The 462,452-nt window shown below is 41.8% G+C and overlaps 37 protein-coding genes and 6 long non-coding RNA genes across 66 annotated transcripts; 24 read left to right on the top strand and 19 right to left on the bottom strand.

The window, feature by feature from the left end:
- The first annotated feature begins 7,606 nt into the window (after nt 1–7,606).
- On the top strand, nt 7,607–8,222 carry LOC26515301. Its single transcript, XM_014910231.3, has 2 exons — nt 7,607–7,918; nt 7,979–8,222. Exons 1-2 carry the CDS (start codon nt 7,734–7,736, stop codon nt 8,157–8,159), a joined length of 366 nt encoding a protein of 121 aa, XP_014765717.1. The 5' UTR covers nt 7,607–7,733; the 3' UTR covers nt 8,160–8,222.
- A 10,684-nt stretch (nt 8,223–18,906) lies between these two features.
- LOC6507251 (Ig-like and fibronectin type-III domain-containing protein 2) lies at nt 18,907–83,710 on the bottom strand. Its single transcript, XM_001956345.4, has 18 exons — nt 83,223–83,710; nt 58,473–58,562; nt 35,001–35,094; nt 34,776–34,946; nt 34,579–34,716; nt 33,356–34,478; nt 32,644–32,857; nt 32,049–32,322; nt 30,569–30,877; nt 29,697–30,043; nt 23,471–23,618; nt 23,244–23,379; nt 22,878–23,070; nt 22,539–22,785; nt 21,797–22,475; nt 20,806–21,113; nt 20,485–20,729; nt 18,907–19,868 (listed from the first exon to the last, which is right to left on the bottom strand). Exons 3-18 carry the CDS (start codon nt 35,074–35,076, stop codon nt 19,461–19,463), a joined length of 5,016 nt encoding a protein of 1,671 aa, XP_001956381.1. The 5' UTR covers nt 35,077–35,094; nt 58,473–58,562; nt 83,223–83,710; the 3' UTR covers nt 18,907–19,460.
- LOC123257098 lies at nt 67,849–77,245 on the top strand. 4 transcript variants are annotated; one of them, XR_006507035.1, is made up of 4 exons: nt 67,849–68,261; nt 68,442–68,575; nt 68,857–69,109; nt 75,897–77,245. It is a non-coding gene; the product is annotated as an uncharacterized LOC123257098 (long non-coding RNA). The 4 variants fall into 4 exon arrangements; XR_006507036.1 differs by having other exon boundaries at nt 68,452–69,109; XR_006507037.1 differs by lacking the exon at nt 68,857–69,109.
- Nucleotides 83,711–85,940: 2,230 nt separating the features above from the next.
- Nucleotides 85,941–87,012, top strand: LOC6507804. Its single transcript, XM_001956346.4, has 2 exons — nt 85,941–86,118; nt 86,179–87,012. Exons 1-2 carry the CDS (start codon nt 86,091–86,093, stop codon nt 86,907–86,909), a joined length of 759 nt encoding a protein of 252 aa, XP_001956382.1. The 5' UTR covers nt 85,941–86,090; the 3' UTR covers nt 86,910–87,012.
- A 177-nt stretch (nt 87,013–87,189) lies between these two features.
- Nucleotides 87,190–87,933, top strand: LOC6507805 (H/ACA ribonucleoprotein complex subunit 2-like protein). Its single transcript, XM_001956347.4, has 2 exons — nt 87,190–87,543; nt 87,605–87,933. The coding sequence occupies exons 1-2, from the start codon at nt 87,293–87,295 to the stop codon at nt 87,834–87,836; spliced, it is 483 nt and encodes a 160-aa protein (XP_001956383.1). The 5' UTR covers nt 87,190–87,292; the 3' UTR covers nt 87,837–87,933.
- A 418-nt stretch (nt 87,934–88,351) lies between these two features.
- Nucleotides 88,352–97,105, bottom strand: LOC6507250 (probable helicase with zinc finger domain). Its single transcript, XM_032454089.2, has 4 exons — nt 96,667–97,105; nt 95,968–96,610; nt 90,983–95,686; nt 88,352–90,705 (listed from the first exon to the last, which is right to left on the bottom strand). Exons 1-4 carry the CDS (start codon nt 97,027–97,029, stop codon nt 90,023–90,025), a joined length of 6,393 nt encoding a protein of 2,130 aa, XP_032309980.1. The 5' UTR covers nt 97,030–97,105; the 3' UTR covers nt 88,352–90,022.
- An 18-nt stretch (nt 97,106–97,123) lies between these two features.
- Nucleotides 97,124–102,317, bottom strand: LOC6507249 (tudor domain-containing protein 3). The gene is made up of 6 exons (XM_001956349.4): nt 102,200–102,317; nt 102,063–102,147; nt 99,828–102,002; nt 99,053–99,772; nt 97,215–97,310; nt 97,124–97,151 (listed from the first exon to the last, which is right to left on the bottom strand). The coding sequence occupies exons 1-4, from the start codon at nt 102,232–102,234 to the stop codon at nt 99,515–99,517; spliced, it is 2,553 nt and encodes an 850-aa protein (XP_001956385.1). The 5' UTR covers nt 102,235–102,317; the 3' UTR covers nt 97,124–97,151; nt 97,215–97,310; nt 99,053–99,514.
- Nucleotides 102,318–102,547: 230 nt separating this feature from the next.
- On the top strand, nt 102,548–111,406 carry LOC6507806 (1-acylglycerol-3-phosphate O-acyltransferase Pnpla3). Of its 2 annotated transcripts, XR_006507033.1 has the most exons (8): nt 102,548–102,971; nt 108,905–109,587; nt 109,653–109,819; nt 109,885–109,993; nt 110,062–110,150; nt 110,214–110,482; nt 110,590–110,740; nt 110,880–111,056. XR_006507033.1 is itself a non-coding variant. In XM_001956350.4 (7 exons), exons 1-7 carry the CDS (start codon nt 102,812–102,814, stop codon nt 111,056–111,058), a joined length of 1,656 nt encoding a protein of 551 aa, XP_001956386.2. In that variant the 5' UTR covers nt 102,550–102,811; the 3' UTR covers nt 111,059–111,406. The 2 variants fall into 2 exon arrangements, 1 of the variants encoding a protein (XP_001956386.2); XM_001956350.4 differs by lacking the exon at nt 110,590–110,740 and having other exon boundaries at nt 102,550–102,971; nt 110,880–111,406.
- LOC116655784 lies at nt 103,502–106,125 on the bottom strand. Its single transcript, XR_004310844.2, has 3 exons — nt 106,066–106,125; nt 105,302–105,389; nt 103,502–103,872 (listed from the first exon to the last, which is right to left on the bottom strand). It is a non-coding gene; the product is annotated as an uncharacterized LOC116655784 (long non-coding RNA).
- Nucleotides 111,407–114,303: 2,897 nt separating the features above from the next.
- LOC6507807 (tyrosine-protein phosphatase non-receptor type 23) lies at nt 114,304–121,524 on the top strand. The gene is made up of 9 exons (XM_001956351.4): nt 114,304–114,696; nt 115,362–116,111; nt 116,179–119,046; nt 119,105–119,593; nt 119,656–120,327; nt 120,398–120,579; nt 120,638–120,825; nt 120,890–121,009; nt 121,069–121,524. The coding sequence occupies exons 1-9, from the start codon at nt 114,613–114,615 to the stop codon at nt 121,179–121,181; spliced, it is 5,466 nt and encodes a 1,821-aa protein (XP_001956387.1). The 5' UTR covers nt 114,304–114,612; the 3' UTR covers nt 121,182–121,524.
- An 887-nt stretch (nt 121,525–122,411) lies between these two features.
- LOC26514008 (alpha-1,3-mannosyl-glycoprotein 4-beta-N-acetylglucosaminyltransferase B) lies at nt 122,412–127,507 on the bottom strand. The gene is made up of 4 exons (XM_001956353.4): nt 127,131–127,507; nt 126,526–126,599; nt 126,360–126,445; nt 122,412–126,086 (listed from the first exon to the last, which is right to left on the bottom strand). The coding sequence occupies exon 4, from the start codon at nt 125,906–125,908 to the stop codon at nt 124,145–124,147; it is 1,764 nt and encodes a 587-aa protein (XP_001956389.1). The 5' UTR covers nt 125,909–126,086; nt 126,360–126,445; nt 126,526–126,599; nt 127,131–127,507; the 3' UTR covers nt 122,412–124,144.
- A 227-nt stretch (nt 127,508–127,734) lies between these two features.
- Nucleotides 127,735–131,586, top strand: LOC6507809 (tRNA-splicing endonuclease subunit Sen34). Its single transcript, XM_001956354.4, has 6 exons — nt 127,735–127,888; nt 127,946–128,032; nt 128,096–128,356; nt 128,413–128,520; nt 128,586–128,919; nt 131,515–131,586. The coding sequence occupies exons 1-5, from the start codon at nt 127,840–127,842 to the stop codon at nt 128,906–128,908; spliced, it is 828 nt and encodes a 275-aa protein (XP_001956390.1). The 5' UTR covers nt 127,735–127,839; the 3' UTR covers nt 128,909–128,919; nt 131,515–131,586.
- Nucleotides 131,587–131,733: 147 nt separating this feature from the next.
- On the top strand, nt 131,734–140,434 carry LOC6507810 (transcription factor GAGA). Of its 6 annotated transcripts, none has more exons than XM_014909994.3 (6): nt 131,734–131,958; nt 134,130–134,595; nt 134,657–134,980; nt 135,067–135,204; nt 136,730–137,214; nt 138,688–140,434. In XM_014909994.3, exons 1-6 carry the CDS (start codon nt 131,767–131,769, stop codon nt 138,748–138,750), a joined length of 1,668 nt encoding a protein of 555 aa, XP_014765480.1. In that variant the 5' UTR covers nt 131,734–131,766; the 3' UTR covers nt 138,751–140,434. The 6 variants fall into 6 exon arrangements, with proteins under 6 accessions (XP_014765480.1, XP_014765479.1, XP_014765478.1 ...); XM_014909993.3 differs by having other exon boundaries at nt 135,067–135,333; nt 136,733–137,214; XM_014909992.3 differs by lacking the exon at nt 138,688–140,434 and having other exon boundaries at nt 136,730–138,222.
- On the top strand, nt 138,766–140,434 carry LOC6507812 (sericin-2). The gene has a single exon (XM_001956357.4). The coding sequence runs from the start codon at nt 138,766–138,768 to the stop codon at nt 139,708–139,710; it is 945 nt and encodes a 314-aa protein (XP_001956393.1). The 3' UTR covers nt 139,711–140,434.
- Nucleotides 140,435–141,255: 821 nt separating this feature from the next.
- LOC6507247 (venom dipeptidyl peptidase 4) lies at nt 141,256–212,493 on the bottom strand. 3 transcript variants are annotated; one of them, XM_014909631.3, is made up of 11 exons: nt 176,007–176,140; nt 151,664–151,773; nt 147,937–148,716; nt 143,819–144,076; nt 142,968–143,753; nt 142,453–142,906; nt 142,168–142,388; nt 141,938–142,107; nt 141,715–141,875; nt 141,452–141,657; nt 141,256–141,398 (listed from the first exon to the last, which is right to left on the bottom strand). In XM_014909631.3, the coding sequence occupies exons 2-11, from the start codon at nt 151,709–151,711 to the stop codon at nt 141,282–141,284; spliced, it is 3,201 nt and encodes a 1,066-aa protein (XP_014765117.1). In that variant the 5' UTR covers nt 151,712–151,773; nt 176,007–176,140; the 3' UTR covers nt 141,256–141,281. The 3 variants fall into 3 exon arrangements, with proteins under 3 accessions (XP_014765117.1, XP_014765116.1, XP_001956394.1); XM_014909630.3 differs by lacking the exons at nt 147,937–148,716; nt 151,664–151,773; nt 176,007–176,140 and adding exons at nt 204,789–205,421; nt 212,092–212,493; XM_001956358.4 differs by lacking the exon at nt 147,937–148,716 and having other exon boundaries at nt 176,007–176,136.
- Nucleotides 159,177–159,829, bottom strand: LOC6507246 (thioredoxin-2). Its single transcript, XM_001956361.4, has one exon. The coding sequence runs from the start codon at nt 159,681–159,683 to the stop codon at nt 159,270–159,272; it is 414 nt and encodes a 137-aa protein (XP_001956397.2). The 5' UTR covers nt 159,684–159,829; the 3' UTR covers nt 159,177–159,269.
- Nucleotides 176,872–177,431, bottom strand: LOC6502805. The gene has a single exon (XM_001956362.4). It carries the CDS (start codon nt 177,326–177,328, stop codon nt 176,891–176,893), a length of 438 nt encoding a protein of 145 aa, XP_001956398.1. The 5' UTR covers nt 177,329–177,431; the 3' UTR covers nt 176,872–176,890.
- LOC26515527 (probable DNA double-strand break repair Rad50 ATPase) lies at nt 180,586–184,179 on the top strand. The gene is made up of 2 exons (XM_032454015.2): nt 180,586–183,245; nt 183,313–184,179. The coding sequence occupies exons 1-2, from the start codon at nt 181,194–181,196 to the stop codon at nt 183,319–183,321; spliced, it is 2,061 nt and encodes a 686-aa protein (XP_032309906.1). The 5' UTR covers nt 180,586–181,193; the 3' UTR covers nt 183,322–184,179.
- Nucleotides 183,478–184,179, top strand: LOC6502825. Its single transcript, XM_001956363.4, has one exon. It carries the CDS (start codon nt 183,590–183,592, stop codon nt 184,061–184,063), a length of 474 nt encoding a protein of 157 aa, XP_001956399.1. The 5' UTR covers nt 183,478–183,589; the 3' UTR covers nt 184,064–184,179.
- Nucleotides 188,837–189,358, bottom strand: LOC6507245. The gene has a single exon (XM_001956364.4). It carries the CDS (start codon nt 189,268–189,270, stop codon nt 188,935–188,937), a length of 336 nt encoding a protein of 111 aa, XP_001956400.1. The 5' UTR covers nt 189,271–189,358; the 3' UTR covers nt 188,837–188,934.
- Nucleotides 194,523–196,130, bottom strand: LOC6507244 (dynein axonemal assembly factor 6). Its single transcript, XM_001956365.4, has 3 exons — nt 195,395–196,130; nt 195,094–195,332; nt 194,523–195,036 (listed from the first exon to the last, which is right to left on the bottom strand). The coding sequence occupies exons 1-3, from the start codon at nt 195,525–195,527 to the stop codon at nt 194,773–194,775; spliced, it is 636 nt and encodes a 211-aa protein (XP_001956401.1). The 5' UTR covers nt 195,528–196,130; the 3' UTR covers nt 194,523–194,772.
- On the top strand, nt 207,261–211,048 carry LOC6507814 (trypsin-7). Its single transcript, XM_001956367.4, has 2 exons — nt 207,261–208,106; nt 210,149–211,048. Exons 1-2 carry the CDS (start codon nt 207,751–207,753, stop codon nt 210,918–210,920), a joined length of 1,128 nt encoding a protein of 375 aa, XP_001956403.1. The 5' UTR covers nt 207,261–207,750; the 3' UTR covers nt 210,921–211,048.
- Nucleotides 212,494–213,797: 1,304 nt separating the features above from the next.
- On the top strand, nt 213,798–214,366 carry LOC123257097. The gene is made up of 2 exons (XR_006507032.1): nt 213,798–213,961; nt 214,045–214,366. It is a non-coding gene; the product is annotated as an uncharacterized LOC123257097 (long non-coding RNA).
- Nucleotides 214,367–215,829: 1,463 nt separating this feature from the next.
- Nucleotides 215,830–250,142, bottom strand: LOC6507241 (glypican-4). The gene is made up of 8 exons (XM_001956370.4): nt 249,400–250,142; nt 222,495–222,659; nt 221,896–222,130; nt 219,771–219,927; nt 219,439–219,705; nt 217,467–218,029; nt 217,232–217,401; nt 215,830–217,163 (listed from the first exon to the last, which is right to left on the bottom strand). Exons 1-8 carry the CDS (start codon nt 249,680–249,682, stop codon nt 216,673–216,675), a joined length of 2,331 nt encoding a protein of 776 aa, XP_001956406.1. The 5' UTR covers nt 249,683–250,142; the 3' UTR covers nt 215,830–216,672.
- Nucleotides 250,143–250,392: 250 nt separating this feature from the next.
- On the top strand, nt 250,393–254,170 carry LOC6507817 (ATP-dependent DNA helicase Q5). The gene is made up of 5 exons (XM_001956371.4): nt 250,393–250,625; nt 250,684–251,982; nt 252,035–252,486; nt 252,539–253,856; nt 253,911–254,170. The coding sequence occupies exons 1-5, from the start codon at nt 250,523–250,525 to the stop codon at nt 254,012–254,014; spliced, it is 3,276 nt and encodes a 1,091-aa protein (XP_001956407.1). The 5' UTR covers nt 250,393–250,522; the 3' UTR covers nt 254,015–254,170.
- Nucleotides 254,171–254,209: 39 nt separating this feature from the next.
- On the bottom strand, nt 254,210–258,841 carry LOC6507240. Of its 2 annotated transcripts, none has more exons than XM_014909629.3 (4): nt 258,585–258,841; nt 255,084–255,190; nt 254,858–255,018; nt 254,210–254,785 (listed from the first exon to the last, which is right to left on the bottom strand). In XM_014909629.3, the coding sequence occupies exons 2-4, from the start codon at nt 255,171–255,173 to the stop codon at nt 254,548–254,550; spliced, it is 489 nt and encodes a 162-aa protein (XP_014765115.1). In that variant the 5' UTR covers nt 255,174–255,190; nt 258,585–258,841; the 3' UTR covers nt 254,210–254,547. The 2 variants fall into 2 exon arrangements, with proteins under 2 accessions (XP_014765115.1, XP_001956408.1); XM_001956372.4 differs by lacking the exon at nt 258,585–258,841 and adding an exon at nt 255,314–255,371.
- An 803-nt stretch (nt 258,842–259,644) lies between these two features.
- LOC6507239 (ecdysone 20-monooxygenase) lies at nt 259,645–266,893 on the bottom strand. Of its 3 annotated transcripts, none has more exons than XM_014909628.3 (7): nt 266,328–266,888; nt 261,580–261,872; nt 260,931–261,525; nt 260,687–260,864; nt 260,387–260,626; nt 260,106–260,321; nt 259,645–260,047 (listed from the first exon to the last, which is right to left on the bottom strand). In XM_014909628.3, exons 2-7 carry the CDS (start codon nt 261,863–261,865, stop codon nt 259,937–259,939), a joined length of 1,626 nt encoding a protein of 541 aa, XP_014765114.1. In that variant the 5' UTR covers nt 261,866–261,872; nt 266,328–266,888; the 3' UTR covers nt 259,645–259,936. The 3 variants fall into 3 exon arrangements, with proteins under 3 accessions (XP_014765114.1, XP_044570565.1, XP_014765113.1); XM_044714630.1 differs by lacking the exon at nt 266,328–266,888 and adding an exon at nt 261,979–262,155; XM_014909627.3 differs by lacking the exons at nt 259,645–260,047; nt 260,106–260,321; nt 260,387–260,626 and having other exon boundaries at nt 260,722–260,864; nt 260,927–261,525; nt 266,328–266,893.
- Nucleotides 266,894–274,083: 7,190 nt separating this feature from the next.
- LOC26513662 lies at nt 274,084–275,138 on the top strand. Its single transcript, XR_004310851.2, has 3 exons — nt 274,084–274,195; nt 274,251–274,458; nt 274,525–275,138. It is a non-coding gene; the product is annotated as an uncharacterized LOC26513662 (long non-coding RNA).
- A 5,908-nt stretch (nt 275,139–281,046) lies between these two features.
- Nucleotides 281,047–295,458, top strand: LOC6507818 (homeobox protein Nkx-6.1). Its single transcript, XM_001956374.3, has 4 exons — nt 281,047–282,313; nt 283,736–283,921; nt 288,959–289,155; nt 294,502–295,458. The coding sequence occupies exons 1-4, from the start codon at nt 281,356–281,358 to the stop codon at nt 294,727–294,729; spliced, it is 1,569 nt and encodes a 522-aa protein (XP_001956410.1). The 5' UTR covers nt 281,047–281,355; the 3' UTR covers nt 294,730–295,458.
- Nucleotides 295,459–315,505: 20,047 nt separating this feature from the next.
- On the bottom strand, nt 315,506–318,023 carry LOC6507238 (COMM domain-containing protein 4). Its single transcript, XM_001956376.4, has 4 exons — nt 317,907–318,023; nt 316,123–316,263; nt 315,832–316,063; nt 315,506–315,770 (listed from the first exon to the last, which is right to left on the bottom strand). The coding sequence occupies exons 1-4, from the start codon at nt 317,907–317,909 to the stop codon at nt 315,553–315,555; spliced, it is 594 nt and encodes a 197-aa protein (XP_001956412.2). The 5' UTR covers nt 317,910–318,023; the 3' UTR covers nt 315,506–315,552.
- On the top strand, nt 316,910–317,860 carry LOC6507820 (leucokinin). The gene has a single exon (XM_001956377.4). The coding sequence runs from the start codon at nt 317,288–317,290 to the stop codon at nt 317,759–317,761; it is 474 nt and encodes a 157-aa protein (XP_001956413.1). The 5' UTR covers nt 316,910–317,287; the 3' UTR covers nt 317,762–317,860.
- Nucleotides 318,024–328,334: 10,311 nt separating the features above from the next.
- LOC6507821 (protein phosphatase 1 regulatory subunit 3B) lies at nt 328,335–338,231 on the top strand. 2 transcript variants are annotated; one of them, XM_001956378.4, is made up of 6 exons: nt 328,336–328,781; nt 329,113–329,279; nt 331,594–331,986; nt 336,163–336,369; nt 336,431–336,743; nt 336,806–338,231. In XM_001956378.4, exons 2-6 carry the CDS (start codon nt 329,188–329,190, stop codon nt 336,980–336,982), a joined length of 1,182 nt encoding a protein of 393 aa, XP_001956414.1. In that variant the 5' UTR covers nt 328,336–328,781; nt 329,113–329,187; the 3' UTR covers nt 336,983–338,231. The 2 variants fall into 2 exon arrangements, with proteins under 2 accessions (XP_014765481.1, XP_001956414.1); XM_014909995.3 differs by lacking the exon at nt 329,113–329,279 and having other exon boundaries at nt 328,335–328,781.
- A 391-nt stretch (nt 338,232–338,622) lies between these two features.
- On the bottom strand, nt 338,623–341,362 carry LOC6507237 (phosphate carrier protein, mitochondrial). 2 transcript variants are annotated; one of them, XM_014909625.3, is made up of 4 exons: nt 341,204–341,362; nt 340,410–340,853; nt 339,599–339,939; nt 338,623–339,539 (listed from the first exon to the last, which is right to left on the bottom strand). In XM_014909625.3, exons 2-4 carry the CDS (start codon nt 340,809–340,811, stop codon nt 339,194–339,196), a joined length of 1,089 nt encoding a protein of 362 aa, XP_014765111.1. In that variant the 5' UTR covers nt 340,812–340,853; nt 341,204–341,362; the 3' UTR covers nt 338,623–339,193. The 2 variants fall into 2 exon arrangements, with proteins under 2 accessions (XP_014765111.1, XP_001956415.1); XM_001956379.4 differs by lacking the exon at nt 341,204–341,362 and adding an exon at nt 341,047–341,189.
- A 549-nt stretch (nt 341,363–341,911) lies between these two features.
- On the top strand, nt 341,912–447,157 carry LOC6507824 (serine-rich adhesin for platelets). Of its 6 annotated transcripts, XM_014909997.3 has the most exons (9): nt 341,915–342,127; nt 344,304–344,500; nt 359,642–362,035; nt 362,664–365,002; nt 443,009–445,491; nt 445,558–445,686; nt 445,748–446,162; nt 446,222–446,362; nt 446,433–447,157. In XM_014909997.3, the coding sequence occupies exons 3-9, from the start codon at nt 359,652–359,654 to the stop codon at nt 446,579–446,581; spliced, it is 8,040 nt and encodes a 2,679-aa protein (XP_014765483.1). In that variant the 5' UTR covers nt 341,915–342,127; nt 344,304–344,500; nt 359,642–359,651; the 3' UTR covers nt 446,582–447,157. The 6 variants fall into 6 exon arrangements, with proteins under 6 accessions (XP_032309989.1, XP_032309988.1, XP_014765483.1 ...); XM_014909998.3 differs by lacking the exons at nt 341,915–342,127; nt 344,304–344,500; nt 359,642–362,035 and adding an exon at nt 362,474–362,559; XM_014909999.3 differs by lacking the exons at nt 341,915–342,127; nt 344,304–344,500; nt 359,642–362,035; nt 362,664–365,002 and adding an exon at nt 392,989–393,491.
- LOC6507822 (trypsin-1) lies at nt 351,681–354,407 on the top strand. Its single transcript, XM_001956380.3, has 3 exons — nt 351,681–352,189; nt 352,572–353,140; nt 353,213–354,407. The coding sequence occupies exons 1-3, from the start codon at nt 351,793–351,795 to the stop codon at nt 353,384–353,386; spliced, it is 1,140 nt and encodes a 379-aa protein (XP_001956416.1). The 5' UTR covers nt 351,681–351,792; the 3' UTR covers nt 353,387–354,407.
- On the bottom strand, nt 354,534–355,325 carry LOC6507236. Its single transcript, XM_001956381.4, has one exon. It carries the CDS (start codon nt 355,214–355,216, stop codon nt 354,692–354,694), a length of 525 nt encoding a protein of 174 aa, XP_001956417.1. The 5' UTR covers nt 355,217–355,325; the 3' UTR covers nt 354,534–354,691.
- LOC6507235 lies at nt 370,372–371,143 on the bottom strand. Its single transcript, XM_014909624.3, has 2 exons — nt 370,842–371,143; nt 370,372–370,787 (listed from the first exon to the last, which is right to left on the bottom strand). Exons 1-2 carry the CDS (start codon nt 371,092–371,094, stop codon nt 370,513–370,515), a joined length of 528 nt encoding a protein of 175 aa, XP_014765110.1. The 5' UTR covers nt 371,095–371,143; the 3' UTR covers nt 370,372–370,512.
- LOC116655785 lies at nt 393,499–396,022 on the top strand. Its single transcript, XR_004310846.2, has 2 exons — nt 393,499–395,795; nt 395,859–396,022. It is a non-coding gene; the product is annotated as an uncharacterized LOC116655785 (long non-coding RNA).
- On the top strand, nt 431,418–434,452 carry LOC123257096. The gene is made up of 2 exons (XR_006507030.1): nt 431,418–433,909; nt 434,319–434,452. It is a non-coding gene; the product is annotated as an uncharacterized LOC123257096 (long non-coding RNA).
- Nucleotides 447,158–447,228: 71 nt separating the features above from the next.
- On the bottom strand, nt 447,229–449,140 carry LOC6507234. 2 transcript variants are annotated; one of them, XM_001956385.4, is made up of 4 exons: nt 448,603–449,140; nt 448,263–448,445; nt 447,793–448,187; nt 447,229–447,718 (listed from the first exon to the last, which is right to left on the bottom strand). In XM_001956385.4, exons 2-4 carry the CDS (start codon nt 448,438–448,440, stop codon nt 447,383–447,385), a joined length of 909 nt encoding a protein of 302 aa, XP_001956421.1. In that variant the 5' UTR covers nt 448,441–448,445; nt 448,603–449,140; the 3' UTR covers nt 447,229–447,382. The 2 variants fall into 2 exon arrangements, with proteins under 2 accessions (XP_001956421.1, XP_032309990.1); XM_032454099.1 differs by lacking the exon at nt 448,603–449,140 and having other exon boundaries at nt 448,263–448,465.
- An 80-nt stretch (nt 449,141–449,220) lies between these two features.
- On the top strand, nt 449,221–455,287 carry LOC6507825. 2 transcript variants are annotated; one of them, XM_001956386.4, is made up of 2 exons: nt 449,221–449,820; nt 452,173–455,287. In XM_001956386.4, the coding sequence occupies exons 1-2, from the start codon at nt 449,676–449,678 to the stop codon at nt 454,908–454,910; spliced, it is 2,883 nt and encodes a 960-aa protein (XP_001956422.1). In that variant the 5' UTR covers nt 449,221–449,675; the 3' UTR covers nt 454,911–455,287. The 2 variants fall into 2 exon arrangements, with proteins under 2 accessions (XP_001956422.1, XP_014765486.1); XM_014910000.3 differs by lacking the exon at nt 449,221–449,820 and adding an exon at nt 450,693–450,868.
- Nucleotides 455,245–456,619, bottom strand: LOC6507233. The gene is made up of 2 exons (XM_001956387.4): nt 455,430–456,619; nt 455,245–455,366 (listed from the first exon to the last, which is right to left on the bottom strand). Exon 1 carries the CDS (start codon nt 456,477–456,479, stop codon nt 455,490–455,492), a length of 990 nt encoding a protein of 329 aa, XP_001956423.1. The 5' UTR covers nt 456,480–456,619; the 3' UTR covers nt 455,245–455,366; nt 455,430–455,489.
- A 345-nt stretch (nt 456,620–456,964) lies between these two features.
- On the top strand, nt 456,965–458,292 carry LOC6507826. The gene is made up of 2 exons (XM_001956388.4): nt 456,965–457,277; nt 457,334–458,292. The coding sequence occupies exons 1-2, from the start codon at nt 457,148–457,150 to the stop codon at nt 458,155–458,157; spliced, it is 954 nt and encodes a 317-aa protein (XP_001956424.1). The 5' UTR covers nt 456,965–457,147; the 3' UTR covers nt 458,158–458,292.
- Nucleotides 458,293–462,452: the final 4,160 nt, after the last annotated feature.

The raw sequence follows: 462,452 nt of genomic DNA, 5'->3' as shown, positions 1-462,452 counted from the left end.
GGAAAAACCAAGCAGGATCCGGGGCCCTAGAGGGGCCATTTGTTAGGTACTCTTAACCATTTGGCTTTTTCACCTACCTCATTGCACCAGGGGGGCTGGTTCCTTACCAGCCAGGACTATAATTATTATGTGCCGACGGTAGCCGAGAGATTCCTGTCTTTGACCGATTGATTGTAGGATTTTGTCTTAAACCCTGTCGGATCTGCAGCCTTTAAACTGATTTTTTCACTTGGCCAGGTTAGCTGCTGGAGGCTAGGGAAATATTTACTACGTTATCAGAGTCTGAGTTAAGACCAGCAGCGGTTTAGCCCCCTGCTGCCAAAGTGGCAGCCGTCTAGTGGCACTGTGGTCATACGTTGATGGGTTTAATAGTTCAGTGCGTTGCCTGCGGCTTTATGATATTTTATAAATTAGGAGAAAGGGAAAACCAAGGTGGAGAAGTAAGGTAAGAGGTATTCAATAAAGAAACTTTAAGTATAAGATTTTTTAATGGGGACTTTAATCTACTTCCTTTTACAGTAAGGCCTATTTTCATAAATTAATTAGATCAGATAACCTTTACTTATAATTAATTCATAAGCTTTAATATTTTTGCATTTTTTTCTTTAAAAAATGTACTTTATTATAAACAATACTTTTTTAGAAATATGTGACTGCCGCCCACATTTGTCAAATGAATTTCCTTTTTAAATACCTGTGTTGCAAACTAAAAACCCACGACTGCACCACAGTAACTGATTTTACTAACGTGCCTCCCCCTCGGAACCCCATCCCCTCCTCCTTTTTGGTCCTCTGTTAAAGGGGGAGTCTCCTCGAGGGGAAATCGCAGTTTTTTGCTTATCGTGTTTATATTGTCGTCGTAGTGCTTGTGTGGCTGTTGGCCTTATGTTCGTGTGTTTTGTCCTCGCCTTAGTCAGCAGCAACGTCAAAGTCAACTTCAACCATTCCAGTGGGTGGAGGGAAGCGGATGGGGGCTGAGGTGGGGAGCAGAGGGCGGGACTGCTTATGCGCCACTCACATGCAACTCCTTGGCCGAAACAATTTGTGGGGGGATTTTTCGCTGCTTTTGGCAGTGCTGTGAAATTTTCTGTGTCACGCTGGTCACACGAGCAACAGTCCCCGCAAAAAGTCCGCACCCATAGCACCGCTGGAAAATTCTTTCGGCCAGGCAGATGCTGGTAGATGGTAGAGGGGGTAGGGTAGCGCGGGTGGCAATTCAACCATTTTTTCCATCGTACAATTAGGCCAAACGTTTGTGGAAATTTGTTTTTATTACAATGCTATTACTCGTGATTTGTATTAGACGGCGACGGTCTGTTAATAACTTTCTGAGCTCCTTTTTCCTTTACCGTTTTCTTCTTTTTTTTTTTTTTGCCTAGCCCCACCCATTTTCTAACCGCCCTCGCATTTCTTTTAAATTAATCACATTTTTGTGTGGGCGACGCAACGTTTGGTGAAGTTAATGTATTATTTTAATGCCATTTCCGGCTGGCTGCGTGATTTGTGGATTTCCATCCATATTTCGGTTTAATTATTTCGGCAACTTTAGCAATGCCCTCGAAATTGAATCATCAGCTTTTAGTGATTATAGTGGGTAGGGGGTGTGGGTCTGTGGGTGAGCTGAGGAGCTTATCTCCGTTTGATAAGATTGGAATTTTTCTTTATTGGCAATTTCATCCTAATTTTCGTCTTGCCCTGCAGAGGTAAACTTTCAAGCTTACTTAGCTTCGATCAGCAGCATCATTATTTCTCGTTTCATTTTCAATTATCTAATTTATCCCAAAGGACTCTAAAACCCACACAGACATACAGAGCAAGGCAAACAACAAACTATTAGAGGAGCCAAGAGAGAAGCCACGCCCACATCAGTTAAGAACTCAAATAAGCTCCTTTTTATACCCTTGCAGAGGGTATTATAATTTTGGTCAAAAGTGTGCAACGCAGTGAAGGAGACATCTCCGACCCTATAAAGTATATATATTCTTGATCAGGATCACCTCCTGAGTCGATATGAGCATGTCCGTCTGTCCGTCTGTCTGTCTGTCGGTTTCTACGCAAACTAGTCTCTCAGTTTTGGAGCTATGGAGTTGAAACTTTGCACACATCCTTCTTTTCTTTGCAGGTAGTATATAAGTCGGAACGGCCGGGATCGGTCGACTATATCCTATAGCTGCCATATAACTGATTGATCGAAAATGCCATAACTTTGGTGTTTTTTAAGTTAGAGGGTTGGGACTTTCCACACATGTTATATTTGGCCAAAATATCTTGTCTACGAAATTTCATAAGGATCGGCTTACTATATCCTATAGCTGTCATACAACGATCGGAATTGGCATAACTTTGGTGTTTTTTCAGTTAGAAAGCTGGGACTTGGTACAGATTACTGTTTGGGCAACATAATTCAATATGCCAAATTTCATAAGGATCGGCCGACTATATACGATCCCCTATATATCTAATAATTTAAAATGCGTGGCGCCACCTAGCGGACTGCGACTGAACTGCAAGGGTATATCAACTTCGGCTCCGCCCGAAGTTAGCTTTCCTTTCTTGTTTTGTTGCCAATTCTACCTCCTATTAACTCCCACTTGCAGACCCACTTGCTCTGATCAAAGTACATATACTACGGAATGGGGTGTGCTTAGGAGATGGCATGTTTTTAAAGGAGTTTAATATTTAAAATATAATATTATTTATAGATGATTTAATAAATTTAAAATAATATGAGATAAACATATTTATTTCTTTAATACTTATTTTTAAATCAGACCTTTGCCATCACTGTCCAGTTCGAAAATAGAGAAAGGCATCTGCTCTAATAAGGTCTTTCAATACACCTGGGAAGGCGCCACAAAAAGGGGCGGCTGCTGGGCGGTTTAAAGTGCAGGCCGCAGCACCTTGTTGCCATTCGGAATTGTGCTCACATGAAGGACTCTGATGCTGCGGCAGCTGCGGCAGAATCAACGAAAAGTCGATGGCCACAAAGGATGTTTTGTTTGCTGTAAATGCCCACTGTGCGGCAGCGGCAGCAGGCACCAGCAATGGTAGCCGTAGAGTGCACACACTGGTGCTTACCTTAAAATTTCAGCTAATGTACTCACGTGCACACTCGCACTCACACACACACATGCACCCATAGAAGTATTCACTCGAAGAGGCGAGTAAACAGAAAGTGCAATTCAAGCCACTAAAAAGTCCAATGCCGCTGGCATGCATTTTGTATTGCATACTTTTCTGCGCCGTGGCCGAAGACGACGAAAACTGCAGGAAAATGGAAAAGTAAAGAGTGCGGTAAGGGAGAGGGGGAAAGAAAGCAAAAAGGCGGTGGGCTCGAGGGAAAATGCAGTGGAAAATATTGTGCAAAGGGCGCGGTCAGAAGTTGACAACGGCTACAGAGCCAACAATGAGGCATTTTTAATGTGACCATTAAACAATGGCAACGAGGACAATGTACACACACACTCGCACACACACACACATGAGCAGGCCCGAAGAGCGGGAAAGAAACACACGGACTGCAGTGGACGTTGGCAACAAAAAGTTAACCCAGGAAACAATATTCTTTTAAATAAGGAATAAGAAAATACTTTTTTTATTCGTTTCTTTGGCTATAAATCTGAATAAGCCACATAAAATCAATAAATGTAATAATGAATTAACAACATTACTTAGAAATCAAATAAAAAAATAAATAAATTCTATTAAATCTATCTTTTTTAAAAGTATCTTGCTTATTGGGATACCTACCAACGTTTCCCCCCAAGTCGAAAACTATATATGTATTGTACGGGAGGAAAGAAAGGACCGCCTTTTCCTTTTCCTTTGCCATTGCCTGTCCTTTGCCTGCATTCAGCTGGCCGTCAGTCGCGCGCGAAAACTTTTCAATACAAAGTATGAAGCCCATGACGCTACTAAAAGGCGACATTGAAGAATGCGACAGTCCCGATGAGGCGACAGAACAGCAGAAAAGCAGCAAAAGAAGCCACGATAACGACATTTGGCCGGTCCGGACTGTGAGCCGATCCGGGCCAAGTATATACAACTGAATGAACCGCAACAAAGGCACTCAACTGACTCCGATTGCTGCAACGACTACGGCAACGGCTCCGTCTCCGTCTCCGTCTACGACTCTGACTCTGACTCCGGGAAGGACTTCAGCTGCGACTCCGGTTGTAGCCGGAGCTTTGTCTTGCCACTCAGCTGCACTTATGTGAACTCCCACCGCCGTGTCGAATCTGTTAGCTGTTGCATTTTGGCCGGGCCTGTTAATCATGCTACCATGTACAAAACCGCAAGCAGGGCGAACACAACAAGGGTTCCTTGAATGCAACAGCATTGAAGGCAAGGGAGTGGGCGGGATGGGGGTGCTGACCAGGCAGCTGCCATGTCAAAATGAATGAATGGATGGGTATATGGCTGGAAGGCTACCCGACCACAAGCAGGCCAACAGCTTGGCCAAAGCACTTAGACTACAATTTATAAAAAATGACTAATTCAAATGGTTTTTTTATTGTAGGTTTAGTAAGTGATGCTTAAATACTTAGTTTAAAATTAATCATTTTTATAAATTATAAGAGAGTACAGTTAATTTTTCTTCAGTGTACTAAAACACATGCTTTGGCACATAAGAATGGGCCAAAAGAAACTGGGCATGGGACCTGCCAACGCATGTCAAGCTGGCTGGCCAAGAAGAAAAGCTCATGTCCTCAAATGTGAATGAGACCAGAATTGTCCTCCGTCGACATCGTTCCCATTCTCATCCTCGAACAAAAAGTTTCAATTGTCTCTGGCCGAGAATGTGAGAATGCGATTGTCCGAGTTTCTCATTTGCGGCAAGGATTTGGATCCGTTACGGGCTAGCTTCCTGTTGCACATGGGGGCACAATTAATTTTTGTTGCGTACATGCAGCCCATGATCGTAACGATAATAATGATGACGATGGTGCTGATGGTGATGGTGATGGCAACGGCGATGATGGGGGATTGCCTTATGGGAGCATATTGTGCAATCCTGGACTGATAAATGCTTCACTTGACCCTTCTGGCGTAAGTCGAGATGTCTCGCCATCTTTTCGTTTTTGGTTTTGGAATTCGGTACGGGTCCTTTTGTGGCCAGACGGGTGGGTCTTTATCTTCATCTCCATCTCTATCTGAGATAGTGTCAGCACCAGAAACTTTGGCCATTAATGAGTTATGCAAAGCTCCAGATGCTCAAGGGGAGTGCACTTAGTGCCACATCCTGCATCTTGGATATTAAATTCAAACTTGGGGAATTCAGGTTAACCCTTTGGGAGAATTTAAGAAATAATTAATTCGTTGTTTATAAAAAATTCAAACCTTTCGGATTGCAAGTTCGTTTTGCTTTCATACTAAACATGATTCCCAAAAAAGTCTTCGATAAATCTTTAACTTTTCTTAACATTTTATTTAATATATTGACTCCTTAAATAATAAATTAACTTTAAAATATTATTTTATTTAAATCAATATCTAAAAAATGGGTTAAAGCTCATTGCTCCTTTTCCTGCATCTTTTGTCGTTAATAAAGCAAATGACCAAAAAAGTTTTTCAGCCAGGAAATTAGCCTTTTGGCAGAATTCACTTTGAGCCAGGCTCCCCTTCCTTCTTTTTATCCTGCCGTTCTTGTCCCGGCCCATCCTGCTGCCGGAATCCTGGGGAAATGCAAATGCCTGGCAAAGTGTTACGGTTTTCGTTGGTTTCTACATTTTTTTTCCAAGCTCGTTGTGGCCACCGCGCACTTGATGGGTAGCCATGATTAGTTTAGGTCGAGGGGATCGCAGATATTTCGCCTGTTCGCGCCACATGCCACATGTTCCACTCTGTGCCCCGTGTCCCTGGCAGCGTGTTCGCGCTGTTTTGGCATCAAATGTTTTGGGCCAGGCTCTGCTTTTAATATGATTGCAATTCGCGCCGCGGGGCATTGGCGAAGGCATTCATGTGGCCGGGCAGTCAACTTTTGCGGACTATGCAGCAATGCACCACCAACAGACTTCATTCTGCAGAATTTTTGTCTTTTATTTCAAGGGGAAAGAATAATACTCAACATAATTGTTTACATAAAAAAGATGAGGGCCTTTAGTGTTTGTTTTAAAATTAATAAAGGCTAAAGGGACCTGTAGAAATTATTTGCGGCATCTGTGATAGAACTAATACTTGGTGTTTGTATATTGAACTTACCTATTGGTCTAAGCTCTAGACCCTAAAAGCTTACCAATGCGGTGTCTCTAATCGAGTAAAAACTACCAAAGCTATAGTACTTTATATGTGTGGTGCAATAATTTCACACGAATGACATTTCCACTGGAGGTTGCACATTAGTTTCGCTTCGTTTGAGGCAAATAGTTTTTGGCTCGTCGTCAGTGTCGTCATCCCGTTTTCTGGCTGCTACCAGAGACCCATTTCCTGCTCCACCTTTTAGACGGTTTTGGTTCCTTTACTTTCTGGTAATTAATGTACATATGTATGGGTTCGAAATACACTCCCATATGGATGTAGATGTCTGTATGGGTGTGTGGCGTCAATTACTTTGGCTCGTGCAGTTGGCCGGTTACAAATTACAGGCTATGAGTTGCCTTTCATGTGGAGAGTCCTTTTCTGCGGTCGCTGCTTTCTGCTTTTTTTGAATTTTATTGGCAAATCAATTAGGTTGGTTTCAAATTGCGTTTGGCTGCTGGTCGGCCAGGGGCTTAATTTATTTGATTTCATTGAGTTCGCTTCTGGTAAATGAATGCCAAAACTTTTGATCATTTTTATTATTTAATGCGTTTATTATTATTTTTTTGTGACATTAGGAGCGAGTGGAGACAACCGACTCCTCCGCATCTCGGCCAGATGTTGTGGCTCTCGGCTCTCTGTGGTTGTCGTTATTGCCAACAATCAGTTATGGGTTTGTTGGGACTCGGCGTAAAATTTAATTAGCTCTAAGTGTGTTGGTTGCGGCCATGGCCATGGCTGATGCCGATACCGCTTCCTCTACCATTGCTGTTGTTTGCTACGGTTTCGTAATTTGTTGTTAATTACTTTTTGCCGAGCGGCTTTTTATTGGAAATTAACGCCAGCAGGTTTTTGGTATTTTTGTGCGTATTCTCTCTATTTGTTTTCCCATTTGACAGCCTGCCGATCGGAGTCCTGGAGGGATGGCTGGGATGACTGGGAGCTGAGGGGGTTGCTACTTAAATTGAAATCAGCCATAAATAGGCATTAAACTTGGTACATAATGATTTTAATGGCGGTTTTCTATATTATGCTGATTACTGTAAATTTTCCGTTTCAATTTGCCGCTTTTATTGATTTTTCTCTTATCTCCTTTGTGGTTGTTGTTATCATTGTTGTTGCCATTTGGCTGTCTGTCCTTTTTTTCAATTTGATTCCATTTGTTTGGCATTCGATATAAATTTATCTAATGACTCTGCCATTATTTGCCTTTTGGGCACACATTTATTTCATGCCGCATTCCGTGCACTGATTTATGGCCAGTTTTAAAATTTGCATAATGTTATTAATTTGGCTCAGACATTGAATGGCTTAAGATGTTATGGTCTCAGAATGAATCCATAATCGTAATTCACTTACCATCAGACTGTGTTTGCTTCTAGATACATTTTAAGCAATACCCTTTACTTTAATTTCAAATTTGAAAAGAGAAACTAACTCAAAAATATTTGTTACAATTAAGCTTATATTTTCCTATAAAAAGTATCACTTCCAATATGAGCTGTCGTTCCAATAACTCTGTAATGGCCATTGTGGAAAGGACACAGAAGTGTTTGTCAGAAACCTTTGCAAAATATCAGCAAAAAGTAAGCCATGAAGCCTGTGAAGCCGTTCGTCGGGTGATGAGCAAAGATCCTCCGAATATTATGGAGGCCTCGAATACCTGTAGGCTATTATGTCGGTGAGTTACTAACTACTGACTCTATAATAAATAATAATATATGTATTTAATTAAATTCAGAAACCGTAAAAAACTAAGAAAAGAAGGGTTTCTCTCCGTAGCTTTGTTCCTTACAATACTTTTATTTTTCTTGCTGGGATTGCACCTGGTTCGTGTCTATCATCGCACCTGTGCCTATGGAGAGGGAGGATGTTTGTCAACGGGCTTCTGGTTCTACGAAGAGTGTCAGATAGTCACATGAAAAAAAAACTTTCTTAGTTTGTTTAATTTATTATTGACAATGAAGAGTAAGCTAATCAGAGCATCCTTTTAGCATTTTAACACAATTTACACTTTGTCAAAGGACACACCGCAGACACAAAAAGGCAGCCTTACACCTTTTGCTAATTAGGCCGCTGGCAGATTGGCTAAACTCTGGTCTATTTTTTTGGTAAGAGGGGCGAGGGTCGGTGCTGCCAATCATCAAGCTGTTTAAATAATAAATCACTTTAAAATTAGTTTGCCAAGTTGGGCAAGTTGAGCGACAGCAAATTAGTGAAAGTTAATTAAAACTATTTAAATTGCAAATTATTTTAACGTTTCCCAGCCACACACACAGAAGTCGTGTAAAAAGTTGAAAACGTAATTCACGCATACCGCCTAACCAAAGGAAGAACTCACCAACACACGTGTGACTGACTACATACATATATATATATATGACTTTTTCACAAAATGTTTAAATGAGGGAAATTAAAAAGAGGATAGAGAGACGACCAAACTCACCGGGTCTGTGTGGAATATCTAAAAAAATGTCAAGTTAACCGGGGATGGATGGGTAAGTAAAGGCACAAAAAAAAGGGGGGCTGGGAGCGACGGTAGGCGTTGGGGCGTGTACGTGTGGCGCAACAATTTGCATATAAAAAGGGTTGTTAGACTTTAAATAGCGGGTCTGGCCTATTATATGCATTAGGCCCCAGATATGGCGGAGCATTAAGATAAGGCACTTACGCCCAGCTTACCACGCTCCGTATTCCCATACAGAGTCACCTACGCAAAAGTTAATTTATGCGGGCATGTCTGCGAGCTCCCCCTCCAATCCGTTTCTACCCATTCTCTATCAGAGTCTCCGTTCCGGGGAGTCTGGCTTGTTGAAATTTTAATTAAAGGGAAAATATTTAAGGATGCAGCAGTAGCTACAGCAGCTACAGCAACGCCGACAGTAAGAATGAATAAAAAAACGAAGTGTACCAAAGTTGAATCGTGTTACAGGGTCTGGGGAGTTGGGAGTTGGCAAGTAACCCGCATTCTCTAAAAAACTTTTGGCCTTGCAAAGAACTCCGGCATCATCATCACTTGACAAGTACTTAACTTCCGCCACTGACTTTTGCTTAATTCCTAATGATGGAATCCCGACTGCATTGCACGTAAACAGGAGCTGGGAAAAATAAAATAGAATAACATGGGCCATGCCAAAGGTTTTGCGTGATGAACGTGAGATAATTATCCTGATGGAGGAGATGTGTTGAAAAAATTATTATGTGTGCGGTTATGCCAAAGGCGAGTGTAGCTTCTCTAGCCGGTAAATAAATAAGTTAATTAGAATTTTTGAACTTTACTCTTTCGCTTTCAAAAAACAGACTCTATAGAGGGACAATCCCCCTTTTAACTTGCGGAAAGTAAAGTATTCAGATAATTGCAAAGGGGATTCAGGTTTGAATTAAAGATCCTCAAAGCTTAATCGCCAATCAGTGCACAATTTAATTAACATTTAATTGCCTTTGCTTGGATCTCTTAGTTAATTTATACTTTTGGCATCTTTCGTATTGGCCTTTCAGACCAAAATTCAAGCTGACCAGCAACAGTTCACAATAAAAGTGGAAGTTTTCGACATTCGGTGCTGGTATTTCAATTAGCAGGCTAATAGAGGCAGAATGACTCCAGACCCTGCAACATGCAACAACTGACCGCATGGAAGGCACGTCGACAGCCTCCAGTTGCACTCTACCAGACAGTCCATACAGCCCTTTCAGGTTTCCTGGATTTTTTCCTGACTTCAGATCCAGAGCCAACAATGCCTGGAGTCTATAGATACAGAGAGAGAAATATTACAACCATTATACCTTTGATATGATTTTTATTTTTAAATGAAAGGACGAATGAAAGGACTCATAGCTTGATAGTTTAAATATTTAAATATTATTTTCCATAAATTGTTAGTATTTTTTATTGTGTTCTAAGCATCAGCATTTCGCAAATATCTCAATTGGAAATACCTGGCTACGTGCATACCTCCACCTGATGTCGGCCTCTATTTTCGGTCCTAAACATAGTATGCCAGGTTGGAGTGGGAGTTAGAGTGGTTGACTTGACTCTGGACTCCGGACTCTGCTTTTATGAGGCTCTTCTAAATCAATTTGACAGGGATGCGGCCTAGAGAGTGGCAGGAACTCATCAGGCCCACAACGAGGTCGACTCTTCAAAGCGATTAAACGTGGAACATTTGCGTTAGTCAACATAGTTTGACATTCCAAATTAATGAGCACTTAAGCGCACGCATAACGCATTTATTTTGGCCAAGAGCGGGTGTACGCGTTCTATGCCTGAGTATGCCTGTGTATCCTTGTATCCTGCGTATCTCAATATCTGTGTGTGTGCTGGTGAGGGTGTGCTGACACTTGGCAAAACGTTTGGCGATGAACCTGCCAACACAAAAGTTAAGTGTCTCTGACAGACAGCAGCGAATTTGGTTTTGGTGGCTAGATTACGACACACACACTCACTGCCGAGTGATTTATAGGGTTGCCACGTGGAATTATGCATGTACCCGGTCCGCAATTCTAATTATGACGCATTAATCACCCCGAAACAAGTTTATGTATCTGCTTTTTATGGCTTTTCAGAGAGGTGGCCCTATAATATATATATAAGATATACATTTCATGAAAATGTTATAAATTAGCAAAGATTTGTGGGCCTCGTCCTGGAATGTTAATTTTAAACTTAAGCAGCTACCATTTCACGAAAAAAGAACGTTAATAAAATCTACCGCACTTTAATGCGTTCGAAGAATCGCAAAACCCAAGTACGTGAATAAGTGAAAAATAAATTAAAATAATCCGTTTCACGTACGGCGAGCAAATTAAAACAAATGACATTTCACACAGGCACTCTCACACGCACTCGCTCATAAAAAGTGAAACAGAAATAATAAAAAAAATACTTATATATATATAGATATAAAAACGTGAACTTAACGCGCGCGTCCCGTGATGAAAATAAAAATGAAAATAAAAATTACCTGAGCAGTAAAAATAACAAGGAAAACTAAATTTTTCATAAATCCCCAAAGCACCAACAGCGCAAAAACCTCATGACCACATATAGCGCATAAAGTTGGTAAAAAGAGAAAAAATTAAATAAAAAAACATAAAAATATATATTAAATTTTACCAGCTTGCTTATGTTGAAGCGCATCAGACAAAAATATAAAATGAAAAAATCGAAAAAAAAAAAACCAAAATATGAAGCAAAACAATTCACGTTGCGTATCCGCCACGTTGCGGTCGGGTTCAGTTCAGATGTTTTTGCCGGCGCTTGTTAAAGCTCACGTGGCTGTCAAATGATGTCAGTGACTTTGCCGACATTCCCCATCCGAAAAACGAAACAGGAAATTAGAGCGAACGCCAGCACAAGTCGCACAAAACAAACAGACAAAAAGTTAATTGTATGAAATCAACACACTTAAAGTCAACAGCAATGGGAAGGCAGAAGCCTGCAGGAGGAGCTCGTACAACAAATACGCTGAGCATGTTGACAACAGTCAAGGGCAATATTAGGGGCAGTCCCCAGAACCCCAAAACCTGACTCCAAAAAAAAAGATAGAAAAACGCTCCGGTAAACCCCTAGCAAAATGCTGGCAATGATAGCAGGCCCGGAATGGGGCGTGGCAGGCGAAGTAGCTGGGTCGAGGCAGCAGCTTGTGGCTGAGGATGAGGCAGTCAAGTCGATCTACAGCCAACAGTCAGGCGTTGAAGAGCAAGCAAGGACCAAGCTCACACACACACACATACACACAACCCCACCGCAATCCAAGGACAAGTGTGAGTGCACATTAAAAAATAAATTATGGTATGAGATAATATAAAGAATTATTCAAAGCGCTTTTATTTAAATTATTTATTTTAAATTTTGCTATTATCTAAGCCACCTAAATATTTATTCATTTAATTATTGTAATAATTTCTTTGAGTGCATGCGAGTTGGCAAAAGAGTAAAAATGATGAAGCAGCTTTCTTGGCAGAGCTGCTTACTGCTGCACATGAAAAAGATGAAACTGCTTTCGGTGTTTGGTAGGTAAGCTAAATACTGAAGGATCCTGGGGAGGAAAGGACACTCGAGCAGCAGCAGCAGCGGCAGCAGGACAGGGAGGATGGACAGACAGAAAGACAGTCAGTTGGCCCCAGACAGAAGGAGACATACCTTGACACTCGCTTGCTCTTTGGGAAACGAGAACGCCGGAATGTGTCCTCGTTGTCGTACGAAAATACTTGAGCAAATCGTGTTAAATCGCGCTCAAGTGTTAAAGTAATAAGCACTTTTAATAAATAAAGTTGAAAGGTTGCCTGGCTGTGTGCGAGGTTGAGGGTGAGGATGAAGGGCCAGAAGTCAACACAAACAGAGACAGAAATTGCGGTGCTTCGAAACTTGTTTGTCTTCTAATGGTTGGGGTTATTATATTTCTTCGGCAGGTAACATCGAAATAAATAGAATTCAATTGGATTTTGTGGCTGGTAAATAGAAATTATTTTAAACCACAATCAAGGCATGGAATTTTATAAAGGCTTACATTTATTAAAGGTGTTTTAAACAGTTTTAAATAGAACTATAAGTATGGCATTAAAACAGATTACAAGTTTGAAGGAGTTTGTAGGTTTTAAACCAAAAAAAAAACACTGTTTATTAAACGTATGTATGTATTGACCTGTTTCAATAATAATGAAAGCACAATGAGATACTTAAGTGTATAATCAATTCATTTAGCACATTGCAATTCAATCTGAAGAGCAGCTCATTAGTCTTTATCATTTTTTATGGGCACTTGCGTATACATGTACTTATATAAAGCTACTTGCGTACGAAAATATCAATGTAAATCACTTAAAGGCATAATTAAAACATATTCGCATGTAAAATGTGTTATATATTCAATAATGATGGTCATTTAAAAAAAAAATATACTGAAAATATGCCTGAAAAAAAATAAAAATGGAAAAAGGAGATAGTTGAGTGACTCTCGTGGATATGAAATTACAATGGCGAGTGCATTAATTCAATAATTAACACTAATTATGTGCGCCATGCATTTATTATGCAGTTGGATCTCCGATCTGGCGCTTTTCGCCGCAAGCGAGAGCCCCGAGTAGTTAATTATAATTTATGCATAATTAAAAAGATATTTATTAAAAAAGGGAAGGCAATAATGCAATGCATATTGATTTGGCCAAACCATCTCTCTCTTCCTATCTCCCTCACAGAGACACACACACTCACACAAAAGCATAGCGACATCCTGTCTAATACCGTTAAATGCACCATCATTGTCAACAGCCGTGGACGGCTTTTAGGACCCCCATCCTAGGCCCTTCGCCCGTCTTTCCGCCCCATTTGGAGCTCCTCTATTAGGAGCATAATTTTCCACGGCCATAATCACTTTAAAACAATTTCGTGTGCGCCACATTTAATGAAAATTAATTTAAAACTTGCACAGGGTTAGCCTCTGCCATTACATATACATACATAATTTTTTTCCGGATTTTCTTTTTGGTTCCTGGCAAAAAGCCGCTTAAATTACCCCAAAAATCCCCAGACATATAATCTTTTGCCAGCTTTTCTCCCTCTCGCTGTGTGAGTGTATATGTATATGCCTATCTTTATGCCAGTGTGTGTGTGTATGGGTGTCTGTGAGGAAGAGCGGCTTTTTTGTTTTTGCATTCAACGAAACTTTGGTTAGCTGCCGTCGGTTGTGGCAATCACTTTTGAGCGTAAGCTGCGCCATATTGTCTGCCATTATTGTCAGCGTACGGGAAACGGAAATAGGGTGTCATATTTTTCACTGTCTGCCTGAATGTCCTGGCCTTCGTACTCTGCATGTGTATATGTCCTTGACTGTATGTGCGGCCGATGTAAAAATGCGTAAAGCTCCACTCATACTTAAGCATTTCAACCCTGTCCTTTTTGTATGGCGGCTTATATCCGGCCAGAAAGAGTCCTGCTCATGACATCGGAATGATATCTCATTACCCGGCTTAAGAAAGTTTAACATTTCTCCGTAATTTCACAGAGCATTCACACATGTGCAATTAATTTTGATCACCATTGTGCCGGCATACTTACTCTAGAGATGGGCTCAGGTATTCATGGCTTTTAGACATTTTTTTTAATAAAAAGCAATCATGAAGAATAAATGTTGAGATTGAACACAATTTAATCAATTTATTCGCTCTTTTTTTCGCTCGCACATCGATTATCATCAATCATATGAAGGCCATTTTGAAATATGTGCTTCAAAATGGTTTTCTAAATTCCTACCTTAAACATTCTATGGTTTTCTCTTTTATATGGATACTAAAAATGCAGAAAAACTGTTTTATTAAAAATTGTATTTATTCTTTTGTTTGAAAATTGACAAGAAATCCTTGCCAATGGACAAAGGATATAAGCCAGTGGCGATAAAAGGGAAATTAAAAAGTATAATGAAGTGTTTTAGACGTGCCTTTATGTTACGTTTGTCTCATCAACCTCTACACGGCCCCTTCCATTTGGCAACACATGCGTGGCAAGTCTCTGTTGGCTTTTTGCCGTTTTCGCCATGCCCCATATCCCCGTGGACCGACGCGTTCGCATTTTATCAAGTGGCACGGCGAGGGCAACACTCATACGCCGTGTGCGCCATGAATATTTGTTAACCGCACTGTAAACTGTGTTTACAAAAATGTTTTGCCCCGTATGCATGTTGTTACTCGCACTGCTACAGTATGCAAAAGTGCTTGACTCCTCCAACCCTTCTATAGTCTTCTCCAGACACCGACCCACCCACCTACACAGCCTCCCACCACCTCCGAAAAAAACATACAGAAAGAACAGCTTCCACCGCACCTGCGGTTCGTGTTTTCTGTCTTTTGACACATCGCACTGCCAAAAGGGTGAAAAGGCAGATGTTCTCACTGGCTGTTGAATATAACATTACGCATACGCCGTGTTGCTCGGCTTAGTAGTCTGGGGGCCATATTTGCTTTGCACGGAGCCGGGGAACATCTTTTGTTAATGCATCTTGGGCCTTGGTCATTTGCGGTTACCGGCCAGATGTCTTTCATTAGGTGGTTAGACCTAAGTGCGTTGGCCCGGCCATCTGTTTCTCCCATCCAGGACCCAGGATGATGTGCCAGAATGTCTTCATTAAGTTTTGGAATTTCTTCGGCAGCTGTAAAGTGTTTGCGGCATTATCTGTCTTTATTATAAAGTGGTTAGATAATATTATAGAAATGAAACGAAGATGTGCTGAAATATGGTAGGTGTCGTGCTTTCCCTGAAAACCCTTTTTATCCGAAAGCTCTGTAGTTTCTGTCTTCATCTGATGTTTTTCTGGGTCAATCAGGCTCAATTAACATCAGGCCACAATTGAGGCATCCTCTATAAATATATATACGGTGTACACTCTTATACATGAGCGAGGAATTACTGAAGCGCAGGCAATAAAATCAACAAGAATGTATTGTATATTGAAGCATGCTTACCGCACATCGATTCATGCATAAATGCGAATATCTGTGCTGATGCCTTACGACTGATTTGAGTCAGCGGTGGCAGCCACCCACCAATTGGGCGCATTTATTTACATTTAATGCCCCATTCCTACAATATCGACGGTGGCCATATGCAAGTGTCTGTAAATTATATAATTAGTAAGCAAAAAAAAACAATATCGATAGGTGGCATTAACAAACATTTATTATATGTCCAACAACATGCATGACCCCATAAAAAGTTAATTGTTAATTGTTATTACAAGTACAATGGTGTGTGTCTAGTAAAAAAAAAAGGCAAAAACAGTGCCGAACAAACGGGCAGACATAAATGAATAATTATTATATTATTTTAGAGCAGTACTTACGTGTGCGATCTGCTCTGGTTTGTTTTTTTTTCTGTTAAATTCAGTGTTCAGCACTAATGCGAAAAACTCACGCAATGCCATTAAACCCAAATTTTGTGCTGCTCCTGTCGCCTTACAAAGGCGACAACTTGCCTGTTCACGCTCTGGCAATTAAAACTCGAAGGCCTTTGCGCCGAACCACCGACCCCAATAAGTAGGCAGCATAAAAAAACGACAAGCAAAGAAAAAAGAACAGGAAAATGTATAAGTGCAAGAAAAGTGATTTGTGATTGGCTCGGGAAGCTGTAAAATTTAACAAAAAAAAACAAAATATATAATTCAAGCCATGCAAACATCAAGTAATAATCATAAACGAAACGAGGGGAGAATAATGGCCGAAAAGGAAACAATACCTAATAAAATTTTGTAGGACAAGGACATTAAAAAATTAATAACAGCACATACAAACACTCACACCCAGCCACTTACCCATTGTACTTTGACACGCAGCGTGTCTGCACATTTTTTATGATTATTATTGTTTTCGTACATATTTGATAGGTTTATATTTGGAGTAGTTTTCAGTTCGTTAGAGTTAATTGTTTGGAAGCCGGAAACAAATAAACAAATAAAAATCGTTAAACTATTATTTAATTTGAGATTTATATGTGCATAAGTTTTTTGTGGCTGCTGCTTAAACCGCTGCCACTTATGAGTTTTTGCTACGACTATGGCCTCTATTTTTTTTTTTGTCTAGCCAGGGCAGGAAGGTTCAGGACTCAGCACAACATGGCGTATACAATATTTTCCATTTTTATGCCAAGATTTATTAGTTTAGCGATAAATAAAAGCTGCCGCTCTACATAGCACAGAGCGGCAGGGATGTGGTGGTGGGTATTGGGAGATTGGAGTCGGGAGTCGGGAGGTCTATAGGACGTATAGGAGCTATTGGAGGCATAGGAGGTAAACTCTCTGTCTCAATAAATCACTTGGCATACTGTGAAATTGGCTTTTATGTCCCCATCCATTGGCATTGCTTTCATTTCATTTGTGATTCTCGAATGGATCTAAATTTTAAAATAGCCCCTCTATCTAAATCTATTATGTCATATCTGTTTGAAGTTATTGCCTGACAACCAATATTGGTAGCATATGAGAGTCTGGGACTAAACTATTGATCTGATATTCGGTATTAAAATAGTAGGACTTTGTGCTACGAAAATGCAAACTTTGATTAGAGATTTCTGAACATAATTTATGAGTGAAAGTCCCCTTGGTATATTTTATCCTTCCCTCTTTGTATAATAATTTAGTTTTTCCAAAATTAAACCCCCCCTTCGATTAAGCTACTCTTCAATATATTTCTATATTTTATGTGAAATACAAAAGTATCAAAACCAGCGCCAAACTCATTACCAGAGGGCTAGAAGGAGGCGCCCAGGTGGTCCTTTTTTGGCCAAGGACCCACCTCGGCTAAAGCAAAGTGCAATCAGCCACAAAGTGGGCAGCTGGCCCGCCTGCCTGCCACCAGACAATATCATTTACTTGTAAATTTTCGGTTTTATCTGGCAACTGTCAACATTTTTATCTGCATCTGCAGCAGGCAAGCGACCCGACCAAGCTGCGGTAGAGTAAACAAAAATGCACAAAAGACGGAAGAGTGTGTGCTGGGGTGAGTGTGTGTGTTTGGGTGTGTATATTTTTGGGGTGGGTGTGTTTCAGGCACTTAAACGTGTTGCATAATTCAAGCGCCGTTTATTCAGAGCCATTGCACTCTGCCATCAGCAGATCAAAAAACGGAAGTTGCTCAAAAGCTGCTACACAGTCGGGGAAACATTTTGATGAGCTCTTGGCTCCTGCTTACTTATTAAAGGAGAATTTAAAAGGCGAAAGGAAGGAGCTAGGAGTCAGGAGTCAGGAGCAAAGGCAAGGAGCCAGGTTGTTTAACCCTACAAGGATCAAGTGTCTAAAGTTTCTATAAAATTGTCTTCAATTTTAGAAGATCTGATACACCGAATTTCAATTTCAGGATTCTACTGATCTGAGGACATCCCAATGGCGGGCTAAAAAGGGTTAAGTCCTTCCGCTGTTTGACATTTATGAAGCTTACTCTATCACTGTTTACACGCCTTATGCTTCAATCATACAAGAAATCTACCAGATTTCACTTTCCCCTTTTTATTTTTTGCTTATTTTGCATAAAGTATGACACACAAGTGCCATGGCTGGCTGCTGGCTGGCTCTCCCCGCGCTGGTAACTAAATTATAATAATCTCTGGTGGCACAGCCTGTCACTACGATGGCATCATCCGTATCAGTATCAGATCATAACGGATTATGAGTGTATCATGTCGAGCGGCGGCAAAACTCCTCGCTCTATCTCTTTCGGATATTGTAGTCGTAATAAAAAGAAATTTACATATGAAAGTTAAACTTTGAGCGCATATCGCATGATGTTTTCTCCTTCATCGGATGCGTCCTTTTGCTAATAATGCCAACGTGTCTGTGTGTTTGTGTTTGAAGAGGTACAACGTGTGTGTGTATGGGTTGGGTGGGTGGAACATGGAGTGTACTAGTCCCCATAACGTATGCAACATTACACGAACAAACACTCCGCCACAGAGACCGGCATAGCTTCCATCTTCGTCCTCATCAAAATGAGAAGCGTCGAGGATGGCGCATACAGGATGGCTGGTTGTAATGGCAGCGAGGGGAATGGAGACAGGATCAAGGCAGCGGCGTGAGACAGGCATCTTTTAATATTGTACTCTACCGTTGCTTACATACACTCAGGAAAGCTAAGGTGCAAGTTACTACCATAGTTACTAGCCCAAAATGAAAACACAATTAGCATATCTAGATTTTTACTAATCATTGGTATTTTTTTCTCAATCAGTTTTTCAGTTTTTGCTTACGTTCATTACCAATTAGTTAATTATTTTACATGGTTTCGTATTGTTATGATTTTGTTTTTATGTTTTTTTCTGGTTGAATCACAGTTACATACTAAAAATTTATTACTTATTACATGCTACCCAAAAGATTTTTGCAAGCAAAAATTGTTTTACCCAAAGTTTTTCTCGCAATGCATTCTGTAAAGATGTCACAGTACACACTGTCTACGTGTGCGTGAGTGTGTGCTTGTATTTGTAAGTTTGTATATGTGTGTGTGTGTATGTGTCTGTGTGTCTTCTTGTGTCTTGTTGTATGTGTAGTTGTTTGAGGTTGCGCTTCGCGCTGTTTACACGGCCTATGTCTACATTTAGCGTATATATTTCTATATATATAGTATATATATATAAGTTCGCTAGCTATACTTGTTTTTGTTTCTTGTTTTTGTTGTCATGTGTACTGTCTGTTTTTGTTGTGTTAGTTAGTGTTTTTGTTGTTATTATTATTATTGTGCTTCGTTTATGGCACAAGTTTCTTAAATCCAGCACCTTCTTGGCCAAGTTTGAGCTCTTCATAAATTGTGGGATTTACTTCATTGCACTGCGTATTGCTGAGCGGGTTATGGAAATGATGCGCCGCATCTGCCGCACTCTTGTGATGTTGCTGGTGGTTCTGAAGTGGATGTTGCTGCTGCTGTTTCTGTTGCTGGTAATGTTGCTGCTGCTGATGTTGCCTGTTCCCCGTCAGAGCGGCGGCACCTGCAGAGGCTGTCGGCGCTGTTGTCGTTGTGGATGTCGTCATTGTGGCGGCAATGCCATTACGGCCATGGCCGTGACTGTTCCCATTGTTGTTGTTGCTATTGCCGCTGCTGCTCATCCCATGTTGGTTGCCATTTTGCGTCGTGATGGCCGATGTGACAGTGGGTAGCTACGGCCGTGTATTTTTGTGGGTGTGGATACATTTTTGGGGGAGGCGTCGATGTGTGCCGGGTGGAGGAGGATGGTAAAGAAGACATTGACAGTTATAACATAAAAAATAAGTAAATACACGCCTACGAAAAATACACAAAAACATCGAGTTACCATGCCACTATACTAACATTGGCCAAAATGACGCTAGCAATACAAACAAAGCAGGTAAAATGGCATAAATCGAATAGGCCGACTATCCAAGGCTCTATAGGATTTTTTGGTAATATTTCCTTCACAAAATAATTAAATATTTTTGAAGCAAGGACTATAGAGTTATTTCCATTTAATTACCTTGCACAGAGTTTACTTTAAACTTTTTTTCTAAAGCTTTACAGAATAAATCTTTAAATATCATCTATATAGATTATCTATCGCTGGACCTATTCAATTTTATTTAATCCTATATCCTAGAGACTCTTATTTAAAAGTTCCTTAATCTATTAAAACCTACTCCTATAAAAAGATATAGATACTAGAAAATTCGCACAACCTAATAAGCCCTCACAACCTTTTAGAAAACAAAAATTGTCTAAAAAAAGCATAAGCACCACCCACTCGATCACTATACACACCTGCACCTGCTCCAGGCCCCTGGTGTAGGTGGGATTCTCAAAGGCCACATTGCCGTTGACCGATTTGCCGTGGCTGGAGCGCTGCCGGCGATAGAACACAATGGCCGCTGCCGCCAGCAGAATGGCCAAAATGCTGGCCACAATGCCGCTGATGGTGCCAACGGCACTCGAATAACTGCTGGTCGCCGAGGTCACATGATGCTCGCCGAGCGTGAACCTAATCGGATCTGTGAGCACGCTGGCACCTGGAAGACAAGCCGGCAAATTAAAACCCAGCCCGGGGACATTTTTACTTCCTTCCCATATCGGGAGCACACTCACCGTAGCTATTGCCAGCCTTCACCACCAGCTCGTAGAGCACATCCTTCTTGAGGCCATTAATGCTTATTGTTGTGTCCTTTACGTCGATGCGTCGTATCTCGAGAGCAGCCATTGCGTTGTTGCTGTTGCCGTTGCCCATACTTGTTGCATTATTCATGGCTGCCAGGGTATCCATGCCAGCCTGATCCACAGAGGAAGTCGCATCCTGGCTGGAACTCGAACCAGAAGTTGGCGGCAGAACGGCGGCCTCGTGGTAAAATATTCTATAGCCGTCAACGGCATTTGGATTCTTTGTCGGCGCATCCCATCTGTAATGAAATAGTTTTCGTAGAGCGGCGATGGCGCCGTATTATGAGTGCTCCGGTAATAATGTTGCAGGCTTAGAACTTGTCTGGAATTTTAATAAATTTAATGCGACTCCAGGTTCACAGTTTTGCCCTCATCAACCTCGTCAGCCTCATCTTGAACAGCCTTCCCCCCTTCCTGGAAGTCTACTCTCAAAACCTTTGACGTTGACCGAGTGTATTAAAGTGAGATAAAAAATCTCGGCTTTAATGGATTTGCGGTCTATTAGTGACCCAACATCCCCAAAACCCACACACACATAGCCACATATACACGAGGGTTGAGAGTGTGGATAATGAATGTATTGGGCTTTGGTGGCCAAATGGATGAGTCTACTTCCGCTTCGGACAAAAGTGTTTAAGAGCTTAAGCGGGGGTGGGGGTGGTTGGAACGTGGCCCACATAGTTTGGGGCGCTTAAAGCCAAATGGCTTATGCTCGGTTAAACTTTGTTTAGGTAGGACACTCGCCACGAGATACCAAATTGAAAAAAGTTAACTAAATTGGCCCAAAAAAGCAGCAAACTAATAAACTACAGGAATTGTTTAATATCCCTCAGGATATTTATGTTTCCAGGAACTGATATAAGGAAGTTTTAGGTGACTATGAAGCCGCCCAATAATATATTTCAAAAATCAAAAACCTCACCTTATTTTCACTTCGCTGTCGGACAACACAGAGACTACAATATTCTCGGGTGGGCCGGGCAGTCGATCCCTGTTCTTCTCGAAGCATCCGACAATGGTCCTGGCATATTGCAGACTGCAGATTTCCTTGGACCTCACGGACTCTCCTCGGCACCAGTTGAGGCACTTCCGCGGTACATGTTCATCAGCACAGCAGGATCGATGATCAGATCCGTCGGCAGCACATCGCATTAGTTTGTCAAAGTCTACGATGCACTCCGGGCGATCGGCAATGGCATCAAAGTCCACATAATAGCTGCAGGCACTGCGGCAGCCCATGGTCACGTTTTGTTCCGCACAGCAAACGGATACATTGTGATTCAGGGCCGGCGTATTACGTATTCGCACCGATACCGGTGTTGTAGTGGCGCCAAAAGGATTCTCCGCATGGCAGAAGTAATCTCCCACATCATTGGCCTGCAGCTTACTGATCTTCAGGGACATGGTATAGATCGAGGGTCGGGATTCGTTGGTTTTTACTGAAATAAAGTTATTTCCGCCGTTGATCACCGGCACTCGGCCATCCTTTTCCCTCCAGAAGAAGGTTTTTGGCGCCGGTTTTGAGTCCACGGTGCATCGAAGCTCGATCTCGTCTCCAATAGAGGCCACAGTGATGCCAGCTGCCTGGATCTTAGGTGGATCTTTAGGGGGGAAAATAGTCTTTTAATTGTGGACATGCTATCATCTCATAATGGACTACTCACAGCAAATGTTAACTCTTCTTGTGGCCTGCATGGGCACTCCGTAGCCGTTGTCCGCATAACACGAAACATGCTCCATGTCGGCCGACACGTTGTGGATGACCGTCACCATGTGCCGCGAGGTGTCCTGACGCACCAGGTGTCCGCCCACGTAGAGCGAAATGGTCGGAGCGGGGTTGCCCAGGGCCAGACACAGAATGGTCATGGAACCGCCCTCCGGAACGTTGTCCGCCGGATGCACAGTGGGGGGCTGCAAGTAGTAGAGTGTGGAGTACATCACAATTACCCACCGAAATCCAACTCTCATAACAGTTTTTTTTCTTTCTATTTTTGAACACTCACATCCACAAAGGCTGGCAGGGCGGGATCCGTCCAGGCCACCAGCGTCTCCGAGGGCAACGAGTTGCCCCGCTCACCCACAGCCTCCACGTAGAGCACATGCTGGGAGCTCGGCTTCAGGTTGTTCATCCTCAGCCAGGCCAGCTTCGTTTCAATCTTAATGAATTGGTCGGCCCTCATGGCCTTGTGATAGACTCTGCAGGGATTCGAACAAAAAACACAGGGCGTTGTTATATGTTTTAAATTATAAAAATTATGACGTTTTTTTTAAGAATGAGAGCTAAGTGATGTATTTTAAATTTAATTTCCAAGTAACAAGTCCTACCGGTCCTACAAAAAACCTCAAATGCCCAATAGCACTGTACTCACCTGTAGGTAATCCTCTCGTGCGGATGGGCGTACTCTGGTGGCTGCCACGTTAACTGCATCCAGGTGGCACTGTGCGCCACCACCGTCAGCGAGTGTGGTGGCGAGGGGGCGCCCCAGGCGACGCCTTCACTCCGGGCTGGAAGCAAATGCACACATGCAGCATAACAATTAAATCAACTGGATTTTTTTTTTTTGTGTTTTTTGGCCATCGCTGTTGGCCAACTCACCTTCGCTGGCACGGTTGGTGGTATTCAGCAACAGCATCGATGCCGGCAGCGATGTGCCAAATTTCCCGCGCGTCACAACCGTAATTCGGTACAAGGCATTCTCATCCAAATTTGTCAAATCGATACTCGTCTCATTGGTGGTCAATTCCTAAGTGTATAATTGCACACGAATGGCCAGCGAAACGTTAACGAGAACGAGAGAAAAATGTGCAAAAAATTGTCAATGAATAGAAGTCAGAATCAGCAGAATATTACGACTCTAGGAATACTCTTTTATCTATAATTTCCTAAGCTTTACATTATATTATTCCTTTTATATTTCACTTTATACTGTGTATTATTTGGCTTAATGGTTTTTTTGTCGCAGAGATTCCCTTTTAAACGATTACAATAAAATTTGACAACATTCTCTGGTCCAGTTTTTGGTTCTGCTGAAGTCTGCTCGTGGTTGTGGTTTGGCTTGATTTCGCTGAAAGACATGTCGCCATGATTAGTACTCCTTGTAATTGCTGCCACGCAGCGCAATTTGCGGTATTTAGTCCGCCAAATGACACCGCACCCGGGTTTTCTACGTCAGCCAGCCAGCCACGCAGCCAGTTGCACCCACATCCATCCCGACGTCATCCCGAGTCATTCGGACTATGTCATTGCGGCAGTCATTCAACTCATTGGGGCTTTCACCCAATCCATACCAGTACGAGTGTGCTGGTCTGTCCTGTACTGTCCTGTCCTTATCCTTGATTGCTGTCCCTCTGCCCTGTCCACACTGGCGTTATTTTGTTTCAAAAGCCATCCTCGAAATTGACAGCTATATCTCTGGCCCCTAGTCTATGCATAGAGTTGGAATGGACACACCACACCGCCAGTGCTCACCCACCCAGCCCACATTTGTTAACAGCCACACCCACTCGAAATTCGCAATAAAAATCGTTAGGGTAATCTTTTGGTGTTTCAGCTTTTGGGAAAGTTCAATACGCTACTGAGTGGTGGGTGTTGATTTATTTGATAATCAAATTATTAAAGAGAAGACTTTAAGAATGTCTTTCTAAAATAAATTTATAGCTTAAACTAGAATAGTTAAGCGTAGAAGTACTACTAGTTTGGCTGATTAAATATTTATTATAAGACTACCAAGTCTTTAAGAAATTATTACTAAAATGTATATTTTTGGAAAACCTTTAATCCCTGAATCCCTGACTTAGCTCACCCAACAATCACAAAACCCAACTCAATCATTTACACACTGAATTGCCGGCTGTTGGCCGCCGTTGCTGTTGGGTCACTGTCTCGTTTTTTAATCTCTTGCAGATGTCGCAGTCGCGGTGCGGTTTTTGGCCTTTAATTGCATTTTTGGCTGCGTGGCCAGTGCGAAAAAATGCGACGCGTTAAGTAATTTATTTCGTTTTATGGCCAAGCGCTGTTTGTTTTATAAAGCAAAGTCAGTTCTCGAGGGGGAGGCGGCATACATTAACTTGTTTTTTTTTATCAACAGCATGGCAGCAGCATCATCAGCAGCAGCGTGCTTCGGCCAGGGAGGGGGCATTTGTTATTTCAGCTACTTAGTGCTGGCAATGCGCTAAAATTATTTGATTTGAGTAGAGACTCCCGCCCCGTCTGTCATGCCATTCCCCCACGAGCTGGCTTATCCGGCGTAACGAGTCATTTTGAGTATGTAAGTCAATGTCAGAGCGATGTTGGACATCTGTTCGTGGAGCCAGTTGTTTGGCCAACATCTCTAAATATGTATGGCGTTTTCATCTCGCTTATGGCTAGAGGTATCTATTTTTTTTTTTGTTTGGAAGGCTGCTTTTCATTTTGGCCATGCCTGGGTCAAGTCGTAAATCTCAATTTTCGGTGGGGGGGAATGACTCTGCCCTGCTTGTGACAACTTGTGTCAAATATGATGCCGAGATTCAGACCCATTTTAGCCTCGAAACCCGTCCGAAATCAGGGCCGAGATAGAGACTTTTATTTGACACAGGTACTCTGTGATATCCATTTCAGATAAACTAACTATAATTTAGTGGGCATTGCCCGCCCAAGAGAATAAATTGCCCAGCTCAATACTAATTTCCTTCCATTAGAAACTTATCTAAAACGCATTAAATTCGAAACCCTAAAATAGAAAGAAAAAAGCCAAAAGATTGTCAAGGCAAAGAGGGAAAAACGATTTATTATGCTCTCGACAGCCCGAGACAAAAAAAGGCAACACTAATAGCAGCCAAAGGACTTTTAGTTGGGCGTTTTGTGTGTCACTTAAGGCTTCGTTTTTTCAGTCCCTTTACGTAATTACATTAACCGCAACTTAAATGTGCCACAATTGGCATGACGAGCTGGTCCTAACTGAATAATTAATGGGGTTACCTCCCAGAAATCGAGGTGAGTCCCTTGGAACTACTTGAGCGGATAGCTGCTCAAAATGCATAGCGCGAAGTCCTTGGCTACTTAGCTAGTTCACTTAGAAAAATAAGTATACATTTGAGGCTTAAATATAATACAATAATAGTATTAGATATAAGATATCTAGCTTAATATAATTAAAGAATAATATCTTTCAAAATAAACTCATCTTGGAATTAACTTGACTTCTTAAATAATAAAGTTAGTAATATTTAACTAAACATGTGTCTTGTTTTTATAAAAAATTTATATTGTTCTAATATAGCTCACAGATCCTCAAAATATAATTCCAAGTGTCTATCTCCGGTATCCTGAAGCAACTCCCCTTTAACGGGAGACACACTTCGGCCATAAAACTAGGTCCCTGGTTGCTCATTTGCCAGTTGTCTTGGTCCTTGGACTCCGGACTACCGACTCCGGAGTCGACTGCAGTGACAAAGCACATAATCGCCATAACCCAACCCCTTTCGGCTCCTTTGCAGCTGTATCAGAATATTTAATGTGTCTAATTTCTGGCATCGTGGTCAGCCTTTCCGGGTCTCGGGTCTGGGAATTCCCCATACCCATATCTGATATAATTCCTTGTTTTTTTTTTTGTTATTTTTCAGTGTCGCTGGCTATATTAAAAAGTTTTTTATGGTCTTGTGTTTGCCAAACACAAACACAAATAAGTATAAAAGTCGACTCGAACTAACGCAGAACGGCGGCACTAAAAATCATCACAAAAGTTACGTTCGTTTTCGGGCAAGGGAGTCAACAGAGAATCATTTGAAAACTGCGACTGTAGGAAAACCTTTTATTTCCGTTCAGGATCCCATCCCCACATTCGTCCTCTCCACGTCGCGCCCGGGCTTGATGGTATGTAATATCCTGTAGAGTCCTGTAGAGAATAATGTTTTTGTGTGGGGATGTTGCTGTTGCCGATTCTGGTGACACAATGCCGGCCGTGCATTGGCGACGAATAGAAATTGCCAAATTATTGGCACTGATTCAATCAGGAAGGGTTGGTGGGAGACCAACCGAAGCCTGACGGCAAAATTACCTTTAATATGAACCGATTTTGGTTTTGTGACTTCAAGGCTTTAGTGGCTATGGGTTGGTAGGTGCTTGCTCCTCCTTCCCAGTCCCCTGGCCGCAATCGTTGCCAATTGCCAACGATATTTCTGACACGTCCAAAAGCAATTAAGTTTGTCCATAAAAGTGTCACACTGAGTCAACGCATTGCTGGCTGTGCAGGACTCTGGCGATAGCCACGAACTTATAGATATATGCGATACAATAACCCATTCAAAAAGGGGGCGAGACTCCGATGTTTTAAACCATTTGACACCAGTGGGTGCTAGGCGATGGGGAGGGGCAGCATGAAAAAAAAGGCAGAAACTGCAAACTGAAAAGCATTTAAGCCAAGCCGAAGCCAGCCCCAAGTTAAGCCAATAGCAACAGCAACATCAGCAACATCAGCAACATCGGCAACATCATGGCAGCAACAACAAGAACCGCAACAGCTGCGTGAGCTGCTGACCAAACCAAACAAAACCAAAACCAAAAAAACAAAAACACTTCCAAGAGGGCGAATGAATTTTCCCCAATAAAATCAACAAAAAACAGCTCAGAATATAAGAAACAGAAAAAAATGGAAAAACGAACTAAAGCTGATACCATATAGTATCTTCCATATCGATTGGTTTTCGAGATGAACTAGAGGTGTTCACGTGATGGATTCTATCACGATTGGTAAGATATTTCGACGGTGATTCCCCCGGTCCATGATCCATCACATTTGATTAATCAATTAATTGGCAATGAATCGACAAAAGAAAACAAGTTATCGTAAGGCTTTCCTAGAAATGCCAACAAAACAAAACATCACCTTAGGTTAAAAAGATTTCAAATGGTGGGAATTGATTTTTTGAGATTTTATATCTCAGGGCTAAGATAATTTTAATTCAAATTAAAACTGAATATTTATTTTCTCAGATGAAAATGATTTTACTTGATATTCTTCTACATTAAAAGGTTTCTCAATTATTTAATAAGGCCTGAAAACATCTAAAATTCGTCTCACGCGACCAGCACCCATTGATTCTCTGTTGGGTACTGCATCATTGCCAGGTCGTCGACGACAGGTTGCTGCAACAACAGCAACAGTAAGGTGCAACAACAGCAGCAGCAGCAGCAGCATCAGCTTCGCCAGCAACACCAACCAGCCACTTTAAATACATTTCTGTGCGCATCAACACGCGACAAACTCTTGCCAGGCTATAGTTGTTGCTGTTGCTGGCTCTGTTGCTTTTGTATTTTTTAGCATTTGCAAGTTTTTCGAGGCCAATAACTCTGTTGATGGCCATGGCTGATGCTGCAACACCAGCAATTGCAACAACAACTGTAACAACGGCGGCCAACCCAGGCCCAGCTGCCAGCAAAGCGCGTTGATGTGTGACAACAACAGCCAATAACTACAACAACAACAACATTTGTTGCAACAACAACAACAAAGCCCAATGGCAAAGCCAGAGCCAACTTTGGTCCGTTGTTTGGTTTGGTTACAATTTTTTTTTTCTTTTCATTTTTTTGGCTTTTTTTTTGTTTGGATCGGCTGCAATTTTTACCAGTTTATAGTCACGTTTTCCACGTTGCCAATGCATATGGCGGCCATAAGTCCCTACGCCCCACCTTCACCTTTCGGCCCTGGCCCCGGGACCCTCATCCCCCCCTTTAGTTACACAGCAGGCGTCAAAAACTTTACCCATCGATACCCGGTATCTAAGCCCTTTGCCCACTCTCTGTATTTTTTTTTTTATTTGGACCGAGTTCAAAGATTATTACACTGTATTGGATTAGCGATTGGCCAACCAGAAATATATGTCTGTGTCTGTGTCTGTCTATATTTATATATTTTAAAATTCTATTTAAGCTGAATATGTATATTGTATCGACGGTATTGCACTTGAAATTGGAGAATCGATGGCCAATGGTGGAATTTCAATTGATTTCATTCGGTGTATAAACAATGACCATCGATATATGCATTTAGTGAGATTTAGCCGATGGCAGGGGATTTAAATAAATAATTGATTAATTGGCTTAAAAGTAAACATTACTCATACGCCGTGTATTTCAGCAGTTTTGGTGGACTGTTGGGGGAATGGAAGATAGTATTAAATGGGGATTTAATGGGTTTAATTTTAAAGCTCTTTGTGGTGGAAATAATAGGGAAATATTTATAAAAGTTTATTCTTAAATAGAGCTATAACATATAACATATAATTGACTGCTTCTTGCTTCAAAGATTACGTATACGCCATGTGTGCAGGACTCTCTTGTATTATGACTGCTTGTTATGAAAGCAATTTCCTGTTTGAGAACTTCTTCATTAACTCCAAGCTACCAATTTAAGTTCTTCCCCCAATTGGAAAGTTGTTGAAACGGTTATTGTCCTGGCCCCGGTCTGGCACTCAGACAAGGCAATTTGTAAGCTCTTTTCAATTCCATTGGCACTCGAATATATATAATGTCAGCATTTTGGCCCAAAAGGCAAATCGTAATAAGGCCGCCCACCCGCAGGCCCCATGCAAATGAAGTGCCCCATTGTGTGTTTTTGTGTGTGTGTTTGATTCCGGCCAGAAAAAAAAAATCAAAGCGAAGTATAACTTTTTTTTCCCAAGAAGTCACAGGTACTGCAAGGATCCGGACTCCGGAGATAGTTCTGCCATCGAAAAGTTTTCTCACAGCCTCTCTCTTTCATTTTCTCTATCTATCTGGGGATTTTTTTTTCTTTTTTGTCCGGCCCTCCCAATCTCTATTGTCCATCCCAATATATACTCACATTTTCCAATTTGGCAACTGTCTCGTACATGGTCATGTTATTGACTTTGCCATATTGTACGATGAATTCAATATCCTCCATTCCAGTTGTTCCACTTGTGGCATCGCTGACGGACGACTGCTGCTGCTGGGTATCTGGCGCCACATCCTTTCCAGGATCCGTAGCACCACCGGCTGCCAGTTCATCGCCGGTTATCATGTCACCAGGTGACACGTTGCTGTTACCCATTCCGTTGCTACTATTGCTACTGTTCTCAACATCGGGCTGGGTCCACATCAAACTAATGCTGCTTTGGTTCACGAATGTCGCATGCACGTCTTCGGGCGGACCAGGGATATTCTGGGTGCCTATAGTGTATAGAGAGTAGAACGACAGTGGGATTATTTTGTTTTATAATGCAACTTTAATTGGCCAATATTGGTTTTGTCTGCCGGGCTGTGGTTGGTTGCCCCAAAGCTTTGACCAAATAATTTAGCGCACAATGGCGTGCACCAGTGCGTATAGACACGCCGTGCACAGACACGCAATTAAACAAACAGAATTAGCTGCAAACACAAGTCCTTGCTGGGCAGCTGCCGCACAGGATGTGTCCTGACGGCAAATGCAGTGACTGACAGTGACTCTAACTCGCAGAGATGAGAGTCTATAACTGAATCTGTGATTTTGAAAACCTAATATTTCTTTTTAAAAATATTCAAAATGGATATTCAACTCTGGTTAGTCTGTAAAAAATATAGATTACATCCAACCAAGTAAGAAAATCACTGTCAGTCACTACTTGGAGTGAACCTGCCAAACTAGCCACTCGGATTGCAGGATTCGAAACGACAGAATGTGGACGAAAACCACTGGCAGCCATGGCAACTACTTACCTTCCTCGAAACACTGCAAAATGTTGCCGGCATATGATAAACAATCGGGCACATTGCTCGTCGATGACGACGACGATGATGATGATGATGTTGCAGTTGCCGCATTGCTGCTGCCTGATGTTGCTGCTGTTCCAGTGGATGATGATGTCGTTGCTGATGCTGACGTCGCTGCTGTTGATGTTGCCGCTTTGGTAGTCAGGGCAAGGGGCATGACGCCGCGGCAGAGTGGCATGCAGGCGTTAATGACGCCGCGGCGACTGCAGCACGGGCTGTGATCACGTCCGCCGGCTGCACATCTCGCCAGGATGGCTAAGGATTAGAGAACAAACGGGTTGAGAGGGGGAGAGAGGAAGAATGGTTAATATTGTGGGAAAATTTGCATAAACTGCCCGCCAGATACGGCTCATTGTGCTCTGTTATGGCCCAATTTGTGACATGAACTCATCAATTCTGCTAGGATTCCAGGATCCTACTCCTGCCTCTGCCACTCCGAGTGGAAACGATAATTTAAAGGATTTGCCGTGAGTCGACAACTTGAGGCCAATTTACAGGAAATTAACCGAAAGATTTCCTATCATCGACTAGGTGACGAGTAAATTGGGCCAACATTCTACAAAGTCATTCCAGGCCTTGAAGAGATTCTATTTTTTGAAACAGTATGACTTGTGCTTTTTCGTTTCTGAATAAAAGACGATAATAATGTTGTTAAAAATTCTCCGAAATCACTTATTCAGTCTGCTCCTTGATTTCCTCAACCTCTGGCCTATTTAAAGAGACCTTTGTGTCTAGAACGTATAGACTGAAATATAAGTTCTGAGACTTTATTCTGAGAACATAATTGAACTGTGCCTAATACCTAATGTTACCTAATATTTAGTTCAATTTTCCATTATTTGAAAACTTAAACCAGCTTCAGAGCTCATTTATGGGTCCTAAGCTTGAAATACTACATTTCCAGGCATAATTAACGAGAAATTAATCAATATTCAGTGTCAGGTCAGGAATATACTGTTTACTTCAACTAGATCCATGTCCAAACATAATTTTCAGCAACTCCTATTAGGCACCACCAGCCCAACAGCCTCTGACAACAATATTCTTGATTATTTAGCTGCAAAATACACTCTATTCGGTGTCTAGCGTTTTCGGAGGAGATTGTGCGAGACTAATTAACTAAAAATTGATTTGCATAAGTACAAAAATTCATTACGCCCAAATGGGCAGATGGCAGACGGCAGTGAGGGAGCCGGCCAGCAGGCCTCACTTAATATTCGAAATTGCATCAGAGGACGAAACGAAAAATGCAAAACGAGCTCATTAAATTAACAAAAGTCCACAGGACAATGGCAGTCTGGCTGGCCAGGGGACTACCAGGCTCTATCCTGTCGCTAATTAGTGTTGTCTGGGTGTATGTGTGTATTTTGGGGCTAGGGGATGGGGATGTTGAAGAAAAAACCCTCGAAATCCAGATGTTACTTACGCATTTGAGCTCGGCACGCCGGCCCCAACCGCTCGATGTCCGAGAGGCGGATGTTGTAGGAGCAGAGGGGTGCGCACTGTGGTAGCAGCCCGGAGGCGTGGCAGCAGCTCGTCATGTTGTATCTGGAGGCCGTCACTTGGACAGGCTCAGCGGCCAGTGTGCGGGTGATCAGGCGGGGGGAGGGCTCACTCTTTCCATAGGCATTCACCGATACCACGTAGAACTCGTAGTAGATGTCCGATTCGAGGCCCTCGAGTATAAGCGGCGGTTGGCGCTGCAATGCTTAATGAATTAGCCAAACGGTTTGTGGGCAGGGTCTAAAAGCACTGGCGGGAATTTATGTTCTTTCAGGGACTTCTATGGTTGTCTTTAACATGGCAGCAAAGAATTCATTTCTAAGAATCTTTTCAAAAAGGTATCAATATTTTTAGACAACCCAAAACTATTAAAACAAAAGACATTTCTTGGTAAACTTATTCCAACACTTACAAAAAAAAGGACCCCTTTTAAGTTACTTTATAGACCTTAGATCAATTGGTATAAGCAATTCCTAGTATTTTATACTATTTTATTCCTATTTCTCTCAGTGTTTTACCTTCTCTACGGTCAAATAGTCATCGCCAACGCCCAGACGTCGGAATTTGACGTGATATGTGCTGACAGTGTCGGCCAGGCGCTTCGGCTTGTTCCAGTCCAGAATCACGAAGTTGTCCGTCTTGGCCACCGTCCGGAGCTTCGACGGCGGATCGGCCAGGACACCGTAACCCTGGAACAGACAGCTGCTGTACTCGGACATGAAGCGCAGGCATCTGTAAACATCCGGAGTTGGGGTTTTCAGAGGAAATGAAGAGAGAAATAGAGGAAAAGCGTTGTAATTGGCATTTGGCATAAAAACTCATCCTGTGGAGTCATTAGCAAGTAGCAGAAACGAGAGAGCTCCCATTGTGTTTGGGTGTTTGGGAGCGTTGAATGTGGGGGATGTGGAATGATTGGGCATGGAATTGATATTGCGGCTTAAGGGCCTATGGGGATGGCTGGCAGGACGTAAGACGAAGGACGATGAGCGAAGGACGATGGAAAGTAGGCAAGGATGACGATAAGTATGGGCCTAGAAAAGTGATTAACAAAGGCAAAGTGGTGCTCGTTGATGATTATTGATTCATATTTATGAGTGCTTATGGAAAGTATCAATGCCAAAACGCTAATGATGAGGACATAAGAACTTTACTAAGAATATTATAGAATTTTTCTCCCCACGGAGATTTCATAATTAATTTCAAATATAAGCGCCTTTAAGGCCGACTCACTTGAACAGACTAAAGTCCAGAGACATCAGCTTGCCAGAGCAGAGGGGGAAGCAAGCCGCAGGAATACCTCTCGCCCGACAACAGGGCGTATGATCGATATTGTTGGCCAGGCAGGTGAACGTTATATTCGACCAGGGGGCGCACACCATAAAGTCGGGCAGCGTGGCCAGATCCGTTTTCTGGGGATCGCACATCTTGTCCAGACACATGCGATGCGTCATCCCATTGTCCTCGCAACACTGTCGCACATCCGGCAGCTGGGGCATCAGCCCCTTGTCGGTGGCTCCCGCTTGAGACTCGGCCGCCGAGGCGCTGGTGTGGGTGAAGAACCTCAGGCGTTCGCTGGGCAAGCTCGCACCAAACTCATTCGTGGCCGTAATGATTACGGCGTACATCGTCAGGGGCTTCAAGTCGTTCAGTTTCAGTTGCGTTTGATTCGCCGGCACGTTGTGGAGGCTCACTGACTCCGCCGAATCTGCTGCCGTTCGATGGACAATCTCGCCACTCAACTCGTCCTCGTCGAAGCTGTGGAGCGTGGTTACGTTCACGACGTACCCAGATACCCGATCCGCCAGCTTTTCCGGCGCTGTCCACCCCACGCTCACACTGGTTTCGCTTACATTCTCGATGGTCACCTGGGTGGGGGTGCTGGGAATCAACTGCACTCCCTTCAAGATGCACTGCAGGCCGCTGAGGGTGTGCTGGACGCAGGAGACTCGCGTCTTCAGCTTGTCAGTGAAGGGGGTGTACTCCCCGCGACACATGTCCTGGCACAAGTCCGGAATCTGCTTCTCCACGCAGCAGGGCACATGATTCCGTCCGTCAGCCATGCAACGGACGATGCTGGGAAAGTCCCGTTCACAGGCCTCCGGATCGATGCCGGTGGTGCCATCCAGAATGTTATGGACATTGCAGAAGCCCATGCACTGGGCGGAGACATTGGCCCGTTCGCAGCATTCCGTAAAGTCGTGTGTCACCAGTGGCGGCACTTGGCTGGGACGCCAGAAGCTGCGATTATCCTGGGCGTCCAGGGGCGGGGGCAGCAGGAACACGTCACTCGACTCGGCGGCAGCCGGATCCGTGGAATTTCCCGGGCTACCGGTCGATGAGTGCAGTTCCTTGACTGAAATGGTTTCAGGAAATGAAAATGGTGAAAGTTTTGAATTAAATTTAAGATCGATTTTAATCTAAAGGATATTAGTCCTTCCTAGTCACCCACTCACCTGTCAGTATATGAATACTCCGAAGCACTGGATCCGAATTAAGTTCACAAATATATGCACCCGAATCGCTGGGCTTTAGATTTTTAATCAAAAGAACCCATACTTCGCCACCCGTCTCCAGATTTTTACCCTTAGGATCTAAATATAAAAAAAAACATTGGCTTCTTGTTTCTGGAAGGACCTTAAGGAGTACATACTTTCATCGTGGAGGATTCGCACACGATGATCCTTGGTTACCCGCACTGTTCCAGCGGTCAGGATCTCGTCACCCTTCTTCCATATTACTGTGTTGTTCGAGGAGTTCTCCGACACCACACAGGTTAGCAGAGCATCCTTGCTTTCAAGGATAATAGATGGTCCGCCGGTTCCTTTAAGAGGGCATAGTGAATTAATTACATACTGATAAAGACCAAATATCTTACCAATTGGCACACCAGATTTAACATTCGTTAATAGCACACATATCGTTATCACAAGGAGCAGCAAAAGCCTGAGCATTATTCCTTGTAGGATAACCTGCAATGGACAAATCAAACAAGCGTCCTATTAGTATTTCTCACGTCTAACTCCTGTAATGCTGAAATCAAACAAAATTGTTTACCAAAAAAATTGTTTAAAGAGCTGAGACCAACTGGGGGGAGCAACCGAACAACGAATACTTTTCAATCATTTTCCACAGCGGAAAGAAAACATTTTGATATTGCAATAAATGGCCGGGTCAGGTGAAAACGCCAGTGGCAACTGTGTGTGGTGGAGGAGGGGAGGGGAAAATTGGTGGGGGAGGGTTCAGGCCATCAGATGGCTGACCTGGGAAATGCAGCCAATTGGGATTCACTGGACGGGACGGGATGGGACGGGGAGAGGAAGGAAGAAGGAAGGAAACGCAAACAGCTGAAAGTAGCGTCACTTTTACCTTGGACCCCGTGTTGACGTCAACGTTGCCAGAACATTTGATGTTTGAAAAATAACATTCACAGCTTCCCACCTCCCTATAACCACCCCCAAAGCCCCCACCCACTTTTCACTTACCTAGCCACCCCTCTCCCGCCCGCGTTCCATGCGTTTTTCTGCAGGCCACTCGCCTGGTTTGGTTACCTGTTCGTTTATGGCCAACGTTTTTGGATTTTTGTTTAAAAATTCGAACGAGTTTTTTGCTTTTTCCCTTCTTTTTTGTGCCTTGATAAAATGTTTAACATTGCAGTGACAGGATGCACGGAAAACAAAAAGTGCTCTTCCGGACAGGAAGTCTCTCCCTCAAGAATACTTATTCCTTAAAAGCGGGCATTTATCCCTTAACATATCAAGGGAAAGGGATTTAACTTTCCAGTTTCCTATTTAATATTTCTTATCTCTCCATGATGAATAAACCAATCAAATATATATATTTTTTGGATCAGTGCAGAGGGGGTCGAGATTTGTTGAAATTGGTTCGTGCATTTTGTGAAAGGTGCTCGAGCTGATTGTATCTGTGTGAGAGCGAGTGCTTGTGAGTGTTCCTGTGCATTCGTATCTGTGTTTGCTTTAGTGTTTGTTTTGGTATGAAACGCCCTGAACGTGAGCGCGTAACTGAGAATTTGTTGGCAGTTTTAGCGACCATTCCACGGGTAATGGCACCAACAAATTGCGTACACTATGCTGCAAAAAGTGCGTGTGCGGCTGTTGAGCTTGTATTCAATTACGAGAACGGTTAATCGATTCACCTAATCGCCGAGTGCAGAACAGGTTACGGATCGGGATTCAATAGAAGGCTGAAGGGGTGGGAGAGTGATGGTGGGGGGTCCCCCCTGCCGGGTCACGTCATCAATGACGTTTATCGACGTCAACATTGACCGGCCGCCCTCTATTTTTGTGACCCCCATTCGTAGCGCTGACAAACCGCTTAGCTGGCTGCCAGCAATGGCATTTGTTTAGCCATCAGCCACCCCACCCCGTTGCACCATCTACCTCAGGCACTTGTAGGGTATCGCAGAGGTCTAGCTGTGCAACAATAGCCCCAAGGGGGGGCGCCAGGTTCTCGGGTTGTGCGAGCATAAGGTGGGCTTGTACATGCCTTTGTGCGCATCAAGCGCATTTCAAATTGAATTTACAAAGTGCGAACGCGATGCCCGAGCACGCACTTGCCACCCATGATGCGAAGATTGAGTTACCTGGCTATGGCGATGATGGTGAGGGTTGGGGGTGGAGGTGTGCACACCTTTTGTCTGGCTCTGCCATCAAATTCCATTCATAAATTCCAACGTAGCCACCAGACATGGAGCAACTTCAGACTCCAGGCCCGGCTACGGTCTGTTCCTCGCGAGTTGCTCAATTGCAAAAGTGACAAATTTGATTAAATTATAGCGCTATTGCAAAGCGATTTATCTTTCGCTGCACTCTGCCCTGCCACGCTCTGGTGTCGCATGCCACCCACTCAATTAATTGTTTTTGCCCTTGCCACTTGCCTCTTGGCTTTTGCTGTTTCTGTTGCCTCTTTGGTGCTTGCCGCTTGCCATTTGCCGCTTGACGTTGCCATTTTTGCGCACTCATCCAGGCACGCACATCCTGAACACACACCACCACGAACCCATATGTCAGGATGCACTGGGGAAAATTTTTGGAGTTTCATATTAAGCGGGGCTATCACCTGTGGCACACGATTGGGAAATCTATATTGTAATTTTTGAAGTGCCTTCATTTGTTTATGTGTACGAGCCACGTTGTTGCCATCTATTTGTCTTCATCTGGGCCACAACTACCATATTCCATCTCATCTCGTCCTCGTCCTTTTCTTTTCTTGTCTCGAATCCTGGTGCGCTGTCAACGTTCTGCTCGTTGACGTTGTAAGTAAATTGTATAACGTGGCGTATGAGTAATATGATATGCATGCTTCGATTCCGTTCCGCTCTGTCTTGGGATGCTCGGTTCTGCTTCTGCTTCTACGTCTGCTTCTTCTGCCTCTGCTCAGCTCGTTGAAGATGATGTGGTAATCAGTTTTGATTTTATTAGCACAACAGCAACGGAGCTGCCACAGACAGTTAACTTCTCCATGCAGTGGCATGCCACCCCAAAAATGAGCGGTAAGCGCGCGTTGAATCTTTTTTTTATGATGACTTCCCGCCCTCCAACTCGTACATCTCCTTCAACTTCGTGGCATGTCAAGTGTTCCGCACACACATCAATCCAATCTTATGATATATGTACGCCATACCATATAGGATTCGCGTGGCATGCAGAATGCGTGGCAACCCTAACGCCTGGGTCATAATTGTTAATGAAATTACGTATACGTTTTTGAGTCGAGCGGTAAATGGTGCGCTTAGTTGCTTCAGCCTTAATTAAATTTCCTTGGGAGACAGCTGCGGAGTGGGGGGTGGCAGCGAAAATAAGATTCAAATTGGAGTCAAAAATGTAGCAGCTCTCAAGTGGAATGTGTAAAATCCTAATTAATTCAATTTGCAAAACCATTTAAGGTAATTGTGACTTAGTGGTAAGAAAACGAAGAAGATCTTGAAATGTTTTCCGGGTGGCGAATTATATCCTTTGACTGTTTCGGAAATTAAATTCATTCTCAATTATTAGCTGTCTGCATAAAGTTCCACAACAATCAAATCATCTCTAAATAAAAGTTTTGGTCAAAAGTTTGTATTAATTGGCCAGCCCTCGAACGTTTAGTAGGCCATAAAAACTTTCTAATTCTGATATTTTCCCAAGAGACGATTCACTCGAAATTTCATAAAATATTTATCAAGTGAACAAATTAGCATATCTCCCACCTTTTTTGTTTTTTTCGTCAAACTTTCCTGTTTTATTACCCGATTTATGTATTTTTTGGCCAGTCCCCGTCACTAATTAAGGAACTGAGCACACACATTAATGATAAAGCGAAGAGACTCACTCTCAAGGTAAATGGTTCCCGCCAAAAAAAAACAACCAAACAAAAAATACGATGAACAACAAAAGACAAGAAAAAATAGTCCCCAAGAAGGCATCATAAAAGGGCCCCGGAAGGACATTAAGTAAATTAAACAAAAAAGAAAAAAAAACCAAGAAGCGAGAAAACAAAAAGTATAAGTGTAGGAGCGTTGGAATAAATGAAAAAAGGCAAGAGACATTTGCACATTATTTTATAACATGGCCAAGACAGACAAATGACAGCCGAGACAAGGTGGCTCGGACCCCCGAAGGTTTGAGGCTGGCAATTGCCAGGCAAGATCTACTTCATGATAAATAAAATACACCGCAGAACATTTTAAAAGCCAACCGACAACACTTTCCACTTTGCTGCTAATTTAAAGTTAACACCAAAAAGTCGCAGCCACTAGAAAATGGTGAAAGGGACACACTCACACACACACACACAGAAGGTGGAAGGATGCTGGAAAGGGGCGGGAAAACTGAACGAGGGTTACCACAGCTGACGCTCCAACTGTCTTGGCCGTCTGGCTGTCCGTTCTGGCCAACTTTGGCCCGTGTCTGTACGGCTTTGGCTGGGACTACTTTATGGGCCTTGTTGTTGTGCTTTTCCTGTTTTTCTTTTTTGGTTTTCCGATTTTTCTGTTTTTTTCTCTTTTCTGTTTTTGTTTTTTTCTGTTTTGTTCCGACCAAGGTAATTTTTCTTAATTACCGCAAAATGTTTACCTTGTTGCTTGTGCTTTCCCTGGGTATGAGTTTATATATATATATATATTTTTTTGGGGAGCCCCAGATAAGGTCCGCATCCCTCAAAACAACCCATAGATTGTGCCCTAGCTGCTCCAAAAAGGTGTAAAATATTTTCGACAGTACACAACACTTTACATTGTTATGGTTTGGTGTTTTTAAGCAGCTTTGGACCGGCTCAGACCCAGTTCGTTTCATGTTTTCACACTCCCCGCACAAAGGAGGCAGCAGCAGGAGAGCCCGGCAGCAAAAAGTAAAAGTGTTGCATACTTACCAGAGGCGACAAGCTCTTACACACCAAACACACACACACACACACACTCAGAGTCAGGGTGGTGGGAGGGTGAACAAGGTGAGTGTTGTTCGAGCAAGGTAAGCCAGAGAGACCTACAAAGCACACTTTTTCTAATGGCCACACACAAATTGAAACTAATGTTCATAGCTATGCATATTTTGTGTTCTTGCTCTTGCCCAGAAAACTTGAACTTGGCTATAAAAAAAAATCAGAGAAAAAAAACAAACAAAGAAAAATACAAAATAGCATCAGAATTGTCAACCTTTTTCCATTCATTGCTTCCGAAGGGAAGGTAAAAGTATGTTTAGGCCTTTTGTTGGCTTTTCCGGTTCTTCTTTCGCCAACAAGTATGTATCGTACGGATGTGTTCTATGAGAAATATGATAATCAAACAAAAAATTACTCATACGCCGTGTTGTGTGTAAAGTTGTTTACAACTTTTTTGGGGCCAGGACGACGATAAGGCGACAAAAGCCCAACTAAAAACAACAAGCTACAAAACTTTTGTTTGTTTTTTCGAGGTAAAGAGGTCCAGGTACAGAAAGTCAAGCGGAAATGGAAATGTTAGTTTATAAGGACAACACACCTTGATTAAAGAGTTAATTCCCATTTTGTGGTTCAAGTCGGGTGCGTTCCATTAAGACTAAGCAACGAAACTCAACAAAAAATTGTTAAATTATTCAAAAACCCTACCGTCAAAGTTTGTAATTAAAATTAATACACAGAGCCGAGAAACAAGAAAAACCCCAACAAATACGGAAAGCAACCACGGAAATCGGCTTGTGGCATTAAGCCGGGAAAAAATAAAAGGCAGCCGAAAAGAGAGAGAGAGAGTTGGTGGCAGAAAAAAGAAATTTGTTTTAGCATTAAAACAAAATCAACACACCTCAATGTAAAAACCTCCCAAAAGAGGCATAAAAAAGATGGGGAATCAGCCCGCAAATGCACAGATGCTGGAAATACCCGAGTTTTTCGAGCGGCGAATAAGCAAAACATGTTACAACAAAGGACCGAAACATAATGAACAATAACAATGAGATCCGAAAAATGCCAAAGAGTGTACATTATTATATGATGGACTGGGTATTACTTATTATAATATATAAAAAAATATGATGAATCAATACTACTCTCTTATTACATCCATTGCACAAAAACATGTTTTTTTTCAACCTTAACCAAGTACTTTTTCTATATACCTATAATCCTTTTCAGATTACGTAAGCTGCGTTTTACCCAAATCCTGTACAAATACCCAGCAATGGTATTACTACAAAAAGAACAAAAATAAATGCTCAAGCATAACAATAACAGAGGCGGCACATTAAACAAATATTCCACAACAAAAAAATGGCAAGAGAAGATAAAAAATAATTCATCTGAAAAATGGAGAAGGAGTAAGAGAAAGATTTACTTTAAAATATATATTTACATATGCAAGGATGTTCAAGGATGGGGAAGGATGTGCAAGGAGCAGGGCTGTGTCTAAGCAAGCGTGTGAGTATTTGTAAATCTGACATAATTGCATGCACAAGTGTGTGCGTATTTGCTTTTTGGATTGTTTATTTTATTTGCACATTTCGCTGGGCAAAGAAGCAACAACTTTTTATGCATTTTTCATACAAATAATTCGCTTCAAGCGCAAATGCACAGTAAAAATAAAAATAATAACAATAATACCGGCAACAACAAACAATACACAACCATAACAATTGCAACAAAATGCACAGCACAGACGGAGGAACAGAATCAGAATGAGAACCAGAATCAGGATCTGGAAGGATGTGAATAGTGACAACAATGCCTCAACAACTCGCAATGTTGCCGAACAACAATACCCAAGAAGAACAGTAGCAGGCACCCTTGCATCCTTGCGCCCTCCCTCCTCGTGCGGAATACCAACTATATAGCCATCCTCGATTCAACCGAAAACCAACCAAAGAACTGCCAGCTCCAGTTCTACGGCGACAGCAACAACATTGATTTTACATTTCCGCCGCTTTGCTTGCTAGCTTCCGCTTCTGCCACTGCTGCATGCCACTGCCAGTAACTGCATTGCACTTGGCATGACAGCATTTGTGTTTCTCGAATCCCACATATTCACACAACAATTCCACCCACTGACTGATTGCACCCACACAACAAATGTGCGACAGATGCCGTCTCCTCAAAGCCTTGCTCGTACGCCAGGCAGGCTCAAAAATATAGATCTGCATAAAATAAAGTTTATAAATTCTACTAAACAAGCTATAATACAATAAACACACATTTAGATATTTTTGTCCAATAAGTTGTCCAATAAACCCATTTCTTTGCTTTCATAAATATTAGCATCCCTGCATGATTGAATCCTTTTGCATGTCCTGAATAAAAGCAACTCCATTAAAGCGATTGCCAAAAAAGAATTTCTCACTCAACTGACGACGATAGGAATCACACCATTAATGCCAAAAAGGTGATTGCACCTCTTCAGAGATATGTATTCAAATCATTTCCAGCATTTCCTGACTGCATGTCCTGCCAGGTCAAAGTGTCTATCACAAAGTTTCGTTCTTTTTTTTTACATTCATGATGGCATAGATGCAGCCACTTCAGACTTCCAACATGTTGCTGCCACATTTGAAAAGCAGAGACTCAAAACTCGAAACAAGTTCTAAAGAGCATGGCATAGCAACCTGGTTTTGAATTGCGTTTACGTTTGCCTTTGCCTTTTGGCTTTAGCTTTAGCTTTGGGTTTGGCTATGGCAGTTGTTTCCAGTAGTTGGCAACAAATAAAATATAAAACACTCCAAAAAACAAGCCACAAACGCATATGTGGGCGAGTGTTTGGGATAACTAAAGTGCTTACCAGGCCAACAGCTACAAGTTGGCTAAGACGGTAAGCTACCTGCTGCAGTTGACGAAAGGCTGACGAACTTGCTCCAGACTCTCTCTCGCAGGTCCTTCGGATGCAGTTACATGGATGCCTGCCATGTGTATGTGGTTAGAAATTAGATTTACTAGTTTACCTACAAACCCCCAAAGCCTGAACCCCATCGGCCCCGACTGCATCCGTCTGAAAAGTACCTAAAACTTCATCTAAGCCCAGGCTAGCTAACTTTTTTTGAGAAAAAAAAGGATGAAAAAAACATAAAAAGATACGAAGTAAAACAAATGCTTGGGGCACTTTAGAGCTCGTATACCCCGTTGTACTATTAAATTTACCCATGGGACTGTTGACTTTTTGGCTTTTTGCAGGGCACTTTCAACACTTTTGTTGTTTTTCGGACCAAATTGGTTGCACAAACACAGCCACAGAGTACCAGTACCAGTGGCACTACCATGAAACTGTGGATATCAATAAAAATATTCTTCCTTTTTCCCATCATATCTCCTCTGTTTGTGAACGACTTAATCACTTGGAAATATCAGAAGCCAGAACTGACTGAAGACTGTGGGCTGAGTGCTGAGGGTGTGTGTGTGGGCGATTGTTGGTAAAGTGTTACAAGTTTATGGTCATCAGCAGTCGACGAAGAAGAAAATGCTGAGGAAAAAAGTTCAAAGTAACGAAAACTTTTATTACGGACATTTGTGACAGAACAGCAACTTCTAAGTGGTCCAATTGGAGGGGTCAGGTCCATTTCGGGTCTGGTCCTCAGCTCGTAATGCGGTGTTAGTTTTCACAAAAATAAAAAACTAAAAAAAAACTTTTATGGCCTAATTTTGCCATTGAAAATCAAGTGAAATATTAAGAGTTTATACACGAAAACAAATCTAGTTTTGGCTGGAATATGTGTGGGAAGTTTATGGCCCCTGAGGCTTGATATTTTCTTTGAATTTAAATTTCGTTTTAAAAGAAGAAACTGAAATTACTAATAGCCCGAACAAGCAGGTGGAAAATCTAATTATAAGCCATAATTTCAAGCACACAGAACGTGCCTGAGGATGAGAAAAGTGGGCGAAAAAAAGGTGAACCTGATTTCAAAGAGCAATTACATTAATTTTACTCAAGTGCAACATGCACTCGGCGCTAAACTTCATTGCAACAAAATTTCCGCACCAATGTGCAAAGAGTTTTGCGGCAGTAACGCCGCGCTACCGCTTGCTGCCACCAGAGTGGAGGCCGAGGACGAGGCTGAGGCTGAAAGTGAAGCCCGAAGGCAGTCATTGAGGAAAGTCAACCGCGACCGAAAGTGCCAGGTTCTCGTGTCTCACTGCTAGTGAGTATCTATGTGTGTTCCTCAGTACGTGTGTGTATCTGTGTGTGTGCACCACGAGGTGCTAATGAGCTGCAGTTTGCAGTCACTGAAGATGTTAGCAGGCAGCCATTTTGCTGTTACCAACTTTGGCTCTGCCCCATGTTGTTGCCGTTCGTGCTGACAGCACTTAAAAGCTTTGTACCACACACACACACGTACACACACTCTATCCCCGCCCCCTTTTTTTCTACGCCCAGTATCCTCTTCCCCCCGGGTTGCCCTTGCTTGGTGACGTGTGTTTATGCTGTTGATATTTTTGACATTTTCGTTTGGCATTCTCGTTATTGTTACTGCACTTTATACAAGAGTTGCTACTGCTGCTGCTGCTGCTACTTTTTTGTTGCTTTTTCTTGCATTATTTTTTGTTTTAATTAAAATTTCACATGTCAACGATTTTCCGAAGGTGACTGCAGCGTAGGTGGTGGCTTTCCGCCCCCACCCCAAGTCTCACACCAAATGAATGACTTTTTCATTTCCTCAGCCAGTTCGCATCCGCCCATCGGTTTGGCTCCTTATTTCGACCCACATTTGTGGCTTCTATAGGGTACATCGCATTCGTATTTAATACTAATTAGGTTGGTTACCATATTTTGGTTAAAAATATTATTAATTTAATTTTTTTCCCAAGGATCCTTGATGAAGAAAATAATTTTAAGTCTTTTTTTCTTTCTCTTAGAACTAAAATAATGTTCTGATCTTGTTTGTATATTGCTCCTTAAAATTTATAGAACTTGTAAATTTTGTTTTAAGACCTTACCTAATTTTTTATAACAAAATTTATTTAATAAACTAAGATACGAAAAACCTTCTAGTGAGTGTTTAAAAGTCGAATCTTTAGGGAAAACTATATTTTTTTCTTGGTGTTTTTGTCGTTTTTATGTCGGCGGGATGCTGTCAGCTGCATTTTGCGATGGCAACTGTGAAATAACGGGTTTCGCTTCATCCAGTTACCCGCATCCCGCCCCAGCCCGCCTCTTGCCCCTTTGTCTGGGATCTTTTCCCATTTTTTTGTAGCGTTCTCCCTGTTGCCAATCTATCAAATCCAAGCATCCGCCAACGCTTCATCTATCGATGATTCCGCTAACTGCGAAACTATGGAACGGCACCCTGTCAGCGAATCGTCACCTCCCACCCACCAGAATGCCAACAACTGGCAACCCATTGGCCACCAACCCACCCACCACTGTTAACCACCCACTTGCAACAGCAGCAACCCACCCACCGACCCACTCGTTTCCGTGTTGCTGTGTTCTCAGGTTTTTGTTCAGCCGACATGATGCGCGTCAATTAAAATACAGAAAATGGAAAATGGAAAAGTTTTGCTCGTTTTGGCCCTGATTTCCAATATCAGCGGGAAAATTCGTTGATCGACTTTTATGTTTTGTGCTTTGACGCCGATGATGTCGGGAACAGTTGGGATTATTATCCATCCATCCAGACCCACTCCGCCCCTAAGGGGGAACTCGTCATGGCAAATCACAGGAAGACTCCAAGTTGACACCACTTTGGGTTTAAGCCATTTGGATTCCATTAGAGAGGCTACTATCACTGTCGCATTAATGAATATTTTATGATTGAGCAAATCTCATTTATATTTGATGGGGTCCGTTTGCCCAGACAATTAAAAGTGGCCCAGAAATCATTTAATTTATTGGGAATACCATTGTTCACTTTTCCAGGGCCAAGGGTTTTTGTTTTCATAATTATATATATGTATGCGTTTTAATAATGTAATCCCTGCAGCTGTTTGTATTGTCCCCGCTGCTGACACAAAATAAACAAATAGCAGGGTTCTGAAAAAATTATATTAAATTTTTTTACAACCACAAATGGGGTAAACAGCTCACAGAAACACACGAAAAAACGCACAGCAATCCTTAATCAAATTAATTAAAATCATTTTTATAGCTTATGGTTAAATCACATGCCGTAAAAAATATACCAATTTGAGTCGACTACGAAATGCTCTAAGTGATGTATGGGATATGCAAATAAATGGAATATCACGTTGATGATATCACATGTGAATGCGATTTATAATTTTCAATTATGTTTTTTGCGACACGAGAGCATAAATATATTTGTTACACACGTCCCTGACCCCATAGGCAGTTTCTTGTTTAATTAATTAATTTTAAAAAATGCAAATCAAAGTGTTGCCGGGCTGGGCCGGGGCGGCCAGCAAGTCCATCTATTGTCCAACCGTTTGCACAATTAATCAAAAACCCATTAACGATTTTCGAGCAGCCTCCGGTGCGCCCTGAACTTGGCTCCGCGTACTGATTAAATGCAATTAATTTTCTGTCAGCAACAATTGTGCCTACAATTTAACGGAGAGCAAGAACAAAATACCGAAACCGAATTAAAAAATAAAATCGCGGACATAAAACAAAATGAGGCATCTTGCCTGAAATCAGTTGCAAAAAGCCATTTCAGAAAATTAACAAATAAATACATGAGTGAGCGGGGCAGCCGACACAAAAAAGCCAACACTGACGGTGGACAACAGAATGAAAAATGTAAATACAAGTTGTTGAACATTAAGTTTGTTTGGGCCATAAAAAAACTATGTTTTTAATTAAAATGAAAGGGAGAAGATGGCTGGGAAACTCTTAATGAAGTTTATGATCTTCATGCAGTCTGAAAGAAAACTTAATTAAAGCAATAACAAGAAAGAACTTTTTGCTAAAACTACTTCCTCAGAAACTGTCAAGACTTCTATGAAATGGAAGAAAAAAATATAAAATTAAAGATTAATAATATTCCCTTTATCGATTACCTTTCGGGTGAGAATACTCAGATGTCAGCCTATCTAAATTCTTGATTCAGAAACGCTTCAAGTCTGCAAATAATTAATCATGATACGTCAGTTGGCCGTTTCGAAATGTAGGAAGTGTAGGTATTCATTTTGAACCCAAACCAACTTTTAACTGAACTGTATTGAAACCGAAAATGTAAACGTAAACGAAACCGAAGCCCGAACCCGAACCCTGCTCCGCTCCGGGCCATCTTCAGTCAGTTGTCAGCGTTGTCAGACTCGTTGGACGGGCAAAGCCATTGGCATTTGGTTTTAACACGTTTTACTGTTTCTGTTTGCCAAAACATTTCGTTGCTCGTCGATTTTTAATGAGAAAAGGGTTTATTTTTGCTATTTTTTTTTATTTCTCCTTTTCATTTTATGGTGGATGGAGGATGGGGGAGAGAAGGTGGCTTAATCACGAAAAACCAGAGGGACAGACCATCAGTCAAAGTGGCAAACTAATGGTTTATTTATACAGACAGGATTGAGGGATTAAATTAGATTTTAATTCCAAAAGAAAATGTTGCGCAATCCTGAATGCGGTCGTCCTTCCATTCATTCCACACCATGGACACTCTATAGCTGTAACTCTAAGAGGATAAACCTCTTTTGCAGACTACAGAACATTAAGCAAAGATCATAATCTCCTTGAAAAAGACAAGAACTTTTTGGGGGAAAACGGCGAAACAATGCAGTTCGGACCATAGAAAATTGTTGAATACCCCCAGACTCCTCCGATGCTCCCACAGTCGCTGTAAATGCGTGAAAATTTACAAACGAGATCTCTCACCCAGTCGCTGAGGTGCAATCTGTTTACTCAATAATTTGAACCGAAATGAATGTAAATTTTGCACAGCAATTCCCTTAAGCAAACGGCGAGTGCATTTTCTTCTTCGACTCGCTGACGTTGCGCATACGCAGCGTTGTATGCAAACCATCCCACCAGGGAGAGATGGATGTGGCAAGGTCCGTGGCAAGGATCCCAAACCAGACTCAAAGAAAAGTTACTCAGCAACAACAAGGAGCCGAAGGAGGAGGAGTAGAGGGAGAAAAAAAAGTTGATTTATAAACAAACTTTTGCGGCACAAAGTTGTGTTCGTTCGGACCGTCAACAAATGAAAAAGAAAAACATGCTCGCCAAATGGCCAACAAAAGTTAAAAGTACGCCAGCCATTCGACCAGATGCCGTCGTCTCTGGCGCGTGTTAGTCTCCGACACTTGGCCAAGTCTGTTTATGTATGTTTGCCAGTTAGTTGGTGGCGAAAATTTGAAAATCCAAACACAATAGATGGCACCACGAGTTGAAGCAAAATCGGCATAAAATGTGCAAAGGATAAGGAAGAGGAAAACACATCATTGAGAGCATTCACAACTTAAATAATAACGCGACCAGATACAAACGCACAAAATAAAGTAGTTGAGTTGAGTGCCAAGTACTTCCCCCTTTTCGCAATTGCCCATCCATTCTCCCCGGAAGACCTCATGCCCGCAATTGGTGTCTGGATAGATGGCTTCCAAATTCCCCGAGAATGGACCAGAGACCAGACAACACTGTTCGAAAGTAAATCGAAAATTAAATGAGAGAAATGGGAGAAAAAATATTTAAAAATTTATTTATCCTTCATAGCATCTACTCTTTCCCATTCTTTTCCAAACATTTGACATTTTTAGACATGCCAGTGCCTACATATACTGAGATATTTGAGCCACTTCACTTTACACCTCAATGAATAAAAAAGTGCAACTACATCGAAAATTGTATTTGTGTCAGAACTTGACATCCAACACTTCTGAACTGCCACGCTGACCCATCACACCTCTGCCAGTCGACTTCCGACACAATTCTTTTCCTCAGTGCCAAAGTAGCTGCAAAGAACTAAATAAGAGCCAGCTCTCCATCCAGCCCCCACCCCCTAGATGGCCAAAAAAATCAGAAAAAAATCAAATCAGACACAAAACCCATACCCCCTGACCCGTTTGCCAATCTCCAGTCACCGTCTGGGCGGTATAGTGCGGTAAAGTCCTCAGTCAAATCAGTTGTTGGCACGATTTTTGCAAGCGAAAATAAATCGGAAAAAAGTCAAGAAAACTGTATAAAAAGCCAAAAACAAAGTTCGATGCTGCTGCCACTAAGAAAGCCAAGTGGCAAGACAAAAAAACTGTTTAAAAATATGTATATAGTAGGGCCATTAAAACATTATAGTATGGCTTAAAGAAATTAAACCAGAAATAGTTTAAAGAGTATAACTTTAATAAAATATCTACCAAATAATAACTAATCTAATCCCAATAGATCCTCATTTTTCTCAGTGTAATAAAGCATAATGGCAAGCCAGCCAAGGCAACGCACAATCGACAAGTTGTGCCGCGTTGCCTTAACTTCTGCCACAAAATTTTAGTTTCCGGCTTTTGATGGCTGGGTTGCATGCTTCTTTGGCCTTCCACTGCCACTGCCGGCACTGCCACGGCTCCGAGTTGAATTCTTTCGGTTGGAGAGATGGCTGAAAAGATGTTTTGGCTGTTGCTTATTTGATTTTGCTCTTCGCTGGCTTTGTTGCACCGACTGAGGGCCAAAACGAGAGTCAACCAGAGGGGGACATGTGTACCGCAGACACCCGAAAACCGAGTCAAAGAAGCCAACAAGCAAATACGCAAAAATTTTTGTAATTTTCCAAACTTATAAGCGAATATCTTCAAAACGGCCAGCAAAACCAAAGAACAGAAGAAAATCTAAGGACAGTGTGAGGAAGAAAACTTATATACCCGCTACCCTGGCCGCTACCCAGAAAGCCACTTGAAAAGCAGCTTTAAGCCAACAAAACCAACACAAAACTAAAAAAAAATTTGGCAAGCGAGCGATGAGGCTGAAGCCCAGAAGGAAAAGTTGGGAAGGAAAAAGGACCAGCAGCTGATGTCTGGCGTCTTAAAATGAAAATGAATGAGAAACCTTTTTGGCCCCGCTTGATTGAAAGTGTTGAAATAGTCTTTCGGGTCAGCTGTCATGGCATTAACATGCCCCACAACATGCCAGACAACAACAGCAGCAGCTAAGACTATGATTTCTATCGGGGATTAGTGCTAAATGATATTGCCATATTGATAGTTTCGAACATGGACCGAAACTTATCAATGGAATAAGTACTTATGGCAAATGAACGTTGACGAAACGGCACTCCATTGAATGTCCGACTTGTGTGGAATATTTACAGATAAACCATTTGGACATTTCGGGGCTTAGGCATAATCGATGGAGAATCATTCATGAGCCGATAGACAGTAGATACTTGGAACGAATTAAGCTTTCGTCCAAGGATTACTGATTCAATAGCAGACGAGATAATGTCCTTTTCGAGCAAACCATAAATTAGAGCAGTGTGAGTGGCTTAATTTAAGCAAAACTTGCCACATTCCCAGTTAGCTCTTCCCCATCCCGGTGTAAAAAATCATCATAAAATAAACCAGCAGAACCCACAGACAAAGAACTAAACTTTTGGCCAAATGAAAAGATGGTGATTTAGCCATAGCACCTGCCACAATCAACTAACCGCGGATCCAATCTGGATCAACTCCTGTCCACCGGCCCTCCACCTCTGCAGAGCCTCAATAAATCTGGAGGGTCGGTGGTCTGCTGCTTTATAATCATCATCGAGCCATAAAGTATTGTCTGCTCCAACAGGTAAATAAGAAAACTTTTGCCTCACTCAACCAGCGCCATAAACAACTTTGGCTTGTCTTAAATAAGCAGCCAAGCCATGCCATCCTGGCCAGGCCAAGCAGATGACGTTGGTCACTCCTGGGCCCGGGCCCAGTTAAAGTTCGTCCATGGCATCCTGGTATTTTGCAATTAAACAAAAACCAAAGAGAAGCCAATAAAACTTTGACCACTTCAGCAGACCGGAGCAAAGGACACACAGGGAATCCTATCCAGACACCCACACACACAGTGTCATAAAAGTGCGAATAATAATTAATAGAAAATTAAATTTTGTACTCTATGTGGGGAAATATGCTGAAGCATGTTTTTTGCAGTTGAATCAACAAAAACTTTAGCCCAGACTACTACCCAGGCTACTGCAACGCACAAAATGCAAATAATATTTTAGAGCACAGACAGAAGCAAAGGTTTTTGTTTATAAATGGAAATGGTAAATCGGTTTACCAAAAAGTTTCAGCATTATGCCAGTTGGAATGAAATACAAATGAAAATATACTTATTTTTCTTTCTCGGTTTAGAATATTTTATATGCAGGTTGATAAAATACAAATTCCAAATTATGAAGTTTTTTTTTGTGGCTTCATTAAATTTTTGGCATTATTACCCCATTCCTTGCCAGAATCCAGCATCCTGCCGCCAAAGAACAGTGCCAGAGAAAAAATATGAGACCAAAAATCAAGAATTTCCCACATTTACTCCTGATTATAATTGAAAATTTAATTATTTTCAATGGGAAGGAAAGCCCAGCAGGGCTTATTTGTTCTCTGTTTGTATTTTGGGCGAAAGTACACACATGCAATATATATTTATATCTGTAAGCTGGGTGTATACTGGGTGTATGCTTGGTGTGTGCTTGACTGTGTGTTGCTGTTTGTGTTGCTGTTTGCTGCCTATTAATGTCAAGTTGCCGTAATGAGCACACAAAAAGCAGCTGATGATGCTTGGAACAACGAACCCAAGGACATGTGGAAGGGGATTGGATCCCTGGGATCCGGCGAGGTGGGTCGGATGGGTGGAGAAGGGATTTTGGATGAGATTTGGGAGAACGAATCCGGAATAGGGGCAGGATTGTGCTGGCTGTGTCAAGGCGTAAGAGCGTGCAAAGGCATTACGGTTAGCTGCCAGGGGTTTTTTTTGTGTGCACTTTGAGAAAATATTAGATAAATATTAAATATACAAAAAGGATTAGAATAGAAAATATATTTTCCCAATTATATTCTACCATTAATACTTATTTAGAAATATTTATATATCCTTTTCAATTAAAATATTACTACCCATTTAATTCTTCCAGTGCACCTACATATATGCCGCATCGTCTGCTGTTGCCGCTTTTTCACTTATTTATGAAAATGAACCAAAAATCAAGAAGTTAAATTGGTTTTGTGTTTTGTTAACTTTTGTCTGCCATTCTGTCCTTCTGTCGGCTGCCTTCCGATTTGGCTTTTTGCGCTCTGTTTCAACCTGTCGACTTTGTTGTTACTTTGTTTATGCACCCGTGGATGTGTGTGTGGATGTTTGTGTGTGGGTGTATAATTGAAAATACTCACACACACACACAACAAATCCATAAGAGTAGGAGGGGTGGTGGTGGTGAAATAAATATGGCTCGAACCAAATACAAAGTGAAATTTATACCCGTCCGCCAGAAACCTAAATACGTATTATGCAGACGCCACACTTCACTAACCCGACGACGAAAAGCCCAAGAAAATCGCCCAATCCCAATCCCACTCCTCCCCTGGTCGGCCAACCCAGCTACTATCCTAAACACTGCCACCACCACCCCCCACCGACATGTGGCTAAAACTTTGCCGTTGACAAGGCAACTTGACATCGAACCGAATGTTTTGGGGAAAAGATACTACTACTAGACTGGCATAGTTCTGTGGGCGTCTCTTGTATTCTCATCTATACGATGCTTTTTTTTGCCACTGTGGCCTAAAGTATGAGAATGGCTGTAAGTAGTTTCGGTAACTGTTTTTGATAATCAAATGTAATTTATGAGTCTTGAACTTGCCCCTCGCGCCACTATCTTATTCCGACGGTTCAACGTACTCAATATTAGCAGCCATAAATGTTTATTATAGACAGACATTTTGTTAACCCCTTTAAGCCCGAGACATGGTTACTGCAGATAGCTACACGAATTTATGTTATGGCCCGAAAGGGTTGTGGCAATTGTATTATTTTTTTACAAATAAGACATTAGATTCAATAACAAAGAATCAATGCAAATGGCTTATAGCCATCATAATTGATGGGTAATAAAAATAAGCTTTTAGCAAATACGAGACTAATTTTCTGCCTTTTTTCGATGCTGAGACAGAATTTAATCGACAAATGAGTAAGTTGAGATAAAACAGAGATCGAAAACGTATTTAAAACCGGTTTGGTTTATCTTACTCCGAGTGTCAGGCCAATAGCTCTAGACTATTGCCTGAAAACAAAGGAAGCAAATTACATATCAGAAGTAACGATAAAGTAATTAAATGTGTTTAAAAATGTTTAAGAAATAGGTTTGCACAGAATAACTAAACACTCTACAGGGAATATATTATCACCTACAATAAAGAACCGTTTGCAGTACGACCAAGATTAAAACCCACAAATCTAACAAATTCCAGCAGCTAGCCAGCCGCCTTAAAGTCACAAATCTTGTCACTTATCTTTGGTTCACCTGACCGCTTTCACGTCTTCTTCCAACTGAATTATGTTAACGCCAAAGACAACACTGAATGCATTTGACAGCATTATAAATGCAGAATTATCCAGGTACAACCCGGACGAAACCAAAGAACATCAGTTCCCAGGACAACCAAGACGTCCTATCCTGAGCTTAGGGAAATGAGGTGACATTTTGTATAGTTGTGTGTTCTGTGTGTGAGTGTGTCCTTCTCATAAATTGCATTAACATGCAAGAGGACATCGTTTCAGGACATCAACAAGAAGAAGAACAACAAATAACCGCTTGATTGCAGACTATTAACAACATTAAAGATGAACAATTTAAATGATTCCCGCTTGAATTGAAATATTTCAGCTCAGATCCCCTCGGCATGAAAATGTTCCCTTCGGTAAAGATAATTCGACTCCTTTCCACAGACACAGAGACACACACTCACTTGCTTTTGGATAGACATGTAAACAAACCGAAGACACTGGGTGAAGTAAAGCATATAAATTACTAATACGCACTGTTGTCTCAGCCAGCATTCGGACAGATACACATGTATATAGTTACAAGCACACGTAATTCAAGTGTAAAATAACGTTTTCACCTTGCCCACAATGTTGCCAAAATGTTTCACTTTGTCTGGGACACAAAGATTCAATTAGTTTGTCATTGAATTGAATACATTTTGATATGTCAGTCAGTCAGTGTTTGATTTAGCACAGATTGTGGACATTTGCTAATTGAATTATAGTTATCGAGTATTCCCATCGAATTCTTGAGAAATTTTATAATTAGTTTAGAACAGACTTTCAAATTTGCTAAAATTACATTTTCCCTTCGTAGTCACATGAGTATCCGTGTTTTCCTACAAATTACATTTATTATTTAATAAAATTCAATATATTACTTATTTAATACCTGTTAGAAACTTTTATATGAGTCAGCTCTAATAGATTGCGTTTTATTCTTGTTTTTTTTCCCACTTATTTGCATCTCCAGTGCGCAGGCGTCCCGCGTCAATGTTATGGAACAGCTGTTTTAGCCATTTGTTTGAATTATTTTTGAATTTGCCAAGTGGTTTGGTTTTGGTTTTGGAACGGAGGGGCAACCACTGCTGGTGGGTGACTGGCTCTGTGGCTGCCTTGACCTTGTAACTGTTTTCAAAGTACTTTGTCTCGGTTAATTGTTTCGCGGTATTTACCAAGCATTTTTCTAAGCACTTAGCCACTTGAATAACTTAGGGCTTTATTCTCTATTTTTTCTGTATTTTTTGTTTAAAGGTGTGAATGAAGAACAGCAACAGCAAACAAATGTCGGAAAAAGATGTACACGACTTACAACTGTCGGGTTTGAACTGACTTCAATATAAATAAGTATTTTTTGTGATTTTTTTCTTCATTTTTTGCACTAGAATTCATAAATATTCAAATGGCCGGCCGAGCCAGTTTGTTTGAAAACTTGTTTCAATACGAGTATGGATCTGATTTGGTTTCGCGCAGTAAAGGGTGAGAGAACCTACAGTATGTGCACTTGAAAGAAATGACTTACTTGAACCGGTTTCACAAAAAATCTATATATTAGCCGACTTGCTAGCCGACTTGGCCAGCTGACTGGGCTGCCGTGTTGGCGTTACAAGTGGCCTCTCTCATAAGAAAAAAAAAATAGTATTTTCTGTCAATTATAAATCATTAAAGTCGTCTAGTTATACGGCAGATCGTCTCACGAAGTGGAACCTCTGAGATCGATCACAGGCCAGCAAACATCTGTAGGAAATACAAAAAAAATCAAACACTTTTCACCTCACTCCGACTGATAGCCATCATTAAAGTCCCATAATTACTTCAAAACAACAGACAGGTACGATTTAACCCTAGAAGGTCGTCATTAGTCTTGTACTGAAGGCACAAATTAGATGCCCATCGAAAATTGCCGGCTATTCGAGTTAATCTCGTTCTATGGAATCACAGCCATGGACTAATGATTTCCACAGAGAAAACAACAAGGTTGGACTGTGGTTAGAAAATCCGCTTAATAAAATACTATATTTTTTGCTATTAGTCCACCACAAAAATCGAGCCAACAATGAAAATAATTAACAATTTAAAGCTTCAAACCATATCAGTATCAGTACAACTTATCCGATAAAAACCCTCCATCAATGATGGAAAAATAAACTGAACTCTATCTAAATACGAGTGGAATCATTCAAACAAAAAGTTTCCCATAGTTCACTTAAAATCCCTAAATTGCAAAAGGGGATATATCAGTCAGGAATAAACCCACTATCCACCCCCCATCCATACCATAGCCACAAGAAACTTTCAATTGCCAACTCTCTGGAAAAAGTTAAAAAGCGGCACGCGGAAATTTTCTATTTTCTTTTTGTTTTGCAATTTTTTTTTTATTTATTTTCTTTTTTTGTTTTTTAATGCAAGCCATCAACAACAAGAACAACTAACTGCTAAACTGTAAAGTACCACCCAATGACCTCAGCACCCAGTACTACGGGCTTGAACTTAGCTGTGAGACTCCCAATGGCAGCCATTAAATGAAACTTAATTAGCCCTAAATAAGCAACAGAGCCAGCCAATGAGTAAAATGTGGCTGAAATGGGCGGAATACGGGCTAAAAAGGGACTAGGTTCGGGGATACCGGATACCGGATTCCGGGTTCTGAGTTCCGGGTTCCCCGTTCGAGGGCTTTGCATTTTAATGCACAAACTGAAAAATCATTGATTACTTTGGTGGGGCGTGGATGTTTGGTTGGTTGGGTGTCTGGGTGGTGGGGTACTTGGGTGGTGCACTTGGCGAACTAAAAGAAAAACGTTTGGTGCATTTTACGCGATAAGTTGATTAAATTGCATCAAAGTGGGCCGTAACGATTGAAGCAGGGGTGTGGGTCTTCCAAAAGGGGGTCTATACACTTCAAAGTTAATGAAAAATCAAAAGGGTCTTCATAAAAAATAAAAGCTATGATGCCTTGGAAAAAAAAAACTTTTAAATTGCAAATAATTTTTGTAAAATCCCACACTAAATATTTTCAAGTTTTTTGTTTTTAAACCATTATCCTTTTAAGTATCCTTTGGATAGACTATTTTTTTGTATTTCATGTGACCGCATTCGGTGAGTGGTCGCTATAAAGTGGGCATCATAAAACGCATTAGCCAGCGGTTGAGAGGGCGGCCCGTACTCTCTCCAGATTGAGATGGAGTGCCGCTAATTTGAATCCGTAATTTCCTTGGAGGCATGAACCACACCCCGTTGCCACCCACACCCTGGCCGTGGTAATATTTAATATTAGCGGGTGAGACCGTAAACCGGCTTAGAACATGACTGCAATTTTGTTGCAACTTGCAACGGACGCAGTAGCATTTCAGTTTACGGCCGTATTATGTGCTCCTTACTGGGTTCAGCCTGGCCTCCTCAGCCTTTTTGCATCTACTTGTAGTTCATCGAGTATTTGATGGGGGGGTGGGGGTGGTGAAGGAAGTGGGTGGTGGGTTGTTTGTGAGAAAAAGTTGCAACTTTTACGAGCCGTAACGGTCGAATGGGCAGGCAAGTACAGTTACACCCGGCGGAACAACACACCCGACTGGTTAGCTGTTAACAAACTAGCTAGATTGGGGTTTGGGGGGGGCCAGAGCGAGTGCCAGTGGATGATAGTTTTATTCAGCACCCGTAGTGGATGCACCACCACCACCAGCACCACCACTAGTGACTTAAGCAGTCCGCGGGGATTTTCAGGGTAAGAGGGTGCAGGGAACCTCGACAAATGTAGTTCAAAGTCGTGCAACATCGTAAATCCATCGTTGAACTATAAAAAACCGTCTTACTGCAATTTGTATCTCTTTTGCTGAGTGGGTGGTGGGTAGTAGTAGTAGTAGTAGGTTCTAGCAGCTATTTTTTTTTTTTGTTTTTACTTCTGGCAGCCGCTTTTGGCTTTGGCGTTGGCTTTGGTCTTTTGCTCGGTTGCTCAACCCCTGAGCACTTTTTAATCCGATTTTGTTGCATTTTTTACCATGATGTGTATGTGTGTTGCTTGGCGATTACGCTTGCCTTTGCCGCTTCTTTTTGGTACTACTGTTGCTTCTTCTTTCCACCTACATACTTTCTACCTACTTTCCCCTTTCTCTTAGTTTTTTTTTTTTTGATTATTTTAGTTGCAAACGCCCTGACCAAGTCACCCTCGTCACCCTTAGCCGGCCCTAACGATTTTGCATTTTTTATTTAATATATGCGGTGTTGCCCTTTCCCCCCAGTAAGCCCTCCAACCCAACCTCTCCGATTTTGATGTTGTGGCCCAGCTTAGCCTTGGTTGACTATTTAAAGCCGTATAACCCTTAACCGTGGCTTAGCTACACGGGCCATAAGTTCAACCGGAATGAGAGTGCACAGAGAAAAAACGCTATATCAAACTTGACATTGTTTCAGGGCATTGGAAAAGGGGTTAAAGGCCTATAACGAAACAATATCCTACCTTTTAAACAAGGCAAGATTTAAGCCAAGTGTATGCCCGGCTTTAAACTCATTAAACTCTGGCATAAAAAAGATTATTTTTTTAAAAGTACCTACACACTTGACATTCTTTTTTTTGTTGGTTGTTTGCTGATTGTTTCCCTGTTTTATGTTCCCAGGCGATCCCTCATTTGGGCAATGCCAACAATGGACGGAATACCTGATTCGTTTTGATAATCCTTTCGCCTGAAAAATGCTTATGTACACAGGCCAGATTGCCTTCAAAGTTGGCCCAAAAAAAACGGGGATGGGGCAAAATAGAGTTAAGGACTCTAAGTCCGAGCCAGGATTCGGAGTCCGAGCCGGGTTGCAATCATGCCTCGAGCTCCTATTTTTCCGTTGCCTTGGCATTCGGTTTGTCTCTGTGTGTTTTGGCCTATTTGCATTATGAATTATTTATTTTGTTTATACCGTCTTTGCCACCAAAAACACAAATACAGATACGGAGACGGCGAGGGCGAGGGCAGAAAGCAAACCGAACCCGGAAAATGTTGCAAAAGTGGAATACTTGACGTCGTCTCAGTGATAAACGTGGGCAGCAGGCGGCAGGCGGCAAGAAAATAAAAAAATATATATATGTATATATAGAAAATAAAAACAAAAACCCAGGACTAGAGGCGAAGAAGCAAAAATAAAGCGCACGAAATACGCGAAAAGTGTTTGCTCGGATTAAATTTATGAATATTATATTCAAGCAAAAGTTCTGCCATCCAAAAAACCCGTCCGACCGACCGACCGACCGACCGACCCACTGCAATAGCACAAGTTTGTCTATAAATTTTTTTCGCTTCCTCCCCAGTCGGTCTGGAATTTACGGCCCGGTCCTCTCTGTCTCATCCAAAAACCAGGACCAAACCAAATCGAGAAAAAAAGGAGGTAAATTGCCAGCTATTGCAGCTCGCTTAAGGGTATAATTTTGGTCAAGTTGTTTATTTTGATGGCGGGGCCAGTAAAATGATATATCGCCAGCTCTATATCTCGATGGGGATTCGATGTTAATGAGTTTGAGGCACTTACTGGGCTCGTAAAGTATGCGACGGCTTAATCCTTTCAGCTCCAAAGTGGCCTTCCAAATCATACAAATCATTCGTTACAATTGTTGGAAATCTGCAACAAAGAAAGGGTTTATTAAATTTCAAGTTCAATAGAAATCCATTTAATTAGAAGAGTCTAAGGTAAAAGTTTGCTTTTATTAACCAATTATCAAATCCAGCCAAAGAAAGCCAAGGATCCATTCATTTAACTTGGCTCGAAGACAGAAGACAAGGACTCCTGCAACTGCCTTTGTTCATAAAGGAAATTAACTCTTTTCATGTCCCAATTTGCATTAAAAATGATATAAATTCGCTGGTAAACGTTCCAAAGGCAACTAAGCACATATAAATCTGCCCTTAGATCCTTCGAAAACGTCTGCCGCTACTTCCTGGCTCCTCGTCCTTTCTGGCCAGGTAAAGTAGTAAGTGATTGTAGCTCCTTTTTCCGAAATGGAGGCGTTCGAGCGAAAGGTGTGTCTGGGGGACGGTGGGTGTGGATGGATGGGTATAAGAGCGATGAATTTGGAATGAATGCAATCTTGCTAAAATATGCAAGGAACGCTCACGCACAGTCACAAACACATACACTGACAGACACACCTCCTTCCACACACACACTTCCACTCACATAGACATTAAACATTGAAGCGACAAACGAAATGAAAAACGGCTGTGCAAATTAATTTTACGTTGTACGAACAACAACAACTATGGCAACTGTAACAAGAACAACGAAAGTAACTGCCACCGTGACTGCACTGAGAGAAACCTTTATAAAAAATACAGTATTTTTAATTAAAAAAGTGGAACATAACCTGAAAAGTATGCTATTAGAAAGCTTAGTATATCCAAAATAAACCCATTAATATCCTCCTTCTGTTAGCCTATTTGTACACTTATTACGCTAATTTATTTATAAATTCTTAAACAATAATTAATAAAATTAACAGTGTACAGTGAAACCATCCCACCAACGACGATGAATAGCAAACAACAACAAGAACTATGCAGGGCACGCCCATAACTCCGACATCTACATGAGAATGGGCCTCGGCAGTTGCGCCAAGGGATTCTCCGAAATGGTGGGGTGGTGTGGGGTGTTTAAGGACTAAAAGAGAGAGTACCAAGGATGAGGATGACTCCCAAACAGCTAGACAAACATTTAAAGGATTGCCGGCAGGATGCCGCCACCCATCCACACTTTATTTCGCTTTAATTACCAAGCTCTTAGTCTGTTGTTAAGGTGGGCCAGAAAAAGAGTCCCAGCCAAAAAGGGAAAAGGACGAAAAAGGACCAAGAGCTTACTTCCTTTGCGGTGCCAGAAATTCTTGGAAATCGTCTGAGCTTCGGCTTAAATAATGAAATATAAGGTGTTTTATTAATTACTATTGCGGTTCAATAATAATTATACTAATGAAATAATGTGTGTAAGAAGATTTTCTTCGAATTGTTCAAGGTATGTGAATGTCATTTATGGAGGTAATAATAAAATTCCTATACTACTCCTTGGAGGATTCTTAAGGAAATTATGGGATAATAAGGAAGGAAGTAATATTTCTTCTTTACTCAGAATCCCCAAGATATTTTGACCAAAAATCTAAAAAATATTTTGTTTTTAGATTTTGATGCAGAATGATGCAAAATTTAAGTACAAATTGAATAAGGTATTCCGCTCAAGAATGGAAAGTGGCCAAGATATAGCAATCGCAGGGGCCATATAGTGGCTCCACGCATCGCTCATGATTTTTGAAGGGGATCCCCCAGGAAATTTGACAAAGAATCTAAAAAATATTTTGTTCTTAGATTTTGATGCAGATTGATGGGAAATCGCTCAAGAATCGGATGAGAATTGACAAAGATATAGCCTTCGCTGGGGGCCATATAGTGGCGCCATGCACTTTTCTTGATTTTCGAAGCGGACCCTTCAGAAAATTTGATGAAAAGTGTAAAAAATTTTTTGTTTCCAGATTTTGATGCAGATTGATGGGAAATCGATCTACAAATCGATTAAGGTATTCCGCTCAAGAATCGGCCAAGATATGGAAAGTGGCCAAGATATAGCAATCGCCGGGGCCATATAAAGGCTCCATGCATCGCTCATGATTTTTCAATGGGATCCCCCAGAGAATTTGAAAAAAATTCTAAACAATTTTTTGTTCTCATATTTTTATGTAGAATGGTGGAGAATCGACACACAAATCGATTAAGGTATTCCGCTCAAGAATCTGATGGTATGGGATGTCTCAAGTGGCCAAGATATAGCCATCGCAGGGCAGGAAGCAGGAGGTGAATGTGGAGTATATGTTCTTCTGTATTCTTAGTTTATAGGGTCGAAGACGTCTACGAGATGTTTGCGCTTATTAGACCAAAATTATAATATCCTCAGAGAGCGTGTAATAATAAAAAAAACCCTGATTTAAAAACAGGGCCGAAGGGCCTAAAAAGTTAATTTCTGTAAACAAAGAAATCGGCTAGCCATCGAAAATTCTATCGATACACAAAAAAATATCTCCCTATTCAGGAAGGAACACAAATTACATTAAAACCCTATTAGCCTGAGTATACAAAAGCGACCCTGGGGCAGGAATAAACAGCAGGAGGCATGTGGATCCTAGCGAAGATGGCACGGTTACCGGCAAAACTATTTTACAATTAAGCATTTAAAGCCATGGTTAAAACATTGTCTCGGTGAGTGTCTTGTGCCACCTGGCCAGCAGTTAGCAGGTAGCAGTTAGCTTTTTATTTAACCCATTACTCTGGCAGTCGGTACGGAAGCGCTGCAGGTAAATAAAGCCGGCACTAAAATGTTGCCCAACGGCAGCACTGGATGCTGGGATACTGTGTACTGGATTCAGGATTCTGGGCAAAAACGACGCCAGTCTGCGCCAATAAATAAATTCCCAAACACCCCAAAAAACAAACAGCATCCGTAGCAGCAGCAGGAGCAGCTCCACCGGCTACAGTGGAAACTGGAGACCAACTTTGACTTTAACCACACTGCACCACCAAGTTATCCCATCTATTTTTTTCGGGCTCCTTTGGGTTGACAATATTTTTTTTTCTTTCTGTACTATTTTGCTATTTTGGGGCGCCCTTCGCCCGATTCCCCGATGTGGCGTGTTGGCAATATGCATATGGTAAGTCCTTAAGTCGAAGTTTCGTGGGCGGTCGGAGGGAGAGACGGGAAGCTTTTATTTGATTAAATGTTCTTTGGCTTAAAAGCGGGCGAAAAAATAGTTTCCGGTGTTGTTTATCTTGGTAAGATGGAGATACAACAATTCAATTACATGGACCGGGTAATGGAATTGAACAGGTGATGAAATGATGACCATAAACATTGTATATTTATTACACGAGTTGGGTTAAAACTTAAAAGGGTCCATAGCTAAAGAATTTAACTTCCAATAACCCTAAAATTCGATTCGGAAACTCCCTAAATAGTCCAAATTTCAATTAAAGTTGCTTAAGTACTCGCAAAACACCCAACTTTCAATTAACCCTTCGAACTCTTGGCTGATTGAATTCCAACCTCTAGTTTTTTGGGGGTTAGCTGTGCAAAGTTGAACTTGGCAGAAAATAGAAAATCGTCTTTCGCCTTCCATCCACATTTCTTATCCCTAAACTTCACTTTTATGCAGACATACGGGTAGTTAAGTCGCACACAGACACTACTGCCACCGAAGCCCCTTGCTGCTGAACCCTGTTTGAACTTGAAGGCGGGAGATTATTTTCGTACTTTTTATCTTGGTGCGTTCAGGGTGCGCACTTGGCGCTTAAAAAGTCAACGGAGCAAACTGGGAAGGCAGCCTGCCAATTTGTGACTGTCTTTTCCTAACCCCATGCCACATGCCCTCTGCCACATACTTATATATACATATATGTATATGCTACATGGGGATATCCTCCGATTCCTCATTTTGGTCCTGGCAAAGCGCGACGGTGCAAAGCTGACAGCTGCTTAAATAATTTCCAGTCATGTGCGCCGCCCACAAAACACAACTAAACCGAACGTACGGCGGCAGTAAAATAAAAAAAAAAATCAAATCCAGCAGGAAAATCCAACAACTATAAGAACTGGAAAAAGTTGCCTTCTTAGGCGATTTTTTTGTTGCTCTGCTCTGGTCCTCCCTTGGCTTCCTTCAACATCCGGTCGGGGTGGGGATTTCTTGTCCTTAAAGTCGACTTTACGTCGTCGTCTGTGTATCAATATGCGGGGTCAGTATTTAGATACCCTTCTTGAGGGTAAAGTCCATTAGTAAAGAACTCTACTTCCATCTAATCTCATTAGTCACTTCATATTTACAAAACTTTCACTTAAAAAAAAACCATTTTAAAACTGAAAAATTTTATTATTATTCTAAATAAATTACCCTTAAAGTGTATTTAATTTCCGGTTTATCCTGAACATTTTTCGAAAGTATTTTTTACTTGAATGGAGCTGAGCAGTGCTGAGGAAAATCTATGTGTCTGCTACATGTTTAATTGCCGCTGCGTGAAGATGTTAATCTATTTTGAGCGGTGGCTAGCAAAAACTGCTGCCTGCCATTGGAGGGAGTGCAAGAACAACTACTAGAACGAGTAGTCCTGCTGACAAGGAACATTGTTTAGCTGGCTCAAAGGCACCAAATGACAGGGATAGATGAAGACGACGTGGCCGGGTATGAGAGCAGGGTGGGAGTAAAAGCTGAAAGCAATCAGTAGAGACTAATTCAAGTTACTTCTCTAAAAGCTTGCTTTGGTCCAGACCCTGAACCGGCATCGCGGAAATGACGAGGAAATTGTGTAAATTGATTATAGATAGCCCGGTTTCAGCCCGGTTTTCACTACCACAGCCGACCGACCATCCACCAGCCTACCTCCTGCCACCTCAAGGATCTCCCGCCCGCCCTCTAAGTGGAAAAGTCAATCATAGCAGTCATACCGAAGTGTTCGATAAAGCTTTATATAAGTAAGAGTATATATATTTAAATTTAACAGTTTTCTTCATTTTTTTTTTCGTTCCATCGTCCTGCTTCTGTCATCGTCTTTTCTGCTTTTCTGAAAGAATGCCCGCCACAGCAGAAAAACAAAATTTATTACGAATGAAAATTAATTAAATTAAATGGACTGTGAAAAATTTTTGCTCAATATTTTCAGCTTATACTCCCCTATTTTTTTTTTATATTTTGTTCCTCCCCTCTCCAGATTCTTTTCAACAAAGTATTAATATTAAAGTTTCCCGATGAGCGCTGGCAGTTAAGGAAGGAAAAAGGGCGATTGTGCGAGGAAAGTCGATTAGGGATGTAATTAAAAATGTTTTTTATGATGTGGTCCGCTATAATGCGCATCAAAATCTTCTTTAAGGATTACATTGTAAAAACCTATAAGCCAATGTTCCGGTTAAAGCTGCCAGTTTATATGCTGACTGATGGACATATGATTTAATCGAGCGTTTTACCGAGTCAGGTGATAAGAGGGATTACGTATGTATTTTTATTTTGTCTTATTAAATATTATTCCAGCATTATGCAAAATATCAGTTAATTAAAAATTCACAGAACGCCTTATTAAATAAAATTAATTATCCATCAAATATAATTAAAAGGGAATTTCATGAATTTCTGGAATGAAAGCCAAAAAACAAAACAAATTAATGTGCTACATTTTGTGTTTCCATTTAAAAATTCTGCAATCCATTTTAAGCCACTTACGGCTAAGCCACCAAACATTTGCCACCACACGGCTATTTAAGGGGAAAATTGAAATGTACCCCTAGGATTGAAATTTCAAAAGAATTCCAGCACACGTATTTAAAAACATTCCTTAATTAACCGCCCACTTAGCTCATATGTCGTATTATATATTATTCATTCAGGCCCCTTCGAGCGAAGCTCTATAATCTTTTATCTGCTCAGTACACACGCTGTGACAGAGACGACACTCGAGGTGGAGGTACTCAGGAACACATACGTATATAAATGCGCCATAAATATAGATCTTATTAACCTGTTGACATCAATTTCCACACACATTGCGATTACCGCACAAGTGTCTGTGAGTATGCAGCTCCTCCCAAAATACAAAAAAAAAAAGGAGGAAAAAAAACAGAAAACCAAATGCTTGAAATGCCATCGTCATGTAATTTAATGGGAGGGAATCCACCAATTCGGGGTGGCAGTTCGAGTAGCATTGAAATAGCTCTACGAGGCCTAAAGACCCCTGGCTGGAGTTTGGGTGTTTGAGTTTAGTGAGGGGTGGGGATGGGAGATGGAGGACGAGGAGGATTCCTGGCTAAGGACGTAGAGCAAACGAAATCAGCGCAACGACAGTCGTCCTTGTAGTCGCTGATAAGCTTTGATTTCCTGTTACAGGCAGCAATGGCGTCGACAAAGTCGTCGCCTCTCTAACACGCACACACACACATCCTATCACTTACACAGACGCACATACGCATTCAGGACATCCACTTTGAGGCACATGCAATACCAATAGCATTGAGCTGGCGTGGGCGCTTGAAGTATGTTGAAATCCGCTTACAGAGTCTACAATTTTAATACCCAATAACCGAGAGTTTATCCGCAAGGGTATGCCCAGACTTATGAGGGAAAAATGTTACAATTACAAGAATAATACAAAGAAAATTATAAACTCTGAACGTGTTTGGTTATTTAAAAATATATAGTTATTTAACCCAAAAGGATATTATTTATTCGATTAACTTATCCTTCAAAAGACAGCGATTAGTTTTTAATTAAAATAGTTAATTAAAATCCTTTAAATAAAATTGTACTGTTCCCTGTATCCCTACTAAGTACTTACACGTCCCGACTATCTCCAAGGACTAATTTCACCAATTCTTGCTTTCTCCCCCAAAATTATTCCACTGACGAATTTATTAGCGAGACGATGTCTCAAGTTTTATTTTATTTTCGGTTTCTGCTCCGCTGTCTTACTATATTTTCAATTTGATTTCTTTTATTTTTTGCTAACGACATTATTGACTTTTATAGCCTGGCTGGCGATGCGTGCGAATACAAGAGTGTCTGAGTTTGTGTGTGGGTGGGTGGGGTGGATAACTTGTAATTCCGTTTACAATTTTTTTTATATATATTTATTTTTCGTGTCGTGTCTGTTTTTTGTTTGTACTTTTTATTGGCGGCGACACGTAGCGTGCGGTGCGTAAAAAGCGTGAAAGAGACAACCGCATGCATTTGCCGGATTGCCAGTGAGCGGAAACGGAAATCACAACACAACGCGCGGACTAAACATGACAGCCGAAAGCTGTCATGTCCCACAGTCACCCGTATGTGTATGAGTGTCGGTGTGTGCGTGGGGATATTGTAAGCGATGCCATGGGAAAAAAAGTGTCATGAACGGAGAGAAAGGAGGGGAAAAAAACCTGTACCGAACTGAACTGAAATGAAATGAAATTGCAGGCCCAGAATCCCCCAACTACAGACTTAATACGATTGTGGTCTAATGAATTAAAGGCTGAACCAACACATACGAGCACAGAGAAATCCAAGACAAATCAACGCAGAAAAATCTGCCAGGCTAAGTGCACTGAGAGAAATTCTAGTAACTACAATAAATCTTTATCCTTCACTAACCGAGCTATTATTCATAGCATATATTGAGATATACTGAAATTATAATTTTAAATATTTTTAGGCTTAAGGTTAGATTTTTTATAGATGTAGAGACTAAACTGAAACTGAAGAGCCAGAAGATTGTAGCTAAACGTGTGTCACACCAAAAACAAAAACCCAGAGCAAAACTAAGCTGAGGAAAACAAAACAAAACGACAACAACATCAGCAGCAGCCACTGAGAAACTGAAGCAAAAGGACACCGTGGTCCTGGCAAAGCAAGTGCAAAATTGTAGGAACAAAAGTGAAACGATGCCATTGAAAAAGCAGAGGCAGTAAAAGATTGAATTTGTATCTATGTCCATGTATCTGCTCCCCCATCCCCATCCCAGTCCAAGGGAGCGGGTCGACTGATTGTGTGTGCCTGAGCGAATAACTGGCCGAGCAGGATCTGCCATCTGAGACCTATGTGGACATGGTGCGTTTAACCACGTAATAGCCTCGGCGGCTCTGCGGATTTACGGCAGCAGTCAGAGGGCTTAGCACAGTGGGCCAGGACCAGAGCTAAGGGCCTTGGGTGTCCATATAATTAAACCGATTTCAACTCGATTGGGAAATAAAGGTACGTCAAAAATGTCCGTCCTAACGAGTGTTTTATGATTCCTTTTTCGTCCTGATTGTAAGCCTCTTAGAGCCCACTTCTTATGTTACAAGAGCTCTTGGAAAATTTCCTCAATTGAAAATCAATAATTATAAATAGGGAATGGGGGATAAGTACTTATTGGGGATAGAAGGTTGTAATTAAATCACGTACTTGTATAGAGGTCTTTATTGAAATCTGATTCTCAGGAATTTCCAGGAATTCTGGAAGATTTTTTACATTCCACACTTGCCCTACGATCTATTTGTTATCCTTGTATTCTGACCATATTAGGCTATTAATTCATCTAACACACATTCGTAGCTTTTCAGGTCCTTTCTCTCCTTTCACATTTTTCTTTTTAATAGGAAAAACACGTCTTCGAGCCCCACAGGCCCCGGAGTGTGCGTGTTTGGCCAGCTTTGTTTTCGCATGTGAAAGTATTTAATTCAATTTGCGCTTAATTGAGACAGGCTGACTGTACTGCCGGCCCGCCCATCGGAACCCCAGTCCCAGCCCCAGTTGCCAGTATCCCATGCCAGTAGGCAGCTGTCAAGGCGAGCCAAACGAAGCGTTACTTTAGCTGTCAGGCTGCCACCCAACCCAACCCACTACCACCACCCATTTCCCCCATGACCCGTCATCCACAAACTCGCAATCATTCAGTTTTGCAGAGAAAAAAAATCAGTAGACTATTATAACTAAGAAAAGGAAGGTCTAGCTATCCATTACACATATTTGTTTGAGCATCTTTAAGATCCTAAAATGATATATTTTATAATGATCTTCCCTCTGACACTCAACACTTTTTGCAGTGCATGCCCGCACCCCGCCGTCAGTTGATAAAGCTTCAAAAGAAATGTACGGCCAAGTGTTGTATCGTTCGTTGTCTTAACAATTTATAAATTAATTATGTATGCACTGTGTGTGTGCGTTTTCTGTAAGCCAAAAGCAGAAGCAGCAGCAGCAGAACCAACAAAAAAATATACATTCAAGACCATCATATGCATATATACATTTCGAGTACGAGTTGCAAACTCTGGGACCGAACATACCGACCGAGCGATGCTTATACATTTATGTACTTAGCCAGACACCATATGCGTAGTCATACATTTTAAATATAAACGCGTTAAATGTTTCAATGTCACTCGTTTAGACTACCCAGTACGGGGTTGTCGGCTGTCGGTTGTCATTAGAGATGGACGTGGTACAGATTTTTTCTGGTTTGTGGCCCTGCCAACACCAGAATACTAAGTGTTTTGCCTAATAAATCATTAAGCCGGCTTTTGGCTTGGCCTCTCTAGTTTTACTGCCAAAGTAACAGTTACAGTTTATAATATGTATTTTGATAGCCGAGGATTAGAGTTGGACATCTAGGATCCTTTAAAGAAAATCCCTATCATCACTTTAAAACTTTCCCCCACATGTTTGCGTTTAATTGGCCTGAATAGTCGACTTTAGTTTGACATTTTAACCCATCCATTCATGGGAATCCGCATTAAAATTTTCAATTCTGACTGCCACGTGTCGTGGCACCTTTTCCACCCAAAGTTGTCAGCCAGGTGAGTGGATCAACTTTTCGCCGAGTTTCGCATTTCACAGATCCGCAAACTGTGTCGCATTACAGCACATTTTCGGAACATTCTAACTTATTCAAAATTGTTTAGCCTTGTTGGAGCTGCTGGCTCGGTCTCTGTTTCTGTTTCTGTTTTTTCGCTAATTGTCACTAAATATGGCATCAGTTAATTCCAGTTCCAGTACTTAGCGGCTTAGACACATAGCTCGGAGAACAAACAAGGTGATGGAGGGTATCCGGGGAGACAGGGCAACTCAAGCGTCCATCATTTGATAAACTGTCTGTCAGTCACTCAGTCAGGTGAGTCAGTGAAGCGTTCAATCTTCTCACATTTTTTAGCACCTTTGTCAGCTTATCCAGCTTGTGTCGATAGCGTTTGTGCGAAAAATTTTGCAATAGTATCTTCGCTCTGGCTCTCTGACAGAGATTCGAGATTCGACAGTCGGGAGAATGCCTCTGGGGCTTGTCCAAACAAAATATACAATAGTTTTCAGCTCTGTCTCCGTCGGATGTTGTCACACTTTTTGTCACCCTTCGGTTTGGCTTCCATCGTTCTGTCGCTCTGTTTTTTTGCTTTTTAGCCAACTTGCCAGATAAACAACCGACCGACACACCAAACAACCAACCAGCCGGCAAACCGACCGCTTCGGAGCAAAACAACAACGGATTAAGGAGTTATAACTTCTAGTACAAGATGTGGGACCATAAACCTCGAAAATACCCAACAACTTTGTAAGCCCTTTGGCTTACACATGTCGGAGCCATAAACCGCAGCAATTATCCATCCCTTTCCGGAGGAATTCGATTTGAAAGCCCCATTTGTAGAGCCCAAAGGTATACTTAGGAATGTGTTTTTCATGAATCGGAACAATACAAAATTAAATGCATTTAAGATACAGATGCAGAAGTGTAAAAAACGGAAAACTACTAATTTTCTAATTTAAGCAATTAATTCAAATTAAAGCAATTATTCTATTTGCAAGGGAACTTGTTAAAAGTTTAATAGTTTCTAGTGTGTTTTAAGAAATGAGTCAATTTTATCTATAAATTAAATGAATTTATTAATAAGGGTTTTTAAAAGTCAAGTCTACTCAAGTAATCTGAGTTTAAATTTTAAAACATTATTATAGTTTTCTGTAGGGTATCCAAAGTTCAAAATGCTTAGCTTATCTTTATCTTTTTTTGACATTAATTGCTTGGAGTTATTATTTTAATATCCGTTTATATAATTATTATTTTCTTTATCTTATTTGCAACGCCGTGAATTCAATACATTAAAAAGGTTTGCCTGACCTTGAGGCGCAACCAACGATGTCATTTTTTTTTATTATTTTGATTGCGGTTTTAGCTTTTTGTTTTGTTGTTGTTATAACTATAGTGCCATATCGTTATTCTCGGATTTTTTATCGTTCTCTGCTCATCAGAGTTCTGCTTTTGTCTATAAGTATTCTATTTTTTGTTGTCTGCGACTACGACTCATCTCTGTTAAATTGCTGATATTTGCTGCTGGCTGCTGGCTTTTGGTTCTACATTTACTTTTTCTCAATTCAAGCCAAAGCCAAAACCATAACCAAAGCCAAAAATGATTTTTGTATCTTTTTGTGTAATCAAGAGAAGCACCTTGCAGCGATATTAATTATTGATCTTGTGGCGCAGTCGGTTTTTGTGGTTCGTTCCAATCATTATTATTTGACTTTCATAGTAGAGCTCATGCATAGTTATTGTGAATTCTGCCTTGAGGGTTCTATAGCTGTAGGGGGAGGGAATTGAGGGCCCTACCCACATGGGTTGGAAAATCTTAAACTAGCTGAGAGTCACCTGATTGTTTGCAATTATAAGGGGGGTCTCTACTACAGAATGTTCTCATTGTTGGCGCAACTTTTGAACTCTGAAGTTGGCTAATTAATATAAATTGTTGGAAAATATTTGCATGTTAAGTTGAAAAGTAAGTAATAAAAAACAGGAATTTCAGATATTCATATGTGGTATGGCCATAAGTTTAAATTAAATTGGGTTTTTGAATAAAACTTACTTTTAATCAGAAAACTCATTTTATTATCATGATTTCCTGAGTTAAATCTACATTTAATTATTCCCTTTAGCCATGATCCACTGTGGTTGCATGTGCCTGCCACAACTGACCCACTCAGCTGGCTTCAGCTTCATAAGCATCATTCAAACCGTTTCTGCTGCCGCTGCCTTGCTTATTTGCATCAAGCCGAGTGGGTTTCGCTTCTTTATTATTACGTTTTATTTTTTTTCTTCTTATTTTAATGATTTCTGTTCTATGACTGCTAGATGCAATTATAAGCAGTGGCGAGAAAAAATGCAAAAATAATTGTTATAAAAGTGTTTATAAGTCAAGGTCAGACAAAGCTCTTTATTTCTTTTTTTCTGATGTAACATTCTGCCCCCGACCTTCCAGCACTTTCTCCTCTCACTAAGCCGCGGGCAACCTAGTTCCGTTTTTATTTATTTTTATATTAAGTACTGGCTGTGGTCTTTCATATAAATGTAATATATGCACATATATACTTTTGTTTGCTGATGCAAACATACATATATGGGCTGGCTAAGCCATCTCCGACCGAGAATCCATTAAATGCAGCCTTGAACTATGATTTACTTGCCTCACATTCAAGGGAGAATGCATTGTACATATTTGGTTTCTTTCTGTTGTTTGCCATTTCCTTGGCACAATTATAATTTGGCAAAATTTCTGTTTTGGTTGACACTTTTTACTGATTGAAATCTAGTATTTGATTTAGGGTTTGGTAAAGTGGCTTCTAGATTGCTTCCCAAGCTTATCCATAAATTATTTAGACTATCTTTTAAAGTAGCAATGTAAAAACTTCAATCTTTTAAAAGAATCTATTTAAAACCCCAAATGGCCATCTAGGGAGCCACAACCATTTTATGCTATTAAATACATATACAATTTAATAGATTAATTGATTCTAAAATAACCCCAAAAATATTCTCCTGAAAGCCTTTTTAATAACATTAGAGACACAAAAAAGGGCGCCCAAACAATCGACCCTCCACCCAGCCATCCATCCACTCGAACCTAGCTCCTCTACAGCACACACAAAAATATCTTGATGAAGATGAAAATATTTTCCACTTGCGTGAGCTAAAGCTGAAAGCCAATTTAAGTATAATTTCCTTTAAGTAATTAAATTTGAATCAAAAATCTATGAGCAGACAAAATGCTGTTGCTGTTGTAGTTCTTCTCGTTGTTGTTTAGACAACACTCCAAGCTCATTAATATTTCTTTGCTTGGGAGACGCTTTGCTTGGTGGCGTCTCGCCTTGAAATGGGTCGACTGGGCTTTCGTACCCAAAAGTGTACAAATGTGTGTGTAATTAAGACAAAAGGTCATTGTGGGCCCAACACTTTTCTGGAGGGAGGGAGGAGGTGGAAGCAGCAGGGATCTACCACCTGATGCCCATTCATAGGCCTATGTCTAAACAATACCCATTAAGCATATTAATCATCTTCAACACAGCCCAAACATGAATATTTACTAATTTGAATAAACGAAATGAGGTAAACCACCATGTCGTATACGTGATGTTCATCGTAGTTTCTGTTTACCTTAAACTTTCGGGCTACGAAGTGCAGAGTCAATAAAATTTTGACTTTTTAGGAGGAAATTAACCTTTTAATAAGCAGAGCCATGGACTTTCATGATTAGACAATCAGTAAATAGCTTCCTATTACAGGTTATAGCTAATGCCATTTCGGATCATAGTTTATAAGAATAGAATCCTTTTAAATCCATTTCCACCCCATCAAATCCCCACCAACTGCACTGAATAATTTCCATGAATTCACATAAATTTTCAAACATATTCAAACAAAAAAAATTGTGAAAAAAATAAAGATAAATGTATATTATAGCGATACAGGGGAATATAAGCACTGAAAGTAGGGAATGTATAGCATAGCCAAACATTTCGATCACGTACGCAAATTTTAAGAACAAAAGTGCGCCAGGCAGGAGGCAGGAGGCAAGAGGGAAAAAAGTACTAAGATGCTGCGACACGAAAAGAAAGGTTCCGAATGCTCACACACCATTTAAATACAGCTCGAGTGCATAAAGTTTTGCAATGTTTGCAATGTGCACAGTGGTGTGAGAGCTATTTATTATGGAGTATAAAATTTAAGAAATAATATCAAGGAAACCGGAGTAACAAATACATGAAAGAATAACTTTAGATCTTGACTTAGAACAACCTTCATAAATGTTCAAAAAATAGCTATCGTACCACTGTGCCACACAACGTGCAACCAATCCAAGCTGAAGATGCTGGTGGCAGCACAAGGCTGCATTATGGAAATGGTCGCGTCTTACGCGTGTATTCGCTGCCATTAAAAATGCTGGATGGGTGAGTCGGATACTGGTGGAAAAGAAAAGTGGGTTCGGAAAAAATGGTGGAAAAGTGGGCTAACAGACCAAGGGGATGGGGATGCAGTACAACTGCAGACTGCAGTGGTTCTTCCTGCCGCTGCTCTTAGCCAAGCACGTGGTGTGAATGACAAATTACACACGGCATCCAGAACAAGAACAAGAACAAGAACAAGCTGAAGCCGAAGCCGATGCCGAAAGAGTGGCGATAGCGGTAGTAACTTTTTTCCCCATTTTTATTTTCATTTTTTTCTGCTGCTGTATTGTTGTAAACGATTTATGCAACAAAAGGCTATAAAGGCAAACAATGGCCACAAGTGTAATGGCTGCTCGGGCCTCACACATTCCGCCTGCACAAAAGACCGAAATTGCAGCATTTAAATAGTTGACAATAAGCTTGCCAACGAGTTTTGGCCAGCTGCTGCGGGGGTGGTGATTCATTTTCGGTTTCCTAGCCTTTTTTTTTCCATCCACTTCGCTCAAGTTGCCGTTTTTTTTTTTGTAGCAAAGTGGCTTACAAAGTGGTGGCCAAGAAGTAAACACATGGCTGCAACGCAAAAAGGTGAAGGCAGCTCAGCCGAGGCAGCAAATTGACGTCTAAGAGGGCCCCAAATCAAGGCTGCCTCATGTGGCAGGTGGAATGGCTGCAAACAATGTTTGATGATAAGTTATTAACTGTCGCATTAAATATAAGAAATGTGGGAAAATGCAGTTAGTTCAAAGGGTAATGCTACCAGTAGAGTCCACATAACTTTCTTTATGACAAATCCCATAATCCACAAATGTTATAAAATATTTTTTAATTAAAAACTATATCCAACTTAAAATCCTTAAATCTCGCTTTTAGATAAAACAATGAAAATGGAGTGTTAAGTATAACATCATCACAATACAAAAGCCATGAAAACTTCTCCAGCGCCCCAGCCCTTCAACGCCCTCCGGCCATGTCCAACATGCATATTAAAATTAAAAATATTCCCCGCCGACAAAAAACAAACCTTCATAAAGGAAAAACTTGACTGCACTTTTCCATGGGTGTCATACAGAAACCAGAAAACTTCCACCAACCAAGCCCCCTCGACAACCATTTTTTGGGGACTCTAAAATATGAAATGCATAAAGAGAGGGTAGGGACTTAAAGTTGCAATAAATATATTGAATTAATTTTAAAGAGATCCTAATCCTTTTTTTTTTAATATCCTCCCTTTTTGTCACAAAAAAATCCTTGCACGCCACTGTTAAGGAACTGCGAGAATTGTGAGCTCTTTCCATGCATACTACATGCTGTTTACTTTGGCTACTTTTCTTTTGTGTTTTTGTTTATTAAGTACATTCGGATATTCATATTTTAGCCCAGTACCCAGTCCGTCCTTATTGCCCGTCCGTCCAATCCCAAGCCCAACTCTCTTCTCAGTTACTCCGGGCACGACTCGTTGCCGCTCATTTCTCATTCAGCTTTAGGGGCAAAATTACGCAAATTGCAATTATGTTGTATTCCTCGGTTTTCCCCAAAGTTTTTCCCAGTTTTTCATCCCCCTACTTCTCACCATGCCCCAAAATCCCCGAAGCTCCTTCAACTCGCTCTCCGTTTTTAGTGTTGGCCTGATGAGGGGAGGAATGGTAGGAATTCCAGACAAAGGGGGGAACAGCTGCCTTGATGACAGCGGCGTGACCACCGTCGCCAAAACGACATAAAAAAGGACAGTCACACTGGGGTCCTTGGGGATTATTAAAGTATTTTAAAAAAAATATATATTCCAATAAAAGATTAAACTTCTTTTTTCAAAAAAAAATAATTATAAAATAAACTGTAGCTTGTATTGTAAATTAAAGCTTAATTTAAGTTAAAACTTTAATAATTATTAATAATTGTTGTGTTCCTTAAATGAAATCCCAACCACTGTGTCAAATACAGGCATTCGGAGGTCCTCTTCGGGTTCACAGGCTCCTCCTAACAAGAAAGGGCTAAAATATATTCATATATAGAGGTTGACAGTGTAAAAAGCTAAAGGGTTTTGGCAAAAAGGGGGGAACCACACGATCAGGGCCGCAGAATAATTTCATTTTTTTTTTACGTTTCGTCGAGCACATTTTTCAAGTGCTAAGCAAATGTTTTCCTTTTGTTTTCCTTCAGTTGCTACTTTACCCCATTTCTACCCATTGCTACAAGGGATTTGGCTTTTTGTTTATTTGCAACTTGTTTCCATTTTTACGATTCCATTTCGTTTGTGTTTGGCGACGACCACTGTGCGAGTGTCGCGTTTATTGTTTAGGCTAGCTGACGAATTGCAATCTTCGCATTTCGATGCGGTGGCTGGCACCAAACGCTTCAAGCCCTAACAATAACAATAATTATTTATTTACTTACTAGTTTTTACTTTTGTAGCTTCGGGTATTGTTTAATCGGCAATTGGAGCCTGCATCTGGGGAGAACCCGAAAGTCTTAGACATGACAAATTCATTTCCCTTATCTATGGCACCTATAAATTATATATTTCACCCTCCTACGAGAAGGCAGGTCCCGCAATTCATCAGACATAACTACAGCGGCAAACCCATGCGTCCCATTCAATTACCATCAAAAATGTTCATTAACTTACACACCCACACACCCACATACGTACATGCACTTATGCAAACACACACACACATCCATCTGAGAACCATAAATTTCACTCGACTGCAGCCATTAGTCAATAATATCCTTCCCCCATTTTGGTTTCGAGACAATGAAGTGGGGCGAACAAAACATAAAAAAAAAGACAACTTTATCAATTTTTTGTGTATTTTTTTTCGGCTCTATATGAGCCGAGATAATGGAGGTTGGTTTGCTGACGGAACATGGCTGACGGGATATTTCCTTTAAATAAACGAAACCCATTTTTGACCGGGGTTTTCGACCGCGGGATTTACAATTCGCTTTGAAGTCTAATAATGAGGTTTTGGGCCGAACCGAGCCGAGCCGGCAGCCAAATCCCTTTTTGAGAATTCCATTTCGGAAATCAACTTATGGCCATAAACAAGTCAAAAAATCCCACAGAAGCTGACACACCAAAAGGCACTGAGAAATAGTCTGTGAGTTAAAATATAAAATATAAAAAAAAGGACTTTTTAAGAAAAAAAAAGTACAATAAATCAAAAAGAAAATTATAATTCATATAAGTAATAATTTGTTTAACTTAAAATAAATTTAGAATCTATTTTTTCCAGTGCAACACACACTCATAGCGGACAAAATAGAGACCCTTTGAGATGAAGCCGTTGGCTGCAACTCGCGGCCGTTGCGCCTAAGCGCAAGATAAACTTTGCGTCTTGAAGCGAAACGAAACGAACAGCGGCGGCCCAGATGCCGGCGACCACCGCAAAAACTTCAAAATCTTCAACCCGTAACCGCACCACCCACACCCCCACCCGTTCACCACCCCCATTGGAGTCCTTTGCTCCCGCCATTTTGCACTTCAACTTGCTGGGGAATTGTTCTCCCTTTCCGAATCGCGTCTGTATGAGTGCATGCATGTATATGCATGGATCTGTATGTAGGTTGGGATATTTTTTTCACTTCTGGGGCATTTTTGCATGTTTGTCTCGCAAATTATGCGCTGCACACAAACAAAAGAGGAAACAGCGACGTTGCAGCCGCTGCTGCCACTGCCGCTGTTGCTGCTGCACTGTACGGTTATTTTTTAGCTGCCGCTGATGATGGGCTGAAAATTCAAGGGACTGCGAATAAAGGACAGTGAAGGCTCGCGATAAAGGTATATCTCTATCATCAGACGGTCGAGACTCATAAATAAGTCAACATCTAGGTTATCGAAAATGAAAATAAATATACGCAATGCGTTCTTTTCTTTTAAAAACGCAAAGACAACATGCTTTATATAAATATTAATCATACGCCATGTTGTTTGAAAAATTTTAGTGCTGTTTACATCAATATATATATTTTTCAATATAATCTTACTTATAAAAAACATAATTTTTAATTTTTTCAATAATTTCTTAATCTTGAAAAAAAAATTAATCATACGCCATGTGGTCAGTCTCCAAATATTTATTAAATAGATCCTTAAAGTCTTCTTATTTCAATATAATATTCTCAATTCAATATTATTTGATGAATTTTAGCAATATAAATTACAATAATCAGAGTTCTATGTTTTTTTCTAAAATAAAAATTTATCATACGCCACGTGGGCCCATACGCCAAACAAGAGAAACTGTAAAGAAAATAATTTCTAATGAGCTAAAAATAGTACAATTACAATAAATACATTGAAATAATTTATACATTTGCTTACAATAGAGATTTTTTATTAAAATAGATTTTCTAATAAAACATGCATTGAAAAATATTACTCATACGCCACGGAGACCGAATGAATAAAAGAAATCGGTTTCCAAAAAACATTCAATAAAATACATTTTTAAATAAATAATTAAAAATTAAAAACATCAACCACAATTTGTAAATTATTAATTTTAAGTAATAGAACTGGGATTACTTTTATGACTAATTCTAAGTACACCCTCATCAAACTGCACTTCATCATCTTTCAGCCCCTAAATATCCTTTTTGCCAGCTCTCATCTCCGACAGGATTTGAGGTTGGGCAACGCTGCGGCTGAGGGTTCCTGTGCACTTGTTACTGTGTGTGTCAGTTGGTGTAAGTGTATGTGGTGTCCTGTAAGCAGGCCTTATTTTTTCACACGCCACGCCTGTGCTTTGGCGTGTGCTGCTTCCTGCTCATTGCATATCCAACTTTATTTTTCGCTTCCAGCCGGAAATAATAATTGCAACATGGCGCGGCATCCCCAGTGTGCTAGCGCTTTCGTTGCTGTTGATGTTGTTGTTGTTGCAACTGCCGCCTGCAACGGCGAGCATTAGCGAATTTCTACTTGTGGCACTGGCAGCACCAGAAAATAGTGTCACTTGTGTCACACAAGGCAGTCATTCCCCCCCCCCAAAACTCTTTCCGCCACGCCGCCCGTTATCCCTTTTCCTGGCCCTCTTCTGGTCCTTTTGCCATTTTGGTGAAATTTTTGCTCATTTCTTTAGCAGCGAACACGGACAAAGCCTTCATGGAATTTTATTTTTTTTTGAGAGATTCGCTCATTCCGTTTTTTTTTAAATTTAAGTTTTTTTGGTTAGTTTTTTTGAAGATTTAAATGGGCCCATATGAATTTAATTTTTTCTATCAAAAATAGGATTCTTTTTGACAAGCCATTTTATAAAATCAATTCAATGTTATAACCCTTTCAAAAATAGGTGTTATGTAAACGGAACATTTCAGTAAGCCTGTATTCATAAGGCATTAAAATAGTTCGATGCGTAGTTTTCACCCCCCAAACTAAAAATCTGGGCTATTCCTACCCCAAAATTGCGAAAATTCTCGGCAATTTCCCTCTCACATGCAGCGTGAAAACATTACAAGCCGGGCCCGTGAAAGTAAAGATTGACAGGGTAATACGAGCAAACTCCGTCGACAGGCAGTCGTCTGGACACACAAACACTATAGTATATATATATTTATATACATATATAGCTTTATGGATGTGGGTAGGTATATGTCTGGCATATAAACAGTGCTCAGCTGTCAGACAAACAGACGTAACGTGCAAAAAGATACGAAATACAGTAGGACGGGCGGAAAAAAACTGCGCAAACAATAGAAAAATTGCGAATGACGCGACGCGTTCTGAGTTCATAGAATAAAACAGCGACAATAACAGCAACAACAACAACAACAACAACAATAAGAAAAGCATCACATCTGACAGTTCTGGCAACTCTGGCCCCTGTCAGAGCCCATCTTTTAGCCAACCAGCCAGCCATACATCCATCCATTAGTTCTTCCGTTTCGGGCATGTTTTTCCTACACTTAAACTATATCCATTCATTTTGATGCGACGACTTCCACGACTGCTTCCATCACAGCCAGAAGACTGTGGAGCATTCGTCACAATCTTTATCTCTGGCTGGTAATACAGTCGCAAAAAAATCAAGGAAAGGGGTCCTTTTACTAAATACTTCTATGATTAACTTTTAAAAGACATAAAACAACGAAAAGCGTACAAAAATAGATTTTTTTTTTGTTTATTTAATAGTTTATTATAATTTTATATAAGAATATCCTTTAAGTGTACTTTTCGCGGAGTAAATCCTGTTATAGTCATAGTCTGAGTCCCAGTCCTAGAATTAATTTTTTCTCCATGTCCTGGCTCTTTTTGTGTTTATATCTCTTTGTCCTTGTTTATCAACTTGAGAACAGATTTGAGAACTAAAGCCCAAACTTTTCAACACTTTCGGAAAGTAAATTACAAAATAAGCAAATATAATTATGGGGAAATCATATAAATTAATATTTTTTACAATAAATAATAAATCCTTTCCTAAACCGCTTGAGCTATAAAATATATTGTAATTAAAAAAGACATAAAAAATAAATCAAAATGGAAAAAGTAAATGTTTAATTAAGTAATAATAAACTTGAAAGTGATGTGCTAATTATAAAAATCACTCTATAACTGAGGCATTTTTTCCCCGATAATTTTGTTTCAAATGCTCAAAGAGGCATGCCAACAATTTCCAAAGTTCAGGTCTTAGCTGGAATTCCAAGCCCTATTCCAAGTCCAAAGGCACACAGGAAACCTGCAAACGAGCCAAGCATTTGACCAGGCCCGGCCTCTTGCATGTTCAAAGCTCAAAGGCGGCCAAGTGCCCAAACTCTGGCTCTCAAAAAAGGAACTCAAAACTCGAAGCTCACTCCTAGGATGAAATCCAATTGACAGACAAACATGCAAGCAAGCCATCGATAAATGGAAAGACCGACAGAAAAACGTTTGGACCTGGACCAAGGCCCAGATGTGAACTTCTGTTCACTTTTGGATAGTGCACTAAGAAAAAATATACCCTTTCAAATAATTATAATCTCAAAAATAACAATCCACTAATACGAAAATGTTTTACTAAATGAATATAAGAAATAGGTATCCACATTTTTATTAAACAATTTCTTTAGCAAATAAAATTTAGCAAATGACTTAAAATAGTATGTCATTTTTTCAAGTCTTCTACACAAGTGCGGAGGATACAGAGAGGTAAGAAATGCAGCTTGAATATGAAAAATCAAACCTCAAATCAGGGATAAATTTCTCACATCCCCCTAATCCATTAAATTTCCTGCAGAAAAATTTATTGCTTTCCGCAAGACGATTTGCTCGAATGCAACAAACCCAAAAATTAGTCAAAGTAACCGAGAGGCAATCAGGGCTCCCAATAGTTTTTCCCATTGCCGGGTAGGGAATTTTCAAATGAAAATCAAGCACTTCTATATAGCTTTTGACCCAACCTCACATTCAAGTAATTGACATTCTGTTGCGCTATTCGACCCGAGCACCCCATCACCAAAGGACCAAATGACGGACTTAGACCGACCGGTCGAGAACGAAGGACTTGGGATGCAGGACCCAAGGAGCAGGCGGTTCAATTGCAGCTCCTTTTCCTTGTCTTGCCAGGGATTTATTGCAACCTCAGTTGTTTGCCATCTTCGTTCGTTTCTTGCTCGCCGCTCGCCGTTCGCAGCTCTCAGCTTGAGGTCTCCAGGTTCTCATCTTCCTTGGTGGTGTACAAGCTTTTTTTTATGCGAGTACATCTAAGCCGTCATTTCGGAAAACGACGCCCATTGCAATAGCGCCGAGATTTGATCAGTTGTTTGCTTTTGCTTTATATATCTTTCACTGTTTTAAAATTGCACTCATGTGACTTTGGCTCTCGTCTCCACTGGCCCATACAATGGGCACACAATGAGCTGGAAACTGTCAAAAGGAAGGTCTTCCATTCATCACATTTTCATGGTTCGATTGCAGGTTTATTTACGTACATTTTTTATCTTTGAGGACAGGAAGAATAGAGTGACTATTTACAAAATAAAGCTAGTTTCTTAATATTAAAAAAAAACTTTTATATATACACGATATAGAAATATAATCTTAGGACAGTATACAATCTACAGTCTAAAAAAATCAAATTCAAACGTTTATCCCACAGTGACTGCAGTTCTTTACCAAAAAAATCTTTTTTTCAAACCAACATCTGCTTGCTTCTGGTAAATTGTATCTGTATTTTTATGTATTTTATCTTCACTTTTTTTTTAGTTGGTCCTTGGAGGCTGCTCTATTCTAAAGCGACAACAGAATAAATTTTGGTTGGACAATTTTGTTTCATTTTTTTGCAGTAGGTCTGGTAAATCCCCAATGCAGGCGACTCAAGCTACCAAAACATACGATGCACATTCATATTCATTCTAGTATTCTGGGTGGAAGGAAGCATATCCTTGGGGAATTAGACGAGTACACACTCTCTAGCACAGACAGGCAGAGAAAGAGTTTATCCTTTAATTTAACATTTCACACATTTTCTGCAACTTTTCTTTCGATTCAGATACTCTTGGCCTGACCATTAATTATGGAATTTAGTATTCGGGGCCAAAAAGTTTGTGAAATGCCTAGTCGTGCTGTTATTTAATGGGAAAGTGTGGCAGAAATTCTACTTTTTAATTTACTTAAAATATTTTCATTTCTGTGAATTTGTGACTTAATCCTAGTATGGAAATCCGGCTCTAATTGGCAGCTTTTCCTGATGTCTGTCACACATCCTTGCAAATGGAATCAGCCAAAGGCCAACAAAAAAACTTCAGTACTAGACATAGTTGAGTTTTCGGTTTCAAGAGTTTTTCCTTGTTTATGTAAATGCGGTTGGATAACTCAAATATTTACATTATTATTCCCATTTAAGATTAGGTTTGCTCCGCTCTCATATTTATTTATTCAATGTGCTTGTTGACTTTCGATTGGATTGAATTGAAAGGTTCTCATTTGATTTAAGCATAATTCAATTATTTCCGTTTAATTCTCAACAAATACTTGAACGCACTCCATTTGCATACTGCCTCAAGTAGAATAGAAGGCGGGGACATTAAAAGAAAACTTGAAAATCAGCCAAATCAAAATCCAAAAAGTTGTTTGGCGTTTATTTTAATCTTGCCGAGTCCGTAAACTTTTTCAACTGACGTTGGAGTGAGATTCTGGCTGTACTATATGTTATATCGCTTCCAAAAAGTTGTTCCAAATAAATTTAATTTATAGAATGAAAGGCTTCCATAACCTCTTTAAAAATTTCCTATCCCATTCTTTACATATTTTCAAAAATTCTATTAAAATCAAACAACGCTCATACATCTTTTTTTATCAAACAGCAACCGAACTATTTTTCTCGAACATTCAAGTTCCATTCACGGTTTTCGTCGAGGAAAACCTAACATTTTAATCTATACATTTTTTTTAACATTTCTATCTAAATTATCACAAAAATGCGGGAAAGTCAGTGAGAAGGAATGGGGGAAACGGACGAATTGGATGAAGAAAAAAATTCCTTTGACTTGTTACATTTTCCAACAATTTTCCCCTTATTTTTTGAGGGCTTTTATTGCTTTGGGTTTGTTTTGGTTTATTTTGAAATCTGTTTGCCAAAGCAAATTTCTGTTTGCACATTTTCAAATTTGCCTTTACGCTTTTGTCTGGTTGGTTTTTTTTGTTTTACAAAACCTATATATATAATTCAAATAGGCTTCGTAGACTCAGACATGTTTGCTTATTTATTTACGACTGAGGATTTTTTAGAGCAAAGTTCAAAGACTTTTTGAAACATATAATATTTATTATCACTTTTTTCTATAACTTTTTTTATAGTTGCAGGTTTCTGATGAAATTTAGTGATTTTCTCATTAACTTTTTGAAGTATTTATAGTCTTTATTTTATTTGTGAAATATTTATTTTGCCACTTGTTCTAGGTGGCAGCTGTACTTTTGATCCATTGTGTATCGTTTGAGCACCAGAAAGAGCAACAACACCACAGCAATCCACTTTTCTGTGCTGCCTATGATTGTTTGGCTTTCTTTTTGTTGTTCAATTAAATATATTTCCAGTGCAGTGTTCGCCCCCGTTGCTTGTTGATATTAAAAAAGTTTTTGAGTTTTTATTTGATTTTTCACAAGCAACACACAAAGTAAGAGTAAGAGTAAAAAATAAAATGAAAACAGTAGAGAATTTTATTCATACTTTCGTCGATGGGGAGCAAAGCTGGAACAAAACTAGTCCAACAAAAATAAAGGGGAACAACCCGTCAGAGCAATAACTGACCGATTGGGTAAATTTTGTTAAAATTACCAATAATCGGAAAGACGATAGCACAAAAAACGGCAGGCGAACAAAAAAATTAATAAAGAAACTTTTGCAATCACTTGGAGAGGTCTAAGCCATACACATGAGGTAATCCAATCGCCAAACAAAAAAAAACCGAAAATATCTCAAGAATCGAGCTTGGGTAAATATAATTTTTTTGTGTTTTTCGTTTCGTTTAATTGCTTAATTTAATTTGCATGAAATACGGCAAAGGCAAACAAAGCTAAGCAAAGCAAAGACTGCGGAGTCCGGTGGAAAACCGAAACCAAAAACCCAAACCCAAAAGCCAAAACCTACCAAAGTTCTTTTGTTGAGGCAGCCCGATGTCTAAGCACTCGAAAAAATTCGTTTCGCAAGTTGTCGTAGTTGGTATGGTAGTTTTGGTAGTTGCTGTGATTTTTGTTAACACTTCACTGGCTACTTTGGCATGTCTCAAGAGCACTGCGATCGAAATGCTTAAACAATTGATGTAGCTTTTTGATTTCAATATTTTTTTTCCTTTTTTTATATATATATTAAATATAATTTTTATTGGGGGGAAAATTTTATTTGCCACTTTTAAGGGCACACCGCAAAAGCACCACACGCACCCGTATATTATTTTTTGAAAAAACGCACTTGTTTATGACTTTTGACGCAGCGTGTGAATATTTCTTGATTTTACGACTGGGGTTTCGTTGGATTCTCAACGGGGGCACAATCTGGCACTAGAATTCTGTTCCAGCTCAGCATTCAGGTTTCAACTCCGTTAGACGACTGAGTCGCCCATCGGGGAATCGTCGCAATTTTATACGTCCGAAAGCTCGGCTTTGGTCTTCGGTTCTTCGTCAATTTGTTGAATCGAGGGGAGTCTTGTGGGGCAAGTTGCTTCTGCGCAGGTGCTGCGTTGCTCGTGAAAAAAATATAAACACAAAGCAGCTGGTTGGGGCCTGTTGTTGTTGTGGGGAGCTCAGCTGTTTTTGGTCAAAAGCCGGCAACAACAAGCCTCCCAGCAGGTGAGGTAGTGGGGGCTGTGGGTGGTACGACTGTGGAGACCAAAGCTTCGGCATTGCCGAATGCGCAAAGACAACAAAAGTTTGTTGTTCTTGGCCAACAAATACAAAATAAAGCGAACAAAATCCCAACAACAACATGTATACTATTATCCAGCTTTAACAGGTGGCATTGTCATGATTTTCGATCTTATGAATATTTTTTTTATTATTTTCATACGCAAAAATTGTGCATTTTCATTTGGAATTTAATTAATGAAATTGATTATTTCTCTGGGCACTTTATGGCGAGGTTTTTGCAATTGTTTACCTTTTATCGGTTCATCTTTTGATTGCTAATTCCAAAAAAGTCTGCGTCGCAAAATCAAAAATCGCATCAACAGAAACTGGCCAAACTCGCTTTAATTAGAGGCTAAATAATACTATGTGGAAAGTATAAAAACAACACAGCCAAGGTACTTAGACATGTCAAATGCTAAATATTAATGCGTAGTGGGTTTCTTGAACTTTCATTTTTATTTATTGATTTCAATAAAAGTCTCGTGGATAACATCAGAGATTTTGTTATAGATTAGATGTTGGATGGGGGAACATTCCATTAATGGAATATTTATGAATATTCTTAATTATTATAATTAAAGTTTTCTAGTTTCTATTATGACAACTCATAGGGGAATTCTGACGACTAGTCTGGAACCTAAAGAATCCCCATCGTAATTTTTTAAAAATTGTAGAAGGGCAGTATGATTAAAAGGCTGTACCTATGGCAATATTCATCCGATTTTTAAGTGAAATGCCTTAAACGATTTTTTGATCTATTCCCCATCAATCTGCATTAAAATCTAGAAACAAAATATTTTTTAGATTTTTTGTTAAATTTTCTGGAGGGTCCCCTTCGAAAATCCACAAAAGAGCATGGAGCCACTATATGGCCCCCAGCGAAGGCTATAGCTTGGCCATTTTAGATCCGATTCTTGAGAGGAATGCCTTAATCGATTTGTAGATCGATTCTCCACCAATCTGAATTAAAATCTAGAAACAAAATATTTTCTAGATTTTTTCTTAAATTTTGTGGAGGGTCCCCTCGAAAATCCGCAAAAGTGCTTGGAGCCACTATATGGCCCCCAGTGAAGGCTATATCTTGGCCATTTTAGATCCGATTCTTGAGAGGAATGCCTTAATCGATTTGTAATCGATTTGTAGATCAATCTGCATTAAAATCTAAAAACAAAATATTTTTTAGATTTTTTCTTGAATTTTGTGGATGGTCCCCTCGAAAATCCACAAAAGTGCATGGAGCCAATATATGGCCCCTAGCGAAGGCTATATCTTGGCCATTTTATATCCGATTCTTGAGCGGAATACATTAATCGATTTGTAGATCGATTCCCCATCAATTTGTATTATAATATAGAAGCAAAATATTTATTAGATTTTTTGTAAAATTTTCTGGAGGGTCCCCTCAAAAATACGCAAAAGTGCATGGAGTCACTATATGGCCCCCAGCGAAGGCTATATCTTGGCCATTTTAGATCCGATTCTTGAGAGGATTACCTTAATCGATTTCCTGATCGATTCCCCATCAATCTGCATTAAAACCTCGAAACAAAATATTTTTTAGATTTTTTGTTGAATTTTCTGGAGGGTCCCCTTCGAAAATCCACAAAAGAGCATGGGGCCACTATATGGCCCCCAGCGAAGGCTATATCTTGGCCATTTTCGATCTGATTCTTAAGCGAAATACCTTAATCGATTTGTAGACCGATTCTCCATCTAAATGTTTTAATATCTAGAAACGAAATATTTTTTAGATTTTTTGTTAAATTTTTCCCTTCGAAAGTCAACAAAAGTGCATGGAGCCATAAAAATGCCTGGAGCCACTATATGGCCCCCAGCAAAGGCTATAGTTTTGGCTATATTCATCCAATTTTTGAGCGGAATATTTTAGTTTAAAAATGTGCCATATCTATTATTGATTCCACCTATTGCCAGATCAAACTTCTTTTACGATTTTAGAAAATTCTATAGCTTTTGGGGCGGTCACACTTTCGAAACTGTATCTTACAGTTATTGGATTTTCGCTCTTTTTTGGCAAAATATAAGTTTTGTAACCGTTCCGTCTTACGTTTTTTGTCGTTTTTGTGTCCGTCCAATTATTTCAGTCCCCTAAAAAATGGAACGTTACAATCGCGTCTGGAGGGGTAATTTTGGGAATTTTAATAAAAAATGTTGCAAAATATTGATTATAGTAATTTTTGCAGATCCCGGATCTCCGTTGGCGCCATTAACTCCACTTACCTCCCAGGCGTTCTCATTCGACAGTGTGGACGATGATGTAACGCCAACTGGGGTCGGAAGGAGCAACACCGCATCACGGACTGCCCTGTTCCGTGGCCTAAAGTCAAGCCATTTGCAAGTGCCAGACCGCCGGCACCCAGGACAGGGTACCACTAACCGGAGCCTACCAGGAAGTACCGAACCGACGCGTTATTCGCAAGCATTTATGCGCACGCGATCCGTGTTTTCGCCATCAGGTCAGAATACCCACAATAGAACCAGTGGCAGCACCTCCTCGACCTCCATTTCGCTTGACCCACAATCGCGGGAGGTGCGAGCCGCGAAAATTAAGCAGGAAATACTGCAAGGGTCGCGGCAAACAGTAACGGTGAAAAATGATTTGTCCTGGTTGAAAAAGGGGTCCAGTTCCAGAAAAAAGGAGTCCACTATGAGCCCTAATCCCAGTTCCACTTATAGACGCTTTAAGCACTCCTCCCCGGTGGAGCATCCCACCTTGAGTCCGCGGGTCAGATCCCTGCTGGACCGCACGGGAAATGAGCACCTCACTGAGCTGTTCACCCGCCAGGAGATCGACCTCGAGGTCCTCATCCAACTGACCCTTGAGGACCTAGAAGCTTTGGGAGTTCGCGGTGCGCGGGAGGTTAAAATTGCCATGCAAATTATTCAGCTGGCCAAGCAATTTTTTAAAGCTTAAATTATTTATTTTATGTGTGCGAAATTCAAGTTAATCTTAATGTTTTATGTGAAGTACCTTTTTTTTAATGGTTAGATTTAAATAAATGTTTATTTTTAAGCTATAAAAGGCTACATTTTTTTTTAAAGAAAATGCTGAAAAGTAATCTTAAACCTTTAGAAACTAATTAGTCTTTTCAGTTTCTAAACATAACCTATTTTAAAAAAACGGATGCATCCCTGGATTGACCGCGCAAACGTTATCCATATCGATTGCTCATTCGTAAAAGACTAATCGATAGCATTAAATACTGCTTTTCCCATCACTAAAAACAACCAACACGTGTTTTGGAGTGAAACTACCTCAGTTTTGGACGAATATTCAATTAATTTAACTTAAAAATCATGGTTAAGGTTAAAGTAGAGCGATCTGAAGATGCCGACACCTCTGTCCAGGTTAGCGGAGACGTTTCGATCAAGGAGGAGGAGACCTACGACGACAAATTGCTGTTCGTGAACTCCATCGCCAAACCCATGGCAGGCAAAAAACTGGCCAAGAAGTGCTACAAACTGGTCAAAAAGGCGATGAAGCACAAGACCTTTTTGAGAAATGGCCTCAAGGATGTGCAGACTCGCATTCGCAAAGGCGAAACTGGGTTAGTATCTTATAATCCCTTTAAAAGTACAGAAATGAATGAGTTCTCTTTTCTGGAATAGAATTTGCATCTTTGCTGGCGATGTGACTCCCGTGGAGATTATGTGCCACTTGCCGGCTGTTTGTGAAGAGAAGGGAATTCCCTATGCCTACACGCCGAGCAGGTCGGACCTGGGAGCTGCCATGGGCGTGAAAAGGGGTACAGTTGCCCTGCTGATCCGCCAGAACGATGACTACAAGGACCTGTACGATGAGGTCAAGGAGGAGCTCTCCGGATTGAATATTCCTGTCTAAAGCAAATAGAATTAGTTTCGTCTGCTAATTAAGAACCTAGTTAAGTTTAAAAAAAAATCACAATAAATGACAGGAAATTACTTTTCTGTCGAAAGAATATTGTATTGTATTTTTAAATCCTAGAACCAAATCTTAAATCCCAAACCAAAATTCCAAGATGTTCTTTTTTTTTTTTTTTGCTGTCCCTTGGGGATCTTTTTTGTTTTCTCTTTTTTTTTTGTGATTTTTTATAAGTATTTTCAGCGTAGCTGGTTTTCATATAAATTGTTTACATATACAATACAATTGAAATGGGGAAATTTCGTTAGATTTGTTGTTATCCTTCTTGTTTTTGTGCTCAATGAGTGTGTCCTGTTATGGAGATTTAGTACGATGGTGTTCATGTGTGAGTGTGGCGTCTAAATTTACATATAATTAACACTAAATGTGTTCAGTGTAGTTATGCAATGTATATATCCTATATTTTTAAAGATCTTGTTTTTTTTTTAACAAATGACATGAGTGAAGGGGGGTTATTAAAAGTACAATTTTGTTTGTTTATTAAATTTAAATTTCGTTCTTGTTTTTCCTTATTTTTGTTGTTGTTTAGTTATGCGTTACAATTGGTTAAATAATTACAGGTATATATAGTTAATATGTATATGCTATCCAAGTCGCTAGCCAAAATACTACGATAAAACTCAAAGATCGGTTAAATACTCTTATCGAAAATTTCGTATATTTTTTTTTGTTTGTTTTGCATTTCTTTCGATTCGTTTACAGTTTAAACCAGTCATCAGAAAGTGGGGGCCAAACAATGGGTGTGTGGGTGGGAGAAAGTGGAGATCTCGAGGAGATGGGGGTGGCTGGGTGGCTGATCGTGCGGGATGATGGCTGCAAAAATGGGGGGAGGCTAGGGCTTAGGGATCAACAATCGTAATATAATTTACACACACATCGACAATTTCGAATGGGCAAAGGAACAAATAACTCGTGCACAATTTAAATATATATCAGCATATTATATATATCGTATTTAGGTATTTTTTAATTCGTACACAATATCCCTTATAGCCATTAAATATATATAATCAAATATATATATTAGGTATATAATCAGAAGTTACAATTAATAAGGATAATAATTTATATATTTGAGTGCATGACAAATTTTTTCACTTTTTAATGATTTTTGTTAATAGTTTTTTTTCATGTTTTTTTTTTTTTGTTATTTTTTGTATTTTTTGAATAGTCAACTGCTGTACAAATTGAAAGTGTTACAATAGATAACTGAAAAGGCAGAAAGAACTGAAGGTTCACGTAGCTCCCACGAGCTACGGCACTAAAAATAGAAAAAATTTACAATACAAATGTTCTTGAATTATCTTACAATCTAAAGCTAACTATGCATTCTGCAGTTTATAGTTATTACATATTTATCTCTTTATTTTTTTTTTTATTTTTTATTTTTTATGTTGACTTTTATTTTTTTTTGTTCTTTTTTTTGTAATTTTTTTTTGCTCATTTTATCCTTTTTTTCGTTTCAAGAGTCTAATGAATAAGGTTGTTTCTTGTATAGGCATAATATTTTATTTTTTAATTTTATTTTCTTTTTTTTTTTTAACTGGGCTGCTCAGAGCAACCCGTTGGATGCAGGGAGAACTGGGGGGAGGGGGGCATGGGTGGCGGGAAAAGGATATAGGGACAAACAGGATATGGGTCGGCGAAAAAGAAATTCCTGCTGCGGCATTTGGGCAAAACTTTTAGTAAACACTAAAAATTACCTAAATAGGTATGTATATATTATTAATTAATTATAATAATTCACACGTTAAACTTAAGGCTACCGTAACTAAATAATTTGCAATTAAAATGAAAGCAAAAATAAGGATAGGGGGAGGGTTGGGGGTTGTGTGGGGGGGAGGCAACTATAATTAACAAGCAGTTCTTTTTTCGTTTTTGTTTTCTTTTCTCTTTTCCGTTTTTCGTTTTTTTCGCTTCCGCTTCCGTTTCCGTTTTCTTCCCATTATCTGGGATATTTTTTACGTTTTTTTGTTTCTCTATGAATTTTTCAATTTTTTTTTGTATTAAATTTTCTGTTTTTTTTTTCGTTTTCGTTTTTTGTTTTTGTTTTTTTTTTTTTTGTTGCTTTTTTTTCCTTTAGATTAAAGCCCTTTGATGCCACAGCAGGAGCAGAGTGCCGACTCTCACTGAAAATAGTTGTAGAATCCCGTCGTGGCCTGGCCCAGTTCCCTGATGGCGGCGAAGGGATCCTTCTCGAGGAGATCACCACCGCCGCCGCCACCACCCACCGACTGGCCGGACTTGCCAACCGCCCCTCCTGCCCCACCGATTACTCCGCCGGCCTGCTGCGATTGCCCCGGCGAGGGTCCTGCCGGTCCACCACCGCCACTCAATACCGCCGCATATGTGGTCGCCGAGGAAGAGCCCGACTGCTGATGGTGATTGCTGGCACCGTCTGCGTGGGGGTTATTGGCCTGGAACAGATCCACGTCGTGGCCGCCCTTCAGGGCATTGAAGTTGTTGAAGAGCACGCCGTGCATGTGATCCGACGACTTGATCCCATGGTCCACCAGCGAGTTGTTGGCCTGGAAGAGGGCTTCGATCAGGTTGGTGCCCGAGTTCAGGCCCGGCATGTTGTTGTAGCTGTTCCCGCCACCGATTCCGTTCCCGGCCAGTGCCTGCCGGCGATACAGCGGCACCGAGCTGTTGCCATTGCTCAGCAGTCCGTTGTTGTTGTTGTTGTGTCCTCCGTTGTGACCACCGACTCCTCCGCCACCGATTCCCAGTCCTCCAACTCCGCTGGCAGCCAAGTTGTTATGCATGTTCAGGTTGTTGAACGGTTTGTCGTTGAGAAGAGCACTTCCAGCTAAGAAAAGGAAACAAATTATTAGATTAGGATTTGGAGTCAATAGGTGGATCCATCAGGCAATTGGCCAAGTTGTAAGACACTCCTCACAATCCCTACAATTCGCATACTACTTATCCTTGAAAAAATATCGAATATATCACACTTTAATCTAAAACTATCTTAAAACAATATTTACAGAACACAGAATAAGTCTCCCTCTGTCTTGACTTGCCAATGATCCAAATAATTCGAGCCAGATCCGTTTCGTATCCGGTTCAAATCCGATTTCGCTTACCATTGCCCATGAAGTTGGAGTTCCCGACGCCGCCCAGACTATTGCCACTGCCGTTGGGCGGTGGCGGCTGGTGGAGGCCCGGCCCGCCCATATGATTGGGATACAATGGTCCGGGTGGTGCTGGACCACCTGGACCCTGTGGTGGCTTCCCTTGTTGCTGCTGCTGCTGCTGTTGTTGCTGCTGCTGCTGTTGTTGCTGTTGCTGCTGCTGCATCATGGCGAACAGGCGGCTTTGCTGCTGCTGCTGTTGGAGATCGGCGCCATTGAGGCCATTGCTCATCGGAGGACCGTTGGGATTGCCGGTGCTGCCCGCCACCATGCCCAAGACATCCCTTAGAATCGGCTGTGCTATGTCGTTGCCACCATTCATGATGGAGTTGAAGACCAAATCGATCTGCTGATTGAAGTTCTCCAGCGGCGGAGAAGCATCCACGGACTGCTGCGGCTGCTGTTGCTGCTGCTGCTGGGGATACATCATCGGGTACTGCGGCCGCTGGACATGCGGATTGTTCAGCATGGGATTGTTCACCATCGGCTGCTGCGGCGGCTTGTGCTGTTGTTGTTGCTGCTGCTGCTGCTGTTGCAGAGTGGCCATCACCTGGCGAAGCATGTCCGCAAACTTGTTGGCTCCGTCCTGACCCACTGTCTCCAGGAGTTTTAGGTACCACTTGTATTGCTCCTCCTTCGGATTGAACGCCATCTCGTAGATGCTCACGTTCGGCGGCAAAAGTTCCTGGAATCTCATGGAGCTCGGTGACGGCTGCTTGCCGGCGTACATGAAGTGATTTGGCCCGGGCGGCTGTTGCTGCTGCGACGGTGGCGGCGGAGGTCCACCCGGATTGTAGCCACTGCCGTTGTGCCGCAAATAGGGCGGAGGACCGTTCTCCATCGGCGACATCGGTCCATTGGGCACACTGCTCCCCCGCTGCATTCCACCGCCCATCGGCTGCGCCTGTTGCTGCTGCTGCGATGGGTTGGGTGGCGGCCCTAGGCCATAGAGTCCGTGATGGGGCGGCGCCTGACCATGGTTGTAGAGGGTCTTCTTGGCCAGGTAGCCCAGCTCACTGGGATTCCTCAGCAGCTGGGCGGCAGCCGAGGCGTTCGGCGGCGGAGGCGGAACACTGCCGCCTCGGAGTGGCAGCGATGGATTCGCGTTGAGCGGTGGTCCTCGTCCAGCGTTGCTGACTGGCGGTGGTGGCGGTTGCTGTGGCTGCTTGTTGGGCGGCAGGGCGCTCCAGGGATTGGTTTGCGGCGGCGGTCCCCACAGGCTGGCGTTCGGGTTCTGGGGCTGTTGCCCCGGCCCGGGACCTTGGTTTTGTCCCTGCTGCGGTGGCCGCCAGTGCTGCATAGCCGGGTACTGTCCATATGGCGGTGGTGGTGGTCCTCCTCCGCCTGCTCCTCCTCCGGGCGGCTGACTGGGCGGTGGTCCTCCAGCCGGCATACCCCGCAAATGGGGCGCCTGAGGCGGTGGTCCTCGCATGCCCATATGCCCGCCGCCGCCGCCTCCTCCTCCCCCTCCACTACCAAAGTGCGGGGGCGGTCCTGAGCCGGGTCCTCCCGGTCCTGCTCCTGGTCCCGGGCCGTTGCCGATCTTTCCGCCCACTGCGGCGGCCGCCATCATGGAGTACATGTGATTGGCGGCCATGGCGGCTGCCATTTGGTTCATCTGGTGGGCAGCCGCCGCCGGGCCAGGTCCTAGCATTCCAGCGGCAGTGGCAAAGTGGGCCGGCGGCCCTGGTGGACCGTGGCCGCCATGACCATGCTGGGGCCCGTTCAGGTAGAGAGCCGCCTGCTCCCTAAGGTAGGCCTCCGGCTGAAGGGATCGCGGCACAAACTCGGGCGCCAGCGGATTCAGGACATAGCCTCTCTTCAGCTCCACGCCGTCCAACTGGGATCGGAGGTTCGACCAGGTGAGACCGAACAGCGACTTGTGCTCGTCACAGATCTCGATGAAGCGCTCCCAAACCTTCCGGCAGCGTCCGATCGAGCAGAGAGCCACCGGGTCACCCACCACCGCCACCAGCGACTGGGCACGAGTGATGGCCGTGTTGAGGAGCTTCGAGTTGCTCAGGAAACCGTAGTCCGTGTCCGCATCGCCAATGCTGGCCGAGGAGGCGGCGCCCGGTCCACTGCCCTGGGGCATGCAGGTCCTGCGGGTGCGCACCGTGGACAGGAAGACCGCTCGGAATTGCTTGCCCTGGACATTGAGAACTCGCTCCACGGATATGCCGCCCATGCGCCGTTTCCGCAGCTCGGATCGGATGCGGAACACCTGATCCGCGTAGGGCGTCATGATGCCGATGCTCGTGTCATTCAGCTTTCCCCAGGCACTGGGCCATCTCTTCCGCAGCTCCGACACCCGCTCCACCACCTCGTACACCTCGGCGTTGTTGTAGAAGGCCGTCGAGTTCTTGTCCTGGACATCCTCGCCCCGGGTGGTGAAGAACGTCAGGGGATAGAAGCGCTCGTGCTTCGGCTGCTTGCCGGAGGCCACCAGCTTCTGTTCGTAGAACAGCTCCGAGGTGAAGCGGATGATGGCCTCGTGGGCGCGATAGTTCTCGCAGAGCAGGATCTTGCAGGGGAAGTTCGATGGATAGTGGTCGTAGAGTCGCTCCAGCAGGGATATGTGGAGCTTGCGCTCCTTGGCGAAGGCCGAGAACAGCTCCGGACTCATCTGCATGTGATCTCCCGCCAGCACGATCCGCGTGGAATCGTTCGCCAGCGCCAGCGGCATAATGGCCTCGCACTCCATCGCCTGGGCCGCTTCGTCGAGGAAGATGTGGGTGAAGAGTCCCTTCGGCAGGCCCAGGGTGGCCAGCTCCATGCTGATGCTCAGTGTCACCACCACGATCCTGTGCCGCATGATATCCTCAACGCTCGGCCGCTTGAAGTTACCGACGCCGTCGGTGATGCAGTACTTCTGGACCACACTGTTCACGGTGGCCGACCACCTCTTGTGGTAGTAGACTCGCAGCGGTGTGGCCTCCTCGAGGCCCTCTTCGATCCACGGATGCAGGTACTCCTTGATGTACAAATCGGCAGCCGAGTTGGAGTGCGTGCAGATCAGGATCTTGGCCTCTGGCTGGGCCAGCAGTTGCTTAATTGCCTGCGCCAGGGTGTACGTCTTCCCAGTTCCAAAGGGACCAATCAGCAGAATCGGCGGCAGCTTGATGCTCAGTGCCGTGGTGATGGCGTTCACCGCCTCCCTCTGCTTGGCATTCAGCTTCGGCTCACAGGCATCCGCCCACTGCTTCTTGGGCGTCCACGGAATACTCGGCTCCAGCTCCGTGGCGGGGAATATGAGCCGGAAGTCGGTGATCTTGTCCACCGCGTTGTGCCACTCGCAGTAGGGCATCCGATTTAGCTGGAACTGTATGTCCACGTCCAGCTCCGTGTCCGCCTGCAGAGCCATCGCCTCCACGCACTTGGCCGAGAGCTTCAGGTAGATGACATTCTTTCCCTTGTCCTCGATGAGCGCCTCGTAGACGGGACGCAGCTGATCCGCCTTGGACTCTGTGCCCTCGGGCTTGGAGATGTACACGCTGCTGCAGTTCGACAGAATGAGACGGCCGGGGGACGTGTCCTCGGAGATGTCCTTGCCCAGACGCATCAGAGCGAACAGCTCGCCGGCCAGAGAGTACTTGGCCGTGCTGGTGGCCATCCCGGCCGGCGTCAGGATGTAGTTGGAAGCCACCGTCAGCCTGGTTCTCACATTGTACCTGGCTATCTGTTCGTAGCGGGCGATCTCCTCCACGTTGAGCAGCTCGTGGGTGCGGGAGCGGTAGTTGTTCTGTGTCAACCGCTTCTCCAGGATGGTGGACTGCGTCAGGGTGAAGGTGGCTGCCCGGGGGCATGGATACCGCTCCAACAGCTCCCGTTCGTGCTCGAGATCGCTCAGATACGCTTCGGTTTTCAGGTGCGTGCCGATGGTGGTCTCGAAGCGCGTCAACTGCGTGTTGGCGACATCCCAGCGCGTGGCCGAGCTGTTGATGATGTCCCGCTTGATCTCCTCGATCTTCTCGGCATCGTTCACGGGCAACACATCCACGCAGAGATGGCGGACCAGCAGGGGCTCCTGACCCACGTCGAAGCAGATGGCCTGCCGAAATGTGCCGTAGATCTCCGTGTGGAACTCCACCGTAATCTCGTGGGTTAGCGTGGCAGCCTCCTCGCCAGCGGCTTCTGCCGGAGCGGAAGAACCTCCTGACACCCATTCCTGGTCAGACTTCAGCTCCATGGCAGACTCCGTGGGCTTGCTCTGTTTGATGCTCTTCAGGGCGAAGTGGTTGCGATGGGCATCCTGCAGAAGGGCCACAGCCTTCAGCGGCTTCTTGGTCTCCAGCTGGAAGAGCCACTCCCGCTTTGAGGTTTTCGAACTGATGCTGGTCACCAGCTGCTGCTCGCAGTGCGCCTCCATGTCCGGCACTCGTTCGCACATCACCCGTTCCGGCGCCGTCGCCTGTATCCATCGCTCCAGCACCTGCTCCGTGTACGACTTGCCGTACAGCTCCTTTTCGCAGGCCTTCTGAACGCGCATCCGCCGGTATTCGAAGCGCTCCTTCCACTCGTTCAGCTCGTCCTGGCCGTGGGCCTCCACGCACTGCGCCCCATAGTGGCAGGTGTGCGCCTCGCTAAACGTCTCGCACAGGGAGTAGGTGTCCAGGGTGTAGCCTCGGGGCGGGGGTCGCCACTTCCAGTCGCGGCCTAAACGGTGGGGCAAAGCATTGTTCATTTTTAGTGATTGGATATTCATATTTGGCAGTGTTTTTCAAAAATATATAGAAAAGTATGTCTAGGGTGTAGAATCATATCATTGAAGTGATTTCGAATTAATTTTTTATTTTTTAAGTTAATTATTAAAAGGTTTTTAAGAAAATAAGATTTAAGATAGATCTTAAATTATAAATATTTTATAAAAAATATAAAATTATTAGCAGAACATGTTTTTTTTTAAGTTTAAAACTAAACAGGCACTTTGGACTCACCCTCATCGCTCATTATAACCTTCTGGTGGGCCTCCGTCTGGCAGTGCTGGCGCAGCTCGTTTCTCGTCTGGAAAGTAATGGCGCAGTAGCTACAGGTGGTCGAGGGCGTCGTCTGATCGCCTTGATCCGAGCCAGATCCCGTGACAGATCCCTCGCCAGGCGGGTGCTTGCCGGCGGTTAGCTTCATGGCAGCCAGCAGATCGTTTGTCTTGTAGAGACTCGTGCTGGAGCTGGACATGGTGCTGCTGCTGCCGGTGCTGGAGCTGCTGCTGCTACTTGGATAGTTGCCACCGATGCCGTTGCCATTCTGCTGCTGCTGCTGCTGTTGTTGTTGCTGCTGTTGGTGTTGCTGCTGCTGCTGTTGTTGCTGCTGCTCCCGCTTCTTGAGACCCTTGTTGCTGAGCAACTTGCTGTACTTGTCCAGTGGCAGATTGTTGGTGGCCCAGTGATCCAGCTTCGTGTCCAGTATGGCCATTTCGTCTTCGAGACGTGCGTGCGGGATCTTCTGGGCCTGCGACTTGTGCTGGCCGTTCATGATCATCTGTATGATGGACTTGTACCGCTCCAGGGTCTTCGATATGTCCGAGTATATCTGTTGGCCGCTTAGCTCGTTGATCCACTTGCTAAGGAAGATCTCAGCATCCTGGAAAGAACTCCAATTGGTACATCCCAGCCAATAATTTTGAGATAATTACTCACCCCGTATTTGTGCATCTTGAAGAGGGCGTGGACGAGCCAGCGGCGTGCTCGGGAGACACTGGCCAGGCACTCAGTCTGCTCGGAGAGAAGGGTCAGCACCTTGTAGGCGTCAGCCAAGCAGCCCTCGAACTTCCCCATCTCCAGGAGGCATTCACAGCGTCCCAGTAGGCAGGCGATCTGTTGGTCTTTTTGCGCCCGCGTCCCCGTTCCCAGGCCGCCGGCACTGGACCCAGTTGCCGATCCTCCTTGGGCACTCGATCCTCCCGGTGTGGGGGTGATGAGCTGGTCGTAGAGAGCGACGGCCCGGGCCCAGCTCCGTCGGCGGACCATGTCGTGGGCCTGCATCTCCTTTTCGGCGGCCATCGTTCACTGACGCGGATGATGATGGCTGAGTTGGGAAGGCTTCTCCGGATGGTCACTCATGCATGTGTCGCTCTCCGGGCTAGCTTGTCTTGATTGCTCGTCTAAGTTCTAGAGTAATTCTACTGCAAAGGGGTGTAATAGTTAACTATGGTGATATATGTAATTAAGGAAACTAAAATACTTACATAAGTTAACAACTGTGGGTGGTTAATATTTATAGATCGTTTCTCGTTTTTGTTTTTTACATTAAAGGTTCAGATACTTTGCGGGCATTATGTTTACTGAAAAAGAGATAGATTTTGTTAGAAAATTGAAGAGATTTCTGTTTCTTAACTAACTAATAAGAATTTAATCTCCATTTCCTACAAAACAACAACCAACAGCACTTATTAGTATACGAATTTCAAGGAAAAATGTGTTCTTTTGAACCCCATTGTATAATTCATGAGGTTAAAAGCCTTTTCTTTTATTTATTTACTTTCTTTTGATGTGTTTTTGATAAACAGATTTTCCATCTTACAAATTAAAATTTAGTTTGGTTTTAAAAACAAAATTTAATCAACTGGCAGGTTGTCGAGTGCCGGCAACAGTTGACTTAAAATCGACTTTCTGCACTCCAAGTTTGGGCCAAAACAGAGTTTTTGTTTATATCTGGCACCGCAGAAGCCCGGGGCTTATCGGTCCACAAACAATTGTGTCTGCGGGGTAGAGAGAGCTCTCTCCGCCACCCAGGTACATAAAATATATATACAAAATACATATATATATATAGAGTGGACGGCGTAAACAAACCAAAGTGTTATCCACCAATATTCATTTTCCGTTTTACACAATTTTCATTCTAATTCGGTTACGCAAAATTTCATAAGAGCAATTTTCAGTCGCACCGGCTGGCGCACCCTCGGAGGGGATGGGTGGCCATTGGCCAAAAAATGAAGGCAGAGGGGGGAAGAAACAACAACACGCACTCGGTGGAAATTTGCAAGCATAATTAAAAGTAATTTCAATTTGCTTCTTTTGCTTTTTTGGAGGTGCTGCTGCTGGCTCTGCGCTTTTTTTTTTTCCTGCCAGCCTGCCAGCCAGCCTTCCTGCCCGTGTGTTGTTGTGCGTGTGTGTTGTTGCTTTGTGTGTGTGCTTCGTTTTTATTTATATGCGGCCTGGCATCGGGTGTTATTTACATTAAATGGCGAAAACGTCAGCGGCAAGCAATTGCAAGCACTTTATCAAGAAAGTATACGCCGTACTACTATTATTTAATGTTATTTTTTTTGCCCTTTTTCTTTTTATATACATATGCAGATTTTTTTCTCGACCAGGCCATTTCGTATTCGGGCTACAAGCAGCCTTACTGCAGCACTCGGCCTGCTAAATTCGAGTTACTAGCATTGTTTAGGTTCCGGGGCAGCGGTAAACAGTCATTGATTGTTATTTTTCACAATACACGCGAATTTACGGGCTTTTATTTTACCATTTCTTTTTTTTGCTTTTACGTGCTAGGCACAGCAGACAGTCGACAGTGTTGGAAAGCACTGGAAACGAAAAACAATCGCAGTCGAGTATCGCATGTGGCAATTGGAAAATATAATAACCTCATTTTACCAATAGGGAAAGTAAAATACGAGTCAAACACAATAAATTTTATTCAATTTATTATTTATAATTTAATTTTGTTAAAATACATTGATACAGGGCCGAGTATCAATCCAAACAAAATGCGATTATCGGCTGATCACGCTTCACAACACCAACGCCTGTTTGACAAAACAACACTGTCCCAAACACGATGATTTTGCCATATAAAAACGGCAACTTATATGTGCACAATACATGCAAGTGCAGGCAATGCACTTTTATCTGATTAGTCAGTTATTTATGTATAGGGCTCGTTAATCATTCCGCATGGCCACCAAGCGACAGCTCCGAACAGATTATAGCAAGTCAGCCAAGCCAGCCAGCTGGCGAATCTGGTTAGCGTTTTGCGTTTCTTTCAGTTATTTAGCTTGCTTCAATTAGCTATCGTTACCTTTGAACTAATTCTTATTGTTTATACACTATTTTCTAATTATATTTTACATGGTTAAGCACAAACTATGAGAGAAAATGCACATCACAATCACGTCGAAAAATGTTAAAAATAAGTTATGTATGTATGTGAGGAAAAATTCGCAAAATGTTGCGCCAGTGTTGGTCAACACCGCCGCAAAGTGCTGCCAATTTCCGAAAATCCTTAACCCTTAAGTGGACCTGCATACATTTTTTAAATATTCATTTTTTAAAAAAGCTCTAGATGTTTATTAGCTTTACTTGGAATTACACACTTTTTAAATGAAAAAAAAGTTAAAAGAACTTATAACTTTTCTAGATATTTTTTAAAATGATTTGGAAAGTTTTTTGGTGGTTAACTTTTTCTTTGTTTTCAAATTTACTTTAAAGTTTTTTATTCGAAACATTTTAATTGATTTAAATACGTTGTAAACAGACCGCCTCAATGCTCCCGCTTGTGGGGCGGCACATAGACCTGCTGTTGCTGGGCCTGGCGATCGCCGCGAAAGCGCGAATGAGGATGCGCCGGCGGCGCCTGCTGGTTCTGCATGGGATACTGTGGAGCGTTGCTGAGCGGCCTGTTCTGGGCGTCCGTGATGGGAAGAATGTCCAGCTTCAGGACCTCCTCGTGGTTGCCATATCCCAAAAAGAAGACCACGCAAGTTTTCTCCGAAACTCCCGTGATCTCAGCCTCATAATACTGGAATTTAAGAGAAATAAGACTCCCTCGGTCATCACTATTGGGTCTAACTCACCCTGCCATCGTCCCAGTACTTGGCCATGCACAAGTCCCCCTTCTTCCACATCCAGGCATCGCCGGGCGACATACCAAAGTGATCCCGGGGAGCGGCCTGCGGCCCAGATATAGCCGGAGCATGATGAGGATGAGGATGGGCGTTAGTGGGAGCTGGAGCTGGACCTGGAGCCGAAACAAATGTCGCCGCTTGAAGTTTTTGCAGCTGCTCCTGCTGCTGTTGTTGTTGTTGTTGTTGCTGAGCGGCCACTCCCACGCCCTGACTCTTGAGCAGGCTCATGGCGAACTCGTTAGCCTCCTTGCTTTGGAAACCCATGATCTTGCTGGGATCGTAGGTATATCCGTTTGGCAACTGACTGTAATTGCTCTGAGAATTATGACGGTGATTGTGATGTTGATGGTTCTGCTGCTGCGTCTGCTGGTTCTTCTGATTAGACTTTTGCGCTGGCACCTGAGCTGCCGGCTGCTGCTGTTGCTGAGGGTCTGATCCTGTGGCCGCTCCTCCCTGGCGATTGCCCTGACCCTGCCGGCGGCGATTCTCGCGCTTGGGAGCACTGCTCACCTTGAGATTGGCCGTCTCCTCGGTGACTTTGGTGAGGCGAGCACTGAAATCCTCTCCTGACTTGGCGGCGCCTGGTACGGATCCGGAGCTGCCTCCCTGCTGCTTACGCCGGTTTCCGTTGGCATTGCCATTCTCGCCTCGACTGGACCCACTACGGTTGCTGCCCCGATCGCTGCCTCGCCTATTCCCGGCCTGATCCTTTCCATTGGTTGCTTCCGGCTCTGTTTTTACCTCGGTGGCACTCTTGCCGGGAGGATTATCGACGCCATTGCGATTCGTGGCCTTCCCGGTCGACTGTTCCGCCTTGTGACGTCCAGACACACGTTCGTTAAAGGCACCACCACGATCCCTTGGCGGGCGCTCCTCCCTGGGAGGCCTCTCTTCCCTTGGCGGTCGCTCCTCCCTCGGTTGCCTCTCTTCCCTGTGCGGTTTTTCGTCCCTCGGTGGCCGTTCATCCTTGCCGCCACCTCGATTGCGTCCTCCGCCCCTCGACGATCCACCATGGCCACCACGGTGGGCTGCAAAACTGCTCGATACGTTGTTCTCGAACCTCGAACGATCGCCAAACTTTCCACCTCCTCCGCCAAGAGATGGCTTACTGTCTGGTTCGCCGAACCTGGAGCTGCCGTATTGCTTGAAGGGATTATAATGACTGGCAGTGTTTGGCGCCGCTGGAGTCGAGGCGAAGGTCTCGGGAACACTTGGGGCTGGTGCCTCGGAGGCTGGTAGCTTGGTGGTAAGGAAATCAAAAAGCGTGGCGTTCGCTGCAGGCTTTGGCGCTTCTGCCTCGTCCTTGCTGCTGGCTCCTCGCTTCCCCTCCCTACCAGCACGCTCTCCACGCCCAGGACGTCCCATGGCCTCTATGGGTCCTACGCCGCCAGCCTCCTTGCGCCTCTTCAGGTTGAAAAGGGCACGCTCCAGGTTATTTCTTGTTGCGTGCAAGGCACTGCGGGCCTCATCCTCCGTGAAGCCCTTATCAAGAATCTTCTTGATGTTGTGATCCACAATGTTCTGTCCACCGCCGCCGAATACCTTCTTGCCACCCGCCTTGGTGGCCTCGGCGATGGCTTCGTTCCGCATGGCATTGAACTCGTCGTTCTCCTTAACGGGCTTCTCCTTGTCGCCGGAGGAGCCCAGACTCTTGAAGTTCCTGTCCGCTGTGGAGTCGATTTTTTTTCCAAAAGCCACCCACGGCGGAGGAGCTGAAGTGCCACTCAATGGGCGGCCGCTGCGGGCGTACCTAAGCATGGTCCTGGCCAGATCCCACTTCTCGTAAAGCGCATCAACGCGGCCTCCCAGAATCTGGACTTCCGCGGAGCGCAGCACCACGAATCCCTGGATCAACTGAAGCTTCTCAGCCTTGAAATAGATCTTGGTGCCGGGCGCGACATTCAGACTCAGCTGTGGCACCGGCTCTAACTCCAGGCCTTGTATAGATGTCTGGCCATCGCTCAGATCAAGCTGCAGAAGGCGGGGCGCCGCCTTCGACTCCTCATTCGCCTTGGGGGCAGATATGTTTCGGATTCTCTGGACCTGCAGGACAATCCGACCCGGCACTGAGGCATCCTCTCGTTTTGTAGGCAGTGCTCCGCCGCCTATGTCGCGTATATCTCGCTAAAATCAAGGGTAAAAACAAATAAATAGTTGCCTCAGCCGGTTCGCCTACTCTCTTACGTTCAGCGCCTCATCAATAATTTTGCGGGGCTCCTCACATCCCACTGCCGTTGACAGCACTTTAAGGCCCTCATCCGTAAAGTACCTGCAGTAAACGCTGGTTATCCATGTTCCTTGTGGAGTTGGAAATCACTTACCAGCCACTTTCTCGTAGTTTCTTGCCTAATTCCATTTTTTCATGAAAACCTATTTTTTTGCAAACCGAATACTGCTAGCGATGGGAAATGTTTCAAAGTGTTATCCCTGGGGATTTCCAACACTGTTTTTTAAAAGCCAATAGTCGTGACTAAATTCAGCGATAGTTTTCAAAATAGACTCTACTGAGTCTAAAAATGAAAACTAACGAAGTTTAATTATAAAATCATAATATAAATGAGAAAATCTTAATATTTAAAGTTTCCCCTGTTTACTCAATATATTTATCGATATATTTGCAATTGCCGGCTATTTCAAAAGAGCGGGAAACGGTCACTCTGTACACTATATAAGCGACCGACAACGTTCAGTTGAGAGAATAACGGTTCGCGCGCAAGAAAAACTAAAAACTAGCTAAAAAAGCATCGAAAAAAGTGCATTAAAACGATCTATTCGTCATTCCCAAACTAAATTTGTTTATCGACCGATCTGTCATAAGCTGGGTGAATTAAGTCTTTGAAAAGTGCTAGACGCAGCAAGAAACAAAAACAAAACAGTGACGCAAACGCCAAAAACACACATCAGCCGATAGAACTCTAAACAGAATACAAAGCATGAATCTATCATTCGCTGGCTGCGGATTCCTTGGCATCTACCACGTCGGAGTCGCAGTCTGTTTCAAAAAGTATGCGCCTCATCTGCTGTTGGAGAAAATTGGAGGCGCCTCGGCCGGTTCGCTGGCCGCCTGCTGCCTCCTTTGCGATTTGCCATTGGGTAAGTTTACCTGCCTACTTCTCCCCCTTTCTCGAATAAGCAGTGGCGTGGGGTGGGATTTCCAAAAAGGGGATTATAGTTCCAGCTGTTCTAAATAGTTTCTAGTAGTTTCTTCACATCATATTTTATTTGACCTACTTTTAAGGTTAGTCTATTGTTAGTTTTGTTTTGCACTTGTGACCCCCCTTTGAGGCCACTGTGCCTGGGTTTTGCGAAACAGCTGATTGCAAAAACAACCACTGTCCAGTTCAGTGACTCTGTTAGTGGGCGAGCGAAAGAGACAGCGAGAGCTGGATGCTGGATGCTGCGAGAGGCTCAATATTAAACGCATTCTTTAATTGATAAGCTTGTTTAGCGTTTGTAGGTCGCAAGGAAGTCAATGGGGGTCTTTCATAATTTGATAGTGCCTCTATGCATATGTGTGAGTTTGCCCGAAATTCAAAGGGGGGCTCGTCTCTGCGAAGAAAACTACGCAGCAGTTGAAAAGCCCAGCCCCAGCCCCGCTGAAGAAAAACAAGTCCCATAGCCCGGGACAACGCACTTTTGTAAACCGGCAGACCCAAAATAAATGGGCGGGCTAGGCAAACACGCTTAGGCAGTGACACCAGGGGTGCTACCAATAGCTCTTCATAAAAATAATTACAAAATATATATTTTTAAATTATAAAAATGTTACTTTATTCATAAAATCCACTTTAAAATCGAATTATAATTTATTTAAAATTGTAATAACTATTTGATTGAACTGGAGTGTTTCTACATATTTCGATCAAGATGCTGAAGGTCGAATTATTTATTTGTTTTTGTCGCTGGGTCGCTGGTGTGTGTTGTTTAGGAGGCCCGTTCGTCGAAAGTCGACGTGGAATTCGACGCCAAAAGTTGTGCCATTGTGGAATCAGGTCTATATATAACCGGGAAACAGAAAAATAATATATATATGAGTTCTTGTAACGCTTCGTTTGTATCGTGGGTATAAACATGTCAATCAAAGGGGCCACAAAACTAGCATCGGATGGCGAGGGTTTTAAAAAACAAAAGTCAGCTCTCTTGGGGATTACTCACACGGGCCGGGCTACTGTATACTGGGATCGGATCGGGTCTCTTATCGTTCTGACCAGGGCGATTGGCAGCCATAATCGGGAGTAACGTGTATAACGTCAGCAGGAGCCACAGAACTCGATCGTAAAAATATAATCAATCGATTTGTTGTTTTATTTTCCCAGTGGGATGATCATTGATCATCACCCCCGGGGACTGGCAGGCTCACTTTTCATTGAAGTTCATGCACAGAAAGAAATAGCCACCGTTTTTGGTCTAAATGGTATTAGTTCTTCTTAAATTTCTCATTTTTCTTCTCTGTGTATTCTGATCATTTATCATTCTGGCTTACACCTTTTTGCATCTTCTTTGCCCTCCACCTGGTGCCTACCTGTTATTTACTTCCAGACACTTGCTAGAAAGTTCGTTAGCCCGATGTGGCAGGTATCTGGAATTATAGTTTCTCCTGCCAGCCAGTAGTTTCAGTTACAACTTTAATTGCGGCACTTATTTTAGGTCTATTTGATTAGTCAGCCCCGGAGCGTGTCTAATGTGGACTTTAATAGTCGTAGGCCCATAAAACCTAGGTCTAGGAATGGGGTTTCAGGTCCCAAGTACAAGTAAAGTACAGTACAGTACAGTTTTGTGAAAGTTTTCACTCGATTTCATGACATTTGAAAGGGAAGTACTATAGACCATATCTATAAGGAATAAATTTTAGGACAAGTCGTCTATTTCTATTTATAACATCCTGCTATTCCTGCTATAAATTTCAATTATACCCGAAAACCCGCATGTATCGGTCTAATAGAGCTATTTAGATAGGCTCTTGGGGAAAAAAACACCTCATCCGGCACTACCATACTTCGACCATTCATTCACCGCCTTTTGAAGACCGACCCGACCGCCTTTATCAGCTCTTTTGTGCACTTCCTCTATGGGGACGGACACTCCAACCACTTGAACACGAGCAGAAATCGGACTTTATTGTCGCGTGGCAAAATCCCTGGTACTGACTCCTTAGCTACAGGCCATGTTATCACCTTGTGGAAACTGGTGATCCTCTAATATACGCTAAAATCTAATAAAATCTATTATATAGAGATGGAAATGTGTAAAAACAAAACACCCACATGTAGTATAGATTTATTTTTAGTGAGAATGCCAATGTCCGACCTTCAAATGAGTTCCCTCCACTGCCCTGCCTATCTGGAAATTTTTAGAAATCTCAACTGCAATTCATTGTTCGATCTATATACATTATATTTTCATTGCTTATCGGTTTGATTTACCTTTATGATGGTTCTGTTATCATGTGGGAGTCATGCTTCCGACGCTTAAAGTCCATTTGGGAGAACGCATCACCAAATTTCATGCCAGCTGGAAATATTATAAATGGGAATAAAATATGAGTCAAGTGCAGTTGGTAACTTAAGTCGCAGATCGAGCTCTTTGTTCGATTACAATTCTGATTCCGATTCCGATTCAGTTTCAGATTGTTATCTATATAGACGTTCTGCAGGGAATTATTGTAAACCGATTGACGTATGTATTTCGCATTGGGCTTAGTTTCCTACTTCAAGACGATTAGAGCACAAAGCAAATACTATCTTGAATGAGAATCACTAGGCCTGCAGCTGGGCCTGGGCTTTCCACCTCACTATCAGCTCTGCGGGGTCCTCTATAATGTGTATTTGAGTCGTATCTTTCAATGATCGCTCTCCTCCGCACAATCAATAATCGGCAATGCAAATGGAGGCATCATCATTGTTGACTGACACACTTTCTGCGGCACACAAAACTAATCATAGATAGCACTTGGTCACATGGGGGGATGTGGTGGAGCATAACCTTCGCCACTCATGGCACACAATATTGTTATTATTATAGGAGTGATATTGTCCAGAGCGTAGCAGCTGAGGGACAGCTGCATCGGGTTCCGCCCAGGGCCAAAGTTCCAGCCGCCTTTCTCCATTTCGCTGGCTAGTCCTCCCGAAAACCCACCCTGAGAGACGGCAAAAAAAAAAAACGAAAACTGAACCGAAATGAAAGCAACCTTTCCCGAAAATCCGTTGCCAAGTGCACACAACTCATGGATGGCATTGCAATGTGACCTAAATAGTATGAATTTTTACGGGTGACGGCTGCATAAGGCCTATACAGTCTTTAGGAAAAGTTTTGTGATCTAATAAAAATTATTTTATTATATTATATCATGGGTATTGTAACATATAACTCTCAACAAAGGTTTCCTTGGAGATATATTAGCATACAGGCTTTACAGTTTATAGGAAAAGTCTAGAGATCAAATTAAAATTATATTAAAACATTATATCATGGGTCTTGTGAGATATAATATTTCTATCTATTAAATTATTGATTAAAGTTATCAGAAAACACTTTTAATGAAGTTTTTCTTAGAATATATCTATAAGAAAAGTCTAGGGTTCTAATAAAGATTTAAAAAACAAATAATACCAAGGAATTTAGGATGTATTAGAGTTTTATTTATTGATTTATTAATAAATGTTATCAGAAAACTATTATAACAAAGGGTTTCTCGGAGATATATTAGCATAAAGCCTCTATAGTCTAAAATAAAAGTGTTCTAATCTAATAAAAATTATAATAAAATATTATATCATGAAGTTTATGATTTATTCAGGATGTAGGACGTATTAGGATGGTTCATCTATTGATTAATTAATCAAATTTATAAGAAAACAAAGGGTTTCTTGGAAACTATATTAGGAAAATGGAAAACCAATTAGAATCCCTAAGAAAATCCGAAACAAAGAACTCTTACAAGTCACTAAGCAAACAAACTGAAAAGTAAACATAATTTCCGGGCCCACTGTAAACATATGAGGAGAAAGAACATTACAAGCGAACTATGCGCCAGCGGAAGAGGCATATTCAGATACTTTTTTCGTTCGGTAGGCCTATGTGGGGAAGAGAGACCTCTATGAGGAATACAACCACAATATCACGTGATGTGGCCTTTGGCGGGTGCCAGGCCAGTAAGTGCGAGTGGGACACAGTAAAAAAGGGCTGGGGCCTGATAAGAGCGAGAGAGTACCAGATTACAAGAGAGCGTACCAAATTTTTGGGGGTCAGGCCACGGAAATGGGGGGTGTGTGCCTCTCCCTCTCTCTTTCTGGCTCTTTGGGCCTCTTTATGTTGAAAGTTTTTTTTGCCTTGAGATGCCGTTACTTTCCCGATGAAAGCAACAACTGCAGGCCTGCTCTCCTTGTCCCCCACTGCTCGCTCTCCCTCCCAACCCCCCTCGGAACTTGTTTCTTAATCCACTCAAGTCGAGCCCCCAAGATGTTGTATTTTTGGTGTTGCTCTCATTGTTGTTTTTCCTCTTTTTTGTTATTGTTGTTTACTTTGGTTTCGTTTCGATTTTCCGTTATGCTGCCGTCCTCCCATAGAGGGCGTTAGTTGCACTTGACTTGTAACCGCAAGATACATAGATATAAATGTATCTAATAGATTTTAATTATTATTACTTAAATATTATTTCACTTTGTTTAAGATTCTGTAGAAGCCACTCCCCAGTTCTGTAATAAAATCTCTTTTCTTCACACGCAGCTGTTATTTGCTTAGAATTGAAAAACAATAACAAAAGTTAAGAATCCATCACGTAACCTGATAGCGTTGTTTATTTGCATTTTCCCCTCAAGTTTATTATTGCTGTTGACACACGAAAGCGGAATAGCGAAAACAAAACTTGATAGGAAATCGGGGGGAGCCGGGAACTGGGACCAGAGACCGGGACCAGAGGGCCCCCCCATGAACAGTTCTGACCATAAAAGTTCTTCGCCAAGGTTCCAAACTCCAACTACGATAGTGTTTCAATGTCATACCAGCTTTAAATAGTTTTAAGCGATAAGTGAGTGTTATGTCACTTGTTTTCTAACCAATGTTATTCCCGATTTTTCACATAATTCTGAGAGGGAAGAGGGACGTGTCATGACCTTAGCTTTCTCGCTATTCCGCGTTCTGTCTTGTCAGATGGCCTGATTTCGTTTTACGTCAATTTCGGAAATTAGAAACTTTTCTACTATATGTATTATATTTATGTACTCTTCCGGCCTTATCAATGAGCTGGATTAGGCCTCACTGTTTCCATTTAATCAAAATATTTGGAAAGTACTAGCGTGTGGCAGCAGGTTGCCTTTCTTATCAACGCGGCACATGGCACATGCTAAGTTTTATGGCCACCATAGAGGAGCATAGGTTCCCACACACTTGGCGATTGAGTTCCTGCGAAAGGTGCGATAAAATATCTAGAATATAGAAATTTGTCAGCATCATTAATGAAAATATTTTACAAGGGGATATTCCCGCATAATCTTAACTTTACTGATATCATTAAATAATTAAACATAATTATTCATTGATAAGCCAATGATTATCAATTACAATCGGTTCTTGGCATCGTACGACTTACAAAACTACACCATACACCATATACTATATATTTTTTATATAAACACTATTCATTGTGGAATACGATCATATGGTGGGGAACCAGACCAGACCCATAGTTGCTTATCAGCACAATTAACTGTGTTGGGGGTCGCGTAAAAAACTGAAACAAAACGAAACAAACAGCTCCAAACCACTCAAGGTTTGCACGTCACTTCCCCTCCGAGAGCTCCAAGCTCCAAGAGCAGCACTTGACCCTTTGGATTCGGATGACACAGTGACGCACAAGCCCGGGGGCATCATCAGACGCAGATCGCTAATCAGAAATCGGGGGAAAAGCTAGGAGAGATAGCCCCACTGAACCCACAAATATCAGCCCGATTAGCAAAGGAATCTTCTCGATTTTAGAACTAATATTTTCTAAAAATAACTAATAATTTATCGTGTGTTGTGTATTTCAGGCAGCATGACATCTGACTTCTTCCGCGTGGTGAATGAGGCGCGTCGCTACTCCCTGGGCCCCTTCAGTCCCTCCTTCAACATCCAGACCTGCCTGCTCGAGGGTCTGCAGAAGCACCTCCCAGAGGATGCCCACAAGAGGGTCAACGGCAGACTGCACATCTCCCTCACCCGAGTCTACGACGGCAAGAATGTGATAATTTCGGAGTTCGAGTCCCGGGAAGAGGTGCTCCAGGCCCTGCTCTGTGCCTGCTTTATTCCCGGATTTTCGGGCATACTGCCGCCCAAGTTCCGCGGTGTCCGCTACATGGACGGCGCCTTCTCCGATAACCTGCCCATCTTGGACGAGAACACCATCACAGTCAGCCCGTTCTGCGGAGAAAGTGATATCTGTCCGCGCGATCAGAGCTCACAACTGTTTCACCTGAACTGGGCCAATACCAGCATCGAGATCTCCAGACAGAACGTCAACCGGTTCGTGAGGATCCTGTTCCCGCCGCGTCCCGAGTTCCTGTCCAAGTTCTGCCAGCAGGGATTCGACGATGCCCTCCAGTTCCTGCACCGCAACAATCTCATCAATTGTCGGCGTTGTGTGGCGGTCCAATCCACGTTTGTGGTCTCCGAAACGGTGGCCCAGCCGGAGGAGTTCGATCCAGAGTGCAGGGAGTGCAAAAAGCATAGAAAGGTAAGAGAACTGATCTTATTTTTGGTTAAATATTATTTATTAATTTATTGTTTTATTGTTTGCAGGACGCTTTAAGCTCAAACATGCCACAAACAGTGCTGGATGTGATCCAGGACTACATAGAGCAAGCCAACAAGGGACTAGCCAACTGGATCTTCAAGCATCGCGGCATCAAGCTGCTCTCTCTGCCCGCCACAGTGCCCATGGACTTCCTACTGGCCACCATATCCAAGTAGGTTTTGCTCAATAAATTAGTGATTTTTTATGATATAAATATATATTTTATTTATTTTTTAGAATCACCACTCTGACGCCCAAACTCACAAAACAGGCCAGGGTTATGGTGGAGGATTTTATTGTTCAATTGAACAATGCCATGCAAATACGCCTGCTGAACAAATTTACGGTGAGTCTGTTAGCTATTTATTAGTTAATTAATTAAATAAAAATACTAATTAAATATAATTCTTACAGCTCTATGATCAGCCGCACTTTGATGCCACAGGACTTTTGCATTCCAGTCGCCTCTATGGACCTCGAGTATCCATTCTTGTAGATGAATGGTAGGCTTATAGAATGATACCTATTTTAAACTCTTAACTAACTTAATATTAATTATATTGTAGTGGCGCCACTCCCCTGGAGGATGATGTCGATAACTTTGAGCATGTCCTCAAAATGACCACGCACAACGACGCTCTCTACGCCTACTATTACACCGACAATCATACGAACAAGGTCAAGGTTACCGAGATCTTTGACTTTGACGATATGACGGAGCACGATGAACTGGCGACCGACCTGCAAATATACGAGGGATCCGTCGAGGATCATCCCAATCCCCACCAGCACAGCCACAACACCGTGGTCAGCGAATGGAATGGCGTCGAATCAGGTTGGTATCTCACATAGTTTTTAAGATCTAAGCATTCATTTGCAGAATCATATCATTTCTGTAGCGTATCGTTTGAAAATTCAACCACAACATAAACTCTCTTACAGTACAAATAATGCCCACGACACCTGAACTGCACGACGTAGCATTTTAAAGCACAATCACACAGTTATCAGAAAATATTAATCGACAATCAATGCACCTCCATTATAAGAACCTACACAAGCACAAAGTCAAAATTTTAAATCATTTTATCAGGTAAATGATCCAAATTTTCATTAAATACTTGTGTAGCGTCCAAACAGAGTCCTTATTCCACCAAATACATTCATCATGAGATATTAAAATTATTATAAACCATATAACTAATACCATTTTGTTTGTTAATCCTCTTCAGACTTTTTCATCGATGCCCAGACACCTAGCACGGAGGTATGCAAATCATCGACGCCCCAGTTCGCCATGGACTTGGCGGCCGAGTCAGATGCTAGTGTCCACAGCGATCCAGAAGCTGATCAGAGCTATAGCAGCACACCCACAGCGCACAACAGCGACATGTACATAGTCATCGAATGAGCCGCTCCGAGGAGAAGATTTTGATTGGGAGGCGGTCTCAGCTTAGTTATTGTAACGAAACATCTCCAAAGCGGCTCGTAGCAAAGCGAAAAGCCTAGTAGCGTTTCCATTAGACAGTACCTTTAGTTTTAATACGACCAACGTATGTACCTAACTTAACTTAGCCTCAGCCGTATGCTGCCATTGTATCATCGTCAGTTCGTACTTCGTACTCGGCAATTAGCGATTAATTGCAATCTGTTGTTACTCACCCCACACGACTGTGTACGTCATCTAAATCCCATCTGTGTTTAAGTTAAATCTAAAATGTATAAACGATAAATAATAAAACGATACATATTTTTTAAATGCTGACTTTGTTGAAGAGAAAAAGGGAGTCGGGAATTGTAGGACATTAAAATCTAGGAACAAAATATTTTTTAAATTTTTTGTCAAATTTTCTGGAGGGTCCCCTTCGAAAACCCACAAAAGTGCATGGAGCCACTATATGGCCCCCATCGATGGTCATATCTTTGGCAATATTCATCCGATTCTTAAACGGAATACCTTAAAGGATTCGTGGATGGATTCTCCATCAATCTGCATCAAAACCTAAAAACGAAATATTTTTTAGATTTTTTGTCAAATTTTCTGAAGGGTCCCCTTCGAAAATGAAGAAAAGTTCATGGAGCCACATTATGGCCCCCAGCGATGGCTATATCTTCGGCAATATTCATCCGATTCTTAAACGGAATACCTTAAACGATTCGTGGATGGATTCTCCATCAATCTGCATCAAACCCTAAAAACAAAATATTTTTTTTATATTTTTTGTCAAATTTTCTGGAGGGTCCCCTTTGAAAATCAACAAAAGTGCATGGAGCCACTGTATGGCCCCCATCGATGGTCATATCTTAGGCAATATTCATCCGATTCTTAAACGGAATACCTTAATCGATTCGCGGATAGATTCTCCATCAATCTGCATCAAAACATAGAAACAAAATATTTTTTAGATTTTTTGTCAAATTTTCTGGAGGGTCCCCTTCGAAAATCAACAAAAGTGCATGGAGCCACTATATGGCCCCCAGCGATGGTCATATCTTTGGCAATATTGATCCGATTCTTGAGAGGAATACCTTAAACGATTCGTGGATGGATTCTCCATCAATCTGCATCAAAACCTAGGAACAAAATATTTTTTAGATTTTTTGTCAACATTTCTGGAGGGTCCCCTTCGAAAATGAAGAAAAGTTCATGGAGCCACATTATGGCCCCCAGCGATGGCTATATCTTTGGCAATATTCATCCGATTCTTAAACGGAATACCTTAAACCAGGGGTGCCCAAGCACTGCTTATGACAGAGCAAATTCCAATACCTATGCACAAAAGCACAAATACATATGAGCGATAGTTTTTTTTTTTTTTTCTATCGTATCACTGAAAAAAATTTTTGTAACATTTTCAACAGAAAAAAAAAAAAAAATTTTTTTCGGATAATTGAGAATTAATTTTAGGATTATAATTATTTTCAATATGCTCAATTATTTTTCGAATTTTTTTTACTGCGCTTCCATATCGGCTTGTGACGCAGATACTTTAGCATAGCATTTAATAAAATGCCTTTCCAAATTAATTTTTTTGTTTCCGCTTATTATTATATTACATATAATACATTGCTGCTCGCAAAGAAAATTTTCGACAAAGAAAAAATGCATCGTTCCACAGTCAACCATTCTGTCCAAAACCTCAACAAGAAGTGATTTCTTGCAGTGAAAAGTTTTCGGCAATCCAACAACAAAATGCCAGAAAAGTGTTGAAACTGTTTAAGTGTTATTAAACTACGAAAAATTGTTATTGTAATTTGCCTTGCCTATACTGGGAGCAGCACACGTATATGATTTTGCTCTACCCATATGACAGAGCAATCCAACAACAAAGGAGGAACGAGAGCAATGGGACTGGGCATCCCTGCCTTAAACGATTCGTGGATGGATTCTCCACCAATCTGTATCAAAACCTAGAAACAAAATATTTTTTAGATTTTTTGTCAAATTTTCTGGAGAGTCCCCTCGATAATGAAGAAAAGTTCATGGAGCCACATTATGGCCCCCAGCGATGGCTATATCTTTGGAAATATTCATCCGATTCTTGAACGGAATACCTTAAACGATTCGTGGATGGATTTTCCATCAATCTGCATCAAAACCAAAGAACAAAATATTTTTTAGATTTTTTGTCAACATTTCTGGAGGGTCCCCTTCGAAAACCCACAAAAGTGCATGGAGCCACTATATGACCCCCAGCGATGGCTATATCTTTGGCAATATTCACCCGATTCTTGAGCGCAATACCTTAATCGATTCGCGGATAGATTCTCTATCAATCTGCATCAAAACCTAGGAACAAAATATTTTTTAGATTTTTTGTCAAATTTTCTGGAGAGTCCCCTCGATAATGAAGAAAAGTTCATGGAGCCACATTATGGCCCCCAGCGATGGCTATATCTTTGGCAATATTCATCCGATCCTCAAGCGGAATACCTTAAACGATTTGTGGATGGATTCTCCATCAATCTGCATCAAAACATAGAAACAAAATATTTTTTAGATTTTTTGTCAAATTTTCTGGAGGGTCCCCTTCGAAAATCAACAAAAGTGCATGGAGCCACTATATGACCCCCAGCGATGGCTATATCTTTGGAAATATTCATCCGATCCTTAAGCGGAATACCTTAATCGATTCGTGGATGGATTCTCCATCAATCTGCTTCAAAACCTAGGAACAAAATATTTTTTAGATTTTTTGTCAAATTTTCTGGAGGGTCCCCTTCGAAAATGAAGAAAAGTGCATGGAGCCACTGTATGGCCCCCATCGATGGTCATATCTTTGGCAATAATCATCCGATTCTTGAGAGGAATACCTTAATCGATTCGCGGATAGATTCTTCATCAATCTGCATCAAAACATAGAAACAAAATATTTTTTAGATTTTTTGTCAAATTTTCTGAAGGGTCCCCTTCGAAAATGAAGAAAAGTTCATGGAGCCACATTATGGCCCCATGCCAAGGCCATATCTTGGACAATATTGATCAGATTCTGGTGCGGAATACCTTAAATGATTCGTGGATCGATTCTCTGTCAATCTGCGTTAAAATCTGAATTCGGATTTATATATCGAATGTGTATGCAATGTTTTCTTATGTGTCCCTTAAAAAATATGCGTATTTTTCTTTTTTTTTTGTTAGTTTAATTAAAGCTGTATCAAAGCTTAAAAGATCAATATTTTAGCAGAATTAGATTCAATTAAACTGCAATATTTCATTAAGAAGTAAGCAACTAAATATTTTTAAAATTTTTAAAATTCCGTTACTTTTCACCATCCAAAGTTTCAAGCCAACGAGTACTTTCCAGAAACTGCAGTGAGGCATTTTCAGTGCAGTCAGAAACGGTCACACTGGGATCAATTATTTTTACTTGTAGCCGACTTTTGTTTTGTTTTAATTAAATTGATTGCCAGCCAATTGCTAAAATTCACTAAAGTTGACTAAAGCAGAAGGAGGGCAGACACACGATGGAGGCGGTGCCGCGCTTGCATATGCTTTGGTTCGCCCTAAAATCGAGTCCTGAAGGCACCTCGTTTGCGGCTTTGAAAAAGGTAATAAGAGCGGTGGGGCGATCGGAAAAAAGTTAAGAGAGCTCTGAGGGAAATAAAAACAAAACAATATGAGGGGCAATTAGTTAACCCAATTTATCGGACAACTAAGAATATGCGTCGCTACTTGGCGTCACATGCAGAGTTCCTTGTGCTGCAGTGGCTCCGACTTTCTGTCGTGGGAGGAGGCACCGTTCCTTCACTTTTTAAGCTCTCTTTGTCTGGCGCTGAGTCATCGTCATCTGATTAGCAGGCCAGAATACCAGGCCATTTAACAAATAAAAAGCAATAAACCTACGTTTATTGTAAGAGGTGGGATTTAAGTCAATGGGATGTTGAAATAAAGCTAAAACTCCTGGAGAGAAAAAGAATCTGAAGACTACATCCTAAGGATAAGGTTCTAGCAGCTTTAGAAACCTAACTTCTGTATATTTTTTATGTTTTTATAATAAATTGTATAGAATATAGATATTATACCTAGTTCGTAGTACAAACTTTGCACCATTATCTCCCAATCTTCCAAACAATAGCGTGATTCGCTCATTATTCCCATGATGGGCTATGCAACTTAGTCATGGCAGCTTTCCGATTCTGTTTATTCCCTTTTTCTAATTAATCTCCTTTTTGGCAAGATCTTGTAAACCTTTCTAATTATCCCATACTTTCAGTACATTGCTGAATTCTACCATGAGGACCCGGAGACCTACTCCAAGGAAGTCCATGCCCTGGAGACGCTACGCAACCAGGCCATGCGTACGACCAAGGACGGAGCACCGGTGATGAAGCGCTATTACTGCCAGCTCCACGCCCTCCAAAACCGGTTTCCCCAGCTGGCGGACCGGGCCATATTCACTTTCACCTGGAAGGATCTCTACCACAGTGCCGTGCACGAGGTGACCGACCTTCGGTTCGAGAGGGCGGCTGTGCTCTTCAACATCGCCGCCTCACACACCCAATCCGGAGCCTCGGTGACTCGCGGGGATGTCGATGGCATGAAGATGGCCTGCACCCACTTCCAGGCCGCCGCCTGGGCTTATGGAGAGCTGCGAGAGCGCTACGCGAATGTCAACAGTGGTGGGGACTTCATGACCCAGGAGCTGCTGGTCTTTCAGCAACAGGTGTGCTTCGCCCAGGCTCAGGAGTGCATCCTGGAGAAGTCCCTGATTGACAACAGAAAGCCCCACGTTGTGGCCAAAGTGACAGCCCAGATTGTAGTCTATTACGGAGCTGCCCTGGCTGCCCTGCTCACCGGCGGTGATGACGGGCCCGTAGCCCAGGTCATCGACAGTTCCGTCTATAAGCTGTGGAAGAAGTACGTCCGTTTCAAAATCAACTACTTGAACTGCATCCTCTACCTGTACCAGGGACAGCATGCGGAGGAGAAGCGTCAGATGGGCGAAAGGGTGACCCTCTACCAGGTTAGTGACTGATACTTTACTTACTAAGTCCTTATTTTTCTAATATCTATGATTATCTGACTGACAGGCCTCTTGGGATAAGCTGGAGGAGGCCCGGAAGGAGTCCAAGGGCCTGCCCGACCAGCGGGAGATCAACGAATCCCTAAGCTTCACCGCCGATGTCGTGGAGGCCAAACGGAAAAATGCCAAAAACGAAAACGAGTTCATCTACCACGAGGCGGTGCCAGAACTGTCCACGATTGCGGCCGTTCAGGGCGCCAACTTGGTGAATGGAATCGGGTTTCAGGTGACAGATGAGGAGCATGCCGGACCGGATATCTTTGCCAGACTGGTGCCGATGAAAGCGCACGAGGCCAGCTCCCTGTACAGCGAAGAGAAGGCCAAGGTTCTGCGGAAGTATGGAGGATTGCTGGAGGAGAAGGACACCCAGCTGGAGGCCTACATGAGCTCCCTTACCCTAGACAATCTAAATATCAACGAGGAGCAGGCCAACAAGCTGCCCCAGGGCATCGTGGATCGATGTGCCGCCTTGAATGCCAACAAAACGGCGATAAGCGATCTGGTGGAGGCCATGTCCCAGCTGGCCGAGATAACCGCCGATGTGGAGACCAATCTCAGCGAGCTATCGCACATGCTGGAGGCCGAAACCCAAGCAGAGAGGGAGTTCCAGGCAGCCAGTGGTGTTCAACGAACTCCAAACGCCCACATAACCGAGTTGTCGCGAGAGTTCCAGAAGTACAGTGAAGCCCACGCTCGAGCGGGAGAGTCCAACAACACGCTGAGAAAGGCAATGAGCCTGCACGTGAATAACCTGAAGATCCTGGCCAGACCGCTGCCCGAAATCCAGCAGCTAATGCCCAAGCTAAGCTCGGAGCTGAACACCACCGAGATCTTCAGGGACGTGAAGCTCATCCTGAACAAAGTCAACGAGATGAAGGCCCAACGCGCCCAGTTCCATGCGGACCTGAGAATCGCCATCAACGAGGACGACATCACGGGAAAGGTGATAGCCCATGGGGGTCAGGAGGGGCTGCAGGCGCTCTTTGCCACCGAGCTGGCCAAGCACGACAAGATCACCCAGTTGCTGGACCAAAACATGCTCGCCCAGGCGAACATCCTGCAAGCCCTCACCGAAAACTACGCCAAGGCGGCACCGGTGCTGAAGACACTCCAGGACGTGAAGCAGAAGCGGGAGCACTTCTACAGTTCCCTGGCTGCCTCTTATGATGTTTATGAGGATCTCCTGGCCAAGTCCGCCAAAGGCTTGGAGTTCTACAAAAAGCTGGCCGGCAACGTCCAGAAACTATTGACCCGTTTCCGTTCGGCCAGAGATGTCCAATCCGAGGAGCGGCAGCAAAGGATGCAGAGCGTCAAGGCGGCCACTCCGCCGGTGGTCAGTAGACCGGCCCAGGAGGCAGCTCCGCCCACGACAACTGTTAGCAGCACGCCCAAGCTAAGGGATTACCTGAAAGCCAAGGCGGCCATGGCAGATATCGCCAATCCAACCGCACCAGGGTTCGTGCCTACTGTTCGTCCTGTTCCCGTCGGCTCGGAAAACCCCACCCAGGCCGCCTGTTCCACCTACGCCACTGCTCCGCCCAACGAGCCCCCGCCACCCTACAGCCTCCAGCAGCAGCAGTATTTCGATCCCAGTGCCGCCGGCTATACGAATCCCATGTACCAGCAGCAGCAGCAGAACATTGCTCCGCCGGCCTACAAGGCCCAGGCATCGCCCAACTCCCAGACCCTCCACGGAGCCATGGGCCAGCTCAGCTTGCAGCCGGATGCCAATACGGGAGCTTATAGCTATGGCTACCCGAGTGGAGCCGTTCCACCACTGGCCTACGCTGCGCCTGGAACGGCACCTGGAGCAGTGGCTTCTTCCTCGGCGGCGCAGGGTTTCAACTACCAGCAGCCCCTGTATGTGGCCACTTCAGTGAACCCCAACCCAAGTCCCAGCCACGGAGAGGTGTCCCTGCAGGCTCCCTATGTGGTCAACCAGGCATCGAATCCTTATCCGGGGACTGGCGGATATCCTGGGCAGAACTATCAACAACCAGGAGCGTATAACCAAACCTCTTCTGGCTATGGAGCAGGACAGCAAGCCCAGCAACCTCTGAGCTATGCTCCGAATCAGACTCAGGCTTCGGGATATCCTCAAGTACCAACCTCCCAGCAGCAGCCTGCTGGGTATCCGCAGACGCAACAACCAAGTGGATATCCGCAGTCTCAGACTCCACAGCAGGTGTCCACTGGATACCCACAATCGCAGACTCCTCAGCAGCAATCTGCCGGCTATCCCCAATCCCAGACTCCACAGCAGCTGCCTACTGGTTATCCCCAATCTCAGCCCAACTCTGCATATGCCCAGGCCGCAGGTTACACCCAATCTCCGGCATCACAACAGCAGGCCACCGGATACCCCCAATCCGCCACGCCTCAGCTACAGCCCACTGGATACCCCCAGGCACAAACTCCACAGCAGCCACTGGCTTATGCCCAACAAGGAGCTGGTTACGTTCCCCAACAGCCCACGCTATATCCATCTCAGGCAGTACAGTCATCGCCTCAGCCCACGGCAGGGCTTCCATCCTCGCCAGCTACTGCTGCTGCCGCTCCTGTTGTGCCAGCTCCTGGAGGGTCTCCTGCTCTGCCCCCTGTTGCTCCAAGCCAAGCCTCCATCCCCCCTCAAGTTCCTGCATCTTCACAAGCTTCTTCGGCCACCTACATCAGCTACTCCAACCATCCGGGGTACAGCTTCAATCCCCAGACCGGAAACTACGAGTACAGCAGTGGATATCAGCAGGACAATAGTGCTCTGAAGGGAGCCCAGGCATCCCAGGGCTACCAGTTCAGCCAGAGTGGCAAGCAGCAGGCAGTGGGTACCACGGACTCGGAGAACGCCAACCGCAGTAATCCTGCCACAGGTTTCGATGTAAGAATAATTCCAACATAATTGGAGACAAGATTAGCAAGATTTCTCTCCCATTTAGTCACCCATCATCTCCCACACCAAGGCAAGTCAATCAGCCAAAGACGCCACTTCCACCGGCGGGAATCCGGAGTCATCCAACTACTTTACAACCCAATACGGCTACCAAGGCAACGGTCAGCAACAACAGCCGGAACATCAGCAGCAGCAGGCTACTCCCACGCATCAGGCCAATCCCACAGGATCCATTTACATCCAAAGTGGTGCCAGCAGCGTTGCCAATACCCAGACGACTACAAGTGGGCCTCCCTACGCATCCTCCACCAGCTCGGCTGCTCCACAAGTGCCGGAGGTGAAGGCTCAGCCGGTGGCCCACAAGACCAAGAGCAATGTGGATTTGCTGAGCGACCTGGACATCGATTGTTCCGCCTCTGTGCCGCCGCCAATGCTGCCGCAGCCCGTGCTCCAGCCGCAGGTGGTGCCGGCAGCCACTCCCACTCCCCCAGCGAGTCAGGTGTCCGCGCCAGTGAAATCTGAACCTGTTGTGGAGGTGAGATCATAAAATTCTATGAACTACTTTGTCATTACAACTATATTTTTTTGATATTTCAGCCGCCATCAGAGTCCACCTCCCCACAGATCCCTCCAGCAGTAGCAGAAGAGACCACATTGGCATCAGTACCTGCTCCTGCTTCTGCCCGGCGATCTAGCTTGGGCAACCTTTCCAACTGCTCGGATCTGAGCTCGCTGGAGAACTTCGACTGGGACTCAGTCTCCCTGACGCATTCCGCTACCGAGAAGCCGACCAAACCAGCAACATCTGCCAGCAATGGCACTTCCAGCAATTTCGCATTCCAAACCGAGACATTCACGGACGAGAAGACGACCAAGTATTTCCAAAAGGAGGTGGAGAGCTACGAGAAGCTTTTGGAGAATCTGCACGTCAAGATGCTGAATGGGACGACCCAACTGGGCGCCAAGTGGCAGGAGCTGCAGAAGATACTGGATAAGGAATCAGCCACCAATAAGCGATCCACCACCATTGCGAAGCTGTTTCCGGAGAAGAATCGCTCCCTCGACTGTCTGCCCTACGATCATGCCAGGGTCAAGCTGGACAAGCAGACCGACGACTACATCAACGCCGCCTACATGAAGAACCTGAGTGTCGGGTGTCCCAACTTCATTGTGGCCCAGACGCCGCAGGCCAACACCATCAATGACTTCTGGTCGATGATCTGGTCGGAGAAGTCGCGTTCCGTGGTCTGTTTGCACACCACCAATGAGGTAGATTGGAATATGGACTTAATTTCTTAATTATCACTAAAATTGTCCTCTAATCACTATTTCCTTTCAGTTATTTGATCCCTACTGGCCTCAAGCCCTGGACCAACCCACACACTATGATGACTTCACGGTGACCTGCGTGAAAATCCAGCAACTGAGCCATTCCACAGAGTACCAACTCAAATTGTCCATGCATGGAGCAGATGCTGTGCTGGATTTGTCTCTCCTACAGCTTAAAAAGTGGACCAAGGGGTAGCCCAATCTCTTAATCCAAAATATATATAACTAAAGTATGATTTCTTATTCTCAGATCCCCCGCTCAACTGCTGGGTGTGGCTGAAAATGCCTTGGATACCCATCGGGAGCGTTGTCGGGCAGCTAACACACCTAATTCTCCGCTCATCCTTAACTGTCTGACGGGTTCTGAGCGCTCCGAACTGGTGGTCATTGGTGTATGCGCTCTCATAGCCACACAGAGCAAGCAACCAATTTTGATAAGTACGTACTATTATAATCTTTAGCTACAAGTTTTAAACAAAAAATATTTCTTCTATTTCCTTAGATGTGGTGGACGTTTGGTCTCGCATTTCCTCACAGCGCCAGAACTCCCTTCGAGATGCCGGCATCCTGGAACAGTCCATGCAGATAGTGCTCTGCAATGCCCACAACGTGCTAAACAAACGTAACAAAATACAAACCAATAAAGAAACAAAGTATATTATAACTTTGTCTTCCAACTAGGTGGTATAATGACCTCATATCAGATGAAGATGGCCCCGCAGGTGACCGCCAAGGAGCAGCAGGAGACCAAGGATCCGCTCAACGAATTGGATGCACTTTGGAAGCTTAAATAAACGACTGACAAAGCTACACACATTTAATAATCAAATGAAAGTATTTATACAAATAATCTACTGTGCAAGACATATTTATAAACAAAGGACATTGTTGCAAACAATTTATAAACGGAAGAGAAGGATAAGAGTATTGGAAGGAATGTCGAAATCATTTTGTAATCTATATTGTATTGTAATCGTCTCTATCAACTGTTATATGGAATGTATTTCGAACGAATCGTGATGTTAATGGGATATTTTCAGAGTTTCAAAACTATACTAAAAATATTATATAGAAATTTAGATCCGGAAGAGGATACTGTCAAACATTTATAAAACAATAAAGTGCGTTAAAAATCAAGATCTCTGAAGTGTTATTTGTCAAAATCTATATATTGAATCTTATTTGTGAGAACCATCATGAAGGTGATCAAGATTCGTTGGAGAGCCTGCTGCGCCTGGGCCGTTGTTTTAATCTACTTGGGAGTGGTCCTGGTGTTTTTTGGTTTGAATTACACGGAGATCCAACCCATAGAGCCACTTTCCATTGAAAATGCCACCAAATCAGGCTACAAGTTGGCTGAAGGAAGTCCAAGGAAGGATTTCAGAGCTGATCCGGCAATGAGACCTCTTATTAATTATGGCCAGGGTAGGATGGGTGTTAAGGACGTCATTGGAATCCCATCTAGGCCCAGGATTGCTAGAGATGGTGCTCAAGACTATGTCCTCAAGATGGTGCAAGGTCTGATCCAAAACATGACTCCCAAGCAGCAGAGTACATCCCGATTGTGATTTTTGTGGGTGAGAGTGATAATCTAGCCTTTGGCAAGGACTTGGTCGGTCCTTATATATGTGACTGCCTCTTCCTATTATCTGGATAATCCTCTTAGATGTGATGCACTATTATCCCGACATCTGGAGCCTCAATGTCACGTAGCAGGATGACCGGAAAAAGATGACACTGGAGGGGATTTCTGGACTTCAACCTTAACTTTGCCGTCCTGCACAGCCTCTTCCAGTTAGGCAATCAGTGCAGTTTCATCCTTAGTCCCTATTCCTATAAATCCTAACTATATTTAGGAATGCCTTGACAGGACTCTGGTCTGTAAATAGGTTTCTGTTTCTAAAAAAGTTGTTATATCTTCAGGGATCTCTCTGAAATATCTTTTATAATTTGTATCTTTTTTGAATTCTTTGTAGAATCTTTTACCAAGACCCTAAGCTTTATTTAATTTTAAAAAATACACATTTTTCTTTTTCAAATATTTGAATTATTTATTAAACTTATACACACAATACACGCAATACTTGTTCAAGTTTGATTTCGATTAAGCTTTAAGTTGTCCCAACGCCTTAAGAATAATTGTAAAAATAATTCGTATCCTTGTGTCGAGGCTGGGAGGCAGGGATCAGATGGATAGGATGGGATAATAAGCTATAATTATGTAAAATTCAAGTCAGTTTCTTCAACATTCGATTGCACTTTTTATGAACTATTATTGTTGCTTGCTAATATTTCTATTTCTATTAATTTCTTTTGGCAAAAACGAGTGTCTGTGGCGAGAGAGCGTGTGCTGTAAATTATTGTTTCGCGAACATGACACTGGGGTTATATAAAAAAATATATATATATTTATTATATATTGTATATACTATATATATGCAGTAGTAAGTATATGCAAAACACTTTTTAATTTGTTCATTTTCTCGAAAGCAGTCTACAATTTTGTTAAATATTCATTATACAGAGGCATATATCGAAAAATAAAATAAGAAAAGGAACCAAAGCTAAAAATATTTATATGCCACTATATATTACAATTCTCGTTACTCAACAGGAACCAAGTTTTTAAGGTCTTTTATATTTATTTATTTATTTTATTTAATTTTAAGTTAGAGTCTATCAAAAAATTTGGCGTTTCCAATTAGTTAAACCAATTATTTTTAATTTTTAATATTTTAGTTCGTATATAAAAACCGATATACTAAGACTTTTGTTTTTGGAATTTTGCTCTTTTCTCCGATAATGTATATATATTTTTGTAATTCGTTTCTTTTTTAATATTTTGTTATGCAAAAATTATTAACAAATCACAGTAAATAAGCAACAATGCTAAAAAATCGTGTCATTATATTATGCTTCAGGGATATATATTCGTATAGTTATGGCTTTGTTTTCGAGTTGGCTTTATATAACTGATACAGAGATTAACTGAATAATTGTAGTATAATTAACATAAATATTAAACCATAATTACAAAGATTAAACTAAAATTCTTGAGAACTGTGAGATTATTCAGCAAGTTTGGATGATAACCGAGTTGGAATGTTTTTTGTTCGGCTGTCAATAAAAAAAGGATAACACTTAGAACTAAACAAAAGATTCAATATTCGAGTACATAAGGGGGGAGGGGGAGTACATAAAAGCCACTTCAGTTACATAACACACAACTTGACCTACTTGGAAGGGGGCACTTGCAGTTTTTAAAATCCCAAAGGACATTCGCAGGAGAGAGCATCGGGTTTCAATAAGTCTAGTAGCGATCTGCAAGCCAACCATATCGTCCAGGAGATGATTAACGCTTAAGTTAAAGAAACCCTAACAAATTGGTTCTGGGGGACATGAAAGTCAAGGACTTTCTTCAAGGACTCTTTACTTACAGCTAGGAGAGTGAGGAGAGTTACATTTCGGGAGATTATATACACATTGAGATAATAAAGGGCAAAAGCATCGTTCAAAAAATATACACACAGATTTACAGACACCAGGATGGATCGATTCATCAACTTTGAGAGCAGTTTTTAGAAAAATATTAGAAGTTCTTGGAAAAATACAGAAAAGGGAGATTCGAATTGGGGATCTCCCTTCGAAAGGGGGATTAGAAAGATCCATTGACCCTAAGAGATATAGACGAATTGGATTAGTGGATAGGCGCTTCCTAGTCCTCCAGATCTTGACGCTCCCGGTGGCGATGCAATAATCAGCTGCCCGCCACGAACTTCGGCTTGGCCGCATTCACCTCCGACTTGGGATCACTGCCCCACTCCTGCAGCTCGATCTCGCTGAGCAGGGCCCAGTTCTCGCTGTCGCTGTGGACGTGCAGGCGCAGCTCCTTGATGGCACCGATCTTAGCATCCAGCTGGCCCTCGGCCACGCCCATGCTGTCGAACGCGCCCACCACCAGATAGCCATCCGTGGTGGTGTTGTAGTTACTCCAGACGGAAGAGTTCTCGCTCAGCGTGTCCGCCGGCAGCAGTTCCACCGTCGTATTGTAGAACCTGTCCGACGGATGCTCCGAGTTCCCGCTCCGGAACAGATAGCGCCGCAGTTGCGTCGGTCTTTCGAATATGATCTGCACCAGATCTCCGGGCTGGGGCAGCAGGCCCCAGAAGTAGGACTCGCCGCGGTAGGCTCGTTTCAGGACGTAGTTCTTATACGGAGCTATGTTGGACTTGACCAGAGCCGGGGGATTGTGGGTGTGGGCGTAGTACTGGGGCACCTTGCTGCCGAACTGCTTGTCCTTGAGCTTTTGGACCTTTCCCTTCAGGGAGGAGCTAGTGCCAATGTGCTGGAATAGAGACTTCCGGAAGTGCTGCCAGTACTTGGCCTTCTCCTGGTTGCAGTGCTTCTGGTCCTTGTCCGTCCGACAGACCTTCGACTCTATGAAGTAGGTGAGCAGCCAGTCCACCGGCTTGTCGTTGTAGAACATCTGAAAGTAGGTGATCAAGTAGGGCAGCTCCGCGCTCTTAAACATCTTCCCGATGAAGCCGAGCTGGCAGAAGTCCAACACGAACCAGGCGGGCTGATCGGGCTTCGTCAAGGCGCTCTTGATCAGGGCGAATTTCTTCATGGTTGTAATGAACTGCCTCTTGGTGAGTATATCATCCTCCAGCTGGACGTAGAAGGTGCCCTTGGAGTGGGCATAGGCCATAAGGTAGGCAAAGTCGAGATTCTGTTTGCTGCGCCACTTCACCCGCTCGAGAGGATCGTTCAGGGTGATGCGGAGCCGTTCAAAGTTGGGATAGTAACTGGGTGCTGGCGCTATAATATCAATCAGTCCATTCTCCACCTGCTGCTCGAAACTAGTCTCGATTTTCCGGGCTATCAGCTGGACAGCTTCCGGATCCGTCTCGCCAATGTAGACTATGATGAGGGTTTCGTTCTGCTCCTCGTCGTTCATGTTTTCGATTAGATTGTGCAGCGTGCCAAGGAGATACGATTGCTTCTCCCTCCGCACCGTGGGCACTCCCAGGACAATGCTGACATCCGTTCGCCCCTTGCTCTGCAAGTAGGCGGGGCGCAAGGATCCCGCATCGTCGAGGAGATGAGGCAGGAAATGATAAGCGTTCGGCAGACGAATGTTCTGGTTCCTGGTCAGGGATCCATTCGCTCCTCCACCTCTGTTTATATGAGAGGCGTTCCTCAGAAGCTGTCTGGCCTCGGGACTCAGGCCATCCAGGACGTTCACCACCTGCAGTGGAGGAGGTGGCGGAGCACTGGCCGTTATCGTTGTGTTTGCGGTTTGCAGCTGGCCGAGATACTGCGAGAGCAGAGCCACGTCCTCCTGCCGGGCACGGTACATGGACTCCAGGTACTGCAGCCGCATATGACACTCGGCCAGGCGTTGTGTCAGCGACTGTTCGGTGGATAACTCGGGTGCCATCACCATTAGGATCACAATGCAGGGTGCCAGCACCAGGGCCGTCACAATCAGCATACAGTTCCGCTGCCTTATCTTGAACATATTGTCCCCAGCTCCGTTTACGGATTATTAAATTAATTAAATAACTATATGCCGAGGGGCTGGGCTGCTTCCGCTTCTAGTTTGCCTTTTGGCTTTGGTTCTTCTTGCTTGTTGTTGTGCTGGCGCCGTTCCCTTGGGTCGGCTGTCATCCTCATTCCTCCTATGACTAATGCAGGCGCTGCAATAGAAAGAAAGCACTTAGTAGATGCACTCGAAAAAATATAACTATAGTTTGAACAAGAAATGAAGGAGTATACTATTCTCCTAAATATGATTCCATAAATCAGTAGCCTTGGATGGAATGGAAATCTATCATTCACACTCGAGTTATGGCTATGGTTTCTTTTAATGGTCGATTATTGTTTCGTGTGTGGTGGGCGCTCTTCTGAAGGTCGCAACGTTTAACGTTTCTTTGTAGCTGGCTGCCTTGCCTCGCCTCGCATTTCCTTACCCGAGTTGCTGGATTAACGACGTCGGTGGAGGTGGTGGTTGCAGTGATGACGATGCCGGCAGCTGTCGCAATTCTCGCCACATGACCTGGCCATGGGTATGGAATAATAATAATGGTTATATACTGCGCACTCGAGACGCTGTCAAGCTAGCTGACTTGAACTTACATGGCCAAGAGCCCAGGAACCTTTGTTCTGCTCCTCCTCCTCGCCGCCGCCTGCGTTCGATTCGATCGGTGGGTCTGAAAAGAGGAGGGAAGCAGTTTTTTTTTTACTAAAAATGGCCCACAAGGCATGAGGTTTTTGGGATAGGAGCCATTGTGGGGGATTATTAATTCCCAGTGCAGAGGGGATTCGTCTAGAAAGACCACTCCCTGGGACTTCGTCCTAGTCCTAGTCCCTTATCGTGACAAGTTACAAGCTCATTAAATAAACATCCCTTGAGGCATAATTAGACTTTAATTTGCTAATTATTTTAATTAATTTTTAAGCTTGGAATTCACGTTTTCCTCTCAGAAAGGGTATCAAAAATTCGTAATAATTCAAGACCACTGGTATAGACCAATGTGCGAACAATAACAATAGGCGTATTCCCATCTTCGCATTACGTTTAGCATACGCTGGGCAAAAGTAAACAATAAACCGAAAGATAAATAGAAAAATAAACAACAGAACCAAAAATTCGCACCCACCCACCCATGTCCACACCCACCCCCCACAATCGCCCGCCCGCTGCCCCCAAGCGGGCGGAAGGGCAAATTAATACTACTCACAATTAATTAATACTCAAATAGATGTATTAACAAGCACTAAATAGGAACAGATTAATTTTAGCTATTTATTTTATCCATTTATGTATATTTTGTACACTGGGTGTTGTCGTTGTCTTCTTCTTGCCAGTGCCCTTTTTCGCCGTTGCCCGATTTTTTAGCCATACGGGCTATTCGAACGCACTTTTCGTTGCCTGCCCACTTTCTTTCACATTGTTGCGTGCCGTTGCCGTGGTGTTATGTAAATTATGTGTAATTTGTTGCAGCACCGCGATTGTTTAATGTTATATACAGCTGGGAATTGGCGAGCAAAAACAACAGGCAGCAACAACAAACGGTCAGCAGTGTGACCAGTGCTGGTAAGGCAACAATACTTTTCTAGAGATGGGACTTTGTAAGAAATTACATTGACTTAACAGAGAGGCAAATGTTATTTTAACATTCTGTTAACAAAACCACAAGAATCCAGTTTCAAACACAATGTTTTACATTGTAACTTTCTGATTCTTTGTAATAATTAAGATATATCAGAAAATAAAGTAGCTTAGAAATGAAATTCTGAATTTCTATACTATTAAGCTTCGAGTTCTTTAAGTTTATCGAAAAGGCTAGATTTTTAGGTTTACATTTTTCTTACAGCTAGAAACGGCAACACTGAAAACAACAGGTCTCTCTCGGGCAACAATAAGAGGAATTTTCTTTCTTTTGAAAAATGTATTTAACTCTTCTAAATGGCACCGGTTATGTATTCAACGTGGATGGTATACAAATAACTATTAAATAAGGTAGTAATAAACTTAAACCCACTCTTTCTTAAGATTACATGGAGCTGCGAACAAAACATCGGATAATGGGTGCTCCTGTGGGCACAGCGAACACCAAGGGCTGGAGTCCCAATCAGTCCAGTGGGTTACTTTTTTTATAAATTAAATCCTAATAGGCATACAAGAAGGACTTCTCTACTTCAGATTTACCTGTAGAGCTGACGAAATTCGAAACCCAGTTGGTGTTGGAGGAGCACATAGCCAAACTGGTGGATAAGTCAGAGGCGTTAAAGTCTGTCCCCTCAGCAGATGAACTACTGGAGTGGAAGGCGCAGTTTGAATCCCGTATTTCAGGGCAGTCGGAAACTCTAAAGGCGGAAAAACTACGGGAAACAGAACGGTATATGGATAAAATCCTGGCGGGGAAGCGCAAGAAGTTGGTCAAGCAGGGGCAACTGGATAAAGGTTGGTTAGATGTAATGGTAATTGACCATGACTCTCTTATTGAATCTTTTTTTCAGCTGCTGCCCTAAGAGGTGAAGACATCCTTGAGGAAATCTCCCAAAACTTCAAGTTTGATCCTCAAAACGCTCTGGTGGAAGTGCCGTGTGAACATCTCGGCAAGCATTGTAGGTTCCAGAGAACTCCAGAGAAACCTATCACAAAAAATGATTCCTCTTTTAATGTTTCCCAGTTGCCAAAATTGTTAGCCATCCCCTCCTGGACACAAGCTCTTTGAAATATCGCATTTTTAAGGATCTGTGGAAGCGAGGAAAGTTCGTGACTTCCGGGGATGCCTTTGGAGCAGATTTTCTCGTCTACCCCGGGGATCCTCTCATCTATCACGCCTCGCACATTGTCATTGTCCAGGAGACACCGCTAATCAAGCCACTAGACCTGGTGGCCAAGGTCCGTCTGTCAGTGATTGTGAACAAGAGCTGTGTCTTTGCCTTTGGCGCCGAGGATGGCGAGGAAATCTATTACCAGTCTGTGACTTGGTGCAATCCCAGCAAGTGAGATGGTACTAGGCAAGTATTGTTTAATTTTTAATTCATGTATTATTTATTAAATAATTCATTTTTATTTTTTTATTTAAAACTCTGACTTGTCAGAGATGTCTCTGATTTCTGAGACAACCCAAGAGTATTATTTTAAGAGGGAAATTGGATACAATAACAGAGACCTCAGCGCCATCGCTGCTTCCGCTCCCGCTCCCGCTCCCTCTCCCGCTCTGCTCTGTGGCCTCTCCGTGGGAGCAGGAGGAGCAGCAGCAGCTGATTTGTGTCTCCCACTTGCGGTCGGAATCGAACCCAGTACACTTGCTACATTTCGGTTTATTTTATATCCACGGCATCCACCATGAGGTGATAGTTCCAGTTTTAGTGCAGGGACAAAATAACAAGTTTTGTTTAATTAATTAGTGACACTAAATGGTGTTATATGTATTCCGAAGGCCCCACTGTCTCACACTCGACATCATTTGCGTATTTTTTTTAACAAATTTGTGCTGAATTCTTTATTTTATTATAGAAATAACAGTGATAATATACTATAATAGATTAAATATAATTAGATTAAAATAATTAGATTAAATTGAACCTTTTTAATAGTCTCGAATAGGGAAGGTTCTACAATATGAGTCATTTAATTATCAAATTCAGTACAATTTTAATTCACTGTACTTTGCTGGCTCCAATTCAGAACATGGGAGGCAGGCAGTGGGATCTATATTCCCCCTTTTTTTTCTAAAAATAGATTTATTATACTAGAAAAATTTCAATTTCTTAATTTTGATATATTTAAAATATATTTATAATTCACTCCCCCTGTAAATAATTTAAACGGCGCTCATGAAACCCCACACCCAGGCCCCCACCCAACCATGTGTGCCGCTGGCGACGTTGCCAGCTGTGATATACTGATTGGAACTATACAGAGGGGGGTCTTTCAAATTGAAATTTCTCGTGGTCCAGTATCAAAACAGAGAAAATTGTAATCTTTAATTCGCATTGTTGCTCACTTTTACCGCTTTTCTCAGAGCGTTGCGTATAACTCTCCCCATGACTCTGTCTCATGGACTCGACTCACGAGCGGCTTTCGCTCACGAGCGGGATTTGATCTGCATAGGACAGATGAGAATAGGGTCAGGTGTGTCAAAAGTAACAGGTGATTGGCATGAAAGAGGAGCGGAAAGGGAGAGAAAAGAGAATGTAGACTGGGAGTAGGGGGCGTAAGAGCGAGCCAGACCCGGAGACGGAGACGGAGCCGGCTTTTCTCCCAAGCTTGTTGTTATTGTTTACAGGATCTCTTGATATTTTGATCTGATTTGTTTTTGAGTCAAATTATAATTCTTATTTGGAATAGGAATACATTTTTGTACGACAGTTGGAAATATTTTTGAATTTCAATCCCCTTTAACCACTCCATTCTTATCATTTAATTTAATCCAAGCACACTATTTTTTAGTGTTGGCGTGACCCGAAACTTTCTTATCACTAATTCTAACTAACGACTCTCGGTCGCCAGGGGCGAACTCGCTCGGCACTCGACACTCGGCACATGTGTTTTAAATCGATGTCGGAGCAGAATATTTTTACTATTTAATATTTACCACCTTTTATAGTTTTGTTTACCATCTTCCGCATTTCAGACATTTGTCTGTCTCTCCTCTCCGGCCAGAAAACACTCTTTCCCCCTTTCAATAAAAGATATCTCGCATCTGGCAATGCCGTTTAACAACTGTACTTTCGAGAGTCAGCTCACGACACACAAACCACCACCACCACCACCACTACCACCATACATACAACACAACACACCACCACCGTTGCGGACGTGAGCGCATGACCAGAAAACATTTCTCCCGTATAGAGACTGAAAAATTGGTGCGCTGGCAGCGGAGCGGCAGCGTAATTCGATCGAAGCGATTTGCTCAGCAGAGCTAAAACCCAGGCCTGTGTCTCATTTCGAGTTTTTCAACGTTAGCGAGCGGACTGCAGGAGAAAAATCAACAATCCAAGAGACGGAACAGTGAGGGAAAGCACCCACGGCACTGAATTTTCTTTGGCGCTCCGGTGAGAAGATAATTTCACACGAAAAAGTGCGCTCCGGAGCGGGAAAAACAATAACAAATATAAAAACCAACAAGAGACCACGTTAATAAAACGCACAAAAACGTTTCGAAAAAAAATTGAAGCAAAAAGGAATACTGTTCGACGACGACACTGTACAATTTATAATTTTCAATATTGTGCGTTCAACGACGAGTCCGATTACGGCTGTATGTGTGTATGGTGTATGGTGTGTTGTGTGTGTGCGGTTTTGTGCTTGAATTATCGGCCAGAGTGTTCATGTTCGTGATCAGTAGGTTGGCGTTCTGAAAAAAAAATGTGTATTTTTGTGGTTTGCGCGCTATTTTTGTGGGGATATAAGGCCCAGCAACAAATTATTTGAAACAGAAATTTTTCGTCTGAAAAGTCTCGGGGCCAACAACAAAATTCCTGCGAGCGCACACATGCGTTGTCTCGTTCTCGCGAGAGCAACCGAATATGGGAGAATAAGAGTGAGAGGGAGAGCACAATACTAACATGTACTCTTTTTCTTTTTTTTGTTCTCTGTTTCAGTTTCGTGGGAAGCGGCGAGGAGCAAGAAGCAGCATTAGCAGAGCAAGAGAAGGAGGAGGACCAGGAGAGGAGGAAGGAGGAGAGGAGCAGGAGGGGATTTTGGAAAAAAATCCCAGATTTAAAGAGTTTATCCTTTCTGGAACCAGGTGAAAAACAGCCGTCGTCGTGTTGGAGACAAACAGCAGCGAATTTAACACAGCTAGCAACGCTGGAGAGGAACAACAACTGCTGGACTTGGACGCGACTGCCCTAATGTCGCTGCCCATGAACTCGCTGTATTCCCTCACCTGGGGTGATTACGGCACCAGTCTCGTGTCGGCGATCCAGTTGTTGCGCTGCCATGGCGACCTCGTCGATTGCACGCTGGCCGCCGGCGGGCGTAGTTTTCCCGCCCACAAGATAGTCCTCTGTGCCGCCTCGCCATTCCTACTGGACTTGCTGAAGGTGAGTAAGAATGGTGCACTGAGAAAAACTAAAAATATATTTCTGGGATAAGTAAAATAAGTTTCTGAATACATCACAGAGGAGAAACTGCATAGTCGTGCTTGCATTGTGGCAGAAATATCATTAATTTTCTCTCAGTGTTTAGTGACGTTTTGGAGCTCTTGTCCGTACCTAACCTCAAACGTGGCGTACAGTTTGTAAACAGAGAAATCCAATCGCAGAAATAGGTTAATGTGGAGCGCAGAGAAACTTGCATACACATGTCCAACATCTCGGAGATTGGCGCTCCGCTCCAAAAGTTGCCTAGAGATTTCTGTACAAGTTTTCCACTGTCAATTGAGTTGAATGAGTTGCGCTTTCAACGTCAGACCCCCCTTTCTCCCATGCTGGGTTGCCCTCCCCCAGATGGCCAACCCCCAACCCCCCCCTTTCTTATCAACTATTGGTTTTTTTCTCGACCGAAGAGTGATGAGGGAGCAAGACAGAGAGATTGGGGGTAGAGAGAGAGACTGAGCGCAGAGAGTGATGGAGCGAGAGAACCAGTTCGTCCCCCCCATGGGCCATGGCTGGTGGGAGGGCCAGAAAGCTGCTGCTGCGCCAACTTTCAGCGCCGCATGTGTGTTAGAGCGAGCGCAAACGAGAGCGCCAAATAAGACTGTTGGACTGTTGGAGCTTTTTTTGGCCTGTGCTTGTGTTGGTATTGGTATTAGTTGGGTGCACACGAGCGCGACCTCTTTTTTGCTGGCAGAACTGTACAGATGAAACTGGCTAAGGGGAGCCACTTGGTTTTGGAGGCATTTCTTTGGAATATGCCTCAAGTTGAACGTCTTGACTTTGTCCTCCCTTACCCCAAGGTAGTTCTAATCACATTCTTTGCTTAAAATACAAACTTAATTAATTCCGCACTAGATTTATCAAAGTTTAGTCCAAGCTCACAGCTAATTAACACTTTTCACAACGTGTTTACCATAAAATATTCCTCGTACAGACTTTGCCCTGTCTTTGAATTCGTTTCGAAAAAAAAGAAGGCAACTTTTTGACCTTTAGGCCTGCCCGGTTGTAAGTTATTTTCGCGATACTGTACTTCACAAGTTTGCCTTTCTATTTGGACTTTACTTTTGGTTTTTGAAAGGTATTTTGCATTAAATTTGGATTTGACTCCTGACCGCTGGGATGACCAAAACAGAGCGGCCAGAATGGCCAGCGAAATAAAAACACCTGATGGGACGCCGGCTGTAGGCCTCTCCTCTCCCTCTCCTCTCCTTTCCGCTCCTCTCCTCTCCTCTCTGGCACTGAAAAAAGTAAACAGAGCGTAATTTTTAAAAACGCCGCTCAGAGTGGGGAAATGTGGGCGAAAAAAAAAAATAAATGTTGAACTCTGCAAGAAGAGTCCAAAATGTACAAGATGTACTGATCTCGTTACACTCACACACGCACGCAGAACACATGGCGGCCGCTCTTAGTTGCTCCCGCTCCTGCTCCCGGTCCGTCTACCTCACTATCTCCCAAAACCTCTTTACCCCCCTTAGCGGTACGGAATGCAACTTGAACACAACAACAACAAAAATCGATGAGCGCGAGTTCAAAGAGCGCTCTGTGGGGTGGTTGGGTGAATGAGGGAGGAGGGTCGGACGATGACATTGTAGCAGAGGCAGCAGGGGTAGCAGATGAGCGGGGTGGTTTTTGTTTTCCAGTTCAGTTTCGGCTCTGAGCAGCACCGTTGGCTAATTAAATATATCCAGAGAGGGTGAGAGGAAAGGAGAGGAGAGCCGGGATGGATGTGTGCTCTTTCTTGAGCTAGGTATGCTCTGTTTTCTTTTTTAGCATCTCCTCGGAATCTCCTCCAATCCTGCTGAAGAATGTGCAGAGCGCGAAAAGTAAAAGCCGGTTTACAGTTGTTTGAGTGAGCGTAGCGTAGAGAGTGTGTGGTGCGAGTGTGCGAGAGGTTTCCATCTCCATCTCCGGCGCGCCGCCTTCTGTTTTTGTTTTGTTTGGCCTTTATTTGTTGTCTCACGGCCTCCGGACGGACGGACGGACCATTGGCGCGCTTTGTCAAGAATGAGAAATCCCAATAGCCGCCGCTCTCTATAGAGCCTTTTATCAGATGACAATAATTAGTTAAGTTATAAAGACAATTATATTTAATTTTATGGCATTTCTTGTATTTGTAGAACACCCCATGCAAGCACCCAGTAGTGATGTTGGCCGGAGTGAATGCCAACGATCTGGAGGCGCTGCTGGAGTTCGTCTACCGCGGTGAGGTGAGCGTTGACCACGCTCAGTTGCCCTCGCTGCTGCAGGCCGCCCAGTGTCTGAACATCCAGGGACTGGCGCCGCAGACGGTGACGAAGGACGACTACACCACGCACTCGATACAACTACAGCACATGATACCGCAACACCATGACCAGGACCAACTAATTGCCACAATTGCCACGGCCCCACAGCAGACGGTGCACGCTCAGGTGGTGGAGGACATCCATCATCAGGGCCAGATCCTTCAGGCCACGACCCAGACCAATGCAGCCGGACAACAGCAAACGATTGTGACCACGGACGCGGCGAAACATGACCAGGCAGTGATTCAGGCTTTCCTACCGGCACGCAAGCGCAAGCCACGTGTTAACAAGAAATCACGTAAGTTGGACGGGAGAGTTATCCTAATTTTTAATAAATAATAATTATATCCTCTCCACAGCTACGGCTTCGAAAATCAGCAAAGTTGACGGAATGGATACGATTATGGGCACACCGACATCTTCACACGGATCGGGACAGGTTCTGGGCGAGAACGGGGCCGAGGGACAACTACTGACCTCCACACCGATCATCAAGAGCGAAGGACAGAAAGTGGAGACGATTGTGACCATGGACCCCAACAATATGATACCGGTAACGTCGGCCAATGCGGCAACTGGCGAGATAACAACGGCGCAAGGAAGCACAAGCTCTGGCGGCAATACGAGCGGCGTTTCATCCACTCCGAAGGCCAAACGAACCAAACATCCGCCCGGAACAGACAGTGAGTAGTACTCACAAATAACATAATTTTTTTATATAGTTTGTAGATCATATTTGTGGGAACTAATTCATAAACTCCCCTTTTAGAGCCACGATCGCGATCACAATCGGAACAACCTGCTACTTGCCCCATATGCTATGCTGTCATCCGTCAATCGAGGAATCTGCGGCGCCATCTCGAGCTGCGGCACTTTGCCAAACCAGGCGTTAAAAAGGAGAAGAAAAGTAAGTCCGGTAACGATACTACACTAGACACCAGCGCGGAGATGAATACCACGGCTGAGGGCGACACTACAGTGAGCGAAACGGGAACTGGATCGCAAGCGGGCACAACGCCAACGAGAGTAATATCCAATACACCGCAGGCGACTGGCGCCACTATTCTGACCCAAAACGTCCTCCCCCAGCAGCAACAGCAACTGCAGCAGCAACAGCAGCAGCAGCAACAGCAACAACAGCAACAACACATGACACAAACAACATTAGCGGGTGGCGGCCAGCAGACAACATACATCAAACACGAGGGAGGCAGCGGGGGCGGTACTGGGCAACAGCAGCAACAGCAACAGCAGGGCATGCAGAATGTCATACATATTGTGGGCGATCAGGTCTTTATGCCGCAGCAGCAACAGCCGCAATCACAGTAGCTGCCTCCTGCTGAGCCCGATGCCTTCAATCATTCCAACGCACCACCACCAATCATCCACACACATTTCCAAAACACATACACACACATATACACGTTACACTAAAAAAAAAAAAAACAACATAAATATTTGTAAATAACAAGCAAGCAAGCAAACAAACAAATTCCCCGTGATCTGATCGAATGATTCGTGTTCATTTCCTGTATCATTTTTATATTTTTTTCCATAATTAATTGCTGCGTAAGTTTTCATTTGCATTTGCAAGAATATATTTGAATCGAAATTGCGCTTTTTTTAACACAAACACTTTATTTATGCAGTATTTTCTTGCATATTGTACTACAACAGAGACAAAAAAAAAAAAAAACAATAGAGATCATGAATAATAATCGCCCCTAATCTCGACGTTAATTAATACTCGACTAATTTACTTAAATAATCTAATTAGTGTCGCAAATAATTTTTGTAAAAATTAAATGTACAATTACTTCAATCGAGGATCGTAAATCGGTTTAAGTTTCTCTATTTAAACATTATATTACAAATTGTTTAATAAAATATTATATATTTTTTTATATAACAAAAAACAAAAAAAAAAAAAAAACAAAATTAATCCCTGAAGATGTTTAATTTATTGCAATTGGCTGTTTGTTAATTTCGTTTCGTCTAAGTTGCAAGAAAATACTGTTCTGGTCGATCTCCTAATCCTAATCCGTCTACTAACGGCTACTACTCATCTTTGTTCCTCAAAGTTGATACTTTTTTTCTAAAATCATTTTCCCTCAAAAGTATTTGCTCGAAATTGGCATCCTAACACGTAGATATCTTTTTAAATAATTTATTAACAACCTAACAACCATTTAAAATTGTTTTGTCTTTTAATGTTTCTGCTAACACTTCCATTTCAACAACAAACATACTCCCTCATACTTCCCCCACTTTCAGTAGCCTGTTGAAGGACGCGATTCTTCTCTGTTTTTGGACAAAACGATGTTGCTGTAGTGTCGTCCTCTTGCTCTATACTTTTTCTATATTCCGATTTATTATAATTCTGCTCCTGAAAGTAGGCAATCTTCTTATTGGAAATCCTTGCTTCCTTGCAGCACCCAGTGGTAAGAAAACTGGCAGCAGCACCAGCGGCTCTGGATCAGGTGGCAGCGGACTAAGCTCCAGCGGCGGTGTGCCCCAGGTGCAGGCCGTGCAATCGCTGCACACGTTGCAAGGTGTCCAGGTGAAGAAGGATCCCGACGGGCAGCAACAAGCCCAGCAACAGCAGCAGCAACAGCAGCAGCAGGCAATGGCAACAGCAACATCTGGACAGGTTCAGCAGCAACAGGTGCAGCAGGTGCAACAAGTGCAACAACAGCAGCAGCAGCAGTTGCAACATCACCAAATCATAGACTCCTCTGGCAACATAACAACGGCAACGACGAGCGCCCAGGCGGCGGCTGCCGCTCAGCAACAGGCCGGCGGACAGCAGCAACAGCTGGTGGCACAGGCCGGTGATGGGAGCGAGAGTGGAGGACCGCTGTCCATTGCCCAGGTTCAGACCCTGCAGGGCCATCAGATCATAAGCAATTTGAATCAGGTGAATATGACTGATTTCCAGCAACAACAGCAACAGCAACAACAGCAGCAACAGCAACAACAGCAACAACAACAGCAGCAACAGCAACAACAGCAACAGCAAACACAACAACCACAACAGACGCTCTGATCAGACGGACAAACGTAGCTCCATTTTGTACTATTCTATTTAATTTTTAATTTTTGCTTCTGCTAAAAACGGATTGCGTAGAAAAATTCTAAATTAATGATACAAGTCAATTGCAGACTATTTTTAGTTGTTTACGATTTTGTTGTAAAATTTTAAAATGTTGATTTCTTTCCAAGAAACATATTATTTGTAGTTGGCTCTGTTGCTAGACTTACGTTTAAGTGCGCTATGGTTACTGGATTTCACAAGCATATATCTTATTAATGTGTAGGTTGACCCAATCCCTTAAGTGCTAGAGGACTTCTAGTCAGACTCCAGCCCAGGATCAGTGAACATTTTTTAATTCTTAAAGGTTTTCTTACTCAGGGCCTAAGTAGTGGCCACGAGCGATGAAACCTTGCTTTCAAAAACTAATTAGTTTTAAAAGAAAACTATCTTAGCTATGTAAAATAGAAACCCTGATCTATATGGAGTTACTTAAGCTCACGAACAGATTATCTGATCGCTCAAAAGGGTTTCCAATCCAAATCTATATCTTTGCCCACCAACATGCCCCTCAAGAACCAATCCCGGCTTTTGCTTTCATTTTGTTTGATTTAAGAACTATGCGCTCTAATTTTATTTTTAATTCAAACCAATTATATATACATGTATATTTGTTAATTTTAATAGTTGGAAATTTTTTCTAAAAGCTTAAGACCCTGCAGTGCTTCTTCAGTTCTATGGAATATATCCTTGAATATCCTTTATGATGATATATTCCACCTATCTGAAGTGCCAATTTATTGTTAGTCTTTTTAAATACTTAAATAAAATTTAATTTTATTTAAAACAACACAAAAAAAAAACAAAAATAAACCAAAAAATGTTTATACAAAATTTTGTTATGTATTTTATTTTATTTTAAATATTTTATTTTGGTGATGGATTATTTTTTATTTTATCTTTTTAGCCATTTTATTTAATATTTGTTGTAATATATAATATTATTCCCTATGGTTATGGTTTCTATAGCATGCTTTTCCTGATTAGAATGACATCCTGAACGAAAGACGAGTACCAACTTGGACAGGATCATGATGTGACTAACTGCACCCGAGATGGCACCATCCAACCATCATACACCCATTGCAGCACTGCATATTTTAGACACTTTTTAAAAAACACTTTTGTTCGGCACATTACCAGATCATTAACGAATCGTTTTTTATCTTGTCTTCTCTCTTTCTCGCTGCCACGTTTAAAAAACTACAATCCTCCATTTAAAAAAAAAAAATATCAAAACTAAATGTGTAAAAAAAACATTCATTCCATTTCCCCACATCATCACTTTCAACCGATCAGGGCAACAATAAGAACATTTTGGTAAAGAAGGTTTTCATTTTGAAAGGCGGTAATAATACGTAATGATGAGCCAACGATATGACCAGCGGCCCTGGAGGAGGAGGAGGAGGAGGGAGCGGGCAGCCGGCGCACCAACAGCAGCAGCAACATAGCAACACCAGCAACAACAACAACAACAGCAGCAGCAGCAACATCAACAGCAACAACGGTGCAACAGCAACAGCAACAGTGAGCAGCAGCAGCAACAACAGTAGGAGCAACACACCGTCATCCGTTGGAACGGGAGCCACATCCACGCTCCAGCGTCGCATCCTGCGAGGCCACGCCGCCCAAACAACCAGCGGCGAGCGTGTCCTGCTCATCAACTACGTGCCACAGACGGGAACTGGATCTGGATCGGGAGCAACTACCGCCACCACATCCACATCCACCCAGAGCGGCACGTCCCAAATGCCCACCCGTAAGATACTCCAGGCCAGAGCCTCGGCAGCAGCAGCAGCAGCCGCAGCGGCAGCTGGGGGTGACACCTCGCCACCACCGGCCACACCGCCGGCCGTCTCATTTGCTGGCCTCGGCTCCGAGGTGACCGTCACCCTGACACGCACCAATCAGCGTGCCAGCGTGACGAGTGTCACAGCCGCCGGTCATATTGTAAGGAATCAGCAAGCCACATATTCAGCCAACACAGCATCGTCGTCGACCAGCTCGACAGCGATCCATGAGCATATAGCCACGCCAACAACGCCACCGCCTCTGGTGTTCACCCATCATCCGCACCACCATCAGCAGCAGCAATCCCAGCAACACCAGCAGCATCATGACTACCATCAGGATCACCAGCTGCTGGGTCAGGAGCACATTATCATCGATCACCATCAGCAGTCGGAGGATGATCAGTTGATTGAGTACGATGATAGCGGGGGAATGGAGGAGCAGCATCATCAATTGCAACTGCAGGAGGAACTGCACGATTCCCAGCAGCAGGATCATCATGACGTTGTCCAGGAGGTGTATCTCCAGTAAGAGAGATCTAGGATAGGCTTTTAGTGAAATAAGTTTTTAGCCATTTTATAAATAACTGAAGGGGGGTTACCAATAGATGTGTTTTTAAAGCTTTAAATTGGCTTTTAAAATTTTTAACGAATTTTATTCAAAACCACTTAGTTATGTATTTCAATTCCACATTTTTGAAACCCATCGCTTCAGATCATGTAGATAAAAATACGCATATTTAATCCAAAAAAGTAACACTAAAATAGGTCTCTAAGGATGATATTGTATATAAATTTTGGGACAAGTGAGGAGGAATATCGGTCTAAAAATACATACACATTGAAGATAAAATTCAATTACCTAGTTAATAACGTATACAGATTATTTTTGTACTATACAAGATATCCTTGAAATGTGAATTTTGGTTCGGAACTTACACTTACACTGCACTCTAATAGCTAACCATTGAAGATCCAAAAGTTATGGCCAGTTGCAGATCGAGTGGGATATCATCCAAAAGCGTAATCAAATGTAAAGTATATCGACTTCAATTTAGAAAGAAACAAATTTCGCACATAATGCATACATATTTAAGAATTACATTCTGATTGTTTGATTGAGAGAACTGTTGATGCGAAAAGGCCCCAGGAATTCATTGACCCATTTGGGTCAAGTCTATAGGAAGAACGTAGTTATGTAACCCAGGGTTTGGGGCCAAGGCAATAAAGCAAGCCGGTTTGTGTACTGAAATTAAGTGTCAGATGTCTTTGATATTTTTGGGATTCCATGGAAATATTCCAATTAAAAAATAAAGAGAGGTTTTCCATTAATTTAATTGTTTATTGTTTGCCTTTTTAACGGTTGCCTATACACAATGTTGTCTTCTAATTTACAAAAAGCGATTTAACAACTATTTATTAATTATTTACAGTTCCATTCTCGTTTTTTATACATGTAGCAAACTAAAAAGCTACAAAACATTATTAACTACCTTGGGTTTGATTTTGTATATTTAATTTACAGGAAGTTTTTTGTTACCAATTTAAAAAATTGTCAACCTACAGCTGGTAAGCTTTAATTGAAGAGCGCTTGCAAAAGTTTTCGAATATATATATATCGTTTTAAATTTGAATTGCGACGATATCTACAGTAATTGTTTCTGTTTAGCAATTTAATCAGGCACTAGCTAGACAATACTTTAGACTCACTTTAATAAATTGCAGCTATATGGGATGAAATAAGTGTCATCCGCATTAAAATGTCTTAAAATGCCATTTGAAAAGATTATTGTTCCAAGTTATCTTATAACACTGTTGGACCTGCATTATGTTGATTTTTAATTTTAATTTTTAACGTTTCTTTCTTTAAGCATTTTGAACTTTTATTAAATTTGACTTTTCTGATTACTTGTTTACTTGCTTTATAGTTTTTTTTTGTTTAAATTGAAATATATTAACTTTTTAAGTACCAATTTTAGTTTTCCTCATTCTAGTAGCAGCTGAAAATGTTTTTATTTTTTGGTAGCAGGTTTAGAACACAGCTAATCATTATGTGATATTATGTTGCACTATCGACTATATTGTTTGCTATTATTGCCCTGTTTATTTGGCACTTTTCATGAGACGACTGCTGGCAAAGCACTCGCCAAAGAATCGATCCAAGGAGTGGTACAAGTGCGGACGCACATTGGACAGGCCATGATCCTCATCGGCATAGCTCTGCAAAAATTGGGTTTAATAAGAAAAAATTATATTGGACTTGTAGCACTTACAATCTGCTTGAAGAGGATGTCGTATCGCTCTAGGTTTTTGGCCAAGATCATGGCCTGCTGGTAGTGGACATTGTCGTCGAGGGTGCCATGGACCAGCAGGTACTTCTTGCCCCGCAGCTTCTGGGCCCTCGTGCTCAGTCTGGAGTTGGCATAGCCCCCCTCATTTGTGGTGGGCAGACCCATGTAACGCTCTGTGTAAATGGAATCTGCAAGGAGTACTTTTTCAGACTAGAATTCTAGTTAAGGAGTTGTGTAAGACTTGCCATAATAAGCCCAGTCTGTTACAGGTGCTATGGAAGCGGCGCACTTGAACACCTGGTTGTCATCATTGGCCAGAGCCATGGCAGCGGCGTAGCCTCCATAAGACCATCCCCAGATGCCCACGTGATCGGGATCAATGTAGTTGTATAGTTGAGTGAGGTTTCTAAAAAGGAGTATTTACAAAATTAGATCGGGATAAGCATAAAGGATATATGTATATCCTACCTCGTAACACTGATCTGATCACTGATTTCCACGGTGCCCAACTGGAGGTATATGGCATGGAGAAGACTCTCCCCCCGAAGTCCCGAACCACGACCATCGATCTTGGCGTAGATCACAGACTGATTTGAGGACAAGTAAGTACCCCAGTCCAGCATCCACTTGGTAGTGACCTAATAATAATCCAAAAATAATAAACACAACTAACTTTTTTATCAGAGATCTCTCCTTACCGAATAGGAATCGGGTCCACCGTAGACATCCACCAACATGGGGTACTTGGTCTTGCCGCTGGTGTCCAAATTAGGAGGCAGTTGGAGCAGCACCTTGGCCTGGAAGCCACCATCGATGTTGAAGGTCAGGATTTTGTGGGAAGGCAGGGCCACGCCCTTCAGTTTGGCTCTAAGGGCTTCATTGGTTTCCCAGTCGATCACATGGGAGAGCTGAACTTGAGCTGCAATTGAATATTTGAGATCAGATTTTTATAAATCACAGATCTCTTAGAGGATTAAACCTACAGTTTTCGTATTTCCACTCATAGATGTGGGTGGTGGGAATGCCGGGACCCTGCGAGGTAATCACTATGTGGTTATTGTCATTGAAGATGGCCGAGAAGTAGGTCTGTTGCACGTCCCCGGACTTGATCAGGTTGCACGTGAGGCACTTGGCGCTTTGCTTGGATTGTGCCCGAATCGCATACAGATGCAGGTGCTCTGGATGCTCCTCCGTATTGGCCGTGTAGAAGATGACATCGGTGTCGCCATCCCAGTGCAGGATGCTGTCCACCACATACTTTCCCTCGGTCAATGGCTCCAGCTGTTGGGGTTCCGAGCTGACCACACTGGAGCTGAGGAGCTGTAGGTGTTTGTAGTTGTTGTGGGGCAGGACGACGGCGAGACGGGAACCATTGCGATTTCTAAAGGGGGCGGTGTAAAGATCCACCCATCCTGTTTCTGATACCGTTCTGTAGATCTACGTAGGGAAGGATATTTCTAGAGGATGTCTGAGAGGTTTCTTTGGTTTATTTACTTACAGTCTTGCGGGTGAGTCCGTTGAAGGTCTCCACATAGGCGGCATTCTGAATACGGTTCATCCAGATGGACAGGACATTGTCGTTGTCCACCCAACTGACCACTGTCACAATGTAGTCCGTTTCCGTATTGAGAGCAGAAGGCACCGGCATCTTGGTAACGAAGCCTTCCCTCTGTCCTCCCGCCACCGCCTTCTCCAGATCCACCATTATGAGTTGGACGCTGGGATTCGAGGATCCAGCCTTAGGATAGGCAATCACCTGGTGCAGTGGATACTGGTACCGCAGGTCACCGGCATCTCCGTAGTAGGGGAAGTTGATGAGGTGCGTGGACGAGTCGTCGAACCGGATGAAAGCCAGCTGGGAGCCCGAGGGATTGAACCAAGTGGCCACGTTTGAACTGAACACCTCCTCCTCGTAGACCCAGTCTGGAATGCCGTTGAGAATGCCAGCCTGTTCGTCGTTGGTCAGCACGATCTCCTCGTCCAGGGCGTTCTGCTTGTAGTACAAGTTCCGGTCGTAGTTGATCACCAAGGCATTCCCCTTGGGCGCCCACTGGACCATGCTCAGATACAACTGCTGGCCCTGGATGGTCAGTGCTGTGGTCTGGCTCGTATTAAAGTTATAGAGATCGTACTCGGCCAGGAAGCTGTACCGGAAGTTCTTCTTGTAGTTCTTGGCCAGGAGCAGGAACTGCCCATCGGCGGACTTCTCGTAGAGGACATACTGGCCGGCATTGTGCAGGAGAGTGGTTCGAACTCCAGTCTTGGCATCATACTCGATAATGGACTAGATGTTTTCGTTTGAAATGGAATATTATTTATGTTCTATAGCCTATTTAGTTCTGAACTCACCGCACTCTCCTTGTATATCAGACTGTTGCCATTGCTCCAGCTGCCATTAAATCTCTTTGCGTACAATTGGCCGCTGAGAACATCCTCCAGATCGATGGCATTATCCGAGGAACCGTCATTGTTATCTGAACCATCCTTCTCGTCGGTTCGGATGATGAAGTACAGGGCAGTGGCCAGGAGAGCCAAGCCAACGATCGCTGTTATGGTGGTGAGGATGATCCGCAGTCGACGCTTCTTCTCCTTGGAACTCATCAGGTTCTGTTTGAAAAGATAAAGAATGAGGATGTTATTACAATTTATTTAAAATATTTAAAATAAAAGCTTTCTAAAGATACTTTTTCAAATGCAATTACAGTTCAGTAACCCCTCATTTCCATGCTGGGAAAATGGCTTTCATTTCCATTCACATTTCTGTAATCGGGCGCCTTCTGGGCTGACCAAGTTGGCCAGGCCAAATTATACGGCCCAAACCCAGTGCGCACTTCGCTAATTTGGATACTATCTTACTGGCTAATCAGTAACTCCAGACACGTCTATATATAAAGGTATATATGGAAAGTAACGTTGCGCATGCGCAATGACTTTTTCTTTCGCATCTCCATTCACTCAACGTGATCCACTCAAAAAGCCACGAAACCAAAGTGCATGGCATACACTCAAAAAAAAAATAGTGTCATCATAAAATATATTTTAAAGGAGTAGTCATAAAAGCCCTATTATTTTTATCAGTGCCTTAAAGCCAGGTAGAGAGGGTTAACCAAAAAGAAATGAGTCCAAAAAGCCATATCGCACAGCGAAGAGCGAAAATGAAAGTAGTTTTTTGTTAACCAGCTCCAGACTGGGTCGCCCATAACTGGTTTATGCTCTGGTCAGTACTATAGTATGCAAGCCGTCCACAGACACAGGTAAGCCGGGAGAAAGGGGCCTAAAGGGGGTCCCCGGCATAGCAATTGCCGCATGACGTAAGCAAACAAAATCAGAAATTACTTTTTACGTATCGAGTACACATATTTTCGGACCTGTCTGGGGCTTTTGCCAAGTTTGTTGTTTCGTTTACATAATTTTACATTGCGCGATTAAATAATTGAAGTTGTCCACGCCTCTTGGAGACACAAAAATAGTAGTATTTTCTGTCAGCTTTTTATTTAGCTCATGTTCGATGTGTTAATTGAGCTGCTGAAATCTATCATTAAACGAAATGCTTTTCCATTGTATTCATTTCTGTTTTCAACTGTTTTTTGTCGAATCATGTCAGTGGATTTTTGGCAGAGCGTGACACTTTTGTCTGATTTTTAAATGGGATTATATTATTTTTCAGCTCAAGGTTATGGGCTGCGATACATTTTTGGTTGTGTCTCCTGTCAGTTATTTGAAATCCCGCACAAATGTATTGTGAACTTTTCGATAAACCCATACGAGGGTGTGATGTGTTTTACCCTCAGATAAGGCCATATTTTGGCCAATATTCATCTGATTCTTCAGCAAATGAATCTTAGATCGATTCCTCTTCAATCTGCATCAAAATCGAGAAACAAAATATTTTTTAGATTTTTTGTTAAATTTTCTGATGGGTCCCCTTCAAAATCCTGAAAATGGCTGGTGGGGACAATATGACTCCCCGCGAAGGCATATCTTTGCCAATACCTATCCGATTGTCAAGCGGGATACCTTAATCGATTTGTAGATCGATTCTCCACCGATATGCATCAAAATCCAGATACAAAATATTTTTGAGATTTTTTGTTAAATTTTCTGATGACAAATTTTTTTCAAAATCTTGAAAATGGCTGTGAGATTTGTATATCGATGCTCCACCTAATTTTCATTTTTGCGAAATATACTGATTAATATGAAGCTTGGATTTATTTTAATTATTCCCAAACTTTCTCAGAAATATCCAACTACTTTCTTTGCCTAAATATCAGGTTTCCCAGAGCAAACAAGATAAAACGACTTGTTTACCTTTTCAATATTAAAGTCATTTTATTAGCTACCGTTTAAGAATTCTTGAAAAACCAGTTTCCGCTGCACCTTTTCACATTCTCGCATTTGCGAAGGTAATGCGAAAACCATTTAATATTCAAGTTTTGTAGAAACTTTACGCTAATCCCAAACAAAATCAAAGTGTCGGAGGATAGAGAACTGCTCCTTTTTTTCTCCAAGCCACATGACACGTGTAAGGGACTCCCCATTGACCACGTACGTAGTCCCTGGTTGTCCCCATCCAAAAAAAAAAATTCTTGGCAACCAGTCCATAATATATAGTCCCATGGAGGCGAAACTGGCAACGTCGAAGACATGTTAGTTACTACTTTGCAGCGTTTTATATGTTTTGGCTTGGCATGAGTATAGAGAATTTATGGTTCCACTTGGATATCGTTGGCCATTGGGACTTTAGTTTGCATTTCAATGAAAATAAAAATCTTCGAGATGCATTTAAATTCCTAGTGGACGTTCTGTTATTTATAATTTTCTTAATTACCCCTAAGACACTAAATACATTCCATTTTGTTTATGAATGCACCTAATGTTCGCACCTTAACTCTTTCCAAAGAATTTTAATATATACATTAGTACGATTTCGATGGTATATTGTTTGCTGATTTTAGACAAGTAATCCTATAAGAGCATTTTGTATTTTCATAGTTGTTTTCGCCCCCCACTTCAATTTGATCCATGGAAACAACGCTTGACCAACTTCAATCATATCAATGTCCATTCGGACCAACACTTTTTGTGCCTTGATTGTTTTGGGATTTTCCATTCAATTCGATGCACAATATGGCGCAATTAGGCAGCTCACCTCACAAACTGTATGCCACATGTTTCAATCCCACTCGCCAATCTTCAATCTATTTAATAAATATGAAATTGAATGGTTTTTGAGTAGAGTTGTATTTTAATTGGATCCCACAACAGGAAACAGGAACGGATGACTGGACATCCGGCAATTAGTTGAAGTTTTCATCATTGAAACTGTTTGGGAATTTCCACTCGAACTGTACCACATGTCGTATACTTGTTCAGCTTTTTGTTTCTATCCGGATTCCGGACATAATCGCTGCGACGTGAGGGGCTTGACGACAACTATTCGAGGTTCATCCCCAGGACCTCACAGGACAAACCAACAACAACAACAGAAATAATATATGACTTTTTTGTGTCTGGCCTTTGCTTGTTTGCTTGGGGCCGGTTTTTTCTGGCTTGGCCATTTGTCGTTTGGTTTTTCATTAAACTGTCCTGGAATTAATTAATTTGCCTTTTTCAGGGAGTGTTTCCTCCTGAGGGGCTTGCCTTTTTTTATCATTATTTTTTTCCTGCTAATTGTGTGTACATTTTAACGTGTTGAACTAATGAGCTGAAAGTATAAGTTGGGCTTTGGGGTTTTTGCATAATTATCAAGGGTTTGGGGGGGATATTTTGATTAGGAGGTGTTTATAATAATTAATTCCCCCTTGTATCCAATGAGTAGGATAGAATGAAGGAATACCTTGTATTGTAATTTATTATTTTATCAAAATGACAGTATAGAAATGTAAATGAAACAATAAACATGTAATGGACTTTTATCCCATGCACATTGCGGTAATGATTCCAATCAAGTCCAGAGTTTTATGTGCCACCTGTTGCCGGCAAGCCACAAAATGACAATGAGACAGACATGATGGGGAGTGAAAAGAAACCACCCAATCACAGCCACATACCGCCCACAATTTCGATTGATATATTAGCTACTCAGCTCCCCGTTCATCTTGTGTTTATCAGCACGGACATTGTGGTCAATCAGCGGCCCATTTTCGCACTCATGGGCAAATCAATTTAATTACAGACCCAAGCAGCCGAGGATGCCGCCAACAGCGGATGGCGGTCTGGGAGAGAGGCTATTTATCTGAATCCTTGGAATCCTTGTGGCTGCACACATTAGCTGTTTATCAGTTAAATTTTTTTTTCAGGATAGTTCTAAAACTTATGTATTATAAAACTATAGTTTTAAAAATATTCATATAATAATAGTACTATTTTTAAGTAAAAATAATATTATAAGATAGTTTTTATATCCTTAAACAGGAATTCATCATTCCATTGGCCTGTCACATCTGGTCCGTTTGGTGGCTTACCTTGAACCGCGACATCCCCTCCCCGAAGCTACCGGCACTGACCACATCGTCCTCCTCCAGGCTACTGCCCCCGCCCAGCATGGACTCGTGGAGCTTGGCGCTCGGTCGCCGACCCACCATCGCCTTGTAGTAGTAGGGCGGATGCTGGTGGCGCTGATGGTGGTGCATGCCACCACCTCCGCCCACATTGGCGGCAGTGTTGCTGGCGGTGGCGGTGGCAATGGCGGCATCCTCGTATCCCATCAGCTCGATGCTTGGATGCTCGCATTTGCAGCGGTGCGGTGGCGTCCGGTGTCCATGTTGGTGGTGCGGCAGTGGATGCGGATGTGGGTGGATGTGTGGATGAAGGTGAGGATGTTGCTGTTGCTGCTGCTGGTGTTGATGCTGCTGCTGACGGGCCTTGTTGCCATTGTGGTGGCTGTGACTGTTGCTGGAGTTGTTGAGAAGGGGCGGTTGGGGCGGCGGCGGTATGTCGGCGGGGGTTATATAGATCTTTCCGCCCAGGGTTTCGCCGCCAGTCTGCTTGCTGGGCCAGTGGAACTCATCAAACTCGCTGGAGCTGTTGGTTAGTTGATGTTGAAGCTGTTGCTGTTGGTGTTGCTGTTGCTGCTGCTGCTGCTCCCACTGCAATTGCCGTTGTTGCTGTCGCAGGTAGCTCTGTTGTTGCAATTGTTGCTGATGCTGCTGTTGCTGTTGCTGCTGTTGCTGTTGCTGCTGCTGCTGGTGTTGCTTGTGGTAGCGATAATATTGATGATGTGCAGCTGCATTGGCAGGTTGATACTTGTTGTTTTTTTTATTATTGTTTCGGGGGACAAGAGAGAGAGAGGAACACACATAAAATTGATTTGTGGACAGCACTGCCGGTTAAATCACCTCCCACACACTCTTCTCAGTGTGTGTGTGATTGTGTAATGGGGGTACGTGCGAGTCCTTTGAGGGTGTACTGCGTGTGTGTGTGTGTTTGTTTCTTGGGGTCTCAAAGCAAAAGGAAATCCAACGGCAAACACAAATTGAAGCAGCAACAAAGGGACAAGCATTAACTACAAGATGTTACACAACACAAAGGATACAAAACAACGTGGGGGTAACAGGATTTTTTGGGGATCCTTTTCAGGTCCTTTGAACTGGTGAAAAAAAGTGAAAAAAAAAACCAAAATAAAAACGAATTTTGCTGAGATTGCAGCAACGATTTAACTTTATTATTGAATAATAAATGGCAATTAAATTATACTAAATATATAAGGAACTTAAATAATGTATATATTTTATAACAATTATTGAAAACGTGCTTCTAACTTATGTTTAAAATAGTATAATCTATTAATAAATGGTATTTATGGATAGGCTTGTTTAACAAAACATTACAAAGCAACTTGTAAAGAATTTTAATTTCCTGTCTTTTAAATAAAATTAAAATGAGTGCTTTTCGATAACAATATTTAACTAGTGCTCCCAAAGTTTCGGCAACTACTTAGTTCAACTCAATTTCCACGTAAGTAAATTACACCCAAGGTCTAGCTTAAAACCTCCCCAACAACAATTCCCAAATCCCGCAATGGGAAAACCGCGAAAACTAAGTTATGAAATGAAATTTGCGCCAAAGTTGGGTAAAAGTAAATAACGAAATCAAACTTGAAACGAGCCAAAAACGATGGGTACTGTGCCAGGCTGGCAGCCAAAAAAAAAGAAAAATATATATAGTATAAAGAGAAAACCCCAAAAAAAGCCAAATAAAATGAAATAAAAGGAAGGTGGAGTGCGATTTTGCGCCAAATACATTAGCTCGATTTGGTTTGGCGAGTGCACTGCTCACCGCAATTATTTAATTACACTCTGCTACACCATCGCACACCCTCCTCTAAAGCCACTACGGCATCCTGGGACCAACACCCGCCGGATTTCGGGTTTAATCAAAAGAGCCACTGAGCCAGCGAGCCAAGTCAAGCACAACACAAAGACCGGACCAGCGAGTGAACGGAACTTTTGTTGCAACTTTCGGTGCAGCCAAGCAAATCGAGGCGCGACCCCCTGAACTCTCAAATGGGGAGGGGGGTGGCAGGCCCATAGGGCGGTGGGGCGCTAAGGGTAAAGGGGACAATGAAGAGGCGCCCACATGCAGGCGACCTTACGATACGTAAGTACGTAAGTTTCGTACGGACCCTACCCGATTCGTATCGCTAATGATGATCAAATAACGACCAAATGTCGACCAACTCGCTCTCAAACATATATACACTGAGATAAAAGTCTAGAAGGGATAAAGAAATATTTAATTAACATTTTTTACTTTATTTTAAAGGCTTTTTTTTAGATTCTCCAGGACTTACTTTACAAAAGTTCTAGATATATTTTGAATTAATCCGCTTCAGAGCCTGCTTTAGTTATGAACTTTTGTTCAGTAAACTCTAAGACAAAGTCCTTATATTTCTTCTCAGTGTAGTCTCTCATAGTCACAGACAAAGCGGACATAAAATCGTTAGCCCACTTGGCAGGGCACCAGCAAAATTTTTGCACTCTCGCCCTTTAACTGTGTCACGGCTTCAGTCTCCATCTCCTCCAGGCTCCACCCGGCTTTCCATATATCCTTGCCCCTTTCAGCCCTCCTCCCCTCTTTCCCCAGCCTCTTCGGCGTGCCCCAATCTTCCGGCCCCAATCATCCGCCACCCAATGTCGTCTGGCGTAATGAGCAGTCATTCGGTTATTTTCAAGTGGGCCTACGGGGTGGGCATGGGTGTGAGTACAAATGATATGTAAATACCAAACAATTCGCCATGAGCTGGCTTTGAGGTCCTATTTGATTAGTGCTTGATCAGTGCGCCAAAAAGCAGGCAACGTTTGCTTGATTTTTGGCATGGCCGCCAAAGGACTACTCTAAGGATACTGTAACGAATCATGTTAATTGAGGCAGGGGCATTGCCAAAAAGTAGCATCTTATGAAACAAATATAAGTCATAAAGGACTCTTTAAGCCCAAAGGATAACCACTTAATGGTGACTTAATAATTGTTCTATAAACCTTGTTTATTTTTGTCCCACAGGGAATGTTTTACATTTTGGTTAGATGGCCCAGAAAAACGTTTTCATTTCAACAAGAACACCAAAAATTCAAATGCACAGCCCTAATAAATTATATTTTTTGACACACAAGCCGACAGACCAACACGTACATACATATGTGTGTGAATGGGAGCGCGTACGTGTGGCAAACACCTAAAATGTAGGCAATAAAATTTCAACAAAATAACCAAATGCATAAATATGTTTTAAGTGCTACGTGAATACCGTCCAGAATTGCCTTAAACATGCCCATAATTTATACAAAAAACACACACATAGAAAAAATCTGTGGCCAAAAATGAATATTCAAAGGAATCTAGGATAAAGGGGAGCTATTTGGGAAGGTAGTTTCACATCCTTCTTTATACGTATATATGTTTGGGGCGACCATAAAATATGCAGAACAAACACAATTCTGTTTTCGGTAAATAGCCGGATCAAAATGCAACCAAAAATCGGTCGGCAAAAATCATAGCAAATATATATCATGCCGGCAATCAAATATTGAATATGCAAATAATCGTTGATACTTAAATTGCTTGGGATCAAAGGGTGTCAGGACTATAATGTATTCATAGTTGTACTATGCGATTTAACTTCATGCAGTGTTTGTGTTCATTTTTTAAGCTTCACTGGATATACTCTCTTGATAGTAATACTTGATAACATACCTGATCGCTTTGGGCTGTCTCAGTCACCGAAACATCATTACCGGACATCGTATCTGATTATAGTAACTCCTTTTTCAACGTCTATCTTTACATTAAGTTAAACTTTATAGCTGCATTTTGGGGGAAAAAAGAGAAACAAATTCTGTTTTTGATAACACATCACATAAAGTAAATATTTTGGATTTCCAGTTCGGCAATTCTATTCTTTTTACATTCCTCGTTCATGTATTTCTTCGACATTTTTTCACCGGATTTATTCTGACATTTTAGCAATGATTTATTGCACACATTTTATTTGCAATTCACACACTCTTCAAAAATGTTCGCATCTGTTTCAAAGCGTTTTTATACCCTCGCTGATTTGTTTGGCATTCTAATTGATGCCTGGATTTATTTCCGCTGAGTTCTTATTTTTTGGACTTTGTTTAGGTAGATTGAAATTTTTGGCTGGGGACTAGAGAGTTTTTTAAAAGTTTTTAAACGACTATACAGTGTATAGCTCCTTTCAAGCATCAAAGCTCTGGGGTACTGGAGTAATTTCGCACAAGAAAATAACTGCTGCCTGTCACTTAATGCAAATTAAACAATTTAAATGAGCAAACAAACAAACCAAGAAAATTCAAAACGAGGGCAAGCGAAGACAAACCAAGAAAGTTTTTGTGGCTGTCACAAAAACCAAAAAAAAAAACACAAAAATACAGACACGAGCCTCGGCGTCGCAATGCACATAACTCGTAACTCATACGCCCCGTTGTACGAGTGGGGCCGCGCTTATAACGTTTGTTTGTTTGTTTGCCTGTTGGCTGGTTGGATCTGGATCTGGATTGTTTGCCAGCCAGGCTGCGGTTTTCAATTGTCAGTGCCAAGCACCGAAAAAGTAGGGATGCAAGAGAAAAGGGCAAAATAAATAAGAAATACCAAATAAATTGAATTGCGTAGCCGACTATAAAGAGACAGGCAGCGTAGGTGAGTGGAGCAAAGCCAACTGGAACAGGAGATAAAAGCACATCGTCCCCTCAAGGGACGTCCCTAAAGAAAGAAAACAAAACATTGCAAGAAACACAGCACACGGGACACAGGACTCCGAGTCACAAACAAATGTGATAAATGCGCTGTGACCTCTTGTGGTAATGTGCATAAAATATATATTTCTAAATTGTCAACCGAGGGAAGCTGGCGAAAGAGGTCAGATTGTATTTCGATTATCGGGATTCGATTCCAAACAGATGCTGAAAGCTTGTCTATGAAACAGGATTACTCTAATGTCGATTGCTTTAAAAGCTTTCGGCTGACAAATCTCCTTCCGTTGGAGTTTCATTTTCTGACTTGACACAAAAGTTGGGAGTGTGGATGTCTAAGATTTAAGTCAAAGAAATAAATTCCCTAGTTTAAGCCCTAATGATGCACCATCCATTAAGTAACTTTTCAACTGACCAAGTCACATAAATATTTGCACAAAAACGGCCCATTTGGGTTGCCTAACTTGTGGTTCGAATGGAATTTGATGGCTTTTGGAGGGTCACATCTGTGGCGGTGCCTAAATGCATTAAATATTAATGAGTTTAAAAGCGGCAAGTAATTTGTTGTCCCTGGATGAGGGATTGGAGTGGCTCAGCTGACAAATCGCCCGCTTATTGATATAGGAGTAGGGATATAGGAGCATATATACCCTGTCTTAGCTCCCAGATGCCACTCCAGACTCCAGCCTCCTTGGCTGCCGAGCTGCTAATCCGACAGATGCAGTCTGCTCGCCGGACTATTTGATTTTTCATTTGTGCATTTGTCAAGTGCGACAACAAGAAATGGCGAGTGGCATCCGACATCCAGCTGAAGGGGAAACAAAGTCTGGGCTGGAGGATGCTGGAGGAGAAGGACCAACGGAAGTTTCATCAATTTTACACAATCCACTTAACTTGAAAAGTTCGAGGGCAGTCGCTCACAGTCGGGCTGTCGGTGGAGTCTATATGCAAAGGGTCTGTCTGACTATTCCCTTTTTTTCCCGCTTTCCAATTCATTTGAATTTTTGTGGTGGCCAGCAGATGAATAGCACTCCCAGCTAATTACTGGCCAATGGATATCAAGTGGGATAAGCGAGTTTTTAAAGAGTCAAGTTGAATAAACTATTTAACTTTTTACTATATTTTTAATTTAAAAGGTTAAGCCAATCGAATATTTTTCTTGAGTAGAATAAACACAGTTCCAGAGCCGATGAACATATAAACGATCAACATCAGGATACAGGAAGTATTACTTTGCCTTGAAGTTGCCACAGTTTCTTTCACAATCAACGTGAGGAGGTTGGAAACCAGAAAGTGGACCAAACCATTCATATTGATGCTCTCCACATAGGTTGGCAACAAAACGCTCTTTTTCTGAGGCAAACCGCATAGCTCAAGGCTTTTAGCTTCTGGTCTGTAGTCTAATTGAACGAGAGCCAGCTCAAAGATATAGGAATATATAAAGACGAGCGTCATGCAGACTGCGGAAATCCAAATTATATATCCCAAGTTGAAGGTACCTCTATGAATATCCGTGCCGGGAATGAAAAGGGATGTGAGAAACCAGCAGATCAAGGAGATTGCTAGGATCTGCTTCAACTTGCGGCGCAACAGTTGGTAACTGAGGCTTTCCTTCGAGGTGTACCATTGAGCAAAGTACATACTGAGGAGATACAGAGCCACACAGCCTGTAAGGGAACAGAGTCCTTCTCTATTAGCAGCGATGAAATCTTGATCGGATTCCGATTTTGAAATCACAAAGTCCAGGAGTCCCGATTGGAGCGTCATTTCGTGTAGAAAGAGCAGTCCCAAGGACAGTCCCAGAAGCTGGCCATTGCTCCTGGTCAGAAGACTATATAAAGTTCCCATTAACTTGGTGAGTCCCAGGATGAAGTAGGCATTTAAATGCTGGCCATACTCTGGATACTCCTCCTGGTATCCCGTGTTGACAAAGAGGAAATAACGAGCCAGGCCCAGTAGCATCAAAACAGTCACCGACTTGGTTACTTTTCTCAGGTCCGAGAAGGTCCTGGCCCGCTTCGACACCAATCCCATGGTCACTACGAAGAGTCCTATGCCCATGTCCATGGCTGAGGAGCCAAACTGCATGCTCTTGCTGTAGTTATAGGGGAAGCTTCTGAAGTCCACGGCCAGGATGCACACACTAGTTCCACTGTAAGCGGTGGCTCTCAGTAAAGAGAACACTGCTGGCCGTTTTCCAATCTCATATATTTGATGGTTCTCACGGCTGCTATGTCGGTGGATATAAATCAGGATACCTAAGGAAACTATTGCTGCGTAATAGACTTCAAAAGTGCTGGCCACGGTGCAAAACATCACGGTTGGAGGTCCAATTAATATGAATTCTAGGATAAATTTTCGAAGGGACTTCAACTGCATATGTTCACAAAGGATCGCCGACAAAATAAAGCCCAAAAGGGTCGGCATTATGGTCAGAAAGCTCTCCAGAGTTTCTCCCACAGCAGCCAAGTACTCTTCTTGTGTTTGTCCATCATACAATTCAAAGATATGATCGTCCTTTGGGGAGGGCTCTTGAGTTTCGAATGAATTTGTGTTATTTTCTTTTGAAACCAAATACATTTTAATAATTACAGAAAACTAGGGGTGATAGGGATAACTTATCGATAAAATTAACTTTCTATTTTATTAGTTCATCAGGTTCTACAAAAAAATAAAAAAAAACCACTGAGGATGGTTGGTTTTCTCAGAAAACTTATTTTAGATCTCAGGAACCTTCTTTGTTTTCTCAGTCTGAGACATATCGATAGGTCCCCACTTTCTCAATCACTGCTTCTTTGACTTTTAAGACTTCAAAACGACAAGCATCATCTCGGAAAGTAGAAAGTCTCAATCAGAACATTCCTGTAAACCTTTCGATACAGTTCATAAAATCTGCTTAATTTTTAAATCGCTTGAAATTATATTACACGAAGATGTCCGGCTCCGAGGGTTCAATAGAATACTTCGCGGAAGAGAGCAACCGCACCCCCGGACCAGTAAGCCCAAACTTGGACTTGATGACCTCACAGCCGACGTCCTTCTCGCCGTCGATCTCCAACACATCGATGGATGGCAGCAACGCATCCGAATCTGTAAACGAATCCCTGACCTCGGACCCTGAGCTGCAGCAGGCCTTTTCTTTCATGGAGCAGATGAACGGGAACAGAAGCCGTAACCGGAATCGCAACCGTAGTCGCACCCGTAGCCGTAGCGCAACTAGTAACCGTCACTCGGATACCGAGCTTTCGGATTTGCGCACAGTGCCGGCCTCCACCAACTTGAGACCCCGGGAGCGCGATGAGAGCGGGAGGCGCCTAAACAACAGACGCCGCTGGGCATCGATGAGTCGCTCCGTTTCGGCTTCGCCATCGCCGTCATCCTCCTCATCCGGGTCGCCATTGCCGCCCCACATTGCCCAGGTTGCCCGCAACCTTCGGGGCAACCGTACTCTCACCACATTTGAGGCGGCCACCATCGCCCATCACGTCTCCCAGATGGTGATCGATATGAACGATCGTTTGCCGATGACCCCGGCGCGTCTGCGTCGTATTCGTCGTCATCGTCGCATCCAGGCCAGAGCGCAGGCCCAGGCCCAGAGCATTCTGGATTCGCTTCTGGGAACCACATCCTCGTCCTCCGACGATGATTCGGAACCACGACCACCGAGAAGTTCATACACGCAGGTACCGCGCCGAGGCAACAGTGTCAGCGACTGCAGTCAGTGCAGCAGTGACGAGGATTCAAAGGGCAAAAAGACAGAGCCCGATCCGCTGGAGGAGTGGCTGTATCCTGTCTAGGTGACGTCCTACTCAGTCGACAGAATGTTCATGTGGCTTCTACAATTAAAGTTGGTTAATTCGATTATGATATGACCCCTTTCTGTTCCTAAAATTAATTCTATTTGCCATCAAAGTCTCCTCCATAAGATCTAAAGTCTCCTGAAATGGATAACAACTCCCAGCTTACTTTCAAGTTTGCCGCCTAGACTTCGTGCTACTTGTTGAGTTCTTAAAGGTCTCTTCATCCTGGTGGAAGCAGGAGCTATTTTCCTGTTCCTTTGTTTTCCCAGGATGCTGCCCCTGCTGCCACTTCATCCGGGGCAGAGTGTTTATGTGCAGATGGTACTGGGAGGATGGGGAAAGTTGAAAATAATAATGAATTTGCGGCATGCCACACAAACACTTGCTGCGGCCGCAACATGCGCCAGATTTTAGTCCGGATATCAGCAGTAGCTTTAGCTGCACATGCACCAACTCCGTCCGGAGTCCAATCCCACACGGCCAAAAAGACTACCAACTTTCCTTGAAACAAAATTCTGTTAATGGATGTTCAGAATAGGGGGTGGCATTAAAAAATTAATTTTTTTCTATAAAAAATCGGAAATAAAAAGGCACTTTAAGAGGCACTTTTTTTTTTAATTAATTCTTAATTTAAAAAGAAATAATGGGTGACGAGAATGTATCTTTTTTCTTTGAAATACCTTGATAAATCTTAAAGAAGCTCCTTTTTTTTCTTCCTCTGCATTCTCAATGCCATCCTGGCATATCCTTGCCCTCCTCTATCTACTATCCCCCAGACCCATTCACTCACTCATTCTGTAACCCACTGTGCGGCATGTGTGGCAGCTAATATGTTGGCTTGGCAGTGTCGCCTCTTGGAGTCGTTGAAAAATGCACTGACATGTGCCACAGCTGCTGCATGCCCCCGCCCTGTTGTTCCAGCAACACCGCCACCACTACCCGCCTGGAAAGAAATGTACAGGGCTGGGCTGCTGCGTGAATTCTCCTAGAGGGGGCGTGTTGATGCGCCGAACAATGGCTATAAAAAGGATTAACTTGCATAACAAAAGAGATGCTCTAGAGGGGCGAGTAAAATGGAGGCTTGGACCTGGCAGAGCTTGGCGTATAAATTTCAACAGCGCGGCAAACCGAAGACTCGGCATTGGTCGAGTTCCAAATTTATGGCCCACACCCTCCTCTCAGGGCATATGGTTTAAGATATTGCTTTCTATTGTTTATCTGAGGTTTGAAGTTGAAGTTTTTTTTTAACGTTAAATTGAGGTAAATAAATAAATAAATATTTTAAAAGTTTAAACTTTGTTTTTTTGTTTTAAAGAATGTTTAGAAAATGGTATATTGTCAGCAAAACAATTTGGCTTTTATTTGAATTCGAACTGCCACCTTATGGGTTTCTATTTGTTGCTCTAACGAATAGAATTTTCTATTGTCGGATGGTTAACAGAACGTGTGCCCCCTGACCTCTCCACACTACCTCCAATACCACCCCCTTCTAATAGCCATCTGTCCATCCTTGTGGCGCCTCAACAAAAAAAAAAAAGAAAGAGGGAATTTCAGTCAACTGCAACTGCTGCAATTTCTCATTTTAATAAAAATGCAAATGTCGCTGGCGGAAGAAAGTCAAGCCAGTCATCGGACTGTCTCTTTCTATTATCGCTCTACCCATCTCTGTTGCTCTCGGTTGCGAATTCTTTTTGTTTTTTTGTTTTTTTTTTTTTTTGTTAGCTCCCCGCCAAGCAAGCTATACTTTGCTCATATTAAACGCCAGCAAACTTTTCGATTTTATGGTAGAAGGATAGAAACTGCTGAGGAATGAGGAGGGATATGCCACCCATCACATACCCCAAAAACAAAAGCAACAAGCAAGGATGCGAAAGGAGAGAGCAAAAATAAAACGGAAAAAATTGCAAGACAAATAAGTTTTCAATAAGGTCCTTAAGAATGTTAAAAGGAATGAAAATAGAGGATTGCACTCAGCTGAAGGTTGAGTAAAACAAAGTGTCAGTTTACAGCTGTCAGGACCCGGAGGACATAAGGCATCGTTTCAGTTATTTCTGGCCAATGTCCTGCCCTTTCCCGGTCCTGTTGCTGCTTCGCACTTGCATTTGAGGCCGACAGATGGCGCTTTAAAAATGCAAGATGGCGGAAAAAATAGTTTTCCTGTTTTCTGTCTTGTGACAAATCTTTTTAATTAAATGAAGTGTAATTAAGTATAATTAAATTTGTAGACAAATTTTTAAATTGGTTTTTATTGGGGTCTTTTATTTCTCATCCTATTAGTCCTTCCAGGATATGTTCAGATGGCCGTTCTCACATCACACCTTGCACAGGACACCCACATGACAAACATCAGGCATCAAGCCGTGCAGACCGGTCTGAATTAATCTAATTGAAATAATGGCAACGACAGGCGAGAGCCCCCACATATAGAGCAGCTTAGGGGCACTAATAACGGCTAAGGACAATGCCTGGCTCCCTGCAAAATGGTTCCCCTGTGTTTGGATGGCAGCTGTGTCGTGAATCTCGGCAACAAAAGGCTCTTTGTTTAGTGTTAGGCGGGCGTGGGGCTGAAGTGGGCACTTCTTTAAATAACCAAGCTGGGAATCAATTTAATTGGGGATCTCTTTAAAGGCCTGGAGTTGCTCAAGGCGTCCCAGGACAAAAAATGCGATAAAAAAATACAAATAAACAAAAAAATAAAGAAAGGACCTTCGACACAATTTAATTTTGATGATTACTGCAGATGACCTGACTAAAAAACCCCCTTGAAGAAACATTTTCTGGGGATCGTTACAGTTTGGCAACAGCTTGAGCCCCTGATCCTTCGGGCGCCTTCCCCTTACTGTCCTTTAACTCGTCCGGCTTGCCCACATATTTTTCCACTGTGGTGACGACTTTGTCCACATTGCTACCCACGAACTGGATGAGAGTCACACGATTCTTGATGATGAGGAAGGTCGGCATACTGGTTATCTCATACTGAATAGCCAGTTCCTCATTCGAGTCCACGTCGATCTTCAGGATGATCATTCTGTTATTGTATTCCACCGCCAATTGTTCCAATCGTGGACCAATCATCGCACAAGGACCGCACCAAGTGGCAAAAAACTCGACAAGGATGTGTTTAGTGGGTCCTGCGTCTTCGAGCATCTTGTCAAATAAGCTCTTTGATTCTATAACGATCACCTTCTTCTGGGAAGCCATCGGTCACTGCTAATTTTTCACCCCTACGGTCTAAATTTTTAATAAGTTTTGAAATAAAACAATAAAATTTCGATTTTTTTCCTATTCTAGGTTTTAGGCTTATTTTAAAGGAGGCTTTGAATGATAAGTGACGAACATGTCTTAGCTGGTTGCGATTCGCAACTTTCGAATAGCTTTTTACTTCTTGCTGATGGAAGGCTTTTCGGGTTTCTATGTAGATTCTTCTTTGCATCAGTTGGGACCAGGCTATAATGGCGCTTTTCTGCCAAGTGTTTTAACTTTTATACTCTAGGATACTCTAGGGTATCTTAAATGTAAGAAAGGCTAATAGATAGATGGTCATATAGAAATCAATATTTAAGATAGAAATCAAGAATCAAGACTATTACTCACTTAATACATATATTTTTAAGTAATATTGGACCCTCTGCTTTACTGATTCTTGAAAATGTATCCCACAGTTAGCTACGTATTTATCTTGTCCTGCATTTGTCACAAATTAAGACAAATGCACCCCACAAACTAAAGTGTGCAACGCTGCTACGCCCGCTTGGAATCCGCGCCTCCTTCTAAGCTGTGTGGCATGTGTTTGCTTGCCACAATGCGGGCGTTTGTTATCTCTTGAGTGTGTTTACCTAAGCCTTTCTCCGGCTGTCTTTTGTTTTCTTTTACATTTTTCTTGCCGTCTTTACTAGCTAACAATTTTTTTTGTATTTTTGCCTGTGGTATGTGTTTTCTTCACGTGGCAGCTTGTGGTCTAAAGCCCACACTAAAAGTGTATCTTTTAGTTTGATTCCAAAATGCTGTGGGCCAGGCTTTTAATGCGCTTGGCACTTGACATTGAGATAGTTGTTGATAAGCCGAAGACTTTTGGGAAAATGGAACTACAAAGCTTGAAAAAGTAAATAGAAATGTTTCTACTATATTGCCAGATTTCTCTGTATAATATTTTAAAATTCAAGCTTAAACAAACCAAGTTTTCTAGCAATGTTTCCATCCGTTCACCTTGCATAACGTAATGAGTGCCGCTTAGAAAATCGCTAAAAATGGCGGCGAAACGAAATGGAATGGAACGGAAATGACTGCCTCGTGTAGAGCATAGTGTGCAGCTGTATACATATATGCCACACGGCTGTTGTGCAATCAGTTCAACATCCGGCAGTCGCGAAGGATTTGCGTTAAAAGTGCTGACCTCGCCGCACCTTGACACACAGCGCCAGTGAAAGGTAATAAAAAAATCGCAACCTCACCAACAAAAAAAAAACAAGACATTTGGGTATAAGCTAAGCATCTAGTGAAAGTATTTTCCAGATATATATATATTCCTAGATTTTTGACGAAGTACGAGGAGAGTGGAATAAGTCACGTAGCTGGCAAGACAAATTGCTTCAAGTGCATGGAAAGGCACTCGTGGACTTTCACTCAGTTTTCCTCGGGCTAGTAAGTTATGTGGTTAGACAGTTATTTTTATTGCGCATACGCCATGTAGCCATACAGCCATGTGGGCATGTGGCTGGCATGCGGAATAAACATATATCCTCCGACTATAAAATGGTATTTGTACGCGTTTTTCGGTCAACTGCAAAATGGGGTCGAAATCGAGGAGGAGTCGTAGTCGAAGGCGGAGGCGGATGCGAGGGCGGAGATTATTGACTCCGTCGCGGAAATCATGTCACAAATCAAATTGTTCTAGGAAGCATTTTTAGGGTCCATGCATCGATTTCCTTTTCGGATTTATAGTTAACCTATCATGTTCACATCCCCGCCATGAAATCTGCAGGAAATCTCAGAAATTCGTTAGCAATAGTGTGAAGTTTATACGTTTCGAAAAGCATTCCAACTAAAGCCTCACAAATTCCCTTTGCCATTTTCATTTCGCCACCTTCCCCGGCCGAGAAAGTATGCTATTAGAGTTTTCCAGACTATCTGCAGTTTAGTTTTGGCTTTCGTTCTGGCCAGCAGGTCAGCTGGCATTTTGTGTGCGTTCCAGGGCACATAATTGGCTTTTGTTTTTGGGGCGAGGAACAACATCGCAGCATTATGGAGCACGTTTAAGGATGTCAATGCCAGATGCTGACTGACAAAATGATGAACAATCCGAGAACAAAACAGAGAACAAGTCCAAATAGCACTGTGCCAATGCTAGCTGGGACCGAAAACAAAAGGCAGAAGCAACAGCAATGCCAACACCGAACGGCAATTCCATTTAACAAGTTTATGAGCTCTGCCAGGCGACAATGAAATTCTCGTGCATTAGGATTTTTGAGTGCCGAGTAGGTTGTTTCAAGGGGTCCAACATCCTGCATTACATTCCTATCCGTTTCCTATCTTGATACACAGTGAGAAATTAAAGGGAACTTGTGAATAAAGTGGGTTTTTATGACTTCCACTTGCTTTTGTTTAAGTATTTTCTTGTAGTTTCTTTCATATCTATTTTAATTTATCCTGGCAGGACTCTGCCATCCTTCGTCTTCTGTCAATGCATGAAAATCTTTAGAGAACACAACGAAATTTTATTTGCTGCCAAAAATTTGATGCTCGAACCGAAGCTAGAGATTTTCCTGCTTTTGTCGTCCTTGTACTGGTTCTGGTACTGGTTTTGGTTTTGGTTTTGGGTATTTTGCTTGGTTCCTGGCATGAACCCCTAACCACATGACAGTTGGCATTTGGCGGTCCTGAGCCTTGTAATGAGCTTGGGCGTGTGTGGGTGGCAGGATAAACGGGAGTAACAGGAGGCGTTGGCGCATAAACAGGACTCCGAAACACGCCCGGCTCTTTCGAGCGTTCACAGTTTTTACAAGCTGCTAATGTGGGCCCGCCCTTTGTTGTTTTTGTGTTCATCCTGAAGCTGGTTGGATGGGATTTGCATTTGGTTGTTGAATTTGACAGGCGGCAGAAGTCCTTTTATGTTCTGGCTTTGACGGGGATCCGCAAATTGAAGGCTTGCAGGCCATTTGAGAAATGGAAGGGAGGGACTCTGATCGACCCAGAGGAAATTGGGTTCACTGAACTGGGGCGTGGAGTGGCTTGGTGGGTACTTGTATTTTATTTTACTATAAATTCCCTAATTGAGCTTCGGGGTTTTCCGCAAGCCCAATTTATGAGTATCATACATTTATAAAAATTCTTGAGAAACTGTGACAAGTTTAATAAAGGTTATACCTTAAGGAGTAACCTAACTTCTTACCCCCAAAATTCAATTATTAGTTATCCCTTGAACCAATTGATTTCTGAAGTGACTGTTCGTGACGTAGATCATTTCCCGGCATAATTAATCACTTTAAAATGCAAATATTTCGCCAATACTCAGCTGACAGGCTGCTAAGCGCCTCAATAAACTAAATGCCACAACCAGAAAACTTCCGCTCCCGGAGGAGGCCAAAACCCCATCACAAAGCCCATTTCCGTCTCCTTAACTTGGCTAAAGTTTCAATCAATCAAATGCCATGATAGAAATCATCAACAGAAGGCCGTAAGCAAAAAGGATAAAGGCGGCTGAGCAACTCCCAGCAGAGCTACCAACGAATGGCATAAAAACCACATGTGCCTTAACATTTTATACATCCAGATGGCTGACGGAGGAGTAGCTCCTTTCCCGAATGGGTTGTCCTTCTCCTGGTGCTGCTCAAGCTTCGATTTCTTTGCCACGCCCCTCGTCCTGAGTGGCTGCTTAACAAGCTGCGTCAACAAACTAAACCACTTTGAAATTAACACGTTACATTGACATTGACAGCTTTATGCGTGGCATGCCAAGTGTCGCAGTAACTAGAACTGGGATAGGAGAGCTTGTGCCAGGACCAGGTTTACACTCCAAGAAACATCAAGCTTATAAGATCTTTTGGAAAAATATTATACATGTAGGAAAATACTTAATTTAAAGTGTAAAAGTGGTCGGGGCATTGGCAAGCTGTCACTTACTGAAGTATCGCTCGCTGGGCGGGAAAATTTCGAGCGGGACTGAGACTCGCACAAAAGCGGAAGTCGCGCAAAAAAGGCAATTTCCGTTGTGCGGTATGAGCAGGCGCAAATATGGCTGGTTTTTCGGGAGGATGGTGGCGGTATGATGGCATCTCCTTCGTCTTCGAAGGAATTACCAATTCAAATGTCAGACTATGGCAAAGCACTTCATGCGGAATTAAATTCAGTGTCAATTGGTCTCCCGCCTAACGAGATTCGTTGCCTGATTCGGAAGCTCCTTGAATCCGAATGTAAGGATTCGGATCCGTTTCCAGGCCAACTCAAGCCATTAGTTACACGGCAAGGTTAAGGCAAAGGCTTAGAGTGGCTGGCTACCCCTCAAAAATGCCACCAACCAAAAAACACCAACCTTTTCTTTTTTTCAATTTCCTTCAACCCAAACAATTTTTCAACTTCTCCACCTTTTTCATTCTTTTTTTGTTAATTTTTGTGCGTGCCTGAGAACTGACCCAACTGAATTTATGTTTGGTTGGACTTAGCTGCTCCAAAATCCCAAATAAGTATAAAAGTAAAAATTAGTTAGGGGCATGGGTGTGGGCACCTCGAGGGCAAATGAAAAGTGCGCGTACTGCAAAAGCAAACTGTGCGGAAATATTTAAGGACCGGAGAGCACTCGGGTTCGTTTGTTCGCGGTTCTCCAGTGCTGTTGGCGATAATTGGCAGTGCTTGTAGAGAAGAACCCGGAGACCGCAATCTATATGCCACATTGATATTGCCTAGATTATAGTTCCAAGTTTTTCGTTCTGATATGAAGCTGTCGCTGTCGCAGCGTTCTAGTTATCAGGCCTATAATCTTTATGGTTGATATATGAAGCAATGTTGCAGGGCAATTTTTACTATCAATTGTAAAGTTTGAAACGAGTGAGTCTCCATAACAGAAAGTCAAGATAGTCCAGATCAATGATACCCTTTAAAGGTAAAATATATTATCCATTTTTATGTTAAAAGAGAAGGAAACAAAATAGTGCCAAGCCTGTGCCAACTTTACAAATATTTTATGCAGACAAGCCGGCAGCGCAGGACTTTTCGGGCAAAATTTCACGACTTTTTTATGCTTTGTGTCCCCATAGTAAAATTGAATTATATTGCACGAAAATTCCTTCTTTTTGGGGTTATTTGAGGATTTGATTGCCTTTTGATTTTCGTCCTGTTCACTTTGCAATTTACCCTCCATCGTCCACCGCCCAGCAGAAAGACAATAATATCCAAACAATAGATTTGTTGCCTCAGCAATTTGTTTATATGCAATAAATTTTTGTTTGCAAATCAACGATAATGCAATTTATTTGCCAACATCTTACTTTCCCAATCCTATATCCTTTTTTTTCATTTGCATTTTGTTTTTCAGCCATTCTGTCAACTCAATTTTTTTGTCTTTAATGTGAAAAAAATGTACACTTTATTGAAATTCGATGTGTTGGAGGCTGGTTGTGAGAAAATTTACGAGCTCTACTTTTTTTGTAGTAATATTTTACGGGTGTGACATTTAAAATTTGCTTTTTTATTCGTATCTGTGACGGTGAATGTCAATATTAACGTGGATAAATATTTGCTGCCGGAGAGTGTTGTATTTTAATTATGTCGTAAATTAGTCGAGGGCGCGGAAAGTGCAACATAATATGAATAAGGGCATGAATAAGTGAATATTTTAATTGCATTAAAGCTTTAATTTGATTATTAAATACATTCAATAAACTCTATGAAAAATAGCTTTAGAAAGAAAAACAATTTATTTTAGAGCTTAAAATATGATACTCTAATGAAATTGAAATACTGAAATAGGATAAAGTTTGGCACTTCCTGAGACTAGCATTTATTGTGCTCAGTCGCTTGGAATGCGGCATTGGTAGTGTTTATCGGTTTTCATTACGGATTCTTTGAATGGTTGCTCTCGCATTAATTTTCGCACACATTTTGCCGGCAATGAATGCGTTTTCAAATCATTTATCTACTCATACCAGCCCCCATGGCCAACGCCCCACGCCCCTTTTTATTCTTTCTCTAATGCCCGTATATCTCATAGCCAACTAGTATTTCCACCCAGACGGCAATCTTCTTCCGCCCCTACCCCTCTGCAATGCGACGAATAATTTTTATTAAAATGTCAACAGCCTGGCAATGAGCATTGGAATTGGTTTCACTCCCCCTTTTGCCCCTTGGGGCTCTGTTTGCCTGCCAAGAGTTTAAAATGTTTGCCAGGACATTGCAGTTGCAGCAGCAGCAGCATCAGCAGTAGTCTCTGTTTCAGTTGCAGTTGCAGCCCCGACGGCTCCGGGACGGAGATAGAAACTTTGGTGAAAGGAGACCAAACATGTCAAAGCCGGAGAAAGACTTGGAATTGCAGCCGACTTTTGGGCGCTGGAACACGTCCCATGTATGTATGGGTGCCCGGAGCCAAATGAGGCTAATGCAGAAACGTGCAGCAATTACAACCGCAGCCTATGGAAATTGTCCCAGCCCAGCAAATGGAATCATAACCGAACATAAAATCAACTTTTGCAGCTTTAGAATGAAATCATATCTTGAGGCTGGAAATGAAACGTCACTTGGACAAAAAAATGGCTTTCTAGTTTATATTTTATTTCACAAAAAAATTAAAAAGTTGTTTTTTTCGAAAAAGTCTTCCATTTACAGCTTTTGGGGATTTGTAAGGCTGGCAGCCAGGCAAGCAGAAATGAACTAAAACAAAAAAAGAATTTTAAATGTGGAAAAAGTCTCCGACGGCTGCAAATTCTACAACAAATTCTTACAACACTATGAAATAAAAGGCAACCGAGAGCTGGAAAACAGCTTAGAGGGAAAAAAATTGGAAGCCAACTACTGACCGAGAGTCCATAAAGCTATTTTCCTTTTTTGTTTGCCTTCCCCCTTCTGGCCATCTCTGCTCTCAAGTACGCACTTCAATTAACTGTTTTTCCAGTGCCAGTTTGTCCCTGGCCAAGAGATATAAACATTCTACATATACATACTTTAAAAAAAACTTTAAAAAATATCCACCCATTGGGGAATAAAAGTTTATTGAATATCGTAAATGTTTACGATACACAAGAAGTCAGGTCTTATAGCCCAGATTCTCAACTTCAGTAAATTTCAAATTAAACTTGTTATTACCGCCCACTTGTCACGCCCCGGTTTCTATAGAGGGATCTTCGGGGCTCTGTGGTTTCTTTGCCGGCTGTCTCACAAGGCGATAAAATTTGAGATTTATATGACAATTAAATGGCTCAATTAGGATATACAATGGCCATTGTGGTATTGAGTTATGTGCGTGTGGGATAAAAGGGGTTACGAGAGGTCCTTTCAGCTGCTAGAAGTGTGAAATTTAATTACGGTTCAAGGTATTCCTAGAAATCGATACACCTAGTATACTTTAAATTATGCAAATGCATCATAGCATTATGAATAAAGTTCTTAATTCTATTAAAATTTATTATTAAGCCAATATAACCTTTAAGAGCTGACTGCTTTCGGTTACGACCTTTGCCCATAAACTTGGTACTACGATATGAGTCAGTCAAAAACTCATTTCGTTAAGAAGGCAATAATACAAAATACTTAAATAGCTATCAAAAAATACACTTATGAGTCTTGCAGCTGTCCATAAATGCCACCCACAGTCCACCACCCACTACCGACCAACTTTCTCTTTCCTTTCTTTCCTTTGCTTTTTTTTTGCAAGGCTATTCAGAAAAATCATCAAACTACAAATGGCACCTCATGTTCTCCATTCTCTTTCACTTCCTGGGCTGCCTTTCTCTTTCTATCCTCCTTTTGCCAGGCACATCTGGCGCTCCGCCATCCATATTCGCCTTCTTCCACCTCGCTGGGCTCAAGTTTTATTTGTCGCAAAATATTTCATTGTTGCAAGTTCATAAATAAGCATATAAATTTAATTTAATGTAACGCAGGCCGGGATCTAGCTGGCCGTCAAATTTAACAATGTCCTGGCAAATCACGCGCCCACGTAGGGACACAGGACACACAGCGACACGTTTTCAGCTTATTAATGCCGCCTAGACATAAAGGAGATTGCATTTAATAACCAGGCCGAGGGTAATAAAAAAACGTGGCAAACTTTGGCTCAACTTTTGGATGGGCACAACGAAATGGAAAAATTAATTCCGGGTCCTGCCAGGTTCTAGTCGGCATATAAAACTACTTTTAAAGCCAACAACAAGGTAAAAGATTCGGATACTTTCTGCCTCAACTTAGAAAAAAATAGCAGACTGCAAAAGGTAAATTTTCAACGTAAATCCTTGAGCCACCTCACGGAATACCCACAATAAAATCAAATATTTACGGTATTCATATAATTGAAGTCAAAACCTGAAAATTTGCCTGCGTTCTTGTGGCAGATAAGGACGACACCGTAAAGGAAAACAAGGACCTTGCTAAACGCCATCCTCTGGGGACTTGGGCGGAAGATTAAAGGAATCGAAGTGAGGAGAAAATTTGAGAGAAACAAAGTACAGGATATCAGATTTCCCATCGAAATGAAATGAAACTGAAACTAGAATAATAAACACAAATATTTTTGATATTATTTTCAGACTCTTGATTTTTTTCATTCAGAATTTATCGAGTGGAGGGAGTCATAATCTTTTGTTTTTGTGTAGCAGTATTAGACTTAAATTTATTCGACTGGGCGAAAACTTTTTTGATTTATAATTTATTCAGTTTCGTCAAAGTCATATGGCCCGACCGATAAAGCCATAATTAAGCTGGCCAACAAGTCACTTGGCCAATTTATGGCCCTGCCCCATCCACCCTGCCCCATCCGAGTTTATCCAGAACTGTCAACAAATTGCCAAGCAAAAAAGAATTTCAATGAAACAGAAGCAAAAGTTTCCTTTGATGGACAAAGAGTCCAGTCAACTGATAAGCTGATAATTATAATAATAAGCGAGTGACTAACAATGGGACTTGGCCAAAGATCACGTCGAAATTTTAATCAAATGAGGCGGAAACTCTGAGAAGAGGAAAATAAATGGTCGCGATGGTTTAGAGAAGGACAGACTTGGCATCCTCGTCTAATTGGGCTGATGGTACTCCAGAAAGTTTATTACGTTTGAATATACCTATTTTTTAGGGCCACCCAAGAGGAGAAGAAAGTTTCACCCAAATTTTTGCTGAATTGCCATACAATTTTTTCCAAGCCCACTTGCCGTGGAGCGGATGACAAACTTTGGTCGAAACTCAAAAGATTATAAGTTTCTGGTGAAAAGGATTATAAACTTGAAAATTTCAAGCAAATTAAATTGCCAGCTTAATTGAAAGATACCTCACATCCCGTAATGAAAACCATTTAAAGTGGGATTCGTTGGGGAATTCGAATTAAGCCCTTGATTTTCATTCTCGGAACTAATCAAAGCAAAAAGCCTAAAGCTCATTGAGATAAAATGACAATGGTGACTAAAAAAATGGCTAAAAAAAACCCAAAACTATTAATTAATATGGTAGAAGGAAAAAAAAACAAATTGGAAAGAAAGCCACAAGGGAAAAAATGGGAAAACAAACCAAATCAAAACAAGCCACGAAAGCCCGGACAACAAATTAGCAACAGTCGTTAGTCTCCAGTCTGCCCCCGTCTCTTTCTACCCGAGTGTATGTGTCTCTTTCGAACAACAAACTGTTACAAGGTTTTGCTGCAAAGTTCCTTTTGTTCTTGGCAAACACCAACACACATTTATTTATACATAATGGGACCGGAGGGGGACGCAATCCAATCTCCCTCAATGGGGGCCTCCAAAAATAGTTGCCTGCAATTTAAATATTGATTTTAAGCCCGCTTTTCGGGTCCCTTCCAGTTTTGAGATTTTTGGCAAATATTTACAGCCCAAACTGAAGAAAGAAAGCCAGGAAAAGGTCATCAAATAAGCCACTTCCTTGTCCCTCGGACATTGGCAAACAATGTTCGAGATACATTTGTTTGCCGGCTTCCCCTCTGCGGCATTTCCAGCATAATTTGCGTTCCTAATGATAACTTCAAATGGAAATTTCAAATGCATATAAATTGCAAGCATTTGTGCTTTGCCAGTTCCAAGTCTGTGCCTCTGTTACTGGACCTTTGAAGTTAATGCCTGTGTCTGGGCTTCAGGAAAACAGTGAAATTCACAATTCAATTAATTTATGGTTCCCACACTTGATTAGATAATCTGACCGCAAACACTCTAGACCGTTCTCGATAATCATTACCGTATCGATGGACTCAAGTTGGTATTTGTACTATCGATGATTACCTAAGACATGTGATTTATACGACTAAGATTACTTCACAGTTTTTCTGTGAAAAGGTCTTGATATAAGGTTTCAAAAAGAAAGAGTTAAAAAGCAAATTTTCTATAAACCATTGTTGAAATTGAATAAATACATATTTCCTCTAAAACAGTTACTATGATTTCTTTGATTAAATAACTGACTATCTATAATTTCAGGGCTATATCTTAAGTCCAACTATGATCATAAATAAATACTTATCACTAAGTTCTGAAAACGTGCTATAAGATTCCTTCAGTACACCGATTAGATAAATTAATTAAGTGATTTGGCTATAAACTCGAAATGTCGATTAGACTAATGAACAAAAGTATGAAATTGAATTGAGAACTCTCGAAAAAGAACTTTAAATTAGACAGAGATGCCTTGTCCTCAACAAGTCTGGAGTTCTTTAGGAAAACACGTTTTCTTTTTCCTCCTGCCGAGCTAAAGAAATAACTCGCTGTAATTGTAATTGTAAGGGTAATCAAATAAATTAGTCGAGTACGTGCAAGTGCGTTATTTTCAGCACATTAAGTGATGATTTTAGTTTCGTTGTGCAGACCCACTGAGTGACTGACTGAATGAATGAATGACTAAGTGAGTGAGTGAGTGAATGGGGAAAGGATGGGGGTGGCCGGATGAAGCGTTCTCCAAAAAAAAAAAAAAAACCAAAAAAACTAGACTGAATGAATCAACTCGACGCGTTGTAATAGCCACTGACGCTCTGGCCCGGCATTAAGACAATCATTTTAATTGAAGTGCCACTTGCGTACATGCAAGTCCAAATCCCAACGAGAGTGGACCCCAACGTCCTTCTCTTTCGCTTCCACTCAGTCTGTCCCTTTCTATTTGTGCCCCATTGTCTGTCCAAATGTCTGTCAATTGTCGGATGTGCCACTAAGCGCTTAATAAAAAGTTTTTGGCTCGCGCTTGCCTCAGATATTGTTTTTAGTTTTTGGTATTTACTTTGGGTTTTAAGCTCCCACTGATTGTCCGGCACTTGGCTGGAGTGAATTTTATTTAATCTACTTCTGAAAGTAGTTAGTGGCTGGTTATGCAACATTGTCGGCGGTTTTGAGCTGGGTTTTGTGGCAACACAAAGGGCATTGCCTTTCACAAAGCTTTACTTTACTATTTAAATAATATTTCCATTAACTCTTCATTATAATCACCATTATTTAATCTATTTATATTTTCTAGATTATAGAGAGCCACTGATTAATAATATTTTCAATTACCCAACTAACCTCTGCCAGTTCAGGCTTGATTAGCAATCTAATTAAGTTTAAAAAAACAAAATCAAATGTAAATTTGCCCAGAAAACGCCTCAAATATGCAGATGTTATTAACTGCTGCAGCTTAGGCTGAAAAGTTCCAACAAATGGCCAAATAACTAATCTATCAGCCATCGACCGCAGCCCCCAATGCCGCAAATGGAAAAACCTCGTTCAACCAAAATCTGCAACAGTTGCAGTGGCAATTTAATTATGCCCCACCAGCCTTAATGTGATTTATTTTTTTTTTTGGCACTATTTAGCCACGTTAATGAAATGGGGCTAGCAGCATCCAACTCTATTCCAGTTGAACTTTAATCAGGCTCAATGCTGCTTAGCCCACTCGAAGGATTCTTTGCCATTTTAATTTAAATATCAAAAGGTGTGGGTGTAAGGTGGGCGTGAAAGGCCATTGAGCAGGGGTGTTCGAGTGTGAGTGGGCCAACACTCCCCGCCTCCTTTACATATTATTCCCTTCAACAGGCCCCAATCCCCCGCACGAACCACACTTGTTTGCACATTTCTCTCATTTGACGCACTCGCTCGGCTTTCAATGTTAATTATACTTGTTGGGCATAGCCCCCTCCTGCTCCGCCCACTCCCAATGCCACTCATTATGCAGCTCATATAGGATCCATGGAGCATATAAACCATATAAAAGTGAGCATGTTTTTCACAGATTTTTCTTCCTTTTCCCAGCAACCCGCTCCGAGTGTGCTTGTAAAGCCATTTGCTGGCATTTGTGTAGGCCATTTTGTTATTTTTGCATCTTTCTCATTTCGCCTTTAGGTGGTTTTCCATTTTTTTGTGTTTTGTTTATACATATATATGGTTTTTTTTTCTGGTCCAACCTTTTCAGCGTTTTATTATAAATATGAAAATTAATCACTCAGCAAGGACCCAAAGAGTAGGCTGGGCCACCCGAAAATTTGTTGGCCATTCGAAATGGTCCTTTAATTAGCTCATTTCGAGCGGAATGTGATGCTTGATTACCATTAACTTGGCTTTCTTTTAGGGTTCAGGATGTAGAAAAAAGAAATGTTATATATATTAGAGAGGGTATGGTGGAGTTCTTCAAGTCACACATTTATTTTAAGTAAAATTCTATAAACTTAAAATTAAAGCAATAAAATGGTCCACTGATTTCTGCTTATTTGCATTGATATTCCTTGAAGTCTCCCATTTATTCTAGGGTAACCACTATTCTCTCTCAAGAAAATCGCTTTTCCTTTTATGTGGTTTCGTGTGAAGAAGCAACAAAAACAAAAGTCGTTTGCCAAAGACCTTTTCGCCTTTCCCCCCAGAAGCTACCCTTATTGTCAATGTGGCACTGTGTCTTGTGTCTCAGACTTGTTTATTTGCCTTTTAATTGGCGTGTTTTTATTTTTATTTCACGCTCAAAACACGCGATGCATACGCAATTCCAACGCCTTAAATTAGGCTATGAAATTTGTACGTTGGTAATGAAAACTATGCCAGCCAGTCAGACACTCCGGGTGGTCAAAAAAACCAATGCAGTACTTTTGTCAAATCATCCAAGGATCTGGGATGGATGGGAGGCAGGCTGTCTGGCTGGCTGGCTGGGTGGCCGGAAGGAAACAAAGTCAAAATCGAAACGGGGGCAATCTACACAGTCACAGAGAGACAGACCAAAAACCAAACTCAATTGGGCATGGACACACCGTCCACACGCGCTCTGACCAACTTTTTGGTTTTATTTTCATTTTCATTTGCCAAACGGGGCCACTTGAATGCGCAATGAGGCTGGCTGGATGGCTGACTGCCGCGGCCACCCTCCCGGAGTCCGTGTAATAAAAAAATAACAGACTCCAAAGGACAGAGAGGAGTGTGGCCCTTGGACAACTTTTTACTTTTTATTTCTTTCACTTCTGCATAAATTCAACGGCGCTATCCGTTTATTTTTGTTTCGCAATTTAAGCGATTTCCGTGACTATCGCCGGAGATTTGTAGCCACAGAGCCGAATCTGCAGCCGAAAGCTGCTCAAAATTCATAAAACGAAAAGGGCTCGCAACGGTGATGGCCGTGGGCGGTGGGCGGGAAAGTGCAACAGCCTCACTCGAGCTTATTGTTGACATTTAGCGCCGGCAGCTCCCTCATACTCTATTCCCTCGTACTCCAGCTTCCCTTGAATATCCTTTCCAACCGCAATCCTAGTGTTAATTAAGCTTACAAGGACCAGCAGGACCAACTGGACTGACAGGGCCGGCAGGAAAGCGTTGCATAAAGTTGTTAAGTTTTTGTCAAGCCCCTCGGCCCCGTTCATTTGCTGTTGTTTTAGCTGCTGGCGGCTTAATTATTTTCATAAAATTTTTTCACATTTTCCCTCGGTTTTCCGCTCATTTTTGCATCTTTGTGTCCGACCGATGTTGGCTTTTCTGGTCATCTCATTAAATTAAATCAATTAATATTTCTACCATTTTTTATACTCTGCTTTTTTTGTTGCATATTTTATTGTTTCATTTTTTTGATAAGTGCAGCAGGTCATTTAAAATTGTAATGGTTGGATACACAACTACCGATTTGCATATGAAATTCAATTGCAACATGAATTTGTTCTTTATAATTGATCGCAATGAGAAAAATTGCTGGCGGAATTTATTGAATTTTATTTAATATTCGTAGAGGCTGCTGAACTTGGAACTTGCAGTATTTAAAGATATTTTTAATAAAAGAAAAAAATAAACGAGTCGTGACTCAGATTAGCTTTTAAATTATTAATAATAATTATTATTGTGATATAATTATTAGTGTGATACATTAATCAAGCTCCATAAATTATTTAATTGTATGAAATAACCACAAGCATTTAATTACTAGAAATTCATTAAAATGTATTAAAAAGAGTAATTTTCTGGCATTTGAATTGAATTTAATTTTATCCATTATTTGCTTTAAAAAATAAAGAGACATAAAATGAACACAAGATTTAACTTTTCGTCTGCAAATTTTTTGGGATTTTGTTTTGATAAGCTCTAAAGTTGGTTTGTTTGTGCCATAAAAACATGCTTGCAGTACATATATGGCCGTTTCTACTTGCTTTTTATTGTGCTTTTTCGTTTTAATGCGATTCTGGTTCTAGGGGGAATTTCTGGTTTTATTTGATTTTAATCTGCAGTCATGGGGCTTTTTTTCATGTCATAGGAAACAAGCTTAGATTATCACCCAAAGACAATAAACGGAATACGCTTTTTTAAAACAAAGAACCCCTTTTTGAAATAAAAACTTTCATAACCAGTTAGTTTTCATTATGTTTTGGAACATTACTCATACGCAGTGTTTTTCGTATATACGAAATAAATCTAAAAATAGTCACAGCATATACACATGGATGTGGAGAGCGTGGAGCAATTTAAACGGCCTAGTTTTCTTGGACAGCTGGCAGAACGCGCCGTCGGATCCCCCTCAGAAAGTATACACATCAATATACACATAAAAAACATTCACAAATTCTCAGCCAACTATAGAAAAATCTATTTTTCAATTATGTGAACATGCCGGGGTCTTCCCCCGTCGAAAGACAGCCCAGCTTCAATCACTTCACACCTCTGTGGCTGACCCGCATCGTTATCACTTGGGAGATGACTACATAGTCGCAGTACTACATCTCACTTAATTCCCAATCAACCTGTTTTATTTGAATTGCTTCTTTTCGGGTCTCTTGACCTTTTTTTTTTATTTCAAATAATCTACCGCAGCCCACTGGAGAAACCAAATTTTCTCACGAAGTTTCTGTTGATTGCTTCAATTTCAGTTTAAATATTTGTTCTCGCCCATTTGTTTACTTGTCTGGACAGTTTTGGCACTTTTGTGTAAATATTCGCAAAAACATTACAAACCCAAGGTTTGTGACAAATTAACATGGACAATTATGTGGAAAATTGATGGAAAACAAGTTGTGTGTTTGTAATTGCTTACGTATTTGCATATCTGCATGCAATTAATTAACTTCAATTATTGGTTATTAAATAATTTATCCAGCGAATTAGCTTTTGTTAGATATATTTTATTTTTACTATTATTTTATATTATATAGGTTTTTTTGTGGAATTCCACTTCACACTGATCACTCTAATGGCTTCTTTTTAGCCACACAAAAGTTTTTCCAATTAGTTTAATGCATCATTTTGTCATTTCGGCAGAGAGCCAAGGATGCTTCACATATTATATTCATAAATGCACAGCATATATGTATGCCAGGGTTTGTACATTTTCGTTTTGGACAAGTGCAGGCCAAGATTTCCAGCCACTTCATAACACTCCAAGCAGAATGTCTTCGCCTGCATTTGTTTTAAAAAAAATTGTTATTCCCACATCCATGTATTTTGGCCTGTTCTGGATGCTGTTTTGTTTTTCTATAAACACTCGAGTATTGCAGCCACAAGAAAAAAGCGCCCAAGAATAATTTTTTGCTGGCAGAGTTTATTTTGTGTTTTTAGGTTTTTGTTTTCTTTCTACTGTTGTTGGCTTTTCCTATTTTGTGGCGTAGACAAAACGGCGGCGAGCACGTTTCCGGTTGCGAACGGCATCGGAATTATAACAAGTTGTAAATGAAAGGCAAAAATTTGATTACATTCGATGTCAGAAGTCGGAATGAGAATTGCAGAACTAGATAATTTTAATTGGGACGAATTGGGGGGAACATTGGGACTGGGGGACTTCACCGATGGGGAGATGGACAGATAGTTGAGATCGCTGCTTCGGGCAGGGTGTAGGCTTATCTGCCTGCTGAGCAGCGAAAATGTATCTTTATCCGTCCCCCCATCTATCTGGAGGCACGCGAACGCCACTTACGCTAAACTCCCACACACAGACGGCGACGTAAACTGGATTTCAGCGCGACGGAGACTCTATGCCGTAACCGGATCCGGGGACTGAACCGCACGTGGCGACTGAGAAGCGGCAACTGAACTCAACCACAGCTGGAGAACTGCCAGCTACCCAGTCAGCCAGCCAAGCCGAAAACCACTCACTGTGAGTGGAATGGCCAGCAGATTGAGTGAAAACAGCTACCGGCGAAAGAGCAGAGCAAAACAAACCCACAAAACGCTCATAGAGAGTGAGAGAGCTTTGATGCAACAGGTAGCTCTGCTGGTCATTTAACCTCGTTACTTCCTCTGTGGGTCATACGGTGCGTATGTGTGATATGGGGTGTGCGTGTGCTCGTTCGGGGCGACGGCAAATCGCCGACAAATTGTTTTGGAATGTAGGATGCTGTGACTGCTCATGACTTGGATTACGGGTCGAGTTTGTTTTTATCCCCCCACTGCTCTCTGGCCCACTTTTTGGTGTGCCACAGTGCGTATACGTAATTTGCGCTCGGCTTTTGCGGCTGAACAATTTTTGTAACAGGAGAGTGTAGGGCGGAAAAGTTTGCCCATAACTTTGTGTTTTTACAACTCTGCTTTGTTTTGCTATTTCTAGAATTTAGGAAGTTAAGGAGAAGTGTGCAAAATATATTTAGTTGTGATATTAAATATTAAACCGCTTGGTATTTGGTTCTAGGAATAAAAGATATTACTTTTCTTTGTGATATTACAGATTCTACCATTCTAAAAGAAGGCTATATTTTTTAATGTTTAGCAGCAGAGAAATATATAATTTCATTTAGATGAAATATATTTAATAATTTTGAATTTATAGAACATAATGGTAGAAATTATATAAATTATGATTTATTATTCCTGTTCGGTAGCAGGTTGATTAGAATCCTTTTTTTCAGCAACTGGTTCTTCAGCCAAATCGGGCTTGACTTGTTCATCCAAAACTCCTTGACCCGGTTCACCCAACAAGATCGTAATTATTTCCGGGGAAAATTCATAATCCAATGAATAATCGGCTACAGTCGCCGATAGCCTGTTCAAAAGCCTGCTAACAGTTGACTTTATCTCAAATTCTGAATCTGGTTCTGGTTCATTCAAATTTCCCAGCGAGGTGAGAACCGTTTCCTTCATTTTTCTTAGTTCCATGTTCATATTCTCGATACAGGCGAGACTCTCCCGGGACTTCTCCAAGGCAATGGAAATACGACGTCCCAGATCCTCGTGCTCTATCCGCATATTGGTGGCATTCTCTCGAAGGCACTCGAGGACCATGGCACGATAGTCTATTTCCATCTTGCTAGTTTGTATAAATCGTTATAAAATATTTTGTTTTTGGGTAGTTTTATTAGAGAAGTTCCGAGTAGTACTGGTCTATGGGGATGTAGGATTGTACTGAGATTTGTGGAAGACTTGGAATTTGACAGTTGATTTCGGTGAGCTTATAGCCTACTTGGATGTGACTCTAATTAGCTGATTGACATCAATTATAATAATTATCGGAATAAGCCGATTAGCAGGCTAATGAATTAAACATTATGAGAATATTCTGGACCGTGCCACAGGCGACAAATCAATGTCAAAATAAACATATAATTATCATCATTATCCCTCTAACAGCCTGCCGCCCCACAGGAGCAACGACAATTTTGTGGCAGCCTCTTTTGCTGGGCGCTTTGGCGGCTGGGCGGATGCTCGGTGTTGCATTCATAATTGATTGCGCAGGATAAGCACTTAAGCTAAATGAAGGCAGATGGCTTAATTTTTATTCGACATTCGCTGGCAAAGGGATTCCTAAGCCGCTCTGCCAATCTCTTTATCTTCATCCTTTCTGTTTAATTTTTAAATGTGCGAAAGTAGACGGAAAGAAAAAATGCTCGGTAATTGGTCAAGGTCCTTGAATTTGGTCAAGAGCAGAGAAATTCATTTTTAATGAGAAGCAAATACGTTTCGTCCTAATTGGATTAATTGTGAATCCTGCGGGCTCCTGTGTGAGTCTTGCGGTCTAGGTCAGTGTCAATATGCCAGGACGATCCTTTGAGGACGAAACATCCTGGCATTGTCAGCCAGATGAGGGTTAAATTCGTAGTTCGTGCTTGTGTTTTGAAATCAGAAAGTTAGATGGAAGCACAAAAGAAATGGGTCAAGAATACTTAAGCTTCAGTTAAATGGCATTTTGTGATAAATGTGGAAATTATTCAGAGACATTTCCCCCCACGTTTTGGCAGTATTATTCCTCATAAAATAACGAAATCATATTTAACTACTTTCTTAATTAAAACGAACACAAACAGACTTTCAGCTGAAGCCCCCAAATGCATCATTAATTTGCTCTTCATTCAGTTTAATTCTCCCTCAGTTTCCTTCCGCTTTTGGGAAAATCTTTGCCTAAATGCCGAAATTCTATCAATTTGCCATTCAATCATTCAACTGACGCTGCTAAGCCGACTATGCAAATTGAAGTCAAGAGGCATTAAGTTCGATCCCCACACTAAAACGCTACTCCATGACACAATTGTCAGGGTTTTATCGGCTTATTCCTATGCATGAGCACAGACACTCGCACGAGTACACCCCCACACACCCACATAAAAGGGGGGGCTCTTATCGGAAACTAAAAAGCTTTGCCAATTTCCCAGAGCTCTCCTTTTTTTTTTGCCTTGCTGCAATGTAGAAATCATGTGAATACATGCAACCATTTGTCCGAAAATCTATCTTTTTTTTTTGACGGAACTACAAGGAAAGGATGTCTGCTTCAGCTGGAAGAGCTTAAATACTCTTTAGTTTATTTGGAAATTCAAGTTTCTATATATTCTACCTTAAATCAAAGATTCAACTCAACACTTTTATCTAACTCGTATCAAAAGGCACCCTAAATGTCATTTAGAATTATTTGTATAAGTCCTCTGTAAACCACTTTTCTATTTATTAATATCTAAGCATCTCTTATTTATTTATGCTCTGTTAAAATTGTAAACTCCCAAAAAACTATAAAGTCCTTAATTGACACGGAGCTTAGTCCATCAAGGCAGCCAATCTTTAAGCCTCAGAACACAAGGTTAAAGTTCGAGTCACAGATATTTTCCCTCACAAAAGTAAAGATGAAATTTAAAGGAAAAAAAGGACAAAATAATTGAAAGCAGCTTGATTGATTGGTTAACTAAGGTTTTGGCACTCGCTCGGATATCTACCACCTTTCCCTCGCCCTGTAAACTTTTTGAAATTGATGTGCGGTGAAAGGTGATTTATTGCAGGATGGTGTGAGGTGGAGAGGACTTTCTCTTCATTTCTCTGTCTGTGTTTGCTTATCAAGTTTCGGTTAGGTTTTCATTATGCGACATATAAATTTTGTTGTTTTTTTATGTTGTTATTCTATCGAGGCAACCTTTTTCAGCTTTTAAGCATAATTGATGATGGATACTGAGCGCAAGATGGCATCGGCCATCAGAAAAAGGTTGAAACAGGTCAGTATAAAAGATGACAGTTCATGCCAAATTGAATTCAAATCAAATCAATAAAAGTAAATATATTTATTACTTACTAGTCTTTAAAAAAAGGGATGGAATCTCTAGACTTACCTAAAAGAAAAATAAATAAGAATCAGTAAATTAATTTAAAATAAATCTCTAAAATTTCTAGTTCAGCGCCACTCGAGTAGAGGCTCTGAAATATTGTTTTTGGGGAAATTTTCACACTTGACTAGACATTTTCTATTAATTTTTGTTGGCCAGAAGAGGATAAAAATTCCTGTGATGTCCTGGATATTGCCTTGAACTTTTTCTCATTATTCTGACTATTAACTGTCTTTCGACAGGCTTACAGCCTTGCTTGCCAATTTCCGAAGCAGCTCGTCCCAACCAACCAACTATGCCAACTACTTAAGAAAGTTTCGTGCCTGGCACTTCCCCCACGGGCATAACACCTATCATTTGCATCTGTCCTGGATTCTGCTCCTCTTGCAAGTATTTTAGCCACAAGGATGGTGACTTTCCCCGGTCCAACTACCGCAAGCCAAACACGAAAAGTTCGATTGCATTTTTGGCGGCACACTCACTTCGCTCACTTGGCAGGTCGTCCCACATGGCGGGCACGTGTTCTGTGGCATGCCACCGCGCGTCATGCATACGCCAAGTTGACTAATTAAACTAATATCCGCGCCTGGCTCGATGGTTGGGCAAACACCTTGAGATGGAAATTATTTGAAATCCAACCAGCCCTTCCCGTCCCATTTCTGTTGGGAAATGTTTCAGCGAGCACAGCACAAAAGTCTCATACATTTCATTTATTTTTGTGGTTTAACTTTTGCTGGGATTTCAGTTTCGCTTCTTTTTTGGTAACCATTTTTTCTCGCTTTTTTTCCCACTTAGCAATTTAATTTTTGTGCTTCTCTTTATGTATTTATATATATATTTTTTTTTTGTTGGCTTTTCCGCCGTGTTTGCGTAGCTGAAATTGTTTTCCATTTTCAGGTTTTCCCACCGCCCGCGGGGAGCTAGAAGCTGCGAGGAGTCAGGAGTTCAGGAGACCCAGGAGCTCCAGTTTCAGAATTTGGTGGTTGGATGGGGCAGTTGGGAGTCACAATACTGGGACTCCCTGTTGGGTATCCATTTCAAGTGGCACTGAAGCCGCAACCTGTGCGATGATAACGAGTAAGTGCTGCTCTGGGCATTGCGAATTGCATTGGGTTTCCCGCAAATTTATGCAGCTTTATAGGGGGCTGTTTAAAAGTTGGAATGGCTTTGGTGCCACTGCCAGGATAACATAAATAATCAAAGCTTTTTTTCTAGATATTACTAAGGCTTTTTATTTGGGTAATTGATTTTATTTCTATGTTTGAGAAGAAAAATATACAAGCCAATAGGCACCAGTTTCTGTAAAATTCTCTACTCTCAATTTCAAATTTCTTGATTTTATTGATAAATAAACTATTGAAACCCCCCTCGCTGGTTAATAAGCACAGCATGCAAATCAATTGCCGGTCATCGTCGGGCATGTACCAAAACCAATGGCACTCTTTGAGCCCAGTTAGTTGAACCCTGCCGTCTGGCGTCAGAGCAACGTGAACCGCAACAAACGTGACGAAAACGAAACCATCTATGAGTTTAATGGCTCGAACATCTGTCAATTATCAGGTAAATTAGAGAGAAATATAACGAATTCAATGGCAATTATAACGTATTTAACTGAAAACTGTAAACAGGCCATGATAAGGTCTTTTCTGGTGACTTTGTTGGCAATAGTGCCTGAGAGTTCTGAACAATTCTGGGACATTACCCCCACCGTTAGACCCTTGCCCAGGTCAACCATGAAGAGTTGCGACGATTACAACGATGTCATAGGATGGGTTACCTATCAAATGGAGATAAACGGAAAATTGAAGAGTTTTCAGCAAAATTTGGGCACTTTACAGCAAAACCTTAACGAAAAATCCTCTCTGAAAAATTGCTGCTTTTACGAGAACAAAACTATGGACAAGATAATGGATGACATTAATAAAATTTCGGGAGCCAATGGTAACCAAATTGGCGAACCTTTAAAGGCTAGTGGGGACATGGGAAAGGATCTGGATAATATTTTGCCCAGAGTGAAGCAAGTGGTAGCGAAGGGATTCAAAAGTTGCTGTGAAAATCTTCAAGAACTGCTGAAGAAACTTGAAGAAGACTTGAAGAGGCAATTGGAAGACCTTAAAAGGAAACTGGACTCATCTACTGGCAGTTCTAAGGATAAAGAAGATCTAGAGAAGAAACTGAAGGACCTAGAGGATCTATTGAAAGACCTCAAGGATCGTCTGGAAAAATTAGATAAGAAGTTAGCTGAAAATAGCCATTCAGAACAAAAATGTTGTGCTGAGCTCGATTCAAAAATAAGGGATCTCGAGAACCAAATTAAACAAATGAAGAACCAATCGGATGACAAAGCCAAGGATTTGGAGAATCAATTAAAAGGCTTCAAGGACAAGCAGCAGGATCAGGAAAACCAAATGAAGGACCTCAAGAAAACAGTTGAAAATCGAATGGAAAAAGTAAAAGACTTAACAGAAAAGTGTGAAAAGAGTTGTGATCGTGGAAACAACGATTACCTATCCGATCTGGAAGCTAGATTTGATCAGCTGGATAAGCTTATGAAAAATGTTTCCAAAAATATTGATAACAACCATTTGGGGGCATCAGATCCCAATATGGTTGCTAAAATAAAGATTTGTGAGGAAAATGCCAAGAGCTTACAAATAATTGAAGCTCTTCTTAAAAACCTAACGAACTCCAGATGTGACAAAAATAATGATGAAAATTGCCTTCAATTAAACAATCGAATTAAGGATATGGAGCAGCAGAAAAAGGATCTAGATGAGAAGCTGGAAAAAAGTATAAGCTGTTGCAAGGAAATCGGGGAACTTAGGGAAAAAACTACAAGGCTGAAAATTGAACTACAGATCACTACTGAAAAATATGAGAAGCATATAAGTGGAAGTGATGCTGACTACAATAAGCTTAGAGATCAACTGATGAATAAATTGGCCGAACTGGAGGCTTTGATTAAAAAAAAAGAACAGGAAAAGCCAACTCAAAATGACAAGGACCTTGATCAAAAAATAAGGACTCTCCAAATAGAAGTGACGAAGATTCAGGAAACGTTGAAAGATATTAAAAATCACCTCAATGATTTCTCCAACCTAAATAAAAATCAATCCGACACCATGAGAATTATGTTTAATAAGTTGACTGAGGAGTTACTGCAGCTGAAACAGAAATCCGGAGAACTTGAAACTAAGATCGTCCTTCGAGTGGAAGATCTAGAAAATAAACTCCTTAATAATACCTTCAGTTCGAATATTGCCAATGATCGGTTGCAACGCATGGAAAATCTCTATGAAAGTCTTCGTCAGGATCTCGATAAGGCCCAGAAAAAATTTCAAATCCTAAGTAATTTAGATCAAATGGCCAAAGATGCCCAAAGTAGGCTTCTAAAGCTGGAGGAACCTGTGAATAACTGCCGAGGCAAATGCTCGCAGATTGAAAAGATGGACGATCTGATTGATAAAATAGAGGACTTGGAAAAGATTGCTAAAATCCCCAGTCGAAAGAGACCAGTTACTTCAAATGGTAAAGGGAAAATGATAAAAACAACAAAGACGACAAAGAAAAATGTCAATTCATGGGTGGGTGGCATTGATTATGTAACTTCAAAGACAGAAACGAATAAATCATGGAACTCGGTATGTAAAGGTCTTGAATGGCAGATTGTTTTGGAATTTATAACTAATTTATTTTGTTTAATTTCAGATAAGTTAAAATAAATAAAAACTCCTGCCATATGCATAGAAATTGGGAATCCATATTGTGGACAAATTTTTAAAAATAAATATAAATTAAATCATGATCTTTTAGGCTTCAACCTTTGTATCTTTCCTTTTGATGTCATATCTTTCAAGTAGAGTTATAGGACTTTAGTCAGTTGTAATCAACTATCAGTCCAATATAGAACAAATATAAGTCAAGATAGCCGTAAAGGGAAAGGTTAAATAAATATCCAAAAACCGAATTCTACAAACCATATAAAATGAATATTAATTGGAATGTTTCAGTAGTCCAATCGGAGTACAAGAAAATCGACAAAGCTCTTGAAATATGTTGCTCCATGGAGGAGGAGATCGATGGCTGTCTCAAAAATGTGGAGCAGATGAATCAAAAGTACAATGCCCCTGGGCGGTACACTATCGATATGGAGCCATTTCGTAGTGACTATCCATCCACACTGATTCCCACAGTGTCATCAGCCGAAGTGACATCGGTGCAGAACGTGGACTCGGAGATGGAGATGCTCGGTCAGTTGTATGGGGCCAGGAGTGCCCAGGAGCTGGACGAGACCTATGTGGATGTCAGGTACAAGTTCATAAAGTTGAAACGGGAGCTCGAGGGTACAGTGGCCCATTGCCAGAGGGTTGTGGACCATGCGGAGCGCCAGAAGAAGGTCACGCACCGCATGCTAAAGGGATCTCAGAGCACCAAGAAGCATGTCTGCGTCCACAAGTAATGGGTGGAGGAGGTTCTTGGCAACACTTGACAACTATTCCATCATAGTCTAGGGATGTGTACAAAATACAAATTGTCTCGACGCTTGGCAGCTTTTATTAAAAATTACCGTCACCATTAGAACGACTTTTAGGGGGCGGCCAACTTTCCAAAACTCATTTGGCTTGACATGAAAATGAGGCAAAGTTTTTATCAGTCCTTGTTTCATTTTTTTCCCCTTGTCCTTCTTGTGCGACACACGAAGTTTTTCGTCCCTGTCGTCCTCCGTGATGGTGACGACGATGATGATGGTGTTCAGACAGTAAGAAGTAACAAGTCAGCAAGCTGCATGTTTACGGGCACGACAATGGGTAAATACAAATACGGACATGCGAGAGAAAAATGCGAGAAATGCGGGAAATATGAGAAATTGCCAGCGAAAAACTTGAGATAATAAAATGCAAAAGTGGCCCAGGACCAGTACCAGGACCAGGCGCAACTTTTCCATAACTTTCCAGTATGTCTCTCTGTGCTGTGTGTTTGTATTTTGCAACATAATATTTGTGCGCTCGGGCTGAACATTATTTTATTTAAGTTCCTTGAAAGGGGAATCCCCGCACTTCGTTAGAGAAACAAGTAGCTGGCCGAACAAGGACCTCTGGCTGGTCAACTGGACAGCTGCAAGGACATAAAACAGTGAAGTTTTGCATATTTAAAGTAATATCAAGGGGAAAACAAACTTTTCTTTTTCATTATTATTCCTGTTACCATTTTTTTTCTTTATTACCCCAAGGGGTTCAGGCCAGAAGCGGCCATGGAGCCAGGCTCTTTGGTCCATTGAATAAAGCCATCACCGAGGGTCCTGAATTGGGTTCAAAAGGTGTTCATTGAGTGAATGCTGTGGTCGCTTATATTAAAGAAAAGGGCTTAAAGTCTGTGGAAACTGGCCAGGCGAATAGCTAAAGTTTGTGAAGAATTTAAGGAATTAGCTAAACATTGCTTCTGGAAAAGCCGGCCTCTTTAATCGATTCATTATTCTGATGACTCTCCAATGCATTCGAATCGCTAATTTATGAGGAACGTTGCCCACTTTCCTCCGGATATGATGACTCGCTGGTGTTCACGATTGAGTACCTATTGTTTCTAAGATTCAAAGGATATCAGACTTGCTTGTATAAGTTTTAAATGAAATACTAAATAATGGATCTGCAAAATTATAAATAAATTGTAAAAGGCACGGCAAATATTCATTATTTTATAAACCCTATACCCAGTATACTTTGGTCTTAGCATTGTAGTTATCTTTCTTGTTATTTATACACCTCTTGAGCTCTTTGCACCATTAAACTGCGCTTTATGGTGCCTACTCCACCTCCACACAGCCATCGATTGATATGAGTTTGAGAATTTATTAGCGCTTTAATGGCCCAGCCAGCAGGCCAGGTCCCAGAATGTGCTCGTGGTGCTTGAGTGCTCCCCAGATTCCAATGCCCCTCCCCAATTGCAAGTGCAATCGTAGCAGAAGGCGCACTCACTGCTTGCCATAAACTGTGGCACTTTCAATTTGTGGAGAACCCATTGCCAGAAGCCGGAAAAACAACTGGCTTTCCATTGAACTATTCTGAGAACATAGCAGTCAAAAATCAAAGACGAAAATGGGCCAAAACCGCTAAATTGTTTTGCACGTTTAGCCGCAAATGGAGTCTGAATTGTTCGAGTCGTTGTTAGCCCCGTGAGTGTGTGTTTAAGGGTATCCTGTGAGCTAGCCACCACTTCCGGCAAAGTTCATCCGGGGCATCGGGGCATTGGTTCGATACCATCACCAGCCACAGGAAAGTTCCCTTTTTGGAAAGGCTCATTGTTTGTTTGGGCTTTTAGTGTTGCTGCTGGGGAAGCCATTTAGAAAAGATTTGCCAAACAAGTTTGTTTAATTAAGATTTCCTGCGGGCTGGTTGATTGACTTTAAGTGCCAGGAACTAACCGAATTAATGAGCCAAGCCTCCAGCCTTCGGGAAGATGATCTTCCTAGACAGTGTGTGCGAAAATTTGGCCCAGAGGCTGCCAAAGGATAAACAAAGGTGGATATTCATCAGTCCACTGTGCTGGTTCTGGATAAAGGGGAAAGAATATAGTTTAGTTTATTATTTAACCTACTTTTTATAAACTCAAAAAATTTACTTCCCAATCACTAAACGCTTATCAAGTTCATCAAAGTATTGAGTCCGTTGAGTTATTTACTTGAGGGATTCAACTATCCTCTTGGGCCACGCCAAACATCTGAGCCGCGCCCAAAAGGGATTCCATGTTAACTGAATTAATGACACAGCCAAAAGGAAAAATTCTCCAAGTAGACAACAAACAAGAGGCATTTTCGGAGGAAGGCCACAGTTCATAAATATGTAGAAAGAAATCCCTTCAGAAAAGGGAAAACACGCTAAGCACTTCCGTATGAATAAATATTTAATCAATCAATTTCGACAATTTTCCTTTTTCGAGGCTCGTCAAATGCATAAACAGAATGGATACATTTTCATTTTCCCGAACGATGATGATGATGCTGATGACGACGATGAGCATGAATGTGAAGATGGAGATGGAGGCTTTTGTAGCTGTCGTTGAGGCATAAAACAAGTCAGACACATAAAAGTAGATTTGATTGAAATGCTAATTTTCACAGATTACCAGTGAATGAACAAAAAAAAAAAAAAAAGGAGGGAACTCGAAACTGGCGAAAAAATAGATGGACAGTCATTGTGAAAGGTGGCCCCTTTCGACTAAGTCACCATGAGACCGTGAAAAAACACGGAAATAAAATTTGTTGCTTACAAGAGCCTCAGGGGGAAAATCCTTAAAGGCAACAAAATCCATTTTCTTCTCTGCATAATCATGAGATCCTTGGAAATGTTTGTTGAGTGAACAGCTCCTAGCCAAATGACAGGACACTTCACAGCCGGGATAGGCCATCAGCCGCAGACCCTGTTTTGGATTCAGCTTCAGTTTCAGTTTCAATTTCATTTTCATTTTCGGTGCGATTGATTTACCATGAATGGAAGAGCCTTCATCCTCCATCCTCCAACCTCACCCATCACCCAAAGGCATCACCATTTTCCACTTTCCCAGCTGCGATTATCGAAACGTTATTAGTTTGTCTGCTGACAGTGACAGGTTACACTGAACTTGGGACTTTTCAGTGCCCAGGTGGGGCCACCGAAGTGGGTGACGAGTGTGCGTGTATTTATGGCGGGCAGTGTGTTGTGATTTTGTGGCATTTTGTAATTGCATTTCATTTGATGCTCATATTGAAATTTTAATGAATCGAAGTTTGGTGAGCAGAAAGAGGGGAATTGCAAATGAATTTGGTGAGACTTCAAAGCTTTCAATCGGAAATTAATTTCCAAATATTTAAGAAGAAAGTTAGAACCTACTTGAATTTAAATTCCTCAAAGGATACTCACTTTATATTTTACACAAAACCTTTAATTAAAATCCCTAAAACTTCTATTAGCTTTTAACTAGTTGTTTATGCTTCTGGGAAAATAAAAAGTTTTTCCAAAGAATTACTATAAATCTCCAGCTAAGAGAATGCAATGCAACATGCAACATGCAATTCAAAAGCTGGTAGGTTATCCTGAGCAGCTGAGTCCTCTGAACTGCTACAGCTATTTTGCCTATTCAGATAGTCAGTCAGTCAGGCGAGTGAGTTCACTCAGTCAACTCGGCTATCACACACACAATGTGTAGTCACAACATTGAGGCAAAGTTTACTTAAGCATGAAGCTCTGGAATCTGAAGTTGTGACAAAATGCGACTCCAACCGACTGGGAATGGAAGACGGAAGGACCAACCAGAGGACTACATTTCTCGACTAGACAAACTGGCTCTGGAGGCAGCAGTCAGCAAACACAATTCAACAGATGTTGCAGGGACCAACAGGGTCCTGGGACCAGAGAAGCAGCAGCAGCAGATGCAACATGCCACATTGAAGCAGCTGGAGTGATAAACGCGTTGCACAATTGTTGCCGCGGAGATTTGCCAGCTGACAAAATGCTTCTGACATTTTTGCAAGTTAACAATAAAAATATTTCATATAATTTAACGCTGCAGCGTCGACAGTTTCTGGCGAATTATTTGGCTTCATAGAGGCAAACAGAATAAATGGCTACGATCATGTTTGAGTTTAAGTCAAGAGGTTGTCACAAAAAGGAGTTTCACATAAGGATTTAAGGGACACAAGGACAAAATCAATTCCAAAATAAATGCGAAAATATTTTTATTATATTTCTTTCTGTGCAATTTGTTTCAGTTTCAGCTTTTGGCAATTCTGTCACATCTTTTTACCAATAAGTCGAGCGGCAGCGGACGAACTTGAAGAATGTCCTTCCTTATTTATTGCTTTTAACATATTTGTTTGGCCCCCAGGCAATCTGTCTTTGTGGCTGCCAGCATATACATATATATGTGTGAGTGTGTGTGGCGGCAAAAGGCAAATGCAAATTTTCAGTCTCAAATTTTCCGGCTTTGTCTTTCATTTTCGGGGCTTCGCCGCAAAGTTTCAGGCCAAAACAAAGGGCTCATGCCAAAGTGCAGCTGCTTCGGATTGCTTCGGGTACAATTTTTGAAGGGCGGTCAATGAAAAGTTTATTGTTCCCCAAAAAAAAGAAGGCATTGTGTGTTGAAAGAGCGGAAGTTCGTTTGGCAATTTTCTGTGAAAGGCCTCGAATAAATTGTAAATGGCAGTAAAACTTCTGGAAAATGATGAAGGGTTCTTCCCAATGGAAATGGAAGCACATTCATATACATTTTTGAAACTTGAAACAATGTCACGTTTAATGATTTGAGTCGGATTAGTTTTCAAAAACAGATACACATCGAAACTGAATTTAATAACAATAATTAGTCAACAGTTTCCTCGTTGGAATCCTGATAGCGACGCAATCCATTGTCGCCTCCAGCCATTTTGTCTTCCTCAATTGCAGCAGCAGCCTTTGCTACCATTCGGCTCCGAAGGGCTTTCTGCAATGTGGCCATGGTCGAAGTGGCCATTCGTACGCGCTTGTTAATACGGGTCAGACGCTCCTGAATGCTGTTGAACATCTGCTCCGAAAACTGGGCATCCTCCGAGGTGTCCAAAGGAACCACTGAAGCCTCCACCATGCTGACCTGGCTATCGTCCTGATAAGAGTCATAGCTTACGAGTTCTTGTGAGCCTTCAGATCGTTTGTCGCCCATTTTAAAATTAACATCAAATAATACACAATTTTTGTTGTTTCGTAGATGCTAGAAGTCTGATTAAGCACTGACGGTATTCTAGAAAGATTTGTCAGTTCGTAAAACACAACGCTTACTTAGTCTGATAATATATTTAATATTGAAGCCTGTTTAAGTATAAAATTGTTTGATTTCTTTTAGAGAATCATCCTCAAGACAGAAGCCTACTTGGCGGGTAATCAAGTGTGAAATGTGTCCATCATGGTCATAAAATCAGAAATCAATTAAAGCCATTTAAGAGGAAGACGAGCAAGGATATGGATGTCGAGTGTCGTTGCCAGGGCGCAAGGCAAATAAATCTCTGAAACGACTTTCAGAGAGACGCGCACACACACATCCTGGATGGTGGGGGGATATAAAAGTTGCTCCGCAGCTGAGTGAAGCAAACGAAATCAAAGTCTATAACTTAACGACTGCAATGAGAATGATGGTGATGACGATGTCGACGATGTGGAACGCCCTCAAGGTCCACCCATTCGTCCGCCCATTTCCCCAGTCAGAGAGGAAAACCCGAGCCCAGAAAAAAAGGAGACAAAAGCCAAAAAAGACGGAAATGCAGCATTCATTTTCCGTTGCCCCCTCCATTCTCTTACTGAGTCTGTTTTTCGCCTTCATGTGCTAAATATTTGCCAACCATTTCTTTATTTTCCACTCGCTCTCCGCCAGTTTGGCCTTTGTCGCCAAACTGGATTCCCATCTTGACTTGCACCCACCAGCCCAGACCGCCAACCCACCCACTTTTCCACTTTGTAATAAAGCAATAAATCTGCTGAGGAACTGCTCCTCCTTTATAATAAATTCCCTTACACACAAAAACACTTACAAATGAGTTTTTGTTCAATGGAATAAATGGCATGTCTCTTTATATATCTGTATCAGAATGTGTATCAATGTCGCCATAGCAGCAAATGCATGTTCATAGCTGCATAAAGAATATATAATACTATATTGTGGATTCGCTGAATCGACTATTGATAATGGCATTTGCCATTTGCTTTGTGGCTGAGCTTTGACTTTTGGCGACTCCTTTCAGATTTCTTCTGCTTGCGCTGGTAAGTAGGCAACGTTTTTCAGTTTGTCGTTTTTGAGGCAAAGAGGTCTGTTGAAGAAATTTTAATTTAAGTCTCACATGTGTAAGTTTCCTTTTGAACTGTGCTATCAATCTAAATTAATTAGCTAAAATATAGCCCCTTTTATAATCCCCCTTACATCCTTACGAATTCTTATTCCGAACAAAGACAGGCTGTTGCCTAATCTTCTGTCTAAATCACTTGCCAACATGTTGCTCAAAGTCACTCACACACATAACTAATTGATGATCTAATTGAATGTTCTTGGCCCATTTCTCAGCTGGGTTATATTCTTTTTGTTTTCTGGCCCACATCGACGAGCAACATCCCATAGCCCATATCCCATATCCCATATCAAGAGAAACATCTGTCAGGCCCATCACAATAAATAACCATATAGTTATAGTTGAGTTTCCTGCATTAAAATGCCATCATGCTGGAGATTAATGCGAAAAGGTCACGCCCAGCTCCTTTCGGAGGTGAAAGCCATTCACTTCAGCAACGCGTTGACATTTGCTGTGGACTCTTCCATTCCCAGTGCCATTCCCTTGTGCTTTCGCTTTCGGTCTCGGTTTTTTCTTTTGTTTTTCCATTTGTTTTTGTTATCCTAGCTGTGCTGTTTCATGGCTGTTTGTTGTAGCTGCCGCAGGACCCGCCAGATGAGACACGTGACAATGTCAGGGCAAACATAAATGCCGTGTGTCAACATGCAGGTCGCAAAAAGAACTAAAGTGAAAATGTCTTTTTATCAACTTTCGGAGAAGATTCTGACAAGCACTTGAAGAAAAAGTTTCTCGAAAATTGAAAACTCTTCTTTTAAAAAGAAACTTAACATAGTTTTCCCAAAAATATTGCCAGAAACCTTAAACAAAAAAAAAAAAGAAATACTACATTTTTGCTAAAAACATAACATTCTTGTCTATGTGTTCGGGTTTTGGGAATATTTGTTGTTGTAGTTTTTACATTTGTCTTAATTAGGGGGGAGATGGAAGCCACTTGAAGAAATGTTCTTGAAGAGCCATCAGCTGCCGCTGGCATTTGGCACTGACTTGTCTGACTTTCTCCGCGCTGTCTCTCCGCCTTTCTTCTGGAGGGGTGAACACGTGTGCGACTTAATGGCAACACTTTCGCATCCTCAGAGTCCTCGTATGCCGCTCATGTCTGTCTGTAATTTATATGGCTGCTTTAATGCCCCCCTCGGAATGGTCCCAAACCACTACCGCCCATGCCACAGGCTTCCGTTTCTAGGAGAATTTGTTATTACGTTGAATTAAACTTGAAAAATGTGTTAATGGGCTCGTTCTGTTTCGTTCACACCAACTGCTCCTCCGAACTGGCAACTTAATTAAATTCCGCAATGATTCTGTTATTTTGCCATGTAGCAACAAGCAAGAAGATGCCTCGTCTTTGGGCCAAAAACCTAAGTTGTAGCAACAATTACAAAAGATGCCAGAACATAGCGCACCACATGGCGTATGTGTGATATTTTTGTGTGCGTTTCGCTTTTGCTTTAAACGGCAGCCTGCAGACTGCGATTTCCTTTTGAATTTTCTTCTGCTTTTCCTGCTATTCCATTTAATTTGTTGGCCTTAATGAGCTGTGAAAAGTGTTTTGTGCGAAAATTGGTAAATTGTGGCAGTAGGAGCAAACTGTGCGAGAAAATAATGATGATCAAGAAATAGGTTTCAAGTCATGGGTGACGTTGCGAAGGAAACCCTTTTTCAGAATTCATTTGCTAATAGCCATAAAGGATTCCATGGAAACATTAAGCTTCACTCAGTCGGAAGTCATTCACAACTTGCAACATAAATGACCAAAAATTTATTTTCTTGCATCCATCATATCTTTTTATTGAAATTTTTGTTCAGGTTTTAACTTTCAACTGTGTCGACATGGAAATGGTTTTAATGGTAATTAAAAATAAAACCTGCAGATTTATGTGGAACGGAAGTCCAGTAAAAAACAGTGCAGAAACTTTTCAGTGATCAGCATGCCCATATAAATTTTTATATATATATGGAAATATATGGACAATGGCGTTTGTATCCCCGTGGAAGATGCAACTTCAGCCGGGTGACTTGTTGCCGGAAAGGCTTTAAGCTGTAAGCCGCGTTAACTTTAATCTGATGGCAATTAGCCAAGGGAGAGAGGAAATAGGATGGTCATGGAAATATGAACAGAAGAAACTTTAATGTTCGGAGGGTGTCTTTCAGTTTAAATTATTTATTATAGGTTTACATCGCAATATGGTTTAACCTTGGTTAACCACAAGAAAAAAAAGAATGAAATCGATTTCCACAAAGGAGAGGGCTTATTGAATTTTTCAAGTAGATGGTCAAGTGCAACAATTATTTATGGCCTTCCACGAAAAGGGCTCGAATGCCAAATAATAAATACGTTGAGGCATAAAGTATTTTACAAATATGCCTCGGATAAACAGGCTGTTGGCACATATTAAAAAGTTGGCAATATTCCTGCCCTGAGGTGGCCAAAATTTCTGCACCAAAAAAAAAAAAGAAACTTGGCCGAAATGCACATGGGAAAAAATGCGCTCAATTTGCATTTGAATTTTGTGTTCCCATTTAGCCCTATTCCTATTTGCATGTGTAGTTGTTACCGTATTTGTGTTTGTGTTGATGGAAACTTTTCTAAAAGATGATAAAAAGGGTGTGGTTTTTGGTCGGGATAATGTTCATCCCCAGATGATGATGATCATCCCAACGGAACGTGCGTTTGTGTAAATGAGCTAAAAAAAAGAGTTGAGCCTTTTTCTGTTGGTTTTTGCGTAGGTTTTCCAATTTTTTTGTAACCCTCTTTTGCTTGTTTGTGAAGTCTAACATCAACACATGCTATTTTTCTGCTCCTGTTTGTTTTCCTTGTTGAATGTCATTGAATGAAGTAGAGTGGAATGAAAGGAGTATTTTGGAAATGCTGATACAGTTCCCCTGATTGTTTACCTAGCCGACTACTTTTCTTGTTCCGTTTGCCTTGGTCTTTTTCCTTTCTTCTTGGGCCCAAAGAAATTGGTTATTTTGGCCGTCTATCCCATCCATCCTTTGATGCGAAATGTAAGTTGTTATCCCTTCAGTTTGTTATCATTTAATTGAGTAGCAAGCCGTTGGTTTTAGAACAATTTGTTTCCTCAAAAGACTCGCCTAATTTGCTCTAAAATAATTCACTTTCCTTTTCCACGCCGCTGCTCGGACATTTAAATTGAATTAAAAGTTTTTCGTTGACAGCCGGAGAGTCCTAGCTTGATGATTTATCATTTGGGTCTTGGGCAAAAGTTTCATCAAGAAAATAAGAAGAAACCGAAAAGGTCACCTCCTCTGATTTCGGGGAAAACTAGTTCGCCAGGCGAGACACGCACTTCTGTCCCAAAAACTTGTGACTTTTTGTCGTTTTTTTATGGCTTCTTGCTATATGCCTCTGTGAACTTTAACTTTTTATATATAAATACATATTTTTTTTTGGGTAGCAGGATGACACTTTATCATGTCTCGGCCGGACCCAGCTTGCCCGGAGCGCACAAATTGAAATGTGCCAGCATCAGTCGAAGTAAATGAGGCAAAACGCAGCCGCAAGCCCAGCGGGAAGTAATTGTGTGTGCCCCTGAAGCCTACAACAAAAATGATTCCTCCCCTTGAAGTCCTCGTCCGGCCACATGGTCTATTAGGCTGAGCAAAGACTGAAAAAAATCTCGATTTTCAACTTTTCCCTTTGGTTTTCGATTTTTTTTTCTTTTATTTTTTATTTGACTTTTGTATGTCTGGGATTGACAAATATTTAGCCAAAGTGATTTTTGACAGCATCATAATAAAGGCTGCTTGGGCGCCCAAGGAATACTTCATGCTTCGTTTGAGCGTAATTCGGAATTGACCCCAAAACAAGGTCGGCCCATGCGGCGTATGCGCAATTTGCTCGCAAAATCAGGCCAAAGTGCTGGCAATTGAATTGGAATTGCTGGAAAATGTGGCAGCAATGCTCTCTAGAGTTTAAATATTTGCTTAGGATCTGCGGTTAACAGCGGTGAGGGTCCATTTTAATCCAGTTGAGTCATCAAATTACGACAGCTTAGGGATAATTGGAAGTTCTTAAGGTAGTAGGTGAACTGCTTTCTTGCCCAAATAAAAAACCATAAAATTTCACTAGAAATTTTGAATATATTTATTTTTTTTTGCATTTTTTCCCATAAAAGTTTTACATTACTGGCTATTTTGACAAATAAAATCCATCGAATGAGAATATCTAGCTAGTGTATTGTGTATATGTAAGTATATAGTTTAGTGTAAAAATTCGTACTCTTATCTTCCGTAGTATTAAGACAACATTATAAAAAAAAGAAAACTAAAATCGGAGCTGTGTGAAACCGATTTTGGGTAGTTTTTGGTAATTAAAAATTAACATAGTCCAGCTCCCGTTTTAGCCGGAGTGTAAGTTGCATTTTCTTCAACTCATTGTCGTATTTCGCCTTGCACCGGTCCACGTCCACAGGATGAGGCAGGGGCAAGCGAAGGCGATACAAACAAGTTCCCAGGTCCAGTTCAGTTTCCTGCAGATCGAGTTGCATTTTATCGGCCGACATTTCCTCGCCCGGCAAAGAGATCTCTAGCACAAGATCTTCGCAGCTGGCCGAAGATCCTGTCCGATTACCCATCTAAAAGGACGACAGTGTTACGCCTGAAAAGGATATGTCTCATAGAAGCATATGTACCTGCAGGAAAACATCTTCGGTTCCCACTGCCTGACGATAGGTCATCGTATATTCAGGCGTTTTTCTCGCATCTAGGATATCATTATCTTCTCGTTCCTGCTGCTCTTGCCATTGCTCCAGAGTCTCTGGCTGCTTCTTTTCCTCCTCAACCAAGGGCGTGACGTAAGGATTGGCCTTCTTTTTGTTTTTCGTCTTGCCAGGAGCAGCCCCAGTTTTGGGAGGGCCAATTCCACCGGGGTCTAAGTTCGTCAATTAAGTTACTCCCAGGTACTACTAGCATTCGGGCTCCGTATTCACTTACTCAGTTTGTGAACCACCATGGATTCGTCCTCATCCTCGCTGCTACTGCAATCGACGCCGCCACGCCTCCTTTGACAGGGATTCAAGAGGTTTTGAAGAGCTTTCAATTGCTCAGGATTGTCGAAGAGGGACATTTTAGATGCGACGCGGGGAGAAGTCACTGAATTTTACGTAGTTCGTACTTTTATCCAAAACTTTTAATTTTTTTTACCCGATTAAATATTTTCAAATATTTCTAGGCTTTTGCTGGAGTTGATGGTGTTCACAGCTCGGCTCGTTGTGATAGAATGATGAAAGTTTGGGGCTAGACCTGGTACCTGAACTTTTCAAACTTGACAGCCAGTTCCAAGGCAACCTTCGATCTACTAGACTAGAAATCTTGTTTATTTTGTTACCTTAGCTACTAAAAACAGTCTGTTTGGAAAATTCTAGAGCTGCCCCTTTTTTTCATCCAAATAAATGAGAAGGGTTGAGGGATCCTGGTGCCTAGTTACCCTATTCAACATTACTTACCCGCCCTTGGCGACAATTCACTCTCAACTGGTCGGAAAACTATGGGCCCCACTTTAGGCATTTCAATTAAAAACTTGGGTTGCCTCGGCGCTTGCCCATTTAGTGGAAAACTTTTGCGCCCGAGAACCAAACTGTGCTCGAACAAAAATATTTCACTTGTCAGAAACAATTGTTTTGCGAATTATAAATTGTGTAATTATTGTTCTAGGCTTGACCTTCTCTCCTGGTCAGGGCCAGCACGAATTATGAACAACGAAACAAAAATGTACAGACCAGACCATGCCAGACCATAACTGAACTGAAATTTGCATTTTTCACGCGCTCTGAAAGTGGTGAAGGGAAACGCTAATTTGACTTTTAGCCACCAGTGGCTAGGGGGTGATGGGTGAAAGGGGTCAGAACGATGGCCAAAAGCTGGGTAGTACTGGGGCAGGGAAACATGAAAACGTGGCCGAGTTAACAACATGATGCTGGCTCAGTTACAATAGCCAGGACCACAGCGGGATCCCAGTTTTGGCATTCGACAAAAAGGATTCTCAGTTTTGTGCTGCTCTTGTCCCGGTTACGTGTTTAATTTGTTTAACACGGACGGTTGGAAAAAGTGTACAAAAAAAAAAATAAAAGAAGAAAACCTTTACCAGCTCGCTTGAAAGAGGATTTTGGGTTCTTGTTCTGGTTCAATGGCAACCACTTGACAGCTCCAACCAGGGCTTAAACCCACCACAGGCCATGGCTTTGTCATTTGCAGCTTAAATAAACGTGGCCATATCTCAGGCTCAACTTTTTCTCGTTTTATTAAAAAAAAGCTATCTAGATAGAAATCAGACGTTATTCACTTCAAAAACGTAGCTTTCAGGAAACTATTTGATTTGTTTACATTAAGATAAGTTTATTAAATAAAGTGTCTTGTTTTATATCTTTGATCTTTGAGAAATGATTTATGAAACCTTAAATTATTTATTACTCCACATATTTTATTGTCATCATAAAATCTTTTTAAATTTCTGGATTTATTGGATGAAGAATAATTAATTGAAATCCTCTGCTGATAATCTGAAATAAATCTGACAAAATCCCTTCAATATATTCAGTTCCCTTGAAAGCTAACCAAACATCACGTAGCTGAACTTTCACCTTCAGCCTGCAATGCAACATGGAGGATACTCCAATATCGGTTCGCATCAGAATGCACCCCAGGACATATCACGCAATGCCCAGTCCCTCTGGTCTCCCCTGCCTGACATAACGCATCCAGACAATGAACATGAATCCATGGTGTAATTGTATTTCGCTTGTCGCACACATTTCAATGAACTGCACATGGGTGGGGGTCGAAAAGGGAGCTTCCGAAAAACCAAAAAAACCTCCTTTTTCCCCGCTCTCCTCAAAAAACAAAAAAGGCTACGCAAATTTGTGTTGACTGAATACACAAGAACGTCTGTCCCAGTCCCAGCTAAAATCCCGTATCCGTGCAGACCCCTCTTTAGCCCCAAAACCCCAAGGCCATTGCCAAATAGATTTTTGTTTCAGTCACATATGCCGGATGGGTGGCACGAGCAGTGGCGACAGGATGCTAGGGGCAGGATGGGCAGGAGGGACAGCAGCTGCAACGAGGGTAAAAGTGAAAGCGTTTTCCGCATTGTGTTGGCAGCTGGGACGTGTCCTTCTGCCCCGAAACCATCCCCACATTGTGATTTGTGTGCGTGTTCTCCCCTCCAGCGGTCTCTCCAACGTTTTTCTTTCTTGTCTGCTGTTTTTCAGCAAGATATTATTATTATTTTTCGGTTGTAACATAAAATGTAATTAAGAAGGCATTAAGTAGCGTGCATAAATCATCGAGCCACATGTGCAGATGGGCCCCACCTGGCGGTGGCGCTGGGTAACTGGTTTGAGTTATGTAACCGATTCCCAGTTGCTAGGCAACAGCGGCGAAGAAGGTGGCCAGTTTGGAGAAGAGAAAGCTTCAACTAAGTTGATCCCCAACCGGCAAGACGATGAGCAGTGGACTGTAGAGTTATATGTTCTTGTCAGTTTCGCTGTCTAATTGGTACTAAGAAAATTTACATTTGTGGAACTTAACGATAGGTGTGTGTGTGCATACATGTTGTGGATTGTAAAGCTAGTTGGTATAGAAAATATAAAGATGACAATATGGGATAACTTATAAACTATGTATCGATAGTCCATTCCTAAACATCCCGGGCCACCCTGAAACACGGTTTCTGAACTGAGTAGTTTCGCAATTTTCGTTATTGGCCGGGTTTTGAGCCGGATGATCCGGACTGCTCGAACCTTATTGTCCTTTCCTTGGAAAGTGTCGATCACCTTCGCTAGATGTCATAATGCTGGTGGTGTGTTGGACTCCTTGACGAGCGCAACGCTGCCGATCGAAATGTTAGGGGTTGTCGTGGTCCACTTAGGACGCTGCTGATGCTTCGCCTCTGCTGACAACTGCGAATGTTGGATTCGTCCACCTACTCTTAGCAGGTTGTCCTTGTCGATGATTGGTGAGATCTTGACCAATTGAGATTGGTTCCCTAGAGCCTTGTTTGCGCGTAGTAACTGGATCTCCTGTTGAAAACCAGCTTGAGCGTGTTACAGCCACCGAATCCTTGCTGCCTTGATCTCATCGAATGTTAGAGAATTCGATATTTGGTTCGAAGATGGGTGCTTCATGCGATGAATGAAGCGCAAAACGTAAGCAAGTGTGTGTATAAGCTTCAGCCAAGATGAGTTGCGATTGAGAAGCTTATCCCATGGGTTGTCCGTCGTGACATTCGTCTGCGCAGCTAGGCAGGTAGTTTTGACTTCGTCTTGTATGCGTTTGTCTGAAAGAGAAGTACAGTTATGAGTATTGTTCAACCTTTCCAAGAATTGTTCCTTGTCCCTCAGCCATGAAGGACCCTTCCACCATAATTGGAAGTCAATGAGCTCGGATACTCCCAAGCCACGGGATGCGCAATCCGCTGGGTTCGATTTTGAGTCTACATGCCGCCATGCATGCTTCGGGATGGTTTCGAGGATTTCTGAAGTGCGGTTCCCAACAAACGTCTTGAGTTGGGCTGGTAAATACGATAACCATGACAGGACTATCGTCGAATCACTCCATGCGTAGATCGTTACGTCGTTGTTCATTAGTCCAGCTTTTATGGATTGCAGAAGTTGACTCAATAGAAGTGCGCCACATAATTCCAGGCGCGGCAAAGACTGCTGCTTCAAAGGTGCCACTCTGGTTTTTGCAGCAAGTATGGCGACCGAAATGGTTCCATCGTCGTTAACCACTCGGCTGTATACCACCGCTGAGTACGCCTTGGTGGATGCATCTGAAAATCCGTGCAATTCGATTCTCTGTTTGTCGCTTTTAACTAAGCGCGGTATCTGGAGCTTGTGAAGGTTGTCCAGATCAGCTCGCCATTTGAGCCAGTTGTTTGCTAGTTTTCTCGGTAGTTCGTCGTCCCAATTCAAATTCAACAGCCAGAGTTTTTGAAATAGTATTTTGAATTGAACTACGATTGGTGCTAATAGACCGAGAGGGTCGAATATACGTGAGACATCCGACAACACTTGCCTCTTGGTGCAGCGAGGGTCTTTCGATAGGTTTACATTGTACGACAATGTGTCCTCTCCAGGGTGCCAATGCAGCCCTAGCACTTTGACTGGTGATTGTGAGGAACCCGTGTTATCCTCCGATTTGATGCGTTTGGTATTCGATACCCATTTCCCGAGCTCTAGGTTAGCACAGGACATCAGTTGGACCAGTTCGTCCCTGTTGCGTAGCAGCTCATCCTCACTATTTGCTCCAGTGAGAACGTCGTCGATATAGAAGTCCTCCAACACGATTTTTGCTGCGTTCGGAAACTCGTGCTTATGGTCAGCAGCTAGTTGCTCTAGCACTCTGACTGCTAAAAATGGTGCGCATGATGTTCCATACGTCACCGTGCATAGTTGGAAGTGCTTGATAGGGTCTGAGGGATCCTCTCTCCATACGATTCTTTGATAGTCTCTATGTTTTTCGCTCACCCATATTTGACGGAACATCTTGACTATGTCCGCTGAAAAGACGTATTTGTACATACGGAATCGCAAGCACACAGCAAATAGGTCTCGCTGAATACTCGGTCCGATCGAGAGCGTGTCGTTTAATGCCATGCCTTTGGCGTCTTGATATGAGCCGTCGAAAACCACTCTAAGTTTCCGACCCAATACGGGATGATGTGGCAAGTAGAAATTCCTACCCTTGGGAATTTCGCTCGGTGAGATTTCTCGCATATGTCCTAGCTCCTGGTATTCCCTCATGAACTTTACGTAGTCGTTACGTAATTGTTGATTCTGTGCTAAACGTCGTTCAACTGATTTGAACCTCTGCAACGCTCCTTGAAGTGTATCTGCGAATTGTGTTTCGGATACTTTAAACGGAAGTTCCACTATGTACTTGCCTTGTTCGTCTCGAGTGTGTGTTGCAAGAAAGTGTTTCTCCACCTCCTCGTCTTCAGGTTGAACTTCTGCCTTGCGTTGTATGCTCTCCAGCTCCCAGAACCTTCTGAGATAAGCATCGATGTCTATTGTCGTTGTGAGTGCCGTAGCGCTGCATGCGCGTGATGAAAGCAGTGATGTAATTACCCATCCGAAAATTGATGATATAGCAATGAGCTTTCCTTTGTCGTCGTAGATTTTTCTTCCAGTTATAACACTCCAAACGTGTTCGCTGCCCAAAAGAATGTCAATTGGGGCATTCGTGCTAAATTGCGAATCTGCCAATTGCAGATCGTTGAAAACTCGAAGTGCAGACGCGTCGATGGCCTGCCTTTCCAATGATGACGTAATTTTTCCAAGCACATGAGCCTGGACTACCAGCTGATCTTGCGAAATACGGGATTGGATGCTTATAGTGCTGCATCCCCTTGTAGTGTCTGCTTTGGTTGATGAAATTCCCGTAACCAGTATGCGTGATGGCGTACGAGCCAAACCAAGTGTTTGTATACAGCGTTCAGATATGTACGACAGTTCTGAACCCGTGTCCAATAGGAGTCGGCATGCAACCAAATCTCCCTTTGCGTTGCGAACGTTGACCATGGCCGTCGGCAAGGTGCTCCTGTTCCATCCAGTTGATTGTTGTGAATTTGCAGTGCCTTGTGCACATACCATTGCTGCAGAACCTTCTGCTTGTGCGATGTGACTCGTAGTCACCGTTGAGATGTGTGCGCTAGGATCCTCCTGATCCTCACCAGTTTGAGAGATTGTTCCAATAGCCTGTTGCGTGCGTTGCAGGTGCAACAGTGAGTGATGCTGACCTTTACATTGTCTGCACTTGAACGTAGATTTGCATTTTCTGACCCCATGACCAGGATTCAGACAATTGTAACATAGAGCGTTTTCCTTGGCAAACGAAAACCTCTGTCCTGCTGACATATCCAAGAATTGTTGGCATCCATACAGACGATGCTCTGTAGAATGACATTTGCTGCACTTGTTTCCTTCAAGTACAACCAGCGAATGTGTGACCTTCCTTGTCTTGTCACCGATTGAGGCTGTAGTCTTGCCTCCGATTGTTTCACGCTTGCTGAGTTCTAGTTCCTCGCAACGTGCATCCAAAAATTTGAAGAATTCCTCCAGTGTGGGTGAGTCTGTCTCCACACTGCGCTCGATCCACCTGCGTCGAGTATCTGCATCCAGCTTCTCCAGCGTCAAGTAGATGATCCAACAGTCTCGTCCTGTTTCCTCTATGGCATCCAAACCACGCACTATTTCATTGGCGCCGTCTGACACCTTCCGTAATGTTGCTGTATCCGACCTTGTTGTTGTTGGCAGCTTCATAAACTGCTCCAATAGTGAATTCACGATATGCCGTGGACGATTATATCTTTCATTAAGTCGCTCCCACGCAGTGTTGTAAGCTGAATCCGTAATAGCCAAATGTCGTACCAGATTTGCAGCTTCGTCGATCAGAAGAGATTTCAAATGATGAAATTTGTGCGTATTTGTCAAATTCGCCTTGTTGTGAATTGTGCTCTCATATATGTCTTTGAAAGCTGGCCACTCTGAATAATTGCCAGCGAACCGTTTAATTTGAATTTTAGGCAATTCGCTTTGAGCTGATGCCCCTACCATTTGAGCACTACCTGAATTCGCCGCGTAGGCGTCTCCTCCTTCAGGTCTCGACGTGTTTGCAGTGGCTCGATTTGCCGCCAACTGCTCGAAGAGTTGTTGTTGTTGTTGTAGCAAACTTATTATTGCGTCGTTGTTTTGCAGCACGCCGCTGCCGTTTTCACTGTTCCCAATTGATGGACTAGGTCTTGTACCTACCATCGCCGAAAGTAATGCATGCGCCCTTAGATATTTTTCCTCGTAGAATATGTTGTCATGCTCCGGATCCACATAGCCATCTACTTCGTCGAGCATAGCTATTTCATCACCAAATCTATTGAAGTCTTTCCATGTTGTGTTGAGATGCTCCAGCCGCGAAGACACCTCTGCCCGTGTGGCGTTCGAATGTTGCGCGTCCTCAGCCCAAGCCAAGCTCCGTGTGATATTGGCCTTGAGTCTGGCGCGCCCTTTTGTCAATGCTTTTAATTGCTCCATGCCGAGAAACAATTACAAATGAGAACCAATGCACAGAAAACTACAAAACAAATCCGGATGCGAAGGACCAAACAATGATCCCCAACCGGCAAGACGAATGAGCAGTGGACTGTAGAGTAATATGTTCTTGTCAGTTTCGCTGTCTAAATGGTACTAAGAAAATTTACATTTGTGGAACTTAACGATAGGTGTGTGTGTGCATACATGTTGTGGATTGTAAAGCTAGTTGGTATAGAAAATATAAAGATGACAATATGGGATAACTTATAAACTATGTATCGATAGTCCATTCCTAAACATAAGTTTCCTCTGGCCCGCCATAGATCTGGGTCTACTGATTGCATTCTTTTTTTTCCTTAGGCGACACACTGGCGCACTGGCGCACCATTTTTTTGGTCATTTATTTATATATTTTTTTCGCTCTTTTTATTTTTGCAAGCTTGTCTGAAAATTGCCAATGCACTTAGACAAAAACACTATTAGCATATATTATTGAGAAAAATATATATTTATTTTGTTCCGTGATTGTGTTTAAAATAAATGCGCCTAGCTAAATAATTTCTAGTCCAAAAAGAACATGGCCACAAAGCCAAAATGGGGGAAAACAGGATGAGCAAGATGTGCAGTCAAGCGAGCCAGGAGCATAAAAATAAAACTAACATCGCTGTAGCTGTCTCTTTTATTTTGGTTTTCTCTCCCTCTCACACACACACACACACACACACAGATATGCAAACCAACACACATACACGGGCATACACGGCGGATAAGCAATGCCAACAAACCAAAAAGGCGCGCAACTTTAGACGCTGGCGACTTTAAAGTTCACTGGACCACGAAATGGTCACTAACGCAACCAAGCCAAAAACAAAATATAACTGATCCTAGAAGGACACACCACAAACAAAATTAAGCCAAAATCCCCCAAAGGCTGAAACTGGACCAAAAACCGGATTTAGACTTTGAGTCAATTGGTAAGTCTGGCTAAAATGTCACTCAAGAGACAAATGAGTGGGTACAAAATGGCCAAGAAAGAGAGGCATTAGAAGAGAGAGCCAGCAGACGCAGCTTTTGCCGGTTGTTTGTAAACAAAATGAAAGCTTTCGCATCAGCTGTTCAAAGAGAGAGCCAGGCAAACCGTGGAATTTTTAAGAAAGCCTATGAATTTCAATATGATTCACTGCGAAAGGTACATCTTTGCCATAAATCACCCGATTCTCCAGCATAATACCTTAATCGATTCCCCATCAATCTGTATCAAAATCTGGAAACAAAATATTTTTAGGTTTTTCATCAAATTTTCTGAAGGGTCCCCTTCAAAAATCTAGAAAAGTGCCTGGAGCCACTATATGGCCCCCCGCGAAGGCTATATCTTTGCCAATTCTCATCCGATCCTTTAGCGGAATGCCTTAATCGATTTGTAGATCGATTTCCCATCAATCTATATCAAAATCTGGAAACAAAATATTTTTTAGATTTTTCATCAAATTTTCTGGAGGGTCCCTTCGAAAATCAAGAAAAGTGCCTGGAGCCACTATATGGCCCCCAGCGAAGGCTATATCTTTGCCAATTCTCATCAGATCCTTTAGCGGAATAGATTTTTCATCAAATTTTCTGGAGGGTCCCCTTTGAAAATAAAATAATAATAGCGAATCAATATTTCTATCAGCTAATTAAATCACTTCATTTTGAACAATTAAATAATTAAGCTCTTAACGAAAGTGAAAATGGAAATTGTAGAAACAGAGCATAGCGTCCACTAACCCCATTTGGAAATGGCTCCTCATTAAGTGGTTATAAAATAACTCCCCATCACAGTTCGACCGCACCCAAGCGATTAATTTAATTATCTAATACTCTGATACAAATAAATAAAATGATATGGAAAATGGAATATTTATAAATTTTCATGCGACACTTCGTGCTGAGTTTGAACCAATTTCGGTAGCAAATCAATGTCCGATAAAGCCGAAAACACGCACACGTAACTGCAGTTTATGGTAAGACCTGATGGGAATACCAAAATTCCGGTCGATTTGATATCAAAATGGAAAGCAGCAAACTGTTCCAAAAAGAAAAAACCCGAAAGCTGTAAGCTTGAAAGAAATTTTTATAAAATTGTATGCAAAATAAAGATAAATCTAGATGTCTAGCATAATTAGCTTAAGTACGTCTGTTGTTGATAAGATCTATTGAAAGGGCCGTAAAATACCTAATTCAATGGCTAAATATTTCACTTTATCATTCATGAAAGTGAATCGAAAATCTTTCTTAACTTTTAAATTTCAGAAGAAAGCACTTACCTTTCTTCTGGCTGCCCTTCTTCGCTGCTCCGAAGATTTGCGCTGCCACTTGCGTCGCTCCGTTTCTTTTGCAAAGAGATCCTCCACACTGCTACTGCTGCTGGGCAGGTCCGCCTCCTCCCCGGAACTTTCCGTGGAGCTGGATGCATTGGCTCCCACTCTTCCGGCCTCGGCATCCCTCTGCCTTAGCTTTCGATAGTCCCCGGACTCATCGCTGCTGAGGAATCTGTCCCGAAAAGCTTTGTAAAGTCCTGCACTCACGCTGCCGATGCTGCCACGACCATGGACCCCCGTCGTGGAGGCACTACGCCCGGCGTAGCTGCTCCTGCGCTTGGCTCTGGGCCTGGAGTTGGGCTTGGGCTCCGCAGCTGATTCGTCCAGGCTCTGGAGCGCTGCATTCATGTCCAGCCAGCCGGCAGCACTCATCTTGCTTGGCTACTTCCTCTAATGTCTGATAATCTTATGATGCAATGATTGTCGTCACGGATTCGGGTTCGGATTCGAAACGCTGGCTCGCATGTCAGGGAATCGCTTGCTTTCTGCTCCCCTGGGTTTCTAACCTTTCACCCCTCTGCCGCTCGAGTGTGCTCGTGTGTCTCACTTGGCTTCCCTCCAATTAACAATTACGAGTGTCTGGAAAGAAAGCAACAGCCAGATTTTGAAAATATTAGACAAGGGAAAATTTGCATGCTTTCAATTAATAAGGAACCCCGAATGAATTTGCCCATCCAATGGAGTTTTCTCTTTATTTTTCGGCATGGATTGTTGAGCTTTGCATAAGCGTGTAATGGGAGTTGAATGATTGTCTGCGGAAAATAGGAAAATTGCACTTTCAGATGATGAAAATTGGTAGAAAAGGGAGTGTTCTAAGAGCTGTTAAATGGATATTTTTTTATGAAATTCAATTACTTTTAACTGTCACTTACATGCACTCTATAAAACAGATGCCCTTTTTGTGTCATGCCATGTATCCTTTTCACTTTGGTTAATTTAAATTCGCAGTTTACATATCTCATTCATTTTGCCATCTGCCAGCAGGCATTATTCGATTTAATGACAATTAAATGAATCATATTCCGAATGGAAAGTGAGCAGCTATCGGTGCATTACAAAGTCACATAATAAACTGATTTGATATGCGACACTTTTAATGAATTTGCGTTTATGTAAAATGGGTCATCTTTCGTTTGAAACATGTTTAATATAATTTGAATTAAATTTTGTGCAATGGACAAATAGATGGAAAAACTTAAATCATCCGATTTTCTTTTTTTTGTTAATTCATGGAGCAGCGGCCAATGAACATGAAAATGCAGAAAAAAGTTCATTTTCCCTTCCACTATCTTCCCGGCCAAGTGAAAAGGCGTCGGAAAAGATGAAAGGGTGCGAATTTGATGAAAAACTAAAGTGAAATACCACAAGTCTATGGTTTAGGTGTGTGGGCTGGAGTACATGGCTGCATATCATTCGGATTTGTAATAATATAACGCCTAAATCTCTCTCTTGCCCACAAAATAGTATTTTAGGTGTATATTTGTCGATCGTAAAGGATGTTTGCGTTGGCCGGTTGGGGAGTGAACTCTTGTTTCCACTTCCCATTTGTAAGTGTTTGCGACCCATTAGAAAATATTTTACTAACAGAGAAAAGAATTAGTCAGTACTTAGTAATATTTAAAAAATAAATATTTCAAGGTGTGAAATACGACTTGTGAGCTTATCTTTGTAAGTTTATAAAAAGGGAGCTCTAATTCCATTTCTCTTATTATAGATTGGATAATTAATTCCTATAATACTCTCTGAATTGATGTTAAAAATAAATCAGTCTGTCTGCAGCTGATTATAAAATCAATAACCTATTGATTAAAGTTTTTACGGTGTATTGACGTTGCGACCATAATAAACAAACGTTAAACAGACGATGTCGGCGACGGAAGAATCAAGAACTCCCAACGCACACACTACACCAAAAAAAAAAAAAAAAATAAATAAATACAACAACTAAGAGCCATGGCCAAAGCAAACTGTCACATTAGCATATTGGGAACGCAGGGGAGCCAACAAAAATCCGCCTGATCACAACATTCTGACTTGGCCCACTCTAAACACTGTGAGAAAAAGATGTACCTAAAATAAGGTGGCCAAAATGTTCTCTATCAAGCTAGCTCAGCAATAAGCTCATAAATTGAACTCCTCAAGGAACATATCCTTTATATTTAATACCAAATTAGTTTAAAACCTTATTTTTTATCAGTGCAAGTTCTGCCTCTGCCAGTTCTCGGCGTTCTGCTCTGCCAGCGTCGCTGTCAACGCATGCCAGGCGTGCGCATGCGCAACTTTCTTTGCTCCACCGGCGGCGCCAACGTAGCCGTTACCGTCCTCCGTCGACGTCGACGTCGACAGCGCTGTTTTGGGGGCCTTGGGACCTGGGGACTTGGGGGCTTGGAAATGGAAATGGAAATGGCTTAGTCGCTCTTCAGAGCCAGGGCCTGGTATCAGTCGGCTTGCAGACTTTCGCGTGTGCGGTGGTTTTGTGCGAACAAAAAGTAAACTAACAACTTGAATTCGAATTGGATCGCATCTGAATCTGAATCGGAATCTGTATCTGAATCTGAATCTGAATCCGAATGTGAAGCAAACAAACAAACGGATCGAGAAATTTTGCTGGGATTAGGGCGCGACTTGTTGACAGTTTGCAGTCATGTGAAATGGTTCAATTAGTGCAACAACAATAAGCCACAAAGAAAGAAACTGTGTTTGATTTACATAATTAACAAGTGGTGGGGCTGGCGCGCGGTTGAGTTCAGTTGAGATTCAGTCGAAACTCCATCCGAAGAACAAGCTGAACGAGAATCGAAAATATATTCCGTTAACGGAACCTCTAGTCGGGTATCCAAAAGGCTCATTAAGCTTACATGCATTGAATTGCATAACCAGCAGCTACAAGGCTAAAAGCTAAAAGAAGATGATGCTCCACTTACGTCACTGGCCACTCATTCTGGCCATGGCTTCCTGCCTGGCATCAGCAGCAACCGTGGGAGGAGGAGGAGCAGCTGGAGGAGGAGAACCACCATCAACGACAACATCATCTTTATCCTCAATACCGGGGAAATATCAGGCCTTGGGTGCAGCCCATCATCAGCCAAAGAAGCTGAAAATCGGAGCCGTCAACTCCGCGCCGTCAACTTCCCCATCGGATGGCAATGGCCATAAACCAGTACCAGTACTCCGGCAGAATCCGATCAAGAATTGGTTCGGTGCCTTCAATCGCAATAATTCGCCGGCAGCTCAGAACCAAACATCGCCGACATGTTCCTGCAGGTGAGTTCGCTTCCCGAAGATACAAAGATACACAAGCTACACACGCATGCACGCTGCAGATACAAAAGCTGTCATGGCCATGATGACAACTTCCAGTTAGATGGCGGGCCATGGGGGAAGGCACTGGGGGACTGGGGAAGAGTGATAAACAACTCTGGCTTGTCATTGTCACGGCATACAAATGGCACAAACAGTTAAAGTAACAGATAGATTTTAGTGGCCTGCTAGGAGATCACGCAACAGTCCCGATATTCCTGCCAAGAGATACTATAGCCAGTGTGGGAACAGCACCTCCAAATTAATTGATTGGATAGTTAATTTTTCATTTCCGCTAAGGAATTTTAACTTAGCTAGAAGGCTTTTTTTTAATACTTCTATTAATAGCACGAAGAACTTAAAAGTTAAAAAATAAACTACTACCATAAATTCCTGTTTAAGCAGCTAAGGGAACGCCTTCGGAGGCCTTTGGCACATTTTTTCTTGTCCCAAAAGATTCCTTTGGCCATCTTTTACCCGTTTCTGCAATGCCAATTCTCGGCGTGACCCCACTGCCTTGTTCTCTCTGAAGAATCGCATTCGGAATGCATTCTTGTGTGGCCATTAAACAAATTGCATTACCAATTGGGAATTCAACTTTGGCTCCAGGCACTTTGGTACTTTGGCACTTTGGCACTTTCGGCATAACCAAATACCCTGGGGCTTTACCCTATGGAACTCAAAAGGAAGATTCCATTCTTCAGGGAGTTCTAACAATTGAAAACTGAATTGCAATTCTTCGCTTGCGATTTAATTAATTCTTCCCTCTCACTGAGATAAATCTTGAGATCGTCTTCAAGCTCTAAAAATCCCCAACATGAATCAAAACTAACCATAAAGCTCTGATCCAAAGCCCACCATTCTTTTATTTGTTAATCAAGGCCCATAAACCCGTTTTATTTCTATATATAATTTTTACTTTTTTTTTGCATTTGAAAGAAGAAAAGAAACTTATTTGCATACGATTTGATAACAGTCTCTGTTTGGCTTTCGAGAACGTGTGTGTATTCTCAGATATAGATACGAGTGCGTATAGCAGATACTTTTAAAGGCGTAAGCTCCAATGCGTCATGTCATATTAATGTCTGCGGGGGTGACAGGGGAATGCCGTCCACTCCGGGGTTCTTTTATGTATTTTTTTTTTGTGTTTTTAGCCAAGCCGGCTCTGTTGGCCGTCGTCTCCTCTAAGTGGGTCGACGTCGCACATTTGCTTCTTTGTTTCGGGACGCCTCTCGACCGGCCTGGCCACCATTTTGGGGCAATGACACGATTAAACACACACAAAATCTGAATCCCAAATACTTGTTGCGGCTGGATCGATTGATTATGTGGCCAAAACACAAAAAATAAAAAAAATTCAGAAAGAAAATAACTTGTTACGCTTCCTTTCTTACTTGTTGGACTCTTGGACGATTCTTATTTTGGTGGCAAGCGCTTTTTTACACGGGTAATTAAAAACCTGTTTAATGTAACACATTCAAGTCTGAGGATGACAACCATAAAATCTGCAGAAATCGCTCATTTGTTTTAAAGCACGGCCATAAAGCAATTTGACACTTTCTTTATGCTGATGCCGGCGGGGTTGCTGAACTCTGAACTTTCCGATTCAGAGACAGATTAAGATGGATTGCCGACTTTGGCGGGTCACCCTTGACCCAGCCCATATTTTTTACCTCTGGCGACATAATTAATGTTTATATTATATATTTATGGTTTTGTTAAGTAAATGGGGTACTTTTTATTAGTTTTAATAAATGGATTTATTTTAAATTTATGCTTGGGACTATAATTTCTTAGAAAGTCTGGGGAATGTTTTTATTTTCTAAGAAATGCTAGTCATTTGGTTTTATGGCCGGTTTTATTAGTCTGGGCAGGGAATTTCGACCATTTCCGGAGAGTGTTTTCTATATTTTATAGTCAAGAATAATTTATACAAAAATTATTTCCATAAAATATATTATATTAATATTTATACAGATAACTAAAACCTCCTTCATCCCCGACAGGTGCGGCGAGCGAAACGACGAGTCCCGAATTGTGGGTGGAACCACTACTGGGGTCAGCGAGTACCCCTGGATGGCGCGCCTGAGCTACTTCAATAGGTTCTACTGCGGCGGAACGCTGATCAACGACCGCTACGTGCTGACGGCGGCCCACTGCGTCAAGGGGTTCATGTGGTTCATGATCAAGGTGACCTTCGGGGAGCACGACCGCTGCAACGACAAGGAGCGCCCGGAGACCCGGTTCGTGCTCCGCGCCTTTAGCCAAAAGTTCAGCTTCTCCAACTTCGATAATGATATAGCCCTGCTGCGTCTGAACGATCGGGTGCCCATCACCAGCTTCATCCGGCCCATCTGTCTGCCGCGTCAGGAGCAGCGCCAGGATCTGTTCGTGGGCACCAAGGCCATAGCTACCGGCTGGGGAACGCTCAAGGAGGATGGCAAGCCCTCGTGCCTGCTGCAGGAGGTGGAGGTGCCCGTCCTGGACAACGAGGAGTGCGTCGCCCAGACGAACTACACCCAGAAGATGATCACCAAGAACATGATGTGCTCGGGCTATCCGGGAGTGGGTGGGCGTGACAGTTGCCAGGGTGACTCCGGCGGTCCGCTGGTCCGTCTCCGGCCGGATGACAAGCGCTTCGAACAGATTGGCATCGTTTCGTGGGGCAATGGCTGCGCCAGGCCCAACTATCCCGGTGTCTACACCAGGGTGACTAAATACCTGGACTGGATTGTGGAGAACTCGCGGGATGGGTGCTTCTGCGATGAGGACTACTGAGTTTCGCGAGCGACGAATCTTCGCCTTAGTTATAGTGTATTCCCTTAGTAGTCTAGATCATATCTTATATTTTTATACGAACCAACTGAATAAAGTTAAACAATGTCGTAGTTTTAGATATCCCAAGACGTGCTGGTTTTTATTTGTTTTTAGATAAGTTAAAATTATAAAAAAAATATATAATAATTAAGCAAAAAAACTCGCACAGGCGAATTTACAATTCTAGCAGAACAAGGTTTCGATCCTCGGACCTCTGGGTTATGGGCCCAGCACGCTTCCACTGCGCCACTCTGCTTGTTGATTTACAGTTGTCTAAAGTGCTTTACATATCTGTTGCTGTTATTCACAGAGCATTTAACACTATGTTAAGAAATAATAATGAATATGATATAACAAACAATACTAAATTGAGTTTTAAAATGAATTTTATGAAACGATTTTGCTTTTGATTAGTAAAGAAAAATAGATAAGCAACGAAAAACTGCTTGTTGTGAACTGCTTGCTAACTGCTCTGGCTTGTATAGGTCTTTTGACACAATGTTACCAACAAGCAGAGTGGCGCAGTGGAAGCGTGCTGGGCCCATAACCCAGAGGTCCGAGGATCGAAACCTTGTTCTGCTAAGAAGTAAATTCGCATCGTGGCGAATTTTTTGCATCTCTTTTATATTTTTATTTATTTTATAAAAGCTTTATTTTTACCTAAAATAACTTTTGTTTGCCTGCAGCTGACAACTGTTCGCCGGTTTTCTATAAATTGCTGCGCGAGTAACGAGCCACAACGAAATCCATTATGACAGAGACAATGTACTCGAGGCAGGCCAACCTTCAACGGTTGGTAACTGTGTTGCAGGTAGAAGCCAAGCTCCATCCACTCCGGCGGGGGCAAGAGGCAAGCTCAAGACTTTCAGTGGTTTTATGCGGCCCAAAAAGCAAATACATATCGTTAGAAACTCTAGCTAACCTAGTAGGCGATGGGCAACAAACTGGTTTCCATCGAACAGCTGTAAACACAAGAGGGGCAAATAAAAGATGCTCGTCTCGGCGCTTGGGAGAACGGGCTTAAAAGTCAAACGGTTAACTTGGCCAATAGAGAATGAAAGCATCCAAAAATTTATGGATCAATGCGAATGTTTGTTTATTTCATTTAAATGATGGCCCTAATGGAACTTACTCGGAACTCTGTTGAAAAAGAAACAGCTAACTGAAAGATTGCTGATTATATCTATATCTTATCTGTTCGTCTTGAACAAACACTTATTGGTTAGTCATCAGGGGTAATCAAAGAAAATGTATCCACCAATTTGCAACAACTTCAATTTTCACTTTCGCTTCGCCCACTTTTCATTCCATCGCGCGACCGGCCCGAACTCACGTGCCTCTGCCCCGCCGCCTTGCGTAATTACTCAAATTTGAATATATTTGCATTGGACCAAGATTCGCACATCTCATAGATACATTTTCGTGTGCAAACACAAACACTCCAGGTTGACGTTTCGAAATTTTCTTTTCGGCCGATTACTTTTCCCGCAGCAGTTGTTTACCGTTCGCCGCTCGTACGCTCACTGAAAAAGCCGCCACAAGCTCCCCGCACCCAGACGTCTGATAATATTGTATATAAGGTACACCTCTCTATACTGAGAGAATCCAACGCCAACGGATGGATGGAGCGTCGTCTGAGATCTCAGATCTCAGATCTTCAGATTGTTTTGCTTTTGTCTCAACGCCATCTCGGAGTTTTCACGCTCCCCCCAAAACTCACCTGGCTGGCCCAGCAGCCCGCAATGAATGAATTTTCTTTTTTGGTAAATTAAAAGAAAATCATCACTACAAGATGACCGATTCATAGGTTTGTATACCCTTTCTGAAGGTATTGTAATTGTGGACATAGTGGATTTCCTACTTGATTAGTTTCAAATAATTTTTCATAATTTGGCTAATACTTAGAAGATCGGCGAAAGTCATACCTCCCGACCTTTGCTCTTCGAGAAATATCATTTCAAAACAAAACCTAGCCAACAATTAGTTTTGACTCATTTAAAAAAAAAAAATTTCAAAGGGGTAACATCATGATTTTGACCATAATTTGGTCGAAAATTTTACTATATTATTTTTTTCATCTTTTGATGCTGATTGAAGCGGACTAGAATTCCAATTCATAAATGATATTGCAATTTCTGATAGGCTGAGAAATTCTTAAGATATAAATTAGAAAGTGATTTAAAAGTTACGATTTTGGCCAAAATAAAAGAATCATAAACATTCTACCAATTTTGGCATTTTTTTATGGTAAAATGTGTATAACTTTGCCTTTACTTGGCAGATTGTAAAATCGGTTATACCTTCTCGTTATTAGAACTTCCAGCATTCATTTTTAATAAAAACCTGCGAATACAAATTTTGACCCATTTTTCGAAATTTTTCAAAGGGGTAACATCATGATTTTGACAAAAGATAGGCCCAATTTGGATTGTTTTATTTTTTCGATCTTTTGATGCAGTTTGAAGGGGAATGGAACTCTGATTCATAAATGGTATTTCGTTTCAAAATCGGTTGAAAAATGGCTAAAAAATTAGACAAGATATTTTGTAAAATGTGTCCCAAAATGACCAATGGCCATCATCCCCTTGCGAGGGTGTTAATGGTTCGGCTCCGCCCGAAATTTTCTCTTCCTTCTTGATAAAAATAAATAATGTTTAAAAATATTTTTAAATATCTTGATGCTCCTTGAGGCCTGTCAATGGGGCCACAGCAAATATGGAAAACCAAAATTTTGGCAGCATTTATGGCAGCAAATGTATGATTCATTAAAATATGAAATCATGAGATTGCAAACCGATAATCAGCAGCATACGCCTTTTCTTAATTAGCAGGAAAGCTTTTATAGTTGAAATTCTTAATTTCATTTTCCTATTTATGACCCTATATGATTAGAAAAAATTAAATTTTTCAGAAGGCATTGCTTTTTTTCAAACTGAAACTTTATTTTTTTAAACCAAGTAGACAAAGTTCCTAATGTTGAACCTTTCACTGATTCTCAGACGGTATTAGAGCAAACATCTAACCAAGACATTTCTTCTTCTAATATATATATTTTTTAAACTCATAAATTTATATCATGGCGAAGTCAAAATCACCTGGAAAGTCTGACGGGTCTGCTGTTCAGCATCCGAATCCTGGGCAACTAGCCCAAAACATCAATAAAATCAACAAGTTCATGGAGCTGTTGGCCAAAGTTATTGAAATGGAGAACGAACTGGCCGAGTCGCAAAACCATTTTGCAGCAAAATTCTATCCTGAAACTGATTCTGGTGCATCGACTGATGATGGAAGCGAATTTGGAGTTTCCCCAAAGACTCAAGGCATCAATAGTGTTAATGAATTGAATAAGAAGAATTAATATATATTTTCTTGTTTGTTGAAATAATAAAAAATTTTCGGGTTATAAATATAAATCATATACATTAAGGAAATTCTATCCAAACAGAAATATATCGTTATCAATTACCTAAAAACTGTCAGTTTTCAGTTGTCTGGTGATGACTTACAAGCTTCTTATCCAGATGGCGCTCTAATCAGCCACAGCGCCATCTATGGCTTGCTTTTTTACGAACCAGCAGCACAAATTAAAATTACAAATTGGTTTGGTTCCTTTTTTAAAATAAAAAATATACACCAAATCATAAGTAAATTTTCTTTTTATACAATGTAAATATCCAGGCCAAGGGAACCCTCGGATCGGATCCTGAACCTGATCCACTGCACAAAAAATTTTAGCTTTAAGAGAAACCACAATTTCAAGAAGGCCTTGCTTTTTACAAACTGACACATTCGTTTATTGAAACCAAGTAGACGAAGTTCCTAACGTTTACCCTTTCAGTGATTCTCGGACAGTACTAGAGTATACATCTAACTGAAAAAGTTCGTCTCCTATTAAAAATATTTTTTAACGAATAATTTTTACTATGGAGAAGAATTCCAAGTCGACTGGAAAGTCTGGTGGGACTGCGTTGGAGAAGAAGAAGCCTGTCCAGGAGGGCAATGGGCTGGATGACGAAAGCTTCCAAGCGATCGACGAGCGCCTGGCGGCGCTCCTGGCTCGTGTCAATGTCCTGGAGAGCAACCTGGTGGAGTTGAGAGATAGTATCGATCCCCATTTACAAGATCCTGAGGCTGATTCCGGAGCATGGTCCATCGAAGGCAGCGATTTTGAACTTGAAGATGATTTAGTTGAGAGCACTGAAACACTGAAGACACTAGATGACACTAAGGATGTGGACACTAAGGATTTGGACACTAAGGATGTGGACACTAAAAATGTGGTCGAGTTGAATCATATGGACGACTAATATATACTTGTTTTTGTTTGTAGTTTATGCCCATAAAAATTCTCTGTTATAACCAATATAAATTAAGAAAGCTCTGGCTACTCAACACTATATCGTTATCAATTATTTGAAAAACTGCTACAAAATTTGTTTTACTTCTCTGGTAAACCTTAAAAACTTCTTAGCCAGATGGCGCTCTAAATAGCGACAGCTCCATCTATGGCTTGTTATTTTTATGTGATCTGGCAGCACTGCGCGCCATTATTTGAAATTACAAAGTTATTTTGTTTATTTTTTGACATAAAAACTATGCCCGAAATAAATATATTTTCTGTTTTACAATGAAAGTGTTGCTAGTAACTCCCCTAAGAACAATTGAACATACAAATTTTTCTCTTTGTTATTTTTTGTATTTTTCTTTTTCATTTTTTTTAATACATATATATAAAAACTGATAAAAAATCAAAAATAAATATAAATATCTAGGTTTATTCAGTGTGTGTGTGTTTAGTTTGAAATGCGTTTAATGGCTGGCGAAAGTCAGGGCTGTCTACGAAAGATACAAATACAAAAGTCGTGGCTCGGACGCTTTTCTATGGCCTTGTTAACGTAAATTAGAGTTCAGCGTTACATTTTAATCAGATTTATCAGTTAGACTAAAGTTAGAAATTAGTTATTGCTGCTCTTGTTCGGTCTAATTGATTTCGCTTTTTTTTGTTACGTATGCTCGATGGCATAAATATAAGTATATAATACAAATTAAATATGTATATGTGTAGGTCGTGTGTTTTTCGCTTAGGTCTCTAGGGGCTAAAGTGTTTACATTTAATTTTTGCTAAACGATCACATTGAACAGGCACTCCGCACACACTCACACTCACACTCGCTCAAACACTCACTCTCACTGGCACTCAATCGCATTCATTCATTCGATCATTCATTCACACGCTCCTCATTTCGCTTAGAAGTTACAATTTCTCACTTAGACTTAGAGTTCGAGGGGTACAGGGTTCGTCGCGGGGTCTTACTAAACTAAAATGGGCTCGTTACGTATTCTCTCTCCTCTAAATTCTTCTTCTACCATAATCAGGCAATGTCCTTCCTTCAGATCCCTTAGAACACTCAAGATTGTGATTTAAACATTGGTTGGTAATCACTTTTTGCTAGATGTGTCTAATACCAATTTGAATAAATACATCTTGATTCTTTAGGCATCTAGAGTAGGCCAATTGCCGATTACATACTTGATTGCGTTTTGATTGCTTTCATCAAAAGTTTTTATAAAATTTTGGACTCGCATTTCGTATATAAAGGTTGTGTGTGTTGTGTGTACGTTTAGTTCTGCTAATAACATTTTGCTTCACGGATGAATGACTGAGAGGTGTAGGGGATGCAGATGGGCTGACTGCATTTCGCACATTGAGTAATCACAGCAAATCGGCGCAGGCGCCGCCGAACCACGCCATATACAGCGGCAGTAGATAGACAACCAGAGCGCGACGCAGCGTCATCTTCTCCGGAGCATTGGATGACCGATTGCCATCGTCGTCGTCGCCGTTCTCCTGCGAATCGCCATGGCCGCCATCCGAATCCTCGTCGCCGCCGCCGCCCTGGCGATGGTCCTCTTCGACCCTGTTGTGATCCTGGTCGAAGTGCGTGGTATGAATCAGCGGATCCTTGTCGTCCGTTCCGCCGATGGCCGGACGTGATGTGTATGTGGGCACCTGACCTCGTCGGGCACCGTCCTCATCGTCATCGTCCTCGTCGTCATCGTTGTTGTTGTTTCCGTTCACCGACGGGCGGTCTACATCCGGTTTGCGGCTTGGCTCGAAGGGTCCCAGGCCGGAGCCCTCGTCGTCGTCCTCGTCATCTTCTGACCCGGATCCAGAGCCAGCTCCACTGCCCATATATGGTTCTTCTGTTTAGGGAAACACAGAAAATATTATATTTTTTGTTGACAGAATTGGCTAGAAATTAGAAACTCACCCTGCTCACTCCACTCCACATCCTGGCCATTGTAGGCGTTGCGCAGGTGATTGATGGCGTTCTTCAGGTGGAACAGTTGCGAGGACATTTGGGCGGTTTGCTTGGTGCTGGCAGGATTGCCATTGAACTCCGGATTGGAGCCGTGTTCAGTAGTAATGGCGTGCATGTACCTGAGGAGTCAAGAAAAAAGGTCAAATTATGAATCAGAACACAGTTGGGGGGATGGTAAACCCACCTGTCGATGGTGTGGCCATTCCAGCACATGCCGTCCACATCGGAGCTGGAGGCTATGTCCTCGTTGCTGCAAACGCTGTGCGGTAGGTTCGACCAGAACTTCTTGTAGTCCTTCACCCGCTGGCGTATGTCCCGCACAATCCTGTCCAGAATCGGTTCACGTCCTCCGCCGCCACTCTCGTTCTCGTCGTCGTCGTTGTCGTTTCGATTACTCTGCTGCTTGCGTCTCTGCTGCTGCTGCTTGCGTCGTTGTTGCTGCCGCCGGCTGTTGCCACCGCCGCCGCCTCCGTTGCCCCCACCTCCATTGCCGCCTTTGCCCACACCCTGCTCCTGGGATTGCTGCCCGGAGGCGTCCTGGGATCCTGGCTCAGCTGCTCGACGCTCTCGCAGGACAATCGCCTCGTCAAGAGTGGCATCGATGTCCAGGGTGTCCGCCTCGACAGGACTCTGGGCGTTCAACACTTGGACTCCTTGCAGTTTGGGGCTGATGGAACGCTTCATCTTCTTCAGTTTGGGTCTGCCGCAGCCCTGGAACACGCGACTGGTGATATCCTGGCCAGAGTCCTAAGAAATTATACAAAAATTAGTAATTGGCAACTAATCTTTTAATAAATGATCCATAAATTCGAAAAAATCTTCAAATTAGAAAGCTCCCAAACCTGTTGCTGAGGGGAAATCCCATAACTCCCAATACTCGATAGCAATGCCATTCACACCCCATTGAGTATTGGCTCTTAATGGCTATTTATAGCTGGTTTTTATTGACCCATCCCATAGATAAGAATTGATTTCAACCAGCTACTTATTATGAGGCCCTCTAGAGATCAGAGACCTCTTCTTCTAATTCAACTCCAACTTCAACTCTTATTCCCATTCCGACAGAAGCTCTCTTGGTGTTCAGCCCTATCAGCACTCCTATATCTCCTTGGCATTTTCTCCTCTACGATTTACGGTTCATATAATTACAAAGGTTGATTCAGGTTGGCTCTAGAGTTGGCCCAAGAGTTGGGTTTAAAGTTCCCAGAGTTCGTGCCATCCTAACTGTCTAGGGGAGATGGAAATCTTCAAAAGCGTTTCTGTCGGTTCAACTAGCCGGAGGAGGAGCTTGAAGACTTCGGGCAAGAAACTAATCAGAATTAAAATTGAAAACTATTTCGCATTTTGCATTTTCGGTCTTTTATGGGGCCGTCGTTTGGCTCACATCCCCATACATGCCCCCCGATACCCTGGCAGAACAACAAATATGGACAAAAAGTAAACACATTAAAAGCCAAATGCCGAACAACAACAAGCGAAACGCAAACAACAACAATAATAGATACAAACAAAAAATCCAAAAGATACAAAAAAAGAAATGTATAAATTTTAAATGGAAATATAAATTAAATTCATATGCGAGCCAAATGTTGGGCAAATAAATCGTAAAAATGGCCAACAAAACAAAATCGTGTGTGTTTATGGATGGAGATGAGTAGGCAGATGGATGAAGGGGCAGTAGAGGGTTAAAATATTGTAGTAATCAGAATTCAATATGTTATGGGAATTCAAGTGTAAATGATTCTTCTCTGATTTCTGTTTCTCTGCGATTTAAAGGGAATTTTAGGCAAAAGATGATTCATCTTAGGGATAGTTAGACTGTAAGCTTCCATAAATAAATTTAATCTGTAGCCAAGATCTTTCTTGGATATTCCCCCAAAACGAATTACTCGAAGGGGGACTCGTTTAAAATGTATGCGAATTAACTAACCCCGCATAAACCACTCTTCAGCACTGACAGTTTTATGAGAACATAACTTAGAATCCCACTGCGAAGGGGCCGAAATAAACCTAAACTAAAATCGAGCGGCAGCTGCTGCTCCGAGTGGTCCGAAACGAGTTACAAATTGCGATTGGTTTATGCAAATACTAATGATAATGACCCCCTCCTATGAGGCAGCAGCACATCCAATTATCCCCGCAGCTGAAGATCTCACCTGGAAGTTCATGATGGCCTCGGAGATCTTGATGTTGAGCGGCTCCACCACCATCACAATGTTGAAGGAGCCCAGCAGTCTCTCGGCCACCTTGTCCATGGCCAGGGCGAAGTTCTCCCACTCGGCGTCGAACTCGTGCTGGTAGTGGAGGCATCCCTTGATCACATTTACGCAGTAGTTGGTGCAGGGCTTCTCCGTGTATCCTTTGCAGGCGCCACAATGTTGCATCTTTGTCAGGGCTCCAGTACAGTCGGCATTAAGGCGGACCTAAAGAATTAAAATTTAATTAAAAATTGATAATTTGTATCCACAAGATAGTTAAGAATACTTACATTCAAGACCTTCTTGGCCACCTCGGCGGCCGTGGCCAGAGCCTGGCCGTAGGTGCGTGTGGCCACAAAGGATCTCTTTATCTGCACGGAGAGCTTGTCCGGCACATCTCCGAAGGGCTTCAGCTCCTTCATGTGCTCGCTGACGCATCGCATGTAGCTGGAATGGGTTAAGAAACGGGTTAAGAATGCCAGGGAAAATATTTTCGTTAAGCGGCGGAAATCTGCGCTTGTAAATGGTACGGCTCAACGCCTCTGCCTCTGACTCCACCTCCTGCTCTATAACCTGCCGCTTCAGAACTACAATTTTTATGCTGAAAAATCATAAAAATAGTTTCTAGCAGCCATGTGCTCCGAGCTGTGTGTTATTGTTGGTGTTTCCCTTCAGCTGGTGCACCTAGGCGAGAGTGCGGGGCTCTAGTCCTACAGTTTGGCCATCAAGCGTGACAGTCATTGCACTTGTACGGCTGCCTTTTGGCCCCCACTGTCACTGCCTTTGGCCATTACGGCCCGGTCCGGCCTGGCCAAGTCGCTGTCCTCGGCTAAAAGCCGTTGGCTGCCCCTCTACTTAGCTAAACAATTTAGAAATTACTGCCAGTTGCATTCGCCGAGGTGACAGATCAGTCAAGCGGCAGCACCAGCTGCTGGAGCTCCTTGCTGATGAGAGGGTTGATTGAGGAGTTTCTTTAGTTAGTTCTCCTCGACTAGCCAACTAACAAGAAAACTTTTAATTGAAACTGCATATTTGCTTTAATTATTGATAGCGTCTACCCTATTTGCAAAGCCATTATATGTTTCGTGTCTTCACATATAGCTTATCAAAGTTGCCTGTCCTCTCTGTTGTGGCGCAACCCCACAGGGGTTCTCTGGTTTGTTTGCCAGACAAATCAACTGCTCGAGCTACCCCCTCATTAAACGGGGAGAACCTCAACCGCGCCAGGTCCAGGTCCAGGTCCAGCTGGCACCCGGACCTCTGCTCGTGAATGTGATCCATTCGGAAGGAAAGCCGTTGCAGTTCAGGCGACCGACCAACCGCACAGAGCAAATAAAAGCACCAAACAAATAACTCGGAACATGCACTGGGAGAAAGTTTATTAAACTACATAATAGGAATAACTCCAGCATACCTAGGTGTTTCATAAAAGAGGCCTAGCATTTTTAATCAAATTTATTGAAACAAGTTCTGGTGGAAGCAAGTATGGTCGTAACTATTTCTCCAAGTGCAAATGGGGGTCTGGGGCAGGCAAGTGGCGGCAATTACGCGACATCGTTGTTGTCGATGCCTCTGTCCAATGGCAATAAACGGACAACGTGCCAAAGCACGTACGACAAACTAAAACGATGACAATAAAAGCGAATCGCAGGCATTGCCAGGGAGCTGGAGGAGCTCCAGCTCACAGGAGGAGCTGGAGCAGAAGCCAGTGTTAGGGCCAAAGTCTGAGCTCAATTGGAAAGCGCGTGGGTAACACGAGCCTCCCATTTGGGGTGGGGGGGGAGACAGCCCCAGCCCGAAAGTCATTTGGCCAAGTCGTCGTCATCGGTTACCGGAGACCCGTTCCGCCCGTTCCAGGGCAATGAGCCAAGTGGGCACAGTTTTCGCTTCATTTTTATTTTCCTGCCCGGAAATGCGAGCAGCTGACACAGGAACTAGCATAAAGTGCGGTTTTTGGTTTTTGGTCGCGTTATGGGATTGCTTTTTGGCTTACGGGGAAGAGAGATGAGATTGTCGGTTGGCCCACATGAGTTGGTAACTGGCAAGGATGGGATGTGGGCGGAGAAGAGATTCCTACAACTCCCATGTGGGAGAGCACTAGATAACTAGATTCTGGAACTGGAACTTCCTTCTTTTTTTTTTCGTTTGTAATTGTTTCAACCGCAATAGGAATAGGCTGGCAGAAACAAAAGACCTCCTAAACTCGAGATGGAGAGTTTCAGAGTTTCAGAGTATCTGAAATCCCACACCGATCGTGTCAAAGTTTTGTCAGCCAAGTCGACAGTTAAATGTCGACAGCCCGAGACACTTTGCGGTTTCACACGTTTTGTTTTTGTTTGCCGGCAAAACAAGGCCTCTAAAATCTGTTGCGCTTTTTTTCGGTTTCGATTACACTTTTGATATCGTAGTACTCACTTTTCATCAAAGGTATACTGGGTATTCAGGACGGTGAACATCTTCTGGTAGAGTGTGTTGAAGAACTTATCCATGACCTCCAGCAAGTCCACTCTTCCGCGGGCAAAGTAGTTCTCCAGTTCCTTGAACAGATCGGAGAAGACGTACGAATTTCGTTCGTAGATGATGCCATAGGTTCGGATGAACATGCTGTTGAACTGCGTCCGGGACTCTTTCAGCAGGGCCAGGAAGATGTCTGCCAGAAAGAGAGGAAAACCGAAAACGAATTAGTGAAAAATGCACTGAATTAATTGCCAATCAGTATTGGGGCGGGGAGGTACTAGAGAGAATAAATAGCACACATCCGTTCGCCGAACAGAATCTAGAATGTTTGGAGTTTGGTTTTATTTCTGTATCTGTATTTGTATCTGTGGCCTGTGCCACTGCCACATCCGCTGGCATCCGAACAACATCCGCATTGTCGCCTGCCACTTGACATTGTCAGTTTCTAATCCATTTCCCAATAGATCGAGGGCAGAACCACTTGACACCCGAACAGAAATCTCTAATCTGTGGCAGGTTCAAGTGGCTTGTTGAGTAACTAGTTTGGGAGAACCTACCGTTGAACTTGGTCGCCTTGCTGCCGAGGATGCCCGACATCCGGGAGATCTGCTCCTTGGTGTGGCTCTCCAGTTGCGTTCGGGACTGTATCGCCATTCGGGTCTCCATGTTGTAGGTGCAGCAGGTACCCACCGATGGGGACTCGCAGTAGCGCAGGCTTTGTTCTGAAATAATAAATAATAGTGACATTAGTTTCTGCTTATTTTTTGGTTAACTGAAATTTGTTTGCTTAAACATTAGACCGATTTCCAGAAGCAGACCGATGATGCTTTATGTTGCATCACTGGCTGCCACGAATGGGGATTTATCAGAATTCCGGGAACTGCCACTGGAACTGGAACTGGCCCTGGAGTGGGGCAGTGCAACTTGCCACTTGACATGGTAACCAAATACCAAATACCAAAAAAACCAAAGCCTGACCGACCGGAGCGGACCGGACCGGACCGGCTAACAGCGTTTCGCTGGAAGAAAACAAACGAAGCGTAGCTACCGCGTTGAAATGCAAGTAGTAACCCGAACCTTAGAGAGTAGAACCTAGAAACCACGGATACGGATGCCTAGTCTCTGGTGTTTTATTTAAGCAAACATTTAACACATTTTTTGAGAGAAAATTAGAGGAAAATATGCATTAGTTCCCTGCACTCTCTACCTATTTCCCCCAAACTTTGTGTGTTTTTTATGGCGGCTGTTCCTGCCTTGTTTATTTAGACAATTTTTCAGAGGGATGGAGGGCGAAAGTTCGACACTAATTGAAAGCAAACAAGTTGGAAGTTGTATTCCAAAATTGAATCTGAATCCGTGCTTTATTTATATTTGGTTCGTTTTTTGTGCGCTCATAAATTCCTGGTGCCCAGTTAAATGCATCATCTGCTGTGCACACAGTATATGGACTGTAGTCGGGTTTGTTTATTTCTTTTATAAATTTAGATACTTTAGTGCACATCTTTTCGACAGTCGAATCTAAACAACAGCTCCATGAGACTCATGGCTCCAATCCCCCAACATTCACTCTTTTTATTGTCTGTGCTCGACTGCTCCGTTTTATGGTCTTTACTAATTGTTATGTTGCACAAGATATGAATGGAGTGTGGCGCACAGATACTTGGAGCCTTGGAGGTGGAGAGTCAAGGGGTCTAGTCTAGTCCTTCCAGCATATCCTGGGGCTTATCTAAATTGGCTCACAGTCTGTGGTTTCCCTTTTTAATTGTCTGTTTGGGGAGTCCTGGCATGTGACTGGCATGGCCAATGTTTGTCGCAGATTTCTCAGAGTAGACACGGCCATTCAAGTTAATTGAAACTGTGGCCGATAGCGAGGCTCAAGATTTGATGGCCCAAATGGATAGTCACAAGATAATTGAAATCATAGATTGAGGCACTCTCTCTTAAGATATTGCTTGTTTAACTTTTCAATCAGGCCCTTGTCAGTCCATTAACCACATCCTTATTTTCCCCAGGAGAACCAGGGCCCTTAACTCTAACTCTACCTATACCGTGCCATATTTTCCAGGATACCCTTGTTGTTAAATCCATTAAAGTGCCACGCAAAATGATGGCCATAAACCATTGGTTGGCCCTGGATTGGGTCACCCCTTCAGAGATCCCTCGATCTAATCGATAGACCACCGTGGCTAAAATCTATGTTCAAATATCCAAACGGCATTAAAGCCAGCCATTTTTATGAATTGCTGCATAATTTTCCCCGAAGACAACACAATGGCAAATGGGAGATGGGAAATGGGCTCTGAGGAGGGGACTCCGCACAGATAACAAATGTTGCCAGGCGGTGGCAAGTTCATGGCTGGAAGGATGGAAGGTGTCATGAGCATAATAAATGACCTCAACTTACCGATATGGCATTTTCCCTTTTTATTCTAGCTGACTCTGTGAAAATCACCCCGTTGTCTAATAGAAAACTTTTGGCTTTGCTTGAAAGCAAGGAAAGCGAAGCGAAAAAAACACATCAAGTAACCAAAAAAAAAAAAAACCACCCAGGAAAGTGGGAGTTGGGGAAAACAGAGCACACCCACCCCCTGGGAGAGCCGTGCTGGTCACATGTTTTCCATTTCCACGCGCAATCTACTTAGTTACCAGGAGGGTGGCAACAAATCTACACAGAGGGAAAAGGTTTCCTTAAAAAAATAATAATAAAATACTAACAGAAACCTTACTTAAACGCATTCTTAAAACCCTTCTTTATTTACCTTAATATTTAATAAAAATTGTTTAATAAAATTTCTCTTTGTGGAGGACAAGCCATCATGTGGAAGTGAAATTTCATTTCAAATGATTTACTGTAACGATCAACAAACGCAGGAATTGCCCCAGACAGACGAGGGACTGGTGGGGTGGTGGTTCTTGTGGAGTCTCAACCCCCGGGGGTGTCGCTTAAAAGGGTGCGAAAGTTTAGCGAGCATATCAGAGTCAATATCCGAGAATATCTGCCAGCGATAAGTTCGGGGTGAGTGTCGAACGGGAGCTCAGAATTCCAGAGGAGGATGATATTCCAAACACCCGAGTGCCTCTCCAAGGTTACAGCCACCTCTCCTGATGGCAAACTTTAAGCTTATCTCTGTGGAGGACACTTTAAGAGGGGAAACCGGGTTGCCCCTAACCGGGATGTTCAACAGGATGCTTGACACCAAAAACTGGCAGGAAGAACTGCTGCACCCCCGACACTTTTCGAACAAAGGAAACCGAAACAGTTACCATGGGTGCAGTGTTTAGATATTGTGGGTGGATTGGAACTTTATTAGAGACTTTATGAAATAAATGTTAATATAACTATATTTCTTTCTCTCTATAGTTTATAAAGTATATCTTGCTTCTATTCCTTGTCTAAACACTCTTTTTCTTCTCCTGAAAACAAAACATTTTCGTTATCAATACAGTTTCCAAGCTTATGCATTTTCCGCTGCACAATTCTTGCCGGAAATGTCCCACTTCCAGTTCCCAGGCTAGCACACTTGTGCATTCAGAACTTTTTCCATGCCACCCACCACCCACTACCATGCAACCCAGTGGCATGCCACCCATTCTCATCCATTATCTCTCTAGTTCTCTTGCCATCCACTCTTTGTGCTCCACTTGGAGATGAAAAGCGCAAAACAAAAACACATTTGAAACTGCCGGCGAGTGAAAAGCCATAGCCACAAAACAACAGTTGCATTTAGACAAAGGCAGACGCCAAAAACTAAAACTCAACACCACCACCCACATCCCACTATGCCACCTGACACCAACCACCACCCACTATCAGTTTTTGGGGGCGAAAATGCAGGGAAAACTTTACTTTTGAGTCGAGTTTCAATGGCCACTACAGAAGCCACAGAGGGCAGACGGCAGGAGTGTGGGAGGACATGGGTGGGGGTGGGCTAGAGAGAGAGAAAGGTCGCCAGGATTCTCACTCATCGCTTCGTCCTTTTTGGCCTGGCACAAAAATGCGAGCCGGCAACAGGACCAGGAGCCCAGGACTAGCCAGCAGGAGGACTCTTTCAAAACTGTTGCACACGTGGGCGAAAAGTTTTCAGCAAAAAAAGGAAAAATATATATATGTATATATATATGTGGCATGTAGAAAAAGGGAGAACGAATAGCCAGACAGGGAGAGCACGAGAGAGAGGCAGGCAGAGAAAGCAGCCCCCGAGAGAGAGAGAAAGGCTGCGAAAGGGTCGTTGCACGCATGTAGCTTTCACTTTCCGCCAGGACCTGCCTTGCCGCCAGGGGGAGGATAGTTCGGCAAAGTCACCCCCGAAAAAAAAAAAAATCATCAAAAAATTCAAGCTGTCTGGGAAGGAAATTGCATTAGGCGAAGAAAAGGTTAAACAACCTGTGAGCTCCTGGCCAGTCTGCCCTCTCTTTCTCTTGAATATCCTGTCTGAAGGGTTTCCTCTGTTCTGGCCATTTCCAGCCCCGGCAGTTCTGCCTGATTTTTTTTTCTCCACAAAACTGAAATGATGGAAATCTGCTTGCTCAAGTTTTATGCTTATGGTAATGAGTTTTAATTAGGCGCCCAGCAACTGAAAGCAAGCAAAAAGGGAATCACAACCACCACCACCATTTCATCCTCATCCCCACCCAGTCATTATCATCCTCATCCCAACCACCCAACCACCCACTGAGCGGCACTACCCATGGGCTTTAAAAACGGCAGCAAAGTTTCTGTTCTGTTTTTAATTCGCACATAAATTGAAAATTATTCTTTTTTTTTGTTTCCCAGACTCCTTCCGTCTAGGATATTATTCAAATTCCAGCAACATCTGCCACTGACTTGGGAGTGGGAGTTGGGAGTGTTATTTATTGGGTCAACTCGCAGCAAGGTTCCCTCACAAAGTAGTACAAACTTTGCGTTTATTTTCAGGTCAGCGATTGCAATTAAATCTCAATTGTTTTTTAAAAAGAACTCTGGCCTCAGTCTTCTGTAGCTTTTGAATTTTTGTGGCTCTTCGCGGCCACTCCAGAAATAGAAACAAACAAATGCTGCAACAAGAAACCTGCAACAATCTCCCTGCAACTGCAATTGGTACACATGTTCGAGTACCACCCGTTGGGATAGCCAAGAAATCGGACCAAATAGAGTTATAACCGAAAAAGAGAAAATTTGTACAAATGTTGGCCCACTGGGAGGGTTATGGGATTCGCTTCCTCTGGCACTCCCATGGCCTGCCATCGCCTAGCACTTCATTTATTTTATAGAGTCTTGAATTGGGATCTTGGGGAAATGGAATTGGAAATGGGACCACCCGTCAGCGTATATTCTAGATATTCTGGATATAATAATTATGTTTCTCTGGGACTTGATTTTCCCTAAAAAAGAGGTCTCTAATAGAGGCCCTCTGTTTATAAATCTCCGCCATTTATAATCTCAGACTAGACAAATGTGTCTGCCGTTGAAAAGTTTTGTCAAAACCGTTCGCTTTGCAACATTCAGTTGAATGAGGAACGTCGCAACGTTGAAGGCGTTGACTGATAATTTTGCATCCGCCGGGGGCATGCAACATTTAGCCTGCTCCACCTATTCGCGCCATCCACCATGTGCCACAAACTCTGCCGGCTACGTGTAATTACACAAAACGTAGGCTAAAATGTTGCATGGGAGATTTTTTTTTTTTTTCTCGGCCTTCCTTTCTTCGGCGCTGGCTTTGGAGTCTTTCTTTGCTTTCTTCACGTACGAGGCGGCTCTTTTAGGCGTAATTAAAATTACTCGACAGCGGGGGCAGGGAGCAGGGGCAGGAGGCAGGAGGCCAGGGGAAGGGGGCAGGATGGTGGTGCACTCGATGTTTATGTTGCAAACACGTTTCATGTAAACACACAGACGGAAGAAGAGAGAACATTTTCAAGAAGATTTTTTTTCCTTCCTGGTTAAAGGGAGGTCGGAGGTTGCAGGTTGCAACGTTGCAAGTCGCAGGGCTTTTTGCCTGATGAAGTGACAGCCCATATTTCTGGCATTTGTTTTGGCTGCCAAGAGCCAAGTCGGCCGCCCAGCTGCATCTTTCTATTCGAATGACAATCCCAGAATGCCACATTATGCCAGAATGTGCGAAAAAATGTTCATCAACATCGACCGGGGCAAGGTGCACCAAAATAGCGCAAACAAAACAAACATTTTTTTGTTCACATCCCCAGGGCGTAATTAGCCACCGGGCTGCCTTCGAATGTGAAACATCTGTTAATTGGGAAACAAAAAGCGGCAAAAGCTAGAAATTAAAACTTCAACTCGACCAGAAACATTCTTAAAGAGAAACAGAGTATCTAACTTGCAACTTCCTTGCCACATGTGTGTGGCAGATACCATAGAATATATATTTATCAATCTTTTCCAATGCGGATATAATTAATTTTCACCAGTTTCCACTAAATTTGCTGCCGCCCTAATTACTGGAGACATTTTTTGGCTCCATGCACATTGCTCATACGCCCCATTGTACAATTTTCGGGGGCAAGAGCGATACGTGTAAACAGCAAACAGGTTAAACACACACACACGGTACACAGTCTACTACCAACAATGCCATTAATCAAATTTTATTGTTTAATTAATTTCGCTTGAATGAACCAGAAACTCCAGAAAAGAGGCAGGAGGAGGTGGGATGGAGGCTATGGGCCAGGCCGGCGGCCAAAACAAACAAATCAGCCAGAAATAGCTGAGAAATGGCATTCAATTCGTTCGATTTCAAAGGAAACCCACCGCTGCCAACCTGGTACGAAATTCAGTCATTGTTTACCCGCCCGTTTGACAATTATTTTTTCCCTATTTATTTGCAATTTATTCGTTCTTGTTTTTGACGATTTGCCATGGCAGCTGATGGGGTAACATTTATAAATTTATTTCTATTTGAATTATGAATAAAATCAGTGATTCTTAGAGGCCTGAAAGTGTTCTACTTCGAATGACAATTTCATTCAATTCACTTGACATTTTCGCACCATGAGGCATAATTAGCCAAACACACTCGGCTCCGTTGATGTTTTGACTGGATTTAAATTCGATTTTGGACACGAGATAAAAGCCTAGTGACAGATAGAGAGCTGGCCAAGAGGGGGAATCGGCAAACGGATATACCGAATGCAGGCAACGTGGCCGAGAGTCCACTTATTCAAAGCACGTTTCTGCGGTTGGATTTTGCTTTGCTTTAATTCTGGCTCTGATTTTATTTTTTTCTACAAGCTTTTTGCAATGCCGAAGACATTGGACTACGTGTCGCTGTCAAAGAGTGATGGATTTTTTTTTATTCTGCGGCCAACACGAGCAGCATATTTTGCGTCCCAATTAAAAATGCTCACAATGACGAGTCATCGATTCAATTGGTAGACATCCCGCTTAAGCCATAAAAGAGCATTTAAGCCTAAGACCAGGCTCGGTCCGGGCTCGGGCTGGCTCTCACCCATTTTTGCAAAAAAAAAAACCGCAAGCGTTTAACCGCAAAAGCCATAAAAGCTGAGATTTCTTCTACAACTACAGTTCAGCGAAAAAAAAAAACAGAAGGGCAAAGAAATAATAACCAAATCTCTCCCCTCTGGTTAAAAACTGCTTTTGACCACAAAACAATTTAATGGCCGAAACGAAGACGCGGGAAGCGAAATAAATTGCCTAAATTTTAAAGCTCATAAATGATTTAATTTGGAGAGGTTCTTCTGGTTAGCTGGCATGTCTTCCCATGTAATGGACCTGGAAGGCAGATCCAGATGCAATCAATATCAAAACGAAAGCTATTGTCTTGTGGTTGAGTTGGAGATAATGTTACTTTGAGATATAGATCAGGCACTTCGAGGGAAATGGATATCACAAATGACTCACATCAGGGTCGGGGGAATCTACAGAACCCATGAGAAATTATGAAATTCTTGGAGCCACCACCGAGCAGGTGGACCATCGCATCTCATCTTTTATATTGTTTGATTGTAGCATTTTCCGGACAATTGATTTGCTCTTGAAAACCCATTTGCAGGGAATATAAAGCCATTTTCAATAAAGGAAAATCTTAAATGGAATTTATTAATATTTATTAGAGCAACAACAGCGGCGAGAGAGACACACACAGACCGTTGATAATTAATTAAATCAATAATCGATGGATGGCTGGTGTTAGAGGAGAGTCTGGAAATAAATTCTATAAAATCCATGTGGACATAATCGAGCATAAATTCCCCAAAACAAAAAAGGCCTAAACTCAAGCTGTGAATGGCAACAAAGCGGAGAAAAGGTCAAAAATATAAAAAAAATACAACAAATTGGGCAAAGGTCTGGTAGGCAGGTAGAGGAGAAACTAAGGATGGGATAGGATAGGATATATAAATATGTATGTATTTCGGAGAGAACCTTACGACACCCCTAAAAATGCTAATGTTGCATGCCACATAATCCTGTTAGAGACGCGTGAACTGCTAGAGAATGCCAAGCCTGGCCAGCAAGACTCTCCTGGCCGTTTCGCATGTGACAACATCATTTGTGGGCCTGGCCCTACTTTGTCTTAAGGTCCCCCCCTTCTGATTGCTGATGATTATTAATCATACACATTTCTGTTTGCCTTTAGTCGGCATACTTAATGAGCTTCGAACAACTAATAACTGGGCTTTATTTGACAGTTTATGGGCATTTAATGTTGGGGAGAAATTCGGCGTTTTTTCTGCGCTTCTCATTCTTCTTCTATGGCCGTGGAATAAATTAACAAAAATCTCTTGGCCCGGCCAAGAGTCAAATGTCAACAGACCAGTTTTTATAGCACTTAAAAGCCCATAAAATAAAGATATCACTTGCGGCTTGTCGCGACTCCCAGTTGCAACACAAGCCACACATACTTGTGGCACAGACCCTCCCCTTTCCAATTATATTTAGACAGCCCGTCCTGGGCTGTGGCTGCAACGCCCACGCTTCTTTTTGGGGGCACCCTCGAGTGAACTCGCTCTAAAATATGATTATATAGACGCTATAGATGCTGCTCGGTCTGGCTGCCACCACTTATAAATTATCTTTAATGACAAGTGCACTAAACTAAATAAATTGTTGCCGACTTAATAACGTAATTCTTCTCTGGCCCCACCACCACCACAAGTGGGCGTTGTCTGCCCCAAGTCTCTCAAAGAAAAGATTCCTCAGAAAATAGTTTAAACGATTTATGGATCTGCCAGTTTGGGGATTGTATCAAAGGGGCTCTTGGATTACAACTGACGGATAGCGACACTTGGAGACAGCCAGCAAACGAGTCACAAATTTATTCCTGTTTGATGGCCACTTTAAAATAGAACTAATATCTCTTTAAACTTAAGCTTATTCCATTATATTCTCAAATTTAAATGCAGAAACTGCTCTGGACAATACGTTAATGAAGAAAAATGGCATCCTCTGCAGCATCAGCATCAGCATCTTCATTGTTGTTTGGAACGCCTCTTCATAAAGCCCATGACTGCAACACTATTTATTTAAATTGAAGTGCAACAAAGGAGCCACAAAAGAGGTCTGCTCCATGGAGTAGCAACTACAACATTGTTCGTCCGGACTCCGGGGTGTTAGATGAATTTGCAGCCTGCAGTCTCAGTCTGCCTGCCCACTTTCTTTATTTACAGGAACTCTCTTTATTGTTGAGGCAGAGTGGGCTTTAGTTCAGAGTGTGTGTATGGCAGAAACGCATATTTATTGCTGATAAATTGTTGCCTTATATGGTGGCAAGTGGCATATGGTGGGTGGCAGGGTATTTGGGCAAAAATTGCAGCTGTTTAATTAGCAGGCCAGCTGTCCCATCAACTCTGTGGCTGTTGTTGATTTCAATCAATGCCAATTGATCGCAATTGATTGGTGTTGCACTCCATCGAAGAGATTCCATGGGGCATGCACCCCACGAATTTTCAGAAAAATATGGAAATAAAATACTACTCTTACGCGGGGAGTGTTCTTCTCACTTTCAACACAGTATTTCCAATAATCTTACATTATTGTAGTTGAGGGATCTATGGAATCCCATCCAGAACTAAATGTAATGCGTCATTGGAATATTTTTTGAGAAAGAAATCGATATCATTTTGGAATTGGAATGACGCAAGCGGAACAAACGCAGAAATAATATACGAATTGTGTCAAATGAATTTGCATAAGTGGGAACTGCGATGAAAAATTATTAAAAATTCATTAAGAAGCGAAATCAAGACAATTAAGAGACATCGAAGATCGAATAACCAAATCGATTCGAATCGAATAATCAATGGGGCGTTCTGAGTATCAGAGACTTGGATGGCCGACTGGCCCACCATTTATCATTTTGCTTGGAAATCGTTGGGGATCTTAAACAGAAGGCCCGCCGCGATGATTCCTCCACCAAGAGGTTCCTACTTGCCGAGAGATAAACCAAATAAACACCAGGCCCAGAGAACAAAGCAAACTGGATGCTGGTCATCAGTGGACTGAGAGGGACTGGAGAGGGCCCTCAACTAATTGAGTGAGCAAATAAATAATGGAAATCTCCGAGTGGTCACTCGGTCCCGTCCAGTCCAGTCACTCCTTCTACTTGGCCGTCATCCGCCTCCTGACCCCACAAGCATTGATTAAATTTGCCCGATTGACAATTCCTCCCATTGCGGATTTCAGCTCTTCAGCTAACCAGAACATCTTGTCCACAGGAAGTTGCCACTGCACAAGATACCACTACCACTACTATTCAAGATGCAACACAGTCTCCGTCTCCTCCACTCGCCACGGGGAGCCGCATTCAACGAAAACTTGTTCTAGACCAAAAATAAATGGGGGCTGGAGAAGCGAACTCCAGCCGGAGCACATTCCACAACCAGAACCGAGTCAGACGGAGTCCAAAGAAAATTGCACTTAAAATAAAAGTTTACAAGAATTAAATGAGAAATTAAACCATACTTATTATGTAGTAATATTTATTATACTAATTTTTCTCAGTGCTTGAATTTATGAATCGGTGTTCGGTTTGAGAATGAATCTCTTTTACTTGGGTGTCTGGGCCATGGCCCACGATCTGGCCGGCGTTTCGGGGCGTTTACAACGCTTTTGGTATCTTGTATTTATTTAATTGACGTCTGTACGTGTTGGTATTATAAAATGATCAGGAGGCACTCTTTGGAGGCTCCTCTAGGTCCAGTCCACTGGCTGGGGATCTCTGGGGGCAATTATGACAGCATTTGAGGCGTTGCTGGACATGCATGTGGGGGCAATAGATCGCCATCGTACCACAGTCCCTGTAACTCCAGTGTCTGTTTGGTTTGGTCTACGTGCTGGCAGGATAATTAGCCTGGCCCCGCCGCTCTTCCGACCACTTTGATCTGCCTGGGTGTTAGTTTATTAAGACTAAAGTGGGATTTTAATGGCCTGAAATATGCCAGACAAACTCAAATTGGCAGTGGAATGGAATGGAATGGAGAGCTTCCTAAGGAGTGGCATAAAGATTATATTAATAACCTAGACTAGTTCTGAGCCATAAAAGATTTGCTTTGAAAGCCCAAACACTGATTTCTTTCTCACGCTTTAAATGATGTCAGGCCCTAGAGCCCTAGCCTTCCCCCATCCCAGCACCTCCAATATCCAGCTAATAAACAAACAGCCATAATGATAATAATTTAATGCCTCAATCGAAAAACCATTAAAGAACAAGTCTAATTTGCAGGGCAGTCTCTTCGACCGAAATCAAATAAAAGAGGGAAACGAAACGAAATTCCAAACAAAAAAAAAACTGGTCAGAAATACCGGACGTGATTGGATGATATACAACTATTTCAAAGTACAATCAATGAAGCTATTCAGAGGAGAGATGCTCCCACAGACCAGACCAGAGTAGAAATTAAGTTGTAGTTGAACTGAAAACCAGACCAGACTCTCCTCGAATGATAAGATCATCGCCTTGCCAACTAATAACTGGCAATGATGGCTGCCCGAGACGCTTTAGGATATGACTTGGCAAATTGTGTGCATTATTGAGACTACTCGGTCTCCACTCGCTCGGTCTCAATGAGATCTTTCGGATCCGATTATAGCCATTAACACATTTTGTTATCCCCAGTCCCTCCTCCCTGCTCCGAAGGTTCTATGTCGACAATTAAAAAATCAAATAATGCTTCTTGCTCCAAAAGTATAAACACAATCTTCCATGTTTAGCTCTCAGTTCTCAGCTCTCCGAGTGGAACAAGTATTTTGGGGCTAGGAAATATATATTTTCTTCGGACAGGTAATTAATTCATTAGCACATTTTTTATATATCATCGGTGGTAGTTCCAGATTCCAGATTTCAGATTTCAGATTCCAAACTGAAGCAATCCGTTGAGTAAACAAAAGGGATTGGTCTTGTCTGCAGCTGTTTTATTTTAAACGATCTAAGGTAATTCAACTAAAATAATTTAGAGTGTAAGATCACACTTGGTTGTTTGAGTATTTGAAGTATCATGATGATCAGATATTTTTTGGCACATAGATGTTATATTTGCAGGCCTATTTTTGCCAATAGAATGGCATTCAATGGCACTTGGGGTGTGGACAGGAAATTACAATAAATCTGTGATCATAAGCCACTTATAGTTGGAAACTCTACTTATTAGTTATTAGGAACTTGGCTACCCTATTCCTTAGCCATATCATTGACAGGAAATCTTTAACCCAAATCAAAAATTTGAAAGAAAATTCTGGTGATTTATGTGTACAACTAATTGAGGATTTCCAAAGCAAAGTCCAAACCGTTCCCGATGGGTGTGTGCCACTTTCATTTTCAGCTCCCCATGCCCCATGCCCCATGCCTCATGCCACACAGTGATCGATTTGTACAAACAAAATGACAAAAGATAACAATATATAATATATAATAATTGATTAAAGTTGAAACGCCACATTATCGGACAGAAGGAGACCACCACCACCACTCTACCACTCCACCACTCTACCACTTGTAATTCAATGGAATTTCGGGTAAAATATTTCTGGTTTTTGGCCCATTGAGAGCTAGGGAAAGAGGCCAGACCGCACACACACAGATTAGATTACTGCAAATTGACACATTTTTTCTTCTCCAGAGCCGTGAGCTGTTAGCTGTCAGTTGCAGCAGTTGCCGCCGGTTTTTCAGAAAAAAAAAGTGTCTCTCAAACGGATTCGTTGCGCTGCATTCATACCGGATTTTCTCCGACTCGGATGAGAGTGGTCTGGCAGCGAGGGCGACTGCCAATGATGACGATTGAAACCCATAATGAAAGCATTAGACGCTTCCCTTTCAATTTGGCTCTATTCTACGCGTAACGCATTACGCATTATCCCCGGGAGTTGGATTCCATTGTTATGGTTTCAGTAACGCCTCTTCCTGGTAACCAAACTCCAGCCTTTTTGTTACAGATTCAGGACTACACCTTTGGCCCCACCCCTCACCTGGTGGCATTGCATGATTAGCCCTAATAATCCCTGTGGCTGCGGCTATTAGTGGCCCGAGGATATCTCGAAATCCCACAAAATTTATACTTTCCATTTGGAAAATGCTTTTAGCGAGGACTCTGGATAAAATATTATTAATGGAACTTAGATTGGCCAAGGATTAAAATGAAAAGGAATTCCGAAAGTGTAATTACATTTATTAATGGACCTTGGACATAAAAAGTGTCTAATAACTCCAATTTAAGCGTCAACTGGCCATCAACACTGCATATCCAAACTAATGATTACTAATCAGTATCTCGAAGGTGTCCGTCAGTCAGCTGCCAAAAGATACAAATGTATCTCTCGCATGTAGGCTTACAGCATCTTTGATTAATAGAAAAATACCCACTCGCTGGCAAAGTTTATGCTGCTTTTTATCATCTACCCACCCAGATGGATGCAACTTGCAAGCTCTTGAAGGCAAAAAATACACATACTGTTGGTGGTATGAGTATGAATCGGAGTCTGAGGTCGCTCGGTCTCTGCGGTAAAGTGCTTAAAAAGACATAAATTAAACACTCGGCTACCTGTCATCATCATCCACACATCGTGTCGGCATCACAAAGCTTTGATTTCAACAGGGCTTCCCTGTAGCCCCTGTGGCACCTCCTCTTCTCCTCCAGTCTCCAGTCGCATCCTCATTGTTGTCGAGTGTTGTGTGTCGTGTATATCCTACAATACAGAACCTAACAATTAAGCCTCTCCTCTCGCCACACTCGCCACACAAACCTTTGCAACAAATTCCAGCACATGCAACAAAAAATCATAAATAATGCAGAGCAGACCAGAGACACATGTTTTGTCGCAGTGTAGACTGCCTTGTCCATTGTCAAAGTCGCAGGGTCTCCCCACTGCTCTTGCCACACATAAAATAAAATGCGTTTTTAATTTGCAGATGCGCGTAAAAAACAATCCAGGGGGGGGAGAGATGGAGTGGCAAGAGTGGCAGGTAGTGTGGCAGGGAAGAAAAACTTTGCATCTGTTTCGCCCTGTCTCGTCGTGGGTTTTTATTGTCGCCGCCTTATGGATGTGGATGTGGATGTGGATGTGGATGCGGATGGTATGGAAATTATTCGCAAGTGGCAAAAGTTATGCCAGCCGTCATGCCATCAGACGGGGCGTGGCAGTGTGTGGCATAGTGGTGATGAAGCTCTGCAGCCTCCTCTTCAAGCTCGACCACCTGTCTGTGGTGCGGCAGGTGCAAAGCTCCAAGAGAAAGAGAGGATATCAATAAAACTGAAGAATGAGGAACATTAAATGATGGAATGTTGGAATATAACCTCTTAAATACCTCTGAAAATATTGCAGATTCAGAGATGCATAAGTAAACATTGTGAATGCCAATAAATGTTACTTAAATGGGATATCCTTTTGTGTTTTTTCCCATTTCACAAAACCATAAATTTCCTTAAACAGGCGGTGACACAATCCCTTGCATTCTTCTGTTGCACGAATCGTGCTGCCTGCCACATTGACAGTTCCCAATTGGAACTTCCTACTTGCAACAAAGGATGGAAATTCATGCAGCCTGTGCGTAAGCGTTGGTATCTTCATAGTCAAGCAGCAGATAAAAGATACAGATACATGGCAAAAAGCAAAGGGTGTAAAGGGAGTGTGTGTTGGGGAAATGCCTCAAATGCCGGCACAAAGCGAATAAAAAAGCAGAGGCAGCAACATTTGTCTCCCCAGTCCCGGGCCTAGTTGCCCGTGGGTAATGAAATATAGCCATGTGCCAGCGCCTGCGCCTGCTGACTGACTACCTTGCCTTGCCTCTGGCCGGAGTCTGCCCCTCTGGCCCACCTGTCCCAGTACCAGATCCGCCCCCTTTGAATTGCAAATGCTTGCCGGCAACAGCTGCTGTTCTGGCCGTGTTCAGGCCGTGTTGTTGGTGTAGGTTGACAAACAAACAAACATGCCAGCGCATAAAACAAAACCAGCCCGCCAAAAAAACAGAAAAAATAAAGTTCATAAAAGTTAAGGATCTATCTTAGGAGGACAAGGATCTTAGCCATCAAACTAAGGCTTGAATTATTCAAAATTAAGACTTTATAGCTTAAAAATTTAATTTAAACTAAGATATCCCTAGAATATCTCTCAGTGCAGCGGCTCCAAAAGGAGTCAAAGTCAGGAAGAGAAGCACTTGAATCGCCGCCTCCTCGACTGCCTTTCTCGCCTCCATTTGGACTCTCGGTTGCACTTGAAAAAAGAGCGACTGCCGCATGCCCCTTGCCACCTGCCACCTGCCTGATATATAGTATAGCTGCCTCCATCCCTCCCGGCTCCTGGCAGCAGCTCCTCCACGACTGGCTTCCTTCTATTTACCTCTTGAACATGAGTCGAGACTTAGGAAATTCGCATTCACGTTTTGGCTTTTTACCTTTGCGCCTATTTATCATCAAATGCAGCCACGGAAGATGGAGCACAGGAGTCAAAGGACTCTGGGAGGGAGCTGCTTAAATGGGAAAAGGAAGGCCATACTTTGCTGGACTTACAAATGCTCTACTGTACTACTTCTACTAGTAATATTATCTAACTACTTATTAAAGACGGGCAGTAGTTTCACAAACAGAGAGATTTATGTTTTATCTTAAAGATGAAATATCTTTAGATTCCATAATACTATCTCCTAAAAAGATAGAGTATGCCAGGCATAGCTGCCATGCAAATGCACTTGAGAAGAAAAGGCAACGACATGTGATACGATTTAAACCCGGCGACTTGGACTGCAGCTCCGACTGGAACCTGGTCTTTGCCATGTGGCTCCAAGTGGCTGCTGATTCTCTGTCTGCCTGCAATCAGGCTGCAGAATTGTTGCCAACTGTGCTCTGCATTCCACAGAGCCTGCTCGACTTCTTCTCCTTAGTCTTGGCAGTCGGTAGTAGTAGTAGTAGTAGTAGTCTTGTTCTCTCCTCCGCTGCATGGGAGTAAGTCCGAAAATAGCGTGAGAAAGCAAAATATTGATTCAGGGACAAAGGAGCCGGGCAGGAGCCGGGCCGGGCCTGGCAGAGGCGATATGCAAAGTGCGATTAAATTCTTTAGCATCGGGCCGAAAAACCGGCTCCTGGCCCAGTCAAAGGTGCTAAATGAAGTTCTTAATTAAGTGCGAGTGGCAGCGAGAAAAATTCAAAAGGCAAGAAAACGAAGAAAGGCATCCTTTTGGAGAAGAACGAGTTTTATTGGCACATCGTTAGCTTAGCGACCCGACGACGTCCTCCTGCATTTATTGCATAATTTGTTAATGAGAAGGGAGTCGGGGCCAACAGGACACGCTTCAGGGCAAATGACAAATTAGCATTGGAATCGGCGGCCGAGAATGGAATGCGTGAGAGCGGAATGTGGCTGCAACTTGGCTGCCACCGACCGAAGGGAAACTCAACCCAAAAGATGATGCATCCAACTCCAGCCGACCTTATCTTATCGGGACTGATTGCCGGTTGGTAACCCAGTATCAGATGATTTATGGCAGGAATAGAGGGCAAATACAATCTGATTCATTTCAGATAGAGAACTGGAGTAACTAAGGTTACTAAGACAGAAGATGATGATGAATAAATCAAAATGAGGAAGAATATATCATCACTAGACCTGCTTGAGTAATACCTTTGAGATCCTATTCCCAGAGCTCCATAAATTACTATTTAATTAACATTTTCCACATTCCACAATGTGGCAATATCAAAGAGCCCATAAATAAAAAAAACAAAAAGGGGGAAACCCTTAGAACCAGGCCAGGGAGACCCGGCGATCCTCATAATTAAGCGACATTTGCCGGCATGACATGCAACAAGCTTCAGATTAACATAAATTTTGAGAAACCCAACAAGGGAGCTCTAAAAAAGGGTCCATCGAGAGCGAGAAAAAGTGCAAAGCAACCCGCGCACCTGTCAAAGTCAAGATAAAAATACAAATTATGATTATTATGTACTTGACATCAGACAAAACATAATGACGAGAGCGGGTCTCAGTCTCAAAGCGTTGGCGTGTGGTAATTGCTGGCGATAAAAACATTTCCCCCGGGGCCAAGTCCTCCCCTTCCAAGTCCTCTAATTATTAGCGCTAATTCTTTTTATAAAAAGCCTCAAAAAATCTCATCTCCTCGCTTCAAGTGTCGAGTGTCTCTGGCTCTGGCTCTGTTCTCTGTTTCTGGTCTCTGGCAGTTGATTGAAAGATGTGCCTAATTGATAGTCGAGCACGAGTCCCCTTAAATAATCTGCTTCCCCTCCACATACATACATACGATGTGAGACATCATCAAGTGCGTGTCATTGTGTAATTTGGGCTTGATTATTATTAATTTGCAGACGCCGCCAGCGTTGATGAGCCGATGAGGCGGCAAAGGGTAGATGACTGACTCTCAGAGCCTGATGATATAGTCTCTCAGTCTGTCTCATAACCTCAGGCCCGAAAAGTATTTTTTATTTGATTTGCTAATGAAGGGGCCGCCGGGGCATCCCAGACTGATGGATCACAGGAAATGGTAGACTTACTTGAACTGATTTTCAGAATGGAAACACTATCAAGGTAATCGCTGGGGATGACTTACCTGTAAAGAGAGGTAAGATTGTTTTAGATTAGATTCAGAAATGGTAAGAAATTAGAGTGAAGTACCTAAGATCATGCATGGCTGACACCTAAGTAAGATGTTCCCTGGCCATCAATTCCTTTCAATTGACGGCTCGGCTCTTGACTCTTCGCTGGCCAACCAATCTTTAAGCGAAAAAAACGCTTAAAAACTTCAAAAGTCTAGCCGGATAGGTCTCCTTTTTTTTTGCCCAAGAAGGGCTTCGACATCAAGAGTCGAAAAACCCAAGTTCAGAGGAAAAGAAATATGCACAGACGACGGACGAGTCCCACAGAGAGTTGCATTTTACGGCAATCCCATGTAAGTGCCATGTGGTTTGTATTTGTGCGTAGTGTGTGTTGTGTGTTGTGTGTGTGTGTCTACAACACCTTTTACCAAGAAACAACAACAACAATTACAGCAGTCATCACCTTTGGTGGTTTCCAGTCGTCGGCGCCTTGTGAACCTGCTGAAAAGTCTCATCTCTCCGGCTCGACAGAAACTACCTAAGCAGCCCAAAAACCCCGAAGATAGAGATTCAAGAGAGATTCTCCCAAGGGGGGAAAGGGTCTCAGGTAGGCCATGGTTCAGGGGTGTCAGGAGGGGGTACAGTTGGGGGTGTGGCTGTGTGGTAAGCGAGAGACGAGTTGTTGTTTATTGTCTTACGTCTTGGAAGTTATAAAACAAAGCGTCAATTGACTGCTGCCGTCTGACTCTCAATTCTACTCCTTCTACAGCTCTACAGTCTTCAGTCTTTAGTCCTCAGTCTACAGTCTTCTTTTGGGTCTTGGCCCTGTGAAATTAACATGCATGTTTACCCGAACAAAATAAAGGTAAACCTGCTCCTTGATGCCGCCGCCTCTACAGAGGAACTGCTAATAGAGGAAGTCAAGACGAGAGCTAAATCGCATAACAAATTGTGTGGGAATTTATTAACCGAAGGAGAGAGATATTTAAAACAGTCTTAAATTAACAGAATTACAGGTATCTAGAACAAGAGAAGCTATCAGATACTTTCAATTACTTTTATGATGAAATCGAGTGCTTAACTTTCATCACAAAAGCACTTACTAATACTCCACAGTCGAGGAAATAAAAACAATCTCAGATAATTGAAACCCCAAAGTGAAACTGGGCCACAGACCGGCATTTAAGCAATGTCCGAGGCTCAAAGGAAATCTGAGAGAGGCCGCCAGAGTCGGAGTTGGAGTCATGAGGAGCCACATCATTACTATGTAATGTCTTGTGCCCCCTGGACGCCCCTGGACGATCCTTAATGGCTGCCAAACACGCGTCTTATAACGGTTTTAATGAAACACATAAATTCAGGTTGAGTTCCTGGCCGAACGCCTCAGTAGTCGTCTTGGGTGAGCCTTCATTCGAGCGATCTTCCGATCTCAGTCTCTTTCTTCTCCATTAATTCTACCATTACTTTCTTTCTTTCCCTTTCTTTGTAAATCTTTCTTAAAGGACTGTCTTCGAGCGCCTTGGGAGCGTGAGCAGTTTAGTTAAAAATATCTTTTCGAATTGTTTTCATTCAGTTTTGCTTCCAACTCGCTTATTAACTGCAATTTTGCTGCCTGAATTGCCAAATAATCAAGGACAGTGGCAGTTTCTCCACAGATATCTTTGAAATTTTAAGGAATTTTTAATGACAAGCTTTCAGATTTCAGATATTTCAATATCAAGAGAAGGACCATATTTCTAATGCCATCTCCACCCACCTGGGCACTGTCTTCAAGCCTCATCCTGTCGAGTTGAGAGTATCCTTTTGTTTGTCCCTATCCTTTTTGCGCAATTTACGAGGCAAAAATGAATGGAAATGAGTTACAACGATGGATGATGCCGACAAAAGATAGTAAGCCTCCTGACTGACTCGACCAGGCCAGACCAGGCCAGTGTCCATAAAGAATCCAACACTATGGAAGGCCACTCAACTGTGAAACAGGTAACCCGATGGAGGGCGAACGGACGGACGGACTGGCGGACTGGCGGACAAACGGACGGAGGTACAAGCGGACAGGATACGGACACACGAGCAGACGAGTCGTCGGTAAAACTACAAAAAAGAATCGAGGCGACTCGAGTTTGAGTTTCAGTTTGTGTTGAGGTGAAAGAAGAGATTTTCCCATTCTCCCGCTCTGGTATGGGGGTATAATCGGGATGTTTCTGATTCCGTTTCTGGTCTTTCATTTGATTTCAATGAACTGGCTTTCTTTGGCCGCAGAATGTTGCAAGTGCCGGACGAGAACAGCCAAAACAAATAGCTGATAAAAAAAAGAAAGAGAGAGAAATGCAATTTGTATCTACAAGATACAGCTGCTCAACTGATACTTTAGTTTGCCTAATACCAGAATCAATAGGAAAGGACAAAAAAGGACGATTTCTTTCGTTATTTGCAATGTAATTGTAAACCATTTGTCAGCAACTTTTCTAGATATCCTTCCTTTTTTGTGGCCTTTCTCCGAATAATGCCGGAAATGTCTTTATTTGCCTTTGAATTCAATACTCCGGCCTGGCTTTCGGTCGTTTGTGTAATTTATGTGTCATTCTGCTTATGGGATTTAGTTTCTATTTCTACATCGGCTCTTTATTCGATTATCCAAACAGGCTCAATTGAAAGTTTATTAAAAGCCTCTAACACTACCCTGGAAAATACTAGTAGCTACTATCTAGTAGCTTGTTTTTCCCATAAATATTTAAAAAATAATAAACTTTTACAACTTGATTATGATTATGATTTGGCAGCTTCTTTATGCAAAAATAATAGGAAACCAATCGCCTGCTGATTCCACTGATGCGTGGGTAGAAGTCCAAACCAGTTTCGGTTATTTTTTCGAGACATCTTAAGTCTCAGAGTTTAATGCCAAGCGCCGGATTTGAAGCCAAGTTTCGAGTTCCTATGTTTCGAACTCATCTCCGTGTGGGTTGTTGTCTCCACAATTTATCGCTCATCGTTTTCGACTTCTACGCATTTATGTTTTGATTTTTATTTGAGGCTTCTTTATTTTATTTTATTTTTTTTTTGTAGTTTTATAAAATTTAAAAACCCTACCTTTGTCAAAATTAGTTTTCATTTTATTATCAGCACCTTGTGGAGTCAGAGGAGGAGGAGGCGCTGACGGGTTTCCGGTAGCTTTTGGTCAATAAAACCCACAAATTTATGACCTCTCTGGTTTGTCCATGGTTTGTCATTGTTAAATATTTTATATACAAAATTAATTTTCGAATTTTTCGTGGGTATTTCGGGTTTTTTTATGGGCATTTAATGTGTTTTCTGGCTGGTAGCTGGTAGCATGGGAGGTATAATGGAATTGTCAACAATTTTTATAGAGTGTGGCTGGGAGGGATTAGGAAGGATGGAAGGAAGGAGATTAAGGAGCTCCTATTTGTGCTTCTAAACAAAAGCAATCTCCTTGAACTGATCCCAGGGTAATCTCGCATTCATACACAACGCATTCATCTCCCAGCCCCGGACATGGCACTTGAGCTCAAGTAGAATAAACAGAAACTGGACCAAAACTAATTGAATACCATTATTTGCCAGATTAGGACAACGCATAACAAATGGCCAAGGTTAGGAGGAGACTTGCTGGAGATTTGCATGGAAATGGCTAGGATGGAGAACCCTTAACGAACTGTAGGAAATTGAAACCGGCAGGCAATTGCATTTTATTGTAATTGCGAAAAAAATAACACTAAAAGGAGATCACAGAGCCGGGCTCACAGCGGACGACCTTTGATGGAGTCTGGGATGGCCTGGCCTGGCCTGCGGATAAGAGTCCAATATAGAGACTCTTTGGGACTTGGTCCGAGGTCTTTAATGAACTTTTAGGCACGCACGTAGAGGCCTCGGCATTAATTACAGATTCACAGTGAGTCTGGGTCCACAGACCATGTGCTTGAATCTTGATTTTTCTTAAGACCCAACCGACCCGACAGACATTCTCCGGCGTATGGCGCGTTATCTGCAAACGCGCCATCGAAGTAGGTGGCGCAAATTAACAAATCTTTCATGTGACCCAATTAAATCAACCCGAACCCCAGGCAGCGAGCCCAGGGTTCTCCCGAGCTGTTGGCCCCGGCAATTTGGCATTCGTCATGCTGGCCAGGCAATGAAAATAACCAAAGGCCTGGCCTGTCTTGGTCTCTCTCGCCATGGGAAGCTTGGAATCTGTTTCGCTGTGGCCCGAGGACCGACTGGGAGTCTTGCTGAGGGAGTCGGTGCATCGAAATGGTTAATAGGGATCACTGTAACCGAGGGGGCAGCAGCAGCAGCAGCCATTAGCCACAGAAAACTATTGCATTACATGGGGCAGAGACAGCGAGATTTCTAGATCGAGAGCAAGTGCAATTTTCTGGTTATTACGGACATTACATGTCCATCCACAGACTATTACTGTTTGCTTTAAATATTTCGTTCAAGGAATGCCAAACAAAAGGAGTATTACCCTTTCGACTTGCCCTTTCTCAAGATATCGCTTTCAAGAATTTCCCAAGAAAAGTTTTTCCGCTCATTTAATTTTTGTTGCCGGCTCTCGTACTTAACATGCTCCGTAGTTAAGATGTCTAAGCAAAGTTTCCGAGAACCGCCCACTGCCTTAACCTGTGGAGTCGCCCTGACTCTCCATACTTTGCTTTAATCTTTTGCAAACTTTGCTTTCTTGGCATTTCTAGAGACTCGAGAGACTCTTCCACCGGCCCAGTCTTGGCCCACAACATGCTCATTATGTAAATGGTGGTTGTGCCCGCCCTGTGCCCACTGCCTACTGCCTACTGCCTACTGCCACTCCCCCTGCTGGTCTACTCCTCAGTTATTATCTAGAGTCTGGAGTCGGCATTTATAACTTTGTTTCGCTTGTTTGTTTGCACGATTTAATGCTTCATTTGCTGGAGCCTCGAAAGTGGGTGAAGCTCCAAAGCTCCCATAGAGGTAGAAAAGGTTTGGAGCGAGTTTCCCAACTAAACTACCAAACAAGGTAGTTGAGACTTCATCTCTAGCTCTGCCTCTGCCTCTGCCTCTTAACTGCTTAATTATGTTATTTTGGTCAAATGAAGCCGCCAGCCTCCAGTCTCCAGTCTCCAGCCTCTAGCTTATTAATAAACATGTTAAATGTAATTGTTATATGGAGCTGCCGTTCCTCTCTGGGCGTGTCTCTCCGTTTATGTAATTATAATTACCCAAGAAACTACGACGTAATCTCAAAAAATTTTCAAAATTAGAGCGTGAGAAAAGGCACTCCATTTCTAAGATATCTTCACTTATCTATTGAATAAATTGATTTAATTCCAAAATATATTAAAAACCCGTGAGAAGAGGTAAACAATTTTTAAAAATATATCCTTGGATGGCATTTTCACAATCTCTTCTCGGAGGTGTTGGGGCAAGTTGGCTTGTGGTAACCACAAAAATAAATTAACAACAAAATGCCAGCGATGGGCTGCCTTCTGTGGTTGCACTCCCGAAAAAGGTATTCCAGCGCTGGCCATATATGAAAGTCATTGCTTCAACAGTTCCAATGGAATGGAAGGCACGAAATGGAATCGGAATGCACCGAGAACTTGTTTCAGGAGTCCAGAGATGGGGGAGAGATCGGGACAGGGTTCGAGGTGAGACCACACAGCGAAAATGTTATCTTGGTCCATAAAGTGGCCACGTTTGACCTGCTCGGGATGGCTGGGAATGCTGGGAAGTCTGTCCACTCCAGAGAGTCTGGGATTCTGGGATTCTCTTCGTCTCTACCTATTTTTGGTATCCTCCTCCGACACTTGGCGGCAATTAAGTCGTTGGATCGGTTTCGTTTTCACTTTATCCCCTCGCCATGGCCGGGAATCCAACCCTCTGACTCATTCCCTTAGTCCCCCAGACCCCTTAGTCTTCAAATCGCAATCCGCGATACTCATTCTTAGAAGATTCTCTGACGATTCGGCTTTTGTTGTCACAGCAGGGCTTGGGAGATCCCATTTCTGTCAGCATCGTCAGCTAATTACGCGAAATTGCCCAGATCTCCGATCTGATGCTGAGATGGCGAGAAATCCCGCCAAGTGTTGACTTTGTAGGCGAAATGTCTGGGATGCCTTGTGTCGATCAATGGATCAGATAGCCCACCTGATCTTTATGGCAGAGAACCTGCCCCGAAGGAACTTGGTAATTGTTATGATCGTATTAGAGCGGAGATCGCGTGAGGATCTTCTGGGATGGCCTTTGGAATGGCTATCCTCGGGTAGTCAGGTGTTGGATGAACTAGTTAGTTGTTAATGTGCTAGATAGGCTGCTAAAAGTCCCCTATAACCACTCCTTTCCATCTAATCTGCATTCCAATCGCCGAATCCCAATGCCGATCCTCGCTTTCGATCCAGTCCCTGACAATGGTCGAAATTGGCCAGAGTCCCAGATGCCCAGGGAGATGATGATGATATAGTGCCATATAAACCACTGACTGGGTACTCTTACATGGCCCAGGAATGCGACAATGCAAAAAAAAAAAAATAAGAAAAATAAGAAAAGGGCCATCGCGATGGCGACTGGAGGAGAATGGGAAGGAGAGGTGGAGGAGCCATGAGGCCATTTAGTTTTGGTTGCTGGAAAATGATTAATAGTCATGCCGGTGGTTTCGCCTTGGAGCGGGTGGACAGGAGGCAGGGGCATGGACAGCAGGCGGATGCAACGCCGACAGTGGAGACGCCAACAAAGTGGAGCAGCAACAGCAGCCCGGCACCAGAATCGGCAACCAGAATCGGCGAAACAACCACAGCAGCCGACGAAAAATCAGCTCCGCTGTAAATATCTTTTGGCCACAAACGGACAGTGACAGAGAGGGGTAGAGTGTGGCCAAGAAAGAGAAGGGTAGAGAGGGGTGGGAGAAAGAGTAAGGTGGACTTTATCGTGTGAGAATTTGTTGCAACAGCGCCAGGGGAGATTACTCAACAGAAGAGGGTAGTATGGATCACATATTAAGGATATAGAAAGGATATAAATTATAAAAAATAGTTAGGAATTGTTTACTTTTTTTAATAAATATTAATCTTAAATATAATCCTTTAGTTAGTGTATTTCCTGCTTCGATCATTAAGATCTTTACCTCTTCCCTTCCCAACTCTCAATGGACTCTGCCTCTTCGATATTATTTTTAACGATTTAATGTTTTGTGAACTGTTTAAATTGTGCAAACAATTTCAGCCAAGTGCCTGCCTACCACTGATGATGATGATGGCGGCGGCGTTGCAGGGGCAACATACAAAGGGGCAAAGGGGCAAGACTTAAAGGGGTTAAAGTGGATTCGCAAAGCTTTTTGATGTGGCACAGGAAGTGCAACTTTAATGAAGCGTTTAAGTGGCAGCTGTTGTTGTAGGCTGACTGGCTGGTAGACTGACTGGCCGATGTTGCAGCACGGAAGGTGTCATGTTGCATGGCACTACTACTACTGCTGCTGCTGCTGACTTTGTTGCTTTTCATGGTTCAGTGAAAGGAATGAGCCTAAAGTGTGAAGATGAATGGGCTGGGAAACTGGCCAAAACTCTCGATCGTGACTGATTGAAATTTCACTTTGAAAGCAGAGTTCCATAACTTCCCTAAGACAATAGAGTCAACCCTTTAATATCACTTATCGGCAATGGAACTTGGAGCTTTATCAGCTCTGCAGCTTCTCTGGCTCGCTAACCTACATAACATAGTTGGAGGAGAACTCTCTGCCCGAAAACGCTTCAAACACCTCGCTTGGGCAATTGGTCTGAGAGGAGGCCTGAGAAACGGGTCGGGTCGGGAACTTTATCTAAATTCTGGCGCTTATCAGGTGGACAAGATGGAGGAGGGGGTTAAAGTGAGAGGGTAGAGGTATGTAAGGTAGGGTAGGGATGGGTATTGTAGGGGAGTGTTTAATAAATTATTAAAAAATAAAAACAAAATCATTTAAATAAAATTTTCCATTATATTGTCTTTTAATTTCTCTCTCTCTCTGCTTTCCTTTAAAATAAATAATGAATCTAACCTCTGATAACCTCTTATTTATCTCAGTGTAGACAAGGAGCCAGAGAAAGAGAGGGGAGGGGGTTAGGGAAGTTAAAGGTTCACATAAAAATGCCGACAGAGAATAAAAATCCTGAACTGCATAATTTAAACGATTTCAATGACACCTTGATTAATATCAAAGACAACACAAAAGAGAACTCGAGAACTGACCACTTTCCACTCTCCACTCCACTCCGCTCTGGTCCTATCTACCTGGTGGTGGTGGTGGCCTGCCTGCCCCCACCCCCCACACCACCTCCTGCATTTCCATGAAATTATGAACGAAACGCAGCGCAATGCATTTGCCCAAAAGATAAAGAATAAGAAAAATATACAAGAGAGTAGGAGAAGGAAAAAAAAAAAAACCAATCAAGCCACGTTGAAAACCAAAAATAAACAAAGGTAAGGCAGGTAAAGGGCCAGGACTGGTAGGGGGGGGACGGGGACTGGTGCAAGAGGGAAGAGGCTGCAACAGTTTACCTGGCAACAAATCAAACAGAGAGAGAGAGAGGGAGATGTCGGCCGGAAAGAGAGGGCAGGCAGAAGGCACTGGGCATTGGGCCAACTTATTGCAATTAAGCGTGATTAATTCAGGATTTATACAAATTAACTAAAACCCAGAGGCGATCGGGGACTAGGGTCTGGGACTAGGTCCTGCTCGCCCCTCACCTCCTCCCTCAAAAGTGGTAAGACGGCATTTTTTGGTTTTTCGACTCAAAAGAGGTCTTAACTTGGCCAAGATTATGATATTATTTTGAGATAAAAAAATAAATATTAAAACTATAAACTTGAGCCACTTTATTAGTTTTATTTTCTCTTATTCTTTCTTTTTTTTTAACAAATCATAAATAAATAGTTCCCTTTACAGAATCTCCACTGTACTGCTCTCTTCTGGTTTTATTTTTCATTTTTTTTTGTTTTTTTTTTTCATCAAAAAGGAATTTCTTGAGATTTTTCGATGCGGCTGCTGGCTGCTGTTTCTGCCTTTTTGGACTGGTCTTGGAAACTGGAACCCTTTTCGGATGCAGAAACAGGCGGCGGGAGGCGGGAGGCAGGGGCATGGTCTGCCGGCCACATCCAGAGGGTTAAGATGAGCAGTCGCGCATGCGCCAACATCTCTGGGATGGACTCTCTCTCTCTCTCGGTCTGCTCCTCCTGCTTCTGGTTCGCTTTCGAGTTGATTTGCGTGGAATTTTATTTCCTCAAGAGGGGGAAGCAGGGGGGAGGCTAGGAGGAGCGCACTGAAGGAGCGCCATGAATCACGGAATCGCCCAATTCGAACGTGAGTTCTTCTTTGTTCTCAGGCGGCTTCTCAGATTCCCAGACTTGTCCCCTTTTATTTTAATAATGTTATTAAATAGTGATACTTTAAGGGATTTATTTCTTTTATTAACTTTATTTATTTTATTTAATTTGATTTATTTATTATCCACTTACCATTACTTGGTTTTTGGGGAATCTGACTGACATCGATGCCCCGCGACTGGAATATGTGAGTTACAGCACTGCAATTGGGACTGAACTGATCGAGGATCGAGGAGGAGACTCCAGGACCACCGCCCGCGGGACTGGGGGCGGCAAGGGCGGCCACCTGGGGGGGAGCAGGGCCGTCCTGGGCCGCCACAGGATGTGTTAGCAGGAGCAGGAAGCTGAATATCACAAGGCAGGCGGTGGCTTTTCTTCTGCAGGGCAGAGGTTGTTGATGTTTTGGATGCGACATGTTGCTCTGTCGGGTTCTTTCTTTTATTTTTAATTTTATTTTCACTTAAAAACACAAAGCTGATAACCGAGAGACTCTCTATACCGGAGAGGGCGAACTGATGATTATATTCTGCCGGCCGTTGATTTATGGCTGGGCTCTTGTTTGTTCTTTTTGCCGCAAAAAGAAAATATTTCGGCAAACTGAAACACCTCACGCACACTAGGACGCCGCCTTGTTGCTGCTTGCCGGCATTATTTCACCTGTTCACCGTTTCTCAGTGGGCATTTTGAGCTGGGCTCCAATCAAAGTGCAACACGGCTATTCCGAGCGGATAAAAGGGGGGCTCTATCACACACCGGCACTGGCACTCGCGACGAGAATTCAAGCAGACCGCGAACTGGAGGAGATGCGGCACAGTGCGTGCTCGTGAGCGGTCGGTAAAACAATAACAAAAAGCCATGGACTTGCTTGTTGTCAGAGTGCTAGAGATGGACAACCATTCCTATCGATATTTACGGACTACAGTGTTGTAAATGGTGAAATAAATTTGGTATTTTTTCAAATTTTAAATACACATCGATAAAAAATAGTTTTTGTTATTAAAATTAAGTGATATAACTAAATAAATCATTAATAAATGCTTTTAATATAGTCTACGAATTATTTATCTACTATTTATATTTTATTAGCCAAATTATTCATGTTACTTTGGGGGACTACTGCAGCCCTGGTTCTATCGGCAGCCGCATGCTTGCATTGTCCATCCCTAGGCCCAGCTGATTTGGCGGCAACTAGTTTCGTGCCCAAAAGAAAATAATGTTTATTTAAATACGGCGTAATTGCGACCACGGCCCAAAAATGACACAGGAAAGCGCTGTTTACAAGGCGCTGAAGGAGCACTTCGGGCATTCTAAATTCAAATCGGAGCTGCAACAGAAGGCTGTCGAATGCGCAGTCAAAAGTGAGCCTCAACTTCTTACTTAATCTTCAAATAAAAACATGCTCTAATTTCCTTACAGAGAAACAGGATGTGTACGTTTCGATGCCGACGGGATCGGGCAAGTCCCTCTGCTTCCAGCTGCCCGGCTTGATGTGCGAGAACCAAATAACAATCGTGTTTTCCCCCCTGCTGGCTTTGATCAAAGATCAAATCGACCACCTAACGAAACTGAAAGTGCCGGCGGACTCCCTGAACTCCAAGATGAGCACCAAGGAGCGGGATCGCGTGATCATGGATCTGCGTGCTGTGAAGACGACCCTGCGGTTTCTGTACATCACCCCGGAACAGGCGGCCACCAAATTCTTCCAGGAACTGCTTCACACTCTTCACAAACACAAAAAGCTGGCCTACTTTGCAGTTGATGAGGCGCATTGCGTTAGCCAGTGGGGTCATGACTTCCGACCCGATTACCTGAAGCTGGGGGAACTCCGATCCAAGTATCCGGACATCACCTGGCTGGCTTTGACGGCTACAGCCTCCAAGGAAGTCCGGGAGGATATATACAAGCAGCTGCGCCTGAAACAGCCAGTCGCTCAGTTTACTACGCCCAGCTTTAGGAAGAACCTCTTCTACGACATAGTCTACAAGAACTCGATAGAGGACGACTTTCAGCATCTGGCGGACTTTGCCAGGCATTGTTTCGGCGATCCGAAGGAGTTCAAGGAGCAGTCCAAGCCTCAAAGAGGATGTGGCATAGTCTACTGTCGGACCCGCGAGCAAGTGGAGCGCATGGCCATCGGTGTCACCAAGCAGGGAATCGCAGCGGTGGCCTACCATGCTGGTCTAAAGACTGCGGAAAGGACAGAAGTCCAGGAAGCCTGGATGCGGGGCGATAAGCCCATCATCTGTGCCACCAACAGCTTTGGAATGGGTGTGGACAAGGCCACAGTGCGCTTCGTTATCCACTGGGATGTGCCTCAAAATGTTGCTGCCTACTACCAGGAATCCGGTCGCGCTGGTCGCGATGGTCTTCCATCCTTTTGCAGATTGTACTACGGGCGAGAGGATGTCCGGAGCATTCGGTTTCTGCTTCAGAACGATGCCCAGAGAGCCAGGGGTCGTGGCGACAAGGAGATGCTTACGGAACGGGCTCTGAAGCAGTTCGAAAAGATTACGGAGTTTTGCGAGCGGACGACTTGCAGACATAAGCTTTTTTCGGACTTCTTTGGAGATCCGCCGCCGCAATGCAACAGCCAGTGCGATGTTTGCAAGCGCCCGAAGAAAGCAGAGAAGGCTCTGGAGATGTTCCACCGCTTGTGCATGGATGACACCTTCAAGTCGCACATTTCGCTACAAGACTGCGCCGATCTTTACGAAGGTGAGTTGAGGTTATCCCAAAATCGTAGAAGTTCTAATTCCGAGTATCCTAGGTGGTCGGGTTGGTGCCAAACGGGCTGCACAGGATTATGCCGATGGGGACTCTGGCTCCGATGGAGACTCCGGCTCGAGTCACTCGAACATGGCCAAGAAAGCTAAGAGAGAGGCAGAGGACTTTATACGCCAGCAGTTCAAGCTGCGTAAACAAATTAGCGCTGCTCGCCAGCTGGAACAGGATACTGCCACCCAAATATCCCGCGTCCGGCAGGCAGAGGCCACTGAGACGAAGATCGCTGGTCTGCAGTCGACTCAGAGGGAGAAGTACCTCACGGCCATCATCGATGCGCTCAAGGCTAATGTGGAGAAGTGTAAGGACGAGCCAGAACAGCAGCCAAGAAGTGTGCTGAAGTACAATGACTACGAGGCCATGGCGGTGGATATGGAGTACGACGTGTTCCGCCAACAAAAGGTGGCCAATATGTACCGACATGCACTGGTTAAACAGGTATGAGTTAATTACTTACAGACATTTCAACTCTAACCTTTTGTTTTTTTAGATTTCTATTATTAAGCAACTCACTGGCAAGACTCAGTTGATGCCTCTATTAGCCGACTACGTTCCCAAGCCGGAGACGAGTTCTAAGGGCGCCTGGACCGGTGGAAGTGTGGCCTATTTTGAGCGCAAACTGAAAGAGTTGGAGGAGCAGCGACCCCAGAGCCTTAAAGAAACACCAAAGGCTCTGAAAGAACGAAAGGGTTTCAAGCAGGAGAGTAGCAAGCAGACCTCCATTTCTTCCTTTTTCAAAAAAGAGATAAAAGATGAGCCAATGGATGAAGCTGCGGAAGAGTCTCCCACAATTAAACAAGAGCCAGAAGAACTCGAAAATGTAGTAGACGATAAACAAAATGAAGAACCTTCTTCGAATCAAATAAAAGATGAACCCATGGATACCCAAGAGAGTCCCCAGTCTGACCTCGATGCCCTTCCCGACAGCATAGTTGGCGAAAGAAAATACAAGCTACTGTCGAATGATGATGGCACCTATGACACTCATCGACGGAAAAGGGTTTCCCACCAACACCAACCCAAAGAAAAGGAATCCTCGAAGACAAAAGCAAGTCTTCAGCAGCTTTTTGGATCTTTCAAAAGCGAGTCGGAAGAAGAAATGGAAGTGCCTTCTCTTGGCTTCAAAAGTGCATTGGAAATATTGGAGGAAAAGAAGGAGAAGTCAAGCAATAAACCTGAAACCCTTGGCTTTATGACAGCCAGGGAAATGTTGGACAAAAATAAATCTAAAGAAAAGGACAAAAAGTCTGAGCCTTTGGGATTTATTTCTGCTAAAGAACTTTTGGAAAAAAGCAAAGCCAAGGAGGAGAATAAGCAAGTAACTTCGGACACTGACAGGGAAAGCGAAAAAAATAAATCTAAAGATTCGAGTTTAGACAAAAAAGAGGAGAGGGATAATAAGCTAGGATTAGACGACCAGAAAAAGGAATCTGTGGGAAAGGAAGAAAGCGAGAGCAAATCTCGGAAAGAAGTGCCAAAAGAGTCAAGCTCTGAGAAACAAAAGGAGAAGGACGTGAAACTGAATAGAGAAAAGTCAAAGGACTCGGAGAAACCAAAATCAGAGCTCGAAAAGGGAAAGCAGACAACCTCAAAAGACTTAGCATCAGAAAAGAAAGATGGCAAAGATGTGGACTCGAAAAAAAGCTCCCGAAAGGAGTCTAAGCCAGAGAAGAATCAGCAGAAGAGCGACGTCAGTAAAAACGTGGTTCAGTGGCTGAATCCCTACTACAAACGGAAGATAGCCACCAAGGAGCTGTTCAAGGCTCTGGCCAAATTGCTGACTCAGCGGATATGTGATGGCATTTTGGGTAATATTGTAATTATTCTAATTAAATGATTATTATAATTATTATTCATTATAGGTGACGGCGATGCAGGAAAGTGTTATATTAAGGAGACTTTTCACGGCCTCCAGATGATCAAAAACGATCAGGACATTGAGAAGTACTTCATCAAGTCCAAGTGACTGCCGACCAGGACTCTTATCCCACACAATCACAACGAAACGTTTCGCCTTGAAGCAACTTTGTTAAAAATTAAAGAATCTTTTTTTTTTCGTTAATGTTTCACTTTTGTATATAATAAGTAAATTATCAATAATACATTAAGAAAATATGACATATTGGACGGGGAAGATTTCAATAGGAAACAGGGCGAACTATTCGATTAAAGGGATTTATTTGCGTTGGAGCTTATGTATTATTTTGGATTAGATAAAACGTGATGTTCGATGTGTACGGCTAAGAAGAAAACAAAACGGCAGGCGATGCGTAAAAACTTTAAACCTCCTTCGGACATCTTTTTTGTACATTTTCGATTCGATGATGGCAATTCTGATGGTTTTTTTTTTTGTTTCGTCGTGGAATTACAATTAGCTGGGAGACGGGGATGTGAACGGGGGCTCTTACGACTAAGCTGGAGCTATAAATATTACAGTCCACGCTAGGCGAGGATCGAGTGAATGCCTCTCTCCTGCCAGGCTCTACATCCTCGACCATGTCATTCAAGATCCCCATGGACGCCGAAGCGAATGGTGATGAGGATGTCCAGCAAAAAGACCAATGATGTGACCAGGGAAATCGATGCGGAGGCCATCACGAGATCCAAGCGGTGCATGTTGGGGTGCCAGTAGTTGCGATCCTTTGTGGTGGACCAGTCCCGGAAAAGCAGAGCAGTTACTGCCACGAACAGGCAGAAACCCACCAGGGCCCAGAGGGTAGCCGTGCGCCAGGGAGTCCTGCGGGAAGATTATTCATTAATAAATATTTTAGATTGCATTGAGATGAAAAATGTTTAATTTTTTACTCACATATCACCGAAGAGCGCCATTATCAAGTAGATGGCAGTGTAGATAGCCAGAGCTCCGAAAGTCACATAGCACAGAGCCATTACTCGGGGCGTGATGAACACTCGAAGATGGGAGTTGGTGGCTGGTTCGTCGATCAGCCCCAGGCAGCATATCAGCAGGCACTATTTAAATATTTAACACTTTAGTTTTAGGTTTAAAAATTAAATAAAACACATTAGATACCCACCAACTCCACAACTTTGATGCATATCAGAGTGTAGGTGGCCTTCTTGTTGCCACTGGTTGTGGCAAAGGAATTATCATCCGCCGGCGACATCTCCACTCTCGAGATTTCTACAGAAAGCAATTAATCAATTAACTAATTAGTCCAGACTTTAAAGTACTAATTCAATTGATATTTCGGCCACTATTATGGGGACTTTGCTCGTAAAGTTGAACTATATAGCGTATAAGTACCTATCGATCGCAAGTAACTCATGTTTCAGAACGCACTGGAAACGACTTCGACCTACAAAGTAAACGACGTCTTCAATTTTGGGTTTCAGTGTTCAGTTAGAGACGGGTTTTAGTGTCTATATTTGGCCAATGTCTCTGGGTTATCGGATATTTCTGTTAATGGGTGTTCAGTGGAGCGTGCAAATAAAGAAAATAATAAAACTGAACAATCTAAACTCTCGGTGGCTGGGGATTTGTGTCAATTGATGTCCGAAGGTCTCCCACATGAAAAAATAAAGCCAATTTCAAAAATTGATTAAGGGCATTTCTCGATGATCTCATCGACTTGTGGGGTGTGTGGGAATTTCGGGTGGGGTTTGTATCTGGTCGGAGGTGCTGAGGTTCCGAGATGCATACCAAATTCGAGCTGGGAATGCTAGCAGCCTACGTGAGTGCTCTAGAATCTTATGAATATTTAAGTCCAGCTGGCTATTTCTAATCTATAATTCCATTATATTCCACCAATTAATAACAGGCCAACAATGGCATATAGCCGCGTGATTGTCACCTCTTTTGGCGGCTATTGAACACCTTTTATGCAGCCGGAGCATGGGTATTCCGAGGGAGGAATGTGGGGGTCCAGCCCACAATGGAATTACTCCATGGTTGAGTCGTCGTAGCCCATTGATTGGAGCTAATTGCATTACACAGAACACAACGCATAAAGGCCGAAATTAGCCGCCGGAGGAGGGGGCGAGCGACTGTGCTAGTTAACCCCGCGATGTGTAACCCCATAAACAACAATTAAAATGCAAGTGGGGGAAGCGGAAAAAATAAGTCAAGCTCTGAACGATACTCGAAACTCAACTCGAACCTCCGAAAAAGGGTCACGCATAACTTTCACTGCGAAAGGGTCGGGGGGAAAAAGGTGGTTTTTGGCGGCAGACACAATAAAAAAGGGAAAGACACTCCCCTTTAATAAACCAAGGAGGGCTGGGAATTAATAAACATTTTAGTGTCTAGGTTCTGGTTGTAAAAGTAAACAAGAATAGACAGCAAGTATTGTTCTCTAAAAACAGGGTAGGGGTACACTGAAGTTGACTTTTAAAAGTTAGCTAATTGCTTCCTAAAATATTAAATAATTTATTCCGAATGGGGTACTTTATAGCATCTGAAATCTAACATAAATGTTCTTAAATTTATGTTTCATATTTTTCAATAAAATAATATAAGGCTTGAGTTATTAAAAACTCTTTAAAGGTGGCCACTTCTTTACTCCAAAAACCCTCATAAAATAAATAACTGACTATTCACTAATTTTCGGGTTTGAGGTTTTTAAAATTTGGAATTCCAGTGGCTAACAGCAGTTTGCGTGCTGCTAACGAATTTTTCACGTTTTGGCCCACACTTACTTTCCCGCCACCCCCTTGAACCAAAAACGAAAAAAAAAACAAGTTTCATTCGGAGGCGCTTAGAAGAAAGCCCAAATACAGAAACCAAACAAACCACACGCAACAAGCCACGAAGCAAAAAAATGTAAACAAATCGTCTTGGCCAGAAAAACTGGTTTTCAAAACTAAGAGAGTTTTGGCCAAGAGAGAGTTGAAACTCTCTTCGGATTACCTGCCACACCTGTATTGCGCTCGCGCGCCCTCCGAGGAGCTGTGCTCTTCTGCACTCGTACCTTATATTCTGGCCAATACTGTGTTTTAACCCCGTTTCAGTTTCAGGCCCAAAAGGAACTTTCGTATTGGCCAAACTCTTGTTTATTTTCTTTTTTTTTTTTTGTTTTTTACCCGGCAGCCCTATAACTGGTCTGCCTGCATTTTGGGTCAATGACTCTCTGGCACTTTTGTTGTTCTTAGCCATTCGCGATTCTTGGTTTTTGTTTTGGTTCTTGGCTTCTTGGCTTCTATCTTTCGGATATTTGAGCTCTTGAACAGGCCTAGTCTTTAGTCTTTAATCTTCTTAATTAAGTCTCATTTGCAATTTCCTGCGAAGAGTAGTACTCCCATCTGTATCTCTCAATCACAGCCTACTTGGGCAATTGAAAAATGCAACAAAACTTGTTTTTTAGCCTCCACCGCCCCCTCTCGCTGTTTGCCTCCCCCTCACACTTGCATTGATATGCACAACTGCAAACTGGTTGGGCTGGGGAGCGAAAGAGAGATGGTCATCCGAGGGGGTAGTCCGCGAGGGCATTGGTAGTATATCTGTATAGAAGGCGCTACTGTACTTGGCCACCGCCTTAGTTTTCGCTCCCACTGAAGGGCCTTCTCGATTTTCCACCTGTCTATATTTCTATATTTAAATTAGAAACTACTATTTTTAGTAGCTTTAACTTCTTTAAAGGATATATATATTGGTCTCTAATAGTCGTATTAGCTTGTTTTTTGTTGCCAATATTATTACTGTTATATTTTTTTGACCCCATTCCGACCCTTACCACCTAGTTGGTGTTGCAGGTCCCTGTTTTAGCCCTAAACATGCAATATTTTTCACAAAGCGAGGCGAGGATAGGTGCTCATTGGGGTGGTTTCAGTGGGGGTGTTGCCTAGTCACCCCTTTAGGGGGTTGCTGGGGTTGCAAATTCAATGCCAAAGCAATTGACCAGACTCAACGGGATATCCCTAGGCCTGGTACTGTCACTGCTTATTGTTCGCGTGAAGGTCAGTGTCCATAGAGAATATTGGATTGGATACAAGGATTGAAAGGGTTGTGCCCCCAAAAGTGGTCTATGAAGTGTTTCATAGGGTTTCAGCTTTAATCTCACTTATTTTTTGTTTCTCTAAACTGCAATTAACAATTTTATTTCATTAATTTAACGCTGCATAAAGCCCGCGTATTTGTCGACTAATTAAAAATGATTCTGAGGGGATGGGTCGGTCGTGTGGACGGTGAGAAAATTGTCAGTGAGTCACATTAAGCTAACTACAGTAATTCATGTTAGCCCGAGTTGTTGCTGGATTTGCTGTTTTTGTGTAAATTGTGCAAAATTAGCATGTCTAACAATAACAACGAAAAAGTGCTGTGATCGTCTTGCTTCGCCTGCTTGTTTATCGAACAATTAGCTCTGGGTGGGGCCCTGTCCCATCTCACAGACTCCATCGTCATCACCAGAGATCTTCGGGAGAGTCTGCGATCAAAACTCCACAACCTTTTCAGTTTGTTTGCTCGGTGCATTTTCAACACTTCTAAAAATTAGTTAACGCCTAGAGCAGCAAAACTGGTTTTAGTTTTTTTTTAATCTAACTTTTCTATTTGTTTTTTTTGGATTGGGTTATTGTATTACATTTTTAGATATTTCCAAAATTTCGTTGGTGCAGAACACAGGTGCAGCTATGTTTGGGTTAGCTTTTTGGTTATTTCTCACACAAATTGCACAAATAGATTTTGAAAATTTATCCACTCGCGCTAAAATATTTCTGTTGATGTGATTTCAATATTCAATTGCGACTCGAAGCGGGAACTGAGTTTTCGAAACGCTCTGAAACCGACGACACGCCAACGACGACTTCGAACGACGTCAACTCGAATCAGAAACTATAACCTAAACCATTCCAAAGCCCGGGCCTAAGAGAAACCCAGAAAGCTTAAGAGAGAGTTCCAGAGAGCTGGGCTGATACGTTTGAAACGTGTTTAAGCCAAGTCAACAGTTTAAAAATGCTGAATAAATATTGTGTAATTTTGTCGATTTTAAAAATTAACACTTTCCTGTCATGGGAATTGGCATATCAATTATTTGGCCTAAATAAAACTGTACTAACCATTGAAAAAATAGTTACTTCTCTAAAAATACAAGTTTTTAAGCTCTAAATTCTGACTGATGGGACGCGACTGTAGAAATGGCCACTCCTTTTGGTTAGCAGAGGCACGAACCGTAAGAAACAATGATAGCAAAGTCACAAGCCAAGTAAGTCGTTGGTAAAACTTGAGGCTTAAAGGCCTTTAAACCATATTTAGAACCGTTAATAAATTTATTTTTTATAAGATATTAGTGAAATAATTCCCCCTTTAAATAAAAGCTTTTTTTGCCAACATTTTTTTATAAATTTCATTCACTTTGAATATTATATTTCTTTTAACAAAAATATTCACAGGTATAGAGACGAAATAAAAGCTTAGGCAATAGAAACACTTGAATAAATACAATTAATATAAAACTGTACAAAAGTCAGGCGATGAATTTCTAAAGATGTAAAAACCTTTCAAATCGTTGTAAAAACTCACACAAGAAAAACAAAACTTAAACACAGTCTTTCCGTTTTCAGTTTTCCGACTCTCAAAAACAATTGACGCTACTTAGTGGCTATAACTAACAATAACTACACGAAGAAGTGTTAAATAAGTAATTTAAAACAAAAAACGATCTTTATATACAGAGGATTATCTATGTACGTCTATATACAGTCAGCATATATATATTCTGAATAATATTCATAATAGTTTTGATTGCTTTTTCTTCACAAGACTAGGCTGCTGGTGCAGGCTCCTCAAAAATATATATATTATTTTTTTTAACTAATAATATTTTACATTAATTTCACTTAATGGTTCAGTTCGTAGCTATTTTAGTTGTATTTGATACAAAACGCCTGAGGTTAGGCAGTGTCTTGGGATCACTTTTCTATATCTTGGCTCTGATCAAAAAACCCGATCTCTGAGCTTCAGACTAAGTGGAGTTTTGGGAGCCAGCAGGAACTCGAATTCCGTTTCCAGTGGCTTTACGAAGCTTACATCGAATGCCAAGACCATCTGAAAAAGGATGAAAGGATTACTAACTAACCATTAAAAAGGATGGCTAAGACTCTACCTTGGCTAGCAGCAGCACCACTTCCATTTCCACGAAACGCTTTCCCGGACACGTTCGTCGACCCACTCCAAAAGGGACCACAATACTGGCACTATCCACATTCACCGTGAAGTTCTCCGTGGCAGGATCTATCCAGCGCTCCGGCGAAAACCTCTTGGCCTCTTGGAAATTGCTGTCCTTGTGACAAGCAATCATGTTTTGGCAAAGGACGACAGTCTAAAAAGATAATTTAATTAGTTAAATTAAATAAAAATCATTCTAATTATAAAAAAAAGACCTACCCCTGCACTGAGCGAATAGCCCGACAGTTCCATGTCCTCCTCCAATATCCTGGCCAGGCAAAAGGCCGTGGGCCTCAGTCTGTAGGACTCTTGAATGCAGGCTTTAGTGTATGTGGCATTTGTTAGAGCATCCTGCAGGATATTCGTGTCCCGATACTCGCAGAACTCGCTCAGAATACGAGGCATGGCCACAGCATCTCCAGTAACAGAGCTCAGGACAAAAAGCAGTGTATTGGCTAACTGGAAAAGGATTTAAAAGGATTAAGCTTAAATTACACCTAAGAATATAAGAGTACTCACCGTTTCTATGCCCGCTGCTATAAAGTCTATAATAGCCGACTTCTTGTCCCGAATATCCAGATCCTTGAGCTCCAGTATATTGAGAAAGACACTCCGCAGGCCGGCTGCCTCTTCGTCCTCGCACTCGGCCGAGTTCTTGTGCTCCTCCAGCTCGTGATCGATGATCTCGGAGATCACACTGGTTGGGAGCGAATTCGGTTAGATGGGAAATAGGAATGGAAGCCCAAGATAGGTGTGTACCTACTCATAGATCAAGTCCTCGGCCCGGGCAAACTCCCTGTAGGTTTTGGTGGGGAAATATTTCCACAAGCCCAGACCGTAGTACGAGTCCCGTTGCGAGATGAAAAGCTGTTTCACGGCCGCCGCCAGTTGGCTGATTTTCTGCGGCTGCTGGGTGTCGACGGCCAGGAAACCCATCCGGCGACCCAACATCAGAGTGCAGACAGCCTCCAGGCCCATCAGATTGGCCAGCTCCTCGAAATTGGGCACCACCAAAGTGTCCGTATCCCGTCTGGCCCTCAACAGTTCGATGAAATCATCACAAACTGCATTCAGGGCTGGCAGGAAGTTCTGCAATATCCTGGGAGAGGTTATACTGGAGGTGAGCGAGGATCGCAGGCGCTGCCACATAGGTCCTTGCTCGTTTACGATTCCCACACTGGCATACCGATCTGGCCGGGATTGGCGGTACATCACGATGATTTCAGTTGGCGGCCGGAAAGGATATTTGCTGGGATACTTTAGTACCTTTTCCAGGTCCTCGCGGTTATACAGATGCACTATTGGTACGTTCGAAGGCATTACCTCCAGTACTATGTCGCCGTACTGCCTATTGAGATCTAACAGATTTTGTTTAAAGATTAATAAGAAGATTTAACAGGCAGGAGCCTCACCTGCATAGACCTCGTGCAGCTTGGTCATCTTGTAGCGACGAAAGAAAAGGAGGAATATCCACTTGGTGCCCAGAAAGGGTATCCTTCGTGGTCCAGGGATGTCCCAGATGCCCCTCCGCTTTTTTGGCTTCGGTTGCTCGATGGGAGCGGCATGGTAGCAGTCCTCCAGCGGCGTGTTCTTCAGCAGCGGCCTCAAGTAGATCGCCGCCAGCTCTTCCCGGTGGAGAGCGCAGTAGCAGCCAAGTACCAGTGCCAGGGCCAGCAAAAGTATCACGGCCATCACCATTGGAGAGCTGCAATGCCAATTGAAAGCAAAGTGGTGTACACTCGGTTAATCCACTTAAAAATATGCGCAATTTTCTTAGCAGTTCTAGGCCTCTAATTGAAGTCCGGCCTTACGTTTCGGGTCGACAACGACCGGTTGACTAATTTGTATTTGGCTATGTATATAGCTTTTTGGCCAGGCCAATAGCTGATCATCGATTTTGCATTATAATTGCCAACCAGCTGGCGATAACACTTTGTTCTTGATTCTCTGTTCTCGGTTGGCTGTGTTCTTGTTTTTGGCTATTCTGCAAGGCAAATGTCTGGTGGAAAGAAACACGCTTTTTGTGTCCCCACCTTAGATAAGATAAACACCGCCAGGTGTGATAAAGTTCAAGGTTAATAGCCAAAAAAAATGTGTAATGATGGTGTTGCGAATTTCGCAAGATTGCAAAAGTGTTTATGAGCTATAGGGCCTACATATTTGTAGGAAAACAAATCTTAGTAGAACTAGTAGATTAAGAAGATCTTATCTTTATAGATTTTTATTCTACTTAGTTTTAATAACTTCTGTACACTTTGGCTAACCTATTAAATAGTTTCCCGCCAAAACTAATATTGTTTGAATCTAATCTCTGAATATGACATGGCCTACCGTAACCAAAATGATTATAAGACTATGTTCTTATTCTCTGAGTACATAGAAAAATAAATAGAAAGTATTTTCTTATTGGTTTCCTGGGGATCGATAATGGAGTTCTTATTAGACCAGAGCGTTCTCTATTTTCCTATTGCCAACCGGATATAAAACAGTGTACAAATAAGATAGAAATAATATTAAGCCTCGAGGGTGCTACCTGCCCGAAGTGATTAATGAATGGCCCAGCCGGCGAGAAAAAAAATTGATTCAAAAAACACCATCGCCAGATAGATGATCGATTCTAATATTTGCCCTAGCCATACACAACAACTCCAAAGACACACGATCGTTGGGCAAACAGATACTGAATACCGATGACTTTGGGCTACCGAAATATGGTATTTGCAAAAGAATCAGAATGCTAGATAACAATTATTTTTAGGGGGGCCCCCAGGTAACTAATGCCGTATCTACGTGACATGGCTCACATGGCAAGGTGGGTTTTTGGGCGGAATTGGGAGTTGGAAGCGGCTTGCCAAAACGATCCAGTAATGCAAATTTGCTGGCCCATAGGCCTGTGCAAAATATCCGAGAGATCAGAACGAAGAAAATAAACTGGAAATACAAATCACAGACATCTGAGCTGAGCACTTCCTTCTTGGGGAATTCTTAATCACTTCCTCATCTCATCATGAGATCGCGAATCACTTCTCAGCTCGACGCGTGCGCCGTTCTTGGCACTTCTCACTTTTCCAGCGTGCTTAGAACAACAAAAACACAAACTCGCTTTTTAATAAGAATTCTTGCGAATTCTCCTCTTCTTAGACCCCATTCTCTGATTAATATGCAGATGGCTCCACCACTGGAGGAGACTCCACTCAACTCTACTTTGTCCACATTCTCAGGCGTTAGAGTTGCGTTAGAAGCGGTGAGTGGTGGAAGCAATCTGGCCAAAACCGGCTCACAAACCAGCTCCCAGCTCCAGGCCAAACATGTAAGAAGAAAGCACTCCAGCGGTGTTGAGAAAGCATATTATGTAACCGATTATTATGTAAACGAGAACCGATGAGAAAGTTCTTTTAGCTTTGTTTTTCTCCTGTCCTTCGTTTACTGTGTTTTGATCTTGGAATTTCACAATTTCTGACCGTCATTTCTCCATTTCTTCTAATTGGGTTAAGACGCAAATAAAAATTTCGATTTTTTTTCGTTTTTTTCCTTCGTCATTAACGATTTTTTATATCATACAAAAAGAAAGAAACGAACTTTATGGGATCAAGAATGACAATACTTTTTGAAAAGTTTGGTAATACTTGGGCTATTGTTTTGGTTCTAGAAGAAGGGTTTAATGTTTTCTTAAGGCTCAGATCTCCAGCTTAGAAGTTTATAGCTCTTAATGAATAGGATATTTTGTGAATAAGGTTGAATAGTAGAATAAATATTTATTTTTCTGAAAACCCTTCAGTATACCTTTAAGTCTAGATCTCATTTCTTAATCTCGAATTTTATAATACCCGAGAGCTCGTTAGTTCTTTCACTTTTCTTTAGCCAAGTCAACTTCTAATGCCTTTCTAATGCTGCGGGCCAGCTTTTAAGCCAAAGTTGATTTTCTGCCAGTTCTGAAAGCAAGTTTGGTTGTGGTTTAAGCCAAGAATTCTGCAGAAAGCCAACGGCAACGGCAAAAATCTAATGAGAAAATTTCTCTATTTCTATTTGCAAGACGTACTTTGTCGCTCGGCGGTTGGCACGTCGTTGGCCGTACATTGAACCTGGTTAGAGCCAAAGTCAAGATAATAGATGGCGGTTGCCTCACTCACTCTCTAAGCCCCCCTCCTTGCACAGCCACAAAAATATCGCAATTTGGTTATCAATGAGGAATACAAAGAATCAAGAGTCCAAAGTATAAAAATAGCTATTTGAATATAAACTTAGAATATAAATAGATTGGCATTTGAATCGGATTTTCTTGATTGGCATTTTTAGTGATAATATATTGCAAAAAGTTTCTTCAGGTGTGCCAAGTCTTTTTGGCAAGAGGAGCCGGAGGAGGGAACAGCTGACCGAGGAAAGAAATTGGTAAGCCATTGGTTTCCCGTTTGTCGCTTGTGGCCATGACCATGAAGCCGCCGCCCGATGTCTTGGCGTGTGCACTCTATATACATACAGCCATAAAAATGTGAGTGGCACAAGTGACATAATCTGCTGATGTCGAGCCCGCGGATCGCGCTGATCGCTAAACCGTTTGAGCTGAGCTCGGGGCTTCTGTAACTGCGCAGCGGCCCAACTTTGGGTTATTAAAAGTATTTTTTTTTTTTGCGTTTGGGTTCTCGATTCGGTTCGATTTGCATAAATGTGAAAAATGTGCCAATAAAAATAGCCACGAATAAATAACGAATTAAGAATCACTCGATATATACCTACACTAGATGTATGTAAATTCTGACGAAAACATAAACTTGTTTATTTTGCAAAAAAGAAAAAAATCCAGCAGAAAAAATTTCAGTTTCAGTTTTTCGTGTCACATTTTGCGGCCTGTGGTCAATACATTTTTTTTTTGTTTTGGCAACGTGTGTTAACCGAATCGCACTTACGTTTAATTATTTTGTTAACCGAAAGCTTGTCTTCTTCTATCCTGACTCTCGCCAAAAAGCCTTGTGGACTGGACAGCCTGACGCCAATCGAAAAATTCTTTATTTGGCTCCAATACCCGACTTCCATTTTTGGCCCTCTCAGCGAAATGCGCATTCGTCAAAGTCATCAGATCGCAATCCAATCAAAAAAGGAAGGTGAAAAGTGATCGCAGAACATGTCGCGTACAGAAATTTGCGTACAGCTCGCGTGGAGGTTTTGGGGCAAAAAAACCGAAACCGAAACCGAAAAACTCATTTATATAACAATCGCCTGGCGTGCGACCTGTTTCAAATGGCAGTTTTATAAGCCTCATCCTAAGGTAAGATATATGGGATACTTTATTACTTTTACTCTCACAATTTTAAGAGCGAAAAAGTTCTCCATAACCCACTGTTACCGAAGGCCCAACCCCAGACTTAAATGTATCATCGACATCGTTCCCAAATTATCTCTCGGTCAATGGACGTTACATTCACAATTCTTGCCAAACAATAAATAAAAATATACCATATAACTAAAACAAAGCAATAAATGTTTAAAAAAATAACGTAATCGAGGGGAATTCAGTTGGGAAGACTCACAAAGTTTTACAACTCGATATTTAATTTGTATGAATTCAGCAACCGAATCAGGTGGAACAACAAAAAAGATGCTGCCCGGCGTCGCTGGCTCCACTTTTTTTTAATGATGATAATGAACTTGAGGCTCTCACATAATTGATAACAAAAGAAAATGATCAAAAAAATGATTATTATTATTTCTTCTTATGGCGTTACACTTGAAATCGCTCGTGCTTGCTGATAAATATGAAATAATACGGGGGGAAAAATTCATAAATAAATAAAAAAATTACTTGAACGCCAATAAAGGGTTGTGGGGGAGGCCCAAGGGGATGTATCTGAAGCTGAGAGGCTAATTGCAATTTAATGCGTTTGTTTGCCGAGGTATAACACGATTTATTTTCCAAGATACATATGTACACATCGCAGTCTCGTACGTTTCCATACGTATATTTTTTGAAGTTCAATTCGGTTTTTATTTTATTTTAACCGAGTTGCATTTTATGATTAACTTGACTGCTGTCGCCCCTGCGATTGGGTAAATATTAAATAATTTAATTTATTTTGGCAGGGAAAAATACTGTATATGAATGGAAAGAGTTCCACTGATTTATTTAGTAATTCCCCTTTAATAGGGATTATCTATTAACACTTACCACTTAAAGGAACTTTAGTTTTAAATCCAAAATTTTAGATCCTTTTTGTAGCTAGGTCCGACTCGTAGGCATTTTTATTTTGTAAATTTTTTTATCACTTCAACTTCTTAGTTTAGAACTTTAGAAATATTTTGAAAATATTTGAATTTCGTATCACGTTTGGGTATTATATTGCACATTTATTGATTATTGATTGTTGTTTTTATTATTTAAAGCTTTGCTGCAACCTCTAATCGTATTTTCTGGCGTAAGGAAAACAATAGAAACTTCTAATCACATACAGACATTGCACTTTTGGACTCGCTTGTTTTTGTTGACTATTTACAATTGTTAGACCATATCCGTATCCACATATTGATAATCTTTCTGAATGTGAAATTGACTTGGACACCCAATTCCGTATTAGCCGATGTGATCCCGAAACCCGAGTCAAGTCCCAGTCCCAGTCCCAGCCGCAATCCCAATCCCAAGCCGAGCTCAACGCGATCCCGATCCCTGTTTGCGCCACTTGGTTGCGACGACGGCAACGCTTAGTCAAAGACTGAATCGAATCGCTCCGTTTGCATGAATGGGGAAAGGCTGAGCCGAGCCGAGCCCAGCGTACTCACACAGGCTCAAACACTCACATATATTCAAACCCAAAACGATCGCACAGTGGCTGGTTTTTAAAAATTGGAAGTAAAAAATGTATGTTCTTGAAAAGTAAAATAAATATTATAACAATCTAGCAATCAAAAATTATCTTGACTTCTTTATAAACATAAAACCTATAATGTAAATCTTACATTAATCTTACATAAATCTTTGTAGTTACAATATTTTATGAATATTGTAAGAATAACAGGAATAAAATAAGATATTAGAAATTTTTGATCAAATAAATTTTTTATTTATTATATATTTTTTAAAAATTATCCCACTGTAGATCGTGATTGCCATCGGCTCTCACGGCGAGAGGTGATTTAATAGAGAACCTCCAACCACGCAACAAGTGCTTCCACCTGTAGTCCGATCTCGAACCGATCTTCGACCAGCTGTTCGAATCCGTTTTCAGTGAGTAAGGTTCTTTATGACTCTTTGGGTTCCCTGAGGTGTTGTCGGTGTGTAGAGCCCATACAGTCCTGTGTCCATATGTGATACAGTAACCTGGTTAGGACTTTCCCATCAAACCTTATCTTAAAATGGCTGCCGCAGGATAACTCTGATTGGTATCTGATTTTTTGTAAGGATAATGGCAAGAGGGTTTCATATCCCTACCATATGATATCATATTTTAAAATGTTTAATAAGAAGGATAAGGAAAAGGATAACTAAGTAAACTCTATTCAAAAATTAAATCAAATAATTATTAAAGAATATAAATGAACCCTTTTCTTTAAGTTTCAATTATAGAATCTCTACTGTAGTGATAGTACCGATCACTCTCGCTCTCTGTGCTCCCCCACTTTCACCCCGTTTCCGCTTCTTCATCCCATCCGCCATGCTGCTGATAAGAACCCTCGTGTGTGTTTGTGTTCTTTCGCTCTCTTTTTTTTCGCATATAGAAACTCAATGAAAGTTTGCCAAGAAACAATGCCTCAAGGCTCGCTGAATGTTTACATGGAGCAAATTTATGCAACACATTACAGCAGCAATAACAACAGCAACAAGCAACAACAGCAGCTGGGCCCAATGCGTGAGTGCAGTGATTGCATCTGTGTGGGTGTGTGTGTGTGTGCGTGAGAAAGAGGAGTGTTCGCGTACGTGTAGTGAGTGCGTGTAAGTGTAAGTGTAAGGGTGAGCATGTGTGGGTATGATAGTCGGCTTGGCGTGAGGTAGGTTGAACCTATAATATGCAACATAATCCGTGCAGCATGTAACAGGTTCGAGATCGGGTCTAGGTGGCGAGAGAATAAAAATCAGCTGTGCCACCGGCTGTCTGGATGTCTGGCTCTGGCCCGTCTGACCGCCACTATGCTACATTGTTGCCACTGGCTGTGATTTAAGGGGTATGTGGTAAGATGCAAGGAGTAGGTTAGCTAGATGATTATCCAAAAAAATCTATCTTTTCTACTATATCTCAATCTCTCCAACAGGTTATCTTGATTTTCAAGTCCTTCATAAACTGATAATGCTCAAGTCACCATTGTGATAAGAATGATAAAAAAAAGATAATGATAAAAATGTTAAATAACAGATCTTAGGGTATCAATCACGTCACAACATCCCCCTCTTGCCATTCTCCCCACATGCGTGTGCTGTGCGTGGGCAGGGGTGTGGGGCGGGGCGCCCCAAGAAGGGGGCCAGAACCAGAAGGGGCAGAAACCGAAGCGATCGTGAGTGTCGCTCCAGTGTGCGCGCTAATTGCCTTGATTGAGTTTTAAATTAATGCGAATTAGAGTTGTGGTTGTTGTTTTTAAAGCCAAACAATGTGGGGTTCCAGATACCAGTTGCAGGATGATGGGAGTGCTAACTAGAGATAGTACTGACGTATCTGCAGTGAAAATAAAGGCAGTGTTATATATTCTAAAATAATGAATTAAAAAAATAGATAGTTTGAATGAAAACTAAGATATTTATTTTAAAACTCTTTTAGAAACCATGTGTGCTCTACATTAAGTTGGTACCTCTTTCTTCCATAACTTGTATCTTGTAGATACTTATCTAGCCCCCCCCCCCCCCCCCCCCCCCCCCCCTCAGCTGTCACATTAGGTACACTTCTCGCGTATCTCTATCGCCCATCTAGATCGGAGGATTCACACGCTCTCCCCGAAGACGGATACATTCTTATCCTGTCGATCAGTGGAAATACAAATTGAATTTCTAAGCAATTGCCTGACTGACTGGCTGACTGGCTGACTGCCTGAACGAGTGACTGACTAGGCATTGGCTTTGCATTACTAATTAACTCTTGATGTTCTGCCACTGCACTACTGGCTGGGGTTTGATCCCACAATTATGCCATACCAGCAGACTACCCTCCCCACTATGGGACGGAGGGGCTATTTTATAACTCCTTCGTGTTGGTCGGTCAGTCAATCAAAGGCATAAAAACAAAAGGCAGCGTTGTTAATACTTCTTTTCAATTAGCTTCACACAGCCACAAGAGGCAACCAGAGCAACAATAACAACAAGAAGCCTTTTCCCAAGCGAACAGGTTTTTCACGCGACGACAACAATGTTGATGATCACGATAATGACGAGCCGATCACGATGATAAAATGGTGCACAGAGAAAAAATATGATAGAATATTAGATCAGCTTTTTCAGCTATTCCTGATATCAAAAGGACCCCCCAAAAAAGGATTGAAAAATTTAAAACAAGACTTAAGTTAAGCCAAAGTCTGAGAAGGTAGAAACAAACTTAAACAGTACATATCCTTTAATAACATATTTTTCTTTGTGTACCAGAGGATTCAATAAAAAACAAAAAGGTTGTGAGTTTGAATTTTCAAATTACTTTTGATTTTCTGTTTGATTATTTTTGGGTTTAAGATTTTATTTGGTTTTTAGTATTTGGAGAACTTGGTTCACTGTCATTAATGTTAATTTTGTTTTTCTTATTTGGAGGCAAAGTGTTCTTCCTTTCTACGCGCCCGCCGCGACTTTCTGGCTCGCTTCATTTTATGAAACTAAACTAAAGCTGTGAGCTCCAGAGCTCCGGACACCGGAGTCCGGACTCTGCCACAATTTGAGGCAGGGCTCAGGCTCAGGCAGCAATTGCAGTGGCCGACAATCTGGGAGCTGGCTCTGGCTCTGGCTCTGGCTCTGGCTGTGGCTCTGGCTGTGGCTCTGAGCTCTCCAGCCCGCTTCAGTTCTGATCAGCTCAGAGCTCCCTTAACATTTAATGAGCATTAACAAGCTGCACTTAAATGCAACAACAACAAGTGCAACTTGCAACAGAAACAGCAACAAAAACAATAACAAAGCAGGCGAAAGAAAGAGGGGAGGTAGAACTGCAACAGAAACAGTTGATAAAAAAATAAGAATAACTACCGGAGGAAGTAAAAACTTAGTTAGTTACTTAAATGCTCTGCAAAAAGAGTCTAAGAAGGTAAGCAATATTTAATATTTAAAAATAAAAAAACTCAAAATAAGTCTAGAGATCGAAAAACTTAACAAGCTTTTCTTAAAATTCCCAATCGGTTTAAGCAATGTCTGTCCTTATCCTTAGAGGGAAACCATTTTGAAAATAACCTCATTAGGCAACTAACAGATAGCATTATATTTTAAAAACCTATGAAAATATAATAAATAATTTATTTTGTATTACACCTGTATTTTTTTCTTTTACCTTGAACCTATTTTTAGAGTTATGTCATATGACCAATGGCCACAGCAGGGTACAGGATCATTCACAATGGAAGCTCCACGCTGTCTGAGTGAGCCCACAAGTGGCATAGTTGCAAGTGTGTGCGAGTGACTCGCTTGATTGCCCGCAGGCTGCAAATTCATTTCTGCCTCCTTTCTTCACAAGAGGGAGGAATTACAGAAGAGACAGCCTTCAGGGGCTCCTATAGTCAAGTATTATGTGTGTGTTTTTTTTCTTGCCTTCTTCTCAATTTTTTTGCACACCACGTTCCAGTTGGAAGCGGTAAAGTGATGCCGAGGGACACGCATCTGCACACATAGTGACCCAATGATCTACAAAGGGCGCGGTCTGCTCCAAGATAAAAGACGAGAAAGAGACACCTATACAATGAAAGAAAAAGAAAGCAAATGCAACGTAAAATCAATCGGATCAGAGCTTAAAAGATCTGCGAGAGGAAATATCAACTTAAATGGGACTACAGATAAAGAAATTTATCTTACGGGAATGCTAATATGAACACTTTTTTATAAAACTTTATTTTTCGTGTAGCCGCATGCTCCCATTACCCCCTACCCTCATTTATGGCTCCTCCGCTCCATTCATTTCCATTTATTATTGTTGACGGCTTGTCCTTGAACTTGACCCAGCCGCTGCCTCAGCGAAGACGATCTGCCCTTTATTATTATAATTTTTCTTTCTGCTCTTTCTTTATCAGGCATTACAGTACTAGGGAAGTGCTCACTATAATTAATCTGCCGATTTGCCGCTCAGTGCGTTTGTGTGGGATCTTACGAGGGGCTACTTGTCGGTTGGGGCGGGGTAGCTCCCCGACTATCTCCCCGGATCGTCGCCTGTTGTAATATATTGTTTAATCTCAATTCATTCACTGTTTTTTTTGCGCATTAAGCATTTTTTACTTTGACACCTAGCTAATAGATTGGAATGCATATAAAACCCCTGATAAGGTCCAAAATACGTCTTATAATATAATGAATTTGAGATTATCGGTTAATTAGTAACGGAAATCGCCAAGAGAGGTGCCAAGAGAGGGGACCAGAAATATATAATTTGTTTTTAATATTTTGTTCAAGTAGGTGTTAATATGATTAAGGGGAATTCTTCATTTTCTCAATGGGTCACAATCAATTAATCATACGCACCGTTGGCCCACAAAACTTTATCATACGAAAGGCACGTGTGCGGGTCTATGACGAAATTTCCATGAAAAAAGAGTCAATTGCAAAAAAACAAGGCAGGAGTAACCGAACACATAAATAACCCACAATAAAAAAGTCGGCAAAAATGGTAATAAAGAGAAAAAAACAAATTAAAAAGCGCCATCCACAGAAGTTGTAGGCAAAATAGCTGTCGGCATGAGGGGCGACTGTAAGCGCAGGTAATACGAGCAGTTAGCAACGTTTCCACCTAGACATTCACGAATTGTTTTGCAATAGCTTCTGATGACCTATGAGAAAGTCTGGGAAAGTTGAGCTATAATTGAAAAATGTGTCACTGCAGAGTGGGTAAAAAATTTGAGTAGCTATCAATGCAACTCCATGCCATTCCATTCCACTTCATGAAATGCAGTGCAGTGGCACTCGTAATCAAAGCCAAAGTCAAAGCCTAGGCCTCGTCTATTCCGCAATGAAGGGGGAATTGAGATTACCGGAAATGCATTATGCACACAATTAACTATCTACAGCAGTGGGGGTCTGCTGGCTTACTATTTTCAGTATTAAAAAAAAATATAGAGATAAAAAGGTATCTAGGGAATGGACTATCTTGCTGATAGAGCTTTAAATATTTATTTATATTTTTATTTTCTGTGTAAGCCAAAGTATAACGCTATTATTTCGAGCCAAAAACAATTTCAAAGACAGCCCTAAGGTATGCATTTATATTTTTAAAGATTTCTAGTTACAGGGTGTCTAACGCACAACGAATATTATTATTTTTGCCCATCTCAGTATTTATAGAGCTAACCATCAAAAATAATATTAAACATAACCAAAACCAGCGACAAGAACAACGCAAAAACAACATTTATAACAAACAACCGCGACATAAACAGCTGCGACAGTTTTCGACTTTTCCGCATTACCCAAAACATTCAGGGGGTGTACAAAATACAAAAATATATACGAATATACCCCTTTTTATACAAATCGTATTGCAAAGCCTTGTGCTCCTTCCCCCGGCACAAAACATGAACCACAAAATGCGTGTTTATTAATTAAGCGCATTTGTTTTCATTAAACAAACGTTTTAATTGAGCATGAAACTTGGCGCCGCCAATATAAACGCGACAAGGCAATAGACGTGGCCATAAAAACGAGCTGAACCCTTTAACCCCCAGGCCACCCACCTGAAACCCATCCCCCACAGCCGGAAACCTACATAATAATTAATTTCGTTGAATTTTAATGGATTTGCGTTGGTAGACATAAGAAAAAGCAGTGGAAATCCCAATGTGCTCACTGTGTGATTGATGAAAGTCTTTTCCGAGATGATTATTGTTCTGGAAAATGAAAATTTTAAATTTTATATTTCTCTACATTTTATACTTTACATTTTGAATATATAAACTCTTTATTAAGGCTAGTAACCCATTTTTATTCGTCCTGGGGTCGCTTTATTTTACCATCCATCTTGGAGTTTCTGACCCACCTCCTTTTCAACGAGTCCATTGGGTGCAATTAAAATTCGGCCTCGAAATTATTATTATTGCTTATGAAAAACACTTTTCCACCAACACCAACAGCTTCCTAGCCACTCCTGCCCCTCTTTTGGCAGTTGAAGCTTGGCCAAAACTTTTTGGGCCAGGACTTGAGTTGGTCGGGATGTTTTTAAAAGCACTTTATACGCCAGCCACACGCTGCATGATACAGATATAGATCAGCCCCATCCTAACCATTGTCTCAATGATTATTTTTCATAAACTTGGCAAATGTTTTGGGAAATCCATTTAGCGAACAAAAGCAGCCGCATTACTTTATCTCTATCTGAGGCCATCAGGATTATGATTTGTGTCTGGTTGTGGATGCCTGGACTGAGTTATGGGTTATGGGGAGTCTTCTAATATATACGTGTATGTATATAGCATAGATATATATTAAGCCAAGTCAAGGAACTTAGAATAGTTGGCAAAGTTTCCTAGACCACAAGTGCCAAAGTGGCCATGAAAGCCATTTAATAATGATATATTTGGGTTAATAGATAGAAGATATGGAGGGAACGTATAACTATTTATTCATATTATACCTGATGAGAATTAATGAACGTTTATCTGATATCTTGTGATAACTATTTTGTTCAAGCTTTTTATTAAAACTAACTGAAAACTAGCTATGTTAACTTCGTAGTTTAAAATACATTTTAAAACCATGAAAATTTAAATCAGTCTCGGTAACTTAAGAATCTTTATAAAAAGACTTTCCGAATACAATATTTGTTTAAAATGGGAAAGTCATATGGATTAGGGTATCTTATATTAGGATTCTTTGCAGTATTATGTTTCCAAGAAGTGTATGCTTCTCAACCCGGACCGTGTCGAACATTGCGGCAGACTTTCCCTGAAGTAAGTTACTATAAAGTGATCCTGGACTTATTTTTATTTTCAATTTTAAAAACAGAGTAAAATCAAGGGGAAAATGTTGCATCGTTCCATGTTTTTAGATGTGTTTAAGGAAAAAAAGAAGGAACAGAATAAACTTTCTACGTGCTTTCCCAGTCAATTTCCACTATTACGAATGAAGGAATATACGGTTATAGGAACAGACAATAAGGATTTTGTGGTTTACTACAAATGCAACTATTTTACGGTGTCCAAGGATCACATAGGTAAGAACTCATACTTATTTCTATTGTCGGGCAGCTAAGATTAATTTATTTTTAATTTTTTTATAGAATTAGTTAATGTCTATACGAGGGAAGCTAAACCAAGCCAGGGTGTGTTGACTGGAATTTCCGAGGCTTTTTCGAAAAATGGCCTGGATGAAAGTAAAGTATTATCCTTTTGTTAAACTGACCCTAATCCTGTGAAAGTTAATAGAAGAAAAAATTTTATAAAACTATATAAAATTTATGTAATAAACCACTCATTTTTGAACCCAGTGTACCCAGACATTGTTCGTCCCAGTGTAATAAGGACATTTCTCTATCACCTCACTGTTTCTCCATCTCCTGTTTTTTTCCTTGTCATAAAAATATGCGACATTTCGTTTTTATCGCTTTTGAAAAACTTTATTCCTCGCTCTTTGGTGTTCAATTTCCCCTTGTTCTTTCCACTTGTTCAGTCTTTTTATTATTTTGTCGCTTTCTTCTGTTTCCATATTTTTTGTATTTTTTATTTTATTTACAATGGCAATTTTCTTTGTTTTAAACAAGCAGCGCATTGCTTTTTATTTGTGACATTCGATTGGCGATTGGAAAGCGTCCGATTGGCTGCGATTTCTGGGCATCTATGGTGGGGCATGATACAGTGGTATATTCTATTTTAAAAATGTTAGATAAAAATATAATTATTATTTGATATAAAAGATATTTATATTAAGGAATTATAATATTAATAAAAGTAAAATTTTTATTTAGTATAAGACAATATCCTTTATTAAAAACTCTTTATTGAAATATTGATTATTAAAAACAAATTATTCCTCCTCTATTTCTTTCTATTTTTAAACTATATACAAGGATCAAAGAGTACCTTCCCCACTGTTTTTCATCTCCCGCCCTAACTTAACATCATCAACAACATGGCTGCTCCCCCAACCTGATTCTCCGCACCTCTCTTCCCTTTCTTTGTGAGGGAAAAACAGCTTTTCCGCGTCGCCATAAAATGCAAGTGGTCAAGTGGAGGCGAAGCGCCAAAGTCAAAGAGGAAATCACAAAATGAAAAACGAAGAAAAACAATTAAATGGCAAGAAGTAGCGGCAGCAGACGACAGAAGCAAAACAAGCGAATAAACTTGGTAAAAATTTTCGCTAAGAGGGGGCTGGGGAAAGGTGGGAGTGGGAAAGTGGGGGAAAAGCCGGAAAAGCGAAAACTGAAAGCTGCACTTGCGACACGTCGAAAAGCGTCAGCGCCAATGGCAACTCAGTTTAATTGAAATCAAGTGGAGCGGGGGGTAAAATATTGGGGCAGGATGGTGCCGAAAATGGGCTTTGGGGGGCTGGGGAGGTTGATTGCCGGGGTGGATTGCAAATCGAATTGAAACGCCGAAACGTATTCGAAAATCGACAGCAAACGTAATTGAAATTGCATGAGCAACAATGTGCTGTGGGTGAAAGGCGGTGAGGGAAGGGAAGAGGAGTAAGTTGGGGGTCAGTGGGTGCCAGTGGGGGTGGTGCTGCCAAATGGAGGCGAGCCAAACGAGTGGACAGAACCCCAATCAGCCGCTGCTTGCTTACTTTACACATAAATTGGCAATACTGCAACAGAAGTGAGCCAGAAAAAAGGCAAGAAAGTAAAATAACTAAATACACTAAAAATTAAATTAAAAAAATATATATAGTGTCTTTTTTCTATATATTTATTAATTGAAAGGTCCCAAACCGTATACAATTTTATATTATATTACAATGCAAGTCTTAAGCAATAAATAATCTTTTTAAAATCCAATATTTTGAAAAAATCATTTTCAAACAAAAAGTCTAAATACCCTTCTATATTGTGCAAAACTTCATTTCCTTTAGTACTGTGACTTTTTATGGATTTCAATACGTTTTCTCCCCAAAAACCATTATAATCTGAAGGAAAATTTATGAGCCATGTTTAAGAAATGAAATTTTGTGCAGCTGCTCCTTCCTTAAATTGATTAACAGTTGGATAAGATTTTTGTTTAATTACTGCGACAGAAAAATAAATTCACTTCTGCAGTGAGATAAATTTTCATCAGATTCCTTGCTTGGCATAAGGCAGATTTTTGAAGCAATTTGCAAATTGTTTTCTAAGCACACATACATTGACCCGAAGGGCCAGGAGTGGAAGGGATGTGCAGGTTTCTGGGAAGAGGGGTGCCAGAAAAGTGTCAGCAGAATAAATGCTGACAATAAATAAAAATGGAAAATGATTGAAACATGTGTCGGGTATTTTCGATTTTTTGATATGCCATGCACGTTCTACATATATGTATGCCATCCACCGATCCCCTGGCCATGTTTATTCATCTATTCCTGGCATTGTTTCTCCACTGAATCGGTGTATGTCAATAGCCTGGAAATGTAAACAAATAAGAAAGCAATCAGAGGCGACATTTTCTAACCTAACGTGTGTGCGCACAAAAGTATGCTATAAAAAATATGATGAGTCTGACGAAGCTGCGAGAAATGGGAAAAAAAAGGGAGTAGTACAGTATGATATGGAATAATACGTTTCTCATAAAAATTGTTGCTAAAAGAGTGTTCACATTGTACTTAAATGAGGTTAAGGGGGTGGCTTAAACTTCTACGAATATTTTAGGTATTTTTTAAAGAGAAAGATGCTATTTATTCAATATGTTCAAAAAAATACACCCAAGGCAAAGGATTCTCTTTTTAAATCTTTTTCTAAGAACCGTATCCAATTAATTTCGTTTGACCCCTTTCCAAGGGCATAACCCTTCATAACCCATTTAGTATCAATAACCCATATTGATGACATTGAATGACAAGCCCAACTAATACCATATTGATTGCCTGACCAATAAAGGGCCACCCCACTTCGAGTGATTCCACCCACCGGGGCATTTGCACCACATAACTCGGCATCAGACAGGCGCATCCTGTTGAAGTATAAAAGGGTTTATGGCTTGTTTGCAGAACGCCAGAAAGGCAAAACACAAAAAAAAAAAAATGAAAAATAAATAAAAATAATAATAGCGCAAAGAATGGAGAAACAAAATCCCGAACAAACATTAATTTGTAACGCACGTTTGGCCAATTTCGGTTTTACAATTCTGACCAAAAAATGTACCCCAAGTGACCGCATAACGAGCGGAAATCAATTTGCCACGTTGATAAGCAACCCTCCTCCGAGGACGATGATAACCCTTTTTTTATCCCTTTATCCATTGGGCCTTTGCTGTCATAGCCGGGGATTTATAGATATTAAATTAGACAGGATTTTAACACGCGCACGTAACTTTGACATACATCAAGCCGACTTAGCTCTGCACCAAAAAATAAAAAGACAAAAACAATCCCAAATAATGCAAATTGTATGCCAAATGTTGAGATTTGTTTTGCTGACCGAGCCAGAGCATCAAAAAAAATCTGTGGGTGTGTATTTTCCAATACGAAGACACACGCACATGTGGCCCCAGCTGTCTCGGCCTTCGGCTCCTGCGGTTGCCCCAATTTCACTCCAAAACGCATTATAATCAAAATAATAATAATAACAGTAAGCAAAGATGACAGCAAATTTCAAATAGGTGTGAAATGAAAATTCTGTTGTGTATAGATTGGTCAGCAGTTGGTTTTTAGGTTGTGGGATTCTGGGGTTCTGGGGTTGAAAGGGGTCGGTCACAGAAGTCACAGATGTTCGACTGCCAATGGGAAATTCAAATTTGGAAAAGGATTATTGACCAAATATTGGCTGGTTTCTTGGGGAGGAGTTGGATTTTAGTTTGGATTGGTCAAGTTTGCGGGCTGGGATTTCTAGAATGGCCTAAACAAATGCTGATATTTTGCTTTCTAGTTTAAGGCTTAATCTTATTCTATTAAAGTGTTCTATACGAAGCTCTTTTAGCTCTGTAGATCTTCTTTTGTTACCACTGAACAATAATGTTGTAAATAACACAGATTCCAACAAATCCAAAAGTCTTTCAAAGTCTTCCATTCATTTATAGTTTAATGAACTGTGTGAACCCAGTCCTCTTTTCATAAAAACCCCAATCCGTGACATTAGCCATGGCTCTTTACTTTCTGGCCTCAGTTGAGCTCAGATTTTAGGGCCAACATGTGAAAGGAAATAAAAATCTCACAAATTATTTATTAATTACCCAGACCAAGCATTGCTGGGCTTACTTTTTCAAAAGAGTTTGAGCCAAACAGTTGGCCTGGGTATAATATTTTCAATTCTCTTCTTATCGATATTGTAAATTATAAATTTTCTTCAGCTTCCTTTTCTATTTTTTACATTTTCCTTGTTTTTTTTTAGCACAATAAAACAATAAATCAATCACAGTTAGGGTTTCTGTTGTTTTGTTATCTTTAGGCAAGTTTTTAGTGTCTTGTTAAATTTTTTTGTGGGTCTCAAATTTTTAGAGCTCTTTTCAATGTACTGAGAAAAATATTTATATATTTTATTATTACTAAATAGTTAATATATATTAAAAAGTAACATTTTATAAAAATTAAAAATTCTTTGGGGAGAACCTGAGAGAAATATTTTATAAATTTATTATTATTCCAAAATTAGATACGAACTATAATATTTTTTCTTGATGTCTAGTTTGAGATCTGTTAAGTACGATAAGAGAAAATACCATGACATGTTTTCTGCCATGCATAAATTTATATTGAATTGTTTAGATCAAAAGCAAAAGATGCTGGTTGTTTAGTCAAAAAATTGTGGAAGGGGGGAGCTGAGGAAAAGGCTGGCTTTTTAGGGGGCTTAAAGTTTTAGCAGCCAACATTTTTATGGGCCAACAAAGTCAATTAAATAAGGAACACAGTCGAAAATCAACAAGCTGTGGTGGAAACGGGAAGATGAAATATAAACTCACTCAACCGTGAGCCGGTTTATCTGCCCTCTCACTCGTACGCTCACTCACCGCCACTCACTCAATCAACAATGGCGGCCTGCCTTCACTAACGGTCAGCGCTTGCCTTCTCGTTCCACGGAGGCGTGGTCTCTCTTTCCGTTTCAGTTTCCATTCCGTTCCTATGGAAGCTTCATGCTCCCCGCTTTGTGTGAGTAAATTAAAATTTTGTGTAGTTTATTATTAAATGAAGCGCATTTTTGTATTTGTATGTGGATCGCCCGTCTGCCTGTATATCCATATGTGCGTGGGTATGTCTATGGAGTTCGCAGCAACAGCAGCATTTTTATATAGATAAACACAAAAATAAATCGCTGGCCGTTGGTGGGTTAACAGTCCCCAGACCCCCAGATAGGCACATAATAATATTAAAATGTTAATTAGCGTATTAATTCAGTTTGGCGTTGAAATAATGGGAAGGGGAAGGAGCAAGTCATAAATATAATTTTAAAATATTAATTTTCTTTATTGTAATTAATAGAGTATGTATGTGAATAAATATTTATGAACGAAAATCTTTATATATTATTTATATAGTTATTAACCTTATAATTAGTAAGGACTTTAAGCAAATAAAAAACGTGCTCTTGAAAACAATTATAGTATAAGGATATATAATTTATTTTAATCTTCTCCTGTAGTATTTATGATTTTAATAATCCCTTTCCAATTAAGCTCAAATTCTCCATTTTTGAATTTAATAACTCATCATTTTCCGTAAACCCCATAACTTTTGCCAACTTTTTCTCTTAGTTTTCGGTTAACATTTATTGCTCTCATTTATCGCCAGAACAATTTTTAATTATTTAAATGAATAAGGCCAGCGAAAAAAGCTGCCAGTCGTCTCAATATTTATAGCTTTTTAAACAAATAAACAGAGTTGGCAGTCGACAAAAAGGCCACCCACAATATCCACGGGCCCAGCGAAAAAGCCATGAAAATGCACTCAGGCCACACACCGATATGTTACGGATACTACGCCGGAAACTCTCTACGGCTGGGGCTGGAGGAGGAGAGGATGCCAGAAAGAGAGGGGCTGAGGGAGAGCGAGTGAGAGAGTCCCAGGCTCCAATCCGAATCCGAAATAGTTGATTTTAATGATGTACATAATAAAATTCCCATTCGTTTTGTGCCAATGCCACTGCGTTCCAAGTCGGAGTTTCCTGTGTTTACACTGATTGTGGAACATGGCTGTGTGTGTGTGTGTATGTGTGTGTGAGGGCGAGAGAGCGATACTCAGATTTATCGGGCAGAAGAGCGAGCAAGACAGTCGTATATATGGCCGAAAGGCAGGGTTGCTGTGGCCCAAAACCCCGACTCAAAACTGAAACAGAAACCGAAACTGAAACTGAGATTGTGCGGCCAAGTGAACTGAAACCCGTCGAGTCAATTTCGAAATCATTCGCTACCCGTAGGCCTAAACAAGCGGACACGCGCGCGTCTTGGCTCTAAACAGAAATCCAAAACTACAAACTGATCACGTAAATCGGAAAATATACAGATCAAATATAAAGATAATAAATAAAGAAATATGAAACAATTTTGGGATACTGTTTAAAGTGATTGTGTTATCATAACTCTATAAAAAAAGCAATGAAAAGGTGCAAAATAATAATCTAAATAACTTGTTTTTAAAGTGATCTCTTAAGAAAGAAGTTAATCACTTTATATTAAAGTCTTTAAGTTGAAGTACAATTTATAAAGAATCAAGAATAAAACAAAGGACCTCCTTCCTGAGTGCAGCCAAGCTGGGTAGTCCATTCCTGAATCTGACCACGCCGGCGGGTGGTAGCAGCAACCCCTCGCCCACCGCCACACCTGTACCGCTTCCTGACGCCAAGGTGGCGGCCAAGCAGCTGGCCCAGAGCTTTCAGCTGTCCGCCAACTCCGCCTTCAATCTCGCCCTGCCTCCGAGCTTCTATCGCCACCAGCCGGCGCAGCAGCAGCAGCAGCACTCGGAGTGCTTGGACTACGGACACGAAACGCCGCCGGTGGACATGGATCTGATCAATCCGTATATGCGGCATCACAGCTTCGCGGCGGCCGCCCAGGGATCGCCCCCGTCGGCGGCCCAGCGCCACCATTTGGCGGCGGCCATGAGCAATGGATTCGCGGATGTCCACGCCCATGCGATGGCGGCAGCGGATTACCAGCAGCAGTTGGCCGACTACCACAGTGCAGCCGCTGCAGCGGCAGTTTATGCAAATAATAATAATAATAACAACAACAACAATAGCAGTAACAACAACAACAGCAGTCCTCTGATGCTGCTAAAGGCGGCACATGGTGGTGGCCTTAAGGATTCGGATTCACCCTCGACCACACCTCCGCCCGCCTCCTCCAGACTCCATTCGGACTCCTCTCCATCGCCAAGGTACGAGCACAACTCCAGTCCCGGGGTGGACAGTGCCAAGTCGTATGCCCTCAGTCAGAGGAGCAGTGGCGGGGAGGATCCCTGCCAGAACAGCGAGTCCGCCAGCCCGCCGCCCCAGCCGTCGAGCGACTACAGTCCCGAGAACCTCTCCAGCCAGCGGGCCAAGTTCCAGCACCATCACCACGGGGTCAACCCTCTGGCTCTGCACAATCATCATCACTCCAGCGGTAATGCCGCTCTCCACCACAACAACAACAATGCCATGGATCACAAGCTACCACTCAGTTTCCTGGGTCCCCCGCTGGCCGCCCTTCACTCGATGACCACGGAAATGAAGAGTGTCCAGGGAGGAAGTAGCAGTGGGGGCGGAGGTTCCTCGCAAGCAGGAAATGGACTCTCCTACGGCCATAGTCCAAATTCGCATCTGATCAGTGACCGGGGATCGGGCGGTAGCTCCTCTTCGTCCTCCACCACGGCCACCACCACGAATAGCCAGGGAGCCGCCAATCCACATGGCATCGACACGATCCTCTCCAAACCACCGCCGGTCACATCGGCAGGACTAAGTGCTTTAACAGGAGGTGAGTAGGGGGAAGGATTTTAGGGGGTTTGAAAGAAAGTATTAAAGATCTACATTTTATTTATTAATTATAAATGAGGGTTCATTTTTAAATAGAAAGAAAAAGAGACCAGGGAGGTCTACCTCCCAAAACTTAGTTACTTCCCCTGGCAATCCCTACCAGTTCAGTCACCAATTATGCAACTTTAAAATATATATTGCATTTCAATGGATATTATGTATGCAGCAACGAATACCAACAATTGAAAAAAGACGAAATATTTTAAATGCTTCAAAAACTCGTTTCGCAAACCAAACAAAAACTACAGGGGGAAAAAAATAAATAAAATAATAAAAGCGAGAGATACCCCAAAACGAACAAAAACGAGAAAAAAAATGGTGTTTTGTTTACGAATCCGGTTTGGCATGATTCCATATGATTCAATAAAGGCAATTGCCGCCAGAGCACCGCCCAACACCCACTGCGGTGGCCGACCCCCTTCCTGACCCTTTGCCTAATCAGGGCAATTCCCAAAATTGGGCACAAACGTTTCAAATATATGTATGAGATCCGAAATGGTTATAATATCCAATTGCAAAATTGCCGCAAAACGTAATGAGATACGCGTTTTAACGTTAAATGTTGCAGCAATTAGTTGTCAAATTGTTTGTAATTAAATCAAAATGACACACGAAAAACGTGGGCAAAAGGGGGCTGGCTTTCTGGGCTGGCTTTTTGGTTTTGGTTTGTTTGGTGGCCCCGGTGGTTATGACGCTCTGTCGTTCCACTAAAATGATTTTGTTTTTTCTGGCTTTCTGCCTTTCTGGCTCTGATTTTTCGACAGTTAAATGTGGACCAATTGTGAGCCATGTTAGTGGTTGAGGGACGGACGGACAGGGTGCTGACAATTTGCCATAACATTTTTAATTATTTTTAACGAGGGCGTTTATGTGATTTGATTCGTTCATTTTTTTTTTTCATCTGTTCATCTGTTCCTCTTTTCGATTTTTTTTTCTCGTTTAAATGGTTTTCGGTTTCGGTTACCAAAAATGTTTCTCATTCTTTTTATGACAAATTATTTAATGGCTTTTAATTAATTCGAACAAAATCCGTACTGTGTGTGTGAGTTCAGCATGAGTGGGCACAAAATTTTTAGCATGGCCGGGCCGGGCCGGGCCAGGCCAGGCCAGCTGAGAACAAATTGAGCGAAAATCTATTGATGGGGAAGCCAACTTTTCAGAGGATTAGTTAATGGGGTTGGGTATTTCGATGGTGATTACACAACTGATCATGAAATCGACAAACTTTTGCTGACAATCATGATTGATATGATCTTTTAAGACTTTTTAATGAGGCTATTCGTTGTGAGAGTTTGCAAGGATATTTAGCTATTGAAACTTATTTAATTAATTATTCATTTTAATAATATACTTCTCCCTCTAGCTGGCATTCCCCGCTTCTCCATCGCTGCTGCTGCGGCGGGCATGGCCCAGTATCTGTCGCAGAGCCAAGGGACGCCTCTGAAGACCCACGCGGGTCACATCGTGGACCGCACGCACCTGTACTGGCCCGGACTGCAGGGACTGGTGGCCAATCCGATTGCGTGGCGCGAGCGGCTCTCCAACACGAGTAAGTAGTGGGGACAAACACTAATTTGCGGTTGATGGATCGATTTCTAAAGGTATAATGGGAGATGGCTGGTGAATCGGGTGCGTAATTTGGTTACGATTGTCACGGCGGCCGCACCTCTCGCGCTGTTGCCATTTCGACCGACTTCCTGTAAACGGGCCACAGGCCCACAGGCAGGGAGGCAGGGAAGCAGGGAGTGATTCGAAATCGGATCCGATCTGGGCAACCGTTAACAAAGCGCAGCGAATGGCCAACTAATGATCACCGCAGTGATCAGGCGATGGGCTTCTCAAGTGATTACCAATATGGCTCACAAAGGAAGGAAAGGGGGCTAGCTGCAGCACCATTGTCCAACTCATTAATAAGTGTTGAGGAATCACTTTGACACGATCAGTGGAGGGTTCACTGAGGAGAGCTCTCTCGATGACTCCACACAAAAGTCGATAATGATGCTGACGATGGGTTGAGATGGCTCTGGCACTGGCTCTGGCTCCACATATGAAAAATTAATTTACTGGTCTCTCCGATTTCAGATTTCTGATCTGGTTACTTCATTATTACATCTATTTATAGGCATCGCTAAGCTCATTAAGTAATGTGCCACCAGTTCGAAACTCGTTTCCCTGTCATCCCCATCTTCTCTTCTCTCCAATTGTTTATTTGTTTAAAGTCGATCATCATCACTATCGTCGTTATCGTCTTTGGGTTCGCATTGGCAATTGATTTGATTTAGTGCTGTGGGCTACTGCTGCTGCTGTTTGCCTTTTAATTGCGGCCATGAGTCGGCACAAATAGTCTTGGCCCAAAGTCGGAAATCGTTCATAATTTTCCTGCATTCAGGCGATCGAATCGAATCGTGGCAGATACTCTCTGTGTTTATGTTTGTCTTGTGTTCGACTTGATTTCTGAAGTGTGTCGTTAGGTGTCGAGGAATTTTCACGCTTTTGGTAGCTCGGCCAGTAACATTAAGCAAATATTGATTTAATTGATTTGCTAAACAGAGCATAGGTGGAATAGGTAGAAAATGAATAGGTGGAAAAGTTTACGGGACATCAGAAGTAGTCAGAAGTAAACGAGGTAGTCTGAAAAGGCAGCCAAAGTTCTGGATTACACAAACACACACTTTGATTTAAACAAAAATATAAGAATACGCTCTACGACTATATCTTAAAGCCTTAAACACTCAATCTGTTCAGTTTTATTGACCATCTTTTTTGCACAAAGGAAAATCAATACTTTATATTCGAGATTCTCAGACAAGAGGCCATAAACATAAACTTGAATTTGAAAAACATGTTTCAATTGTCAGTGGCTCCGCCTCATTGTTTCCACATCATTTCTGTTTTGGTTAACTTTGGCCGACGCTGAAAACAATCTCATATATTCCCTATTTACATAAGCGTACATCTATTTATTTTTTGTATCTATTTTTTATTTATTTGTACACATACACGTATTTATGGCTGCAAAGATGCGACAGCTGTTGGGCCCAGACGGAAAAAACTTTCGTCGGAGCAGTCGGAGGGAAAATGTTTAAGGCAGACCGACTGCCTGGCTATATACATATATAATGTATTATATAGGAAGATAAAGGCAGACACAGAATATGTTGCCACATTATTATCTAGCAAGGAGGCGAGAGCCCCCAAAAGCCAGGGGTGGCTGTGTTTTATTTTTTGGGTTTTCTGTTTATTCCGAAATGGAGCAGGAAGCATATAAGCCTGTTGGTGGGCGGGTAAGTGTGGGTTTATGTGCTTGTAGGCTGTCATGTTAACAAGGGAGAAAGCTTTCCCGCTGTCAGGGTATGCGTGTGCGCACACACCACACACACACATGCATAATAATCGCCATTATTTGAATTTGTTTCCATGCTCTCGAAAGTATGCTATGATTTTTTGTTCTCCCATTTTTTAGTCGATTTTATTTGTTATTAATAATGCAATTGGGTTTGATTAGCTTGGCTTGGGTGCTTGCAGCCGGCATTATTTACTCTTTGATTAAGCCCGGAATTTTTTCATTTAATATTCTATTTGTTTATATATGCATTTCCACCTGTTTATGGCTACCATGGCATTTATTTTGATTGTTCATTATCAATATTTGTCTGGCAATTCATTAATGGCAATTTATTGGCATTCAATTTATGCAAGTTCATTGCAGAATTTTATTTATTATTGATAAAAAGGGATTAGGAATGATAGGGATTATAGGTGGGGTAGGTTAGTTATCAAATGGAAAATACAATTCAATGAAATGGGTCAACTGAGATAGCTTCTGAGTCATAATGAAATAGATATGTGTAATTTTGGTAACCAACTCTAGCCACTGCCACTTGCTGCTTTTATTCATTAAAAACAAAATTAAAATAAAGCGGCCAACCGCACTCTGCTAATGAAATAATTAACTTTGGCATAAAAAGTAAATACAGGACGAGAGGAGAAAGGATCATAAATCCGGAGAGGGACAGCCAGAGCAACCGCAGTGAACGTTTGACACAATTCATTAAGCTTAATGAAGACAGCCGGCCCGGGGCCCAGTGGGAGTGAACGGGACGCCACAGCCTCGTCTAGCTGTTGCGTTTAATTAAAATTCAAGTGGCATTTTCTGTGTCATCCCCTCCGGGCTGGGCCCTTCTTCTCCCCATCCAGCCAGTAAAACTTGTGCTTTAAGCATATAATCGGGCATAAAACAGGCCATAAAACACTGCCGACAGGGACGGCAACAGTGGCACTTAATGAGCCAGAGCCAAGTCCTTTACTACCCACATACCTGGTGTTCCTGCACCAAAAAAAAGGTGCAGATTGCTTGCCAGTGTGGAGTTTTATGCCCAACAACCAGATTGGCTTGAACGTTTTACAAGATTGTTATTTCAATGTGAGAAGCGATTGTAAATGATTTTCAGTTTAATGAGGGAGTGGATAGGTCTTACACTTTCAAATCAATTTATAATTTAATTAAAACTAAACATGTTCTTCCTTGAAGTCTCTCAAATCTGTAAGGCTAAGCACTTGCCTATCAGTATTTCTAGTTAGCCTCCTAATGCCTCTCCTCATTTTTTTTTATTTGTTCATAACGCCAGATAATAAATGACATTTTAATATTTTCAATAACGAAAACCCAAACAGTTGACGCCCACCTTGGCCTTATTCAGTTTGCCACCCCGCCGAAGGCAGAAGGGCACAATAATGACAAAATATATTAGAGCCGTAAAAAAAATATGTATTTTGTGCAAGGGAATATAAATAATAAAAAAATGTGCAAAGAATATGAGAGAAAGAGAATTCCAGTGACGGAAAAAAGTGCAAATGCAGCGATGCCAACAGGGTGACTTATGCGATTATAGACAACTGCCGCTGACTCAGGCGAAGGACGCAAGGACTCGACGAGGGGCGTGAATGAGTGGGAGTGGGGGTGGCGCAAGAAAACAAAAACAGAATGGGGTGGAGGGTTGCCTGTCCGAGAGTGCCTGCCCCGCTGCCATTTCCATTTCATTGCATTGCGTTTGAGGGCCGTGACATGAGCAAATAAACGCTTCATATTTGTCGGTTATTTATGAGGGTCCTTCCATGGACGCAGCTGCCAACCGCCGTGCCGGGCAGCCAGTGTGAGGGGGATAGCTGTGCCGAAAGAGAATAAAAAAAATTATCACTGCTACAATTTTTCTTGCAAGGGATTACGCTTGTTACATGCTGGATGCCCCATCTACCCCTAGTCCTGGTCCGTTATTGACAAGTCCTGTTAAGCTTTCGAATTGTCTGCGAACAAAAAAATGAAATATATTCCATAAGCAGTTTTAATTTTTTATTTTTTACAAACATTTTTAATATATCCTTATTCCATTCGATTCTTATCCAACTTTTTGGTTTAACCCAAATTAAAATTTCTCTTATCTGTACGAGTCGTTAGAAATAACCATTTAAATTAATAATTCTGCGCAAATGGCACCAAAGTATCATAAAGGGACACAAAGTTTCAACCCAAAAAGTGGCGGGCAGCCCACCGCCACCCACTTCTAAGGACAACGGCTGTCTGTGGGTTTACCTTTCCAACCTCATTTCCCTTTTCTCGCACCCCTTTTGGGTTGCTGGCGTCGTGCATGTTTAGTTAAATCATTTCACATAATTAGGGATCATTTAATAATGGGGTGACATTAATTGAAAGCACACACACACACACACACACACACACAGACCAGACACCCTTGGACAGCCACCCCCCACACAGCCCGGCCGCCTTCAGGTCTCTCGCCAATCCCACTGCTACCGTTTAATTTTATGACCTCCCTCCGACCATGTCCACTTGACTGACTTTACGAGCCAACAGGGCACGTAACTCCCCCCTTACTTGGCTGCCCCCCCTCTGGAGCAGGCGTGGCCTTCTGGTGGGCGTTTTGCTTTCAGACCACTTGGCTGGCTTTTATTGGCCTCTTGCTGCTTGGTCGTCGTTGTCGTTTTTGCTAATTGATTTTAATGAAGGCTCCCGAGGACCCTCCTTCTTGTACCATAAATTGCTGCGGTCAATTTCGGTTTGTTAATTGTGCAGACGTGTGCATGGGGAATTTTTTATTTGGCCCACTTGTAATTAGTATGCAATTATTATGTGGGCAGAAAAATAATATTTTGCGAGGATATATGGAAAGAGTATATATTACTAAGAACTTCTATATTCCTTGTCATCCCCTAAACACCTTTAGGATTGTCCTTTGTCCCAAAACTTTCTCCACAAATTAGCAGCTGTCGCCTCGTAAACAATTAATAAATGTCAAAAACTTTTATGCCGCAACAACGAAACAGAGCCATTTCCAAACCACCCCAGGATGCGCCAACAACTTTGTCGCAACATCTTTATGGCGACATCATTTAACAATTCATAATTATTCTAAAATGTTTGGGGGAGCGGCGCAAAGTATAGATTTTAAGTAGAGCTTGTAAACAAGGTACTGTAGATGTAGAACTTTATTGAATTTGAAAAGTTTTGGGGCACCAGGAACTCTGAGAACTAAGAAATAATGATTATATTTGTGTCATCTCTTTACAGTGTCGGCAAATCTATCGCAATCCCATCAGCACCATCCATCGAACGACAAGGATGGTAAAAAGAAACACACCCGCCCAACATTCAGTGGTCAGCAGATCTTCGCCCTGGAGAAGACTTTCGAGCAAACCAAATACCTGGCCGGACCAGAGCGTGCCAAGCTCGCTTATGCCTTAGGAATGTCCGAGTCGCAGGTTAAGGTAAGCAAAAAATAATAATTATAAGGAAATAACTCATCCTTCCCCCCAAATCCCGACTCGAACTAAGACTTAAGCCTTCGGCGAATGCAAATTAAAAACTCATAAAAATGGCGGTTGAGGCAATCAACCCGAAAAACCCAAAAAAACTGACTCCACAAAAAGGTAGACAGGAGAGCGAAACTCCGCTTATTTTGGCCATGACTTTCCTCACAAATTTGCATTTTTATTGAAAGGCAAATCTCGTGGATTTCGGCCTTACCCCGGAATACAAAATGGCGCCAATGGGTCTCAATGGTCGCCCCCGGCCCCTAGGGACATGGCCCAAAGGCTTAGTGCAATGTGTTATTCTGCCCCACTCCCCCAAGTTACTCTTCAGTTCCACCCTCGTGGAACACCATTTTAAAGTTCCTTTTTTTTCTCCACCCACATCCCATATCAACAACAACAAAATAAAAACGAAGGAAATGTTATCAACAAATAAATCCTTTGTGTCGTCAAATTTGTTGCCATCAACTTTTGTTGTAATCCGACCCGGAAAACGCACGTGTCATGGTCTCCGGTTTGGGATTTGTATCTCTTCCACGAGTAGCTGTATCTTTTTTCGCGCATCTGTATCTGAGTTGTGTCCGGGTAATTTCAAATAAGGTGTAAGCCGGGTAAGTTAATTGCTTGGCTCGGTGGTGTTAGCGAAAGAGTTGGTCAAGTTCATAAGAGGTAAGAGGGATGTCCTGGCACTTTTATATCCAAATATTTCAATGACTATCTATTCCAAATCATATTTCCCTATCGGAAGAACATGATTGCCTCATTTGTGTGACATTTTTCCACTAATTTGTGGCCCCTCAGCGTCCTCCATCCAAAGGATAGCCTTTTCTCGCCACACAACTGAGCGCAATCAGGAGTGGAAAAGAAATCACGTTTATGATGAGGAAAAATGATTAATTGCCAAAGAATGAGGCACAGGGCATGGACACAGTCAGAGACAGAGACAGGGACAAAATAGAGATAGAGATAGATAGATGAACATTCAGGATTGATGGCTTGAGCTGCAGCTAAATATGCGTCATTTTGTGCTAAGGACTAAACAGGACGAGGGACGAGAACGGAGGCAGAGAATGCGCTGATGACGAGTACAAATGGACAGAGAGATGAATGGAAACTGCAGGATTTCGGGTTGAACTCGTCTCTGGATTCGAGTCCCCCCTCCAGAAACAGCTCCACTTGGTATATCCTTTCTCTGTCCTTGTCTCTTTCTCTTTCTCTGCCTCTGGCTCTGTCTCTCTCAGTCTTTCCCGGCTCATCTCGTCTCGTCTCTCTGATAGACATGCCAAATGACTGCATGACTTTTGGGTGAGTGTAAATTAAATTCTGGACCCCCGAATGGCACAGAATGCAGGAAGGACATGGCCAGGCGAAACGACGAGGCGACCATCCTGCCAGCTTCATACATATTCAATTAGTGTGCGTGCATGTGTGCGAGTGACTGTGTGTATGTGTGGGCCAGATGAAAAACAGTCATGACGATGATAGTATGCAAATTGACAAACAAAAAGGCAGAAACTGGACAACAGCCGCCCATCCCCCGAAAGACAAAGCCAAATTATGACAGACAGACAAAATGCAAAGCAGACAGTGCACTTTCAAAAATAACTTACTAAAAGTACACATTTTTACAAGTTATTTGTTAGCTTTAGAACATTTTCTTTCAGTGCAAGTGGCCTGAGTGGGCGGCTGGCCAAATGATCTTGACAAGAATAATTGCGCTGTTATCATAATTAAAACCGTTTTTGGCCCCCAAAGAGAGCGAAAGAGAGCACTCCTTTCGTCCTTCCGTTTTAGCCATCATTTAATGCAAATGGTCGCCATTTTGTACACTCTTATGAGCGGGGCAGACAGCCCCCTCCCTCCCTGTCCTCTTGTGAATTATAGCGTCTGTGGCCATTATTAATGACATTCCATGTGTGTGTATGGTCGGGTGGGGGTGTGTGTGTGTGTGGTCCTCCTATAGTTAGGAGGTCCAGTCGAGTTCGGGCAATAAAATTATAGCATGTTTTGTTGTTATAGCTTTTTCGTGATTTTTGCCCTCACTTCACTCTTGTTTTGCATAAATGTAATGGCATTTTGGATTCCCTGATTGTCCAGTCAATGTATGTAAACACTTTGGTTTTGGCATTGTTTTGCAAATAGTAGGTGGATGATGGAAATTATGGAAACGAGGAGGTTTAGGATCTGCCATTTGTAGGAATTTGCTTAAAGTAAAAGATAATTTTTACAAGTTATGGGATATCCAGCTTGGCTTTTTCCATTTCATTTCTTAGAATTTATAAATATTCAATTGCCATAAAAGAACGTGGCCTAAGTGACATTGTCCGTAGATGGAAACACTATTTTATTATGACTAAAATGGCTCTTTATGATCTGTTACCTTTGATTAGAAGACAAAGAGCCAGCCGCATAATTAGCACCAGAATAATGAAAGCTTATGGACCAAATCCAATTCGAGGCGACTGTCAGAAACGACAGTTTTGGCCAACACGACAATGGCCAACTGATGTCCAATGCCGATGATGGCCGAGGCAAAGTGACAGGCCAACAAGCTGACAATGGGCCCAGTTCATAAAAACTTATGACAGAAATGTGAAATAATGTCTAATTGATTTTTTTCTCTTTTCGGGATGAGGAAGAATTCTTTTGTTGTCGACTAATGGATTTGATTGTGTGTTAATGAATGGGTTTTTGGCCTGTGTTTTTTTTATTTTTGGTTAGGAATTTACATATACAAGGTAGAGGTCTTCTAGGGCCGCCATCATTGCTCAACAATTAGGCAAATATTCCAAAAGAAACAAATATCGAAACCAAATGCATTTTATGGCTCGAAGCCAGAGTTGGCCTCAAGTTTATGGCTACAAAATACCAAATCAAATAAATCACAAACTCACATAAATACGGAAAGAGCGCCCATATAAAGAGCGAGGGCGAGCCGGCTCTACGGATTCGAAAATTTACGAGCCAGAACTACACAAAAAATACATCGGGACCGAGACCGGGACCGGTACCGGGGATCCACAAACGCAAACACACTTACTAAAATAAATAAATAAAAAAATAGGGAATTCTGTGGACCAATAGGAGGGGCAAGAAAACAAAAAACCCAAAAAAGGGGAGACGGGGGAGAAGCCAACTTGTCAGAGGTCGATGTTACCAAAAAGGTATTGGCCATCGGTGTGCAGCCATGTTGTAAATTTTCATGACTTTTAAGTATCTACCCCCCGCCAGAGGCACAAAAACCCCTCCTCCGATCCAGGAACCAGGAGCTGGTACCCCTATGTGACCCCGGACAGGACGCGTAAACAAATAAATTTCCAATTTGGCCAAAGAGTCATATATTTCGCTTTGAGGTTTTGACATCCCGTCCGTTCCTACGAAATTTACATAACACTTTTTATCCTTATCTGGGGCCCACCTGACGGATGGCCGGCCCAGGAATACCGGCCCAGGAACTCCCGCTGTGGTGCCAAAATCGAACATGTTTTATAACATTTTCTTTTCCTTTTTGTCTGCGGACGGGTTGGGTTTTCCCTTTTTAGCCTTCTTGCTGGTGATGTTTGTTGTGGAGGTGCTGGCTGGCCTCCTGACGCAATAAATAAATCCCAATACGAAATCGAAGCGTAACGCGACCAAGTCAAATTGATTGCCACAATATTTGATTGACTTTGACATGTTGGCTGTCATAAATCCTTTTTCCTTGACCATCTCCAGAATCAGCTATTTGTCTGTACCTGCCAGAAGGCGGGGTATCTAAGTTCTCAGCTGTTGGCCATAAAAGTGTTGAAACCATTTGTCCGGCAGAGTGTGTGGGTGATCTAACATCCTTAAAGGGAGTCTACACGGATAGATGATTCTTGGAAAATTTAATCAATTTTATTACACGCTTAATAAAGCTAAAAGGAAGTTGTATTTAAAGAAACTTCAATATTTTCCCCAACCTGCGGCAATCTGTTGTCATTGCCTCAACAACTATACTTTAGTGGGTGCTAGATGTGGCATACACCATCCGTTATGACGACGACAAAATGGGAGGAGGAGGAGTGGGAAGTTGAAGGAAAACTCTAGGATGCCAGCCACTCCCCACGCCTGCCCCAAGCTCAATTTTCCTTTTTGCCCAGGGCTCAGTAGCAAATCCCGTAACAACATGGACACAGATGTTACCAAAAAATAATGACCATGAAAAGCAGCCTTAATGATGCCAACTAATGTTGTTGCTCTTGTTGGTTTTGTTGCCTGTCTGTTGTTTTTCCAAGGCACTGTAGCTGTATCTTACGGGTGTATCTGTATCTGTGTCTGTATCTGGACGATGCTACTGCTTCTGCGGCTTGTAACACACGGCAGATATTAATTGTATTTTTATTTCGCATAATGTTGCAAATAATAATTACACAAATGTGCAAATGAAGTTGTAAATTATCCTGTATCTGGTTTAATTGCACCTTTGGGCCATTGTCCTTGGCGTTGATTTCGCAAATGGGCCAATGGAGCCATTGTTATGATAGTCTGGGAGAGGTAATTATGTTTATTTTGTAATGGAAATTAATTGGACTGAAGATGTCTGAGAATATCTAGCTAATATTATTTTATATTAAATATTTAACAATTTCTTCCTATTAATATTCAACATCTATGAAATCTTCTCTGGTTTATACCCAGTCCCAAGTACTCTTCAAGCCTATGCTAAACAGAACTCTTACATTAAGTGCCCACTTAGAGCTTTGTTAATGATTCTAACTGCAAACAGCTACCAAAAATCTGCTCCATCATCAGGGAAATGTAGAAATTATGCCGATTTTGAGGCAGCACACGCCTCGGAAAAGCTACGAAACGTGCTTGGGAGAAGGCGGTGGGTGGTTGGTTGGTTGGTTGGTTGGTTCGGTGGGTGAATCCTCCTTTAAAACGGGCCAAGGAAGGGAGTGGCTGGCATGGTTATCCAACATATGTTGCCACTGAGTGAGCTTGGTAAACGAGGCCGGCAAAATGAAGCGCAGCCAAAGACGTTAGTCATGGTTTTGTGCATAGTTTTTGCCGCTGATGTTGCTACTGCTTCTGGGCAGCGCCATTTGGCTGGCTGGATGGCTGGCTGGATGGGTGGATGGCCCTCTGGCTGTCCAGGGGCTTAATATTGTCTTAATTGAGGGTTAACCGGCGTTGATGATGCGACTTATGGGCTGTTGTGCCCGGCCCCCTTCTGACTTAATGACTTTGACAATGTGACTCGCCTAATTACACATGCAAGCGAACTTTCGATTTAAAACTTGAATTAAATTCTCCATATCCTTGTTGGTTTTTTTGCAGGTCTGGTTCCAGAACCGTCGCACCAAATGGCGCAAACGGCATGCGGCGGAAATGGCCACGGCCAAGAGGAAACAGGACGACATGGGCGGCGACAACGACGGGGACTGCAGCGAGGCCATGGACAGCGACAACGAGAGTCTCGATATGGGTGAGAATCCCGCCCAGAGCAAGAGATGTCGCAGCAACAGCTCCGGGTCGTCGCAGCAGCCGGATAATTATCGTCATTAAAACGAATTTACAAACTAAGAGAACTCTTCGCAATGAAATGGAATGGAATACACTTAAAATAAATTTCAAAGCGCCAGCTAATTAGCTAGACAGCTAGCTAGAGCAAAAAGCAAAAAAAGAAAAACAAAAGAAAATAATACAAAAAAGCAGCCACAAAAGCATTCAGCAGCAGCAGCTAGAAAAAGCAATTGCAGCTAAAGGTTTTTTGTTTTTGGGTTCGAGTTTCCAAGGTTTTGCCACTTTACCGTCTTCTGAAGACTTCATTTTCTTCCCCTCTAAGCTATGTATCTTACTTAACCTTTTCCACTTTGTTTATTAGGTGTGTAAATATTTATGTTAATTTAAATTTAAAAAGTAGAAAACTACAGCAAATATAAAACTTAATTGACGTCGCTAATTGGTAAGAAGATAAAGAAAAAAAAGTTAAGGCACAAGCACAAAAATTAAACTGAATTTATTACATAATGTATGTTTAGTTTTTAACTCCTAACTTTAATGTAATTTCGTGCATTAGAACAGACCTTAGTTCATACAACTAAAGAATAAATATAAATATATAAAATATTAACGATTAACTACGCTAACTGAGATTGCGCAACAATATTCACAAATATTGAGGAGGACGATGGGCAGGCGACGATTAACTATGCCACTAAAATATATGTAAAATGTATTTAAATTAAATTTTAATTTTAAATATTTCGAATTGATGAAAAATAAAAAGCAAAGAAAAATACTAAATTGATGCATTAAAGTGTGTGTTTTTATTTTATTTTGGGCAGAAGGTGAATAACACCTGTTATTCCCACCCCTCTAACTCTAATCCGATCAGCTAACACCTACTAGAAAAACTCAATAAGAGTCCCGGCTTAAGACTCATAACAATTACAAACCGGAAATCTGCATTAGACACTCCTCTGCATGAAGTCAGTCAGTCACAACGGCAATCCGTCAAACGGACAAAGTCAAAAGGATTAGCCCGAAAGTATTTCTTTTTGGCCAACAATAACGAGACGGAGAGGAGACGGCGAAAACGTCACCAGGAATCCGGGGGAATGTGTGAATAGAATCAAGCTAAGGCCACAAGATTGATTGACTGTCAATCAAGCGAGCATATGAGTAGAAATCATTGGACAGGCAATGAATGAAATCGAAGCAGGTTCAAGACGGTATCAGGGAGAAATCTGGTAGGTGAGGTGGCCCTTAACAATAAAAATCATTAAAATATGAACGCCCGCCAAGGTGCCACGAATGGAGAAGAGGTTTCAATGCAACAAGTAGGGACTATATAAAAGGGAGTAATAGATGGTGTTGTGGGAATACAGGGTGCAGTATTTTTATATAAAAATTACAGAAGAAACTTCTCTTGAATAATTATTCAAATTATAAAGTTTCAATAATGTTTTAACCAAACCCCTCTCATGAAAACTAAACCAGCTCATTCACAGTCTCAAAATCAGCTTTCAATTCTCATGCTCCCATCATGAATCGAATGCCACATTATCCGCGCCTGAATCTGGGTCTAATGACTCCACTCTGACTCCGGCACTCTGACTGTTGCAACTACCGAACTGCCTGCTCCGCCTGCCTGAGCTGCCTGCCTCATTGTTGACTCCCATCTAATGGAGCACCCACATTAATCATGCTTTAACAGCGAATGCAATGGCAAACAATCGGTCACTTGGGTCATAGTCTTTCTTTTGGCGGAGGTGTTGGGTAGGGAGGGGGCATTTCCATTCAAAATGCCATTAGCATACCGGCGATAATTACCTAGACGAGCCATTAGCGGCAGACCAGTAAACAGCCGCTGTATTACGTGATGTCCATAGAAGAGGCTTTGGATCGCAGATCAAAATAACGAAGAACAGGCGGCGGGCGGCTCTTCTGTAGAAGAATTCTGCAAACTCATGGAACTCATTGAACCTGGCACGTTTTTCCCAAAAAGAAAGGAGAATAGAAAGGCAATCGGATGAACTTCCGGAAATTTTTAGCATTGTCTCAGTACGCGCCCAGAGTCAACTTCCAGCAATTGACGACCGAGTGTGAATTGCCTTTGAATTTGCCATTTCGAATGAGGTTCTCCGAGGTTTACTTTTTCGCCAGCTGCGCAGGCGTCCCTAGGATATGTCGAACGTGCTCGGTATTGGTTTTCTTTGGGCCTCTCGAATCGAAAGGGATCTGTTCTGTGGATCGGTTTCAGGTAAATCCCTGCTAAGCCGCTTATTGACGCTGAGGTTAATAGAATTTCTGCAAAAAAAAAAAAAAGCAAACACAATAAACTGTTCCTGTGTGGAAACGTGTCCCTGGTGGACAATTTGACTTGGGACCTGAGGTCTACTAATCTCCTTGCTGAAATATTGCCAGCCGACTTAGGAACAGGGCTTGCCAATTCGGTTTGTTTGTGTACCGGCGTGTCAAATATAATTTGATTAATTGCTCTATTGTTTTGAGTGAAACGATGGCATTGCATAAGATTAGATATTTTTGAAAATCATACACTTAAGGGGATTTTAAGGGGGCTTAGATATTGATCTGGATGGGATATAGTATATTTAAATGGCTCAGCTTGTTGCATTTTCGGAGTTTATCATTGCAAGCCTGTTAAGTAGATTTAAGATTTTCTTTTTGTAGTAGTTTTCGCACAATATTCAATAAAGTTCAGCAAGAACATTAAAGAAGCACTCCTCAAAAATCGATAGAATTGGGAGTCAGAGCTCCGCCCACTGAAAAAGAGAGTGCCTGGAGAATTACGAGGACTCTGGCTGGTTTTCTCGTATGTGTGCTGGCCGTAAATAGCACGACAACATGGGATGCTCCTCGCCCGGCCCGGTCCGGCCCGGCTTTTGTTGGCCAAAAATGTACTCCACATGGCAGTTTAGGCCGACAATGACAGGCCGGAGTTTTCGAAGCTGGCCATCAAAACCGCCACATCCGCCCTGGCCGATGGCAGGCAGGATGACACCTCATGAATGTCCTCCGCCGCAGAGCTCCGCGGGAGAAAGGCCAACAAAACATAGAAACATTCCGGATTTGGCGCGGAATGGCGGACAGGGGCCACTAAATTGTCCCTCGACACAAATTCGAAATCGATAAATGATAAAAATCAACAGAAACTTCATGGATGCTCCATATCTCTCTCGCTCGCTCTGGATGGGGCCGCATCCGGCCCTCTCGCTTGCACACTCACTCAAATGATGGCGTCGGCAATGTCGCTTCATGAAGCTTTTATTGTCTGTCTATTTCTAAGCTTTGTACATGGACTCCACCGAAAACACCGAGCACAGGATAGCCATGCGATAGAGACAGAGAGGGGGCTAGTCTATGGCCGTCCTGCTCGCAGGATTAGATTCGTTCTCTCGCTCCCACTCGCTGGCGTATATGCGGCGACGGGTTGTGCAGCAAATTTTCGAAAACTTACCAAATTGTTTTCGTTGCTGGGGTTTTGCCGGGTGGATTCCAATGCTGATATACGAGCGCTTTCCTTTTTCACCCACCCCCACTCCCACTCCCACTGCCACTACCACTTCTATCCCCACCCGGAAAGTATGCTGTCTATTTTCCGGGGTATGTCTCTCCATCTGCGAGTGGGTAATATACGATGTATCCCCTCTATCCGCATTCGTATCTGTGAGTGGGTGCCAGTGTAACTGTGGTCCTCGCATCCTTGTAGGCAGACACATCGACATTGATTATGCCGTGTTTTTCGCTTTGTTTCTGGCCCCCTCCCGCCACGCGTCCTTGCTGCTGCTAAAGCACCACAGCGAATTGAATTATTGTTTATGTTTATAGCAAAACAATGTCAGAGTATGCGTTTTTAATGATCATTGTAGGAGCCATCTATTTATATAAATAGGGAGAGATACAACAGGGAAGTGGGTGGGGAAGGGTGGTGTATTACAAGATGGATATGTTTAAGGAATTGCTGGGTTTCAACTGGGTGGGTGTTTTAAGGGGTTTTAAGGTTGACAAAACACTGTCAAGACTTTAAGGACATTTAATATTAATTTATGGAAAATTTAAGGACATATAATATTTAATTTATAGAAGTTAACCTCTTTTAGATACAATTACGTATACGTAATATAGAACATAAGCCTTTAAAGTAATTTTATTCATTGAAAAGTTTGAAGTTCAATTAAAAATAAATAATTATACATTTTTTTATAGAAATACTTATAAAAGAAATGATTAATAAATTAATAAATATTAGGAAAATATTAAAAACCAATCAACCAAAACATGCAATTCTATTATAAAACTTTTCTAATCTCATGTTCTTTTTATAAAACAACCTTAAACTTTGCAATAACCCCAAAACGATATTTTTAGCTACATGACATTTTGAATTAACCCCTTAACTTAATTCTTCTCCCCACAAAAATCCAAACAAAAAATAGAAGAAAAGGAAATCCGCCGAACATTTTTTAATTAAAAATCCAAAACCGAATCCAGGGGGACTGTTAATGAGCTGCCACCGAGGTCGCCCGGTACAGTAGCCTATCAAATATGCAACAAACACGTCGCAACATTGAGGCAAACAAAGAAATAAAAACCAGAAAGAAAGAAACAAAGCGGCCCCGAGAAGGTCAAAATGTAATCAAGTTGGGAAAGTCAGTTAACTGGGCCCGAAGAAGCAACGAGCTCATTATCTTCACCACAGAGCGACTTCGAGTGGAACGGTTTTGAGTGGAAAGTGGTAAGACGTGTAGGCCACGCCCTCAAAAGAGTGCTAGCATCGCGACATGCGCAAGATGGCCAGTGTTCCGATTCCATTTCGTTCCCATCGAGTGTGGAAAAGAGACAGACAGCGAGGGGGAAGGTGGGGATGCCCCATGTTTTTAACGCGCTCGACATGAAAATGAGCATGAAACGTGCGACAAGCGATGGAGTCCATTTTGAGTTTATTGTTTGATGATTTGAACATTTTATATATGTATGTGTGTGCGCCTGTATCTCTGCATGTGTGAGTTAGTCCTTCTTGTTGGTAAGCGTGTGTTTGTGTGTTGTAGTTGTATCTCTATTTTTTTTAGTAATTGCTTTGATGCTCGCTAGTTACTTGGCTTAAGCTCCTGACTTGTCCCTTCCCGCAAAAAAAAAGAGTCCACAAAAAGAGTTTATTTTAGCACTCGCCAGCCCACAAACTAGTTTGTCTCTTGTTTGCCTTGGGCTTTCTCTTCTTTCACGCCATTCCGGGGAATTTATTGCTCTTTGATTGACATTTTGGGCAGCGTCAATTCGCAATTAATTCGCCATATAATGCATGCGTCACGCTATCTCATCAATTTCTATTGTTTAAACGTTTGTCACCTCCACGGCCGGTAGTTTATTAATTGACCATTTTTACGAGTATACAGGCCCATTCAGTAGATAATTGGCATTCAATAGTCCTGGGCCTCATTTCTTCCGTCTTAATAATCGGCTGTAACTAATTGGGTTTCCTTTTGGGCGTCTATTGTCAGTTATATGGATGGAGGGTAACATTTTCCTCTGAGAACTGAATTTCTATTAATAAATATTACCTCTTTTTACCTTAAATAACCATAACCATTTGAATAACTGATCCATGATCTAATTTATAATTCTTAAACATTTATTTTTTGACTTTAATTTATGCAAAAATCTTGGACCTTGATTATTCATATTAATTACATGTATTTATTCAGTACTTCTTGTCCTTTCTATTCTATTTTCACTTCATATTCGCTGATACAACCATAAAATAGTTATCCAACTCAATGAACTGCCTAACAAAGGACAAACTACAGACAATCGAAGGATGCAATTCACACTGCTCAGGGAAAATCTTCGACTGACATTAAAGCCATTCGTAATTTATGGCCTTTTAATTTAATGGGTTGGGCTGGGCCAGCCAGAGTGTCCCCTCAAGTAAGTCAGACCCACACGAGATGGAGGGATATTGTCTGCTCTTTGCTATTTGCTACTGTTGCAATTTCAGTTCAGAGTTCATAATCTATCACATACGAGGGTTGCAAATCCATTGGAAAAAAGCAAAAAGTGAAAGCAGAGCAGCAGCCTGCAGCAAACAAAAAAAGGAAAAAATAATGGCATAAATTTACCCAGCAAATGTTCTTTTTTCTCGGGTGCTTATGTGGAAAATTTTTAATCTATAAATATCTATAAAAATCAATTTTGTGTTCACGCGACAGTTTCGATCTTAAATGGCATTTTGCGTTCGGCTTCGAACGGGATTAATTGCAGATGTTATGATTTTATTTTTTGGGTGGATTGGCAACGAATTTTTGGGACTATTTTTTCCAGGCGATTTGATTTGGTTCTGCTAAGCGAATGAAATATGGAAGAGAAATTATTTAAAGTATAAATAAATTACAAGGTGGTAACATCTTTAGGACTTTTCTCAAAGATATGGTCTTCGATGGGGCCATATTGAGCATCCATGCGTTTTCCATAATTTTGAAGGGGACCCATCAGAAAATTGGATGAAAAATCTAAAAAATATTTTGTTTCCAGATTTTGATGCAGATTGATGGAGAATCGGTCTACAAATCGATTAAGGTATTCCGCTTAAGGATTGGATGATTATTGGCAGAGATATAGCCTTCGCTGGGGGCCATATGCACTTCCATGCACTTTTCTTGATTTTCGAAGGGGACCCTCCAGAAAATTTGATGAAAAATCTAAAAAATATTTTGTTTCCAGATTTTGATGCAGATTGATGGAGAATCGATCTACAAATCGTTTAAGGTATTCCGCTTAAGGATCGGATGAGAATTGGAAAATATATAGCCATCGCTGGGGGCCATAAAGTGGCCCCATGCACTTTTCTTGATTTTCGAAGGGGACCCTCCAGAAAATTTGAAGAAAAATCTAAAAAATATTTTGTTTCCAGATTTTGATGCAGATTGATGGGGAATCAATCTACAAATCGATTAAGGTATTCCGCTTAAGGATCGGATGATTATTGGCAGAGATATAGCCTTCGCTGGGGGCCATATGCACTTCCATGCACTTTTCTTGATTTTCGAAGGGAGGGTCCCCTCCAGAAAATTTGATGAAAAATCTAAAAAATATTTTGTTTCCAGATTTTGATGCAGATTGATGGAGAATCGATCTACAAATCGTTTAAGGTATTCCGCTTAAGGATCGGATGAGAATTGGCAAAGATATAGCCACATATAGTTTCCAGATTTTGATGCAGATTGATGGGGAATCAATCTACAAATCGATTAAGGTATTCCGCTTAAGGATCGGATGATTATTGGCAGAGATATAGCCTTCGCTGGGGGCCATATGCACTTCCATGCACTTTTCTTGATTTTCGAAGGGAGGGTCCCCTCCAGAAAATTTGATGAAAAATCTAAAAAATATTTTGTTTCCAGATTTTGATGCAGATTGATGGAGAATCGATCTACAAATCGTTTAAGGTATTCCGCTTAAGGATCGGATGAGAATTGGCAAAGATATAGCCATCGCGGGGGCCTTATAGTGGCTCCATGCACTTTTCTTGTTTTTCGAAGGGGACCCTCCAGAAAATTTGAAGAAAAATCTAAAAAATATTTTGTTTCCAGATTTTGATGCAGATTGATGGGGAATCAATCTACAAATCGATTAAGGTATTCCGCTTAAGGATCGGATGATTATTGGCAGAGATATAGCCTTCGCTGGGGGCCATATGCACTTCCATGCACTTTTCTTGATTTTCGAAGGGAGGGTCCCCTCCAGAAAATTTGATGAAAAATCTAAAAAATATTTTGTTTCCAGATTTTGATGCAGATTGATGGAGAATCGATCTACAAATCGTTTAAGGTATTCCGCTTAAGGATCGGATGAGAATTGGCAAAGATATAGCCATCGCGGGGGCCTTATAGTGGCTCCATGCACTTTTCTTGTTTTTCGAAGGGGACCCTCCAGAAAATTTGATGAAAAATCTAAAAAATATTTTGTTTCCAGATTATGATGCAGATTGATGGAGAATAGATCTACAAATCGTTTAAGGTATTCGGCTCAAGTATCGGATTATTATTGGTAAAAACATAGCTTGCGCGGTGGATCAAGCTGAGCTTCCTATGGATTCCTTAATCTTTTCAAAGAAATCCCACCAGAATGTGTGATATGAAATTCTGAAAAGTATTTTCAATTATGGCTAAGTCAACATACCATACATCACATAGGAAATTCAATTAATAAGTAAAAAGAAAAAAGGGACGCTGACTAATTATACCCAAAAGATAGATCGAAAAAGATATAAGGGGACAATCAACCCAATTCCGGGCCTTTCAAAAACCCATTTATCACACTTTAAGCGGTTCGCTGCTTGTAATTCGCTGGCCAAGCTGCGCAATTAAAGATCACCCGATATAAAAGAGGAGGCACATGGAATATATACAATTCCGTATTTTTCCAAGACTCATTGAGCTGCGAAATTAGCAAGGATAATGGCAGCGGTGACAACACACGATGAACCAGGCAATCTCATCGTCCTGGGGTCGTGCCAAAAGTCTCAAAACTGAATTTCAGCTGCGCAGGATTGCTTCCGTTTTTACGAGGGGATGATTTCCACCAAATGGACAATCTGGTTCAGGTATTCCTCGAACCGGAAATCGGATCATTCAGGTCCCTGATTGTCCCTGGCTCGACAACAGAATCTGAGTGTATCCCTCCATTCATTTCTGTTGCATCTTTTATGTGAGACTTTCTGCTGTGTGTTTTTTGATTGATCACCATCACCCAATTAGTGTAAATGCGATTATGTATATGAGCGTGTGAGGGTATCATCTATTCTGAATATGTCTGAGGAAAATATGTATGCACTAAACAAAAATGGAAACATTATAATATGTAAGTAGTAAGACAATTATCTTTAGTGATTTTTAAGGTGTAGATAGTTATGGCTTAACTTTTCTTATAGTTTTGATAATATTTGTATTTGCTCTTATAGAAATTTCTCTCTGTGTACTTACCTCCCTAAATAGCTACATTATTAGTGCACAAATTACTTTTCACTGCCACTGTCAGTCCCTCATCAAATCGTGGCAAAACACTCGGCTTGACTGCGGAGTACAAAGGGATTTTGTGCCAAATTAATTTTTCCCAATTGACTTTCGGGCCGGACAAAAAGTCAACCAGGGGGTTGATCTTGAACGGCCCTACCCTATCATTAACCGATCATATTTAGGGTAAGCTAAGCACATAATTAGGGGTTGTTTCCGATTTCAAGTTCTTGTTGTCATTTTGGTAATTGAAACGAGGCGACTTTTTGATTTTGTGTGAAATTGTGGATCTCCAAAACGATCCTCGATACATTTATAATACATAGTCACGGGGAAGTGCGTCTCATTAACGCGGCCACAGTCAAATCGATTCGATAAAACTTGGGACAACATGGCGCCCCCTTTTGGCATTTGCATTTAAATTGTAATTAATATTGGCTGCTCCCGCAACATGGAGACGGAAATGAAAATGAAGACTCAACGCTAATGTGTAAGCTCTAATTAAATCCCCAACCATACCTCGACTTAGATTTCATACATGTGTGAGGGGTGAAAGTAATTAGCGAAATCCCCTCTCTTTCGTCGTAATCTGCAAAACGAAAATCATAAAAATATGCTTCTATGGCAAGAGACAGAGCAAGTTATTATTATTACAGTAGCCAAAGGAAAGGAGCACCTAAAAACATTTAACCAAATTAGCTGGAAATGCAAATGTAAAAATGACGACAACGATTCTACCAGTTATATTTTACAACCCTCTTAAGGGGATATACACATATGGGTATGTGTGTGTGGGTAATCCACACGTACGCACACAGAGACAAAACCATCTTGAGAAATAATTAAGATGTATGTAAATGGAGAAAATGCTAAAATTGTTAAAAGCATAATATTTCTTCAGAGGAGCTAACTCAACTCCCGAAAACCCAAAAAGCCCCAGCCCGCACCCCAAAAACTTCAACCCCAACCCCTAAATGACATCGCACATGTGTTGAAATTTTTTGTTCCACCCAAGTTATAGCTTTGTTTGTCTGTGTCCGTGTGTGCGACGCCATATTCTAATTCAATTATCACTTGGCCGCTCTGCGGGACATACAGTAAGAACTCTTAGAAGCGGACTGTCATGGTCTACTCTTATTTTAGCCAAGATCATAAGTTCCTCAAAGAATATCCTAAAATTCTTAATTAAAAACTTATCTACATTTGATGCGAATTATTTTTATTAATTTTAAAGAAAGTCTTCTAAAGAAAGCCTAACCAAGCCTTACTGTTTCTTTCATGGACCGAGGGCTAGCAAAGCGAGAAGATTTTCCCGGCTGACACTAAAAGCTTTGTCAACTCGCCGGTTTTGGCCACGGCAACTCTGTGGTAATGCACGGGTACGTCACTTTGAGCCGGGCCCTGATATATGGTCCTACTTAGATCTGTGTGCCAAAGCTGCGTAATTTAGTAGTGGAGTGTGACAAACACGCTACTGATTATAAATCAAGTATATTGGCCTGAAAAGTGTTTCACAAGAAGGTGATTAATAGATAGAACTAAGATAAATAAAAGTATTTTACAAAAAGAGTTCAAAAATCCCTTCTAGTCATACTTGAAATGACAAGCAAAATCAATTAGCTAATGAAGCAATCGTAGTCCTTAATTATCCTTTACTCCGGCAATAAATCTAATATTATTTTTACGCTTGCCAAGTGAGAACCTTTGGCAAAAATCAAACAAAACCAGACCGCAAATGTCTAAAGTTTTCGTTAGCCAAAAAATATGCCAAAATAACCGCAACCATAAATTTCAACTTGGCCAACATGCGTCCATTTCTCAGTTAGTATTTGCAAGGGAAAAGAAAACGTAACCGCAATGTAAACAAATTAACTAAATCAGTTTCTAATTGCAATTAGTGCTAGGACCAAAGAGTTCATGAGAAGAACTGGAAAGTTTAAAATAGGATTGAGTTGTTTGTTTTCTTGTGGTCTGAAGGCTGAAGGAAACTTTTCCAGTGTTTAGGTGGCCAGAAAGGTAAATACATAAATAAATGCAAGAGTTGAGCCAGAGTTCATGATAATGGAAGAAAAATATGGTCGTATTTACAACATTTTTAAAATGTATTTTGCCAAAAGGAGCCATTTTCGAGCTCCTACTTTTGCAATTAATTTTTGGGTCTGGCCATAAGCCATTTTAATGGCCCTCACATAAGGCGGAAATATGGCCAGTCAAAGTCAAAGTCAAATACGGCTCGATATTAACCATTATGGCCGGATGGCAATGTTTAATTTTCTGATTACACACATGTGCTGGCGGTGGCCAAAAACGGGGACAAAACAGGAAATTGCAACGCACACACAAAATTTCTAATTCTAATTACGAACAATAAACGAAGACTGGCTGAAAAGCCTTATAAATGGCTTCACTTCATAATCCATTCGACCCCATAGCCCCCCACCCCGTATGAGGCCATTTACGAAAAGAATTAATATTCAGATTTATGGATTAATAACATTGCCAACGGTTCTGGGCCTTGGGGGTCAACTTGTGTTTATCGTTTAATTAGGAACCACGACCATATCAAGATTTCCAGCCACATGTGACCACTCTCTGGCATCGCCACTCAAAACTTGCATAATTAATATGTCCATGAAGCGGGATCTGGGATATTTTGGGAGAGTGTGACTAAGTAATAGCCTCGTAACACTGCTCCATATATTAATAAAACAATTTAGTTTTATTGGACTACCGGAATTTAGCAGCAGTTGCTGGTTGTAAATCATGAGATGGCGAATGTCTGGAATTGGAATTATTATTTTAATGGGGATAAGTGTTAATAGCAATAGGAGATTTTGTCATAAGAAAGTTAAGCCTTTCTTAGTGATGGTTTGTAAGTTTATACATTTTATAAAACGCTTCTATGAGCTCCCAAAATCAAAAAAAAAATTTTATAAAAATTTTATGACACACTCCACGATCTATATATTCCTTTGGCAATCAGCGCATATGTCATAAATCAATTGGCTGGGGAAAAAAAATGGGGAAAGACGGCGGGCGGCTCTCGTAAGTTACACAGGAATTTGGCAAGCCCAGCGGCGTCAATAAATAAACAAAAAGAGGCGTATAAGGTATGGCTAGGGAAGTACGGTCTCCAAGGACAAAACTATCCGCTAGAAATCCAACCAATCCACTTGCCTCTCAAACATTTATTTATGGGCTAGCGAGCCGGAGGAAATTTACATTTTCCACAGGCTGGGCAAATGACCCACGGTGGTGGTGCCTCTCCTCTCTCTCCCTAGTGGAGGAAGTGGACCTAGGGAAAATGGGAAATGGAAAAGTGGTGCCCCGAGTTGAGTGGTTCAGTGGGAACGCAATCAAACGCCGTCTATCGGGATACAGGATTCCACTTTTTGTGCTTTTCCGCTTTTTGGCAATTTTCATACACATGCGAGTGGCGCTATAGCGACGCGTTTCGCCATTTCGGGCCAACATATATCATTGTCTGGCCAGCCAGCAATCCAGCCAGCTATGGAAGGCCCCCCTATGGTCCCCCGTGTAGAACTATACACAAAAAAAATTCTGGAATACCAAAAACTGACTCGAGGCGAGTCGAATTCAACCTGCCGCCATTTTCTGATTTATGATGCTATTTAGATTTCACGTGATTCGTTTTCAATGCGCGCCACTCTCGTCCACTGGCAAAGATAGAGGAAAAAAAAGAAATCGCGACCAATAAATCCCGCGAGGGCAACAGAACCAAAACTGGTAACTGAAAAAAAAAGCATAAAAAACTGAAACTAGAAATGAATCTGAATGCTAAAAATTACAACACACAGCTGCGTGAGCATAAATCTCCCACACCCAACAGTTTTAGAAATTCAAAATAAAAAAAGAGATGTCTTTGAACCCATTCAAAATTCAATTCGTTGCAAATTCAATTTCTTCGTTTAGGCTTATCAACTATTAAAAGCAAACGGGCAACATGTTTAGCATGAAATTGGCGGAAATCAGGGAGCAACGTGCTCCTCCCTCCCCTTCAATTATGAGTTTGGCATTTCGATTTGCATACAATCGTCGGGCATGAATAATTGGGGGAATCTCCCGACCCGAACAATTTGCTCATCAAGTTCATGAGCCTGCCCGATTGACTTTGAATATTAGCTAAATTGTGTGAGGGGGGGCAGAGAAGCAGGGGGATATATCGAAGGGGGTCCAGGGAGGGGCGCAGTATGGCGGCAGCTGTAATTGACATGCAAACGCATTTCCGGGCCTCTGATTTGATTTCCATGTTGTTGTTACGCATATGATTATTGCTCCGTGAGGGTCCCGCTCATGTAATTCATTTGATTAATTATAGTCCACCATCAGTTATTGCTCCCTGGTTGGAGGTTGAAGGTTGGAGTGTTTGTGTGTGTGTATGTTAATACAAATTAATTAATCTTCGCAATATTGCAGCGAGACTGAGATTGATTGCAGTCGCGAAATGGCAACATTTTGGCTAAGTTGCTTCTGAAACGGAAGCGGTTTCTTTAAGCTAAAATAGGGTTAGTCCATTTCATTTTCAGTTCATAATCCCCCACACTGATGATTTTAAAATAAAGCCCTAAAAAACACATCGTATATTGTTTGCAAACATAAAAAAATCTCGACACGTGTTTAGTTAATACCTTAAGATGGAAAACATATCCCAACAGCCCAAATCGAAACCTAACACACCCCCGGAACAGAGCCCTAAAACTTTCCCTAATGGCCCTCTGGCAGTCAAAACAAAATCCCACGATTGTAAATTCTTTAAAATTGTTATCTCATCGCTTAGGTTTTGTAATTTTTTGGCGCATAATTTACATGAGCATTAACCGAGTGACGGGAAAGGCAAGGAAAAGAACCTTAGCCCATTCACATGAATGATGAGGCGACGGCACGCGGCAAACCGCAAAAGCACCGCCCCCTCAGTACCGCCCTCTCCTCCTCCAACCCTCGGGTGGCAACTATTAAACGCTTAATGGCAATTTCATTGTACATCATATCTGATATCGGATATTTACAAGCCGAAAGCCGATGTCGGCGGACAGTCCCAAGGCCACATGTTTGCCGTGATTACAAGAGAGTTGACACGCCGCCTGGTCGGTGTGGACACGTGATCCGGTCACGTGTCACCAATTCGCTTGCAGGCCACAGCCAAAAATGGTCAAGGGAAATAGCAGACTTGGTATACTCTTTAAACGAGAGGATATTTGTATTTTTCTTAAATGAAATGATGAAAATTTAATAATGTTTCATGTTTTCAAAAATTATAGCATACATTTCAGGGCAAAGTGAATGGGACTAACCATTTCGCGAATAGTATCCACCATAATATTAATTAAAAAATCTATTTGATACTTATAGTATATAAGGCATCTATAAGTCGTTGCACTTAATATTTTTTCACTTTGTTTTCATTTCGTAATATAATCAAATTATGAAAATTATACGAGACCTTCAGTAAGTCAAGTTGGCAACAATTTTGACTGATTGTTTTCGCACGACCCCCCCTGAGACTGCCAACCCTGGAAAGCCTGCTGTGATTCACTTGAGACACCAACCCCTTTTGTGGGCAAAAGAGAGAGGTGTGGCGGTTAAATGGGGGTACGGTGGCAGGCAAACAAATTATATTTAAAATCCCTGTCCCAGTGGGTTGCATTGGCCCAGTGGGTGCTTTTGGGTTTACGTTTCAACGCGCAACCACTCAAGCACTCAACCTGCCACGGACCGGGCTGAAATACGGCTCCAATTGGTTATCCGTTTGGTGCCCGGCCTTTCCCCGGAGTCATCATCATCATCTCCAATGGGCTCGGATTGTGGACCGCCCGCAGGGCTTTGCTTATTACTTTCGAGCTGCTCTTAAACTCGACTACAGTCTTTTGGGGTTAAGCTAAGTTTTTTCTCCCCTTCTCCATCAAATGACACATCACGAACTTTTTTAATTTGTTTATGATAATTTACGGATTATGTAATAGGCACTGACACGATTGCCAGTCATTTATTATGAAATGTTCCTAAGGAGAATAACAAATGGTTTAATAAATAATATTAATGAAATGGATGTACAATGTTCATTGTAAAGTGTTCATATTAATGGATTTAATGGATACGATTTCAAGGAGTGTTTTATAAATTGAAACACTTTATTCTCCTACCAAATTTTTAAAATCAAATCAAATTCGATTCCTTGGGGGAGAAATCTAATGACATTATTTGCCAATAAGACTAAAGGTCGGCAATCCCAAAAAGGTACAGGAAATTCGAACTAAAATCAATCGTAAAATAGTAATAAATATTTATACCTAGGCTATTGTTGGTGCAACACATGTAAAGATTATAAAAATGAATTTTTATTGTTGACCGAAGAACATCAGCAGTCCCATCTCTTCCTGCTACCCTCTTGGTAAAATTTTAAAATCAAAAATTGACGATTATGCAAAAATGCGAAACATCCTTGTAGTCCTGGGGACAGCTAACAAGCAAGCACACATGACTACGCCCCTGAGTATGACATTTGTTTTATGCCCCGATCAGGTTGCGGCAGCATAAAAACCGCAAAAGAAATCCACAACAGACGGCAACCTTAACACAAACCTCAACCTGAATTGGGCCTAAAACAACACATGAGCGAAGTGAAACTGCCACGCGATAAAAGTTAAATATGCAAAGATGGAAATCTATAATTTTTTATTGGCCCAAATCCTCTGCAATGGCGCGACTTTATGCCGGGTCTGGCTAATTCGCCCTTTTGGCCCAATTTGTTGCGGTTCTTTCGCCGACGTTAAAGAGATTTTGGCGCAATTTTTACGATTCGCGATTTGCACGAATTATACTGATGTACTTACGTACATTGTTTTTATAGTTTTACAATATGGCGACCCGATTGTGGTATCAAAATTACATTTTCTCTTGTTACGAATTCAATTAAGGGTTTATTTTCAGGACTCGCGAATTTTTCATGGTTTTTATAAAGTGGAAAAATGAAGTCATACCTTAAAACTTTTATACTTTTCAGCAGCAATCTTTGGACTCTTTGAGGGAAAATTATAACGCCATGATCTATATAAAATCCATTCTTTATTTGATGTTATCCTAGACAGTTTGGAGTCCTCAGCAACACTTTGGACGACAGCACGAGCGAGGGCCACAGGCGCACGCACAGCAGCAGGCACGACCGGTATTCGGGGCCAACCAGGAGAACCAGGCCGGATCCAGCATGGACTCACACCATGGGCCACAGCAAGTTTCGGGGAATAACCCACAGCAGGGTGTACAGCATCCAGAGCAGCCACTCGAGCATGGATTGCAGCATGGTCGACCGCAGCAGCTTCCGCAGAATCTAGGTGGGCAACGGGGCTTGCGACAGGTGCCTCTCATGCACATGGTCCAAAGGGCCAAGAGGATGCTACTAGTTGATCCCTACTAGTTGGTACAGAACGTCTTACACAAAGGACAAGGTGCTAATTTCCCGAAGAAGCTGCCTACTTTGTTTTCGTATGACCAAGTCTAAGGAGCACCAAAGACAGGACATTTTTGTTGCTAATATTTTGAAAATAATTGTCACTTACGCTAGACATATGAATTAAAATAGAAAGCCTCGTCGGATTTTCTAACGTTGGACAATTTTGACAATGAAAAAATAATCACAGGTTGCTAAATAATGAAAATAATAAAATATTCCTGTATAAAATGTTGGCATAATGTTTAAACTGTAAAGTTTTCTAATCCTTTCCTGATTTCATATTTTCTTCGCTCAAAGAGATACCAACCCCGCCCAATTGAAGACCACTTAACTTAATGGTAGAACACATAAATGAAATCATAAATAAAGTCGCTGCTTTGATTTACTTGCGTTGACAACAGCACAACATTAAATTAAGTGCACTAAACCAAGAAAAAAGCGGCAACGGACCAGGATAACCCCATGGCATCTTCTCCCCGGGACTCAACGAAGCGTGAACCATTTGGGGATGGGTAAGTGGAAATTGCGCATTAGCCTCGCCTGCCAGTGGATGCAACCAAAGCGAAATGGCACAGATACTACACACCGACACAAAGACGACAGGAAACGGGGCAAACAGGCCATCGATTCCAGAAATCGAAGATAGCACTGATTTTCGGAGGAAATCAAATAGAACATCTAATGAATCCTCGAGGTAATTAGAGCACCGTTTTGCTGGAAATCAAAGATATCACTATGTTTCTTTATACTTTACAGACATTACCTTAAAGAGATAACAATCTTAAATGAAATGTAAGTCCCCTCTGGAGTTGGGACATTAAATTGGCATTCAGTGCGATCCATAAATGTAGGCAATTAAAATCTTATTTTCGCTTATTACGTTTTCCAGCCACACCCCCGCATTTCACAGGTGTGTGCCACTCCCACTCCCAGCACTCCGCCAATAAACACGTCTAAAAATTTTAGCCCAAGAATTTGTCGCCTTGCCCTGGCCACCTGTTCCCAAACAAAAAAAAAAAATTATTTTTTTCTTGCTTTTCCATTTTGGGTAATTGAATCATTTTAGCGCCATTTATTTTGTTCAGGATTGCAGAGGTTGTTGCAAATAGGAGTGAGCAGAGGTCCTTTGAAAGCGTGACATTTGTAAAACAATTTCTATTTTGAAAATGAAACAACGCGGGATCTGCGCGAGTGGAAGGAACATAAATAATAATGCGTTAAATTTATGCGTTGATTAATGTTGAGCAGTCAATCTCGCTCAGACCCAGACCCAGACCCAGACCAGGGGGCTTATAGCACCCTCTAGACTTGGCTCTCAGGTGTGACCAGTTGGAAGGTGTGGAAAGAAAATCTTCAGTTCATATGAATACTCGATTGGGTGGGTCAAATCCTTGAAAAATATTCGGAAAACTTTTGAATTGAAAATCTGAGTTAAGCGATTTGTTTATTTTTATAAGCCTTGTTTCCGTCTTTTTTGGATGGATTATAATAATAATATCATAAGCTCAAAAAAAATAATAAAATATGACTAAAATCTTTTCAGAACATTGTCTTATTTAATAAACCTCTCAATTAACCACAACTACTTTTTGGAATCCCAAATACCCCCCATAGTTACCATTAAGATAGTTCTCTTCAACCAAAATCCATCTAATTAATTGAAAGTGATGCACTCCCTCTCCCTCCCCTGGATGGCACTCCCCCAGTATCCTTGGTGCAAAATACTTTCGCATTTAGCGGAACGTTTATTTCATTATTACGCCTAGGGTAACCCGGAAGGGAAGCCCGGACGCACAAACCGAAACGGAAAAGTCAAATTGAAAAAGTCAAAAAGTTACCATTTCCCCCTCGATAAAGCGAAGGACAACCGGAGGGTGGGCGAAACACCACCCCAAAAATCATCGCCGGGGTGGGACATCGCATCATCGGCGAACTAAAAACCGGAACGGAAGCAGCAAACGAGCCACAAGAAGGATATCCGGTCGCAACCACCAAAACCGTAGACAAAAGGCTGACACTTGTGTCCTCCGCCCGAAACAGCCCCCACCTCCTGTACGGATACTCCCTTCCTTCCCCCCTGCCTCGTCGATCCTCAAATCACATGCATAAGGTTTTTAAGTTTTGTGCTTTGTCATACAAGTGCGTGGAGGACGATCTGCAGATACAGTTGTAAAGATATGGTAACAGGCGCGTAATGTGACAGCACTGCTCGGCAATGGGCACGAATCTGGTCCGGAATGGGACGGCCTAGAAGGATGTGGATGTGGATGTGGGTGTGGCACGGGTATGACACGATGGTACACATGTTTGGGCGTTCCAGACGGAATCGGTTGTGGAATGGATGATGTGGGGGTTCTAGAGAGGGTCGATTTAAAGAATTTTTTGGGGGATAGAGTTTAAAAATTATATATAAACTTTTAAACGATTTATTATAGATTTTTAAGATTCCAATAAATAAAATTACTTTAAGGTCTAGAAAGGTTTCTGTATAGGCACTAATATGTACTAATATCCAACCATGAAGAACTTCTCTTTCCACCCACTCTCAGCCTCAGCCTTTTTGACAGACAAGTTAGAACCATACCACATTGTCCCCCGTCACCTCAAATTACCTCACCTCCCACTCATATTATGTGAAACATTTTTGTTGACATTGCCGCCTTGTTTACACGAATTTTGCGCCATACCAAGCACCCATACAGACAAATGTTTAGATATCATTTTGCGTATACCTCGCACCAGAAAAAGCCATGGGGGTGCGAGGACCCATCGACTAAATGCTGGGCAAATAGTTGCCGGGGTAATTGGAACAGAGAGATACGTGGAACATTTATTTACCTTTCGATATGATATTTGCACAATGCTGGGGATTGGAAAAGCTGGCGCTGGACGAGGGCGATAGCGGTGGCGAAAAATCAGTGCTGCACTTCATTGAGACCTTGAGAAGAAATTTAATTAAGGAACAGGTGACAATGCCCAAAGAGGAAGTGGGGGCAGGAAGTGCAGATTTTCCTTCGTGGGGCATCATAAATCAAAGTTCCAAGTGGAGCCGAAATTCGAGGGGGAAGAGTGGGGGCAAGTGGTCCAAAGCGACTGCTGCAAGTGTCAGCAACATGTGGCCTGAAGCAGAAAAAATCCAGAAAAATAAAATGAAAAAATGGTATAAATAACAAAAAAAAAGCGAATCGCAGTAATCAAAAAATGTCGCGGACTGCTCATCGTCTTTTTTCACTTTTGACATGGTCAAGTTTAATTGAAAAAATAATACAACAAAATTTTCTATAAAAAAATGAAGGAAGGCAGCCAACTTTTAACCTCGGCAGCTGCTGCAGCCCAAGCTCATAATTAGAAAATCTTCCAAAGAGAACCAGAGCGAAGAGAGAGTGAAATTAATTTATTCTTATAATTTTTTTTTGTATACTTTTAATTGAAATTTTTTTTTATTTTTTCCTCCTCCCTGTTGCCATGCCTTAAGCATTGCAGATAATTTTAATAACCTGCCCTACACACAGGAAGCGGCAGGATGGCCAAAGGATGCGACGGTAATTGCCGTGGCCAAATCGCATGATAAGCAAATGTGGAAGGCACGGACAAGGTGAACCCCCGTTCCACCCAAAAGGGTTACTTTTCTGGGTCTTTTATTAACAAATTTCACTTTATTTACGCCGCACGTTATGCTATAATTAATAATCAGGCTGCATGGGTACTAAAACTCCTGCAAGGGCAGTTGATTAAATTTGACACAGTTCACGGGACGTTTGCCGGGATATGAGTGGTGCATTTTTGGGTTAAATATCGGTTGAAAAGGGTTAAACATTGTGGGTGACTTTTGTTGACATTTATGGCGGGCATAAAGTTTTATTTTGGGGGTTGCGAAAACTTTCTTCGAGAATTACCTAAATTCTATACTATGATATGATACTATTGGGTTTAGCTGTATCTTAATATAAAAAAGACATCATTATATTCTTTAACTTATTACATAAAGCAAGGCTAAGAAATATCTAATTCCAAATTTAACAATTTATTTTTAAATTCTTATTTTTTCTTATTAATAAATTAATAAAAATTGTCTAAGCCACTTTCAACGATATTAATTTTAAGGAGGTGTCGCCATCTATCCCTGAAGTTCAAAAGAAAAGCTTTCCTTGAAGCTCTTGTCAAAATGTTGAAAACTTTTTTTTAAAGGATAATGAAAAGCTTATTCTGTTGGGGAAACATATAAAAATCCTTTGGATCTAACAAATGCGAGACTAATAAATATCCACTATTTATTTTTGATTAAATGCCTTTTATTAGTCATGAAATCATTTATACTACTATGTAACTAAACATGTAATTCAAAACTAATCACAAAACAAACTTTATTTCATAGTTAATGAGTATTTAGGAATCTTTATTTTCGTATTTCTCCATAACATCCCGGGCCAATTTCAACTCCGCCAGCAGAGCTCTCATTTGGACCCGATCGAAAGTGAGAACATGCGTGGTATCCTGTGGAAGGCCATCAACCAGTTCTTGCGAGATTTTGAATTCCAAGGTGGCACAATTTGGGGGTGTTGTTTCCGGCGAGGTTATATCGCGAACGCTTTGCAGTTCGTTAACTAAGCAATAAATTAAAATAATTTATCTCCAAAAATATTCAAAGTAGTATTTAAGACCCACTGGTAAAAGCCTTATCCATTAAAGTTTGGCGTATGGAAGAGGAATGTTTCTGAAGCACTCGGCACATGGCGGCGGCATGATCCTTGGGCAGTCCTAGTTGCTGGATCTCTTCTCCGAAAATGGCTTCCGTGCAACTAAATCGAGCAGCACTGCTGAGCATATAGTGTATACAGGCCACAGCAGTTTTTCCTTCATTAGTAAGAGTTGCAGTTAGCTCTTTAATTTTGGCCTCCTAAAACAATGTTTTTCTTTAAATATATTTTTAAATGGTTAAAATTATGATGTCCTTACTTCAAAAGCTTGTCCACATATCCTGAGAGCCACCAGTTCGCTGAGCTGCTCCAAGTTTTCGATACTCAAGTTGGAAAGTGTGGATATGATCTCAGCCAACACCCAATCGGGACAGTCGCCTTCGCCACAGAAACGGAATTTCTGAAAACATGTATGTTGACGTTTTATTTATTATTTGGCAACAAATATCATAATATAGCCGCTGTTAGCTCAGCCACGTTTCTAGGACAAATATACGCCCACAGCCCAGGCAACCCATCACGTTTCTGCGTAAATTAAAGACTTGGGACTACAACCTTCTAAAAAGCTAATAAGAAAAAACTTGAAACGGAAAGGTTACGTTACTCTTTTATACCCTATTATTGTTATGTAAAAAACGAAGAAATCTTTCAGGATATTAAGCCATATTTCATGAGAAATGAGAACCATCGGATGATAATTTTATTTAGGGAACAAATACACTATCTCGTGTGCATTTTTTAGACGCTCCCCCAAAACTAATGATACCCTTTAGCTAGGACAGAAGGAACTCCCACGACAGCAACAACATTGGGCGTCAAGGAAAAGAAAAGTCGACAATATTTGCATATGATTAATTTCATACGCTTGCCTGCTAATCAGCCAGCAATTTGTACAAGTGGCGAGCACAAAAAAGGGGTTAGCTTGGTAGGTGGGTGGTGGTGTTGTGGGTGGCGCTTTTGCCGAGGACTGGCAAGCATATAAGGCAACCCCGTTTCTGGAGCTCGTCTCAGTTTCAAGTGCACGTCACGTTTATCTCTGGGCAGGATTAATAAAGTGAAAACTCCTTGGCGGCGGAAGGGAAAGTGAGTTAAGCGAGTGAAAATTTATGACACTTGTTGCCATTGTCTGGCGGAAAATAGGGAAAAGCGGTTAAGTGGAAAGAGTCTAGCGGCAAGCGGCAAGTAGCACACTGCCACGCTTATTAATACGCACTCGTATTTATTTAGCGACGTGTGTAACGGCTTAGAAAATGCGAACGACAAACGTTTTATAATTATTTTATGGACTTCAAAGTTCGGGCTGGTGGGTGGGCGTGTGCCCCAACGGATCGGGCGACTATATAAGCCACGTTGCGCGCCTTGAGCCATCGCAGTTGGCCGCGAGGATTAGCAGGCATCACCGACACCAGTTCATCCTTTGGAAAATGCAGACCTGGCCGCTTTTGATTCTGTTCCTGGCCCTCGGGCGCCACATTTACGGAGCCAGTGTGGCAGCTCCAGCTCCAGGATTGGACACCGAACTAGGGACGTGCGAAATACAGCTCTCCAAGTACCGCAGATTCATCCTACAGGCGATTCTCAGCTTCGAGGACGTGTGTGATGCGTACAATGCACGACCCGGGGGTCAGGAGGACACTGAAGGCTGGATCTTCAGGCACTATGCCCCGCCACCGACATCGCAGCGGGGCGAGATCTGGGCCTTCTTCCGGCTACTGATGGCCCAGTTCAGTGACGCGGAGTTCACCTCAATCATCCGGGACGCGGTCATCGAACGGTGTCGCATCAAATCACAGCTCCAGCGGGACGAGAAGCGCAACTCGGTGGTCCTGGGCAAGAAGCAGAGGTTCCACTCTTGGGGCGGCAAGAGGTCCTCCTCTCCGTCGGAGTCGGACTACTAGATACTGTTTTGTTTTCCACCTAAATGTATGAACAGCCAAGTCGAAATCCTCACCTAAATATCACTTAATGTCTAAATAAACTCAAAGATTGCAAAGCGAGCAGCGGCTAAAATATTTTTGGTATTATTTTCTTTTAATAACTAACCATTTTGTAGCCTGTGCGGGTGTAAAAGGAATTTTCTAATCTAAAAATGAAAAATTTGTTTATTTACTTTTGCAAATTTTTCAAGAGTGTGACCAAGAAGTTTTTCGAAAATTACACCAAACTTGTATTATTGTCTATATATTTTATCGATAATTAAAAAAAAGGGTTTTTAATCAACTACATTCATAAACTAACTATTTAACTATCTTATATTTAAAAATAACTTTTTAAAATCTAAAAATCTTGTTAAAATCTAAAATCTGAACCTTTTTGTTGCCAACCTATTGAATTCGAGGACTCAAACCACTTTCGAAAAGGTTTATGTACTTGCTAAGCAAAAGATTTTATAATTTTATCCGCCAAATTTTAAATATGATTGTGGCCGAAAACTTGTTAATAATATTTAAAATCCAAAAAATTATTCAATTTTATAAAATGCTGTATACTTAACTAAGCTTTAATTTGCTTATAAAAATTTCCCCTTGAATACGTAATTCAGCCCTTAATATTAATAAAATAATTAAACCTTATAATAAACATTCAATTTTGAAATCGAAAAATTTACTTTTGTTTATCATGGCACACTATCTTGACAATTTTCTAGCCTTATCTGGCGATCAGGAACTAAACGCCCACCAAAACACACCCCTTTGAACCATCAGGGGACCCACCTCTCCATATCAGTCACTCTATCAGAAAATAGTGCTGATCCATTCGGTTTTTGGAGTAACATTCGGGACCTTCGAGAAGCCCGAGTCCGGCTAGTATAATCCCGCACTGGAGGTGGGCACAACAAACCCATAAACCTTGTCTATAAATATAGTAATACCAACTAGACATGGGAATTGTGGGCGACGGGAGGTGGTTGGATGGGTGTGTGTCTGATTGTTTGCTTGTCCATGTGCTATTAATTATCTCATCTGTCTCGGCTATGGGCCTTTGGGCCTTTGCTACTGGACACGCTGAAAACAAATGTTAACTAATCGCAACAGCCTGCCCAGAAATCTAAATTCGAAATCGTTAAACTGACTGATAGTGTCCAATACTATAAACGCTGGGGATCCGAGATCCGAGCAACGTGAGCGATTTTTTTCCAGCCCATTTGACAGCGGCGCCAAAGCCAGACTTGAATCCTCAGATTAGGGCTCAGAAATTGCAACCCTCTGGGATTTTACTAGATGATCCCTGATAGATAGGCTAATGCCACTATCAACCGTGATTAGGTGGGCGTGGGCTCATTCGATTGGTAAACAAATCCGGAAAGTAGTAGTTGCCCAAGCGCAGCGCAAAGTTCCATCTAAAAATACCTGAGCGTATTTGGTAACAGGTCGGATTTCTATTTAAAGCCTTCAATCGACGATCTATTGACCCCTCAAGGCGGAACTGGGTCTGATCGATCAGTCGCGTTGCATCCACATATGTATCAGGTTCCCGCAGGTGAGCCCCAGATTCACGTTGAATCAAGGGACCCCAATAAAAAGTAAACTACATCAAAACAAACAGCGTATTTTAGGTATCTTATCGCAAATTTTGGAATTTTAAATACGGTTTTATAAATCAATTAATGAATATTAAAAATGTATCGATTTCAGATCAAATTAGTATCAAAAATCAGTGCAAAAATATTTAAAAAGCGGGTGGTCTGTAAGTAAATAAAAGACAAACATCAAGCCGGACTTTCTCCGCTTATGTGGCTCAGTTTAATATGCATTATTCATATTCATTATATTTATTAATTGACCTTCGCCCTTGGCACACCTCGCACCTCCCCTTTGCACCATCTTCCACAAAATTGATGAAGAAACTAGGCCATCACCGTATACTGAGCTGATAACAGACCATCCGGCTGATTAAACCTTGCCGGGGAGATTCTTGAGGAAAACCAACAAAATTTATGATGAACAGAATTTCGAATTTAGTCATTGAACTTCGCAGCGAAAAGGATGGAGCACTCGAATAGAAGAAGTGGAAGTGAGACCGCTGTATTTTTGATTAAACAAATTATTTTAGTTTGTCGCGCGACCGGCTAGCAACAACAATTTAATCTATTCCCATACATAGTACATAAAAAGCGCAAGAAAACAAATTTGTTCATAATCAACGACCGATTAGGCGGGGTAATGATCAAAATAATTAACAAAATAACAAGAAAGGAAAGCTAACTTCGGGCGGAGCCGAAGTTGATATACCCTTGCAGTTCAGTCGCAGTCCGCTAGGTGGCGCCACGCATATTATATTATTAGATATAAGAAGATCGTATATAGTCGGCCGATCCTTATGAAATTTGGCAAATCAGATTATTTTGTCCAAAATAGAATCTGTACCAAGTCCCATCTTTCTAACTTAAAAAACACCAAAGTTATGCCAATTCCGATCGTTGTATGACAGCTATAGGATATAGTCGGCCGATTCTTATGAAATTTTGTACATAAGATATTTTGGTCAAACATAACATGTGTGGAAAGTCCCAACCCTCTAACTTAAAAAACACCAAAGTTATGGCATTTCCGATCAATCAGTTATATGGCAGCTATAGGATATAGTCGACCGATCCCGGCCGTTCCGACTTATGTACTGCCTGCAACAGAAAGAAGGGTGTGTGCAAAGTTTCAACTCGATAGCTTTAAAACTGAGAGACTAGTTTGCGTAGAAACAGACAGACAGACAGACAGACAGACAGACAGACAGACGGACAGACGGACAGACGGACAGACGGACAGACGGACATGCTCATATCGACTCAGGAGGTGATCCTGATCAAGAATATATATACTTTATAGGGTCGGAGATGTCTCCTTCACTGCGTTGCACACTTTTGACCAAAATTATAATACCCTCTGCAAGGGTATAAAAATAAATGTTAGGTTAAAGACAGCGTTAAATTAAGTATACACCCACGTCAAAAATGTACTTGAAATAATCTTCAAACCAAAGCTTGAGGATAAAGGTATTCAAATTCTTATAAATAAAAGTATATTTTATTGAATACATAAATTTTATTGTCATTTTAATGGTTATGATTTACTTAATATCATTTTGGAATATAAATATTTTTTTAGGTGCTGTTACTACAACAGCCACGTACATTTTTCCCAAGCCAGTGTAGGCGCTAAAAAATTGAATATGCAATAATAAAAAAAAGGAGAGGAAAATCAACTTAGTGGAAAGTTTATTTTTGGTGGGCTTTTGATTAATTTACTGTCGACTTGATTAGTGGGCGTTTGCTGATCAGATAAGGGGTTCAATCATTATCGCAGGAAATATTTGCTTGCTTATTTTTTGCATTTGTTGCAATAGTTTTGAATACAATTCCTTTCAAGCCCTTTAAATCAAGGTTTATGTCCTACCCGTCCATATATATTCAAAAGTCACATGTTGATCCCCGTGCTGTCAAAAGGATCACCCACTTATAAAGTCTTTGTTATAGAAATCCTTTGATTGACATCAAATGCTATAAAATTTCACTTACTACTAAAATTTACAACGAAAATAATTTGTAAAAAGGGCAACCGATAAACCCATTGAACCTTTCTGATCTTTTTTTTGCGCATATAACACGCAGGTTGGGGTGGAAAATTTTCAGATGCATTTTCCTGTTGTTTATTTTGATGCTACTTCTGTTTTTGCTATTATATTACAATCATATTCGCAGTAAAGTCTGTTGTAATTTATATTTAAACATGACTCTATATAATTATACGAATATATGTATGGTGCTTTAATGATAATCAGTCTTGAATACTCTATTAAATGGTATATTTCCAAATAAATACAATAAAGATATGATTATTTTTAATTCCAATTAATTGATATTTTTATATAGAATCATATAGATATTTCCATATTATTTTTCCCCATTTTTAAACCTGTTTAGTGTATTTAAAACTTCTTTGTTTAATGGCTAACCTTGCATTCCTACTTATTTCATTATAATTTTTTTTTTTTTTCAATTATTGATAAGCCAAAAGGTGACCCAGTTGAGACCTATACAATTCGTAAATTATAAATAATTCACAAACATTCCATGGAGTTACTATCTGAAGTTTCCAATAAATATAAACATTTGCAAAGGCTTCTCAAATAAACATTTTTCTCATGGATATCGACCATTTTCCCACAAGGGAGACGTAATTCAAAACCAAGATCGGAATAAAAATAAACAAAATTTGTTTTCTCTAAAAGTTTTTCTGCAGATCTTGCTTCAAGTTCAATGACCTCTTTCTCACAGAAACTACCTACCAATAGATACTTTAAAAAACATAAAAATAATGAAAAAATCAGATTTTACTCAAGACTGCAGGCTGACCTCTCCACCAAATGGAAGGTTAATTGAATCAAAATTTGTGCCAAAATTCTAAGTGCGCATTTGTTAGATACGCGAAAATTTCTCTAGATACCGAAACTGAAAAGCCCGAAACAGATTGCGTCTGAGAAAATTCGCTTGCCACTCTGAGTCATGGGCCGGCCATGTAAATAGCAAACTAGTCTACGCGTTTCTAGTTGTATCTACAAGTGTGCGTGGCACTCACAGATACTCCGCCATATCCAGATACTGCAGCTGCATCTGTATCTGTCCGGTGCAATGCACGCATTTAACATTGAATGCAATGTTTGAGCATATATTTCTGATGTTGATTATTTCTCTCTCGCTTTTATGTTAATGTCGCATAAACCGGAACCAGGAATAAAAATTTAATAGTGGGGAAAGATGGGGGCTTTTGGGGGAAGTGATGTTTGTCGGTTTTTACGGTGATTTCTGGCCCCGAAGAAAGGCGGAATTGATGTTTTGGGGTCGTTTTTGTGGCAGCTTTGCTAACTTTTCGTGTGCCCCGAAACGGGGTTACATGAGGTTGGGAAAATATATTATATATTCGTTATTTTATACTAAACGCCAGTTATTTAATTATTTTCAATAATTACCTGGACATGAATTAAAGAATTTATTTGTTTACCATTTTTTGCGCTTTTGCAAAGCTTTGAATTTTGATAATTTGAAGTACTCATAGATAGAGTTGAAAGTGGACGTACTTGTGACAAGTACTCACGACTGTGTTTTCTTTATTATTAGTATTTAATTTTTTTGAAAGCATAACCTTGCATTTTAAATAGACTAAAAATAAATTCAAATCACGCCACATTTTTTGCATAAATTTCTTTAACTGCTTATCTGGTAGCAATCCCAAAAATTAACTCCAAATTAAGCAAAAAATATTTTATCATTTAACACATACAATAATGCAATTTGGAACCTGTCAGTTTATTTTGAGTTTTGTTTTCTTTATTTTCAATAATTGAATATAAAGCACCAGTTGTGTTAGGATAATCAAGTTTGATAATGAAAGGTGATTGTTAAAAACAAGAGTTCAAAGAAAAGTTTAAAAATGTTATAAAAAATATAATTTATGGAAGAGAATTTAGCTAAAAATATACTAACATCCAGTGTTTAATATATCAATATTGATTTGACGAAAAGTGCATACAGTGTTTCTGAAACTTTCTCCCCCCGGAGTCTACAGTAATTCTCTCCGCGTTAGTCAAGGTGTCGCCCGCTAATTACTTCATACATCAAACCGCCGCAACAGCACACAGGTATTACAAAACGCAATTGAATGGCTGGCGTACCGCTACTTGAAATTCAAATACATTAGCCACAGTAAACACTCGACTAGGCCAACCAGACTCGACTCTGTTCGATGGTCCGACAAACAGATGTCGATGAGTGGCACTGGCACTGGCACCCTTCTGTTTGTTTGGTGATTAACATGTGAATAATGAAGAGGTTTCGTCTGACTATTTTTAGGGTGTTTGGGTGTTTTGGGGAGTTCTCGATCAGTCCCGGGGGCTTATCAAAGTCGGACGCGTCTATATCAGACCTGATAATAGTACTATATAGATACTACCAAGAGCCGGGCCCGTCGGTGTCTGGCGATGTCAATGGAACTATCGCCCCCTCCGGTTATCTGAGGCAGCCGGCAAAAACGTGATCAGTTGTGGTCGGGTTCAGATTCAGATTCAGTGGCTGCTGTTTGCCTGAATGCTTTCTACTATATATGTGCACGCGTGTATATATTTGCATAATAAATCGCATAATTAAGTTTGTTTTAATGCTGATCGCCGAGTGTCGATCGAGCGACGATCAACGATCCGAAGATCGCAATAGTTGCAATGGAAAATTACGCGATCGCAATGCGGGCAAAACACGCAACAAAATCAAATCGAACTTGGGCTCTCAGATTGCCTTTGAACCCAGAGATCTAAAAGTGTAAGGGCGACCCACTACTAAGTTGACAATCCCTACCTTATTTTTAGTGCAACGTTTGGCGACTTTTCCGTTTCCGCAGCGGAAGATCCTCTTTTCACACCAAATAGTGTTTGCCAAAAAGAAATTTTTCTCATACCCCATAGACGTAAATTTTGGGGGTATATTGAATAGGGCTAACTCGTTCAAAAGTTAAATGAATATTTAGAATAACCATCTAAAACTGTGAATTATATTTTCTGAATATTTCCAAGAACCCAATCGCGTAGTCTGGTTTGAAAATCAATTCAAATGAAATATGTAGTTATGACTAAACATTTTTCCTTCGATTTAGTTCACTAATTATATTGATTTACGAGGACGCTTGGAAAAGTAAACAAAATTTTGTATAATAGTGGGCATCTTATAGTCAAAATATGTACTTATACACAGCCAGACTGTCCTGGCTTCTTTCTTTATTTCGCGATCACGCCTCGATCAGGTGCTCTAGGTCAGTTACGGCATGATGATCACTCTGCAGCGATCTGTCCACTGTCGCGTCCCAAAAATAAAACCAGTTCTATATTTATGTTTTAAGTTTATGCTGCGCAGTTTATCAGCGTCTTTCGCCCTGCTGATCTACCTCTGGCCGGGCGAGGGGGATCTTCAATTTCGTCTGCATTGATAAGGCCGAACGACGCGATCGGGTCGCGCGCCTTGTTTCTAAATTTAAATCGTCGCAAGAGGCCTGAAACTAGTCAGTGTGTATTACTAGGCAAAATTATGCTTTGGCATGTCAACAATTTGATGAGTTTCGTAGAGCTGATAACCGGCTAGCGCCGATGGCCAATAAATGTGGTGCGACTGATATAGACCGATCGGCCAATTTCATCAGCCGTTTTGCACGTTTTTTCGCGGTGGGCTGGGAGACGCGTGTGCCTCTAATGTTGACTTATTCCCCCATTATGTGGGGGGATTGTCTAGACATCAAGAGTAGTAGGTAATATTCCACAATGTGGGGAAACCTGCTAAAAAGAATTGGATGTTTTTTTTGGGCTCACGCTGGCTGCGAATGATGTTTGATGATGGAAATAAACCGACAACGAAGTGTGTTTTCTAAACATTGTTTGTTGTATTTAAAAATACTTAAAATATTTTCTTTGCTATTAAATATGTGTTATTCTGGAAGACAAAACTTGATCACGGGGGACCAAAAAATGGAAAGTCTCCCGCATAAATTGCTAAATTTTTAAATGGACCCGAACGACATCCGTTCGAAAGCAACGAACAGTAATTACAGCAGCATTCATGGGATGCATGTACATACAAAAAAAATATGGAAATCTGCACAGAAATAGACAAGGCATAGTTATGTGAAAAGTATGTGCCACAAATTCGCCGGTGGCAAGATACTGAGGCTGCAGTAATTCAGTTTCAAGTGCAACTAAAGAGAGAGAAGACGATCTAGGAAGAGAAGACTATATCTTAAAGAAAGAGATTTGACAATCTCTTCTCGGAGAGACGAAAAGGTAAAAGTAAGGAGAAGATGCTATTCCAACCCTAAGAATACATGGCCACGTACGCATACCTCAGATATAGGGTGTATCTGAAGGGGAAGAGAAGATACTGATATCTTAAAAATATATATTTTATATTATCTTTTTAGCTACTGTTTGCTGTAGCTTGTAATTGGCTTTGAGGTAATGTATCTCTGATTTTGAATAAATCCCCTAGCTATCGAATCTCTACACCTCTGTGGATCTGGCCTACGTAAATGAAATGACCGGCAAAATGCAACGAGCCACTCAAGTAACCACTTCTTCATGCACGCAGGGATCGGGATCTCTCGAAACCGGCTTTCAACTAGGCAAGCAACTCAGCCGGCCGGCTTTACTTTTCTGTTCATCCGCCCAGCTACACTTGAAATAATTCAAAGCAATGTTGTGATAAAATGTTACTTATTTTTAGTTAGAGTTATATTTTAAACATGGAGTAAACACACTCAAAATACCAAGAGTTAAATAAATATTATACTTCATAAAATCATACCTAATTTTTATTTTTTACGATGCAGCCTACCGGCTCTACCACATCATTTCCTCCCCTGTCTACCCTGCCACCCAAAGACCCCCTTTTCAACAGCAATCTCCGTCTGAATGCTGCGTTGGCATCCGATGAAGAAATGAAGAAAGTCTGCATTCAAAGTAAGTTTTTACTTAACAGTCTTTAAGAGACCCTCAATAAACAAAAAGCGTGAACCCTTCATATAGTTGCATTATCATTGGTTTCGTTCGTGATGTTATTTGAAATCACGCATTAGGAGGGAATATCTTCGATCACAAACAACAAAAAAATTCAAAGATCTTTCCGCCATGAGTGCATGCTATCCAAACTCATAGACTCTCTATATGGAGGAGACCCAGCAGCAACCGAACCACTTTTTCGAGCTCCGAACAGTTGAGACTGCATTTCTGTGTGGATTTGGTTGCATTTCAGTGGTTTCCGCTTGTCTGGGACAGTTTGATGTGGGTACAGACAGATATCATGTGGGTCGAAAATGGCCTGCAGAGCTAGATTACAAAAAAGAGAAGGCGACCATAAAAGAAATCAATTTAAATGGTTCATTAGTTTGGTCTTGTGAACGCCTAGTGGAACTTTAATCTGCTTATGCAGGTTTTCAATAAAAATTTTATTTTAAAGATTATATTTCTCGCTTGTAGCTTTATTTTTCAACATATACTCCCTATATACCACCAGTAATATTTATTGTTCTTTACACAAAAGAAAGGGAATAAAAATGTTATCTTATACAAGACCTTCCCCTTAAATGCTAATTGATTTACAGATGAAAAGGGCACAATCTTGAAGAAAAGAAATGCGTAGGATGGACACAAAAAATAAATAAACTCAAACTCATACTCAAAAACGAGTCGAATGACCAACAATAAGTGAAATAATAAAGAGTCTCTCCCCCTCGAAAACCTTAGCCTTTTTTGCCATTGTATTATCTTGTGGGTTTATAACACATATAGCTAGTTTATTTGCCAAGTCTACCGAATTTGATAAGATAAATGCTCAAACAGCTGACACAAAAATGTGTTTGGCAAATCCCAAGATTTTTTCATCCGTAAGATTTCGTCTATATACAGATGGAATACGGGGGATTCTGCCCATGTGAGCCGACTGATCATGTCTCGCGGGCCTGACACTATTTTGACTTTTGTCACCGCCAGCGACAGCGGCGCCAAAACTAATCAAAGCAACTAAAACTACAACAACGATAGGTGAATATCAAAATGCAATCAATCAAGAAAGTCTGATTTATAGTAGAAGATACAGTACTCTTCTAAAAAAGATTTAAAACTTGCCAGGTCGGTTTTTTTTCTTTTAAGTAGTCCCACAAAAAGTATTCTTTTCACATCTACAAAATAATCTTCAAGATACCTTCAATTTTCAAATACCTTCAGTAAGGGTATTAATTATGCAGGTATATATATTGCGAGAGAAGAGTAAGAGCGGGGCTATTCTAGAAAGAGAGCCTGTCCCTCGCTCACAGAAAACCCACTGTGGGAAAAGTATTGATTTTACCTTATATTTTTTCAAATTGTGGGTATTGGGTTTATACATAATATTTTAGAAGATTTTATAAAAATTTGTTAAACTCTGCCGAGCAAATGGTTAAATTTGGTTCATTGAAGTTTAAATATTTAAAAAAAATTGTGTATATAATTTTTATGTTAAAGTTAAAGTTAGCATTATTTATTTTGTATTTATTAAAACTTAAAACATTTTCATTGTATTTTTAGAGATTACATAACTGCTTTGCACTGCTTGATTGTTGTCAACAAGTTCGCAGTCTAAGTCTTTTGTTACTGTGATTTAGCCGCCAAACATTTTTTTTATATATTTAAATTGTCTACGCCCGCAAAAAAATTTAATAAACCTAAATCTTATTCAATATTCGTTATTCAAGTGTACAACAAATTTAAAAAATATTTATTTTTTAAATATTTCGATTATGCATAAAAAATATTTCAACAAAAATAAGCAAGTAAAATAATTACGAGTTTATATAACATACGTAGAAGAACCCATTCCGATAATATATTGTATGGTGTCTATCATTTTTATGCACTAAAATAGCTGTTCGTCCCACCGTGCAGCGATCGCAGGCAAGTCTAGACGGAAAGTTGCTCCAACAAACATTTCATTCGTTTTCCCAACACCGAATCGTACGGTTCATAGGAGGAACGGAACGGAGTGGACGATACGGAAATCAACGGGGACGCGACGCGAACTGTATTATGTTCGTGATCGGTTGTTTAAAAAATAAAGAAATAAATTAAATAACCCTTGAGAAAATCGCAAAAGATCGTTCGGAATTTTGTGCGTGTGTCCACTGCAAAATAAGTGCCCCACATCGGAAGATTTTAATAAATTCAATTTAAAATCATATTCATTGTCTGACGCGCGCGCGTGATGCACAAATGAAAAAGTAAATCAAAAATTATAAAATAAAATCAAAAGTCCAAAATAAAGGTGATCAACAGCACAAGAAATACAAGAAAAGTTCCTTACCTCCTACCCATCAGAAGAAGAAAGCAGAGAGGAAATAAGCCATAAGATAACCACTAACGGTTAGTTGCGAACTTTACTTCGAAACATAAACAATAACTAAAAAATACACTGACATAAAATGTTGTCTAAACAGTATTTAGAAATCATTTTTACATTATCTTCTCACTGGTATTTTGGCCATGCTGTTGCCCTTTGAAAACATCATTAATTCCGATTCCACCTGAGATTAGAAGTTCGAATAAAAATATTACATAAATGTATTCATGTGGCGCTCATGCATTCCCTTTATATATATTGCTTTCCAATTAAACGATCATTTACTGCCGCTTTGCTGCGCTTCAATAAAATTAAAAAACAAATCGTTAATTTTCTATATATTTTTTGTTACAGGGGCTTCCAAACAGTAAAAGCTCCTTGTTTTGTAGAGATCACTGATATCAGCGCCTATCGAAAATCAATATAAAAATGATTTCACACAGTCCGCCCATATTCAGTCACAGTCCACCCGTTAGTTTTCTGGCGGACTTCATGAGCGGACATCAGCGTCAATCATTGAAGTAAGTTTACCAAAAAATATTCAGCCATAAACAAATAAGCAGTAAATATTCCAATCAATTAACTTAATTAGTGCTAAATTGATTTTAATGAACGCACGAGTTTCGGCCACCAATTCAACTAAATTAAATTGACAAAAACGAATAAAAAGTTAACTTATTTTAAGGGAAACACTATCCATGATTGGGATTTTGTGTCACGTCTTGGAGCAAACTTTCTTTTCCAGTTTCTTATCGGTAGATAAGACTCCGAAAAGTATTCTCTGATACATTTAAAAACAATTTCAACAGGTGTGTACGTGTTAATGAAAGGAATACAAAAAATGTTGATTAAGCAGTCGATAAATTTGCCAGAGATTACATGTTAAAAAAAAAAAAATAAAAAGGTTTTTGCGCTTCCGTTCTTATATAACAAAAATGTCTGAAATGAGTTTCAAAATAAAAGCTTTTTAAAAGCAATTTCCAAAAACATATATGATAGTTTTTTTTTTCAAAATTTTCAAACATAACCCACATTTGTTTGATAAACAAAACCGAACCGAATAATTCTTTTTAATTCGTGTAACACCTGAAATGTTTACAACATATGGAAATGATAATTCGTTTCTCAATGACGGCTGTCAATAGTGAAGTAATTAAAACACCTGTTCAAATTGTCTTATTCCGACCTGCTGTTCTGAAACGGCAGGAAAAACTTGTTATTCATACTCACCAAAAAGTGAAATGGTTGGAAGAAAAAGATTAAAAATATTTCAAGAACACAATGAATGCAGGCACTAAAAATATTCCCTCGACTAAGGCCCGTGTTGGGTTGACAACAGATTGGCGAAAATATGAAATGAAAGCATTCAAGATCAAGGCGAGGCAGACGAACGGAGATGAACCAAAACAAACGTTTAGCAAAGACTGGGGTGATCTTTTATAAAATATATTCTGAAATGTTGAGTGCGGGAGATTTGAAAGATCGTTCACGAGTTGGGGCGATGCCGAAAGAATCACTTGCTTGGCGACAATTTTGCGCGTGGCGCTTTGACGCAACATTTCTTCTCAGAGGCTTACGGACAGGAGCACCCCAAATACGATGACAAATCGATTGAAGGGGAAAAACTACAATATCTCTAGACAAATATGGACGAAAGCCCATACTTTTCCCATAAAATAAATTTGTGGCGCTTCATTGGCTGCACGAGCTGCATTTCACTCATAATCTGTAGTGAGACGTTTATTTTCGGGAATGATTAATATCCAACAACAAAGTTTATATAATTTACGCCAAGATATATAAGTAAACTCGAGCTAAAAATAAATATATACATATGAGAGGTATGCCCAAAGCCAAACAAGCACAAAAAACTTTTTGAAAACATTCGAAATAATCAGTTTAGATTGAAGGGTTTCAAAATCAAGAATTCCATAAAAGTAGTTACTCCGTAAATCGCTTTTATTGTGGGGAAGCCTGCATTCTTTATCAGAGCACGTGAGAGGTATGTCTTTGAAAGATCCCAGGCACTCCAGCAAACTCGAGAAACTCAGGTGCTTTTGCGTCACTTAAGCTGAAATTTTACAACGTGATTTTACAACTACTGCTCATGATTTAACTTCCAGTCGAACTGACTAGGCGGGCTTGGTTACCGAAATCACTTGAAATTTTCAAGTTGCCGAGTCGGGTAGTAAATATGCTGATATAGTGTCCAGACAGCCGCTGTTAGCCAGAAAAAAACGGGTGATAACAGGCAAGCAGACGGAAAAGTTCTCATAGCCAGGCCCACGACAAAAAAGCCATATCAGCACGAGTCCAACATATGTTTAGCATGTGAATTGAATCTTATCAAGCATTGACTCTTAGTTTTTCGGACGTCTAGCCGAAAAAATTAACTATGCACGGGATGTGTGAACTATGCCAAAATGTCTGCCCATAAGTCAAGCATGAATCATGCGATGAGCGCCCAAACAAATATGCTTTAATTAAGTATTACATAGCCAGTGTTCCCCTGTCGTGCGCAACTCCTAGGCCTCCTCTTATCAGTCTTTATAGACAATATATGTTTATATATGTGGTGTTTGAGTTGGTATCAGCAGAAGTACAAGTACAAGTACGTACGTAGGCCTCCTAACAAAGGAGGCAAATATTAAAGCAGTAAAAATTTAAAGCCACCAGCGGTCTTATCAGGCCTGATAAAAGTGCAGCTTGATGCGCAGATGTTCCAAACAAAACCACGATTGGAAGATTTTGTTTAACAGCGATATTAAATATATTATATAGCCGTGAATTATTTCATTTTATATTCATCACATTTTCTTATTTTTAAACTTTCAGCTATAATGACGAGCCCAACAGACCGCTACCACCGCGCTACTACCGACCCCAAGTGATAACTCTGGCCTCCAAAGCCATGGTCAACAACGCCTCGGCGGCGGTCCAGGGACAGGGCCAGGGCCCCAGCCAGCAGAAGGCCGGTGCCACGCCTCTGGGTGTCGGAAGTCGATCGGGCCGAAGCTATCTGGAGCGCATGGCCTCGGCTCCATTGCTCACTAGCCAGCCCAAGTCCTGTCTTAGCCGCAAATCCTGCCTGCACAAATCCAAGACCAGTCCCAAAAACAGTCCCACAGAGCTCGCCCCGACGGAAGGCGACGTCACGGACAGTGTCGGCCAGAGCTGTATGTGCAGCAAGGACAGCGACTGCAGCGGACCCACCCACTGCGAACAGAGGTGAGTGTGTGTGCGGTGTGATAAGATTACATCATGGCAGTAACTTGATAGCCGGTAAATGCCGGAGCGGTTCGATCACTTTGACGTCAGGCCAGAAAATCGAAGACAATTGGCGCCGCACTTACTAAACCGCCAACTGAACTAGATGGGACTTGTTTGGGGTGAGGGTCTAACCATTTGCGGTCAGAACGAGGTGATTCACTAATATGATATCCAATTGATGGAAGGAAAACCTTTTGGGAAAGTTAAGCAATACAAGAAGTTTGATCTTTGTAATCTCAGACAAGAAACCACAAAAAAGGAAAACCAGCAATAGAAGATTTGTCTTTCAATCTGGATTGCTGATCGGCATCTGCAGTCTTTAAAGTTTCCCCTAAAAACCGCATCATATCCGTTGAAACAATCCATAAACATAGATTAATCGTTCATTAGCCATTAAAGATAGTTCAAGTAAAAGGATCGAGACAATCTGTTGGCAGTCATACAACTTTCCCACAGACGTCATAGCCGAGCACATGTCATTTGGTAAGCGAGAGGAGAAAGGAAATTGCATATGGCCCTGGGGGCTAAATAAATGCAAAAAAAAGTCATAAAATATACTAGATTAACTTTGTATATGTGTGAAATTGTTGAGCCAAAATAAAGAACATGCAATTTCATAAAAACAAAATATAAATTATCTAAATGACTGCAAGAATGAGAAAGAATAAAAACACGCCACTGCATCGGCTGCCGAGGGGCTCTGTGTATCTAGTATCTCTCAGATAAAAAACCGCACAAATTAAGACTGAAATCGGAATAGACTGGCATTTAGTATAGAGCCGAACAGCAAGGCGCCATTATTTTTATTTTCGCTTTCTATACATGTGATCTCTCTCTATATGTACAAATCTCAAAAATACAGGCCCTGAACATATTTGGGTTATCGATTTATTCTGACAGATATATTGAGTACATATGGATTTTCAATATTTTTCAATAGGCCCTAGGAAAGCTTTTCCTTCTTTGCACTTGAATTTGACATTTCGAAAAATGACTAAAAATAAAGGAAAAATTCTCGTGTATACCCGATGAGATAGAGAAAATAAATGATTCGTTCATTTGCGTCAAAGGCGAGAACTATTTGTCTATTTGGGCAATGTCTAGACTTGGGCATCGGGGCTTAAAGTTTCACAGCATCTCGTACAAATGCAATTACCCGTAATACTCGTATTATCAATGCAAACCAGACGCGTGCCTTATACCTTTTTAGAGTTTGTGTACATTTTGCGGTTGCGTATGTTTTATCAGTTGCGAAAGGCACTGGAAAAAAAATGTGCCTCACCTCATTACTTTGCCTTAAAAATAAATATTTTGGAAACAAATAAAATGGAAGGATTTCCCCCATTTTAAAGCATGACGAACCCATCCATCATTATCGATGTCTGTCACTCAGCGAGGCCTTCGTTCCCCTCCCATTCCAATTACATATGACAGTCTATGAAAAAGCTTTCCTCTTTGTTAATTAGTCCTCCCCCGAAAAAAACCAAATATCATCAAGATCAGCCATCAGACGTCGCAGTCGGGTCACGTCAAGGCCGAAGAATTATTAGCCTAGAGGCGTGATCTCTTTCGGCGAAAGGCGTCATTAAATAGAATATAAATTTGAATTTATTTTTGTTTTTTTTTGGTGTAACATAACTAAAAATATTTCAACATTACAAGCCCCGCAATGCACACACACAGACACACTTAAGGTTATATTTAGAGATATGGGGAGATGTGTCTGATGTTCATGCGAAGATCACGTGAATCGATTAGAAAGTTGAGGTCGGGCCATATGCGTTTGCTCTAAAAATGTTGGCGCACAATCAACCCGAAAATGTTGAAAAGAATTTTGTAAATTTACAAAAACCATATAGTTTTCTATTTTATTTAACATTGAATGTAGAAAGTAATTAGATGAGACCAAAAACGAAAGACACGCCGCCAAATTTTCCAACTAAAAACTATTTTGAGATACTTAGTATTGGACTTTGACTGTGCGTAGGGGAAATTTTCCAAAAAAAAGCTCTAGCATAGAAAGGAAAGACATAAAACTTAGCATGTTTTGCTAGCGGATATAGAATAGAAAATCATAAAAATATAAAAGGAGGAAATACCTTGATGTGTTTTAAAAAACTAGCCCAGTTGTAAGGTCAACTACGTTGTAAAATATTACCAGAATATTATTTGAACGGGTTATTGACTCGAGAAAATTGGGGGATTCGAACAAGGTCTGCAAATTGAGGAAATTACAAAGTATTTTTAGCATAGCATTTTCATATACTTTTATGAGAGGTTTTGGGATTTAAAAATTGCCTTTTCTTACCGAAACCAAAACTTGTTTCTCCTTCCTCGATCTTAAGTTAATGTGCCATGCATATTGAGGAGTTACAAATTTATGGACTTGTCGTAAACCGGACCCTCGAAATAAATGCGATCCGTATTGCATACGGAATGGTCGGAATGGTGGCTGGACGAATGCATTTGGATAGCCGAAACCCGTTTCCCTTGGAGAAAATATAAGCCAGGCGGGAAAATGAATGGAAATGTAAATGAATATTTTCTGATTTTTTTTTTTTGGACTGATGGTGATCTCTTTTAAAGTTGACACGTTTCAGGAAAAAACGAGACCCGTCTGTGGTTTCTGTTTTCTGGTGGCATGGTTCGGTGGATGGCTGGATGGCTGGCTGGCCTCTGTGTTGGGCGTTAAAGCCTACACACCAGATAAGCGATCGCGACGGAAACCTGTTGAAGAAAATGCAACAGCACCGCCTCGATCATGCCCTCGATGCGTGATCGTCGATAGTCGTTTCGATCCGATCCGAATCGGGTCTGGCCGGGTGGGGCGATCTCCGTATAAAAAACCCCAATACCCAGCCGGCTGTTTGCCGGCTTTCAGTAAACAGAGAGAAAAAAGCCGAGACGGCTCTGTTGGCAATAGCCAACAATTGTTGGCTATTTGAACTTCTCATATATATTTAGCACCTGATGCGTATCCCCCTTAACTCTCCTCCAATTTGCAGACCAAATAAATGCTACTCTTCAGTCTAGGTTGGCTTCAATCTAAGTGACGGAAACTTTTCAATTTCTCAGTTGAGAAATTAGTTGATATATTTTGGTTTGGCAACAGCGAAAAGCCATTAAGAAACGAGCCCCTATCCTGTTTGATTAGCCAAAATTAGCCGCCATATCTTATCGTTTTTATGGTCAACTTTCAAAATAGAACGGTGGTTTTATTGGATTGGTAAAAATATGCAAAGTATTAGTAATGATGGAAAGAAATACGGTCTAATTAACTTATAATACTGAGTAGTTTAAAGATTTTTTTGTCATTTTCAGATATGGTTTTAGACCAATATAGTGGAACTACACCACATAGCTATATTTAAACTACTCATAAATAACCATTCCAAGGGATTTCAGACTTTTGCTAGACTAAAAGATTTTTCTTGGATTTTTCAGTTTAATATCCTATATCTTGAATCACAAGTTATCCCATATATCTAGTGGGGTGTGTGTTTTTATTTACATTTAAGCCAAAGACTCGTGGGAAGAGTCGCCGAAAAAGGCCAACAACAAAAAGAAAGGCATCGCAGAAAAGTAGGCGTGTTTTACATATAGATTAAAGCAAATCATTGGCGGATTGGTACGTGACTGCTAAAAATAAATTTAAAAAAATATACAATACACATTACTCTTTTTATGACGCAAAGAATTTTTCGGGAACAACATTTTTTAAAGGAATTAAATGTTTCGATGGAAAACGGGAAATCTTAGCAAAAGAATTGATATTGTTACAAGGTTTCGGGGCACTGGGAAATGCCAAACAATTGGCATACCCCTCGAGGGCCTTCCTATTTGGAAGGATCTGCTGAAAGGTGATTAGAAAAATGCATTTTGGCAACGACGCAGTTAGCTAAACTAAAAGTCAAAACAAACCAATAAAATGAAACTGTTCAGCATAAAAATAGAAATCTTCTCGGAGAAAGAAGGCGAGTCAATGACCATAGAGCCATAAAGTACATATTTTCAAATGATGGGGGGGTCAAGTCAAATTGATAAAGCCCGGGTCGGATCTATAATTAATAATATATATTTTTATAATGCAGATTTTAATAATCATATTTGGAATTTCTTTTCTGTTTTTTGCAGCCGTGGCCCCAAGAAGCATGTGATCTTTGCCGATGATGAAGGTCTTTCGTTGACCGAAGTACGTGTGATGTCCGAGCCCTCGAATGTGCCGCCCTACTGGAGCATGAAGTTCTTGGAGCAGATTACACAGGGCCTGGTCAGTCCTCATCCGCCAGATCAGTGGACGGTGGACTTCAAGCAGCCGGCCTCAGACTATCTATCATTCAGGTATGTTTAAAACAAATTATGAATATTAATTCAATTTAATAAATAATCATGTCAATTACAGACAAAAGATAGAGCGTGATTATGTCTCGCTGGAGAATGTGATCGTCAAAGATGAAGAGTCGATCGTGGTGGGCACCATCAAGGTGAAGAACATCGATTTCCAAAAGGAGATCATCGTCCGGGTGACCTGGGACGACTGGAAGAGCCAGCAGGACATCTTCTGTACGTTCGCTAGGGCCTATGGACCGGCCACCTGTGCCCATGTCGTCTTCGATACATTCTCCTTCAAGATCACGCTGCCGCCGTCGTCGAAGCGCTTGGAATTCTGCATCTGCTACCGCACCAACGATACGGAATATTGGGATAATAATGATGTGAGTTTTAACTCATTCGTCCTGGATTAAAAACATAATTCTAAATGATATTTAACTTACAGGGTAAAAACTACACCATCAGCAAGCGATCGCCCTTTTACTACAACGCCTTGTCGCCCTATGATAAGGGTCAGAATCGCAACTCTAGCCAGCAAATGAGGTCCACCCTGACCGATGCCATGGCCAAGGTTCAGGACCAGAACAGCTGGAACCAGGAGCCCCATACCCCCTATTGGTAACTCCGGCCCGGGAACAAGGAATGGAAATCCCCCACCCGCGCTGAGAACATTTTCTCATTTTTGGCCACATGAACAGATTAGAAAAAGAAATTGGAACAGAGTTAAAGATTTTTAAAATATTTAAGAAAGTGAGAGAGAGAGAGTCGAAAAGATTTAAAACCTAAAGATACTTTTGACTTTATTCTAAGCCTGGTACAAAGATCCCAATTATAAAGTGCCATCGACTTGAGGTTAATTCAACTATAAATGAGAACTAGGGCCCTTAACTACTTTCACTAAGCAATCGCCCTAATTTTTGTGTTTTTTTTTTTGTCGATTAGTCAGATCAGTGGAATTTGAAAATCATATCATCTATTGTGTATCCTTTTAAAATGTTGTATGTTCGATTGTAGAGATTTTTGAAGAGAGAAAGATTTTTATAAATGTTTACCTGTATGCCTGTGTGATTGTCTACATCTGTATAACTGATATTAGATTTATTTTAACAAACAAAAAAAAAACGTATGAAAACCTATAAAAACGAGATGAATTTTGAGGCGTGAAGTATCCTAGCAAACCATTGTTTCGAAATTTTCTGCAACTGCAAAATAAAGCAAACAAAAAAGAAAAACAAACAAACAAACAAACACACACAACATTATAAACAAAAAGAAAAGAGAAACAAACAAATTTTAGATCTAAGTTTATTTGTTTTATTATTTTTTTCATCTTTTGTTCTTTTCATTTCATTATACAATTTTTTCCTTTGGTTATTTGAAACTCTAAGACTGAAATGGCTTGTTATGGAGAATAAAACACGTCCTGCAATATATTATATAATAAAATAAAAACAAAACAAAAAACATAAAAATTCTTATCATCACATTGCAGACAATAAACCTTATTTGTCCTCATTGTTCTGTGTGATCCAGATCCCCGACTATATTCTATATACACCTAACTAGTTTTAAGAAAATTGTACATACAGATGCAAGAGCAAACAATATATACCAGAAAATTGCCTGTTAAATACATTTATATACCTATGTGTTTAGTTTTATGAAGATATAGATTTAGTCCCTAGAGGTTATTTAGTTGGTAAGATGCGCCAAACTGACGTAACGTGAATGAATCCCTATATGTGTGCACATATGTAGAGCGTACTCTATGATTATTTAGTTTTTAGTCAACCTATGACACAACGAGCCACTATATATTGTCATATTCAGCTCCTTGATCATAAAACAAAATAAATATTTTTGAAAACAAATATTTGAATGGCTTATTACTTATGGTTTCTACATTATAGAAGTTTGAAGAACTTTTCTGTCCACATTTAAATGGAAAAAGGATCAAGATCTTGGGGATAAGAAAAAATATAATCTTAAATAGATTTCCAAAGCCAGAGTTCAAGTTTTTTCCACAAAACTTACTCATTATAGATGATCTCTAACCGCCTCCGGTTAATCTAAAGCTCATAAAACCCGTTCCCAATGGCAGGAGCATCATTAATTGGTCATAGGTTATCTCGGAATGACGTTATGTCGCGAATTGCACAAATCGCAACCGGTTCCCCGAAAGATTAACAAATAGACCCGATTTAAAGAGCAGTAGTCAGTAGACCTTTGCTGGGAAATCCGTCGAATTGAAACACGTAAAAGTAGTTTTTATATATTTTATAATTTAATTTATTCAGAGTGCTTTCATTTAGGAGCGGGTCATACAATTGAAACAGCATAATATCATATTCGCTTGTGTGGCCCTGCGGGGCAGCGGTGAGGAGGGGATAACATGGGGCTCGCCACGGGGGGAGTACACACGGGGACATACTTTCCAGCGCAAAACTAGACATACAGAGGATTAAGTATACAGATATAGATTGTAGATGGAATAGTTTACTTTGAACTTGAGTGTAGCTTAAAGATATAAGAATGTTCAGCGATTAAAGTTTTTAAAAAAGCATCTTTATAGAAAAGATCGAAGTGGACTAGTTGCAGTGATATAGAAATGCGTACAGTTGTGAATCTGGAATGTACATGTGTCTGCGGCACACACGCAACATTTAAACAATTTTGGGCCCTGCTATGGATAGCCATTTTCTTCGAAATTAATAAAAAAGAAAAACATTGTATAGATTCATACGGAAAAGTAAAAGTATGTGCTCCGGGCCTGCCCACGATTGCGTCAACTGATCAACTCTGGCCTTAGACTACTCAACTATAGTGACCCATTTTAGTTGCCCTTCTGTTTGGCCTTCAGGCTGGCGGGCATCTCTGGTGGCGGCGGGCGGGGGATGCCCAGAGCCACCTTGACACCGTCATAGATGAACCACTGCAGAGCAGTCAAGGTACCGATCATGATAATACGCGGGGTCAGACCGTTCCACATTCCCATGAATCCAAGAGACTTGGCTATGCTGGCGGCGCTGGCTCCCTTGGTCTGGTTCAGCTTGGACACAACCACGTCAGCGGGATGAGACACCACGGCGCAGAACACACCGGCGATGTAACCAGCGGCGAAGGTCACGACCAGTTGCTCGCCCTTTGAGCAGTCGGCACGTGGCTTGGGCACAACATACCTGCCGGAGATACCGTAATTAGTATTGATTTAACATTGAATTTGTAATTTATATCTTACTTGTACAACAGCTCCACGGTGCGCTCGAAGCAAGCGAACTTCATCATGGTGTAGGGGATCTGTCGCATCCACAGGGGCACCAGACCCTTGTAGAAGGCGTTGACGCCCTCCTCCTTCAGCATCTTGGGCACCGCCTCGCGGAAGTTGTTGGCAAATCCGGGCACGGTCTGGATCTTGACCTTGGCGGCCTCGAACGGCGACAGAGCAATGTCGGCGAAGAACTCAGCCGAGGCGGAAGCGGCCAGGTACAACGAGGTGCGGTACAAGTAGGCGTTCTCCTCGCCAATGATGTCGGCGTACTTTACTTTGAACACCTCATACAAGCCGAACTTGCAGAGTCCCTGGAATAGAAAATATAATATGTTATATTACTGAGTTTCTAAGGCGGTTTATCTATTTTAAGATAAGTTAAAGTATCTTTATCTTTTGCATAAAATTATCTGTTTATGGGAGAAGTAAGAGCTTTCTTTAAACTGTCTGGAGGGAATAAATGTGATTGTTTCAATAAGGAAACTACTATCACTTCAAAGATAATACTGCTTGATAAGATAAAGCTACAACTTGAAATCAACCATTGCACTGAATAACTACCATTTTTAAATAAAATAAAAATATGTTTCAAATCTTGAATCATTACTAAGCATTATTAACTTTAGTTCCCCTTGAAAATCACTCAATTCAAATTGTTTCTTCAGTTTTAAAGTCAAAAATCCACCAATTAGGGTTATCAGGTGACTGGGTCACGTTTCTGTCTGGCCGGAATTGGCTTCGTTTGCTTTGATTACATAACCCACAACCCAGTTGCACTCACCTGCGCCGAGTAGCCCAACAGGGTTGGGAACCAGCCCTTGGCCAGACCACGGGCACCCTCCTCCGCGACGGTAACCTTGAAGCCATGTACCAGATTCTTGTACTTGGCGGGGTCCACCTGCAGACGGCACTTTACCAGATCCAGGGGCACGACGAAGGTGTGAGTGGTGCCGCAGCTCAGGATGCCACCAATACCGCAGAGCGCGAAGTATTTGGTGCTACCGAACTCGCAGGAGGTGCTGTGATCAGCGGCAACGGGAACGGCGGCGGCGGCAGCAGCGATCTGGCGCCCCTCCACGGGCTGGGGATCAACGGCGTTGCTGTTGGCGGCGTCGCATTGCACTCGGCCGAACGGGGTGCGGAATGGTGAGTTCCTGGCAGTTTCAAAGAAGCTCGAGAACATCTTGCACTTGTTTTTCGCTGATTCCTGTGGCTCTTGAAAACGCTGAAAACAGAGAAAGGGATTCCGTTAGCGGCTGATCCGTCTCATGGCTGCGAAGCATGTGCTTTATCTAATTATATATTGCTGGGTTGGTGGATTGTATATGTAAGCGCCACGGACGGACGGCGGTGACGACTACGGACGGCCTTGTGTCTTTTCTAGGTTACATAACGGCGTGCCCAGAATTCGCACTCACTGGTCCCAATATCTGCGGTCTCGCAGCTTGGCAACTCGACAAAACTATCACTGAAATTTGTTTCCAATATTGGGGAATTTAGACGTCACCGACTATTTAAGTTTTGAATTTTGATTGGAGAGTCTTATGCAATTTTTTCAGCTTGATTCGCACTTACAGATTTCGTTCAGCAACGTAACAGCTTCGTGGCGAGGGATTCGGAAAGAATAGGTACTCGCGGGGGCGCTCCCGGTATCGAAAGCTTTATGGGGAGGGTTGTCTAGCTGTCTTTCAGAAGCTTATTTTTTTTTTAGTATTTTTTTTCCTCTTACCGAAAAATGGCCACACTTGAGAGTCCTATATTGTTTTCATAAATAATATTTCTACATTTATCATATTAACACACTTTAAAGCTGATAATTTCCAATATAAATTTCATAAAAGTAAAGTTTTTATAAATCGATATATAAGCTTTCGAGTTGAATGGGTAACACAGGTGAAGATCTTTGCTAGTAAGCACATACTCGAACCACCATCCAACTTTTCGAAGTCGAAAAAAGGAAATCAAAAATTCAGGATGTGAGCCGGATAAGATCGTAGTATAAGAAGGATAAAAGCACTAAAACACTAAACAAAGCAGAGTATTTTTCTTTAAAAATATTAAATATTTTGAAAATAAACATAAAATAAAACAATTCATTAGCTTCAGGAGTCAAGGATATTTAAAAAAACATGTTATAATATTTATTTTGCTGAATTGGTTAATTTTTAGGAGTAATAGTTGTTATTTTAAAATATTTCTTATAGCTCACTCTTTCCTAAAACATGTTTGATGTTGCATCCAACATTTTCTTGAACATGTTTGAAGTTCTGCGCCGTCTGCGTTTCGGCCAAGTTAAGACTTAAGATTTAAGTTTGAGTTTGAATCGTAGCGCGATCGCACACGCGCGCTTCATGGTTATATATATTTTTTCGATCCGATCGCCGACGTGCCGTCCGCCATCTCTTTCCCCCAAATCAGTTCGTACTTCGCGGCTAATTTTCAACTTGAGAAGTGAAAAACAACAAAATCAAGCAAATAATTGAGTAATTAGAGTCGAATGTAAGAAGAGTTGTGTGTGAGTGAGTTTGTGTAACGGTAGCCTGATCTCGGCTAGAGATTACGAAAAAGTGGCCAACTCTTATTTTGGCCAAATTGATTGTGAATTAGTTTTGAAAGCTTAAGAGCTAATCAGCTGATAAATAAAGCATATAAAGTGGAAGTACGAATCGGAAAGTCATCGTATTTTTATATGATTTTTATAGGCGGAAAAGAAAGTTTGATTTAGGAGCCACTGGAAGTGATAAAGAAAAGTCAAATGGGAAAAAAGATTTATTAAAGGAAACTGATAGTTATCATAGTTCTCCATTTTCTTGAATTAAATGATCACTTTAAAGTTAAGATCTGGATAAAAAAGCTAGTAATAAATAACGATTTTTTTAGAGTTGTTGACAGACTTCAGAATATAAATCTTTAAACAATCTGTGTGATCTTTTAATGCATATCATATTACTAATGATCTCATAAGATTATCACATTTTCTCATGACAGCATCTAGATTCAAAAATCTCAACTGATGATCAAGAATTTTAATTAAAAATAAACGATTGGCACCTTATTATTGCTGTTAAATAGTAAATTATACGTTAGTTTATGATAAATAGTTAGTTAAATGAATAAATTGTATAAAATTGAAATTTATTTTGGAATATTTAAAATTAATGTTTTTTAATAAAAAAATAAAAAATGCAAGAATTTGTCAGGCAAAAAGGCCAATCAACACCAGTTGTTAGTTGTTAACCAGAAATAAAAATTGGCAACTTCCTTCAGCTGGGCGCCAAGTCATTAGCTGGCCTACCCAGCCCCCCTCCTTGTTGCGCCCACTCGAAGTACCGCTATGACTAGACAGGCCTTCTTTCCTATATATTCGTATATATCTTTTTTTTCTTTATTTTTTGTTTTTTTTTTTGTATGCAACCATTAGCCACCGCATCAACAAACGCGACGCCACACAACCACATGTGCACACTTGATCGGTTCAGACACACATAGATACTAAGAAAGAAAAAAAAAAAGGAGGATCGGTGGGGGAAAGGGGGCGTGACGGGGAAGGGACTTGGTGACGTTTGCTCTGGGGGCCCCTTCACTTTTTTGTTGTTGTTGGTTTTTTCGTGGTCGGATGAAAAAGTTGCCGCAGCAAGTGCAATTCGCCGTTCGCGATTCGCATTCCGCTGGCCGAAAGTATCTTTGGAGTTTTGCATCTTGTGGATGTCTGCCTCGCTTAACTGTAAATTGAGGCATGTGCCCAATCTACCTCTCCCTCTTACTCTCCCTGTCTCTTTTGTTTGTCAAGTTCAATGTGCGTTGACAATTTTCCATTTCCAAATGGGCGATGTTTTTCACTTTGATTGTTTTTTTTTTTATTTTTATTTTTTTTTTTAACGGCTCCTTGTACTTTCACGCATTTGATTTTTTTATTTTTATTGTATTTGTTCAGCTATGCGTGTATTTTAATTTATTTTAAATCGAACAGCAATTTCAATTTGAACAAAAATAAAAGAAAAGCTTTTTTTTGCTCATTCAACCCGGAACTTAAAGTGCAAAGTGCCCAAAATCAGTCACTCGCCCTGCACATCGCAATGTGTGTGGCTGTTATTTTATATCTTTTTTTTTAAGGCAATGTATCTATGCATCTGAGTATGTATCTTTCCATCTCCAAACGCAATGCATAAATCAAAGAAAGAAAGAAAAAAATCTCCGCTTCGTTTTTTATTTATTTATTTTTTACTTTTTTTGTATTTGTTAGTTTTGTGAAAGCGCAAGTCTTTGGGATTTGTGTGTAGCGTAATTTTTACACTTTTACCAAAGAGAAAGAAGACGGAAAGATACGTAGATACTTTTTACATACGTCCCAGCTCAACTCGGCCTGGCCTGGCTCATAAGCATCTTTTCTCTATTACCAACCAACCCGACGTACGTACACGATTCGTCGTTTGCCGTTTGTTTGTCTTTAAGCCGCTTAATTGAAAGTCTCGACTTGACTTATGACTCTGAAGAAAAGCTTAATACAAAAAACAACAAAGACAACAACTAAGGAAGACCTCAAAATGGAAAATGCTTTTCCAGCCAGGCCAACAGAGAAAACGATGAAAAATATGATTTTATTGATATGAGCGGGAAACATTTAACTGCTTAAGCTTTCAAAACTTGAACTGCAATCTGTCAACTGTTTTTATAGTGCAATAAACTCATCTAAGCGAAACTGCTAGTAAAGTGATTTAAGTAATATGCCGATGCCAGTGCCGATGAAGTGCCCAAGCTAATATCCGCAAATGTTTTTATTTGCCATCCAGTGCCTGTGCTCAAAAAAAAAATCACACAACAAATCAAAACAAACTGAATCTACGTCGGACATCAATCGGACTTCTGAATAAGGTAAGACAGAATTTAATTTAATAACTATTGCCTAGTTTAGTTTTTTATTTATTCAAAAATATCTGGATTTTCGCTTTTGGTTTTTTTTGCATATCCATTTGTTAACTCGTTTGCGATGTCTATTAACGGCATTCAACGCTCTGGGCCGGGCCGTGAGCTCATCTTGGCGTATCTCAAAGATACATTCTGAACCCAAAAACTTGTCAGTGATTCATTGTTCACGGCTCTGTTTTTTATTTATTTACAGTTGTGATATTTTTTCTCACTTTGCATATCTTGGCATGCAATTCCGTTGTTGGGAGGCCAAAGACACGTTCAAATATTTAATCAGTTAACAGCCCGCGCTCTTTTTGGCTTAGTTTTCCCAACTTTCCTCCCCCGAGCCACCATTTATTGTTTATTGTTGTTTTGTGTTAACTTTCCAAGTCGCTGCCCATCTTTTTCCCCCACTTGTCAGCCTCAATGTCAAGGTTGCTGTTGTGGTGGCTGATGGCGGGCTTTCTGCTGTTTTGTAAATAAAAGTAAAACAAAATTTTAAAATGCCTGAGTAGCCGGCTTATTGCCGATTGTCTGGCCGCTAATTGAAGCTCAGCACTTCTCAAGTGGAACGAACGCCCCACCAAATTTATTTATATATACATACATACATCTTATTTTTTTTGTGAATTTTGTAATTGCTTCATTTTTCGGACAAGCTATGAAAAATACTTTACAAAAATAAATTAAGTGTGGCGAGCAATTAGTTGAGTCTTAAGCTGGCTATTTACAAAACGTGGGCAGATTAATGGCAGCCAATGAAGAGATTGCCGTGATGAACGTGAGTCGGAGTTGGTCGGCACTTTTTACAGGTAGCTTGTAGCCAAAGCTGGTGGGTTGTCACACGGCAGATTTCCGATAAAACATAGGCGGGAAACTACTTCACACTTAACACATTGTATAAAATAAGGCGATGCTGGAACTAGGCTAGGTTTATGGCCGTTTTAGCCCTGAAGAAGCTTTAATTTTGTACCAAAATTTAATATAAATATTAATGCCAGCACCTCTTCTTTTTCAAGGTTATGATTAAGTATCGATAATTGTGTCAACGGCCATCAGAAAACGCATCTATCAACATGTGTTGCCACCGCCAGACAAACATATTATTAACTTTATAAAAAGACCACCAAATTGCCGGTCAATTAATAAGCCATTAGGGCAGAGATTTAGTTCTAGCCCAGAGCAAAGAATTCTAGCGTTTAGCTGTACCGTTTGCTATTCTTTTCGATTCTCTTCTAAGAAACTGTGCCCCCGGAGCATTGGGATGCGGAACCGTTAAGCATTTCACCTGGAGCTGGTCCCAACGAGGAAAGGCAGCAGAAATGAGAAGAAACTATCATAAATTTGACTTTTTAATGTTAATAAAACATTTTTTACGGGCCTTTTATGTGTGAAAATTACGCAGAAGGGCGTTAAAATAAACGAGACCACGAGCTGTGGAACAGTTAGCCAGGTGTCAGGTGTAAGCCAAGTTAATATAATACGTAATTACGGGAGCTTCATCCGCACATACCAGCCATTCTTTCTCCAGCTCTCTTTTAGGGTCTTCTGCCAGTACACTTTTCAAAATATATCTCATTAAAAAGTAAATAAAATTCAAGAGTACTTTAACATAAAATATGAATACATTTAGTTATTACTTTCCTTAAAAAACCTTTAGACTATGAAGCTTGGATTGATTTTTCTTTAAGTGTAGTTAGTACCTGCGGATCATGACTTGGAAAAATGTGTGACTTTGGAGTGAGATGACATCGTGTAAATAGCCGGCGGAGAAAGAGAAACTAAACCGAAACTACCGAACAACAAGTGTAGAACAATAAAACGCAAGTCGCTAGAAAACTGGCCAAGTAGCTGGAACGTGGGTCACTGAACCCCGCCGGCTTCAAATGCCTCAAATATATTTTACACCAAGGCATTAACAAAAGTCTTGATGGAGCGATAGACTCGTAGTCGTGAATGGTTTTTATTTAGCTTGGCTGGAAGATAATAAACTTGCTAATATGGGTAATTTTAGTGTTTTATATCTGGGCTTTTAATTTTTTTTTCGTATTATGTCACATGTTAATAGGATATGTGGGTGCGAACCAGTTCTTGAAATGAGTCAGGGTCTCTGGGATTGGGTTTTCTACCGACCGATCATACCGGAGCATTCCCCAACAAATTGCACTTTAATTGGCAACACTTCTTGACATTAGCGGCGAGAATGTCCGGTTGGTAAACCGCTTCCAATAACTGTAACCAACTTGACAAACCTCGAGCCATCACTGCCCGCTCCCATTCGCCAAGTGCCTGACCCACTCTGGCGGTGGCGCGGTGGTGTAGCATCCACACGAGATCGTTGCTCTGCAGCAGGCCTCGTACAATGCGGTGTCATCAGAATCAGAATCAGTCGATAGTTAATCGTCCAGTGTTCTCATTACACTGTCCGGTACTGGTCAGCGGCACTGGCCGGCACTAGCTGGCAATTTCCGCACCTACTTAGCCGCCTCGCGTGTCTAACCGTAAATCCCTATTGACCCGTATTTCTCAACCGTAATGCTTGACCACACAGGGCTGAGACTGTTACCTGATGAATGCAACAATTGTTTCCTCTTCGGCACTTGGCCTTTTCATTAGCTTCAGTTTCAATTTGCTCTTTTTCTATTTTTCTATTTCGCTATCGCTATTTGGCCATTTGCGCACCAAACTCCGCTGTTGTCGGCTTCCAGCCGTTTCTGCCTTGGTCTGGGCCAAGAAAAAACTTGTTTATGGCTCCTACAAGAATGTGGAAAGCAAAAAAACTAAACGAAACGAAACGAACGAAAAAAGAAATAAATAAAACTGGGTTAAAATTGTTAGACAACCTGAAGTTGCAGTTGCCGTTTCTGAAATATTGCAAAGGGGTCCCCTATCGAGTCTGGTCTTTCAGCAAATGGCCTCGCCGAGCTCCAAACTCAAAACTCAAAACTGAAAATTAAAGTGTGTTCGAACTGCAGCCACACATCGAGTGCTAAATAGAATGGAATGAAATTTATTTCTGCGATACATGGGAAGAGTTCGATGTGGGCTTTAATTTAAGTTGCCGTAAGCTTACCACATAGTTAAAAGCATTTAATATATTATAATTAATTGTTTATTTCCTTTTAATTGAGCTGAAGCTATTTGGTGGGTCTCTTTCGAAATTATAATATTTTTGACTCTTAGGAACTGTGGGCTTCATAGGGCACCCAGCGAAGGCTATATCTTTTCCAATAATCGTCGGATTTTTAAGCGGAATACCTTAAATGATTTGTAGATCAATTCCCCATCCATCTGCATCAAAATTTGGAAACAAATTATTTCTTAGATTTTTCATCAAATTTTCTGGAGGGTCCCCTTCGAAAATCAAGAAAAGAGCATGGAGCCACTATATGGCCCCCAGCGAACGCTATATCTTTGTTAATTCTTATCCGATCCTTAAGCGGAATACCTTAATCGATTTGTAGATCGATTCTCCGTCAATCTCCATCAAAATCCGAGAACGAAATATTTTTGGATTTTTCATCAAATTTTCTGGAGGGTCTCCGTCAAAAATCAAGAAAAGTGCATGGAGCCACTATATGGCCCCCAGCAAAGGTTATATCTTAGCCAAAAATTGTCCAATTCCTATGCAGAATACCTTAAACAGTTTGTGGGTTCATTCTCCATCTGCATCACAATCTTGGAACCGATTTTTTTAAAGATTTTTTTCTATATTTCCTGGAGGATTCCCTTGGCAAATTGGATAAAATGCATGGAACATATGTCAATTGCCTGCTCCCGATTCTCTATCCATTAATCAAAATTTGGCAATTGTATTGCCACAACGCATAAGTTTTTAACTTTAAACAATATACAAGCCTTCTTTGTTACATTTTCTTTTCTTGTTTTTATTACAAATCAACTATATTTTTTCAAGAAATGACGGAAACCGAATCCCTGTTACTTGGCTGTTGGTTTGGGGGATTATTTTCATTGACTTCTGTTTTGGTTTCGGAGCCACTGCACTTGCGCAAAGCCCGCGACACCGAAACCCTACAAAAGTTAACCGAAACTCGTCTTGGGTATGGTCAGTAATGAAATAAAGCCGAACCAAACTGAACTGAATCACAAACTACTTAGTATGCCCGGGCTGAGTTCGACACTTACTCGGCTTTAAAAGAGGTGCAACGCAACGTTCGGTTTCAATTTGGTTGCCTGTTTGTTGTTTCTGCTGCTGGCTTATTAATTACCTCACCGCACAATTGCGTGGCACATACAAAACACCCACCCCGAGGGGGCGAAGGGGGGCGGCGAGGAGCTGACGCTTTTGTAGAACCCGCAAATGGCGCTGGACAGTGGCGGGTAATGACTTTTGCGGGCCGTAAATGGAAGCCCAATGGATGAAGCCAATATCCCCGAACCAGTTTGAAGTTTAAATTCACGTTTTTCTCTATATTTGCTTTATATTTTAATTAAATTGTATTTTGATTGGTGGCTTGTTTTCCATAAACAAATGAAGAGCTCGAGAAAACTGAGAGTGACTTGGTGGATTTATTTCCATTTTTTTCGCAAACTCGTTTTTGCATATTTCTCAGCTGTTTGCTGTTGGTTACTTTCAAATGTCAAACGAAGTTGAAGGTGGTCCACAATGATATTTGATTTTTTTTTCATATTCCGCGCGTATATTATATGATTTATATTGAGTCATGTTGGAAATTAACAAGGTACCTTGAGAAAACGAGAAAAGAAAACAAAAGACTTAGGCAACAAACTTGTTTTTTCTATTTTTATAAAAATAAGTGTTTGAAGGAAAAAGAAGTAAAAAAAGGAAAAAATGAATATGAAAAATAAAATAAATTGAAGAAATAATCTTAAAAATATTTAAAATTATATAAATTGATAATGGAAGCCATAAGGTATGTGTGGACAGAGAAAACCCGATGTCCCAGACGAAATGCATATTAAAAACACATTAAAATTATTATCTCTTCCATTTATCATACCTTCACTTACAATTCAATTAAATTCAATGCACGATGCGCACAAAATCCGCAGATGGCAAACAATTCCAAAAACGATTCCGAAAAGTCATAAGCAAAATCGTGTCCGTCTCGGGTGAAACTTAATGAAGCCTGAGAAAGTTGCACTCGGCTCAGGTGACAATCATTAAAATAAGCCAAACAAATAGCCAACTAACTAAAACACAATATCCACAAACCAACTAAACTAAATAACAAATAAAAAAATGCGATAATTACTGGCAAATTTGTACGACAAGCGCAATGCCAGGCATGCAACAATGCACTTTGAAGAGTGGCTGACAGACCTATGGCCCGGGGCTAACTAATTGCATTTTCATTTATTTTTCGGCCAAGTCTGAAGCGTCTAAAGAACATCTCAAGTCTCGTCAGCCATGGCAATAAATTCAAAATAGACTTCTGGTTTTGGCTCGCTTCGGTTGCTGCAGCTTCTCGGGTTCTGCGATGACCCAGTTTAATGCAAGTGGAACGCAATGACCGACAACTTGGCCACAGTTATTGACCATAAATAGTCGGCTAGCTGCAAGAAAATTGAAATACGAAGGTATACACATACGAGTAGAACCGCTTTGGTTCGAAAGATCTTGAACATCAAGTATAGATTTAAAATTAGCGTATAATAAATTTTACTATTCATTATTATCTCGCTTTCCCAGCTACTTCACTCAATGAGCCACCAACTCCATGTCTTTCTCAATGAAGTTTGTACTTTTATTTCGCTTTGAAAACCTACTCAAGTCAAGTTTCATTCTGAGTGGAAGAGCTCTGAGTTGGCCAAAGAGAAAAACTTGTTTTTTGGGATGCTGGCCTGGCCTGCCTTAGCATGGCTTGGCAGAACTTTCTTCTCATTGATTCTAGCGGGCTGCATATAAATAAATAAATTAAAGAGACTTTCTTTCTGACAGGGTGTGCGTGAGTCTGCGGCTTTGGTGTCATCATCTATTCAGCCTTAAGTTTTCAGTTTTCTGCTCTTCTAAGCTAACGCCTCACTTCGACTTCGACTTCGACTCCGACTGACCCAAATACCTGGAAGCTCTTTCTTCGGGGTCAGATCCGATCGGAGATCGGGGATCCAAAGTCTCGGCCAGGTTTTTGTGCACCTTGTGTCATTATTGTTGTTATTGGGTTTCGGGTCTGTCGGCTGTTGGTCCAACAAGCGGACAGATTATAAACATCAACTCATTTACAAGTATTTCCAGTCCTCTCGCTCCGCATTTTCGATTATACGCATCTTTATCGGCATCTTCATTAGTTTGACCCAATTTCCCGTGCCGAGAGTTCTTTTTACTTTCTATTTTCCCTCTTAACTCTTGAGAATGTTTCGTGTTGTGGGCTGAACGTTTTTATGGATCTCTCTTGTTAGGCCTTTGATTTGGGGAAGTCGATTTACTTTCGTTTGAGGAAATCGCTTTCGGTTTGGGTGATTATGACTTATAAAGGTGTAATCACTTCCGCTTCAAGAAATTATTTGAAATGGGCTTATAAATAGAAAGTTTTAAACATAGTTAAAGTAGCCGAGCTAGAGGCCTTACGATACGAAATTAACCTGTGTTAACCTCCCTAATGTGGTCAGCTCTTTTTGATTACCAGTTACCCCTTTTTGAGAAGATTCCTCACATGCGGTTTAACCTTTAATAAACCCATTAAACTTTAGCTTGGCTTGGGTTTTATGGGTCGTGTTAATGCCCAAACGAGATTGCCAATTTCTGAAGCTCGTAAAATTTATTTGTGAACAAGAAACAAAAATTATAAATCTCCTGCGCGATATTAATCCCAAAAGTTGAGACTTCTGATAGATTTATGGGCAGAAGAAATGGGATTTTTTTTCTCTATTTCGAGCGAAAAGAAAGCTGATCCGATCCGTCAATTAACATAAAATTTTGATAAAGACAGAACCCGGCACACTTTGCCGTCATCGAAGTAGAATGCTAAAATGATATTTTTTGATATTTTGACAAATGGGTTCACGATCTTTTTTCGAATCTGGGTTAAGTGTTGATAAAGGGCTTTCGATCGCAAACCCGGCCAAGAATATGCAAAGAAATTTCGGCTGATAAAATAATTTGATGGACAGTTTTAGAGAATCATTAAGTTTTTAATGTTTCTCATATATAAATGGGTTTAAATATTAGGATCGGATCGTTCTGACGAGCGGGCTGGCCTATAAGAACCGTTAAAAGGGCAAAGCTTCCCATCAGTTTGCGTTTGCTAAGCGTTTCGTTCGGTTCGATTCGCGAAATGAAATTCAATCCGCCAACTCTTGTGTTCCTCTTGGCGCTGCTGGTGAGCGGCTGGTGCGATGCCAGTCGGGCTGGCTATAATTATAGGCCTCCTAGCCCACCTTCCCGCGGTTATTTCTACCCGAAGCCAGCGCAGCCAGCCCGATTGCCACCTCTGCCAGTCAATGGCACTTCCATATCGACCACAATATCAACGGACTCCTCCGGCCCACCGCCCGGAGTGCAATCGGATTTCATTGATGATCTGATTGAGGGCCATAAGCAGCAAATCTTATCGAGTGTGCTGGGCGTGGCCGGCAGCGAGACTCCTTCGGACCAGGCCAGCAGCCCCCTCGCCCCGCCCCTCGAGGGCGGCGGTGCCAAGGCGTTCCGCGTTAATCGCTGTGCCAGCTGCAGTGAGTAAAGAAAAGTGTTGTGGAAATTCGCATCCAAGGGGGGGAATGAAACGTAAACGATCTTCGGCTAATCTCCGGCTAATATTGCGAATTTGAATCGGTTATTGGATAGTACTTTCAGTCGAAACTTGTTGCCTGAATCGTGCTGCCATTTCAGTCAATAACTTCATTTCTTTACTACTTTGAGCCATAAAATATAACGAGTTGAATTATGGGCACTAAATAGCCCTAAAAATTAAAAAAATCATAAAGATATAATCAAGATATTTACAGTTTATTGAAAATTAGTTTAGTGAGTGAGAAATATAATCAGTTTCATTCCCCGATAAACACTCCAGTATCCCCGAATCACTCCCTAACCAAATCCATAACAAAATTACAGCCTGCGGTGTACCGAATGTGAATCGCATTGTGGGCGGCACCCAGGTGCGGACCAATAAATATCCCTGGATTGCCCAGATCATTCGCGGTACCTTCCTGTTCTGCGGCGGAACTTTGATCAACGATCGCTATGTCCTGACCGCCGCCCACTGCGTCCACGGAATGGACATGCGGGGTGTGTCCGTCCGTCTCCTGCAGCTGGACAGAAGCTCCACCCACCTGGGAGTGACCCGGAAGGTGGCCTTCGCCCATGCCCACGTGGGCTACGATCCCGTCAGCCTCGTCCACGACATAGCCCTCCTGCGACTGGATCAGCCGATTCCACTGGTGGACACCATGCGTCCGGCCTGTTTGCCCAGCAATTGGCTGCAGAACTTTGATTTCCAGAAGGCCATCGTGGCGGGCTGGGGTCTTAGCCAGGAGGGCGGCTCCACGTCCAGTGTCCTGCAGGAGACGGTGGTGCCCATCATCACCAATGCCCAGTGCCGGGCCACCTCCTACAAGACCATGATTGTGGACACCATGTTGTGTGCGGGTTATGTTCAAACGGGAGGTCGCGATGCCTGTCAGGTGGGTTGAAGAATCTTCTTGAGATTGCTAGCGGGTTAAAAAATATGATGGAATTGTTTTGGAAATTTTCAGGGTGACAGTGGTGGCCCTCTGATTGTCAAAGATCGCATCTACCGGTTGGCAGGAGTCGTGTCCTTTGGCTACGGATGCGCCAAGCCAGATGCTCCTGGTGTCTATACTCGTGTTTCTCGGTACTTGGATTGGATTGCCGTCAACACGAGGGACTCTTGCTATTGTGTTAACTGAGAAAGTCCCTACAAATTAATCTTTATTTATTTATTTTTGTCTCAATAAAGTTTTTCCTCTATAATTTTAAACACTTTACTAACTCCAACATTCCACTTCCCTGACTCAAATTATTTTTTCTGGCTAATCGTAAGTGGAACGAGATTGACCCACGCAACTCCTTCAGTCAACATCTGGTTTTACTTTCTTAATGCAAAGAAATACGACGAAAATACAAATTGCACAAATATTTTTAGAGGAAACAGGTTATGGAAACCCTAGCAGAGTGGCCTTTCACTTTTTACCCCCTAAGAGTCTTTTGCGCAAAAAAAAAAAGAAGAAAAATCAATAAAAAATCGAAGACAGACATGGAGTTGAACTTTTATTTTATTTTTGTTTTTGGAGCGCCAAATTGAAGCCAAGGACATTGCCTGACACATTGTTATCACTTGTCCAGCCTCCAGACTCCAGAGGCTCCGGCCAAGTTGACAAAACTTTTATCTTTATCCCTTTTGGCCGGGCCGGGCCGGGCAGGGACAAGCCAAGTTGTTGTTCCCGACAGTTGCTTAATGGATTTTCAAGTTATTTCTGGTATTTTGTTGTAGTTGCCGCTGCATGTCGCAGAAATACAGCAAAACAAAGATATCTCGGCGGAAAGAAACTCGTTTGTGGCTAGGGGCCAAAGAAAATGCCGCATAATTGCCGCCGCCACGACTTCGGCCAAAAAGGCTGAGGGGGAGGCGGTCTGGCGACAAGGGAGCGGTTCCCCCTAGCTCCAAGGGGGATTGGGGTTCGGAAGGGGGATAGACTTGCCACCGAATCGACAATGTTGTCAATGCTGGCTGCACTGGCATTTGATTTTATTTTTAACTAGACTATAATTGATGCCCGGCATTGCAAGGGTTATCGAGAGGAATATATAGAGGGAGAAGCTATAGAGGCCGGGCAGGGGGGAATTAGTGACGAGAAGTCACGGGAGTTCGGGGAAATGCTAAATTAGTGCTAATTAATAACGCTCTAATGAGAAAGAGTTTGCCAGTAATTTATAAGTAGAAGCCACAAGGACTTGGTCTCTATTACTTTTAGAAGGGAATACATTCTTTTTCTTACCTTGGAAGTATTACTTTTAATATTTATACTCAATTATTATAAAATGTTATATTTTATTTAGTTTTTTTGCTTAAACTAGTCTGGCTTTATACATTTTCTTGAGAGTCATCAACATGAGTAATCCATTTAAAAAATGTTGGATGTCTTGTTTGGAAGGATCTTTTGAAAGCGAATGCTTGTCACTTAGATTTCCTTCAATTTCCGAATCTTATCCGATTATCTTTGATCGGGATGCCGCAGTCGCAGTTTCCTTATGAAGGACATGGTGGACAGGAGTTCCTTTCGCGTGTTGGCACATTCCACAGAATATTCCACCGATTGGTCCCAGTACTTTTTCGCAACTCGCCAGCTGACGGGCACTATGCTGCCAAATATATTCGTCAGAGGCTGGAGGAAACCCTGTTCGGCCTCGACGGGATGCCGGCGGAGGTTGATGACATCGCCCCACGGGGTGGACTTCTCGAAGAGGCGGCAGAGGGCGCGGTAGGGTCGCCACCTGGGCACCAGGACTTCCGCTGCAGTTCGTTGGCTACCCTGCTGCAGTCTGACCCTGGCCAGGATCATTCGCGATCGACTGGTCTGACAGCAGAGCTCCTGGTGGAGCACCACTTCGTCCTCGATCAAGTGAAGCATATGCAGGTGAAGGTCATCCAGAAGGCATTTGACTTTTAGGTCCTCTTCATTCCGTACTCCTTCGAGGTCCTTTGAGGATTCATTATGGCATCCTGCAGACTCTTCCATCGTTGGTATTTCTTTTTTGAATTGGGATTTTCTCAGCAAACGAATTTCCAAGTTCAAGAAAAGATTGTTTCGCAGAGAGTTTGATTTGAAAAAACATTTTGACTTAAATAGCTGAGCAAGGAATATTTTTTTTCAAAGACAGTCTTTTATATAAGTGAACAATGGATTATCTTTTTTATTTCCATGTTAATTGAGATTATATAATCTAATTAGTCTTCATAATAGTAATTACTCTCCCAGAAAGATGAACTAGTTCACACTGGTGTCGCTTAAAACAAACTTGTTTGCCTTTGAATTTTTTTAAATTTAGTTTTTTTTTGATTTTGATAAATATATCTGATCTGGAAAATGGCAAGGGGGGTTGTAGGTAGCACCAAACCTCACGCTTCGGTGGCTAATTTAACATAATTCTCACATAAATCGCCAGCGACTTGGGTAGAGAAATTTTCACGCCTCGCTGAGCGAATTTGGCTCGCATCGTAAAGAGGCTCCTTCTTGGCTGATTTTCTTGGACTTTTTTCATTAACTTGTTTTTATTGTTTTAGGCTTATGCTCAAAAAACAATAGCTAGTGTCCAAAATTGTACAAGACACGAGTTTTTTCCCGCTTCATCTCGGCACTTTGCCGGCATAAACCGCAAAACATTTTAATAAATTGCTAGTTATTAGTTTCTTGCGGAGCAGCAGGAAAAAGTGCAATTAAAATGCATTCGAGAGGGGGGCGAGTGGCCAGAAGGGGGGACAAAGGAAGTTCCGCAGCGAAAAAAAAATTAGCATAAGCATTGACTTTTTTTTTACCGCAGAGAGGAGGTTGGGGGCAAAAAATATAAAAAAATGTTGCGCTAGTTTCCCATAATTTGCCCCAGCGAAGATAATGAGCAAGAAAGAGTAGTCAGGGGTGGAGGAAAGGGGGCTCCAGATGGAGCTGGAGTGGTGGTAACTGCGGTCAGTCGCATAGCAAATGGTGTGAAACAAAGCTGGGGGGGAAAAAGTTATGAAATCTTTAATAAAATATATATTTATTAAGTGTCATAAGTATTAGAAAATATCTATTGTTTTTATAGAAATTATAGATTATATTCTATAAAGAGTATAGACTATTTTTCATAAACTCTAACACATTTATTCTTAGTGCAGCTGCTTCTGTGAGAAAAACGGGGCCGAGGTGGGGATTTTATTTCCTTTATTGTTCATCCGCGCACTTGCTTTTTGTTGTTATTTTAATAGCCACCGCTTGCAATTTGCATAAATGTTTTTAATTAAATGCATTTAAAGCATATTTCTCAAAACACACCAAGGAAATTTGTTAATGAAATCGAATGAGGGGGAAATGGGAAGTGCCTTAAGTTAAGATTATTATGCCTAATATGGGAACTCGACAGGGAAAGCAGCAGCGATATTAAAATAAAATGATTATTCGTGGGGGAAGTAGATAAGGAATTTAAATAACGCAAAAATTAGTAAGAAAATGTATGGCTTTCACAGGGAAATTAATCACTATTACGAGATGCCAATAAAAATTAAATTGAAGCACCTCATTGAAGCGAAACCTCAAGACGAAACAATTGCCAAACTTTGTGATTGCATAACGCCAATGGAAATTAAGCTTAATCAACTCACTTATCACTCGGTCGTCACTCCAAACCAACCATAAAATCAAGACAAAGACGGGGGCGATTAACTTGTTTCACGAACTTTCAAAATGCAAGCAGTCCCCCCAAAAGAAAACCGAAAGATCCCACACCAAAAACTTGCGAAAAAAAAAAAACAACTCCGATTCAGTCTCAGTTATTTCCTTCCTGTGCACGACCACATAAAAAAAGGTAACCACAAACTTCAGCTACCACAAATGTGCAAAAAAAAAAATTGGCACAAAAAGAAGAAACAGCTAAAAAAAAACGAAACACATACAAAAAAATTTATGTCAACTTTCTTTTTATCAAACAAAAAGAAGGAATCAAGCAACGTGTTGCAAAACGGCGGAGCAACGAAATTCCAAACAATTTTCAAAGCCACCGCAAAAATCTTGCACCACCACACAGACTCCCACACAAAGTCACCCAGTCAGGTGGGTTTTCAAAAAAAAAAAAAACTAAAAATCTGAACAGATGATTTAGCTACGGGTTTTATTTTTTTTCTCTCTCCACAGGTTGCAAGTCGAGTTGCCAAGAAAGTTGCCAAATCATGTTGCAGCTCCTTTGCCTTCCTTCCGTTGCATTTCCCCCCTTTTTTGCCACCTTGCGGTTACATTTTTTGGGGGAGAGTAATCGAAAAATATTCGATGAAGCTCTGCCTTGGCGGACAGGTGACCAATAAACACGACACTGGTCGGTTCGGTTCTTAAACTTGTTTCAATTTACTGTATTTTTACCGCTACTGTCATACTTTCTTCCTATATACCCTTTCGAATCAGGAATCTTAAAGAATTAAGAGCCATTCTTAATTAAAATATTATATTTATTAAAATCTGATAGATAATACTTAAATAATACCAATTTAAGATACATTTTTTTTACTTTAAAGGATGACTTATTCTACTCCCAGAGAGGGCATTCCACTTCCATATATTCTAGACTCTTCTTGTAAAATCCTTGTCTTTTTTGTTGTAACTTTTAGAGCCATGGTCCTTACCTTTTTTTATTTCGCTATAACTGTTGTTTTATCCGCGTACCCCGTAATTACCAACGACGGGAGCAGGAACGAGAACTGGACCGCGATGGCGGGCCAAATCAAGTTTCTGGCTCAGCCTGCACATCACAAATTTGAAATCAGTTTCATTATATAAATTGTTACCTTTAGACGATGTGGCAGACAGTTTGGGCTGGAGACTGTAGCCCTCAATGAGCCAGTTTCTTCATTTTTTTCTTGTTATTGTGTGCTGTGAAATATTTCTCCTCCTTTGGCTGAAAATTGCTTACAATTTGTGCTGTATAATGTCAAAGTTGGCTCGATTTTCGGCGTGGAGTGAATCTGATTAGGGAAACAATTTCTTTTTTTTTTGGCCAAAAGTAGCTCAAAGCAACGCATTTGACTTCAATTAGACAGCGAGCACTTACCAATTGCCCAGCTCCCTTAGCTGGGCCCTTCTCCAGAGTGTGTGCTGAGTTTTTCTTCATCTACTGGTCAAGCAGCTTCCTCCTCGAAAATGGCAAACTGTGTCAGTCAGCGCGACTTTGACTGGCATTCGCCTGCCACGGCATACCATCCTCTATTCCCATCTCGCCATTTCATCCGCGCCCCATTTCGCCTTTTTGTTTGTCAGCTACACTAGGAGAAACAGGGATGAGTTTTAAGATATTTATTTAAAGGAATATTGAAGTTTAAAATAAATAACAGAGAGGCTAAGTTAGGGGTAGTACCTTTGATTAAGATGGACATCTTGAGATCCAAGCCCTACTTCTTCATCTCACAATTCTATCAACTCTTTAGACACCAGAACTTAGCTCAAGAGGCTTAGAAACTATTTATTTTTAAATAAATTTAAACTTTTTTCATAATACAATTATTTCAAGTGATTGTCCGCCATTGGAGCCTGCCTGCCTGCCAGTCAGAGTTACCAGTGTCCATCCGGATCCCATTGCCCCAGCCCAGATTGTTCATTTTTGTTTGCTTCCCGTGGCCCCGTGGGCCTCCCTAACTGTTTGTGCTTTCCCAAGTGTTGACTGACAGGTGCCGCCGGAGAATTTTTGGCGCTACAAAGTGCATAAATAAAAATTTTTCCAACTCTGTTGACAGTAGAACATGGCAGCCAAGGAAAAACTGTTGGAGGCAAAAGCAAAAAAAAAATGGTTCCTGTGCATCTATCCCAACAGCCATTAGTTAGATGACTGAACCAAAGGAAGCGGGAAGAGTTATGGCGAAAAACTGGGATGGCGCTTTAAAAGTCAGACATCACAGATTTTTTTTTAAATCTAAGGTTTCACTCTCCAAAGTTAAAGGTTTAACTTTTCTTAAAGTGTTTAAAATTTTGTTTTTTTCAAAACTTAAAGATTGGGAAATGGAAAAATGAGATTTAAATGATACTCCTGTTGCAGGTATTAATTAAATTAAGTAATCATCATCAGATCCTTACTATTTTTGAAAAAAAGGTTTGCCTAATTTTACATTGTATACATACATACATATTTTACATCATTTACTTTGTGGTATGAAACTTGGCTTACACCAACAATCTCAACAACAAATTGATATTTAAGCTCTAGCCAAGATCACAACCTAGCCACTTTCTGTTTTAGCCAGTATTTGAGCCAACGATCTTAGTTGGTCTAAAATAATAAAATTTAATATGAAAAAAATAAAAAAGTTATAGGTTTTAACTTCACAATTTCCATAGTCTTTAATTTTAAATAATTTTGTAGCTTAAACTTAGTGACTACTGAATATAAAACACCTTCTAATTCAATTTAAATCTCCATTTTCATTTTAGATTTAACAAAATGGCTTCAACAACAAAAGCTAACGGCACAACAGCAAAGACAGCAACCATAGCCGACGACTATATAACCGTTGTGGAAGTCGACGATCCCACATCCTCTTCCAAGGACAGCGATCGCCTGAAGAAGCTAGTCAAGCGGCAGAGCTCCGTAGCGGAGGACTCTTCCTTCATCACAGTCCTTACAATAAACGAAATGGAGCTGCTGCAGCAGCGCCGACAGGAGGAGCAGTCGCAGGGCAATCCCCCAACGGCGATACCGATCCAGATGAATGAGGATCAGGTGGAAGATGTCACAGTATTTCGGTTGCCGGGCGAGCGCCTTGGCTTCGGGCTGAAGTTCCAGGGCGGCACCCGCAGCACAGAGCTCGTCCAGAAACTGTACATCCAGTCCTGTGCCGCCGACAGTCCCGCCTCCAAAGTGACCACCAGTTGGGGCAGCCTTCGCGAGGGCGACGAGATCGTCAGCATCGATGGGCGGGATGTGAGGGAGATGACCCGCATCGATTGTGTGCGAGGACTGAAGGACAATGTGGCCATACAGCTGGTGGTGCGCAATGGCCATGGTCAGAAGCCACCCAGCGAGGAGGACCCCCAGCAGTTGCAGCAGCTGGAGCAGCTCTCGATCACCCTGAACGCCCAGCCGCCACCACCGCCTCCAGTGCCGCCCAGGAAACTGGTCAGGCGACAAAACTCCAAGGAGAACCAGGCCCAGCTGGTCGTTGAGAAGCCTCTGACTCCGCCGCCAGATGCGGAGTACTACATCAACCTCCTCACGGAATCCATCAAGGCGGGCTCCGAGTCAGACGACACCGCCAGCACCATATCCACAGTCATTGATAAGTTCTCCATGGGCTCAAACTACTCCTCGGACAGCAGTCTCAATGGCCATGAACTGGCCAAGGTCCTGCAACCGTTCACCCTGTTGGAGCAGGAGTTCCTTCCCCTGGAGCAGCCTCTGGGCCATCCCAAACTGCTCATTCCTGGGAACAATTACGAGAACGTTGAGTTCAAGACCGAGAAGGTGAACGTCTACGAGAATGTCGAGCTCAAAAGTCCGGAAACAACTCCCACGCCGAAGCCTCGAATTCAACTGGCCACTGTGGAGGCTAAGAAACGATCCATCATACCCATGCCGCGGAAAATACCCACTCCCAGTAAGCTACCCATCGAGGTGGCTCCGCCACGAGTTCCCCCCGTGGAGGATCCTGTAACGCCGACGAACGAAAAGGTGGTTGCTCCTAAACTAGACTCGCCGAAGACACCCACGAATGGAATCAAAGAACCGCCCGGAAGTGCCACGAAAATCCCAAAAGCAAACTTTTCAAGGGCCAAGACAGAGGGCGAGATCAAGCTGCACTTGCAACCAGTGAAGCAGCTCTCGCCGCAGGTCAAATCCCGCATTCCTGTAGTCACAACTACAGTCCAAGTCCAAAAACCAGTCCCCAAGTCATCCTCACCTGCCACTAATGGCACCTCACCTGGCTCCAATATACCACGGCTGCTGCAGAAGCAGAAATCCGAGACGGATCTCAAGCTGAATCTTTACCGCAGCAAGTCCAAGGAGTCCAGTCCCAGACCTCCTCTGCAAAGAGCCAACTCTGCCGAGGCTCCAGAAAGGACCTTCATCCCCGTCCTGCTCAACGGCAGTGGCTCCAAGAACTCAAACTCCCTGGAGAGCCTGAGCTCGAACTGCAGTAACAGTAGCAGCAGCAGCGGCAGATCCCCCAAGGGACCCAAGCCCAAGCCACCAGAGCGGGTGCAGTCTCTGCAAAAGACCCAGATCCCCAAGTTGCAGACTCTGCCAACGACGCCACCACAACAGCTGCCCAAGCTCACCATGCAGACGTTCAAGCAGAGTCCTTCGACTCCCAGGAGTACGCCCGTGGGAACTCCATCTCCCACAAGTAACCGGGAGATTCGCTTCAAGATTCAAACGTACGAAAGCAAGGAGCAGGACGAGGACAAGCTGCCGAGCCTATTCGACCTGGTGCACAGTCAGGATAAGGAGAAGGAAAAGGACTCCCTCAAGATGCACAACAATATCACGGCTCTTCTGGCTGCCGCCGCCGCCGAGGCTGCTGATCTGTCCCGGGAATCCCCACCACCGCTGGTGGTTGGCAAGTGCATGAAGATCGTGGACGACAACCAGAACACCACCTGCTACTCCAGTTCCAGTAGCGGGGAGGAGGATGAGGACGATCTGGATGCGGCCAATCGGGAGTACATATGCGAGGATGGCGAGAAGCTGGGCCCTCCAGAGCTGATCAATGGGCCGGGGCCCTCGGAAGCCTACTTCAATATGTTCTGGCACTCCAATATGCTGCCCACCATCGGCGAGGTGGAGGAGGAGTTCTCCTCCCTGGAGCCTCAGTCCCTGACTAACGGGTGAGTAAAATGGGCCAACTTTTGCTTTCAGTTTAGATCTAATCAGGCTGACTCGAAGTTCAGGAATTTGCGAACAAAAACGATTATAATGCGTGCGTAAATGAATGGGTCATTTTCGCAAAAAATAGCTAGCAAATAGTTAAACAAATAAGGCTTAAAGTCATATCGTACTACCAAAAAGGTAAACCTGTTGTTGAAAAGGTGGGGGTACCTTTCTGCAATATCATAAAGCAACTATTGTTGCACACCCATTGACAGCTCAGAGTGCGAATCGAGGGGTGAAAGGGTAAGGAGGAAACCCCACCAAATAAAAACCAAAAAGAAGCAAATAAAAAACAATGGCTGATAAGACAAAATGCCGGTGTGTTTACCAACACACCGATACTGATAGTGGCAACAGCCCGATAAGGGAATGGCAATACGAAAATTAGAAGTGCCGGGGGGAAATCAGTATGATTTTGGTATCGCTGGGCGAAGGTTCGGGAATCGATCGAACCTGTCGCCGTTGACATTCCGCTTAGCAGGTGTGATGGCAACAAGTCAATTAGCATATATCGCCGGTGGGCCGATAAGAAATCGTAATTATAATTATGGTATTTGTGTGTTCTTTTCTTTTGCTTTTATCCAGAAACCTTGTCAAATCAGAGGAGCCGAAAAAGGTGGCCAAAATGGAAGCTAGCGCTGGTGGACTGACCCAGCTGACTGACGATAAGATTTCTGACCATGACGTAAACGAATCGCGAGTGGAGAAACACAACGAAACCACAACGAACCAGAGCCAGGAGAACAGTTCCAGCAGCACCATGAGGAGCCAGAGGACGACGACCACCACGCGGGTGACCACCACCAAGACCAGTTCCTCCTCCAGCTCGTCTTCGAGCAGCACATCCACATTCATCCCGGACGTGGCCTTCAAGCTGCAGCCCTACGAGGAGCGGGAGGATGGCGCGGCGGAGCCCACCGCCACCACCACGACCACCGTCCACGAAGAACGACGTGTACAGAGCGAGGAGCAGACCCTCAGCGAACTGAGGACACGGGATGCTGTGACCGGGGAGGAGCAGCTGGTGACCAGCGCCAACTCCAAGTCCAGCAGCGCCCGCTTCAAGAAGATCAGCAGCAACGACAACCTACTCGACCTAGGCGACGAGCAGGAGACGCAGGAGCAGCCGTTGACCGCCACGATCACCCAGGAGTCGAGCCTGAAGGAGCGACTGGACAGTCCTCGGGATAACCAGAGTATCGAGCGCGGTACCCTGACCCTATCCGAGCGGGGAAAGCAGCTGAGTGCCAGCCAGGGGCTCACCACATACACGGAGTGCGAGACGAACGAGAAGGAGTCCTATTTGGAGGCCCTGCAGGTCCTCAACGGGTCTGAGTCCCCGGACGATGCCCCGCCCACCTTGGAGCGAGAGCTGAGCGAAACACTCACTGTGGTGAAGGATGGCGAGAAGCAAGTAACCCGGAAACTGGAGCAGAGCAAGGACGTTGCCGGAAAGAAGGGCGCCAAGCTCCTTAAGAAAACCGACGAGGAGCGACGTCTCGAGCAGGAAGCCCAAAAGCTGATCGAGAGCTACCAAAAGGTCAAGAAGGAGGCCGAAAAGCTGTACAAGCTGGAGCTGGCCGACGACGAGAAGGGCTTTGATCTGAGTGCCTTCGAACAGGAGGAGAAACAGGTTCCAGAGGAGGTTAAGGATACAACCCAAGGGGAGGCTCAGCTACTGGAGGAAGTGAAGGAACCCATTATTCAGCTTCCAAATGAAACTTCAGACGAGATTCAAGAACAAATTAAGGAGGAGGTTAAAGTTTTGCATCAGGAAGCCAAGGAAGAAGTCGAAGTCACCCAGAAAAAAGTTGAAAATGGTGTTGAGCTCCTTCATCAGGAAGTCAAGGAAGATCGCAAGGTCTCGCATCAGGAACTTAAAGAGCAGCTTAAGGTCCTGCAAAGCGAAACAGTCTCACATCAGCAATCCATTCTGAAAGAGGCTGTCCAGGAGGTTCAGACTCAAGTGAAAGTCATCAAGGAGGAGGTCCAGGTCCTAGAGACCACCAGTCACAAAACCGAAACTCAAGAATCCACCAACGAAATCAAAGTCTCCAAACAAGAAGTTACTGCCTCCCAGAAGGATAAAGATGCGCCAACCCAGATCACTACCAAAGTGGAGGCCATCTCCCCAGCTCTAGAAGAGGATCTGGGCTATGTCCTGCACAAGCACATCATACCGTCCAAGGAGAATGTGAAGAAGGCTCCCACACCTTTGCCAAAGCCTAAGCCCAAGCCCCCGGTGCCCACGAACAAGCCAAAACTTTCAGTTGGGGTGACCAAACCGAAGACAGCCCCGCCACCAGTCCCCACCAAAAGAACCGAGGTGGCAGGATCCGGCGGCAAGCCCACTCCCAGCCAGAGACGCAGCAGTCTGGAGAGCTCCCAGCCACAGCCGCAGCCGCCCAAGCCGTTGGAGCGCATAATTGTAGGCGTGGAGCAGCAGCGGGAGGTGGAGGAGAAGTCTGGCAAAAGTGCGCAGCCAATCATTAACTTGGCCAGCGTGGACTTGCCAAATGTGGCAGCCAGCCAAACCACCGTGGAAACGAGTGCCGTGGTTGAGCTGCCACCGGATGAGCTGCTGCAGTTCGAGAGCCACCATCTGCCGGATGACGGCGAGTTGAGGGGGCCAAAGGAATCGCATAAGGAGTCAAACGGCCTGCTCAGCGGTTCGTCCTCCTCCTCGGTTACCACGCCGATAACCACGCCGACTCTGGTGTCTGCCACATCATCGATGGACTCGGTGCAAAGTGTCATCGAGGTCGTCAACGGCAGCCATCAGACGACCGATGACGATGATGACAATGATGAGAATGCGGTTGCAGCCACGGATGATGAAGTGCTTTTGCAGGCCGAAGGACCAAAGGAGGCCATCCCCATCGAGGAGGTGACAATGTTGTCGCCCAACAGAGAAAATGAATCAGGTGAGTGGGAATCAAGTTTTCATTTGCTTTGAATTTCAAAACCAGAGGGGATATTAAGTCTTCAGAGAAATTTTATTAAAAAGCTGTTTATTCTTTCTAATTTTAATGTAATAGAAACTTTCAACTAATAATAGTTTAGAGATCACATTTTTTCACTAAATACCCAGAGAAGTAAAGGATATATTTTAATTTTTTAATACAAGCTTCAAATTGTATTATCCTTGCAGTTTCCAAACTGTCTTCTCTCCCCGAAAGTTAAACCTATTAGAGTTTGAAAATTTTGTTATGAACATGATGTGGCAACCGCCTGGGATTTAGGGCCCTTCGTCCCACAAACTTGTTTACTTGCTAAATTTTTCGTCAGACACCCAGAGACTCCCTGTGAGTTTTTCACCAAAAATCCCCGACGACTCAACGCACGCAATTATCGGACACCAAATGAGTTTTACAGCCATGGCCAGCAACTTGTCACATTGACCGCAATTTTAGCTTCCTCTAGTTGCCCCGCGGCCACGCCCCCGCACTGCCAGCACCACCAGCCACCGCCCTGTAAGCCATTGCGTATGCAAAACGGCCACTAATGGACTTTATGGCCAGAGTTTTGTTTGGTCGGTTTTCGGCTTTTTATTCTTGGTTTTGTATTTTTCAGTTTCGGTGCTTTCGGCTTTAATGGCACCCTACCATGTGTGGGAATAATGTTTTGGTTTTGGCCATTGTTTTTATTGACCGGATTATGCTCTGTAAATTAAGTTTATCTTTCAATTTGTTGGCTGATGGGGTTTAAGAAGATTAGGGCTAATTAGGACTAAAGAACGTAGGAGGAGGATGTATCAAGAGCAGAAGAGTGAAAGATCTTTCTAATTGGTTTGCTATCTGGAGAGTTTCAGGAAGAATAAATACATTTTTACTATTCTTTTCTTCAGAAACTTAATTGCTATAAATAATTGAGAGCTAATTAAAAAAAGAATCGTAAAACTACTCAGCCAAACAATAAACAATTTTCCATTTAAATAATAAACAAAATGGTGGCCATTATGGCGAAATGAATCTCTGAAAGTTCAAATAACGAATATTGTGTTTCACCTTTGGCCATTTCGCTTCGCCATAATTGTTTGGCTTAAATATTTCATGTGGATTGGATTTGGACCCCGTTGCCAGGGCCAAAAAGAAAATTTGCATTTCATTTACGTTTGGGGAAAATTCGTACGGGCAACCGTAGACAGGGCGAGAAAGATTATTCCTGCAGATGGGTAGAATGTTTTAATTAAACAAAAAACTGGTAAATATTGGCACCAGTTCCAGTACAAATTTTTCCTGTCGATAGTCTCCCTGGGATTCGAGCACGCGCCAAAATATTTACATACCAAAATGCGTTTTTGGGGAGGTGTTCGGATGTGCTGTGTGGGTTGGATTTCTGTCCGGGGTGTGAAATAATAATGAAATTTGCCTGGGAAAGCCCCGTCACATTTGCATATGCCACAAGACAGTGGAGGCCAGCCTTTGATGGGAATATATCAAATAATGAATATTTATAGGAAACAAACTTTAGATAGATTCTGTTAAAAGTTTAAGGAGTAAACTAATTTTTGTAATATTATATATCACCTAACTAGTCCCATGGTAGGCCAATCATGTTTTTTCTATGCGGGAGGCCGTCTGTTCATTCAATTCCTGGCACAACTCCATTGCTTTTAGTATTATTTTCACTTGCCGCCTGATAAAACTTACAAAATAAGTTATTTTTTCTCATGGATATTATCGGTGTTTCGGATTTCTCCCCTCTCGCATATAACAATATTTTTAGTTTTTTATCACTGCACTGGTCTCTATCATTATTTTATGTAGCCGCCGTACAAATTTGCAATTAAAACTCCACAGAAATGTGGACTTTTATTTCTCGTCACTGTTTTTTGTATAATGTGTGCCTTTAATAATATTTCTGGAATTTCATTTGGGGTTATAAAAGGGAATTAATATTTTTTCCCCTTTATTGTTTCGTAATTATCGTTCGGGTGTGGAATATTTGTTGGGACCGTGGCTCGTTAATACCCAGACAACAAACTGCATTGATAACACGACCGGTGGAGTGGTTGATGGGGTCTGTGGGGCCTTTATCTGTTAGCAGTTTGTCTGCCTTTATGATGACCATATGGCCAAAAGCTAGTTCTTATCGGAATTGTAAATAAGTCAGACACCGAAATATACAAAATCGATACTCGAATGCGAGTTCCCAATCGAAGGCTTGAATGGAAATGGGAGTCAGAGCCAGGTATTGAGTGACTGACTGACTGACATGCATTTCAGTTGCCGTTTTCTGGCATAATTGCTTTTGGGTGCCCCGACCTCTTTTGGCCTTTTAATTGTTTTGGGCTAATGGAAATTCATGCAAATTACCAGTAGCTGCTGTGTAGGATAGTTAAAGAAATTTTAAGGGGCTTTCAAAAAAAATAATATAAATATTTCATAAAAAAGTAAAGCATGACTTCTGAATTGGATATTACTCTTATAGAACAATCTTTTAAATATCATATATGGTTTGTATATGTTTCTTTTAGTGTATTCTCAGTACAAACTAATTGTCTCAAGCCTTTGACCTGTACTTCCTGCTGTTTTCGATTGACAAGTTGGTCTTTTTATTTGAATAGTAACATTTTCGACATTAACAGGTCGACTGTCCAGGAACTCCTGCAACACTTTCCCATCCACACTCCCCCTCGTCTTGGCTGTGGGTCACGAATGTTGCACAAAATTTATTGCTTTTGTGAATTTCAAATTAATTTGAAATTAATTTTCAATTTCGATTTTCGCTGCAGCTCGGTTCGATTGAATTGGTTGTTGCTTTGTTGCTATTATTGCTGTTGCCGGTCAGTTGTGTTCGTAATTACATGCTGTTCCGATTGTTGTTGTCATTGGCGCCTCGGGGTCCTTTGATTAGATTTTGCAGCTAATTTTATTATTTTGCGGCTTTGCGGCTTTTACATTGTTTCTGTTTTTCCCTTAAAATGGTTAAAAGTATTTCCTTGCAGTTGGTTAAACTTTAAACTTCATATGATAAAAGTTCGTTTTTCATTTTTCCTGTGCCACTCCGATTCCCTGTATATATGTTTATTTTTGCCGGAATATATTATCCACATATTGGCCAGCATTGCCACGAATATATGAAAAGTAAGTGGCGAAATTTCGATGCAGGAACTCAGCATGAAAAGGCTTTCAGGTCACTTCTCAATCAATCTACTTATTCATTCGGTCCCTCACTCATCTTCCCTGTATTTCAGTTCCTTTTTTTGCATCTCCGAATAGTCAGTCGTCAGCTGCCAAATTAAAGGGCATTTAAAGCCATACCTTTTGATATTTTCTGGCCAAGATAGCAAATAATTATAATAGTTCAGTTATAAGATACTCATCTGTGCTTCAGATTATTTACAAAAGAAAGTGGCTTTTGGGTAGATGGAATCTATTTCCTTTGATATTTGGACCAAAGATTCCATCACGTTAGTACCACTCCACTGCTCCCATCTGCCGATCTCAGTTCTCAGGCATTATCATTTAGCGCAGCTAAACTCATTAACGGATCCGCAGAAGACTACGACCAGAAGACTTTCGGGGCTAACCCCATTTCACAGGAGCCGGGCCCAATCAGTTGACAGGTGAGAGGAGGGAGTGTGACGGTGAGCCCGTTGGTGGTTTAAAGAAGGTGTCAACTCCGCAGCTCCGCGACTCTGCACTTTCAAATCCAATTAAGAGTGTGAACTTGCCCGGAGTCTTGGAAATTAACAGTCAGATAGCCGGGCACAAACAAAGTGACATTGTCACATTAAATGCGAAATGTGCAACAGTAGCTGCGGACTCTGGAGATAAGGGGCGAAAGAAGTCATTGGAAGTGGATGTGGAAATGTGCAGCTCAAGCCGAAAAAAAACACAGAACCCCAGCAGGACCAGGAGCCAGAGTCAGAGCCAAGCCCAGCTGCACTTTTGTGTCAGAAAGTTGCAGGCAGAAAAGTACACAAATACAGGACGCCCAACAGAAACCCCCAGCTCTCTACTGCTGCACTCAAAAAAAGTACATCTAATAAGAGCCCTGCATTATCCTTCATGTGTGTTTTTGACTCCCAGAAAGAGTATTTAATTTTCTTGAAGTGCCTTTGGCGATTCTGTAGCCTGGACTGGCTGCAATTATCACATTTCCAAATGGTCACGGACCACGAAATCTTAAGTTCAGATATGAGGCGACCCCCGACTTCTCCGCTTCAACTGCATATGACTTCATAAGGCTGGAGCCCAGCAAAGCTGGAAGGGGTTCTCCCAGTCCTCCATCCGTGTGTGTCATAATTCTCGCCAGCTTGACATTTATGATGTGTTCGCGCTCATGTGATTTTTTCCAGCCGACTCAGTACTCAGCCGATTTTGCCAGCCGATAAAACAATGGCCATAGAGCCATAATGTCTCCGCAAACTCTAGAATTGGTCATGCTACGAAACGCAAACAATTACCTTTCTGAACCAAGGGTTCCGACTAAATTTAAATCGGCCTACAGGAAGACTTTAATTAATTTAAATAATGAACTATGCCTCTGGGTCATCGGCTTAATAATCAATTAATGATTTATCTTAAGCCTACCACAAAAGGCATATTATTCCCTTGGTCATATCTGAGCCATAAAATAAGGAAAATAAAAACTTTTAAGGAACCCATTCAAGAGTACTTTACAATAGAGTGATTTACGACCAGCATTCGCTGAGGGGCGAAAATAAAGGAAAACGCTATTCAATTTCACAGTGGAGGGCTAAAAGGATTTTAGAGCCATTGCCCCATCATTCTAATTATACGATCAGTGCGAAACTTTAAGTGCAATTTCCGAGGCGAAGACATTTCTATTGAAACCGAAACCCTTTCGAGACCAGCTAATAAAGCTAGCAAACTATAATCATAAAACACGAAACTCAATTACCGCATTTGCTGCTCAAGGCCACAAATAACCAATGTTACGATGCGTCAACATTTTCTCCAGTCGCGAGGAGACCAGGTTTACAGGATATGGTTAAAGACCGTGGGCCGTCGTACGGGTTGAGAGGGGGGCTGGAGCAGTGGAGAGGAGGGCTGGGGCGGCGGAACCCTCTGAAGGTCCAGTTGGCTGAAAGTCTGCAAATGATTCATTGCTTTATTACCCCGAAAGTGAAGCCCGTGTCTCCTTTTTATTCTCCGCTTGCATAATTATGCACAGAAACGCCTTATGTCAGCAAAAATCGCCGACTCCTTTCCGGATCTTCCCCACAGCTTTTACTTTTTAGATTCGAAAGAAAAAGATTTAAAAAATACACCAAAAATTTTAATCTTCAGCAGACTTTAAATAATAATTAAAGACAGGGCCGTAAAACAGAAAAGATTTTATTTAATTATTTTTTTTTATTTTCGGTTCTTGAATCCTTTATCAAGGCCACTGTTTTAGAGCCTTAAGGTCTAAAACATTTAAAATTTAAGGCTCTAAAACAATGAGCTTGTCTAAGACAATTCTAAAACGTTTTTAGAAAAATCGTGAGACAAATGCCAAGTAAAACAGGCAAAGAACTGCACGGAGAGGGCTTGGATCCATAATTGTACCGACCCAGACCTCCCTCAGACCTTTTGTCCACGCAGGGGCAAGCTGTTAGGTTTACATAGTTATTCACCCTATCGTTTTGGCACTCGTTGCACTCCATGGGGATGTAGCCCGACTTTGGCACCACCACCTGGCAACCTAGTTTCGCGGACCAAAAACAACAAATCACCAACTCGCCAGCTCGGTTGTCTGAAAGTTGGACAAGAATATGAAAGGGAAAAAGGACAATAAACCGTAGAATACCTTGAATATCAAGACCTTCTGGAACACAAACGTTCATATCCAGAGTAGTGGGAGACATAGGTGCGGATCTTTCCTTGCGGGGGCGATCTTTAGTCAACTCTGTGCCGCAGCTCCATCCAGCAGCGCCCTCAATCACACACTTGTTGTCGTTCTCCTGCCGGCAGTCGATACATATCGCTCCCCCCCATTGGGCATTTGTGGTCAGGGGTCCTACAATCAGACTGAACAAAAAAAATACATAGAATTTTGACATATTGTTCAAAGGAATTAATTTGGAAGATATATAAAATTATTCTTTGAATCGATCTATCATTTCGAAAAGGTTTATTTAAAATTAAAGTTGAAATGTTTTTTAAAGTGTTATAGAGAAATATCTTGGCCAGTTAGGCCAGACCTTGATTCTGGCCATTTAACTCGCTTTTTTCACTTAACTGTCTTGTCAGCAGGATTAAGCAATTTTCAGCTTCGTTTGCGCATTTTCGCGCCTCCTACTATTTACCAACTGAATCAGTCCTTTTTTCGCCTGTCCTTCCCACGTAGACAAAACAAAAAATTAAAAAATTAATTTATTTTTGTAAAAAAAGGGCTGTGAAAGAATCACACGAAGCGTGAAATTTAATTAATTTGAGCTCCCAAAGGACGCCCAAAGATAAGCTTTAAAACGTTGACTCATCATGCAAAAAAAGATGAACCTGAATTTTACATTTTATTTAAAGTTTTTGCTTCAACTCTTCTGGTCTGATACCTCTTCATCCACGGGGTCTGATACATATGAGGGTATGTGTACATTGTAACCGCAAAACAATAAAACTCATCGCCAGTTCTTCTCACCCAATTACCTGCGACTTACATATTGATTTCGCCACCACAAATACTTGAAATCCGGTTTTGTGGCTTTGCAGTCCTGAATCCTGGCGGCTGAATAATAAAAAAATATAATTTTCATGCGAAATTATGCCTTTTTTTTGCGTTTCGGCCAAATCTTGCGGCAATTATCCAACGCCTGGTCCATGGGCCAGAAGAAATCGAGGCTCTCGGCACTCTTTTTGGTGCGTTGTGCCAACATGAAAGCGCAGAATCGCAAAATCAGTTAAAACCGCAGTTGAGTTGAAAAGGACAGCGAGGTATTCGATTCCCTACCTCAAAAGTCGCTTCAGCAGCTCATAAATGCAAGGAGTCAGATGACTTTTCGTTAAGGATGTTTTTATTATATATTCTGCCATGGAAATAATATCCTTAAAATCAAAATTAATAATTTGAATTTATTCTAAAAACAAACGATTAGTAAAAATAGCTTGCCAAGTAGTTTGTATTTTTGTTCTTTTTAAATTTAAATAAAATTACTACTAATATAAATATTTAATTTTGTGCAAGTGTGAATGCCGAAAGGCTTTTGGCATCCATGGTTTCGATTGCAAACGATATTTGCTTGACGCTGTGTTTGTGTTTTCGCTGTCCCAGTCACATCCTGCGTTGGAAATGGCCAGGATAGCAGGATGACAGCAGCAAGGGGGCACAAGTGTGCGAACAGGGCGGCACTGGGGCACAACCGACCTATTGACATTGACAGTTATAGCCGGGAGTGTATTTATACAACAGTGCAGATATGTGGAGCAGAAGCCACTCGATGAAAGGGGAGGGAGAATGGCGACCCCCTTGGACCACCCCTTGTAGCCTTCTCCATTGCTGATGTTGTCATGGACAGAATTTTGCATGAGTGGCCGGGTCTGTGGTGCTTGAAACGGAGCCTCTTCCTATAGCGCTGGGTTAATTAAAGTGGGTACAGGGGCTGGCCAAGATTGCTGGCCAAAATTATAGCCCAGAAGCTTTAAGTTTTCATTTTCCAACTAGAAGAAGTTATCCACTATCCCCCGTAGACCACCAGAATCGTTCCGTCCTGACAACTCACTAATCGATCTATACTATCGGGAAGCTTTCATAAGCAGCAGCCCAAAACCACCGTCCATTACCCACAGAATACCGAATGCCACAAGACTGGTTGCCTGCCACACCGCAGACATGCCAGACATCCGCATTTTCGTTTGTAGAACTAAAGAATTAACCAAAAACAATTTTCCACTCAAGCGGCGGCAGTGCAACCAGCTAGAAAAATGCCTCCTCCGGCAGACACAAGCCCCATCATATTGGCCGTGAGCGAGTCGCATCTCACAGATGCAAATGTATCTATTAAACAGAAATCAGGCATAAGGCAACAGGCAGCAGGCAACAGTAAGGCAGCCAGGAGGCCCGCAGCAACTAGCCAGGCTAAGCACTTCACACCAAAGTGTCAATTGCATTTTTGTGGTTGGTCGCCAATGGACGAGGCCCCTTCGAGCACTTAATGCAACAATAAAACAATCAAAGTGTCTAGAAAATCGATGGAAATCAACGCAGCCCCATCCGTTCAGCGTTCTGCGTTCTCCATGCTGGGTATTCTGTATTCTGGGCTCTGTGTTCTTTAGGACCATCTCTCTTAAAGAGCTCCAAGTAGCCAGGCAGGCAGGCAGGCCACTTTGGTCAGCCAGCAGCAAATGGAAATTCAAAGTGAAGTGTGCGTATCAGCGACTGTCGCACTGCAGTGCATCCCGGTTGCCAGATTCCCGATTTCAGATCCCAAAGACCCAAGACCACACACTTGACGGGCAGCGTGAAGCTCCTTTTCGATGTGGTTGGCGGCCCAGAGGCACTCGACGGTCCATTTGGTGATGGGAGATCAGAAACACTTAGAAAAACTATCGTATGGATTATTATTTTCTATGCCTTATATTATAATTAAATATATTTTTTAAAAATTATACATAAAACCTTATTAGACTTTCCATCTCTCGGACTGTACAAACACTTTTTATGTCCGGGGGAAACATTGTAGCATGTAAATGGCCGCCAGGCAGTGGCAGGGACCTTTTCACACCTCCCACACCCACTTGTGCCACCGGCTGGCTTAGTGTCAAGTGGAGGCCAGTGGCTCCAACTACCGATCCCACTCGGCTATATCACGTGGGTGTTAATTACTCATGTCCCCGGCTCAGAAGCATCACCATCATCATCTGCATCAGCTGAAGTTTGTGTCAACTAGGAGTGGGGATTTCGGAAAGGCCTTAGGAATACCTAGTAGTGAGGGCTTGAAAAAGGTATAATGGATTGAGGGAGAAATTAATCTTAGTTCTATTCTAATAGTATATTTTTCATGTATTTATGGAGGATTTAAAGCCCCATTAAATATGCAGTAGTCTTTTCATGACCTAACTACCGGGTAACCAATTGTCGTCGCCCTTCAAATAGAATTTGTTACTCAGTTGCTTGCTTTGCTTTTCTTTCAACGGGGAAGAGTGCAATCAACTTTGCCTGGCCATAAAAGCTGAGACCCGGACAGTTTGAACAGACATTTTGGACAGTTTCGGACATTTGGAACAAGTTGAGGCGAGCGGTTCAAGGAGACCGCTGCTCACCATTCGCCATCCGCCTTCCCGGCCCTTGGCACTCGCCTTTTGCCAGCCCGCATCCTCCGTCCGATCCGACGGGAATTGGGATGGTATGGTATGGGATGTGGACACTGTTAAGGGACATCAAACAAAAGTTGAAGGGATTTGCGACCCGAAAATGGCAATGCCACGATTCCAAATCTCCTCGCCTATTTGACTTGCTGGGGATTCAGTTTCGTTTTCGGCATTTTCGCTTTTTGATCATTTTTCAAATGCAGGTAGAGGCAGGAGACAGTTCGTGTTCTTGTCTTTGGTGTCTTTTCTTAATTTTTTGTTTTGGTTATTTTTTTTTTACTTTTAAAGATGGGGGCAACGGGAAGTGTTCTTGGGTGCATGACAAATTATTTGTTATGCTGCTTTTTCAGTTAATTTATATTGTATGATGGTACAAAGAAATGAGAAATGAACTTCCGCATTCTAGACTGTTTAATGATGTACATGGGAGTGGAGTAAGCTTTAAGTTTAGTAGGAGGATTGAGAGGATTCTATTCACTCCCTCTGATCAAGTCCCAGAAATAAACTAATTTCCTGTTTATATGGGTACCCTGGGTAGCTTTTCCACTTATGAGCCGCAAGCAAGTGTCACAGACAGACAGAGATGGGCTTTAAGTGACCCGGGTCGGACATTTTTTCTCGCAGGAAATTGCCACTCAAAACGCCACGCACACTTCCGTCAGCCCACCAGAATGATGAACAAACTAATCAGTATAAGGAATCAGAATCAGGGCCCACGAATATACATACGGAGGGAGTAGTAATGCCAGAGCGCAGGTGGGGCTTCGGTCTCTAATAGACCATGGTCTGAACATCATTTCGCTTTCAGCGGCTCGCCACAGCCACGCCACAGAAATTGAAATGAAAATTGCAAAAATCTTAGCAGCAGAAGCAGCTGGAGGAGGAGAAGGTGTAAGGAAAAACCACCGGGCTGCAGCATTGCAACTTTACAACATTGCAGCTTAGGAGCTAAACAACTTCATCTGTCCGGGAATCCGAAATGAATTTCTCCAGGGCGGAAGAGTTGTGTTGGGAAGTTGGGAAGTTTGAGAACCGAAGAGGCAGCGGAGCGAGCCCAAGATTGACACAAACCAATTAACATTTGTTCCTTTTATTTCTGGTCTTTGGTCTCTGAATTTATCGCACGTTTGACTGCGTTTACCAGTCAGATCTGTCCGACTTGAACCACGTTTTGCGCTTTACGGCATACGGCACCGGGGGCACCCGTCCCTTTCTGCAAGATTGTTGTACCACGCTTGGGCCCTACACTATGGCCCCCAACCACTCCACCCCACCGGGATCCCCGATCTCGGCTCGGACTAATCCATTTATCTATGCCCATAACTCTTAAAATAGCCTGGAAAATTTGCACCGCGATTCTGTGGCTGCCTGGTGGCTGCTTGTGGCCGAGGCCAAATACCGAAAGACGTTTAAAATGCACTAATTACCCAAGAGGTTCTTCAGTTTCGTTCCTTTTCCCTTTTTTTTTTTTGAATATTTTTCTGTAGCGTTTTCTTTTTGTTAGTTGTTTTTTTCTTATGCAGATTACAGAGTTCTCGGGGCCGACACTTTGCTGTCCATTTGGAAATTTAACGCGCTTATCTGAGCTCGACTGCCAAGACATCCCGACGAGATAGGCTCCGGGCTGCGGGTCGGGGCTTGAGGTTCTGGGATTCTGGGATTCTGGGATTCGGGGGACGACTGGCTGGAAGAAATCGAGCAAGCAGCTCCAAAGATAACCAGCATCAGGCTAATTAAAATTATAAAACGTAAAACAAAAAGACAGTGAATGGATCAACAGGAAGCTACTCCAAAGTTTTGTTCAAGAATGTTAAGTAGACGTAGTTGAAACTTTGACATAATGAGAAGGGAGTTCCAGTATAACATAAGGGGGGATTAGTAAAATATTTCCATTTATTCATTTTGTATCTTCCATCTATTTTAGGTAAGCCAACATGAACACTTTACAACAGACACTATCGACTTAAGCAATTAACACTTGAAGGTAAATGGAAAATATATTTTATTTATTTTTACAATTCAATCACTTAGCCAACCAATCTGTACTCGATTGAGCCTAAATCTTAAAAGAATTTCCATGTTCTCTGGCCAACAATGCAAATAGCAACTTTACTTTACTTATAAATGCAAAATAGCAACAATGCAAAACTTTATTAAGCCAATTACTAGGAGAATGGCCGGCAATCGGCAAGTTACAAATTTTATTAAATTGCTTACATCGGAATGTGTTTGTTGAAGAAATTGACTTGGTTTTGGAGTGTTTGTTTTGCAAAAAGGAGAGACCAACACATCTGACGCATGAATAAAGCCATAACAGGATAATTTCATTAAAGGAAATGGCTATTTTTGTAAAACACAAACGACACCAAGCAAAAAAATAAAGGAAAATAGTTTCTATCTCAACTTTTACTCTCTCCCTCTCGACTTTTAAATTATGCAAAAAGGTCTTCACTGAAATTGCAAGCAGCTGGTTGTGCCACTGTTGCACTTGCCCCCTCCCTCGGATAGGAAGTTGTAGCGGCCCGGCCCAGACCAGCCCATCCCATTTAATTAGCCATTAAGTTTTATTGCGCGCAATTTTGTTTAATTTGCTTTAAATACAGCAAAAAGGATACCAGAGTGCAGTGGCCAAGGAGCAAAGGGGATAAAAATAGTAGTTACTACTTGGGTGGGCGGCAACGCCAGAAAAAATGTTTCAAACAAAACTAAAAAGGCAGAGATGGTAAAATAAAAAAGGGGGAAGTGTAGAGCTTCTTGTTGAACTACTTTGAGTGGACCATCATTGCTTGTCCTTCGCTTTGGCTTTGCCAATAAAATTAAATTTGTTTCCTGAATTTCTTTACATTTTGGTAAAAGAAAAGTGGAATAAAAGTCCTTTGTAAATATATGTAGATGATTATGAGATTAACTCTTGAGTTATAGAAAGAATTAAATTATAAGAACTGCAATAATTAGTTCGGGTATATATTGAAGGGAAATCCTTTGAGAACCTTTGCGCTTTGAGCCATTTTTTCCTTCGTTGATTTTTCAATTGTCTTGTCTGGTCCTTTGGCCCATTTGTGTTGAGAAAATTTTCCCATTGGCCTTTTCCATTCAATTTTCCTGTTTAGTCTTTTCTTTTTTATTTGGATCTTAGTTGCTGCATTTTCTGGTCTTTGCTGGCAATTTTAACCGGCCCCCCAGCCATGGCCCAGACCCGTTGGCCTTGTTTCTGTGCATTTAGCATAGAAATTGCCCCTTTTTCTGTCACTCTCTTAGTCGGGCCTTAGCATATGCAATTTTCTACTGCAATTGTCTGAGTCGATTGCAGCGGCCCTGTTCTGGTCCTTTTATTTCCTCCTGCCATTGCAGCCATGTCGTCCTTTTTTGGGTGCATAAACTTTTATACGCAAATTTAATTTTATCGCTTATTGGAAGATTCTGCGCGTGCAAATCCAATTTCCCTTCTTCATCCATTGGTCCATGCGAAATAAGTTTTTTTTCGTGGCTTCATTCTAGTTGGTTTGCAAGTTAAAAATTTATTACTGTTGTTCGTGGCGAAAATGGCTGCTTTTTGTATGGAATTTTCAGGGAAAAAGTTCTGTTTGCAGCACAAAATATTCGCCAAACAAAATGTTGATGGATAAAAATAAAATGAAATTCAACAAACGAATTAAAGTTTAATTGAACTCTCTATTTTTCATTCTATTTGAATACAGAGTGTGTCCAGAACTTTAATTTTTTTCTACTTCAAGTACTCTACGGGTATAGTTAGTGTTTTATAGAAAGTTTACGGAAAGTCGGGAAGTGGCACTTAAAATTCAAGTTCAATAGTCGCTGAAGGGACGGAATGACGAGTCAGCTCAGCATGTGGCGCGTTCTAAGAACTTGCAACAGTTTGCCGCCCGATCCAGGAGTTGCATGAGTTTGGCCTTTGCTTTTAGCCAATACAACAACCCAAAGGGGTTGTATCACTTGGTAATAAAAGTGGTTTAAAATATATAAATATTTCCAGAATACTGTAATAAAAAAAAGGTACAAAAAAGGGACTAAATTTATGTATTTAAGAAGTTTTTTTTAGTTCCTTTATCGAAAGTAATCAGTAGTAATATTTTATAAACAAAAGGGTATACGTTTCTTCGTTTTTAAGGTAAAAATAAATCTTTTCTTGATGTTGTTGCTGTGGCCACCTTGGCACGAATGTCAACTGCACGAAAATGCAGCAACATTGTCGCTGTTGTTGCTGTTCCTGCTACTGCAACTGCCTGCTGGTTTTGGCCCATTCTCCTGCCGCTTCTGTTTTTTGTTCTATTGATCGTTAGGCGGTTTCATCTGCTGTTGTTGCTTTTTCAGGTCCCTGGTGATAGCATTTTGCTCCTTGGCTTGTCAAAAGACAACCAGGCAGGCTCCTTGTTGTATTTGTTGCTGTTGCAGCCACAACTGGAAAGGTTAACAACATTTTCGTTCGTGCCGCATCTAGATGTTGCTTCCTGTTGCATTTGTTGCCGCTTCTGCTGCTGCTGATGCTGTTGCTGCTGCTGTTTGCCTTTTTAATTAGCAACTTTTGGGACTCGCCAGCGTCCCAAAGCGATCCAGCTGCCTTTTTCTCTTCTATGCATTAAGTATGCAGTTTTTGGACTTCTTGGCTGGCTTGTTCTTGCATTTAATTAAATGCTCATAAGCATGTGACCAGAACCCAAATGGAAGCCGTCCTGGCCTTTTGGGCCAAATACAGTCATTGTCTCAGTGGGATCACTTTAAAAAACTTGCTTAGCTGGCAATGGCAAGAGGGAAGACGTGCGGTTATTAAGCAATTTAATTCAAAGTACTTATATTTTAGTATTACTTAATAATGACTAAATTAAACATAAACTAAGTCTGGTTCATAGACTCTTAATGGTTCTCCAACCCCCCCACAGTTTTATGGCAACTGGTGGCAATTGTCACATCATTCAAGAACCGATCGACGCCAGAACAGAACTATTTAATGTCACTTTGGCACTTCCTTAAATGTCGAAAGATCTCCCGTTCCGTTGTCAGAGGTCTTGTCGCCTTGTCGCTTCATCGCCGACAAAAATATTTTCACCTCGTTTGGTACGCTGTGCTGGTTGCTGGTTTCTGTTTGCTATTTGCTGCTGCCGCTGCTTCGATTACTTTTTTTTTGTGGGCTAAGAATTTCTAATTAGTGGCGCCATATTGTTGCAGTGGCCAATACAGCCGGACCCGTTGCACAACAAATGGCCAACAATCACAGGCTCCTCCATCCTCTAACTGTAGTCGGCAGTACTAGTGGAACACAGTGGGAAAAAGGGTTCTACAAAGGGTTTTCCGTCTAAAAAAAATACATATCTATTAAAAATAGTATTTTCTATACAATATCTAAATAATTGCTTAAGTTTTTTCTTCAATTTTATGTATTTTTCAACTTAAAGCACTTTTCTTAGCACTTTGTTAGTCCTGCCTTATAAGACGCCTAAAAGTATAGCATACTTTTGGTATAAATTCCCTCTTTCGCCATTTTATAGTTTCATGAGGAATTCTTTATCCTTTTTAAATAAAATATTTTATTTAAGAATATCTTAAACCTTCTCAATATATTAGTTATGTAATTGCAATACCCACTGTACACTAACGACAGAGACGAAAACTTCTAAAGTCGCCATTGCCGTCAAAGACTTGTTTGCTGCCTTAATTCGACGCAAATAATTTACAAACAAAGAGACGGCCTGTAAGCGAAGAAGAGAAATGGAAGCTGTGCACTTCACTCCTGTGACTCCTTCGATTCGCCTGTTGCCAGCTAATTACGTTAAGCATTCGACGTGACACGCCTCCCCTCGCTCCTTTGGCGAAAATCAGTTATTTTGGTGTTAATTACATGGCATTTTGTTTTCAAAGTTGCTGCGTGAAGTTTACGGTTATGTGTGTGTGAGACAACGGCGGTAAGACCATTATGGCCATAATGAAGCTCAAGGCATTAGATAAAGTATAGGGTCTACAGAGCTTTTTTACAAATCATGCATTCACTTAGCCCAGAATTGATTAAATAAATATTTCTGAAGACTTCTTGTTCATTGGAACCACTTCCTATAAAGTCCTAAGCCAAAATTGAATGGCCCAAATCGTTTATGGCCATGGCCAATTTTTTATGAACTTTTGTGGACCTCTCCTTAAGCAACTCAAAGTCTCAGCTCATAAATCTCGCGTGCTGCAAATCTCTCATTTCATTTGATTTCGTTTTGTATAGAGCTATAAAGACGCCGTCAGATATACACTTCCACTTCCCTTATTCCTTATCCCTCTGGCCGGCTCAGTTGTTATTTCTGTTTACTATCAACTGGCGCAGATCAAAAGGCACAAGGATTGCAGAGAAAGAAATCCCTTTGCATCTCGAGTCCAAATCCCTGAAGTCGCACAGCCCCTCCAACTTCAACCGACACCGGCTCCCCATCATGGGCGGTTTGATGTTTTGACCCTTTTCAAGATGTTGTCTTCATTGCGTGTCTTCTGTTGTCTTGAACAGCTCCGAGCCAGCAAAAGAAATAAGGAAGCAGCGCCAGAAACAACAATGCCAGGCTTTTTTTTAAGGGAGCCAAAAAAATCGTGATAATAATATTTATTTGCTGTTGCTGGGACGGAGGGCGCTAAGCTTGCTTATAATTTATTATTTCTTTTTGGCTCTCTCTTAAGATCCATAAGCCTGTTAGATCTTTCAGGTTTCGACCATTTCTACTCCACTTCATTTTCCCATCACCTTGTTGCACCTGGAATACCTGAGTGTAATTAACATTACACCCAATTAACATTTTCTGCGGCCGCTAAACTCTCTTTAACTGTTTAACGCTGTTCGAATGTTAAGGTCGCACTGCTACTGCAATTGCAAGTTGCAAGTTGCATGGTTGCTAGTTGGTAGTTGCTAGTTGCTGGCTGGTAGTTGCAAGTTGCCACCACCGACAAAGTCAATAAACGCGTTTATTGTCTTAGTCGCTAAGCCCCCAACCCAACTCCCCAGCTCCCCACTGCACCCACTCTCCCATTCTGGCCATCTATCTCCCTTGTGTACATTGTCTGTGATGGTGCCAAGAAAAATGTTGCTGTCGCGCCAACATTTCGCCATTGTCTCCGTCCCAGTCTGCTCCCTCCAGTCTGCTTGGTGGCTTGGTGGCTGTGCCAACTTTTGTCCATTTTAAGGCAGCTGGAATGTTGCTTTCTTGTAAATTGTTTAAATAAAATACAAAGAACAGGAACAAGAACAGCTCTACCTAGTAGCTACTGTTCTTGGCTCTCTTCCACTCTATTGACTTTGCTCCTGGAGCCATCAAACAAAAAGCCAGAGCAGAGAGCATTATTTGCCTTGCTCCTTATTGGGTTTATGTGTTTTTGTTGCCTGTTGGTTCGGAAATGTTGCACCTGCTGTTAAAAATGTTAGCAGAGCGGCGATTAACATTAACAGCATGGGGCCCGATCGTGGGGGCAATGTTAACGGGATCCATACGAGCCAAAGGACACTTATTGGCCATATTAGAGATGGTTACTGGGATTTCTACTCCCTATCTTATCACCTTATTCCTTTACCCCGTAAGCTTCTAATATCTAATTGCTATTTAATGAGGAGCATTGCTTTGTAAGACCCTTTGGGGCACGTGCTTGCCACGTACAGATCAAGAAACCCTTCCTTCCATTTCACATTCGCCTCTAGTACGAGGAGATAAAGTTGCTGACTGCTTTAATTAGAATTCCAAATGCCGTTTCAAAGGAAGTTGGCGCTTGTTCAGACATTATTAATATTTATGGTCTAGTCTGGAGCGATGATGGATCACACGAGCGACGAATGCCTGATGAGCTGCAGTCGCCAATCTGGAGCTGCCCATCTCAGCGTTTCTTCCCCAACTCATCCCAACTATCTGTATCTTATTTCTTCTCTTTTTTTTTTTTGCTTGCTGGCCAACTTGCCACGTTCCAAGCGAAGTGCACGCAATCGCCGAGTTGTCGGAGGTCATTCTTGGGAAAGAGCTTTATCGGAGTCATCTTCTCCTTTTATCTAATGACGATATACCCACGACGAGGATGAAGATAATGATGATGTTGATTCTGATGCTGATGCTGATGTTGATGGCTCTCCTTTCCGCATAAATTCTCTTCTCAGGCTAATATCCTCGCCTCCATAGAGCTAACCCATAATTTATGTGCCTCAAATTCAATTTTCATTCAGCAAAAATTGCTAAAATATTCTCTGGGTGGTCTCACAACCGAAAGGAACTTCTTAGCCTGGTCCATTGCCAAATGTTTGCTTTTCTGAGTTCTTGGGAGCCTCGAGACCTTAAAGTTTTCGATTATATTTAGGCGGTTTTTGGGTTTTTTGTCTTGCCGGTTTCCTGTGAATTTATGCAGAATGACTCATTTAAGGGTAAGGATTTAGGGAAGCTTGAATCATTTGTGGTTAATATGGTACAGTGATCGCATAGGATATAAACAACATTCCTTAAAAACCTTTTAAATGAAGTTGTTTCTAGAACTTTCATCTTACCTGTAAACTGGCTCTAGTTCCCACTGTTCTTACCTCGATGCACTTTGGCGTCTCCCTTAATACAAACAAAAAAGTTTCCAGGCCACACACCTGGAAAGAAATCCTCTTCCGTCTGGCAGTCAGTCATTCCGTCATTCATTCCGCTGGTCAATCAGAGAAACTGTCGTTCAGCCATTTGGGGCCATTCCGCCAGTCACTCATAAATTTTAACGCCAGGCGCCGTCGTTCTGTTTTTGTTTTTGCGCTTCAACCTTTTACTTTTTTCGTGCGTGAGGTTTACACCTTTTTTATTTCATATAGGTTTTGTTTTTTATTTTAGCCAACATTAGTTGTGGGTGAAGTTGGAAGACTGTAGAGGGAGTGTCAGGGGGAGAGCGACCAAAAGCTGCTCCAAAAAGGCAGACGTTAGAACCACAGAAGTTGGATGACTAATGCAATTTGGTTGCACTTGAAACTAAGAAGGATAAAGTCTGGCAATACCTTAAAGAAAACTTTACTAAAATTAAATTTATGCTATATTTTTTCCAAGCTTACTTCCCTATAATAATTAAAATTTTTGATTCTCTGTAGTTCTCAGTGTAGGACCCTTTTAAAAACAGTCCTGCAGTTTCCCATGCTACGCAATTTTGCATTTTTATGTCGTTCGCTTCACGCTCTGTGAGCTTGAGTTCTCGGTTAATGGTCATTTATACATATGTATGTATGTATATGAGCTGGTTTTTGCCTTTTTTCGAATCAGTCAAAAAAATAGGTTCTGCTAATGCGAGTGCAGTTCCAGGAATCCTGGGCGAGGAACCAAGCGACACTTGGTCCCGACACCCCCGACTTAGTTCCCCCCAACCAGACATTTTAGTTTTCAATTTTTTTTTTTTTCGGTTTCGGACCAGCATACTCTGCTCAGGTTTCACTTTCAGGTTTTTTATTATGGCCTACAATATTTTATTTATTTTTTTGTATTATTGTGTTTGGATTTTTGTTTTTATTTTTGCGTTCTTTATAGTTTTTTGTCTGCCCCTGGCGAGATGCCTTTTGTTGGGGCTTAGCACGAACTGCACTTAATGGCACATGGTGGGAGTGAGATGGGCTGAGAGCTCCCCCTCTCACTCGCTCCGTGGAGCCTCTCATTTTCATTGTAAATGAAGTGTCAAAGACTTTAAATAGCTTTTGATGCTACTGGTGAATGAAGCCCTTTTTCTTAGCCCTCCTGAAACCGAATCTCCTCCAGCCCCACCGCCTTGGCCGGGCTCCCCTTTGGACTTGAAAGACTCTCCAGTGCCTGTCTTTTGTTGTTTTCGCATTTAGTGGAAAATGCAATTAGCTTTGGACTAAAGGCTAGAGGTTTCTGAGTAATTGTGGGCCGTAAGGGAGGGCACTTAACTGGAGGCAAATGTTTGGAAAACAATTGTAAAGTACCTATTAGAGATTCCCTCAAAGAGATTCAGAGATTTAGTAGCTAATTACTAGTACAACTCTCAAGTTTGATTTATAAAGACTACCTAGTCCTATTATATTTGATCGTTTTCTTAAAATCTTTCTTAAGCCCAAAGGCTAAATTGATAAAACATAAAATATACTTATCAGAACTTATCAGAACCTTGGGCATCCATCACAACTTATCGCAACCCATCACTTCTCAGCTTCACTTCACTTCATCTCCGTCTGTTTGCCTTTGTTCTTATTGTTAATTTTTGTTTGTCAAATATTTTAAAGTTGATTTTTTGGCGAAGCTTCCTTGACAGGTTGCTCTTCGTGCTTCAGACTGAGTGACGACTGTTGATGGCTCGCACAAAAATAAAAAATGTGAAGTTAAAAATAATAAAGAATAAAAAATAAAAATGTAAAACATGATTTTTCTGATGTTTTTGTTGATGTTCTGTGTGGTGGCCACTTGAAACCGGCAGCTGTCGCACTTCACTTCACTTTGCAATCCGACTACCCATCTCTTTCATTTTTCCCCCAAGCCATCTCTTTCACTCTTTATTTTTAAGCCCTTATTCTTTAAAGTTTAAACAAAAAACGTAGAGCCCCGTGCATATTAAACGATTTATAAAAAGCTTCCGTATAGCCTTTCTGCAAACATTTACAGTTGGCTTTTATTTAATTACGCCAAAGACAAAAGCAAAAAAATGTGGCTGATAAAAAGGTAAACTGATATCACTCGTGCAGGTTTAAAGCTAATACACTTTAAAAAATACATACTAAAATAACTATAAATAAAAGATATTAATAACTAACTTATAATTTCCAAGAAAAAAGTTTTTATTTGCAATTTTAAAAGAAAAGACATGACATATTTTTCCATTATTAATTTTGAAACATAAATCAGTGTTGTAAAGTATTCTTTTCTCTGCAATGGCTCTCAAACTGCACTCGTTGGCCATGTTGTTGTTGTCATTTGTGATGTATTGTTGGCTGAGCTTCGTCCGACACTGCGGTAGGTTGTTTGGCTTTTCGGATATATGAACTTATATTCGAGCTGAGTGTGTTGTTTTTTTTGGCCATCTGTCGTGCTCAAGTGGAATTTTTGTCGGTTGATGATGAGGTGGAATTTTGTGAGGGGAGCGTGTGAACGGATTCCCGTTGTGCTGCTGCTGCTGCTACTGCTCATCTTGCGGTTTGTGGTTAGAACAGAAGCACTTTCGGTTATGGCTTAAATACCACTTGAATAAAGGTAGTAGAGGAGTGCATTAAAGTTGGAATTTATCAAGGATTTTCCATGTAAAGAATTCTTAATTTGGATTTGAAATAGGTATCGTTAGTTGTTAGATTTTCTTTTATTCGAATAGCTTAGAATGATATATTTAAATTTCCCTTAGAATCTACCTTTATTTTCAACTGCTTACCGCTCCCTTACTTTTGGCATTCTTTAGCAGCCCATATCCCTCAAATTGATCAAGCAAATAGTTAAAGCTCGCGAGTCTTAATCTGCATCGGGCCCTAAACTGCTGTCCAACCCATTTGGAACCGATTGGCAACGTTTTCTCTGCCTTTTCCCTTAGCTAGACCTTTTTTTTTTCTTTTTTTTCTCCTTGCTGTTGCTGATCAATCGTACAATTGAGTAAAATCCTACTTTATTTGCAGGAAGGCGAAGTAGCAGTTGCCTGTTGCAAGTTGCCAGTTGCCCGTTGCCTGTTGCCTGTTGCATGTGGCAGAGTTGCGACCAGAGTCCCCGACCAGGGCTTTTGTTGTTTTAATGGCTTTCGCTAACATAAAAACCATTAAGATAACATTTTTATAGGATTTCAATGGCAGTCACGGCAGCAGCAGCAACAAAGAAGCTTTTGCCCGGCCGTGGATGTTTTTTATGGCCAACTCTCGGCGGCAGTGCAACTTCAGTTGCTGCTGCTGCTGCTGTTGCTGTTGCTGCCACAAGCCAAACACCAAATGTCATTGACTATCAATAGAAGATGCTCCAGCCGAAGAGTCAGATTCAGAGTCAGAGCCAGGGCCAAAGCCAAGTCCAATCCCTCTTTGCAATTGGCAACAGGTTGGGCCCATGGCCTTTTGTTTTTGCCCTACGCGCTCTGCGCTTATTAAACGCAATATTTGTTGCAAGTTGCTGCTGCCGATGGTGCTCTAGGATGTGGCTGCTACTCCTGCTGCCGCTTCTGCCTCCATTGCGACCATAAAGTGCTATTTATTTTTGTTGATTTTTTGCGTGGTGTGCGCCGTTTATTTCTGTTGGAAAAGGAGCGAGCCCAAAAGGGATTTTTCTCATTTTTTGCAGTTTGCAGTTTAGCACTCACTTCCTACTTCCAGGTTTTTCTGAAAACCCCAGACCGAAAATCTGGACTGAAGTGGCAGAAGAGTAAAGTACTCGGCTTAAGCCCCAATTCCCCGATCTCAATGCCACTCGATGATTGTGAATTTTTGGAGACAGTGGGGAATGGATCTAGTCTGTTTTAAACATATTATTTTTAGAAACTGTCACTAAAAATATACTACATAAAATATAGGAAAATATATGTGGTTAAAAGAAATAGAAATAAGAATATAAAAAGACATTTATTCTTTTATATAAAACTCTCTTAGAGTTACCTATCTTTACTGAAAAAAGTATACTATATTTTTTTTTACTTTCCTATTTTAATAGTTCCACTGTCACTTTTTTATTAACAAATATATCCGCATTTTTCAGCTTTTTTTTATTTATTTATTTTTGGTTTCGCTTGCCCTTCTATCTGTATCTCTAATACCCGACAATTGTTGCCACTTCTTCCTCTCCTAGTGGGCAATGGTTTTCATTTCTTTTTCGGGGAGAGTCTCGGCTTCCAGCCCTCTTGATGCCTCGCCACCACCACTCTGCCCCATTGTCCATTATGCAGCATTACATAGGATGCTGCCGCGCTGCTGCTGCTGCTGCTGCTCCCATCGTGGCAGCTGCCTTGCAACAAGAAGAGAAGCATCACCCCCCCAGCCGCCCTTTTTGCAATGACCGGCAACAAACACATAAATTGCATTTGTCGGTTTGTTGTCGTTTTCATAAATAAGATAAAGATAAACGACCAAGTTGCATATTATTTGTAATTGCATTTCTTTCCTCGTGGTTGTTGCATCTCCGGCCCGGTCATTGATATGGCAATGCGAAATGTTTTCCAGCATTCTGAATTTATTATTGACCGAGGCGAATCGCTAATGGGGGAACAGGAATAGCAAATACTTTTAATAAGGCTCTATTGGGTAGAAGAAATGGAAATCGGTTGGCTAAAAAAGGCCAAGGAATCTGGCTGGGATTATTTTCAAAAAACCTGTTCCATAAACGAAGCACTTTAAATCAATCAAAAATCATTAGTTTCCCTTCGTTGTTGGGCTTTTAAATTCTACATTTATTTTCCAATATTTCGACTCTGTGTTATTTTTACAAAAAAAAAGCTGGATGCAATTCAAACAAACCCACTTGCCATTTATTGACTCTTTATCTAAGCCAATTTAGGACTATAAATCTCTTTTTTATTTGAGAGGTTTTCTGCTTTTTGTGGCAAAAGTGAAAATAAAAACTGGCTGAGGGCTGAGTCAACGATTCAACAATTTGTTGGCGCTTCTGGATCGAGGGACACTGGGCGTGATAACAAAAGGCAGCAAATATAGTCCAGCAACACCTATACTATCGGATGCATATTCTCGAATATATGTATATACATATATCTTTATATAGCCATGACAAAAGTTTCAAGCAACCCAACCAATATTACTCTAAAGTGGCCAGGGTATAGGAAACTAAATAAAAGTTAAAATGGATTTAAAATTGTAATATTCTATTTTATAGAGTAATGTTTTGGATTAGAGAAGAATTATAATATAACATTTAACTATCTATTTGTTTGGATCTTAAATATTAAACTAAATAACCATTTTTTAGAGCAATCCTGCTTCGGCTTAACAATATTGCTCTGTTGATTTCCACTCTTTTTTGCAAACTGTTTGCAAAATGCCTTTTGTTGACTTGACTGAGTGGAGGAGTTATCCCCCCAGCCTCACGCCCTTTAGCTCGCTTTGTGGCTGCTCAGTGTTCTGTGTATTTGCCGCGTTGTTGTGGACTTTTTAGCGTAGGCAAAATACAAAAAAAAAAAACAGCAAAAACTGGGCAAAATAACAAGAGCGACAAGAATCGACGGCGCCGTTGCCGCTTTATTATGAATTATGACCACGTTGACAGTTTAGGACCAGACGAGGGCGTGGAAAACTTGACAGATGCGCACACAGAACCCGAGAGAGTACAGGGAACCGACCAGACGGCCAGAATACTATACATCTGAAAAGAACAGAAATCTTGCAAATAAAGACCTATTCCTGGTATCGGCCACAAGCCACAAGCCTGTGGTGGTGGCTGCAGTTGGCCATGGCTCTATTTCTTATTAATAATGTGATAAAACTGTCAGACGACCAACTGAGCTGCCACGGGAAGATTTCCATTTGCTGTTCGTTTTGTGTAAACTCTCGCAATCCATTCCACTAAATTAAGCAATTAATTTCCCATTTATATAAGCCGACAACTACAACTTGAACTATAAATTATGTTTTTTTTTATATACATTTTTTTCTGAGTCGTACCAGTTTTGAGCCAAAAGAGTTATGCCCATTGCTGTCACAGCGAATTATGTTGAAAAACGAAAACATTTTTGGAACAAAATTCAAAACTGAAAAATCTGTCAATTTCGTCCAAGCATGTTGTGGCCTAATCGGTAGTGACTTGTGACGCATGGCAAGTAAAGGAATTGGATTAATGGAATACTTTAAGAAATCAAAAGTGATTCGAATGGGGTTTCTTCTTTATAACATATCTTATTAAATACCTTGAACTTATATATTTTTCTCTTCTTTTCATTTTAGGTGAGTGATTCTATCTTTTCCTTAACTGGGTAATTGTCTAGGTAAGTCTGATGACCTCCAGAGTCATTAGTTCGTTTTAGTCTGTTTTCGCTTCTTAATTACGTTCGACTCTGAAAATATTAAATGCAATTTCATTCTCATCATTTCCGAAATGAAAACACACTCCCCTTACATATAGCTCAGCTGGAAAAAAAAACCCTAATTGAAATTACGTAACGTTCATTGACTTTAGAAACTTTTCTTTGGCAACTTTGGGCAAATAAATCTTCGAAATGTAATGGTACTGGAACAATACAACATTTTTTCTGTGGTCACCGACTTGTCTCTCCTGAGTATGAATTTTTTTTTTCACTTTTGTTATTAGTCGGAGTTCGTATTAAGCGGCTAGGTTCTTTGTGGAGGTTGGCTGGCAAAGGGAACGGGGCTAAGACCTGTAATGTAATCGCATTAGTGAGGCTTTATTGCCGTCTTCTTTCCAATGCCAAATTAGCCATGAATGAGTCGATTCCGAAGAAGAAAATGCTGTTTGGCAGCAAGAAAACAAAAAATAGATTTCATTTAGACACGATCATTGCCCATAATAGTACGAAGAATATCTGAAAATTAAGAAGCAGCGAAGTATCTCGGTAATGACAGGGGACAAGAAGTTGACGGGTGTACAAAATATAAGCTGATAAGAGTCAGGAAACTGGGAGAACTGACAACTGACAGACGGAGTTTTGGCGGGGAGTCGATGGCAGTAGTTAGTATTGATCAGAAAATGGAGTTTATGACCTCTTAAGGGTAGGGGAATACTATTAATACTCACATTAATCATCAGAATTCCAAATCTTTTAACAATTTATCAGCTCTAATTAAACCCTTTGAACTCTTAGGGGTCTTGAATTCTGCAAACCCCAAAAGACAAACAAAAAAATAAACAAAAAGACCAGAACCCGATTGAAAATTCAATAATAATCACAATAAATATCGATATAAGCGAGTAAAGTAAAGTAAAGTGAACGAAATATCAATGAGTGCTGAAGGTCAGAATGCTTTAGGGGGAATTCCAAAACGAAAACGAAAATTGGAACCGAAAGTGGAATCGGAGTCGGAATTGTATCGATTGGTTGGCGGCTGTCGCCAATGAATTTTTTAACCTCTCAACACAATTAAATGCCAATTGAAATTCTTCGGCGCTGCTTCTCTTCAGTCCGCTGGCTTATAAATTGAAATTAATGATTGGGAATCTTAAATAATTTATTTTAATTGTGTGACAAATTCGGGCACAACTTTATTGATTAATTTTCCTTTATTGATTTGCTAGCTAATCTCCTCCTCGCTCCGAGATTCCATAATGTTTTTATTTTTAAGCCATGATGTTGGTTTTCAGGGCGACTCTGTCACACTTCTCCAACGCTCTGTTTTTTTTTTTGGTTGCCAAAATCGCAGTTCAACGATCGCTTTTAATGATTTTTGTATGCGAAAATAAGTAGATTTTGTACTCTATAGATGGATCGCACTCGCTCACATTCAAAAGTTTTGTCTTCGGCCCGTGCGATGCTTTCTTTTGTTTGGTTTTCGTTGGGCCCCATTTTCAAGTTTGCTTTAAAAATTCGTGAAATGTTTTTTATGACCACTATGGGCATTGAATAGTGGTCGGGGCCTCCTACTCCTCCTCCTCCTCCTCCTCCTGGAGGGGAAACCGAGTCAAGGAGCAGGGAGAGATATACGTTTTGTTGTGGTCCGTCCACTTCAGGTTGAGTGGCAATTGGCACAAGGTAATTTTCGACTGTTTATATAAGGCGAGTATTGTGTAACAAAGAACGGTCTGGAGAGCGGGGGCTAAGCAGACTGACGCCAAGAAGTAATTATGAAATACGTAATCCCCTAATTTAATTACACTTAACACTATAGATCTCTTAAAGAACAGACTGTTAAATTATTGCAAGAAGAATCTGTTTAATTAAGATGTATTGTTTTTTATCCCAGCTAGTAAACTTTTCCTTGTTTAAGCATTAAAAGATACAAGATCTATGGCATGAACAATCGTAGAAACGCCCCCAAACCCGAAAACCTAATCAAGTTCAACAAACTTCTGGCAGATCGATCGAACTGACACTGACTCTGCAGATATCGGTGGTACGCATGTATATTCCTGGCCAAAATCAAATTGGGTCAAAGTTTGCCGTCGAAGCCATTTATTTTGCCCCTACTGACAAAATATTTTGTTCTGGTAGCTGGTAGCTGGCCAGACGATCGAAGGGAAGACCAAAAACAGATTTACATGCCAGACCTGTGTTCTGGCCTCCGTGCTTCGGACCTGAAGAAGATTTACAACTTTTGATAGATAAAGATCTCAATTCAACCTATGAATATGTTCTCACGCTTTATAGTTTTTGGCTTGTTTTGATTTCAGTCTTAACTTCTTACCAGCACGGTTATTTTTGGCATTCAGGATGGATATCTAATTTTTGGTTGAGTTGTCAAGCCAGAGCCCTCAACTTTGTTGCCTCATTGAAGGGGGCATTAAAAATGGGGAAACGTTCTAGGTAGTATCAATTTTTATTGGCTAATGTAACTATCAAATCTCGGTTTATGGCTTATGGCACATTTACAACGAGGATCGCTTCGGTTTCTTCACTTTTACGAGCGATTTGGTGGAAGGGCCATGGGCTAATTTTTACGATTTTTCGATGGCTCGTTTACACGCAACGACAACGATCTGATTATTGATTTTGAATGCCATCGAAAATCGCCACTTATCTTGTTTTATGTGTCAACTTTTACAGTCTTTGAACGCCCCTTTTCCCTCCGACTACGCTCGTAATTGGATAAAATAGTCAACTAAGGTGCAAGGGAGAAAAAACTCGTAAAAAAGTGGGCGATCTTGAGGCACTTAAACAGTAGTTTTGCTTATTGAATACAGGGGATCTTGAAACATTTTGTTTACGAGGCGGTTTACAAATCTTACTTACAGAAGACTTGGGTGGCTTGAGGATTTAAGATTTAAATTATTTTTAGAGATACTATCTAGACAACTTTGTTAATCAATAACTATCTTAAGAAACATGTGGGCTGTTTCAGCAAACCATTAATATAAATAGTGTTAATGGAAGAGAATTTTTAAAATATTAAATTTAAATGTCAATATTAAAATTAATCACTGTATTTGTGGCACAAGAAGGTCAATGTTTCAAGTTCTGAATGTCAAAATATTGTTTAAAAATAACTAATTCTAAGTAAGAATGATAAATTGTTAAAGATTTTATTTAAGAAGCAAACGAAAAAGATAATTAATATCAAATAAAACTAAGAAAATTGTCAACTTGTTAACACAACTGCCATTGAAACCCTTCTTCAGAAGCTTTTCCTCCCGCCCCAAGATCAAGTTTGAGCCAAGTTCACTGCCAGTAGGTTGCTGTTGCCAATTCAAACTTGGCTGAGACCCAATGCAACAGGTTCGCTTCGAACTGCGCTCTTAGAGGTAGTCGGTTCTCTTAAATCTATATTCGTTATAAGGCCCCAGCACATATAGCCCCAACTATGGACAATGGAAACAAGTTCTTCTCGGCGGCCCCCTCCTCCTTTTCCTGCCATTTGTTTCTTTCTGTTTTGGCGTAAGTTTTGTTTACCTTATGCCTCGTTGAAGATCTTGGCTATTTTTTGTTGCGCTTTTTCTGCCAAAGCCTTTCCAGCCATGGGTTCTCTCAACTCGACTCTGCTCTTGCCCTGAGACAGAGCTGGAGAAAGAGCAGAGCCGGAGAGCCAGAAGGCGATCTCCACAGCCAAACAAGTTGCAGTTGCCCGATTCGCGATTCGCGATTCTCGGGACCCGCAGACTCCTACACGAGACTCGCCTCTTCGATCTTCAGATATAACATTTTTTTTTTTCTTCTTATTCTTCTGCTCCATGCTACAAGCTCAGTCCTCTTCTTCTGCTACTTCTCCTTCATCGTGTGGCAGCTTTTTTCGCAAGCAGCAGGAAGTTCACTTTTCAGTTCAGTTCAATTTTGCACGTCATCTCAAGCGGTTCAGGCGGTTTCAAGCGATCGTACTTCTTGCCAACCTGCCGACTTCGGAATTTGTCCAAAAACCAGAAACAGACTGAGCTGAGGAGTCAACGATTATTTTTCTTTCAACGATCTTGTGTCGCATGTGGAACTGAAAGTGAATTAAAATAAAATTTATAAAAAAAACCATATGTAAACAAAATACAATGAACTGTTCGGGATTGTGAAGTTTTTGCTCTGAAGTATTAAGTTTTAGAACAGATTAGTAAGAGAAGCACACCGAAAATGTATCGCCTACAGAGACGTGCTGCTTTGATAGCCAAACAAGGTAGAGAGATACTACTTTAATTAAATAATTTATATTGAAATTTAAAAAATATTTAACAAACAAATAAATCATAATCAGGCTTGTATTTGTCCTGTATAGTATAGTAAACCTTGTTATTATATGTATTTTATTTTTATTTAAATATTTCATTGATGCAAACAATCAATATTGCTCGCCATTCAAGAATTTGTCATCGAATTGACTCACTCAGACAACGGCAGAATTTATTGATTGTTTATATTACTCATACGCAACGTTGGAGGGGTGCATTTTGTGGTCACACGAATACAAATCCTAGGCTTTTGCGGTTTAGAAGGTGTGGCAAGGGTTGAGGGAGATATACATATTCCAATGAGGTAATTGTCAAATGGCTAATAAGCAGTATTTTCACCACACATTTAGAAAACAAGAATAATAAAGTTAGAATTATTTGGGCCAACCTTAAGGGCCTATAACTCCTGCTGTTTTCCCCAACTTTCATCACCGCAAGATGAGAAATGAAAATGGCAGGCAACTGGGTCATCTTCCTAGAAAGAAAGACAATGCCCGAAACCCAAAACCCAAAACACGAAATCGCAATCATTTTACTTTTGATTATAAACAAAATAAAATGAAAAGATGCTGGGTGAAAGAGTTGGAAATTATTTCTAGCCACTAATCGCTGGCCAAATTCGACCTAGAAAAGGCCTCAGTCAGGCTGTTGGAGATCATCTTCTTTCTATTTCATTCAGTTGGACAGCCATGGAAAGGGACAGGAACCTCCCGGACGACAAAGTGAAAGAAAATCTTTGAGGTTTTCCTCAGCACGATTCGGCTAGCATATAATTTGAAGATTTAGAGAGTCGAGATCGCATTTTGCATGCCAAATGCCGGGCACAATTTGTCCTCCATGTAGATCCCCAAATCCAAAAAACCCAAAACCAAAAACCCAAAACCGAAACCAAAAACCAAACCAAATCCATACCAAGTTCAAAGTCGTGCCCAAGTCCCCAAGACTCTCCCCCTTTTTCGCCAGAACTTTCCGCACTTCACTCTACATCTCTGGCCAAAGAAGGTCATGGACAGATTTTTAGGTACCAGCCCCTCTTCGGTCCACTGGTGGGTCTGTCTGCCCGGTCTCGGCCAATTGACTGCAGAGATTTATTATGGAAATCTATAAAAAATATGGCCATAGATTGGCATACATTCCCCCCATCGTGGCCAGACCAGCCCGGACTTGGACCAGCTCGCTGATAGCTTTATAATATTTATCTACCTTTCTAAATCTGTCCTAATTAGGATTCGATTCGGCCGGGCAATCGATACATTCTTCTGGACTGGATTCTGCTTTGTTTTAGCCTCCAATCGATTGGTTTGTTTACACAAAAGAGCCACTACAATGCGGAAATATTTTGAGAAGTCTATTTCTGGGACTACAATGGGAGATCTTACTTCTGTTTAACTTTTCCACTTTAAGAAGCTCAATAATGGCAGTTATAATGGCTTAACCAACAAACCATCAAGTTTATTTATTTTTTTATAATTAGAAAATAGAATAATTACCAATATATATTTATTATTTAACTGCCTTCCATAAACCATAATTATTTTAGAATTAAAACTGGGTTTATGCGCTCACATCCATCTCCTTCGTCCAATTGATTTTATTGCTGGACAGTAGTGGCCATCAGCTCCCTAGCTCCCAAATTCCCTCTGCCCGCTGGCTACCGACGATCCTAACTGTAAAATTACAAACTTGCACCCCACCGCCACCCTTTCGGTCTATTCTGGCCCCCGCCTCTGGGCCACTGAGCCGGCCGGAGTCTGGACGATTCTCATTTAATGCATTTCCTTAAGACGACAACGAAGACGAAGAGCAGCGCACTGGACACTTGACTGGACACCGTGGACAGTGAACACTGGGCTGGAGCGCACCGGACTTGTGTCAGCTAAATTATTTCCACGGCTCTCGATTCGATTCCTCAGCTCGTTGGGGCTCTTTTATGGCCAACTTGCACGCATCTGTCAGTCTAGCAGAGCCGATGCAGCCGCCCCCTCCTTGGCCGATGGAGTCCCCCCATTTTTATGACCTCTGCCAGCGGGCAAGTTATCTACCAACTAGATGCACTTGAAAAAATAATGGATAATTCTTATGAAAAGGGGAGGAAATAAATATTACAAATATAAATTAAAAACATCAAATATTTCAAGAAAAACACTTCAAAAATATTTTCAAAATTTTCCAAAAAATCCTAACAATTTTCTGAAGTGCAATCATGGCCATCTAATCGCTTGGGATGGAACGGGATGGCAACTGCTTTTACCGTAATATTCGAAGCTGTTCTCTAACGATGCGCCACTCAACGGTTGTTTTCCCTTTCTGGCCAGCATCCCAAAATAGCCAGCCCCCCCGAAGGAGATGGATTCAGAAAGAGACAGAGAGTGCGCATGCGTGACTGCCCAATGCATCTTCTTATTTAACATTTTTCTTTCTTTTTCTTTTTGTTTTTAAGTAAAAAAGTCTTCCTGTTTCGGTTTCTTCTTCATCTGCATTTTATGGTTCTCTTTATTGGTGGCTCTCTTCATTTTCTTGGCCATCACTGCACCCTGTTGCAGTTAATCAATTATAACGACTCTTGATTTCCTTCCTGATCTAGATCAAGATTTCTTGGCCCGTTCTTGGTCTTGGGGCTTGGGGCTTATGTGGGTTCACATGTTGCAGTTGCATGTGCAGCTATTTTTTTTTTTTTACAGTTCTCCTCGCATTAAGTCATTTGGATATCTTGGGCATCTCCTCACTCGCCCGGCCCGGCCCGGCCAGGCCTGGTCTTGTCTTATTTATTTGGCCGATTCTTGATGATCTCTGATGTAATTAAGTCATTTCGAGTGCTTGATTTGTTGATGGCTCTATCACTTCCATTTTTAGTGCGTTCTCGGCGTTGCAAGTGCTCTTTAATTGGGTTTTATGGCTTCAAGAGGCTAACGGTAACTGAAATATGGGCCAAGATTGCAGTTTCTGAGGGGAATTTAATTTATTTCAGTGATTTTTTAGCCCAGTAATGACTAAACATTTTACAAGCTCTGCAGATGATAGCCATCTTTTCTCATGTTTTTTTGATAACGCATCGTTTCCCCCCCCCTCCCTGACTTTTGTGATTGCGTAACATTTGTCATGGGGGACTACTGGGGAATGGCATTGCACTTCTTCCCCTTCCCTTGACAAATGACACAACAAGAGGCTCCTCTTCTATCTGTTCCTCAGAGGACCAGCCAGCGAGGAATCGAAAAATGTTCAATGCATTTGGTAAATAAAGGAAAAATTTGTTTGCTTGGAATGCTTGTTGTCAGCTTGTTGCCAGCTAGAGATTGCCAAGAAACGGAAAGAAGCTTTCTGTGGGGTTTTTTCTTAAGAAAATGACGAGTGTGCCGGAGTCTAACAAGTTGTTGTGGCTGTGACTGTTGCAATAACGGTTTCCGTTGCTGTTATGCAAACTTTTGCTGAACTTTGGCTAAATTAATTAACGCTGTGAAAGGTGCTGGCCATGGAAAAGTGGTTGGGAAGAGAGTTAGAGCTAGACACTAGAGGAAATGGGAAGAGTACTTCCAGAGAATACTTCCCGCTGTCTTGGCTTTATTACAAAAGAAAGCAGTGAACAAATTCCCATTTAATTGAAGATCATGTAATTAATACATCCTCCAACAAAAGTCAAACAAAGCCATCCCATTTGAATCAAAAGCAAACACATTCAACCGAGGTTCGGCTCGAGTCCCATTTAATGGGATTCCTTGGGGGCGCCAGACTGAACCGAACATTACAGAGATGGACAAACCGATGCCAGAGATAAGGCCAGAGATGCTGAAGAAAAAGGAGGCCTTCCAGTAGCCAGTAGGGAGAATCTCAGACTCGACTTGTAATTACTAACTTACGGCATATTAATTTATTATTTGCTATTTAATGTGGCCAGCCCCCAAAAGACTTTCCGACTCCTTACCAACTTGCCAACTATTCGACTAGCAGGCAGCCAGCCAGCCAGGCTTCGGGCCAAGTTCGCTTTTTTGACATTTGATGTATTTATGTGGTCTGGAGCTGGAGCTGGAGCTAGAGCTGGAGCTGGAGATGGAGATGGAGATGGAGCTTCGCTTGCCGTTTTCTGTTTTATGCTCGCTGCTGTGAGCGATTTGTGGGAAACTGTCCTGTCATGTGCTGAGTCGGTCTGGCATTCGCTTTTCTCTATTTTGATTGAGTGATTTATTCGGAAATTGTTGTTCTCGCAAAAAGGTATAATTAAATGGGCATAATGATGCCAAAGGGAAAGGCCAGGGCGCAGCTACCACAGATTTCAGTGCCGGAGAAGGATGGTTTTGGTAGCGAGGTAGGGAGGTGGCTGATGGAGGAGTCTCTTGCAGCAGGTGTTCCTTTGGGGAAATTGCTTCGCATTGCAATTCAATCTAATTGAAGTGGGGGTATAGTATCTTTAAGATACTTTTTAATCCATTACTGTAGAAGTGCTTCGCTCAAGTCCAAATAAATCGAAAAAAGTTACATCTTTGTTTTCTTTCTATAAATAAATGCCTTTAACTTTGGATCTTCCTGTACTTTTTTTTCACCTGGCTTCCGGCGACACAAAACTGCCGTTTGTTCTGCTTTTTCCGCCCCCTCCCCCCAACCCTTTGAAGAGAGATGCAAGATGGTCTGGAGAGTGAGATGGGGCGACTCTAAAAGCAGCTGCCCATTGGCGTTTACTCCGCTTGAATAATCTTAAACTTTGGCTCTGGAGTTCTTTTGATTTTTCTTCTTCTCTGACATTGCTAAAGGTATTTCTTGGCTGCCTTCTTCTGCCTCTTCTCATTTTTAGCTTTGGTTTTAGCTTTTTTGCTTCAAAAAGTAATTCGTCTGGAGGATAGCCATGTGCCCATAATTATGGTTTCTGGGCGAACGGGAATGGCACAAGGGGCCGGTGCAGGGGCAGGGGCAGCCAGAGGTCCAAGTTCAACCCACCCACATTTTATTGTTATCGTTAACAATGGCCAAGACCCACAGAAGACAAGAGGCGAGGGCAAGCTCCAAAGAAGCGTAGCACAGCTGCCGTCTGATCTTTTAGGTTTTTGTTCCAAACTGGCAGAAATTACTTCAAATAGAAGGAGACTGTTGTGGCTTATAATTCTTAAGTTGTTTAGGATTCTCTCTCGCATTTAAGGCCTAAATATTTTTGATCCACTCCCTGATCCCAAATACTCCACCTCATGTTAGTGCATTCAGCTCTCTCACTTCAAGATAAAAGCAAATAAAAATGCTATAGCCGTTGCAGAAGAACCCAAGAGCACCAAGCAGCGGTGGCAGAAAGAAAAAAAAAAAATTTTATAAAATGCCTGAGGCAAGCAGAATGCACTCCGCGACTGCGCAGCTGCTGCGATGCTGCTGCAAGGCACTGCGGCAGCAGAATCAGAATCGGTCGGTGCATTGAACCCCGCGATCTACGCCCGGTCCACAATTCCAATCCACTGCACGCAAAACTAGAAACGTTCCCCGGGACCAGCCACCAGCCCGCCAGCCAGCCAGCTAGCGAAAAATATAGGCAGGCCGCTGAAATCGGTGGGATGGGGAGTGGTTCTGGGGGAGAACTATAGACAGCGGACGGACTTTCGCACGAATGCACAGGCCAACGTGTGTTCCAGCTGTTGTGGCTGCCACAGTGGTCAGTCGATAAAGGGGAAACAGATTTTAAATAAATATTTTTAAAGAATTAGAAAACTAACTTATGTGCTTTAAAATCAAAAAAAAAAAATTTAATATTTAATGATATTTCAAAAATATACTTCCCTTTCCAATAACTACTGTACTTAAAGTTGAGTCAGCCAGCGATTAGAAGCCTAAAAGGAAGTAATGTTGCAGAAAATGCAAAAGCCAGAGAACCCAAGGAGGAAACGAGCGAGATGGCTGGCCAGAAGGAGACCGAGAGATCGGACTGCCGCTGCGCCTGCGTGGAAGAACAGGACTGTCCCCGTCTCACTCTATCAGTATCAGGCCATCTCTGTCAGCTTCGTATGCTTGGCCATTTTTTATGATGACTAAAATTGAAAAACGAAGCTGCGGTAAAAGCTTAAGAGCCCCTGTCCCCCCTGTCGGTCTTCTGGGTTATTATTGCCATGGTCTTGGGGTCTCTTTCTCGTGTGTGTAATTATCCAAGGACGCCGCTGAGTAATGAAACGACCTTGAGTGCACCACATACACACACACACACACACACTAACACACTCTTGTAAAACGCAGGCCTGTGTATGGACAATGTCCGGACTCCGGACATTTGGGCGTGATTTTTTCTCAACTTTTTCTCGATTTTCTTGGACTTTGCTTTGGCTTTGGCAGCAAACTCATTTGTTACACATGGACAAAAGAATAGAACAGAAAACTCTAAAACCGATATGCCCAACAATTTGTCAGCGTCGCAGGGCCGGGGGATGGAGTGGCATAGCGTGGAGTGGAGTAGTGGAGGTGATCTGCAATGGACAAAGGAGAACGCCCACCACAAAACACAAAACCGAAATGGGAAAGAAAATAAAAGAAAAGAACAAAACCTGCAAGAATCGAAATGAATGTGGAAACGTTTGTATTTGTCTGACTGCAGATCTGTGAGCCAAAGTAATCGATCTTGGCCAAGATACGGCAACTGAGTTATGAGTGCAGAGCTATTTTTAAAAAGCTTTTAGTGTTCTATAATGCACAAGATCAAGATCTATAGGTTATGAGAACTGCTGTCAGGAAAGTAACAAATTAAGATATAAGCAACTAAAAATATCATTCTTTTTCAAGTGTGAATAATATTTCAATCTAGAAGTGTAATCAATTAAAAAATGATTTGTTATTTTTACGTTATTTATATTATTTATACGTAATAAAAAACGTTAGCCAAATAGTCTAGGTCCAATAACTTATTTTGCTTTATAAAAACGCACTATCTAAAAAAAAAAACAAAAAATTTTAAACTTTTTATAAAAAGATTTCGTAAACGTAATATTCATTACGTATACAACCCGTTGCCCAAAAAAGCACAAAGCTTATGATTTTTATAGGAATGGTTCATCTTTATACTTAAAATGGTTAACAGTTTACATTATTAATCATATAATGATTTTCTGGTAAATCAAAACATTCAAAGTCTACGTATACGTAATATGCACGTAAAATTACGTATACAACACGTTGTCAATGCCGATTTGTCAATATTATTTTGGAAATGTTATGTTTATATTTACTTAATGTTTAAGACATTTTTATCCTTTCCGCTTCATTTAGATTCAATTTTATAATGAACACAGTACGCATACGTAATAAAATATTACGTATACAACATGTTTCCACAAAAAATAAATTATTTTAAAAGCTTAAAATTTCGAATTTTTAATATAGATTTTAGATTACTTATGTGTTATTCGAATATGTTTATGGTATTCTTGCTTTAAATTTTAGGCATTACGTATACGAAACGTGGAAATTATGAACTTTGTAATATTTAAAAATATTTCGAAAATTTCTTTGTTTCAACACAAATCAACTAAAGATGCATAATATTTTTTGAAAAGTGCACTACAATCATTCCTCTCTTTCCCATCTTATCTCGCTCTACCACCGTACTCCCTAGTACCCCACCCATATCATCATCATCCCATCGACTGGGACTGGGCATTCAACTAATCAGCCACAGAGCAAAAATTATTTGCCATTTTTTACGCGCTGCTTCAAACGCGGCAGAAACCGCAGCCACCAACAAACAACGAACTTGCATTACTACACTTGAAAATATATTTTTAAAGAGCTCGTCGACATTCCTAAATATAGAAGATTCAAAAAAGATATTGTTTCTTTCTTTTTTTAAAAGGAGAGATATAATTCAAGGTGGCTTTAAGGCGCGTCTTCAGATAGTGTTTTTCGAGTGTTGTCGAGGCCCATGTTGCTGTTTTGGTTGTTATTATCTGGAGTTGCTGGCATGCCAACAGGCTATCCACCATTAGGCCATAATCACACACGCCTTGGCCAAGGCCAGAAACCCTTCCTCCTACTCTCCCCTGCCATAATCCACCCCTTTTATCCAACTCGAGGAGTGCCAAATGCCTTTTGTCTATGAAGCCGGTAGATGGAGATCTCAAGATGAGAGGGGCTCGTGTATCGAAGGCAACTATTTTTAAGTATAGGTTTCGGTTTCATTGTTGCATTTCTTTTTGCGTTTATGAAATTAATGAACAGCTCCGCTGATCCGCCTCGGTTGCCTCTTCGATTCTGGCCAACAATCTGGAGGCCAACCGGGCAAAAAAAAAAATATAAAAAAATAAGAGATGGTTGCATAATTTTCGCAACATCTTTTGTTGTTGCTCATTTATTGACCCGCATTTTTCGGGCCCTGAGCATGCGCGATTTGTTCAGCCCTCGGGCCCATCAACCTTATACAATTGAAATGTAAACAACGTCATCTCTCTTCGCTCATTTGCATGTGTTGATCGCTGCTTCCCTTTTCACACATTTATTTATTTATTTATTTAGCAATTATCCCGCGATCAAAGATGAATCAGAAGCACTCTCAGTTTTATTTTTTCAAAATTTAAGTCTTAAGAAATACGTTTTAATGACATATTTACTTTCCGTCTCATTTCAGGTACGTGTGAAATTCATCTTTTGGTTATTTTTGGGAGACTAGTCTAAGCCAAGTGAGTAAAATATGATTATTAATAGATTGGATAGATGGGGTTTAGTTTACACTTTCCCCGAGGATATCCAGTATTTGAAACTCAAAACTCGTGTAAGCCATCATAAAATATTTTTACCATAAAAGCTGTCTAGGGTTTCCGCTTAGAACCATAAAAGTTCACCTTCACAAGAGATTAGCATCGTAAAAAATGTACATTAACAACTGCCAATCGATCTCCGACTGGTCTACTCAAATTTTCAAAACGCCAATTCCCACCCGTAGATGGCGCCATCAAGATTTATGTTTGTTTTCAACTCGTGAACTTTTGCGTCGTGGTCCGAGAACTCATCTGTCATCCGAATTTCGGATGATCTGCTTGGAGGTGGACAGGGATTCGGCGATCGGATGGGATATGCCTCGGTTGCGGTAATTAGTGGTATTAATTGGTTTCGTGTTCGTCCAAGACCTCACCTAGTAACCTCCATAAAACAATTAGAATCGACATGAAAGGCTGGCATTTGAATCACATGTGGAGAAACCAGAAGTGAGTCAAGTCGCGGGTCGCAGTGGGCTCCCATTTTGGATGCAGTCCAGCAACAGCAACAGCAGCCGAAGCAAAGTTCCAGTTTCCCATTGCCTCAGCTGCTGTACGATTCTGCTGTCAAATTGCAGCGGCTGCTACTGAGATTGTGGGCGTGACGACAGCCCACGCTGACATCCAATTGGAAATATGAAAAAATATAAGAAAACGCAAGCTAAAACAAGAAAACGAAAAGACCTAACCTAAAGCCAATAAGTGGCATTAGCCAAATGTGGCAAAACCATTTGGCAACTTGTTAATAAGCAAATTGCATAAACAATCGGAAAAAGGTGCGTTTCACAAAATCACTGTGCTGTCAACTTAAATTATGGAATAAATGCAATCGCATAGTGCAAAGTTCATTTCAATATCCTCACCTGCAATAAAATGTATAAATTCATTCAACATTTGGAAAACTTTTGAAAGCTCCATATCTCAGATTCGTAGATCAATTCCCTATCAATCTAAATCAAAATATGGAAACAAAATATTTTTTACATTTTTCATAAAATTTTCTGGAGGGACCCCTTCGAAAATCAAGAAAAGTGCATGGAGCCACTATTTGGCCCCCAGGGAAGGCCATATCTTTGCTAATAATCATCCGATCCTTAAGCGGTATACCTTAAACGATTTGTAGATCGATTCTACACCAATCTGCATCAAAATCTGGAAAAAAAATATTTTTTAGATTTTTCATCAAATTTTCTGGAGGGTCCCCTTCGAAAATCAAGAAAACGGAGCCCATGGAGCCCTATTTGGCCCCCAGCGAAGGCCATATCTTTGCTAATAATCATCCGATCCTTAAGCGGTATACCTTAATCGATTTGTAGATCGATTTCCCATCAATCTGCATCAAAATCTGAAAATAAAATATTTTTTAGATTTTTCATCAAATTTTCTGGAGGGTCTCCTTCGAAAATCAAGAAAAGTGCAAGGAGCCACTTTATGGCCCCCGCGAAGGCTATATCTTTGTCAATTCTCACCCGATTCTTGAGCGGAATACCTTAAACGATTTTTAAATCGATTCCCCACCAATCTGCATCAAAATCTGAGAACAAAATATTTTTTAGATTTTTCATCAAATTTTTTGGAGGGTCCCCTTCGAAAATCAAGAAAAGCGAATGGATCCACTATTTGGCCCCGCGAAGGCTATATCTTTGTCAATTCTTATTCGATTCTTGAACGGAATACCTTAAACGATTTGTAGATGGATTCTCCATCAATCTGCATCAAATTTGGAGAATCCCCTTCGAAAATCAAGAAAAGTGCTTGGAGCCACTGTATGGTCCCCAGCGAAGGCTATTTAAGACATTTTTTAAGAATGCATGGGATCTATGTACTTTTCCTCTAGGATTAGTATATATGGACCAAAATATAATATTATTTGGAGAAAAGTATATGTTAAAATACCAATAGTTTTCTCAACCCTTTATATTTATGAAACGCGCTGTAAACACTTTTATCGAATGTGTGAGATTTTCATCGCCAAACGGCAAATTTCCCACAATCGTTTTCTTAGGTGTGTTTTGATTTCTGTTTGGTTTTTTTCTGCGCTTCACTGACCACAAAGAAGCCGAGCCCAGCCCAACCCAAAGCCCATTTTAAATCCCGAATTCAAAGCGATATTCAAAACACCGAGCTCCATATGCAAATATGCAAATTTTTCCCCGCTTGGGGGCCTGGGGGGGTGAAAAAGATTAGCGTGACAGCTTAGCGACGATTTGTTGAGAAATTATGGACAGTAGTCGACCGCCGCGAACAAATAACAATAAATTCGTCCGTGGGCTGGGAAGCAGGAAGCTTCTCTCTTGGTCCTCCGACGCCCACTCCTGCTACTGCCACTCCTCGGCCTCCCACTGGCCCGCCCCGTGCCACGCCCACTCGGGCTTGTAATGATGTGCAAGACTAGCTGCATTAGAAAGTCAAAGATTAAGGCCTAATGGATGTGGAAAGCGGCTGCTGGGCGTGGAGAGGGAAACAATATAGCCAAGTTCCGCAGGATCTAATCGGCGGAAAATATGAGAAATGAGGGGATGGTTTTGAAAAATGATACTAAAATCCTGTGGTTGCATCACTAAAATATTAAAATGCTGGGATAACGACTTGAAATTATATTTTAAGGAGCGTTTATTCAAGCTTTATTAGCTTTGAAATTCCCACCACGCTTAGATGGCCAGACTTGGACAGTTAAACGGCAATTGATTAGCCTCGGGACGTGGACTTTAATTTAAAACAACATTTCAATTTCCACCAACACTGACAGGTATCTCAATTGGCTCTAATCCCGCCATACCCTGCCGCCGCGGACCCGGAGCAGTTGATATGCCATTTCGCTAACAACCGTCTGTCAAAATATGCTTATTTATTGTAATAATAATTCATTTGATTAACTTGCTATGAAAAAAACGCTGCAAAAAGGCAAAAACAACTGGCTAAACTCCCCATTAGCCTTTCTAAACCGTGGCCAGCCCACATCCCGCCCGTCCCCGCCTGGCTCCCGCTCTTTGAAAACGCTCACGTTTAAGATGTCCGTGGAAAACAAAAAGGGGGGAAGCTGGCAGAAAAAGAGAGCGACTTCAATTGGCTACCGTATGGGACAACTGGCACAGTGTTTACCAACTAAAACGGCATTTTTATTCATCAAAATAAAATGCAAACTATTTATTTGCTTACTATTTAAAATTTAAAAAAAAATTTTGTGAAATAAAAATGGATAGTTGAGCGAATAAAACAATTATTTATAATTGTTCTTCAAACTTAACACTCCCAGTTTCGTGACGAAGAAAAAATTCGAGAAAGGAAAACTGCGAGGAGCTACTTGTCAGAAGAAAGACTCTGCCTCCGCCTGCAGCCGACTGTTTCTGCTGGCTTCGAATTTCGGATTTGGTATTTTATTGAGCCATTATTAAGTTATAAACACGCTGCTATTAATACAAGCACAAATAAATATCAAACGTGTATGTATTTCAGCATGGGTTTTGTCTTCTCGGACAGTCGAAAAAGTCAAGTGAAAGGTTTTCCCATTTCCCATTGCAAGGACTTGCTTGGCTGGGCCTTTTTCCATCCCGATTCGTGGCCAAGTTAGTTGGAAAATGTATGATAAATAAATATTGGTCCATGCTGGATATTCTCTGTGCTTGCTTAGTGGGCGCACCATCGGCTATGTTGGTTTTTATTGCTCTGTCTTTTTCAGTTTTTTTGGTTTTTCTCGCTTTGGTTCGCTCGCTCCGTTTTAATGGCCCATTTCGAATGGCGTTGTGTCAAGTGGGCGGCCACGATGGGGGCGTGGCTATGCTTTTCACAGTTCAATTTGTGAAGCATCATTTTGGGGCCCAGATTTGGCTCTCGATTATACCGTGAGCACATCAAAAACGGGAAAAACAATTAGGCGAAAGGATTTTGGAAAGGGCAGAATGTCGGCCCACAGATTGTCACTTGTGGGGGGACTTTGGGGAAAGGTAGTATTTATTTTTATGGTTTCTATAGGATATGGCTTATGAAATCTGAAATTAAATAAACATGTTTGCCAATATTATTCATTGCTTTGGACTTGTAGCTCTGTAGCAATTGGTGCAGCAATTTGTTTCCGTTAAGTCCTGCAAGTAAAAATGGCAAGCGGAAAATGCCTACGAAACCGTTTTTATGGCCGTTTTCATTTTCGTGTTTGCCAAACATTATCATAGCCATAGCTCCCCAGCCGCCACAGCCAGTCGTTGTGGAGCCGAAACATTTGGCACACTGAATTTAAGAACCATAATTTGCAGTTAGCCGCAGGACAAACCACGCAAATTTATCATGAGCGAAAAAAGCGTTTGCAGAAACAAAAACAGCAACACATAAAACGCTGGGAAGTGAAAATGAAAAGTGCGCCAAGTGCTGAGCGAATTAAATGGAGGCTTAGCAGTGATGGCGGGGGAACAAAAATGGAAAGCAGCTAGTTTGGCTATAAGCGTTGAAAAGCGTGAATCTTTGTCATATTAATCTTTCAGAAGTTATTCAGAAAATTATATTAAAAGCTTGGATATATATTCTATTTTACCATAAACTTTTTTTTGGCCACCACTATATACGGTTCAGAGGGACATTTGTCTGTCCGGCTTAGTCTATAAATTACCACAGCTAGTCAGTTGCTTCCCCGCCTTCCGCTTTTCCACTGGGGGGGACTTGTAATCAGAATTCGCGCTTTCACACGCCACAAGGGAGACTGCAAGGGGGAGGAGTAGAGGCTACAGGCCGGAGTTCCGCTCGTAATCATTCTGACACAATCAGCGGGGCCAACTCGGGGCCAATGCCTCCAAAACTAGGCTTATTCCGTCGTCTGTGCGAAACTTTTCGTTTTTTTTTTTTCGACGATTCTGATAAGCAATCTGCTCTAAATTCTTTTTTCTTGCAGTTTGTAGCTGTTTTATTTTTTTTCTGACTATGGCGCTTCCTTTTGTTGAAGCTCAGAGCTTGGGGAATTTATGGCCGAGGCTTTTTATTAGCCGATGATAAAATGCTTCTTAAGGCGAGGGTGGTGTTAAAAGTGGCTCAATAAATACGGGGATTTAGAGAAAGGCCTCACAAATAAATAGTTAATAAATTGTTGGTCCATCGGTGGCTATTATCCTTCAGCACATAATTTTCTGAAAGCCTTTATTCATGAGCCTTGGACTTCCTTATTTGTTGATCTCCTCTCGGCAATTGAAAGTTGAAACCGTTTGGCCGATCAGCCCATTCAGTGCTTATCAACTGCCATTTAAAATCGCATTTAGACTCATTGTACAATACAATCTCCTCCGTTGTCCGTCGGACGGTCCTCGCCAGCAGACTTAACTCCTTTTTGTGCTGCCAATGCTGCGCTTTTTGCTGGCAGCCTGGCCAGCCTGGCCAGCCTGGCTGCTCTTTTCTGGTTCTCTCCGCCGTTTTGTGCCTGTGTGTTTCCTTTCCGCGGTGTCTTTTTATCGTTGCCGTTCATCTGCCTCATTTATCATCATCGAAAATGTTGAAGCGTGTTGAGTTCGGTTTCGTTTCGGGCTTGCTCTTTATTTTTTTTTTTCAGTTTTATTATTATTTTTTTTGTTTGTGTTTGGACAGGCCAGACTGCGGCTGACCCACATTCCCCCCAACAGGCCGCCAGGCCGCCCCTTGCCCCTACAATTTGGACTTCCTTGTGAGCTTTCTGGGTTTTATTTTTATTTTGTAGCTCTTTTGGTTGCTCGGCTGTCGCTTTTCGGTTGATAAATATATGTTACACTTTTTTACTGTTATTGCCGAACCGCATGTGGTTTTGGCATTTCTCCTGGCTCATTTTTTCTTTTTTTTTTTCCTCCAATTTTTTGTCTTTCTGTAGAGAGTGCAACTCTTCCTTTCGAAATGCACTCGGTGGTGCCCATTAATCGTTCTGCGTCTTGTTTTCTAATTAAATTGCGGCCAACACTAAGCCCACATGTGGGTGTCTTGTCTTTTGCCGTCCGGGGTAATTATTCTACAAGCAGAATTATTGAAATGAAACTTTTACTTTACATGCCGCCGAGTCGAGCCGCGTATCCCGTTGACTTTCGACAAGACTAAAATTTTTGTGCTCCTCCGTCTGTCGCCATTAAGTGGGCCAATTAGAGAGAGTGAGAATCACACAGTTGGTGGGAGTTTTAGGCCCAAAATGGGGGGGGAGAATGTGTGTGGGTATCTTGGGTGGTCGGTCAACAGTGGGCTGTGGGTGCTAATGGATCAGATCGTGGTTCATTTAACCCTTCATTGGGTTTCTCTCGAAAAGGGAAACCCCTTTTTCCTATCAATCACTTAACTTTCGTTACCCTTCTGGCATAACGAATATGATTCTTGGCCAAGATCGCTCCTGCGAGCGACACTTTCCCATGACGAAAACATTTGGTGGCCGCTTAGTTTCAGTCACGCTCGACTTCCAGTCGGTCCAATGGTCCAATGGACCAATAAAAGGCGGTCCAAAACAATGAGGAGAGACAACACCGAGGTCCCTGGCCGAGAGTGTCAGGGCTATTCGCAAATCCCTGGGCAACCCACATTATATCCAACAGTAAACCATTCCATTCCGAAGTCACGACACAGGGAGTCAAGGTAATTCCCAGCCAAATTTTCCTATTAACCGAAAATAGTTTTCTTACCTCTTTTCTCCCCATCTCTCTCTGGCCATTTTCCAACCTCTCTCGCTCTGTCACACACGCTTTTCATCTGTCAGTGTTCCGGCGTCACGTGTGCGCATATTTATTAGGTCATCTAATTGTGTTTTCCATTTCCACTGAGCAGAGGCTTGAACAGGCTGCGAATTTTCCCAACGGTTTTCCCACAGATGTATGTATTTTCCAGTTTTTTTCGGAGTTTTTTCTGGCTATTTCGGGTAGCACGAAAAAATTGTTAAATGGATTACACCGGAAGACCAATAGTTGTTCAACGTTGTTAACGATACTTTGATGGGATTAATTGAATCTATTGGTCTATTGGGTTTAAAAAAGTGTTGATTTATGGTTTTAATTTGATATAAAATGTAATAGAAAGCTTATCCGAAACTCAACCTTAAATCCTTTGACTAATTTCTTGGGTCATTCGAATACATTAACGCTTCCTCTCTTTATTTAATATTCTTGTTTTCCATCTTCAAACAACCTGCTCATTCTTGACCTTACTGAAACCCCAATTTGTTGCAGGAGGTGCGACCACCTATTAAAATTTTGGTAAGACGAGACCCCAGAACCCCAGCTGCAAAAGCTTTCTGGCGATTTTTGGTCAAGAACCCATGTCAGGCCAGCTGGTGGCAGTTGGTGGCCACGCCCCCTCTTCGATATGCCCCCTCCCCGTATGTGGCAGACTTTTCCGAACCAACAAATAACAAGACATGCGAAGCACACACCTACCTAAGCGAGAAAGTCTTAAATTACACACGCACCCACACGAACACACAGAACTTTCTGTCTCTACTGCCTCCGCTCGAAATTGCCTGTTTGGCCATCCTTTTCTCCGCCTGGTTAAAATCTTCTGGTTTCTCAATGAATTAAATGCATGTTTTGTGGACTTATACTCTTTCTCAAGGGGTATTGTTTTAGGGTTAACCATTATGCATAATTAACAGTCATAAAATATATTCCATTATAGTTTTTATTGTATTTTTTTAGTGGGTTTCTTAAGTTATTAAAAATATTAAATATTTATTAAAGGGTATGGAGGGCCTTAATGATGTCCACTTTTGATCAATGGTGTCGTGCGCGTTGTTGCGTTTCCATTTTTTGCATGCGATCTGCTGAACACCTCCGGGCCATAAGGAGAGAAAATAGTGGGGTGGAGGGACCTGGCAAATTTCCAGACACGAGGACTCAAATTACAGTTCATTGAGCCATTTGGCCAGGCCAAATAAGAGCAGAGCCGAGGAGGGCCTCCTGCGACACTTGACGGACTTCCTGACCCCGTTTCCTGCAGCTGCAAGGAGAACCTTTCTTCTCCTTCTCCTTTCTCTGTCTCCTGGCACTGAGAGAAAAGGTGTGCTTTAAATGTGGAAGAAGAGATAGGAATAAATGCAATCTCTATAGTTTTTTTCCTCAGTGTTGTACCTTTACTTTCCCCTTTTCACTTTCCCCCCTCTCATTCCACTTGTGATTAATGAAGAGGCTGAGTTTCATTTTTTTTTTTGGCAAACATTATTATATGGCAGTTACTCATATTTGGCCGCTGTTGTTGTGACAGTCAAGTGTCTGTCCCGTCTCTTTCTACTCGCAGTACTCCGTCTCTTTCCGGGCTTGTTCTTCAGTTGAGTGATCATCGTGTCCCCATGTTGTCGTTGGAGTCCTCATCATGTGATTTATGAAGCCAAAGCGTTAAAGTGTTTTATTTTCATCGGGCACATTTTTTCATCTCCACCTCCATCCCTTTGTCTTGCCATTTATCAAGTGGCCTGCTTTATGCAGTTTCCTTGTTGTTGTTGCCCCTCACCTACTTGTCCGCACTTCGTTGAGAACATTTCACTTTTTACCCGAGAGCTAATTGCAACTGTTGCAGGTTGCAGGTTGCTGGGTGGCAGGTTGCTGGTTGCTGGTTGCTGGGGTGTTGCCTCATATCATAAATCTTCAAACACTTTCACATCCATTCAGTCCTGTGTCCCTTTTCCCCTCACCACACCACACCACTTCGTCCTGCTCATTTACGCATCCTGTTACGCTGCCCTCGTCCTGCGACAAACTCATTAGCAAGTCGCGACGCAGTTTAAGTGTTTTTCCTTCGTTCCTGCGGAGGGAAAATGGGAAAGAAATCGGGAAACAGGAACAGAGACAGGTAGGTGGAAGCTAAAGGACTAAGTGGTTCTGCAGGATGTGGGAAGGTCAGGGAACCGTCCTGCTGCTCATTCATGCCGATATCACTGGCAATTTGTCACAGTCGAGCAGTGGGTTTTATGGCCAGGATCGTAAATAAACCAGTTACCATTTACTGTCGATTTTCGCAGGATTTGTGTGAAATAGATTTAAAATAAATCTCGAGTGCAGAAAGAGTGATGTTCTCCTTAAACAATATTATTTTAAAGCCATTACCCGTACTTGACTGCATCATTAACCCTTTCGGAATAATTATTGTAATCAAGTGTAATCAAATTAAGGAATTTTCGGTGGTGGAGACCACAGCCGAGATATTCAGAAATTTTTGTGTAAAGTACATTTTCAAGTAACCCCCAGACCAGCTCCTTTTGCTCCCCGATCCATAGCATTTATTTGCATTTAACCTGCTTTCACTTACCCATTGCCGTGTCATGACCAACCGGCAAACTGCTGCCAACTGTTGCACATTCCGCCAGTCGGGCTAGCAGCCAGCGGACAACGGACAACGGACAGGGGACGGACATCCGACGGACGACCCGGACAGGCGAAAAACACTTCTGCTTTAGCTGCGGTTTTAGATTCCGTGTGGGTGGGCGAAGCCGAAAAGCGCAAAATATACATGCCTACACTTGGGGAAATAGTTTATGAATATTTATTTTAAAATTAAACCAAAAAGAATGCATTAAAAAGAAATTAAATATGAATAAACTATTTAACTATTAACTATGAATTTTAAGCAAATATTGGGAGAGAGTCTGCTCTATTTTTGTCAAACTGTAATTTGCGGTTTTGACCAAATGGCAGTGGGTGAATATTTGGCTATCAACTGGATTAAGAGGGAAAGCGTAAGAGGGCTTTACGATTTTAAAGAATATTTCAAGGGCCTTACATCCCTCCACATCGCAGTAAAACAAGGTTAATTAGATCAATTGTTGTTAAAAAAAATTCTCTTAAAAAATCCCTCTTTTACCAGCCATTGAAACCATCTTCACTTACACCAATTTCCCCCATTACAACCACCTCTTTTTCTTGCAACTGCAACCTGATGGAATCTAGTTTAATTTCCCGCACGCGCTAAGCCGATTTCCGCCTAGAGTCCCACACACCAAACACCTAGCCACTCCAGCCGACTGAACGAAAAAATGGATATTTTCGAGCAAATGCGATGGGCGAATTTCCAATTGCGATTTCAATGTAAAGCCTAGAGCCTCTAGTCGAGGAAAATCGGAGCCTGCACTTGGTTGTGGCATCAATCAAGCTTTGATTTTCACATGTCAAATATCGGCGATGAACATAAATTCAAATCGGGAATGGGAATCGCGAGAAAAAAATCACAGTTGCCAACTTTCTAGCGGCCACATTCTCATTCAAATGATTTCGAGCGTGATTTAAACGATACCCATTCCGTGGGACGGACGGACGGACCGACGATCGATCGATCGAGATCTTGTTCTGGTGAGAGTCCAAAGGTTTCTCCATCTCGGTCCGATTCGCCGGACCATCCATCTATCTGGCTTTTATAGTGAGTTATCGCGGCGACACAATCACTTGTCATAAACATTAATTGAGCGTGAAAATCGCCAGAGAGTAATCATAATAAAGATGGATCGCTTTCAATCGCAATGCGATCGCGCTTCCTAAAAATAAGCAGAAGAAAGACGGGAGACTGGAGACTGGAGACTGGAGACTGGACTGGAGATGCAGAGGGGGAGATGCGGCCTTTGGCACCCCATTAAAAAGCGAAATTGGGTCAGAATGTCCGACTGATGTCGGCACCCCTCTCCTTTTATCCTGTTCCGAGACGCTTTTTTGTTCAGTGGATGGGAGCTGTGTGTCTGTGGATCGCTTTTTACTTTCAATTGTGACCTGCTTTGATCGATCGAACGATCGATGCCTGCCTTTTGATCATAATCGATGATGTTGCCAAAAAAAATAAAAGCAAACTATATCCAGAGCACCGTGAAAATATGGCTTTTGCCTCTCTTTTTAGGCTTAAGATTTCATTTGCTTTAGAGGTATATCCTTTAGAATATATTTATTTATTCCAGTGTAGAATTGGCTTGTACCTTGAACTGGGTCGAAATTTCTCTGACATACGTTTGTTTCCTACTGCTCAGCATCACAGCCCCCAACTCCCAGCCTCCTTCCATAATTTTCTCGGTTTGTGATGTCTATTTTTGAGTATTTCCTTTTCGAGAGCAGCTGCGCCCACTCGATGGCCACATGTTGCATATGAAATTTATGCAAATCAATGGACAAACGGACAAGCCGACGAACCAACGAACCGACGAGGCGAAGAAGCTGCCAATAAGCCAAGCATAAATTACATTACCCAGATCCTTTTGGCCGCGTATTAGCATATAACCTGAACGGTCGGGGGCTAGCATTTGGATCCGGCAGGCAGGCAGTGCCTCCTCCAGCAGTTCCAGCAAAATGTCTTCATTTCGATCTGCTGCTGCATCTCCTCGCTTTTTATTTTTATTTTCATTTTTTTCCTCTCGATCTGCAGTGTCTGTCATTTTTGCCTGACACAATTACTGCAGCTTCTGCATTTTATGAAACAATTCAAAATCTTCTCAGGCCTGTGAAGAGACTGCAATGTGGCAAGGAGGGGGGCTGCTGGTGTGCTCTCATTAGCCGCCAGTCGCGAGGCATTATTAAGATTGTTCATATTTTTGCGATTATTAGTCGGCTTCTGAGTGTGGGAAATGCAGCTGAAACGGAAAATGGAATAATATGTAGGATGCTTGGAATTTTCGCACTGCACTTTTGGCTCTTTGCATCTTTTCCACCCGGAAGCCTGTCAGAATGCCAGAAATAGGGAAATCATAGCCCTCTAATTTATGATTAGCAGGTAATACTCGTACAACGGTTCTTGCGTTTAATTATCACAGTTCTTAGCTTCTAATTAGCAGTTTCATTGCCGGAGAGGTTCTTTCTGACAAACAAATGACAAATGTGCCACTCCATTGCAATTATTTTGAAGTGAAGCAATTTTCTTTGAGAGTATGAGATGTGGCTGAGATATTTATATAATATTTATGAATAATTATCAATTAAACAATTGTCTAATATTTTATTTCAAAATATTTACTTTTTTGAGAATCGTAAGCCCCAACCAACATGTTGCTGCAACATTTACTGCCCTCAGCAACAACTCCACCCAGCAACATGTTCCTCGCCTCACCTGTTCTCAACATTTTGATCGCGGCTTGGCTCGTGGTGTTTTCTCTCTCTTCCGCTGACTCTCTACGCTTGCGGGTTTAAGCCGGCTAACCGGCTTCTTGCCACAGCTCTCTCTCTGGGTCGCTCCATCTCCGAATATTTACCTGCAGTTACCTGCAGATCTAGCGTTGCGATCTTCGCGGCTTCATCGCTCCGAAAATTGTTGCTGCCATTTCATTCCGTCGCTGCAGCTCCGCGCTAGCACACGTCGACTGCGCTGCCCCCACCAGTCTCTGCCTCAGTCGTCGCCACTGCCACCGCCGCTGCTCTGATTCGCGTGTGTTTTCCTTTCGGTGATGTGAGAATTTTCACTTTAGCCCCAAGAATCTAAGGAATTCGCCAGTGCACAATAGGAAGCGATTGCATCTCGCGAAAGGAATTTCAAAACACGTTCAGAAAGTAACAAAAACAAGTGAATAATATGATGAATATTTAAAAATATTCAAATATATTTATACTCCAAAATATTAGTAACAATTGGCGTAAGTTTCAGTTTATTTTTAAATAAGATACTAATATTAAAAATATTTATTTAAGGTCAAAGTTATATTTTCTCGAATGTAGGCAATTAAGATCCTTAGAGAATTATTTTTTAATAGTTTATTATTTAATTTTTATTAAATGTTGTTCCGTTTATTTTATAAAAATTTTGCGTGGGCGCTGGTGTTTTGGATTTTTTATCTGATTTATGAGTGTGACAGGCTGCCGACAAAAGGTGACCGATAATTTGAAAATAACAAGAGCTGTGGATGGAAAATTTCCCCACAACCTTTGCCACCAAAAAAAAAAAACAACAAAAACGGTAAAGGCCCAAAACAATGTTGACCTCGTTTTAAAAGGAAAGACACCGCAAGAAATAACTGCAATTACGCAAGTGACGTAACGCGTCCGACATAAGTGTAAGTGTACGGCGGCAATGGCACACGACACAGCTCTGGGTCAGAAGGAGAAAGGGGAAGAAAAGAGAGAGACGCGGCAATAAAGCAATTAAAATGTCATTGAAGTGGCCGAGAGAGGGAAATGGGTTATAAAAACGGATATGAAGGCATAGATACGGATTCAGATACAGATACAGATTCAGCATAAAGATACGGAACGAAAACCTTTAAATCATAAAAACTTTTTTTTTTGGGAACGGGAGTGGGAGTGGGAGTGGGTGGGTGCTGCAATTGCCGGGAAATTAGAGCTCATGAAGGGAACTGGGAAAAAAAGTGGGGGACATGGCAAAGGCGGCGTCGTTTGAGCGGTCAAAGGTACTAAATAAACTGAAAAAAATAGGGGAGGAGTGGGGGTAGAAAAATAGGTAAGAGTCGATCAAATTTTCCATTGACATTTTTCCCATTTTTTCCCCCGCTGGTTTGACTTTGGTCCAGTCCAACTGGAGGAGTAAATATTTGCATAAAGTTGAGTTGTTTGCTCGCTGGCTCACTCTTCACTTGATTTTCCGGCGACCTTTGCCCTCCCGCACCGAGATTGCATTCACCGATGATTGAATCACTTGCACCATCCTTTGTGTGTTTGCTGTGATTTCAGAAAATGTTGTGAGAAGTACAAACAACACTGGATGGATAAATAGATAGATAGATAGATGGATGGCTGGCTAGATAGATGGCTAGATAGATTGTCGGAATGTGTGCGCACAATTGTGTTCCTGTTTCGAGTCGAGATTGTGCAGAAGATAGTGTCAAAGGATGATTGGATGACTGAATGCCGCTTCAGTCGGTTTGGGGCTATCTGCTTGAGCGAATCTATCTATTATTTTGAATTGAAATGTGATATGTTGGAATTGGCAGTATCCTTGCTTACTTCCACTTTGAATGTTAGAAAAACAACTCCCTCCTGCCATGGTTGCTATTTCGATTTTTTCGATTTCAAAGACATGTCCTGTCCGAACTATAAAACACTTCCAAACCAGAACTCGACCACATAAAATAAATACTGACCGTTGCAATTCTATAGAAATATCCCCCGAAAGAAGCGAGACAGCTCAATATTTTGACAGCTCCAGCGGAACCCAGTCTCGGACCAAAAACTAAAAAGAGCAGTGAAGAAAAGTGCATGCCAAACAATGGCAAACAATTTTTATGCATTTATGCAAAAAGCAAACAGTGCCGTGCCCCCCAACCCACTTGTGGGGCAGCTGTCAGAAAAGTCACACCAGAGTTCTCTGTTTTTCTCCCTCTGTTACTGGCTATGCGCTCCTGTCAGACCACTGACATACGGAATTATTTATGTATGACAGGGAAACGAACCAGGAGTATAAAAAATAATATACTTGTCTATATAGAATATGCAGCAGAATGAGTTTTGTTTAGGATCAGATACAACACTCTTCCCCAAGTATCCCCAACCTATCCTGAGGTTGCTGTATTGGCTGGTTCTTGAAGCCGAGTTGCAAACCGCGACTAATTCGAAGGCCAGCGATTACTCCAAGCGGCCAGCTGCCTCCTCACTTTGTACGTTTACTTTTCATAATTACCGCACATTAAAGCCCAAGTGTGTGGCTAAATAAGAGGAGGATGGAGGAGAGAATGCTATGAAGATGGGCGGTGGGGCAGGAGGAGTATCTCAGCAGCTACTGTATCTGGCAGATTAAACTACGCCTGAATTCGTTGCGGTGACGCCTCGATTCCCTTTTTGGTCTGGCGCTTCTTCAGCTGGTCATTCACTCTTTCTGCCACAAAGACTCTGGGCAAGGAGAGAGGGTCTCTGGTGGTAGCTCTATCTGCCTGTTTAGAATTTTTAATTGCGAAAACTTCGCCCCTTCGGCGGACAGAGTTGCACTTTGCACAATTGACTCACTGACTGACATAATAGAAATGTCAAGCGAGGCGCGCCACTAATTTGACAGCCACCCAGGGGCAGTGGCATTCAGGGATGGAGCTTAGGGGCACAAACTGACGGACGGCTTGTTTGTTTGTTTGCATTCGTTTTAATTGATTTTAATTGTCTTTGATTAGAGTAGGAGTCGCCAGTGGAAGTCTGGGATTTGGCATATCCGAGGATTTAATTGAAAGTGCTAGGAAATGAATGCTGGATATGACTGATCTTCTAAACTTTTCCCAAACACTTTGTTGACATTTTCTCTTCATGTTTCCCCTTTTGGAGTCAATGACCACCAGAGCCACAATAAGAGGAAACGAAAATATCTTGAAAATTGTTTCCAAAAGTATGAGAGTTCTGTATTTTGTAATTCTGTAAGAGTTATTCAAAAATTACCGAACCAAACCCCCTCCCATGTCAGTGGTCAGTTCGGCGTGTTATCCATCATTAGACTCAATTTGTTAGCCGGGATACGCCTTAAACATGACCAAGCAAATAATTCAATAAGTCGAACCCAGATCGATTTGGTTCTAACAGCATGACAAACAAAAGCAGCGGGAAAAATTGGTAGAAGAAAAAAAAATGCATTCATTATAGAAAATTACAAAACAAGAAAAACTGTCAACACTTGAGGGGCGAGTGGGGTGGAAGCGTCGGGGGAAACTGGATCCAGTAGCCAGGAAAATAAACAAACCGGAGGAAACGGGCAGATATTTTTCTTATTTTTTTCCCAGCAAAGCAGTTACTGATATAGCCCAAAAAAGGGTCCCCCGCTCAAAGCCATCCGTTCCCGATTTCGAAACCAATTCCCCCAGTTCCAGGCCAGCTGTCAAACTTAAATGTCAAAATGTTAGTTTTGTAATTAGCTCGATAGGAACAGTTGACAATTTGCAACTGTCAGGGTGACATTTGGCCAACTAGTAGCCAGCAGGCAGCAGCCAGCACTAGAGGGTTAATGACACCCCGCCACACATGACAGCTTCAAAGTTTAAGTTAATTTTTCTTATTGATAAATATTTTTTATAAATTAACTTGAGTTTTGAATCGCTTGACATCAGCCTTGAAGTTATTCGAAATCGTTATTATTCGTTTGCCATTTTTTGTATCATGTTTCTGGTGGCAAAATGTCAAAACTATTTATAGTTGTGGAATGCGTTTGGAGAGCTTTGATATTGAATCAGATTGTGCTACTTGAAAACTGAATCAAAATTAATTTCGCAGACACTTTTGACATGGGCTTTGTTTCCTTAAAAGCTAAGTGGGTCATAAATAGATTTTGTTACAAAAACATTTGCTTAGCAATCAATAAATAATAATAAAACTTTAAATAAAAATAAACTCCAGTCTAGTAAGAAGTACAAAACCCTCCCACGATCCATCACTTATCCCCAAGAAAGTGAAAGTTTTCCCCAAGAATCTCCCGATGAGCTGTCTCTGAGGCATCTTTAACACCTCCGGAATGGACATCATTTGGAAATGATAGATCATTAAAATGAGCTTTTCCCGGTGTTTTCGTTGCTTATTTTGTGGGAGTTAGTCACGACCTTCGGTTGGTGGGGACTGGTCGCCCCGGCAGCATGGGAAAATGGATTGCATCGAGCTTTGTTTATAATTCTCAAAAAAGAGGGGCTTATTTTGTAACTTTGTGTTAGAACTGTGAGCAGGAAATGATTTGTGTCTTTCGACGATGCGACAAACTTTTGTCTTAGGGATAAAATCGTTTAGAATGGTTTCTGGTCAGCTAAGCCGGATGGAAATGATGCGGCAAGTTGATAAATAAATAATAGTTTTGTTTAAGAGACATTGCATTCAAAAATGAGTGCATAGCTGAAGTTATTCTAGAACTTTCTACGTTACATTTCCTTTAATCACACCGTGGGTTACCCAGAATCGTACAATCCCCTTCAAACAGATTCAATTGAATCGGGTTTTCCCCTTATTCCCTACTCAAATGTCATAACGGTTGTTCGTTTTTATGGAAAAACTCCCGCTCCCGCTCCAGCTCCCGCTCCAGCTCCCAGTCCCCCTCCAAGAATCGATTTTCCGATTCTTCCATCAAATATTTGACATAAACTGACGAAAAGCGTTTCCAAGATTGACTCCAAACACCCTCGAACAATCACTTAACGGTACACGTAGCCCGAAGAAGCGAAGCCCGAAGAATTCTCTATGCAAACTAAGTGCCCACAAACCCCAAAACCCCAAACTCCCCCTTTAACCTTACAAAGGCGGCAAACACCACAAACGCACCCATCAAAAGGCGTTACAAATTTTGATTTCTTTTGAAAACCAGCGACGCCTTCCAGCCCAGAAGAAAGTAAGCCAGAAAGAGAAGGTTGTAGCGGCGATGAAAGAGACGGGGGATGAGCTGGGGTGGACCAAAGAAAAATATCAATTACAGTGTAATTATGTGTGACGCAAAGAAAAATTCTGACAGAAAATGATTGATTTGTGAGGTGAGCAGGAAAGAAAAGCTTCTCTTCAGCTGAACTTTTCACACATCCCGAAATTCTTTTTGTTTGTCATCGTATAATTTAAATTTAAACGTTGCTGCCTCCCTCAATTGAGCCATCTCTTTCTTATCCCCAATAGCCGTCTCTCTCGTTGATGGCCCGAACAACGGTAAACGGGGCTTAAAAGGATGAGGAACTCTCGAGGGGATAACGATTGTCAAACATGAAAAGATCTTTTTCTTGTAATTTCATATTAAACAACATTTAACGAAAAGTTTAAGGAAAAGGTGCACATATCCCTCTCTCTCTTCCGCAGCAATTCTTCTCCCATTCGAGCCTCTTCTTTCAGCAATTCTCCACACAAGTCTTCCCCTCCTGAAGCACCATCTCTCCCCATTATTACTTGTTCAATGTCAATGTTGTGACCTTTGTTAAGCATTTTGTTTGCTTCGCTTGAGGAATCTTTTTTTTTTTTTTGTTATTGCCATCTCCCTCGACTCTTTCAGATTCTTCAAGTACCGTTGTAATTGTTTGCCGAAGCTTCTCTTTTTTGAGAAGAGAGAAAATCAATTGCATTGTTGCAGCATCTTCTGCGGTCGCTATTGTATCTGTTGTTAAATAATATTGCGCAATTTTTATTCAAACAGCCGGGTAGGAGAGGCCACGAAGATACAGAAAAATAAAAGATATATAGAAAGTTGCCAGAGTCAGAGGGTGATGAGCGTTTTCTGTTTGTTGGCTGCTTGAGTTTTTCTATTTTTGTCAAGTTTATTGAAGGTATTTGGATGTAGAATGAATTATTTAATTATTTAAACAATTAGTCTTTGTCCTTAAAAAAAATCCTCTGCTCCTTCAAACTTTAATTTCCGCTTAGCCCTCCCCTAGACTTCACTCCAATAACTTTCAATTGCCAAAAAAAAAAAGCAGATCCATAATAAAATCTTCAAAAATATCTCAAGTGCCAAGCCAAATACTCGACGAATAATGAAAATATTGAGCCGGATGAAAAGCAGCCAAATAAAAATGAAAATAAATAAAACGGAAGTCCAATAAGAGTCAATAAAGCAATGCCATTTGAATAGGTAAAAGTGAAGCAAAGTTGTAAAGAGTTTAACAAACTTTCCAAGCTCGTTTTTTATTTTATTTATGTTTCTTTGGCAAAGATGACTTTTTTATTTAGTCGCAAGTTGTGGGTGAGCGGACCCCGATGCATATTTTATTAGCTGTAAATTTTATTAATGTGGCCATAAATTCAGGAAAGCAAACCCGATACAAGATGCAAACAAATCCCAAACAGGGTTTTCCACCGAGCTCTGTTGCAGATGCATGCCGATGCCGATTTGGATTCAGATTCAGATGCACCATGGCCGGCATGGCCGCATGGCGGCAATATGGCCGCAATGTGTGGCAACTGAGGACATTTGGGCAGTGTGTCGCCGCCGATTTCGATTTATGAGGGGGCAGGGGTGGCCCGGCTTCGCTTGGCTCTGCTTGGCTTCGCATGGCTGAAGCGTTGAAAAGAAATACACGAGCGTTAAATTTATTTAAGCCAAAGATAAGGCACGCTAAGCCATGGCCAACAGGAGGTAGAGGCTAAAATATAATGCACTGGGCTAAAGGGGTATTATTTTAAAGATCTCAAAGATTCTACATTAAAAATTATAATAAAATGTAAGACAATCTATGAGATGTATTTTAAGTTAATTTAGCTCTTGATGACTGTTTAATTAGTCAGTTAGTTGTAGTAACTATTTCTCTTAGTGTTCCAGTCCGCAACCTAGTACTAGTATGCATAAAACACCATCCAGTATGGCAGTGGATAGATCAGAAAAAGGGGCATGGGGTGCTCCTGCTGTGTGTGTGCTGGTGTGTCTGGTGTGTGTGTGTCTTGGGGACAACAAGTTCCCGCAGCAGCGACAGGAACTAAATCACGTGTTGGACGCTGTTTTTTTTTGCTGCTGCTGGTGCTGCTGCCATTTCTTCTAACTTGACTTTGGCCAAGTCATGACGACGACAGGTTCAAAATCTTGCTGGGCAACTTTAAAGGAGATCGTCGATCGGTGGGGCGAGGAGCAAGTAGCGAGGCAGACTGGCGGATAGTAGGCTCCTGGGCCGATAGACACCTTGGGGGTATAGTGGGGAAGAGATCGCGAAGAGATCGTCAGGCTGCTTAGCAGCGGCTTACACATGTTTGTTTTGTCTTCCTCTGTCTTTTGTTGCAACTTACCGTTAGTTAGTTGCAATGTATCGTATGCAAGAAGAGGCAGCAAGAAATCTGGTTGCATGTGGCAAGTTTTTGCTTTGGCGGCCAGCATTTCTCGATCGCCTGAAATAATATCTAATAATGCATATAATTTTCACATGCACAGCGAATCGAGTAGCGAGGAGGTGGATCCACCGGAGCGGAGCTGGAAGAAACTCTCGTAACCCGGCAGGGGATTCAATATCATTAAATATTATGATCAAATATTGCTGAGCGGCATTTTGAGCTGAATTAGCCCCGATAGGGGATCAGCAGTGCCGCCATTTGTTGGCCATCAAAATGGTGGATCGTGGCGAGTATCTTATAAATAGCGATAATATTCCGCTTTAGTGCCATCGATACTCTGCGGAGAGAGGAAATCCACAGCGATGATCGCGATAACTTATCGGCTTAATTATGGGAAATCCAGACTTCATCTCGGGATGAGAACCATCCTGAAATTAGCAATTTATTTTTATTACAAACTCTATGAAAAAAGGAAACAGTCTTATTAAGATGTGCTTTGGAAACTATTCAATTAAGAGTTTATATTTTTTAGTAGAGCTCTTAAATTATTCGTCATATCGTGACAAGTTCGAGTGACAACAACAAGTGACAACAACTTATCGGCTTAATTATGGGAAATCCAGACTTCATCTCGGGATGAGAACCATCCTGAAATTAGCAATTTATTTTTATTACAAACTCTATGAAAAAAGGAAACAGTCTTATTAAGATGTGCTTTGGAAACTATTCAATTAAGAGTTTATATTTTTTAGTAGAGCTCTTAAATTATTCGTCATATCGTGACAAGTTCGAGTAAAAACTCCATGTCTTCACCACCAAATTCTTGGAATATTTTTGCTTATTTTATTACTTCTACCATTTCCCTGGCTTAAAGTGAGTTTTGCAATTAATATTAAATGAACTTTGCACATGCAAACTCTTAAGGAAAAACCCAAAAAACGCTCATGGCATACTCCGTTAAAAAAAAACAACAACAATAATAACAAAAATGAACAAATTAAAAAGCTCACGAATAAAATACCGAATTAAAATTGCCACCAATCGAGTCCAGCGCCGTTGCTAATGTTAAGTAATTAATTATGAACAAATGCTAAAAGAAATTTCGAATAAATTTTCGCCGCTGAATGGCTCTGGCTCTGACTATGGCTCTGGCTCTGGCCCGCATTATTTATTTATTTGAAAAATATTAAAACAAATTGCACTCGATTCATGGCAACAAAGAGCCCAAGCAGCGCCAGGCAGACAAATTTTTGGCAATGAAAAAAGGCCGGGGAAAGAGTAGTGTGAGGAAAAAAGAAAGCGACTGAAGGGTTTTCAATTGTATAACACTCGCCGTTAGATTGATAAATTGTCAATAATTAAAGCAGCGGCGATCAAATTGATGAGCTGATCCGGACTCCGGAGATGAGTCTCTCCGGAGGTTCGAGTTATTTGAGGTTTAGCTCTTCAGCTTGATTGATTTCAATGGGTTTCATGGCTCGAGTTATGCAATGTGTGGGCCGACAAATATTTATAAGATGGGAGAAATTAAAAATAAATTTATTGGCATTTTATTTTATTTTTTTCGTTATTTTTTTTTGCAATTGCAATCGCAGCCGCACCCATCGAAGTTCGGCTCCAGCTTGGACACAATCTCCTGGCTAACAAGCGAAAAAAAAAATAACAAAGAAAAAGACCAGAAGAAAAGGCAACTCAATAAAAGGAATTTCCACTTATCGCCAAGGGAGCTCAATACCAGATCTATACCCTCACTTCCTGAGACTTTTGATTCTTATTCTGGGTCCAGATTTACTTAAAATGAAATTATAAGCCATTAGGGAAATAATATACAATGTAGTTTATTTCTTAAGTAAACATCTGGATCTATATTAATAAACTAACTAATTATTTCCCATTCTTTCTTTACAGGTAATTAAAAATAATTCTTTTTAAAATGTTGCGCATAAACCGCTATAGGGGTAAGCTAAAATATTATTAAACATTATATTCTGTAGAGAACCACACCTAAAAAGCGCTTGGGCTATAGGTTTCTTTCGCCAACTTAAAAATAAAATAAAAACCGTCAAGACATGCAACAAACACAGCCAAAGCGAAGAGTGCACGCTATCAATTTAACAGCATCTGTCTATGATGCATGGGATCGAATTCTTCCCCCTCTCCTTCGATCATCTCCAGGCTCTTAAGTTCTTCCCAATCCCCAATCCCCATCTCCAAAACCCCCTCCCCCACCCACACAGCTCTGAGGGCCCTGGCAACTTGTCCTAGACAACATTTTTCCAAGGAACCTGCATGGACACATGCACGTAAATAGCAATCGCAGTCTATTTATAGATGCCAGGTATCCGCGCACCCACTCGCCCGCTTCCAACCTGGATAGGCACTGAGAAAAATATCTATATTCCAAGAAAATATTAAAGAAAACCTTTATAAGAAGCTAGTATTTCAACTATTTAATTTAATAATTTTTCCCAGTGCTTCTTTATGGCTGTGAAGCCCTTAAGTGTAAAGAAAAAATATTTTCTGTTAATTTCGGTGCAGATTTTTCCAAGCTTCGATGCCTGTGGGCAATTTTCCAGATAAGAGTGCAGCTGTCAACAGCTAAGGCAACAAAACCAACAGACTTATCAACTTTTTTCACTGCTTTTTAATTTCTGCTTGTAAAATAATTAAGCTGAAAATAATGAAACTTAATCCCAGCCCAAAGGCAATGAGGAACAAAAACCCAACTTGGGAGTGGGAGACTGGGGAGACTTTATAACTGGGTTGCCTCAACAACCGTTGGGCGGGATTAACACACTTTTTTCACATTTTTTACTTCAGAAATGTCCCGCGGCTATTAAACAGTAGCCGAAAAAAATATACAGCCAGCAAAAAATACAATTGCCATGGCAAATTTCCTTTCATAATAAAGCAGCTACTGTAGAAATGCTTGCATTCAGAAAACGAAATAATTACCCATTGCATCAGACGAACAAATTAATATGGAATTATTAAACTGTTTTTTAAGAGCTGATTGTTAATGTTCTTTTTCTGCTTAATCAGTCGGTTGTGTTTTTTTTTGTAACATTGTTGTGAATGAAACAAGGAAACAAGCTTGCAGTTTTCTGTTTTTTTTTTGTCTTTTAAGCAGAAATTTAATTATTTTTAAAGCACATACATACATAGATCATCCCCCGTAGCCACTGGCCATGCAAATTGCATCTTGAACCTGAAGGGAGGTGGACATCCATCGGAATGGCAATCCATGCATGTTAAGTAAGCTGTTACGTTGCAAAGAGACATCCCCCAGTGGGGCAGTGGGGGTGGACTTCCTGCCTCGATTTTGGGGGGGCGTGTCATATGTTTTAATTAGCCCTGAGGTGCTGTGCATGTTACCTTTCATTGCCCCAAAGCTTGTCAAATCTGCAAACAAGCTTCCGACAGCTCGAAACTTAGATTCCCTCCCCCAGTGGCCGTCAGAGCAACTCCTACAATGATTAGCCACATTTGCGATGAAAATGAAAAGGCCATTTATGAGGATGAGTAGCCACAAAACTCGTGTTTGTATCACTTTCCTCATTTGTTTCCTACTTTTCTGGTCGCCGCTGCATGAAAATGCAATAAAGCCCCCCGCCATGGCGAAACGAAGAAGACATAACCGCAGCGAAAAATAAAATGATTTAAATGAATCGCCAACTTTGAACTCGGTCTTGAAACTACCAACGGGAAAGGGGAGAGAAAAAATCAAAGTCAGAAACAAAAGCTAGATACTTTTTTGCAATTGCATCTTTGAATTTGAATTTATAGCTGTTTTCGCGTGGGCGACTCTTGTTGTTTTCCTTGCTTTTTTCCACAGACTCTTTTCCATTCGAGATTTCATAATAATACAGTCGGTTTTGTTTTGTTTGCCAACCTGAAAGTGAAATGCATTTTCGATGGCTCTTGCGATGGGTGGCGCGGGGGAAAATTATCGCTTTATCACGATTCAAACGGTACCACTTTCTCAGCTTCATTTGTAGCAATAATTATGCAATTTGCTCTTCGGAGCTCCGAATTTGAAATCCCAGTTCAAGTCGAACCTCAAGTCGAAACTGCCGGCCCCTGCAATTGTTGCATTTCGTTTCGTATCTATCTCGTTTTCTCGTGTATCCCCCAACTTATTTTTCTTCATTTCGATTCGATTTGAAGACTCCGTGCATTATAATTTCTGTTGTTATTTATAATTGTTGGACATCTGAGCATTGTGGGTGCCTTTTTGAATGCAGTATGGGGTGGGGTGGTTACCGACAATGGCGGTTTGCATAGTTATCACTCGCTCGATATCTATTTCGGGGCGAGCTCTAACAACATAATTGTGAAGAAAGAAACGATTTGGGGCGATTTTTCGGTTATGACAAATTAATTGGCTGCAATTGTTTTGTCTGCTTTGGGGATCGAGAAAGTTATCGATGGGTTCGCAGCATACAATTGGTGCAAGATCTACAAAAGCCATGAATGCTCGATTAGGTGGCGATTATGAAAGAGACACCTGAAATTAGTTGGATAAAAATGACAAATTTTAAGTGGCTTGAGGATCTAGTTACTGGGCTCAACAAGTTAATAATTTTTATTGCTTTTAAGCCATGATTTTCTGACCATTTTTTTTGCCAAATAACTTCTCATCAACAAAAAATGCGAGTGTCACAAAAGCAGTGAAATCCGATGGTTAACAAAAAATCCGTGTCAACACAAAGTGTGTCACAAATCTGACCAAAATAACTCTTAACCCATTAACTTAAACTCTTCGTTCCGTATGATCTCCCAATGATTGCCCCGCAGACGAAATTTGATCGATCAGCAGTCAGTCGGAGTCATGGCTTTTGTTGTTGTCAAATATTTTTGCCAGCCGCAAGGCAATACTTTTTCTTTTCTTTTATATTTTTCATGAACTTTATTTTTTATTTTTTTGTCCGACTGTGGCGGCGAGACGGTTATTATTTCTCCACATTTTTTACTCACTTTTTTTTGGTTGGTGAGCCGCTTGGTATGTGGACCACTGTAATTGGAGATGTGACGATGTCTGGAGCCCTTTACTCTTGCTTCCTGATCAGAAAAAAAGATGCAATACTACGTACATATATTTATTTATTTATTTTCCATAACGACAAAACGTGAATCGAATTGTTAGATAAATAGCTGAAGGTATTTGGCAACCTTCTTCCTGAAAATACTTTTCGGTTCCGTCAACGAAAATTAAATTTAAACAATTTAATTTGCCAGCAATTTCATGTGCAAAGCAAAATTGTTGAAATGGCTTAATTAATTTGCCCAATTTTTTCGTGTTTTTTTTTTTTTTGTATCTCGTTTTTGGCAAGGGAGTTGAGTTAAGTTGGTCAAGTCAATTGCCCAATCCCAAAATGAGACCCAAGCCCAGTTAACACAAAGGAGAAAAACCCAAAAAAACAAACCCAAGACAAGCCCTCGGATGAACGCCCACTCCACCACCCGATCGCCCTCTCTATCGCACAGCGTTCCACTATCTCTTTCGCGCCGTGTAGTTCGATTTGGTGCGACTAACTCACGCCTACGACTTAACAGCTCCCCGGTTGTTGTCTCGACTTAATTTGATAAGATTTATTTCGAATCGAGTGGAGGGCCTCGAAAAAGGCCAAGATACCCAGCGAACATCGAACATTGAGAAATGTTTTCTGGCCTCAATAAATTGTAGGTGGATTTTAGTGCACAGAGAGAAAATAGAGTTGAATTGAGTTAAATGTTCAAAAATCTGGAAGCTAGTATTGAATCATTTAATATATTAAAAACATAAACTATTTATTTTCTTAACAAAAAATCATTATCATCGCATTTTATTTCAGTGTAACAAGCTAACATTTAAAATACATTCGAAATAGTTTCTATAAACGTTTGTCTGATAAATTGCCTAAACGGGCCATGTTTCGTGTTCTCACCGAGTGTGGGTGATCTTTATATTTTGTTTGTTTGTTTCTGGCCCACTGGTGGGTGTATCCATTGGCTACTGATTGGCCCGGAGAGCTACTGGCGAACGAAGATCTCGAGAGGGGATAAAAGTGCATTTAAATAAAGGTTATTTGAGCTTTTGAAGTGGTTTCATACGCCCTGTTGGCCACAGCCAGCCATTGTACGAATAAAAAACGAGCCAAGCTTGTGGTTTCTCTTGATAAATGACTCAAAGGATTTTTATTTATCATATTCTACCGTTTGTAAGTTAGGATTTTTCCCACAACTCTTCTGTTCTTCTTCCAGCAGATGTCAATGTGAAAGTTAAGCTTGTGTTGTTTGGGCTTTTTGTTTAGCCACCCGCCACCATGTTAGTGTTTCGGTTTAAACCTCTACCCCTCTGGTTCAAAAGTTCATTGTCAAGTCTAATAAAATGTTCAAATGACACGTTAAGTGTCAGCAGCTACAAGAGAGTTTCCCTGGCTCTGATTCCCTTTGCATTTTGTTTGAGAAAGACCGCCCCGACGAGTAGCAGCAGCGGCCAACAATAGGAAAATGGGAAAACCAAGGAAAGCCAAGGAAAACAGGGAAAACTGGCAAGCCGAAAATACCGTTTACCGCTCTGTTCCCTTTTTGTCAAATGATGATAAATCGTGACCCGCCAAAGTCCCAGTGAAAATGTTTCTGCATTAGCATCACCCACTTCCACCCACTGATCCCCCCTTTTTAGACTCGTTTTTTATATTTCTCTTTTATTTTGAGTGACATGGAGAGACCTCTGAGAGGGCTACCAATTTTTTACCATTTTATTCCTAACCGTTTTTGCCACCTTAACAGGATCCGCGGCATTCGAAACTTGACATTTCGGTGAATTATGCAGTTTTTATGCAAACTTTGATTTATGTCCCGGTGTGAGTGCAGTGTTGGCGCTTAGAAATTAGGCAAAAGTATAAATTATGAACCTCCGGAGTCCGGACCTCCTGTCGATGCCCCGGGGTTGAGTCCCTATCCCAGAGCGGCTCTGTGTGTGGCTTCAGTTCGGCTTTGATTTAAATGCAAATCTCGATTTTTATTACTCGCAATACTCGAAGGGGGTAACTTCACCTTTTCGCACCTTTAATCACGATCCCAGTTGAGTGACAAGTAAATAAAAAGTTTATCATCAGCATTTGCATTTTTAAAGTTGAATGAATCGAAAGTATTGCACCATATTGCTCTGAAGGGAGTCTACTTATATTCATTATTTCATTTTAACCTCTCAATTAGTGAGCAATAATAGTGGAATCAGATCGCGAAGAAATACAATCATTAATCGGCTCTAATAGGTCTCAATTTTGACATTAACCCTGACTGAATGTCAGTTAAATTTCATCACAAAAGCTGATGACAAATCCTCCACCAAGGTCTTCGGAAAAAAAGAGCAAACTGAACCTGCGAACGATAACGATCCATTGATAAAATACCAGAGCTATCGGAACAACTTCCACTTGCCACTTGCGACAAGCTCATTTGTCAGCAGAGTTCCCAGACCGCGAGTATCTCGAGGGTGTATCTGTATCTTTGCATCGCCGGCGACCTTGCCGAATGGAAACGGCAAAAGCAATCAGTCTGTAGTGTAACAAATTAGCAAACAACAATGAAAACAAAAACTGCACAATAATATAAAATAAATGAAGTGCGAGAAACATGGCAAAGGAATTTTTTAATTTAGATAATTGAAAAGTGAATCGAACGAGAAGAAATTCTCAGTAAACGATTCAAATCATAGCTCGCTCCATGCTGAAACTACAAGTCCGCCAAATTGAGAAACTGAATTATTATTAATAAAACAATTGCTTTTAATCAGTGGCGGAGTTTTTTGTTTCCACCCATCTACCAGGCCAGGCAAATTATCCACTTCAATTGTTTGCTTTTGAACCACATTAAATATGTTCATTAATATATTAAGCGGAATGTGGCACGATTTCTTGCCGCTTTTATTAATTAAATGATTTATTTTAATTAAATTCTTGCGGTCAAAGCTGTGCATATTTTATAAATATTTTTATATATATATATTTTGTTGCTTTATTAATCAATCCTTTTTTCTCCTGATTGATAAATATTTGATTATCAGCATCAGGCTTTTTTTGCCATGAAGTAGTGATTAAAATTGTTTAATACATTTATTTACCTCGTGATTAATAGTGTTATTTTTAGTCTGATTATTTCTGTTGATATTTGTAAGCTGCCGAGCCCCAACTGCGTCAATTTCCAATCTCTGCTCTGCTAAAATGTCAAATGCATCAAAATCAATTCGAACGAAACACGATCAGTCTAATTAAAGAAAATAAAAGCGAACAGAGAGGGGATTCATTAAAAGCCCCGAGCAGACAAGCCAAATTAATTAAAAGCAAAAATACTCGTACAATCAAAACTAAGCTGCAATGCCAGAAACAGCAACAACAAATGCCACTTGTTGGCCAAAAAGAATTGCCAAAAAGGTCCCCGCCACAGAAATGAAACCCAGCCCAAAATAGAGGCCCTAACAACTCCAATCTGTTGATATTTTAGGTGTGTCCTCGCCAAGACCACGCCCTCCTCTTTTTAGCCCCAAAAACCAATTGGCAATTCGGTTTTGTTTACTTTCTAATACATGATAGTCTGACCAGAATCGCAGCCATGTGAACTTGGTCGATAGGCAGTCGGCACTTTAAAGGTCAACTTCAGAAGGGGATTTCCCCAAAAAATACATGAAATAGTCTTGAAATTACCAAAGATTTTTAAGAAGAAAATCTCAGCTACTACTCAGGACCACAAAGACTACTGGTTTATGGAAAAGAATAAAATGTTTATTATATTGTTATAACCATTATTAGCAAGCCTTAAGAAAAACTTGAAGCACCCTTTTTTAGAGTACAATTATTGTTTTGCTAATTTATGTTTATGGCATTTTATGCAGTGGATATAGTTTTTATTGTGTTCTTGCTCCTTTGGGCTATTTGAAAAAAATTGAATTTAATTGTTTTTAATGGAATATTTTTTTAGTTGCCCCAACTGATTGAAATTTATGCCAGCTTTTGTCTGCAGAATTTATTAATATTTCTACGACTTTAATGTCTCTTTTTGCGAACAAAGATCCTCGTAAACCTTGCGCTTTTATGGTACAACGATTTTTAGTGTTTTTCAATTGATGTTTATGGATCTATTGCGGGGTATTTATGTTTATTAGTTGGAAAACAAACTGAAGATTATCATGGAAATCGAACGGCTCGAATCTAATCCATTAAAGTTCCACCATTCGATGGTTAAGACAACGCATAACTCCCACCCGAAACTCCGCACTCTTAATGAGGCTGTGTTGGAAATTCCGTATTTGGGTTTATTTTATTTAAATATCAAAACCATAAATTCGAGTGCAACTGTCAAGTGCAGCATTGTTAGTGCGGGGCTTTATGGGGTTAATGTGCTCATTGTGCAACCATTTTTTTCGTACCAGTTTGCTCTCTTGTCCCACTTTGCTTTGCAGATTGGGGCCTGAGAATAAATTCGCAATGCCAATAAAATCTCACTTGCCGCTTTTCTTATCAATTTCCGACAATTTGTGAGAAGATATTCCAAAGCCCACTTATGGGATGCTCTAAAAACATTAGAACAACAGTATCTTATAGTAGAATAGCGTACAAAAATTAGCACCAAAATTATTTCAATAGTTTTGTAATCTCAACTTTGGCATTCAAGATTGGATAATATATTTTGACAAGTTTCACAAGAAATTCGGCCAACCCCATGTTTATGGTTCCTCCCATGATGTCGCATGTCAAAAGTGATTTCTGCCTTTCAAGTTTTGCCGCCAAAACGTTTGACGCAATTTGCATATTATTCGCAATAGATTGGCGCCCCAGCTTCTGGGAGGCAGCAGCACAAAAAAATTGAACCAGGGTTATGTAGAGGCCATGCGACACATTTTACAATGTTTGCCACATTTGATTGATTTGTTTTGCCAGCCATTGGCTGTGGCGCCAGATTTTTAAGAGGGAATCACATAATTGGGGACAAGGTCTACTGGGATGCGGAAAGATTTTTTGCAGCTGTTTTGCATTTTCACACATTTGATTCATTAGGCAATATAATCAGTTTTTTTTTTTTTGGGGAAGGAGGAGACTCCATTTGGTTTCTATTTGAGGCGTCAGTCACAAGACCAAATGGAAAACATAACCCGAAAATTCCAATGATAAATGACAATCCAAAATGATAGAATTCTCTAGGCGAGAAACGATGCATTTTTTCTCATGGCCCGAAAGAAAGTTGTACTGCGTTTGCTGATGATGATTAGCCAAAGGTCGTGGAGCATTATGCAATATTCTGTAGGAACTGAAGTGAAAGTTTCCCTGCACTTTCGGTTTTTCTTGTTTCCTATAGCGGGTGAAAACATTTGCCCCCAACCGAGCATCATATTCATGATCATCACATCACCATCTCCCCAGCACCACCGACACCATCACCTTACCACCGAGTGATCCCAAATGCCTAAAGAGATCTTTATCCGAGAATGTTGTGTGGGCAGAGTGAGGCTCTTGAGCTGGAGCTTGAGCCCGATACTTTGGAGATGGCTTATTAAAAATTCTAATCACATGCAATCACCACGGGTCTGTGGAGCTTGGCTTGACTTAGCTGGTTGGATCTCTTTGATTGTTGTTTCCCCCAGTTTCTTCGGTTCAGTACAATGGCCCGAAAGTCGCCGACGGTTATCGATTAATCATCAAATTAAAAATTACCACTGCCAAAGAGAGCGTGGAGCGTGTCCAAAACAACATGAAACACCTCGAAAGGCAATTGGAGCTGCTTTTTATTTCCATTCTGTTGTTCTTTTTGGCACTTAAAGTACGTTGGGTCAGCCAATTTAAACAATATCTAGAATTTCGTGGCTCGAGAGGGGCGGCAAGAAAAATAAAAACCACACGAACTTCGATTGGAATTAAAAGTTTTCGGCAATTGTCTGTCTCGATTTGGGCAATAAAATGTGTGGCCAGCATGGGCTGGGGGAAGAAACGTGTGTTATAACTAGCTATAAGGACTGATAATTGCCAGAATGGGTCGTGGGATTAGGTAACCAAAATAATACGATGGGGAGTGCTTGAAAGCTTCAAAGAAGCGTGGAAAGATTTTGCCTAAATCGATTTATTTTCGACCAAGTTACGTGAGATTGTTAAAAATAAAGGTTGTCCATGTTTTTACTTTCAAGGTTAATAAATTTCCGTGGAAATGCCAAAAGGGATAGATAATTCCCACAGTTTGTGGTCTAATCTCATTGTAACCTTATCGGATTGCCAATATGTGACTCTTTCTGATTCTTTGAAGGTTACTGGGCTGACAAACCCCTTCCCAGAAAACAAATCAATTGACTCAACCGCTGAATAGGCAAAGGAACAAATACATTTAAGTCGTAAATTAATTTAAATATTGTGAAGAGGAGCAAATATGCGAATATTCCTCTCCGATTGCCTTTTTTTAAAGCATTTTTTCCACTCGTAAATAGAGCTTTGAAAGTGCCGACAACAATTAAACTAAGAAATAAGTAATAAAACGAGGACAATATTTTATTCCTCTAAAATTTAGAGCCTCTAGTGGGAAATCAATCGACTCAAAACACATTAAATGATTCAATTTATTCTCTGTGTATCATCTTACACTTCCCTCCAGCCCTCCGGCCCTCTAGGTCTGTGTCCCTTTTCCATTCAAATTAATTAAATCAGATTTTTCCAAAATTTCTTATCACAAATTTGTCATCAGCTTGTAAGTGGAAAGATGCGGCTCTGCCACATGCTGCCGCTCTGTTCATAATGAAGTTAAACCCCCGATACCGATCGCGCGACGCCCAGACAATTAAGAAGCCCCAGAAGAATTGCAAGCGGAGAGAGCAGCTGCAGAGCAGTCTTCCGATCAGCTGTTCAGCTCTCTTCGCCCGAAGAGACCCAAAGCCGAAGACTACCATATTGTAGCCGAAGTCGAGGGGCTTTTGGAGTCTCAAGCTTGAGTCTGTGATCAGTTCGCTTTCAGCGTTCGCCGCGATCACAACGTTCGCTATATAGATCTATATAGGTAGAGTCGGGATAGTATGTCCCGATCTCTCAGCCGATCCCACGCTTTCGTCAAGTTTCGTCGACTGACCGTGAAGTGAGTTTCGTTCTGTTCGCGCAAATGGCAAACTGGCAAACTGGCAGCTGGGCAGCTCTTTTGGCCAAGTTCATTCACGTTGCGAAATAATTAATGTATCGTAACGCTCGAAATCGAACGTTAAATTAATTGCAATTTGCAAACTGTTTACTTTTCGCTTTACAGTATAAATATATTTTTTGTGTGGATTTTCGATTTTTGATTTTTTGATTTCTGATTTCCATTTTCGGGCATTTCCGTTTCACTTTTGAGCGCGCATTCGAGCGCAACAATTAATTGCAGGCAATGCAAATTGTCCGTGATTGTTTATGATTGCCAGTTTGCCGGAGCAGAGTGGTTAGCGCAAAAGTGAAATTTCCCTCAAACGCACATAATACCAAATCATAAATTAACATAACAAATTTTTCAGCTTGCAAACACAATAGCCAGAGACAGAATAAAGAACTTTAAACCGATATATGCCACATAAATATATGTATATGTATGCCAGTTAAAAAATAACCTTCGTGTGCAAACAGAAACCAAACTGTTTAAATATTTTAACAAAAAAATTCTTAAATATGCCTGTGACTGGGCCTGTGCTGGTGGAATTGATGCAAAAACGAAAGTGCTCCAAGCGGATCAGCGGTTAGAGAGAAAGGCAAGTAAGTGGCGGGGATGGATGAAAAGCGAGAAAGACAATTCGAAATCTTATGGGGGAATTCCGTCAGTGAAAGATCGATGTTCGAGTGGAAATACTCCAGGAAGTTCTTAATCGCGGGATCTTGGCCAGATACACTAATGGACAATGAGATTAAGAAGTGGTTGGAGTATTTCATTTAAATATTAATTGTCTGGCCTTGGTTGGACTTAGTTTTCTCTGGCAGAGCATTTTCACTTCAATTGAACTCCTCGTTGGATCCCTGGGCCTTTCCATTGTTGGCCAAAACGATTTCCCTTTGTGCGAAAATCGCTTACAAGTCCCTGCTACCCACCCGCCGGTCCTCATCAGCGACAACCCACTAACTTGGTTTCTACTCCAATTTACTTTGTTAGCAAGCGTGATGATGACAAACACAACCTTTCACACTTAGCCGGCCAAGCCAAACAAACACCTTCGAGTGGGCACTGGGCCTGCATTTTCGCCCTGTCATTCTCCGGAGATCTCTCTCCTCCGGAGTCTTCCCCCCATTTCTTGCAGTGTCTTTTCTTTTCGTGACACATTTCCTTCAGTGGCGAGTAAAAGTTCTGTAACAAAGCACTCAGAGACACAATTTGTATGCCATGGACAAACATTTTCGCCAGCAAATTGAACTACTTTCGTTTAAATCGCCGGAGCTGGAGAGGCGAAGGCCGGGGGAATTAACATAAATATTTGATGCGATTTGCAAGCGAATTTGCTGTGTCAAATGCACCATAAACACTCAACCCAAACTCGGTGGCTACTTGGCTGTCTGTCATCGTCGACCGGCTTTCATTCAATTTTTCGCATTAAAAATAAATTATATATTTGTATATACCAGCGAAGGGGGGATCGGAATCGAGCCTCTTTTTAAATGCAACTCCAGCAGTCCCGGCCATAAAGTCCAAAATTGAAACCGAAAAGAGGCCGCAACCACAACCGAAATAGTTGAAATTCGCTTGAAACAAATTTTTCGCTTTTTGTGACAAGAATTTGCAAATGTCAACGAAAACTGCGAATTTCGCATTAAAAAGAATTTGGCGAAAACCGAAAGGAGGAAATACCAAAGCCCTCAAAAACGATCCAATTGGAGATTGTTTTATAAGACTTACCGGACTGTGGGATGGGTTTTGGCCATCCATATCGTTTCTGGGGCACTTTGTGCCTGGCATTTTTAAATGGCTAAGCCAAACGGATCCGTAACGGAATCGGCAACACATCAAAGGTCTCATCATCAGATATATACCTTCAGATATATATATTTTACTTTTGATGTGGGAAAAGTTTAGGTATAAGGACAATTAGAGAGGTGGCTTTTGTGGGAACAAAGAGCTTCGTACTTCCCCATTTTCAATTGAGATTTTCATTATGATTTCCCCTGTTGGCCATATTGGGTTTCAATCGGTTCTGTTTGTGTACTTTTCCACTTGTTATCATTCTTGCCGTGGACGTTTCGCCTTCGAACGTAACACTTGTTCGGTCTGACTGACTGAGCGACACTTTTGGTATCCGTCAGATACACTTACAAGCCCGATGGTATTTCCATTACGATTGCGCCGCTCACTTCCCCCTCCGGTTAATGACAACTCTGCTTTTATTGCGGGACAAGAAACGAATTCAAAGCCGTTCGAAATACGGCTGACACTTGAATAAATCGAAATCGAAAAGTATATATTTTGTTTCTTCGGACACCTGTCGACAGGTGTGTGTCTGTCTTCTGACCGTGTGTTTGCACAGCAAGTGAAGAAGAACCTGTGGATCTGTTGTAAATTCAATTGTTAATATTATTTACTGCCCGGTAATTATTAGGGGAGCTAAAAATGATTTCTGACTCAATTAGAGGTTGTTGCTTCTTCGATCACCGAATCACCGAATCCCGGAATGAAGCTCATAGATATTTGCCGCTTGATTACCAAATTGATATTGTTATGGTGTCATAATCATTATTAGTTTCTGGAGGCGATAAGGTACAATTTATTGGCCGGGATCACCGGCCCTCTGCAGAGTTCTGTCATCGTCTGGCAGTCTTCCGAGGAGCCGGGGAGCCGAGAGATTTCTCCAACTAATTAGACCATAAAAGGAACCCGAATCTGGGGCCAAAGTGATTCGGATAAAACCACAACAAAGGTCACGCTTTAATTGATAAGAAAACAATGCATGGCTCTGGTCTTGGGCTTCTAGTTCGTTACTTTTCGACATTTTGTTCACTCGAGAATCAGTCGCTTGGAAATCCTCAGAGTCGAGCTTCAGGTGACGGGCCCTGCCCCGATAAAGATCGCACCCCAGACAAAACGGCAGGGCAACATGAGGCAGGCAGGCCGGCTGGCAGGCAGAGCAGGGCCCAGAACCCCGACAGGTGGCAGGTTCGGTTCAAGCCACACAATCGAGTGCACTCCGAGTGCCGGGAGGAAACGCAGAGAAAGATACAGATTCAGATACAGAAAAAGATACAGATACAGAACAAGAAAGAGAAAGAGAAACAGAAACACTTTTAATAGTTTTGAACCTTTTGTGCCTCGGCTTCCACTTAAAATGTGCACCGGAGCGTGCCTTTCTCTGGGGTACAAGTAATTAACCCATGTTGGCCATTCTTCTTCTCCCGGCCGTGTGCAAAACATTTAATTGTGCCGATTGCATTTCCACCACATATCTCGAATGCCAAAACACACACAAAATTAACCCAACTCCATTCCTCTGGTGCGAGGAGATCAAAGTTCTGAACGCCGCCATCGCCATAGCCACCGCTACGGTTCTTGACATATTCAAAGCATTTTGAAGACGCGGTTATTAAAAGTACTCGTACTCATCATCATCATTATCATCATCATAAAAAGCGCTCCGGGCTTTATGTGGTGGTCTATGTGTTATATAAGAAGCACCACCACACAAATGTCACACTCGAAAAATTAAAGCTGAAACTTTTTATATCAAAAACTGGCCACTAATCTCCACTGAAGCCAATTAGTTGCTTCCGTAACTTCTTGGTATTATTTTAATTAGATTTTTTTCGGGACTACTATACTATACTTTTGTATACTCTTGTGTGGTGTTGGCCTCGCCTTTTGCTTTTATTTAAATTACTTTTTAACTGCACCGAGATTTATGTGCTTATACGCATAAAGATTAAAAAAAAATGAAAACAAAGCTTAGAAGTAATTTATGGGGGAATGCATTTCTTTATTGGCCTGATGATCGTATAATTCCATTGAAATTAGGTTTTGGAAGTGGTGTGGGGGAGAGAGGGTCTTGGGAAAGGCAATATTATTTTCTAAGAAACGTATTCGCCCGGATGTTTTGTTGAGCTTTTCTGTTGCAGTTGCAGTTTTTGCAGCACTGGAGACCTCAGCTGACTGTCAACTTGATATTAAATAAATAATTTAGGACAGTAATTCAAGCTCAAGGCTGTCTGTTCCGGGAATATTTTGTCTCTGGTTGATCGTAAACAGGGCTTTGCTAACCATTAACTTTTTCCATTATTTTCTTTAAGCCTGTCGTGCATAAATTTCTCCCGTTTCTGTGCTGAAATCTGAAATATACGCAACTATCAAATAATTCATAACGTTCTTGCCACACATTCCTGGCTCTTTGCCACTTTCTCCCCCGCACCTGGGCCTTAAGGCCTTCCCTGGCGAAATGAGGCAAGCGCAACAGCAACAGAAACAGCAATAACAACAACAAAAAATGCGTTTAAGTCAAGTTTGCCGCGAGCTTCTCGAAAAAGAGTTGCCGCCGGCTTAAGGTGGGCTATAGGTGTGTGGGGTACAGTGGGGACTACTTACGACAAACTCAAGTTTCTACTAGATTTGAAGTTTATATATTTCTTGACATTCTTGTTCCATTTCTAGTACAATAGTCTTCGAAAATGATTCGAATTACACACCTCTGTATCTGCAACCATTAGAGATTCGTTTCATAGATACTTTTCTTCCCCAATACAATGGAAAACACGTGATTTTTCATAAAAAGTTTCATCATTAGAATCTTCCCTGTGGCCGCCTTTGTGTGCGTGCTCGTCGTGTGTGGCAGCTGCGATCCGACCTCAGACAGCGAGTATGCCCCTGCCACCGCCCCGGTGTTGTGGCATTTTAGCTCGATATTTATGCAACGGCACACACTTCATCTCCCGCTGCCACCTGTCCCCCTTCGGCTGCAATTTAAGCGCACATTTTTCTTGGCAGCACACATTTTCCTTCTCTGCATACGAGTAGTTTTTCCAACTGCCTTGCCTCTCTATCGCTCTCATTGTTTGCAACACTTGGCGCTTGCCACATAACGACAGCAGCAGCAGCAACAGCAGCAGAAGTTGCAACTGCAACATATGCAACGGCAACAGCAGCAGCAGCAGCAACTGCATCGTAGCATGACACATTAAATGCAAAACGGCAGCAAGGTGCGAAAGTCAGGGCAGAGGAGGCAGAAGGGTGTGGCAGAAAACGAGGTTCGGACCGGGGTCTTGAGCAGCGGTTCCTGCTTCTTCTTTATGTTTTCTTGCTTGTGTTGCACATGCCTCAGTTGCAGTTGGTCTTTATTTAATAAAGAAATGGCTTGTGCATTTTTTAGGGTGCCCTACTGCAAGTCAGAAGAGGTATCTGTTCGGGTATTCCGGCACTTTGACTTGAAATCATTAAAAAGAAGTCACTCTGACCACTTAGTCACTAAGCAATTGCTTATCTTAATTGCTTTGTTTAAGCCAAGTGGGTTCTGCTTCTTAATTTTAATGAGAGGTACTACGAATGTCCATAGCCTAGCTCCCTCTGAGACATTGCACGCATAATAAACCGTATGCTCGTCATCTAAATGGCCAAAACCCGAGCAGCTGTTGCCACTCGACGGCATTCCTCTTAACCCTTGTTGCCACCGATGACTGCCACTCTTATGACAGAACAATTTCCGAAACCAGCTGTGACAAGATGGAGCACATACGGACAGGTACTGGAAGAATCCCAGGCCAGATGGAGTCCTCATTTTTTGGCACAAGTCGAGCAGAGATCGTCAATCAGATGACCAATCATCCGTCCATCAGCGATGGGGACTGTGGATTATGCAAACGGATTGCAGTCGAGAGATCATTAAATAGCATTAAATAATAATTTTCCACCTTAGGCTGCCAGATACCCGCCGTCAATCCGTCATTTCAGCATCGAAAACACTTTAAATTATTGCACATTATGTTCGAGAGACTTTAATAAAATAATTAAAATGAAATATGCGGAGCTCGCTAGTTGGGAAATCCAATTTTTTTTTGTTTCAGCACTTCAGAAAATTGCGATGAGGATAAGCAAAAAAAAAAATAAGATAGAGAAGATGGCCAGAAGAAGAACCGACCGCAGAATGGAGCTGGCCAAGTGGAAAAAATTCTGCGGGCTACCAATCTACGCATTTTTGAACCCCTCCTGCCATGCCCCTTCTGCCAGCCAGGAGCTGAAACGTCAAAAGAAGACCGACAGGGGCGATAAACTGTTTTCATTTTAAAGAAATTTGTTGAAAAGCATAAAAATTCAAGAGAAAATATTAATTTCAATTATTTAGCTACGCGCCCGAACAGATTTTTCCCACCGCACTCCAAGGGCCAAGAAATCTCAGAAAAGGTGGGGAAGAATAGGAAGAAGCTGGGGAGAAGCCCCGGCACTTTGTTGGCTAAATGCGAGCAATTTGTTACAGGATTTTCATCGGGTTCTGTGGGAATATTCCGTCCGGGAAAAAAGGCAATTTATAATTATCAACTGTAGGTGGCGCTTTGGGAGCTAAGAGCCAAGAGCTAAGAGCTAAGGGCTGGGAGCGAATAGCGGAAGTTATTAGGGGAAAAAGTGCATTTAGTGCCGGCCAGAAGAGCACTGAGCTTTTCCGAGAATCTTGACATTGAACGGCGGCTTCTTCTTCAGCTTCTTTGTCTTTCTGCAGCCCATCTCTTCGCCTCTTCTCTTTTAATTAAAGACGGCACTTTGGCATGTTTCATGGCACGGAAATGCCACAAACAATTGCGATGAAAGACCAGGTGAATTAAATGAGGGGCTTGAGGTGGAAATGGCAACAAATTGGCCAAAACAATCAGCTGGAATGAATTAAATAATACTGACAGACAATTGATTAGCAAGAGAGGCTTCTAATATGTATAATATCCACCTTCGAGATGGTAATTGCTTGAACTCCTTGAAAGAATTCATTAAGAAATTACCTTTCCACAGTAACAGTTCTGTTGAACTCGGGCCCAATCTAAAATTGGCAACACTCATTATAAGAATACCGTATCAACAACCTTTCACACAATCCCCAGCACTTCACAACCCCCTGCGGCTGGCGGAGGAGACCCCCTGAAAATTACAATTAAATCCAAACTCCTCAGACCCCAACAGATCACTTCCCAGCGGGTGCTAATGTGAAATAAAATTAAAGATATATACAGAAAGACAGCGAATAAATAACAGTAAATTACCAAATGGAAAAAATATTATTTAGAACTGTGTGAATTAATTGCCGGCATTGGCTAAAAAGGCTTAACAAAAATTACAAAACACTTTGCCAAAGATGAGAGACCTCTAACCCAAGTCCGTAGAGTTGATTCGATTAACACTCGATAAGCAACTAGTTTTGGATAATTATTCAAAGGCCCATAAATACCAACAGCCCCACTCATATTACAGGTAGGCGAAGATTAATCGCTTGGAATTTATGAAATTTCTTGCCTAATTTGATTAATTAGGCTTCAAAAACACAACAATAAACTCTTTTTTTTTTGGGAGAGATTTGTTCGATAAATAATTACAATTATTATTCGTTATCAGGTGGGTTGTTGGTAGCTGAGCTCAGTGGGAAATATATGTAACTAGGTGATATAATACAGGTGCCTTGATGGCTGTAGTTCCGTCATCGTATGACGTATTTTCTTAGCAGTTTTTGGAACTGACTCATTACTGAGGACTGAGGAATACTATATGATGTAGTAACCGGCGCCGATATGGCTCATTGAGCAAATACTTCGATGAGCTAAGTCATTTTTTGAAAAGTCAGTTGTCTGAAAGCCAGCACTGAAGGAAGTTGTCTGTTCGAGAAATAAAATACCCGAGACTTGGAAAATATTTCGATTAAATACATGGTACGTGAAAGAGCGAATTTATACAAACATTATCATGACGAATTTTTCAACCTTCAGAGCCCATCTGCCTATTCCGATTTTAGCCAAGGTCAAAGTTCTTTCTTAGGCCCTTGACTTTTACATTTTGCAATTTTTCACGCACTTCTTCAGTTTATTTTTTGGCCATAATCATTTTTGTTTTTTTTCTGTTTTTTCGGCACATGCAAACATGATTTTTTGTAGCCTTTCTTTTCATTAAACAATTCTTTATTTTTTGCTACTCTTCTCACATTTTTTTCGCGAACTTTACATTTGCAAAAGTTCATTAACATTTTGTGTGTGTGGCCAAAAGGTAAAAAGATACAAAGTGAAAAAATCCACGCAGCGTTTTCCATTTTAATGAAACTTAGCCTCGTTTTTTTTTTCATTTTTATTTTCAGTTCAATTAATTATGCAAATGGTTACAAGTCTAAAAAAGAACTCTACTGACTGCTCTCCATATTCCCTATTTTGACGAATTCAATTTTAGATTTAGAGCCACTTAAGCGATCAAAACTAAAGGCTGACATTAGAAACTTGTTGTCGGACTAAGCCATAAATTATTTAAATAGAAATTGGTAAACGAAACTCCCCCGAGTGACCCCAATAGTCAGAAAACGAGAAGCAGCCGCAGAATTAGGCAAATTTTTTGCAAAAGAGACTTTTGTCAACTCTCCGCTTGAGGGAATCTCGTGGCGCGAGCCATTCTTTAGCTACTTTCGCTTTTAGGGAAACCCTTGGTTTTGTTACTGTTTTCGTTTTCTAGTTTTTTGTATTTTTCTTTGAATATAATTTATTTGCCTAAATCTTTGTCTCCGCCTCTGGGACCTTCTCTTTCGGTTTAGAAACGTTTTGTGTCAACCACAGAGTTTAACAAATTTTTCATGTTATTGTTGCGGTTTTTAATTGCTGGGATAGCATCCGTAAGATTCGCTTTTGTTTCGGTTATCGCATAATGACAACTATTTGGTACCTTGCTGTGAGCGAAAGTTTCTCTTGCCCCACTGGCCGGACGGATAATTATTTAAGTTTTGTAACAGAAACAGAGCTCTCCCCCGAAAACTAATTGACCATTATTTAAATGATTTTTGTGATTTGTGGAAATGGTTTTTTCAATAGACTTATAATGCGTCTCTCTCTCTTTTTGCTACCTTACTTTCCGGTTATCCAACAGCTAGCTACTCCAACTCCTATTACTTGTAAATCTGTTGACTAAATCCCCAGCCACTTGGGACTCAGTCCCTAGTTGTATCCTCTTGTTGGATCCTTGTGTTTTGTGTTTGACTAACCGGAAACCTTTCCCCTCTCTCTCCCGAACCTCTTGCAGATCTTGGAACCCTAAACAGCCACCACAGCAACATCAGCAACATTGGTGCTACCAGCAACATCATCCCAACAGCAACCATCATCAGCAGCATCAGCAGCAGCAGCAGCAACAGCAGCAAAAAGGCAGCCGAAGAGACGGCGGTTGCCCCACAGAACCGCAGCAAAATGGAGCTGCTGAGCAGCAGCACAGCAGTTGGAGTTACCACCACGACGACAGCCACGCACCACCTGCACCAGGCCACCACCACGAAGCAGCTGCTGGTGCAGGACTACCTGAGCTACGCCTCCCCACCCACCTACTCCCGCCTGCCGCCCGATGGTCATGAGTTTCCGCCCAACTTTAGCGAGCCACTGATCATGCACTCCAGCCACCCCCTCAAAGGCACCACCACCACAGCCACCGCCACCGCCGAGCTGAGCTTTGACAGCCAGCCCGGGAATGCGGCACCACCACTGCCCAAGACAGGTCCCCCGGCCACAGTTCCCCGTAAAGTGTACCGCCAGGATCTGGTCATAAATGTGGAGGCGGCTCCCAGCCCAACCCAGACTACTGGACGGGACTACCAGAGATCTCTGAGCAGTGGACCTGCGAGGAAGCCCAGCGATTGGCGCAAGGATGAGAAGTCGGAGAAGTCGGTGCGCGACAAGATTGCCATGTTCTCCTCCAACAACGAACTGGACGCCATACCACCAGCTCCGACCCCAGCTCCAGTGTCCTCGTTCTCCAGGAAGCCACTAAACCGTAGTAGCGAGAATCTGCTGGACAGCTGCTCCTCCTCGACAGCTCCGTCACTGAAAACCCGCGCCATGAGCGTGGAGAACCTAAACGATGTCCAGCGCCAGTACCAGTTGGCCAAGCAGCTGCCCCAGTTGCACGTTGCCGACTCGATGTACTCTCTGAACACGGTCACGCCCCCTCAGAGCTACGCCTCCCTACCCAGGAGGAGTCACGGAGGATCCTACTCTGCGTCGGGAGTGGAACGGAGGATCAGTTTCTCCGGCGAGGGCGGAGATGCAGCCCACCGAAAGGCAGCCATTACAAATATCCTGGAGCAGCGCCGAAGGAGTTTGTCGAAACTGAGGGGTCTGGTGATCCCCGAGAGGCCTCAGTTGCTGGAACCCATCTTGGATCTCCCAGAGATCAAGAGCCAGGTCAAGGCAGCCAGCGGAGAGGACAGCACAGACAGCGGCTTGGGCGAGAGCCACCGCAGCAGCAGCAACTCCACCACCACAGCCGGCACCAGGAGCAACCAGTTGGGATCGGGCAGCGGGTCGACCAGCAGCTACCGCAGCATCTTCTCCACAAGTCAGAGGCGTCCCTTGGAGCATCAGCTATCCCAGCCGCCGGCCAAGCCACCAAGGACTTCACTGACACCACTGCACCCCAGGACAACTACCTTGCCGCCGCCACCACCACCACTGGATCTGGAGAGCGACACGGATTCAGTGTTCTCCACCACAGCCCGGGTGGCCACACCGCCAGAGAAGTTCGCCCTGACCAGAACCCTGAGCTCCGAGACCAACACTTCGATAGCCAGCTCCAACACTTCCACTCTGACCTCGGGATCTTCGGCAGGATCGCAGGCCAGCTGCAGCTCGTTGGGCAGCACGCCAGCGGTGGACCTAACCCGTCGGGTGCTGAAGAACCAGGTGGGCAGCGGAGGAGAGCCTGTGGTGCTCTCCAGCCGGAAGAGCATCCTAGCTTCGGCCAAGTGCCGCAGTGCCAAGAGCCGCGGCCAGGAAGAGGACAACGACAGCACCGACGGCGAGGCCTGCTCCTTGGCCAACCGCCGGATGAAGCCCATCTCCAGCTACAAGCTGCAGCAGCACCAGCAAGTCCAGCTGGGCAAGCAGCAACTGGTGGTGGACAAGCTGATCAATGTGGCCGCCTATGTGGAGCTCACATCGGACACGGACGACAGCAGCCGGAGGTCAGACACGCCGGCCAAGATCAGTGCCATGTTCATCGACGAGGAGCGCAAGGCCAGCTTCAAGGGCGATCCCACCCAGCAGGCCAAGCTGAAGCCAGTGGAGCCCATCAAGCCCCTACTGCCCCTCCATGTTCCATCTCCGAAGCGGGAGCTGCCCAAGCAGCAGACCACCGCGGAGCTGCGGGAGAAGTTCGAACGAAGTGCCGCCGCTTCTCAAACCCACTCGCCGGTGATCCATAAGATCGCCCCGAAGCCCCATCACGAGCGCTTCTCCTCTCTGGACTCCCTGGCCTCCAGCTCGTCCGGCGTCAGCTCCACTACCCAGAATGTGAGCACCACCCAAGAAACGGCCACGGAATTCGGCAGCTTCTCTTCACTTGGCAGCAACCAGAGCCTGATCACCGCCCAGGATGTCCAGCAGATCGTGGAAGAAGCCGATCCGCCACTGAAGACACCCGAAGCGTTCATCATTGTCCTGCAGAGGGACACGCCCGAGAGCAGCATCGGAATCACCCTGGCCGGAGGATCCGATTACGAGGCCAAGGAAATTACGGTTCGTAGTTGTGCCTCTTCCTTATAGTGTTTCCAATACTAATTGCCTTTATTCTTGGTCCTCCAGATCCATAAAATCCTGAGCAACACACCGGCTGCCAAGGACGGACGCCTGAAGAAGGGAGACCGCATTCTGGCCGTCAACGGAATGAGCATGCGAGGATTGACGCATCGCGAGTCCATTAGTGTCCTCAAGGTAATTAAATCGGATTAAATCGGTGTACATCTCATCTAATTATTTATGTTATACTTTCCAGACCCCCCGTCCGGAGGTGGTGCTAGTGGTGACCCGTTCCGAGTCCCTGGTTGTTAAATCCCTGACCAAGAAGCGTTCCTCTCTGGGATCCCTCAGTTCCCTCAACGAGAAGCCCACAGATCTGGACTACGAGCGCAAACGAAACTACCACAAGGCCTCCAGATCCTTGGACCTGGATCTGGACATTGTCTCTAACGAAGCGGGAGAGTCCCCGGTGGCCACCACCCCCAGCACAGGATCCGTGAGTCCCCAGCAGCCAGCCAGCCTAAGGGATGAGGATACGGAGGCTACGATTGCAGGAATCCGGGCCAGAAGGCAGTTGTCTCGTGGAGATGCCGCCAAGCTGAGCACCAGCGAGCTGCTGGAGCGGGCGGCGGAGGCGAGGAATGCCATTGCAGCGGAAATTCGGGCACAAGGTGAGCTTGGAAGTTACTCTCCACTTTAAGAACATTTTAAAGTTAAACCTTAATTCCAGCTGAAGATGCTGCGGCCAATGGCGGAGGCTCCCGGTGCGTGGAAATTGTCAAGGACAGCTGCGGCCTGGGCTTCTCCATTGAAGGCGGCTTCGACTCGCCACTGGGAAACCGTCCCCTTATTGTCAAAAAGGTGTTCATGGGTAAGAGTCATTTGTCATACGGCTAGGAGCTTGATTAATTAACATTCGGCATTCGCAACTCCCGGACCAGGTGGTGCTGCTCAAAAGACCAACCAGGTGCGCAACGGTGACGAAATCCTGAGCATTAATGGTGCCTCTACCGCCCGAATGACCCGAGTGGACGCCTGGAACTACATGAAGCAACTGCCACTGGGGCCGGTCAAGATTTGCTTTGCCTGAAGCTAAAGGACAATCGAGGAGGAAGACAAAGAGCCAACGAAGGGGAAGAATGCGCCACAATTTTTGTTAGATTTAAGCCTATTACTTTGGTCTAGCCCCTAATCCGGTCCAAGGTCCAACCTTGGGGGTCTTGCCACTCCGGATCGAGGATCGAGAAGCGATTGCGAGCGATTGTTTTGCATTTAAACGAACCTTTAATGTATGCCTAACTTGATAGATATTTAATTTAAAGTGCAATTGTTTAAACTCTTACAACGTTTTGATGCCCATCATATACATACCTACACTATAGCTGATCGATGATTGTACATATAACTAATCGAGACTAATTTACGTATTTAAACTTTTAAACGAAAATTAAGGGCCGCCTTCGGGGCAGTGCTATTTCCTTATACACAACTTATTAATCCACAAAATAATACGAAAAGCAAAAAACACAATTATATTTTATGCCATAAATTATACGGGAACGTTATACATGTATATTATTTTAATTATTATATTATTTAATGAAAAACAAAAACAATGTTTACGTATACAAAAGTATTTGCTAAAAATAAATATATTTGAAAATAACCATGACTTTCGGAACTTACCTTGAAGGCTATCCCTAATCTTAGTCTCATAAAAGAATCTTTAATAAATTCACCTTAGCAATCTTTATTTTTAAAATCTAGTTTTGGATACAACTGCTCGTGCAGTTAACTTTTTGCATATGTTTTTAACAACTTAAAGTAATATTCTTCCTAAGTATTAAGGATAAATTCGAAAGGACTCAGTAGCAATCCAGATCTTTGGAGATTAGCCGGCACCGGCATCTTTGGTTGGCTTGGGTATCAGTTTGGGCAACTGCAGGGTCAGTCCCAAGTGCTGCAAAGGATTCGAGGGGGAGGGTGCCGAGATTGCTCCGTTCGCCTTCTCAGGGGGAAGCTGGCGACGCAGACAGGACTGGTGGTGGTGGGTGGGTGAGAGCGAGTCTCCGGACTCGAATATTTCACCAAGAAGCTCGTACACCCGACGTTTGAAGTACAGCTTCTGGTGGAAGTTCATGTGCTTGATTTCAGGACGCAAGCCCTGCAGGAAGGCATCATCGAAGTCGATGGCAGGCGCTGGGGCAATGACATTAGGCTTAGATGTCTGTGAAAAGGATTTTGATGAAAATTATATTAAATAAAATAATTATAAAAAAAAATAGATATACTTCTACCCACCTTTTCATCCTCCCTGAACTCGTCGGATAACCGCAAACGCTTCTTTTTTCTTGCCACAAACGAGTCCCTCTCGTCCTCGGAATCCTCTTCGGACTCGGTCTTCTCTTCGCTGTCGTGGCTCGGCGCATGCTCCGTATCCACACTGCTTGGCGACCTTTTCATCTCGATGAGAGGCTCGATAGGCACATCCTGCGAGTCGCCGTCCTGACCCGACTGCTCCTGACCCCTGGCCTTTGAGCGGCGACCCTTCAGGGGAACGGGGACCCCGGGAGTGATGTGGTTCTGCAGGAAGAGCAATTCGTTGTTCAAATAATACGTATTCGCCCCATGGTGCAGTTTGATGGAGCGGGCGTAGCTGGTGCGGATGTTTCGCCAGCGTTCCTTGCAACTCTTAACTGAAATAAACATAAAATATTTTAAAATATAAAAGTTATGAATACAATAATTAAGTATTGGATTAAATAACTCACCAGAATTACGCATTTTCTTGGAAATATCCTTCCAGGCTTCATTTACTGTCGACTGTCGCATATAGAATTCATCTGAGCGATCATAGAGACACGGATGGTCGGCTACCAGTCGACAGATCTTGGCATTTATGGCGTAAATATTTGGCGCGGGAGCCACCGGACGGCGACGAGTATTCATGGGGCCTAGAAATTCAAGAAATTGTCTAAATCAAATTGCTTTTGAAATACGCGTCGCCTGCGCGCGCAACAGCTGTTTGGCGGGCCTCCGCGTTGCTGCTTTCGCCTGCTGCAACAACAGTTAATATTGCCGACACCTGAAGCGTTCCTGGCTCGCACTCACCTGGATCCTCTAGCCAATAGATTCACCTAAATTATGGTAATGATTTAACTACAATTCCGGTCCGAGTTGCTGCCGTGTCACCGGATGTTGCTGTTGTTACTCTCACTCTGCGGTACTCGCTCGTTCTCTTTGCGATATTGGTGTTGCTGCCAACAAGTGTTGCTGTTGCAACTAACAGCACGAGAAAACACGAGCTATAGTTGTTATATTGACAGTTCTTGAACAAAACACAAGAGATTGCTTTGGTTGTTGGCGTACATTTTAATTCCAAAATAAAGCAGTTTTGAACCAAAGTGTAAACATTGCAGGGCGGCAGGCAGAAAAAATGTATTGACCACAACAAACTCAACCTTAAGCAAAGACCCGAAACCCCTCTAGTGAATGCCAAGGGGGAAGGTTTGTTGTTCAGCGTTAAACCCTTGAAGAGAGCGGATGTTGCAGTACGCCCCTGGCATCGAAAGGTTTCGACGGAAGAGAACGCCGGTATTGCCAGATCTGGCAAGTGGTTTTGATCACTTAGGAGCTGCCAACCTCTTTATTGTAATTGCAGCAACATTTTATAGATTTAAAAATAACACAATTTTTTTTTAAATAAAGAAAACATTATCTTGACTGTGTGAAATATGGATTTTAAAATTTTTGCCTGAATAGATATAATTTCTTACATTTTCTATATATATAAAATGAAAGAAATTTATAGACCTTGATGTTTAAAAAATTACTATACAATATTGTACTTTTTCTTAAATACATTTTCTTAAATTCATTTGAAATTAATCGAATGTAACAAATTTTTGACATAACATAATAAATAATCAGTCGTCAGCCCTCGCACATTTTTTCCAACCCTAACTTGGCCTGCCAATTCACATTGCATTGCAAGCCCTGTTCTCTCGCTCTCATCGCAGTCACTGTGTGTGTGCGGAACACTCGTTTGGCGTATTCGGAACTGTTTGCGTTTCGTTTTCAGCTGCCGCGCGTGTTGTTGTGTTGTGCGTTGTATTTGCTGCACGATTCTCGTTCGTCGGTCTCTAAATTCGGGTCGAAAACTATCGAAAAGGAAGCGGGTGGCCATGAGCAAAGGCAATGCGGACGTGTTGCTGCTGCGGGCTGTGGCCAAGCAGCCAGCGCTGTATGATCGCACAGCTGAAAATTACAGGAAGCGCCTTCCCTGCGAGAATTCCTGGGACATCGTGGCCTCGGAAACAGGAGAGTCGGGTGAGTTGGGTGTTTGGTTGTGTGAGTGCGAGGGAGACGATGTTGCACGGCTGCGGACAGTGTTGCAAAGCGACTTAGGTTGTCGTGTTGCATGGGATATTTATCGGTAATCGATAACGCAATGCGGGTTGGCAGCACCTCTTCTTTGGCTGTGTTTGCAACTAAGGCTAGTGTTTAAAGTCGCCATCTATTAATTTGAAAATAACGAATAATTATAATGACCTCATTGATTGAACTTGGGCGCAAATAACTTTTCATTAAATATTAACATAATTTTTGAATTATCCTTCAAAGAAAACAAATCACCAATAGAAAAAAATTTTAAACAATATGTGAATATAAATGATTTAATATATTGATTTCCTGAAATATTTAGATCTATGAGTTTTATTACTCTGAAATAAATTTTATAGATAAATATAGATGAAAAGTTTGTTGTATAAAAAAATTTTTTATTTTCTTCTTTAAAATAAAAAGGTTAAATATGAACGTAAAAATTTACATTCATCCTTCAAAAAATACAATACTCTAAAAACTAAATGTATAATTTTTAAAATGTAGTATATATATGAAGCAAAGCTTTTAAAACTTAACACATTGTTTCCGTAATTTTTATATCTGTAGTTAACTTAATAAAATTCAAATACTTCTTGAAGCTGCCCTGTTTGCTAAAAATTCCTTCCTTGAAAATTCATCCTGTATATATTATTAGTAAAAAAATTTTTTTCTATTAAAATTAAATTATTTAAGTATTTTTTTTGTATCGCAGCATGCGTTACTTTAAAAACGGTATCAAATGACAAGTTTACATATATTTTAGTACTTTGCAATACTTCTTTCTGTTCAAATACAACCCTGTGTTTTAACAACACTATTTATCGATAACATCTTGTAGAAAGTTGGATCTATCTAGTTTAACAAAAAGATTTTGCGAATGTCAAAGAATATTAAAACCTCCAGAAGTCTCGCGAGTTTAAAATTGGTGTGCTTTTGTATTAAACTTTTCGCCGAAATCTGATCTTCAATATTATTAGCTTCAATAACTCTGGTGAGTTACATGCACGTGGTCGACTGGGTACCGGTGGTTTCCTCATGGGACATTTGTTGCATTTTCACTTAAAGTAGATTCTTTTTATTATTAATTTTTTTTCTTTGGATATTTCGTGAGAAGACTTCTGCGACTGCGAAAGCTTAATTTTTTTAATACAGTAAGAATTCAATTTTTTTGTCGTATTATATTTTGATTGACAAACATTTTGACAACAGTACTTGCAATGATCTTAAATCTAAGGGTGAAGCTTTGTTTTAATTAAATTATATTGCTAAAAATTCATATTTATGCATAATTGGGTTCCATTGAAAGTTAAAAGCCATCTAGATTCCAGAAACTACTTTTCGAAAGGTGGCAACATTGCCAATACGAAGTCTAACCAAAAATGTGCGAATATTTTCTTTGGTGTGTGTGTTTTTTTTTTTTTTAAATTTTTTTTGTGAAAATCCCAGCAATTTATCAATTTTATTGCTGGTAGCAGATAATACATTAAGACAAATTTTTTTAAGGTTTTTTATTCAAAATTCAATAATGTTATTTTATGGTTGGGCATTTAAACTTGATTTATTCAAAATTGATGAATTATTTTCTAAACTTTTAAGTAAAAGTTAAGTTAACTTTTAGTAACTTAAAAGCAACGTATTTTCATTTGTTTAATATTCAAATTTAACAAATAAAAACATAAAATATAGCATACTTTTGTGTATTAAACTTAAATATAAATTTATTTTTTTATTTATTTAGGAAAAAAGACAAAATAAAACTCTAAACTAAGCTATAACGAAGTAATACTCATTAATATTATGATACTAGTAATTATTCGTTTAAAAATAAAATATATTTATAAATGTCCACTAATGTGTTGTATTATTTTGTCGTATTTTATTGTATTGTGTATATTTATTTGACTTTTAAAATGTTTACATATTTTCACAAAAAAAATTAATGCTAAGAGTAATGCATTTTTTATAATTTTATAAAACCTAAAAATTACTTTTTTTTTACTTAAGAAGAAAAAAATAAAATTAACATTGCACAATCCTAAAAGTATGCAACAAAATATGTAACTTTAATGCTGGCTTGTATATTTGATTATCTCTTGGTAGCTGGGAAACCTGGAGTTTACCTGTAGTTTTTTTATGATTAGCCGACCAATGAGGCCGTGATTTCGAGTACTTTCTCGTACTTAACCCACTCCGGGGGTGGTTGCAGCAGCAGCTGTTGCTTTACATGTACCTGCACATCCCTCCCACTTTAGTACCTGCCTCATCTTCTGTTTTTTTTTTTTATCTCTCTTGCAGTTAATAATTGCAAGCGGCAGTGGCGCCAGATGCGAAATAGCTACACACGGTTTGTGAACTTAAGTGCCCAACGGAAGCGGAACGGACAGCGACGCCTCTCGTATCCCCTTGCGGAGGAGCTGAAGTTTCTGGACCCCCACCTGCATCTGGCTGAGGACGACAGTCGCAGCGAGTCGGATAGGGACAAGGACAGCAATCGGGACAGCTCAAGCAGGGACATCTCACTAGATCAGTCTCTAAAAGCGAGTGTCATAACTGCCGACAAGGCACCTGAGACTCCGGGGATAAGTGAAGATCACAAGAAGGACATCCCTCTGACCGAAAAAGTCGTTGGCGAGGACCAGGAAACCAGATCAGGACCTGCGATAGAACATTCCCGGGAAGAGGTTTCGGAAAAACCAGTAAACGTCACCGAATCTGACACAGCTCTTAATTCGGAAACCGAAGCTGAAGTGAATGTGGAAGAGAATCCCGAGGAGGAGTTGACTGGATTTGGTTTCGAATCGACCCTATCTTTCCAGGAACAACAGACTGTAACCTCGGAGAAGCCATCTGAAGGCGATTCAGTCGAGTCTCCGCGCAGCCAGTCCGAATTTTTTATCAAGAAGAACAACGACTCCCACTTGCTCATCATAGGTAAGAAAAGGGCACCCATTGCGATGGGCGATTCGCGGGATCCCCTGGACGAGAGTGATGACGATTTGGAGACCATCCCTTCTCCCAGTCGACGGGCTGGTCGTCGTCCTCTCCGGGCTTCGATGAGCATTAAGGACATGCCGATCCACAGGTCGGAACTGGGCCAGCGGCTCACCCGCCTGCAGCGCCGCAAATCGCTGAGCATGGCCGCTTTCCAGCGAGCCAGGAGTTCCACGTCCCCAGTCAAGTTGTCGCAGGTGCCTAGGAGCTCTCTGCCCAACAAACAGGGCCAGGTGATGGTGAAGACGATCGCCAGCTCGCGGGACGACATATTCCCCCGGCCGGAGCCCATGGACAAGGCAAACGCGGCCAATGCCCAACAAAAGCGGAGCGTGGGCAGGCCCAAGAAGCCGTTGCAGCCGATGATCCAAAGAATGAAGGAGTTGATAGCCCAGCGTGAGTCCCCGACCCCGAAGTCTCCGGGCCAGTCGTCCATGTCGGTCCAACAGAAGTCGGCCATGGCCTCCAAAACCAACACCAGCACTCCCAGTAATACGTCGACCAGCAACACGGTTACCAGGAAGTCGCCCGAAAATATAACCATGGTGACCTTTAGTCCCATAACCCCTAGCAGCGCCACTGGAACTCCCACTGGCGGTCAGGCCGGAACAGTGGGGACTCCGTTGATCGCGGCCAATTCCACATCCTCACCCATTTCAGTCCAGCCCTACAAGACCCTAACGAAGCGTTGCGAACGCAGCTCTCAAACGGAAAGCCCCAGTCTTAACACTGACGAGCAGTTCCTCGAGATGATCAAGCCCCAAATGATGGAAATGAATCCTCGCCAAAAGATGATGTTCAAGAAGAAGGTGTTTCAGTCGCTCATGGAGACCTTCGATGATGCCACCGACTTTCCAGAGGCCGGGGAACTCCAGCACTTCAACATCAACACTCCGTCGGGCTATGAGCAAGTTTCGGATCCGGAGCTGCGGCTGGTAAGGGAGCTGGTTAGCCTGGTAAGTGCGGCAAAGGTGACGCCTAGGCAGCCCTCACCTCGAGAGCCATCTCCCAGCGCATCCATAACCAATGGAAAGCCGGCGGCACCAGATACGACGCGCCAGCCGCGGGTAGTGCCGCGCCATATGATCCAGAGGGTCTACAAGCCGGGATCGGCCGTGGAGGTGACCACTCCCGTCATGAACGGTCCGGGGCATGAGAAAAAGCTTTTCCGCATCCTCCAGATGAATGGAAAGCCGAATGGTTTGGTGAGCGCCTCGTTGGAGGATCTGCGGGCCAAGGACTCGGCAGAAAGCGGTACATCCGGGTCCATCAAGCTGGTGCATCCCCCGGTCGTCAGTCCCCGTACGTCCACTATTGTGGCGGCTGTTAGGCCCCAAGGATCCTCGATGAACACCTTGTTCGGCCAGCACAGTGCTGCGGCCATTAAGGCTGCCCATCCAAAGCTTCGCATGTCCCGCCGCTACTCCGTTTGTGGATCGGGCAACCCTCCTCCAGGGCCACCTATTGGCCCGATGCCCGCCAATGCCGGAGCCCTCAACTCCAACCTAAATCCGATGGAGGCCGCCATGCTGAAGCGTCGGCTCATAGCTCCCACCCAGGGAATGGTGCCGCCCTTGCAGAGGCCCCGCTACTCCACAGGAGGCGGTGGACAACTGGTGGCCTCACCCAATGGCAACAGCTTGCTGGTCCGCAAGCCTGTAGCCGGAAGTGTGACCGGCATTAACAAGCAGCTCTCGCCCGTCGGCGGATCGTCGGTTCCGACCAAGACTCCACAGATCACCAACGTCCAGGGCAGCGCCTTCAACGACTTTGTGCAGCCGGCCAGCAAGGCTAGCACTGGACCATCCGCATCTTCGAGTTCGGGCCTGGGAGAGGCCAGCTCTGCGAAGGCAGCCATTAAACGGGTGGTTGTCGGCAACAAAACGGTCTCTGCGCCGACCGAGCAGGAACCCAATTCGCGCCAGGGCCGAAGTGATTCGACAGAGACGGCGGCCACCATTGCTGCCGATGATTTCTCCCTAACCAGCCTCAAACGGGAGCCGCTGGATCACATGGATGACCAGGACATTCTGGGCATGTAAAGAGATGCCCATCCTTAAATATATACACGAATCTTAAAGATCTAAGAAACTATAAATATTGCGTTACATTTTTATTTGTAATTCTCTAAAGAATTAAACTAAAAATACACACTGTTGAGGGCGGAATTACCCATTTCATAGAGGATAGAGAAGTTATGATACTTTTCGACATGATATATTGAAAATACAGAATTTTTTTATATTCCTATTATAACCAAAATATTGTTAATAGAAATTGTATCTTCATTTCATTTAGTTTTAAGCCACTTAATATAGAAACATATTTTCAAATACATTTTTTGAACATACTAGTTATTCAATTTAAAATAAAAAATAAAATGAATAATAAACTACATTTATTCGAATGATGAATCAGACATCGGTGTTTTGTTGCCAGTTTGATTTGGAATCCAACTGAATGGGTTATCTTAAATTCAGAAAACACAGGCGGCAATCCTATAAAAATATAAATATAATATAAGCCAAAAGTGTTAAATCCTTCATCCGTCGATGGTCCACCTTAAATTTTAAATCTCTCCGTTGAACTAAAGATGCTTAGAGGCTATGGATATGAAATGCTTAATCGACTTGGGAGTACTTTTGGCGGATGTTACGCTCCTCTAGAGGTCCAGGCCGGGTCCTGGCCGACATATTAATAATGCATTCTGCACCCCTGGACGATCTTGATCTCTCTGGTGTTTGTGTAGCTTTCGGAGTTTGGTGATTACTTGAACTATTCGCATCCTCGAGAGATGATCCTTCTTCGGAAACTGCAGGAGGTGGCTGTCGCCAGCGGGCATTCAACTGAACAATTTTTGCGTAGAACTCTTTCTGGTACTCTAGGTATTGTCGGCGGTGCTTGATGTACTTCTTGATGAAGTTGACCTCCTGCTCGAAAATGAGGATCTTTGGGGCTCCGTTCTCGTCGTGTGGTGGGTACTGGAGCACTTCATTAGTGGAGCTGGGTTTCTTCGAATGATAATCCAGTTGCAAGTCCTTTAGTTCTGTGATTCGATCCTGATACTCTTCAATTTGCAACACCAATGACAGAATCAGCTGCAGGGAGACGTCCTGGATGATGCTATCCTTAGCCAGGCCAGCTAAAGACGGTGGAGACACCACCACCGATGGTCTCACCTCCTCCATCTCCGACAGGAGCTTCTCTTCCAAGGACATGACCCGCCGCTGGATCCTGATGTTGGCCCTCAACTGGTGTCTCTCAGATCGCATGCACGACTTAAGATGAATGAATGTGGCTTCCATCATCTTGTATTCCCGAGGATCGAGTTCTTCGGGTAGAGTTTGCTGTGACTTCTCCAGTCGCTTGGCCTCCGGGCCGTTACTACGCAGCGCATTCATCTCCTCGTCCAGCTCCTCCGGTATGGCCGCCAGTCCGATTTCATTTGTGTCCACACTGTCCCCGTCACTATCTCTGTCCTCTGACGCGACCTCAAACTCCTCGTCGTCCAGGACATTGTTCAGGTCCTCCTGCAAGTTCTCCAGCTCATCCATATTCACCATTGGACCCTCCTGTTGTCCATTTTCAAAATCTTCCAAGTAATCGTGCATTATGTTGGATTCTAGTTAGATATTTGGTTGGTTGTCGTGATGTTGACTCGTTCGTGTTTCAAAATGTTATGGATGTTATGGGAAAAATGGATAACATGTTTCCAAAAAAAGATCTCATGGCATGCCTAATTCCAATTTTTGTCACTTATATCTGAAGTTTAGAGCCTAAACTACTTGATTATCTTATCACAATGCCACGTATTGCCAAAAACTGATATGAATCATTGCAGTTTAGGTTTCTGATGCAATTTCATAAACAAAGGAAGCCTGGAAAGAATGTACATACGTGTAACTGTCCTCTAGCCACCACGTCATCGATGGGCAGACGATTAGATAGCTCGGTAATTCCGATAGACTGGAGAATTCCTATTCGGTGTTTCCGAACCAAGAGAGCAAGGGCCTCAGTCCGAATCTGCAAAAGGGCTTTAGTGCGATGCCAGTTCTACTGCGTGGTCATCGCTTCCCGTTTTCGGTGAACCACCGGCTAAGATTTACAAGGCACCACCGGACAAAGTCGGTGGCTCTCCTCGCACCCCCTGCCGTAATCTGGAGAGGCACGGAGGCTCTATCGGGGCCGTAAATAAGGTGGCCGTGTCCGATAAGGTCGCTATAAAACCTCTCCTCAAGTGGCCGAGTGGCTCAGTCGAATTCGAGACATTATAGCCATCATGCGATACTTTGCCGTTTGCGCCCTCCTCATCCTGCCGCTCGTCAGCGGAGGACTCGTGCCCCACCGCCCCGTTAGGCACATTGCGATGTACGAGATCCACCCCAACCACCACAATCCCCAGATGGAAGGTACAAGGTGCTAGGAACTACCATAAGGGCAAAAATTAATTAATTTTTTCTTTCAGTCATTGCCCAGAATATGCAGGCCATGTTCCAGAACATGATTCCCGACATTTCGGCCGCCATTGATGCCATGGATATTCCGGACATGTCCGTCCAGGCTGATGCCGGAGTTCTGCCCGACATGTCCGTTGCCACCGACGCCGACGATACCCCCAGGAGGCGCCCTGCCCACTTCAAGGTCGCCCCTTTGACTAGGGTGGCCGCTCCCTGGGTCTCCAAGATCCCCGACATGTCTGTCCAGGCCGATGCCGATCTTATCCCAGACATCTCCGTTGCCAGCGATGCCGATGTGACCCCCAAGCGTGCCAGTTTCGCCCTGAAGAAGCCCCTTCTGTCGAAGGTCTCCGGATCCATTCCCACTGTCGATGCTGATCTGATCCCTGACATCTCTGTTGCCTCTGATGCCGATGAGACTCACAAGGAGGAGGTTCTTCCCGGTCTGAAGGCTCTGCCCAAGATTGCCAAGGTTTCTGGTGCAGTTCCTGTCGATGCCGATCTGATCCCTGACATCTCCGTGGCCTCTGACGCCGATGAGACCCCCAAGAAGGTGGTTGCTCCCGGTCTGAAGACCCTGCCTGTGCTGTCCAAGGTCTCTGGAATGGTTCCTGTCGATGCCGATCTGATCCCTGACATCTCCGTGGCCTCTGATGCCGATGAAACCCCCAAGGAGGTGGTTGCTCCCGGTTTGAAGGCCCTGCCCCAGCTCGTCCAGGTTTCCGAGCCCAGGAAGCTGATCCAGAAGCACTTGCCCGACATCTCCGTGAAGAGCGATGCCGACTTCGACCCGAAGCAGACCCTGGCCGCTATCTTGGCCAAGCTGCATTAACTGACTTCGGGTTCCACCAGCAGTCCCGTGGCTGATTAAATCGATAATCATTCATATCTAACCGGTTGTGTGCTTTTGTATTCTTAAGTTTTTATATGATTGCTATTAATCACTTTTCGAGGAGAACGATGCGCAGCTGTTATTGTTTTAGTTTTCTTATCGGAGATGGGCCTGAAGAGGTCTGATTGGTTTGATTTAATATAAGTTTCCTATCAGACGGGCTAGTTGTCACTGCTGGAAAGCCCAACACGTCAGCTTCTTTTTATTTTTAACCAAAATAATAGGTTTTCGTCTTCCAGTAATGTACCATTTAATATTAGTTTCTAAGAGAATATGAGCCTCATCTCTTCTTATTTATCTCGGACAGCTATAAGTAATTTATATAACTGCCTCAACTTGACCTCTGGCATCTTTGTAACAGACAGCTCCCAGAGAAGAGAAGACCAGCAGACATAATCCAAGTTCAGCCTTTGCATGTTGGCCAGAAAGAAACTGATTAGTTTTGGCCCTCGACTAACAAATAAAATTAGTTTTTTTGGTCAGGAGTGATGGGGCGAGTGGGTCGGGGGCATTGTATTGTATCGCCTGCTATTTATAAAAAGGAATTAACGGCAAAAACCGGACCCAGGCACACACGGACTCACCAAAGTGGCCCGAATGTGATCCCAATGTGGCACATGGCCATAAACAACGCGGGGGTGCGGAGGATATTAGTAATAGAGCTGACGGTTTGGAGACTTTTTTCTTCAAGTTCATATTATTTATAAAAAATAAAGGCCTTAACAAAGGTAAGGTAGTATAACATATAACATTAAGGGGCTTCAAAATCATTTTTCATTTATAATTTGGTTTTAAATATTATTGCTTTGGAAAACGTATTTTTGTTGAGGCAAACAGAGTGTTATTATTTAATAAAAAACCTTAAAAATAGCCTCCCATTCAGCCTTAATTTTAGTTAAATTTTTCGGCATCTCTGGTTAGTTTTTTGCAAGAGTTGCCGCAAAGTTTTTGCTGCCACTGCCGTTGTGATTTTCACACAAAAGTGCTAAAGCGGCTACTAAATTACGTGCTCATGTGTTCTAGTTGGAGCCGCCACACCGCCCCCGCCACTGCCACTGCCACTGCCACTACCACTACCACTACCACCAGCACCCTGCCCCCTCTGTGGAGTGACTCCTTTTTGCATTGAGAGCAAATCGCATTTGGAGCCGCTAATGAACCGCAGTGGTCCCGACCAGGAGGCGTCCATCGAATGGGTTCTGCTTTTGGTTTCTGGTTTTTGTTTTTGGGACCGTCACCGCTACTCTTTTACCTTTTGCCGCATATTCAAACGCAAACGTAAAAATACCGTTTAAAAGTGTAACAATGCTGTTAACTATTGTGGGCAGGCCCATGGATTGAATTGCATTGCATGGGCGGTGGTGGGGGCTGCCCAATCAAGGGGGGGCGTCCACAACAATTGGTGCTTGATTAAGATGAGTTATGTAGTGCATTCCTGCAATGTGTGTTTTGTGTGTGTGCCAATAAGGGGGGAGACTGGAGAGGGGTTCTGCCAAAAATTCCAATCAAGTCCAATTTGGAGCCTCATCAGACAAAGAGCCATAGTTGGGTGCTCTGTCAGAAGCTTACAGCGTTTCCAGTGAACAATAACTAAACCTCCGACAGCAGGGATCCACAAAACTTAACACTGATTAAGGGGTTTAATTTTTGTAAATCTCCCTCCCAAGGTTTAATGTCAGCCAGGATCATAGTTTAAAAAATATTTGTAATGGAGCAGATTAAGAAGCTCAGTTCTAGGATCAACAATGCCCAGAATCTCACAACTTCAGTCACATGCTCTGTGTTGGCTGGGAAGGTTTAAGTTTCTGCTGCCTCTGCGGCTTTGCAGCTGTCGCAGCTGATGTCCTCGCCCCTCCATCGCTCCTCGCAGTAGGAGGGTCCTTGCCGCTGGCTGCACTTATTACAAAACTTTTAACTTCATCCCGTTTTGCATTTTCATTTATTTCGCCGCCTTTCATTCACTACCGGTTTCTTGTTGTTGCTGCTTAAGCATATCACTTCACCCATTTCTTTGGGTTTCCTTCCTCGTCCTTTGCACTGAAAAAAAAGTGTAGTGTTTTCAATTATTTTTAATAAACTGACAAATTTATTATCCTAATAACTCATTTAATCAGGTGGATAGCCTCTCTAACCTAAGTCTTAAATGTTTTTTATAAATTTTATTCCAGTGTATTGTATATTCCATTTCCCACAGTTGGCCCAAACTTTTCTCCTGCCGTTGCTCCTTGATTTCCATACTGCATTTCGCCTTTGAACTTTCATCTCCTTTATTTTGATTTTTTTTTAAAGAAACTTTTGCTTTCAGATGGACCCGAGTAAAGTATACGAGTATTTCTTCAAAGGGTATGTTTGTAATCAAATGTATATTGCAGGAATTCATCCTGCAAAGAATCGAAGCTTTGGTTTTCTTAATTCACTTTTCCTTCCCATTTTCTTATCGAAAACTTTTTTAATTTTAAAGAACTCCGGAGGAACGGTGTTGGCATCGCCGTTGATCTCTGAGGTATGTGATCTCCTGCAAAGGCACACGAAAGGGGTCACTTCTCGGGCTAACCTTTCGCTAATGACTTCCTTGTCCACCAGATAAGCCCAAAGTGCAACATCGTCGACCAACTGGCAACAGCAAACACTTTAAGAATGTCCAACAAACACGCGAAGAAAGAAAACAAACTTGCTAAGCAGCAACATCATTTGGAAAGTTTGGAGGTTCGGCTACTTTTCGTCAGATGGCGCCAGATGAAGTGTTGGAAAATTCAAAGATATTTGAAATAATGTTTCTTTAAAAAGTAATATTTGGGAGAGGTTTGAAAAGCAGACAAGTTTTTGGAATATTTGAATCTGCTGTTCTATTTTATGAAATAAAAAATAAAACTCGATTTGTTGTTATTAATAATGGTAATAATTAAAATAAATTAATAAACATATTTAATAAACAGTTTTATTTCACATTCCTACTATTAGTCTCAACTTAGCCACTTACAATTTTATTTTTTCTGATGCTTATCTTAAATGTGCCTGCAACTTTCGCTTGTCACATCCGTCTTATTCATGTTTACAATTAAATAATTCCAGTAAAAAACGTCAGCTTATAAGGATACTTTAACGAATTTCCCATAATCAAATTTAAGTTGTGTAAAATTATATAAGTAATTTTCTGCCATTTTTTTTGGGACTTGCCAATTTCGTGCTCGTGACCTGCAAACGATTCATCTTCTGTGGGGGAATTGCAGGTTTTCTTGTTAAATTTTTTCTTTTTTGGTAAAACCAAATTTAATTAGCCAACGATTTCATAAAGTTGTGGGTAGTTGGTGGGGGATTCGCTGGGACTGCTGGTTGCTGCAGTTGCAACTTTGACATTTTGCCGCATTAGCAAACGATTGCCGCAGTACGTGATGTCGTGGGGGATGCCCCTCTCATCCTCCTCCCCAACTCTCTTGTGCACTTTTCTGCTCCTCTTGTTGCCCCATCGCGCCTGGCCTTGGTATTTTTATTTTATCTTTTTTTCGGTTAGCATTTTCGGTTTCGGAGTTTTTTCAGTATTTTGGCTGCAGGTAATAAATATTTTATTAGACGCTGTGTGAGAGGTGTGCAAAATTTACACCACCGCCAGGTGAGCTTAGGAGCGGAGAACGGTGGCACACTGTGAGTGGCCCTTTCCCGGCTGAGTCATTGGCGGGGATTTGCATTTTTGGCCATAAAAATTCGAGTTGGCAGCTCTTTCTGGCTTCCCATTTATGGCGGAGAAAGTGGCGAAATTGGGGGGTGTTTGGTGGGTGGGATTTAAGAGCCGAAAAATTTGTCCTCCCTCTTTTATTTATATTTATTGCAACGTAATTTTTTTATGTTCTTGCCTGGCATTGTTGAAAGTTTTATGAGAAACGAAAAGGAAATGAAACAGAGGATCATTGAAGTAAGGGAGCTTTCAAATTTATAAGGTTTCCGGATAATAAAATGGAATATTTCCCTTTAAAATGTATCGAGTGGGTTTTCCTTTGAACTACTACACTACTGTGGAGTTACTTTAATCCCTGAACATGTCACATTAAATTCCCTTCCTGCTTCCAGCTCTCGAATCCTTCGTCCTGCTTGAGATGCGTGTTTGCAGCTTGTAACTTGCTCACTTAATGACGCATACTTTTGCCGAAGACTGTTGCTGCAGCTGTTTAACCCAGTTATTTATGACACTTGGTCACACTTTGTCGACCCCCAATCCTCAGTCACACCCCCAACACATA

This window comes from Drosophila ananassae, chromosome 2R (genome assembly GCF_017639315.1).
Source record: "Drosophila ananassae strain 14024-0371.13 chromosome 2R, ASM1763931v2, whole genome shotgun sequence".
Taxonomy (NCBI): domain Eukaryota; kingdom Metazoa; phylum Arthropoda; class Insecta; order Diptera; family Drosophilidae; genus Drosophila; species Drosophila ananassae.
This window is presented reverse-complemented; position numbering and strand designations above follow the sequence as displayed.

Bases quoted from the DNA above. Each gene is read 5' to 3' on its own strand.
- LOC6507233 (XM_001956387.4), bottom strand. From the start codon at position 456,479: ATGCACGATTACTTGGAAGATTTTGAAAATGGACAACAGGAGGGTCCA.
- LOC6507245 (XM_001956364.4), bottom strand. From the start codon at position 189,270: ATGGGCGACAAACGATCTGAAGGCTCACAAGAACTCGTAAGCTATGAC.
- LOC6507824 (XM_014909997.3), top strand. From the start codon at position 359,652: ATGGCTTCAACAACAAAAGCTAACGGCACAACAGCAAAGACAGCAACC. The intron at 446,163-446,221 runs GTGAGCTTGGAA...CCTTAATTCCAG, and splicing joins AGCGGAAATTCGGGCACAAG to CTGAAGATGCTGCGGCCAAT. The intron at 446,363-446,432 runs GTAAGAGTCATT...CTCCCGGACCAG, and splicing joins TGTCAAAAAGGTGTTCATGG to GTGGTGCTGCTCAAAAGACC.
- LOC6502825 (XM_001956363.4), top strand. From the start codon at position 183,590: ATGAATATTAATTGGAATGTTTCAGTAGTCCAATCGGAGTACAAGAAA.
- LOC6507814 (XM_001956367.4), top strand. From the start codon at position 207,751: ATGATGCTCCACTTACGTCACTGGCCACTCATTCTGGCCATGGCTTCC. The intron at 208,107-210,148 runs GTGAGTTCGCTT...CATCCCCGACAG, and splicing joins TCGCCGACATGTTCCTGCAG to GTGCGGCGAGCGAAACGACG.
- LOC26514008 (XM_001956353.4), bottom strand. From the start codon at position 125,908: ATGTTCAAGATAAGGCAGCGGAACTGTATGCTGATTGTGACGGCCCTG.
- LOC6507244 (XM_001956365.4), bottom strand. From the start codon at position 195,527: ATGTCCCTCTTCGACAATCCTGAGCAATTGAAAGCTCTTCAAAACCTC. The intron at 195,333-195,394 runs GTAAGTGAATAC...TGACGAACTTAG, and splicing joins CATGGTGGTTCACAAACTGA to ACCCCGGTGGAATTGGCCCT. The intron at 195,037-195,093 runs GTACATATGCTT...TCGTCCTTTTAG, and splicing joins CCGAAGATGTTTTCCTGCAG to ATGGGTAATCGGACAGGATC.
- LOC6507805 (XM_001956347.4), top strand. From the start codon at position 87,293: ATGGTTAAGGTTAAAGTAGAGCGATCTGAAGATGCCGACACCTCTGTC. The intron at 87,544-87,604 runs GTTAGTATCTTA...TTTCTGGAATAG, and splicing joins ATTCGCAAAGGCGAAACTGG to AATTTGCATCTTTGCTGGCG.
- LOC6507809 (XM_001956354.4), top strand. From the start codon at position 127,840: ATGTATTTAACTCTTCTAAATGGCACCGGTTATGTATTCAACGTGGAT. The intron at 128,033-128,095 runs GTGGGTTACTTT...TCTCTACTTCAG, and splicing joins CTGGAGTCCCAATCAGTCCA to ATTTACCTGTAGAGCTGACG. The intron at 128,357-128,412 runs GTTGGTTAGATG...TCTTTTTTTCAG, and splicing joins GCAGGGGCAACTGGATAAAG to CTGCTGCCCTAAGAGGTGAA.
- LOC6507237 (XM_014909625.3), bottom strand. From the start codon at position 340,811: ATGTTCTCGAGCTTCTTTGAAACTGCCAGGAACTCACCATTCCGCACC. The intron at 339,940-340,409 runs GTGAGTGCAACT...TTTCTATTCCAG, and splicing joins TGTTGGGCTACTCGGCGCAG to GGACTCTGCAAGTTCGGCTT. The intron at 339,540-339,598 runs GTAAGATATAAA...TATCTCCGGCAG, and splicing joins ACCGTGGAGCTGTTGTACAA to GTATGTTGTGCCCAAGCCAC.
- LOC6507235 (XM_014909624.3), bottom strand. From the start codon at position 371,094: ATGTCAAAATTCTATGTATTTTTTTTGTTCAGTCTGATTGTAGGACCC. The intron at 370,788-370,841 runs GTATTCTACGGT...TCCAACTTTCAG, and splicing joins AGAAGGTCTTGATATTCAAG to ACAACCGAGCTGGCGAGTTG.
- LOC6507822 (XM_001956380.3), top strand. From the start codon at position 351,793: ATGAAATTCAATCCGCCAACTCTTGTGTTCCTCTTGGCGCTGCTGGTG. The intron at 352,190-352,571 runs GTGAGTAAAGAA...ACAAAATTACAG, and splicing joins TAATCGCTGTGCCAGCTGCA to CCTGCGGTGTACCGAATGTG. The intron at 353,141-353,212 runs GTGGGTTGAAGA...GGAAATTTTCAG, and splicing joins GAGGTCGCGATGCCTGTCAG to GGTGACAGTGGTGGCCCTCT.
- LOC26515527 (XM_032454015.2), top strand. From the start codon at position 181,194: ATGGCAATTATAACGTATTTAACTGAAAACTGTAAACAGGCCATGATA.
- LOC6507804 (XM_001956346.4), top strand. From the start codon at position 86,091: ATGGAACGTTACAATCGCGTCTGGAGGG. The intron at 86,119-86,178 runs GTAATTTTGGGA...TAATTTTTGCAG, and splicing joins TTACAATCGCGTCTGGAGGG to ATCCCGGATCTCCGTTGGCG.
- LOC26515301 (XM_014910231.3), top strand. From the start codon at position 7,734: ATGAGCTGTCGTTCCAATAACTCTGTAATGGCCATTGTGGAAAGGACA. The intron at 7,919-7,978 runs GTGAGTTACTAA...AATTAAATTCAG, and splicing joins ACCTGTAGGCTATTATGTCG to AAACCGTAAAAAACTAAGAA.
- LOC6507826 (XM_001956388.4), top strand. From the start codon at position 457,148: ATGCGATACTTTGCCGTTTGCGCCCTCCTCATCCTGCCGCTCGTCAGC. The intron at 457,278-457,333 runs GTACAAGGTGCT...TTTTTCTTTCAG, and splicing joins CCACAATCCCCAGATGGAAG to TCATTGCCCAGAATATGCAG.
- LOC6507820 (XM_001956377.4), top strand. From the start codon at position 317,288: ATGCAGACCTGGCCGCTTTTGATTCTGTTCCTGGCCCTCGGGCGCCAC.
- LOC6507246 (XM_001956361.4), bottom strand. From the start codon at position 159,683: ATGGCTTCCCAGAAGAAGGTGATCGTTATAGAATCAAAGAGCTTATTT.
- LOC6502805 (XM_001956362.4), bottom strand. From the start codon at position 177,328: ATGGAAATAGACTATCGTGCCATGGTCCTCGAGTGCCTTCGAGAGAAT.
- LOC6507250 (XM_032454089.2), bottom strand. From the start codon at position 97,029: ATGGCCGCCGAAAAGGAGATGCAGGCCCACGACATGGTCCGCCGACGG. The intron at 96,611-96,666 runs GTGAGTAATTAT...AGTTCTTTCCAG, and splicing joins TCAAGATGCACAAATACGGG to GATGCTGAGATCTTCCTTAG. The intron at 95,687-95,967 runs GTGAGTCCAAAG...CCCACCGTTTAG, and splicing joins GGTTATAATGAGCGATGAGG to GCCGCGACTGGAAGTGGCGA.
- LOC6507240 (XM_001956372.4), bottom strand. From the start codon at position 255,335: ATGAGTTACTTGCGATCGATAG. The intron at 255,191-255,313 runs GTACTTATACGC...TGCTTTCTGTAG, and splicing joins GAGTTACTTGCGATCGATAG to AAATCTCGAGAGTGGAGATG. The intron at 255,019-255,083 runs GTGGGTATCTAA...ATATTTAAATAG, and splicing joins GCATCAAAGTTGTGGAGTTG to TGCCTGCTGATATGCTGCCT.
- LOC6507807 (XM_001956351.4), top strand. From the start codon at position 114,613: ATGGAGGCGGTGCCGCGCTTGCATATGCTTTGGTTCGCCCTAAAATCG. The intron at 116,112-116,178 runs GTTAGTGACTGA...TCTGACTGACAG, and splicing joins AAAGGGTGACCCTCTACCAG to GCCTCTTGGGATAAGCTGGA. The intron at 120,328-120,397 runs GTAGATTGGAAT...ATTTCCTTTCAG, and splicing joins GTTTGCACACCACCAATGAG to TTATTTGATCCCTACTGGCC.
- LOC6507821 (XM_001956378.4), top strand. From the start codon at position 329,188: ATGATTTCACACAGTCCGCCCATATTCAGTCACAGTCCACCCGTTAGT. The intron at 329,280-331,593 runs GTAAGTTTACCA...TTAAACTTTCAG, and splicing joins CATCAGCGTCAATCATTGAA to CTATAATGACGAGCCCAACA. The intron at 336,744-336,805 runs GTGAGTTTTAAC...TTTAACTTACAG, and splicing joins AATATTGGGATAATAATGAT to GGTAAAAACTACACCATCAG.
- LOC6507239 (XM_014909628.3), bottom strand. From the start codon at position 261,865: ATGGTGATGGCCGTGATACTTTTGCTGGCCCTGGCACTGGTACTTGGC. The intron at 260,627-260,686 runs GTGAGTACTCTT...ATCCTTTTCCAG, and splicing joins TAGCAGCGGGCATAGAAACG to TTAGCCAATACACTGCTTTT. The intron at 260,322-260,386 runs GTAGGTCTTTTT...TTATCTTTTTAG, and splicing joins GCTATTCGCTCAGTGCAGGG to ACTGTCGTCCTTTGCCAAAA.
- LOC6507234 (XM_001956385.4), bottom strand. From the start codon at position 448,440: ATGAATACTCGTCGCCGTCCGGTGGCTCCCGCGCCAAATATTTACGCC. The intron at 448,188-448,262 runs GTGAGTTATTTA...TGTTTATTTCAG, and splicing joins CAAGAAAATGCGTAATTCTG to TTAAGAGTTGCAAGGAACGC. The intron at 447,719-447,792 runs GTGGGTAGAAGT...TCCTTTTCACAG, and splicing joins AGTTCAGGGAGGATGAAAAG to ACATCTAAGCCTAATGTCAT.
- LOC6507236 (XM_001956381.4), bottom strand. From the start codon at position 355,216: ATGGAAGAGTCTGCAGGATGCCATAATGAATCCTCAAAGGACCTCGAA.
- LOC6507812 (XM_001956357.4), top strand. From the start codon at position 138,766: ATGACCAGCGGCCCTGGAGGAGGAGGAGGAGGAGGGAGCGGGCAGCCG.
- LOC6507817 (XM_001956371.4), top strand. From the start codon at position 250,523: ATGACACAGGAAAGCGCTGTTTACAAGGCGCTGAAGGAGCACTTCGGG. The intron at 250,626-250,683 runs GTGAGCCTCAAC...ATTTCCTTACAG, and splicing joins TGTCGAATGCGCAGTCAAAA to AGAAACAGGATGTGTACGTT. The intron at 251,983-252,034 runs GTGAGTTGAGGT...CGAGTATCCTAG, and splicing joins CTGCGCCGATCTTTACGAAG to GTGGTCGGGTTGGTGCCAAA.
- LOC6507818 (XM_001956374.3), top strand. From the start codon at position 281,356: ATGGATCTGATCAATCCGTATATGCGGCATCACAGCTTCGCGGCGGCC. The intron at 282,314-283,735 runs GTGAGTAGGGGG...TTCTCCCTCTAG, and splicing joins ACTAAGTGCTTTAACAGGAG to CTGGCATTCCCCGCTTCTCC. The intron at 289,156-294,501 runs GTAAGCAAAAAA...GTTTTTTTGCAG, and splicing joins TGTCCGAGTCGCAGGTTAAG to GTCTGGTTCCAGAACCGTCG.
- LOC6507251 (XM_001956345.4), bottom strand. From the start codon at position 35,076: ATGCTCAGGCTTTTGCTGCTCCTTGTGATAACGATATGTGTGCTATTA. The intron at 32,858-33,355 runs GTGAGTCGGCCT...GGATGTTTACAG, and splicing joins CTGGACTTTAGTCTGTTCAA to ATGCCTGCGCTTCATGTCCG. The intron at 20,730-20,805 runs GTGAGTGTGCTC...CTTGTCTTCCAG, and splicing joins GAAGGCTGGCAATAGCTACG to GTGCCAGCGTGCTCACAGAT.
- LOC6507238 (XM_001956376.4), bottom strand. The intron at 316,064-316,122 runs GTAAGGACATCA...ACATTGTTTTAG, and splicing joins TATGTGGACAAGCTTTTGAA to GAGGCCAAAATTAAAGAGCT. The intron at 315,771-315,831 runs GTGGGTCTTAAA...TTTATTGCTTAG, and splicing joins AATGGATAAGGCTTTTACCA to TTAACGAACTGCAAAGCGTT.
- LOC6507247 (XM_014909631.3), bottom strand. From the start codon at position 151,711: ATGTCCGGTAATGATGTTTCGGTGACTGAGACAGCCCAAAGCGATCAG. The intron at 141,876-141,937 runs GTAGGATATACA...ACTCCTTTTTAG, and splicing joins GATCAGATCAGTGTTACGAG to AAACCTCACTCAACTATACA. The intron at 141,658-141,714 runs GCAAGTCTTACA...TACTCCTTGCAG, and splicing joins AACAGACTGGGCTTATTATG to ATTCCATTTACACAGAGCGT.
- LOC6507249 (XM_001956349.4), bottom strand. From the start codon at position 102,234: ATGGAATTAGGCAAGAAACTACGAGAAAGTGGCTG. The intron at 102,003-102,062 runs GTAAGAGAGTAG...CCTTGATTTTAG, and splicing joins TTATTGATGAGGCGCTGAAC to CGAGATATACGCGACATAGG. The intron at 99,773-99,827 runs GTGAGTTAGACC...CTTAAATTCCAG, and splicing joins AGTACTGGGACGATGGCAGG to TATTATGAGGCTGAGATCAC.
- LOC6507241 (XM_001956370.4), bottom strand. From the start codon at position 249,682: ATGTCGCATCCAAAACATCAACAACCTCTGCCCTGCAGAAGAAAAGCC. The intron at 222,660-249,399 runs GTAAGTGGATAA...TTATTATTTCAG, and splicing joins TCCCCAAAAACCAAGTAATG to AACAAAGCCTGCGCTACTGC. The intron at 217,402-217,466 runs GTGGGTTTACCA...TTGACTCCTCAG, and splicing joins AATGGCCACACCATCGACAG to GTACATGCACGCCATTACTA.
- LOC6507810 (XM_032454016.2), top strand. From the start codon at position 131,767: ATGTCGCTGCCCATGAACTCGCTGTATTCCCTCACCTGGGGTGATTAC. The intron at 134,596-134,656 runs GTAAGTTGGACG...TCCTCTCCACAG, and splicing joins ACGTGTTAACAAGAAATCAC to CTACGGCTTCGAAAATCAGC. The intron at 135,334-136,732 runs ATACACCGCAGG...TCCTTGCAGCAC, and splicing joins GCCAACGAGAGTAATATCCA to CCAGTGGTAAGAAAACTGGC.
- LOC6507825 (XM_001956386.4), top strand. From the start codon at position 449,676: ATGAGCAAAGGCAATGCGGACGTGTTGCTGCTGCGGGCTGTGGCCAAG. The intron at 449,821-452,172 runs GTGAGTTGGGTG...TCTCTCTTGCAG, and splicing joins CTCGGAAACAGGAGAGTCGG to TTAATAATTGCAAGCGGCAG.
- LOC6507806 (XM_001956350.4), top strand. From the start codon at position 102,812: ATGAATCTATCATTCGCTGGCTGCGGATTCCTTGGCATCTACCACGTC. The intron at 109,820-109,884 runs GTAGGTTTTGCT...TTTATTTTTTAG, and splicing joins CTACTGGCCACCATATCCAA to AATCACCACTCTGACGCCCA. The intron at 110,483-110,879 runs GTTGGTATCTCA...AATCCTCTTCAG, and splicing joins ATGGAATGGCGTCGAATCAG to ACTTTTTCATCGATGCCCAG.